Raw genomic sequence first — 576,716 nt, 5'->3', positions numbered from 1 at the left:
AACTCATCCATAGATTTGCCGTTCGTTTAACTACAGGAATCAGAAATTTATGAAATAACCCATTCAATAATAAGTATTTACTTCACTTTATATTTGATTATGTTAATCACTTTTCAGTAGATTCTAAAAATTTACGTCTTTAATACAATCGAATGGTATTTGAAATATTCTAAAATAACAAAAATAGTTAGTATTTTTATCTATAAAGGTTGTTGTTGTTCTGAATTAAGCACGAAGGTACGCTGTGGGCTATTTGTGCTCTGCCCATCACTGGTAACGAAATCCGGTTTCTAGCGTTGTAAGTCCGCAGACACACTGCTGTGCCACTGGTGGGCTATCTATTAAGGATTCCTAAAATCATAATCAACTTTTGCTTAGAATGAAGCTTAAAAGCAGAAATTTTAAAGGGTGGAATTGCGTCCTTTAATACTTGAAAAGTAACTTTTCTAAGTGCAACTGTACTGTAAAGAATAGACCCAATAAGGAAAGATTTCTGAAACAAATATATTATCAGTTTTACTGTAACGTAATGCTACACAAACAACGTTAACATGTATTATAAAAAGAATAAGGAATAGCTTATGTAAGCGACTTTAACGTAGGTGAATATTACTCAGAAATTGCCTATACTTTGAACTATTTTGAAACTGTGGACTAAAACGATTGGAGTTGGGCCTATTATATTTCAAACTTAGTGAGATATGATGCTAAAAATTCACAACTCTTTATAAATTTGGTCTGTTATTAACATGATAATAATTAATGCTGAAATAGTATTAAAAATATAGATTAAAGTATTGACACTTGACTCTAAGATTTAAACTACTTCAGAGTTTCTTGAAAGCCAATCTTGGTAAGGAATGAAATTAAAAATCAACTGGTTATAACTTGTTTTTTCTCGTTTAAACTTGGTAAAAACTTTATGTAGAAAACTGTCATTCTGACAAAAGAGAATGTTTAATAAAAAGAAGTAGCACATATAAGAATTAAAAGACTCTCGTAGTTTGGGCAAAACGTATGTCCATCTGGAAAGATACATTCTTATTTTTATAGTGAGCAGAGCAAAGAGAGCTCAATGTGTTGTCGCTTTATGCTTAATTATAAACAAAAAAAAACTTATTTTGATATTATTAAAGTATGACAAGTGATTTTTGTTGTAATTCTTTTTTATTAGTATAGAGGAAAACTGGAATAAATGAGTGATCTTAAGTATATGGTGGTATGGAAAGTTCTTTGACAATGAATAAACTACAATAGATTTGTAAACTGACACATTTTCATCTTTTGAGGACTATATATAAGTATCTATTAAGATTTTAAACTTTGAGATAAGATCCAATTTTTTTGTAACTTGCACAAAAATGTCATCAGTGCTACACAATCAGTTCTCGGCAGCTTATCTTGAATACGTGCATCAAGAGGATAACTTTTCTCCTTTAGGTCAGTTATTAGATTTGTGGCTTGGTATCAAACTAACGTTCTTGCTACAGATAGAGCATAGCGCTGAACATTCTAATTTTGGGATATCATTCTTTCACACTTTCGTTTAGTATTGTATGAAAAAGGACCTTTGTCCAATGTGTTAGGAGAAGGAAATATAAAAGTTACAAATTTATTATTCTAAGGGTTGTGGAATCGAATCTCTATTCGTCTCCCCAAACACACTTGCTCCTTCAGCCTTGGGATTGTTATAATGAGATGATGAATGCCACTATTTGCTGGTTAAAGAGTAGCCCAAGAGTTGGCGGTGGGCGGTAATGACTAACTGCTTGCCCTCTAGTTTATCACTTCTCAGTTAAGGACGGCTAAATCAGACAGCCTTTGTGAAGGTTTGAACGAAATTTAAAAAAAATAAATAAACAAACTCTTTTTGTTTTCATTTTTATCATTATATAGATCAGAAAAAAAAACAGTGATAAACTTTTTAATGTATAAAGAAATATATTTGAGTGAGTTTCTTTGTTTGTTTTGTTTTTTGAATTTCGTGGAAAGCTACACGAGGACCATCTGCGCTTGCCGTCCCTAATTTAGCGGTGTAGGGCTAGATGGAATGCAGCTGGTCATCACCACTCACTGCTAAATCTTGGACTACTCTTTTACCAACGAATAGTGGGATTGGCCGAAACAATATAACATCCCCACGGCTGACAGGGCGAGCATGTTTGGTGTGACGGAGATTCGAATTCTCAACCCTCGGATTACGAGTCGAGTGCCTTAACCACCTGGCCATGTGTTTTAATTGTAACCTTTATAACATGTGAGGCAACGACATGCAACTTAAAAATAATTGTTCAAAAGTGGAATAATTTATTGGATGCTTGAGAGACGTAATAAACCAATAAAAAAACCAAACGGGGCTACACCAAAGTCAACAACAACTTGCGAAATTCCAATATGCTTTTTGTTAATAATATTATTAAAAGAACATTCTGAGGGTTTAATGTTTTTGTTAAGAAATAAGTTGGAAGACTTCAGAAATAATATAGTCCCTATGCATGTGTTGTAGTGAAAATAGAAACCTGCGTAACGTGTCAAACACTTCTTGTATTGCCGTAATACTTCCAAGTCGTACAGACAAGTTGCACCAAACTATCACTAGAGTGTCTGTAACCTGATTCATCATCGCACAATAGATTCAGGTCATTAACAGTTCAAAAAAATCTTCGTTTACCTACTTACGTATAAGTGCATGTATTGATACAATCTGTGTGTGTGTGTGCGTATGCGTTTAGATGAACCAACTTAAACAAGACTTCCTGACCACCATGTTTGACAGGTTTCAAGTTATAACTTGTGAAATATGATTAGAGAAAGAACCAGGTATACCACCATGTTTATTTAGGTTTTTTACTTATACAACACACCGTCACACCAAACATGCTCGCCCTTTCAGCCGCGGAGGTGTTATAATGTTATAGTCAATCCCCCTATTCATTGGTAAAAATGTAGCCCAAGAGCTGGCGATGGGTGGTGATGACTAGCTGCTTTCCCTCTAGTCTTACAGTGCTAAATTAGGGACGGTTAGCGCAGATAGCAATCGTGTAGCTTTGCGCGAAATTAAAAAACGTACAAATAAACTTATATCACAATGTTTTATGTTTTTTTTTTAGCAAAGCCACATCAGGCTATCTGCTGAGCCCACCGAGGGGAACTGAACTCCTGATTTTAGCGTTGTTAATCCGTAGACTTACCGCTACATAGTTTTCAAGTCTTATATTAACACAAGTCCATTCTGGTGAGCATAAGATAACCATCGTATAAATAATTAGGTTCCTTTTGGCTCGAGTCAGTTTCCGTACTTGTGATTCAAGCAGATAGTTCAAGAACGTCATATATTAATGAATATCATTATGACTGGATCAATAGCACTTTTTTAGTACATTAGTCAGTTTGACATTCCTCTAATTCCATAACATGATCGTAAAGTTTACATGAAAATTTTCTGATATTGCTAGTTCATTACTACTTGAATCATCTATATTTTAAATATAATTATCGGATTTTATTTTCCTTAAAGATTTTCAGTATTATACATATTGTTAACAGAATCATATAAACTTTATAGTATTATTACAATAAGTCCCGTTGTCATTTTGTTTTGTAACTCGAGTGATTATATGAATCTGGGTGCTTTGAACCATCATTTATAGTGGTCTATTTACGAGTACATTCATATTCACGTCTCGTACTTTTCATTTCTTTATTTTGACATTGCAGGAGATCACACTGTGATCTATAAGTCATTGTCAAGAAACTAGTTTGTCTTACTTACTAAATCTTTAACATTCTCGCAATTGTCATACATTATTTGCACTAGTATAGTATCAATTTTTTTATATCTTGTTCTCTAGTAAAGACAGTAATCTCACCAGCTTTTTACTTTTTTTTAAAAAGACCTATACTTATTTAGAAAAACTGCACGAGTTGAGATAGGGTCGACGAAAATGTTCTTCGAAGATTGCCATTAAAAGTACACAACCATTTCAGAAAAAAAAAAAAACAGTTATAGTAATTTATATAAGTCGACTGTGAACTGAATGCACTTACCATTTTGTTTTCTTGATATTTATATATCTAAAAATCAAAACACACACAATATGATATGAGCATATATTTTGAAATAACACTATTGTACTTTACCATAAGTAATGTAACATGAATACACTTTTAACTTAATGTTATAAGAACTGTAACCTGAAAAACATTTACTTAGATTGGATGAACACATGCTTAAGAAATGCAGGTTCGTTGAAGATAAATAAGCTTTACAAGCGTGGGTGACATCTAGGGACGGACTTTTTATTTCAAACGTCTCATGCCTTACTGACACTTAGAAACCCATTCGTTTTACGTCAAATAATACCGTTCATTAACTGAGTTCTGCATTTTGTAAATATTTTAAGGTCATTAAATTAATAATGGGAATTATTTATGTGGTGCAGTTGATGAGTGTATTAACCTGAAATATCTGAACATTCCAGTTATTCGTTATACCTTAAGTTATAGTTCATCGCTGTCATGTTCGAGATTTCTGGTAAGTTTTCTTTATTGTTCTAAGAGCAGTTCAGTCGAATGACGTCTACTTCAGAGCTGTTGTGAGTTTTACAAGTGAATACACCTCACTCAGCTTGATAATGACATATTAACCGTTCTGAGGTGTTTGTCATAGTAACGCACATACAAAAGTCACAAAGGTCATGAACCTGTATATATAGGGTAAAACAGTTTAATTTGTTCACAAAGTTATTTCTGTCAACTGGACACATAATAGTGATCATTGCATTAAAAACAGTGTTTAAAAATATCTTCAAATTATATTTTATCATAGGGTCAATATTTTCGTATGAAAATGTTGTATCCACTAGAAGGAAAAGGTTTGGTAACACTTATATTCCAGATTATAGTAGGTAACAAAAAATATTTTAATGTGAACACAGGGCAGTTAATTGAAATATTCTTCATGTATAATTTTTTAAATATAATATTTGTTCTCTAACCTCATTCACCTTGCATCCCGCAAATGATACACCGAGTAGTTGACTTAAAAGCAAATATTCATTTCATCTGCCTTGTGGGTTACAACTGAGGTTATCTGGAAAGTTTTATGCTAGAACTTGATAAACCTGTGTGACGGGTATTCAGTTATACTACATTCCCTCTTTCCCCTCCTCGTGCCCTTTATAATTGTTTTGTCGTTTAAAAGTATTATAGTTATTATAAAAAGTAAAAAAAAAAACAGTAGTTAATATCTATATAGTTTAGTACAATACACTTTATGTTGGTGAATACCGCCTCTAAAATTATAATTTATCGGTACTAATTACCGGTCCCTATTAAATGAAATTAATCCCAAAAGCATCTTAAAAGTAGAAACCGAGTTGGCAGTAAACCCAATATTAAATGGTAATTAACTTTGCATATTTCATTCATTTAAACAAGTTATTGTTTCCGAATATTTGACTAAATAAGTTCAACATAAGACGAAACTGGAAGTTATGAACTGACGTAGAGGCCTGTAGTACAAAATAACAAAACCGAATTAAATTCTCAATGAAACAAATTAATACGTTTGAAATAGCAATGAGTTAAACTCTACACAAACCTTAATGAATGTCATATGATAAGCGTGCGCTTCTATAAGCATTAACCTTTGTCTATACTTTCCACCTGAACTGACAAAAGCTACTCCATTAGAACATTGGGAAAGATACCCGAGCTAGGCACGGATTTATTTCGTTGGTTTTACATGGATAGCTGGTTACTACGCGTCCGCTTCATTCACGGTCACTGTTGTTTTTAACGTTTTAAGCTTTCATACTTACTGCTGAGCCACTTGAAGACTCATCGGCATTGAACCAAGGGTGGATTCTAAATGATGTAAAACTTGTAGAAATGAGAAACTAAAATGTATCTCAAAATGACTGGTATGGGTATCTACACTTTTATTGATGAGCAGAGAACAATGTTTTAACCTTCCTAGGTCATCTTCAGGTTAACGTCACCAAGAAAAGAATGAAGTGAGATATTTGAGAATCCCTCTGTGTTGTGTTTACGAACACCTAAGGGTAGGAGGCCAGGAAGGTGAAATATTTCCATCACTGATAAACAAAAGGATGAATAAAGACACAAGTCGTTTTATGATGCACATTATGAAGGGAAGTTTCTTTTCGTTATTAGAGTCTGTTAACTTACCATGAACATATTTACTTATAATTATATAGCTAATTCTCTTCGTCAGATTCCGTGCAGCACCTCTGAGGAAGGATCATATTGGCTTAACATTTGAACGAATGATTACTGGTATCTCCAGTTTCCAAAAAAAACACATGTTAACCATAGAAAATAAACCCTCGAAGACGAGTAAATCTTCTGTTAATGTTTTTACAGGGTAAATTATTATCATGCTTGTTAATAATTTTGCTATAACAAGAAACTTCTAAATATAAAGTTCTAAACTAATTACAGATATATATAATCATCTCTATGTTACTTTTGTGTCAACAGCTGTCCAAAGAAACAAATTTAGTTTATATCAAGTATTTTTTGTACGGGCTACCAGAACTAATAAAAACTTGTTTCCTTTCTCATAGTTTCATATTTATCAGTGATGTCGAGAAAACCCACTTGTAGAGAAATATATATGCAAAAACGGCTCGTTTGGTCGAAACGTTGTTCGCTCTTCTACGTAAAGTATTTTCTCAACCCAAACGAGCCGTTTTTGCATATATAGTTTCATATTTAGTGTAAAGTAATCATATTCATCGGAATATTTATCCATACACGTGGTTAGTGTTTTTTATTTATGTTTTTAGTTTTCATTTTGTTCTAAAATATAAATTAATTTATTTACATGAACCCTGATGAATATATTCATATTTCGTGTTTTCATAAGCTATGTGAAGCAAACAACAATCATTTATATCTTTTCAAAGCTACGAACTGCTCCATTTTCCCTAAAGTTTGTGCCATTAATATTATTGCTTACAATATCTAAAATAATTTTGAGCGTTTTTATTATTTTATTACTAATGTTTGCAATTATGAAAATTATTTTGTTTTTTATTAACCTAGTATACAGAGCTAAGCCTTCCCAACTCTCTTTCTCTAACCATTTTGTTTACTTTTTTGTAACCACTGAATTTTAATACGGTTTTAATTTGAAAGTAATATAATCGTTTTCTGTACCCATCCTACAACTATATCTACAATATTTAAAAAAACAACCTTCATAACAAATAACTTGTTAAGACTAAATAAGTTGCCAAGAGGTGGCGCTAACTTATGCGTTTCTAATAAGAATCACACTATATTTTGTCTCTTTTGCCCAATAACTGCTACATTGGATTTTTTTTTTTTTTCTATGATTGTCTATTTCACCCAAAATAGATATACTATCTTGTTATATTTACTAATAACCTAAGTGGATTGCTCGTTCATTCTCTGTTTTGAACCAAATAGATACCACGGCATAATGTTAATCGTCTGTGTGCTATGTAGCTACCATGAACTAAACCGTACCATAATATATTATACACGGTCTACCAGTAAGTAAATACACACTTACTCAGAAAGAATACCGTTTTATTTAATGAACAAACATGACACGAAAAGTCTAAGATTTTCTTTGGTATATAGTAGATCTGAGCCATGTAATATTTAATGGAAAAAACCGGTTATTCATCTTATTTGTAAGATCTAAATATCGGCCTGCATCCAGCACTTAACGAAGACCTTTGATTTAAAAGTTAGTTGTGTGGGAGGCTACCTAGGAAATGAAAGATAATACACACATGGTTAACAAAGTTCGTATCCGAAGACTAGTCTGATCACGAAAGAGTAATGATGCTCTAATCTTCAAGAGTCCAAACTTGTATAAACACAATATCTTGTCTGTTAAACTGGTCATTGGCATAGACAAGTGAACAATCTTTCTTGAGAATTACGATGTATCGAGTAAAAACTATTTACATCTTCATCCTACCAGTTGTGATCATCCAGCTGTCCAAATGTCACCACCACCATAACAAAAGACTGCTATATCTTCTCATGGCTTGTAGACGGTTCAGTGAGAGAACTGTGCAAATTTGGAAGGATGTAATAGCAGCTGTGATTTTTACTGTTGTCGATGCAGGATATTACTGGGAGTAAGGACAGGCTTTGGTATTTGGACCTACTTGTCCTGCAACAGTAGCCACTAATCGTCCACTAATCTTCTTTTCATAGCACAAAGAGTCCATTCTATTGGTTTAGGACACCCGAAAGCTGTGTAAAAACTGTAGTTTTAAAAAGTGATTCGTACCCTGTTATCAGTTTTTATTCATTATGGACAGCGAATTTATATCGAAAATGATCGTTCGATTTTTCACTGGCCTAGACCGCCCTCACATTGTCCATCTACGCCATCTCATGAAATGCATAACTACCAGTAATATAAATGCATTTATTTATCACAATTTCCATATTTCCCCTCTTTTCTCTCCCCTTAAAAATATCTACGAAGAGTCTTTCTTTATAAACACACCTATAGGTTTCACCGTTTTCTATAATACTACGCGTAACTAATTTCCGGATATGTTTTAGTTGATTTCCCTTTGTGACGTGCACTACATAGAAATGAAGCTGAATCGACTTATTCCATCCTCTCTAGAAGTCTAGAAACCAAATAAATTTAATCTATTTAAATAATTATTTTTATATATATGACCAAGATTTAGTTTAAGCAACACACATTTACAGCAAACGTAGTAAGTAATTAACTGGATAAACGTACCTCAAAAATATAAACTTTAACATTATAAAGATATTTTTTTTTACAGTCATAAAACTACTTCTGGTAAGAGACTAAGGGAAGTCGCAAATGTATCAAATCTACAAAGTGTTTGCAACACAAACTATGGCTATTTTATTATGATAAGCACTTAAAGATAGATACACCACGTTATCACCTGTCGTATGTATCATGGTGCATAGGTACACAACAGTAATACGGACTTCTTGATGTTCAGTGGTAGGGTTATGAACTTACAACTCCAAAATCTTGAACAGAACCTAGATAGCTTATTGTGCTATCCCCTGTCCATTAAACATGCTCGTCCTTTCAACAGTAAAGTCGTTACAATGTGACAGTCTATCTCATTATTCGTTGGTAAACGAATATTCCAAACGTTGACGGGGGTGGTAATGACTAGCTATCTTTCTTCTAGTCTTAAACTATTAAATTAGTTTAAGACGGCTAAGGCAGATATCCCTCGTGTAGCTTTGCACGAAATTCAAAACGACCCAAACTAAACAAACCCTTGGTTAACATTAAGGAAATACTTTAATACTAATATGATAAAAGGTCTATTTTAATGTTAACTTTTTCTAAACATGCTAATATCAGTAAATTAATTTTTTCAGAAATATTTATCTATTCTTATTTCCATTGCCACCTAACTTTCATTCAGCGTTATAGGAACAAAATACGAAGTTGGGTACACACAAAGAAATTTACTTCAATAAGATATATATAGGAAAATGTTATTTTGGCATTCAAATTTAAGTATCTTATTAAAAAGTCGGAAAATTATTCCATATTTTAAAGAGAAAGTTTCCATTACTTTGAGGTTTATAATTTGCTAAATTGTTTTTTCTTTTTAACCACCAAGCGCCCTCTCTCGGGACTAACAGAAGCTAAATTAACAATGTAATCACGAACTCTGCTGATGGCATCCCTGTTACCGAAACTATTTACTTAAAACAGCTGATCATCATACTAAAGTAAAATGAGCGTAAAGGTCAGGAAGGATGGACGAATCTTCAAGTCTCGTTGTGCCCCCTTCCCGAAACTACTGCCGTTCATTAATCTAATTTTAAAATTATTTTAGATTTGACCCCATTATGCGTCTTTTCCCTTAATTGGAATAAACGTTGGAGTTTTAACTAAAAAAAATTATTTCTGAGTTTAAGTTTTGCTGTATGTCGGACTAGAGTATTTTATAAAGACGGATGTGTTGTTGATTTGTAAATTAAATGGTAATTATATTTTTCTCATTTTCCTACACGAAGACGGCCCGACATGGCCTGGTGGTTAAGGCGCTCGACTCATCATCCAGGGGTCGCAGGTTCAAATCCCCGTCACACCAAACGTACACGCCTTTTCAGCTGTGTGGGCGTTATAATGTGTCGGTTAATCACAGTATTCCTTAATAAAAGAGTAGCCCACGAGTTGTCGGTGGGTGGTGATAACTAGTTGCTTTCCCTCTAATCTTAAACTACTAAATTAATGATGGATAACGTGAAGTTCAAACCAAACAAAGTGCTACACGAATAAAAGTGTGAGAAACATTAACAATTAAAAACGAGCTAGAACCAATTTCACTATCGTTTGCTGTTTTGTTTTTTACGTTGCTGTGCATAAAAGCATGATATGTTGCTTTGCATTGGTTTTGTAATAATGTCAATGAATTATCATAAAATTTTAATTTAATTTGTAACTAGTTTTACATTATAACTATTTTCTATAAAACCTTTAGCCAATCATACATATTAATAACATTAAGTAATATTTTCATCTTTAAATTTTTTTTTAGAAGATCAAAATTTATAAATACCGGGTTATCAGAATTACAGCAGATATAGATATGGAAAACGACCATGCAGCATTTGTTGTTTATCTGTAATATTTCTGTTTCTATTCCGATATTGAAAAATATATTGTACCTATTCTGTTGTAAGATAAGGAAGACAATTTATAAAAAAATTCTTCCGATTTTATTTGTTCGCTATCTTTTTCTTTCTTTGAAATTCAACAGCATGTCTGCTGTTACAATTATATAAGTCCAATCATAACAAGCCAAAAATCTTCTTTCTCTTCTACTGATCGTTTCTTTTCAGTATAGCTTTCTGGCAACTTTGTTTTTTTTCTTTCAAGTATCATTATAAAAACTATTAAAACTTTTATTCCTAATGATGATCAGGTGTAAGAGAGTAATAGTATCTTCCTTTACGACATACAACGAGATTAGGGCAGGAAAGGTAAAACAAGTATTCTCAAATATATATTTATTTATTTTGCCAATAATAATAATAGTTAGAGTCGATAAAAAGTAGGAAAATTGATTTATTTTGAATTTCGCGCAAAGTCACACGAGCAACTATTGGTCTCTAATTTAGCAGTGTAAGACTAGAATGGCAACTAGTCATCACCACCGAATGTCAACTCTTGGTCTACTCTTTTACCAACGACCGTAACATTATAAAGCCCCCACGGCTCAAGGAGCAAGCATGTTTGGTGTGACGGGGATTCGGAACTGTAACCCTTGGATTTGTCTTAACCACCTGACCGTGCCGGGCCTAGTAGGAAAATTAGGTACATGCACAGAAAGGTATTAATCCAGGCAAACCTAGTTTGTAGACATCAAATATATGGCAACTTTACCTTTATACAGTTATAGATTTATATGTATGTTTTCATGTGTATATAAATAAGAACATAATTTTGCTCATTTGTAATATATAAACACCTATATCTACAAACATTTAACTTACAAATGTCTAAAATTCCTATAGTAAAATATATACAGTATTGCATGTTTAATTATTCAGTTTTGAGCTCAACAACTGAGACTGGTGATGCACCAGACTAGTACAAACCTTAAAGCCTTGCAAAAGGCCTACTCTATAAATTCGTGTTTTATTTGTTTATTTATTCTATTTCAGTATAAAAGCGGAGATGCAATGCTCCAGTAGGTTTGTTTGTCTTACATAATACTACACTACTATAGTAAAAATGATATACAGTATTGCATCTTGAATCATCATAACAACGTTTTATTGCAAAATATTTATGTAATTATTCAGTTTTGAGCTCAACAACTGAGACTGGTGATGCACCTTAACAAATAAGTATTTGCTTATGAGATTAAAGACCTTGCAAAAGAGTGGATGTAGTATAAACTCCCAATGTAAAAGGTCTGGCTTAAGTACGTGATAAGGGTAGTCAACTCCTATTGGGTAGATCGCGGGTTCGAATTCGACAAAATGATTTTTTATTAATTTATTTCAAAAATACCTTTTTGTCCATTTTTGTGAAAAGCAACAAAATTATTTTCCAAACATAAAAAATGTATATTTTCCTTCTCCATTTTTTCCTCCATTTCTCATGTCATGCTTTAGTAAATTTATTGTAATCTAGTTTTCAGTTGCCACAACTTAATCATCTACTTAGTTTCTTTCCTTTTCTTTTATCTCACCGTCTCACAGCTGATCTAACGAATTGTAATAGTATTTAATGGCAGTATGCGTCGAAAGCGGCTTAAGTAAAAAATAATATATCCTGTTTTCAGCAAGTCCGATAAATATTTTGATGCTTGAGAAAAATCAACTGTCTTTTGTGGCGTTTCGTAAAGTTCTTTATTTGTAAGTGTTGGTGTTACTAAATGCAAAACTTAGATATGGTGTGGACAACAAATACTCATACTATAGTAATTTTGAGTAGAAAAAATTTAGAACAGCAAAATTTAAACTTTTGCTTTGAATTTCCTGCAGAGCTACATGAGGACTATCTGCGCTAGCCGTCCACAATTTAGCAAGGATAGATTGAGTGATGGCAGCAAGTCATCAACACCCATCATCAACTCTTGGGCAACTCTTTTGTCAATAGTTGGATTGACAGTCACGCTATGATGCCCCCACTACTGAAAGGGCGAGAATGTTTGATGTGACGGAGATTCGAGCCCGTGACCCTCAGATTGCTTGGCGATCGCCCTGATCATCAAGCAATTTAAAGCTGAACGTAAGGTAAAAAGTAAATCATAACTAGCCCAAATTTGGTGCCAAAACAAACGGTTACAAACAGTGAATGTATAGTCGTAGCTGTATTAGTCACACTTATAAAAGATGGCGTTAAAATAGTAAGATTCATAAGAGCAGGGCTCATAACTGACATACACTCTTGCGCAAATTAATTGAAACAAATGGTCATTTTACAATATTTGCAGCATGGCGGCCGGTGTAGGCTCGCTGGACCCGCTGATTTCCTTTAGCAGTCATTTTTTCACATAGACGGCGTCATAAGCTGTGTTTTGCAGTACAGTTGATCTATTTTTGGGATATATGACGAAATTTTGAGGAATATTACGTCATTCGAAATTGCGTTAGAAGGGCAAGGAGACCAGTCAAAAAACAACTTCTTACCAACTCAATGAAAGAAAAACGGTATCAATGGTGTCTGAAATACAAGAACTGGACGCACGAACAATGCAGGAAGGTGTTATTCAGTGACGAGACTCATTTCTTCGTAGAGGGTCAAAAAAGTCTGTATGTTCGCAGATCTCCAGGTGAGAAACTTCGAGAATCTTACATCAATCAATTCGTAAACATCCCTTGAAGAAGATGTTTTGGGGCTTTTTCAGCTACTATGGCGTCAGAGGCTTACATATTATAGAAGGTATGATGCGAGGACCACAGTACATCGAAGTTTTGCAGAGAAGAGCCGTTCCAGAATTGAAAAAGAGATTTCCAAATGGATCTGGCATTTTTCAGCAAGATCTGGCTCTGTGCCACACATCGAAACTTGTGAAGAATTTTATGACTATAACGCGAATAAAGTTGCTGGACTGGCGTGGAAACTCTCCGGACTTCAATCCTATTGAAAATCTTTGGACGATTTGTAAAGAAAGTCTTCGGGCAAAAATCAGTAAAGATTGCAGTCAACTCGTGGACTCGATGCCAAAGCGGATTAATGATCTTCTGGGAAATAAAAGCGGTCCTATGATGTATTAATTTGTGAGTAATTTTTGGATTCTCAGAAATAAAACGCAAAAAATTGAAAAAATCGTAATTTTCCGTCTTGTTTCAATTAATTTGCACAAGGGTGTATGTATATATATCGATAGACTAAGTTTGAAATAAACATCTGCACGTTCATATATATATATACACTGCTGGCCAAAATCTAAAGGCCAATGAACATAAAGAAAAAATATGCATTTTGCGTTGTTAGACTCAACCCCTTATTTGAGTAAAGCTTCGAAAGATGAAAATAAGAAAAGGGAAAATAAAAACCTATTAACACTTAATAGGAAAAATGTGAACACTATGAAATTAGCCTAAATACTAGCTGGTCAAAGGTTCAAGACCATACTGAAACGAAGGGTTAATCGGTAAACACGTAACGAAATTTAGTCATTTGTGTTCAAGCATTAGCGTTGTCAACAAGAATTTCAAGTGGTCGGCCCAAGAAAATTTCGCGGGCGTTGATTAGGAGGATTTGATGGATTGCCCAGTAAGACAGTAGCCGATCGTCGAACCAGATTAAAGCCCTTACGGACGCAGAATCCAGCTCAAAAACATAAGATGGCATCTACGGTAGAAAGGATTTAAAAACCGTAAACATCTTCAAAGACCACATCTCCTTCCACACCACGAAACAGCTCGGTTAAACTTTGCTGAGAAGCACCAAACATAGGACGTAGAAAAGTGGAAGAAGATTTTGTTCTCTGATGCGAAAATATTTAACCTGGATGGTCCAGATGGCTTCCAACGTAACTGGCACGATAAGGACATCTCACCGAAGACATTTTCTGCACGGCACAGTGGAAGAGTTTTCGTCATGATCTGGGGTACTTTCTCCTTCCATGGAACAATGGAGCTTCAGGTTATACAGGGGCGTCAAACAGCAGCTGGCTACATTGGCCTGTTGGAGAGAGCATCCTTATTGACTGAAGGCCCTCGCTTGTGTGAAAATGACTGGATCTTTCAGCAGGACAACGCTGCAATCCACAATACCCGCAGGATAAAGGACTTTTTCATGGCAAATAACGTGATTCTTTTGGACCATCCAGCGTGTTCGCCTGAATTAAGCCCCATTGAAAATGTTTGGGGATGGATGGCAAGCGAAGTCTATAGAAATGAACGTCATCCAAACAGTGCATGATCTTCGTGAAGCCATCTTCACTACTGATATTGAACGCTGATATTGACCATGCCAAAGCGAATGTTTGAAGTTATTCGCAATTACGGCCGTGCAACTCACTACTGAGACCTCTTGTTGGGCATTTCATACTCTGTTTAGAACTTCTTTTTGGTATGGTCTTAAACTTTGAACCTGATAGTAATTAAGCTAATTTTATAGTGTTCACATTTTCCCTATTAAATGCTAAAAAAGTTTTTATTTTTATTTTCCATTTTCTTATTTTCATCTTTCGAAGCTCTACTTAAATACGTGAGTGAGTCTAACAACGCAAAATGCATATTTTTTCTTTATCTTCATTGGCCTTAAGATTTTGGCCAGCAGTGTATATGCATCATGGGCGTTCGAAGGGGCCAAGTGCCGCCCGCTTGGAAAATGAGAAACCTTTTGGTCTCTACAAAAGAAATGTTTGTGGACGCTCATAATATACACATAATTATGTAAATTATGTGCTCTGGAAAACAATTATAAACATAGTAAGCTTACAAATAAACTTACAAATAATTTATTATTCTTATTATTCTAGATATATTCATGCGGTATTAACTAAGCAAATCTTTATTCATATATATGGTGTTTTGATTTGTCTTTTATTCACCACAGTCAACATGTATTTATATAGACTTGCAAGCTATATGTATTTAATGATGTAATTTGCTTGTTAACTGGAAAAAGTGTCGAATGGTGATGATAACGTTAAGTTCGGAAAATTATGATAGGCTTGAAATTTCTAGAAAATTTTAGTTAGTCATTTGTAGACTAGGCTTTGGATTATTTTCATCTGAGAATACTAAAACAGAACTTTGACTAATCACAACTGTTTAAGCTGACGACCACAAACAAGGCCATGGAGTGAAAATGAATCGGTACTTGAAATTATTTATAAGAAATAGATGTAATATTCAAATAATACAAGAGAGGGCGATATATAAAATTAAAGGAATATCAAGAATAAAGAGGAGTAATATTAAATTACTATTAAAAATAAATTTGATGGAAAACAAAGTCGATACAGCTGTTGGGAATATACAGAAGGAGTACAACAATAAATTTAAAGAAGCTGCAAACGTACATCAAAGAAGTACAGCATGGTTGTAATGACAAATTTGAAGTATAAGGCTATAATGACAAAACTGAAGTACCACAAGGCTGTAATGACAAAACTGAAGTACAGTGAGGCTGTAATGACAAAATTGAAGTACAGTAAGGCTGTAATGACAAAACTGAAGTACCACAAGGCTGTAATGACAAAACTGACGAAATGAAAAGTGAAGTTGAGATAGAAAATAAAGCATCGGTGACAAAATAAAACATCATAAAATAATTATCAAATTCAGAGATTAAATGAACCACACCTCTTTCTGCATCAGCTCAAGAGTTCCATCCTGAAACACCATCTACTACAATATAAGAAGTAGAAGAACTATCACCGCTACTGCTTCTGTGTCATGTGTTACTAAAGGACCTTCCTGGACTAATACAGCCATGGCACTATCAAATCCAGCTAAAACATTAAATGAGAAAATAAATTCACTCATTATTGTGTACATGAACTGGGGTTTGAAAAATTTCCATTTGATAATTAAGAAGAACGTCTCAAATACAACTACAAACACCTTAGATAATTACATATAATATATACTTTACCAACATATGAAGCCTAGTCTTCTTCTTTTGTTTTTACCCTTGTCAACAGAATAAGGAGCGGAACTTCTAGTGACTGATATGATTCAATTACAAATGGTATATCAAGTGATAGACTAGGCTTTAGAGGGCTTCATATTTATTTTAAGTTCAGTAGATGTAAAACTAATATAATCTATCTGTGCCTGGATCAAAACTTACAATTAAAGTTTAAAGTTCAGTTAGGCCTAATATGGTTTATTATTATTAAATAGCTTGCTATTATAATAAATTAGGAAAAACAGTAATAACTTATGGTGCAGAATTTGTACACAATGGTTAACTTCGTCTTCTAGCTGTTAAAAGTGTTTCGACTGCATACCCAATAATTCTTCGTATGGTACAGAGTGTTATTAGAATTATGTTAACCCTGAATCATGAAATTATAATGCAAAATGAATTAGTCTGTACATTTATACAATATCAATGTACAATCACAAGATAATATACGTATAGAAATTCACATTACTTTCATTAAGTGACTAGGGTAATAGTCTAATAATGATACAAAAAGTTAGTCTCCATCCAGTTTTTATAACAATAAGAGAATCAGCTGCTATGACATATTATCGGTATGGTAAAAAAGAAAACGAAATAGCTTCTCGGATAAAGTATACCCAACCGTTGCGAGACCAAGTTCTAAAATCAAGTTAATATATCGCAAACAATTTCTGCGTAATATAACTTCGGAAGAAGATTTGTATTGGGAAGTAAAAACAAACGTCTCACTACGAAATTAAAATATTCCAGAGATATAATGTTTTGTTAAAAATACTAAGTTTGAACCCTAAGTTTTAACTATCACAGGCATTTAAACAGTTAAATGTAGCTATATGTCATTTATGTATACAAGTAGTAAGGTGCAGCTGTTTCATCTGTGTACATATATAATTAGGTTTAACTATCACGTGTATCTAAATAGTAAGATATATCTGTGTCATTTATGTATTTAAATAATTAGGTATAGCAATTTTGTCCGTGTGTCTAAATAGATATAGTTTATCCTCTATATATCTAAGACTAATGTATTAAGATCAGATGTATTTTTTATTGCTAAATTTTGTTAAAAATGAAAACTAGTTCTAAAGGATGCAAAGGTGAAACTGTTGGTTCATGTAGGTATTTTCTTTTTCTGTTAGAGAAAATGTGAGTCAAAATGCACAAGCCCTTTATCAAGTGAAAATAAACAACTTTTGTAAATTAATATAGGATTATTTATCATTATTTATTTATTATTTGTCATTTACTTAGACAAATAATTAGGTACAGAGTTAAAAAGCATAAATTTACTGGAAATATTAAATCGAGTTGATTTGACGTATAAAAAGTTATATATATTATTAATTATATGTGATTAAGGGAACCATTAATACTATTTTAACCTGTTTTTGTTTTATATCTGTGAAGCTCCTACGTGATCTACATATATCTTTCAGTTGTTACTGTTAATAGACACTGAGAGCAAAGGTCTTTGATTATTAAACTATATTTACACGTATACTCATTATCATTCCTGTGTGAAAGTTCAAATATCCTTGTACAACTTTATTTTATTTAGACGTATACTCATTATCATTCCTGTGTGAAAGTTCAAATATCCTTGTACAACTTTATTTTATTTAGACGTATACTCATTATCATTTCTGTGTGAAAGTTCAAATATCCTTGTACAAATTATCATTGGTACTCATATATTTCTGTGTGTAACAAAAATCATTGGTTATTACTGAATAGATTTGTCCCTAACTCTATACTCTTTAGTTCTAGACTGCTGTCAATAAATGAAACAATGAGGAATAATTTTTCTTTTTCCATTAATTGTTTTTGGTTCACATGTAATAACAATTGCCAAGAGAAATGTTATAGCTAGCCTGCTTAATATTTTCTGCAAAGTTTAATAATCTAAATATAACCTTAACAGATTGAAGGTTTTAACGTTGCATAAAAGATTTTTGGGACTTTCAGTCTTATGTATATGGAGCAAAATTAAATATAAACTCAGTGATGCATTATTGGACACTAACATAAAGCTCTGAGAAGCATTTCTTTCGCTTTATTACAAATGTTTCAAACAACTAGACTTGTCTTTGATTAGAACAGAGATATATAACCTCATAAATATCAAACAGATTCATCGAGTCTATATTGGCCTTAAGCCACATTGCACAAGCAACAGAAAGGTTATAACAGTAACAACTAAAACGATAAAGCTTAGTTTACGATCACGATATAGATAAAAGTTCATTATATTACAACTAGATAGATATATTAGGTACGTTTAATCAGTAAACGAGCGAACACGAAGTTAATGGGATTTTTATGAAGTTATTCAACAAGGCTATTAATGTTTCGGTATTTTGTAAAATAACCTATTGCTGCATTAATTCCCAGATTCGGTTACTTTGAATACAATTCTTATTCAGCTAAAACCGTTTTAAGTGCTCTAAAACATTCGTATGGTATAAAAGTAAATTGTTGTCACAATTATCTCAGTTCCCTTCTGTAGATCCATGAAAAATGAAATGATAAGTGAATTAATATTTCAACTTTATCTTTTTTGTAATGAAAGGTATTTGATATTTATTTATTAATAATCATATTAGGCAAATGTTATATCGTAGAACTTTAGCAAAAATTAATTCATAATTGATGAAGTACATATGTCTAGTTATGGATAATTATAATTGATACTAATGTCAAATCTTACGTAATAATTTTAAGAACTATATGGTTTTCTTTTACACTAGTTTGGTCGCAATGCAGTGTAATAATCATAAATAAATATCACGGATTAGATTCTCCTTGTGGTCTAAACGCTCTGAACAATATATTTATATATGTCAGAAAATTTAAATGTTTAAATGATGGGCCCATATAAAGTGCAATAAAGAAAGCCTTAATAAAAAAATCCGATAACAAATATATAGTTGATAGTAAAAAAAATTATCAAAGTTTCATTTGCTGGCAACAAGTTTTTAAAGGCCATACTTGACTTCACTGTGATAAGAATAATTTCTATACTTCACTTAATACATGTCATCTTTTTCAAATGTCTATCTTTATGAGATAATAACTCTGACATATTAATGACAAAACTTCATTTAGACGTATACTCATTATCATTTCTGTGTGAAAGTTATAAAAATTATTTGTATAATCAATTTTTATTAGAGAAGTATTAATTATCGTTCCTGCGTGAATGTTACAAAAAACATCATTGGTAATTACTGAATAGATTTATCCCTAACTCTATACTCTTTAGTTTTAGACTCTTGTTTTACACGGAACATACGTTATCATCAAGAGACGGACGTTCCGTCTAAAACACTCTGAACACGCTTCGTAAGCAATCAATTCATTAAAATTAATGCAAATTTACTTTGTCAACTTGTGCATATAAAATAGGGGAACTCATGATGCTAGTAAGGTCAACATAATATGAATAATGAAGGTGAGAATGCTTTGTAAAATAATCATAATTCCAAAAACGTTTTACTAGAATGTTTCTTTTATTAGAACATCACAACACTAGAATATTGATGCAGTATGTATCTCTCGCTGTGTCTCATGAAGTTCAAAGATTTTAAGAGATGATGTACAGTCAATAATCCATACCGTCAAGGAATTACAAGGGAAAAATTCTCTATTTTATAGTTGATAATTTATTTATTTATTTAAGATTTTTTTGTAATTATCTTACTATTTAGAGATAAAAAGATATATCTATATTAGTTAAAAGAATTTGTGTGTACTTATGTAAAGTGTTTAAGTTCTGGACACTCTTTCTAGATACATCCAGGTTGAACAGCCGTTGGAAATCATCCTCGGTTATACGGTCCTTTATTAATATATATTTACATCGTACACATTGTTTTGTAATTACAATAAAAAAACACTTTTATTCACATCATAACTGTTATTATAACTCAATAAAACATCAGTTGTAAGGTACCATTAAAAGTAAATCGAGTGGGCTTGCTACATTCATACATACTTTCATAATGATGAATCAGGTGTGGCTTAGTGGTGATGTGATCAGACTGAATTCAAAGATTCGAGTTCGGAGCCCGTTATCAAATAAATAAAGCGATGCATTATAAGAGTGCCAATCATATCTCGCTATTTGGTCAGATAAGAGTAGCTCAGCAGTTATTATTGATGTTTTTAACTAGCTATTTTCCCTCTAGTTGCGGATGATTATACTAAAATGGCTTTTTATGTATCTTTTACCAGTCATAATGATATTTTCACACTTGATTCAAATCACCAACACTCTTGCTTCAACTGCATGATTGAATAACCAGTAAAGTGTCAACCTTTTTGAAAAACTTTTTAAGTTTTAACAGAACTAAAACCGTGAAAAATAAGAGAAAACTGTCAGATCATCTGATAAGAAGCTTACGATAGTTAGAGAGAAATACTGTTTTTTGTTTACTCGTATGCCCTGAGTTACTGTACACTTTCCTAACTTGTAATGTAAATAATGATTTGACTTTTCACTCTACTATTATATTTCGTTCAGTCTCTTATTTTGGACTAGCATAACACTTAACTCGAAATCCGCGAGTTGCGGAATCGAAACCCACTGACAAACATGTTTGCCCTTTCAGCGGTGGGATGTTATCATGTGATAATTTAATCCCACTATTCGTTGATAAAGAGCAGCTCAAGGGTTGGCGGTGAGTGGTGTTTACTAGTTGCTTTCCTTCTAGTTTGTCACTATAAATGACTAGATAACTTTCGTGTAGATTTGCGCAAAAAAAAAATCAACAAACGATGTGCTACTAAGCCAGTTTATAAATTTAGTTTTGACTCTACAAACAATTTTCTACCATATATCCTTTTATTATTAGTAGTCGGAAGGCTATCAGTAGATCTTAGAATACCATGGTGCAATAATGAAATAATTTATATGTAGTTATAAAAATTGGAAAGCCTCGTTAAATTAATAAAATGAAAAAGTCTCTGTGTGAGTACATCATCCACTCACTGTTTATCTTGATTTCAACGACATTAGTTTTAACGAGTGAGATTTACTTTTAATAACTGGTCAAGATATTATTTATTCCAACTTATTTAGCAAATCCTTAAAGACATGAGAAAAGATGATTGTCGAAATATGAAGGAGAATTTTTTTTGTATTTAATACTGTAGATTATGTATATTTATAATAAATTTTACATTAAAAATGTAAGCAGCTTTGAGTTTTTTGAGTCATGTTGGTCCTGTGACCATGTAGGTTTACAAAATACATTGATTTATTTCATTTTGTTTCTTTATAGGGAAAGAACAAACTTATATGCTTATATATATATATATATATATATACACGAAATCCAAGAGGGCTCCTGAGGTGTCCTGTGGAATGTAAAATCTTCCTGGTTTTCTTGTTCAACATATATTATCACAATCCTGTTGTCATGACACTTGTTGGTTTTCTGCAGTAGAAGAAATCCTGGAGTGATTACACCTACAACAAGTGTTTAACTTATTGTTTTGCACTTTTCTTTATTTCCACGGATAATTTTAGAATCCACATAAATGGTACATTTTATCTTTATAATATATTCAGCTGAATTACTGTATAGAGCACATCATTTACCTTTTTTGCCTTGCCGGACTTGAAACAGCCTAACATTGACAGATATTTGAAATTTTGGCTCGCCTGATAAAAGTTGAGGCATTAAGTTGTGTTGCTGTCGACAGTGCTCTAAGGCGTTGTGCAATAGGTTGTTGAAGCAAGTTTTCGCGACCCTAAGGGACCAGGCATGGCCAGGTGGGCTAAGGCGTTCGACTCGTAATCTGAGATTCGCGGGTTTGAATCCCGGTTGCACCAAACATGCTCGCCCTTTCAGCCGTGATGACGTTATATTGTGACGGTCAATCCCACTATTCGTTGGTAAAAGAGTAGCCCAAGAGTTGGCGGTGGGTAGTGATGATTAGCTGCCTTCCCTCTAGTCTTACACTGCTAAATTAGGGACGGCTAGCGCAGATAGCCCTCGAGTAGCTTTGCGCGAAATTCAAAAACAAACAAACAAACGCGACCTTAAACTGTATTAAAAGTTGCTGATAACCCAGTGATCGCCTTGCAGTTATTACGAATTACTGGGAAGTGAGCTTTGCGATTCCTACGGACCGTATTGTCCACGATAGCAACTATAACATCGCATAGGAAATTCTGTGCAACCTTTCCAAGTTGTATTGTGCACAGACCACTTGTCTGATATCGCATCATTAGCTACACAAATGTGACCAATTGTTACCTTTGTATATTCCAGTTTTTTTTTTGGCTTGAACAGGTCAAACAATCTGTATAATCTTGATTCTCACAAAATAACATTAAAACATGTACACAATTAATGTAGTAATGATTTGGAATTGCGATCACATATTGTTTTCTTGATTTTGTTAATGTTTATTCCCTTCAATTGTTTGAAGTATTTCATACAAACATAACTAGTTCGTTGTAAAATCAAGAAACGTAGAGTATTTAGTCACTTGAACGAGTATACTTGTAATTAAAGGAAAAATAGTTGAACTAGTGATAGCTTCCTTTTTTTGTTTGCACCCAAGTTACTAAAAAAAATGTACGGTATATAAAATGCAGAGTTTGTTAAAAGGAAGGCTTATACAAATGCTATATTAATATATATATATTACTAGTGTGTGATATTATTTGAAAATGTTTAAGTTCTCTCCTTTATGGCAAGTGTAAGTTTGTTAACATTTTTTTTCGTGCAGTTTATTCTTACAAAAATGTTTTGAAGTACTACATTAAGTATAAGTTTTATTCTTGTTTAAGAATAACAAATATTTCTGTAACAACGAGTAATTCTTCTTTCAACTTTTAACAATTTTTATAAGCATTCATCATTTATTTACAAAATAAACGTTTTTCTACTCAACCAGTTTCAGCTAAAAGTTTTGAGTAGAAGAATTCTTCTTGTCTTATAGTTTAATAATAGTTTGACTGCCTTTTGTGCTAATCCGATTTTCTCAGTCCTCCAATCAAATGAAAGAAAAAATATGTCCTTGTTTCGTTGCTAGGAAACCACCTTGTCTTGTTCCAATTTGCTTCGTCCATAGATGTAAAATAACATAAAAACAGCGACTAAGACATGATCAATATTTCATAGAACCTGAGACAGCTTATGTAATGTTCTGTTAAGAAGACACTCTGGTCTGAAACAACTTGAAGTTTGAAACTGTGGAGTCTTATTTTTCTTTTGATTTTGAGTTTTATTGTGTGTGTTTATCATTTCATTTAGATCGTTCACATACAAACATAAAGTAAGAAATATTTCATTATAATTCAAAACACGGTCTGCGTTCTTCTTCCTTTTAACATAAATATTTTGAAAGGTTTTCACCAAAATTACTAACTTTTAATTTTGTAGTTAGCAAACATTACAAAAATATTCAAAATTATACGAAACCGTTTATTTCTGTTCCATATTTCTTGTTCTTCTTATTAAACACAAACTTACATAACTGGTTATCTGTGATCCGTCTACCACGTATCGAAACCCGAATGTTAGCGCTGTAAGCTTGAAGGCGTACCGCTGGGCCACCAAGAGGCCTCTGGATAAATTCTTACAATCGATATTTTATATAAAAGTGTAACCAAGCTGACGTTCTCAATTACAAAAAAAAAAACTCCTTGAAAAAACAACCTGAACAAATAACGCTGTCGTATAAATTTAAAGTGTTTTTGAAAAGCACGTGAACAGAACTGTTGTAACTGTGTTCCTTTTGAACAATGTAAACTGTCTAACTTTTTTACTGTTTCAGTAGATCTGCGGTAACTTTGAGGGTTATAATGCTAAAAGCAAATCACGTTTTGATGCAATCGACGAACAGGACAATGGTTGTCCAGTAGATAATCTTAGGCTCAGTGACAACCAAACAAATAAGCGAAAAACCTTTGTTTCACCAAAGAAGTTTTTTCCATATGTCTGTTCTAACTTACGTGTTGTTATTTTCGTATCACGATCCACGAGTCATTATCTAATAAAAATACTCTACTTTCAGTTTCAATCTTCTTTTATCTCTTAACATTTTAAATTAGACAATCATGTTATACAAGTATTACGAATATCATTATAAAACTCAAGCATCTATTCTGCTTTTATCTATAAAAACTAAAAACTGTTGCATTTGCTCTTTGATTCTAGCACAAAAAATCTGAAGATCTACTTTTCCCACCAGTCAACAAAATAGTTGTCCACAAAATACCAGATAACAAAAAAGGATTAGTAAGCACAATTCCACCTTTTCCTAAGGGTGTCCAGACACAACATTTATCGTTACAATTACCATCTTACTTTCAAGGGTGTCCAGACACAACATTTATCGTTACAGTTACCACCTTACTTCCAAGGGAGTCCAGACATAACATTTAACATGGTAGCAATAACAATTATTTACCTCAAGGTCAGTCGTGACACGACATATCCATGGACGTAATACTACTGAAAGACAGCAACTGAGACGAGATCAATAAAAGCTCATAGAAGTTGAGACAGCACTTTAAAATGACAAGTTTTATTATATTTATAAGTGACGACCCACATGACAACAAAATTAAACTCAGCAACAGTGCTAGTTTCTAACCATTTTCACAAGACTAAGATGTACTTCAACATGGCCATGATAGAACAACATCTACAAAAATCTAATGTGTACAATAAAATGATCAAAGTCAAATCACTGATAATAGAAACCTTTTATTTTTCAGACTAGTATATATTTTTCACGTTTTTTTTTAAACCAAAATAAATCACTGTAAACAATTCAGATGATCCTGTCCCATCTGTGAGACAACTTTAACTCCATGAATTTGCGACACAAATATCCGGAATTCGATTCGTTGCAATGGACACAGCAAATAGCTCAGCATGGCTTTGCTCTGACACAAACAAACAGATATATCATATTTGTTTTGGTGTATAGCGATAAAATATTTAGACCCCATCTTCAAGAATCATGTAGAACATCATAAAAATTAGGGCATGTTCTGTCAACCGCTGAATCATTAAGCAGTGTAATAAAATGTTTCAGTATTAATGGTAAATGTAATATTTCTTTAAAATAAATGATTATCTTAAATGGTTGGTAATGGAAATATAGTATATTTCTAACTGAACTTCAACTAGTTTGAAGATAGAAACTTTTATCAACAGATACAGTCTTTCAGTATTTTTATCGCTTATAAACGATCTATGTGAATTTATCATCCGGAAACGGTTTCTCATATTTCTATCAAACATAAACTATGTATCATATTTATATCAAACAGAAACGATATTTCATGTTTTTAGTACATAGTTTATAAAAAGAAAATATTTGGATTCCCAAATAAGTTACGCTGAGAAAAAAAAAACATACGCTAGCAATCTTCCGGACATGAAATGCGAGAGAACACAAGTTTCCGGTAATAAAATTTATTTTATTAGTTTTTTTTTACGTTAGCAGCAATAGTGAGCACTTCAAAATTTTGCTTTCTCCCCGCTTCAATACTTTCATTAAATATAAATGTCTTAGCTCGTGAATTGTGCTAAAATACACGAGCGACTTATCAAATACTTCTTTCTTTTGTACATTTCTTAAACATTAAAAACTATTCGATTTATCGACGTGATGTTAGATGTTAATACGGACATATATGACATACATACTTCACATATTAAGTTGGAAACACACAGACATCCATGCATTTATTAATAAATTAGATATACATGTAACAGCATTTAACACAGTAATTTAGCACCAATTAGTCGAATTTTAATGAACTTCTTACATGTACTACATCGAAATTATTTCAAGTTTACACAAATAATGTGCATATATTTTGTTAATATAAATATACACGCAATGGACTATTTATAAACAATAGTTTTATGCTTGTTTGTTTTTGAATTTCTCCTAAAGCTACTCGAAGGCTATATGCGCTACGTCCCTAATTTAGCAGTGTAAGACAAGAGGGAAGGCAGCTAGTCATCACCACCCCCCGCCAACTCTTGGGCTACTCTTTTACCACTGAATAATGGGTCGACCATCACATTATAACACCCCCACAGCTAAAAAGACGAGTATGTTTGATACGACGGGGATGCGAACACGCAGAGTACGAGTCGCACCCCTTAACCCACCTAGCCATGCCGGGCCGGTTTCATGCTCACTGCTAGTGAACAAACTTACTTCTAACTGCGTTAGAAACTACTCCAGAAATTAAAGGACAATATTTTATAGTAAGTTGTTCTAAAAAACCAGCAACAAAGCGATAAACAAAGTTTTCATAGTCAATTGTTCTTTGAAGAAGCTACAGAGCGGTAAGTAAAGATTTTATACTCAATTACTATTCGAAAAAGCTTAAGGACGACAAATAAAGATTTTATAGTCAATTGTTCTTCAAAGAAAAAACAGAGCGGTAAGTAAAGATTTTATATCAATTGTTGTTGAAAGAAGCAACAGAGTGGAAAGTGAAGATTTTTATAGTGAATTTGTCTTCGAACAAGCAACAGAACAATAAGTAAAGCATATTTTAAGAACGCTCATTATTTACTGAAGACAATTAATGAAATGGTTTTGTTGAGAATGTGTTACTTTTTAGAATTCGTGGAACGTGAGTGTCCCAACATTCAGAGTGTTCAGAGTTTGGGTCTGACAAACTCGAGTTAGTTAAAAAAAAGAATAGATATTTGATAATGATTAGTCCTACTTCTAACATCATTAGAGTCTCAGAAGCGGCTTATCGAAAAAGTAGTACGATTACGTTATAGATCATTTAACCAATCCTTAGCTTGTTAACTGATACTACCTAGATTAAACTACCTACTTGTTAGTCAATATAGCTTGTTAAATATTCTATTATACTTATAAAATTAAAATGTATTGTTTTAACAGTTTGTTGCTTTCGTTGTTAAAGACATGTTTAGTCGCCATCACGATAATACCCCCGGCGTTTACCAACTAAGAAGATTTAGGTTAGTCTTAAATATATATATATGTATGTGTGTGTTTACGTATACTGAACAAATAATATTAAATAATCGTTTTAATAAAGTACAATAATAAAATGTTGAATTTAAAAGTAGTAAACTTAAAGTAATTAAACATTCTAATCAATACAGTTAATTAAAGAAACAATAAAGAAATGATAGAATATGTCTCATTTACGTAACCCACAACATTAGATGTTGGCTCCAAGAACCGTAGTAGATATAACACGCGTTGATCAATGTAACATCAGTGTCACCAGTAAAAGCAAACTTTTACACAATCGTCCCTGAAAACATTTCACACTGATCAAGATGAAACAAATTATTTTGTGAGGAATTATCTCAGGATTTCTTGCAGGATTAAACCATGATCTTCATGGTTTAATATTCAAGATAGATCTATTACATACATGAAAGTAAGATATCAACAATATCCTGCATCAGTACGGTATATAATTTGATTGTACAAGTAGTTCAAAAACCACGTCATTTATTTGTCGAGCACTAAATCCGATTCTCGAAATTGCAATAAGATCTATACTTCTGCTCACTCTGGTGTATCCATACGCCACAACAATGTCGCTTTCACCTCTGGATATCTCTGTATGAACATGCAAACCGTTAGTAAAGACATGAAAACTTTACTTATCTGTAAAAGGTACAGGCATACATAGGCTTTGTTACACATTTTAGTGATTATCCGAGAGACTGCGGTTAGTCCTCTCGATTACTAGCCGAATTTAATAATTTGATCGCTATCCATGATCTTGCTCAGGCTGCCTGATGTACATATCCTGCCTGATAACGTGTGTTCGTAGTCTTTCTGTAGACTTAGATACAATAAAGTGGGATACTTGTTTTTGTGTTTGAATATTTTAACAGTTTTGACAATTTGTACTTCCATGACAACTTCTGCCCACCGCCAGTAGGTTACGCTGGCATACAGTAATATGCAAACAACAATCAAAATACAAGAAATCGCCAAAACAATAAATTCATAAATAATCAAATCTGAAGACTAAATTAGGTTCTGTCTGTCCGGAACAGAGAGCACAGAAAATAACCAATTCTGAAATAGTCGTACATTTTTAGAATAATGCAAATGAAATCTATATTTTTCAGACGCTATTAAATACTTGTCTCATTAAGTGTTTGATGCAGTAAACAAATTAATCAGGAAATAGATTTAAGGAGTATATTTATTATTTTTAACATTTTAACTAAGGTCGTTGAAATAACGTTACCCTTTGTTGTCAGCGTTCTTTTGCTGAAGGTTCAAACAATGGAGTTTTCTGATTTTTATTTTTGTTCTGAAGTTTTATAATGTTGCAGCAAGTGAGACTTCGTTTATCGGTTATGCCTATTTTGCAATCATGAAACTGAACGAAGAACAATTACTTTAATATAACGTACTTCTGACATTGTGCTTGAAGCACGTAAGTCTTTATTATGGCTAAGTATTGATTTCATATTTTATTTAGCCTTAATGTGAGTCTTAAAAGGCAGTCTCAATATCAAGCATCATGCACTCACAGATCTACAGAATTACATTTAATTTATTCTGAAGGCCTTGGGGAGAAAGTATGCATTTGAAAAGCTGTCCATTCGAATTTAATGTAGCTGGTGTTTTGTGTTTTAAAAAAATTACATTGGAGGAGATACGGAATTCAAATAACTGTTCATATACAGTTAAAAACCTCAGTTCAACTACTTATTTCAAACTAGGGTGTATAAAATACTATTGTAACTACTCCGCTTAACACGATCCACACAGAAATATCATTTAATCTGACTAAGATTAAAAACAGAACATCACGCAAACTGCAAATTTAAAATATTGATCTTAACGTTAAATTGATTTTACAAATTATAACTTTATAGTGAAGTTTTCAGTTATTTCTTTATACTGAGATTTCTAATTGTATATCTGAAAAGATATTTTAAATTAAAACCTTGAACTGGAACTATAAAAATATTTTAATGTATAAAGCGTAACTTTCGTACTAAAATCTAATTTTAATTTGGTTTGAGGTTATACAAAGAAAGTTTAAAGTCTGGCTAAAACAATGATTTTTAATGTTCTTGTAAACAATCCTTTTTCTGTGTTCTCAAGGCAGGGATTGAAATGATTAAATCTAGATTCGGTTTGAGGTTACAAAACCCAAGTTTAGAATAAGATTAATGAATTAGATGCAAAATGAAATTACTCACTTTTGGTTTTAAATTAGATTAATAAATCAAAATACGGATTAATATTACTAATTCTCGGTTTATATCCAACAATTATCTCCAAGGTTAAAATGAGATTACTTAATCTAAATTTTGAATGATAAACTGAAATACAGAGAGTAGTGAATCTTGACTGGAAAGATATTAGTCAGGGTAGGAATGGCCTAAGATCATCATTTGCAGACTTGAATAACATTACTGATCCAGATTTGTCCTGAGACATCTAAATTCATGTTTGAAATAACGTAAATAAATACAGGTTTAGAACAAGCCTACTAAAGCTCAGAATGACTTTACAAAACGAAAGACTAAATATATCTTTTTTCAGTAGTTGCTTCTTTGAAAAAAGAATGTGTGGAAATTCATTCATCTCGTGTTTCTTTCACGGTCTATAAACAAATGCTTACCTTTGGTAATTTTGTTTTCAGCTTGTTGTATCACAAGTGCGAAAAGAGCATAAGTGAGATGTTATTCATATAAGGTTAGAAACTAACAAAAGAGGTTAAATAATTAACTGCTCCAAACTATTTTTGAACAAATTTTCTTTAATTTTACTTATTACATGTAGATAATTGGATGAAAAATAACTTAATAATAAGTTTTAGGGGTCTTCAGAGTTGTTTTAATTACAAAAATAGAGACACCGAGTAATTAAGAATTTTTTTAAAAAATACTATTACAAGCACTACTTTAAGTACATCATCTAAGTTTAAGAGATTTTGGCCTCAGTTGTTGAGGTTTAAAATTTAGTTTTATACGTCTACAAAATAGAATATAAGTTCTTGAGATTTTGATTTAAGAACCAGTATTCCAACAATCTTGTATATTGGTATTAAAAATTTTAGATATAAAGTCTATATTTCTGAAGTTTTAGATATAAATCCTCAGAGGTTCTGAGCATTCGATTTAAAGGTTCTGAATATGAGGTCTAAATTTCAGTGATCTTACGCAATAATTTGAAAGATCTTTGATATAAAATATGAGGTTCAGATGTCTTAGGCACAGCTTCAAGAAGCTTTGGATATTGGTTTCAACGGCCTAATAATTTGTCTATAATTTAATGTTCATCGCGTTTAAAGCAATAGTTCTACAGTTACTCTAGACATGGCCAGGTGGGTTAAGGCGTTCGACTCCTAATCTGAGAGTCGCGGGTTTGAATCCCCGTCACACTAAACATGCTCGCCCTTTCAGCCGTGAAGAGGTTATGATGTTACGGTCAATCCCACTATTCGTTGGTAAAAGAGTAGCCCAAGAGTTGGCAATGGGTAATGATGGCTAGTTGCCTTCCCTCTAGTCTTACACTGCTAAATTAGGGACAGATAGCCCTTGAGTAGCTTTCCGTGAAATTCAAAAACAAACAGTTACTCTATTAAAACTGCTCTCTTAGAGATAAGTTTCGTTTCGATTTTGAAAAAAAAAAATTATTTTTAAAATACATGTCGGATTTCGTATACTACAAAGATACATATAAAATAACTATAACAGACTTCAGGCTATTACAAGTAATTTAAACTGGGTGTATTGTTTATTTACAATGATAAAATTCTGCTTTCAATTTTGAAAACAATGATTTTATTGATATCTCACTCTTGTAAAGAATCCATTTAGAGCTGATTTTAGTTTCCTCTTTTCCAATACTCAGTTCTGACTGTTTGTTCTAACACGAGAGTTATATTAATTTATTTCAGTTATATAAGTTATTTCAGAGAAAGGACCAAACATGTGGATGAAAATATCAAAATAATTCATTTTTTTAGAAAACATTTGCTCACAATCCAGTCAAAACATTATATTTATTCAGAAACAGTGTTTAATATTACATATTATCTTATTTATTGGAAATGTATCACAAACAGTAAAGTCAGACTAAAAATGTACACCAGCAACACTATAGTGCTCTTTTATGATGCCTATGCTAGTCATTGGTTAGTACTGTATATCAAACTTTAAGATTCTTTCTCCTTTTTCCTACGGGCACAGTAGTATATCTAAGGGCTTAAAACACTAAAAATCAGGTTTCGATACTCGTTGTAAGAAGAGCCCAATGTGTAGCTTTGTGCTCAATTACAAACAAACAAAAAATATTTGTCTTATTGTTTTCTTGATATCAGGTCTTTGCTATTTTTTCAAAAATTTTAGCTTTGTGTAAGTTAAAATATAATTCTCATCACGAAAGAGAGAAAATATATCTATGAAGCTTTTTAGACTTTAGAATTTCACTAATAAAATTAATATGATTGATTTGAAAGTGTATTCAAAGTGAAAATTGATATTTTTTGCAATAAGTGATTTCCGTAATACAACAGTGAACAATTAGAGCCTTACGGACATTAATAACAGTGGTTTATATTTCGATATGTATCTTGTCTTTTTCCCGCAACTCACCTAGTTCCAGTTTTGGTTCGCCAGAAAACAGAATCAGGTATTCCCGTTAGAAGGGGGCGCGCGGGTCAGATCTAGAGAGGGATCGAGCAGAAGAATAGAAATTACATAATAAATAACATCATTCGAGAGACAACATATAAAAGAATTCAAAAGTAATTAACGGCTGTATGCTCATGAGAGAATACAGTCGTTTGTTTCATTGTCACTGTTAGCACACTCTCGTTTTCTCGATACTTTCTTGCTGACACGACGGATCAGACTGCGACTGCGTGGTTCACTTTTTTGAGACCCATCTTCCGTGCCTCTAGCTTTTCCACTTGATGCATGTGCACTTGAGCGACGGTACAAGCTCGATGAATCTGACGGAAGTGGAATTTTAGCAAGAATGAGGAAAGAGCGAAAGAGCTCTTTGATGTTCATGCTCTCTTTTGCTGAACATTCCACGACTTTAACTCGAAGTCGAGGAAGTTCACAAAAAACCCACTCAGCCACATCTTCCTTCAGTAGTTCCCGACGGTCGCTAGATACGTCCATTTTGTTCCCAACAACAACAATGGGAACTTCTTGGAAGTCAGTGCGCTGTTCACGAATTTCTTCAAAGCACTTCTTTAATGTTTCAAAGGACGCCTTACTATCTATGCTGTACACAAGAAGGAAGGCCTGAGCGTTGGCTATAGATAATCGTCGCATGGCTGGAAACTGCATGTCTCCAGCAGTATCCAGGAAGTCCACTTTCAGAGTCAGGGTACCTAGATCGAACTCTCGATAGTGCATGTCCTCCACAGTAGGACTGTGCTTCTCACAATAGGTATTGAACAAGAACCTTTTAAGAACAGATGATTTTCCTACTCCTGACCCTCCAAGAACCACCAGCCGTACCTGATAAGATGAAGTCTCTCCCATTATTGGATCTTAAGCCAATGGATTCTCTACATAAATATTCAGAGAAGATGATAAAAGTCATTATTCTAAAGTGTGAGTAAAAAAAAAAAAAAAACACTTCCAAAGTGAGAGTGGGATAATATTGCTATATGCTAGTTTCAAAATAATACCAAAACATTTTTACATCAGTTTTAAACTGTACACAAACTGACTATACATATAATAAATGGAAAAAATGTTTTTCTTTGTGTGTTTTTTTACAAATACAATTCGTACACTAAAAGGCTATACTTTACAAGTAACGTATATAAAATATGGATTCTCCATGTTCAAAACTTTATTCACAAGTTTTTAAACCTATCTTAGAGCCCGGCATGGCCAGGTGGTTAAGGCACTTGACTTGTAATCCGGGAGTCGATGGTTCGAATCCCCGTCACACCAAACATGCTCGCCCTTTCAGCCGTAGAGGCGTTACAATTTGACTGTCAATCCCACTACTCGTTGGTAAAAGAGTAGCCCTATAGTTGGCGGTGGGTGGTGATGACTAGCTGCCTGTAAGCTGTCTAGTCTTACACGGCTAAATTAAGAACGGCTAACGCAGATAGCCCTCGTGTAGCTTTGGACGAAATTCAAAACAAACCAAAACCTATCTTAGAGTCGTTACTAGATCTACTGAAAATACACAAATAATATTAGTTTTAAAAAGGCGTTAAACAATGTTTCAGGGCACTGTCTATGACAATATGATGACAAACAACAGTGAAGATCGGATAACAATATTTTAGATCAATAATATACCGTGAGAAAGACGTAATGTCAATGGAAGTAGCATTATCTACCGGTATCAAACTACAGACAAATGTGAAACTGTTCTTTACAGATCTTGAAATTTAAATCAAAAACTACAATATCTAGAGCTCTACGACGAAAACAAATAAATATCAGAACTACTTCTTTTCTCACATGCTTGTTTTCAAAACTATTATTATCAAATAGCTTGTGGTATATATGTGGGGGGTGGTCAAAGTAATCATTGAGCATCCACTTTCAATAACCTGAGCTCAGGTAAGCAATATTTTTCAATTATAAATCAGCTTCTAATCTTACAACAATAACTTCAGTTATTTACAACTGTTTTTATTTTAATTAACCGTCCAATATCGTCACTTATTTTAATGAAATATAAGTAATCATGGTACATGAAAACAATTAATGACATTGTTTTTGTTTTGATTACAGGATTAAGTGAATAGAATGAACATCACGAACAAATCTTCGAAATATAAATATTTAGAACAACTAATAAAGCGGTAAAACAATAATTAAAGTATAGTGTGGCAATAACTTCCTGTTAAAGACAATCCGAATTCTTCAAAGTACAATATCCTCAAATTCATGTCACAGTCTAATAAACTATATTTAACGCTAATCATCAAAATTAGTCTTTATAAATAAATTACAACCTAGTTTTTAAACAAGCTTAATCACTTATTAAGTTGCGTGATTCACCCGAATGTCCAATTAGCAACCATCTATAACGTTAATTATGATTAAACAAATGTTTCTGTTGAATTTAGAACTGGATTAAACAAGCGTTTCCGTTGAATTGTTTTAATTAAAAGGTTTTACATCAATGCTATGAAAACTTTTAACATCCAAAACAAAGTACAGAATTTACCAAAGGATGAAAACTAATGTTTGAGTGTGTGGTTTTCGTATAGCAAAGCTACAAAGGGCTATCTGCTCAGCCCACCGAGGGGAATCGAACCCCCTGATTTTAGCGTTGTAAATCCGGAAACATACCGCTCTACTAGCGGGGGACACTAATGTTTGATGAAGTTATTATACTCTTACGAATACCACATGTAATCAAATTATCTCCTTCAGCAGTGTTTATTAAATAAAATAAAACAATTTTTTAAATTTAATCTCTGAAGTCTAACAAGTAGTTTCACTACGAAAATAAACCAAACCAGCAAAATCTATGACTCGATAAAAAGTAAAATTCGACCAACAGTATATATTCCGACAAAAGGTAAAATGCGACACACATACATTGATTTCAATGTTAATTTTTTCAATAATATTTTCTTCACAGAAAGATATTATAACCAATTACACGTATCAGTGAGCCAGTTTTACTGTAGTTCTTTCTCTTTTACATTAATTATTTGCTGTTTAAAATTTATATTCGCCGCAAATAACATTATCTGAATGACTAAGACATTAATCTAAGTTTAGGCTTATCAAATTAACAGTAATTATGAAACATAAACGTTCACTCCCTACCATTCTTCAATTTCATATCTATTTTAGTTATCACCTCAACATTTTTAGGAGCTTTATTTTTAAAATATTACACACAGTTGGGAATGTGATTTTATTATGATTTTAAAATAAATACAAGCTGTAAGTGATTTACCGTTATACGTTTATTATAATACCTACTCTTCTTCCTCTATAGTTCTTTTCTTTTTTTATATATATGATGTATATTCTTGACTGTGTATTGTGCAAGTCCCGCCTGTTCTCGAACTCATAGAGAATTCTTGGACCAACAATATTTGTTTAGGAAGGCGCGCTAGAACATTCCTGAAAATCCTAGAGTATCGCGATTTTCGCATATATAAAAACTGAGGCGACGAGAGATGGAAGTAGTAATAGTGTAATAGTTGGTTTGTTTTGAAATTCGCGCAAAGCTACTCGAGAACTATCTGCGCTATCCGTCCCTAATTTAGCAATGACTAGAGGGAAGGCACCTAGACATCACCACCCACCGCCAACTTTTGGGCTACTCTTTTACCAATGAATAGTGGAATTGACAGTCACATTATAACGCCCCCACGGCTAAAAGGGCGAGCATGTTTGGCGCGACAGAGATGCGAACCCGCGACCTTCGGATTATGAGTCGCACGCCTTAGTATAGTAGTATCGAACAGCTACTGTCGGTACGCTATAGGTCTACGAAGCTATAATTGTGATTAACGCTAATATTTAATCAAACAACTAAATAATTTTATCAGGAACGTTATAAATTTCGAACATCGCTAACCGTTTAACTTCAGTGAGTTACTTCAGACATTATTATTTCTACGAGACATTAAATATCTCCCTTGTCGGGTGTAAGGCTAGCCTAGAAAGACATCATTAAGGGCGCCAACCGAACTAGCTAACTTAAGCAAGGTATGTGACAATATTACTTCAGAATGAATTTGTTCGTCGTGGGCCTAGATCACCGATAAAATATTCAGTTCTAGACCAGATATAAGAATCAGTACTGTTTGTAAGTTTCTAAAACGGTTGTTATAAGCCGTCATTTATAATAACTATCAGCAATAGCTGTCATTATAAATTGTAGTGTTTTTATGTTTGTATTTTAAAATACATTTGTGCTAAAAAGCAAATTGTGTGTATCAATCTTGTTGGCAAATAACATAAATGTAATACATACAAACATGTAATTAACTACTAAATTAAGATTAGAATTTCCGGTTACTTGAAATAGTAATACGTTAACATGCGTAATATAATAAATCGGAGACTCGTTTTAAATAAGTAGTATACTTAATATATTAAACTGGGGGCTCGTGTCCGAGATCTGAATCAGACACAAAATTTGTTATAAATTCAAATTCAAATCTTAATTCAATTTGTATTTTTCAACAAGATTTAATAATGTATGGTTATCAATGTTTTCTTGAATCATCCTCCCTCGAACAAGAGAAATATAACAAAATTGAATTGCTTGAAACTGCCCAAATTTCATAATTAGAAGTTTAAAAATGAACGAGAAAAATGAAATAAAAAGTGTATTGTTGGAATATTTGTCGATGTTGATTTGTTGTCTGACGAAACATTAGGGAAATATTCTAGTGTCTCCGCTAGCCAATCAGAGCTGAGTGAAAAAGATAAGTTAGGAATCCAGATAAAACTCAAATAAATCGAGCTTTAACAAGCCCGTATTGAAGCCGAAAAAAGAGAAAGAGCAAGCTTGCAGCGAAGCCCAGAAAGAAAATGCCCGTATAGAAGCTGAAAGAGTGAGTAAAAGTCTGGAGGCTGAACAAGCCCGTATTGAAACCTATAGAGAGTTAGCCCTTATTGAAGCCGAAAAGTAAATCATGTAAAGTTTACTACATTACAAACTGCAAAGATGTTACAAGTTAAAGGAGAGTGTAGTTTACTGTATTATAACCCATAAAGCAGTTTCAAGTATAAAGAAAGTAAAAATCCATATAGCTGTTGTATATTCAATTGATCTTTCTTTCTGTAACCAACCACAAAACTGTTCTTTAAGAAAACTTAATCAATCGCTTAAACATTTGCTTCAAGATTGTGAAAAGTCTTCTAGAACAGACTGATCTAATGAATTAATTCTCTAATCATTCACACAGTTAGCATGAAAGAATAGGATAGCTTCCTCTATAAACGACTAACAAACAGCATTTATTGAAACCTAATAAATTAGCTCCCTAACCATTGACACATATATCATCGAAGTTTCTTCTATAAAAGAATAACCATATAGAATTTATTGAAACCTAATAAACTAGTTCCTTGACCAAACATACAGTTAGTGTTAAAAATATGGAGTATAATTCTTAGCCAATCATGCTGTTGAACTTTATCCACAAACAATAACAAATCTTTTATTCTCAAGGTCTATAGTAAATTTAGTCGACGTTCAATATCACAACCCCTGTAAATTACGAGTATTTTACCAATAACCACATTATTATCAAACTGTGGATAATTTAGTACATAACACTATAGCTGTTAACAGAATGAAAATAACTTTATTTTTCATCATTTCGTGTTTTCAGTCACTAACAATGAGTAGAGAGAATGTATATTATTAACTTTCAATCAACAACAACACGAAAAATGTTTAACTTAGTAGCTTAGAAAAATACGTTTTAGTGTTATGAAAATCATGTCGATAATAATAAGAAACACATATTTCTTAGTATGAGATTTCACAATAACAAATACTTTATATCTGCCCGTAATCTTGAACATAAGCTTGTTATATGTAAGTTACCAATCCTCACTGTTACCAGTCTCTAAACAATACTCCTCACTATTACCTGTGTTTATGTCGTAATGTTACCAATCTGTAGAAATGATTTTTAATGTTACGTGTGATTTTGCTATAAAACTACCAGTCTGTATAAATAATCTTCGCTTGTTACTTGTGTTAATACCGTCAGTTACCAAAGTTTGTGTACACGTTTTGCAAAAGTTTCTAGAAAATTTGCAGAGCATTAACAAAGTTTATTCTGTCGCTAGTTTGAAGACACTTCTGTTATCTACTGCAATAAGTATTCCATAAAGAACTATCCATACAGAAGTCTTAAAGATGTTACCGTTAAAACACTGTCAATTATAATGGAACCGGTTTAACAAAAATAATTCATAACAGTTAACGTCACATGTAATTGTAAACAATGTCAAATTTCAGTGAGCAAATACTAGTTAACAAATGAAAACGACCCAGTTTGTAACAAAAGGATATTCCTGGATAATACGTTTATGTGAATAGTTTAAGTTATTTTATCAGCCTGTATAACAAGTATATATCATATGAAAAAAGTATTGTCTTTGTTTACATTTATCATCGCCTTTAAAGCCAGATGTTAAAATTTTACAGTAATAGCGGCACACACACACACACATATATTTATATAATTTTTAAATATCACTATTATTCAATTCATGTAGAGGCCCTTCTGCGATGAATGGCTGTTGTTTACACGATTAAAATAAACTGTTCAATTACAGGTTATTTCCACTCGGAGGATTGTCTACAGATTATCACGAAAAATCTTTCTTTCGATCTTTCTGTTTAGCTATTGGATCATCATCGATTTAATATCACCCAGAAAGACTCATAGGCTGAGAGTGGCCTAGTGGACAGCGCGCCGGATTATGAGTACAAAAGTCTATGGTTCATGGCCCGTTTCCGCAAATTCGCTCCTTCGAGCCGTCAGTGCAATGTACGAGCGAATCGATTAGATTAGCCAAAATCTTGACGGTGGGTGCTGCTAAAGAGATGGTTTCCTGTATACTCCCAGCTCAAAATTTAGGAAGATTTCGTATAAATAGTCCTTGTTTAACTTTCAGTTAATCTTTGAAACAAACAAACTTTTACAAGTTTGACTTGAATTCAACCCGACACAAAAATTAACCTTATAGAGTTTGCTTGCAAATACTCTCAAGTTAAATACGAAAAAAAACATGACTACATCTTAATAATTAATGAACAAAATCTTCTTTTTACAAAAGGCATTCTTCACCTCTCTCTTTCGAATGCGAATCTTAAACGAACTACACTGCTACGTTACATTCTCGTGAGCGTCTAATGTATACCTTTTTTGTTTAAGAGCAAAATATTTGCGTGTTTTTCATTCAAGTTTTAAACTATCTAATTCATAAACTACATTAGTGCGTATTCATAGAGATGTATTACTCTTAAATTGAAAACAACAACAACAAAGGTTGTAATATACAATCAAGATCAAAGATAACTCTTAACAAGCTTTTGGATAAGCACTGTCGGAGAGTGCACTAGCTTAAAGATATGCACAAATACTATTTTACCATGTGATATATGTATGGATGTTACAGATGTTCGTATTAAAGCAATACAAAATTAAACTGTAGTTTCATCTCTACAAGTCATCAGAAGCTATATATGAATAATTTGCTTATTCTTAAATAGAAGAAAAATATACTACGAGAAAATAAAAGTTAAGATCAGTGTGTTTCTTTGGAAACAAATCCAATTCTGGAAAATAAAAATACCGCTTCAATAATACAGGCCTGTGAATTTAAACTTCAAAAGTTATTTTGGTTTTCATATCAGATTTTCTACAATTCAGCTACGCAGATTTCGAAAATAATATTCATTTTTTCTGTCACCTAAGGATTTTTCTTACAAATCCAGAAGTACAATTTCTTATTTAAATCAGATTATTATTTCGTTTACCACAATTAACTTTTTTTTATTATGTTTGGGTTCTAGAACGATCGATAAGACTCACGTCCCGATTTGTATATAGAAATATATAGCCAGTGGTTGTCAACATTTTAAGATTAACAAAATGTGATCCGATTTCAAAGAAAATGATTTACTTATTTAAAAGTACATGTGACTTTTGTAAAAAATATGTATGTGATGGAGAGGAAATTATTTCATTTTCAGATTCAGCGTACAAAAATTACTGTAGAACATGTAAAAATCAAGAAAATAAAACCATCGCAGGTCTGTGTTACTGTTAACATGTAATAGGTTTGGTTTTTGAATTTCGCGCAAAGCTACACGAGGCTATCTGCGCTAGCTGTCCCTAATTTAGCAGTGTAAGACTAGAGGGAAGGCAGCTAGTCATCAACCACCCATTTCGAACTCTTGGGCTACTCTTTTACCAACGAATACTGGAATTGACCTTCATTATAACGACCCCAGGGCTGAAAGGGCGAGCATGTTTGGTGTGAGGAGAATTCGAACCTGCGACCATCAAATTATGAGTGGAGTGCCTTAACCATCTGGCCCAGCCAGGCCTATCTGCAATAGTCAACCCATTTACTTCGTTGTTATCGTGGAAATGGTGGGACGGCGTGCATGTGTGTCATTCGGCGACAGTATACAGGCGGAAAAGCTGAAATAACTTTGAAACTAGTAAAATTGGAAAAATAAATAGAATACAGTTTGTTAGAGCCCCTCTGGGACTTACCACGGGCTCCCGGAAAGTTTTATGATATTTTGGAAAGACGAAGAAATTTTCGTAACGAACAAACAGACAGAAACTCGTATTTCCCACGAGTTTCTAACTATTTTGTAGTGCTGAGAGTTGTTTTATTTCGTAAAAATCATTTTTAACTCATTGTGACAAAGTATACACGCAACGTGCACGTGTCAGAACAGTTTTTACCCACGTGGTTTTGTATTGATTTTTTACTCGTTCTGCTAACAAGCTGAAGAGTCGAGTAAAATTTTATCTTGTACACAAACAAAAGAGTCCCACTGGAACCTGCTACAAGTATAAAACCTGGTTTGCAAGATGTCGAAATAATTTGGATTATCTGTAATGAACGTACATAATTGTACTAATTAACTTATTCATTACGTGAACTTCGAGATTTACCACTTGCAATCTGCTTACGAACCTTTATTGAATACAAAAATCCAGCACCTATTTAATATACATATACTCTATGCATACAAATGTATTTTAGAATTCGAAAGGCCAACACTTTTACAGTACGCACACACATGCTTTTGTCATTCTTCATTAGCTTACACCTGCGATGAAAAGTTACCCGCTGTTACAGTGACAACATTAAAACAGCCCACAGATACTGTTTTTGTTCTTTTATTTTTACGGTTTATTTTTTAGTTGATTGGTTTTTGGTTTTAAACCTGTACAATGGGCTATCTTTACTGGCTATTTTTAACATGAGAAACATTTTCTGACGTACCGCTAAGCCAATGGGGAGGGGAGCCTACGGGTCAGGAATGATGTATTTTTCTGTCTCATCAATAAAAACATACTGAAAAGTACTTCAGTCCTTCCTTAATTGTAAGTCGAAAATATAGGCTACATATGGATGTTGGAGAAATCTTCCGCCGTATAGCAAATGGGGAAAATATGAATTACACGAAATGCATCAAGAGTACTTGTACGCTGATTATCATTCTGGGACTAATCAATCACCGCTTATACTACAGCTGCACTTCACTACGCAGTGTTACTAATGAGACACTCCGGATCGAAGGAATATTTCTAAAGAGTGATTAGGCTCATCAGTCTGAGTAATAACTGTCAGATTATAAAAAACGACTCTTGATACTAAGTGTTAAAAACGCTGTTATTGGAAGGCTGCTCTAATCAGCAGTTTAACTTACCATATTTGGCTGTAAGCTAGTAAAAAAAGTTAAGATAAACTTGTCAAATCAAGCAACTGTGGACGACCTCTCACAAGTGTGGCAAACTTGTTTCTGTGAAATTTCCGACTAAATTTAAATATCTCATATTTTATTGAGATACAAGTACAAAAAAATTAATAGAGTCTGAAATAGCTGAAAAACACGAGGTTTGGCTAGTTAGACTTACAAACATCAAACCCATTGCGAAATTCTTTCGACTAATTATTTTCTGTTATTCAATAAACAGCAAGAGGTTTTTAGTATTTTTAGCTGCTAGATGTTCTATAATCACAAACTGGATGAGCAAAATTCAGCTCATAATTGCTCACTATAGTGAATAATTATCACTGGTGTCACACTTACAACAGAAAGCTCTTTTTAAGCTTAAATATTCTCAATTTAGTTAAAATTAGTTGCCCCACTGATGCCTCCCACTGATATGAAAGTGCTAATGATTTCCATCCCTCAAGCTAACTTTTTGCTTCCTTATGCCCACAAATAAAGACTCCTAGAAGGTTTGTTTGTTTGGTTTGAATTTCGCACAAAGCTACTCGAGGGCTATCTGTGCTAGCTGTCCCTAATTTAGCAGTGTAAGACTAGAGTGAAGGCAGCTAGTCATCACCACCCACCGCCAACTCTTGGGCTACTCTTGTACCAACGAATAATGGGATTGACCGTCACATAATACACCCCCACGGCTGGGAGGGCGAGCATGTTTGGTGTAACGGGGATTCGAATCCGCGATCCTCACATTACAAGTTGAGTGCCTTAATCATCTGGCCATGCCAGGCCCCTCCTAGAAGGACTGCTGCTGATGTGTCGTATATTTTTCTGTTTTGTTTGTTTTGATTGAAAACATGTTTATGGCACTATATAAAATAAATTGTTTCCAGTCAATAACCAACGATTAAAAATGTATATATATAAACTGTTGTTAAGAGTAACTAAAGATACCGATTACTTGTTGGGAAGAGGACGACTTTTCCTCACAAGAAGAACAAGTGTGTATATATATACTCACATGGTTATCGTATGTATCAAAGCACAACTGTGTAGCATGTTTGCTCAGTCATCTGTATTGGATTCGGTCTGACAAGAGTAACACTTAAACCCCACTATTCGGTCTGACGAGAGTAACCTCGATTCGCTCTCTTCCCACTCTCTAATCTACCACTTTAAAATCAGCAATAGTAAGAGCAGTCAGCCCTCATGTAGCTTTGCACGAAATTCAACAAACAAATAAAAATTAAATCACCCACGTAATATAAAGGTTTAAACAGTGGCCAGTTTTATTGTATTATTTTTGTGAATATCTTCCTGAATGTGTGCGGTCTAGCTCCTTTCGACGTCACAAACGGCTGTGTTTACTTATCCTTCTAACGAATCGTGTGAACAGCCTTATTTCCTTATGGGACGAAACTGTTTTAATATCCTATATATACGTCTTTAGAAAAGTTATTGAATATAGTTTTTAGAAAAAAGTATCATTTTCCGCCTTTTATAATTCTGACCAATCAGATGATAAACAGTTAACACATCTCCTTCGTTTCTCTTAATATTTACGATTTCTAATTTTATATTTGTATTTAGTTCTCTATTTGTAGACTTTACCATACCAAACATAGTATTGAAAACGGTTAATAAGAACGCTGTTAAAGGAAGCTGTGGTGCTAGTTTGTTTTTTGCGTGGCCCGGCACGGCCAAGCGTGTTAAGGCGTGCGGCTCGTAATCTGAGGGTCGCGGGTTCGCATCCCCTTCGCGCCAAACATGCTCGCCCTTTCAGCCGTGGGGGCGTTATAATGTTACGGTCAATCCCATTATTCGTTGGTACAAGAGTAGCCCAAGAGTTGGCGGTGGGTGGTGATAACTAGCTGCCTTCCCTCTAGTCTTACACTGCTAAATTAGGGACGGATAGCACAGATAGCCCTCGAGTAGCTTTGTGCAAAATTCAAAAACAAAAAAAAAAAAACAAACTTGTTTGTTACGCTAAGGCAAAATGCTTGTCTCATATACTTGGTTAACGACAACTTCTCGATAATTAGACAGATACAGCGTTACTAAAGAGAAGCACATGACATTAAAAGTCATTATGGTAACAGTGTTCTGATTTCCAGATAACAGTAACAAAATAACCAACAAAGATTTAATGTTTACAAAAGTGCAAAAGCTTCCAACCAAACATCAAAACCAGAAATGGTTACCGAACTTTCAGTCAAGAGTCTTCCAAATAGTTGGATGCAGCTCTTTTGAATTTTTGTTCCTTTGTTTTTGCTTACAAATAATCTTGAAAACCGACAACTGCATACAATGGAATGCTTGTGAAACGTTTGTCAAGAAATGTGGTCTGAGACTGATCTTCACAGAAGCTTGTAACAGTGGAAACCATTGTATTGCATTATTAAAACAACGCAAAATTATCTTCGCCGTGACTCCGAGTTTTCTTTAAACCCATAACTTGATTTGAAACATTTTAACTCAAACTTCTTCACATACACTGACTGAACACCTTGTTAGGGTTTCAGGCAAGTGTAAGTTGGGCTGCCTTTAATCGTGTTAATAGTCTGAACTCAGCATAATTCTAAAAACGGACTTGTTCGTTTGTAGCCTACACGTTTTTTTTTTGTTTTTGTTTTCTACTGGCGTGAACGGAGGATCACAGAGAAACCATCAGGTACATCTCAAAGACACGTAACTGGAACTGAGTTTTGATTATGAGATGAGTTACAAGAAGAAAATTCTGAAGTTATTCTTATACCTTTTGAACCAAATTCGGATAACATGACTGTTATGACTTGTTACTTCATAGTCTATGAAGAACCATTGTAGGTTAAGGTAGAAGTGTCGTATAGGAAATAGGGGAGTGTTATGTGATCAACCACCCGGTTTAGAAACATCTTAAGTGACCTCTTTCATTACGGTGTCAAAGAACCTAATCTCTTCCCTAATTTCCCCAGTGACATAGCCATGTGTCTGCGGACTTATACCGCTAAAAATAGGGTTTTGATAGCCGTGGTGGGCAGAGCGCAGAGAGCCCTTTGTGTAGCATTTTGCTTAATAACAAACAGCACTCTACAACAAAAACATTTCCCACACCGTTATGTCATCTTCAGATTTTCAGGGAAACTTACAAAATCACGGCACAAGCAGAATGAAGAGTCTCGTGTGGCATTATCCAGAAAAAAAAAAAAGATTAAATATGTCTCTTCAAATCTCATCAAAACTTCCGACCATGTTATTACTTACGGTGTGTTTCCCAAGTGCTAGTGAAATGAGAACTTGTGTGACGTCTCCAGTTCTTTAGAATTCTGTGCGATCTTCTTTTCCCTTGGTTTTTACTCAGCTGTTAGCCATAATAGTTCTTAATATGTTCAAATATTAATTGCCACTAGTGACAGATACCTTTGAGAAATCAGTTCAATAATGGCTTTTAATAACGACGTTAAGCGCTCCTTTGAAAGACTGATAGATTATTTTTTTGACTAGCACTTCTATACTTAACAGAACTCATGTAACCAGGCAACTCATTACACAGTTTTCCGTCTATTTTACATTTACAAACAAGTGATGTCTCATTAGCGTGTCTAAAGTAATCATTCAGTGTTTGTTTTCCAAAATTCTATTTTTGTATTCAAAATATCAGGTAGTAGATGTATTATAAATTGACTGTTGTTTTCTTGTTTGTACTTTGAAAATGATATTCAAACATGAATACATTTTGGTTGAATGTTTTTAGTGTTTAATAAAGGCAGTTTTTCTACTGAATTTGGACAAGTGATCTCCTACTGACCAGGTCTTCAATAACCCAATCAAAGCGATGCACATCATTGTGTTACTATTTGTTGTTTCATCTTTTTTTCACTCACTTGTAAGCGTCGGCTCAGTTTTCGTACCATTTATATGCGCATACCAATAATGGGACCTGAATCCTTTTCGGCAGTGACTCATTAAGTTGAACAGTGTATTAGGTATTAGGTGTAATTTTCCACGAGTTATTGCAGCCATGGGAGCTTAGAGAATGTGAGCCAAATGTGCATTTCCAGACCAAAACGTAATCTGTTTATATAAATACCGTATTCAGCCAAGTTTATTGTTGGGATTTCCTCTAAGTTATTATTATTCACCGTTTATTTTCAATTTAACTTTTTCTACAATGACAGGACCATAAAATCAGCAACTTTACAGGAAGGGAGATATACCCAAAGAAATCAAAGCTTAACAGGTCGAAATTATAAATACATACCTTTAAAATTATCGATATCACAACACACACACACATATATATATATATATATATATGCATAATTCTTGTAACTATTAGTTATATTTTATAAGTTACATCACGTCCATCATGGCCAGGTAGTTAGAACGCTCAACTCGTAATTTGAGAGTCGCGTGTTCGAATTCTCGTTACATCACACATGCTTGCCGTTTCAGCCATGGGTGCGTTATAACGTCACTGTCAATCTCACTATTCGTTGGCAGTAGATGGTGATGACTAGCTTCCTTCCCTCTAGTCTTACACTTTAAAATTAGGAACGGTTAGCACAGATAATCGTCGTGTAACTTTGCAAAATTCAAACTAACTTTTATACTTATTTAGAATTTTTAGGCCTTTTAGTTTATTTTCACCGCAATTTCAGGGGGAGGTGCAGCTACCCTCTTGCTCCTCCACTACAGGCTACAGCCGTAACTCGAACTTTACAAAATCTTTGGGGAATTCATATCCTGAAAAATTTGTATATTTTAGGTTGCATTATAGAAACTATTGACTTTGTTGATATAAAATGATAAAATGAACGATTTTTTCTTTTTATGTGAAACAGATGCTTTTCACTTATATGTTAAATGTATTCTAGTACATTCCTTCTCAACGTAATGGTTTTTACCAATTTTTACGATAACACTTTAGAGATTAGTTATCAAATTATTATCCCTGCAAGCATTTCTTCACAAGGAACGTAATAGAATTAACCATATTAGTGAGTGAATAATATGGTCTTACTCTCAAACAAGTTAAATGTAAAGAACAATGGTAATATATTAACTCAATGTTAAAAGTTTTAATTTTTTCTTTATCGAAAAGAAAGTTAATCTTTTAAAAGCCATTATGGCGAAAGTAATTAAAAAAGAAACATTTTTTATTGGAAAAGATCCTTATTATACATAAAGTGTACTTGAAAATTTCCTTAGTCTTTTAAAGAAATTAGTTTTCAAACACTCCAATAACATAATGTTTGTTATAATCAATCTAGTTAATAAACAATCACACCAGCACTGTCGCTCTACTACACGTCGATTGGCTGTGCAGTTCGTCCCGAATTTTAAGTTGAAAGGCCATAGAGAAGGCAGTTAGTTAACAGCACCCACTGTCATATATAGGGCTACTCTAAACAAATAGCTTTTATAACGCATTCACTGAAGAGCACAAGAAAAACAATCTATTAATTAAAGACGTTCGGAACAATTTAACAATGGTAATGGAATGTTTCTTACAACGACGTGTCTATGTGATGAAATATTTAAAAACAAACCCCATCAGTTCATCTAATCTAACGGGCAGTATCAATAAGTCCTAGTAAATTAATAATAACTATCTTCACTGAAATCTGTCAAAGACATGATGCAGAAATGGAAAAGCTTAGAAAAAAAATTCAACTTTGTGATTAATTCACATAATAACTTATCCTAAATGAAACGATTTTAGTTCAATGATTGATTCACAAACAACTTACTCTGAGGTATATTTTTAAAATGTTTTAGTTGAACGATTTTGAGCTTGTAATTGTTCTGCAAAGCAAAATATCTTGATGCATGATATGAAACATTTCTGGCAAATAAATTTCAGTTTATTATTAAAATATAAAATATTGGTTTACGCACTTCAAACTAACAGATGTAATAAAGCAGGCAGCAGAATGTGCGTAAGTTTCTTCTTTTATTATTAAACTGGTTATGTTTCAGTGATAAATTTCTATAAATTGAGTCTTTCACAGTTTACTAACAGTCAGATTTTTCGGGCCAAGCCGCAACCTCACACACCATGAACGCAATCCGGAATAAACAGCTTCAGTATAATCTAAGGGCATTATCACGAAGAAGTGAAAACTGCCTGAATAAACGTAAAATGCCCAAGGGTGCTCTCATTCTACACTCCCAATAAGCAATACAAAAAAAAAAAAAGAGATCTCATAGTCACAGACTTGAACTGGATACAATTTCAATAACAACTGGCAGTAAAATCTTCAATTCAGCGATGGTGACTTTTATTGTGATTTATTACACTCTGTAAATTAAGCCCATACAAGTATATCTATATGTGCGTATGTGACTCCACACGTCTTCTTGTGCTTAGTTCAGTTAATCACGGGAGGTAGACAGTAATTAACGTTGAGTTGAAATCTGATAATTAGAGCGTTTCTTGAAAGTCGATTCATTAGAGTTTTAGGGTTGCTTGAATTGTGATATAACGTGCTATTTAAAGTACCGCAAATAACTAAAGATAGGTCGACAAAGCGATACGATTTATGTGTCCTTCCGAAATCTGGCAAGCTTCCAATAAACATTTTTGTGTAGAAAAACTCAGAACATCTAATAAAATATTTTTGCCACAATGTTTCAATAAAGGAAGATGAAGAATGAGTACAACGTGTTTTCTATAAAACTCTAGCATCGTTAATGTTCTTTAAACGTTAAGAAGTGTTTGGTCAGTTTAAGGTATTGTTTATTAACTTTATTTGTTCTGTTGCTCACCTCAAAGTTACAAATGGATTACCTGCACTGTGGCCACAGCAGAGATCAAAACCTGAATTTTGGCATTATAAGCTCTAGAGCTTATCACTGGAGAGGAAATATCTTAAATTAACATGATAAATATTTTAACCATTTTTATTAAGGTTCATTAGTTGTTGTGTTAACGTTTCAATGACACAAATCCAGAATGTAAATGAATTTATGCCCTTGTGAATTTTTAATAATTAAATCTTTCTACGTTAATAAAGAAATCATTTTCTTTTTACCCTGTATCACGGTTTCCCAATAACAAGTGTAATAGCTTAAAACCAGCAGTGGTCAAAGCTTAGATACCCCATTATATCGCTTCGTGCATAACATCAAACAAAACTTTCTACTTTTACAAAATAATTGGAATTTAAAATACTCTTTCTTAAGTAATACATTTATAATAGTTTTTTTCCCGCAAACTGGTACAGTCTAATACTTGACGTGTAAGAATCTATGCCATTTCAATGGATTTATAAGTTTCTATTACTTGAACACCGCTTTTTATCTCTATTTTCTTGAGTCACATTGTTACAAAATTAAAACTATTATTTTTCTTAGTGAAAATAATCAACATCCTAAACGGAAAAATGATTGAATATAAAATATTGAAAAGCTTTGTTTTATACTACTTGAAGAATCATCACTTGAACTTATTTATTAAAGTTTTTCTCAAATTTAAAACATAAAATACTCTTATTCTGTGTCATTGTTAAAAGGTTGCTGATATTAAATACTGAACATTATCGTGGCCCCAAAAATGATCCAGCGCATTACACAATGTATGTGTGAAATAGAATCTTTATTGTATTGAATTATTAAATCATGAAGTAGTGTTTACTTATAAATAGCCAAAACTGATTTCGCTGTAGGCTCAATTGGCAACGAAAGCTACGCATATTAGATGATTCAATTCCACACCAAAAGGTTCCCGGTGAGTCAGTAGTAAGTTTACGGACTTGAAACGCTAAAATACTATGTTCAATTCCTAGCGATGAACAGAACGCAAGTACTCCATTGTAAGCTTTTCGCTAAATAATTATTAGTTAAACCGAAATTGTTTACTATAGTACACTGATCACAGAAATAATCGTTAGATTTGTCACCCCCCTCTCCAACCAGTTTGCCATTACTGAAGACTAGTAATGCTAAAATTTGAGTTTCGATAAATTTGTTGGACATAACCCAGAGAGTACGTTGCGTAGCTTTTCGTTTAACAACTATAACATAGGTTACGAATATATACTTTGTGGAGAATATTTTTAAATTTTGTCATTATCATCTCCGTATAAATCATGATGGTGAATGTCATATTTATTTTTCTCTGTAATATAATAATGTTTCAATACTTAAGTCTGAGGTTTTGCTTACACATACTAAAGTTAATATAATAGTCTATGATGATAATTAAGTTTGATATAATAGTTACTGAACATGATTTGTAACTGATTATCTCATATAATTGATAACCTATCTACAAAGTGTAAATGAAAGAATTCGTGATATGGTTACAATTTCAAAATCTAAATCATCTCTTTTGAAATAGTCAAATTATAATCATTTGACATATAACTAAAGATTCTTTTATTATGATGACCGTAAACTCCTTTTATTATGATAACTGTAAACTCTTTTTTGGTATTATTTATTAGTGAAAAAAAGATATTTAATGTTTTGTTAAACTAATAAGTTAAAATTTTATAGTTTGTATAAAGCTAAGGTTTTGCACTGATTTTTAAATGAAAAAGGTAATACATGTAACTGTAACGTTGTTTCAAAAACTTGTCAGCTTTGAAAAAGTTACATTTTTTGAGTCTGAAACACCAACGAACAAATATAACATATGATTGGAAGTTTTTAATATTTAAATAAAACGTTTTGTTTTAGACTAACTTTGTTAACAAGTTTATCAACACTACCTGTTAACAAATAACTGTGTTACTACCCAAGTGCATAATTCGTTGTATTGTATAATGAAACCTCATATTTTTAAACATTAGTGTGTAATGAAATATCATACATTTCATATTTTTAAACATTAGTGTGTAATGAAATATCATACACTTCATATTTTTAAACATTAGTGTGTAATGAAATATCATACATTTCATATTTTTAAACATTAGTGTGTAATGAAATATCATACATTTCATATTTTTAAACATTAGTGTGTAATGAAATATCATACATTTCATATTTTTAAACATTAGTGTATAATGAAATATCATACATTTCATACTTTTAAACATTAGTGTATAATAAAATATCATACATTTCATATTTTTAAACATCAGTGTAAAATGAAATATCATATATTTCATACTTTTAAACATTAATGTAAAATGAAATATCATACATTTCATACTTTTAAACATCAGTGTAAAATGAAATATCATACATTTCATACTTTTAAACATCAGTGTATAATGAAATCTCGTACATTTCTCATGTCTATATAAATACCATAAATACTTGACTGCTTATTGTACTTCCGGTACATAGTGCAATAATAGTACGCTAATTGAAATGTCCCGTCGAATATTGAGAAAAAGAATATCATGATTACACATTAAATGTTTTGTAACGATATGTAATGTGAAATAACTATATTTACCGACTTTTAAATTTCAGTGACATTTAGAAACTCTACTTAAAATGTGGTGAACATTACATTTATGTAGAAAAATATATGATTAGGTTATGCTTGAACTGTCTATTTTTAATATTACGTATAATGTTAATATATAGAGACAAATTATTATAATTGAATTTTATTTTAATAAAAGTTTCTGCCTCTTCTTTCTATCCATTAATGACGCGTTGAGACAATGCGTTTATTATCCTTCGTGTATAGAAACAGTGTCGGTATGGGCGTGATCACGTGAGGATATTTATACTGCATAACAAACTATCAATGTTTAGCTAGTTTGACATCAGTATCCACACATAATGCGTTAATTATTGTCTCGACTTTTGAAAGCGAAACAGCAGGTATCCTACGGAACATTGTCTGAAAGAAGCTGTGAGCACTTTAAACATTTATTAGATACTTTCACAAGTTTTATGTACACGAAAAAGTTTTTATGTTTTGTTTGCCAGCGATCAACTACCTGATCATGCAGAAAGACAATTGTATATCCTCAATATGGATCCAAGTCATACAAAGCTGGTTACTGACTGGTCTGTAAGTTACTCTATTTTAATCCATTAGCCTTTATATAATTTCAACATAAAATTATCAAGAGTAACTGTCGAACGTAAACTTACAACAAAAGAAAGGACTGCAAGGACCGTCCGTATTCGTCTGGATGTGTGTGGACTGTATTGTGTAAACATCTTTATTATCCTTGTCAACACGTTCAGTCCTTCTGTAATAGTGATTAAACATTTTTATTATGTAATGGAATTTAGGTTGCGACCCACAATGTTATAATAGATAGGTATTGTCGTAAAAGTATTGGTTTTGACATAATGAAATCTAGACATTTATAACATAATCATATGTGAAACTCTATTGTCCACCCTTGTAAAACTCGTGTAAGACAAAACTATGAAGTATCATGTATAAAATGAAATATTTTGTCAAATTATATTAATATCATAAAGTCAAACTAGTTAAAGTGTAAGTTTTAAGTTTCACATATTTAAATATGTTGTCCTTTTTGAAGACGACTTACATATAAATGTTCAGGAAATACAATGAAATATATAAGTAGTGTTAAGTGACAGTGCTTAATTTCATTTTCGAAACATGATAATATTTAGATATTAGTATATAATCAAATGTTTATGCAGTATTAAAAAGTAAAATTGAATCGATTTCTCATTTTCAAAAAACTATTCTAAGCCGACTGACACTATCTGAAATACAAAAGATAGACTCTATCATTTATAAATTATAAAATTTCTTATGTATTGAGTTGGAAAGAACAAGTAGTAATATAAAGAGTCAGGAAATATAAGCATGTGGTTAAATGTATGCTTATACAGTCAATCCAGCTGTAATAGCAGACATTCTTGTGTTGATCTGTGATATCATACCTCCCGAAAATAGCCGCACACTCTGGTTCCACATCTTGGATGGAACAAGCACATAATCGTCGGTCATGGTCGCCTGTCATGGCGGTCTAGCAATGCGCCTCTCTCGTGTAATTTTGTTAAACTATGATGTCATCGTTTCTACCTTTCTCCCTTTTCCTGAGGTTGAAACACACATGCAATGCCCTCTAGTGGCGTGTTGCACGGTCCTGCCCTAATGCTAACAAGGAAAATGTTCTCATGTTGTCCTCACGAAATAAGTAAACTATTGTAACAGATATGTTACTGTTTCCACTTATCAAAACGCGATCATTCCTACCACTCATGGAATAAAGTTGAACTACATTAGACTTCTGTAGAGCACCTGATATATTATCCAGATGTACAAAAAATGGAGGCCCGGCATGGCCAGGTGAGTTAAGGCGTTCGACTCATAATCTGAGGGTCGCGGGTTCGAATCCCGATTGCACCAAACATGCCCGCCCTTTCAGCCGTGGGGGCATTATAATGTGGTGTCAATCCCACTATTCGTTGGTAAAAAAGTAGCCCAAGAGTTGGCGGTGGGTGGTGATGACTAGCTGCCTTCCTTCTAGTCTTAAACGGCTAAATTAGGGACGGCTAACACAGATAATCCTCGAGTAGCTTTGTGCGAAATTCAAAAACAAACAAACAAACATAAAATGGAGTTTATGTTTCATAAAATTAAAAAATATATAAATTTTTATTACACACTGTAAATGTGAAAATGTCCAAAACAATTTGTACGTTTTGTTATGGTTTTGTTATTTATATCTACGCACAATTTATGTGGCTGCATAGATCTTAAAATAATATAATAAAAAAGCGAGACATTTCCTATATTCCTAGAATATTTCAATCATAAGACGAAAGTGTAAAAAATAAAATCAGACATTCTGGTATTTTATAACATCATGCTAAGAGTACTTTAATTTAGAATACATTTGAAATTTTTAAACTGTTTTCTTTTATTTACTAGTCTAATGTGAAACACAATCATTTAGATTATTTTTCAGAATGTTTTTCACCAGTTATATATGAGATAATCTTCAGGGATTGTAACTCTGAAATTTGGAGTGAACTTCAGTGGTGGATATAACACTTATAACTTTTATGCCCTAAAATACGTTCCAATTGTACAAGAGTTAAATACGTTATAATAAAACAACGAGCCAAGTGACAAATACAGCCTTTATATAGTCACAGTAGAACAACTGCGTTAACATTGTTTGCTGGTTTGTAGTTAATGTGATGCTATCGAAAATTGATCACTTTTGGGAAAGATGTGTAAAAACCCTTTAAACAGAAAATGTTCATTCATTCAGATCGTAAACAATAGGTTTAGATCGGAATTTATAATTTTCGAAAGGGTAATAATCATTGCAATAGCATTACAAAACAATGAAATGTGAAACAGTTTGAGGGTCCATGATCTTCCAGAAAGACACTTGCATGATAAGCAAAACACGATGTCTTGTAATAGGTGGCAGACGATCAATCAATAGGAATAGTCAGTGGCAAAAGTCATTCATGCTAAAAAAATACCTATCATATCGCCCCAAACAGCACAGTATATTATGCCACTGAGGGCTAAGATATGATGGATTAAACTTGACTTGACTTAACTTGTAGTGCAAATGTAGCATCATTGCCTGTATTCCCTTTCCACATAGCGCATCATCGATAAAGGTGTAGCGCCCTCTAGCAGTGTATCTTGCAACATCTGCACTAACTAGTCTTGTTGTTATTATTTTTTCTGAATTGTTAAAGAAAAAAGATGCTTATATGTCGCATAATATCGAAGCTTAGGAGGATTGTTGCAATAACAGACATACTGAAATTACAAATACCAGATGAATAACGGTGATAAGTGGCCACGGACAAACCGGAATGCAAATTTAAGCTTCTAATTTCCAGTCGTTCTGTCTACTGAATATATTTGATAAGTGTTAAAACTTTTCAACTTTATTTGATCAATACCATTAACCAAGATAATTCTAAATGCCTTTAAGATATATATTACTACAGCTATCTCTTTTGCAGTTTTACTCTGGCTGCGCTGATACGGTTTCAGGACAACTTCCCCTATACAAATGCCCCTGGACAATTATAGGAAAATTGCTCCCGGGCAGCTGCTTCCCGCAACCATAAATTTAATATAACTGAATAAAATAGGAAAAATAACACATTTCTTATATGTTACAGAAGAACGAATTATATAAAACTCTTAAACCCTCTCGTCTCGGTTTTCCATTACTGCACACTTCACGAAATTTTAGTGACTTTTTAAATTTTGTTACAATGAACAAAAATGTAGCTTTGCGCGAAATTCAAACCAAAAATGAAAATAACACAAGCAGTGTAGGACTAGATGGAATGCAGCAAGTCATCACCACCCACCGCCAATTCTTGGGCTACTCTTTTACCAACGAACAGTGGGATTGACATTCACATTATAACGCCCCAACGCCTTAAAGAATAAGCAAGTTTGGTGAGATAAGAACTCGAACCCGCGATTTTCAGATTGCTACTTGTATAAACTTAAACATGTACTTACGTTATGCAACTTTTCATCCTTCAATATTTAATTTTATTACAATAAACAAAATTTAATATGAAATATCTGTTATTTTCTTATACTGAAACAGTTTTAAATAATTAATTCTTCTATGAAATAGAACAAATATTTGAGTTTTTTACCTTATTTTATTCAGTTATATTAATGTAATAAGATATGGCTGAAGGAGACATGTGAAGGGGGCAGTTGTCAGGTCACCCGCTGTAATTCCGCCCTCTTACGACTCATTGTTTTACATCATGTGTTTTTCTTTATTTTTCATTAGTATATATTTGCATACATTGTAAATAAATTTGATTTTCTAACAGAATATTTTTTACTATAACACATCAATCACAGCCATTGAGTTGGATTCATATCCTTGCGATACCACAAGATATATCCCGTACTTTTAGCTAAGAGTGCGTTTTAAAAGTGACAGTCAATCTCTTGGTGTCGATGGTGGCTGGTGGGTGCTTTTAACTAGCTGCCTTTTTTGGACGGCGACAGAGAGTCTTAGTAATTTTGTCATCAATACGAGATACAAATAAAAGTGAGAAAAATAAATATTTCTTCTCTAAACTATCGGTTTATAATTAAACGTTGGTTAAATTTAATCACACAAACACATAAAAAGTTACAAACATTAAACAATGTGCCATGTTTGGATATAAAAGAACAATAACAAATAAAATTACTGGCTCAAATGTAACTTAGTGGTTAGCTATCCAGACCAGGTATCCGAGGTCTCAGGTTCGAGAGATGTTACTACCTGACGCTCTCAGCTGTGAATGTGTTATAAGAGTGAGATAGAATTCTGTTAGCCAGTTAACTGTAGCCATTTCAGGCGGCTAGTACTGCCAAATACTTTTCTTTCGGTCTGCATTTCAAACTTAGTTACAGATACACGTGAAATACAGAAATTCCTCACCAAGCTGTTTAGTGTCCACACGGGATTTTCCAGGCAAACAAAGAAAAAAGCATGTTATTAACTGTAGCTCTACATGCTGTGTCTTTTCCTGACTAGGTTTCGTCATTCTTGTTCACAGTTCAAAACTAGGGACTGCTATGCCTGAACTACAGCAGTCTCTGACCTGATTGTTCAGTCCACTGTGCGCATAAGATGTTCAGATAAACAAACCAAAATACATTCAGTAAATAAAATTTGTGTAGATGGTGTATGCTGCTGAGTTGTTGTTTTCTCCTTAAATTTCGCGCAGAGCTACAAGAGGGCTCGCAGGTAGTCCTCGTGTAGCTTTGCGCAAAATTTTAAAACAAACAAACCCTGATATGATTATTAAAATAATTACATGATATTCTACTTCTAACTTCTCGTATTGCCTCTTGTAATGTGAAAATCTAATTTAAGTTCTAGACCTCAACAATGAAATACGTCACATCATGAGAAATAAGCTTGAAAGTATTGACAATATTTATTCATAATTTATTGAAGTTGATTCTCCAGACCCAATAAGTAGAAATTCTTATTCCCAAACATATCATTTTACATGCAGTCTCTCACGTTCTTAAACAGGGAATACTTGCGTCACATACTTCCTATTAGATTTTCTTACCAACTTAGCTATTGGCTATACGGGACTGGCTTTTTTTATGTTTAAGAAACACGTTCTGGAAGCCTAGGGCTATTGACCAAATTACCAGATATTTCTCTGCTATCTGAAAGCATAGGATGAATTTAAAACAAGATGGGTCTATGATGTTACTTAAATGATGCTTTGTGCTCAATCTTCAGAAGGATCCACGTTGCGCATATAACTTCTGCGACTCATTAAAAATATAATTTATTTTTGGCCAAACTCTTTATTTCAGCTGTACCTTATTGGTTAAATAAATCGGAACGCTTCAGCGTGGCAGTCAAAGAAATCACTCTGTGCCTATGATACCCTTACTGTTTAAAGAATTAGCATTTAGAACAATGGTTTTTAATCTTGCTGGAGGTACTGAACCCCGGAAGTTTTGTACTTGCATTCACTGAACCCTTCGTAATTGGAAAAATAAAATATGATTTTTTTCAAATTCAAAACATAAGTAGATATTTTATTAGTGCACAAAATGAACCATGCATCAGTTGCACACAATATCACTGTGTTCAAAAAACATAACATGAATTTCACACAAAAACAAAAACATAACTCAATGAATATTTACTGCAAATCAATGTGACTTTTGTTGTTGCCTTTCAGAGACAAGTTCAGAAATGCGCGGCTTCACCTTGGCAAGTGCCACTCTCATATCATTTTCTCAACAAAGTCTTTTCCTTTTCTTCGTTTGCATGTCTACCATCTTCGAATAGGATTGCTTGCAAAGATACGTTGTAACAAACGGTATGAGTATCTCAAGGGTTTTCTTAGCAATAAGAGGGTACGCTACGATTTGGTGACATCAAAACGTTGAGAGCGTTGTTGTTCTGAAAAGTTGCTGTTGAACCTGGCTCTGCTGAAGTTCAATGATTTCGTTGAGGTATTCATCATTGACATCTGCTGTCGCAACACTAAACGTCAACAACTGTCTCACCCATGCTGGATATGACTCTGTGGTGGGGAAGTATCCGTCGAGAGACTTTGCGAGCTCATCTAAGTGCATGGCAATTGCTTGCTTCAGTTCCCCGGGTACAGAAATGTCTCCGATTTCAGACACATCTTCGATCTTACTTACACAGTCGACTGGTAGGGGAAAGTTTGCAAAGTTATCATTTTCTGTTTGTCGTTTCCATAACGGTAGCTTTTTTTGAAAAGCCTTCAGGTTTTCTTCCGTTTCGATGATGTTGACTCCACTGCCCTGAATCTGTTGATTGAGATTATTCCGAGCATTGAAGATATCGGCCATGTACGCCAAAATGAGAATGAACTCAGGTTTTTGAAGCAATCTGCATGACAATGCTCTCTCAAAAACAGGGCTAATTCCACACGCATAGCAAAAACATGTTTCAGCACCTTTCCCTGGGATAACCATTGAACGTTAGAATGGTACAGAAGTACATCAGATTTAGAGTCCATTTCATTACACATCTCTTTGAAGATGCGGTGCTTCAGGGCACTATTTCGCACAAAGTCCACACATTCCACTACAATTTTTAATACTTCTGCCAGTTTTGAAGGCAAGGTTTTTGTTGCCAACTCATGCCTGTGCAGAACACAGTGAGTTACAATGATGCGTGGTGCATCGGCTTTCACCAGCTCACAAAACCAGAGTTTCGTCCCAGCATGACTGGAGCTCCGTTCGAACAAACTACAGAAACCATATCCCACGAAAGATCGTTGTCTCTGAAAAAGTTATTTATTAGTTTCTTCACGTTGGCTGCCTTAGTTGTTGTTGTAAGAGGCTTACAAAATAAAAAATCTTCTTTTATATCGTCGTTCTTCACATAGGGCACGAATACAACAAGCTGGCTTAGACTGGAAACGTTGGTGGTCTCGTCGAGTTGAAGACTGAATTTTGCTGGGCTTGAAATCAGATCTACAACTACATGAGCCAAGATGTCATCACTCATGTCATCTATTCTGCTGCTGATGGTGTCATTTGAAAGAGGAATTTGGGATAACTTATTTCCAGCAGCTTTTCCCAGCATGATATTCGCCATCTTCAACGCAGCTTGTTTTACGAGTGCTTCACCAATGGTGTGTGGTTTGCCCTGCTTTGCAAGCAAGTTCGCAACTTCGTACGATTCTGTGAGGATCGGTTGTCGATGGGTAGAAACCCGAGAACAGCAAAGTAGCCTTTTCATCGAACCTGGCTCTCTTTACCTTGAATTCAGCAAGCGTTGTGTTCTTGTATTTACCATCTCCATGCAGTTTTAGGTAATGATCTCTTAGTTTTACCGGTGCTAGACTAGAATTGCTCAACTTGGCTTTGCAAATCATGCATTGAGGACGCTGACTTCCATCATGTTCCGTTATAAACGTGAATCCATATTGTACATATTCATCCGAACACTTTCTATTTTTGATCGACATAGTTAGTATGAAGGGATTAAAAGATTAGGAAAAAAATCACAAATGACGCACGATTACTACAGTCACAAGTCGACCGCTAAGCGCACGAAATTCCCTGCAGCACAGATATTGAAGCCAAGTGGTGTGACGCGATCAGCCGCAGCCAATGATGGCCAATTGCAGCATAACGTCACGAAACATATGAGTGGGGTGAACGGAACGGACACACACACAGTGTGTGTGTCTTGACCTCCGCCGAACTCCTGAGACTGACTCACCGAACCCCTGGGATTCGATTGAACCCAGGTTAAGAACCACTAATTTAGAGTCTGCGTGTTCTTTATTTATATAAAGCGTCTTTTCCCCATAAGTATCATTCAACAAGATAAAGATGAAACGAAAGATAGATTTAATATGATATTTCCCAAATGACGTCTATTAACAATATGAAGGTACGTCATTAATATAACGTGTAACATGCAGAAACATGTTGAAGTAAAATTAGAAACTAGTTTGAAAATCATTGAAACATAAATAGCATAACCCGAAAAAAAGTCGTAAATAATTAGAAACTATAACAAGGAATGACATTCAAGTACCCTCGCTAAAACATTTTAATTATAATACCAAAGGAGTGAAATTGATTCTAACACCTTTCTTTATTCAAGAGTTATGCAACCAGTAAACCGCGCCTTTGGACTGAAGGTTATATCAACAAAGCCATTAACAGTTTTAGGGAAACACGATTTCATTAGTTATCGTTGTCACGTAGCTACAAAGATGGTTTGGGTACAGTCACATAACAGCATGTGTCCTGCACATACCTAAACAAATCGCTCTAACCAGTCTTGAAAACGTTCGTAGAGTTTGACGGGAATCTAAATATTCGACAGCTTTGAAACCATAAATTAACCAGTGCCATCACAAGTGAAGTCTGTAGCTTCGAAAGAAAAACCAAAACCCTAAATTAACCAGTGCCATCACAAGTGAAGTCTGTAGCTACGAAAGAAAAACCAAAACCCTAAATTAACCAGAACTATCGCAAGTGAAGTCTGTAGTTACGAAAGAAAAACCAAAACCCTAAATTAACCAGAGCCAACGCAAGTGAAGTCTGTAATCACGAAAGACGCATACGTCATTGCGAAAAAGATGAATTTATTTCTTGGAAACGTTAATTAGAGAATTAAGAAAAAAGAGAGACGGGGAGATTTGAAGCTTACAAACACTCATAAATTTCATGAAACATTTCGAAACTAATGTCTGTCAATTCAATCCCATACCTGTCAAGTATTTTCCGTTGTAACTCTACCAGGCTTATTATTTCTGGTCTGTTTAATCTCGCTCCGGAAGTCGCGTATCTCAGATATAGGTCGATTTATTACAATGCCAAAGATATCAGCTAGAGGGAACTAAAGCCCACCCAGTATTTTAAATAATATTTTAGAATAAAAAAATAACGTTGAAATTTTGAATCAGAAGAACCCGTGCATGTAATTTCTAAGAAGTTAGAGATTTATTCTATTTTATAATTATTTAAAGTATACATGATCTTAAATCCCGATATTTAAAGTTTGTTCATATTGAATTTCGCGCAAAGCTACACGAAGGTTATATGTGCTAACTATCCTAATTTAGCAGTGTAAGACTAGATGGAAGGCAATTAGTCATCGTCACTCACCACCAACGTTTGGGCTACTCTGTTACCAACGGATAGTGGAATTGACCATAACATTACAACGTCCCCACGGCTGAAATGGCGAGCATAATTGGTGTGATGGGGTTCGTACCCGCGACTCTGAGATTACGAGACGAGTGCCCTAACCTCCTAGTCTTGCCGGGCACTATGAAAGGGGTAGCAGGAGGTAGTACGAAGGAAAAAACTAATTGAAAGCAATCTGTGGTGTGAAAACACAATATGTGCTGTAGATATAAGAAACTAAGTCCAGTAATGGCTGCAGCAGCTAATCAAAAATCAATTACATACAACAGTCTATAAACTAAAAGGTAACAGTGAAATAGCAATTACTGAATTTAATTAAAATAAAAGCAAAGGATTAATAGTTTTAGCGAGATTTATACTCGTTTAGTAAATCAAAATAATTGTCTAAAATTCAACAGAGTTTCGACTAAAACACTTGAAAGTAAAATTACTTCAAATGAATAAAGAAAAAAGAATTATGTAGCTCCGCAGCTATTGAATAATATAAAGCTGTACAACATCCAGTCTCTGTAGTTTATGGCCGTTCTAAAGCAACATATGTTTGTTTTTTGTTGTTGTTTTTTTCAATTTCGTGTAAACCTACACGAGGGCAATCTGCGCTAGTCGTCCCTAATTTTGAAGTTATAGACTAAAATAAAGGCAACTAATCATCACCACCCACCGCCAACCCTTGGGCTATTCTTTTACCAAATAATCTCGGATTGATAGAACAGTATAACGCCCCCACGGATGAAGGGGCGAGCGCGTTTGATGTGATGAGGATTCGAACCCGTAACCGTCAGGTTATGAGTCGAGCTCTCTAACCACCTGACTATGCCTGACCTATCTTAAATTTAATTTACCCTTGAGACCATCAGCATCTCCTTGCAAATCTCCCGTGGAAAGTATACGCCACGGAAATATATATCATACCAGCTGGATATTCACAATTTTTGGATACCATCGTTCACGTTAAAAATAGAAAATCATTCTTGTGTTTTTGTAGAGCCATCAACTAAAGCCTTTTGTTTGCATGCCCCTCGTGTCATTCCCCCGCAATAAAAAAATAGATGAAGTTATTGGTTACTTACTGAAGACTGATAAGCTTTGCAGTAAAGTATGGAAATAGGTTAGCGGAAATTTGATGATTCTTTTAAAGGAAAATTGCTTCGTTAAATAAAGTTCTACAAAATATAATAATCGATTTTGATAGACAAAACAGTACAGACACTTCCCGTGAACAATGAAAATAAGGGACAAACATTTAAAGCTTGACTTATATGGGTTTTACCATCTATAATTTATAATAGTACCATAAAACTGAGGAAAATAATTAGAAGATCAAATTTACCAATTAAAATATTTAAAATTTCCCTTAAATCATTCATATGAGAACCAAATATGACGTATGAAAATAAGTGTATAGTTGCTAAATATAAACTAAACAGTTAATACCATTGTAATAATCTATAACTATATATTTTATATCTATATAAATATCCTAAATCCCATGACTTTTATAACTCACCTCTTGTATGATGTAAACGCCTCCTCAAATCTGGTGATGTATGATTATCATTAATTACATTTATTATATTTTTAATACTGCATCCATTATCTAGTCCCTCAGGGATTTTCAAACATTAGAAAAATGTATAATAATAGTATTCCAACCATACTATGATCACCATGTTCAATGCCGAAAACGCGTTTCGCTAAATCTAGTCTATTAGGCTGACTGGGATACAAAAAAACTTAGTGACGATCGGATCGTCACTTACACATTACAGAATTTATTTTTGAATGCGATTTTGTTTGTTTGAAGATAAGCACAAAGCCACACAATAAGCTGTCTGTGCTCTGCCCACCACGGATATCGAAACCCGGTTTCTAGCAGTGAAAGACATACAGCTGCGTCACTTGGAAGCATAATTATGTATATTAAAAACAATAATTAGCTATAAGCGCAGAATTCAAGTTAGATGCTTTTGTAAAATTTTGTTTTGATTTATTTGAGTATGGAAATCTTGTCAGAATTCTATGTTCACATACTGTTGTGGACGGGAAATCATTTCCTAGTCTCTGTTATTATATTTAATATTGTGGCCTTCTCATCATGAAAAACAATATATATTGGGTTGATATGTTCATATCATTCAACCACAGAGCAGGACCGAAACGGCCAGGTAATTAAGGCACTCGACTCGTAATCTTACGGTCGCGGATTTGATTCCCCGTCACAACAAACATGCTCGTTGTTTCAGCCATAGGGTGTTATAATGTGACAGTCAATCCCACTATTCGTTGGTAACAGAGTAGCTCAAGAGCTAGCGGTGGGTGGTGATAACTAGCTGCCTTTCCTATAGTCTTAGACTGCTAAATTAAGGATGGCTAGCGCAGATATTCCTCATGTAGCTTTGCGCAAATTTCTAAATAAACAAACAAACAAAAACCACAAGGCAAATATAAATATCCCAATAAATATATCGGTGCAGTGGGCTAACAACCTACTCACTTAAATACCTGTTGAAGAATCCGCAAGCGATTGCTGTCCTATGTTCCTTGATGGAATCTAATGGTGATAACTAACTAAGTGACTAATAAATATATCAATCAATACAAAAGTAACTTTATCCGTAATCGCTGTAGTTTGTTTTGTTTGTTCTTAGGTGCAAAGCTGCACAATAGGTTCTCTGTCCCCTGCTCAAAATGGGTGTTGAAACTCATTTCTTACTTCCTACCTCTCCTGAGTTACTCCTAAGTCATTTGGGAGCAACTAATATAGAACTTTAAAAGAACACTTCCCACAAGAAATTCAGTGCTTAAATTTTAGACAATAAACATTTCGCACAAGAAACACAGTGCTTAATTTTTATGCAATAAACATTTTATACAAGAAACTTAAATTTTAGACAATACACTCAGGGTAGATCTGAAAAAAAATCTTTAGTGACTGATTTCTGGGATATGTCTAAATTATTACAATAGCATCCAAAAAAATCTAAAAAGCAATCATTATTCAACAAAGCGTAAGAATTCTTCAACCACATCAAAAGCTCTTAAATCAATGAGCAAAAAGAAAAAAAGATTAGCATAGAGAAACTTATAAAGTTCTGGCATTGGATTTTGTGAAGTCTCTGCCAATACTTGTTAATTATAAAATGCACAAATGAGAAACAACTATGAAAAAAGCACATTAAATATAAATTAGTCTGATAAAGCTTAGAAACGTGAAAAATTATAACATCAGTCAACAGCCACTGTCCAGAACGATTACGTAACACTGTACTTGCCAAACAAGTCTCTGATTGGTCTCGAACATTCTGCTCGCCTAGAACCAAAACGAATTAAAAAACGTGCATCGTTTAAGACCATCAGATTACACAGAAAGTTATCCATAATATATTAATTGAAGGTGTACAAACGTAGGTGACTTGTAAGTCTGTATATTTGTGATTAGTGACTAAAATACTATTTAATATATATTCATTTGCATACAAAAAATTATATAGAACAACTATTAACATGCGAAAAATAACATTCTGCAAAATATACTTTAATAATTTAAAGAAATTCAACTCTAAAACAGCGCTCTCAGACTGACAACCTTCACAAAAATCACAGTCAAGAATAGCATTCATTTACAAACTATTGCAATAGGAGGCTATTACTTTATTTCTTTTTGAGGATTAGAATTTCAAAACCCTGGCGGGTCATTTGGTCGAGAACCACCAAATGTGGACTAAACCTGCTGTTTCGCTGTTAAAAAGACTGTAAGCTGCTTAACAGCTTAAAGTCATATACTTCTCTACAACTCTATATAATAAGTAGAACCCGGGAATCTCTAGTTCAGCTTTATCAGGACTGCGTGTAGGCTCAAGATAAATTTGGAATAATAGAAAAAGGTCCTTTTCTAATACATCTTCCTCTATTTTTGCGTAACTACAAGCATTGTGGAGTAACCCCGTTTGATGAATGCTGTTATTTTTGCATAAACTTCAGAACTCCAGAGCTATCTGACTGATAGGTGTTAGATTAATAGCGTAGAAAGATGGTAACAATCTGCGTTCAGGACTGAAAATACCACGAATGTTATTCATAACAACTATGTTTGTTTGGAATTAAGCACAAAGCTATACAATGGGCTATCTGTGCTCTGCCCACCAGGGATATAGAAACCCGGCTTCTAGCGGTGTGAGTCTGTAGACATACTGCTGTGCCAATGGGGGCGCAAAAACTCTGTAGTGAGAGCAAAATAAAACTTTTTTTTTTTACTATATTATAGATCTAGCCGTAGTACCCGTCCCCTGGAAGGAAGCTGTGTAAATTCATGATTAATGAAAGGTTATCTAAAACCGCAAATTTACATGTCTCTCCGCATGAATCTAAAATGTCCATGCCAAATTTGATGAAGATCCATCAACAGAGGACGAAGTAATGGTAAAAAAACACCCACAAGAAACGCAAAACGCAGAACTGAAATTCGTTCCTATCTACTCAAGGACCCAACAAACCTTCTTGCCAAACTTAGTAAAAGTCCATTGAAAGAAAATGAAATCGTAGTAAGAAACGCAAAACACATCCATATAAACCTCAAAAAGAAGCAAAACTGGAAATTTATATTTACTTCTGCATGAACCTATTGAACCTCCATATCAACTACCTTACGAAGTAGTTACATGGGCATAGAACAGAAAACAGATTGTACTATTATATTTATATAAATATTTTTTGGAATATCATTAATGTATTTCAGTTTACATATTTAGCACATTCACATTGCTGTTTATGCTTTAAGCTGTTATCCTTACTATGAGCAATCCCATGCAAATGTGTGCTCTTGAAAATTAACTAATATTTTTATTGCAAATAGCTTTTGATTTGAAGTTTTAAAGCTTTAGGCTAAATTTTATGTTATAATACAAGATTCTTTTAGGTCTGCAAGTTTAAATCCGTTCCCAAACATGCTCGACCATTCAGCCGTGGAGACATCATAATGCGATAGACAATTCTATTATTCGTTGGTATAAATAGTAGTAGCCAGAACGCTGGCAGTGAATGGTGTTGAACAATTGACTTCTTTAATTTATCACTTCACAGTGACGAAAGCTAGCTCAGATAGCCTTCAAGTAGATTTGCACGAATCCCAAAAAATAAACCAACCAACAAACAAATAAACCATGAGAGTTTACGACAGACGATTATTCATGGATTTGCCACATAAATTCATTGATGGGCTTGTTTGTTTGTTTGTTTGTGAATTTCGTGCGAAGCTACACTAGGGCTATCGCGCTAGCCGTCCCTAATTTAGTAGTGTAAGACTAGAGGGAAGACAACAAGTCATCACCACTCACCGCCAACTATTGGGCTACTCTTTTACCAACGAATAGTGGAATTGAATGTACCATTATAACGTCCCCACGGCTGAAAGGGCGAGAATGTTTGGTGTGACGAGGATTCGAACCCGCAACCCTCGGATTACGACTCGAGCGCCCGAACCACCTGGCCATGCTGGTCTGATGGGCTTGTCAGTTATATGTTCATCACCCCAACGTTTTGTTGTTTGCTTTTAATTTAAAAGTAGCCTTGAGTAAATAACGTCAAAGGAAATTATTTTCTTGACTACTGCAAACAAAGTTATACATTAGAGGTACAAATATTGCTCTATATTTCAGAGTTACTTTAGGCTGATTTTAATGTAACTTACTTTTCAACGTACAAATAAGCGTTTGACATTCACTATAGCACATTTGTTATAAGAAGTTTGCAAAATAATAAACGTGCTGTTCACAAACTTATGAACCAGGCTAAACAAATCAAGATGAGTTTGAGATTTATCAGCGGTAATCAACAGAATTAATCACCACAGCTGAGCCAACGCGATAATGGTCTTCATTGCGGATTAAATACAAACCTCACGAAATGTCTTGTCAGACTTTGGATTTGTCAGGCAAATCCGTACTTAGCTAACTAAACCAGCAAATAACGTGGGAGTGGGAGTTTGCCAAAACCATAGTAATAAACCAGCAAAGAAAAGTCGCCTTTGAAACTATATAATTAGAGATTTTATCTAAACAAAATGTGAAATTGAACATGTATATCTGTATTCACGTTCCATTATTATTTTTTAATAAAAGAATAACTTTTCTGGATCTGTCACCTATATTTCGTGCGTGTCTGTAGTGCTAACAGCAGCATCATTGCATAATACTATGACTATTCTTACAATAATAGTGTTATTACACTCAAAATGTAAACAAAGGTCAAACACACCAGTATTTAGATATTAATGGAGAAGATTTCATCGTTCATCAAAGGAAAACAACGTTTACACTTTATTTATTTCTTTATGTTAGTAAGCTATTCTCCATAAGCAGGGTTTGGCTGGGTTTTTTTTCAATGTTATTTAATGACTTTGATAAAACACTAGTGATTCACTTCTTCTGTAAGAAGATTTTTTTCTTCAGTTATTTTTCTTCCTTTTTATATTGGTTGAGTGGATATTTTTTACATACATTGGGGAAAATTTACTTCAAACTGAAAATGGGAAAAAAAACTTTCTATTAGCGTTAAAACTGTTAATACATTGAAAATCATTCACTAATAAAGATATTGTTTCGTAATGAGACGGTGCAGTAAATTAATGAAACATGCGAAATTATTTTCTTGTTCATTATTAGAAAAAAGAATTAAACTGTACGTGTACCGTTAATCTCATCTTTATAGTAATAAAACTTTTCTTTGCCACACTTAAAAGCGAGTTTCTGTTTATCTTTGGAATTTTGAAAGTTCTTGTGCCATGGCTTTAAATAATTGATAGTTTCGAAACGTACTTCTCTTTAATGAACGCTTGTTTGCAACACCTTTGTTGATATTTGATTTTATTTCAAGTTGTAGAGAACTTCCATGTACTTTATTTAGCTTTGTGAAATACAGTCATGTGAAAAAGTTAGGACACCTAATGAAAGCCTGTATATTTTTTTAACAATTATGGATATATATATATTTAATCTCAATTTCAACAATACTGAAAGATTATAGGAATATAAATAAACAATTAAAACTGAAGAAAAGACTTTTCAAGATCTTCTGTAAATGTAATTCTACAAAAATGCATATTCTAACTGAGGAAAAAGTTAGGACACCTTACCCCTTAATAGCTAGTGTTACCCCATTGGTTGAAATAACTGCAGTGAGACGCTTCTGTAGCCATCTACCAGTCTCTGACATCTGTCTCAAGAAAGTTTGCCCCACTCAGTATTGTTAAAATTGAGATTAAATATCTATATATCCAAAAATATTGCAAAAATACACAGGCTTTATAGGGTGTCCTAACTTTTTCACATGACTGTAAGTTTCTAAAATTTAAAACAAAGTAACATTAAAACTTTTGTTGCTCCTTTTGATTGTAAAAAAAAATTAATACTTTTAGAATTACTATTTTTTAAAAAATTGTGCCCTATTGGTAGCTTGATAAAGTATGTTTTTTAATTTGATAATTACTTTAAAAAATGTAATTCAAAAATTTAGTTAATTTTTTCTCTGTATAAATGAATTAGCAATAAACTACAACAGTTTTAATGTATAACTTCATTTCCTACAATATCAAAAAATTTAGAAATAAATTATAAAAACTAGGATATTACAGTTATGTAACTTAAACATTGCACTTGTATGTTATAGTTTAAGATACAAAGTTGCGAATGTATAAGTTATCCATTTGATATGAAGAACCTTACAACTTTTCACTCATTGTTATTTTTCTATTGTTAACTGGTTTTATAAACCTTTTCCAAATCGAACATACTTGCTATTTTGAAATGAGAAAAGAATATTAATAATCTTATTTCAAATAGAACGGATTTGATTAAAATCGTATCTGGATTATTAAAGTTATTCAATCCTTTTATCAAATGGAACGGATTTAAATTAAATCCGTTTATATTATTATATGGCACACAGAACAAAACATTTCTATTAGAGAAATCACGATAGCTTTATATTTTGAGATATGAATATTAATAAAATTACCTTTCCGTATACCATGATTTCAACATGTTGAGTTATATATAAAAAACACAAAATTTGCGTGTATTGTGGTTTTAAGTGATAATTAAAAATTAAATGATAAACTTCGAAACAATATTTAAAAATGGTTACTCTTCCAAATCATGAACGTTTTCTGTTTCATTATTTAAAGCGATTTGTTTGTTTGAAACACAATGGGCTATCCGTGTCCTGCCCACCACGAGTATTGAAACCCGGATTCTAGTGCTGTAAATCCGCAGACAAAACTTTACCACTGGGGGAAATTTAAAGCGATACCGATAGTTTAAAATATATATTTTTTAATTTTGTAATTTCAAGTGATCATTTTAAAAAAAAGGATAAAAATGTGATTCTTTTAACAATTTCAAGTGATAATTACAAAATTAAACACTTGCAATTGTATTTGGTCATCTGGAATGGAGCTTCCAAGTATCAATTATTTTTCTCGTTAGATTTCAATATAAGATTTTAAATGAGATTTATTATCTAATACGCGTTTTCAATATAATATTACCGCAGTGTGAAAAATTATTTATTGCTAGATTTAGTTAGAAAACTGGGTAGTCTCAAACGAATCCCACGTGAAATCTTTTTATTTTTGATGTCAAGTGAAATTATTATCTCGAATCCTGCATAAACCTCAATTATACGATAATATTCCATACTCTAGAGTGAGACTTAATTTGACAGCACGAAACGGCCAGGTGGTTAAGGGGCTCGACTCGTAATCCCAGGATCACGGGTTCGAATCCCCGTCACACAAAACATGTATCGCCCTTTCAGCCGTGGTGGCGTTATAATATGACGTTCAATCTCTCTATTCGTTGGTAAAAGAGTAGCCCTAGAGTTGGCGGTCGGTGATGTTGACTAGCTGCCTTCACTGTAGTCTTAAACTGCTAAATTAGGGACGGCTAGCGCAGATAGCTCTCGTGTAGCTTTGCGCGAAATTCAAAAACAAACAAACTTGATCTGACTTAGCACAAAATGCATCACGAAAGTACAATTCTATACGACGGATATTATAAAATTTAAAATAACTGAGTCACCAAACTTAAAAACTTTAAAAATATTTACAGTATAATATTACATTAAAAATGTAGAATAAATCTCTTTTGTGTTTTATATATATAAAACAATATTAACTCAAACAAATAGAGAATAAATACCTACCTTGTGTAACAACTTTCTTGATTTTTGAAACTGCGAACTGGTCAATAACTTTTTCTAATTCGTATGTTTTAATTCCTCATTTTCTCTGTTCAGAAGTGAAAGAGAAGATAAATGATCCTGGGTTATTGTGTTTTGTAATTAGTTCTTCATCGTTTTAAAATACTCTCTTTTCTTATTTTCATCTTTCGAAGCTCTATTCAAATAAGTGGTTGAGTCTAACAACGCAAAATGCGTAGTTTTTCTTTATGTTCATTGTCCTTAAGATTTTGGCTAACAAATATACACGCAAATTTCTAGTGTTTAAAAATTGAAAGCATATAAAGGGTAATAATATACGAATATGTTGATAACAATTCACGTACTTAAAGAAAATTATTTCTAAAATAACGACAAACTAAAGTAAACATTTTCATTTTTTGAAAGAAATATTTATTTAAAAACATATCTTGTTTAACTCTATGTACTAGAATTTAAATAAAAATAATTTTAGCTTACTTATATAACAGGCTTGGCATGGCCACGTGGTTTAAGGTGTTTGAGAGAACGTTATAATGTGACGGTCAATGCCACTACACGTTGGTAAAAAGAGTAACATGGCCAGGTAGTTAAGGCACTCGATTCGTAATCCGAGGGTCGCGGGCTCGAATCCCCGTCAAACCAAACATACTCGCCCTTTCAGCCGTGGGGGCGTTATTATGTGACGGCCACTTCCACTATTTGTTGGTAAAAGAGTACCTCAAGAGTTGGCGGTGGGTAGTGATAACTAGCTGTCTTCCCCCTAGTATTACACTGCTAGATTGAGTAGTTTTGCGCGAAATTCAAACAAAATACTTATATAATACAGTTTTTTTCTGTGATTAATTATTTATTTTTTATTGGACAAGAAAGTGTTTTGATTTGCAAGCAGAATCTTTTTAGAGAATCTGAGATATTTGACAAGCCTTCAGGTAGCTGGAAAGATATGTACAATTCAGTGATACTCCCAGCGAATCCCAAAGAGTTGGCAAGTTGCATATGAATTATTAAAACGTAATAATAAGATTTGTATTATTTAAGAGTGGAAATACAAAATTCTGTTCTTTCAAAGATATTTACTTTTCAAGTTGCCCAAAGGGTACTCTTCAATTTTGTACAGGGAATAGAAAATAAGCGATACTGAGATATTTCAGTACTCGATGTTTCAAAGAATGACAAGTAATTTACCAATGTAAGGTATATATAATGATAAGATTTCGTTCCGACAAAATCTAACTCACACTGTGTGCTGTGAAGATATATACATTGCTGGCCCGGCATGGCCAGGTGTGTGTGTTGTTAACACGTTCGACTCGTAATCTGAGGATCACGGGTTCGAATCCTCGTTGCACCAAACATGCTCGCCTTTTCAGCCGTGAGGGCGTTATAAAGTGACGGTCAATCCCACTATTCGTTGGTAAAAGAGTAGAGTTGGCGGTGGGTAGTGATGACTAGTTGCCTTCCCTCTAGTCTTACACTGCTAAATTAGGGACGGCTAGCGCAGATAACCCCCGTGTAACTTTGCGCGAAATTCAAAAACAAACAAATATGCATTGCTTTTTGTATAACGAATGAAAAATAAACAACAGTAGAATAATATGTGGGTTTCATAAAATATGAAACATATATAGGAACATTTTAAACTCAGAATTCACCCTCCCCCCTGGATTGGAGACCTTAGCACGCGCCTGCTAATGGCTTTTAATATTTCTCACCGAAAGTACATCCTTACCTAGTAAAAAATGAGCTCGCTGTGACTCAAACATATAATCCAAAATTAATAAAAAATTAATTTAACCCAAGAAGTGTCTATTAATGTAAATAAAATAACAATCTATCTCATCAGAATCTATTTCTATTTACTCATTGACTCGCTATTAGAGCATCGTCAGAAATGATCGATAACCTACTAGTTTATTAACCAAGTTCAAATAATGTGTATTATAATATTTGTTAACCAGTGACTTGTGGTAGACAAACGATAAAACTGAAATGCTCTTTTATAATCCTCAACGAACACATTAAGAGGAATGGGAAAATTTTAGGCTTATTGGTTCCTAGTACTTCGCCGGCTTTCGACTTTTAAACAGTGTCCTTTAAAGTATTATACCGAATTTATAAATAACGTTACAGATGTTTATTTTATTACTTATCGTCCAGTTCAACTGAAGAGTTCTGATAATGAGCAAGAGGCCTGATGTACAGTGATAAAAGTAGACCTGAAATGATATTTTACACGCCTGTGATTTTGAATCCACAACGTACAATTGAGGATATGGTTAACGGGATCGTTAACACAAATAACATCAAACGTTCCTGCATTTAAATTGTTCAAAGACCAGCATGACCAGGTGATTAGGTCGCTCGAATCCTAATCTGAGGGTCGCGGATTCGAATCCCTGTCTTACCAAACATGCTCGCCTTTTCAGTTACGTGAATAATGTTCCTAAATAAAACACGTTTAAAATTTAAAATTTACATTGATCTGCATCGTAGATCTACAACGTTACTAACCATTCAACTTCAGTGAATTACTTCGGATATTATTATTTCTACAAGGACATTAAATATCTCCCTCGTCGGAAGAAGTTAACTTATAAGGGTGTAAGGCTAGCCAAGAAAGATGTCGTTAAGGGCGCCAACCGAACTAGTTAACTTAAGCAAGGTATGTGACAATATTAATTCAAAATTAATTTGCTCGTCGTGGGCCTAGATCATCAATAAAATATTCAGTTCTAGACTGGATATAAGAATCAGTATTGTTTGTAATTTTCTAAAACTATTGTATATAAGCCATTACTTGTTGTAACTATTACTTTAATTATTTGTTTTGAATTTTGTACAAAGCTACAAGAGGGCTATCTGCTATAGCCGTCCCTAATTTAGCACTGTAAGAGGGAAGACAACTAGTCATCACCACCCACTGTAAATTCTTGGGCTACATTTTTACTAACAAATAATGGGATTAACCGTCGTTTTATAACGCCCCCATGGCATGTTTGATATGACAGGGATTGGAACCCACGACCATCAAAGTATAAGTCGCGTGCCTTAATCACTTGGCCATGCCGGGTCTATAACTATTAGTAATAACCGTTATTGTAAATTGTATTGTTTTTATGTTTGTATTTAAAAGGAAATTAATTGTATGTATTAACCTTATTGGCAAATAACATAAATTTGATACATATTAACAATTAATTAACTATTAAATTCAATTCAAGTTTCCGGTAACTTGTAGTATTAATATGTTAACATACGGAGACTCTTCCGAAATAAATGATAATACGTAACGTAATAAATTGGGGGCTCATGCCCAAGATCTGAATCAGAGACAAAATTTGTTCTAAATTAAAAGTCAAATCTTAATTCAATTTATATTTATCAGTGCAAACAAAATTTGAACGTGTCTGATTATCAAGGTTTTCTTAAATCATCCTCCCCGAACAACTAGAAAAATATATAACAAAACTGTATTGCCTGAAATTGTCAAATGTTTAGAATTAGAAGTTAAAAAGTCAATGGGGAAAAATGAAGTAAAAAAGTGTATTGTTGAGATGTTAGTCGATGATGATTTATTGTCTGAGGTAGCATTAAGGGAATACTCTAGTGTCTTCAGTAGCCAAACAGTGCTCAGTGAAAAAAATAAGTGAAAAATCTAGTTAAAACTCGAACAAATTGAGCTTGAAAAATCCCGTATTGAAGCCGAAAAAGAGAAAGAACAAGACCGTATCGAAGCTAAAGGAGAGAGTAAACACTGGAGGAAGTGCATATAAGGTTGTATATATTTTTGTAAGCTGAATAGGATTATATATGTGGATTACTGATACGTTATCGTGGACATCCTAGCCAGAAAGAAATGTTTCTTAATCTTCTTTGCTAGTTTGTTATGGTAAGACTCAGAGTAAAATAAATACGTTCTCTTGATCATCCCAACAACAAGAGGGCAAGACACGGTATCACGAAAAACATATTGTTTACAAAGACTTAAATAAAATAGTGAAAATCTATATTAACTATAAATAAGAACTACACTTCTGTGAAAATAAAACTGTATTTCGTACTGAAATTGAGTTTTTAGGTTGAGCATTTACGGTAACAGGTAGTTGATGCCCAACACAACAAAGGAAGGTAATCAGATCTTCATTAGCAGATCTTTGATTTTTCTTAGTTAAAACTAATTTTAGGAAAGCGCTAAAACTACTCTCACAAGTCACATCTATTTGCAATTCACTTTCAGTTGATTCACTTGATGTTCTTAGAGCGATCGTTCACAGTCTGCAGGTCATGGTATGGAAACCCGTTATCAAACATGCTCGTCCTTCAGACATGGGATGTGATAATATTTCATCAATCTCACTATTTGTAAGTAAAGAGTAATTCAAGAGTTGACGATGTGCGTGAGGGGAAGATGACAGGTTGCCTTCCCTGTAGTATACTTTTTTAAAATTAAGGACGACACTAGCGTAGGTAAGCCTCAAATATCTCTGCGCAGAAAAATTCAGCAAACAAACAGTTTGCTCTAGCGGTGAATTTTATAATGAATTACGAAAGATAAACGCGCAAATACCTAATGATTGTAAGCTAAATTCGTGGTATTTAATTACATTTTCTGATAACATATTTTGTGTCATTTCAACACTTTTCACAAAAATAAAAGTTTATAAAAAAAATAATGGATCTGTACGTTGAGAATCAGAAAGTATACATTCCAAAGTAGTACGATGCGAGCTTTGAAAACATTTTAAAAATCAGATTGCATTTTCCAAAATAAGAGAGCTCCCCAATGGCACAGCAAGAAACCGGGCTTCGATGTGCGTGGTGGGAAGTGCACAGGTAGCCCATTGTGTAGCTTTGTGACTAATAACTTTAGCGTTACAACGGTAGACATAAATTGTGCAACACATTTAAACATATATTAATTTAATTTTGCTTGATCTAATTTACATTCATTCCCAACATTTATAATACATACATATTTTACCTCGTGGCTTTCTCCGTTTGTTTGCTTTGAATTTTGTCCAAAGCTATACGAGAGCTATCTGGGCTAGCTGTCCCTAATTTGGCAGTGTACAATTAGAGGGAAGGCAGCTAGTCATCACCACCTACCCTCAGCTCCTGGTCTACTATTTTACCATCGAATAATGGGATTGACCGTCACATTAATAACATCTACATGGCTAAAAGGGCGATCATGTTTAGTGTGACAAAGATTCGAACCTGCGACACTCGGATTGTTAGTCAAGCGCCCTAATCACCTGGACATGTTAGGCCCAAACTAATTTGGTCTATTTCAGAAATTAAATTCATCAATTCGCACTGTTGATATTTTAAAGAATATTTTGAAAAAGAAAGAAAGTATCTGACCATCACAGTCAATAAATTTAAATGCTGTCAAGCCTCTGTTGTCTCTTGTTGAAATCGAGTTTCGAAGCAGGTGTCTGTCAATAATACCACTTCAATAATTACAAGAAGTTTTAATATAGCAAACTATTTTTAACTGCCGGAAGCAATAATATCTTGTTTCATCAATTTCACGTCGTGTTAATGCTATCTTCAAACTTACCTTTGGTAAATGAAGGATGTTATAACTAGCAGTTTTCAGTAGTTCCCATATATACTCAGGTATATCATTGTAAATTTGGTTGAAAAGTGTGAATATTAATACCAAGACAGCTGTGAAACAAGAAAATCGATATAAAAAAATGAAATATATATATATTCTTTCCCCCTTGTAATCTTAAGCAGTGATGGAAAAGTTTCATACTGTAGAGAGTTATCAAACCTGTGACATTCGAAATTAGCATCATACAAAATATCTAATGAAGCATAGAACTATTAATATATGTTACTGCCTACGCCCATGATGTTACATACGGTACTACATCAGTATTATTACCTGAGGACCTGGATCTTGTATCCAAGTCTACTAACATAGTCAGTCAATTGTTCACCTGTAAATCCAAACGCTTACTTTGTTGTATTACGTTTCTTAAGTTGTGAGCAACTGTACATAGAAGAAATAGGTCGGATGTTGCCAGAGCGACCATGTAAGCCTGTTCGTAACAACCAGAAATGTGATTCAGGCAAACCTACGACGAAATAATTTTAACAACAATGATCACATTAATCACTTCAGAATACGAGATCTCTATCCCTCATCGACAATCAAAATAAAAAGACAAAAAGACTGAGATGAATTCGCCTATTGGCTTGTCACTGTCCATCCAAAGGGAATAAATAAAATATTTTTTCTGTAATTTTATGTGTGTTTGTGGGTGTGTATATACGTATTTACGCACCTGAGCAGCACTTAATTTTTTTATTACCACTTTTTAATTATGTTTATTTTCCCCTTTAATTTCAGTATTTTATCTTATTTAATGTTAACGTCACGGTACTAGATATTTTTCGAACTTAAAGGTGAATTTTCAACAAATTTAATAATTGCCTTAGAAACTGTGCTTTGGCTAGGTATAATTCCTGTGCGGTTGCCATATTTTATACGGTTTAGTTTTTGAGTAAAAAATGAAACAAACTATGCGGGTCCTCGAACTCAGGCCCGGCATGGCCAAGCGTGTTAAGGCGTGCGACTCGTAGTCTGAGGGTCGCGGGTTCGCATCCCCGTTGTGCCAAAAATGCTCGCCCTTTCAGCCGTGGGGGCGTTATAATGTGACGGTCAATCCCACTATTCGTTGGTAAAAGAGTAGCCCAAGAGTTGGCGGTGGGTGGTGATGACTAGCTGCCTTCCCTCTAGTCTTATACTGCTAAATTAGGGACGGCTAGCACAGATAGCCCTCGAGTAGCATTGTGCGAAATTCAAAACAAACAAACTTCGAACTCAAGTTCCTCTCGATCGTTCGGCTGTTTCCGTGACGTTTTACAACTATGACGTAATAGTTGCCAAACACGCTTCGTTGCGCGCCGACCTTTTTGTTCCTTTCAGTGCTGGTGTTTCATGTAAATCTATCGGTGCTTTTTTTCGGATTACATAATTTGTGAGACAATTTTTTGTCTTGATATTGCTACTTTATATTCGTTTTATGATAACATGGTTTACTGCGTTGCTTATGTTTGTACAAACGGTTCGGCATCGGGCAAAAACTTCAGTTCGTTTCCGTGCAAGGAGAAGGAACCGGCAAGGTGGCGACAGTGTGTGCGGAGGGTCAGTAGGAAGAACTGGACTCCTTCACACCATGCAAAGCTTTGTCAAGATCATTTGAACACTCATGTTTTGTGTCAGATCCCACTGTTTTGGATTTCGTGTGTTTCAAGCCAGGCAGGTTGAGACTGTAAAAACCATCGGCAGTAGACAGGATCGTCCCCACCATCTTTCCTCGTGTAGAGCTGAGGACTGATCTCAGCCTGCAGCGTACAGGATCCACTCCTCTGAAGCCATTCCTTGCCATCACGAAAAGAACAAACTTAAAGGTATGTGTGCAGTATAAAGCGATAAACAATAACTAGTATAATATAATAATTTAAAAAGTACAAGTTTTTGAAGAATGTAACTAGACATACACATTTCACATTCATGAGCATGTTTTGCATTTGTGGCACCTGAAAGTCAGTGAAACCTTGATTTCCTAGTCTAGACAGTAGAGAAATCTATCCCAAATAGAGTATATTTCAAGTATATCATTCTGTAGATGTTTTCATATCATTTTTAAATATGGAAAAGTTGAAGAATACCATTTTTCAAATTTAGCATTTCAAGATAAATTGAAACAAGACTATGTCTTGAACATGTTAAAGTAATCAAGTACATGTTATGTATTTAAAACAAAATTATAAACTTGTAAACGATCAAATGTAAACTTCATAACATATTTCCATAACTCATCATAATAAAATTAATCTTAACACAGTACTTTGACATTGTCATATTAAATGTAAATCTCATAAACCTCATAAAGCATGTTGTTTTAATATATAATCTTATTTATTCAGTATCACTCACTGTTCCGCTACTCTCGCTCGTGGAACTGTCCTCATCACTAGAACTTGTCACATCTGTGTCAAAAGTAACTGTACTAGGTTCGTTCAGAGTAGGTTCAAATTGATATGGTGCTACTCGACACTGTTCAGAACACAAAGTCAAAACAGACTCTTCTCTGTTTCTCCGTATGCACTGGTCATGTTTATTTACATTCAACGCGCTGGCGTTGGCGGTTTGTTTGGCAACTATTACGTCAAAGTACTTTTCCAAGCGGCAAACGTAAAAAAACTAAAACGTTCGGGTTGCCGCTCGGAATTAGCTCTTTCTGCACCAAGTTCTATGTATCATTTATTAGCACATATGTTTTACAAAAAAATGTGAACCTGCAAAATTAATCAGTATGAGTAGTTCTTTTGACTGCAAAGTTTTCTTTTTTCTGTAAAATTCACCTTTAGAAAAGTACGACGTTGCCTTCTGAAACAACACACAGCATCTCTGTGTGCTTGTTATTACTGCTGATGATTATTTTCAAAAACCTTAAATATATGTAGAACCTCCATATTTAATAACAATATATATGAGCTTGTGTAATAATATTATTATAAATGTAAATAATATCGATTTCCTTCTGTTTCACATGCATTCTATTGCATGATGCTAATGTCGACTTTGTTTGATAACCCTGTTTTGAATTAAGTATTTTGTTCCACCGAACTTTACAATCACCGAAAGAATGGTATCCAAGCCCGAAACGTTCTGAACATTAGGCACATCTGTTTATCATTTAAAATTTTTTATGGTATAAGTTTCCTTTTTATTATTAAAAAGATAGTTTTACATGCTGTCCTGTATATCTACTGATCAGAGGTCGTACTTGTCGAGTGAATACCTTGTTTAAAACTTTCTATTAAATAATGGTATGATTTGAGTAAAAAAAGATCACAGAAAAGTGTATATGTCAATTTATTAGTTTTGTTCTTAAAGTGTGGCTTTGGGCAACCTAGTAGTTGTTGCCTTTCAAATTGTATTTAAGCAGAATTTGAAATAAGTTTGAACAATGACAACAAACGACTAACGACTACTCAACCTCTGATTAAGAATTAGTGATGATGTTATTAATTATTGCAAGCACAATTTTGCTGTTCTAATCAAGTTTCATAATATCTTCAACTCCTTACATCCTAGCATTAGATTAGTTCTCAACAATTCTGATATAGACATTACCCTCATTGGTGATCATGGTCCTACAAACTCCACCCTGCATCAGAGATCAATAAAAAAAACAACTATTTCTTTGGTTCAAGTCACAACACTAGGATCTGTAACAAAAGTATAGCCATCAGAAAAATAAACAAAATCGATAAGACTGTAGCAACGGATAATAAGCCACTTCACGCCCCAAACTTAAGCAGTTTGGCCAATAAACATTTGCTAATCTAATTAGAATAAATATTCATAGAATACGAGAATAATAACTAAATGTTATTCCCTTCATAAGACTGAAGACATACAAAGAAGCCTACAACAAACTAAATATCCTCCTGAATACTTTATAGAGACAAATACGTTTAATTTTAAATTTATCCTTCAAAAAATAAATAAAAATAACGAAAGTTATGGAATGGAATGACCCGGTCTCATTCTAAAAATATTAAGATGTAACACGTTTCCAATATGTGTTAACCATGATAAAGGCGCAAAGGTGAAATGTTGGTTCATAGAATAGGTTCTTTTATAATTATCTGTAGTTTTAATAAAAACGTTTCCAATATAGTTGTATGCAATGCAACAATCCCACTGTCCAACCAAGACGTGTCATTTCTAGCAATGCATGTGCTGAGTAAAAAATTGTCAACCAACGTAACTGAAGCGGGCTTTATTTGTCTGTAACCAAAAGGGCCAAATTTGGTATGCCCATTATTTTTACATCCAGAGATAGTATAAGCACACTCTGATAACAAGTTTTCACACTAAATCCAACAGCTTATGGGCTTTAGGGACTTTCTTCAATAAGATGTACACGAAAGATTTAAGTGTGAAAACGTATTTGTCAAAACAATTGCACTAAACTATTTAGCTTTAACAGATTACACTATGTAACACAAATTTTGTTCCTGAATACAATGTGTTATTTCTTAATTGCTTATGTTGTAAAAGTACAGAAAATGGCCATTATTCCCTTCAAACTTTGCTTATGTGAACTGGATAATGACATTTAGAAATTAACCTATTTTCTATGTAAAAACGGGCAAATTTGCACATTTTCATTTATATAAGGTCTGAATAAAACAACATATGAATCAAGATTTACATGTATTTATACTAAAGTTATACAAAAATGAACAAAAATATTTAGAAGTGAGTAGTTTTTCGAGATTTGCGACTCTAATGTAAATTACTTTCAAGTATCTGGCGGAGTGGGTACAGGGAGCTCAGGGCAGTGTGGTACTGGGACGATGGATGATGGAAGGTTTGGATGCATGATAGTAGATGCCTTTTACCAGCCCGACGTTTGGAAGGGTTCACCATGCAGAAGTAGCAATTACTTGAGTGGTCAGTGGGTTCATGACAAATTCTTGGAATAGCAAACTTCATGACTCTCTTTTCCCCTCTGTACCATCCTGCAAAAAAGCAAAATAAAATTGTTATTATGAAGAATAAATTTATTTCATTCACAACTAATGTGTTAGGAGTTCATACAAAATATTTCATGTAACATTTTTTCTATGCTATTGGAATTTTTTTTTTAAATTAAAAGATGATTAAATTTTAAAGGGTCTAAAATTTGTATAATATAAAATCTTACTATTCAAGCAAGCAAAAGTTGTTCGTCTTACCTTCTAGAGTTTTTTTTTTTTTTTTGCAGTGCAAGCAGGTAAAATGAGGTGCCCAGGATTTGTCTTGATCTCCGACAGGCATGCTGAAATACACCTTGTAGGCTTCACACATTTTAGCAGATGCTGTCACAGAGTACTTTTTCGCTCTTGTCTTGATAAATTGACCACATACATTGTAGAATGCGTCTGGAGAATGTTTGCAGCTTTTTGATGCCATCTCTGTTAAAATCAGATAGGTCTATGTGTTCACTTAAGCAGCTAGAACTAAACTGAAGTGGTGAGTGGTAAGCCCCTGTATATATATATTACTGTTGAAAGTTCTAGAACATTCTTGTAAGGTCTACAACATTCTAGAAAATTATTGTAACTTCGAGAAAATTCTCTATCAGCTATTCAGCATTGAATCTACCTGGAATGTTCTGGGAAATGTGTAAATTTGAAAATTTCATTACCCAGGTCACAAGAGCAAAGTTTGAAGAGAAAAATTGGTCTTTTCCATTTACTTTAGGCATAAGAAACTGGGAAATAACACTTTCTACCCAGGGACAACAAAAAGTAAAAATTTTGTTACATAGTATTATTAGAATCAAATGTTAAAGTATAATATTAATACAAATTAAAATATTAAAGTGTTTTTATATTAAGATCCATCACAGTTTTTAGCTAATCAGATTCTTGCTTCTCAGTTCTCGACACAAAAAAATATCAACAGTATTGAGAGAAATTGTGTTATCTGCCTCCAGAGACCGTGATTACTAAAAGTTACTTTTTTATGAAATGTTATACGATTCCAATGAGCTTAAATCAACTAGTAGCATGTTGGTGATCTTTCTCACTCATTATTGTAGTTTATTAGTGTTTTCAATGTTAACCTTGCATTCACTGAACTCAAAAGTCTTGGTATATTAATAAAAACAAAACAAAAGAAATTACCCGACAGATTATTCTTTCACAGCGCCCTCTAACTTGTTATAAGAGATACCTTAATAATATATTAACGTTCCTCCCCCCTCAGTGGCACAGCGGCATGTCTGCGGACTTAACAACGCTAGAAACCGAGTTTCGATATGCGCGGCGGGCAAAGCCCAGATAAACTTTTGTGCTTAATTACAAACGAACGTAATATCTTCAGAAATTACCTATGCTCTTTGTATCTATCTCTTTAAGTGACAAAATTACTTTGAAATGTTCACGATTTTTATAGCATAGGTCTTCAGTGAGGGCTTTACCGACCTTTCACCTTCATATCAGTCACCAGCAAGACTATTCGTATTATAATTGTTTTTATATTACCTTGGCCCAGAACGCTGTTTACTTTCAAGAGGTTCATTAGTAAAGGAGAAGATGAATGTTTTAACAAAGACTCTCTCTTTTTAATTTTTATTTTAATTATGAAACTCTGCATTTGTAGCTGAACAAATACTATCAATACCTTTGAGCAATACGTCCAAATTTATTCTTCATAAAAACATAAAAAGAATATTGTCATTGTTTCAACTAAAGAGGAAAGCTTATTAATTAATAAAATGAAATTACATATTACAATAAATTATGATACCTGCAATGTGATCTAAGGCTTCGATATATGTTAAAAATTTAACATCAGCAAATACCGTTTAGAACATGCCAGCGTTTAAAAGTGGAAATACAATCATGAAATATTTTAGTAAGACAAAATGGCTTATTTACAGTTTTTTTGACATATTGTGAATAGACAAATAAATGGATGAATATATGTAATCGTTTTAATTTATTCATGACGAAAACAAACTATTCTCATGATTTGGAACTAAAAATTAACCCAGTAATAAACATAGCTAATGTAATATCCTATATTTATGTTCTTACTTATAATTATTCAAATACATTAATTCACGAATTTGGTATTCTCGCTGTTAGCGATATCTTCGACTATAATCCAAATAATGTCAGATTTGATCAAGTCAGAAAATTTGGATTAATCATAAATATGTATACCAAGCTAGTAATGCAAAATAATCTTTGTAATAAAAAGTATAATTATTAAAGATAAGTATATTAAACATTCTAAACAAAACTACTAACTAAAGTAGCATTACAGAAAAAATAGGGCCCTTCATGGTCGTTAAGGCGTTCGACTCGTAATCTGAGGGTCGCAGGTTCGAATTCCCGTCACACCAAACATCCTCGCTTTTTCAGCCATGGGAGTGTTATAATGTTACAGTTAATACCACTATTTATTGGTAAAAGTGTAGCCCAAGAGTTGGCGGTGTGTGGTCATGACTAGCTGCCTTCACTCTGGTCTTTCATTGTTAAATTAGGGATGGTTTGTGCAGATAGCTGTCGTGTAGCTTTGGGCAAAATTAAAAAATAAACAGAAATAATAGAGTAAATGACACAAACTACCGAATCTATAGATCACGATTCGTTAGAGAAAAGTTTGTTTGTTTGTTTTTTAATTTCGCGCAAAGCTACACGAGGGCTATCTGTGCTAGCCGTCCCTAATTTAGTAGTGTAAGACTAGAGGGAAGGCAGCTAGTCAAGACCACACACCACCAGCTCTTAGGCTACTCTTTTACCAATAAATAGTGAGATTGACTATCACATTGTAACGACCCTACGACTGAAAGGGCGAGCATGTCTGGTGCCACGGGGTCAGAGAAACGTAATAAATACCATATGAAGAGTATAAGTTTCTTGCAAATACGCAAATGTTTTCTTCTTAAACTATCGTAGACGTCACATTCATGAAGGGATCAGTAATAATGGATCGTTTTAAAATCACGTTTCGTGATAAAATTAGATTTGTTCTCATAATTTGTTTTTTTCTCAAGGAGGCGCTCGTGATTCAGTTTCTAGATATTAGATTTGATTTCGTTCTCTTGTTATTAGGACTACTGATTTGAATTAGGAAGAGTTCGATTGGGAATTCTTTCTTCCAACTACTTGGAGCAACTGTTTCTTAACATTGACTTTACACGGTCTATTGAAGCCTATCTTGGTAACATATTATTCTCTTTATCTGACGTACACTGCCAGTATTCTCACAATTCATCGTATTTATTTATATTATGGTGGATTTGCACATTTTTATAAAAACATATCATTGTTTCCAGTCCTTTACTAGAAGTATAAAATACATGAATAATAAAACATAAGTATCTAAATACACTTCAAAGCCAATAGTAAATCCAACTGTTGTTGAAGATGTGTTTCAGTAGTCATACAGTACCAACAGGATACAAATCTTCTTTGCTTATCAACCACGAGTTATGTTTTAAGGATTTGTGTAGTATTAAATCACATTAAGACATAATAATTTTGGCAATCATTTCTTTACTGGCCCTCTACAGGTTTCTATTCAAAAGAACATAACAACGTCTCGACCACATACATAGTGTGTCAAAAGTCACCGTCGAGGTTTTTTGCTCAATACCAAATCTTATCAAGCTGCATGGAATGTTGTTATTAGTTTTATTGCGATGTGAGGTCACACAAACCAGCGACTCTCTCTCTATATATACATTTTGTTATGGTGTGTATACAACTTACAAGTTGGCGAAGAGTGATTACTGTAAAACTTGTCTTAAGACATTGGCATCAGGCTTATTACATTTTTAAACTCTCCAACCTCAATCAAGTTCCTTGGGAATTTTTAAGACCTTATGACAAGCACACTTTAAGGAATTTATTGTCTAAGCATATTTTTATTGTTGTAAGCTTTCTGTTGTTCTCATACGCCACTTTTGAGTAACAACACAATAGTCATATAATGTAATACAACGAGGATTTAAAATGGATAACATTGTTGACATTAATTTGAAACCTGTTCTGTAGTTGTTTCAGTAAAGCTATATAATGGACTATCTTCGCTGTGTCTACCACAGAAAATCTTATCTCGGAGTTATAATATTGTAAGGCAGTAGACCTATCTTTGATCCACCGGAGATCCAGTTTGTTCTGATTTTCACCTGGTAAGTTGTGTTTGTATATAAAGTCCCAGTACAGTTGTAAGAAAAGACAGCCGCCATGTTGTCGAAACAATTTCCCAAATAAATGGATCTCCCATCTTGTATTTGATGATGTATGTAATTATCATATCATTTTATGAGTTATAATGCAAAGAACCATAAATTTAGCTGTATTGTAGTTAACAAAGAGTTGTGTATCACTGAATCTACTAAATAATTTGTTTCTTGCTTTTCGTGCTTTGTTTGTTGTTAAGCGCAAAGCAAACAAAGGATTATCTGTGCCTCTTCTCACAACAATTACCGAAATCCGGGTTTTAGCGTTGTAATTCCGCGAACATACCGCTGTGTCGCTGGTGGATACTTTTCTTGCCTTTCTTTATTCCATTTTACCTTAAGCATGTTTTACAGCCTTTAAGCTACGTTTCTTATATTCCTTTTTTCTATTTCTCTAATACTTATACCCTCATCTTTCTAAAAGTCGTTGTCTCCTCATAGGAAAGTCTGAAGCGTTGACTTTATATTCGTCAGTTTATCATGTTTGTTTGCGTTCTTACATTACTTCGGGTTATAACTTTCAAAAATATAACACTTGAATATTCTGCATGAAAAATAATCGCTAAAACATACGAACAAATAGCATGTTTATGTACGTCTACAGTTATCTAAACAATGGTGTTACACGTATAAAATATGTTACTGGTTTTGTAAAATATTATTTCATCGTAAATGTATAATTTCGATGCTTTACAGCACCTTGATAGTGTTGTTAAGAAACTACTAGTAGAATATGTGGGTGTGGAATCTCAAAAAATCTTTCATTTGTATGTTTCTCTAACATTTAATAAATATTAATACATATTTCAAGAAAGATCGTCTAAAAACATAAACCTGATACAACTCTAGACAATTCATAACACAAGAAGAATTTTACTGTTTCATAAATTCATAGATAAAGTGTACTGTTAAATACTTCATTTACATAACAGGGAAGCAAGACAACAAATATACTAATCATGTTTCGGTAAAAACTTCATACATACGTAAACACAGGTAAGTATGGGAAGCACAGCAAAATACTGCACCAAAAACATGTTTAAACTTATCACATGTAAAAGAAAATGAAAAATGAACAAAACTTCTGGATATTACAGATTAAACAAGGCCTGTCATTTTGTACCTGTTGTGTTCTCAAAACCGATTGCGATCCAATGACTGTACAGGTCAAGGAAGAAACCTAGTTTCAGCCATGTTTGCAAAACCCATTTCAATAAGGTGAAACTCAACTCGTTAGGTTATATCTGTCTTTCATTAATTAATTACCAAGTTGTACTTTAAACACAAATTAAGTTGTGCTTTCCTTTACATTCGAAAAAAGCATTTTAACGAATGATTGTCTGCAGATAAATAGTATGTTTGTAAGGCCCTTTTGTATTGTAAACATTAAAGATAGAATAACTGGTTAAGAAAATGATCATTCATGGTATTCTTGCCATGAGAACGTCCACTATCGTATGCTTTTAAAACTCTTAAATATCTTTGTAGATAATCATAATATGGCTTTATCTCTCCCACGATAAAGCTTGAGTCTGTTTGTTTTTGAATTTCGCGCAAAGCTACACGAGAGCTATATGCGCTAGCTGTCCCTAATTTAGCAGTGTAAGACTAGAGCGAAGGCAGCTAGTCATCACCACCCACCGCCAACTCTTGGGCTACTCTTTTATCAACGAATAGTGGGATTGATCGTCACATTATAACTCCCCCACGGCTGAAAGGGCGAGCATGTTTGGTTTGACGGGGATTCGACCCCGCGACCCTCGGATTACGAGGCGAGTGCCTTAATTACCTGGCAATGTTACTCTTTTTACCAACGTGTAGTGGCATTGACCGTCACATTATAACTCCCTCTCGGCTGAAAAGGCGAGCATTTTCAGTGACGTGTTTCTAGAAGTAAAATCACTTTTTAAAGTAAAAATAATGCCTTCGTTTTCCATTTTTTTAATTAATACACTAGAAAAAATAAACTTAGTGAAAATAACGAACCTTTCTCACTGCTACAATTAGGAATGAATTTGTATTATTTTGTTAGCAGCCAGGTGAATGTATATCTTATTCGTGGTTGACACTAAATGATAATATTACGTAACTTACCAATCTCCATTATTAGATTATGTTAAACAAGAGGCAGAACCTTCTTGAACGAAAGTCTTGCATGTGAAAGGACTTCAACTTGAGCACCTGCGAATAGGAAGGTTCTACAATACCTTCATAGCTGAAGGATGTCGAGTCGAGCTTGGATTTAGCTGTATTGGAAAGTTGCCAAATTTCTAGCGAGTTCAACGAAAGCTGAAGATGACTACTGAGAGTGCTGTCTGTGCTTTGTTCAAGACTGAAAGTAAAACGCTTTAGGATAGTTACAGCCTTTTGGATAGATCATGCGATGTCTTGTGCGCATACGCAGAAGTTTAGACAGCTTTTGTACGTCACCTTCCCTAAGAGCGTAGCCGATTCATTTTTTAAATGCATTAAAACATAGTGTTGTAATGGTTTCTGTTTAGAATTTACTATGGTTTACAAACTTCATGATCTGTGAACACACCTAATCTCTGTTGGAACAAAGAGCCTATTTTGTGAGTTTGTTATTGTTGTTTTATTTCCTTAAGGTTCATAAGTTGACCAACTTCAATCGCTCTTCACGAATGTTTGGTTAAAATTAAGCAAAAACTAACTGTAGAAGTCAACCATGGTTAGAATACTATAGGACTACTAATTGATGAACCCCCGAGCTGCACAGCGACATGTCTGCGGCCCATTGCAGCCCATTATATAACTTTATGTTAATTCCAAACAAACAAACTAGTTGATGAATCTGGCTTGTAATTACTTATGTAACGCCTGCATACAGGACAGTTTCGGGTTCTTACTTATTATAGACAATTATGTTGAAATGTTGTACATCAAAACGAAATTGATTTTTTTTAGTTATTTTGTTTTCAAGTCTTGATAGGAAAACAACATGCAAATGAAGCAATGTTTGTTTGTTTGGAAGATGGACTGACAAATAAAGACGTCTTGTGTTTCTGTTCGTACCACCTGTTTACCTTTCACTAGTAAGAAATAGGAATTCTAGTTCAAAGTTCAAATGTTCTTGGTATTTTTCATGGAAATCGTACTTACGTCTGTGTTGAAATTATTGTGTCTAAAATTGCAGCTATACGTATATATATATATATATATATATATAGAGAGAGAGAGAGAGAGATGTACTAACACTGGTGGATCACTGAATAACTAAAGTGAAAAAAACGTGAAGATAAATATTTGCATATTTAAAGTTATCAAACAGAGAAACGAAATTATACAGAGGAAAAAAATAAGATATTATAATTACACCTTGTATTTTTCAGGATTTTATAGCACTATTATAGCCTAAAATATGACCTTCTACCCGTTGAATACCAGTTATAAATCATTAATAAACTACATGTAGCTAGGATACTTAAAACGATAACTGTAAACTAAAATATTCCTTTAATAAGAAGATTTTTATATATCATTCACTAATGTGTAATGTAGCGCTACTTATTCACCAAACAATATAGTTTCACGTGCCAAAGAGGATAGCGTGTATTTTCTTGTGTGTGTTTGTTTTCTTCCAGTCTGTTTACTGTGTCTACTGAGAGGAACCTGACGTTGTAAGTCAGTCCTAGTTGGGGACACCAAAGAGGATAGTAAAAAACATAATCCGTTTTCCACTCTTTCCTTCTAACAAAGTGGCCCGGCATGGGCAGGTGATTAAGGCACACGACTCGTAATCCGAGGGTTGAGGGCTCGAATCACCGTCACATCAAAAATGCTCGCTCTTTCTGCCGTGGGAACGTTATAATTTGACTGTCAATCCCATTATTCGTTGGTAAAAGAGTAGCCCAAGAATTGGCGGTGGGTGGTGATGACTAGCTGCCTTCCTTCTAGTCTTGCACTGCTAAATTAAGGACAGCTAGCGCAGTAGCTTTGCGCGAAATTCAAAACAAACCAAACCAATCTACTGAAGTGTTCCTTCAAAACAAAAGATTAAGTTTGCTTTATTGAATATCGCGCAAAGATACTCATAGGTTGTCTGCATTAACAGTTTCTAATTTTGAAGTAATAGACTAGAGGGAAGTCAGCTAGTCAACAACGTTAGCTCTCGGACTACTTTATACCTCCGAATAGTGGGATTAACCAAAAAGTTACAACGGTGTCGCGATCGTGTTCGGTGAAGAGTTTTAACCAAGATTAGTTTTGTTGATCACTTTTAACCTGGCATATTATAATCGTTTTGTTTTTATCGTACCTTATTTCATAGCTCTCTCGGTTTAGTGAACCACGAGCAGCTCATGTGGTAACGTAGATAGCAATACAAACTCTTGCTCGTCTTGTTGAAACATTAGCTGAGTGTCATCAAGTAGTTTGGTAATGAATGTAGAATGTTTTTCTTTACGCACCCTAACTTCACTTTGGACGATGTTTTCTTCGTTAGCTGAAATGCTAATTCTTACCTTTCTGGAGCTGGTTTTTTTTTTTCCGTGGAGCTCTTTCATTGTTTCACAGAACATCACGTGCTCCTTATCCCATCTGTTTTAAATGTATTCATGGAAACAAATTTAACATGATGTGTGCTATTTTTTCACTGAAAAGTGTTTGTTGTTTTTTTGTATTCGCATTATATATGCAACGGTATTCATTTTCAAGATACATAACGCACAGACATTTCCATGAAATAAACTGGAGCGCATTTATTTCACTAGATAGGTTTCAGATCTCAGAATCAACTATAAAATTGGTGATTTACTTACTACAACATAATATGAATATATTATAGAGTTTAAATTATGCTACTTTTGTTCACTTCGTGGGTTTTTTCCTAGACCGTGACAAAATAAACATTTATACAATTCTCTTCGATCCCTGTCACAAATGTTACAGATTCAGACAATTTAAGGTCAACTGATATTTTACTTCTTTTTCACTGTCTCCCATGATTATCTTCTAAAGTTAAAGAACTCATAGTAATGTTCTAGTTTTTGTTCCTTCGTCTTTCAACTACGACCATATCATAACGTAAAAAAAATATCTAAGTCTTTGTCCATTCTTTGTCCATTTTGACTCCTTGTTTTGCTACGTAGTTCGATCCATAGTAACTGATATTTTAATCTATATATAAACATATTAAAAATAATATTAACTTGTGATCGCGCCGAGCTATCTATATCGATCAAAAATAGAATTTATCCCAGTATTGAATATAACAACTTTTAAAAAACAGTGTCCTTACATCGTTATTTGTAATGATTAGAGTACGTTATTTTATCATTTGTGTTAATTCATTGTTAGCGACGTTTTCGGTCATAATCCCAATAATAGCTCACAAGAGTTGATCATCTAGTAAGCTAAAATACAAAACAATCCTTATTACAAACATACCAGAGAAAAACTTGTACTTTACGCACGAAACATTTTATTGTTTTAATACCTTGTATTTGAAAGCACTCGGTTTATAAATGTAAAGAGAGCGCTGTGTATTTAAGTAAAGGAAACAACTAAGTAACCTGTGTAGAATATTCAGATATGAGGTTAGATGGATACAGTTATAAATGAAATTGATGGGGGTTTATGACACCTCATTGACTGCGAGGTTAAACTCATATGTGTTAAACGTATTCCATGATACCTCTACTAGAAAAGAAACTTTTAACCCAGTGGTCTAATCAAAAATGACAAACTTATTGTCAACACCAAATCTAATTACAGTTTCAAAATCTGGGTGTTGGAAGCAAGTATTAAACCCATTACGCACATGATGGCATTTTCGTACTTCCCTACTCATAATTTCAAAGTTTAATGGAATGTTTAAAAAGCTTCCCATGCGCTCACGTTTTTTTACTTATATATTCATATATATATATATATATACATTAAAAACATAAAAATACAGTTAATATATTTATTTTAACCAATAATGAATACCATTAATATAAATAACATTCAAGAGAGAACAGTGTGTAAAGTCGTTACAGCTAATAAAAGAGTAAGTATAATATTGTTAACATTCAGTCTTTTGAATATGTTAAATAATATGTTCTCCAACGCTATGAAACTGAACCCATCTCACCATTGAATAAATTAGAATTTATTTTTGGAATAGAAGTTGACATATATATGAACATAATTTATCTTTTGTTGTAGGTAAGGTCTGTTTGTAATACCCAAGTTTTGATCCAAAATAATAACAGAGTTAGTCTCTTTGATTGTTATTTTCGGTAAGCCAAATGACTTTGCTCATTATTATACTAAACTATTTATATTCAATTATTCTATTAAATCTAATCTAAATAAGAAGAAACGAAGTCTGATTTCAGAATAATGTTGTATCTTGACATTTCCATATTAAACCCATTTACCGTGTAAATCTTTATAAAGTGAATTCCACTAGCGAATGTGTTCGCCATTTCAGCCGTAGGGTCGTTATAAATTGCGATTAATACAATTATTCGTTGATAAAGAGTAGCCCAAGAGCTAGTGTTTAGTGGTGTTGACTAGCTGTATTCCTTCTTGTCAAGCACTACCAAATTAGGGAAGGCTAGCACAGATAGCCCTCGAGTACTTTTGCACGAAATTTAACAAAAAAAAAAAAGACAAACAAATTCAGTAGATTTCGTTTTACTTTAGTTGTAGTTGTTAAGCTGACATAAACAAAATGTAAGTTTCTAATAAGATCTTAGAGTTCTTGTTTCGTTACTAACAATTCTAATTTAATTTAAATGAAGTCTTTAAGATTGTGAAAACTAGTAGGAAACAAAAAAAACAGAAAAGACTTAAGATGGAAGTATTAAAAACGTGAAATTATAAAGATTATTGTAAACCTACAGATGCAGTAGGCATGTGATTTTCTAATATTGGGAATGAACCAGAATTAAGTAGAAATAAAAGGATTACATGTAAACTAGCTAACCAAGCCTGTTCTAATTAGGACAAAAATCAATCTTATAGATATTTCGTGTGGTGTGCGTGTCATTGTTATGGGAAAGGGTATTTCTATAAACTCGTAATGTTAAAAAGCTTCCAGCTAGAAACTGCCTAATAAATATATGGTAATTAACTAGAAAGTTTTATTGCTGTAAATAGAATACAACTAACTATTTGTTCACCTTTGTTTTACAAAAAATTAGTTCATTATCTCTTCACCTACTAAACGTGTATTTAAAATATTAAAATCCACAAACGAACAACGTTTTATAATACACAATTAAAATATTTATTTAAACTGATAAATTATTATAAAAATCACTATACATATTTCAACTGATCCCTCTTCATCTTCAGGTGCGTGAAAAACAGTACGAGTACAAAAGCCGCATTTTGCAATTCAGGAAAGAAGAACACGCCACCTATATATTTTCTGATCTTCTAACCCTGTATTTTTATTTAAGATCAAGTTGATTTTGTTATGTTTCATTATTTCAATCTTTTCTCTAATATTTTTCTAGTAGTCATATTATTCGTTTGAGGCAAAATAACAATATTCTCTCCAGTGCGTGATATGTCCAATATAATTTATATATTCGGCTAATAGAGAGTTTTCGCTTTTTGTTTTTTAATATTTTTTTCTTAAAATCTAATCAGTGTGGTCCTTGCAGTGTTTTATTTCAAATTTTTTTCGTTTAGTTTCACCAATGTATGTACTACCACATTCACACTGAAATGTGTATATATGTATACCTGTTTTCTCTATTACGTTTACTTTATCTTTTGTTTTATTTAATCTTTGATTAATTTTGTTAGACAATGTGATTTTTTGTTTCTCGAAACATGTAAAAGTTGAACAAATATTTCGTGGAAGCAATTTGTATGAAGTAACTTATGTCGCTTTTCATGAATACCCTCTTGGTTATGTTGCTTACTTATGTATGGCTTGAGCCACTGACTTTTGTGCTTATGGATTCTTCCTTGTCACAAGAATCAATCTTTTCTTACCAGTCCTGGGGTACAATTTCTTGATGGTATGACTTCTTGCAGTTTCCTTTTTTGGTGATTCTGACTCCTCACGTCTATCTGAAAACCTTTGTTTTCCAATGCCATCAAGTAATTTAGATATTCCTGATTTGGAAATTCTAAATCCAAAACCTGAACACAATTTTATGATCTGAATGCATGAATATTTTGCATTGGAAAGGTTTCCTAAAAACCGAACCCTAAAACAATATATTGTTGGTGACATTTAAGTACCTACGATCCTCCAAACAATATATAAATTTGTTTCTGATACGTAACTTTCAATGGCGACTTTATAGCGAATGTGATTGTCCCATAACTTACTGTTTTGCATATTCAAAACTATTTTAATATAACAATAATTATATAATTTAATATATCAGTTGGTATGTGTAATTTTCTACAATTTAAGATCTGAAGATTAAACAAAATCAGAAGGAACTGTTGGTATCAGTAAAATAGTTATTGACAAATTATTTCTTTTTTTTTTTCGATTTTTATTTCTCCTCGGTAGACTCAGCAGGGTCCGGTATGGCCAAGCGTGTTAAAGCGTGCGACTCGTAATCTGAGGGTCGCGGGTTCGCATCTCCGTCGCGCCAAACATACTCGCCTTTCAGCCGTGGGTGCGTTATAATGTGACGGTCAATCCCACTGTTCATTTGTAAAAGAGTAGCCCATGAGTTGGCGGTGGTGATGACTAGCTGTCTTCCCTCTAGTCTTACACTGCTAAATTAGGGACGGCTAGCGCAGGTAGCTCTTGAGTATATTTGTGCTAAATTAAAAAAAAAAACAGACTCAGCAGATAGCTCAATGTGGCTTTGCTATAAGAAAAATACACACACACTTGATTTTTATTTGGTTTACAAGAAAAAATATAAAAGTTTATTTATTTTACGTGAATCTGTTTCGAATTAAAATTATAAACAAACATACCGTTACCATCATTATCGGATCTAAAGCTAGTGAACAGTTTTCATTGCAACACACATGTCGACAAAGACAGTACATATAATCAATACAATGTTGTCTAAACAGACGAAAAAGGTCCTTACAGTGATTTCACTCTGTACGTCCACGTTCTTCGACTCCTCACGACGAATCTTCTTATATCTTGGTTATGGGAAAGTAATCAAAATATTGCCCTCTTTCATCTCGACCAAAATAAATACAAATTCATCCTGGTTAATGATATACACCTGTTTTTCAGTATGGGCAGTAAGGTGACGAACGTATCTCCTAAATCTTGTGAGAGCACTTATTGAATCAATTTCTACAATGTTTATGGGTTTTTTTTAAGATGTCGGTTGAGATGTTTCTGTACCGATTAGTTTCTAAAATAGACCGATGTTCTACATAAATGAGAATATTTGTAACATTGGGTAATACCCTGCCAAGTTATATTTCTATTTGTAAACTTTTCTCTTTTACCAAGTTAAAGTAATAATATGCAGCAGATGGACTGTGCGTCATATCAGCGGTAAAGATTGATAAGCCCTGAGTGTATTCATTACAACTAATATTAATTCCTCGACCTCGTAACTGCTTTCTTGTTAAAGTAAAAAATATTTCATAATTGAATGCATACAGTGCACCATCAAAACAAGTTAATTAATCTGTACACGTTCATTACCATAAACTTATAAGTGTGTGTTTTCTTATAACAAAGCCACATCGGGCTATCTGCTGAGTCCACCGAAGGGAATCGAACCCCTGATTTTAGGGTTGAAAGTCCGTACTCTTACCGACTAGCAGGGAACAAAATTAATGGTTTCATGTTTGAAACTGTATGGAATTTTCCTCCTAGACCCGTTAAATATATCGTTATCAACACATCTTATAAGAAGACGTGTAGATACTTTACCCACAAGTGTATCATCTATAGAAGCTTGTACGTTTCCTTATTAAATTAAAATGCCTTGCACAGTGTATATTTCGCATAATATTTAGCCGTTTCTTTCTGACATGCTTGATCACCAACATTGTGCACTGACTTGATCTTTCATGTGGAAAGATGTTCGTGATCACTTGTCAAAAATATCTGGAAACGATGTTCATCATCTCTTGGTTTTAGCAATTTTAAACACTGTCATTAGATCCCTTCTTTTTACTGTGTTGAACAATGTTTCACAAACTGCTTGCTATTGTCAGCCAGGTTCTAATTACCTACCTTGCACTGTTCGTTGTTCGATACAATATTTTCCTCGTCTGGCATCTTATGATAAATTTACGTTCAAAACTACTTTTCTCAGAAATGGGATAGTTGAACGAAACGGATTACTCAGTATGTCTAAAAGTTCATGAACTCAAAGCCACTGACTTTCAGTGTTATTTGGAGATCCATGTTCCACCTGGTAATCGTAATATGCATCATAAACAGCTGAATCAAGAGAATAAAACACTATCATGTGCCACAGGTACTTCTTATGGGGAAAATTAAGTTATAATGTCTCTCTTTCAGTTAAATTGGATGCGATCCTTTATGTGGATATCAATAGTCTGGTTATATACATGGCTGCAATACGGCTTTGATCAGTCTTCCATTTCGACATTTAACTCAATGATTCCTATTAGCGGTACAATCGCAATACCAACAATACTGGGTTCAATAGTATCTGTGTGCACCGTAGAATGAATAAAATTCATTGTGGATGAAGCTATAGTGGACTCTCATGATTATCTACAAATCAAAGTAGTAGTGGTAGTCCAGAACTGATTGTTTGTCTATTTTTCACACTGCGATGACACGTTAATTTATCGATCTTTACAATATTTTTCGGTACAAGAAATAGTTACAAGTTCTGTGGCGTACGAAATAACACCACATTCTCGTTTTAAGAATGGGATTAAGTTATTTTACTATAGCCGATTTTGTTCTTTATGTGTTAGAGAAATAGCATGTCTTGTTTCTTGATTTAAGTTTAAACAAGCGATAGTAAATTCTGTTACAGCATCCGTCTGAAGTTTTAAAAGTTGTCTGAAAGATTTGACGAGTTCTGTACGTTTCTTATACTTGAGTGTAAAAATCCTTGCATATTTAGAAAACATTGCGTAGTGACTTACATTAGAAAAATCCACCAAGTCAGTCTGCCATTGTTCGTTGGCATCTGGAAACGTCACTTAACTTATAGTGTACAAGTATTGTAACAGTGTAACCAGTCATTGATTTGCTTTAAAGTGATAATGCTTTTATAGGCTTAAGTAAAGACTGTTCTCTGCCATAGCTGACATGTAGAGCTTGATCCACGTCAGACAGACAACAGTTACTTTTATAATTCGTATAAATAACTGTCACAAGCCTCTTTTATCCGATTTACCACCATTTCTCTCCATAACAATAATATTAATTTGTCTGTAGCAATTAGTGCGATTATTTTTCACGGATCAAAATATTATTAAGTTTAACGGGTTAATAAAAAATTAGATCATTCAAATACGTCACGCTTCAGTCTTGTTCTTTTAGTTGTCGCTCTTGATTTTCATACTTAATAAACTGTCATCTGTTTTTGTTTCCCACGAATTTTTGTGAACTATTCATACGTAATAAATATTGTGGAATACTTTCCATCCACAAAGGTTACTTTTTTTTTCATTTGCGTAGAATATCGTTTATCAGGTCGATAATATTACTGTCCGGGATGGATCTTCCACTAATAATTAATTCTTCTGGACTGGTCCAAAATGGAACTGAATCTGATTTTGTTTTTCTACTTTCTCTTTACATTTGTGAGGAACGAATGTAATTTTACATTAACAAGTTCTATGGCTTATAAGTGAAAGGTTTGATAATGTCGTTGCAATTGATTTCTCACACTTGTTTTATCATATATGGTTAACATACCATTTTGTATGACAAAATATATTTCGTGATATGTTAAGTTTACTGCTTTATGCACTCGTTTTTCTCAAGCCTTGGGTTGGTAAAGCGAGAGCACCAGTTTCTTTTAGGAACAACAATAATTAGTTTTATTTTTTCAGATTCCAGCGGCTTTTGCCAAACTACCAAATAAGCAAAGTATATGATCTACAAGGAATAACATAAATCTTTATCTATTAGTAAGTCTCTTTCTCTGCCTACCTGAGGTTTTCTTGGCTGTCAACTGTCTCTCTAATGTCTTATTTCGACTAAGTTAGTTTTTGTAAATTCTCTATTGGAATATTACATTTAAAACACATTCCAAAATGCATAATGAAACCATTTTAATATCTCTAACAGTTATTACTCTATTTACGTATTGTTTAAATAATGCGCAGACTGGTTTTTGATGTTGTTTAAGTCATGATAATTTAATGAATTGTGTATCACGTCCACATAAATACAAGCCATATAAATATTGATTATTTATATGATGCTGTCTACATTTTTCACACTTCGGTAATTATGTTTATTCGTGTGATTTGGACACTGGAAGTTGGTTAACACAGAGACATCCACTCAATTCCAAATTGAAATGGGCCCGGCATGGCCAAGCGCGTTACGGCGTGCGACTCGTAATCTGAGGGTCGCGGGTTCGCATCCGCGTCGCGCCAAACATGCTCGCCCTCTCAGCCGTGGGGGCGTTATAATGTGACGGTCAATCCCACTATTCGTTGGTAAAAGAGTAGCCCAAGAGTTGGCGGTGGGTGGTGATGACTAGCTGCCTTCGCTCTAGTCTTAGACTACTAAATTAGGGACGGCTAATGCAGATAGCCCTCGTGTAGCTTTAATGAAATTCAAAAATAAACAAACAAACGTACATATGCTGTGTCTGGCAACTTGGACGGTATGAGTCCCTAAGGTATAGTGTGAACTCTCTTTTCACTCTCCAACTGCTTGAAGTATGGGATGGTTGAAATAATATGTTGTAGAAATAACGTGTATATTGATGACTTGTGCTTCCTTTCCTTGTGGCGATCCTTCCTGATTCTGTTGTGTACAGTTGCCATTGATCTTTGTGTTCATGTATTCTAAGCTGTTAACCATTAAAGGGCAGCTATCATCAACTGATGCTACTATTTCCAACACTCCAGCTGTTTAAGGGTTAAAAGACATCACACTTTGTCTAACACGGCTGGAGAGTAGTTTATTACATGTTTCTTTTCTTTTTTGTGATGGTCCTGGTTCACCAAGTTTACTTGTGCTATTTTGTTTTCAATACCATTGAATAAGAATGATATTCCAATATTGTAAACTCTAAATCCCCTATTAACAAATTAACAAATGTGTATGAATATTGTGTGTTGGTAAAATCTGTTATATTCCCTTCCCAAAAGTGATCAGTTTTTGGTGAAATTACACTACCTATGTAATACAAAATAATGTCAAAAAGTAGTTGTTACACACCCGTTACACTATGATCTAATATCGACTATGGCTGTCACTTAATTTGCACATTCAGCATAGTTTTATTATAACGTACTAAATCCTGTCTGTTATTTCATCTGAAATCCTCAAGCAATCAAATGACAACCTAACTGAAAATTAGCTTTCATGGTCATATATCTCTACCACCAAAAAATAAACGCAAGAAAAATTTTGAATTTACTGGAATTTTTAAACCTTACAAAAAATTTGATCAAACATTTAATTATTTTTGACAGTTTTTATCATACAAGTTCTTTAAATGTTTTCACACCTGTGATCAGTACACCACTAGCTTTCCAGAAAGTTTTTGTCCTAAGGTGCTGTTTAATCATTATTATTTTATTTTTTTCAGTGTAACGAACGAACTGGTTACTTCAATAACAATTTTCACTTCATTTTGTGACGACATCTGTCAGCAATATTTGCCCCTGAAAACGAAAGGTTCACGTTTCGAAGGCTTTGCGTTATAAGGTTTTATCATTTTATATTAACACTTCTTCAACCTATGTGTTTTTCTGAGAACATAAATGTTAAGAATGTTTCACATTGCTCTAAAGAAAGCGTCACAGTTTAACGATTGTGTGCTCTAAGATTACTTTAAATTTTGTTGACGATAGTTGGCATTGTTGCTTTCAGTAAGCAGATTTTCGTAAATAAAGCATACTACGAAATTTATTTTCATATAATTATGTGTGTTTATACTGAGGAAAATGTAGATGTTTTTCTTTATGAAACTGTTTTCTTGTTATGTTTTGAGTGAGAGAGCATGCGTGTTTTTATTATTAGATAATGGAGAATGTCACTTCACTTTTATAAATTTCTCAAGGCATTGGATGTCTAGATGTTCATTGCCCGGCATTGCCAAGCGTGTTAAGGCGTGCGACTCGTAATCTAAGGGTCGCGGGTTCGCATCCCCGTCGCGCAAAACATGCTCGCCCTCCCAGCCGTGGGGGCATTACAATGATACGGTCAATCCCACTATTCGTTGGTAAAAGAGTAGCCCAAGAGTTGGCGGTGGGTGGTGATGACTAGCTGCCTTTCCTCTAGTCTTGCACTGCTAAATCAGGGACGGCTAGCACAGGTAGCCCTCGAGTAGCTTTGTGCGAAATACAAAAACAAACAAACAAACTAGATGTTCATTACGTCATTCCAATGGTGATTACGAATGTGATCAGGTTCGTAGGCACAATGTTTGAAAATGAGATTCTAATTTGTGAGATCATATTGTGTTTGAAACTACGAGAATCTGGGGGCATGCGTTCCTAGAAAAAAATAGGGGAAAAAAAAGAAGTACTACAGAATTAAATATGGAAGCAATTTTGAATGAAATATATTATAAACAATTGCATAGCTGTTCACTTAAAATCAAAAGAAGGATAATTTTTACTTCACGAATCCCGCGTGGTGATGCTACAAGAGCTGTAAGAATAGTTGAATGGACAGTTTAATGGGTAGACATCTCCCTATTGTCCGAGTATTGTTCATACACCCTTGATATATCTTGTTCACGTGCGGAAAATACGTGCGGTTGCTAAGCAACTAGAAAGAAGACGTAGTGTTGATTCAAATATTTTCTAGACTTTTTAATCGATTAAAAAATCCTTGTGGTAAAATTAAAACCAGGTTATATTATTAAAAGAAAATTAAATTTAATTAAGGATTTTCGATTCACTCTAAGCTTATGAAAATGTACCGAGTATTTGAAGCATTTAGTTATTTGTTTCAATAACTATAGAAATATTATACGACTAATTTGAATAGTAAGTCAAACGAAGTATTTGCAAACAGTTAAACCTTACAATCTCCTATAAGAAGTAACTGAAAATAAAATGTTCTTTGTGGTTAAACATTTATCATTTATTTAAAACACAGAGTATAAAAATATAAAAGTAATAAATTTATATACTAGACGATCAAAGGTTTTTATATTTTTTAATAATTATTGTATATAACAAATGCATTTAATTTTTACATTAAGCTGGTTCCTTGATTTGTTGGTTTCTAAATTTCCACGGTTTACTACTTTATGCACTCGGCCCGGCATGGCCAAGCGTGCTAAGGCGTTCGGCTCATAATCCGAGGGTCACAGGTTCGAATCCCCATTCCACTAAACATGCCCGCCCTTTCAGCCGTGGGAGCGTTATAATGTTACGGTCAATCCCACTATTCGTTGGTAAAAGAGTAGCCCAAGAGTTGGCGGTGGGTGGTGATGACTAGCTGCCTTCCCTCTAGTCTTACACTGCTAAATTAGGGACGGCTAGCACAGATAGCCCTCGAGTAGCTTTGTGCGAAATTCCAAAAAACAAACAAACAACTAAATTGAAACATGGAATATCCTACAGGCTTCCTAATATGCCGTCTTTCTCAATATTTTTCATCTAGGCTGTCGTAAAGTTATCTCTCGGCATTATGAGATAGTCGATAAATTCCACTTTCCCAACAGACATGATAAACGCAGAAGATGATCCAGTTACGGCCACAGTCATGTTAATTATTAAGAATATATTAAGTATCGGCTTTTATCTTACTTGAGTATGCTCAACAGATTTTTTGTTTTCTGGAAACAGTGCTGTTCTGAGGCCATTTGTCACAGAGTTTTTGGTTCAATAATTGAATAATCAACGGGTTACTGTACTTCATCTTATTAAGTTTCTTCAAAATATTTGACACGAGTTGAAACATTTGTCCCTTTAAAAAAATATTCACCTGAGATCTGTTTCTGGCATTCACTAAAACCGCAATATTGTGATAATTTAAACTTATATTCCACATTTCTTTACCCTGATGAAATACATTTTGTACAATATAAAACAACGATAACTTTAAATTGTAACTCTCACGTATACAAAGCTGAAACATAACAATTTTCTTTCTATACTTTATTCATTAAGATCATCATGACAAAAAGATCTAGTTTATCAGACAGTAACATTTAGAAACATTTTGTGTTAATTTAGTGTACAGAAGCTAAAATTCACCATAAAACCACACTATGTTTCCAGAAATAGGAAAGATAACTTCACGATATATGTGAGAACTTTGCCTACAATATGAGATTTATCACTTCCTGTTGGACCGGCCACTAAATGGTGTTGCATCTCTAGCTCTAATAAAAAATAAATAAATAGTTTATCTTATACAGCTTCTACAGTTTCTATAAATAGAAACCAAGTCGATATTCCGTCTTTGGAAGTGCCACAAAGACTTTCCCTTCTTTCAGCCCACAAGCACCAGAGAAGAGATAGATCTGTTAGATAATGAAGTCACGTTAGTAACTAGAGAATAATGGGCTATAATCTTCAAAGGTGCGCATTTGTTCTTCTCGGTTGAATATCTGAGAGTCTTAAAGCCTCGATAGTAAAGGGCTGTTGCTCAGTATTATACACATCAGTGTCATATCCTCCATTGACGAAAAGTTTTGTTTTTGACCATTAATCAAATTGAGTGTAAAACCTCAAATTTTACTACAATTCTTACCATCTTCACTTTGACACGCATGATTTTTTTTATCCATCATTGGCCCACGTTGTGATGTTCGTCAAGCTTGTTCGTAAATTCTCCGAGCATATCTACTAGAGATAGATCGTTAGTTTAGTCTAATATGTAAACAATGTTGTCTGTATCGTAATATAACACCTATGGACCTAACTCCTCGAGTGTGACAAAAGATGTTCAACTGGTCTTGCTACGGAATATATTCACCTCTGTGATTTCATTGAAGGGTAATGACTTCGTCGCTGATAAGGATAACTAACTTCTGTAATAATTTTATATGATTCATACATTAACACATAATACTTTTACAGGTAACATACACTTCAGTTGATTTTTACTCTCAGTCGTAGGTCAACGACCCAAAAATATCTTTAGGCATAATTTGGAAATAGATCTTCTTCTAGATTTAGTGTGGATATGATCTGGGCTCAGATGAGGACCTTTTCTTTCATCACATGGCTAAACGTATGTTTATTATGACAAGTGTGTTACAGTACACAGACCTTCCAGAACGTTCATTCCTATATTTTAAAAGAATATCAATATAGTCCATGAAAAACTTAGAAGATTTACAAGGATAATATGGTATTCATACTCAAGAGGTTTCTTAAATTCTTCTGTGACTCAGAAAACCTTGATCCTAACCCGAGTGGATGGTTGTCTTTTTTTTTTTGTTATTAACCTCAAAACTACACATGAAGTTGTATGTGCTCTACTCACCATGGATATTGAGCCCTGGTTTCCAACAGAAGTCCGCACACATACCGTTGTACCACTGGAGGGGGACAATGTTGTCTTTCATATATCCAAGTTTCACATAGACGAAATCTTCAACTCGAGGGAGAACTCGATGACAAAGTTTCTTTGGGAGTCGTATTACTTCGAATTTTACAAATCCAAAACAAGAATTTATTCCGAAATATTCTTAATAACTATAAGTGTAACTCTAACAAAATAAAGTGATAGGAAGTTGACTTATTTAACGTATTTTCCGTTCTCTACACCATACAAGAATCTGGTTGTGTTGACTCTGTCTACATAAAAAGCAACATGGATATCAAAACGAGGAATAACGTGGCTTGTAAGAAAATGTTGTGACTCAATATTAGTTTTCTTCACTGTGTTAAACTTGTGTTCCCAGACAATAGTAATTTGGTAACTAAGAGCTTCAAGTTGTTTCCATCTCTCCTGGGTACGTTTTCTTATCAACCACAACCTTACTCCCATCCTATTTGAAACATCTATTACATCAGTAAATGTAATACTCGTAAAACGCGTAGGTGATGCTTCGTCTACTGCGGAATTCATTTAGTCTCAGATTGAGAATTTTTTTCTTTATCACTTAGAACATGTTGAATGTCGATCCCTTGAGATTTCTGGATAAAATCTAGCTACTGGACTGGCTATAGTTGTTTAATGTATTACAACCATGGTTGGGAATCAAAGCGACCTACTGAGGAGTAATAAACTTGCTCCTGTAGATAGTCACACACTATTCGTTAGTGTATGACACATCGAAAGAAATTCATTCCTGAATTGGAGGAATAATTTCGGAATGGCAGTATGTGAAAGCCAAACAAAAAGAACAGGGAAGAACACATTAAATATCAGCTTGTTAAACAGACACGCGTGTGTCAATAAATGAGAGATCAAGACTATTTTTAACTTCCTATGTCAAATATAAGTAGCTGAAATATCACCTGTACAACTGTTTCTGCAAATCCAAAACTGTAGCCTTCCTCTCGTCGTACCATGTATCCCTCCAAACATTTCTCCGATCTGTTGTTAAAATGGTGTCTGGTAGTTTAAAATGTGTCTGTTACAATTACCTACTAATGCTTTTGTTTTTTGTGTTAAGTAGATGAGGAAAATATTCCTTCTGTAATTTTTTCAAGCCAAAGGCTTCTTGAACATTGATAAAGCCATGCCTAATTTATATATACAGGATTGACCCAGAACTTAACTGACCTTTGACAACTAGTTATGTTTGGACACTTAAAGAAAGTTGCAAAATATATATATCCTGTAACAATTTCAGTCAAGCATTTGTTTAATAGTACAGAATACACATTGAAAAAAACAAGATAATCAAAAAATTTTGATATTAAACACAAATACAGAGAATTAAATTATTAAATATATAGTGACGGTATTATGTATACGGTATTATAATGTATTTACAAGTATTTATTTCAATGTAATAAACAAAACCTAAATTTTATAAACGTTTAGCTATGTTGAGATTAGAAAACGAACATAATTATCATTTAATTGAAAATAGAAACGTGTACAAATAAATGTTTAAATCATATGTTTCTTGTAGGTTTAAACATAAACAAAATTATAATGTATATGCACGAAAGTTTGTACTGTCAATAACAAAATCATAATATTTTTTTTTACCTATGTGCTGTCGTTTGGAGTTATTGTTATGCAGAAAGACAGTACTATAAAACCAGACTTTATATTCTAGTGTAGTCATTATTCTTGGAATCAGCGTTAAACTCCTCATTGCAATGTGTATCATAGGCAATCGTGACTTGAAGAAAATTTGTTTTTAGAAAAGGTTTAGTACTATTGCAATTCAAAATGAATGGTCTACAAGAAATTATAGAAGTTGTGATGTGCTATTGGACTGTATGACAAAATATAAAATATTAAGTTTTGCTCTTTATGCCACTTGCTTTATGTAATAGAAGATCTAAAAAGTTTATATATGTGAGTGGATATTCATCTGCGGAAAGTCATGCTTTTGGAATAAACGTTTAACGAAACATAATATCAGTGCTGCTATATTTCATCGGAGAGAAATGTTTTCCCATAGGATTTAGCAAATAAAGAACAAAGTCAGGGATAAAAATGAAAATAGGGCTAAATAGGGCAAGATAAATTTAATTTCCTGTGAACAGGAAAGTGTCTAAAGTTTGGATTGTTTAGATTAAAACGTACAACTATGGATGGACTATGTAGATTGTAAGTTAAGTTAATGTATGAGTGTAGTGTATAGCATGGATATTTAAAGAACGAATGGTTTATGATTGAGGGATCTCCAAACCTTTTTGGACAAGGGCCGGGAAGTAGACCTTTTTAAGCAAGAGGGGTCGTAGTAAAATTAGGTAAGGATGTATACATGATCAGAATACAACATCACTAATTTATTTCTCATAAGAGAACATCTTGAAAATATTTAAGATGCACAAGCGTCTCTTTTTAGTATTAGTATGAAGCATGAAACAAATGTTTTTTCTGACAAAATTACACTTAATTGAGGTTCAAAGTTAGTGCTCCCTGTGGTCAAAAGTGATTACAAATGCTCATCAGATAAGGTTGATCTGTAACTAGATTTCACGTACTTCATATTTCAGAATGTTTTTTCACAGAAATAGGTAGTGTTAAAAACTGAAATGAATCCACGAGCAAATTTTTTTTATATGAAGGCATTTATAGAACTCTATCAGTTTTCCTTCTTTATATTTGTCCTTCAACATGTCATTGGATTGCAGATCAATCACTTCCATTTGAACTTCAGGTAGCAGTTCATCAATAACACAATCAAATGGGTTTTGGAAGATCTTTATTTCTGTTGCAATTGCATCAAGGTCAGAAAAACGTTCCTTGAACTGTAGTTTCATGTCAGAAAGAATATTTTGCACAAACCTGCGTGGGATCCCGCATCTTGCTTGAACTTTTCACCACATGAAATGTGTGTGAAGCAAATGTTCATCGATTGGGACTCAAAAAGAATTATTTTTTACCGAAATGCTTTTACCTTGGTGTACGTATCGTAGATAAGCGCGGTTTCGCCTTGTAACGTAAGATTGAATTCATTCAGGTACATAGTCAAGTCTATAGAAAAAAACCTAATTTCCAAAGCCATTCACTGTTTGTGAGTAACGGTTAAGGGTGGGTCTTTTCATTTAAGAAAACTCAGTTCTGAGCTCAAAAAATCGCAGCATAACCTTCCCACAGCTAAGCCATCAAAGTGAAGTGTGGTAGGACAAGTCAGGATATGTTGCTTCTATTTCCGCTAAAAAAATCACGGAATTGACAATGGTTGAGTCCATGAGAGTGAATGTAATTCACTGTTAAAACTACAGGTTCCATGACACATGACAGATCCAGATGTTTTCCACACAGTGCCTGCTGATGAATAATGCATTGAATCACCATAGGTCTGGAACAACTTTCAACAACTTTGTAAATTTGCCCATCTAAACCTTTTCCTGTACCACACATATTTTTATCACCATCTACTGTAACGCACTTCAGTCGTTTCCATTTCAAGTTGTACTGAGTTAGTGATTTTTCGACCTCTTTAAAAATGTTCTCACCTGTGGTTGTTCCATGCATTCTGTGCACAGAAGCTAATTATTCAGCCACTTCAAAATTAATATTGACTCTGAGAATAAAAACAACAACTGTATAGTGTCGGACACATCTGTTGACTAGTCAAACGAGATGGAAAGGAACTCGAACTATTTTGTCTTGTCTTTCAGCTGAGACACAATATTGCTTGAAATGTACTCGATTCTACGAGCAACTGTATTCGCCAAAAGGCTAATAGTCTTAAATGGGTCTAGTCTTTCTAAGCACATTTCTTCGGCTGCTTCAGTCATACATAATTTAACTATAAATGTATTGCAACTAGATTGGATTTTGTTCAATTACGTTTTATTTCTACATCATTAAAAATGAAAATGATATCAGTATATCATTTTATTACTTTAATTAACTGTTGGAGGGCCGGATAAACCGAAGTCGAGAACAGTGGTAGTTTGGAGACCCTGGTTTATGTTAATAAGAAGATTGTGTAGTTTTTAGGACTACATTGTAATTAAACTATTGTACATGTAAAAGTTGTATAACTAGTGAATTGCGATTAATTGAAATATTAACCTTTACTCTTTAAACACTATGATCGCTAAATTAAACGCACAATCTAACTGTCAGTTTTGGTACGGACTTGTACCTTTAGTAAATGCTTTTATACAATACATATCTAGAAATTAATGGTTTGGGAAAAGATTCTGTAAGTTAATTTAATATATGGATATTCACATGTGTAAACCGTGAAATACTTAACATATACTACAACAAAGAAGAGAAAGCTTTTAGAAAATTCCTGTAATGTGCTATGGGTTTTAATTTAAGCTATGTGCTATGACTCACGAGACGACGCATAACCGGCCTCTAAAAACCATTTTACAAAGCATAATATCAATGTTATTGTATTTACTTTGGACTAAAATGGTTTTCCGTGGAGTTTAATAATTATAAATTAGATTAAAGTAGCGTTTGAACATTATTATGATGTATAAGGTAAGTATGAAGAATTATTCGCTTTACGTTAACACGACAAACAATCCTTTTCACGAGTACGTAAATTGTAAATTAAACTAAGGTATGTACAATCATAGGAGTAAATCATTAAATACGCTATAGAATAGTCAAACTATCACAAAAAACTATGAAACAGAAATACAATTATTCAAACACTTTGCTTGTTATTACTAACAGAGTAAATTGTCTATTTTTGTTTGGACAATTATAACCAGATACTTTATTCTACAAGAAATGCTATGCTATTTAGTTCTTTGTTTTTCCTTTCAGATATCAAGACCAGATACTCGTCTAATTTGAGCAAATGTAGTAAGATTTAAGGCCGTTTCAAGTTACGTGACCGTTTACCAAGTTTTCTATGGATGAATAAAACAATCTGACAAGTACTTCAAAAACTTAATAATCGTCTCAGTAATAAGAAGCTTAACTTGAAGTTACTTTAGCTCTTTTTTTATTGAAGGTGTTCCTTGAGAGAACAAAATCCTTAAACAGATTTAAAAAGTGCAGTCTGTTTAAGATCCTGTTGGTTGGTTATAGAAGGTTTAAAACATAATTATTTCATTGCAGAACTGAAAAACACACTTTAATAATAAACAACTAAAAACAAGAGTAATGTCTTTAGATTGATTCCAGTGCCATTGAAGTCAAATGGAAATAAAACTGAACGTTTTCAAATATGAAAACATAAAAAATTATCAAGCTCGCCAGTTTTGTTTATGGATAAAGTATACAGCAATTACTTATCAATAATCGCTTATTACAATGACAGAAGCTAAGCAATGTTCATATAGCAGCGTAAAATATGTTCACGAAATTAAATGTACGCGTATTGGATGCAACTCCCATATTGCTTTTGACGAAAAAAAAACCAAACGGAACAACAAAAAGATTACAGCTGCTAAACTGGAAATATATTTTTTCTCGGCAAAGCAGCAATACAGCAGTTGATAAGGTAGTATTAATTATTCATAGCCCATTCTGAAGTCAGTCTCAATAAGAAACACAAAACCCAACTGGATAAGTCCAGCAAAGTGTTACCATTGATTCGGATAACGATGTAACAGTTCTCAGTAGTACATGAAACAAAGAAATTCTAACGAATGTCCTTGAAAGAAACAAAGGATTAAGGCTCACCAGGACACACGGAAACACGCTACTGGTTATCTATAACTGATATTTCTGAAAAATGAAAACTAGCAGATCAATCAGATATAAAACAGAAAAATGAAACGTATTAAAACGTGAAGTATAAAACAAATGGATTACCTAAAAGAAAATAATTGTTAAACCATCTGATAAAAATAATATTAGAGGTCTCATAAATAGGAAATATGTAGAAACTATAAACAAAATGTAACTAGGAATTAAAGTACAGTATCAACTAATAGTAGAACACCAAAAACTTCCAAAAATTCAAGATAAAGTCAATTTGACTATCTCAAATATTAACCCAGATCTGCCAGAAGATGACTTCAAACGTAAATTTATCAAACAGGAAAATAATTCTGTCTTATCATCTAAAAAAGTACAAACATATAATCAGAAGTTACGTTAACGTTTTGACAACAAAGCACACGATTTATTAACAAAAGAGGTACTAACAAGCATTTTCCATGATATATGGTAGAATTTCCACCATCTTATCTGTAACAACATCAGAGCACATCCTAAAATGTAATTCAAGAGAAAACCGTAATACGCAGAATTATTTGCCAGGGAAGTACAGTACTACAGCAGTTCATGTGGCAAGAAAAACGTGTCATTTCAGTAAACAAAAAAAAGAAAGCATTAGTGAGTGACGTAGATTCCCAAACTAATCTATGATTTCCTACTCCATCAGCAACAGAACAGTTTCGCCGAATTCACGGCTCTCTAGTACTGCTTTGAAAATGAAATAAATAAATCCATTATCCCTTTATATTGTGGTGCAATATAGAAAATATTATAGACTATGATGTATAGTCGTTTATTCACCAATAATAACCTAAAACACTTCAATCATTTGAATAACATGTGATATTAAAATCGCCTTTAATTAATATTATTCAGCAGTCTTACCCTATCAATACAAAAATATCTATGAGAGTAGTCATATTATAATTTTGTTATTCTGTTCCTGAATTTTACAAAAGTTTGCAAATAATATATTTATTATTAGTAAACATTACAAAGATTTCATACAGCAAATGTCAGATTTTTTAATTAAGTATTAAGATTTTTTTAGGAAAGATTTGTTCGTATTTTTTTCTTTCAGAATATTAACTATCCAACATGCTAAGTAATTTTGATTTTTAGATTAAAAATACTTTTCTTTATCTTAAATTTGTGCAATCTCTATATACTGTTAGATAAATATCAGTTTTTTCCCATAAAACTTTATATTTAATCTGTTATGTTATTGATATTAATTTTATATGGTATTGATCGATTTGACCAACCTTGTAGCCATGACAAAAATGAGGAAATAAACCTAAATTACGTTTTTATTCTATAATAACTGCAATTTTTAACAGGAGACCACAGATGTTTATTCTAAATAGCTTAAATCTCGTAGGAATGTAAATCTGTTTATATTTATTAATTGTTTGGTTTATTGACCTTTGAACCGTGTCTGACTAAAAATAATCCGACAGAAGTGGAAAATTATACAATGCAAGTGCATCATACGTTATTGTATCGAATAAACATAACACATAAGCTGCTGGCGCGTATACCCATACCCCATAAAGAGTTTTTATTATTTTTATTTCATTATTTTACTTAACAAGATTCTAATTTCACAACAATAAAGAATAAAGCAAATGGAAAATCAATAAAAACTTCGTAATTAAATATCAAGCATTTTTATTTTTAGTAAAGCATTATATTTGATTTGTTATTTTCTTCACTTTAACATTATCTTTGATTCTCCGAGTTGTAGCTAAATAATCAATGCATAAAGATTGCAAATACAAAATAAATGTATAGTATCGTTACTACTGATCACGAATCTTCAAAGTATTCATGTTCAGAGTTTACACTTTTCACACTTATTTTCTGCAGCTTATTTATTGTTTGCAGGTGGCTTAGAAACTCCAAGAAACAAAATGAATAGTACTGTGTTCTTTTCGGAATGGACATTAAAGTTTCCACTAATCTCCTGAGAGTGTATTGTAATCTTCTTACATCTATTTCCTGTATTTATTCTACTACTAGGGGCTGAAGTACAAACCTACCAACTGCAAAGCAATGAATCACCTTTCCTGTTTAGGTGTTACTGTACAATTACCAAAATTTTTCATGCTTTGAAAGCATTATGGGAATATTCGTGATGACGAGAAACCCACTTGAAGATGACCTAAGAAGGTCGAAACGTTGTTCTGTTCTTTAATTAAAGTGCCAATACCTATACCAACCGTTTTGAGAATACATAGTAGAATAGTATTTATCAACTTGTTGACAGTATAATGGCTACAATGACTCTTGTCTAGAGTATTATAATAGTTACAATGACTGTTGTCTAAACTATTATAAAATGTTTATGATATGACTCTGTAGAAAGTCCACGCCAATGAAATTAGTCGAAAAACAAAATTATCCTACAGAAAATATTCGGATCGTGGTTCCGAGAACGTAGTGGGATATAGTGTGTAAGCTTTGTTACAGTACAGTGGTTGCAACAAGAATTGTGTAAAGTACTTTATATATAAACTTAAGTATTTGTATGTAAGTTATCTTCCTGGGTGGTCAGGATTGAGTTTTGATATAGGTGTAAATGTTTGTAAGTTATTATGGATATCATGTTTCCTATATTACCATTTTTTATACAGTAACGAATAAACGTAACTCACAGTTAATCTCATTTCGATCTTGTTCAGTGCAGAATTACTTCACTAAGTTGTGTAAGTGCTAGAGAAACTCAGTGATCCAAACTATTCCTACATTAATACCACATATAAGATTTAATACATACTCTGCATACTGAACTAAATAGCCATTATTAGGACTTTCAAACTGAAGCCTACGTCCAATTTACGTTCAGCCAACATGAGTCTTGTCAGCGAAAAGACAAAGAAATCCCGACCAACCATGTACTCTCAAAAATAATCGCTATCACCATTAGTGTTAGAGCATGCTCGCCACAGCCAGTACTCTTTGACACTTCCCTCTTATCAATCTTAACTATCACGGCCATGTCACACAACTCGCCCGAAAATAACAACAACCAGCAGACAGCGCCGACAACATCACAAGAAAAGCTCAACATCAATAGAAATCGCTCATCACTCACCAACCACCAGCAATCATCGTTGAAGGCATATCGGTCACTCTGCACCAATGAGAAGTTGCACCAGAACTTAGCTGCCTGTTGCCAAGTTTAGCCTTTGATAATTTACGCTGACCACCACGAGGTGACATCGTAGGTAAATACATCTATCCTACACACTACGCTACTCTACTCATACTTTTGGCCAGTTGACGCTTTTACCGAATGCCCTATCAAACCTCCCATCCAAAACGACACAATGAATCAGGAAGTCGAGACAAAACTCCACTTCCGAAAGATCAACTTCCTAAACTTTTCACGGATAAAGTCCATACAAGCACACCACTCATTAGCATCACACTCACAGACACCAAATAAGCCACACAGACCCTTTAAAAAGCCATGACTCCCCAGTTTGAAAAACCAAACATCTCGAGTTCCACAGTCTTTCAGTGCTACAACTGTCAGCGCTTCAGATACACCAAGACCCGCCGTATCAGGTGTGCCGGTGATCACTCAGTCATCAAAAGGACAGAGTCGACATTACCTGCAGCGATCAGCATGCAATTTGCTAAAGAAGTTCATTTTCGTCGCGGGAATCAAGACAAGACCTGAACACGCTCACGTGTACAATCCATTCCTGCCATTAGTTAGCACTTCCCCGTCTTACCTCGACGACTACGGCCCAACAACTGAGCTCCAGCTCAAGTTAGCTCCCAACCACCACATCCTACAACCAACACAACAGAAGCAACAACAAACACCATCAGATAATGTGTAAGTTTTGCGCCCCACTCATCTCATCGTAATGTTTGTTGCCGCCAACTTCGAAGACGACAAATATATTCCTGGTCAAAGTATGCAACGTGCCCACCGTCACCTCAAGATCCGAAACACTCAACAACCAAATCTCCAGTGGACTCTCAGAACAACTTTCAAAGAATATTTAACCTTGCATGCGAATATCCAAATCGGAGTTATCTATAGGAAGTAAGAACTACTAGAATTATCTAATGCAGTTCATGCCATGGTTATGACTATCAATGAAAGTCTGCTAAACAGTAACTCTTACTTTTTATTTACAATACTATATCTAAATTTAAAAGCACATACTAGAGATATAGCACTACTATAAGAAAATAATTTAGATTTAACTCTCATAAATCACAATATACTCACATACAGACCCCAAAATTCCATGAGAACCACGCCTAACCAATAGACTCTAACTCTCAAAGTCCCCTGGTGGTAAAGTAGTAAGTCTACGGATTTTCAACGCTAAAATCAGAGGTTCGATTCCCCTTGGTGGACTGAACAGCAGATAGCCCGATGTAGCTTTGCTATAAGAATACACACACACAGTAACGCTCAAAATACATAATTTTATTTACCAACACCAGAAACCCAGCCATAAAGACATTTGTTTGTTTGTTTTGGAATTTCGCACAAAACTACTCGAGGGCTATCTGTGCTAGCCGTCCCTAATTTAGCAGTGAAAGACCAGAGGGAAGGCAGCTAGTCATCACCACCCACCGCCAACTCTTGGGCTACACTTTTACCAACGAATAGTGGGATTGACCGTCACATTATAACGTCCCCACGGCTGGGAGGGCGAGCATGTGTGGAGCGACCGGGCTGCGAACCCGCGACCCTCAGATTACGAGTCGCACGCCTTACGCGCTTGGCCATACCATAAAGACATAAAATAAATTCAGTCAAGAAGTAAAAGCAAAGTTCAATTAGAATTGAACAAAACGATAACTAGAAAAATTCTGTGACAAACTCGATAACCTCAGACACGATTCATCCCACCTTCTGAAAAACTTTTGAAAACGTATGCCTTGAAAACACTAACACAGATAACATCACATATGAAAACTCCACTGCCACCACTGACAAACAATCGTCAGAAGTATTCTTACAGTACTTTCATAAAACATTTGTAATCCCACACGATACTAGATTCAATAGCAAACACGAAGACAAAATAAGCTTTTTTATTAAAGACAACACCCAATTATTTTCTACTTCCTTCCCATTCAACTTACTTCAGTGTCAAACTTACAGCTTACCGATGGATATATCAACCCCGTCAAAAATAAAACTTCTTGGGAAGACAAAATTCCCAACATTGTTCTAAAAAATGCTTCCACCAAACTCCTAACACATCTTACTAACATATACACCCTATATTTTCTTTCTGACTGTCTCCCAAGCTACTACTTACAATGCAACGAAATCCTCGTTTGCACTCGTGACCCATACATGCTAGGCCTCGTCCAAATTGACATCTGGATATCGAAAAATATTTTTGTAGACTTTATATAAGCATTCTGAGAAACAAAATAATATAAAAATTACTAAATCGATATCCCAATAATCAACTGTAATTTATCAGACTTCCTAACTAAATTGTATTTGGATACAAAAAGTATAATTTCTATTCACAAAATAACTTCATACTTATTGGTAATTAAGCACAAAGCTGCATAATAGGTTATGTGTGCTCTTCCCACCATGGGTATCAAAACCTATTTTCCAGTGTTGTAAGTCCAGATACATACCGGTAGGCCATAATAGCAATACTTCAAACTTTTTAATGATATAAGAGCTTTTCTCTTGTAAATAACTTAGGAAGAATAACAGAATTATATAGGATAAATATATAGTTTTCAATTGAATATAAAATTATTGTATTTAAAAAGTAGGAGCAGATAAACAAGTGTTCTTAAATGATGATGTGCTGTGAGGAGCTACATGAAAGCGTCATCAAATTTAATCTGATCAAACCACAAAACCAAGTGCCACGTGACACACAAAAGTCGACATTTAGCTTTTTAAAATTATTTACTTTTCAGTCAAGGAACTAACTAATGCATAATAATAAACTTCGAATTATAATCTACAATTTGGTGCCAAACGTATTGACATAGATTTGTAAAATAGTAGCTAAATAGTGTTGAATATAAATCTACAAACGTGTTGACGCGCCCTCTGACATCCACCTGTCTCAATAGGGCTAGTTAGTCATTTATTTGTTAAATATTATTTTCTTCACTGAAACCTATCATAAATGACAAATAAAAAAAATTTGTGAGCAAATTAAGTATTTTACGTTATTAGTGGCGAATAAAGGATTATAAATTAAAGCATAAAATGTTTATAGATGATCCTACTAGCATATTTCTCATTAAATATGTTTCTTATCACAAGGCACTTATTTTGTATTGTCACTTAATTTGTTACAGTCTGTGTTGCGAGATTCCAAAGCATCCACATGTCTTGTTACTAGTACAAGCAAGACTTTATTTCATCATTTAATTTCGAAATTCAACTCAGAGCTTATAATAACAATATTAACTTAACTCTTAACTAAATTAATACTAACAACTTATATAAGGTGCTGTAGTAGGCATTCATGCAAAAATTCATATTTGGTAATAAAATTTTCAAGTGTGTTTTGCAGTTTTGGAAATTTTCCATGAGAATAACGGCTATTTCCTTTTCATATTTTACTTAGTTCGTCACACATAAGTTTCCTCGACCAGAGAAACTTTCCAAGCGATGCTTGAATTGTAGAATAATAACATTACCAATAACAAGGCGAAATTTCAGAATTTAAAATTTCCTGGGGTTAGTCACTATGACCTTATTTATCAAGTGGGATTAGAAACCCAATGTATTATTTACCAAATTTAATTATAATGTTCATTTGCTCTGAAATAAACAACTGCGATAGTCTCAGGTAAAACTGACTTATCCATGTGTATTAGACAGATTCTCTTTATAGCTGGTCTTGTTTTTAATGTACCTTGATATAAACTATGTTCTAACTTAGTAATATAAAGTAGCATATTGGCTACCATACATTACATGTGTATATACACTGCTGCCTAAAATCTTAAGGCCAATGAACATCAAGAAAAATATGCATTTTAGGTTATTAAACTCAACCACTTATTTGAGTAGAGCTTCGAAAGATGAAAATAAGAAAAGGAAAAAATAAAAATAAAAAAACGTTTTAGCATTTAATAGGGAAAATGTGAACACTATGAAATTAGCCTAAATACTAGCTGGTCGAAAGTTTAAGACCATACCAAAAAGAAGTCTTAAACAGGGTAGGAGATGCCCAACAAGAGGTCTTAGTAGTGAGTTGCACGGCCGTCATTGCGAATAACTTCAAATATTCGCTTTGGATGACGTTCATTTCTATAGACTCTCCTTGCCATCCACCCCCATACATTTTAAATGGGGTTTAATTCAGGCGAACACGCTGGATGATCCAAACGTTATTTGCCATGAAAAAGTCTTTTATCCTGCGGGTATTGTTGATTGCAGCGTTGCCCTGCTTAAAAATCCAGTCATTTCCATACAAGCGAGGGCCTTCAACCAATAAGGATGCTCTCTCCAACATGCCAATGTAGCCAGCTGCTGTTTGACGCCCCTGTATAACCTGAAGCTCCATTGTTCAATGGAAGGAGAAAGCACCCCAGATCATGATGGAACCTCCTCCACTGTGTCGTGTAGAAAATGTCTCCGGTGAGATATCCTTATCGTGCCAGTAACGTTGGAAGCCATCTGAACCATCCAGGTTAATTTTTTCTCATCAGAGAACAAAACCTTCGTCCAATTTTCTACGTCCTATGTTTGGTGCTTCCCAGCAGAGTTTAACTGCGCTGTTTCGTGGTGTGGAAGGAGGCGTGGCCTTTGAAGAAGTTTACGGTTTTTAAAGCCTTTCTCTCGTAGATGCCGTCTTATTGTTCTTGAGCTGCATTTTGCGTCTGTAAGGGCCTGAATCTGGTTTGACGATCGGCTGGTGTCTTGCGGGACAACCCGTCGAATCCACTTGAAATTCTCGTTCCGTATCTCTCATGGTCTTTTAAGAAATTTGCAACAGCAGTTTTAATACGCCCAATCTCACCAGCGATGGCACGTTGAGAGATACCTTTCTTTTCCAGCTCGACAATTCTGCCATGTTCAAATTCTGTCAAGTTTTTAGCCTTTGCCATGTTTTTCCCCAATTTGACACAGGAGATGTCAGTGACAACGCTAATGTGTGAACACAAATGACTAAATTTCGTTACGTGTTTACCGATTAACGCTTCGTTTCAGTATGGTCTTAAACTTTGGACCAGCTAGTATTTAAGCTAATTTAATAGTGTTCATATTTTCCCTATTAAATGCTAAAAAAGTTTTTTATTTTTATTTTTCCATTTATTTTTGTCATCTTTCGAAGCTCTACTCAAATAAGTTGTTGAGTCTAACAACGCAAAACGCATATTTTTTCTTTATGTTCATTGGCCTTAAGATTTTGGCCAGCAGTGTATATATATATATTATTGATATTTCGAAAAAAAAACATCAGTTACTGTTCTTTCTACATATATCCTATCGGTAAAGTCCACCGCTGGGACAACGGTATCTCTTTGGATTTAGAACACTAAAATCAGGGGTTTCGATTGTCTTCGGTGGACACAGCAGATAGCCCCATATGGCTTTCTTGACGACGAGAAACCTACTTAAAATAAAAGTGTATACCGATAAAAGTGTTTATTGATAAAGTTTTAAGATAAGAAAATACAGTGATTACATACGTTATGTAATGCGAAACATTATTTTTATTTATATTGCAAATGAAAGAAATATAGTGTGCATTTTTATGTGAAAAGTCAGCTTCTGTAGGATAAGTCTCTCAAGATATTTCCTTGTCAACCAACTAACGAAGAAACTGGAACCAATGCTAATCCAACACTCTTTACCAATGACAACTACTAGAGTTACCATATAACACAGCTAAGCTGGAACTTCTAGATTTCATAAACTGTTAGCAAAAGAAATTGTTGTTGTTGACATTTCACACGTAGTGTGAGAAATTCCAGATAGGTATATATATGTCGCGGACAGAACATATATTATCTCTTACGAGAACAACAAAAGGGCAGAGGTAACTAGAATGAAAACAACTGAACAGTTTTTTATGCCATGTCTTTGTAGAAACACTGCTAATAATGAGATTAACTGTAGAGTATTTGAAAGTCTCTACATTGATAAAGATGGAAGAAAATACTGTATCACTTCGAATTTAAGACGCACCCCACTTTTAAAAAGGGATTTTCTGAGAAAAAAAACTTCAATGATAATTCAAAAGGAATAAATATGTTTTAAAAGAGTTTATTGATGAATCAAAAATGTATTTAAAATGAAATATTATAAAATATATAAATTATATAGGAAATTTAAAATTTTCATTACAATAATGTTTCTTCCTGCTTTCTTCATTCAATCAGAATGTTACTCCGAAGTTTCTTCTGACTCACTGTTATATTTTGAAGTTGAAGCGTCTTTATCGCTTGATTCACTGTTGTCCCAAATAACGTCATATTGCGTTCCATCTTCCGCATTGAATGAACAACATTTTGAAAACGGTTTTCTAATAATACCATGTGACACTCCTTTCCAAGCTTCTCAAATCCTCTCCACTTTTATAGATGCTGATGCCCTTTTTTATTTTACCACTCGGTGTCAAAACATGATTGTCCTTATTCAGCCAAGCATCATAATTCATACGGATATGATCTATGAATGGCTTGTTAATAGACACATCAAAAGGCTGTAACTGACCTGTCATTCTGCCAGGAATTATCATCAGATCACTGTTTTTTTCCTTAACCTACTCTTGATATTTATTGGAGAGATGGCCACGAAATGCGTCCATTACAAGCATTCTCCGTTGCTTTAACAATGCACCAGGCTGACGTTTCCAAACACATCCAGACCACTCTTCCATTAACTCTGATATCATCCACGCTTTTTTTTTGTGTGCATGAACTATTACATAAATCTTTGCAAAAATTTTCTTTTGCCAATGTTTATTTCTTTAATATGACATACGGTGATAATTTATTTCCATCTGCAGGTATACGTAGCATGACACTAATTCTTAACTTTTCATAACCAATGGTTTTGATTGCGGCATGTCGAAAAGAAACTGCCGTTTTATCTGCGTTACCGATTTGTTTTAAGGCAATGATCTCCAAACTGGGCGCCGGGTATTTCAAATTTTCGAGGAAAACACAGTGATACCGACATCTGTCGGACAGCGCGCGAACTACTAGCCCGAAGTCGTTCACAGTTTTTACATTAGATCGCGCTACATTCCTTTCGATGACGTTCTCGAATGTTTGAAATATGTTTTTGTTTACTTGTACTTTTGGCTACGCCAGTAACTTCTCGAACTTTCTCGTTTCTTGGATTTTGTATATAAATACCTGTCGACTTTCTGGGTCCGTCAGTAATAGAAATAACTGAAAAGCATTGTAATCAAGTGTCTGCGAGGTCTAGCAAAGTTCAGTGAATTATTTTGTTAATTTTTAGTCCTTGTGCAAAAAAATGGAAAGATTTTTGAACTGTGGGAGCAAAGAAACGGAAGGCGAACCAAAAACCAGTGACAAAATTGTGAAGAAACAGAAATATTGGAAATATGACAATAGCTATCTAGATTTTGGTTTTACTTCGGTAGATGTCAATCATGAATATTGTCTGCAGTGTGTATGATGTCTAAGTTTTGGCTCCAGAGTGCATACTTCCAAGTAAACTGAAATGCCACTTAGAGACTAATCATCCTAACATGTCTAGTAAATCTTGTGATTATTTTACCAGAAAGTTAAAAGAATTGAAAGAACCAAAAGGTACATTTTTGAAACAAGCATCAATATCAAGCAATGCTTTGCTAGCATCCTACAAACGGAAATGTAAAAAACCTCACACCATCGCGGAAGAACTGATTTTACCGGCTGCAATGGATATGGTGAACATTATGGTTGATGGATCTGCGGGAAGACTGCTTTCAAAGATGCCTTTATCCAACAATACTATCAGTCATAGAATCCAACACATGTTCAATGACCTCAGCAATCAGCTAATTGAAAAAATGAAAGGAAAGGAATTTGGGTTACAGCTAGATGAGACAAGGATGCTCATTTGATTTACTACACACAGTTTGTGGATGGTGACAAAAGTGTGGAAGACCTTCTCTTTTGTAAAAGTATCACTGCAGGTAGAAAGGCTCAAGACTTGTTTGAGATCCTTGACACTTTTGCGTGTGAAAACATTTAGACTGGGCTAAGTGTGTTGGCATCTGGTGGTCACTCTATGTCCGACTGTTATGGAGGATTGCAGGCACTCATAAAAGCTAATATCTTGAAGCACTGTGGACCCACTGCATAATCCATAGGGAAGCCCTTGCATCAAAGCACACGAGTCCACTGAACCTCGTCCTGGAAAGTGTGTTGAAAGTGGTGAACTTTATAAAAAACCAGGCCACAGAAGGCAATGTTTTTTAAAAAAAACTGTGAGAGGATATGAGATCTGAGTTGTACCATTGTAGCTCGAGATGGCTCTTCCGTGAAAATGTACTGTTTTGTGTGTTTGAATTAAGACAGGAACTATACTCTTATCTCGAAAAAGAAGAACACGAATGTGCTAAACACTTACTGGATATTTATTTGTTTTGTCAAAATTAGTAAATCTGTGCAATCTCTTCGAAAAACTGAATGTGTTGAATGTCTCTCTGCAGCGAAGCAACACACACATTCTGAAAATCGCAAAGAAGGTTTCAGCCTCCAGAAAAAAGTTACTACTACGGAGAAGAAATAAGAATGAAGATGGTGGCAAACACTGTTTCCCCCTGTTGCAGCATATTGTTATATATCCAGTGAAGTTGATTTGACCCACAAACTAAAATCTGTTTTTGAGGAACACCTAACACAGCTCAGTGACTGGTTTGATAATTACTTTCTAGAAGATATGGAGAAGTGTGTATGGATCCAAGACCCATTTAAGACTAAGGACCCATCTGAATTTACCATTGCAGAAGAAGAAAATCTTATTGAGATGTCTTGTGACAATACTTTAAAAACAAAATTTGGCAGCATTGAACTAACTGAGTTTTGGATATCAGTAAAAGTTTAATATCTGCTACTAAGTTCAAAAGCTCAGCGAATCCTAATTCCATTTGCGACGTCATATCTCTGTGAAGCTGGGTTTTCGGCGGTTGCTGTGATAAAAAGCAAATACCGCGCAAAAATCAATGTGGAACATGAAATGGGGTGGCAGTGTCCAATCTGATTCCATGGTTTGAGGAGCTGTGCAGTGTTCAACATGCACACACATTCCATTAGTAATTGTGGTTATTTAAAAATGAAATAAAAATATTGTTTTTACTTTCAATTTACGTGTATTATTCTTTCAAACAGCTACTAAGTAGTTAGGACATAAATACTTATTAAGTATTAAGTTGTTTGGACCTAACTACTTTAAAAACGGAATTGTTAGGTTTTTCGTTTTGCCTAGGGACGCTGTGAAAAAATTGCTGAGACACTAAAGGTGCCGTGAACCGAGAAAGTTTGGGATACGCTGGTTTACGGAATATTGATTCCTTTGGCGTAGACCAATAACGTAACGTTGATTCTCAATAAGTTTTGTTTCAAAATCTGATAGCAGTTTTTGACTAATTGTTGTCCTTCGCCACAATGATAAACCTTCTCTTTTCATAAATTTCTCACAGAAGCCACGACTAGCTTTGAAAGAAATACCACTATTTCCTGCATATTCTTTTGCTTTTAACTTTAAGTTTGTTTGTTTGTTGAATTTCGCGCAAACCTACATGAGGACTATTTGCGCTAGTCGTCCCTAATTTAGCAGTGTAAGACTATATGGAAGGCAACTAGTCATCACCACCCACCGCCAATTCTTGAACTACTCTTTTACCAACGAATAGTGGGATCAACCGTCACATTATAATGTCCCCATGACTGAAAGGGCGAGTATGTTTGGTGGGACGGGAATTCAAACCAAAGGCCCTCAGATTACAAGGCCATGTCAGGCCTTTGACATTAAGACTTCTCTTGTTACAGGCAATTCGTAACTCTCTGAAATACGTTAAAACGGCGACATCAATTGCAAGATGTCTTCCTTTTCTTGGACCAGAAAATGGCTTTGTACTTTTCGTGCAAGAAAACAACTTGGTTTTCATACCACGCCAACCTCACTCACAGTATACCTTTTACCGGCTGCACGATTCCCAATCTGTTCGGCGCACAAAATAACTTTTCTTTTAAATTCGGCATCGTAGGTAAAACGCTTTTCATGAGTAAAAATGCAATGAAAATAAAAACACAATAAAATGCCGTCAGAACAACAGTAAAGTCAAACAAAGACTGAGGACGATGATATCCAACTACACCACTAGAGGCACTGAGATGAGCAAATTTGATATATTGTACGTGTTTTTTAGTCTTTCTAAGCTAAGTTCTTTTTAAAATATAGTCAAATATGTTTGTTAATGCAAGATTGTTTTGAAAATCTTTGTTGTTTGAGGGAAATGATGTTTTCGAGACTTTCGAAGAATGAAAAATAATATCTCGAACTTAAGACGCACTGTAATTTTCAGTTCGGAAAAAGGTGCGTCTTATATTCGAAGTATTTCGGTATATAGTACATCTTTCTGCTATAGAGCTAATACGCCTAATGGTTTATGCATATGCTGCTCTTGAAAATAGTAACAAATCGATAAGTTGTGTCTGTACCACGGATTTTGAAAAATTTAGTGTTTATTATCAAATACAAAGTATAACTGGGCTTTAAATATTTCAGTCTTGACTGCTTTCGAGTACATTGTGAGTGAGTCTAAGAGTGTATTAGGTTTGTTCCATATCAGTATATCAGTTTAAGTCAAATACGCCTCAAAAAGTTAACTGAACAAAAAGGTTTTTTAATTAAACGAAAGTGCTATAAACGGGTTATGTGCAAATTCTAATCAGTATTGAGATTTTTTAACGTGCAGTATTAGAAACAATTGTATAAACACCAATGAAATCACCATAAAATACAAAGACCAAAGAATTGCTACACCCTATTCAACGAAAAAAATTCCTACCGGAGCATATTTGCATACTGATATCTTACATTGTGACTGGTTGTCATTCAATTCACCTAACAGTGCCATATTGGCGCAATGCATGTGTACATACAGTTATACCATTCCTAGTGCTTCAGTGGTAAATAAATGTATTCATGACTTCCACAACAATATTGTCAACTTTAAATCAAAGTTTAGAGTTTGGAATATAGAATGATACTTCATGCGAAAAGGTGAGGCAAACTTTCACGTTTCAGTAGGAACTGCATGGATATTATAATAAGATACGTAAAACCAACAGATTTAATAATATAAGTGATAAAGGAATAAATCCTAGACTTCCTAAAAGTGATGTTAAGTAATTCAGAGTATGTTATTTATACACAATAATCCAGTAGAGATATCGCCAATGGCCTAGTTACAAGCACAGAACGATAAGATACACATTAAACCAAACTGGCCTCAACAGATGTGTGGTTGCTCAAAAACACCTAATTAGAAAAGATAACCAAACCAAATGACAGAAATGTACATGATGTTTTAAACAATTGGATAGTATAAGCTAAAGGAAGGTGTTTATGTAGATGAATTCAGATGTCAATTCTTTGGAAACATTTAATAATAATTTATCTGATGGCAGAGAAAAGAAAGGACCATGCAGGGCGCAATAATTTTGTATGAATATCTAACACCATTAGCTGAGTTTCGTCCCATAAATGTATTGGTGTCGCTTCACTGCTGAAAGATACATAACATCATTCCGGCAGGAGCAAGACTAATTGAGCACTGGTTCACCTCCCAACAAGATACTGATCCCAAGTATTCAGAAAATGCGGTGAAATAACACCTGGATTCAAGAAAAAGGGTGATGGAATACTTACGACAATGGTTTGGTGTGTACAAAGTTCTGATGTGAGTATCACTAAGACTTATATGAAAACTGAGAAAATAAAACAAGAACTGTGAGGAATAATCCAAAATAGCTAGAGCAATATTCACAGTCACACAGTAGAATAAAAACAAGATATTCTACTATGTTTAAATCAAATCCAATATAATAATGCATTGTACAACTTACTTTCACTTCTTTTGTACTTTCTATAAAAATGTATTGTTCTTACGATAAAATTGGCCATTTAAATGTAATTGTTTAATGTTTGTGACTCCTGGATTCATATTCTCTGTGTTTTGATAATTATTTCTAATACTGTATAATCACAGCTCTCGGTAATATCTCAGTTTTCTTTGTTATACTGAGTGTAGCTTGGACTGCGTATCAAAAGGTCCTGATTTGAGCATTACTCCTACTGAATACACTCCGCACCCTCAACTGGAGTAAATTATAAAAGTGAGTCAATCCTTGTGATGGTAAATGCTGCTGCTCTGACTATTTTTTAAAGAGCTTCAGTCTTATACCAGTATTTGTTATTTAATTTTCCTTGAAAATAAATTTCAAACTTTTATGTTCAATCCTTTATTGTAACAGCAGTTTGAATCAAAATCCTTTCATTAATTTTTGAGCATTACTCCTACTGAATACACTCCGCACCCTCAACTGGAGTAAATTATAAAAGTGAGTCAATCCTTGTGATGGTAAATGCTGCTGCTCTTTGAGCTATTTTTTAAAGAGCTTCAGTCTTATACCAGTATTTGTTATTTAATTTTCCTTGGAAAAATAAATTTCAAACTTTTATGTTCAATCTTTTATTGTAACAGCAGTTTGAATCAAAATCCTTTCATTAATCATAATCTATCTTTTTTTCAAGATTATTTATCATAATGTAGCATAGCTAACTAAAACATGGTTTAGATTTTAAAGTTTTCCCGATGGACTATACTCAAAAAGAAAAATTTCTAACATAGTATGATATGAGCTGTGGGTTTCTCTAAGCCATCAATTGCAAGTCACCTTAGACATATACACTATTTAATGTATTCTGTACAAACAATCTGACAGTCACATACAACTCTTACACGTCGAAAAATATAAGCTCAAGCTGAGCAGTAAAATTACTGTTGTATCACTGTTTTTATGTTGGTAAGTTCTTTTAAATTATCTGATGAAAATAACTCAACGTTCAGTCTAAGTAACGAAGAAAAATACTTTATGTCCTCCTTTAACATTTCTACAATCTTGAACACTTACATGGTGTCGTATATTTCTGTACGCCTACGCTACAAATAAAGTTCAAACTGTGTTGTACTTAAGTAAACAAAATCAACTTATGTGAATTAACTCAATAAGAACGACAGCAAACACAGATCCATATGCTTCACTCTGACCGTTTCGGATCTCTATCTTTAAACAATACTATCTACCCTTAAATAACTCTAAACTTTCTTGGCTATACGCCTGACTATTTCTCAGTTCCCTTTAATCTTGGAACAACTATCTTGTATTGTCATCTTGCTTCGAATTTATGCGAATTGACGTCAAGTTAGAGCTTTCTAGAAGTTATAGGCCTATTGTAAATTTATTCTCCCTCTAGCTAATATATAAACTACAACATTTGTTTGTTTGTGATGGGCAGAGTATAGATAGCCCATTGTGTTGTTAAGCACTAAGCTACACAATGGCCTATCTGTATTCTGCCCATCACGGCTATCGAAACACGGTTTCTTGCGATGTAAATCCGCAGACATTCCACCATGCCACTGGGGGCTATTACAACATTAAAAACATAGCTTGCAACATTATGTTAACAACATGTTTCTCTCACATGTGGAACATGTGACTGAGCTTCCTTACATTCGAACAAGAAAGATCTAAACATATATTTCACAATAAGCTAGCATCTTCTTGTAAAAAAGTCGTACGTTTTTTAATCTTCCTACAACCTCTTTGCTTTGGCTTCAGTGATAAATTATTTATTTAACGACGTAAAGGTTAGGATTGATTCCTCTGTTCTGCCTAGCTTATTATAATTTCATGAAAAACATTGTAGGTGTGAAAAATGTGTGGTTAAAAAAAGGACTGAGCGCGCGACTCATTTGTAGAAAATCAAAATTGACGGCCAACTGGTAGCTACATTTACAGCACTTATAACAGTTTTACAGCAAATATGTATTCACTAGTTGCCAGGCCGCGTATTTTGTTCAACTTAGAGGATGATGGGGGTGTTAATAAAATTTCATTGGTTTATTTTCTGTCAATACACACCAACAAACCACAACAAGTAAGAAAGTGACACTCAGTAGTAACCAATACTAGCTTTAGGATCGCAACTCTATTATTCGGAACAGACCTATACTTTACAGAACCAACGAAATTCTTTAAAATATATGGTGGTGGTTTTACTCTCTACAGCAGTGTTAATACCTTCCTTTTTAGTAACGCCATCAAAACTAGGTTAACAATTTCTTGTCATCACCAGCACGCACACGATAATATTAGTAATATTGAATGTTTTATGCTATTCCCAATACTTGTATTGGTAAGTAATGAGATTATGGTCTGTATGAGAGGCCATTTTGAGTAGACCCTTAGCTAACCTGTTGCCTTAACCCATCACTTTTGTCTTGAAAGACGCATAGGGATTCTTCAAGGTATTTTTAAAGAAGAAAATGCATCTTACACGGTGTAAAATACGATATACTAACTGCTTAAGTTACTATCACGTTGGCAATGAGTAGTCAATAATAATCATCCATCCGTAGATTTTTTTGTTTCAACTTGATCTGCGAACTGCTAATCTAGTTTGCTTAGTGTAACAATTACTCATGTATCAGTACGTCCTTTCGTCACCCTATGGTTCTACTGTTCTAAATCAGCAGTCTTTAATCCAAATGACAAAAATCTTAAAACGGTCCACTTTTACTACAAGGTGAAGATCTAGCAGAAATTTCATACTCGTAGCTCGCGCGACGTTTTTTGCGTGGGCGTATGTAAAACATTTGGTCAGAATTGAGTGGTTCTTGTTCCATAACTTCGCGAATGTGGCTTATTATATTCACACCAAATATGACATCTACTTGTAGGCTGTAAAGATCTATCAGTATATTAAATTTGAGAAAGATCTGTAAAAGTTAAGTATGTTCTTCTATCAAATAAAATTTCCGTAATTTCGGTGCGAAGAAAAAAAAAAGGAGGAAATTCAATGAAAATTGAAGATTTTATTACTCGTGTATTTCTTAATGGATTGCCTTAAGTTTTGGTGAAGTAAGGGTTCAGTAGAGCACACCCACTATTTGCTAGTTGCAAACTCTATTTGTTAACCTGAAGATGACCTAAAAAATCATCTCGTTATTCTCTGCTTTATTTTGTTTGTTTTGAATTCCGCACAAAGCTATTCGAGGGCTATCTGCAATAGCCGTTCCTCATTTAGCAGTGTAAGACAAGAGGGAAGGCAGCTAGTCATCACCACCCACCGTCCATTCTTGAGCTATTCTTTTACCAACAAATAGTGGGATTGACCGTCATTATAATGCCCCCACGGCTGAAAGAGCGAGCATGTTTGGTGTGACGGGGATAACGAGTCGAGTGCCTTAACCATGTGGCCTTGCCGGGTTCTGTTTTGGTAAAAATGTTAATACCCATACCAGTCGTCCCAAGATACATTTTTGCTTCAAATGCGTTTCTCGTCATCGCGAATCACGTATATACTAGTATGTATTATCACAGTCCGAGAGACAGAAAGTGGAAAATCGCTAAACCAACACTCCTGTTAATAACACACAATGTGTCCTGCAAGGCGTTTCGGCCTCACAACATACAATTGTTTGTCTTTATCTACATATTTACCCTTTTAACACAGAACAACGTATGTAAAAATAGTTGATCGTGCGCACGTCTGTTATAAATAAGTTCCTATACAAATCACATGTACTCAATATGCTTATGACATTCTTGTGACTAAATTCCAAAGGAAATACAGCTTCACGAGCAAATTCCAACAACGTGTGTGCTATTATAATAATCAGTCGCATGTCCCAAATCAGCAGCAGTGTATAAATGGTTGTAAATAACGTATGAGTTGTGTTACGTATTACGATTTAAAATAGCCTAAAACTGAGTTAAATTGTAATTTCAACTCAGAAGTTAATTAAGTGTCAATGTGTATCGCATTTATCATATTTGCCAACAAGACTGGTCACGGTTGTTTTTCTTGATACAAATATATTTTTATACACAAACAATAATACTATTTATAATAACGATTATTACAAATAATGATTTATGTACAAAAGTTTTATAAACATACAAACAGTATAGAGTCTTCTATCTGGTCCAGGACTTTCCTGAGGATCTACGATGAGCAAATTAATTTCAAGTTCATCGGCCCGGCATGGCCAAGCGTGTTAAGGCGTGCGACTCGTAATCTGAGGGTCGCGGATTCGCATCCCGGTCGCGCCAAACATGCTCGCCCTTTCAGCCGTGGGGGCGTTATAATGTGACGGTCAATCCCACTATTCGTTGGTAAAATAGTAGCCCAAGAGTTGGCGTTGGGTGGTGATGACTAGCTGCCTTCCCTCTAGCCTTACACTGCTAAATTATGGACGGCTAGCACAGATAGCCCTCGAGTAGCTTTGTGCGAAATTCACAAACAAACAAGCCCATCAATGGATTTATGTGGCAAATCCATGAATAATCGTCTGTCGTAAACTCTCATGGTTTATTTGTTTGTTGGTTGGTTTATTTTTTGGGATTCGTGCAAATCTACTTGAAGGCTATCTGAGCTAGCTTTCGTCACTGTGAAGTGATAAATTAAAGAAGACAATTGTTCAACACCATTCACTGCCAGCGTTCTGGCTACTACTATTTATACCAACGAATAATAGAATTGTCTATCGCATTATGATGTCTCCACGGCTGAATGGTCGAGCATGTTTGGGAACGGATTTAAACTTGCAGACCTAAAAGAATCTTGTATTATAACATAAAATTTAGCCTAAAGCTTTAAAACTTCAAATCAAAAGCTATTTGCAATAAAAATATTAGCTAATTTTCAAGAGCACACATTTGCATGGGATTGCTCATAGTAAGGATAATAGCTTAAAGCATAAACAGCAATGTGAATGTGCTAAATATGTAAACTGAAATACATTAATGATATTCCAAAAAAATATTTATATAAATATAATAGTACAGTCTGTTTTCTGTTCTATGCCCATGTAACTACTTCGTAAGGTAGTTGATATGGAGGTTCAATAGGTTCATGCAGAGGTAAATATAAATTTCCAGTTTTGCTTCTTTTTGAGGTTTATATGGATGTGTTTTGCGTTTTTTACTACTATTTCCTTTCCTTTCAATGGACTTTTACCAAGTTTGGCAAGAAAGTTTGTTGGGTCCTTGAGTAGATACGAACGAATTTCAGTTCTGCGTTTTGCGTTTCTTGTGGGTGTTTTTTTACCATTACTTCGTCCTCTGTTGATGGATCTTCATCAAATTTGGCATGGACATTTTAGATTCATGCGGAGAGACATGTAAATTTGCGGTTTTAGATAACCTTTCATCAATCATGAATTTACACAGCTTTCTTCCAGGGGACGGGTACTACGGCTAGATCTATAATATAGTAAAAAAAAAAGTTTTATTTTGCTCCCACTACAGAGTTTTTGCGCTTCCATTGGCACAAAAACCAAAACAAACATCAAGTTCATATCGGTACAATTTATTTAACGGGGAACTAGCTAACTCTTCGCTGGACGAACGTGTTTCTCATATCTAAAGTTATATAACGTCTTTGTAAAAATAGTAACGTCCGATGTCAATCCACTGAAGTTGAACAGGCAACAGTGTTCCTTTGTCAAATATCTGAAGTTCCTGTTTAATAAGCGTTAATCACAGTTATAGCTTCCGAGGTTCATTGTATACCAACTGTTGCATAATACATACTGTCTCTCGGCGCATTGCGTTGATTACTTTTTATAAGCGTGAGGCAAACTTGTAGAAAATCTAGCTTGCGCATCAGTAGTGCTTTCATACAATATATATTGTTCATTCTTACTCTCGAGAATCTTCTACGAATTTACAGAACAAACGGGTCTTTTGCAATACACATTTAACAACATAAGTTACTTGTATTTTTAAATATATATTTAACTGAAACAAATATCGATACTAAAATAAATATATAATACTAAATCTGTCGCATTACGTTTTTCTTATCTATTTTATTTAGTTCATAATTTTATTTTATTTTTATGCTTATTGTTTTAAAAGGTAAATAATTTTCTAATGTAATCCGTACAAAAAGTGCACGAGTCTAGGATTTTTTATCATTTACACCTCAGTAAACATATACATATTACATACCTATATACGTAGAGTAACTAAACTGTCTTCTTTCAGGAAGATTACAGTTGAAACTTATAGAATTGATGAGTTAGACAGAGGGAAGTTAGTCAACAACACCCATCACCAACTCTTGAGTTATTCTTAATTCAACAGTAAGATTTTACCATCTTTTGATGCGCCAACGGTTCGAAATTGTGAAGTGCGATTTGATAGCCAACGGTAAGCGAGCCATGAATTCTCAGGTTCATAATCCGATACTTTAACCACTAGACCACTCCCGGCCTTACATTAAACTAAAAAATGTTTTGTATGTTAAGGAAACACTGCTAGCTTTAATACCATTCTTCAACAAAAACATCCTGTTCATTTGTATACAGGTTCTTGTGACAATTTCTTCTGTTTCTATGTAATTTTAACAACTGAAATAAATCAACAGAGATCAAGAAGTTAATATTTTGAGTCCCTTGGCTTTAGTAAATATACGCGATCGAGTCGCATAAGTATAGGGTCTTGATCATGTTGATATGCATTTAAAATCTCTTTTTTATCACTTCCTCAATGGATGAATATTTTAATAATTAAATGCAAATCAAGTTCCAAGTATTAAAGATTACCGTCAGAAGTTTAATACGCGAATAACATAAGTGTTATCTAAAACAGGTGAGCTAAAAATCATTATGATTTATTGTAGATATGACTTAAAACGACTTCTGTTCTTAGTTTGATATAAATACGAAATGTACTTCTGGTTGTTTACAGCAACAAGCGGTGATTTATAAGGGAGGTTAGATGGAGACTGCCTTATAATTGTGATTGTGTAACCTTCCTGTGGCTCAGCGACATGTCTGAGGGCTTATAACGTTAAAAATCGAAATTCAACACCCATGGAGCGAAGAGCACACATATTGTTAGGAGATCGGAAACCATATATGGGAAAAAATATATCCCATCTATAAATTAAAATGTTTATTAATAATAGAAATTTGTGTAGTATCAATAAAAGAAAACTTTTCGTTTCCAACACATGGCCTCCCCTCTCCTAATAAATGTTCCATATTATTGTATTACGAGTGTTATAACTTGTACTCAGATTCTATAGAATTTGTAACAAATAACAATGTTTTATTATTAGTGTTGAAATGATGACCCAAAAATTAATATTTAATGGATTTGATAAACAAATATTAAATAATTTATAAAAATATTTTGTAACAAATATAAAATATATCACATAAGTATCAAGAAGTGAGAATTAAGCTTAAAATTTGTGGAAAGGTTTTAAATATATATTTATATATGTTTTAATAACATCAGTTAAATAAGACACTTGGCACTACTTTCATGCACGTCTTAACACTTTTATTACTAGTAAAAATACGGTGATTCGTTGTACGGAAACTCAAATAGTGTGATATTAGTACATTCTATTACACACAGGGAAACTTTTTCAAGTAGTGTGACCATCTGTATAATAAGGTTCAGTGTGTGTGTGCCACGTAACCCCTCCTAAACTGCTCGTAACACAAACTTCTAAACAGTACCAAACAAACTGACCACATTTTCATACACACACCCTTGAGAATCTTGGTAGTTTGCGAAAACACTTTTACAGGGGTTACCCGAAAAGAAAGCCTAACTTTCTTCATGACGAGAAACTCACTTGAAATAAAAATGTATCTCAGAACAGCTGATATCGATATTAACATTTTTATTAATAAAGCCGAGAACAATGTTTTAACCTTCCTAGGTCATCTTCAGTTTAACAAAGCGTAACTTTAACATTGATTTACCTTAGAGCACGTAAATAAGTAGACCTACTAATTACTGTTCTAACTTGGTCAAAGAAATTAAATACATTATAATAACGACTATGATCATGAAACTGAGAAAGAACAAAACGGTTGTTCAACTATGAAATTTGTATTATAATTGCCTTGCAAATGTGGGTGATAGACCAATTAGTTCTCTAACGTTAATATATCTTCAGGATGATCTAGGAAGGTCGAAACATTCTTCTCTGCTGAAACGCTGGTGCTCGGCCTGCTTAGTCCTCTTGTACGATGACACACAACAACATTTTAAAATATTCAAAATAACTGAATGACTTTAGTAGCTGTCAAGAATATCCTCAGTCATCACATCGTTTATTGATTTCAAGTAAGTTCATTTTAGACGTAAAAGAAAAACTAATGAGAACACATAGACAAACTAATATTCATAATATATGCCACAATATGTATTTATAGTCCTGACTGTCCCTCAAAAGGGGAACATTGTCCCACAAATATTTAGTAATGGGGCTCAAAATATCGCTCGAAATATTCCGTATCAGACCGACCACTATGTAAATATAAGTTCCTTAATACGGTATAATAGAAAAGAAAATATTGTTTTCTGTTTTATTTTGTACGACGTTTCGGATAAACACATTTCGTCAGGTAGCAGATATTGTATTGTAATTAATGTTCCTGTTTTGGTTTGTTTTCGTTTGTTTGAAATTAAGTACAAAGCTACACAATGTGCTCTGTCTACCACTGTTATCGAAATCCAGTTTCTAGCGGTGAGAATCCGAAGACATGCCGCTGTGCCACAGACGGGCCTCCTGTTTGAGTCCGAAGACTTCATACCGATACGATGCATTGCTATTTCCTCAGTGTTGTTTTCCCATGTTCAAATAATAAACAACACTGTTGAATGAATGAGGTAGAACGTACGCCCGAAACGTCGCACAAAACAAAACTGACCAGTTTTATTCAGACGTTACGTCAAATAATTTCATTTTATTGAACACTAAAAACTTAAAATGAAAGCAATAAATATTGCCTACCCTGTTCCCGCTTACACACTCACACACTTCATCAATAATAATAATTGAATAAACAGCACATGCAGCTGCCATTTAGATTTGCAGTTCGTCCTACATTTACGAGCGAAGAACCGATGCTAGAGACTTTTTTTGTTCTTTTCAAAATATCTATGTTGATGTTGCATTTCGGAAAATTCTGAAACGTTCTTTCCTATCAACGATTTTATGGCTTTAGATTTTCCGTCAAACGTATGACGGAAGTACATCATCCTCAACAGTAGTCACGTGACACATGTTCGCTTACAGACGGAAGTACGTAGATCAAAGCATGTTGCTAAGTCAGCGTATTTCTCATTTTCCAAACAACAATTTCTGGAGCTCGTTTTTTGCAAAACTGAGATAAACACAACTGTGCAGTTTGCCAACAGAAATGAGAACGTGGAAGCTAAGGTTAGACGTTTTTTGGAACTTTTCCATAATTTCCTAAAAAAACTACTGACCTCACAGGATTTTCAGTACTGAACATTCTGTACACAAAATTACATGATCTTCCATGATCTGCACGTATATTTATTATTTAGCTCTTACTTTAATTTAAGATTAATTTTATACTGGACTGGGCGTGGCTTACTTGTTAACATTTTCGGACTGAGAAACTGAGGATTCTCGTTTAGTTTGGTTTGTTTTGAATTTCGCACAAAGCTACTCGAGGGCTATCTTCACTAACCATCCCTAATTTAGCAGTGTAAGACTAGAGGGAAGGTAGCCAGTCATCACCACCTATCGCCAACTCTTGAGCTACTCTTTTACCAACGAATAGTGGGATTGACCGTCACATTATAATGTCCCCACGGTTGAATGGGCAAAAATATTTGGTGTAACAGGGATTCGAACCCGCGACCCTCGGATTACGAGTCGAATGCCTAAACCACCTGGCCATGCCGGGCATTTCAAGTTTAGCAACCCGTTGCCGCAAACAATGTGCTCCTCACTTTAAAGCCGTGATTGCGCTGTTGGAGTGACGCTCAAATACTACCATTCGGTGAGACAAAATGAGCCCAAACGTTGGCAATGAGTACTGTTGTCTTTCCTCCAGCCTATCAGTTCGAATTTAGGGACGGCGAGTCCCGAAACAAACAGAACTATTTTGATACTTGTGGCGTGAATATTGTTGCTGATGGTATAAATTTGAAAAACAGACAATTGAACCGTAAAGCTTACCAATTTTGTTTTCATTATTTTTCAAAGATTTTTGTTCTAGTAACTTTTAGAGCATATGTGGACATTTCATTATTTTACGTATTGAATATTACAAACCAATATTAATATCCTTTGAAATATTTATAATACAATCAATTACTTAATCATTTGTTTATATACTTACATACACCCACGTAAAAATACAGGTATATATACATTTATTTTTACACATACAAACACACACACACATATATATAAATATTATACAGTAAAATCAATTCTTTGATCATTTATTCATACATATATACATGTATAAATATGTATGTTTAAATGTATGTACGCATGCACACACACTATTCTCTCCCTCCTTCTACACTTTTCTAAACGTACTGTTTGGTGTAATATTGTTGTTTTCCTTTTTCACTATTAATATCATCCTATGTAACCCACCACAGCTTGTCACCATTGTAAACATCCACCCTATTGTTGCAGCTGTTGTATATCCTTTCGATCATCAGACTTGGTTTTAAAACTAGGCAGGTTAGTTATTATTTGTCTTTTTAGAGCAAAACTAGACGGTGTGCTACTTGCGCTTCGTAAACCACGGGGAATTGAACCCAAAATTTAGCATCGTAATTCCATAAAGTTAACGCTTAGTTGCCAGGGCAAGTACGGAAACTGTTTTAGTGGAAAGCTACACAATTGTTATTCGCACTCTGTCATCGAATTCTAACCTAATAAGCTCTCAATCTTACCATTCAGATACCGACACTTTATTACCTTACTTTTCGCTTCTTTTTTGTTAACGTATACTGGTTTGTAACAAATCAATGGAAGATATCGAACCTATTACCACATCGATTACCAAAGCAACAGAAGTTTTACTAAAACTTTAATTCTGTCGTCAGCTGCTTAACTCGATGCATTTCGTAGTGGTAAGTAAACACCTTTGTTTTGTAACTTTTAGTTTTAGATATCCAACCAAAGATTATATTAAGTAATATTTCTTACATGTGATATAATTCACAAAGAATGTTAACCGATATTATCATTTTTTATTTCTTAATTAAGTGTAATTAATTTCTCACAACGAGTGACCAATAACCTGTAACAAACGAGGAAGACAGCAGTAAATATGTTTTTTTTTGCGATTCTACCTTTGTTTATCATCACACTCAGAAAGAAACAACAAGATAAGGTCATTTCTTTGTAGCCATTAATGTTAAAAACCGTCACTTACAACTGTGAACATATGAGTTCTATGTATTAGTTTCTTTGGTGATTAACTAGACGGTGTGCTACTTGCGCTTCGTAAACCACGGGGAATTGAACCCAAAATTTAGCATCGTAATTCCATAAAGTTAACGCTTAGTTGCCAGAGCAAGTACGGAAACTGTTTTAGTGGTTTGGTTGCTTTGGTGTTCAAACAATAGGAATGAGGCCCGACATGGCCAGGTGGTTAATGCACTCAACTCGTAATCCGAGGGTTGCGGGTTCGAATCCCCGTCACACCAAACATGCTCGTCCTTTCAGCCGTTACTGCATTATGATGTTACGGTCAATCCCACTATTCACTGATAAAAGAGTAGCCCAAGAGTTGGCAGTGGATGTTGATAACTAGCTGCCTTCCCTCTAGTATTACACTGCTAAATTAGGGACGGCTAGCGAAGATAGCCCTCTTGTAGCTTTGCGCGAAATTCAAAAACAAAACCAAACCAATAGGTCTGAAGATTAATAGACACTTCGCTCTTAACTTCTCTAGTATATCAATACTTCACAGCGCTACAAATATACGCGAACTCCCTTTTACGTTCTATAAGAACGATGCATAAAAATCTGTTTTTAATTATCACGTTAATTTTTCTCAGACATCAATACGATCGGATAAAATTTTCCTAACAGTTTAGGTCGAGCCAAGACAAAAACTGAAATGAAAGCAGAGGTTGACTCATCAATAAAATTTGAGTCGATTGTTAAACTTTTATTACGATCAAAACCTAATCTTTTAACACCTCGTGTAAACGAACTAGGCTATCTCGTGTTTTTAGTTCAGAAAAACATTTTAAATTATATGCTAAAAAGAAGTCGAATTATTTTAGCATATTTTTACAAGTTAAATGTCATAGTGACCAAAGTATTGTACCACGTTTACTAGCTACGTATAATGTAAACAATACCGAACAAGGCGTATTGTAATAATAATAAAAAGTGCCAATAGCTACAATTAGCGTGTATTAATCATGTGATCAGCGGATAACATATCATATTGCCCCAAGAACATTATGCATACATTCAGGAAATACGGAATTTTTTTCGGAACAAATACGAAAATTGTTCTATTCGAACTATATTTAATCGAAAATAAGAGAGGGCTCGAAATGTTAAAAAAAAATGTTTTATATATAAACCAATGAAATACCAAAGAATATAGCAAACCCACTCGTACTCATGACGCACACGCTAAAAATATAGCAAGAGGTGCCCGGCATGGCCAGGTGGGTTAATGCGTGCGACTCATAATCTGAGGGTCGCGGGTTCGCATCCCCGTCGCGCCAAATGTGCTGGACCCTTTTAGCCGTGGGGGCGTTATAATGTGACGGTCAATCCCACTATTCGTTGGCAAAAGAGTAGCCCAAGAGTTGGCGGTGGGTGGTAATGACTAGCTGCCTTCCCTCTAGTCTTACACTGCTAAATTAGGGACGGCTAGCGCAGATAGCCCTCGAGTAGCTTTGCGCGAAATTCAAAACAAACAAACCCTCTTTTAATTACAAGGAAATTACACTTCACGTCTCATTACTGGAAGAGCTTATATTTACTCTGTATGCCAAATTTTCTGCCTAATAAATTTTTCAAACATTTGTGCTAGAATTCAAATTCAGCTCCAAACTCAATGATTATGACTTCTTTATTGGAATCGCGGAGTTCATTTTGATGTTCATAAAACTCATCACACTGTTTTTAGTATCACAATCAGAACTAGGGGAAATTAACAGCTTTTGTAAAAGTTACTTTAACTCGTACCGAGTGTGGAAAGTATTAAGTAATCAATGGCGTTTCATCCGTCTGCTGAATTCCTTTATAGGCGGCCAGGCATGGCCAGGTGGTTTGCACGCTAGTTATGTTATTCAATGGTCGCAGATTTGTATCCCCGTCACACTGAACATGCTCGCCATTTTAGCCGTGGATGTGTTATAATGTGAAAGTCAATCCCACTATTCATTGGAAAAATAGTAGCTCAAGAGTTGGTGGTGGGTGGTGATGACTAGCTGCCTTCCCTCTAGTATTGCACTGATAAATTAGGAACAATTATCCCAGTTTGCCCACATGTAGTCTTGCACAAAATTAAAAAAAACAATCCTTTATAAGCAAGCCTATACAAGTACTGTATAAATTCTGTTCCTAGCACCACCTCGTTGGTTGTGTTCATCTACACATGACGTGAGTTCGAAACTTTCTTCCCAAAAAACGTTTTAGTTTTTCTTACTGCTTTTTTGTTTCATAAATCTTGTAAACCGTATTGATTATATTATGATTTATAACGTCAAAACTTCAAGCTTTTTGCCTCTTCTTGTAACACCGATATTTTTCCTCCTAACTGCACAACCTATCATATCCAGACATGTACTTCTCTTTATTGAGCTATCCAAGCTGATACTGTTCCTTTTTGTTCTGATCATCAAACTCTCGCTATGTAAGGTTAAGGCACGTTGCAAAGTTGTTCACAAAGGCCTTGTAAAATCTCTCTCTTATATAAAAATGGCATCTCTATCAATTTCTACAACCCCCTAACGCATGGATTCAGGCTAATCTTTCTGCATTTCATCACGTGCATTAATTACCAAGTTTTCTACTTCCTCAAAACTGGTCCATTTCTTTTTGCCTTATTTCAGCTAGCTCTTATATTTTCTCAGCTAGTGTTTATGGTACTTCACAGATTGCTTACAATTAGTTTCTTAACCGTTTCTTTTCTTCTTCATACTATCTCATGCTACCCCTTTCACAGGGCCCGGCATGGCTAGGAGGTTAGGGCTCTCAACTCGCAATATGAGAGTCGCGGGTTCGAATCCCCGTCACACCAAATATGCACGCCCTCTCAGTCGTGGGAGCGTTACTATGTGACATTCAATTCCACTATTCGTTGGTAAAATAGTAACCCCAGAATTGGCGGTAGATAGTGATGACTACTCTTACACTCCTAAAGTATGTGCAGCTAGCACAGAGAGAGCAAACCAAACCTTTCTACAGAACCTTTACTGGCTCTGGTTATTACACAATGCTTTATTTGTCAAGTCATTACCACGTCGTGTTAGATGTGGATGTAATCACTTCACAAGTAACTATGCAAAGGAAAACAGTACGTCTTGGTGCTGTAATTGTAACCAACACCACATGGAAAACTACAGAGGTTACCAAAACTATAAAGAAATTAAAACAAGACTTTCAACAAAAATAATAACACACGACGAACCACACTGAAAACACAACAACGAACTAAAATAAACACTACTTCCTACACCAGTCATGCAAGAAAACAACATACGATAATGTTGTTACACAACAACCACAATAGACCAAACCTACAAATAATATAAAACAAATTAAAAAGGTTAAATCCAACACACAACAAACAGAATATCAACAAGTAATAGTAAATGAAATTCAAAATACCAACGACACAACAACTGTAAAATGAAATACAAAATTACAGAAACTCATCAGGTAATATTCCTTTAGCAGAGTCTGTTAAAAACATTGTTAAAGATTTCATTGCACAGTATCAAAATCTAGAAAACAAACAACACTCCATTACATTCATTTTAAATATAGCAATAATCCACAAAACATCAATAATAGTACAAAAATTAATGGGCGCATTCATAAAATAAATACTTGCAGTCCAACACATTAACATGCAAGGTTATTTTGCCTCCAAGAGACAAGATGTCGAAGTCCTTTTAATACAATCTAATTCTGATATTGTAGTAATTACTGAAACTGTATTATATACAGAATTCAGTTAAATTTTCGGAATATACCACCTTAACAGTAGATAGAATAAACAAAACCGATCCCAACAAAGGCATAGCGTTATTGTATAAATCTACTCTTTCTATCATTCAAATAGATATTCACAATTGTATTAAAAATATTACCATAGATGTTAATGTAACAGATAACAATAGCTGGTATTTACTACTCTCCACCTATGATACTGGACACCAAATTTATCTATAAATTAATGAAATAAACAATTAATAATAAGTGATCTTAACAGTAATCAGAAAAATTCTAGCTATAATACAACACCACCAAATGTAATAAGACTCCTAAACATTTTAAACGATTCTGGTTGTATGTTGTTAAATTATAACACTTCTACCTATAACATGATGGTTATCACACAAACGATAAACTGGATGTATGCATTATTAGTACAATAGAACTAGCTAACAAATGTTCACATTTTTAAGTTTAAAACGATCTAGATAGTGATCAATAACATGTGTCTTCAATCTCGCACCTCGTCGTAATCAACCAATAACAAAATCTAAATTTTATTATCGGAAAGCTAACTGGTCTAAATAGCCAAATGAATTAGATAAATTACAACCACATTTAATAGCTGAAATTGAGCAAGAACCATCAGGTATTGATGCACACTGTCAAACTAACTTTGCATGTCTGATACATTCCAGTGAAAAAAAAAACAAACGAAAACAACACTGAACAACAAGTATACAATTCCTACACAAAATAGAAATCACGTGAACATATAATAGACATGACCAAAAGGTTACGCAGAAGGCAATACATGTATACATGAGATTCAAATATTTAAAAACTAAATAGACATCATAAAAGATAAAATTAAACAATTAAAACAAGATAGCTGGGACAGTTACTGTTCAAAGTTAAATTAATATACTGGCTAAGAAATTGTGGGCACATTTAAAACAAACAAAACACATCTGATTTCACACTACAATAACAAAATACTCTACACAAATAGACTAAAAACAAAAGGGTTTAAAGCAAAATTAAACAAAACTTTTAAAACACATAAATAACAATTAGAAACAATTAATATTTGCTGATGATATGGCTATCTGGAAGAGCTCAAACACACCTTCAATTTGCATCAAACAATTTACAGCCAGTTTTAAATCAAATAGTTTGTTGTTTTATTGTTTGTAGTTAAGCACAAACACGATGAGCTCTATCTGTGCTTTGCCCACCACATGAGTATCGAAATCAAATAGTAGAGTGCTGTCAGAAATATAAAATCAAAATTAACATATAGAAAACAAAACTAATATTATTCATAAACTCACTTAAATTACTTAGAAACCCTCCTAAATTATACCTGAATGGAGCTCTCTTTTATACCAGCTTGTCAGCTACATTTTTTGGCCTAACGTATAATTCAAAATTAACTTGGAGAAAATATGTATCCGAAATTACGAAACAGGTGTAGCAATGAGCAAACTATCTTAAAACCACAACAGCCACAAACACAGGAGAATCTACAGAAAATATTATTATAATTTATAAACAGTATATTAAACCAGTAATAGAATATACATGTCCAATTCAACAAAAAACAAATATTAAATAATACAAAATTCAATACAAACTACAGCTTTCAGAATACCAAGATCCACAAACACAACATTCATAAATAATTATTAAACCTTATTCCACTAAAAGACAGATTGATAAATTGTTCGTTCCGATACTTTAATATAAAATTATACAAAAATAATTTGTTAACAGAGAGAGATTGCTATATCTTACATAATATCGATAGGGCTATTTGCCTATAACAATTAAATTTTTACGTTAGAAGAAGACCATTTCACTAGACATTAAAATTATTTTACCAACATTTAGATACCATAGTTGTATTTTAAAACGAGTGTTTTATGTATACACACGCGCTGATGAATATTTCGTGAACAAGTATAAATTAATTTCTGAATTGTTTGTGATCTTTGTAACAGATTTAATGTTATATATTTATTTTGGTATCGATGTTTATTTCAGTTTAATATATATTTTAAAATGCATGTAACTTATATAGTTAAATGTGTATTGCGAAAGTTCCGTCTATTCTCTAAATTTGTGGAAGATTCTCGAGCATAAGAACAAACAATGTACTTTGTATGTATGTAAAATATTAATGACTGCCAATACTTGCCAACTGAACTTTCGAAAACCTCGCCTTAAAGCGTAAAAAAGGTAACCAACACAACAAGGAGAGACAGTTTCATATTGCTGGTTTGTTACAGTTGGTACACTATACAAGCCTGGAAAGATGAAACTGTGATTAACGCTTATTAATCGGGATATTATTAGACATTTGACCAGGAACGCTTATAGATTTCGAACATTACAATCCATTCAACTTCAGAAAATTAAATTCGGATGTTAGCATTTCTACAAAGGTATTAGATAACTTTCTCAGAGAAAAGTCAACTTGTAAGCAGTGTGAGACCAACCAAGAATAGAGAGCCAGCCAGTTATTTGTAATTACCGTTATTATAAATTGCATTGTTGTTTGTTGTTACGTATTACGATATATCTCGGACATTACGTATTGCTATTTCAAGTAACTGGAAAATTTTCTACTTAATTTAGAATTTAATTGAATGTTAATATGTATTAAACTTATTATATTTGCCAAAAAGATTGATACACAGAATTGTTTTTCTTAATATAAATATATTTTAATATATAAACAACAATGCAATTTATAATAGCGGTTATTACAAATAATAATTTATATAGAACAGTTTTGTAAACTTATAGACAATACTGAGACTTATATCCGGTCTAGAACTAAATATTTTATCGACGATCCAGGTCCACAACGAGCAGCCCCCCAAGTGGCACAGTGGTTTGTCTGCGAACTTATACTGTTGAAAACCGAGTTTCGATACCGTGATAGGCAGAGCACCTATAACCATTTGTGTAGCTTTGTGCTAAATAACAAAACAACAAACAACCGCGACGAGCAAATTAATTTTGAGTTGATATTGTCACACCTCGCTTAAGCTAGCTAGTTCGGTTGGCCTCACAGTATGTGTTTTCATATAGCATAAGCCACATAGGGGACTCGAACCCCTGATATTAGCGTAGTAAATTCGTAGACTTACTGCTATACTCGCATAAGACGGCTTCACATTACTGTTTTGTTACAAATTAAAACATTTAATATTTCCGTAGAAATTATAACATCCGGAGTTAATTCATTGAAGCTGACGATTTGTAATGTTCGAAATTTATAAACATTCCTGGTCAAATTCTATAGTTTTCCAATTAATAAGTCTTTATCACAATTATAGCTTCTGAGGGTACTGACTGTAGCTGACTATTAAATTATTTAGTCTCTTGACGCGTTGGTTTAGATGTAGTTTAAGACGAGATTCTCGAACGATCAACAATGTTCGAAAACACTCTTGCATTTTCGTAAAACACATATTGTTTATTCTTGCCCTCGAGAAGTTTCTACAAATTTAGAGAACAGGCGTGATTTGCATAATACACACCAAACAATATACGTCACATTCATATATATATATACACACACACACACATATATACTGAGTCAAACGTAGACATTAAAATAAATGTATAACAATAAATCTATCACAGTTGTATATTAAAATACACTACATAGCCAAAAGTATGTGGACACCCCACCATCACACCCATATGTGATTGTTGAACATCTCATTCTAAAACCATGGGCATTAATGTGGAGTTGGTCCCCTTTGCTGCTATAACAGCCTCCACTCTCCTGGGAAAGCTTTCCACTATATTTTGGAACATAGTTGCGGGGATTCGCTCCTATTCAGCCACAAGAGCATTAGCGAGGTCGGTCGAGAATGCCTGGCTCGCAGTCGGCGTTCCAATTCATTCTAAAGGTGTTCAACAGGGTTGAGATCAGGACTTTCTGCAGGCCAGTCAAGTTCTTCCACACTAACCTCGGCAAACCATGTCTTTATGGACCTCGCTTTGTGCACGTGGGCGTTATCATGCTGAAACAAAAAAAGGGCCTTCCCCAAATTGTTGCCACGAAGTTGAAAACACACAATTCTTTAGAATGTCACTGTATGCTGTAGCATTAAGATTTCTCTTCATTGGAACTAAAGAGCCTAGCCCAAACCATGAAAAACAGCTCCAGACCATTATTCCTCCTCCACAAAACTTTACAGTTGGCACTATGCATTCAGGCAGGTAGAGTTTTCCTAGCATCCGCCAAACACAGATTCGTCCGTCAGATTGCCAGATAGTGAGGTGTGATTTATCACTCCAGAAAACGCGTTTCCACTGCTCCAGAGTCCAACACACCACTCCAACCGACGCTTGTCATTGTGCATGGTGAAATTCGACTTGTGTGCGGCTATTCCGCCAAGGAAACCCATTTCATGAAGCTCCCGACGAACAGTTCTTGTGCTGATTTTGCTTCCAGAGGCAGTTTGGAACTCGGTAGTGAGTGTTACAACTGTGGACAAACGATTTTAGGCGCTTCAGCACTCGACGGTTCCATTCTGTTAGCTTGTGTGGCCTACTGCTTCTTCGTGAGTGAGCTGTTGTTGCTCCTAGACGTTTCAACTTCACAATAACAGCACTTACATTGACAGGACAGAAATTTGATGAGCTGACTTGTTGAAAAGGTTGCATCCTATGACAGTGCCACATTGAAAGTCACTAAATTCTTCAGTATGACCCATTCTACTGCCAATGCTTGTATATGGATATATGCTTCATTTTATTCACCTGTTAGCAACGGGTGTGGCTGAAATAGTCGAACCTACTAATTAGAAGGGGTGTCCACATACTTTTGGCCAAGTAGTGTATATTTGTGTTAAGAAAGAAAACTGTGTATATATCAATCTGGGTGGCATACACCATAAATTTGAAACATATTAACATTTAATTAACTTCTATATTAAAATTAAATTGTTCAAATATTTGAAATTGTAATAAGTAGTATACGCAATTCAACAAATGGGAGACTCGTCCGATATAAATTATAATACGTAACATCTTACAAAACGAAGTCAAGCAAAATACTAAAGTACGAACTATATGTGACTAAATTAAGGGAAGAATTTAAAAATTACATTCAATGCTTTTGTTGTTTGTTTGTTTTCTTATAGCAAAGCCACATCGGGCTATCTGCTGAGTCTACCGAGGGGAATCGAACCCATGATTTTAGCGTTGTAAATCCGTAAACTACTGTTATTGTGTTCAAGGACACTGTACAGGAAAGGCGAAGAAGTTTTATCAGTGTTTTGCGTTACAATACTATCAGTAGCATTTGACAGTTTTTAAATCATGAGTTTAGGACGAAGGAAGAAACTGAATGTACCTGATCCTCCCAGGTCCTCGACGACCTAAAAACCTGGTGCCGAAATATAAACTTTTCTCTCTGAACTAAACTATAATGTTGGCTTTATAAATGTAACTGACTTAATGTGTTATGACAAATATTATTGCAGTCATTCATCGCCGTATTGAAGAAGATGTACACATCATAAACACATGTAATTATAATTGTATTTATCATAAAACATTAGTATTAGGCATATTATATTTTTAAACACTACATTATTTATCTAGCCCCTTAAGGATTTTAGATAAATTAGAAGTGTCATTCAAAATCCCTAATTGACTAGATAAATAATGTAGTATTAAAAGCATAGGCTAACTTGTTACGGTAAGTATAATTATCATGCTTGGCCAGCTTTTAAACCCCGTTCACACTTTAACACCCGCAATATTTTACACATGCACTATGCTTAGAGCAATATAAAATATTTTCACGATCTATTATGTTAGTACTTTTCCTAATCATGATGAGAAGCTGTGACAATGAAACTAAGTATGCAATCAAGACGAGACAAAATGGTTTTGGTTTGTTGACAGTTGCCTTTAGGAAATTGAAAACGGAGTTGTTTAAAACAAACACACACTTGCTTATTTATATCGTTATACAAAACATAAATGTCACAATTACACGAAAAAATCAATAGCCATCAGTGATTTATATATTTTGCCATTTATCTTCTCTTTGAGAATTTTTTCCTTAGGCCTTGTCATTGCTTTAAACTTTAAGCAACTGTAATAGAAAGTAACAAAGTAAAAGGCTCGGCATGGCCAGATGGTTAAGGCACTTAACTCGTAATCCGAGGGTCGTGGGTTCGAATCCCTGTCACACCAAACGTACTCTTTCAGCCGTGGAGGCATTATAATGTGACAGTCACTCCCAGTATTCGTTTGTAAAGGAGTAGCCCAAGAGTTGAAGGTGAGTGGTGATGACTAGCTACCTTCCCTCTAATCTTACACTTCAAATTAGGGACGGCTAGCGCAGATAGCCATCGTATAGCTTTTCGCGAAATTCAAAAACAAAGGAAAAATATTATAATAAAAATAATAATAATAAATGGAGTGGTATTTTTTTGTTTTATTGTACCTATCGTATACTGACTGAAACTAATGTCAAAGTTGAGTAATTTTAATTTTTTTTTTTTTAGTTGTACACAATCCCACACCACGGGTATCGAAACCCGTTTTCTAATGTTATAAATCCGTAAACTTACCGCTGTGCAATTAGGGAGCACACACAATGTTAATAGAGTTAAACAAAAATATATATATACGTTCATACATGCAAAGACATTTATAGGCTATTCTTTAATAGATTGTTCAGGCAGAGTATTCATGATGATAATTTGTAGAATAGACGGCAACTGCCTGTTATGGAGATACAAGAGCAGAGGATGACCTTTCAAAAGTCTTTTGCTTTACCTGAAGACGAAAGCCGTCCATTCTACATAGTTTCATCACATCTATAGGGTGATTCATATTTCATTTAACACTGTCAAAACACAGCAAAACTTGGAGATGGTATAAAAAGGTAAAATATCAATGTAGCTACTAGAGAGTTTGGATTTGGTTTGAAGCACAAAGCTACACGAGGGCTATCTGTGCTACCTGTCCCTACTTTATCAGTGTAAGGCAGCTAGTCACTACAATCTACCACTAACTCTTGGGCTACTCTCTTAGCAACGAAGAGTGAGATTGACCGTAACATTATAACGCCCAACGGCTGAAAGAATGAGCATATTTGGTATGATGGGGATTCGAACCTGCGACCCTCAGATTACGAGTCGAGCGTCTTACCCACGTGGCTATGCCGGGCGTGCAACTAGAGGGTTGTTGTGTATACAGAAGCTGGACGCTGACACATGGTCGGTTGTTACAGCAGGATACAGTGTCTTATTAATACACGTATATTTCTAATATTCACGTAAAGCTACTCTAGTGCTAGGCATACCTAATTTTCAAATGGCAGACCACAAGAAGGCAGCTAGTGAATAGTACTCAGCGCCAACCTTTCGGCTACTTTTGTCTTATCGAATATTGGACGTTTATTGTCACTTTATAACGCATTCAAAAGTCTAAAGTTTGGAGCGCGATTTTTTGGTGATAAAGGTACTCGAAGGCTAGAATTATGGAACAGACCAAGCTAATTTTAATATGTAGCAACAAATAGATGTAAGAATTGTAAGAACGAAAAACAGCCGCTGCCTTTGCGAGCAAGCGAGAATCAACGATAACCAGTTTCAGAGTGGACATTTTAGAAAAGCCCTCTACTGGCAAAAGAATTCTTCACAGAGTATTTCTTTCAGGCATTTTTCCTTTGCATTTCATCGTGTAAGTGTTCATAAGTTTGTGCGATGTTCCAGTAATGTAACGCGAATTATGAATCATCTTGTACATTGTTATAGTTTCAAGAACGTAGAAAAACGGAATAAATTGAAATAGTTGAATTGTTTTGTTTGTTTGTTTTAAATTTCGCCCAAAGCTACACGATGGTTATCTGCACTAGCCCTCTCTAATTTAGCAGTGTAAGATTAGAGGGAAGGCAGCTAGTCATCACCACCCACCGCCAACTGTTGGGTTACTCTTTTACCAACGAATAGTTTTTTGTTTGTTTGTTTGTTTGGGAATTTCGCACAAAGCTACTCGAGGGCTATCTGTGCTAGCCGTCCCTAATTTAGCAGTGTAAGACTAGAGGGAAGGCAGCTAGTCATCACCACCCACCGCCAACTCTTGTGCTACTCTTTTACCAACGAATAGTGGGATTAACCGTCACATTATAATGCCCCCACGGTTGAAAAGCCGAGTATGGTTGGTGTGACGGGGATTCGAACCCGCGACCCTCGGATTACGAGTCCAGTGCCCTAACCACCTGGCAATACTGGGCCGAAATAGTCGTAACAGAACATTACAAAATCTCGGCAAGTGTTTTGTCGTTTGTATCCAATTCATTTAGATCATTTAATCCAGAGTTGGAAAACATATTTAAATATTTAGTCTAAAAGATTACTGCATTATACTCTGATTAGGTATAATGTTGTAGAAAAATTTAAATACTGGTCTAACGCAGCAAATTACAAGCTGTAGGATATGTTGTTCGTTTTCCACTTTACTGAGCACGGTTCTAACAGGTGATTTACATCATTCAACGTGCTTTTTCTTCTGTATTACTGTGTCGTATTTTCCTCTTAAATTGTATTAGGAAAAAAATACAAAACTTCACGGCATTTCTTGTCAGAAATAGTAATGTTATTTCAAAATTCACAACTAAGAAATTAAATATTATTTAAAAAAACTTTTATGGATTGACCTTAACTAGGGAAAACATCAGAAAATCATCCATGTGTTTGTTTTTTTTGTAGTTAAGCAGAAAATTACACAACGCGCTATATATGCTGGGTCCATCATGGGTATTGAAACCAAGTTTCTAGCATTATAAGCCCACAGGTTTACTGCTACACCACTGGGGGCTTATGCAAAATACCTTTTAACTTTATGTGCAATAAATCATACAAAACCTTTATATGTTTGTAAATACGTTTGTTGAGCAACTTGACAGTAAAATTACTGTTGGAACAAAATAATCTGATACATCAAATTACAAGTTATAAGTCTGTAGAATATTTAGTTAATACTCCTGTCTTTATCCCAAAAATAGTTCCACCGTTAGAATCAATTTAATTTTATTTGATTTTTATGTACATGAAAGGTGTTTGTACCATCAAGTAAAATAATGATGTCTGATTATAGTAAAAACTTAGTTCATTTCACATTGTACTTATATGAAACCAAATTTTCCATCTTCAATCAATATTTCTCTTATTTATATATTCATTACATAAATTTTTTAACATTATCACACACAATTTTTGTTTTCATTTTACACAGAGAAAACTGAACATCTTTATAACAGTTAGTATATATGCATTAAAAGGTTATCACAGGTATTAAATATTGTCAATAAAACAGTAAATAAAACATAAACTTAACTAATATTAGTTTCAATAATTATTTCATTCTATTTAACACACGCGATAATTTACTTTGTTCTGTGAATCTTTTTTCTTGACTTTTCCATTTCATTCTCCTGCAGATGAAATTCAAGTGCTTTCTCAGTGAGCTGTAAGGTGGGAAAAATATTCCATACGTTTCCTTTATGTACAGTTGGCATCACATAAAAAAACTTAAATCAGATTGTGATTAATTAGATTTCATGTGCAATATGATATACAATTTGTTCTCTATTATACACTTATAAATGTTTGGAAGAATTTGTTTAACTAATTGCACATAGTGTCTGGCAAATATAGAATTGAAAGATGATTTGTAATTTTCTTAATTTCATAGTTGAAACTTGTTTCAAATTACAAGGACAGTATGTGAAACACATTTTGTAAAATTGCTTATGATTCCATACTATTCAGACACCCTGTATTATGCTTATATATCCATATCAAATGCATTCAAAATGTCCACCACATACACTGCTGGCCAAAATCTTAAGACCAATGAACATAAAGAAAAAATATGCGTTTTGCGTTGTTAGACTCAACCACTTATTCAAGTAGAGCTTCGAAACATGAAAATAAGAAAAGGGAAAATAAAAATAAAACAACCTTTTTAGCATTGAACAGGGAAAATGTGAACACTATGAAATTAGCCTAAATGCTAGTTGGTCAAAAGTTTAAGACCATACTGAAACGAAGCGTTAATCGGTAAACATGTAACGAAATTTAGTCATTTGTGTTCAAGTATTAGCGTCGTCAACATCTCCCACTGGCATCTCCTGTGTTACATGAGGTAAAAACATGGCAAAGGCTAAAAAGTTGACAGAGTTTGAACGTGGCAGAATTGTCGAGCTGCAAAAGCAAGATCTCTCTCAACGTGCCATCGCTGGTGAGATTGGGCGTATTAAAACTGCTGTTGCAAATTTTTTAAAAGACCCTGAGAGATACGGAACGAGAATTTCAAGTGGATTCGACGGGCTGTCCCGCAAGACACCAGCCGATCGTCAAACCAGATTATGGACCTTACGGACGCAGAATGCAACTCAAGAACAATAAGACGGCATCTACGAGAGAAAGGCTTTAAAAACCGTAAACTTCTTCAAAAGCCACGCCTCCTTCCACACCACGAAACAGCGCAGTTAAACTTTGCTGAGAAGCACCAAACATGGGACATAGAAAAATGGACGAAGGTTTTGTTCTCTGATGAGAAACAATTAACCTGGATGGTTCAGATGGTTTCCAACGTTACTGGCACGATAAGGATATCCCACCGGAGACATTTTCTAAACGACACAGTGGAGGAGGTTCCATCATTATCTGGAGTGCTTTCTCCTTCCATGGAACAATGGAGCTTCATATTATACAGGGGCGTCAAACAGCAGCTGGCTACATTGGCATGTTGGAGAGAGCATTCTTATTGACTGAAAACTCTCGCTTGTGTGGAAATGACTGGATCTTTTAGCAGGTCAACGCTGCAATCCACAATGCCCGCAGGACAAAGAACTTTTTTACGGCGAATAACGTGATTCTTTTGGGCCATCCAGCGTGTTCGCCTGAACTGAACACCACTGAAAATGTTTGGGGGTGGATGGCAAGGGCAGTCTATAAAAATGGACATCAATTCCAAACAGTGCATGATCTTCGTGAAGCCATCTTCACCACTTGGAATAACATTCCAGCCAGCCTTCTGCAAACACTTATATCAACCATGCCAAAGCGAATGTTTGAAGTTGTTCTCAATAACGGCCGTGCAACTCACTACTGAAACCTCTTGCTGGGCATTTCCTACCCTGTTTGGGATTTCTTTTTGGTATGGTCTTACACTTTTGACCAACTAGTATTTAGGCTAATTTCACAGTGTTCACATTTTCCCTATTAAATGCTAAAACGTTTTTTTTTTTTTTGTTGTTTTTTTCCCTTTTCTTATTTTCATCTTTCAAATAAATGTTTGAATTTGACAACGCAAAATGCATATTTTTTCTTGATGTTCATTGGCCTTAAGATTTTGGCTAGCAGCGTATACATACTGCAAAAGGGCTTCAAACAGTGTTTACCTGTCAAGATAAAAACACCATTTTCACTGAAAATCAATACACTAATCCAACTAGTTTTGCCACTAAACGTTATCAGAAACTTCCCATACTAAACTGCATTGCTGTCAAAACTATTGAACAATTTAGACAGGAACACATTTATGACTTTTGTGTTTGGTCAAACTTGTGAGTTAAAAAGGGAAAATGTATATGAGCACTATTGTTTTTCAATCACCAGCTTGTCTCTAATTTTGCTTTTTTAAGTTCTTGTTGAGCCATACCTTGAGCTACTAGGATGACACAGTATTCTTTCTTATTCTTTAAAGATTGTGTGTGTGTCCTTTTCTATATTATGTAAACAAATTGTGCTGATATTTAATGTTTACACACTTCACAAAGCTAATTACATCTAAAACAAATCTTTAACTCTTGTGATAAAACAGCACATGCAGAAGATTTTTAAGGATATGCAAACATAAGTTAAGAATAAGTAACTACTAAAGTAAAACAACATACAGACATTTTGTCTGATTAATTCTTTGTACAATAAGAACATTCAAATTTTACAAGCTAAAAAACACTTCAAGGCAGCAAAGTTAAACTAATTACATTTGGGTTATTTCATAATCAAATTATTTTAATAGGTTTTACTTGACCAAATATTCACAACAATGAAAAAAGTTAGGCTTAGTATAGATTAACCCTTTCATTGCTAAATGGTACTAAAAATATCATAACTTGGTAATCAATAAACTATTTCTCTTAACTTTTTCCAGTAAGGTTTTAATGTGAAAACTGCAAAGAATAAAATCTATTTTTAGTTGGTAGACATTTACTATTGGTACTAAATTAAAATGTGTGATAAAATTAGATTCTTTCATTAACTTCTTCCATAAATTTTAGATATCTCTCAAGCTAAATAGTAATAAAAACATTAAATTTGTCTTATCTACAAAGTAAATCTACAAAAATATGTTAATAATAAATATCACAGCACATTAAATAAACAAACTTATTTCATAATGCTTTAATTGTGGTTGCATCTTCCTACCAGGTCTAACATAATCTCTAATTTATACTTCAGGAAATTGTTTTCTTCAATCAGCTGTTTGTTTTGTTGTTTCAATTCTTCTATTTCTTTTAATGATGTCTTTGACGTTTTTGAGTCTGAAAAAAAATCACTTAAAGACACAGTGAAAATCCTAACTACCAATAAAAATTCTGAATAATTCATGCACTGTATTAATTTCGCAATACAGTTAAGACCACAGTTAACTAATTTCAAATTATTCAGTAGTGTTGATAAATGTAATTTTTAAGTAATCTCATAGACATTATTTCAATTAATCAAACTTTTATTCAGTTTTCACAACTGAAGTTCTTTTAAATAGTAATCTAAGAATTATCTTATGAACCATTTCTTATCATTCATATGGAAAACAGTTATTCAAACCATTGAAAACTGTTATAAATATGTTACTTCCAAACCCACATTAATTCTTTTATCATAAAATCCAAACACCACATAGAGGGCTTCAAATTCTTAGACAAAGTGACCCAAACTTTTCTTCTTCTTTCAAATTAAAATTACCAATACCAAACATAGACAAACTTTATTATGTACATTACCTTATATTTATCTGTATTTTCAAAACTACCATATTTATCTTTTTCAGATGAACTTGAATCTCTTCTCTGCATTAACCACACCAGGTCATCTTATAACATTACATCTGAGTGGCAACAAAGGCCTAAAAGTATGTTGTAATTATTTTACCAAACTACTATTTGCTTGTATCCAGCCATGGACATTTTAAGTATTTAGTAATACTTTTCTTGAACTCACCCAATTCTGTTGCATCTACCACATTTAAAAACAATGCTTTCTGAAGATTTATCACCCTGTTAGAAAAATAAAATTACCTAACCTGCAGGTGACTTCTACTCTACCAAACCTTCAACCTATGTCCTCTACTCCTACTAGTCTTACCATTAATTATATAATTGAATATCTTCCTCTGATAATATCTGTCCAAATACACACTAAAAAACAGAATGTCCTTCTGTTTTATTTGTTTTCACAATGTCAGTAATATTAGGTACTTGGTTCATACTGAGAAATATGTGTACAAATGATCTTAGGAATTTTCATTCATTTCTTGATATATATTTACAATGTAGCAAAATCAAACACCTATAATGGTTACCTACACATTTGGATTGTTTTCTGACAGTAAGAATATCACTGCTTACTCAGCACAAGCCACTGATATGTAAGGCATATATAATTGTAATAACCATAAAATAACCAAGTTGTTTTCCATCCACAATTCTTAAAAATTATTAACTTCTCTAACTAGTTATTGTTCCACCATACAGGTTAAAGAAAAAAAACCTACACTTAACATTATTACCATTCAGTTCATCAAAACAAATAGCCAATCTCCTGAAATCAAGAATATCTGAACATATTAGGCTTTTACAATACAGCAAACAAGAAGTAGTTCTTTCATTATACAAAATGCATGTTGCAACATTTACAAGTAATACAGTTAACAGTAAATATTTCATGTAACACCACCATAAAAATTTGGAAAACTTGAATGGAAACTTATGTATATGAGAATATTACTTTCCTTTTAAAATTAATTAACCTGCTGATTCAATCTTATATGTAACATGTAAAACATCAAGAAAAATGTATCACCCACCTTTTATAATTGCAACTACAAACCAAACTGATATTTGAAAGGATGGTGCAGACTGATAAATAAACACTTTCTGACATGCAATTATGCAACTTTTTACATAAATATGATTTTTAATTTAGTCAAAACACACAAAATCATAACTTTCCAACTGGTAAATCAAAGGATTCTGATTAAATACCTGTGATCCATTGGCCATTTTCAAATTTAACCAACTGATTTCCAAGGTGTAGTTTAATTGGTCCATAGTTAAGACCCAATTCTTCTTGGATGTATACAGGATCTAAATCACTGGTAATATTAGTGAGAGATGATAATTTTCGTGGAGTTGTCCTTTTTGGAGAAAATTTATTTCCAAGAAGAGGCATTTTCTGCAGTATAGAAAATTACATAAGTATGCATAAAGCGATACAAATTAAATTAATTCTTGGGCCTCAACAACTAACGTGAACCTTTATCTCCTCTTATACAAAATCCATTTACATTTTTATAATTAAACATGCATAGTAGTATATCTCATTTTAAAACCTTACCACATTAAAAATGGTAAAATAGTTGTAATCACTTCAATTTAAATACATATTTACTAGAACGTTCTCTTGATATTTTTCCAACTCTTGCACATTGTCTGTAGCAGTCTTTATATACCATAATTTACCTATATCACAGGTCTAAATATTCACTTGAAATTTCTACTCTTCTTTATTTCAACCAACTTTACTAAAGAACATATGATTAATTCTTTCAGTGTATTGACAGGTTGTTTCAAGGGTATTTTAGACAGTATGGAAATAGTAAAGTTTTGGCTTTTAGCAAGAATATTAAATGTTGCTTAGAAGACTTGTTTACATGAATAACCAGAGCTCTACAAACAACTTGTTTTTGCAGCTGGAACGATGAGTGACACTTCAGGACTTTGCATAATTCTTTTTCTTACTGGTGCCAACTATACTCTGAGATTCCACAATCAAATTTTAACTATTTCCTACTTACAATGCATTCTGTTCTGCTATAATATAATACAAACTTTTATAATACTGTCAAAAGAAATTTTTTTTTTTTTAATGTGAAACTGGAAAAGGTAAATTTCACTTTTAACCACTTCACCTAACTGCATTAATATTTCTTTCAATGTATTTAGATAACTATACACCAAGGTATACATGTATCAAAATCTGGTCAAATTTAAACACATGCAAATTGGAAATTTCTGGCCAACTCAATTGTTAAAATCAATTTGTAATACATTATACTAAGTACATATTGGGCATTATAATACCTGAAGCCTAATTACTAAATTGAACGCACTTTCTCGACTGCAACTACAGTAATCCTCAAGTATTATAACAATTATTGTGTAGTATTAGTATTTACAATAAGCAACGTAGAAGTAAAATTTTATTACTAATAGTATCAATTTTCTCATTGCAGTAATATTCTAAATCCTTGAGATATGCAGCATTAACAATAAATCTTAAGACATCACGCTTATGACTACAGTTTTTAATGTTTCCAGAGTTACTGTACATGAAGAAGAAATATGTTAGTATTATTTATAACTGTTGCTTATAATTTATATTCAACTACAGGGTATTCGGAAAGTCACTGTGCAGTTTTGTAATCATATTTTATTCAGTCTATTTCAACCCAGCAACTGATAGCGGTGTTTACAAACAAAATAAGAAGGATCCAGGCCTGTATTGATGCCAACGGTGGTCACTTTCAACATTGTTTATAACTGTCATTCATATTTACCTCCTGTATTCTATACTGAAACATGTCTGTTAATAAATATATAAGTGCACAGTGACTTTCCGAACACCCTGTACTAACAGTTAGGCCTATATTTATAAAAGAATGGGGTGAAAACATATTTTCCAAGTTAATTTCCCAACAAACTGTCATGCTATTTGTTAAAAAAATTTACTTTGTATACTGGTTTTTGCTTATTTTATTTTATTTTATTACGTTTGCTTGTTTCATAATACACAATCTTAATCATATAAGGTAAAAATACTAATAGTGAAACTCCACTAAACCAATGTAACCTTAGCACAATTTAAACTTCGAGAATACTCAGCTAACACTAAGTTAGTAAGTAATAACTTGTCTGTGTAACAGTTAACGTGAGTTTTCGGTATTAATTATTAATTTTTACAGTAGTAATGAGCACCGCAATAATTTATTTTGTATGAATTCAGCACCCTAAAAAGCTATGAATACTCTTAAGCTTATTATTTATTGCATCAAAGGATAGCTTATTGATATAAAACAAGAAGAATAAACTAATATATATTTTCCGCAAAAGCAGACCTCATTCATTCGTTAATATGGTATACGACGATTCCCACGTTTTTATATTTTTAACTGCATTTGGCCCGGCATGGCCAAGCGTGTTAAGGCGTGCGACTCATAATCTGACGATCGCGGGTTCGCATCCCTGTCGCGCAAAACATGCTCGCCCTCCCAGCCGTGGGGGCATTACAATGTTACGGTCAATCCCACTTTTCGTTGGTAAAAGAGTAGCCCAAGAGTTGGCGGTGGGTGGTGATGACTAGCTGCCTTCCCTCTAGTCTTGCACTGCTAAATCAGGGACGGCTAGCACAGATAGCCCTCGAGTTGCTTTGTGCGAAATACAAAAACAAACAAACAAACTAGATGTTCATTACGTCATTCCAATGGTGATTACGAATGTGATCAGGTTCGTAGGCGGAATGTTTGAAAATAAGATTCTAATTTGTGAGATCATATTGTGTTTGAAACTACGAGAATCTGGGGGCATGCGTTCCTAGAAAAAAATAGGGGAAAAAAAAGAAGTACTACAGAATTAAATATGGAAGCAATTTTGAATGAAATATATTATAAACAATTGCATAGCTGTTCACTTAAAATCAAAAGAAGGATAATTTTTACTTCACGAATCCCGCGTGGTGATGCTACAAGAGCCGTAAGAATAGTTGAATGGACAGTTTAATGGGTAGACATCTCCCTGTTGTCCGAGTATTGTTCATACACCCTTGATATATCTTGTTCACGTGCGGAAAATACGTGCGGTTGCTTAGCAACTAGAAAGAAGACGTAGTGTTGATTCAAATATTTTCTAGACTTTTTAATCGATTAAAAAATCCTTGTGGTAAAATTAAAACCAGGTTATATTATTAAAAGAAAATTAAATTTAATTAAGGATTTTCGATTCACTCTAAGCTTATGAAAATGTACCGAGTATTTGAAACATTTAGTTATTTGTTTCAATGACTGTAGAAATATTATACGACTAATTTGAATAGTAAGTCAAACGAAGTATTAAAAAAACAGTTAAACCTTACAATCTCCTATAAGAAGTAACTAAAAATAAAATGTTCTTTGTGGTTAAACATTTATCATTTATTTAAAACACAGAGTATAAAAATATAAAAGTAATAAATTTATGTACTAGACGATCAAAGGTTTTTATATTTTTTAATAATTATTGTATATAACAAATGCATTTAATTTTTACATTGAGCTGGTTCCTTGATTTGTTGGTTTCTAAATTTCCACGGTTTACTACTTTATGCACTCGGCCCGGCATGGCCAAGCGTGTTAAGGCGTTCGGCTCATAATCCGAGGGTCACAGGTTCGAATCCCCATCCCACTAAACATGCCCGCCCTTTCAGCCGTGGGAGCGTTATAATGTTACGGTCAATCCCACTATTCGTTGGTAAAAGAGTAGCCCAAGAATTGGCGGTGAGTGGTGATGACTAGCTGCCTTCCCTCTAGTCTTACACTGCTAAATTAGGGATGGCTAGCGCATATAGCCCTCGAGTATCTTTATGCGAAATTAAAAAAAAAAAAACATTTCCAAAGAAAAATACAAAATGGAAGGAAGCAGTAAAATATTAAATAGATATAAAGAAAAAACAGCGAAGCAAGATGTAGAAATTATGTATTTAAATGTTTTCTGGGATTAAGTACACTGATTTTCCTAAATGATGAAGACAGCCGTAAAGAATCTTTTCTTTCAAATTATTACGATCAACTTACAACGTATCATAAGACTCTGAAGGAGCATTTTTCATGATTATTATTTTGTGTTTGCTTACCAAGTTCCCGTAGGACAGCGGTAAGTCTTCGGATTTTCAGTCCTAAAATCAGCGGGTTGATTCCTCTCAGTGGTGGACACAGCAGATAACCCTATGCGTATTTACTATAAGAAGACACCCACACGCTTTTTAACAAAGAATACAGTATGATAGCATTTGAGAGTATTTCTAAGTCACGTGTCTTGTTAAACATATATAAATGCTGACGTCATGTGGAATATACAATTAGCGATAGATGTTATTATTATAATAATTTATTAATAAACCATCATATGTCTGTACTAAAATATTGACCGTCCAACTACTAAAGTTGTTCAAAAGTTTTAGTATATTTTATAATATAAACATAACACAGACAGGTAATTAAACGTTTATTTCGTGAAATATTTAGGTTTAAATTTAAATTACAGAAGTTTAACAAGTCTTTGTGTAAGTTAAGCGCAAAATTATAAACGATCATGTCATTTTGCAAGTAAAAAAGCTATTGCCGTATCCTTACTGGCTAACAGGAAATTCGAGTACTTTTCCGATTGTTTTTCGCTTCTGAAACGTATATAGGGGAGAAAATGTTTTTGATAGTTTAGTAAGAAAAAACTACAACTCTTGGTCTGAAACTGGTATAGTATACCAACTTATTACCCTGTTAGTAAATATATAAAAAATTTCAAAAATTCACTACGTATTAAGCATGTATTCTTAGAAGTTTGGTTAATGAAACTAGTAAGCTTCTTTCGTTCTAGTTACTCGCAAAATTATTTAATTTAATTGGAGTATCACACCTACATTTTTTTGTGGAAATATTACTGTGAAATAGCACATATTGTATAATAATCGAGAGTGATCTTTTTCATTGCAAAATAAGATGATGTTCAGGGATACACAAACCATTGTTTATAGTAAGAGTGACGCCATGAGTGGCGTCTGCATCTGAGAAGAATAACATTGCTGTTGTTCTTGTATAATGTTTAAAACACGACAACGGAGAGAAACATTACTTTTATTATTGTATACATTCATGCACTCTAAGAACGTGCCAGTACAACCACCCAAATACACTTTCTCTGGAAAACTTTAATTATTGTTTGTGGGTATTAGAAATGAAGATTGTATCACTGTGTCTAGTCTATTTCTTTGTTCCAAACACAATCTAGGAAAAACGACCTCAGAATTTGCTCTATAAAACTTTTTCTAGCGAACCTGCAGTTATTCTGTGGTTTCTACTCGATTACGTGCAAGGAAATCAGTGAAGCTAAGAATACCTCATTGACTTTTAATATAACTGGACGCTTAACATTGGAACGGAAATATTGTAGAGATTAGGGTAGTTTTTAACAGAACCATGTTTATCAGTCTATCAAACCACCATTTTATCTATCTGTTATGAGGGTTTTAACTAACTTTCAGACTTTTAAGGTTGTCAAAGTGAATAACCTATTTGTATATTACATTTACTTATAGAAAACTTTGGCTGCATAAATTCATCAGAATTCTCTCTCTTCTTGCCAATTTAAACATAATCTACTCAACTGTAACTGTACTTTGTGCTGAGAATGAACTGTTTCCTTTGGTAAAAACTATTTGTTTCATCAAGTTCAAGGTTCGCACAGATCAGCTGATTACGACGCCATTTGCCGATTGCAGATATCTTTATTTGTGAATAAGCTACGCGGTTTTAAGTGAAGTGCGATTTTTTCGTTTGGCGGATTTCAGAATGAATGACCTGAAGGAGCAACGACTTGCTGTGAAATTTTGTGTTAAACTTGGAAAATCTGCGACTGAAACTTTTGCTATGCTTAACACGGCTTACGGTGATGTTGCTATGAAGCGTACGGCATGTTTAAAGTGGCATGAACGTTTAAGGATGGTCTACAGTCCATTGAAGATGATGAGCGTCCTGGACGTCCTTCCACGTCAACTGACGACCCACACGTCGACAAAATCAACACCCTGGTGCGGGAAAATCGACGTCTGACTGTCAGGGAGCTTGCTGAAGAATGTGGGATATCAGTTGGATCTTGTTACGAGATTTTGACCGAAAAATTGAAGATGCACCGCGTTGCTGCGAAATTTGTGCCTCAGAACTCGTGAGTTTTTGGCCGAACACTCGATCACTGTTCTTCCCCCCCCCCTACTCACCTACGCACTTGCGACCTTGCTCCCCAAACTCAAAAGACCCTTGAAAGGAAGACGATTTGAGACAATTCCCGAGATTAAGGCAAATGCGACGAAGGAGCTGGAGGACATTACAAAAGAAGCGTACCAGGACTGTTTCAACAAGTGGAAACACCGTTGGGATAAGTGTGTGCGTTGGGGAGGAGAGTACTTTGAAGGGGTCCCAGACCTGTAACTTCTAAATAAGGTACATTTTGTTTTATGACGTCAGTCCGCGTATATTTTGAACAGACCTCGTATACAAAGATGAGAAGGCAGAATTAGTTTTTTTTTTAATTTTAATATAAAGTTTAGCTTTAGCCTTATTTGTTTTCTAGAACTTTCGTTCTTGATTTATTTCTGAAATAATAAGAACATCCAAGCTTTAGGTGCAACCCAATTTTATAAATTAGTCGTCTTTTTTTTTTTCTTTATTGAATGATTATCATTCATTAAACAAAACTATTTATTCAGGTTATTTATCTGTTTTTATCTGAGCCATTTCTCAGTCATCTTACATCCAGATACCTCATTACGTATACATTCTCTGAGCTCTTGAGGTGAAATACAACAACTGCACTAAAACTGAATACCAAAGTTTAAATTAGTACTGTAAGTATCTTATAAAAGCTTATTTTACAACAGGTAAAAACTACCTGCTTCACAAGAAATTGGGAATGATAAAATAATTAATACCGTGTTTAAGTAAACGCAAAGAACAAACATTTTCTGAAAGATGTTGAATGGTGTAGAAAGTATTTTATATGTAAAATAATAAATTTGTTTATTTGAAGTTAAGCACAAAGGTACATATTGGCATTGTAGTTCAGTTTATAGCGTTTTAAGTCTACAGACTGTACTACTGGGGGCATAAAATATTAAACATATATTACTCTCACATCTCCAGTATTTGCCAGTAGATTCCAGAACCAAAAATAATAGTTAGGATGACTAGAAGTTTATCAAAAAATCCTTTTACTTCATAATCTAACGTTCTTCTCATGTAACAGGCTAGTCCATTTCTGTTTTGAGCGCAAGCTTTTACAACTCTCAAAATTAAAAGACATTTTTAGTTGAACGAATGAAAGGCTTATTAAATAATTCTAGCACATTGTATAAGAAAACCTTTTTTAAAATCATCGACATTCTTGAATTATTAAATTTTAATTTTCATTACTATTTTCTGATCGCCATCTAACTACAATGACATAATAAATGAAGCAATGGAGCAATTCCTTCAGGGTCTAGTGATATGAAAGCCCGAAAACTTTGTGAGTTTTACGTTTAAAAAATAACAAAATTAATTTCAAAAATATGAATAAAATTGGAAAATTATATAAGATAATAATTACGCAGCCTGGATCTTTCTTCGTACAATATTTATTGAGCTAACTTTCAACTCCTCTCTTTGAGTTCTCTTTAGCCGGTATGTCAGATAATAAAAATTTGAAACATTATTGTAGCAAACGTACGTGAATAAAACGCTCATAAAAAGGATGATACGTAATTTGTTATCACAATAACAGTAAAAAAAACAAAAACAAAGTAATGCACGAGTAACAATAGCTGAAAAATATTTATAATAACTTTTCTAAGAATATTGCTTATCAATAGAAACATCACTTTTAAGAGAGGGAGTTTAAGGTTGCTCAATAAATCTTAAACGTGAAGTGTTTTTTTGTTTTTTTACCTTTAAAGTGTCCATGTTATATGTTTTGTAGAAAATCTGGCATTATTAAAAAACCCAGCTGCTCAACTTACACTAATGATATCTTGGGTTTACAATCACTTCTGTAGAAAGAGGTCAAATAATGTCCACCATCAACTTCTTGGTTGACTTTCTGGTTATTGTTTATAATCGACTTTCTCGTGCATAGGTTATATGTCGTTTTCAATTATTTTTTAAACATAATCGTCCCGTTAGCAGTTACAAGTGTAAAGCTATGATTTTGAAAATTGAAGCAGATAAAAACCAAGCAAAATAAAGTTCAATCGATCAAAAAAAACTAGGGCATTGGATATTCTTTAAACCTAGCTAGAACCAGACAACAAATCTACTTCAAACTATTTATCTATGTCTTTGCCGTATTTGCTTGTTCCAGATTTTCACCTAAACTTGCGCAAGGATTATCTGCGCATAACTGTTTTGACTGTTGAACCGATAAACTAGAGGAAAAGCAAATAGAACAACAAGACCATCAACAACTCTTCTTCTAACTAAACAGCGCTACTCTTATAACAAACCTATGGCCCCAAGGTGCAGAATACATTTTTTCATCACTGGCAGTCGAGCCATGAAATTTCAAGTAATGGTAACTGTAGCTACCACTGGATTTCAATCGTTTTACCTCTCGTATCGTTTATTGTCTATAATATTCATTGATATAGATTATTGAGAGACGTAGAGAGTTGGACAGCTGAATAAAAGGAAGGGCACCGTTACATGTTTTGTTTGTTTGGATGTTTACGTACTTTTGCGGCGAAAATTTAAAGATAAATCTTATCGTTGAGAGATTTCCTTTCCAACTTTTTCTTTTTATCGTTCAAAACGATATTTTTTCATCCATAAAATTTTGTTAATTATAAGTAATGTCCTTTTTATTTTAGTCATTAAAATCACAATAAAGTTATAAAATATTTCCGCTATAAATCTCCTGCCATAATAATGTGCATACACTCATTCATTTTCCTTAATCCTTATTTAATGTTTACACATACACAAACACACACACAAAACCTTTATATTGCTTATTGGTCTTCTGTCCAACCATAATGGCGGGTTCGAATCCCGGTCGCATCAAACATGCTCGCCCTTTCAGCAGTGGGGGCGTTATAAATTTATGGTCAATCCCACTAGTCGTTGGTAAAAGAGTTGCTCAAGAGTTGGCGGTGGGTGGTGATGACTAGCTGCCTTCTCTCTAGTCTTACACTGCTAAATTAGGGATGGCTATCGCAGATAGCCCTCGTGTAGCTTTGCGCTAAATTCAAAAACAAAACAAACAAACCGACCACAATGTGGTAGCTCATAGCTGATTTAATAATGCCACTTTTAATAGATGTTGTTGTTACTGTTTACTTGACCACCTTCCAACATTGAACCACTAAGTTTCATTTCCTTGAAAATTTAACGCTTTTCATTTATCAGAATATCAATTTCCCTACTAATTTATGTTGGAATGGATCTTTTGATACAAAATTCATACTTGAAAACTGCTCCTTCCCCTGGTTTCTCAAGGACAAGTTTGTGGAATTACACCACAAGTAAAGTTTCGTGGTGGGTAGAGCATTTTGTACCTTTGCTTTTTACGAGAAACAAACTAATTTTCTTTTAGCAGATTAAGTACCAAATTTATTTAGTGTCCATAATTTGTTTCCGTTTAGAATATTTTGCCTAATCACAATCTTTTTCGATAACTCCTGTTTTTAGGAAGGCTGATTTATCTGGAGTTTTCATCTGTAGTGTCTCAAAGATACTCCACAAAAAGTATCTTAACTCTGACTATATATTTTCCATATTAAAAACATTATATACAATAATATATCTATGTGTGTATTTTTCCTCATATAAAATAACAGTTGCGAAAAAAGTTAAACAAAATTCCTTTTTTAATTATTTGTTTTAAGCGCAAAGCTGCACAATGGCGTTCGAACCCCGAATTTTAGCGTTATAAGCCCTCAAGCTCGCCGCTGAACAATTATTGTTTTTGTTTTAACGCAAAGTTACACAGGCAATGGATTATTGCACTCTCTCTTTTGCAGAGAATCGAATCACTAGTTTAACAATATAAATAGATAAACATACCGCTGATCCACCGTGATCATTATAATTTTTGTTTTGATAAATAAAGACCGTTATAATAAAACCTTTATTTCTGATAGACCAGATATAAGTTATCAATACCAGAAACTGTTTATTAACAGATGAATAAGCACGTGGATTTTCAATTAGGGAGAAGGATTAGTTAAGTGTTTTGGAGTTAAGCACAAAGCTGCTCATTGGACTATCTGTGCCCTGCCCGCGAACTGGTATCAAAACCCGGTTTAGAATTATAAGTTCCAAACATGCCATTGGGGGGTATAGATAAGAATGCTGAGCTATATCATGTTTCTGTGGCAAAAACAAATACTTAATTCTACTTTTATAACTTTTTCAGTTGTTTAATATCAGCGTGTGTCATCACATTCATACAATGCATGCCCCGAAATTCACAACAACTAACTTTATCCAACATCATATCTCGGAGTATGAAATATACATAGGCTTGTACGTAAGTAATGGCCCGGCATGGCCTAGCGCGTAAGGCGTGCGACTCGTAATCCGAGGGTCGCGGGTTCGCGCCCGCGTCGCGCTAAACATGCTCGCCGTGGGGGGTGTATAATGTGACGGTCAATCCCACTATTCGTTGGTAAAGAGTAGCCCAAGAGTTGGCGGTGGGTGGTGATGACTAGCTGCCTTCCCTCTAGTCTTACACCGCTAAATTAGGGACGGCTAGCACAGATAGCCCTCGAGTAGCTTTGTGCGAAATTTCCAAACAAACGTAAGTAATATGGTTACAACGCCTGCAATGCTTCAAGTCATATCACGTTGCCTAGGTAACATAACGTCGCGTGCAGCTTACCTCTCGATCTGCCTGGTGTTGAAAATGAAACACAAAGCTGTGGTACGTAATTGTGGAACTGCAGTGAGCTTGATGGACATTTGCTGTAAAAGACCTGCGTCAACTTGTATCAATTGGCTGCAGATCATAAGTCACGTCACCAGACCAATCATACGAAATCTAGTTTACGTATGGTACAGACCTTTTGATGAATAACATAGTAGCGGGGTTTTGGTTTCTCGCCAATGTAAACATTCTTCAGGCAAATTTATTTACTTCGCAGAATAAAATATTTGAATAAAAGGAATTTTGTCAAGAAACCAACAAATAAATCGATAGTATTGCAGCTAAAATAAAAAAAGGAAAACAAATAAAACTATTGCAGTATTTTCCCTTTTACATGGTTTGTATAAAATATACGAACTTATTAATCCCTCCCCCAGGAGCGCGAAGTGACACTCTGGTAGAGCTTTGGACTTCAAAGATGCGGATCTGGGTTCGAAGTTTTCAATGCCACCCAATATTTCCCGTACTTTAAAGACCTGCGTGTATATTGTAACAGTGAAAGTAGGTGTTAGTTCAAATCGCACGACGACAGTAAATAACTTTCAGTAGATTTGCCATGTAAACAAAACATCAATACCATTTTCCAGAATTACAAAAGGAAATATTTTCTAGAGAAGGCATACTTTTCATTTTAGTGCCACGTGAAGTTTTCCATATAGTTTGAACATTTTCGGTACTCCCTGTCTTCGTGCAGTAATAAATACGTTGGTGCAAGTTTTTTATGCGAATCTCAAGAGAAGAATTCGCTCTACACACTTTTACAAAGTCTTGTCGCGTAAAGTGTAAAATTTGCTTAATAAGTAATTAAGATCAATATTAATTAAGGCGTATTTTCAATGTTTGAAGTATTTTAAGTGAATGGAGCTAGAAAAGAAATTCCACTATTTAATTAGTCGGTGAGTTACGTGTTTATTAATCAAACTAAATAAGTTAACATACACTTCATAGTATTGTGATTGCTGTTTAATGTAAAAACGTTGTTTCTAAGCTTGGGCCTAAAACTACGTGCAAGTGAAAGTGGCCTGTAACGCGCATTACTGAAAAAATGAATTAATTTGTTATCGTTATGTGAATCGGACTGTTCATTTTTTGTAAATAACTAATTAAAAAGTAATTCGTCAAAGCAAACAAAAAACACAACACATCAGTATATACTAACCTAGTCATGGCTGCATAGAACAACGAATATAATCTACGTTCACGTATCGTGAAACAGATACCTACCTCTTTTAAGTTTCACATCAATTTTTATTATCAAAAGCGTATCACGTCAGCGGTGAATGAGAAAAACATCGATTAATAAAAAATAAGAAGTACTCTCCTTTTCTTCTTCCAGCCACTCTTGTTACCAGAGTTAATTTCGCATAGCTCAGTTTAGTTTTTTTTTTTTTATTTCGCTCACACCTATACAAAAGCTACCTACGCTGGCCCTCCCTAATTTTGCAGTGTAAGACGAGAAGGAAGGCAGTTACTCATCAACGTCCACTTCCAACTCCTGGGCTACTCTTTTGTCAACGAATAGTAGCATTGACCGATACGTTATAATGCCCCCACGGATGAAAGGGCGATAATATCTGGTGTGATAGGGACTCGAATCCACGATCCTCAGATTACGAGTCGGACGTCCTAACCATCTGGCCATGCCGGTCCTAGTTCAGCTCAGAACCAAATTATCTATCACCTGGTGTCACAGATTGTCAATATCTTTCCAATCGCTCGTAACCAAATTGGTATTGTGTGTAGCTGTAGCAATATCCTGATCCGCAAATTAGTTTCCTGTATGAGTATATACCTTGAACTGTTTTCAAGATTATATATTGTATAGAGTGTGTGTGTGTTTTTATAGCAAAGCCACATCGGGCTATCTGTTGTGTCCCCCAAGGGGAATTAAACCCCTGATTTCAACGTTTTACATCTGCAGACTTATCGCTGTCCTACTAAGAGACTAAACTGTATGGAATAAACTCCCTTCTAATCGGCTAAAGCCCTAAGGAATGGCTAAATACGTTGATTTATATTTCCTTGTATGAGTTGCTTTCGTTTAAAGATCTAGCTAGGCAATAATGATTACTTGTGTCATGGGTTAATGTCACGCAAAAATATGTAAAATAATCTTTAAAACGTTTGAACGAGAAAAAAAAAACACGAAAATTCTGCTTTGGCTCAAAGAGTTGGAGATATCATAAAAACATAGCAATATTCATCTCAGAATCATCTTGTTGAACTGAGCTAACTACAGTTGAAAGTTTTTTCTAAGTGGGGAAGGCCCGGCATGCCCAGGTGGTTAAGGCACTCGACTCTATGGTTAAATTTCGTGTTGCTTTCAATCCAGAAATTCGTTTTGGCTTTGGAATATTATTATCCCACAAACAGCATGAGTATGTACCGCTTCTACATCAGTGGTGTTTATCGTATATTGGTCTTCTTGTCTCCTTGTGTGAAGCTGGTTACAACAGCGATAGCTGAAGTGATGGACGCTTATTTCATGGTAATAGTAGTAAAAAATTGAGTAATCACAAAGAATGTAGTAACAGATGTTTTTTCTTTCGTGAATTTCGTTGGTATCTGGATAGTAGGAGGTTCCACTTGTATGCTATTTGCATACATCATCTGATATTATATACGTAGTGTTTTTTTGTTTGTTTTGAATTTCGCGCAAAGCTACCCGTCTGCGCTAGCCGTCCCTAATTTAGCAGTGTAAGACTAAAGGGAAGACAACTAGTCATTACCACCCACCGTCAATTCTTGTGCTACTCTTTTACCAACAAATAGTGGGATTGACCGTAACTTTATAATGCCCCCACGGCTGAAAGGGCGAGCATGTTTGGTGCGACCGGGATTCGAACCCGTGACCCTCAAATTACGAATCGAACGTCTTAACCCACCTGGTCATGCTGGGCCTAAAAATTAACATACTTCCCATCATTACATTGAATTGATCTTTCACGGTGGAAATCAAAAATGACTTAATCTAAGACATCTTAAGAACAAAATATCAAATTGACCAAAACTTTAGTATTATTTTTCAAACGAGAGGTGAGCCAATACTGTATACTTTGTGTGATAATTCAAAATTCCTGTTAGTAACACAGGGTTGAACTTGTAACATTATACATTACAACTGAATTTATGTAAGGCTAATAAATGGAACAGCACAATGACATGAAAATATAGAAATATGTTATTTCTTTTTCACATTTTGGTAATTACAATTACCAAGTGATAAAAAGTGTCACCATCGCCCTTGGACCAAATTGTTTAGATTAGTCTGACAAAATATAAACACAACTGTATATCTTCCTCTTTAATCATTTCTAGAAAATGCCAGCTTCCACAGGCAAGTATCTCATATATTCAGTGGTGGATTTAACGTTGTGTGGACCCAGGAGTAATAATTTTTGTGAGCCCTACATCTCATGTAATTTCACATAGAATAAAATTATCAATGGGCCCCTATTAATACCATGGGCCCTGGGGCTGAGCCCTCTCTAGTCCCTACCTAAACACACCACTGCTTATATTTCATTTTTACTCTAGTAACACCCCAAAGTCTGGTTGTCAAAGCAAAGCATCAATCCTGGTAGGTATTCAGTTATACTACAAATGGGATGACGCTATGATGATTTTTTTTTTTTTTTTGGACTTAGTTAGCAAGTTTTCAAACATTTAATCACTCCATACCTCCTGAACCTGTAAGCATAGTAGTGTTTAGAAGTAGATTCTAACACACCTACATATTAATGTTTGATTCAAGTATACAATAACTGTAAAGGAAGCAGAGTAAGATAATGTATAGTTTACTTACGTGTTTCAAGAAACACAATAGCACACTCTAACAAGTGTATATATTGCTACTCGAAGAAAAATAGTGTTGAAAGATAAACTTAATATATTTCATTTATCACCAATAAAGTCACCATACTCTATGTATTTTGATGTGGTATAATCTAATTATCAGTGTTTTCATTATTATTCATCTCGTTATATTTGCTTGCACAAAGCTACATAAGGGCCGTCTATAATTTTGAGATGACAGAATAGATGGAAAGTGTATAGTCAACACCACCCACTGCCAGTTTTTGGGTTACTTTTGTCTGATTAAATAGTATATCTAATTTCATTATATTCACATAAGTCTGTTAACTTATAAGTGTATCAATTCTAAACATTGAAGATGTTTCTATGACGTACATAGGATACTGCATACATAACTTACATCTGTGTGTGTGTGTGCATTATCCTATACCCGTGCTCTAGATAATTGCATATTCTATTCCTATATACGTGTACAGCATATCACGAGCAACAAACAACTATCGTTGTAGACAACTATCGACTATATTAACATACTTTCTACTACCATACTTTCAGTTATCGGCCAGAAAACCCACGTTTACCAGAATTACAATAAAAATGAAAATATATGAAACTCAGTAAACCTATGTGTTTTTCACTACAATCTGTCGTATAGCTTTTGTATCTCTGTTGAGATATTATTGCTGTCCTAACTCCTAACTTATTTCATTATATTTTAACAAACTGGAGTTTTATGATGTCACTGACCAATCTTCAAAGCATGTGAACTCCTCTGGTATCGGCTCATTTTCCTCTCACTTACCATAAATAGAATATGTGGCATATTCCTCATTCATGATTAAATCCAGATATCTAAGCACTATTTTCTGACTCACCAGTTCAATTTGTCTCTAGCTTGTGGTCCAACTTGGGCACCGTAGGCTCAATGCTCATTGATGAAATATGGCTTTAGCTCTTCACTCTGCTTCCACATGACATATATATATTCAAATTTCCAGACAGAAAAACTTGTGCCATAAAAATGAGATAAGGTCTAGTTTAACTAAAATCAATTTGTATACATATTTTTGGCATGTACTACAATCAAACCAAGTTTCCAATTCAAATTAGCATTCCTTCACTTTTTTATTGTACCTGATCTTGTGATATATTGCCATTTTATCCTGTTCTAGTCGCACAAATTCATGTAGTTCAGCTAGTATAGACCATCATGATTCTATGCAGTCGTTGTGGAACATCTCTGCTTAGTGGGTAGGCATATCATCATTGCATAGGAACTGTACTTCTTAATAATCTAAAAAACACATTTGAAAAAGTTTTTAGGCTAAGGCTTTGTACAGCATTATTACATATGACGTGTAATAATCACATTCATTTAAGTATAAACTTAAAGAATTTCTAAAATTTTGCTTTAAAGCTTGGAAGTGATATAATTAAGTGCATAACTTTGTCTTCATTTTAGCATAGCTTGACATGTATTTAACTTAAGGTTTGCTTTTTGGTCCAAAATATTTCTTTACGTACTCCAAAGTATGCTATCCACTGCTCAGCTACTGTATCAATGATAATCTCAAATAAAGTGTCGGCATATATAAGCTTTGTCCCACTAGATGAAGTAACTATTATTACCCGTTTTCAACAGGAGTCCAACGATATCAAAAATGTATAACTACAATGGATGATATACAATACTCTTTTTGAGTTTTCCTCACTATCTTTTATTTGATCAACAAACGTAGTATAGTTTGCACACAGTCTCTCAATACCTTTTTGGTAATACAGTGAAAAAGGATATCTACAAGTTGATCTTAGTGCATCATACTCTTTGGTGTTCTATTATTTTGTAGCATACAAAATCCAAATGTCTGCTTTAAGAGTTTCGATACCATAAGCTACATCAAATGTTTAACTACACCTTTACATTGGTCTTAGCAGTGATGCAGCACATTATATTCTGTATTCAATTGTATGTATAATTATAAATGCCGAAGTTTACATTTATTAGTACTATATTTACTGATCTGAGTATGTCACACTTTATCCTTCTATAAATTAAGACACACCTAAAACTTATTTTGATTCTTCATTTGTGTCTCCAAAAGCTTCTGGGCCATTATTATTAGAGTGCATTCCCTATGTTACTGCAATTGTTTACACTGTTTGGCATTACTGCTGTGATAGTGACTTTTTCTTCACACAGTACCCCATATATGGGCATTCAACAAGCAAGCAAACTGTCATTGTCTAGCAAGATAATTCGCCGTTATATCTTTATTACTATTCTAGGTAATGTATAATAGAAATTTGCTTTCATAATATAATCCAATATGCTGTCATACCTTTAAACTGAATAACGTTCATAAGTCACTTCAGCAGCACATGATCTTTCTGATGGTTATCATGTTCTCTCATCTAAGTAGTAATGCAAGACATGAGAAGTTCTTATTTGTCATGCAGTATGGCCTTCAACAAAATTAGTCAACATATGACTTGGACTAATATCGTGGATTTGTGAGAGAATTGCTCTAAACTCACTATTAATGACATCTGTATGAAGGATAAAAGCATCATCCTATTGGGTATAAGCCAACAATTACACCATATCTGAAGTGTGTTTTAATAACTGAAACATATTTACATAGCCTTCAGTCAATTTAAAATATGAATTAGCATTAGTTCAGAAAATAGCACAGCTTTCTTTGAGAAGTTGTTTGCAAAGAGCAGCAATAGTATAATGTCCACTCAATACAAATTCCTTTTTAGTCACAAACTAGTACGAGTAATTAGCTGCTATGATGATCACAAAATTGGTGAACAGTTTATCTCTGTCTTCAGTGGAGTCAGAAACTCCACTTGTGAATGTATGAAGAATCTATTTTCCTGACTTAATTTTCAAGTTTAATTTTCATTGAACTATTACTCCCTGGCTCTCAGCAAAAGTTTGGGACGTGTAGCTAATCATCAATATTTCCTGCATATGGATTGAACACTTCTTCATTGCAAATAATGTTGAGAGTTTCATAAGTTGCTTGAAAGTGGCTGAAGCATTACTCAGATTGAATGGAATGATGCAGAATTCATACAGTCCATCTCAAGTGACGAAAGTAATCTGAAGTTTGTTTTCAACATCATCCAGTTCTATTGACTAACAGTAATCAGATGAAAGGTTTAGCATGTTGAGCCTGTGAGATCCTTCAAAACATCTAGACCATTATAGTTACATTGCAACAGAATACTTTGGTACTTTTTACTACATTCGTCCAAGTAAAACCAACATATAACCATGGCGTTTTATCCTTATTTTTCACCATGGCAATTGCTAAACGTTCTTTTAAAATTACTTATATTATCTTATAATTCAACATTCAATCTGTCTTGGCGCTGGTTATATCCTTAGCTTTTCAAAGTAGTGTGAACATCTCGATTTTTAAGGAGAAGAGAATGACATTGACATCCACTGATGTTTCCTTCTCACAGAGGAAATACTTAACCATATTGCATAAGTCTTAAAAACAATTTACTAAGTACTATAATTTGATCAATCTTTATAACATTTTCATTTTAAGAAATGCCAGAAATTTGTTAAGATACACTGTTTGGCAAAAAAACGTTAATAATAATACTTTTTATCTTAGAATTTCAATTTCAGAAAATTTCATTTTATGTACAGAATCAGCTACAAATTTACTAATATTTATTAATATATTTCTTTTTATAGTTTATTTTACCTATTGCCTAACCACCACTCCCAGTTATAAGTTGTAAAAACACGGCAATACTTACAAAATTTAAGGCTTGGCATGGCCAGGTCACTAAGGCATTCGACTCATAATCCGAGGGTTGTGGCTTCGAATCTCCGTCACACCAAACATTCTCGCTCTTTCAGCCGTGGAAGCGTTATAATGTCACGGTCAATCCCACTATTCGTTGGTAAAAGAGTAGCCCAAAAGTTGGCGGCGGGTGGTGATGACTAGCTGCCTTTCCTCTAGTCTAGTCTTACACTACTAAACTCGAGACGGCTAGCGCAGATAGCCCTCGAGTAGCTTTGCGCGAAATGAAAAAACAAATCAAAGATTTAATTATGACTTATGGCCTGATCTCTCACACTGGCATGAGATGAGGTAAAATATAGCTTGTTCTTCTATAAATAATAAGTTCTTGTACTCATTCACTTTGTTCGAATTTGATGAACTTAGCAACAATATTCAATAAATGAAGATATGAGTCGTTGAGTTGTTTTGCCATTCCCTGCCATGCTTTCAAAACTAAATAGGTTTGTATGATGTTTTTTTCAACAGAACATTTCCATTCCCTTTGAAAAATATTATTTAATACAAAAAAAAATGTTCAGGTATGAATTGGATATCTAAAGGAACTATTATATAAACGAATTTTTAAAACTGTGATTTGCTCTTTGGTTCTGTAAATTTCCTACTAGCTTCTGTTCTGTTCTGCAAGAGCTATATTTAATCACTTTTCAGGAAAACCACAAGTTACTTCTCATACTGTTCTATTGACGTTATACTAGTGCAAGTAGTTCACAATCTGTTTTGTTCACTGATATTTAAACTTTTTCTGTAGTTTGTTTTCAAAGCTGAGCATAATTAATAGTTATTCATGGAATGAAGGACTGTACTAATAAAATCAGAGAAAAAAAAAGGAAAAGACACGAGACAGAAAAGCTTCAAAATTATATTCTTAAAGATATTATAGTGTCTTCGCAAACATGAATCTATCTATGCTTTGGGATGAGTAAAAAAATTCGAAAAAGTTATAACTATATTGTTCATAGGTGAGATTTCTTGGTGCTGTGTAAAAATGTAAGTTTGAGCTTTTTTATTAATTACACCAAATACTAAAAAATATTAATTTTAAAATATTTCGAGTGAAAAGTTTTGAAATATTTATTATTTTCATTTAAAATTTGAAATTTCATATGTGTAGCGTAAGTGCTCACTAGTCTGAATAAGATTAATTTTGTCTAAATATTGCAACCTTTAGACAAATTATGCTAATAACGAATAAGTTTTATCTGCTGTTCAATACTGAGATTTTCTACATACTATCGAATCATCATCTTAGGTGTTGTGGTAATATATGCTTTCACAAAACCATGTAAATATTGAAATGATAATAGCTATACAACTATAGTTAACTATATACAGCTGTAGTTAATTCTTCTTTTCACATTGCGTTAACAACCAAGTAGAAGCTCACAATCATTTGTTGATAATTAGAAATCATCATATAAATGAATTTTTCATTTCGAAAAATAACTGTCTGAGGAATTGGAGGTTGTTTTCTGGGTAAAAACTTATATGTTCTGTGTAGCAGCTCCTTTATTGCCTCCGTCAGTGGTAATGCATAAAACTGAATCCACGATAACTTTCTCCTGTTAATGTGTCAATTATAATCATGCTTTGAAAAGGCGTTCACAGTGTAACAGTTGTTGTTGTAAGAAATGGCTTGTATAAATTGTCCTTCGCCTACTTCTGTGTTTGTTGTGTACCAGCCGGCCTAATAAACTTTGGATTAAGCGAAACGCATTGTCGGTAATGTCTATAATGAACGTAGTGCAGTTAAAATACTGTTATTGCACACTCTTCTAATTTTGAAATTCCCCAAAGACTAGATAAAGAATGTAGTGTTAGAAAAGATAAAAGTCTGTCCTACCAATAACGTTTTATGAAATTTCTAATAAATTTCAAAACATTACACATTCTTTTTGTTATATGAATCCATATATTTCACTGTTTTTCTTTTCCGAAGTGAGAAAATATTTGTTGAAAGATTCTTCACGTCAACGCACAAAGCAATCACGACTTTGGACTCAACAGGAAGTGAAAACCTTATCAATAGATGACAATACTCAAGAGGGCGTTTGAAATCCTGATCATTAAAGTCGTATTTGTTATCGCGAGACTTTGATATTATTTGTTAACTATTCTATAAAGAAAGTGATCTGTTTACGCGTTTATGTTTTCCGATGTATTGTAGTGTAGTTTGGTTTTGAATTAATGACTTAACACTAGTTATAAATATATAGCCTTTATATATTAAATAAGCTTGCCATTTTACGATGCATTAAGCTGTATAATATTAATACTAATAGGTTTATTATGTACTTCGAGTTTTGTTATTGATTGTTTGTTTGGTGTGGATACTTGAACTCGGTTGAAATTTGAACCCTTAACTAAATAAATGGCTTCGAAATTTTCATCAGATAAGCTCCCATTAATTGGAGAGGAACTTGTTGGTTTCAGTAAAGAATATTTCCCAGCGACTCAGACATGCCAAACTCGAAGCTCGTCAAAAAAGCTGAAAATAAGTATTCTTATTATTCTTCTGATGTTGATGCCCTTGGTATATTTTATATTAATGAGTATGGATGATTTCAGTTTTCAGTCTAGACTTGCAGAAAAACCTGTAACAGTTGTTGTTATTGCAGGCCTTGAAGAAGAATCTGCACAGATTAATAGCTCATACACTAGCTTATTTTTAAACAAAATTCAGACTATTTTTTTTACAGTTAAAACCTTCACCCATGTTTTTATGTTTGTTTTGAGTAAAACTAGTGAAAAACATTTCATAGAGCAGGAAGAAAACTCTGTATCAATGATTCAGGTGACACCTCATCTATCAAATGAGCTTCAATGTACAGGTGTTTCTGACTTAGAAAAATTTGACTGTTTCCCAGACCTTGGAGTTAATGAAACTGCTTGTGTTGCACGTGGCTGCTGTTGGAAACCTATTGAAAGCCATTCTTTATCAAGTAAAAATGTACCATTGAATACTCCATATTGCTATTACCCTGCAAATTATAAAGGATATTGTTTTCAATCATCTAGAAAAACCCCAACTCGGACACAGGCATACTTTAAAAGAAAAACTCCCTCAGGGTTTACTAATGATATAAAAGAAATTGAAGTAGATATCATAAGTTATGATGATCAGAGACTACGAATTAAGGTATGAATATAAATTAGAAATGTTATAGCTATTGACTGTTTTATAATTATTTGTGTTTTCAGAAAGTGTTTTCATCTAGATCTGTTGCTTAAACATCTGTTACAGTTGAATATCTTTTAACTTTGATACACAAAATTTCTGAGTGATAAACATTTTCCTATACTTATGTTTTACAGTGTGACAGCACTACAAGAAAAGCTGTATACTTTATATGCATTGTGTACTATTAGCTTATGGTAGCAGAGGGACAAAGCTTTTCACATTAAGGAGAATCTATGAATATTATAAATGTTATATTCTGTGATAGTTCCTATTTAATTTATGGTGATGACAGTGGAATAATTATTAAGTTGGATAAGTTTGTAGATTTTATTCTTACATTAAGGCTTTAGAGATTTTATTACTAATGTACTTTAGTAAGTAATAAAGATTTTATACAGGTTTGAGGAGATCAATGGTTCACTTTACTATTTTATAATATTCTAGTCAGACTTCACTTGAAATATTGGATTCAGTTTTAATCACCTTATTTCAAGAAGTGTTGAGTTGTTGGAGGATTATCTGGGTAGTTAACCTGATTAATCAAAGTTACATTTAAATTAATTAATGTCATGAAAATGTTGAATTGATTAAAATTTTTCCAATTAATATTGCTTCCAAATATGCCAACTGTCTAAGTGAAATATTGCCATTAGGATTCCTGATTAATTCAGTGTTGTTCAGTGTTGTCACAATTTATGAAAATAATCAACTAACTAAAATTAGTTGATAGCACTATAATATTCTATAGTATTCCAACTACTGAAGAATTATGTGAGAATAATCACTTAAGTATTATCAATGAATGAACCTGTTTATCTTTTAAGTATAGTTTGTGTGATATTGAGATCACCATATGATTGCTGATATTTTAGATCACGTTTACATTACTACTAAATAACGTACTTTATCAGCTAGAACATTAAACATGACATATTTTATGCCTTGTAAGATGTTACATTGTGGAACATGCACCCTGATTTTGGAAAGACAATTCTAAGAAAAAACATATTTTGACTTGGCAACCAACATCTTGAGTAGCCTTGACTTTTTTCAACTTACTGAGTAAATACAGTCAAATGCATTATATTCTTCACAGTGTATTGATGATAATAGTTAAATTGAATGTTTTATGCTATTAAAAACAGTTGTAATTTGTCAGTAATGAGATTACAATCTGTATGAGAGGCCATTTTGAATAAATGACCTTAATCCATCATCTTGCCTTAACCCATTATTTTTGTCTTGGAAGATGCCTAAGGTATTTTTAAACAAAAAAATGCATCTCACAAGGTGTGAAATATGGTAAGTCTACTGGATTCAATGTTACCTTTCAAAATAAATCAGCAACCAAGTTTCAAGTTGGTACTTTGTATAACAGCAGGAAGATTATTGTGGTTGTGAAGCCTTATATTGAGTGCTGTGGGAAGCTGTGTGTTGTAAACACTGAGTGATTAAATATGTTTGTAGTAACATGATATTCTGTTGTGCAGTTGAAATAGTGTATTTGTTTGTGATATTTGTCTCCTAGGTTAAGCTATAACTCATGAAAAAATGTCAGTTTGTTATTGGGTTTGACAATAACTTTATTTTCAAATTGTAAACTTGACATTTTTTATCAAATAATTAATTATTTCCTCTCTTCAGTGTTTATCCATTACAAATAGGCTTTTAGTTGAAATGGTAGGAATGTATTTAGTTTCTCTTATGATACATATAATCAGATCAATTTTTTTTACTTGAAATATCAATTGTCTAGCTATGTGGACCTCAAATTTTATATTTGAATAAATTTTCTCTTTGGTACTGAATGTAAACCATTCTGATGGGCCAGTTGACCTTGTTTTAATTGTATATCAGGAAATACTGTATTTCTGTTTAAAGCCTTTATGCTTGGAAGTTGCTTGTACTTTTAGCTTGAATAATTACTGCTCTATTTCAGTAACTGTATACACATCTAGAATAACTTTGTAATAACTTAAGATTATTTACTAATTCAAAGATAAGGAACTTCATTAGACTATGATCATAAAACCAAACTTCTAATGAAATACATTAAATTTTATTGTAGTTTGATATTTTTCACACATTTGATAGCAGTTTGTTATAGAACATTTAAAGATTCATTCTTATAATTTACATAATTAAATTACTAATTTGAAGTTGACTATTTTTTATCTAAATATAAGCTATGTAATGTGGTATTTAAATTAAATGTACTAAGTACATAACACATTTATAAATTGAAATATTGCATGATAGAAATTTTTCTCATTTCCATTATATTTAATACATATATGTATGCACACACAGTATTCATACTTCTGTTGTTTAAAGTATGCTGTATGTTTATGTTATAATCTAGAAAGTACTGTGTTCAGTATGGTCCAGATTACTATTAAGTAATTAATGTATACACCTGTAAACTACATAAATATTTGTCAATTTCTAGGTTACTGATCCATCCAGAAAACGGTTTGTGGTTCCAATCCCAGAGATTCCTAATAAAGAAGAAGGCTTTTCCCCTGCTTACCAAGTTCATCTTAACACCACTACAGGTGTATTAAAAGTGACAAGGAAACAGAAAGGGACTGTCATGTAAGTGAGATTTGTTGCCTCTTGTTTCTGTGAACTTTATTTGACTATGAAGCTCAAAAAAACAGTTTATTGTAAAGGAGAGGAACAAAAGCTATATATATATCACAGAAATGTGAGGGATGAATTGATTGCAGGTAAAGAATAGAGATTAAAAATGAGCTGAAAACTTGAAGGAACAGAACATTGGTGAAAAGATAATAAATAAACAACACATATATAAGCAATAGTTAAATTAGAAACTTGAATTCAAAGTCTTATTTTCAAAAAATTTATGCAAACAATTATGGAAATAAGAAAAGGAATTAGAGGTGAACCCAATTCTAATAACAATTATATATGTGAAATAAGATAAATGATTACTGAATTGTAAAAACAAGTATATGTGGCTAAAATGAAAGAAATAGTTGTGTAGATAAAACATAAAATTTAAGGTAAAGATGGCTTAGAATCCAACAGAAACAATTATTTACATTAAAACAAGTTTACAAAAATGTAAGAGACCTAAGCATTTTTTATGAATGTGTAGTTGAGTAACGTAATGAAGAGGTAGGAAACACAGTCTTGAATATTAATTGTTGTGGTTTAAGCTCTGGAAGAATTAAAACAGAATAATGATAAAGAAACTGTTCTCTGAGCATAAAGCAGGAGTTATGTAAATATCACTTGAAAGTAATTGTTATACAGGATTTAAGTACATTATATTAATATGATTTTGAATATGTAAATTAGCAAGTCACATGACAATTAAATCTGATATAAATTTATGTTCAGAAGACATTTATCAGAATTGCATTTTAGCATAGATTGCTTTTAGGAAAGGTATGTAACAGCTCTCTCTGACATTAAATATTCATACACTCTGGTCATAAAGATGTATTCAGATTGGAAATTTAGAATTTCCAATACAGAGATATCTCTTGCACTTAAGAGCATTGAGAAGCAATGGAATGCAGATCAAGTTGGAGTTAGAAGCCTGCATCATGTAACCAGCTGTGATAACCAAAATGTTTACATCCTTTAATAGGTGCAAATCCACAAAGGTTAGTGGCAAAAGTCAAGGCACATGCCTAAACAACAGTACATAATATATTCAGGAATTATCTCCATTTGGAAATGAGGCAAACAGAGTATTGGTTTACCAAGATAAGAATTCCAATCATACCTTCTGTTCAACTTTTGTATATCTCAAGTAGCTGCTGCATGAAATCTGTATTTATGGTATTCCATGTTAAGATATGCCAGTCAAGTTACTTGCGACAGTGAATAGACTTTTGAGAACTGTATGGATTAACAACTAAAGCATTATTCATGGATTTGTTTGATGTCTTGTGCAACATATATTTATTTATATAAGTAACAGATGATAAGAAAAGTCAATCTAAGAACAGTTATCTAGTTTAATAAAAGCCTAGAAATGGTAAGGTGAAAATTGTATGTATTGGCAAATAAAGGGAAAATTGCGTAATTGCAGAAAAGGAAACTAAAGAAGACATGAAAATGCTCAGAATAGTGTGTGTATGTATTACAGATATGAAAATTAAAAATAACTACTAAGGCAAAAACACAAGGATTAGAATTTAATTAGTATTAATATCAGTTTCACGAGAGTGGTTTTATGGGTGAAGGAAAAGAACTTGTAATTGGTGTGAAAATTTTCAGAACCAGTTATTTTGTTAATAAATAAGGAAAATTAAAGTTAATTGGAAACTTTCAAGAACAAGTATCTGAACATGTATAGGTAAAAGAAAAAAACTGAAGTTAACTATTGAAACAAACAGCTTTATGTGTGTAAGGACAAGAACTATAGGTAACAACAACAAAAATAGCTGTATAGGTATTTATGGTACTTACTGTCAGTTTTGCAATGCATAAAGTTGTATTGTGTTAGTTTATAGAAAAATAGAAGATAATGTGAATAAATATATTTTTACTTAATGAATATTACAAAAAACATAGATCATACAGCATTAGTTTATGTGTACTCTAATTTAAAGGTGTGTTTATTCTATACTGTTATGTTTATGGGTGTGTATATTTAAATAACTTATTGAGTATCCAAAATCATTGTTGTAAGTAAATTTAAGTGAAACAAGCTACCCCTAATTTTTATTTAAACATTTTAGATTTGATACAGACATATCAAGGCTGGTGTTTACTGACCAGTTTATTGAGTTATCTACAAGATTGGCATCACATTTTATATATGGAATTGGAGAACAGAAAGACCATTTTCTTAGACCAACTAACTGGACTCGTTACACATTATTCAATCGTGATGAAGCTCCTGTGGTAAGGCTTTTGTTATATGATTAGTTACCTATAGTCCTAAAGTAGAAGACTATTAGTTTTACAGATGTTTTGGTAATGTAATAGTGTAAACTTGTGATAAAGAAAATAAATTTAGAATAAATAATTATGCATCACAAACTTAGCAGACAGTATAGACATAATTTTAATTTTAGACTGACATTTTACAACATATAACCACAGAATATAATGTTCCTTTTAAAGTGAATATGAGTAGCAGTACTCTGAGATGAATCCTTGGTCCAGATGTTTGAAAACCAGTGTTTTTAAATCTTTGTACTGTAAAAATGTATAAAGCTCTTAAAAGGATAAACCTTCATACAGATCTCAAATTAAATGGTTTGAACATAATATAGGTACATGTAAAAGTACATTTTCTAAATAATAATTATGAATTTTAGCTCTTCATAATCTTTATACTTGTGTATACGAAAGAACAAGTATGGATTTGATGTGTGTGGATTTTCAAAAATATTTGATAAAGTGTTACATACAAAGGTTGTTAGAAAAGCTATCTCTGTAGATTTTGTGGATGGTTTACTTGTTAGAAAACTCGGTAGATGTAAGAAAGCAAAAGGCTGTCATAAATACTTTAGGCAAACTGGATTAATGTCACAAGTGATGTACTTCAGGGCTCAAATTTTTATTTTCTTCAGTGACATTATGAAAGAATGGTAAATGATATTGAAGTTATTGCTAGCTATAAGAAAGAAGGAAGCTACTTCTTTACAAAAGAATTTGGATAGTTTGGTGAATTAGACAAATATATGCAAGGTAATGTATGTGGGATATCACAACTTGAATTATGAGTATAATTTTGATGGGAATAATCTTAACATTGTTATGGAAGAAAATTATCTTGGTGTTCTGGTTGATCAATCTCTTAAGGCACATTCTGAGTACTGTGTTCAAACTTGTGCTACTTACAATAGAAAGAATAAGTGATTGTTAGAAAATTCAGAAGAGGGTTTCTAGAATGATACCTGGAATGGAAAGATTGTCTTGTGAGGATAGGATAATATTTTTAACTTGTTTTCTTTTGACAAAGAAGAATTAAGAGAAGACTCGATTGAGATGTTTAAGATTGCTAAGAAAATTGATAGAGTGTTTAATGGTGAGAATGGTAAAACTAGTGAACATAAATTTTGGCACGTTAGAAGCCATCTTCAGTTAAGATGGTTGGCATTTGATTCCTGTTTCACTTTTTGTTCATCTTGAAAAGTGTTCAAATCACCTATAAAATGATAATAAAGTTGTTTTATTACATGTAAATGTAACTGTGAAATGGGTGTGTTGTGCACTTTTATTCCATGCTGTACACCTAGGGACAATGCATAAATATGCCTTATGATGGTAATAGTGCACAATATTCTAAGTAGTCTAAAATGCTTGTTGTTCTGCATCATTTAATATCCCATACTTATTTTTGTAAGATTGTTGTTTGATAATGTTTTTAAATTTATGATACACAGATGGTCATAGCTGAAGAGAGTGCAGTTAGTTTAGTCTGGTAAGTCCAAATGAAAATGAAAGATACAATCAACAAAGAAAAAAAACCAAACTGGAACTTTGACTTATCTTCTGAGTGAGGCCTGGCATTTCCTGGTGGTTAGGACACTTGATTAAACATCTGCAGATTATGTGCTCAAACCCCCATTACCAAACACATTCAGGCATAGGGGCTTTTTATACTTATGCATTAGTATAAGAGTACCTCAAGAACTGGTGGTATCACTATTAAATTAAGAACAGCTAGTATAGATAGCCCTTATGTAGCTGCATAAAATTCAAAACAAAACAAACCATGTTCTGAACAGTACACATTAGAAGCTGTCTAGATTGACAGTAATCTGTCATGTAACAGTTATTAACAGTTGAATATACTTAGTTTTTTCCTCTACTTTGTAATGATGTCATCTGTTCTTCAAATTGCATGTAATTAACCAGAGGCTTTGCTAACTTAGCAATGTCCACCTGTATGCACAATACATTAGTTTGAGATAGCTTCAGAAGTCACCTTTATCTCAATAACCTCAATTTTGTTATTTTTAGCTTGCAATTTTTTATGCTGTTGCCTTCTGTTTAATTTTACCTTAATATAGACTTCTACTTTTATTTTCTTCAAGTTTCTACTTTTTGCAAGATTTTCCTTACTTTCGACTTCTAGCCAATTTATTACAGTTTCTGTGTTTTTTTTAAAGAGTTGCTGATGCTACTTGTTTCATCTTTGGTTTGAGTCTTCTGAGACTTGATATAGTTTCTCCTTTTAATTTTTTCTGTGGACCACCTCATTCATTCGTCTGTTGGTCATGCATTTTGTGATTGTTTTAGGAGAGTAAGAACACAGTTGGTGGGGTTATTTCACCAATGAACCATTTTATTAGCCACAAATATTTTAATTCCTAATTTGAGCACAGGTTTTTTTGTTTTTGTAATTTTTCATCTAGATTTGTAATATTTCAAGTATATAGTTAAGATAAACTGATTTGCATTCTGTTTGACCTAACAAGAATTATTAATTGCACATTTTGCTACTTTTTATGACTAAATCTTTCATGGTTTGACATTTTTGTTTCTGAACAAATACTTCCCTCCTCTAACAATATAAGCTAATCTTATTCATTGCTGCAATCTTCATGCAAATATTTTTATTATGCATGTTACAAGCCTTCAACCACCACCCCTCTTGGAATAAAATGATTCCAACATATGTCTCATGCAAATCATTGAGTCATTTCTCCACCAATAAGAACATAAAACACTCATATGATACATGTGACTTCCCCTGTGCACCTCTACCAAACTCTTCTTATTTGGCAGTGTTTGCATTCAAACATCTTTGTTTCATCTTGATTAGTGTTTTAGATTGAATTTGTTCTCGAAGTGGTTTAATTTAACATACTCGTTTTTATAAAACTTTCAGGTTCAGCTACTCTTATTCTAGTTGCATTTATTTATTTCTTCAAATGCTTTTGTTGTCTAATACAACATGAGTTCTGAACTTAATGTTATCATTTCGGATGTCTTGCATTTGACAGATGCTTTACCACAAGCTGGCAACCAATTGAGAGATTTGTTTTTATTTACAAGGAAATAGAATGTTATATGGGTCAACTTTTATCTTCAAATATTGCCCTATTTCCTCTTGCACATGTGGAACCTGGTCAGGGTGATAAGGACTTTGATTACCTGTTTAAACCTCCTGACTTTCCATGCCTTCTCATACCCTTCCTGAGGATTCTGTTCACCCTTCCACATTTTTTTCAGACCTTATTTCTCAGGTATGCGACGTTTTATCCCTTTCTCCTACATCTTATGACCTGCATTCTTCATTACTGTGTGAATATACATCCTAACCTTGTTTGGTCTTCCTCCAATCCCTTGACATTTGAGTTCATGCTGATTAATTTGCCTCTAAGTTGAGTGATGGTGTTAGTATATATCATCCCCCACAGGCTTCAGATCAGTTTGCCATTGCATGTTATGAGGTTGACTGTCTCAACCAACAACCTTTAGGTTTGGTTTTACCCATTTTGGGGTCTGGCCAGTCTCCCAATTTGTCTCACCTATGACCAATTTTCCAGTCTCCATCTTACCCTCATGACTCTTTTGTGGTACCTTTCCACAATCCATCTCTTATCTGAGGCCCTTCACAGAAATCCTGAGGAATTTTCTGAGGATATCCTCACCCTCCTTACCTCTATATTGGCTTGTTTGTCACCTTCAGCTCTAGCTTTTTAAACATGGTTTATATGTTGTTGGGACCTTTTAGGATGTGATGCTATTTGATCTTGAGCTTGATTATCTTTATTTCTGAGATTTGAGTATGGCTCTGTTTGTAAGAACTTTTGTCTTTGTTACAGTACTGGAGTCCTTGGAGTCTGGATGGCATCTGTCCAGCAACAGTCTACCCTTTTATATCTGATAGCTCACTTATCTCAGTCAGAGCCAAGCATGGTGCTTATTCCAGTTTCCCATTATTTCCTTTACCTGTTCCTCCTCCTCATAGTTTTTCTTGACAACATGATACACCACCAACAGTTTTAGTGACTGTCTGGTGGGTTTGGGGACAGTGAGAACTGGACTTGCAGTCTTAATTTATCAGGGGTATCCTTTCAACATCAATGTTTGGGTTCTTCAGGTGTTGTCAGAGGGACTTGAAACTCCATTTCATACCCTACCTTTTTTGTACCAGGTTTCTGTTTCCTTCCCTTTTGCTTGAGATCCCATAACTTGCCGGTGTCTATCAGAGGCAGTACAGGACCTGCCTCACCCAATAGGCTATCACACTTTTTCAAATCACTCGCTGAGATTTTACTTATCTATTTATGATTCCAAAAAAACTGGACTGGAGACCTGTCATCTATATTTCCCATATCAGTTGTTTTGTTTGCTTCCCACATCTCACCATGAAATCCTAACTTACTTTTTATACTATAGATGAACAAGATGGATGCTTCCAATGCTTATTTGCATATCCCCATCTCTGTACAATCTCTTTCTTTTCTTTGGTTTGTATATTGAGAGGTGGTGTACCAATTTCACACCCTTCCCTTTGGGCTGGCTTCAGCTCATTATGCATTCTTTTGAGTGGTGATAGCTTTTGCTCTTCATATTGATGCTTTGGGGCTGTTTTCTATTTTTACATGGATAACTGGTTACTTCTAACTCATTCTGAACAGGAGTCAGCCAGTCATATTCATCAGTTCCTTCTCAAAGTTGTTTGAGAAGGCTGACTGATCAAACTAGAGAGGTATTTCCTGAGTTATACCCAATAACTTGTGCATTTAGGTGTTTTTTGCTACAATTACATTAAGTTAGTCCATCCTTCTGCTCTCTGGCACTGTTCTTTGAAATTTTCAGTTTGTTATGCTATGTCTGCTCCTTCACTTTTTGCATGTGAAGCTCACTGTGTTTAGGAATGTGGTCTTTTCTGACACTTCTAAACCCCTTTGGCCATGCCCACCTGTTCCCTTTAATGAACTCAGCATGATCAATGGAACTTCCATAGGATCCCTTGGATGTTCCCATTATCATTCTTCCTTCTCATGCAGACAATCTCCTTTGGTGATTAGACAGGACTCACACATCAACTGACATATCACTTTTTCCTTCTTTTCCAGATTTACATGTTTTATGGACACGCTCTTTCAGACTGGGGTGCAGGGGTTGATTATCAGGAAGCTTAGGGTCATTGATCTTTTGATGAATGGTCTTTATGTATCAATGCTTTAAAACTCCTTGCCATTTGTTGGGTCTTGGATTAAATTCTTCCCATTGCCAGACAATTTCTGGTAATGATCCATTTTGACAGTTCAGTGTTGATGGCTTACATCAGACACTAAGGGGAGGTACCTGGTATAGATCCTTCTGTTTTCATACATTGGATCTTCTATATTGGGCCCACACACAACACACTCATTTAATTGCATGTCATATCCAAGATTCTTTCATAATCTTTCTCACTCAAACAGTATTTAATCGAAAAAATGGTTTTTTCGTTCTCTTGGCTTCAGGTGGTTTTGCAATTTTTTCTTCACATCGATGCATTTACCACCACTCTTAATCACCATTTATCCTTCTTTCAGTCCTCAGGCTTGAGCTATAATGTGCTTTCATCTAGGATTGGTTATACAAATTCTTATATGTTTATCCTTCCATTAGATTGCTTCATCGCACAGGTTCTCTTATCCATGAAACTCTGTTCTGGCACCTGATCACTCCCTACTGGTTGGGTCAGCCATAGTTCCTCATTTAATCCAACTACAATTTTCCCTTCTGTATCACTTCCCTTATTACTTTACCCCCTTTGTCAACCCAGTCACCATTTTTGCATCCTGCACTTTACTTCCTCCATCTCCACACAGTTTTGTCCAGCTCTTAGTGGGAGATGTTCTTTCTCGTGTTGTGTAGCTTTTCTTTTAACTCAGTCCATTTATCCTTCCCCCTTGGACGTGTATCAGTAAAAATGGAGGTCTCTCACAAATAGGCCCAGTCTTAGGGATTTCCTGCTTCTTGTCCTATTGTTGCTGGTGTGTTACACAGCATTTCAACTGGGGATCTTCAGTCTTCTCAATTTCAGGCTATCAGGAAGCTTTATCTCATACTTTTTATCTTTCCTGTTACCACAAAGTTTTTCTCTCACCCATACATACCATGTTAATCCTTTCCTTGTGGATTCATAGACCTCATTAGCAACCTGCTTTTTCGAATTGAAATACTAATGCAATCTTCCATTTTCTTATTTCACATCTATTTGAACCTATTTCCTCACATTCTTTGTTTTATCTATCCCTTAAAGCGTACTTCCCTCTCCTTTTGGCCTATGGGTATCAGCAATTTGCTTGTTAGCCATCAGTGTTACATGCACATTTATCACCTTACTTCTCCTTTGTTCAGATTGTTTCTTCCTTCCCATGCCTCCATTCCTTTTTGAAATAGGTTTTATGATCACCTATCACACTGTCTTGAATGGCAATGTTCTTTCAGGTCCTCCAACCCATTCAGCCATTTTCCCCCTTTCTTCTAATGGAGTTCAGGAGTTCTTATCACTTACCAGTTCTAAACTGCTAGATGGGTTTCATACAAGAAGGATATAACAGTTCAGTTCAGAGTAGGATGCTGGTATTTTGTTGGTGTAGATGATGTAATATCCTCCAATCTGTAATTAACCATACACTAGAGTGAAGTGTTAAAATGCAGTTTATCCCTTCAGTTGAAATTCCTTATCCTACCTTCTTGTGAATGTCAGTACTCAATAAACTGGTTTTGGATTTAGGGTGAACCAATCAACCTAATGCCTTATACAGGTTTTGGGCTCTTTATCTTCCTCCCTTGATTTCTTCTGTGTTGTGGGTCACAGCAGGGATACATGGAATTGTTCCAATTCTGTCCTTGGCTTTCCATTGTTCTTTCTCCTTACATGGATGTTATAGTCCTTTGGATTGTTCTGACCTGTTTCACAGTCATGGGAATTGATTTCATGTGGTAAACTTCCTTTAGATACTAGTTCAGAGTTAGTCCTGTGTTATACCGAGGAATTGGATTGTTTCTTAATTCTCTGGTTCTTGAGTTTTAGATGAAGATGGTATGATTTTTATCTTAACCTCATGAGGAAGCCAGTACGAGGAGGCTTTGGATGTAGTTGACTTATGGAATATGGTCTGCCAAACCCGAGCCACTCTGCTCCATAGGAGTCATCTTTGTTTACCCACTTTTATTATTATGGAATTGAGTTCCTATATCTGTCACCATTTGGGATCACTCTCTCTCCTATTAGGATGTGCTCCTTTCATTTTCCACACTGATTTCTTACACATTGCATGAATAGGAGAAGAGCATACTTGGATTAGAAGTGGTGCAGTCCCCCTTTTCAGATCTAATTCCCTCATCTCTGTAGGTATCCTTTAGATACGTTTGGGGGTACATCTGTGCTTCTGTTTTTAAATTGAGGTAGACATTGTTTTCAAGACTCTTCACCTGAAGCTCAGTATGAAAATCAACCTATGTTCTTAATGATATTTGGAATTTATATTTTTATATTTAATTAACTCTTTCCTAAATTATTATTTTGGCAAGACAGTTTTTAGTTGTATCTCCTTCTGATGTAATAGTTTGACCATAAACATTAGCAAGCTCCTCTCATGTACATAGTTTTCATAAAATTGTAGATTTACAATGATATGACTCTAACAGAGTCAAAATAGTGTACTTTTCATAAAAAGTGAATTGCCAGCTTTCAGGATCATGCATGTAATTTTGACATTTTTTTTCCTAACTATGTGTGAAATCATTGATATAGCATAGTTCTAAATGAGATTTGATTAGATATCTTGTATATAGTGGAATTCGTAATTCTTGTTGTTAGTAAGACACTAGTCAAATGAGCTGTGTAATGTTGAAAATTAACATCTTGCCTGCTTGATGTCCATAAATGACCAGTGGGACATTTTATTATAACAAAACTTTCTGATCTTGCCCACGAGCTTGTTATTGAAAGATGTGATAGCTTTAAGGGTAGGTTCATCTATACTTATTCTGAAATGACATAAGAAAGGAATATAATAAGTTCTATAACAAGGCTTACTTCAGCAACATTTCTGTGCTTTTTGAGAAGTCTCATTAACACTGATAAGATTGTAGAATAAGTGGCATGTAATGTGTCAAAAACTTCATCGTAGTTTTAATATAAATATTTTTTGTTAATATCAATTATGTAGGTAAATGTTTCTATATGAAAATTTTTAAAACTTTGTTTGGGAATAAACTTGTGTACCTGGTTTTTTCAATTTTTATGTTGAAAATAGTGCACACCATATCTATAGATTTATATATACTGTATGTTAGCATGCACATTTGTACAAGACCTGATGTTCTCTATGTGATTGTAAATTAAGAACCCAGTTTTAAGATTCTTCCCTTTAAATGAAACATTGACATTTTGTGAAGGTGACTTGTAGTTTGCCTTACAAGTGGTAAAATCCTGGAATGTGATATGTATACATGTGTTTATGTAGATAGTCATGTTGGTATGCTAACTTGGAAATAACCAGTAGACATATGAATATATTGTTTAATCTTTTCACGATGGATCATGGATCAAAGGCCATGTCATCATGTTTGTTGATTCGCATCCAAAATTTTATTGAACTACTATTTAATGAATTTATGTCAGTGAGTTTGGAATCAAATTGTAAATTATAATTCAAACTTTAACATTATGTATGAGTTAATTTCTTAATTTGAAAGTAAATATTAAAATAATGCATCCAAATATAAATTTTAGTGAGTCACGTGGTATATTGAATGCAACACTTCAAAATTAGATGTTTGCGACGTCAAAATACTAAGTGTATAGTTTAGTACAAATTATGAACTAATATTAACAAGCTAGAATATAAAATAAGAACCTCGTATCTTTTCATTTTACTGAGATATGGCTTATGTACTGAATCAGACATGGTGGTCCTGTTAAACTCTTCCAGTTTTTGAAATGGTTCCTTATATACTCTTACTACAGTATATGTCATGTGAATAACCAATCAACAGCTCAGAATGTCCACAGAATAGTTTTCTCCACCATTTTAATCTTTGAAAAGGCTTCCAGTCCAAGGTTTCAAGAAGGTAGGTTGTGTCTTTAGTCTGCTTGAAATTTCATATTTAATAAAATATAAGAAAACCTTAATTACTAAGCTCAATAAAATATAGTGTAATTCTATGGTATCAGCATAGTTATTTATAATTTTTATGGTTATTCAACTATATATACATAAACCTAAAAAATGTTAATATCCTCCATGTGCAAAATTTTAAAAGACTTAGCATCCTATGTCTGACAACTGAGTATATAGGCCATAGCAAGAAGATATAATTGTTTGCTTTACTTCATGATTTATTGCTCTATATTTTAAGAAAAATAAGTTTTGTAATTTATTTCTAAATAGTAATTTATCTACACACACACATATATAATGTATACTAACTGAAATGTGACTGTATGTTACAAAATACTTGTCCACTAAACATAGCCAAGACAGGGAACACTAAAGTTTAGCTTTTTGTTACTGGATATGTAACATGAGTGCACATACACCATGTCAGTGCAATTTAAGTAATGTTAGTTATGCATGAATGGAAGGTAAATATAATAAAAATGATAAATATATATGAAATATGTAGTGTTATGAGAATTAAGCTGCTTAGACTAAAGATTTGTATTTTTGTATTATAATACGTAGTCATTCTAGCATGAAAAAAACGCTTAGTTTATATTTGTTTTCTAATTTTTTCATAATGATTACGAGGTTGGTCAAGTAACAGACTCCATGTAGCTAGAGTACATAAAATAACATAAAATATAAGGTCTTAGTGAAAACAAACATTTGAAATGTATTTTGGAGGTTTTAGAATTTAAAAAAATATTTGAAATTTTTGGGATGAAGAATAGTTGTTTTTTTTTATCATAACATGAAATCAATTTGCACTTAGACTAGTAATAAAACACTCTATTTTCACAAACAAACTTTCAGTAAAAACATTTCATTAAAAAATCTGACCTTTTTGTATACTAAATGCTTGTAATTTTCACTAAAATTCTACCCAATTTTGTGAAGATACACATGCTGTATCAAACCTTGTAATACAAATACTTAACATATACAAATGTATAGGCGAACTCGTATATTATATTGAGCCTGCAGTGAAAGGATTCAGATCATTTATCTATATTAGACATTCTGAATATTATTGATGCATGTGAACATAGAGAAAAAATTAGCTTTTGGTGAGTATTAATTTTACTGTTTTGTCACAGGAACACATGAACTTGTATGGAAGTCATCCATTTTATTTAGTAATGGAAGATGACAGTAATAGTCATGGTGTGTTTCTCTTTAATAGCAATGCAATGGGTAAGTGTTCCATTTCAAACATTACTCTGTTCTTTAGTCTGTGTATCTGCACAGTTATATGAGCTGTGTGAAAATACAGTTGTTAACAGTGCTAGTAAAATACATCATAACACAAAAGTTTGTTTGATCCAATGCATGCATCATTGCTTAAACAGTTCAGATGTTTTCTTTTAAACTTTTAAGAAATATTGTATTGAATTGTATTCCAGTGTGTTTGGAAAATTCATGGTCTTCTAAGAATTTGTTTTTGGTAGTAAATTTATATTCTTTGTGTGGTAAGGAAGGGTTGTGTTAAATTGTATGGTCTTTCAAAACAATACATTTCTTCAGCTCATGATAGTTATTTCTTGTTGAAATTTAATGTATAAAGATGTAAACCTTGTAGTTAAATTATATAATAAATATACCACACAGTAATTAGTACTTTAGTGTTAAAAATAAAAGTAGCTTTTGCTTCTATTTTCAAATTTTATGCATTTAACTATGTTTTAGATATAATACTACAGCCAACTCCAGCACTGACTTTCCGCACAATTGGAGGAATTTTGGACTTTTTTATTTTTTCTGGACCAACTCCTGCCAATGTAATAAAACAATATGTTAATCTGATTGGCCAGCCAATTATGCCTCCTTATTGGAGTTTGGGGTTTCATTTATGTCGTTATGGTTACAACTCAGTGAACGTGACACGAGCAACATGGGCAAGGACACGCAAAGCTAATATTCCTTTTGTAAGTCCATTTATAATGTTATGATTATTTAAGGCACAGTTTTTTTTATGCATGAGTGATTTACACTTTTTTGAGTAGCTTACACACCTCATGAGAATGTATGCTGTCACGAAAGACACAAAGCTTTTAATAATTAGTGTGAAAATATCAGGTTCTTTCTGTGCCATGTACATATGTCTTTAACTTAGCTTGTGTGATTTAGTTCTATTTTCTATTACGTTCAGAAATGATCATAAAGCTAATTAATTTTATAAACTTAATGTGAATTCAGTATGCTGTTGCTACTATTATAAAAGTAGTTCTCAGATTTATGCTTTTTTGGTATTGTAGACACTTACATCTGCTACAGACGTTAATAAATACTTTTTTTAGTGAATTTGTAAAGTGTTTTCTTAAACTTCTTGTGTGCTACTAGCCTTTCTTATTTAGTTATTATTATTTTATATTATTTTTTCTCAACAATTGAGATTGTAAACATAATGCACATATCTTGGATTCTTTTATATAATAAATTGTTAAATCCACTTGTGTGCATAAAACACTAACTTTTAAAGAATATTCATTGAATGCCAATTTGAAGTTTTGCCAGGGCCTTTTATGAAACTTTTGTTTGTTATATACATTTCTAAAGTTATGTGTTCATGTGGAAGGCATCGCACTTTTAGTTATGTTTATCCATAAAAACTCATCTGTTAAATGAGGCATTTAAGTGAAAATATATCCCTTATTTTCTGTTGTAGCTAAGATTAATTTTAAACATTTTTATAATTGTGAACTGTAAATGTTTGTAAGTATGGAATCCTGTATGAAGAACAACATAAATATGAAAGTTATGTAAAATGTTTTGTTGGTTTTATGTTTTTTAGAAAGTGTAAGAATGTTATTGACATTTTGAGTTTAAAATGTCTGTCAATGTGGGTTGTTAATCACACTTTTAGATTGAAATTTTTTTATGAATTCATAGATGAAATATCTTACTAGAATGATATTTGTAAGACGTTTTTGAACAATTAAAATAATGTGACAGTAGGTTTGTTTTCTTTTTAAATTTCTTGATGGCCATTGTCTGTATCATTTTAACAGTTTATTTTCCAGTTTTCTTTGCTATTTTTATGTTATTCTCAAACTAAGCTATAAAATTTGTACCTACTTTTTTTTTCTCTTTTTGTGGTACCTTCTCAATATCATATATACTAAACATAAAATTAAGTTATTTTATATAATGATTTCATTTGTATTCCTGAGAATCATGTTCACAAAAAGATATCATTAATATGTACATAAAAAAAACAAGTGCAAGTTTCACAAAGACAATAAACATAGAAGTCTAATACAAAGCTATAAAAATATTGGATTGTTTCAGTAAATATTCAGATTTGGATCATGTGATGGGTTAGCTAATATTTCTTACAATAGGCATAATGTAATGAATTAGTAAATATAGAAGCTGTTTGTATTTATTGTAATTTAGTCACTATAAAAGTTTTTTTTATTTATAAACATAATGATTGAGAAAGTATTTATTTCATTTTGTTTACTTCTACATGTTTGATAACTCAATTACATAAAAGCTTAATCTTTGAAAATTTGCATATAGTAAAAACAGTATTTTTTATTTTAATGGTAGTTTGTCTGTTAGAAAATATATATTATGTAATCATATAGTTTTGAAGCATTTGTAAAACAGTAAAAGTTTCATTAAACCACGAGTTTTCCTCCTCTTAGTCAAAGTCAGCTATGGGTACACTATGTGTAGCAACTGTTTTGTAGTTTGAAATAATACTTTGCACTGTGCCATCATTAATTATTGGAGCAACTCTTCAATATTCCTGTAAATGCAACTCATATTTATTTCAATGTTTAATTCTATTTTGTTTTACCATATAGGATGTCCAATGGAACGACATAGACTACATGGAACGAAACAATGATTTTACTTATGATCAAAAAACATTCAAGGAACTTCCAGCTTTTGTGAATGAAATACACAATGCTGGAATGCATTATGTTGTCATGTTTGTAAGTATGAGGAAATTATTTTTTTGTAATATATTTACAGATAAGGGATATGTTCATAACTAATGAAAAGTTTCTGTGTTGTAATTATTTGCATGCTATGACATACTTACTGTAACTTAGAACAACTTAGTCACTGTGGATCACATGTTGTCAGTTTTTATATGTTGTAACATATTATAATTTATCCTGAATGCCCACATTATTGTATTACATATTATAAATTATCTCAGGTGAGTCTTCAATTTATTATGTTACATATTGTGATTTCATGTAGTTGGAAAGTTTAATTTTAATTTGGAATTTAATTGAATGTCAATATGTATGAAATTTTTTATATTTGCCAACAAAATTGATTCACATAATTTTCTTTCTTAACACATATACATTTCAATGAACAAAAAAGCAATAAAATTTATAATAATGGTTATTAGAAATAATATTAAGTCTGGAACTAAATACTTTATAGACAGTTTACAAGGAGCAAATTACTTTTATGTTGATACAGCTACACTTCACTTGATGGGAATGATAGCTAGCTCTGTTCTTGTCTGACCTAATGTGGTTTACAAGCTTACTTTTCACAGAAGACAGATAGATATCTGATGTCCTCATAAAAATATTAATGTCCAAAGTTAATTCTCTGAAGTTGAATGTTTTGTGATGTTCAAAATCTATAAACATTCATAGTCAAATATGTATGGTTTTCTGATTAATAAACATTTTTTCAAAGTTATAGCCTCTGAGGTTTATAGTATGCTGACTGTAGCAAACCAACTATATTAAACTGTTTCACCGTGTGTTGTAATGGCTACCTTTTATACACATTAAGTGAGATTCTTGAATTCAATTGGCACAACAGTACTGGTATTTATATTGATATTTACGTTGTTGATTCTAACACTCAAGAATTGTCTTCAAATTTAGAGAACAGGTGGGATTTTTGCAGTACACATTTAACAATATAAATTACACTTCTGAACATATATTTAACTAAAACTAACATCAATGTTAAAATAAGTATGTAATAGTAAAGCTGTTACAATGTGTATATACATATAAATAGGGTACAATGAAATAAGTCATAGCAGACTTCCAAAGATTAGACTTTTATATAATTGAGTCATCAGACATGTAAAAGTAAACAAAATGAAATTAATACTTTTTCAATCATTATGTTTATAAATGAAATGTTTATTAGTGAGTACGTATACATCTTTGTGTGCGTGTGTGTGCGTAGAGAGAGAGAATGACTACTATTTTAAAATTGTCTTATTTACATGATGATTCAGGCACTATGGGTGTTGTCTTATTTAAGTTGTTTATAGTTCATTCATTGGAGAATCTGTCTTGTTTGTATGTTGTGGTCACCATAGAAGCTGTTTTGCTCATATGATACAGTCACTGTAAAGCTTTCTTGCTTGTATGATGCAGTCACTGTTGAAGCATTTTGTTTGAATGATGTGGTCATTGTATAAGTTTTCTTGTTTGTATAATGTAATCACTCTGGATAATGTCTTGTTTGTGTGATGTAATCACTGTGGATGATGTCTTGAAACCTTTTATTGTTTTACTGTTTCAGGGTTTTGTAAGTATTTTTTTTTTTACTTTCATTCTCACACATTGAGCAAAATATTGTTCTCTGGAAGAAAATGGAGTTTTGAATCAATTAATGATTCTCGTATTAAAATCATGTAACAAATATTTTATCCAGCTGTCTTACAACTCATATTTTATAAACACCATTAGTTGAAAAGTTATTTCAGACTCTCTGACTGCTGTAGCAAGTGACACTTAACATGTATATTCATATATGTATTTGTAGGATCCAGGCATAAGTAGTGGAGAGGAGCCAGGAACTTACCCTCCATATGATCAAGGTCTTCAGATGGATATTTTTGTTAGGAACAGTACTGGCCAAATATTTGAAGGAAAAGTAGGTATCTTAGTTGATTATATAGTGTTTAACATCACACTCTTAATTTCAGACATCTAAAATAAGGATATAGATAAATAAAACTTTTTAGCAATTTTTTTTTAAATCGTTTTTAGAGTTTTGGTTTACCAAATATTACGATTGAATTAATCCTAACAAGACTTGTTTTCCTATGGTTATGGGTCAAAGGCCATGTCGTTACCTTTGTGGACTTAATTCAAACTTTTATTGAACTACTATTTTATAGAAGTATGTCAGTAAGTTTGGTATCAAATTGTAGATTATAATTCAAATTTTAATATTTTATATTTATTTTTTTAATTTAAAAGTAAATACTAAAGAAATCATAATTATCAATTTTTGTGTTTCATGTGGTATATTGAATGTAACATTGGTTCAAATTAAATGTTTTGTGATGTCGAAATTCAATTTTTGTAGTTTTTTTACAAACTAGAAACTCAAATTACTGATATGGGCAGGCTAGAATACAAAATAAATACTTCTGGTCTTATCTATTTGTTGAGATATCGCTACATGTATTGAATCAAACAACTTGGCCCCACTCACTTGTTTCCGTTTTTGGAAATACTTATGTCTGTGATATGTGAATAACCATTCAAAAGCTGAATGTCCCCACGTGGTTTTGTGAGCCTCTGTGAGGTATATACACAGGAAGCACTTTCTTTTCATGTTAGATTTGGAATGGTAAGGTAAGACATCAATGAGCTCAAAAACAATTTTTGGACCCAAATTCAGCTTAGTTACTAAACCTGATAAAGTATAAAGGAATTCTTCAGTACTGATACAGTAATTTATTAACTTTTTGTTATTTTAAAATGCACATATAAAAGTTAAAGAAATTATTTTGTTTTGCATTTTCACATGTGAAATCTCTATTGTAAACTAGGTGTCAACATTGTTTTTATGCTTTTTCTGTTTTTCAATGATGTTTTGTTTTACCTTCATTTCCTTTTCTGTATTTTACTACATTTAATTTATTTTTACATTTTTACCGGACGTTTGGTGCAGATAGCCTAGCTACTCTGTGCCATAAAACACTAAATCAATCAATCAATTTTCTTCTTCATGGTAATTAGGAGTTTTGTCAAATCAATCAAACCCATACAAAGGTGCAATAGTGAAAATAACAGATAGAATATAAACTTTTTTCTAAAATGAAATTTTAAACTATCTGGAAGCTATAAAGATTTCACATATGAAATTTGAAAACTTTTTGATACATAAAAATATTTTAAATCTCAAAATGAAAACTGCTTTGCATGTTGATGGTCAACATTCAAAAATAAAAAGGCATGAGCAAATCATTGCTTAAAAATATTAAACTTAATAAAATATCCTATTTCATTTATGAAAGCCTTGTAATGCTTACAAATAATCTGCAAAATTTTGTGAAGAAATGCTTACTGTATTAAAAGTTATAACATGAAAAATGTAACAAGCACAAAATAATTGAGATCAGTCCGTGGGACCAACCCCATAGTAAGAGTTAAAACACATTCATAGACTTTCATTTTTGGCTAAGAACAAAATGTGATTTCTGCACTGTAGCTTTTGTATCAGTATTTTACCTTCATGGTTGGTTACCTATATGAGATTATTTATTTATGTAACACACAATTCTGTGAATTATTTACTCATGTTACAAGAAAAGTACAGTAGTGTAAGGAATGTTGCATATTTTGCTTACATGGGAACTTTTTCTTAATAAAACTTTTAACATGTAACGTACAGCTTTCATTGTCTTGAGCTGCTTTTTCTTTCTGTTTCTACCAACTAATTCAGATATGTTATTTTTTGTCCATTTTCTTTATCTTGATTTGATTCATGTTTTGTATAGGTTGCTTGAGTCTCCTGTACATTAACTCAAACCGTTTGATATATTTCTTTTCTTCAACATTATATTTGCTATTTATTTTTACGTTTATTTAATATTCACTAGATGTCTTTTTTTGTCCAAAGTGGTGCTGTGGTAACTTTTATGCCACCTACAAAAAAAAAAATTGAGTAACATAAAGATAGCACATTTTTTGGTGTAAAATTTATTTATTAGAATGTTATTTAACCTAATCTTTTGTTTTTCTATGTATACTATAACAATTCCTGAATAATTCATATAATTAAAAAGCAGAGGTGTGAAATGTGTTGGAATTATGTATAAATGCTTTTGATCATTTAGATATAATACATAACAACATGATGGTATTTGTTACAGGACAGAAGTTAACACTAGTATAAAAGAAATTGAGTAAATTGAAAAGTTTTGTATCTTATACATGATATATATTAAACTGTAGGTATGGAATTACAAGTTAGCTGTGTTTCCAGACTTCACAAATCTCAGAACTGTAGATTACTGGACTGATCAGTTACAGAATTTCCATAAGAAAATCAACTTTGATGGAGCCTGGATTGTATGTATAAATGTGAAATCTGAGAATGTAATGCTCTAAGAGCTGTAATTTCTCTTGCATCTCTATCACCTGCATTATGTATTATGAGACAAAATTGTTATTTTAGTATTGTGGATTTTCTTTGTTGATTGTTTCAGAAATGCCAATTTATTTTTGTTTGCTAGTATTTTTACTTAGTTATAAAGAACTGTATTCATTTAAGCTTATACTGTTGTGTGTTTACAATGCAAAGTTTAGTTTGCTTTTCTATGAAGTGGCTTTTTTATTTAAAAAGTATTCAACATATGAAAAATTGACAATTCTACTAAAGCATTCAATCAAAAAAGTAAAAGTTTGAACTTGATTATTGTTATTAAAATGGTTTTGGCTGTATCAAAGTCAAGTTCTTTTTTGGAAGATGTACAATATATTCTAATGTGCAACTAAATGATTACAGAATGCCATTTTGAAACTTTGATTGTTTTTGATTTTGTTTTGTAAACTGTTGTTTTTATATAGGACATGAATGAACCTTCAAACTTTTACAATGGACAAAAGGATGGTTGTCCTTCAGATTCTCCATTAGAACACCCTCCCTATGTACCAGGAAGTGACCCTTTGTATACGAAGACCTTTTGCATGACTGTACAACACAATCTTTCTGTGCATTATAATGTTCATAATCTGTATGGGTTCTTTGAAACTATAGCAACAAATATGTAAGTTTAAGTATGTTTGTTCTTTTCATTTAGATGTTCTTGATAAAACTAGATTTTTCTAGACTTTTGTGTAAGATTAATAAGAGCTGAAGGGTATATTATCTTTGTTTTTCTGTTTTCATATATTATAATGCAACTGTAGTGTTTTATATACAAACATATTACAATTTCTCCTTCTAGGACTTTTCTGTTGGATGTATAATTTTTATGTATTTTTTTACAGTTTAGGAGTTACCTAAGAAGTCTGTTAGATATATTTTATGAATCACCTTGTAGTGCATAATTACACCTGTAACTTCCATATAAAGGTTTTTTTACATGATAGTAATAATTAATGAATTTTATACTTTAATTACAGACTACTTGTACATGAAGGTGAAAAGACATTTAGTAGGTCAAAGGTTTCCCACACTGTGGTCTGTGGCCCCGTGTGGGTCTGCAGTAATACTTAAGAGTGTCCACAGCAATACATGAAATTACATGGTTACTACTGGTGTCAGTAACAGTGAGTTATTTGTTTCAAGAATTTTTTGACATTTTATAGGTTAACTATAAAATTATGAATCAGTGGCTTAAATCTAGTGTAATAACAAACCCCAAGAATACTGACAGGCCTAGTGACATAAGTGGTAGTTGTATTCAGTGATGTCGAGAAAACCCACTTGTAGAGAAAAATATATATGTTAAAACGGCTCGGTTGGTTTTAGAAAATATTTTAGATAGAGGAGCGAACAACGTTTCGACCTGACGATGACCGAAGATGGTAGCTGTATTGCATTAAGCTTGAATGTTGAACTTTGGAGCATGAATCAAAATAGAAAAGGCATAAATATTGTGATGAATATTTAGCATTTGGGTTTACTTGCAAAATGTTATAAACTGTTCAAATGCCTCACTGTACTATGATCTATTATTTAACAAAAGCATGAAACCATCCAAGTTTCTTAAGTATCTTGAAATAAAACATAAGGAGTAAATTGACAAATATGTTGAATATTTTCAAAGTAAGTAATGTGAAATGCACATAAAACAAATATTAGAAAAAATAGCAACTGTTTTCAATAATGAAAAATCCACATTTGCTTCATATGAGGTAGCTCTTTTTTTTTTTTTATATATAGCAAAGACTGTAAGCCAAGATCCATTAGAGAGGAACTAATTATACCAGCTGCCATAGTAATGTAAGGTTAAATGTATGGGAATAAAGCAGCAAAAGACCTAAATTTGATTTCACTGTTAAACATGGAATTGAGGAAATGGCAGAGAATGTTAAAAGTAGATTAATTATAAGAGTATGCCAAAGCCAATATTATTCTCTGCAGTTGGATGAAATTACAGATGTTGCTAATCACACTGATTTGCTTGCATTCATTTGGCACAATTTTTTATGAAGGTCTCTTATTTTGCCACTTTTGCCAACCAGTGCTACATCTGAGACAATATTTGACAGTCTGGACACCCTTTTTAGCAACAACTAAAATTGAATAGTCAGTCGTGTTTTAACTGCATGATGGAATACACTTATTTTTGAGTGGGATAGTTTTACTAGAGCAAACCATTCAATGAATTTTCTTGGCTGACTGTTGTGACCTATTTATCTGACATATTTACTCATTTGAATGGACTAAAGTAAAATAAACATCGAGGGGTAGACATAACTATGTTTGAAGTTAAAGAGAAAAACAGAAGCTATAATGAGAAAAGTTTGATTTGTGGGCCCATTTTTTTCAAAATGATAATTATGAGTCATTACCAACACTCAGTGTTTTTCTTGAAGAAACTGGAAAACTTTCTGAGGTGTAAAACATTATTGTTCAGCAGTTGTATAATTTGAAAATATATTTTAGAATCTACTTTCAACCTCCTGAAATGTGGGCATTTTATTTCTTGAAAATTTAACTGCAGTTGAAGAAATAGCCTACTGATCTCTCATGTGACACTTCAATAAAATCATTTTTGGCCAAACTAACTTGACAGACTTTTAATTACATGTGACAGATGATTATCCTCAACAGTCATTGAAAGCAGTAAAATAGTTAATTCCATTTCATACAACATATTTCTCTCAACTTGCTAAAATAAAATCAAAGTATTGAAATAAAATAAATGTGGAATGTTTGAAACTGTCATACACCGACAGTAACTATATAGGTGCAACAAAGAACAGCAAATAATTTCAAAACACAAGCTGTAAGTTATCAGTTGAAGCTAGTGTTAAAGGCTGTGCTTCTGTTTATGGTGTGCTGGTGTTGGACATGACAGTATATCAGTACATAATGCCCCTCAGTGTGGATTCCTGTATGTGGTGAGGGGACCTCCCAGGGAAGGTTCTGTTCTTTCAGTTTACCTCCTTTGGGATCTAAACATCCACCCATGAAAGGGAGAAGAGGATCCTTGTGGTTGAGGGGTCCAACCCTAACACAGCACTTTGGCCTTGAATTCCTGTAGATGGGCAGCCTTAGGGTGGACCCCTTGGGTTAATCAGCTGGTCCACTTGGGCTAGGGTCAACCAAGTACCAGTGTTGGATGTTCTTAACAGGTGCTGTGACATTCTATCTGATGCTGGTGTTTGGGTATAGTACTCACAAAACCCTGGCATTGCTGCAGTATCCTTGTCTTGCACTGTAGTACTTGTACATGTGCCCACCCTGTCTTTACCACTTGACACACCCTTTTAGGCTGTAGCCATCTATGTTTCCTTGGGTCGTACCATCACTGTTTGTTCTCTTTACCTGTCGCCTGGAGAAACCTATGATCAATCAGACCTAGATGCTGTCATTGAACAGTTGCCATGTCCCTCTTTACTCCTGATGGGCTTTAATGGACATCATCCCCTCTGGAGAAGTGCCAGTATAATGGGAGGGGTCACTTCATTGAGCATATGCTCTCTGATCACAACCTTTCTCTTTTCAGTAGCAGTTCTTATACTTATTTTCATGCATTGAGTCAGTCTTTTACTGCTATTGATCTCTCAGTTTGCTCTCTCTTCACTATTTTCCCACTTTTTATGGAGGGTTGATAATAATCCAGAAGGCAGGGATCATTTTCCTATAATTTTGAGAGAGACTAGCCATGGTCAATACCACCTGACCCGCATGCCCCAGTGGAAGCTGGATCAAGCAAACTGGCCTATTTTCACTGCTCTCACAGAACTTGATCCTACCATCAATAGACAACTGTGTGGCACCAGTAAGTGACTGTATTACACAGGCAGCTGCTCAATGTATTCCTAAAACCTTGACATGTTTTCCACGATATCCTCATCGGTGGTGGAATCCTGTCTGTCACATGGCATAGATAGCTCTAAAATGGGCCTTGGATACTTTTTGTAGGTATCCCACACTCTTGCATTGCATCACTTTCCAGCAGACCTGTGAACATGTTCGGTAGGTAAGACATCAAAGCCAGAAGGAATCTTGGATTAAGTTCACAACCAGCATATTTTCTATTACCAGTTCCAAAGCATATGAGACAAGATTAAAAAGGTCGCTGGGCAGTATAATTCTGTCCCCCTCTTGATCTTCCTCTCTGATGGCCAGGAAGTAGCTGATACCCAAAGCATCACCAATACTCTGGGTGAAAACTTTTGCCAGGTATCTAGCACTTTTGCTTTTTCCTCCACCTTAGCCATTAGGACTCTGGCAGAGCGATCACCTCTTTCCACTCGAGCTGATTGTCTTTATGACTATAATCGTCCCTTTACACTGGTGGAACTTAAACTGGCCCTTCATTGGTCTGGCATTGGTCAGATCTGATGATGTACACTATGAAATGCTGTGCCATCTATCTCCTGCTTCTTTTGCTATTCTTCTGATTGTTTTTAACTGGATCTGGCAGGAGAATGTTTTTCTCAATGCCTGGCACCAAACTATTGTCCTACCTTTCTCTAAGCGTGGGAAGAATCTTGAGATTCCTTCAAACTACCATCTAATTGCTTTGATGAGCTGTCTCTGTAAGTCCTAAAAGAGGATAGTTAATGCTCATGTTGTTTGGTTCTTTGCACCAAACAACCTTCTCTTGCCCACCCAGTGTGAGTTCTGACAAGGGCTGTCTACCATGGACCATTTGATTTGACTTGAAACATCAATCAGAGTAGCTTTTCTCAAACAACAACATCTTGTACCAATATTCTTTGATATTGAGAAGGCTTATGATACAACATGGAAGTATTTCATTTTGCAAGACATCCATATATATGGGTTTTGTGGCCATTTGCCCATTTTTATTTAAACTTTTATAATGGACAGGCAGTTCCAAGTTCATGTGGGTTCGACACTATCCCATTTTTTTCTATAAGTACTTGGAGTCCCTCAATGCTGTGTTTTGAGTTTCACACTTTTCAGTATAAAGATTAATGCCATCACTGAACAACTCCCTTTTACTGTTGCAAATGGGCTCTGTGTCAAAGACTTTCACATCTTGTGTCAGTGGGCAAACATGAGGTATATTGAGTGGCAACTACAGACTGTCCTCGATTGTTTACTGAAGTGGACCACAGTAAACGGCTTTAACTTCTCTCTCTCTAAAACCATTTGCATGTACTTTTGCTGCCAACGAGGTATTCACCCGATCCTGAACTCCGTATTGGTGAAGTTGGGCTGCTGTGGTCCATGAGACAAAGTTCTAGGGACTTATCTTTGACCGTAAGTTGACCTTTATACTAACATCAAGCAGCTACGGGCCAAATGTACAAGAGCACTGAACATCCTCAGTGTCCTCTCTTCCACCACTTGGGGAGCGAATCAGTGTTCTAAGCTAAATATATATCGTGCTCTTATTCAATTGAAACTGGTCTATGGCTTTGACCTGACTTCAGCCTTAAAGTTGCTGGACCCCATTCATCATCAGAGACTTCGGCTCTGCACTGAGGCTTTCCACACTTCCTCAGTTCAGAGCTTATAAATGGAGTCTCATGAACCTTTGCACCTCCACCGTTTACAACTGTCTTTACTGCGGTTGTGTTTTTCTTCTTCGGTGGGCCATACTTTTCAGAACAGACAATCTGCCATTGCTTCTTTTGGCCTTCATATCCAGGCGCAGTTGGATGAATTGTGTCTGTCCTTTGATAACATTTCTGTATCCACTGGTCAGCCCATCCCACCATGGCATCTTACCAATACCCAAATGTGACCTATCTTTAAGTCATCTAAGAAAATCAGACACTCCTGATTGAAAATACTGTCTGTTATTTGCTGAACTTCTTTTGAACCATCCTTCTATTCCTGTTTATACAGATGGTTCAAAATCAGGTGACTGTGTGGGCTCTTCCATGGTTTGTTGTGGTTCGGTGGTTGCATGAAGAATCCCCTCTACAGCTTCTGTGTTCACTGCTGAACTGTATGCCATTTCTCTTACAATGGATCACATAGAAGTTAAGCAATACTCAAATTGCACTATTTATACTGACTAGCTTAGTTCTCTACTGGTCCTGGAATCACTTCACATTAGTTCACACACTGTTCTTGCCAATATTCAAAACAAACTGGCCCATTTTTCTTTAAAATCTACTTATATTAAGTTTTTCTGGATACCAGGTAACTTTGGTATTCATGGGAATGAACTTGCTAACACCGCAGCTAAATCTATCTGCTCTGGTACTTTCACTGCTGCGCCTGTTCCATACATGGACTATGGCCCTGTATTCAAGACTTGGCTCCGTGCCAGTTGGCAGTTGACTTGGAGTGAGCAACGTGAAAACAAGCTTTTCCAAATAAAGCCTTCTATTGAACTTTGGTTGTCTTGCTTCTGTAAGGATTGGAAAGAGGAAGTTGTTCTAACTAGACTACACATTGGTCACAGTTTTTTAACTCATCGTATTCTTTTATCTGGGACTGATGCACCAGTGTGTTGTCTGTGTAATACTCAGGTTACAATAAGCCACATTTTACTGTCTTGCCGTCATTATAACCCTCAATGATGGCACCATTTATAACATATTCTGTCCCAAGGTTTATCCATATCATTAGACAGTGTTATTGGTGATGGTGACACTGTCCACCTTAGAAATGTTTTTAGTTTTATTGAAGATCATTAATCTTTTTAATGCTATTTAAATTTTTTAATTTATACATTAGACCTTTTTTTAATGTGATTTCCTTTTAAGAATCAAAGTACATCTAGTTTAATTTGAAATTAGAAAATGGCCATAATGTCAAATAACTCAACCAGAACTGTAAAGGCCAACTTAGGTGACTAACACTGCTGTTTGAACTACCCATTAGTCATTCTGGCAAGTTATGATTAAAATTTTTCAACAAGTCTTTTAAAACTTTTATTACTTTCTGAAAATAGCCATAATGTCAAATAACTCGGAACCAGGACTGGAAAAGCCAACTTCAGGTGACTAACAGTAATTTTTGAAGTTACTTGTTAGTCTTCCTAGCAAGTTATGATAATTTCAATTATGCTACAGAAGTCCTTTGCAACATGTATTACTGTAGTTTGTTTTTTTTACCACTGCAGACTAGATGTAAAAATTGGTTTTAATGCTATTTGTTTTTTTTATTTTGTTTTACCTTAATTTCCTTTTATGAATTTTACTAATTTTACTTTAATTTTGACTTTTTACTGGATGTTTAGTGCAGATAGCTTAGTTGCTTTGTGCCATAAAACACCAAACCAACCAACCAGCACATAATACTGTGTTCATTTAGATATGTATTTTGACATGTTGATGTGATAGTTAAATTAAGTAGACAAAATGAACTATTAAGAAAATGTGAACTATCTAGCAACAATTTTGTAAAGCCAGATTCCATTTAAACTGATTCTTTTTTTAACATCATTTCTTTTTAGTGCATTAGTTAGAACTCGTGGGCAAAAGAGACCATTCATCATCTCAAGATCCACATTTCCTGGTCACGGCTATTTTGGAGGTCACTGGGATGGGGATGTTTTTTCATCTTGGGATCATATGAGATGGAGTATACCTTGTAAGTACAAAAATATATTTGATTCTCAAATACATAAATAATGTCTGTGCATGGTACTGGGCCAATAATGAAGTAAAAATAAACAAGTAATTCGGTTTGCTACCTGTATTAATGTACGAGTTAATAGTTTCATTTGAGTTTGCTTACTCTAACTTGTAAAAATAATTATATTTTAGTTTCCATTGTAGAAACACAATCTGTATTTTTCTTGTTGCCAAAATTTACTCTGTCTTACAAGTAGTAGGGGCTAATAATCCTGATGATATTTTGAATGAAATAAAGATAATTTTAATTTGTAAGTTTAAAATTTATATTGTTAGTATAGAGAAATGTTTTAATAGTTGCTGATACACAATATTTTGTGACAAAAAGTAAGTAAAGGATTAGAAAACCTGCAATTGTTTCATAGTATGTAGACAAATATGAGTTTCATATGTCTGATTCATTAGAATTTTAAATTATTTGGCTTTTGAATCTACAGATTTGACAAAGGTTGTTCCTTGGATCTTTCTAAAACTTAGTTCTGGAAGAATCATAAGTTTATAATAAAAAAAATAAGATCACCACTTCAAATTTGAGCATGCATTAAATTTAAATTGATCCTGGTAAGTTTGTTGTAGTTAAATACTTCTTTGAATTTTTAAAATTTAGTTAGTTGAGATGTTTTGGACTTAATACATGATATATTTAGATTCTTGTTACATAGGGAAATCATTTTTAATTTATACAAGTTTGCATGCAACCTCTAGTATTTTTTGCTTACTTTTGTACAGTAGTATGGGAAAAGAAATATTTATGCAGTGGAATATATCTAACAAGTAACTTATTTAAATCAATAATATAAAAAGAAATAATAAACTTAATTTTATGTAATCTATATACCATATTCAAAGAATAATAATTTCAGGGTTCTTGCTCAGTTGCCTCAGTGGCTCAGTAGGAAGTCTGAGGGTTTATAATGTGGTGATGAGAGTATATACATATGCATGTATGTACAGTTATGACAGAAAGTGTTCGTACCCCTGTGTCCTGAGTGGTTTTTTGCTCATAACTTAAAAAGTATTATGAGTAGGCTAATAGAAGTATAATATATTATAAATATTATATTAACACATATCTACATGAAATTTTATGCAAATTAAATGACAAATAAACTGTTTATAAACAAATAACCAAAAACAGGAGGAGCAGAAAGTGTTTGTACAGTTCAGAATGTGTGAAAAAACTGATATTCCCATAAGCATTTTGTTTTATTTGGCGAATAAACTACATTATACCATTCCAGAACTAGACACTTGGTTTATAATTATTGGAATTTAGCCAGCAAAAAATGTACTTCCAGCAATTTAGCGCCGTCTCCATCATTATCTGTTTGATCATCATGGCGAACAGGAAACGACTGTCCAGTGATTTAAAAAACAGAATTATTGTAAAACACAAGTCTTGTGTGTCTCTTTCCAGTATTGCTACACAGCTTAATGTGCCTAAATCTACTGTTCAAAGCATAATTATTAAGTTTAAGCTAACAGGATCAACTGCTAACCTCCCTCGTTTCAGACGCCCCACCAAAATTCCAGAGCGAACCAAGAGGGAGGTTCTCAGAGAAGTTAGTAGGAACCCTCGTTTAACACATAATGACATAGAGAAACTGATAAGGGAAACTGGGGTTGAAGTAAGCACCTCTACAGTTACGAACATGTTACGCTCTTCTAGGTTTAAAGCATGCCATCCTCGTAGAACTCCATATTTAAAACCTGTTTATTTAGAAGCATGACTGAGGTATGCAAGAAAGCATGTAGATAAACCCTTTACCTATTGGAAGAGTATTCTTTGGTCACACGAGACTAAAATATAGCTTTTCGGCCACAATGATGTTCGCTATATTTTCCGTAAGAAGGGGGAACGAAATCTTACAAAGAACACCATCCCTGGAGTTAAACATTGAGGTGGCTTGATCATGCTATGGGGTTCCTTCAGCTCTTCTGGTGTAGGCAGCCTTCACTGTGCCAATGGAATCATGAAAAAAGAAAAGTACATTGATATATTAGGCACTTATATCAAGAATGATGCTTGGAACTTGCAGCTTGGGCGTCGTTGGATCTTCCAGCACGACAATGACCCTAAGCACACATTGAAATATATGCAATCCTGGTTGCAGAGGAACCATATAAGCGTTCTGGAGTGGTCGTCACAGTCACCCGATCTAAACCCAATTGAAATCGTTTGGCATGAGTTTGAAGACTCATCAGTGTCATCTGAAAAACTTGCAAGAGTTGGAGGCCTTCTGTAAAGAAGAATGAAAGAAAATACCAGTTGAGTACTGTTAAATGATCACGAAGGGCTATGTGCCAAGTAATTCACCTGAAAGGCTACACAACTGACCATTAAAGTAGATGCATGAACACTTTCTGTCCCTCCTATGTTTGGTTATTTGTTTATAAACAGTTTATTTGTCATTCAATTTACATAAAAATTTATGTAGATTTGTGTTAGTATAATATTTATAATATACTGTACTTTCATCATCTTAATCGTGATACTTTTTAAGTTATGAGGAAAAACTACTCATGACACAGGGATACGAACACTTTCTGTCATAACTGTATATATATAGCCCATTACATAGCTTTATACTTATGAAAAAAACAACAAAAAATTTGGAAAAGTTTTTGGATGTTGTAATAACTGATGCAGGCCCTTTAATCTATAGATTAAAGTTTCAAAATATAAAAGTTCAAATATTTTTTTATATTTTATGCACAAGCATATCACCATACCACCTAATATGCTATAAAAATGTCTGATTTTTGCCTCTATTTAGAATATCACATTAATTAATTTACCACTTGCATTTTTTTAGGAAGTAATAAACTTCTGAATGTGAAAATATAAAATACATATTTTTGCAAGTACTTGTTGAAACAAGCAGTATTTTTTCTGAGAAATCCATTAATTTGTTTAAGCTGCTGAGGTTAATTGCTCATGAATAGTACATCCTAATAAAGCAGCCACAATTTTTGAAAACAAAATGTAATATACAAACAGGTTTTCACTTTGTCAGCTCTATAAATTTGGAAGTTATTTAAAAACTTCATACTATGTAATCAAAAGGGTTGTTTGACAGACCAATAATTTTGAATGTTAAAAGTTATCCTGACCCCTTTTTAAAGATTCCATTTCAAACCTGTGTGTGAGAAGTAAACTGAATGTAAAACATTGAAATTTTGATACAGTATTCTCCCTCTTTTCACAAAATTAGTTTTTCTCATTTTGTGCTGCCCTGTATTTATGAAGCTTTCAAATGCATGCCATAAGCCTTCAACCCTCCCTCTGTTGGAATCTAGAGTTTCAACACATTTGTCATGTAAATCACTATGGACCACCTCATCCACCAATAAGAGAGCACCACCACTGAACTATCAGTTCTAGTTTGTTAGTGTTCAAGTGTGGAAGTGTTTCTTTAAAACAGTTATTACCCTAGAAGAGGTTAATTGGGACTTCATTCCGATTAACTTGTTTCAAATTCATTTAATTTCAACTTTTTTTGAGGGCATTTGGCTTTTCTGCAGTACTGGTTTTGCTGTTTTTTGCAGTTATACATGGCATTTCCTTCATCCTGCTTTGGATTCCTCGTCACGCCAGGGTCTATCCAAAGCAGTCCTTAACTTCCTACCTCAACAGGTTGTTGTACCTTCTCACCACAGGCTCTACTTTTACCTGTTTGCTCATCATTGAATGGTATATTTTTCAGGGCCCTGTCCATCAGTCTTGCTTCCACACCATGTGATTTTTGTCAAGTGGTTTGTCCCTTTGTTCAACATATTTGTGCCTGGGGGCTGCACTTCCACATATATGCAGATAACTGGCTTCTTCTTGCCATTTCCAACTGGGGCTTGACTAGTCTTACTTCTCAGCTCCCTTATCAAGGAAGTGGAATAGTTGGTCACATAGGAGGGATCCTTCCTTCATCCTCCATGATATTTCATATGTTTGGGTGTTTTCTTCAACACCCATCTGAGTTGGACTGTACTGCCCTGTCTGCTTCTTTAATTCCTATTAGCATTGTTCTATAGTTTTTGAAGTGGTGGTTGCTTATGACATCTGTCATACCCCTTGACTGGGCTCATATGCTTTTGTTTCAGTGGGCCTTTTGTGTTTAGTAGAACCTTGCAAGAGATCCCTTAAATGTTCCTATTTATCTTCTTCATCTCTTCGATTATCAATTTTTGTTAGTGTTTGACAATATCCATGTGTCAGTGGGAGTGCCACGTTCTTCTCCGCAACTTGAGTTACATCTGTTTACAGATGCTTTTCAGAGCTTTGTTGCATAGGTCAATCACTGAAGAGTTTCAGGTCATTGGACAGTGGAAGAAATGCTCTTCATATCACTGTTCTCAAACTCCATTCACGAGGCTTTGGATCATTTGTTTTTTCTTGCAAACATGTTATGATCCATTATGACATTTCTACTGGGTGGCTTTTGTTGATCACCCAGGGGACACCAAACCCCAGTCCCTGTATTTTAGCACCGTAGGTCTTCCTCATTGAAACCACATGTGCATTGAATTCTTTTGATGGTGTATCATGTCATTGGTGCTTTCACTCTCTTGGTTAATCATCTTTCCCCTCTGGATCTCTTTAATCCCACTGTGTGGTCTCTTCATCCTGCTCTTATTGTTGCCTTTGCTACTGCCTTCACTCCAAATTACTTTGATTTTTGTCCCCAGCAAGCATTCTCAAGCCTTGGCTGTTGATATCTTCAGCCAGGATTGATTTCATCTGTTCTTTTATGTTTACTCTCCCATCCATTTAATTCTCTAAGTGGTTTCCTTCATCCATGTTCCTCCATGCACAGTCCTTCTGGTTGCTCCTTCCTGGTTTGCTAAACCTTGGTTCCCATAGTTCTTCCAACTGCAAATGGTTTCTCTTCTTTATTTTCAACTTGTTCCATCAACCTAGTCATATTCCTCTTATATTTGTTCCTCCTGGCTTGCAGTTATTGTAGGTTGGATAATTTTACCTTCAAAATTACAAGGTCCTTGTATCACTCATTTTCTGAATAGTGCTTTCCTTCCTACAGCATCAGTGGCTCCTGATGTTAAAGTTCTCATTTCTGCTTTCTTCCTTATCTGGATGGTCTCCTCTATCCTGTGTGTGCCCTTCATTGTTATCTTGCTCACACAGCTTCCTTCTGAGGTCCTTGTTCCCACCTGTTTCTCCCTTTACATCCTTCTTCTTGTGATATTTCCCCATTTACCCTAACCAATTCGGTTAAATGTTTGACCCAGATGGATCACTCCTCCTTGTCTCCTTCTTGGCATGATCTTTTTTACATTTCTTCACATCAACTACATTGTCTTTCTTTCTCCCTTGCTTCTCATCTTCATTGTCTGTTGGAGGAGATTCTACTATAGGGTATGTGGAGGACTTTACATATGTTCATCTCCCACTACCTACACCACATTGCTGTTTATGTTTTTTGTGGTATTGCCTACCACCTGTGGCTATTCTCCTGACTTCAGCATGGCGGTGACACAAGGTAAGTCTTAATGCTCTCTTCTTTTTGAGGGGCCCCTGCTTCATCTTCACTTTGCATCTCACTCTGGGGCAAGTGGTGCCTGACAAAGTATTTTGCCTGTACTTTGAATGGGTTCCACATATATAGCCGTAACCATTTGCAGACATCTTTCTATCAAATCTGCACTATAGGTCAAGTTGATTCCTATATTTCTGTGGCTGTGTAAGCTAACCCTTGAGATGAGGTGTTTCACAAGATCACTTGAATGTAATTTTCTCATGCTACTTGCATCATAATATGGCCCATCTCAGATCACAACATTCATGGATTGCATGGGTAAAGCAGTAGGAAATTGCTTGCTCATATTTGCTATACCTAGCTTGAACAAATCTGTGTGGTCTGTTTTAAAAATCTGTTTTTTTTATCACCCATTGCATTGCCTTGGGTGTTGCAATCCTTCTGGACTCTCTAATACTCTTGTTCCACCTTTTCTTCCAGTAGTGTATGCGAGTCCTTACCACTTACCAGTTAGTTCTAAGCTGGATGGTTGACAGTGAAAGCAATCAGCTTTATGGGTTTCACATAGATGGTTATAACCATCAGTTCAGAGTAGGGCAGTGGTGTTCTGCTGGTGTAGAGGGAGTTATAAGATTTTCCCAAAGTTGACATACTCAAATGCAGATTATCACTCTGATTTGTTGCTCTCCTCCTACCTTCTTTTGGATGTTTGTACCCAGCCAGTGAGGTTTTGGAGATTGAGTTATCCAATCATACAAGTTCTCATACAGTTTTGAGGTTGTCCATATTCCCCTCTTGATTACTGTTCTGTCTAGTGGGTCACAGAAGGTTTTATGGCATGTTTCTGCTTTTGCCCTGGGATCTCTCATAATGAGGTTGTTGACAACCTAGGTTGTTTTAGGCTTGCTCCTAGTTTTGGGGGTTGAATGCATGTGATTGACTTCCTTTGAATTTTGAATGGCTTATTTCCATGTTCCTTGCACAAGGCCACCATGTGAGTTCTTGGAGTTTTCTGATAGGTTTCCTCTGGACTCTAGGACTTTAGGTAAAGATGGTATAGGTCCTCATCCTACCCTCATGAAGATGTTGATATCCAGCATGTGAGGTTTGAATGAGGACCTACACTGTTATATTACTTGTGCCTTTTAACTGATTGAAGTTGAGCAAATGCAACGTTTAAAAAAGTTAGGTACATTAATTTTTTAATATCTTATAGTGAAAAACTTAAGGAATAAAAACTTCATCTAGAAAGTATGTATTTTATTACCAAGCTTTTCTCTTGAACAGCTATCCTGAATTTCAACATGTTTGGTATTCCAATGATGGGAAGTGACATCTGTGGATTTAATGGAAACACAACTGAGGAACTCTGTGCCAGATGGTCAGCTCTTGGAGCTTTTTATCCTTTCTCACGTAACCACAACAGTGATGGCCAGATAGTGAGTTGTTTACAGTTAATGTATGTTATGAAACAATTATGTATAGGCTGTATTTATACAACTGAAACATCATTTATTGCCCTATTTTCTTGAACCAGTATTGCTTTAAATGTTTCATAACCACTGTAGTGATAACTAGTTAATGTTATTCATGAATCAGTTCTGTTTTTAATATCTTGTCGTAATTACTGTAGTGATAATTTGTTAATGCCCTTGATTAACCACTAGTGTTTTGAATGTTATAACTACAGTAGTGATAAGTTGTTAAAGCCCTTGATGAACCACTAGTGTTTTGAATGTTTATTTCATAGCAACGGTAGTGATTTGTTCATTCCCTTAATGAATCACTTGGTTTTGTGTTAAGCCAAAAATTGCATTGTGTTGCATTGAGAACTGTACAATTATCACTTAAGATTTTTTTTTTCAAAAGTAGGAAAATAAAATAAATTTTCGAATACATTTCTATTCTGTATAATACATATTTTATGTATTGAATTATTGTTTAATTTTTTTATCTGACTTTGTAAAGCAAAATACTTTGAACAGTCACTATAAAACAATTAAGATGTAGTTAAGTGTGCTATTAATAGTAACATTAATAACAGATTGTGTTCATTATATAGTATTGTCAAGATTTTATCTCTCTCTTTTTCAGGAGCAAGACCCAGTAGCATTAGGACCTCTAGTTGTGACAGCAGCTCGAAATGCCCTTACAACGCGTTATTATCTTTTACCATTTCTCTACACTCTCTTCTTTAGAAGCCACACTGCTGCTGAGACCGTTGTTCGGCCTCTTTTCTTTGAGTTTGTGTTTACAATAATATTATTACTTAGCGTCATAGAAATAGAACAAAATATTGAATTAATTACTTAGAACTAAAAATAGAACAGCATTGTAACCTTTTGCAAGAACAAGAAATGTTGAATATTTTGTTATGACCACAAGTAGTAATGATTGCAGGTATCAAAAATAAAAATAAAAAATCTATGAGACTTTAATGTTTAAGTATCTTATTAAGCTTTTAATTGTATAATAATTAGTGCCATTTCATTTCCCTGATTTTTATCAGGATGTTTCTCTGTGTATTCAGAAATGTTGAAGGTGTAGTGATGGTGAGGTTTATATAGCAGTGGATCTGATTTTGTTTTGTTAACCTATTTGTTATAGTTTTTTTCTTTCAGTTGCAAAGTTTGCAGAAATTAAATAAAGTGTGATATTCCTTACTCTTCAGCTATATCTTTTAGCTGTACCATCATTGTTACTGTACTCTGTTACTTTGGTAATGGTTGTTATATTTAGTATCTATATGTTAACACTCCTACGAAAAGTGGGGCCTAATAGGCCCCAGAGCAACTTGAAAGGTTATTAATATTAGGCCAATAATTTTGTATTTAAATGAAATTGCCATTTAAATCCATTAATGAATGGATTAACGAGATTCCCACTGTCCCTATCTACTATCTAGCAAAACCACAGCCAGGGGAACGGGCTTGGAGAAATCAGGACTAGAAACGTCTTTTCGTAGGAGTGTTAAGATATAATCGTTTGAAGTTACAAATCGTATTAAAATGAGAATGAAATACCATTTACTATATGATGTATAGTAGTAAACTATACAAATTATGGCAGTTTTCTTATTAAAGCAGACTAAACACATCTTTAGCGCATATGCTAATGAGTATCATGTTATGATTGACCTGAATATGTGCTTGACATTCCCATAGTTTGTGGTGCAATATTACTCTTAACAAACCATAAAAATGTCCAAATTTTGAACAACTTGTAATCTGCATAAAAGTGAACTCCAATTTTTTTATAATTGTTTATATTTCACTTATAACAGTCCAAGATAATTATTTTCCCTGGCATTTGCAGTTGTGATATATGATTTAACATACTGTTACAGTAAGGATTTGGTAGATCATCTTGCTACTTTTTTTTTTTAAGTATCTGAAAGTGTGAAAGAGTTTTCATTATTCTTATCTAAAAATGTTATAGACTCTAGCTTCTGAACATGAATTATTGTAATTTTCTCTTCAAATTAATGACTATGGTAACATATCAATTAGGCCCAGCATGGTCAGATGATTAAGGTGGTCGACTTGTAATCTGAGGATTGCAGATTTGAATCCCTACTGCACCTAATATGCTTGCCCTTTCAGCTGTGGGGGCATTATAATGTGATAGGCAATCCCACTATTCATTGGTAAAAGAGTAGCTCAAGAGTTGGAGGTGATGACTAGCTGCCTTCCCTCTAGTCTTACACTGCTAAATAAGGGATGGCTAGTGCAGATAGCCCTCGTGTAGCTTTGCGCAAAATTCAGGAAACAAACATTTTAGTTATTATATCTTAGATTCATAGTAACCAGGAAAAACTTAATTCATGATACTCAGATTAATTAAATGAGCAGTAATTATATGGAGTTTAAATCAAGAGAGTTATTTCTTTATGGTGTGTTTTTCACTAAAATTGTATTTTATTATTTTGGGATTGTCTATATATTATAATAGAGACAATCAAATCCACTGTTCAACTGGGATAGCTCTAGAGTTTACCTCTTCTTTAACCTGTCAGTTCAGAACTTGATGGCTAGTGCATGTTATTAAAATTACTAATCTAAATAGTTATGATATCAAGGTAATAATTTGCTTTAATTGATTGTAAAGACTTTCAGAAATATGCAGTTATTGTTGGTATTTAATAAGATACTAGTAAATAATTATGATATTGAGATGTTAATTTACCTTAACTGATTATAAAGACTTTCATATATTGTGTGTATTAACAAAGATGCTAGTAAATAATTGATATCAAGATGCTGGTTTGCCTTAACTGATTTTAAAAACATTCAGATATATGCAGTTATTAATTGTATTAATTAAAACAGTAGTTATATTTATACAAAACAGAAGGAAAACATGTATTTGTACATAGGTGTAACTGCAAATTATTGGTGATAAGTATCAAACTGTCATTGGTATCATAGAAAATAATAAATATTAGAAGTTTCATAATTTGTAATAAAAGAGAAAATGTATATATTACAGTGTGTTATGGTATTGTTTATAGGTATCCAGAGGACAAGAATACCTACACAGTGGAGACCCAGTTTTTCTGGGGTTCTGCACTTATGGTCATTCCTGCTCTATATGAAGTATGTAATGTGGGTTCTAAGTAATTTAAGCATTTTTTTTACCATTATGCTGAACTTTATCAAATAAGTTATGTTAGTATCATTATTCTTGAATTTGGTACTAAATGTATAAAAGTATGTGTATTACTTGGATTTGTTCTACACTTTTGATTTTCATGCTGTAATACATTCATGATCTATTATATTGTTATATTAACAGTTATGATGGAGGAGAAGTGCAAGATAATGTTTCATATTTTATTATATAGGTAGGAATGGAAAAAGTATTGGTTCATGTATATACTCTAAGTAAAGATATAACATTCTGGTTTGTCATATACTATTATGTTAAGAAGAATACGAGATTATGTTGATCCATCACAAAAAATAAGAAATAATATTTAATACAATTTTATATTGAGAGAAGTAACCTATTATGGCTCTGAAACTTTGAAATTCAACAAAATAATTGCAGTAGATTGTATCTTAACCAAGTATTTTTTAATTTCATTAGAAATATGATTCACTTGAACCACAAAAATATATTTATGTAATGTAAAACAACATAGAAACTACACCAGAAAAATCCGATTTTTTTTATTTTGATTTTTACAGAAAGTGAATACAGTTACTGCCTACTTCCCAGCTGACACATGGTATGACTTCTATACAGGAACTTCTCACAAAAGTACTGGACAAAACTTCACACTTGATGCTCCTATGGACAAAATTAATCTAGTGGTTCGTAGTGGAGTTATTATACCTTCACAAGAACCTAATGACACTACTACAGCTAGGTAATTTCACCCAGAAATAGATATTAAAATGTATTTAATACAATGAATAAACATGTTGTATCATAAAGGTTACTTCAATATTTAAAGTAACTTGCTTGTGATACTATAGCATTCTGACACCTTTTTAAATCTTTGTTTTCCATGCCATTACTTTCTAAGGCTGTTATATTTGGGATAAATATTTATGGTTTTCAGTCCACTTTTTGTTTAAAGAAAAACATCTGTTTTCAACTTGCTTTTCTTTTCTTACTTAATTGACTTGTGATAAAATTTTAATATTGTGTTTCAGCTGAAAGTCATCTGTTCATCCCACACTTCCACAATAATGTTTTCCTTCTGCTTTGTCCTCTTCCATATGAACAATATTTTATTACCATCTGCCAAAGCTTACTCGTACACTGTACTATTATATAGGGATGATGCAAATGCCATCCATGATGTTGTGTTTGGATTGTTTATAAAGGATTGAAATGTTTGTCTTTATATGTACATAATCACAAAAAATTAAAAACATAAAATAAAGCTGCACTTTGTTTAGAAATAAACATTAATTCACATAAAACTCTTTTTTTATAATTTTCGTGCATTATTCTTGGGCCTGTAGCTTCCATAATTGCCTTAAAAACTTTGCTACAATATAATTACTGAGATACAACTTGTATCTCAAGTAGTGAAATGTTGGTATAGTTGTCAGTTAAACAAGGGTATGAATGTGAATTTAGGTTTGTCATGGTATAGTATGTAATTTGTGATTAGTTGTTTAGTATTTACTAATTTTATACATATTTTTTAGACTTTTAAGAGAAAAATTAATCTGTTCTCTTTTTAATGTAGTCTTTTGATTTTTGTAAGTTTAATTTTCTGCTTTCTTACTATTTACTTATTAAAAAAGTTAGGGAATATCGTATAACTGTATTTATGTAACTTAATTTTCAAGATATATAACTTCAACTTTATTCCAAATTTAAAATATTTCTTAAATTTTTTCATAAACCTTGCATAGCCGCAAGAATCCATTCCATTTACTGGTAGCCTTAGACAAAAATGGACGTGCATGTGGGGAGTTGTACTGGGATGATGGTGATACTTTAGGTAAGTTGAAAGATGTTGTGAGAGTAATTAACTTATTTTAATTGAAACAACTCTTTGATTTATGTATATTGTAATCTTAAAATTAATAATTGTAATATCACAGTATCAGAACAAGTATACCAAAAGTTTTATAGGAAATGAACTTGAAAAGTTTTTGTAAAATAAGCATGTCACAATTTGATTGTTTATCTGTACTAATGAGGCTCATATCAATTTTTCAAACGCATTTTTCTGCTGTGTAATGTTGTGTCATTTTCTGGTTTTATTTATCTTGATCATTATAGTTAGTAATTCATTAGAACTATTTCTAGGCCAGTTTTTTTTTTCTCTGAAGCTGAACACTAGAGTGGATAATTTCAGGCATTTTCCTTCAATTCATGGGATAGTTTCTTCTTATTGCTCAGATCTTTAAATTTCCCAATTGCGGCTTTTCACTCGGTAAGCATAAGATTACTGGTCATTAGCAGGAATGTACTGCAGGCAAATATTTCTAGTTTAAGGAATTTGTTCCACAACAATTTCTTCTAATTGGATAATCTTACCTCAATTCTACATTAAACTAAGACGTGTATTACATAAATTTTCTTTAAATTGACTTCTTGTAGTGTAACTTTTTGTTTAGTTTAGAAGATTGGTGACAGAGTAATTATGGTATATGTTTTTTAAAATATGCATCTTCTATTTTCTTTTCAATTAAATAATTTCTCAGCTTTCCACTTGATCAGGGCATCTATCACAATACACTATGTGGTCATAATTTATCTTCTCACTTGGCTCTGTATGGTTTCTGATTTCAGCTGGAATAAATTAGAGCAAATCTAAGTTCAGTCTTCATGAAAGATTCATTACTGTAAGATTAACCTAAATGGGCAGGGCCTATCAGGAAAAAGATGTTTTTTCTTATAGCCATTCTTTAGCAATAGTTAAAATAGAGAGTATACACTGAAAGCACAGTGTATAATATCTATTTTATAATACTATAAAGAATTGCATTGGTTTATATTTTTGGACACTGAAATAGGTCATCTTAATTTAAAAGATTAGTCTAATCTTACTCTTAACTCTTTTTGTTTCTGTTTCTTGATTATGTTTTGTGAACTTGCCTTTTTACTTCTTTCAATCTTTGTTATAACCATTGTTCTCTTGTTATGTGAAAAGACAATTTCACAAAACATAACCAAAAAAGGAAGAATGTTTAAGGAGTAAAGTAAGACCAGCCTTTTAGATTCTAAACCAAGAATAACAAATAATTTTCAGAAAAAAATTAAGTTATTGGCTTAGAAAATCATAATATTAAACATTCAGTTTCCATTTGCTTATTAGGTTGTAAACAAAAAGAATTAAATTGCATAAAAATTAATGAAGTAACTATATCATTAAGTTCACACCTGTAGACAAGTAAATGGAAAATTAAATATAATTCACAACAGCTACAACCTTAAAATTCAATTTGCAAAAATTTTTTTTCCAGTATTTTTGACATAGAATTCTATGTTGTCAGCAATATTACAGAAGTGTTACTGGTGTGGAACTATACATACTATTAGTAGTATATCTTAGTTTTTCTTAAATTATGGCATAATCTTTCAGAGTTTTGTTTTTTTAACTTCAGTTTTTATCAACTGGAAAATGGTTAACTATATTTACTTGACATGGTTTTTAATGAAATAACTAAAATGATTAACAAAGTAATAAGCTAATATTTTCTATAATAGTCTATTACTGTTACAGATTACTAATAGACTATAACAACAAAAATATGTAATAATTTGTTTTTACTCTGTTAGTCTAAGATACATTGTTTCAATATAGTATTAAACATAGTGGTTAACTATTATTAGTAATTTTTTATTAAATTAAATAGAAGTTGAGGTATTTGTTAGTTAAACAATCTTGCAGTGAGATGAATTATACAGATTATGATGTATGTTAAATATTTTTTTGTATAGTTGTTTGTGGTATTTTGAAATATAACAAAAAGAATGTTATAACCCATTTACAAATGACCTAAACATTTTAAGAATAACTAGCTAGAGTGCCCATCCATTGGACAGATGAAATAAAAACTTGTTTGTAACAAAGGATAGGAAATTGTGTTTTCTTATAATTTTTCTTCACATAATAAACATTAAAAGTATGATAACAAGGTACTAGCACTTAAAAGATAAATATATTGTTTTCAAAAATTCTATCAGTATGACATAATATCCCCATCATTAAGACCTTACTAATATCATTTTATATCACTGTTTCAAGTTTGGTATTCTTTGGTGACTAACTTAGTATTCCAGGAATTGTTTAATTTTCAAGTCTGAGTTCGAGGAAGATCCAGTTCAATCTACACTTTGATGAACGTGTGTTATTAGATTAGACTTGTTTTTGAGAATTCCACTCCCTGTCAGTAACCCTGAACACAAGCTAACCAAAGAGAGATAAGCTGGACCTATATCATAGTGGAGCATATCAAACGTAATGTTATTATAAATGTGCTTTATATTCACTAAGAGGAAAACTTATAATTGGATAGGTGAAGAAAAGGTGTCATTGTCTACATGTATAGGTTTTTCTCAAAGTGAATACAAAATATGTTTGCTGTTGACTGATCAAGAAATATAGAAATGCATAACAAACAGACATGAAACAATAAACGTATGACCATGTATTTTTTCTTTTTCTTGGATGAACACTTTGCTTTATATAGTAGACAACCTGGTACAGTTGTTTTTTTTCTGTCTCATATTCTGAATTTCTTTTAGATACATATTCCAGAGGAGTGTATAACCTGATTGTATTTGAAGCTGAAAAGGTAAAATACAGCTCAGTATTTAACACTTTTGATCAAAGTATTGATAACATAACTGAAGTTGGAAGAACACTTAATGCTGATAGGAAATTAGGAAAGCATACAGTTGGATTGCTAATTAGATGAATAAATATTGATTGGAACAGAAATGATTTACCATCAGATTACTTTTTTGTTTTTTGTAAACTTACATAATGAACAATGAAAAAAATCTGCCAAACGAATAATATATAACTTTTGTGTAAGAAGAACCTTTGAAGTCAGCTTTCAGCATTGTGTAAATGGAAATGCAACTCTAATCTTGAATGTCCAATAATCCTGTTGTCCTATACAGAATATAGATGTACATGTGATTCATAAAGTGGGTGTCTCTGTAAATATTTATTTCTGTTGAAACAAGTTAATTGTGTTGCATCCTATTGACAAGTAAAAATTGAATGTCTTTTTTCTATTTATTTTATGGAGATATACTTTCGTGTTAAAAGCTCCTTATTCCACTGAATATTTTTATTGTGTTGCCCAAGAAGTTAATACTGTATATCTTGAAATTAATATTATCACCTCATCAATGCAAGTTTCCATAAGTAAATTATAACCAGCAATCAACACACTAATAAATAAAGCTCATTAAAATACTGTTCTAACTTATACAAATGAGAAGTTGTTCTTTTATCATCTATGTACCCTTGCAGTAGTTTATGGAGGTTAACTAAGACAAACTTTAGTTTTACATATTTATTGATATTTCTATGGAATTAACTGTCTTCACACAACTTATTTTTTCATCCATATTTTTATTCAGGTTGTTGTGTTTGTTTAATAGTGTTGTATTTATAAGCCACTGTTAATAGTTTCTCAGATTGCTCAGTTGACTTTTCTTGTACATAATTTATAAAAAACTGTTATTATTACACACAAACATATTAGGGTGAAAAGCCAGATATAGTGTACTTGATGTGTTTTTATATGTTCTTCTTTATTTTCCCTCATAAGTATTTTGAATTGTTGCTTCCTTGTTTTATGTAATTTATTCTTCCCAAAAACATAGAATATTTGTTTCTGATAATGAGAAGTAAAGAATAGAAACAGATAATTTTTTTTTCTATGTAACTGTTGCATTGATGTTTAGTGAAGTAAATGATCTACGTTTAAAGACAATATGCAGTTAATTAGCAAGAGTTATAACAAGGAAGTGAATGTGATAAAAAGTGTTCATCACTACTCACCTGTGATCAGATTCACAAAGGATAATCTGTCAAAACTGAGCTCAACAAATGCAAGTTCTTTGCACTAGTAAACAGTATTTTTAAATGTGGCATACTTCATCCAGCCATTTTATATAAAGTTGACAGTAAATCATCTTTGCATTTTTAATATATGAATCTTCAATTACCCTTTATGTTGGGCAGTGTTTATTCTGATACACTTATGAGAGAAAACTTTTGCTGAAGATATTTAATCACCATCCATATTAGGTTTAAGTGATTGTTTTGGATTATTTTAATGATTTTTTTAACTTTCTTTAGATAGGTCAAATCCCTTCTGTTATTTTTTAGTTGCAGGAAATTATAATCTTTGTCACAAATATGGGTACATACCGTTACGTCTGATTTCTCACTGTTAGTGGATGAACTTACTTTCTTTGGAAAGGTTTTCTGAACAATCTCAGTATATTTTATAATAACAGTAAATAGCCCTTTTAAAAGGTATTGCTACAAATGTAACAGTCAATTACACAATTTGGTTAATAGTTGTGTGGTTTGACATATCATTAACAGATAGCTTATAGCAAATAAATTAGAGGTGTGATTAATCATATGAAACATCAGTGCGATCCTAAAAACATCAGAAGTGTATTTGATTACTTTGATATGACAAAAAATAAAGGAATGTGTGTAGCAGATTCATGAACGTGGCATGAGAACTTGAAAGTCAATTTATATTCTTACTATATATACAGGTAAGAGAGAGAAAGAATACTTGTATAATATGCATTGACAGAGAATTCATTTTTTAAAAAATGCTTGTAAATTTTTTATCTCTATGGTCTTGGATGCAGAATAGAGTGACTAGTCAAGTTCGACGCAGTGGTTATGAAACAGCCATGCTACTTAAACGTGTCAGAGTGTTTGGTGTTAGTTTTAGGCCAAGATTTGTTCATGTTAATAGAGTTGCAGTACATTTTCAGTATTTGGATATCACAAAGGTGAGAATGTGCTCTTTTTTTTCTTTTCTTTTTTTTTTTTTTGCTAGAAACTCTATATTTAAAAAAATTATATATTCAAACATATCAATTGACGGAACATCTTTGAAGTTTGTTAGTTTCTTGAAATATTTATTTTTGCAATTCAACATTTATTTGTGTATCCCAGAAAAGTTTTGAATAACAGTGTACTAAAACTTTTTGATTTAATGTCCACTCTTAGATTTTAGCCTTGCTCTGTGGTTCTTTAACACAACTTTAAACTACAAAATTACCATAATGCCAGATTAATTACAGGTGATAAGAGTTTTTGTTTCATATGACTTGTTTTTCAGTTCTGAGAAAGTATAGTGTATTGGACAAATAATTAGCTATAAAAAACATGTACCAGTGTAAAATGAATAAAATATCATCATTCATATGTTAGTTTGAAACATGAAAAGTTAAACTTCAGGATAGTAGCAAATATAACTGATTAAGTAAACTTTCACTGGTGTAAACATTCAACAGTAACTGTTACAGCAAAAACCTAATGAAATAAATACACAACAGTTTAACTGATGATTACTGATTAGAAAATCAATAAAAGCTAAACTGATAAAGTTGAAACTTTAATGACATAATCATACTGAAGTGTTACTAGTAAAGTTTATTTTAAGCATGTTACAGTTGGATGTGTGAATTTGAAAGAACAAACTTTCCATCTTAATGTAACTCAAATATATGAAACTTGTTATAGTAATAATTTTCTTCTTTACTTATATTGCTTTTTTTTATCCAAATTATAAATGTTAAAATTTAAAGCTAATTATTACTGTTCTTATTTTTTGATGTGATATTTTCATCTTTGTTTCATGCAATATAATTTAAAGCTCATTTGTTGGTGGAAGATAAGACTTTTTTGTCATGTAGTTAGCATCATAAAGTTAGTATGCCTTCACTTGTACTCTATAGAATGTTAATATGTCTTTATTGATTGCACTGTATAGAATATTTCCTTTTATTACAATAGGTTCTGGAGATTGAAGCTCCAAAAGTCTCTCTGTTGAATCCTCTGGATATTACTTGGAAGTAACTGAACAACAGTTATGATTTGTAAAATGATTCTAGCAATTTAATATATATATTACATATAATCAAATATAATTTAAACATAATAGCACATTGTTTTAATGAATGTTTACATACATTTATTTGGTAACATTTACAATATGTACTTTAGATTTTTAAATTAATGTCTAGTTGTGTTTTGAACATAGTCAGAGGGAAAGTGATCTTAACTGAATGTCACATATTTGATATGTGAATTATTTCTTTTGAAACAAAGAAATTAAAATGCACATTTTTAGATGTAATTTTTTAAAAATATATGCTTCTTTTAACTCACACAATTTTTTTTAAAGGGTATAATAGATAAGGTACATTTATTGATGCATTTGTCAGTCTATTCAGTGGTGAATATTAATGTATACCTAGTCTGTGTGTCTACAGAGGAATTTATATCAAAATCATGGTAATTTTAACCTCTGACTTACTTCAGGTTCAGAAACTATGGGAAAGGTTTTTACTTTGCAGACACTGTATAAACAAAGATGTGACATTCTATCATCATAGTGTGATGTATGGTACATATATGAGTTTATGATGAGATATATAATTTGTAAAAGATTGTATGACATTTTATATAGAGTGCATGATAAAACATAGTATCATGTTTGGAGTGAAGATGACATTTCATATGAACTGCTGAGGAAGTTTATTATCTTGTTCCTGATAAGGCACTTTTGATGTGTTTTTTTAAATGTTTTTTCTGTGACTCCTAAAAGCGTATTATACTACCATAATATTTTATTCTTCAAAATCACCCAACATTTTTGTACAATTTGATTTCAGGATTTCATTTTGGGCATGTTTTGTATTTGTTAGAAGTATGTTATGTTATATAGAATTATCCCAGTGTTTTCTTTTTTTTTTTTTTTGTTATATTACTACACACTTGGATGTGTAGTGTATTTTAGTGCATGTATTAACATCAGAGTAATTGTGGTATAATTTAATTACATTAGTAATATAATTTTCAGGATTTATTTAACTTTAGAGCTGGTATTATATCCAGCATTGTATAACAGCATATATCTTCTGGATTGTTAGAGCACAAGTTAAATCTCCATTTATTGTATGTATTAGTGCAATATTGTGTGTTAAACTTTGCTTAATTTCCAGGGCAACAACAATTTCTGTTGCAACATTTGTTTGTAGTATTTACATTATATTTTCTGCATAATTTTAAGTACATTATATCATCAGTTTGGTGGCATTATGGTAGTTATTTCATGCTTGCAATAAATCTTTGATATAATTAAAGGTATCTCAGTTGTTTCTGTAGTATTTGTTGAAGGAGATACTTATGAGTTGGTTTCCTTAATGTTGCAGTAAGTTTTACAAATATGGTTTTACGTGCAGTGTAAAGTAATATAATCTGGTATGAAGTTCCTTGGTCCAGTAGTTCAAAGCACAGTCGGTGTAGAAGTTTAATTTTATCATTTGATTTTACATTTTTTATTTTAGTTTTGTTTCCTTATCAACAGGTTAAAAATGTGAAAGAACTAGTAATTCATGTATTTTTTCTTGATTTGATATTGTTTTTGTTTGATGTATGTTATACATTTTAGAACATGTTGTAATGTAACTTATTACAGTAAAAACCTTATTATCCAACATTTGTTGGACCTGCAGAGTGCCAAACAGATTAAAATTCTGGTTTTCACATTTTGCAGGATACATTTTGACACCTTGTTAATGTGCTAAAGTACAGTATTTCTATTTCATCTATAAAAATAACAATTTGAAACAATAATATATGTTGTAAGAAACTAATAGCAGAAAATTATTTTTAAGTACATTAATTTAGATCAAGTAATATTATGTGTTGAATGTCTTTTGAAGGCTTACCAGTTTAATGTTCATGTTTTACAATCTCAGATGTTACTTAAGCATGTTTCAAGACATTATGGATCAATGTTAGTTCCTACAATAAGCATTTATTTGGGGGTACTGAAATTTCCAGTTACAAGAACTTTCTAGATGCAAAGTTGTTGGAGAATAAAGCTTTTATTCTGTTTTCCTTTTTTTAATATATGAAAGCTGATTTCATGCATGAAGTTCATGTCACAAAGTGTTAAAATTTTTACTTTCAGTGTTGTAATTTAAGAAGTTGAAAGTACTGATAAAAACAACTTAGTCATCTCACACTGAATCTCTCTGATTACATAGGTTTAGGACAATATATATCTTACAATTAATATTTTGTTTAATGGTTTGAGCATGTTAAAATATTTTATTTCAAATGCCTATTCCTTGTATTTTTTTCTTTTCTTTATTAATTTCATTGTTCTTAATTACGAAAAGTAAATCAGTTATATAATGATTAAATCAACAATGCAATGGGAAAAAAGCACAAACATAATGTAATTGTAAGTAGAATTGACTGGCTTTAACAAAACAAGAAAAATTGATAGAGTTTTTTTTTAAAGCTATTAATAGAAATTATTTTTAAATGTAGAATTTTATCTTGATTACTAGAATTTTACTTTGATTACACATTGTGTGAAAAAATGATAGACATTATTTTATGATTGGTAATCCATAAATTGTGTGGTAAGTTTAGTTTCAATTTATAAAATGTAAAAGTTAGAATGTAGTTGTAATTGTTGTTCATTACTAAACTTATAATAAAATTATCAGTTGATTTCATTACAACATAACAGGCTGCAGTACTGTTCAAAACATTCCACATATGGAAAGTAGGTTCACATGCAGAGAAGTAAATTGAAAAAAGAAAAAAAGTATCTTAATTTAAATATATACTGGATATATTTCATCACCAAAATTTTACATTTCCTGTTTATTCAATGAAAGTAAATCCTAACATAGTTCCATTTTTATCATATCCACAAAATACCTTAGAAGTACTATCATACATGCTAGTGCTTTTCAACTAGTTTCTATCAAAAGTACTGCCATCAGACTATATTCTTGATATTACACGTTTGTTACCACTGTCATATTTCTGCCATATTATGTATTTCCTTTATTATAAGGGCTACCTTTTTCTTCCAGGAAGAATGTAAGAAAGTTTTAAGTAGGGATGGAAGTAAAGGCCTGCTTAGTGTTGTCATGATGTTACAGATTAATGATACTGAAGATCAACCATTTAAGTCTCTGTGACAGGATGACTATTATGTATAATCAGATCATTGCACATTTGATCATATTATGATCTAAACTGAATGTTAACAGTTTAAGGACTGAGTGTGGTCTAATGGTTAATATACTGAAATTTAATCATACTTCCATATTGGTACTCATAACAGTAACTGTCAAATTCTACTACTTGATTAAAATAGCCCAAGAGTTTGCTTTGGATGTTATTGACTATCGGATTTATCTGTAGTCTGTCATTTGAAAATTAGTGAATCCCAAACCTTGTGTAACTTTTTGTGAATATCCAAAACAAACAAAACAGTTTCTTTCTAGTTTTTCATCACTTTAAACCTATATTTATAATGGATTTCAAGAATATGTAACACTGATACTATTAATTACTCTTCTAAATTATTCAGCAGGCAGGCATGTTTAAGACACTGAAGATAAATACAAAGATAAATTTATCATTTGATTCATCACCCTGTGATAAGTAATAAATTGAATGATAGACTGAGCTTTCAATCTATTTTTAATACTTGAAGCAAAATATTTTCTACCAAAATATGTCCACAGTTCTTTATTTGATGACATCAACAGTGTTAGAGAAGAATATACTACATAACCTGAGTAGAACAGCTAGACACAAGTCATTCTTCACTTCTAGGCAATAGGCACAAAGCAGGGAAAATTATATGGTCAAATGAGTCAACAATCTTTCTTTTAAATGTACATGCATATATATTTGAGGAGACATCCTCAGCACTTGATTCTAACTCTAAGAATTGCTAGCAGTTTCATCATATAGTGAACATTTCAGTAGTATATTAAACAAGATGTTCCCTGTTGGTACAGCAGTAAGTCCATGGATTTACAATGCTAAAAATCAGGGGTTTGATTCCCCTCCATGGACACAGCAGATAGCCCAATGCACCTTTGCTATAAGAAAAAACACACATCAAACAAAACACTGGGATAACAGCTATTTAAAACAAGATCTCCTTGGAACCTAGCTGACCTTACAATACATCATTTTCTTTGCTCTGACATTCATAAAGGAAATGGAGATAATTCATATTAAAGAATTGTGTGATATTCTTGTTCAAACCCTACTTCTTTATTGCCATGTTGAAATTGAGGCTCTCCTGAAGATTTGTAGTATTTTAATGTTATTTTAAATAAGGATAATTATATTTTTTATCTAATCTTTTTTTTTTTTTTTTTATGAGTAAATATGATTAAGTACCTGATCATACACTGCTGTGTTGGATTTATAAAACCTAGCATCTGTCTAAGAGAAAGATCTCACAGACCTTTAAAGAGAAATGGTAATTTGTTGTTTCTAATCTCTTAAATTGATACTGATGAGAGACTGAATGATTTTATAATTAAGCAGGTGTGTTTTTGTTTTCTTTAAAGTGCTGGGACTTTTCTATTAATTTAACTTGTATTTGTTAGTAAGCTATGGGGGGCCTATTATCAGATGTCATCTATTAAAACAATGTCTAATGACTATAGTTTTACATTAAAACGTTTTTGTCACACCAATTGGCTGGTGTTTTTTTAGGAAACCTCATCTTTTGGAATGAGAAAATTCCTGAGAAAATATCAGGAAGCCTATTTTTGATAATATAATTCATAGGGTATTAATTTTGTAAGTTTCATACCTAAATTATCGACATAAAAAGAGGAAAAAACTGGTTTATTGGTAGAATGTAAAATGTTATGGTAAATGTGTTCATTTTAGGATAATGTGGTATCTTGCAGAGGTCTTGTTTTTACAGGTTTGTTGTTAAAGATTTGAAAATACTCTGTTGGGTTTCACAATTTCTTTGAGTAACATGTTCCCTGACTCTTGGAACTGTTGTTATGACTCTTGATAAAATCATTAACTGGTAAAACCTTTCCCACACACCATATGATAATTTGTTTGCACTAGAAAAAGGAATTTCATCTCTGGCAGCCATAGGATGAACATAGCTTCATCTGTCAAAATGATTTTTAATAATGTATATGGTTATTATGCATGTATTATACTTGTTTTTTAAGGTTATTATGGCAAAAAAAACTGTTCATGGTTTAAGTTTGTAACATGTTGCATAATTCTCAGACACCTTTGTGTAAGACTACTGTACTTTTTAATGTTTCTTGGTTTGCCTTGCTGTGTAAATGTAATTGCTCTTCTGTCTTTGAAATTTGTTCAAAGCTAAATTACACATTATTATAAATCCATCATTCTGAAATCAAAGACATTTTCATTATATCCAAGTAGCCCCATGCTGCTAGATATCATGGAAAGTTTCTAATTCACAAGCCATTCATCATATTAAAGTCAAAACTTTTATGGTAGCTCAAGCCTTGAAATTGAAATGAATAAAAAACCTTCACATGAATTGATGAATTCCTATACTCAAAGGAAGGATGAGTTTTGATGGCTTCCTGGAGAAAATAAGATTGCATTATTTCAGTCATAAAGTGATGGGGTAATATATCATGGAGAGAGAGAGAGATATTTTAGTTAGTTTTGACTTAGTCCACTGATAAAGTTAAGAAAACCATAAATTCCTTGTCATAAAAATTTGACCTTTTCCTGTTCTGCACAAATGAGAATTTTTACAAAGGATGGTGCTGACCAAAATAGTAGTTTGAAACAAATGTGGATAATTTATCTTAGCTAGTTTACAATACTCATTAATCTAGCTCTGGAAGGTTTTGGAACCTAAGACACAGAAAGAACAGATCCTAAAATGTTACAACACTTAAAGGTAATTTGCAACAGAAATTTTGATCTATCAGAAGTGTACTAAGAATTACACAGGTCTGTGCTGGTTTTTATTGCCTTGAAGTTTTTACATGTTCTACAGTAATTCCTGTAAACTAAATCTGTAAATATCCATTTTTCTGCATGTACAGATTTGACACCAAGCATCACATGCACTTTTACATAAATGAATCATTTTCATTAAAACTGGGTCACATTTTGTTATGCTTAAAATGCTGACAACCACTGATTTATCTCAACCAATTATTGCAAAGTAGAGTCTTATCATTCTGGAACCCACACATATCAAAGATAATATTCACTGCAGTGAACGAAATAAAAATATTGTTTAAATCAAAGTATTGTTATTTTTTTCTGATTTGTAAAAAATCCTTATGTGAGAGGAAAAATTAATAGTTTTCAAAATCTACTTAGCAATTACCAATGTTAGTAAATGTACATAAAGTACAAACTTTATTCACCCTTGGAACTCATCTAACAGAACAAGAAATTTAAATGTGTATACAAACTTTAATGAACATGTACAAACTGCTAGTCTCAGAGTTTATAAATTTACCTGTGTCACAAGTAAAATGATTAGAATACTAAGTTTAGATAACTTTGACTTTTCATCCCAATGCATGATTATTACTTGTTATAGCCAATAAAAGGCATAGTACCCTTACAAGTTTGCAAACTTTTATACTTAAAAATTAGTATATGTGTAAAATATGGAAGGTAGTAATGATATCAGTATCATGGGCTTGTTAAAAATAAATACACAGATTAATTTGAAAGAGGAAAATCCTATATTTGTACAACATTTAACATTATGATTGTCACTCGTCAATGTATTTCTAATCTTCTCTTTCACAAACAAATCCTCTACCATACTAGTTTTACTGAAATGTCTACTTCTCAAGAGGATAGTAATCTTTCCGTACTCTATTTCTTGGTCATATAATATGTACTATACTGCCACAGCTCTGTTGCTTCTGATAAGTCATTTCTAAAACATCATCAGGAGTTAGCTAATGCACCGAGACTCATTTAAAAAAAAGCCAAGGTAAATCCAGAAATTAATGTCACTTTTATTCAAATTGATTCTTACAATAATTGAAAATATCTAAATAACACATAACTTGGCAGCTTTCATAATCAACCAGTGACCATGCTGCCAAGGAGTCGTATAACATGAACAAAAAAAATGGGATTTAAACTAATAACACATTTAAATTGCAACTTTCCAAGCCCTTATATATTAATATTAACCATGGATGGATGCCAACTATCTTCACAAGCTAATAACTTATTTACACACAAACACATCTTAGACAAATACTGCTTTCCATTTTTACAAGTACCAAACAATAGTAATAATTCTTAAATGCTCAAGAGTAGCTCAATCTCCAGTTTTTTAATCCACTATCATGACTTTCCAGGTCATTGTTATGTAGCATTCCACTGAAAAAAGTGTTTGTGTTTGATCATTCACTGCATGTTGAAAATAAAGTATTAGTTTTTATATGTTCATAAATATATTCAAGGTTGGTGAGCAGTGCAAAAGCTATATCCATACAAGAGGGATTTCCATCCACAACAACTAATAAAATAATATACAATATAATTCTTGGTTACATTCGTCTTACTACTTTGTGATATTTATTGAATTTTGAAAAGGAATAGTAAATGAAGTTGTACAGAAAGTCTATCTTTAAGAAACATTTTATATATAAAATAGTAATCTGATTTGAAATTTGAATGGAAGACTGACTAGGTAAAGTTTTAGTTCTATGTTACTTATAGAGATTGTTATAGAAAACCTTGTTTCTAAATCTCAGTGGAGTCTTGAAGAAGTCTTCCAAGATTAAAATAGAATTTGTAGGTTTCTAAAAAAAAATATGCTGTTAATCAACAAGAAAATATTTTGAAAAGAACAGCTACATAGGAAGTAACTTTCATTAAGCTCTACTATATTAATCTTAACTGATGATAAAATCTATTTACTTTAAAAGCAGCATATGATGTACTGCACATAGTTATGAGCTTCCAATCTTCACAATAACAGACAGTTCTGAAGAGAATGAAAGTTGCAGACTCCATATAAACCCGATACTGTTGTTTAACAAAGATAATATGCTAAAAACTATAAAAATTTGTAACTCTAATGTGTATAGTTTCTACTGCCTATTTCATGCAGACTTGACAATATCATGTTGTCAAAATCTCTACAACACAGTTTTTTGTTATATATTACTACAATAAGCTGTATGTGTGTAATATACAGTAAAAGTCTCCATTTATCCACTTGTTTCTGTCTCTAACATAGCATCTAGCTGATTGGATAGGCTGGCCAACATACTTTCTATGTCATCAATCACATCTCCTGGCCTGCTGTTCATATCACACCTGGAATTTAAAATGACTATGAGAAAGTAAAAAAAATTAATTTGTAATTAGAAATGCATGATATTCAGCAAAGTGTTGAGATATCAGTTATGAGAAATTAACTTGATGAATTTCTTACTCTTTAAAAAATCTAGTAAACTTCAAGGAAGGCACCTTTATAAAAACCTAATGACAGTAAGATTTTACCACTAACCCCATAAATACAAAAATTATTTCATTAAAATATGTGAGATTAAGTTCTTTATGATCTTGTAAACAAAAAGTCCAATTTTATCTATCACGTACCCATTAGATCCAGCTTTTTGTATATTTATGCTTCCTTCCAAGTTAGAAGATGAAGCCATGTTTGTCTGTTTCATTGGAGTATAATCGACTGGAAAATAAAATATTTTTATTTTGCATTTTAAAAGTTTTATCAAAAACATATGCAACATGTCACAAAACTACTAATTTCGGTAATGATAAATACGTACAATTTGTTACATAAGTATTTTAATAACATGGTGGAACATTCAAATATACTCTAGCAGATTTCTAAGACAAGACACCTAACACCTGAACTGTAGTAGTCACCAAATATAACATTTCAATTATTCGTTAAATGAGAACAATTTGTTTTACAAATATTTATATAAACCTTTCAATATTCAAGAATATCCTGACATCAAGATATTCTCAATAACAAATGTTGGTTTAAAATTTCAATTTTATCTAAAATAAATGGGAAAAAAGGTTAATTATTCAAGACTAACTTCAAACAGATCAGATAAAAATATATTTATATTCAAAAATACTTAAAATTAAGTACAAATAATATTACTTTAAACTAAAAATGTTTTTGCCCTTCAAAACAACAATGATTACACATTTCAGAGAGTAAATTGGTTCAAAATCAATTTATTTTTCTATAAAATACTACTGACTTATCAGTAAAAACTACATATTGTATCAAAAAATATCAACTTGTGTAATGATTCAGTTACTTCTGTAATTTGTATGTTGGGTGGGGTGAATAAGTGAACTGTTGTTGCCTGTTGCTCACCTAGCAGAACAAATTTTAAAGTGTAGAAAAACCTTAACTTGCAGAGAAGAGCATTTAGTTTTACATTCAAAAAATAACACAAACAAATGATAAACATAATGTTTCAATTAAAGATGTGTGTGTTGTAGTCCACTTGTCCTGATGTGCAAAAAGGCTTTATAGCCAACATACAATACACAGGGTGTAGATGAAATGCCATTATGCACTCTCAATAGTTAAGATCTGTACTAAATCAGTAAAGAATGGTGCAATGAAAATTATTATTAGCCTTATAAATTGATAAGTCAGCCTTATAGTTAATGAACAGCCAGATAAGGTATTCTAAACTCTAAGAAGAGTTATCTCATGACTAGTAAAAATAGCATTTCAACTAATACTTCATGACGAGCACTTACATTTAGTGAAAGGCCATGTTAGCAGAAGTATAGCTAAAATCTTATTATACATATTTCTTACTGGAATTGTTTATGAGGCCAATAAAATAAATATCAATTTTTTTTTCCTGATGAAACCATGGCAATAATAAGACATATTTGTAAAAGGTACAATTCTCTTTGTTTCCACAATTCTGTAACTTAAATCTTTATCAAACTTACTATAATACAATAACACATACTAACTATCTGGTAGATTACCATAGTAAAAACAGAGCACACACCTTTTATACACTTTGTTTAAACATATTTTACAAAAATGTTACTGAAAAGTTACTTTGTATAGCTAAAAACAGAATACTTGTTCAGCTTGTTAGATATTATTCCAAGTGATTTTGCTGTATAAGATTCATTAGTTAAAAAGTATTAAATCTAATTTCTGAAAATGGAAAACACATGAACAAATACCTTACTCCACTTATATACTGTCAATGGATTATAAAAGAAATGCATTTTCACATATAATTTATCAAGAGGCTGAATGATATGCATTTATATTTCAAACTCAGATTTGATTTAACAACTACAAGACCTCTCCATGAATGTGTAACAAACAAAAAGGATTAGAAACACAATGACAGCATAAATATAGTCAAGTTTACTCTCTTTATAATTAGGATTTCTGGATCTTTCTTTACTCCCACTTACATAACACCAACCTTTCATTATGTTAAAAATACAAGTGATGACCTACCCTGTAAATTTGAGTGGTTTGAGTCCAACTTGCCAATTTTTTGTTTGATAGTTCCTGCATTGTCATTAGCAAATGGAAATGAATCGGTGCTGGAAGTAGAAGAGTTGGAATCTGCTGAATCCTTTCTTCTTTGTCGAAACATTAGATTACCACTAAGTTCATCTGATTTTAAAGAATCTATGCCACTGTAGTGTGATTGTGAAACCAATATTTTCAATGATCCAGTAGTGACAGGCACTGTTCTAGAATCATCCAAGACACAGGGCAAAGGAGAGGGAGGTGGAGGAAAGTCTTCTGATGGAGAGGGAGAAGGTTGTCTTTCTTGATTTGTGGATGCTGGGGGCAAAAGCTCATTTTGTTTGTTTGTAGCTTGGTCAAACCTAGATCTCAAACTCTGTACACAAGTAGCAAAAGCCTTATCCTGCATGAAGTCCAAGTCTTCATCACCATGAGAATCACATCTCATAGATTTGGTCCTTACAGGAGGAGCAGGAGGAGTTCGTTTAAATTTCAATAACCCATAAGACTGTGAAGTTTTATTAGGTAGTATATGTCGTGGAGACCCTTCTAAGCTTGTCCAGCCATCTACATTTCGATCAGTAGTTTTCAAAACTGCTTTTAGATCTTTTTCTATGTACCATGTTCTTTCATTTGATTCCATCTCCTCTTGTCTAGTCTTTGCAACAATTTTGGCAATGGGACGAGGCTTCACCATTCCTTTTGGTCTGTGTAAAGTTGGAGTACCTTCACTGAAATATACATTATAGCTTTCACCAGCATGAGCACTTAGCTCACTATCTGTATCATAACCATGCTGTCTCCAAGCGCTAACAGTATCATACCATGTATCTGACTGGATGTAGTGTGGATACGCAACTGTTGAAACAGAGTCATCCATGTCTAAGCTTTCTAAAGAATGCCCTGTATTTGTAGAACTCGTCTGGATAAATAAGAGTAGAAGTGGTGTTAATTACCTTCATCAGAAATGTTCTTTTTGAAATTAAGATATTAGAGTTTCAAAATAAGTTATGTTGATTACAGATAAAGGAAGTATCAAAATTTGAATGCCTTGAAATTAATTTGAAGTTAAAACCTCTTTTGAATAAAAAATGAAAAAGAAATTAAGTCAGCAAATATTCTGAACACTGTGACAATAAACTTACATACATTATAGAGTAGATATGCTTTGCCACTTTACAAGAGTTGGTATCAATAATGGATTTTTTTACTTTACACATTAAAAAAAATCATTTTCTAATATGATTTATGTTGTTTGTTTTCAATTTATCTTTAGTTTTGCTAAAAGAAAGAATAAACAGTTAATAACTAAGATTTTTTTAAAATTTCAATTTTTACCTAACTAGTTGCTCTAAATAAGAATCTTTTTAAATGATCCACATATATATTAATAAAAAAGATACAAAAACCCACAAAACCTGTAACAGCAAAACTCTAATTACCTTAGATTTCTCATAATCATCATACACTACACAACCTCTTATACTTTACATGCATGTTAAGATGTTAATATATAATCTCACTCACTCAACTAGGCAAAAATTCTTGCCTTTCTACATATTGTTTATAAAATACATCAGGTAGGCTGTCATTCAAAAACTGAATCCAACTATTTGGTAATGATTTGCATCATAATAAGTGTCCACACTAGTTGTTAAAAAATTTGTGTATTGTGGTACCTTTTAGAAAAATGGAATAAGCTGACTTGACCAGAATGATCTTTATTGTAACAATTTTAACAAGTACAGTCAACCGATTTACTAGGGACCACTACAGAAAAGTGTTTAGTGGAATGAACTGAACTGATTAGAAAGATTTCTTTACTTGCACTGCAGTAAAGTGTTTAGTGGAGTTAACTGAACTGGCTTGGTTAGGAACATTTCTTTATTTGTATTTCAGTAAAATGTTTAGCAGGATGAAGTGAATTGGCTTCTTTAACAACATTTCTTTACTAGTAGTAGAATGTTTAACAGAGTGAAGCCAAGTGACATAATGAAGAAAATGATCTATCTTATGAAATGCCAAAGAGATTTAGTTTACCTGTACTGTAATATTCTGTGGAGAAAGTGATGCAAGTTGATTTGGCAAGGAAAGTTCATATCTTCCTTCAGAAGAGAAAAAATCATCATTCCTGGGAGGACACTGCTGGAAAGTTTTCAGGTCTGGAATGCTAGCATTTTCAGCAGTTGGTGAACACTGAGCTCGAGATGTTGTGATGGCAACTTCTTGGCTGGGATAATGATAGTGAGGAATGGGTTGGACGGCTTGGGCTGCACAAAAAAATAAACATACTAAATAAATGCATTGGAAAGGAGCCTTTCAATGATTATTGAATTTTATCCAGTTGCTGACAACTGTTTAAATGAAAGTCCCTGCAGTGGCTCAGCAGTTAGTCTAAAGGATCATAATACTAAAAACCAAGTTTCAACATACACTGTATAACTTTGCACTTAGCATCAAACATTTAAGCAAACAAAATTAATTACAAGAAAATATTCTGAAATTCCAGAAACTTTATATATTCCTATTTATATTCAGTGAAATGCCTATACATTTCACAAAGTGAAACTTATTTCCAACTAAGACCTTATGTTCCACTTTGAAACAGAAAACCTGACCAAATCCCTAAGAAACTCAGAATGAAATATATATCCATTATAATTTTAAGCTTAAAGCCATTAAGAGATACTGAGTTAACATGTTTTGTCTGTGCTAATGCTGTTCTTATTCAGTGTTACATGCTCACTGTCTTGTAATATTTCCATTAATGTAAAAGGAGTTAAAGTAAAGAGAAGTTACTATTTTTAGTTACCCAAAGAGATGAGTTAAGGCATTTCATTTTCTTCTTTGATACTTGAAAGGCAGAGTAAATTAACATGTGACTAATACTAAAAAGTATAAAAAATGAATAATTGAAAAGTAATAAAAGTCATTTTTCTAAATAAGAGGTGAGATAAAATGTCCTTATCGTGAACTTAGTTTAGGATGTACTGTCTCAGTACAGAGCCAAACCCTCTAACAACACTCTGGGTTCAATACCTTCAATGTGGAAATCCTGGTTAAGGCATAGAACAGAGATCTGTAGCCCATACAGGACAAATGAGGATATGATAAATGAGAGCACAGAACATCTATCTGTTCTACAACAAGTGGAGAACAGTACAGGAAAGATATTTGATGTCTCTGTACACTTTACTAAATTTAAGCTGCTTTATGTGCAAAACAAAAGCCAGCTTAATGTCACGATGTCATAAGAACTTCGTTTTGGATATTACAAGGATTTCCACAACTGCCACATGGAGCTGGATAATGTATTTTCTGAATAACAAAAACTGACTGACAGTAAAAGTAGTAGCAATTTCACAAATAGTTCCTGATAAGATTTAAGGCCTTGATATCATGTATGTGCATAAATTTTTACACTGTATCTTTTGCAAACTAAAAAACCAGGTAAAATGCTTTTAAGGATTCAAACTCTGATAGTGAAAATTCTGGAAATTAGCATCTTATTAACTCAAATATTCTATTCTTCCAAATGGAAATTCAGCGAATAGTTAACATATCTTGAATAGATATTTCAGTAAAAACCTCTTATTTTTGGGTGTTAAGAAGGTCAATCTTAACTATAACTCCTTTTCATTAATTCAATGTACAGAGTGTTATTACTTCAACAAATATTCTTCCTACAGCCTTTGATTCCAAAAGCAGTTTGCTGTCTTGTGATAATAATGTTCATACCAACAGGTCCCCAGATCTTATTTCTTTACAAACTTTGGAGATCTGGTTCCTTCTCTGTCTTTTTGTATACATATTATAATTTAATGTTTGTTTTTTCACTATTGGTGTTTATTATTAAAACATAAATAAAATTCAGTGTCCACTGACCACACTCAACATGTAGTCCCACAAGAACATGTCTCATAATGCTATAAACAGATTGTGTAACAATGACAATACCCATAGTGTTCAGTGTATCCATAAAGGATGTCTGCCATTAAACTTTAATTGATCCTAACCACAATTAACTAGCTGAATGAACTTAAGGATCCCACCCACCTTCAGGATTTCAAGTGTTTTATGTCAGACGAGGCAACATACCCAGCTCAGATAGTATTTCATCACTCCTACCTCTTCACAGTTACTATGCATGACAAATGAGCAAATGTTTGAATCTCAAAGGAAATAAAATATAAAAATATATTCCCTGGGAGATCCTCTCATAAATCCATAAATACATGAATTGATATACAGTACAGAAGTTATACTTTCAACGCTCACCTAAAAATGCAAGGTGATAAAATGGTAATAACTCACCTAGAGATATGGGATGAGGTAACTTAGAAATACTTCCACTTCCTACATCCATACCATGGAGTTGGAAGTCTCTTTTTTGACTAGGACGACGAATTCCGCTATTGATATCTTTAACTCTTTTGATGGCTAACATAATCTTCTTCTGATGACCTGAAAATAATATCCAGTTTTTCTATAGTATTTAATTTTGCTTTTGAAGAAATAAGTACCATAAACAAAATGTATAAATTATACATTTATAAATTGTGCAAAACCTACTATATCGGTTAAAGATTGCATGTACATGTACACATACAGGCTGTAAATGATGAATTTGCAAAAGTATTGAAAATATTTAAAAAATATCAAACAAATGCTTCATGTTATATTGAAAAAATAATTCAATAATAATATCTCTCCCAAAACTTATGTCATAACCAGCTAAATAATATATTAAGTTTTAGTTTTTGCAAGTATAATAAAACTTGAACTCACCAAGCTTTTGAATACCAATTTCTTCCAAGTCCTCCCACGTTAGTTCTGTCACTCTGTCAACAGTGTTATAACCTTGACGATACAGTGTTTTGTAGTATTCCTCAAGTCTGAGTAACTGCAGCCATTCTAGTAAAGTATCCTGTTTACGATAATATATGAAGGACCTTACATTTCCTTTATAACTCTCATAAAGCATAATAAGCAAAAGAAACTGAGAAGACAAGTAGGAGTCTATTTTAAGTACTTAAGTTTCACATGTGCTATTTGTATAAATGGTAAATATAAAATGTATCTTTTCTGTGATATACAATTACTGTGTAAAGACAATACATCATTTTACATTAAACAACCTTAATCTGGATTTATATAAGATAAGGAATTCAAAATGGTCAACTTCTTGCTTTTTTCATTTTTTCCTACTGCTATTAGGTTTAGAAAATTATTTATAAGATTTATTTCAGAAAAAAAATACTGAAATATGTGCATACTTATGATAATTTTCTCCATTTCAAATTGCTAAAATTGATTATATATGTACAGTTAAAAATTAAAAAAGAAACATTCACAAGAGCATCTTTTCAATAAACAACAGTTTCAAATTAGATTTTTGCTTACTTTAACACTGTTTAAAATTTTCCAATATTTTGAAGTATTTTTGGATAACACATCACCTCATTATCTAGTCCTATTTTGTAATATAGCTACATAATCAAGTCAGCACCCAGATTCACTATAATAATTCAAACAAAACTAAAACCACCATATAAAATTTAAAGCCCACTATTATAAATAACCTAGTCTAGTTTTTTTTTCAATTTGCCCTTATCCAGGGTTACTGAGGTGTTAAGTTCTCATAATTATATGACAAATGGTGAATCAAATTATAGATTCATCTTCATTTTTAATTTATCAAATTTTAGAAGACAATTAAACATTACTTGCATATGTTCTCTGAACAAAAAATAAATAAATCAGTATTAAAACTTACAGGTTTGTACTCTGGTAAACCATCAGTTATGTTTAACCTGTCAATTTCAGCCTTAAGTCTACGACGATGAGTTGGTTTCTTGATGCCAATAGCAGTTAAGTCCTGGAACAAAATACTTAACAGTACAGCACCTTACATAAATCTTTTTCTATATTACAGAACAGTGCAAGTGGAAAAGTTTCAAACACATGAAGAAACCTTCTACAGCAAACAACTATTATTTAGTTTTCATATTTTACATGACTACTTTTGCAGCAGTTATGTTTTAATCTGTTTCATGTGAAATAACAAATCATTACACTTTACCTAACTAAAGGATTTCACTACTTTCCTCACTACAAAGCCCGAAAAAACCAATGTTTGTTATTAATTGATTATGTTTCATAATTATATTTTAATAGCAATTTTATGAGTTTTGTTAACTTACAGAAGAACTCATTCTTTACAATAAATGCCAAACATTACAAATTTTAAGTTAAGTCACTGAAAATTAAACAGACCATTGTCAAAAAAAGTTACTATTTTGCCACTTTAGAGTTAATATAAACCATTTAATATTTCATAGAATTTTTTTAAACAGTACATCAGTTTGATTAACTTAATGTAATGGCACTAACACCAAGTCTATCTCTAACTGTACAATAAAACTGAAAATTTCTCCATGGAAATACTTTTACCTTAATATATTTAATTTAAGCTCACAAGGATTTCATCAATTTCATTAATTCTCTATGCACCTTATTGCTGATGTACTAGATTATTTATTCAGTACGATATATCATATCATATTTAATGCAAATGTACAATAAATAATTTATTTTTATCTACTTATTAATCACTTATGTCACATTAGTTTGCTTATTTATTTGAAGTACAAATCACTTAATCTCAAAAGTTTTGCTAAATGAAGAATTGTTTGTGACAAGTGTATACGACTAATTGTTTTCTTTTAAAAACTGAAACTACTATAAAACAAGCTACATGATTTTGTGCGTATTGAAAATACTTTTAGATTAATGACAAACATACTTTAAAGGAATTAAAAATAATTTGTGCAACAAGGTTCAAGAACGATCTAACTATGTGTTTGTATTAACGATCAATGCATATTTTACAGGATGTAACATGAACTGGGTGACAGTGATTAATGAAGTTCTTATAATTTGTTGTTTTTTTTATTTTGGAAGATTTTTTATTCTAAAAACAATTGTATTCTATCTTCTCACAAAGCAGTCGAAACCACATACTAAGCTTACAGTTTCTTACACTCTCATATTACAAAAATATATTAAAATGTCTATAAAAATAACAGTAGCAACAGTAAAAAATCAACAACGTTTGCAGAATGACTTAAAATATGTTCCTTGTGGCAAGATTTTTTTATATGAATATCATTATTATGATTAGCTATTTTGGTTACAGACCAACACTCAAACATCTTATTTACATGATGTAAAAATATAATGATAGCTTACTTTTCTTAAAGGTCAACATTTTTTTATTTATGTTCCTGTAAGATCTAATTACATACTAAACAATTAATTTTTGTATGATTTAGAAACCTATTCATATCTGATTTTAGATAATTTTACATTAGATGAGATCATAGTAATTGTTCACTATTATAAAAACAAAATAGTCACTTTAATGTTGCTTATAACTGGTTTTCAGTCTTGCTCTCCATTTTCTAAGCAACAATATGTGACTATAATAAAAAAAAAATTATCAAAATAATGTTCCTTGAGGACTTAGTGAATTAAATATCTCGCAGAGAAACTAGCAGTACAGTAATGGTAGTAACATGTGTAGTTTTAACAAGAAACATATGTACGGGTTTTGTCCTTTTCATTACAAGCGTCAACCCATTGAACTTCAGAAGTGCACAATGCAAAAGCCTAATCTGTATTATTGTAGGTAACGACGAGGTCTTAAAGATCAGAGCAAAGCAGCACCGCCTATTATAAATACATTTTTCTTCATATGATGATAATAATAAGACTTCGATGTAAGTCAAACATCTTGTAAAGCTAGTTTTTGCACATGATGATGTATAAATACAAACTTATCATTAAGTCAAAACAGTGAACCTCACAAACTTCCATCTTTATTGAATAATGGAGAGAATAAAAAACTGATAATAACGAAGAATTTCGTGAGTATAGCAACGTTCAGAAGACCTGAAAATAGTAAAAAAGGAAACATTTAATGCGATAAGCCTTTTCAATTACTAACGCCTACACGTTATCAGCTCTAGTAAAATGCAATGCATTAAAAAAGATTTAAAGTGCCAATGACGAGATTTAACACGCAAAGGGCAAATCTTTGTTCATCAACGGGAACAAAACAATGCCAACGTTTACCATGTGCTGAACAAATGAGGCATTTGGGGAAAAAAAAAACACGAAAGCATCGTTTTCTTCGAATCAAGTAAATTCACACAAATCAATACATTTAAAGCACTAGAATAAATTCTGAACTGCTTTACAAACCGGTGGCTAAGTTTATTAAATAATGAACATCAAGATTGTTTTAGCCTTTAATATCGGAGTAAAGTAAGTGTAGCTGTGAGATGGTAAATTCTACTTTTATATTACGTTTTTGTCTTATGTTCATTTATCATTCCTTCTATCGCTTAATTCAGCTATGAATTCTTACTTATATTAATGCTTAAAGCGTTAACTCACCTTCTAGTTCTAACTAAAGAACGTTGAATGAGTTTTTTTATTATGTAACTGACACAACCTTCCCTAGCGGTGACGTGCAGATATTAATGTTGCGAAACATTATGTAAAAAAACTAGCCACATACTATGTACCCTGATGGTACAAATACTAAATAAAAACCATTCGTTGATCTTAAACGAGTTAGTTCGCAAGATACAGTTCGATCGAACGAATTATTGCTGATTGTTGCTCGATATTGTAATTGATATTGAAGCGGTACAATTTTGAAATATTGCATTTTTTTCATAATTAGATTTTTGTTCCTTCTAGTTCTTTTTCGGAGCCCGGCATGGCCAAGTGGTTAAGGCATTCGGCTAGTAATCCGAGGGTTGCGGGTTCGAATCCCCGTTACACCAAACATGCTCGCCCGTGGGGGCATTATACAGTGACGGCCAATTTTCACTATTCGTTGATAAGAGTAGCCCAAGAGTTGGCGGTGGGTGGTGATGACTAGCTACCTTCCCTCCTACACAGCTAAATAAGGGACAGCTAACGCAGGTAGCCCTTGAGCAGCTTTGCGCGAAATTCAAAAACAAACACTAATCTTCATAATTCCTTTATTTTTTGAAATTAGCAACATGTTTATTGAAGTTTGTATCAAATCCTAGCTGGATACGGATTTACTAAATGTTTGTGCTATAAGTAATAAGACATGTATTCCGTTTGTGTGAAAGTTTTATTTTGGATTTCTGTTGTTGTTAGAGTTTAATCATACATTTTCTTTTGCAACGCTGGTTGTAGTGGCATTTTGTTTTATAAACCATTTCACAACTAGATAGATGTTACAGAATAATATGCAGGAAGTTTCTAACCATCAGAAGACTAAACGCTTTAAAGCAGCTGAAATTGTTAAGATAATACGCTTACATATAGTATTAAAATAACTGAACGTTTAATACTCTTTACGTTGTTGTTAGACGTAGTTGTTATCCTGTTAAGTATTAAGTACCTTATTCTTACTTGAATCTTTAGGGCAGCTAGAACCGTAACAAAACCGTTAAATATCAATAACTTGCATAATCTACAACTAATAAAACCCTCATAATTGTAACAAAAGAAAAGGCGTAAGTGAAAGAAATTCAAACATGACTCATAAAAACTATAATTAGAGTGAGACTTAAAAATATTATGGTGGTGTATAAATGGGAATACACTCGATGTGCAATCGCGATTCTAAAGAAAAATAGAATAAGCATTTATTAGGCAAGGTAGACCGAGGCGGAAATGCACAAAAATTATAAATGATAGAAATGTTCTGCCACCTATGGGAAGTACGAGTCTTTGCAGCAATTCCAACGTTAGGTGTTTATAACATTATGTATTTATGTATTGCAGTTCAGCTGAAGCGCATCTTTTATATATATTCCAAACTCGACCGTACACAACACATGCTACAGTGTAAAAAAATATTATACAAGTTGAAAAACATTGGTGTTAAAATTAAATACATTTACAAGATATACAGAAAGTTGGCCTATCCAAGGAGTTATGTTTGTTTTATTAATTAAATCCGTGTACATAAATAACATGACTGTCAAATGGAAATTCAATTATAGATGAGATGTCTTTTTGCTCAAATGTTTACAAAATAACTTAAATATGTACAAAAAATAACCTAATACGAAAAACAAATAATCATAGAAATGACATATTTCAAATAAATGGCACTAAATACATCGAAGAATCGGAGGAAAAATTAACAGTCTTTGTTTAATAACTTCTTTTACGACTATATATCCCTCATTTTAAACTGATAAACTAAAAGGGGTACCCACTGCCATCTCTCTCTGTCTGGTCGAACAATGAGATTTGACTCAACACTAGTACAGATATGCGGAGCGTGTTTTTGTGGCAACGGTTCAGGATTCATGAATCCTCATTCTGGTGATACTAACCACTAGGCCAAGCCATGTCAAAATGAACATAATAAAGAGAATACTGGACGAAAAACGTAAGCCATACTTTAACCGTAATCATCTATCTTCTGCGAAATACAAAACTTGTAAGCGCGTTTATCAGGAAAGATAAAGAAGATGGCCTTGACTACATTACACGATCTATAGCCTGTCACATCAGATGAAAACCATACATCCAGTATTAACTTGACGTTGTCCAGAGTACCTTAATAACAAAACACTTTCGGAATTCAAAAACATCTTAACTCGGTATTGCTACATAAACAGAAAAATATGTGCATAACATCGATGTCAATACCACACGCTGAATAAAACCATATTACCCCCGTAAGAAGTACAAAAACAAAATCCTGATCAGGTTATACGTAATCGTCCTTGTTTGTGTTCAGGCACAAATTGTGCAAGTAAAACATTACAAAAGGGTTTGATTCAGATTAAGAAAGTGTGAATGACTGCAAGGAATGAACAATTACACTTAAATCAAGCCACTTGCGAGTCCACGACGTTGTTCGTTACAACATACATCAGTCACGAAAAATGCGAACAATAACATCAATGTTGCAGTTTATCACACTAATTACCAATAGGGTATCCCGAAAATTTTACATAAAAAATGAGTGATTTTTACATCGCTTTTGCTTTGTTTTTACACTTAGTAATATAAGAAGTTAAAAAAAATTATATAATGCAATATGCGGGCCTACCAATGTGAAAGGTATAAAAACCAGACTAATTTGACGGATAAGTCAAGTATTCAACATTTGTAATTATAATCAGGGCGGTCCAAAAGTTAGTTGTCCGAGAACAGAATATTATTCCTTTTTCGTTTTCACCAGTTCCCCATAATTAGAGTATGGGTATATTCGAACTAGTGTTGATTATTACGTGAAACTTAATCACACAAGAGAATTAGTGTGAAGGTAACTAACTTTGGGATTATCGTGACTAAACATCCGTGGAAGAAATAATGAAAAAGAACCATTTGTGGAAGCCGACGTGAAAGACAAAACGCGTTAATTTAAATCTGTAATAGACAGGAACATAACCACTGAGTATAAGGACGAAAATAATTACAAAAACTGCTACCATTCTATGCGTTTGAATACGAGCAGTAGTTTGAGTTCAATACACAACTAATAAAGTCCACATGCGCCTCAGAACAAAAGTTCTGTATATAGATTTTATCACTGATTCTAACTATTCTATTGACATTGTGAGTTTGATTTAAATTGCATAAAAAATGAACATTCAATAAATGTAGCTCTGTAACGATTATAGTTTAATGTGCAAGTTATCATAAATAGAATAATTAAGACGATTACAATCCAACTATTAACAGAACTAATTCCCGAGTATCACTAAAAAGGACATTTTGCGTTGTTTAGATATTAGCTTAGCAACAATATTAAAATACTGTATACTAATTACTTATGTTTATGTTACCTCTGGAGTCATACGGGAAATTGTGGGCATGTCGTAACCAGCTCGGACAAACAACTGAAAGTAATCTTCAAAGTGAAGGCTGATAAGCCAGGCTTGCAGAATATCCTTGTCCTGGTTGGGAAGAGAAAACCCACATAAGACATTTATTTTGTGAACGAAAGTGAAACTTACCTTTACAAATTGTTTTTCGGTGAATTAACTACGGAACTGTTAGTACTAAAGACTGTAATAATTGTCTGGCGATAGTTTTGGTCAGACTGTACAGTATTAGCTAATGCACGTGACTTTCTCTAAAACAGAACGCAGAGTAAAATAAGTCACCTGAAAAATAGTGATTCTTTAATATAAAATTGAGAAATCTGCTACATTTGGGATACCGAATGTGATTATTTGATTTTAAAAGACCTAACTTAGCAGTTATGATTGTGTCATAGTCCAATTTTTCACTCTGCCAGCCAGCCAGACAAATTATGAAGCCTGATTCGATATACGATACTCAGTGAAATAAAAGAAACATGCTTTTAACCACTGAAACTATGGGAAATACTCGATACCGTCTTAAGTATTACCACGGCACCTACTTTCCAAGTACATATAAAAAGAATTATTGTTATATGTATTAATATGTAATTACCAATAGTGTCAGTGTAAAGAAAATCATTAGCAGTTTTTTTAAGAAACATCACATCAACAGAAATCAAAGAAAGAAAAATAAGGTAATATTCCTAGAAATGTTAAACCTAGCAATTGTGTTAAAACTGTCACAAGTTGCATGTGCTGTTAAGATTTGTATTGTTCCATGTTAGTAAATACCGAGATAACAGTGCTATGTCGGTAGTTTGTTTATAGTGTTTATGGTGCAGAATAAATACAGCTTTTGAATTCAAAGCTAAACTATGTTTATGTGACTCATCATTAGTACTTTAATTATCATGAGTACTTACTATATACTTCTTAAGAATCGATCGATAACAAACAGCACAAAGTAACATGTTAGATATACAAGGCTGTTTACTGTATTATTATTTAGTTTATTTTGTGACTTAATATCTAATGATTATATAATTGTCATATTGATTTTTTAACAAGTGTTAGTTGTAAGAAATGTTCTTACGTAACTTTGTACGAGTTGTACGTTGTTTGCAATTACATTGTTGTCTAGGCTTTCATTTTATTGACATCAGGTTACTTGAATCTTCTGCACTTTGATCATAACCTTAGATGAGAGTATTGTTACCCTATACGCCGCTTGCCTAGCTTAGAGAAGGTTCAAGGCCTAACAAATTATAAATATAGGCGACTGAGCGAGCGCAAGAAGTAGAGTAAAATTGAAATGAAAATAAAAATGAAGTCAAAAGAAGTTGGAAACGGCGAAATTAGCCTGCGTGCGTGAGATTAGGCGTAACGGGCGATATATTAAAGTGAGTTTTACAGTTTAATAGAGAAAAAGAAAATAATTTTCCTTTCAAAGGGTGTTTTTAAATAACTGAACTCCTCTGTGTGGACTTTAACGAAAAGGAGACAATTGTTTCAGGTTCAGGATACACCTATGGTAACTCAGTGTGTGCTATCCGTTTATTATTGGAATTTATCGCCAAAAAGTCACAAAAGAATCCTCAGTCAACTCATATGCAAGAAAATCTGACGTAATCAGAACCGTAAGGAATACCCTGATTCTCTCTCTTCCACAGCTCACACAGACTGGATATCATCGTAGGTTAAGAAATAAAAAAATTGAATACAATTGAATGTATCTGTTACAATAAAATATATTTAATAATAAGACAATTTTTATCTAACATCACTAATTCCGTTTTCTACTAAAACTAAGAAAATCATATTAATTGTTGGTCAGGAGAATGCACAGGACATATCGTATACCCAATATTAGTCCTGGGTCAGGAAATTGTACAGCACATGCCATATCCCCAATATTCACCCTGGGTTAAGCAACTGCACAAGAAATACCTAACACCAATTCTTAAAAAAAACAAAAAACATTTAATTAGTACTTTTAGTTCTTTGAAGTATACTGTTTTGGCATTGAGAACACTGTTATTTAAACTGTTTCACAGAATGTATGAACACAACAAAATACGTCACATCAAGTTTGTTTTAGGGCATGGTAATGTTGTCAATTGAGATCTCTTTCGCAGTAACAATTATTAAAATTGTTGAACTTACTCATTTATAGTTCAGTTACCTTGAGAAACTTTGTTGAAATTACTTATGTAGTAGTTTACACTTCACCAATCATCACTCTCCAGATATTTGGCCTTAATGAATTATGCACGGTAGTAATTCATCTGCGAACTAAGATTTGCCATACGTAGTGTTTGACGGCATCTAATAATTTTCAACAACGTACGATAAAATATATTTAACATTCAGTGGAGAAGTAATACGTAAAAAAAAAAAAAATTACATCTTGTTCTTATCTGTCCTGTCTGGTTAAATCGATAACTGGCATCAATTTTTTTTCAAACTTAACTGTACAAATGCCAGTTAACATAATGCTAATTCACAATATCTTTACTTGTTTTAAGTCACGGATATACACAATGAAGCCACTAACACTGATTTAATAAATGAAATAAAAATACTTTTCTATCACCTCTCGTTTGTTTCTATATATTATTCTTACCCCTCCACACATTCTTATTGGTATGTTCATGCACAATTATATACTAGTTTAAAAAAATTCATTCAGTATCTATCACAGCGATTTGAAAAACGTGTTTTGTACGTCAACTATAAATAATCACGCAGTTTCCAGGCGTACTTTAAAATGCTTATAAAACTTAACCTTGGCAACTACGAAAAGTAGTAGTAAGTATGATAAACCTTTACAGAATGCAAATAATTCCAAAATACTTATTGTTTCTGCTAAATCGACATTATTTCTGTCGGAAAGTTGAAAACTTGATATCTGTCCATTGGACTAATTAACCTGTTGCATCAGGAAATAATACACAAGATTGTCTACAATCATAATAGTAAAAAAAATCACCCTTTAGTTACGGAACACCAGGGCATTCATGTGAATGCTTTTGCATGTTTATAGTATCCACATAAGATGGCTAGAGTTCGAAATGCCTTATTGTATACAGTTTCTACAACCACTGTTTAGGTGTTGTATTTTTTATATAGTATTGGTAATTATGCTAATCGTAGCTTTCATATTCTGGCATATATAACTGATTGTATATTGCTCCTATTAGATTGATCAGGGTTTGGTTATTCGTGAGGTACATAAATGTAAAACAACATAAAACCTAACTTAACGATTATTTTGGAAAATGGAGCTGTAACAGTTATTCCATCTATTCATAAAATGTATTCGTGAACACGAAGAAACCGAAATATTATGTATAATACAAACGCAAACTGAAAAACAACTGTCGAGATCAGCTGTCATTTTATTGAAAAACTAAACAGTGCTGAAATCCTTCCTTTATCAGGTTGTGTGGTGAAGGTAGAAGTGTACATAAAAATAGTTGGTCGTGAACTATAGACAAATTTTGTTCCACAAAATTTCTTTAAAAAACAACAGTAATTTAACTTATACAATGAAGCTAAATGTATGTATGCCATTATTTTTGTACTGATCTCACAATAAATACAATTTGACTTACATCAAATTGAAACTGGAATTTGGAATTAAATGAAGTTTTAAATTTTTTTCCTGAAGTCAACCTGCAGAATAAACTAAATAGTAAAACGATAACTTACCACTATAACTGTAGAAATATGCTGAAAAAACAACAACACTCACGTCTTTTTATTTAAGTCAAATAATCAAGACACTAAATTTTAACCATCACTTCCATACAGTCACGACATTAGTTACAGTATTCAGAACCCTTAACTGGTGCTAACCTTAAGAGTTACCTCGTAAACAGACAGGCTTTGTGACGTCAAAAATAAGTGGCAAGCAGTGCAAGACATTTTGAAGTTTTTGTTTCTGTATAAATTCCACTAAGGTCTACTGAATTTCATACTATTACCCTTCAACACGGTAATGCATGTGGAAAGAGACTTAAAAGAGAACCAGTCTTATTAAAGTCAATGTGATGCAGAGTATTATAATAAAATATTAACACAAATTTCAAATTCGAATTTTGTTGTCGTTGTCCTTGTTTACTGAATCGAGAATCGCTTTTAGGACAATAACAGAGTTCTTTTCATCTTCATGTTTACCACAAACGTTATCTTAACCAATCTTCCATAGTCTGCTATTGAACGACAATCTTTAAAAGTTCTTATACCATCACACATCCTACTATTAGAATCAGAAGCACACATTAATAAAGTTGAAGACAAATATTACAGAAAGCATCAAGCATCTTCGCTGTATTTTAGGGCACAAAATTCCCCGGAAGAGTATGTGATCATTCTGACAACTATTAATTAATCTATTTATTCAAAAAACTTCGTATTAAATAAAAAAATTTACACGAATCTCGATATTTAACTTTCTGTGTTTTAAAACCGATATAACTAAAGCGCCAAAATCCGAAAGTAAAACGGTATATCTTAGCGGGATATCTACACAACAATAAAAATGAACAAAGAGTTGAGGTGTACGACTACGATCACTACGATGCAAACTACACTACAGTACAGTAAGTCTATCAATAGTCTAGAATTCGGAGGTTTGATCTGAAGGAGCTACGCATGCGCAGTTCTGCCTCTGTTAAAGTCTCAAGTTCATTGGATGACGAGTTTTTTTCTGACGGCTAATGCCATCTCTTGGTCTTTAATATACTATACAGTGACCACGAAATTGAAACGTTGTTTCAACATCGAAATATAGTCGGTAAAATGTGATTGCTGGGTTTCATGTAACCTAGTTTTATAAAAGGTTTTAAATTTTAGTTCAGCAGTCCTAATATTAGTAATTCACACTTACTATTGTAATAATATTAAAAACAAACATTTTAAGCTATTTTAGTCCAGATTTTTAGTGTTTTATTGCTTCTTACAAAACGAATGTAATTATGAGAATATTCTAGCAATCACTGGAAAAACCTAAACTTTTATTACAAATTCTAGTTAGTAACATATACAACCGTTTAAAAACGTTGTTAAGTGTGTACTGCATTGCTATTATCGAATTTATTACTTACAATTAAATGAAGATTTAAAAGGCCTCCAAAATAAACTAAAAATTCTCAAACAGATAAGAAAATCTTTCAAATATATTACTAACAGATATCGAAAAACCCATGATATTTAACAGTTAATTTCATTATAAAATCTCCGCAAAAAGAGCGACTGAAAAACAAAGCAGCAGTATGAAATAATTTCACTCGTAGACGTATCTGTTAAAAACAATAATCCAAACACATATCTACACGTACAAATACACTCTCAAATACATTACACAATACTACAAGAATCGAAACACTCTCAAAAGTACGTTAAAGATACTAAACTCTGATTCATTAGAGTCCCATAAGACCACTTACACGGAAACATCGAATTTACTACAAGCATTTCCCACACGTCGAATTGCATAATTATGTACATTGATACAGCAAACTTATATAAACTAAAATGGATATATAGCACTTAATTTCAACAAAGTGAATCAACATATTTTCAAACGAAGGTTAACTAGGATACACTCACAACGTAACGTAACAACGAACAACATAGGCTTAGCTACACACTAACAAGGATATTTAACACTGATTCAATATACTTTCAGTACACACAAATATTCACTCAGAAATATTGCATTTAACGCTGCCGTTATGATAATCAAATTTGCTTAACACTTATGGTAGACACAGAAAAATACATAAATCCGATGTAGGGTTTGCAATGCATAAACTTACAAAAACACAGAATACAGATCCAGCATAACATAAGCCTACGTGCAACGTTAAGATGATAGCTAAGAGCAAAATATTTTTTCACTTCGATTTAGGCAGCGTGCAAACCAAAAACCAAGGGAAATGAGCAGAGTAGTAAGGTCAAACGTACGTAATTAATTCAGAGGCGCCAAGTTACAGCGTTACCTTGAAGGACTCAAGAAACATGGGCAAACAATATACGTATCTCTAGTACGCTTTTGGTAAACAAACAATAGGTGTTAAAGGTTTAATTAGTCAAATATTATTAACGGTGTCAACGTAGAACACAAAAACTAACATCAAAATACTTTTTTTTGGGGGGTGGGTGGGTGGAGGAGACTGCGAGTTGTTTCTGTTAATAGTGATTTGTTTGTTTTGAATCTTGCGCAAAACTACACTATAGCCACTATAGGGCTATCTGCACTAGCCGTCCATAGTTTAGCAGTGTAAGGCTAGAGGGAAGGCAGCTAGTCATCCCCACCCAGCGCCAACTCTTGGACTACCAACGAATAGTGGGGTTAACCATACATTATAACGCCCCCACACCTGAAAGGGCGAGCATATTTGGGATGACGGGGATTCGAACTCGCGAGTGGAGCGCCTCAAACACCTGGCCATGTCGAGCCGTTAAAAATCATAAGAACCAAACATGTCTTCTTTTTACTCCTTGCCAATTGTTGTTATAAATATGTTTTTAAATTTAAAATTAAAACGGTGAATTATTGCGTATTGACCCTTACTAGCATAATCACTTTTATTTTTTACTACTGTAAAATACGTTTGTCATTCGTTTTAAAGTTGAGGTTTTTTTCTCCCTAATATCTCGTAGCAAGCAGGCTGGGGAATCTGGCGTCTTTTAATAGTTATGAACAATTTTTATGACTGAGAAAATGGGTACGCTGGAGGTATAAGAGCAGAACGGTAGGGAACTGGGCCCACATAACCCCCCCTCGTTCACGTCACAGCAAATAATGGTAGCCACCCAAAATATTCCTCTTCACGTTTATTGCCACTAACGACGAGAAGACAAGTATAATGTAATGTACAGTTGCTCTCTAGAGACAAAAATATTTTACCTTTGAGAACGACAGTTTAGAATTATGAACTGTTGTTAAAGTATCTCGCGCCCTTTCGACATCGCTGTTAAACATATTTGATCTAAACACTCAACACTGTTTTCCGCATTGTTCTTTCGCTTTTGATTTGCAAACTCCTGCTCTGGCTAACACCGAGTTTATAAAGCAGTGTTCTGGCACTAGCTCAGTTTCATATCATACTCTGTCTAGAAACTAGTTTCACATTTCATTTTTCGGCATCATAATATAAAGATCAGCTGTTAAGAGCAAGATAATACTAATTAATCTTAGAACTCAGGGAGAAACTCGTACTTCGTTTACGAAACACTTTTTTGGTTGTGATATTTTATACTTGAGTGCATTAAGTTTATAAAATGTAAAGACACTGCTGCGAATTTAAAGTAACTTAAACAGTTAAGTTACCGGTCTGACTACCAACATATCAGGTTAGGTATATAGAGTAGTGAACGAATCTGATGGCCGTGCGGGGCGTCTCACTGACTACGAGGTTAAATCTATTCCACAATACTTAATAGACATCAAACAACTCTAGTACAAAATACACTTTAAGCCAAGCGGCCTAATCAGTATAATAAACTGATCGATTAATCTAGTAAGAGACATCAGATCTAGCGATACATTTAAAACCTAGATACTGGTGACAATTATCTCGCTGATATTGTTTCCAGGGCTATTCTCAATACAGCACCGGTATTTCACGTGTCTCTATACAAACGAAGAAATTCGTACCTAAAATATTAACACATAAACACTGCTGTTTGAGAAAGTATTGCGATCTATTTCCTAAATACGTTTCTCTTCACACTATCTATTCCCATACCTCCCTTACGTATGTCGTTCATACTCCTAATTTTATTTTTGCAAAGAAATGAAGTTTAAAAAACTTCCCTCGCACGTATAGTGAGATCATCCATACTTACCACACACATCTTACTTTTTAATTTAAATATTACCTGATCCATTTTCTTTCAACAAGTTATTCGTCGTTTATATATATATAAACATGGGTACCTCCTTATATGTGTATTTTTTCTAATATACAATGTTATATGTGCGACGTTGTTACAGTAACCATATATTTTATTCAAAACATTCTTTTTTGAAAATCTATCCCTTAATAGGCTTAGAGAGCGTGCACGCTCAGTATTTCAACTGTAGCACATTTTTTTAAAAACTCTATCTCAGGGATCCAATTTCTTAGCTTGCAATAAAACAGTCTTATTTTCCCGAGGAAATAAAGTTAAGAGAGAGCGATATTATCTGTCCACACTCGTGCTTCCACGCCTGCTTCATTTAAAGTTGGAAGAACTACTTCAAAAGTCTGGTTATTTTCAAGTTTATCCTCCATTACTACCAAGTGGTGCTTCGGAGCCATCTATCGATAGTCACTTCTCCACTTCAGTTAGACATTCCGTTAAACTGATACTGCCTATACCATCAAATAACTAACTTCCAATCTTCCTCTGACCCTAATGCTGACTACACGTTGATACAAGATTCAATTTTCCACCTCGTTTTTGTTTAATACATCCTCTCTCGTTCTGCTATAATTTGTTCACCCGCACGTTTTTGTTTTATTTCGTCAAAAAATAAAAAGTTAGAAAAGTCAAAGTACAGTTCAAAAACTTATATCCCAGGTCATTTTCTCCGAAAAACTAAGTATACAGTTACATTAAGCTACCAACACTAACGGTATAAATGAGCAGAAAAGACAAGACCACTATAATATACATGCAAACACTACCGAACAGAAAACAATGCCTCACTTGTAAGTTAGATTCAAAACAATTCGAAAACCCGATTCCCAATTCTCTAAACTATATTGCAGGTCCCGCACAGTGTATATTTAAGTCATTAATACGCTTTCTTAGTAAAACTGTACACAGGATATATCCTTTGTTATTTATTGTCTTATAACCACCCGAGACTTCTGAGAAAAACCCAAAGACCTTTCAGAGCGAAGATTAAACTTGCCTACACAAAACAATTAGCAGACACCTTCTCACTTTGACACCACGAAAAGGTTTAACAATCAGCTGTAACAATGAAAAAAAAAGTTTCCAATCAAGTGCTTACAGTGTGCTTTAAAATAATCGAACCACTTAAGTCTTTTTTCTTATTTAAAGGCTTTTTCTGAAATGCAGAAATTCAAATGTACACAATACAACACTGATAATGTCAATATCATTAGAATACATTGAGAGTAGGGTCTTTTATTTAAACTTTTTAATATACCTCAGTAAAATCTCGTGATTTGCACAGAAAGGAGTTTAAAAAGTACCCAGACCTGAAAGGGTTAAGATGTTGATTCGTTTCATTGACATATCCTAGAACTGTCCATACATTTATGTACACCTTATGTTTCTGCCAATTCTGATCCAAATGAGCGTCAGTTCATCTCGGTTTAAAAACATAATCGACAGATAGCCCTCTTGTAAAGTTTAATTAAAAAAAGCGAAATTTAATTTTTTCACTGTAGAAGGTGTGAGAATTAAAAACCACGTAGTTCAAGTGGTAACTTTCATGGAAATCTGTGACTAACGTGCACATTCCTTTTAGAGATAAATTTGTGTTATTGTGTTTTGTTAAATATCTAATGATCGCGTATAGTTCCACGAAAATCTGTAATGTTTATTACAGAGATCATCAATGAGGTCTCTGTTCACACTGGCCCGGCATGACCAGGTGGGTTAAGGTGTTCGACTCGTAATCTCAGAGTCGCAGGTTCGAATCCCTGTCGCACCATACACGCCCGCCCTTTCAGCCGTGGGGGCGCTATAAAGTTACGGTCAATCCCACTGTTCGTTGGTAAAAGAGTAGCCCAAGAGTTGGAGGTGGGTGGTGACGACTACCCGCCTTCCCTCTAGTCTTACACTGCTAAATTAGGGACGGCTAGCACAGATAGCCCTCGTGTAGCTTTGCGCAAAATTAAAAAAAAAAAAAAACTGTTCGCACTCACGCATAATATTTCAATCAACAGTGTTTCACACTTAATTGCAGTATGGTTGTACAGTGGAATGAACAACAAACTTCATGTTTCTACGACACTGCTTTTTGGCTGAGATAGAAATCTTTGAATAACAGTGGAAAAACTATTTTCGTGACACTCCAGTAAAGATATAAAACTGAGACTTGATCTACAATAAATACAACTTAGTTATAATAGGTTGTGATTTGTTTCGCAATTACTTTCATCCAACTTTGCTTTATTTTGTATTTTATGAAATATCTACAGCTTATGGTTCTAGCCTAATCCGAAAGTTTATAGTTTTTGGTTTTATAGACCGTTAATATCTTAGAAACAGATCTTTATTTCACTTTAGACTTGCATGCATTCTAACGTGTCAGAAGTTAAATACTTCCGTCAATTCATTATGTAATAAAAAAAATCAAGTATCACTTTCTTACATATTATTGTACAATGAATTGGTTGAAGGATATTAAACTATTCTCCTCTCGACAAATCAATAGTTAAAATAGCTACCCAAAATCCGACGAAAAAGCACTGAAACAAACCCACCACAATAAAAAACGCTCTCTTCAGAAACTCGTTTTGTTTGAACATTATCGTTTCTAATCTTACCGTCTCCTTTTCCTACACTTATGTTAACCTTTCGTACTGAAAGAAGAAAAACAGTGCATGCAAAAGTTAATTTTTAACGTATATATTGTTACTTCTTATTTACTTTATATCCGTGTGATACTAAATGTTTTTTTTTTTTTTTGATGTCTGAGCTTTATACACAGATATGCACAAACAAATATTTAAAACGGAGAAACAGACAGACGACACTTCTTGCCCCACCCAGCGTGGGTAACAACGACAGTTAGTGTTCACACTGTTAAGTACGACGTAGTACTCTTGCTTTTGTTTCAGTTCTGAAAAGGTCTTTGGTTTAAATTTATATCGGTCTTAAATGACATCTTGCAGCACGTCAGTATTTTTTACTTTTATACACAATAGGGCCACTGTTAAAGTAACCTATATTAAATTCGCATACTTTCAATATTCTTAACCCCCTTTATAGTGAAATATCAAAATACGACATAAAAAAAGCTTATAATTTATTACATTTCTATCATAACTGTATTTAAACAATTACATGAACTTCCATAATCAATAATCTGATTTACCGATCAATCTCAAAATTAGTTTGTGATTGTGCAGAGTATATAACATTAATATGTCAGAACTGAAATCCTATCATTATAGATCTCAATTACTTACTTTTCTTGATATCCAATAAACGAAACGCAGTATTTTTAAACTGGCAAAACATGGAAATCACAAGCAATTTCTTGACAATTATTATACATTAGTGTAAGAATGTTCTCAAAGCATAAAAACATCTCTGAAATCAGCCCAGTTTTTCACTTATTAAAATATTGTAACATGAGTCATTTAAATTAATTTTCTTTTCCATTTCTGATCTGAATATTCTATATTAAAAGTCACTTAACCTACCGGAATGGAATGTAACATCATCTCCATGACGTTAACTTTAGGAACCAATAGTGCGCTGTCATTGATTTGGTCAACGCTGGAGTTTGAACTGTGGAAACTTTGTCTTTGACAGGAGTTTGTCTCGTAGATTTGTACAGCTATACGATGAGGCCCAGCCTAAAACATTATTGTTATTTCTGAATGTTACCATCTGGATTTTGCTACAATGTTTTCCTCATTTGTCATTATTACCTAAATCTAAACGATAATGATTTTGTACACAAACTAAACAAGCCTAATTTTGTAGACAATATTTTACAGTTTTATGAAAAACACATAATATAACAGTGACAGTGAATAACTGATTCATTGAACTAAAACTTGAAAATGAAACAAAAACGTTTTTCTTTAATTATATACAAGATCACTGATAACAAATCACACTGAATACAAGTAAAATATAATTCCTTCACCCATAATAAGTACATTAACAAACTCATAATTTATTCGTTCAAACACTACAACACTGTTATGACAAACGACTTTAACTGACCTTGCCATCTGATCCTGCAGCTGAAGCTCGGCCACTGTCCAAGCTAGAAGTGCTATTTCGTGACCCTCCACCAGATGAACCCCCACTACTGGCTCCTGGACTCTCTCGGCCAGGGCTCTGCTCCACATCAATACCTTGATCTTCTAAAGATGACTGAGTACCATGAAGAGGTTTCTTATATGGAGTCAGTGGAACTAAAAGAGAAAAACGTTTCATGTAGAGGGTTTTTGTATGTAAGTTGATAGTGTCATAATAACATTTCATACAGACGTTATTTGTAACCAAACAGAAAAATAGTTATAATGATAAAAGTTGTGGTACAAAAGTTATCATTTGTGAGTAGACTTGTCATGTTTTGCAAACAGGACTATGTTAAAGTAATTTACACATAAATTTGCTATAATAAGACATGTTCAAAGAAATGCACCATAAATACAATATAAAATAAAAGATATTTCTCAAAGCAAAAAAGGAACTTTCTACAAAAGGTATAAATTTGTGTACATTTCTAAATTAGCTTAGTTCCATCCACATGTTTACATTATTTATAAAGAAATTTAAAAATCAGCATTATTCCTTCAATGTTTTTGAAAGATCTTGTCCCCCTTTGATCTTTAACAACAGTCAAACTTCAAAACAACATAACTCCATGTGTCCCTTTTTAAACTACACTCAAGTTACTTATACCTAGGAATCTGTAACTGAGTAAAATCTGTAATCTGTAAAAGCAGTTCTAGTTTATTAATTTTACCAAATCACTACTTTTATTGATTTTTGTCTTTTACAATATCTTGATTACTCCTCCCTTTGCAGTATCTTCTAAAGTCCTTATGCTTTCTACACTAGTCATTTGTTAAGCATTCTTGACCATCACTAGGTACATTAAGGAGCAGTAAATTTCTCTCTCTGAACCCCTGTTCCTCTCACATTATTTCTCTTTTTCTCATATTTTCATACTTTTCAGGCATGTATATGAAATTTATACTGAACCATCTGGCATTATCTGTGTTTGTAAGTTTATAACATATAAATTTAGTTTTAGAAAAAAAGAAAGTTTGTGTACTATTTTCCAGAACATGAAATCTCTTAGATAGTATGTCCATGTAACATACATCTACAAGTACAACAAATGTCAGAATTACTAACATGATCATTAATAACAGGTAAAATGAGTCTCAAGGATGATGAAAACATGAAAAGTTACAAATAACAATAAACTGCTCTCAAAATTGTCATCCCTTAGTTAAACTATGATTTTCTATGTACCTTTTAAGATTAAAATTAGTACTACTTACCATTCCCAAAACCAATGGAGTTTGTCCCTTCAGTGGGGGTACTAGGGTGACTGTTTGGGTGTGGATGGACAACTACTTGGGTATAGTGTGTCTATCAAAAAAGAAACTGAAACTGACTGTATGCTAAAACTAATATCAAATTCTAACTCTGAATAACTTTCAACACATTTTTCAATTTATTAATCATTATTTTTGTTTCTATTTAAACAGATTACTGATAACTATAAAGTAATTTGTAGCATAGCAACACTTGCAATATGCAAAGGTAAAAAAAATAACAATCAGCTGATTATTCAGTATTAAGGTTAATTAAAGAATTATTTCCAGTATGGGGTTCCTTTGTATTGATTTCAAAGTGATTGGATAAAAGTTATTGCAACTGGAGTTGTCCCTCCTTCCCTAATTACATACCTACAATGATTTATGCTAAACAGTGATCATTTCAGTGGTGGAAATTTAACGTGCTCCCTTCTTTTGGTTCATTGTACTGTTCATATTGCTTGGGTGTTAAATTTAAATTAACTCTGCTCCACAATATAAGAAAGAACTGAAATGTTTATTGACTATGTTTTAAGCAATCCAAAGAGCTAGTCCACCAGTACTTAAACGTTTGAGCATTTTAACTGAATATTACATTAAACAAGAACTGGTTTCAAGACCACATTACAGAAACATACATGTAAATTGAAAATAAATAGCTAGATTATGATTTTTTTACACAATATTTTTAATAAAAAATTCTTGCTATGCATAACTTGTGCCAATCTTTCCTATAATCACTGCTTTTAAGTTACTCAATAAAAACATTGTGTCTTATCATTGTAAAGTAAATATATTGAATTGGAAGATGTTTTTATGTCTGTTTTTAAGGTAGCTATGATTCAACTGTTACCTGAGATGCTGGGTAGTAAAATGGACCAATGTGATGAGATGGAGATGAGCCCGAGGCAGAAGCAACATTATCAGGAAATCTTCCTTTGTCTACTAATTCTGTGAAATCACAAAAACATGATAGATTTAGTTTTTAGCACAGAAGTATCAGTTAATACACTACATATGCTCAACAAGTACAAACTACTCACTAATAGCAGAACTCTGAGTCAATATGCAGGTTAACCAGATGTCACACCAATCTATATGTGCACACCAAATTGTGTCTCTTTTATGAAAGTTCTCATAATGTTAATCCAATCTAGAAAAGCAAGAACCAATAAAAAAGAGAAAGCTACTTCAAATCAAATGTGAAATTAAGTTGGAATGAAAAATATCTAAATAAGGAACATTTAATTAAAGTAGCATGAATACAATTATCAAACATACTGTATCCGAGAACAGAAAATGCAATATTTCTATACATATCACTTCAATATGAAATCTCTGTAAATCAGAGTTAGATCTCACAATATGCATGAGCTGCTCATGGAAAGAAAACTACAACAAAAAACTGTGCATGTCTTAAGATAAACTTTTAATGAAGTTTTCCTCACAATGTTTTAATTAAAGAACTCTGATTTGTCAACTGTGTGAAAATAAATTGATGCTTTACAATTTATTTTTGTAAAAACAAAAGTAAAAAAGTAACTCAAACACCCATGAGAGTTAACATTTTAAATGAAGGTTTGATGTTTCCTAATCTCAATTAAAAAAAGTATATTCTTATTACTTCTGTAAAACTACCAAGAGAAGCAGAGGCAGTGGCAGGTTTAAGTTATGTTGGCTCAGGAGCTAATAATTTTTGTGGCAAATACATCCTATGTTATTTTAAATAAAATAAAATTATCAATGGGCCCCCTTTAAGACCAACTGTTACCTGAGCTTCCATTGAGTGGAAGTGAGCAATTTAATTCAGACTGCCTTTCAACCATCAATTTTAAATTTTTCTCTAGTGTCAACAATAAGATAGAAACAATACTGCTAAGTATGGAAGATGAAAAATCTGGGTGGTTGCAGAATAACAACGTGTTTACAGAATCAGCTGCACTTTGCAAGTTTACCCAAAAATGATAGAATAAAACTATTATATATTTTTGTTTTGCACTAGTGTCTTACCATTATTTCTAGCTTATACAGACAGTCAATTTGACAGACCTAAGTATCCTTGTTCTAAGTTATTTATATAATAGGTGGAATCACTGTAGCATTTAAAGTTGGAGTATAAAAGTCTACAGGTGGCACTCTTTCAGAAAGTGTTTAGTTATTTTTTTTAGGTAAAGAAATGCTTTAAGAGTTGTTACACTAAATAATATAAAACAGTTAATATTATTACAATTTTACTATACCTTTAACTGGAGACCTTGGAGGTGGAGGAAAGGAATCCTCTGTGCTAACACTGTAGCAAGAACTTCTGTCTGTTGCAGATGTACTTCCATAGCCACTGGAGAAGCTACAACCTGAATGTCGGTTGTTAATGTCTGGTACCACAGGAGGCGATACCTTTTTAATGGTGCTGGGTTTCAGGGTTCCCATACGCTGCATTCCTCCAACTACAAAAATTCCAGGAAAAATAAAAACAAACCTATGTAAGGATAACTGAATCTCTCATTCACATCTACCATCCACCCCCACTACTCCAAAAAATAAAAATAGGACTGCAGTGAATAAAACATTGTTTGTTTATAATTAAGCACAAAGCTACACAAAGAGTTATCTGTGTTCTGCCCACTATGGGTATCGAAACCCAGCTTCTAGTGTTGTAGGTCCACAGACATACCACTGTGTCACTGGAGAATAAAAACACTGTGAATTTGCAGTTATATTCTTTTAAAAGCCAAATCAGCATCCTAAATAACATTAATTTATTAAAAATTCATAACATGAATAAACACTCCATAAATACCAGTACTGTAATGCTTCCATGATCAAGCAAAACAATTTTTACTTTGAATGTTGTCTTATATTCAAACACATTGTTATTTTCTGTTTTGTACTTCCTCGGTTAATGTTGATGGTTGTGAATTATACAAGACTGTTGCTGCAATAAGAAAAATTTATATATATGTTAAAAATTTACAAAAAAATGTTTTAAGCACTATGTGAATATTATTGAAAAACAGATGCATCAAATAAAGCAGAAGTTCCATTGCAGCAAATGAGTATAGAATGAAAATTAATTAATGATCAAACAGAGACAATCAGCATGTGTATATGTATATATATAGACACACACAAACTTTCTGCAAAATTGTCAGTTGTCCAGCCATAAAGTGTTAACATTAAGTATATTACAAGTAGTATAATTTATACATTAGACTAGGCTTATCAGAGATTGTAAAAACAAAGAAAGCTATGAAGCTCTTTTGTTTAGTATATTAACATATAATATTGTATATAAAAGCCAAATAAAAAAGAATAATATATTTTCTACTTGCACTTTCCAAAATGCTAAGTACACTAAAAACTTAAAGTTAACTAATAACTTCCCAAAAATGCAATTTTCTGCTTGGCAAGGTAAATTTACATAATATCCCTCATCACTGTAATCCATTCTAAATTCATCCTGTGTAATATCAGCAGCCTCATATTCATTACACTATCACTTTACTGATGAAATACCTTTACTTATATATTAAGCTTTAGGTGTAACTGGTAAGAATTAAGTAAACTAGAGAAAGACAACACATTGCTAAGTGACTTGTCTTCCTTTTCCCATAATGAATTTAAACTCTCCCTGTACCTACTCATCTGCTTGCCTGTGAATTCTGTTCAACAATTAATGATAGACCTATTTCCCTCTGAAAAAAAAAACAAAAAATAACCTCCTGATGGCTCCTCCAACCCATCCATCCACATACATGTCCACATGCCCTAAACACATGGCAATTGCTGGGCTCATATTTTATCTGAACAGGTTGTTGAATACAAAAATTATTTTTGTGCATGCAAATAACATATTTCAACAGTTCAATGTTATAACTAGTTTTTAACGAAAAGAAAAGTGCTTTGTAACATATCATAATGGCTATGCAACATAAGTTGAGAGATTTAAAAACAGGGGTCAAAGGTCAAGAAACCTGAATTAGCAAAGTGAGACATGCAAAATAAAGCATGCTAAATAATTTCTGCATATGTTAGATGAATGTTTGGGGTCATTGTCTTCTTGGTAATAGAATCCTTTACCAATAATATGACAAATCAGTATCTGGTGGTACTTACACTGGTCCATTAGATATGGATCAGTATTATTCCAGCTATTTTGCAAATATCTCCTGTTGCCCCAACAAAAAAACACCCATCAAACCATCACACTGCCTTCCTCATACATATGGTAGGTGCTATGCACTGAGGTAAATAATTTTTACTTCTCTTACTTCAGATGTACAATCTGTGCTTTGAACCAAATATTTTTAACGTGGACTCATCTATCCATAAAACCTTTTTCTAATCACCATTAGTGTCGTTTTTGTACTTTTTAGCAAATTTCAGCCTCTTGATAATATTTAGAGATCAAAGTAAAGATTTTTTAACTGCTACATGACCAATTATCCAATAAAGATATTTTGATAGATATTCCATTTGACTGATCGTTATCACAGATCATGGAGTTGACTGATTCATTTTTATTTTGTTATAGAATAACAATAGGGCTAATTCTTCGTGCCATTATAGAATGTAAATTTCAACACTTTGGTTATGTTTCACTGATCCATCTTGACAATTGAATGAGCCAGGGTAAGAATACTTATTCTTCAGAATTCTCATATATTTATACCATGGACATATCATAATGATTGTGTTAAATGAACATACTAATCATATTTAGGGTCTAAAGTAACTGTCATTCCAAACAAACAAATTACAGTGCTATGTATATATCTACATATACAGTTATATCTTTGAAAAAGTACAATACACCAGCTACACAATGGGCTATCTGTGAACTGCAAACCATGGGTTTATAGCAGTGGGAGTCTGCACTGACAAAATCTGTAGTGTTACACACTGTTAAGTACAGCATGTTCAATATATTCTTGGTTTATAGCAGTGGGAGTCTGCACTGACAAAATCTGTAGTGTTACACACAGGTTTTTTAGAATTGTTAAGTACAGCATGTTCAATATATTCTTGGTTATAAATTAAGAACTAATACTTGAATATCCTACTTTTTAATGTTATATTGTAAAATCAGTCTTCCATTGGTATGAATTACACTGTTTTGTAAGTTGAAAACTAAATAAAACTTTTGTTTCATAAATTTAGCACAAAATTTTACTTTCATGGGATCAAAATTTCATCTTCATTCCTTTAAGGTTTAGATAATATCGACTCGACATAGCGGGTATGTACGTGATTGTTAACTATACGGTTGGTACACCACGTCGTGTTAGATAAGAAAATACCATACAAGGTCACGGTTTTCTGGTTATGGTTCTTCAAAAAAAGGCAGAAAAGTACAAACAACAGTGTGTTTAAGGCAGTAAGTAGCTCTAAAACACACCCCAAATCAATCCAAAGAGTCATTCAGACCCACATATTGAATGGTATGGTTACGAAATAAAGCCATTCGATCCCAAATAAACAACGTGAAAAAACAAGAAACGCAAACACCTTCTGGTACTTTCAACAGAATTATAAGCAAGAACCTGAAGTTAACGAAGGCTCACAAGCTTACAACTACATCTTGAAACCGACAGCAGTTTTTATTTTTAAAACTAAAGTCAAACTATTCCATATGGATCTCATATATTTAAAGTCCCTCTAATGTACCTTGGAAAGTCTGTCAAAATATTTATCTAACACTGACCTCGTCATCCTTTACAGAAACTTGTTACAATATAAATTGCAATATCAAACAAGAATTCGTATATATACGACCATCAAAATGAACACTGTCGATATATCAGAGGGGTAGTTCGTTATAGTTTTTTTGGTTTTTTTTTTGCAAAGTTACACAAAAGACTACCTGCACATGATCGTCCCTGATTTGAACAGCTAGAACAGGAGGGAGTCATTTAGCAAACAGCACCCACTCTTAGGCTACTCTTGTTTGGCTGAGTAATGGGATTTGACCATCTCCTTTACAGTGTACCCATGGTACCAAAGTATGAAGCATGTTTTGGCGGCAACAGGTCAAGCACCATAAACATTCGTATTCGTGACCTGAGAGTTCTATCTATCAGGCTGTGACTAGCCCTGGAAAATAGTTTCGTGGGTAATGCAAGACTTAAAAAAGTACTTTCTTACAAAGTGCAATTAAATAAATTAACCGTCAGTGTATATGTGAAAATGTAGTGTATTTGGTCCTATAGTCTTAAACACAAAAGTTTAGGGGTGTGTCCGCTGATAAGTGGCGAACTGCTGAACCAATTGTTACCAAACTTGGCATTCTCTTTAGGACACCCATGGAATGACACGGAGGATTGCTGTTCATACCGGATCCTCCCCCTCTGCGTTAAACACAAACTAGTTTTCCATTAAATTTATAAGGATCTGCATTTTTTCGTATCTTCGATTTTGAAGCTCCAGTTACGGCTCTAAACACCTACCTGTACAACAGTGTTTTTGCGTTTTACAATACTAACTGCATGCCACTCAATGAAATACATCACACAAACATGCATTCTTGATATAAAAAACAGAAAAAAACAACTAAAATATCAACAGTTGTGGTACAGTAGTTACTTTTGTAACAGCGTTCGATTAACGAATGTATTTTATTGTGTTATAAGTTCAAGTATAGATGTTTGTATTTACATATTAGTACGAATTAGTGTGTTTACAGCCGTTTCAATACCGCTCTGTTCAAATATATGAAGATGTACATATGCAAATGTTTTATGAATATAAATCAGAAAAATTATTATATGAGAAAGTGAAAATACTTTTTTGTTTTTCAAACAATCCAAATGACGTTATAAAAGTATTCGAAAGCTGCAGTGTTCAGGTGTTTAATATATCGTTTCGGTCAACTGCTCTTGACCGTGTATTTATTTACCATTACACAACTGCTGTTTGAATATAACAAAAAGTTCGGTGACCTGCTGTGCCATCTCTTTCATCAATGTGAAGTACCAGCGTTTTTATGGGTAATTTTCACTCTGTTACAAATTCGTTTGTTACGTGACAATGACAAAAGCTGAAAACACCTATACAGACTTAAGATTTCATAACGCTAAGACACAGCAAGTTTTATAAACCAGTTCCACTCAGCTACAACTTGGATAACATACTAGAGATGACAAAGTGAAACAACTATGAAGTAAAGCGTGAAATTATCAACTGTAATTTCTTCACTTTTTTTTTTATCTTTGTGATGCAACGTTCTGGAATATGTACCACTACCTTGCAGAATTAAGTATACAGTCAGTTACACCAAGAAATTATCTTAAGTCGGAAAAAATTACAGTTTGATTTTCAATGGTTCAGTGCTTTGCTAAATTCTAAGAAAAACCTACTTGTGTACAAAAGGAACGTTTCCTATTCACAACCAGAACGAACTAAACTAATGGCTTCACCCATTTAACATACACAAAACCGTACTACTGTACATTAACACACGGTGAAGTCAGTTCCAAAATGTGTAAAACAAAAAGCAGACTGGAATGCACTGAATTCTATACACGTTGTTCGCAGAATTGAAACCACACTAAGATATACATACACGAAACTCTACTCGCTTATGAGGTTAACATTAAATATTCCTTTTAATATCAGAAAAGTGAAATGGTGGTGGTAAGTTAGAACGCATACGATGTTAAATAATTCAGTTATTTTATCGATACATAATATTTTTACATTCACACTCTGAAACAGCTGTCATCAGCATTCGTTTTTTATTTGTTTTATTAATGCTACCTATCCTTTAATCATTTTAGCAATACTGAGAGACAATACTCAAGCATGAACTTTTCCCTCGAGAAGGATTCGTATCAATTCAGAAGTGTTTTGCTGCGTTGGACAATATACGTAATAATTTACAAACGTAGTTACATTTCACAAATGATCGTGAAAACCAACTATTAAATATGTGGAAAAAGTGGAAGATTATAGTGGGAATGCAAATTGAATTAACTTAAATTTTATTAGCGGGACTCTACATATAATATCGCAGACGTAACTGTTTTGTTTGTTTGTTTTGAATTTCATATAAAGCTACTCGAGGGCTATCTGTGCTAGCCGTCCCTAATTTAGCAGTGTAAGACTAGAGGGAAGGCAGCTAGTCTTCACCACCCACCGCCAACTCTTGGGCTACTCTTTTACCAACGAATAGTGGGATTGCCCGTCACATTATAACGCCCCCACGGCTGAAAGAGCGAGCATGTTTGGCGCGACTGGGATGCGAACCCGCGACCCTCAGATTACGAGTCGCACGCCTTAACACGCTTGGCCATGCCGGGCCGATGTAACTGAACTGGTAACGAAACTAAATGTTTCGAACTAACGATCAGTCATACTTTAATCATCGTGATGATTACAAAAAAAAAAAAACACACCTCTGGATGGCATCTTGCGAAAGCTTTTTTTTTTTTAGCCATGTGTGCTTTGCCCGCCTGAAGAAATCGAACCTCGGATTTTAGCGTTGTAAGTCCATGAACTTACCGGTAACCCACCTCTGTAACAACATCATATACATCATCTGACATAGCTGAAAACTAGAGCATGGTTTATTTATGTGTCCATGTAAATTACTGAAGAAAATAGGACCAGCGATATCTGCATCACACACTAATTAAAAATATCACAGTTTATTAAAATCTAGCGTTAATAATATTTCGTATATAATACTTCGTACAAAAATGGACCAAACGATTTTTTTTTCTATCCTTTGCAATAATTTATGCTATTTCTAAAAATCTACAAGTAAAAACCTGCTGACTCATTGGTTTAAAATCATGTGACGTGACTACTACTGATTAAAGGTCTGTACTACGTCTTAAAACACCTACAAACTTATCCTAAATGCCCAAAAATAAACATCAAATGTCCACAGATGTATTAAAACATCTACAGACGCTATTCAGTTACGAACGCACTTCAAATACTTTGTATTCATAAAACATTACAAATAACCCTAAGCCTGATACAGATCAGGCACAGAGGTTTTAAATATATTAAAAAAGTACCCCACGCATGCTCTTTTATAATCAAAGATTTAAGTTTTGAACAACTATGTATAGAATTACGAGAGTGAATTTAATAATGCTTGGTAGAATGAGAAATGAAGATGAAAAACGGAGTCATTACAACAATTGTAATGGGTATAAGTGGAAATAAGAGTTGACACTGCGAAATAAGTAGGTAAAATAAGAAGGATTGTAAAAAGTTAACCTTAGGAATGATATAACTCAATTTCTCGTCAAGTGAAACATTTTGTGAAACTATTAAAACGACCGACCACCTAAGTATCTCGAAACTGTACTGAACTTCTGTAACAATGAACTCATAAAGCACAAAAATCTAACAAACTAAAACACCAAGTCGCATTTACCAGTCCAACCATCCTGTGTTAAACTGGGAGTAAATCAACAAAGACAGTAAACTAAAAATTCAAGTTTGGCGCTTCATTTTACACATTTATTCCGTGAGGACAAGGTTGTAAAACAATTACTTCAGTATACCAACAAATGCTTATGACACATTAATAGATGGATTTCAAACCAAATTCATATCAACTTCATACGGCTTTATCATCATAAATTCATTCTTTTATTAATTATAGTATTTTAACAAAGGGTGGGGTTAGAGTAGTGGTTTTTCTTACGCCCTCCTTTCTAAATACACCTTTTGTTGCCCCCTCTCTTCCTGCACCCCTGTATAAAACCAGCTCTTATTAAAGTAATACATAGATTAAGGCAAACTGTTCCAGTTTACTCATCAATTTAATGTGGATGATGTCTTAAACTTGGATCAGATATGATCCATCTTTTGCTGAAATGTTCACAAAGCATCTCCACTCCCTCCTGATTCTTCGCGGTTTCCTTGGGGCCGTTCTCCACGGACTTATAACACGGATTTTACATTGTAAAGTCCCTAGAGAATATGTCACAACCTAACTCCCCCTTCAACAAATGAATCAATAGAACTGAGAAACTTTACAAGTTTGCGAATTTGCTAGAGTCACACATAAACATGCACACCATCACTTCTATGTGGCCCCACATTTCATCAAACTCGTACACGTTCTATGAAGTTAGAATTATTTCCACATACATTTACTCCACACGATGATGTATTAGAACATTTAATCGTTTACTTAACAAAATGTTAATATTTTGATACACACACCCTTTTAATCTGCTTTGTGTCAGTTGAGGTTTAAACCAAAAAGGTACATGTAGAGACTTAACAATAAAAGCTAGTTTACTGAAACGATCAGCGGTTAGAGCTTGATAACTTTAACGTTGACAGAATCTCTTCACCACGTACATGTGTAAGATCACGTAATAAAAGAAACATTCTAAACTTGACAGCTGCAGGCTTCTTCTATGTTGGAAATTTTTGTGTTAATAATCTGATGCAACATATACAATACGTACGAAGCCCCAAATGGTTAGAATTTTACATGTGTATCCTTGCTTTATACGTTTTAGTAATATATATATAAAAGTATAATAAACCCAGTCATAAATGTTCGATTATGCACGTGTCTGATTACAAAAAAATCATTTTACACAGTAGCCGTTTGCCCATTCAAATAAACACTTCCAGAAAAATACGAAGAAAAACTGGAAAATACAGACTTCCCAAAACTAAGATGTAAATTATTTATACATAAGAAAATAGTAAAAAATAAGCTGTGCGTTTCCAACAATTTTAAAGCAAAAAGAACTAAGACTGATATTTAGAAATTCAAGTCAGACACCACAGTATTAATGAAATAGTAAAAACAAATTTTCGAAACCGAAAAGACCTAGATATAAATATGTAGACCCGAATCTCTCGCTAGAAACGTCCTGCGAATAATCTTGAACATTTTCTAGAAAACTCGTTTTCGATCGAAATTCGTTTTGCCTGAAGTTAAAGGACTAAAATGTCTAATTTTCAAATTCAACCGACTAACGAAGCTTTAATTGAATATTAATATCCTTATTCTAAAAAAAATAAATAAAACATTTTTTTAGCTAGTGTCATTTGACCATCTTGTTCAATTCTATTATCACCAATTTGTTTAACCATAGCAACAATGCTGCATTTATAATATTTACTTAAACTCGTATTACAAGTTTTCTTTTTTTCCTAGTTGACTTCTCACATCAAGTTACTATCGTTTAAGAACATGGGCAGCTTCAATTTCAGTGGTAAGCATAAACAGTTTACGAAATAGCTTTAGAGCTGGACAGTATAAGAAACATATATAACAATATAAAATGTTCTCTTCGTGAGTCCTTAGTGGCGATTTATTTTTCGTGCGCACTTCATTCAAAATCGTTACTTTTATCAAACTATTTATTAGAAGGGAGAAAAAAATGAGTAAACTAAGTTTAAATTTCATAGTTAAAATAAGTTAATTATTTAGACATGCAGCTTATGAAATCAGTACAAGTTTAATTACAATGAGAAAGTTTGGTAAACATGCTTTACGCTACTTCACCGTGTCTACAGTAGACAACCAAGAAACAATAGTTACATACAAAGGTAGTGTAAGGGTCCACATTAGCAGGACTTAATGTGGCTTTACTGGATAAAGAAAAAGTTTAACGATTTGGAAGCCACCACACATATGTCCGCTTCTCTTTTTTTTTTCAAACTACAACCATTGTGACTGTTGGTCTTCATATCGATACACTTATTGATAAAGTTAAGAGTTCATTCATCTACTTGTAGTGTGTTAAGTGTATACTGCTAACTGTAAATAATTTAATTCAGCACTTGTATCTACTTGCAGCTTTATTGCTTTCATCGAATAACATTCGAGTATAGATGCAGCCAGTTGATGAAAATAATTATTGTCACTGAAGGTTCTCCCATGAGTCTTCCTAACACCTTTATTTGTGATGTTTTCACACTTAAGAAAAAGTTGTTCCATCTTCTGAGAATCACAAAAACACGAAGTTTTCTTATGAATTCAGGAGTTAAACACATTCTTCACGATTCAGAAAATACAGTTTAACAATTAACAATTAACAAATTTAATGCAAATTGTTTCAGATCCGCCCCGATAACCAATAAAGAGATCATATCAAATTCGCATCTCTGGGATCAGAAGCACATTAAGAAATCACCAGGATGGAGAAAAGTCGCTCATCATTGCTGGTGTCGCCAATGATGGGACGCAATTTTTTAACTTAAAAGTGAAACACCCATGATGAATATCATTACACAAGTGACAAAAATGTCTCAGTCGCCTGGTTAAGATTCACAGATGGACATGTCTCATAAGATGCATGAACTCAAACTTATAACATGTTGCGTGAAGTTGTATTTGGTATTTGTAAGACTTTTTTCACCCTATATAAGGACAGTTTTCCATAAGATTTATCGAATAGTTTCAGTGACTAGCAACAGCTGAAGCGACTAGTTTTAAATAGCAAGTTTAACATTATGATGAGAATACACGATCATTACGCCCATTAAGACAAATAATACAGAGTATTTTTGCAGGGATGAAAGAATAATATAGATATTTTGCGATTTCAATTTCTTTCCATAAACTACTCTCAAACTTTAAATGGATGCAATATTTTACTTTCTTGATCTGGTCATCAGAATATGAGAACTCAGTAAGCCATTTCGGTAATCGCAACTGGCGGAAAGAAATGCATGTGATGCAGAACGTAACACGTGATGTTAACGACTTCCTTAAGGCTTACAGAGAAAGAAAAACAATGAGATTGACCGTGGATATTATCAGACTACGTCTTCCATCTTTTGGACTTGGAGCATAAAGACAGTAAACTTGACAAACACTGACGAAAGTGGTTGTTGCAATTAAAAAAAAAACAACTCAAATGGTTTTTCCAAAAATCTTTTCTATAACAGCTGTTAAGCATCTGTGGTTAGAATGGTTCGTTAAATTTCAAAGAAACAGAAAAGTGTACTTTGCTTAATTTTTGTTCTTCGTTCCAATAATCTACAAAATATAAAAATCATATTCCTTAAAACAATACTACACCGTTTATATAATTGAATCACCAAGATATGAAAACTACAACACTGTCCTTTGGTCGACAGTAATACAAAAACTCATTTAATGTAAAACCGATAAATACTGTCAGACTGACGACAAATTTAATTCAAGTTGTCCTTCAAAGAAGGCCTGTCCTCAATCCAGTGGAGAGAGAGAAAAAAACGTTTTGACAAACACCGTCAATCTACATCTACACGTTTCACGAGAACACGCACACATGTAGTACCAACAGCAGACCACTTCATTTTACCAAGATAATTGCTTTTCTAAGTAGCTGTAACAGCCTACGATACAATTTTTTCTTTGTTTTATTTGTTTGTCGTGTTATATTAATAAAACTTCGAATATTCGGCCTTATATTTTGTGACGTACAAACAATCCTCTGACGTCAAACTTGTATGATATTCTTTACTCGCTAACGTCATCTGCACGTATTAAATCGTGTATCTTATCCACTACAGCCGTCTCCAACCTTTGACTTTTTTCCTACTATCTCTCTGTCCATCCATTAAATCAGATGAATGCAGTTTTCGTATTTACATTATGTTCAATACAGGCACAGTACAAACAAATCATATGTATATTCGCATATAAACGATGGTTCGTTTCAGGAACGTTAGACCACATTTTAATTACTAAAGTTTAGAATATCATCAGAGACACCTCATCATGCGCATTGCCAACAGAAAAAAATATTGGTTGGTTTCTGTTATTACGGCATTCATGCTTCAATATGTACAATATGCTCTATAAAAATATATTTGCGTAGTTAGTTACATCAGTTCACACATCCATGATCACGCATAGAGATTTGTGCTTTGTACGTGTATTTCCATTTTCAATAACACCCAGTTTACCGGAAGTACATACACCTGTGCTATTTATTTAAAGCATTTGACATTGAAATAAAGCTACAAATACTAAAAATAAAAAACTGTCAAAGCTTTTTTTTATTATTACTGACACTGTGAGCTGCCACACCTTAATTGAAGCCATGTCTAGTACACGTACCTAATAACTCTTTTCCACTTTATACACGATCAGAAGCAATGACTTGAAGCAGATTTTCTGAAACTTAAACTCCCACATTGGGGTAGAGTGCTGGCTATGAGATCATAAAAGATATTCTCAATGGTGGGGGCAACATAAAAGTTTGAAAACCCCTGGTTTAGAGTATAAGCTTCAGAATGGTAGGATATTATTACACACCTACACCCTTAACTTAGAGGGTGGTTTTAATAACGATAAAACGATTTTTCTGAGAGCCACGTGCCAATATTCACACGTTAAAAACATCTATATTAATTTACAGACTGCATACAAATTTCAATCTTTATTCATTACAATATTAACATACATCACTGTTGATTTGATTTTGTTTTCAATTTCGCATAGAGCTACACGAGAGCTATCTGCGCTAGCCGGCCCTAATTTAGCAGTGTAAGACTACAGAGAAGGCAGCTAGTCATCACCAACCTCCACCATCTCTAACAGTGAGATTGAACGTCCCCTTATAACGTCATCACGGCTGAAAGAGCGAAAATGTTTGATGTAACAGGGATTCGAACCCGCGATACTCTGCTTACGAGTTGAGCGCCCTAACCACTTGGCCATGCCAGGTCGTTATCGTTGATAATCGGGCTAGTTAATGGTAGTATAAATATATACGGATTCACTGTTTAACTAATTATACCTGCAGAACAGTAGTTTACACACACACATATATTAAATCAACACATAGTTGTCTTCGGTAGTTTAAACTAAAACACACTCATATTTTTCTCAATAATATAAGTACACTTAACGTTATTAGTGTAAAGGCCAGGGGTACCTCAATCTCTCTAGGTCTTGTATGAACAGTGGCGTTATTCTCTGCACCTGAATCCTTTATCACCTTTTATCAAGACGAAACTACCCCTTTAAATCAGTGTGTACTGCTGCATAACAAACATAATGAAACTACTTGTAGTGTCACCAACACTGCCACTTACATACTTGTTCTAATCTCAAAAGCAGGTTAGTTTATATAATGGTAAGTGCCCACAACTGCCAACAAACATTGAAATCCTTTATATCAATGCAGATTTCCATTAAACCGTTACAAAACAGCTTTGAAAAAAAACCTTTCATTTTCTCCCCACCCAAAAAAACCAGCAACAACACACCACAATAGAACAGTGAAACAAAAACCACGTACAAGACATATTCACTTGTTACTTATCCCAGCACTTCCCTACCCGTGGTTACTTGTCCCAGTACTTTCCTACCTGTGGTTACTTGTCCCAGTACTTCCCTACCTATGGTATGAGTACCCCTGAAGGCACTCGTACAATTATCTGGGAAATAAGAGAAAAACTCTGAAAAACATCAAAAACAAATTAAACTTCACGACTAAAAATTGGATGGCAGTCTTAGTGAGTTATTAAAGTATTACATCAGCCAACACTCAATGTTCACATATTTCTGGCTTACCCTTGAACTATTTCTTAGGATTCACTGTTTATCAATATAAATTACTCTTAAATTTAAAAAAAAAAAAAAAATGTTATGTGTGTCAAGAGTACATCTGGTTCAAATATTTGGCTGGGATACGATTCATAAGGTTGGCAACCACTAACTTACCCTATTGAAAACAGTCCAACAGCCTTCAACACAAAAAGAGATGTCCACACGTTACGCAATTTTAAACCGTAAAACAGTCACGCAACAAGTGACTGTCCACATGTTTTTATTCTACTTTAATCAGTCAGTAACGTGACAGTAGCCAACATTAACTAAAAGAGTATTATCCACTTCATCTGGGCGTCCACTAACGTGAGCTTATGTAAATTAGATGCAAAACTAGTTCTTTACACTGTAAAACAGCCTATTATCATCATTGGATGACTTCTTTCAGGTTATTCTGATGCTATAAAAGAGTTAGTGAAATCGAAATAAGTGCATGTTCATGTACAAAGCATCTCACCACATTCCTTATTTCGCGCTCTTCCGACTATGATCCGAAGCTAAGGAGGTTATTATAATCTTTCTCTTACAAAATAACTTTAAAATAAAAATTAGCTAAGGCTAAAAACTAAATTACGATTAGCCCAGTACTTTCTATCCAAGATAAAATCAGAAATAAAAACGTTAATGCTAGAACTGTACATGCACAAAAACTGTTACATATTTCTATTAAGATGATCCATTATGTATGTGCTAACTTAGCATCCACTAACTTGCTCAATAACCGTAACCTGGGGTATGGTAACTAAAACTGACCGAGGATGTGTATGGGTTATTTTGTTTTAGTTTTTTTCTTACCCGAGAAGAGGGATAAAAGAAGATCCTGAAATGGGATACATTTCTACATTTTTTTAATAGACTTTTGGCTTTTAAATTAAAGACACAAGTATCAGTCAATTATTACCTTCCACAAAACAGGATATGCAATTAGTATCCAATGAGGCCATGAGGATTTAATAACAAAAGAAAGAATGTTTGTTTGTTTGTTTTGAGTTTCGTACAAAGTTATACGAGGGCTATCTACGCTACCCGTCTCTAATTTAGTAAGACTAGAGAGAAGACAGCTAGTCGTCACCACCCACCACCAACGCTTGGGCTACTCTTTTACCAGCGAATAGTGGGATCGATCGTCCCATTATAAAACGCCCCTCACGGCTGAAAGGGCGAGCATGCTTGATGCGATGATAGGGTCCTAAGCCGCGACACTCAGTTTACGAGTCGAGCGCAACTAACCACCTGGCCATGCCGAGCCTGAAGAGGAAAGAAGATAAATATTATATAACATTTTACCATTGTTACTTTCTTAAGTGGTACCGTCGGTTACTTAGTAATTAAAAAATATAAGTACTGCAGACAAAGCTGTCAATTTTCAGAGCAATGATACAAGAACCATTTTATCATTCGCATTTAGCTTATCTCTCATAGGAAGTAAATAAAGATAAATAACATTAGCTTTACACTCAATCCATTAACCCCAATTTATTATGTCATTATTTCAGACAAGCCCCCAGTTTATTATGTTACGTCACATGTATAAAAAACTATACTAAAACACACGTAGACACTAAAATAAACGTATAACGGTAAATCCGTAACACCATGTAAATAAAAAAAATACATTATTATAAGTGTCTACAGACATAGTTACAAAAAGGTTAGTACAGCGAAAAATAAATCTTCACTGGAGGTATTAACAAATAATTAAGCTAACGGTCTCTATATAATTCACGTTTTCTTTTATCTTTTTTTTTTCCCTACCTTAATCGTTCTAATATAAACTTTTAACTTTTAGGTAGTCGGATTTATTTAATACTGACTAATAACTGGCACGACAAGATAAAACACGCATTAGTTGAAATAAACACATGTTGAATGCTGTATAAGGTTTAGAAGATATTTACTTCACTGAGCTATGCCGATTAGTTCTTGTCACTTTGTTATATCCTCATGTTACACAAGGGGAATAAAACAGACTTATTTACTAATCTGCAATGATTCTTTCTTGCAACTCTTAGTTATATTTTTATATTACACATGGAATACAAGAGATTTACTTCACTCATCTGCACTGATTAGTCTTGTAGCATGCGAAGCCAAGTTTGTTTGGAAGGTCTGTAAACACTTACAGTCAACTTTTTTTAAATATTAATCACAATAATACGGAAAATAGGGAGACATGCTAATAACAAGTTAATTAAATATTGTTAATTTTAAAAGGGGATTAGAGATCGTGAAAAAGTAAAGAAAGGAATTAATCTGTCTAATGTTTTCACAGTTTCTAGTTATAGGCTTGAAAATATACACTTTCATTTTGATTTTATTTGTTTCTGTACTTTTTCAACGATCCCTATTCCCCTTTCTAAATTAATTTTTAATTTAACTCCTTTCTATATCCGTTTATGAAGAATATAGTACAAATTACATACGTGTACATATAATCAATTGAATGTTACATGTTTTTCAACGGTTTACTGCTACATTTTTTGTTCTTGTTTTTTTACATCCAACCATTACTGATCCAGGTGGTTTTGTATCAGGTTTCATGTAAACAAGAGTGTTTAACAAGCGTCAAGTACAAAAAAAAAAGCCGCTCATAACATCGTATGTATTATATATTTATATCCATGTAAATCAACTTTTAATAATAAATAATCAACTTTTTAAATAGGTCATGGACATTCACAGCATTTCGTATAGAATATCTGTCTACTTTTTAGTACAAATCATGCTGATTGTGCTGTAGACTGGGGAAACAATATAAACAATAGTAACAATACTAAATTACGCCTCATAAAATCAGCGAAGTACGAAAATCAGTAGAATAAATCACCACTCACAAGAGTAGAGAATTCTACTATGGTAATCGTCTACAGTTAGAAAACTGAATGAAACAGTCACAGGAAAACCACATAGAGACAAAATACAACACTGAATTCGAGAAAGGATGGTTCCTCGACTTGGCAATTTCCAGTTAATTTGTTATAAATTATTTTCCAATTACTGTGTATTAGTAAAACATCAGATTTTTTTTCAATGGCAGAAAGTGAAGAACTTAGAGAAATTATTCAGGGCAAAAAAACGAAGACGCTTGAATCTATTTTAAAATTACTCTATGATACACACAATACTACATTCATCATCACTGCCCAATGTTTCGTCACCGTTTGTTCTGTAGTGGCTTGTAAAACTATAACCAATAATAATAAGACTGGAAACACTGTTGTAAACATACATCTTGTTTACTATAATAAAAGGAAGCTTTTCTCTATGCGTCTGTGTATGTGTGTGTTTTCTTATAGCAAAGGATATCTGCCAAGTCCACCGAGGGGAATCGAACCTCTGATTTTAGCGTTGTAAATCTGTAGACTTATCGCTGCAGCGGGGAACGAAGCGTTTCTGACTAGTATAAGCCGCCCAGTGGAACAGCGGTATGTCTGCAGTCTCACAACGCTAGAAATCGAGCTTCGATACCCGTGGGAAGAGCACAGATAGCCCATTATGTAGCTGTGTGCTTAACTTCAAACAAACAAATGACTAGTATGATAGTGGTTTCTACGTTTATGTGATGCTTGGATAGCTTAGAAGAGCTCATAATGGATGCGAAAAAGGTCGTTGAGAATTTTGGAGGCTAAAATTTTCACTTTGAAAAATCACCTTAAAAATAGCCCTACAAACTTTGCAAGAGTTTGTTTAATAGCTGTGAAAAGATAATGACACAGTATACCTAGTTGTTCTTGCTGTAGACTTTTGTGCTTGAATGACTTCGAAGAGAAACTCGGTCAATAGCGATGAGAAAAACTGATAAAACATCTCCTTCCCTTTCAAGAATTAACCTAAAAATAGTCCTATGACCAGCGTGAAAGTTGTATTAGTAAGTTTGTCCAGGTTTGCGGGAAAAAAGTGTGAATAATAAGAATATGAAGAACAAATGGGTGAATTTTGAATTTTATCAATCGGATTTTTTTTTCTATTATCAATAGTCTTAACCAATGAGATAGAAGGTCTTTACTAATGTTTCAAGAACACGTTTTTCTTTTATGACGGTTTTTACCTGTATGTTCTATTATAATTTTTGTGAAATTCCTCGGCCAACTGTATTATGAAATAGTACTGTGGTTCATGATTGTTGTTATCGCCACAGTATTCACCAACTAACATGGGCGTTATATTTAGAAATAAAGTTAATAAGAAATTTCAGTATTATAGTATGTTTGAAAAGTACATGAAACTAGGGGAAATTTTTACAGAATTTTCACCAAACGACATCGCTGAGATTCAATTACTTATACAAGTTCAAGATCCGTCACCAAAACAGAACTACTCCAACTTAAGAATGTTGAGGTCAATATATTTCTTTATAACATACAAACATCATCATAGCTGAAACCGATCTCATTATGTTAAGTGAAATGAGATCTCATTTTATTTAGATAGAACAACATCATTAGTTATGGCGTATTAAACACAGGAAAACTGAAAAGCACAGAATATTCCCGAAGAAAATGGAGGTAGCAAAATCTTTAACAAGTGTACCTTTAATTAAATGTTCTTCGACCCTCCGCTTCAAACAATTTTAAAGTATTTTTAAAACATTAAAATCGGATTAAGCTCATCATTTATATTGTAAGTGTTATTAACACCTAACAGTTACTGACGGAAGAGCATATGAATAACAAAATGTTGTTATGTGTTATTTCATGGGTACATTGTTATTGTCTATTTCTCGATTTATAGAAAATGCGATTGTGATCTTATACGAAATGGCATCTAAAGTTTTTCTGTTGTTTTTTCTTTCTGAAAATGGTAGTTTATGGGCTGGGGGGGGGTAAGGATGAGGGAATATGTTCTAAAAGTAGTGTGTCATGTGACAGTAACGACTTGAGATGTCAAAGAACGTCTGATCTATCAAAGCTTTTGAACATCTTGCAGGAACGCCACGTGTACACTAAGCCAACAATGTTGTCTAATTTATCGACTAGTGTAACTTTTTTTTTTTTAGCAGTAGCGAACTCTGTTATTGATACATACACTCTTCGTTGCTGCTTGGACTGACGTACACAAAACATAATTGTTACAAGTAACAACTTCAGAAAATAACCTAAAATTACTCAGTTGTAATTGGATAATAATTCATGTGCTCCTAATTGTCACAGGCTCCTAGGGTTAAAACCACATTAATAAAGTGTATCAAACAACTTGCTCACTTTCCACCTCAACTTGCTGAATTCTAGTCAATGGCTCTGAACTACAGACGAAGATATAGATTGGAAAGAAAATAGATTGGGTGTTAAGTATATTATGACCTTTATGCGTTTTAGGCTTCTAGTGCACTTTTTAGAATAGTTAACTTCTGACCTATATAATTTCTATACTCTTGATCACTACTTAGTAATAAGTGCCTTACGAATGTGTATATACTTTTAGTAAGATTAAGTCTAAAATAGCATTCCCATTTTTAAAATATAAGCTGTTCCGCTATAAATGTTTCTAACACAGCTTATGGCACTTTCGTAAATTATAAACACTTTCACTACCCATTTTTTGTTCGATGATAATTTATAACCTGAAAATACAAAGAATATTAGAAATTTTATGCAGCTGCTAGTTGCAAGCTACAATGTGCTATCGTGGACTGCTAGTTCCAACTGGATCATTACAGTTCGGTATCACAGAATATACCAAGCCTAAAGTACGTAAATATACGCCAACAATCTGTGTATTAAGTTAAAAAAAAATGCACGCAAAATCTTTTATTTCGGCCAGTTAAAGATAAGCTTAAATCCATTAAAAGTGTATATGTGTCATCCAAGGTGTAAAAATTACAACAAAAGTATGCTTTATTTTCAGATTAATCAATACTTGAGCATTTTTCGTACAAGAACATTAATACAGCTAAAATAATATTTACTTATATAACTGTGTTTAATTAATTATACTGACGAAAATCTTACCCAAAAGCTTACGAGGCATGTTATATAGTCAGCTTCTATTATTTTGTCTCCTTGATGTGAGAACACAGAAGACTAGGAGAGGATGGACATCTGTGGACACAACTACGTCGTTACTTTCTTACCGATCATATAAGATCACGTGACAAATCCTTAATGAAGTACTAGTGAAGACAAGCCGCCTAACCTGTTACTGCAGGTCACCCATAAGACGTTTATAATACTGATTTATACAAAACTTTGATGTTCATAAGGGCAGACAGTGAACTGGTAAAAATCAAAGTTCAGCACTGTAATTTGTCGGTAAAGAGAGACTTAAACATGCCACAAATTTAAGCATCGGGTTAAATTGATTCAGCGTTTTCGCTCATGTTAGTATTCATCGAGTATACGCGTAGCGCGTGATCATGTCTCAAGTAAAGCACGTGCAAGCTTTCGTCACCAGTAATTATCACGTGATCATGTTATGTTCATTTTTAGAGCTGATCTCGTCGCTTGTTTCTAACCAAATTCGAAACGTTTCATCTTTATTATTCTGGCTTAGGAATAGCCTATCAAATTTCATATCCTGGCAAAAATAATTCAATTTTGATATATTCTAGACAAACTGATTAACATTTGTGATTCTAAAATACACCTCAATTTTAAACTAGCCTAACCAGAGTTATTTTTAAGTTAGCTAAACTGCACCCAGAAAGTTTCGCAGAAAACAAGCCGTAATTCTGTTAATTTCCAGCCTTGTAAAAGGCCTACACCGCAAATATGTTTAATGACGACATCCTGTTTGTATACACGTCTTTCAGGCAATGAGCGACTCTGGTATTCACCCTACTAAGACCCCCTTTTCTTCTGCGTGTGCACACAATACATACCTGCAATGAATACTCAGACTAGTCCAACTAAGCAGGTGGAGAGGGGAAGTTATAATACTGAGATGGGAGAATCGGAACGGAGGATGTTGGCGGGCTGAGCCCACTCACCGCTAGGCCATTGTTTTTAGGTTGGGTGATTATGTAAAGTCACGAACCTACACTTATTTAACCATATCAGTGTATTTGTTGCCAAAGGAAACAAATGTAGAAAGATACTAAAAGAAACCATATTTATGATCATAATTTTTAATTTTACGACGAACATATCCAAAATATTCATTTTTGAAGTACGTTGTCTTTGTATCACATACGCAAGCGAGCATGAGAGTTTCCACGTGCGTCAGTGTTAGATAGACACTGAAGTAAAGCCGGAGTTTCCAGATAACAAGCAATTACATTTTAATCTCGTCATGTTACTAGATCAGCAATAACATCTGCTCCATGACAACGTGGGCGGGGTCAATGCTTACTGTTTCAGTGCATCTGGTCCTCCTTTCACAGAATAGAAAGCATCACCATCTGTAGAGCTATTACGTCATATTTTACTAACCTGGACCAGGATACGTCAGATAATGAGTAGAACGTGCTTCTACCCACGTTTGGAATCTCAAGTTTGCGTTTGTCAAGGAAACTAAGTGTATAACCTCGTAGTTGAGGTCATATCAAAAGTTATTCATTTGTCCACAATAGACAAAAATACACATTTACAAAGAAAATATACGATTATTCTGTAATGATTAATAATAATAAAAAGTTCAAGCAATTTTACCCCTTTATCGGCATTTCTAAAGATGGTTACGTCTCAGTCTTGAAGTTTCTCACCTGAGTGTCTAGAGTCTACTACACATGTCGTGTAAAGTGCCGTTCTGGTTGATTCTACCAAACAATTTCCTTCCTTTTTAGTTTCATAAATCAAATTCTGTTTGAGAAAGGCAGGTTTGTCAATAAAATATTTCCAAACAGATATTTGTTAGCTTTATCCCCTGGTGGTACAGTAGTAACAACGCTAACATACGTGGTTCGATTATTCGTTGCTGACACAGAAGACAGCCCAAAAAGATTTTGCTCAAGAAGATAAAACACTCCATAACATTGGAGGACGTCAAACAAATTATACAGATTAAAAAAGTCAAATTCCCACTGAGAAGATTTGGTGTTGGGTGTTTTCAGTCAGAAGGTGCCTTACACGACATTTGTAGTAAACGCCTAGGGCGTCCTCCTTTAGAACTGCTGACCAGGGGGATGACAAGTTAACAGCATCTGCGCCGCCTACACGGAATAACGAGTCTAGAATCGTAACGCACTCGCAACTGAAAGTGTTCAGCGAGAGGGATACCATGGATCGAGCCATGGACTGATTCGTAGCTACCTCCGGTCCCACAGTGAAGAAACAAAACATTCTTCGCCAAATCTAATATCAAAGTGACTTCCTTACCAGATATGGTAAGTGAAGTTACTTAAATTATCTAAAATTCACAAAACGTTTAAGGAAAATAGCGTGTGTGTTTTCCTTATAACAAAGCCACATCGGGATATCTGCTGCGTCCATCGACATGGATACATAAACTTACATATTTAATTGCTACGTAAAAAATACATTTTATAATTATAGATTCTTTTTACGCTTTAATAAAAGTAAAGTTTCTTCCTTGTTTAACCTTCCTACTACTACATATAATACATTTAGACACACAAGCACACATATATATAATCATGAACTTTTTTTTCCCATTTCTATTACAGAACTAAGTTAATTCTTCTACATTTACATACAGTTAACACATTATTTAAGAAAGGTGTTCCATGTCAGGTACTTCAATGGTTGATCGTGCTGTTTGGTGGCCTTAATTTTACACAGTTGCTCAACATTGTAATTCCCATTGTAACAAGCTTCTGGTAAAAACAGCGGGATAAATTTTAGACCACACACTCGATTAACTTTCCAAGTTCACATTTAAGCAGACCAAACACAAGAAACTAGTAGAATTCAAATGGTCCGCATGGCCAGGTGGGTTAAGGCGTTCGACTCATGAACTGACAAACGCGAGTTGGAATCCCCGTCACACCAAACATGCTCGCCCTCCCAGCCGTGGGGGTGTTATAATGTCACCGTCAATCCCACTATTCGTTGGTAAAAGCGTAGCCCAAGAGTTGGCGGTGGGTGGTAATGACTAGCTGCCTTCCCTCTAGTCTTACACTACTAAATTAGGGACGGGTAGCGCAGCTTTCCTTTGTGTAGCTTTGCGCGACATTCAAAACAAGAAATCAAGTGGTGTGGGGGGGACAGAGAATTTATATTTTAAACATAAAAATAAATAAATACATAAATAAAAATAATAAATATTAATGTAAAAAAAAGTGTCACCAACAAACTTGACATTCTGCTGATAGAGCAAAATAACAACTATATATGTGCCACAATACATGGACATTGCCTGAAAAGGATCAGAATAATATTCAGTTCAATAATTACATATTCCAATCCGGCAAGACCATAAGTACGGGGAGGAGGAAGAGGTCATAGAGAATCTGACCCTCCAGGGTATGAACATTTCTTACCCAAACACCGATAGAAAGAGAGAGAGAGAGGGAGGGCAGGGATGTAGGCAAATAAGTTTGTTGTTATACAGTTTTTTTTTTTTCCTTTTAACAACTGGTACCAAATTACTTAAGTGACAAGAAGTTATCACAATATCCTAGAGTCAAACTCTCATAAAAGCTTTATATTTGCATAATTATGGTATGTGACCCTCTGTTGAGTGGGTCACAGGGTACAATACTAACAGTGCCATGCGACCTTCTGGTGGGTGGGTCATGGGGCACGTTATTAACACTATTGGCAGCCAACATGTTAAACCGTGCTTCTCATGATGACAGGCGTTGATTTCGAAGATTGTCTCGACCAAGCTTGCAACTTCATATTCTTGTTTCTGATCGTGAACCAAACACCAGAAAATAAAACTAGCTTCGTCGAAAAGGCTTTTGGGGCCGGTGGGATCTTTTTCGTGACAATAGTCTATGTACAAGAGATAAGAGTGTTATCCATGACTGACTTCACTCGTTCTATTGTACAGGATGTCATGTTTCCTTGGAGAATATTGGGGGCTCTCTTCTTCGAAATGTTATATTTTTGGCTCTACGCCGTTTAAAAATTTCGCTGCACTAAAATTCTTCCTCGAACATACTGTGGTGTGTTCCACCTGTCATGATTCTAACGTGGCGGTATATGGCTACGAAACATGTTGACCACGGTGCCACGGCTCATATCCATGGTGACATGACATCTTAGTGCGAATAACCCTCTGTATGCGCATTGTATAGACATATTGATAGCTTTTCTAGTGTAGTTACGTTTTGTTATATAAGCTTTATATAACTTATTTTTTCCTCCATTCTTTAAGTCTTATAAAAATTGTTTACTTTGTCCACAATAGTTTAGTTATTTCGTTCTAACTTTTCTCCCACAGTCATGTTTTATTAGACTTATACTGGTATAGAATAACAAATAAATACCTCAGACTGATAATTTAACTTTTAATGTATCTATTTTGATCAGGAAATAGCACTTAAAGCACAGCAAAAGTTTTATTATTACTATACAAGATCACAAAATTTACAAACGTGAAATAGTTATACGTGAGAAATTCGTAATTCAAATACATTTTAGCACCATCTATTATAATCGTCAATAGTATCTGGACAATACGTGAATAAAGTAAAGCTGTGAATAATTAGAGAAACAAGCTAGAAATTTGAACTATTTTAAAGTTTTAGCATTCGAAAGTCACACGCATGCTTTTAGTGATAATTATTCACAATTTATACACAATAATATATACTGTTTTTCTCATCTCAGTTCAATACAGTCAATGTTAAAATAATGTACACTTTCTATAACATATTGTCCACGCACTTTTTCGGTTAAATATTTCAAAGGTTTACGATTTGAATATTTTATTCTCTATGATATTGTTGAATTTACACATTAGCAGTTTGAAAGATGAAAAAATGTCTGCCTTACAAAAAATTAAAAATCAAATAAAAAGAGTCCAAAGCTATAGTATACACTAAAAAGTAGAGTTACTTCTTGGAATTTCATGTGCTTGACTATTAACGTTACAGCGGAGTGGTTTCGTTAACTATCAGCTGAGTAAATACGACACAAATCAGTTCAAGTATAACTAGCCAACTGTGGACGTGAAAATACAGAGAAAGACAAAGGCCTGCATTCGTGGAATAAAAATTATGAATAATCTTTCCCAATTTTGTTGGCTTAAATCCTTCCGCAAGACCAATTACCAATCACTTCTCGCTCGACTATAAAAACGTCGACGTACCACACCATGATCACGTGATATTTCAGGAGGGTTGAGAGTGAGTAGATCAAACATGGATGTGTTGAACACGTAAATAAATGTAAGCGTAAATGGTCCCTTCGACAACGAAATTCTGCTAGTGGCGAGTGAAATGAACGCAAGAAGACGTCTCCGGTTCCATGGAGCTAGTTTTCCGCTGCGAAGAAATACCAGCTGTTTGAACAATCAGCTGTAACTGTTCATGGTAGACTAACCATCATATAACAGACATGGTATTTCAACAAATTTTAATAATTTTTTCCTCAGAAATATTTAAAGTATACAATAAATCTTGAAGAAGAAATAATGTACACTAAATTGTACACCTGTATTAATTATATTCTTTCAAATGAAATGGACTTCGGAAAGGTACAGTAGAATGGATTTTCTGGCCAGTTTTAAATTGATTATTTGCTAATTCCAGCTTAATAAAATATTATCTTTATAGTACCGTACAGTACATAAAACGTAGTTTGGTATCATTCCCTAGTGTTAATAGATATTGTGTTTATTTTATTGCAAGAGTTACACACACAAAAGGTGTTTGGCAGAGGTGTCGCTAGGTGTTTAAGCGATTCGGAGTTCTGGCTAATAGGTGCAGGAATTTTCGGCGTTTCAGCATGAAATCGATCATGGTTTTCTATTCTGATATTTGGCATTATTTCCCATAATACTTAAGGTAACTCTGGTGTTTTTTGCACTGTTTGTTAGTTTAGAATTAAAAGCACAAAGCTACACAATGGGCTATCTGTGCTGTGCCCACCGCAGGTATCGAAACCCAGTTTTTTTAGCGGTGTAAGTTCGTAGACATACCACTGTGCCACTATGGAGCATGTGTTCTTTGTAATACACACGAAAACACAGTGTTTGCTATTATCTGTTCAATACCACAAGAGAACTAGTGCTGTTCGCCATGGAATCGGAGATGTCTTTGTGCATTCATTTCACTCGCCACCAGCAGAACTTTCGTTGTCGAGAGGACCATTTATGTTTACATTTATTTACATGTTCAACGCTTCAAAATTTGATCCATTCTCAACTCTCCGGGAATATCACGTGATCGTGATGTGGTACTTCGACGGTTTTATAATCGAGTAAGATGCGATTGGTCTCACGGAAGGATTTAAACCTACATAATAAAATACGGTGTTCAGTGCTGTTTCTTATAGTATTAAAAATAGTGTTTTATACAGTAGAAAACACTACATTTTGTTTAGTATTTCCTTGTACAGTACATAAAAACCAAAACAGGATTTCATACAATTCTCTGTAAGTCATACAAAAATTAGTGTTTGTTCTCTTTACCACAGTATATATGAAAATACAGTGTTTGTTACACTTCTCTGTACTTATTGCCAAAATATGATGTATAAAACAATGTTCTTTACATAAAATGGTTAAGAATTTACCTATTAGTTTTTTCCTTAGGATCTAACTCTTATTACTTCCCCTGCTTGCTCCACGTGTGTTGTAAAGTGACAGTGGGGTTTATTGTGTTAGACACACCCCTTAATATTTGTTTTCTTTTTATTTAGTTATTTTTAATGCTATCTCAGTATCCTTGCTACTTATTGTACGGTTCTGTTATTCGTTTGATATTTTTATTGTCTTTAGTCTTTAAAAGTTAGTTTTTTTGTTGGACTACCTATATTGTCCTTCTACCTCACCTTCACAGTCCTTGTAAGAACACGAATGGAAGCACAGGAGAACATGTTACGTTATATTAACAATAATACATCTGCTAAACCCAGTGCTGACGAAGTTTTTCGCAGAATACCAGAGACATTTAGACCGGCTAGATTACGAAAGACATAGCACTTCGTCTGTGCTACATATATCATTAACTTCCATTAACAACAACTGAACCAGAACCAGATTTAGCAAGTGAATTGCAATTATTATAAATTTCATTCATTTACAAACCAGACCTTTAATGTATGAATTAATAAAATAGTGTATTTTATTAATTTTTAATATACTTTTTGTATAACTTTCTATAACTGCTTGTTTACTCGTTTTGAATTCGCGCGAACCTACACGAGGGCTGTTTGTACTAGCCGTTCCTAATTTAGCAGCGTAAGACTAGAGGGAAGGCAGCTAATCGTAACCACCCACCGCCAATTCTTGGGCTACTCTTTTACCAACGAACAGTGAGATTGGCCGTGAAATTAAACGCCCCCACAGCTGAAAGGGCGGGCATGATTTACAACTGAATATTTATCTAAATAATTTATCTCAAATATTAGGATAAAGTTGCACTATCGGAGCTTTTATTGCGACATTTTGTGAAGAATGTGTATATACTGATATCAATAATAATACGTCAAAAATGAACCATTAACATATATGCATTGTAAATAAGCTATACTGTATTTTTTTATTAGTACTCTAATTAAAAGTATTGATTAGTACGTTTGGTTCATCTATTTTCATTTTTTATATTATTATCTTAATGTATAAAGATTTAGGACAAACCTAAATTTTCTCAGCTAGCTGAATCTCGAAAGTTATTATTGGGATTACGGCCGAAAATATTATTAAGAGCGAAAGCACTCAACAGAAGCAATAATACATTCGAATATTTGTAAACAATAGAGTAAGAGCAGCATATTTAATTAGCTATTTTCATGACTAGACTGATTTGTAGTTATGATCCTTGAAGAAAGCTAAGTTTGTTTTGATTATAATTAATTAATTAATAATAATTGATTTTGATATTCTTCCAGATAATACATATAGAAGTTTGGTATTTCTTATTGTTCTCACTAATGAAAAAGAATCTACTTTTGGTATTGTTTCTGTAATGGATAAAAAAAAAATGTTTGATACTGTTTTCTACAGTACCTACCTAAAACGTGGTATTCCATACTGTTATAGTACACGACAAAACAGTGTTTGGTAATGATCTCTTTAGTGTGAGATAAAACATTTTTGCTTTTATTATATAAAACAGATAAGTCACAATATTTAGTAATGTTCTATTTATACACCAGGAATACATTTTTGTATTTTTCTCACAATAAAGCATGGTTCAATAGTATTTCTTATAACATATGAAAAAAATACTTTGTTACTGTTTTGTGCAAAAGGCATAAAATATTGAATTTTCTCTAACAATTTACAATAAAACGTAGTGTTTGCAGATATCCTGGGAATTAGTATCAATTTAATTGCTATTTTAAAAATAACACGAAAATTTGTTCAGAAAAAGTATTATATGCTAAAATTGAAAGAAACTAAACGACTGTACTAGAATTTCAGTACACAGTTAAATGATAAAGACTATAGAATTGCAAGTAGAAATATTAAACGTGAATAACTAAACAGACAAAACAACGTACTTTGAAGTTAAGTGATTAAAAACGAATAATCCTTCGAGTGGTAATGACATAATAAATTTACGATAATAAATTAGTCCACAAATAGAAACACTTGCGATTGAAAAACAATCAAACAAGAAGCGCATTATCTTTACCGGGTCTGTCAAGGAGCTGAACTGCTGTTGCTGGAAAGTAACCTGTTTGAGATGTGTGGTTCTTTTGGAAAATAATTCCTTTCCAACGTCCATTCGAACACTGCTGCAAGACCTAGTGGAGAAGGGAAACACTTTTATTTGATGTTTTTTTTTCTCAAACCATATACGAATAGTGGAATGAAGTCTGATAAGTATTCTTTGTTAGTCGCACATTTGTTACCTACATAAATACTGATGCTTAATAAATAAATGAGGAAAGTTCATATTGGCTGCCTACCATTTTACCGTCCATTAAAATGCTGCTATCATGAATATAGAAAGGAAACAAGAACAATGCGAAAACAAATAATTTTATTACTGTACTCGTTCAAAACCCTTCCAAATGCAGCTCAAAGACAGAAGAAAAAAATATAAATTGATTTACTGGCAAATAAATGAAAAAAAAAGGAAACCAAGATAATTATTAAGAGCCAACTTTGTTACTGTAGTAACTGTTTCCACAGTTAGGCGGCTCCTTTTTTATTATTCGATAAACACAACAAATTTCAGTCCACTTGACGAAAAGGAAAGCGTTTTATTTATTTTACCAAATTTATACAAGTTCATACGGCGATAGATCAAAACCAGACAGTTACTTTTCACTGTCTTCTAGCATCTACGGCACCAACGCAAAACTTTCTGACTGAAGTACTGACTAACTCAGTAATTAATCGAGAATATAGCAACATACTAACTATCTAACTACAATCAGCCGACAACACCGTAACGTACTAACTATCTAACTACAATCAACCGACAACACCGTAACGTTCTAACTACCTAATTACAATCAACCGACAACACCGTAACACACTGACTACCCAACTACAATCAGCCGACAACACCGTAACACACTGACTACCCAACTACAATCAACCGACAACACCGTAACACACTGACTACCAACAACTACAATCAACCGACAACACCGTAACACACTGACTACCCAACTACAATCAACCGACAACACCGTAACACACTGACTACCCAACTACAATCAACCGACAACACCGTAACTCACTGACTACCAAACTACAATCAACCGACAACACCGTTACACTGACTACTAACTATCAACTGACAACAGCCGACAACTACCGTAATCAACCGACAAACGTAAACACTGACTACCAAACTACAATCAACCGACAACACCGTTACATACTAACTATCTAACTGCAATCAGCCGACAACACCGTAACGTTCTAACTACCTAAATACAATCAACCGACAACACCGTAACACACTGACTACCTAACTACAATCAACCGACAACACCGTAACACACTGACTACCTAACTACAATCAACCGACAACACCGTAACACACTAACTACCCAACTACAATCAACCGACAACAGTGTAACACGAACTATCTAATAAAATCACTAATTAATTACAGCTTTCCTGTGTTTTTATACTTTCACAAGTCTCTAGAATATTCAAGACATCACGTGCACGTCACAGTAAATCGAGATACTCGGGAAATTTCTAGGTGTTACGCAACAAAACTACCTGTAGCAAACGTCTAAATTAAAATATCTGTTATTTGTTTTTGGAATTTCGCATAAAGCTACTCGAGGGCTATCTGTGCTAGCCGTCCCTAATTTAGCAGTGTAAGACTAGAGGGAAGGCAGCTAGTCATCACCACCCACCGCCAACTCTTGGGCTACTCTTTTACCAACGAATAGTGGGATTGCCCGTCACATTATAACGCCCCCACGGCTGGGAGGGCAAGCATGTTTGGCGTGACGCGGGCGCGAACCCGCGACCCTCAGATTACGAGTCGCACGCCTTACGCGCTAGGCCATGGCAGGCCATTAAAATATCTAAACTACGTATTAGATCTAGTACAACTGTGGCTCAAAATTTAGCCTACATGATCCAGGCTATATCTCCAGATTATTCCAGTTATTTATCGCTTGTTTACTATTCATTTCTGATGTAATAGGGCTGGCTTGACTTTCATAAAACCTTATACTTAACTATAATCGTTGAGTTTTTAGAGATAATTTTACTTGTATATGAAAAGACGATTTTTAATTTTTAGTTCTCCCCCCAAAAAAAAAAATCAATCATAAAGCTTAACTTTAACTTTTTTTCTTTACATATAAATAGTGGAATAGATAATGACTTTTAAAATTCTATTTATGCTCAAACTGTAAAAGTACAAAATATGATATGTCAAATCACAAACGATTACAACAATTAAGGATGAAGTTGGTATGTCCGAAATAAACGCTTAAAAATCAACATCAAACACTGTATAATTTTTCTAACAATAGATATTTTGCCTACGTAAGAAGATTTCATTTTTCGAAAAAAGAATCAAAGCTATTTGAAAGATCTTATGGAAGTGCGAGAAAAAAAAAAAAAAGCATTTATTATTTCTCCTTTCACAGCTTTCTTTCCACTGGAAACTTCGTCTATTCTACCCTTTGTTGGCTTTATCAAGCCCTAGTTCTCCTGATGATGCCAATGTGCGTGTGCTATCACAGACCCAGTCAGGCGGACCATCAGTTACATCAGCAAAGTACCTTACGGATCAAGGAATTATCTTATTTTTGAAACTTTTCTATTAAAAAAGTTTTCTTATCTGATATGTTTTAAACACAGAAAAACAATTATCAATTATACGAAAAAATAATGAAGAGAAGAAGAGCTTTTGATATATCTAATACTCAACAACCAAGTTGTCTGTAAAAATGGGACAGTTATTTTTAAATGTAGAATGAAATATAACATCCATCAAAGACGAAAAACTCAATCATTATACTTAGTAAAACAACAAACTCTTAATTCAGCAAAATCCTCAATTTAAATAAGAGCAAGATGAATTAATGGCGTACCGTGGTTCCTTACTCCAAGTTGTTTTTTTTAATCCATTTATAATTAAAAACCATGCCACATTTAAATACAGCCGTTTGCATAACATGAATAAAATGAGATTTAATTAAAGCAAGTCATGGAAACTATAAATCATAATGTTATATGGCGCCAGTTTCCTTTTATGGTTGTAAAAGTAACTCAACATGATTTCTTCAAATATTCAAAGTAAGGACTGTAAAAGATTAAACTTTTTTTTCAACATCCAAGTCTTCAGACTGTACTAGCAAGTACAAAATATTTACATTAAAATATAAAAATCTCTGCTGATACTTCCATGTCAATATATTGTATGAATATACAATTTCAAACAGCACACGTATACAGTTAAGAAATTCAAATTTTTTCTATTAATTAAAGTGTAAAATTTCGAAGAGTCAATCTTTCTGTAACTAGAAATTATCTAGGACTATTTGAACAAAATCAAGTGAAAGCTACATCTAAGAAAATAAGAATATTTTTCGAATATCTAACATCTTTAGTCCTCAGAAAATGTATAAAAACTTATATTTTGACTGGAGCATGATTATCTTCGGTGTATACAATACAGCACTTTGAGCATGTACCTCATCTAACCAGAACGTTCTGTTATTAAAATTCAGAACTCGAGCGTTAAAAAGACATCACATAAAAATGTCTTTGTAATTCTTCAAACAAACTGTTTAAAATTATTAAATGAATTAAGAAGCAAAATGACTAAATTCTCCAGTGTACTACTATACTACAGAATATAACTTAAATAGACATAATGCACGCTGACACAGGAGCCTATAAGCTCGAGGAATTAGAAGCGTAGCAGAGGACAATGCTACATGCCTGCTACCTCAAGTTTTGAAAAAAATACTTCTTTGACTAAGTTTATTTTTCAGAATTCTTAGTTTAGATGTACAGTTTTGCTTACATGACACAATTTTTTCCTATTTGGAGAGCACAGATGTGGATTTGCTAAGTGACAATTAACCAGTTTTCTTGCATGAAAGATACTGTGTGATGTCCAAAAATAGAAAACTATAATTCATGTTGGCATATCCAATAAGGGTCAGAGACAGCCACATTTATCCCATGGTTACATGCAGACCATTACCGTACACTGTATATTGGTTATACACAGACAAGTATATACTACAAGTGTATGCAACAATAATAGGTATTCAGTGATGTCGAGAAAACCCACTTGTAGAGAAATATATATGCAAAAACGGCTCGTTTGGGTTGAGAAAATATTTTACATAGAAGAGCGAACAACGTTTCGACCTTCTTCGGTCATCGTCAGGTTCACAAAGAAAGAAAGAGGTAGCTGACCACATGTTTGGAAGTGGTTGTGTAACTGAGTGTCGGAATGTAGAGGGCGGTGTTAGATGTTTGAATATATAATTTTATTTTATTTATTATATTTAATATAGGTATAAAGGCGTTCCGTTATATTGGTTTATTTTGGGTTTAAGTTGTTGTATAAGTAAGGCTTCTTTAATTTTGCGTTTGTTTATGTTTGTTTCTTTATTTAGTATTTGAATGTTTTCTATGTTTATGTTGTGTTTATTTGACTTGCAGTGTTCGAAAACGTGTGAAGGTGACTTATGTTCTTTGAATCTGGTTTCCATTTTTCTACTTGTTTCTCCAATATAGAAGTCGTGGCAGTTATCACATTGTATTTTATAAATAATGTTGGTGTGGTGTTTGTCAGTGTAGTTTTTACATTGTATAGAAGTCAGTTTTGTGCCTGGTTTTTGAATAAATTTGGTATTAAATGGAATGTCATATTTTGTTACTAGTTTTTGCCAAATATTGGTATATTTGTCTGCTGATGTCGGGAATATATGGTATGCAGCAGTATATGGTTTTGTGATTTTTTTGATTCGTGAGATATATTTACTTTTGTTGGTTGATTTTGCTTTCTATCTATATGTGTGCGTGTAACGTTTTCTACGGTTTGTGGAGGAAACGTATTGATGTTGATGAAGTATTGTTTTATTTTGTCTAATTTATCGTTAATTTTATCTGGTGAGCATAGTTTTATGGCTGTGTTTATTTTTTGTGTGTGTGTCTTAGTATGTTGAGTTTTTTTTTGTTGTTTCATGTGCTGAATCCCAAGGAATGTATAGTCTAGTATGGGTTATTTTTCGATGGATTTCTGTTTTAAATTGTGTATTGGTTCTTGTAATTTTGAGGTTAAGAAATGATATTTGATTGCTTTCTTCCTGTTCACATGTGAAGTTAATGTTGGGATGTATAGAGTTAATGTGATTGAAAAAATTAAGTATGTGTTCTGTAGATCTGAATCCCGCAACCGTGTCATCTACATATCTGTACCAAACTTTTAGGTACATAGGTGCTTGCGTTTCAACTTGTGTCATAAAAATATTGACTAGAACTGGTGATACTGGGTTGCCCATGCTTAGGCCATTTGTTTGTATATAGTTGTTGTTGTTGAACATGAAGTTTGTCTTTATCGTGGTGAATTCTATGAGGGTTGCTAATTGGTTGCTGGGAATGTCTATAGTTGAGTTAGGGTCTCGGATATAGAGTTCTAAGGCTATCTTGCAGGCTTCAGTGGTTGGAACTTCTGTAAAAAGGGATATAACATCGAAACTGGCCATTAAGACTACAGTTGATATTGTATTAAGAGTAGAAACTGCAGTTTTTTGATAAAGGATAAATTCTTGATTGATTGTTTCAATCAACTAGTTTTTGTAACAAAGTTACCTGCACTCAGTGACTTAGCGGTAAGTCTGAGGACTTCCATATTTGTGCCAGGCACTGTAGAAATTGCATCTTACACAACTTATTCTCCAAACCATGGCTGAATAGGATTTCTTACGTATAATTATTATTTGTTTACAAAACGTTTTATTCAGTCAAGATCGGGCATTTTCTCAGTAGTATTTATCAATATTATATTCCGTTATCTGCTCTAGCCATCCTAAATTTAGTAGTGATATAGTCGAGAGAAAGCAGCTATTCAACACCATCCACCATCAACTCTTGGGATAGTCTTTTACCAATAGACAGTGGGGTTGGCCGAAACATTATAAAGCCCCAACGGCCTGAAAGGGCGAGTGTATTCAATGAGATTGGAACCTAAATCCACGACCCTCAGGTCGAGCGTCCTAACCAACAGGCTCAACCATAATCATTCAAGTATTCATGGTTGAAAACTACATATTTCTCGTAGTTCAAATTTCTTTGTCTAGTGGTTTACCTTTGTCTTGCAAATATAACTACTTTAAAACACGAAAAGGCGAACAAATTCCTTGGCAAACAACTGGAAGTACAAGTAGCTGTTTTAAAGAGTTTAGAGTGCTAGGTCAAAAGTTCATCCTTGCTTGAAGATCACTATACTCTGGGAACAGATCCTATCAGCTTCGTACGCTATATGAGGCACGTCGGACCACACCTCGCGCAGGTTGAGCATGCTGACCCTTCACGTACTAATTATCAAATTCTAGTCTATATGACTAAGTTAACAGAAGGAATGATGCTAGCTAGTCATGCCAACTGGTAACAGCTACATCAGACAAGATGTTTCCTGCACAACTTAATCAACATCAGAGAACAATCTGTGGATAGCTTAGAGCATCAGTGCAAAGATAGCGAACATGCATACTGATAGTCATACGCACACACACAAATATATATACACATTTTCACACAAAGTTTTATTATTATTAAAAGTTACATGGCCCACAAGAAAATACACAATGATGCCATGTGTATAAGTTGGCCCTGTAATTTCACTTATTGTGCATAACCTGGAGTGGAAAATAGGGTCTTCTGCATAATTAACTTCATCTATTGCTGTAATTACGTATTTAATGCAAACTTTATTTATGCACATAATATCAATATTAAATTTAAATCGATTAACATCGAATTACACCTGCCACAAATTTTCTACTTATTGCAAGTTTTCTACGTACGAAAACATTATAAATTACAATGTCAAGCTAAACAAATTATATCAGTAATATCGATAACAAATTAGAAAAAAACTGTTACACAAGATGGTACAAGTCAAAATACACAAGAGTATAACAACATGTCAACTAAATTGTAATTGTAATTATACCATACTTAGTACTCAAACAGAACGACTAAAAATGACAAACATAACAGCCATGGAGGCGCTTTTTATATTATGAGAAACCTGAATAACTGTTTCGGTGTGAACAGATTAAGTTCATAAACTATAATAGGTTTTTATTTTATTAAGTGATTTCTTCTCAGGACTCAGTTTGTGATTTTTATCATCATCAACCTATTTATTTATTTTTAAAACAACTTGAATATTATTATTATTTCCTTCAACTTTACACCATGTATCAGAAGAAACGTGTCAACAAGTAGGAAATAATCAAGATATTTCGAGCGTAAGAGATGAACAACACGGTTAGTTCCTTATTAGCATGGGATTACAACACAATACTGAACGTTTATTTGAATTATTCTACTTTGAAAATCGTTGAAGTCTACTACGTATTACTACTTATTACATATATTACCTGTTTTTACTACTACATATTATGGATTACCAAGACAAACATTCTTTTTTTTATCTTTCTATTCATTATAAAATTCATAATAATTACAGTCGCCGTCCTGGTACTATAATTAGATTCTATATTAACTACCAAACTCTTGTTACCTTATTTTGTTTGTCATAAAATTCCACGTTCATTAACACACACTTCTATTACTGTATTCTGTAGATCGCTTCATTACGTTTGTTTGGAGTTAAGCATAAATCCACAGAATGATATATTTGTGTTGTGCCCTCTACGGGTGTCTGAACTCAGTTTTTATTGGTGGAAGTCCGAAGACATACCGCTGCGCCAGTTGGGGCAAACACATGATTACAGATACATTAACACATTCTCATTATTCTATGCTATAGATCACAAAATCCCACAATAATTAACACACTTCTATTACTGTATTCTATGGATCATTTAATTATACATTCGCAACACGTTTCTACTTCTGTGTTGTGTTGACGAGTTTCAAGACAAACATTTTTAAACATATGAAACATTAAATTTTCAAAACAATTTCCTTTCTGAAAATAAAATAAATGCATAATATTTATAGTTTTTTTCCTACTGTAAGCATGTTTTTAATTAGTTGTTAAACGTTACTTGAAATTAAAAATGTTTTTATTCTCTATCATCTTTCAATGTAGTCGAAACAATAGATGAAACGTTAAGTAATATTCCAGTATATTCTAAAATCATCAGAACAAATGTGCTATCATTATGGGAGCGTCGTAATAGCCTCTAAAAGGTATCTCACATATGAAAGTTCGGTCCCCTGGAGATAACGAAGTCTACATGCCCATGTATACAAACACGCACACACACTTACATAGAAAGGGAAAGAAAAACAGCCACTGGAAACAACTTGTCTTTTGTTTCATAGGGAATAACTGAAATTTACCTTCTCTTCTGGGTGCCCTCGCATGTTTTTGTTTGTAATTAACTGTTCCCTACAGCTTTATTTTATGTAACCAAGCGAATCGTCTGTGACTGAAAGTTGCCAATAACAACAATTGCTGTTCGTTACTTTATTCAATAATTTGTTTATCAGACAGCAAGTAAACTCATTAGGTTCAAGGGTAACACAGAAATCCTTACGTAGAAACTATCAACAAAACGTAACAAAATAAAGGATAAACTGACAATATCTATGGCTGTTATCACAAGAAAGGGCCGGTGGTGTTTGAGTGAATGTTAATAACATTTATTATAACATACAACTATTGCAGAGTGCGTATGAAAAATATCTAGTGACACAAAATATCCAATTCCTTTGTCGACAATTTGTTCGTTTGTTTCGGATATTCACACAAATCAACACAAGAGCTATTTTCGCTAGTCGTCATTAATTGTGAATTATTGATAGCCTATAGGAAGGTTAACTCCTCGACTGCATCTACAGGCAACTCTTGAGATACTTTAATGGTGAGGTAAGCTTAGACATTCGCTCTTATAACGCACCAAAGGTCCCAAAACGTGAAGCGCAACTTTGCGACAACAGGACTCGAGCCATGGACACTCAGATTCACAGTGTGACACATTAACTACTAAGCCACGTCTAATGTATTCATTTCGCCAGAATTTAAAAATACGTTTTTTACCATCTCGTGATCATTCAGCATGAAAACCTAAATATAATTATGTCTGTAAAAACAAGTCTGATTTTAATTTAAAACGTGTACAACAAACTGTACAAAAGAGTTAATGTTTATGCCGAGAATTTATCTATGAAGTCCTTTAATCACACCAACTGGTTTAATTATGATTAATGTTTTTGTTTCTTATGGCTTTGGAGACTTGCCCCAAATTTCTGGTACTTATGGTTCAGAAGTGTGCGTGTGTTTTTATTTAAAATCCTAAATTTCGATATGCCCTTCCAATGTGTCAGGGTCAGAAGTAAACAGAGAGGGGCGACAACGTTAGAATCAGGGACTCGATTCTCCGCGGGCAACATACTATATATAGGCTTCTTTATTTCATATGAGCTTTGTACTTTTTTAATTTACCGAAATAAGGTTATTTCAAAACATTTGGCTTGGGGAGAAGAAGAGTAAGACCTATAGCATATTGAAACTAATCCTTGTGTTGCTCATTAATAAAGTCATGCTTCTGGTGTTAAGAGGGTAAAACGATGAAATAAGAAGCAGAAAACAAAAATAAGCTAATAAGTAAAATTACTTAAACATATTTAAGTACCAGCGCAAAACCTGTGCTTTATAAAGTACCTCTAATGCAACTTTACCCCATTATCTTGATATACTAAGTTTCATGGGGTTAAAACTAAACTTTGACCCCTACCTAATTGGTACAGTAAACCTTTACAAAGATTTATCTCACTACATGACCAAAAATATAATCCTGTTGTCCTTTTTGTCACTTTGTTGGCAACTGAGATTAGTGGATTTCACACTGTTCTTGTTAAAGGGTCATGGATCATGTCTTGTGTCAAGTGCTGTATCGTTCAACGCTTACTGGTCGTCATAAACTTTGCTTTGTTTTGAATTTCGTGCAAAGCTACACGAAAGGAATCTGCACTAGCTATCCTCATTTAGCATTTAAAGATTAGTGGGAAAGCAGCTAGTCACCATCACCCACTACCAACTCTTGAGTTACTCTTTTAACAATGAATAGTGGGATTGATATTATAAGCCCCCCATAGCTAAAAGCATGGTCACATTTGGCGGAAGGGGACTCGAGTCCGCGACCCTCATACTGCGAGATGAGCGCCCTAACCACCTGGACATGCCGGGTCCAAACTTTGCTCTCTTCTATTTACCTCTGAGCAATTTCTTCCGTTCACAGTTCCCTCTTCTTGTAGAATTTTGTTGAGGTTTGTACCACATAATTTAGTCTTAAAATTATAGCTTTTGATTTCTCATTTCGTTCCATTGATTCTATGATCAAAGCTTCAGCTAACCCAACCCCAACAGTAATACCTCTTTTGACGTCATAAACATCCCTAACTTTCTCCACCTTTAAAGAAGAATAAGAACCGCTTCAAACCTATTTATGCTCGTTCAAAATTCAAGCAATTTTATTTCTTTGCCTATTTACGCTTCAAATTGAGGTAATGTCCAAAAACAAATAAAGGGATTTCTTAGTTTTTGTCCCGGAATTTAAAAAACCCATATTGTTTAATGAAACTGATGATAAAAAGTATTTAGTACTGCTCTGACGTCAATTGTCAAGATTAATTTAAATCAAATAATATAAAGTCACCGATTCAGACATAATTTTTGCAAACCGTTTTTATTTGAATAAATGCAAAAATAAAAGTACAAATTTAATTATGTTGTTGTTGTTTGTAGCTAAGCATAAAGATATACAAAGGGCCATCTGTGCTTTTCCCACTACGGTTATCAAAACCCGGCTTTTAGCCTTTTAAATCCGCAGACACGCCGCTGTGCCACTGGGAGCGTTTAATTTTGATGAAATATATAAATAAATAGAAATTACGCAAAAAATGTACAGGTTTTTACTTATTAGTAATACACGCAACGTAGTATTTATGGTTCTGCTCTTTGCAATATTTTGAGCAGAAACAAAGGTAAACATTGTATTTACAAGACTTCATATCTGTACCTGAAGGATTGCACCTCTCCCGTCTTGGTAAATTGCATGATGAGGACGGTCCCAGAAGTTGGTGGTCACGATTGATTTGGCCTCAGGCATAATGCGTTGATCTTCTAGCCGTTGAAAACACTGACTCATTTTATAACTTGGTTATTAGCGTAGACCGCCCGATCTTGCTCAAGAATCGTAATGAATCAAGAGCCAGTGACGTCCCATCGCATATTTTAAACTGTGATCGTCCATCTTCCCATATGGCAGGCCACAACACAACATAAGCACTACTATATTCTATTGTAGCTTGCTGACCTGGGAGAACAGTCACAAATACAGTTGTGCCTCTATCCGAGTGTCGTAGAGAACTGGATCCACTAGAAACAAATCGCTTTGTTCCAGAAAGCAGGAATGTATTATTGAATTTGTAATACGAACTACGTCGACTTACGATATTGTTTGGAGTGAGGAGTAGCTTCCATCTAGCTACTCTGTCAATATAGCTCATGATATGAAGACAGATGCCACTGTTTTATAACCTTAGCTAACGGTTTGGACGTTGGAGGGGGGAGCACTCCCCACACTTTTCCCTACAGCACACGGAGTCCGTTATGTTTGTTTTGAGCACCAGTGACGAGCCTTAATGTGTTGTTTACCGACGTGACTAAAACTATCTTGTCACTCTATCCACTGAGGACAAAGGTGTTTTAAATTACCGAACAATTTCTGGTCAACTTTGACCACGCTCACATTGTCCAACCACGGAACCTCTTGAAAATACTGTCAATTCCTAGGATCGTTTCATTCATGGCAGAGTTGTTGGTATTCCAAGGTCTTTATCGAGTTTTACCTGTTATACAGCGAGATTATTTGCACATAGCTTTGAGAATGTGGTCAGTTTGTGTTCTCAAGGGTGTCTTATTTACTTATGGCAAATTGCGCATGTTCAGATATCAAGTAAGAACATTTATTGTCATCGTTATCAAAATAAACATGTAAACCAAACCATAGTTGTTACAAACAAATTGTTTGTAAAATTCACGTGTGTATATAAAATATTTCAAGAATGAAAAGATTTTTGCTTTTACAATATAACTCACAAGTTTCGTACCTTTTCGTTTCGTCAACCTATAATCAGTAGAACCTGCGTATTCTGTATATTTAGTACCCTATACGTACCAGAATCTGAATATCACACTATAACTTTTATTCTTCTGTTTTCATGAATACACAAGAGCATCGAGTTTTGTGAAAGTAAAGTGATTATCTTGAGTTATGAAAAGAACCACAGTTGATGAACTATTATAATTCTATTACTCTCACAAATGTTCAAGCATTCAGCGTTTTATTTAAGTGATAAATTAAGATTACATTGCAGTTGGATAAGCTACTTAAAATAATGTTTTTCTTATTCTTTGATAGCGAGACCCAAAATATTTCATAACCAAAAATTTCGGGCTTTTAAGCAAATAAATGTTTTAATTTTATGCACGTACAAAAGTTGAATGCATTATTTTAAAATTATTTTGTAGCTTCAATGTATTATTACAGTCCACATTGTCAAGTTCAATCGTACTTTATCCGCCATGCATCTTGACAACAGTCCTGCAGCGTAGTAATGCTGTCTAGCCTACAACATATACGCTTTCCATAAAACATTTGTGTACGAGGATGACGGTTTTTCAGTGCTCGTCTCAACAGTTCAATCGCGCAAAAACTTATAAGCTTTGTGTCCAGTAACTTGACCGGTATGTGAAGCTTAAACAAATAACTTGTATAAATGTGACCTGTGTTCCTTTAGCAGATGGAGATTCTCCTTGATTATGCTGCGAACTATTATCTCAAACTCGTGAACGATTTTTGTCACTGACCTTTGTGTTATTGGATTCTTAGGTGTCAGAATACGCTTAGTTTTGCTTAACGAGACTGGGGTGCAAGTTAGGGCAGGTCTCTTTCTAGAATGTTCTGATGCATCAGATTGACCCATAGATTCATTTATTTTCCAATATTAGTAAGCACAAGTAGTGATCTTAGTAATTCTAAATCTCCTACAGAAATACATCGTTTGAATCTTAAAGCATGAACGTGCTGTATCAGAAAGGGTTGTTACATATCCTTTCCGAAAGTGCCTAATATATTAAGTTCCACAGATACTTTATATTGTCTATGATTTTCACGTAATTTGTTAAATTAGATATTCAAAATCTTTTTAATGTAAAGTATTTATATATATGTATTTTCCATGATGTATAATGCTGATGATAAATTTTTTATAAGACACGTTCTTGACTTAAAATAAATGTATGTAAACATCACTAAGGTGATACCGCAATCTTCTTTCTCCTTTTTCTTTTATTTCTACATCGAGCAAGTGGTGCTCAGCTTGATAGGAGTTCTGGTGACTGAGAACACCCACACTGTTCTCACATCCTAGCTGCTCTGTGCAGAACAATGGTTGGAGCCACAGGTCATTGTAACTTGTTGCATATCAAAATGAAAAGGTTGGTAACACGTATAGCATCAGGATTCATGCGAAAGGTTTTTTCTTTTCAGAAAGAGTGATACCAAACCAAATTTATATTTTATTTTTATTTACTCGCATATAAAATGGTTATTTATATCTACGGATTTACAACGCTAGAAACCCGGTTTGGATACCAGTGAAGAGCAGAGCACAGATAGCCCATTGTGTAGCTTTGTGCTTAACTTCAAATACACACAAAATGGAAGACAATTTCACGTAGATATTTAACTAAGTCATGAGTTTGACGTTCTAAATAGGTTAATTATTTCTTTAGGCTAGAGATAGCGTTTTACACATTATAAAAAAAAAAGAGCAAAGAATAAAACCATGTAGGAAAATCTGAGATACGATTTTAATTAACATAAACAATACGTAAATGTGAAAGCCTTCACGCCAGCTATGCTGATAGGTGGCAATATTAAATTACCTGATGCAAAACGTGAGAGGTTAACTAGATTTTAAAAAATATATGCAAGTAATAACTTCTTCTGTAATTGCTTATGATAAGCTGAGGGCGCAATAAAATGAGTCAGGGCAACTCTGATGGTCCAAGAGAAACCTACAATTTATCGTAGCATTATATCTCCTTTCCTGACTTTAAAATAAGGAAGACGATTAAACTACAGGTTAGAATCAACAAAACACATAGATACTCCCTGAACACATTCTGCACATGGAAAAGTGCACTAATTTCAATCATACTGAAAGGACAACCTTACCGTTACTATGTCACCTTCTCTTAGAGGGAGACACTCGTGATCCGTGGGGTCGCTGAAATCTTTTATAGCTTGAACTTGAGTTGCATTAACAATTTCTAAAAGGGAAAATTTTAATGTAAGTAAATATTGTATTTGTACTTTTGTAACTCTTATTTACTAGTTATATACTCTTACAAATACCAAAATTATCATTTCTTGAGGAATGTTATCACATCAGAAAAATGTACTTTGTTGCATTAAAATACATCCGGAATCAAATGCATCATTACAGATTAAGAAAATGTAGTTTTACTTAAGGTGTTACTGGAAATAGTTAAACACCTTTATTTGTTGGTATTGGTCCAGGTAGTTGATTAAATAATAAACTGTTGAAGTCCCACAATAAAAACATGCTTTTTCTCGTAATTTCGCTATTCGCACAATTTTTGTATGAATATAAAATTCACAAATCGCTCGTTAACCTCTAGAATAGCCAATCTATGAGAACTATAACACAAAAAATCACAAAACCTGAAACGTTTACGAAAAGGGACCTTATAATTTCCTCAATGAGGCTATCGTACATCATTAAAAGTAATAACCTCATTGAATAAGTAGAAAATTCTGTTCCATAAACCTAACGTCACCAATTGTTCATAACGTTTGTTCTCGGCGTGTGCCATAATCATAGGAAGTATGTAGAGTTCAATGAATTTAACACGACCATGTATCAATGAAAGTGCTAGCTGAAGTGCTATCTCAACACAAAACTGCCCAAGGGTTTGTTTGTTTGTTCTGAATTTCGCACAAAGCTATTCGAGGGATATCTGTGTTAGCCGTCCCTAATTTAGCAGTGTAAGACTAGAGGGAAGGCAGCTAGTCAGCACCACCCACCGCCAACTCTTGGGCTACTCTTTTACCAACGAATAGTGGGATTGACCGTCACATTATAACGTCCCCATGGCTGAAAGGGTGAGCATGTTTGGCGCGACGGGGATGCGAATTCGCGACCCTCAGATTACGAGTCGCACGCCTTAACACGCTTGGCCATGCCGGGCCACCTGCCCGAGTCGTAATTAATTTAGCAGTGTAAAATTACAGGAAGGAAGCTAGTCAACACCTCCCAACTACAACTCTCGGGCTATTCTTTACCAATGAAAAGTGGGATTGACCGCCTCATTATAATGCTCCCACGGATGAAAGGGCGAGCATGTTTGGTTGGACAAGGAATCGAACCCGCGACCCTCAGTTTACGAGTCGAATGCCCTAACCACCTTGCCATGCCGGGCCTAAAAGTACATGTTCTATTAGGCTATAATAATGGTATACGTGTTGAAAGATTTTTTATATGACATTCACCGATTCTGAGGCATGTCCGTGTGTATCCATTATATTATTCTATATTTTAATTAGAACATACCATTTTATATGAAAAGAGTTAAATATAATCAATATATTTAAATACTTATATCATTTTTAAGTGGAAAATAAAAACTACTTATCAACGCTTTTGATATTATTCTGAATCACTTTATAGCAAGGAATGAATATGTCAAATCAGTACAACTACGAGTACTTTATGTACAAAAAAAAAAAAGCCGTGTCAAATACTTCAGCCATTTTCATTATTATATATCATTTAGCAGCAAAACACATCAACAAATATTTTAAACTACTTATCGAATTTTTCATTCAAACACTGCTTAATCTTAAATTTTAGTGAAAACAAAAATATGCAAACATTGTTTTTAATTTAAAATTAATTTATTTGATTTCGCAACGATGCACTTTAAACGTACAAAAACTTGGTCGATGCATCAATATCAAAACTAATAAATTCTCTCATATCAATCAAAGATATGACAATCTAGACATCATTAGTAAGTATCATAAGATCACCCAGCCATATGTCTACGGATTTACAACGATAAAATCAGAAGCTCGATTCCCCTTGGTGGACATAGAAGATAGCCTGATGTGGCTTTGCTATGAGAAAAACACAAAAGTATCATACGTATATCACCTTTTCTAAAAAAGGTCCAAAATAAAAATGAAATCTCACATTCTACATAAACAGTAGGTAGAAAATTGTTTACCAAACTGCTAATGCAACTAAAAGTAAAACGTGTCACGTTTTATACGAATATCGTGAAAAGGTGTGTTTTATGCAAAGTACAATAACTAGACCTAGGTAGAACATGGTCAGGGCATATAGATCCAGAAGGTCGTGTCCAGTGCAAACAGAACCGAATGAAAAGGTTGGTGACTCATCCATAAAGTGCCTGGTGCCTATCTTTTTGTCTTTCGCTGAATTCGTAGAATGCATGAACACATTTTTTGTTTAGTAGTCATACGAACATTCATTTAGAAACCACGCATTTGATAGCGTCCTTGGTTAACATTTCAGACTAATCAGACCTTGCTCTTTCGAAACAAAGCAAAAAGGGAGGCCTCGCAGAAACAGCACTCGCGACCTTACTCATAGCAAGCGGCAATCTATATTTAAATAATTATCATTTCACATGTGAACATGATTCGTTATTGAATTCTTTTCATAAAACCGCGTTCGGCGTAATTTTGTGTGTCAACGTTAAGTTATAAAATAAAGTAATGTTTAAAACTTTACTGTTTTTTTGAGAGTAAAAATAGAGTGGGATGATTAACTGGGTAAGACAAATACACTGGCGTACAGAAAAACATCATAGCCGGAAGTTCAAGCAATTAAAAGGAGAATACATAACACAGACCAAAACAGAATCAAAAAATATTAATAACAAAGAAGAAAAGTGAATTCGCAAGTATCGGTCTTTAAGTACAAATGAAACGAGACAGAAAGGGAAAACGATCGAAGCATACATTCAGAAATCAGATAAGTTTGGTCAGAAAAAATCTGAAGACGAAAAGGCATAATAAGAGATGAAATCTGTTCTAAAAGTATAAAGAATTAAAAATAAAACAAACCAGAATAGCAAGTGTATAGGCAAATAAATTAAACGGAATATATAAAACAGGAAACGTAGGAAGGAAGAAACAGCATATTAGGAGAAACAAGGAAAACAGATCTCTTAGAAACAGAACTGAGACATAACGACAAATGGAGGATATTGAGGGGTTATCATAAAAGATGTATGCAATAAGGAATTTCGATTTGTACCAGAGACTCTAATCTTAACACCATTTTTTTCTTGTGATCTCTGATAATGCTTAATGGAAAACAAACCTATTTGAATTTTGATTGAAATTCGAATTCAGAGGTTCCATATAAGGGTAAGAAACAGACAATCTTAGAAGTCCAGGATCACGAACTTTAATGCCACAAACGTAGTTTGGTTAGAATTCGATAACAGTGGTAAGTTCCTGAATATATTACTGGATAAAACTTCCAACAAAAATTTTCTTAGAACCACTTATATTCTTGCAAATATTTTAAATAAATTTCTTATCAAAATAAGCCCAGTATACAGATCAGAACTAAGAGTAATTTATGAACTAATGAAGAAGTCAATATAGCAAACCGACTACAAAATTCTTACCGTCATAAGTCAGTAGGCAATGAGATTAAAACCCACGTAAAGAATAGAATACTTTGATACATCATTTGTCTAATCCAATATCTCATGATATTCAACCAGATTTACAGATAATTTTCATAAGTAGAAAAATTAACTATAACACTAATATTTAAAAACATCGTAAGCATTTCAATCAATAATGTTACTAAATAAAAACGACGGGTCATTAGACTATACTGCCTAAGGACAGTGGTATTTTATTCTAAAGTTTTGTTTTGATTGAAGAATGAAGGGATGTTTTATGTTCTTAATAAAGAATTCGAAAGTGATAAACAACAAAAATGGTGAAGATAAACGGTGAAAGACAACTTGTGCAACAAAGACGGAACTGTGTCAGAAGAATAATAAATGAAGAAGAAATAAACAAAACATTTCAAATGAAATAATTAATGAATACCTGAAATATTAGAAGAATAAATAAAAATATGTCAGTGACCTTTGACTCCGATTTGGAGTCAGAATTTCTATTAGATTATCATGTTTAGACCCAATACATTTGATTTTTTGAGGTTCCTAGGCCAGCATGATGCGCTGAAAGCACTAACTGAAAAACATTCGTGTTCTTTAATATTAATATTGTTTAATGTGTTTTTGTATAACAAAACCACATCGGACTATCTGCCGAGTACACCGAAGAGAATCTAACCCCTGATTTTAGCGTTGTAAACCTGTAGACTTACCGCTGAATATTGGTTAATAATATTACTAATTTTCAATGTGCTCCTTCATCCATTATACATTATTTTCCAATGGGTATATCAAAATCGTGTTTATTTGGTTTTAAATTTAACCCTTTTAACGACACATTTAAATAAGGATAAATAAAGAATTAAAACATCATTTAAATGTGTCGTTAAAAAGTTATATTTAAAACCAAATAAATATGTTTTTAATATACCCATTGGTTGTTGTTATTTTGAATTAAGCACAAAGCTACACAATGGGCTATCTGTGCTCTGCCCACCACGGGTATATATACCCATTGGATTTGATGATATGGAGAAAAGAAAAAACAAGTACAGCGCAGTAAAAATCACAACTATTAGATGTTTGAAAGAGTGGTTGAGCATACATTTATTTTCTGTGTTCAGCCCATATTTATTTTCAGATACTGTTAGAATTCGTGTTTCAACATTTTCTAGAGATGGTTAAAAATTAGGGCTAACTTTCATTATAATACTTTCTTTCCAATCTAATGATTTAATCTATACCGCTGCTAAATGAGCTAAGTTCTTTCGAACATCCTGTGAACAAAACAGAACATTAAATATCAAGTTTATTTTGATATCATTATAAACAACTTTATCACACAAAAAACGCAAAACGTTTCCGGTGTAGGTTTACTTTAGCATTGGTAGATTCTAAGTTTCAGTATCAGCTGAGGATTTTTTGTTGTGTAGTGAACAAATGTGACATCTGAAGATCTTACGTAGTTAAGAATGAGGTAAGATTAGAAAACTTTTATTGGGTAACTTTAGTAATAAGAAAATAATTTCTGAATAATGTACACAGTGTTGAGAACAAATTAATAGTCTCTGAAAAACGTATGCATTGTTAAGAACGAAGCAACATCTGAAGAGATTATGAAAGAATCGTGAAGATGGAAACATCTTTTCTGAAGAACTAACACAATCTAAAAACAATGCAACTTCCTGTAAAGAAAGCTGCTGTGTTATGAAGTAAGTAAAAACTTCTGAAGAGAAGTTGTTATGAACAAAACAATGTTCTCTAACAAGGTTAAACCGAGTTGTAAACAAAGTAACGCTACGAAGAAACTGCAGTGTTCTGAGAGAGGTGATGACATTTGATTTTGTTTGTTTGTTTGTTTGTTTTGGAATTTCGCACAAAGCTACTCGAGGGCTATCTGTGCTAGCCGTCCCTAATTTAGCAGTGCAAGACTAGAGGGAAGGCAGCTAGTCATCACCACCCACCGCCAACTCTTGGGCTACTCTTTAATTAACGAATAGTGGGATTAATCGTCACATTATAACGCCCCCACGGCTGGGAGGGCGAGCATGTTTAGCGCGACGCGGGCGCGAACCCGCGACTCTCGGATTACGAGTCGCACGCCTTACGCGCTTGGCCATGCCAGGCCATGACATTTGAAATAAAGAAGCATCACTCCAAACACAGGAACGCCCTCTGTAGAATTTAAGTAGTACTATAAACAAGGAAGAAATCATAAAGAACTTGTACAGTATTATGAACCAAGCAGCATCTTCTGAAAAACTTGTACAGTGTAAACAAAAACGTGACCACCTTTGTAAAACTTCAAGTTTGTTATGGCCAAGACAAGAGCGTCGTGTGTAAAAGGCTTGGAAGAAGCCAAACCTGTTCAAATAAGCCTTCCTTCACGGAACACTATTCACATCAACTCAAAAATATTATACAGTATATGTGGAAAGAGAGATCAAAAGAGGGCGTATAAGAGTTACTGAGAAGAGTTTATTAGTTGTGCAAACCCCCGCACTATAACAAAAGACTCACTCGCAGCCTATGGACCAAGACATCATTCTCTGAAGTACTTATGGGTTGTGAAAAAGTAACAATTCCTGAAGAAAGTTTAGTGTTATAAAGACAGTAACATCCTCTCCAAAACCTTTACAAAGTTAAGAACAGTTACAATAAAAGACTTTGTTCCTTACTGCATAAAACCAAATCATTTACATTTCACAAAAAGCCAACATTTTCTGCTTTCCGTACAAAAAAAAAAAGAAAAGAAGTTTAACATGTTTTCCATGAATACAATTTTAAACATCACGCATTCATTTAACAGAAGCTATTTCTTAACATTATTCTGCTTTCTAACACGAAATATCTTAAGGGCAAAGTGAACATTCGTGTACAACTTAAATTACAAATAAAGGGACGAACTAAATTTAGTTTTACAGAAAAGCCGAGAAGCAACAAGAACCAAGAGTAAGAATTTAGTGGACGTAGGTCAAAGGACAGAATCATAACGAATGTTATATCTTATAAAGAAACAAGATTAGAGTGGCTATGATGACCACGTGATCTCTATTTTAAACCTAACCGTCATTCAGGACAGGAAGAAAAAAGGTGAGGTTATGTTCTACAGAACAACTTCTCTGTTATAATTAATGTTAAAATCAATAAGTTGTATCACATAACATCTTATTAGGATATTATACAACATATATAACATAATGCAAACAATGAGAGAGCGCTAACATAATAATCACATGGTCCGGAAGCTTTTACATTCTGAGTTCTGATCTTCTGACTACCATATATATAGTTTTGTTCAAATAAGTTGAAACAATAATGTCACTATATTTTTACCCATTGTCTTTAGTGAAAGAAGCTATAAAATATTTTTAGTATAAAGGGATATCAAAGTCCTTTCAAAGGATTCAAACATTTGAAATTCGACAGTGTGGCAAATTTGAGCTTAAAATGGTTTCGAGGACACAGTAAGTAGCAATGGAAAATACAGATGAAACCCAGTCTTCGATCTATATTACTAAGCTGTGACTGAAGACATATTTCAGATGTAGCATTCTGGGAAGCCAGTAAAAGTATGGAACAGATTGGTGTACTAGTTATCATTTTGCAGAAAAGTAAAGTAAGGAAATAACAACAGACGGCCAGATGTGTATTTATTTGTTTCTGAATTTCGCACAAAGCTACATAAGGGCTGTCTGCGCTAGCCGTCCATAATTTAGCAGTGTAAGGCTAGAGGGAAGGAAGGTAACTAGTCATCACTACCCACCGCCAATTCTTAAGCTACTCTTTTACCAACGAATAGTGGGATTGAAAGTCACATTATAACGCCCACACGGCTAAAAGGATGATCATGTTTGGTTGGATAGGGATTCGAACACGCAACCCTCTGATTACGAGTCGAGCACCTTAGCCACCTGGTCATGCTGGGTCCCAGATGTGTGTCCCCTTTCTACTTTGTAATCTTACATTTATAATTTATTGACTCAAGTTTCTCTAAAAATGACTCACAAAGAGACAGCTAAGAGATGCACATGTATTACGTGTGATGAATTTTGATCGAAATTTAAACAAAATAATCTGTTTCTACCTCCTATATGTTCTGGGTGTGATCTCATAGTTAGTGTTCCGAGCTGTGGATCCCATGGATAGGAGTTCACATCACGTTGTCACGAAAATCTCGTAGTTCGATTAAAGTAGCTCAGGAATTGGTGATGAATGTTGACTAGTTGCTTTCCATGTAGTCTGTTAGGGATGGCTGGTATAGTTAGTCCTTGAGTAGTTTTACTTGAATACTCAAAACATACGACCTTCTTATAAACATCAACATTTCGAACTAATTTATAAATTATATGAGATTAAAAAGTTACAGGGTGGAAATAGGGCAAAAACCATTTTAACTTTCACATTAGCTGACACAGATTTAAATTTATGGAAGTTTTAATATTAATTTACCAAGTAATGACAGTATCAAAACAGAACAAATATAAATATTTATTTTTAGGATCATCATTTTTATTGTCTATATCCATATATATATATATGTATATATGTAGAGAATTTAAAATAAATAAATTAAAAAGAAAAACCACAAAACCTACAAGATAAATGAAGGAATAATGACAGAACACACACCGTAAGTACATAGTTAAGAATTTTCATTTATATCATAGCCTTTAGCCCTATAACATATTATTATATTCTTTAATATAGATATTGTGTTGCATTATTAGCTTAGTACATGGACTTACGACTAATCTAAATCTTCCAAGTTGGCAAAGCATCATACGACATTTTCGGGTTTACGTCCGAAAATATCATTAACAGTGAGAGGTTTGTTTTAATTAAACACAAAGGTACACAATGGGTTGTCTGTGCTCTGCCAATCACAGGTATCGAAACCATGATTCTATCGTTGTAAGTTCACAGACGTACCGCTGTGTCACTGGGGACGAAACAGTAAGGGTACACCCTGATCGACTAGTGCATTCTAATATTTTTTGCTTCATATTTAAAAAAAACTTCTGGAATTATTATTATTATTACTCCTTTGAATGCAACAAGAAGTAAATTAGTGCTGTTATTGTGGTATGCACCATTCGACACCCTTTCCTTCAATTCTCTGTCACTCCGTGATGGGAAAAAATATAAGAGCTAAACTTATCAAACACGATAATTCTTGGCTTTTTGCCAAAAAAAAAAAAGAATGTGAGTGAAGAAAAAGACGTAGGTGAGCATATCAGCAAGAGTTAACGGGTGACTAATGTAACTTAACGGGCTGTATTTAACCAATGCAGCAATCTGCAAAGAAAAAGCTTCACTTTACTGCTGCATATTAAATCAGATTGAATGTCCTATCAGCCATCACTAAGACGCGGTCGTCTTTTTGCATGCTGAAAGTGAATCTTATAGTTCTTAAATTCTCAATCACGTTGAGTCTTTACTGCCGTCCATCCTAAAAAAATCTGTCTTATCATTTTGTTTATAGATTCTAAATATCGGAGATCTGAAGATCGGTACCGGTTGTTTTACTTGGAAAACACTTTTGATGTTTCCGCATTTGCTGAAGCTCTTTTTGTTGTTACAAAACCTGATCATCTTCAGATTTTACACGAAATCTAAGATATATTACAATACAAAATTTCTTACGTTTAGGAACGTATCTCTTTTTTTCTTATTAACTCAACAATGTTGAGGAAATGTTTGCCCTGTTTCGATTCATTCGGTGCTTTAATGGTGCTCCCCAGTGGCTCAGCGGTATGTCTGCGACCTTACACCGCTATAAACCGGGTTTCGATACCTGTGGTGGGCAGAGCACAGATATCCCATTGAGTAGCTTTGTGCTTAATTCAAAACAACAACAGCTTTAATGGTTTTAAAAGTTATGTATGCAAAGACCGAAAATTTTTGCTAAAACGGGTTACGTTAATTCTCTGTTATATAACACTATCAAAAACTTATTTTTTAGGTAGTAGTTGAGTAAATATAGATTGCTTTGTTGTTTGGCTTACGATTCTTTTACAGTAGGTGTCTGTGACTTCTGGCGATAAATTTAAAAATCAACGAACAGTGCTCACTCTACTAATTTTCAAAATAATGTATCAGGTTATCCTTTAAGTAATGTCCGATTTCAGGTTCAGAGAAAAAAAAAGGATTTCAAACGCTTTTGATGTTATTTAATCAATAACGTATATTCCATTATTATCAATTACTTCCTGCAAACGAGTTACAAGCTTCTGAATGCCACTTCTATAAAATTATTGGGGTTTGGAGGAGAAAATGTAGAGAGGGTAGTTTTGCCATCTTCATGTGTTTCAAGCTCTCTTCCATCAAGATAGTTCTGCAAACTTCAGAATAGATGTTAATCAGATGGAACAAGGCCTTGAGAATAAGGAGAATGTGGAAGTTTTCCTAGTCTAGCTCTTCAATCTTTGCATATGTGGTCCTTGCTGTATGGGGGCCGTGCATCATTCTGGTGTAACACATTTACAATTGATCAAAGCAGGCCTCCTTTCTTTCAGTGCAACATTCAAGCGCTATAATTGTTGACAATAGAAGTGTGATGTAATCGTCACATTGAGTAGCATCAACTCAAAAGTGGATCACATCAACAATGTCCCACCAAATGCTTAACAAGAGTTTCCTAGGATGGATGGAGGTCCATTTTGGGCTGTGCTTTAGCCAATTTATCTGCACTAAGCCATTGTCTACGGCACTTGACATTTTTATTATGTATCCGTATTTCATCTCCAGTCACTAACTTGTCCAAAAAAGTGAGTTACGTTCACGAGAGTTCAGAGAAGTGAAAATGTCCACTCTTGCTCTGAGGTTGGGTTCTGTCAAATCATGGGGGACCCATTTTCCAAGTTTTGACGCCTTTTCAAGCTGTTACAGATGACGGTAAACTATTGAATGGGTTGAATTAAGCTTGTGTTAGTTCTTTAACTGTTACAGCACAATCTTCATCAAGTACAGTCAGCAGCAAATGATCATTAAACTTAACAGGACGATCTGAACATGGCGCATCACTTAAGCTGTAGTCACATGGTCTGAACTTCTGAAACCACCTTCGACATTTTCTTTCATTGCGAGACTTCGCACCATAAACACCTTGAATGTTTCGTGTAGTTTTTGTCTTTTTAAAACTCAGACAGCATTTTATGTCTAATGTTCTCCTCAAACACATCCATCTTCATAAGGGTTTATTTGATTAACGATCTAAAAAAGCGGAGTTGTGTTAGCTTATTTTATTTCTCTGGACATTTTTATACACGTCCTACTACATATTTTAGTCATTAAAGCTTTCTACAAAGACAGAAATGATGATGCACTTTCTGTGTTAAATTTTCGGACATTATTTATGGGTTGACCTGATATATATTTGGAGATAGTTAAAGGTATGCCCAACAACATTTTGAACTACAGGGGTCGTAAGCATATCACAAACACTGTATAGTTCTCTTTTTGTTGTCAAAAGTACACTTTAGCTTCAGAATTTCAGTTGACAAGCCAACTACCTTTCTCTGTTTTTATTGCACTAATGTTCCGTGTATCATTCACTTACAAATGTAGTGGGAGTTACCACAGTCATTTACTGCTTTCAAGTAATTTTTAATCGTTCTTCATCAAAATATCCTCCGTTCCTTTTCTCCAACTTCACTCAGGCTGATTCAGTTACTTTAGAACCACGCTTTGATAGTACATATTAAATTTTAGACGATCACTTCTACCGCGGTTCACTTCACGGCGAACTTTTCCTTGCCTGCGACCTTACTTTCTTCTGCCATTGACTTTATCTGTCTCTTGTTTCCTGCTCATTTCATACTATTTATGTTTATTAATAAATAGTCTGCTTGCTACATTCTTGACACCAATGAATTACAACCTCCAATAATCGTTTGCTTTTATAGTTCTCTTATAATAACAAAACTAAACAATTATAAAATATTTTTTTCACAAAATAAACAAATTAATAATATCTATACAATTGTATATCATAATAAACACAAAACTGATACTCTTCTATACAGAATCGTGTTTTAAAGCAGATGTCGCCATCCTTTTGCTAAATTGATAGCTTCGACTATTTAAATGTCATCGACATACATCATTCCCCAGGCAACACACACATCACAGACATGCCTTGGAATTTGAAAGTGATCTCATTATATTGAATTTTATATGAATATGTAAGCCTAGAAAACACAGTTCTTTAGGAGACACTGTAACGTGTGGAATTAAAATAAACATAGAAAAGGTATAAAGGGTTTTAAGTCCATGTGATTGTAAATTTATATATAATAAGCACTCGAAGTGGAATGTAACACTGGGGTGTGTTGGACTATATATGATCACCACTTCATTCATTGTCTCTATGTGTAGCTCGTTGTAGAAATGAAATAAAATTGCAAGACGAGTAAATAAACCCTGCCAAAAGTAATATGTTACACGCAACCTGGTGGCCTCTCTACCCGACATATGCGAACCCACTTGAAAGACATCCCTACAATACTGACTAATTGACTCCATAACAAAACGTTTCATATATCTACTTGTATTGTTTTAATATTGTATTATAATACTTTTATTAAAATATTTTTGTTTGGTTTGTTTTGAATTTTGTGCAACGCTACACGAAGGATATCTGCGCTAGCTGTCGCTGACTTGGCAGTGTAAGACTAGAGGGAAGGCAGCTGGTTCTCAAAAACAAAAATATCGTTAACGTCTAACATACCTAACTGGTGATACAATGCATTCTAATATATAAATATATATATCCAATGTAGTAAGAAAACTATATTTAATTAGCTATAGTCATCACTTGATTGATGTTTAATTTTGTTCTGTGTACGTAGTTTGCTCTAATCGGAAGTTACTAATAATCATTATGATGGTCCTAGAAATCGTTAAATCAGCCTTGAATATAATTACGTAACCTTACCATATGAGAAAAGATCCTAGAAATCATCACATCAGTCTTGACTATCATCACCTTCTAATAGCATGATTCAACCCATTCAACGAGGTCTAACAGAAGATGTACTTAAATAAGTAGGTGGCTGAAGATAGGTGTAGTTGGCTCATGCCGCATATGTCGAAAATAAAGGTTAAGAAACTTATAAAAATAGAAAGTGGAAATTTGAAAAGATCAGACTCTTCAACACATGCTCTCATAACCCATCAAAATGTATATTTTAAAAGCAAGTACAATTGATGTCTGGCTGAATTATGATGCAAGTTTCTTGGCTGCTAAATATTTAAGTTTATATAAGACTAAATCTGTGCTGTTAATGTATGTTACGAACGTATGAGTAAACAGTTTAAAGTCACCTAGAACTTTACTAGTTGTATACCACCACATCCAGTCCTGTCCGAGTCCTAACATATGACCGCAATTCGCAAGCGTGTAACATAAGCGAGACTTTATTATTCAGCGTTATAGAAGAATAACATAAACCTACATTAACGAATCATGTAATTTTCCCTTCGTTCCTACGCATTTATTTGTATTGTTTAAATACATAAATTAAACATTTTATCATAAATATATTATGTAATATAAAAATGTAGAATGCATTTCTATTTGCAGTTTGTATTCAGAAAGAGAGAGAGAGAAAAAAAGGGGAGGACAGAATTTGAACCTAAAATGGAAAATGTGTAAAATGGAAAAAGATTTGGTAGCAGAGCATCAGTAAACCTACTTATTCAAATCACAGGAAATGCACGGAAGCAGATTTAACCTGCGAACGATAGAGGTTTTGGCGATAAGAAAACAAACTAATCATTCATTAATGACGCACTATAGAGTTCTCTCGCTTAAATAGTTAATTATGCTATTTAGATTTTAATAATCTATAAGTGCGAAGACTCACCTTGTGGTATACTTCGGAACTTGTGAGACGGGGCGTAGTAGAAAATATTCGTCACACTTTGAACTGTATGTGTGTTATAGAATAGGCAACTTACCCCTTGGAGTGGATGGTAAGTGGTAAGGTACTGTCTGGTTCCTTTCTTTTCAGTGGTTCAAAAATTAGAAACAGCGGTATACAGCCCTGGTTACTTTGCAATTATTACAAGATACAATTAGAGGTAAGCTATAAACATTCATCTGTCAAAGATCCAAAAAAACGATCAGATGTTAAAACCTACAGTTCAGTCTTAGTCGACCTAAAAATCATTTAAATTTGCTCAGAAGATAGAAACATAGTTTATAAGATAACACAACGAAGATTTTCCATTGAAAATATCTGTAGCATCTCATCACACTCACTTTAATCTTGCCTCTTGTTTTGATGTATAGTCATTTTAAGTAAAAACGTTCTAGGAAGATCGTAATAAGTTCGTTAAAGTTTTCGTGTTGTAAACGCTTTTTGTTTATACAATTTGTCATAGACGCAGAATCTCATAGCAGTTCTTACCCAGATTAAATCCGCTGGTTACAAACTGCATAGAAATTCGGTAGCATGTATTCTTCTTACTTTTACTTCGGCAATATTCTTACTGAAACACTGTTTACTACTAGTGTTGGGAACAAACAGAAGCACGTAACTAACCATAACAGCAGCAGTTATAACTGACAACTTTATTACACGGATCACGTTTTAAAAACTGATCATCGGTTAGCGCTTAACGGTTCTTAACATAACACGTAAATGTTGAATTTTATGAGAATAATAACGAAACTGAGAATACGATATTTATAAACATATTTTCTACGTGCTCGTGCATAAAATATCTCCCGTCCCAGCAGTCTTCAGTAATGACATTCAATTCATTATATTATATTCATTATATAATTAGATTGTGTAATACACAAAGTAATTTGTGTTTGCTGTAATAATCTAATCCAACTGGATTACCACTCGTAGCATTTCCGCGAGCAACGTAAATTAATCCTGTGTCAGGTACACATAGTAGGTTTCTACGTTTTACTCTACCTGTTTTATCTTTTGCTGTTACCAATACAGCAATACCTCTCGTTGTGTTTTCCAATATTATCATGTACCTTATAAGACTTCCTTCGCACTTCCCTATGTGGATGTGTGTGTACATTCACTACCATTGCTTTACAAAACCTAGTGTCCAAAATGTTTATACGTATATATATGATGGGTAACAAAATGCGATATCAGAACACCGACCTCAAACCACAAACGAGAAATCCATCGCAGTGCCGTAAAATTAATACACTTCTTTCACCCCCTATGAAAAAGATTCAAAACAAACATATTGTTCGAAACATTTTGGGTATAGCTCCTAGAATAGCGAACATCAATTTAGTGAACTTATGATATTACAGAACAGTTACGTTATACCAAGCCTACAAACACAGTAACAAGTAACGTGTTATATTTTGCATATGTTATGTTTTGGTTTATGCCATTAATACCGTTCATTCTATATCAATGTGTTATTCACCAGTGACGTAACTGGATCTTCTAAACGTAATCCTTAGATTTCATTTCTTGTTCAAATAAGTTAAGAAATGTGACATTATAATAGAATTAACAGCCATTACTGAACACTGTAATTACAATTCACTTGTTTAACGTAGTTTATACTATAACAGTTGTTCATTAAAATGTATAAATGCCACATGCACAACTGTTGTGTCTGGAAGTATCACAGTTGGTCTTACAAGTCTTGGTGTTGAGCTAAATATCTGGTCGGGACTGGATATGACAGAGGCAATGTGGTTGAAAAAGTATAATCTTCTTAGCTGCAACACATGGGTTATTAGAATAGTATTTGTATTTCCTAGGTTGAAAAAGATTTCCAAAAGATGAAATAAGCAATTACAACACCATTAGGTGGTCATTTACATAACGCCTATTCTCCATTACACTTGTACACTGTTGGCCAAAATCTTAAGGCCAATGAACGTAAAGAAAAAATATGCATTTTGCGTTGTTAGACTCGACCATTTATTTCAGTATAGCTTCATCAGATGAAAATAAGAAAAGGGAAAATAAAAAGATAATTTTTTACATTTAATAGCGAAACTGTAAACACTATGAAATTAGACTAAATACTAGCTGGTCAAAAGTTTAAGACCATACCAAAAAGAAGTCCTAAACATGGTAGGAAATGTCCAACAAGAGATCTCAGTAGTGAGTTGCACGGCCGTCACTGCGAATAACTGCAAACATTCGCTTTGGCATGGTCGATATAAGCGTTTGCAGAAGGCTGGCTGGAATGTTATTCCAAGTGATGAAGATGGTTTCACGAAGGTTATGCACTCTTTGGAATTAACGTCCATTTGTATAGACTTCCCTTGCCATCCACCCCTAAACATTTTCAATGGGGTTCAGTCCGGGCGAACACGCTGGATGGCCCAAAAGAATCACGTTATTCGCCATGAAAAAAGTCCTTTGTCCTGCGGATATTGTGAATTGCAGCGTTATCTTGCTGAAAGACCCAGTCATTTCCACACAAGCGAAGGCCTTCAACCAATAAGGATGCTCTCTCCAACATGCCAATGTAGCCAGCTGCTGTTTGACGCCCATGTATAACCTCAATCTCCATTGTTCCATGGAAGGAGAAAGCACCCCAGATTATGATGGAACCTCCTCCACTGTGTCGTGTAGAAAATGTCTCCGATGGAATATCCTTATCGTGCCAGCAACGTTGGAAGCCATCTGGACCATCCAGGTTAAATTTTTTTTTCATCAGAGAACAAAACCTTCTTCAACTTTTCTACCTCCCATGTTTGGTGCTACTCAGCAAATTTTAACCGACCTGTTTCGTGATGTGGAAGGAGGCGTGGCCTTTGAAGACGTTTACGTTTTTAAAGCCTTTCTGTCGCAGCTGTCTCATTATTCTTGAGCTGCATTATGGTTCGACGATCAGCTGGTATCTTGCGGGACAACCCGTCGAATCCACTTGAAATTCTCGTTCCGTGTCCCTCATGGATTTTTAAGAAATTTGCAACAGCAGTTTTACTACGCCCAATGTCACCAGCGATGGCACGTTGAGAGAGACCTTGCTTTTGAAGCTCGACAATTCTGCCACGTTAAAACTGTCAACTTTTTAGCCTTTGCCATGTTTTTACCCAATGTAACACAGGAGATGTCAGTGGGAGATGTTGACAACGCTAATGCTTGAACACAAATGACTAAATTTCGTTACGTGTTTACCGATTAACGCTTCGTTTCAGTAGGGTCTTAACCTTTTAACCAGCTAGTATTTAGGCTAATTTCATAATGTTCACATTTTTCTATTAAATGCTGAAAAAGATTTTTTTCCCTTTTCTTATTTTCATCTTTTGAAGCTCTACTCAAATAAGTGGTTGAGTCTAACAACGCAAAATGCATATTTTTTCTTTATGTTCATTGGCCTTAATATTTTGGCCAGCAGTGTATAAACATTCCTACATGCGTACGTGATTTTAGTGAAGCAATTACAACACAATTAGGAGGCCATTTATATGAGTTAAATTCATATTCATACTTATACAAACATTCCTACAAGTACATGTGACCCTAGTGAAGAAATTGCAACATTATTAAGTGGGCCATTTCACTTCACTTTGTTTCTTATCCCTTGGAGTCGTTGGAAAACCTCTTACGTCTTTGTAATAAGTTCTCCCCATATTTCCCGGTTTTCTACTGCCTTCTGGAAGTTGAACTCCAACTCTGTCCACTCCCTAGATGTTGTTCTCCCACCTCTTCTTCTCTTCCCTCTCTGGTGTCATGCAAGATTCTCTTTGACAAGCCAGACGACCGTGAGACGTAACCGTACCTGGAAAGCATAGCAGGTTTGGAACCCCTTTTTGGGACAATTGATCTCAGGAATTTGAAACTTTTTACCGTTTCATGCCTTTGTCTGCTGATGTCGTTTATATTGTTGTCATAAGTTGAGTCTTGTTGTCACTAACTTCCATGAGGTATGTCACCAAACTGGTTAGTTTTTGCTCTTCTGTCAAGCCACCAGTGTCGTCTGTAAAGCGAAGGTTAATGATTGGCCTATCTCTAATACTGACAGTACCTGCATGATCGTCCAAGGCATCAGTCAAAGTCCTTTCTAGAAAAATATTAAAGAGAGTGAGGAGAATAGGTATCCTTGTAGAATTCCAACGTTGTTTAAAACAGATAACATGAACAAAAAATTCCATTCTCGAACCGCCGTTTTTCCTTAACACTAAATTATCCATATATGTGTGCAGAAGTAATCATCTTGATGACTGATCCTGACGGAGAATTATATAGAACGTCAGGAAACATGAATTTGAAAATTGACAATCAGTTGTGTACCAGAAGATGTAGAACATAAAGAGGTTCATTGTATAGCACATGTTTATGATAATCAGAATAATCAAATTTTCATCTTTCAACTGTGTAAAGAAAACAGTTACTTATAAACTAAAAAAAGTTGAAAGCTTCTTGAACAAAATAAAAGTGATAGTAAACTATTTATCCACAAAATATTAAACCAATGTTCATCTAATGTGATTATTTTACAAGTCTCAACAGTAACTTTCAGGGCTTATAATGCTAGTTTTGAATTTTATCTTTGTTGTGTACAACCGACTCATTTTGTAGTATTGCTTTTAAACAAAAATAGGGATTTTTTTTTAGATCAAGTAACGTTATAGATCAGGCGTGACCTAATGGTTAGCCTACTTCGAATGTGAATTTAGAATTTATTGATTTGCGTCCCGTCTTCATAAAACCTTGCTCTGCACTTTAGGGCTGTAGATAGAACATACGCGTGATGGTCAAGTCTCATTATTTAGTCAGACAACAGTAGTTCAACCATAGGCGTTAAGCGCTGTTGACTAACTGCTTTCTCAATAGCTTATCCGTTCAAAATTTAGAATAGCTTTAGGTACATAATGCTCCTTCTATAACTTAGCGCATAAATTTTAAAACAAACACATGTCAGTTCACTTCTTATGTTTTCCTCATCACATCTAACAGCCCGTATTTTACTTCTATGACTATATGTATAATAAACCGCCTGTAAACATTCGATTTCTATGTAATTGGTTAAGGATGTATGTAGTTGCAGGATTGCCTGATAGTAATGTAACAAATGTGTGAAGAAACGGTTCATTCTGGGCAATCAATTAAAACAAACGTGAGAACTTGAACAGTTTATGACAAACATCCTATAGATTCCATAGATTGATAATGATATCAAAATAACACTATGTAAACGCTTAATTACCTGACGTTATCCGACCAACATTCTATATATACATTCTATCATAAGGCACTACCTGAACAATACCCTGCGTAAATTCAATTATCCAGTATTATCCTACCAATTCTCAAAGACTACATTTGTAATCGCCTTCATTTATTTAATCAACACATGACAAAAGACAAATGTATATGTGATACATTTATCATCCCTTGACTGAAATAATTGTGGTCCTTTCATAATTAGGTTTTGAATATATCGTGGTGGAGGTGTTCTCAGGTAATTAGCTTCAAAACTTTACACAAACTTTATTATGTTTAGTTAGTACTCCCGTAAGTACAGATTCTTCAGCTTTAATTTCCATTACTTCAGTTGTTAGATTAGTACTTTTGTTATGAGAAGTCACCTGGGGTCAGGACAACGTGAGTACTTGTATGGCTTGGTCACAGACGGTTTCCTTGAACAATGGAACAAGCTGGAAGACTGCCGTCCGTTAGTTTAGCTTTGAAGTCTGAGTCATAATGCGTGTATCTAGGAGATACTGGTAGTCAAACTGAGCTATTCATTTGGCACAGTTTGAACACACAGCTTTGATTTGTCATTTTGAAGTTGAGTCACGACCAAATTTTTGTTTTGTCTCTTGTAAAGTGGAAACGTTGTTATCACCAGCTACAATTTTTATATGAAAGACATAGAGATCAGTAAAACAACAGAAATAACATTACGTAAGACGAATTTTGTTCCTGGATAGTATGTGTTATTTCTTAATTGCTTATGCTGTAAAAGTACAGAAAATGGCCATTATTCCTTTCAAACTTTGCTTTTGTGACCTGGATAATGAAATTAATTTAGAAATTAACCTATTTTCTATGTAAAAACGGGCAAGTTTGCATATTTTCATTTACATAAGGTCTGAATAAAACAACATATTAATCAAGATTTACATGTATTTATGCTAAAGTTATACAAAAACGAACAAGAATGTTTAGAGATGAGTAGTTTTCGAGATCTGCGACTGTAATGTAAATCCTTTCACGTATCAGCCCCCTAATATAGTCTCCCATCATGTTTTCGTTATACGCTCCCAGCTCACAAAAGCAAAGTTTGAAGAGAAAAACAGATGTTTTCCATTTACTTTAGGCATAAGTTATTGGGAAATAACACTTTCTGCCCAAGAACAAGAAAAAGTGTAAATTTTTTTTACATAGTGTAATAGCAGTTTGACCACACGAAAACGTTGTTGTCACCAGCTAAAATTTTTATTTGAAAGATGTAGATATCAGTAAAACAATAAATAATAGCATTATGTAACCACCAGTAGGTAACACGTTTAAATCACACCGCATCACGTATCCAGCAGTAGGTAACACGTTTAAATCACACCGCATCACGTAACCACCAGTAGGTAACACGTTTAAATCACACCGCATCACGTAACCACCAGTAGGTAACACGTTTAAATCACACCGCATCACGTATCCAGCAGTAGGTACACGTTTAATCACACGACATTATGTAACTAGCAGCAAATGCACATTCATTCACATGCGATTCTAACATAACATAATGTTTATGGACAACAAATACATATTTGTCCATCTTGCCTGTCAGGTCCTTTAAAGTAAACTATTGTATTTTTTTCTAAATCTGAAACCCAGAACTTATCATTTATACAGTTTTCAAGCTTTCTCTTAAACTCAAAATTCAGGACCTACAAAACATTCAAAGCCAACCAATTTCAGAGACTAACCACTCGTTTAGAAAAAATAAAGTCGACTTCAATATTGCCAAAACTTGTATTTCTGTTGGGCCAGCATGGCCAAGTGTGTTAAGGCGTTCGACTCGTAATCCGAGGGTCGCGGGTTCAAATCTCGTTCGCATCAAACATGCTCGCCCCTTTCAGCCGTGAGGGCGATATAATGTGTTGGTCAATCCCACTATTCGTTGATAAAAGAGTACGCCAAGAGTTGGCAGTGGATGGTGATAACTAGCTGCCTTCCCTCTAGTCTGAAACTGCTAAATTAGGGACGGCTAGTGCAGATAGCCCTCGAGTAGCTTTGCGCAAAATTCAAAACAAATAAATATATTTGTGTCTCCTAGTCATACTATTCTCCCCATTAAATATGAAGAAATATTATGTATCAACGCGATCAGTTCCCTTTACAGTATTAAACACCTCAATCTGGTCCCTTCTAACCCTTTTTTTTTCCAAAAGAAAACAGTTTCAAAGAACTTAATATCTTCTCATTTGGCAAATCTTTCATCCAAGGTACTATTCTACTAACTCTTCTCACAACCTTTTCCAACAATTCAATGTGACCTAACCAGTGACCTATATAATGAAATTATAATCTCTTTAGACTTGTATTCAATATTTCTGTAGATAAAACCTAAAATCATATTCTCCTTACCACTTACTAAGAGTACACTGCTTGGGTGGCTTAAGAGAGTGATCAAACATTATGTCTAGATCCATTTCTTTTATCACAGTGTTTACATTATTCACATCCAAATTAAACTTATAATTCAAATTGTGATAAACTACATACGTTAACTTGCATTTATTATAATTAAAATCAATCTGCCATTTATTTGTCCAACTCACTAAATATTCAAATCATTTTGAAAATCAGCAGCATCCTCTTCACAACTAACAACATCCAATACATTAATATCATCTGTGAATTTTGTCAATTTATTGACCACTCTTATCTATGCTACTGATGTAAATCAAAATCAGTAAGGCTTCTAAGACTGAGCCCTGAGGTATCCCATTTGTGGCATTAATCCAGTCTTTTTTCTATCCAATTAGTTACGATATCCCCCACACCTATAGAGGCAATTTTTTACAACTCTTTTATATGACACTTTGTCAAAAGACTTTCTGAAAATCCAGATAAACCAAATTTACACCCTTACCTTCAACTACATGAGCAGCAAGACCTTTACAAAAAAACGTTAAAGGATTTGTAAGGCAAGAGTTCCCCTTGGTAAAACCATGTTGACTATCCAATAAAATTCTAAACTTTGTTAAATTACTTTAAAGCATCTTTTATCAAGCTGCAAAAAATAGTAGCAAGTAGCTCATATATCTTATTTATTTTTTTATTTATTATTAACAAGCTCTGAATTAATGTAATCTTTTTGCTGAACTTGTTTCCATCTACTAGCAATTCAAGATGAGGAATACTACTTAAACCTTCATTAGTAAAAACTGAAGGAAGGCAAAATGTAATAACCTAGCCATGTTATAATTATCAGAAACAAGCCTTCCTTTATCATTCCTCAAGGGTCTTAAGCCCAATCCTAACATTTGTTTACCCTTATTGAACTTAAAGAAATCCTTATTTCTAATTTGTACATTATCCTAATTTCCTGTCTGACCATCTTTCTCGATCTTCTATAATATTCCATGTAACTCTTCCACTTTACCAGTCAATTTAAATTTCTTACATTTGTAATTATTTTCTTTAACATTATCTCTCATACACTTGCTGAGCCAATCTGGCTTCTTATTTGCAGTCATCCTTTTGTTTCTATAAGGAATATGTTTATTTTGGATATTTAAAAAAATTATCCTTAAAATTAAGCAAAACCTTTCTCCCTTATTGTTTGACTTGAACATTTCCTAAACTATATGCTCAAAATTAAAGTAACCCATAATTATGACATCATTAATAGTTAAATATTAATCTCACACTAGAGTTTCTCACTAGTTTCATGAATATCATCTGGAAGTATGTAATAAAATCCCACAAAAAACCGTCTACTTTTATTTTCCTTAATGGATTCAATCACTTTGCTGTTATCTTTGATATCCTCAACTTAAACAGGATGTAACTTTTTACTACTCTATCCCTATTAAATTAGCAATATATGTAACCTTGTATTTCACATAAATTTGTCATCATAATCATCTGTATTTAAACGTTTCAGTTTTTTCTATTATATGAACATTCTTCATTCTTTCCAGTGCCCTAAAGTCATCAATCTAATTTCTTACACTTCTAGCATTACAATACTACCAATTAAGCTGATCCTTAGAACTACTCCTATACTAGATCTTTATATACATACTAACCAAAGCCTAACATTTAGTCTACTCATTACTTCATTTCTACAATTAATTCCTCACAGTATCCCTGACAAAATTAAGTCAAAGTCCTTTTCCTTAAATATCTATATAAACCTGTTGTAGTTAATCATTAGCTCCTGACCTACCTTTCCCTGCATCATTAGTCCCTGTTAACACAACAAAAATTTCATCATTGCTAGCCACCTTTATTATATCTTTAGCTCTGTTAGTTGTATCCTCCAACTGTGCCCCTGGGTAGCATAAACTAATTATTTTCTCCCTATTTTCCCTATAAATTTTTCTGTCCAAATACTGTAGGTACACTTTCAATCACACAGCATTAAATGATCAGTAGTAAGAGTACACATTAAATTATTCGACATAAGCTTAGATGCCTAATCTATATCACATTTAGTTGGGAAAGGAGATTCACATCAATTTCTAACAGTTTTGTTTAACTCGTTAAACTAAACTATCCAGATTATCCTTTTAGTCTCCTATGAAATATAGAAATCGGATGCGTGAAAGAAACAGAATAAGACACGTCGTAATTAAACGCTCGAAGCAAGTGATTATTAACTGAATCTTTTTTCTTTTTATTTAACCTATATTTACCAAGTATGTGATGAATGAATATAGTAATCAGCAAAGTTTGTTATTTGCGTACACCACATAAAAATGTAGCAACGTCAAATGTATATCAGTCTTGTGCATTAGAAATCCACTGGTCTAGTTTGTTTTCCAAAAATAAAGAAATATTTAAACAAAGAAACTAGTATATCATCACTGCTGTCTCTTCTTACGAAGTAGACTTTTAGTTCTTTTTCAGGAATAAAATAGTACAGAGAACAGTCAGCCTGGAGCTAAAACTTAACCACTGAAATGATGAACACTTCAACAGCAACAAAAACTGATCAGGTTATTGACGCTTTTAAAAACACAAAATCAATTGCAAATCGTTTGCTGATGTTTCTTTTCAAAAAACAGCTAGCCCGGCATAGCCAGGTGGTTAGAGCGCTCGTTTCGTAATGAGAGGGTCGCGAGTTCGAATCCCGTCACACCAAACATGCTCGTCCTTTCAGCCGGGAAGGGGGCGTTATAATGTGATAGTCAATACCACTATTCGCTGGCAAAAGATTAGCCCAAGAGTTGGCGGTGGGTGGTGATGACTAGATGCCTTCACTTTAGTCTTACACTACTAAATTTAGGGCAGCTACTGTAGATAGCCCTCGTAAAGCTTTACGCAAAATTAAAAAAACAAAGAAAGAACAACTAGAAAAGAACTTGGAATAAAATTGAGAATTGTTACTGAACAACATCAATCGGTGATACAGCAAAATCATAAGATTTCTTCATAACCATAATCGCTTGAACAAATAACCTTTTAATATTAAATAACTGAAAATCAACAGCTGTTTCGCAGGTTATTAAACGATAGAAGTTGTTTTTCACTACTTTCTTGGTACAAAGCAGCTATACATTGAATTTCCTACATTATGTCCCCTGTATCCAAACTCGGATATTAATTAGGTCTTTAAGTAATCGCTTGGCCACAGGACGACTATCTAAGAAAGGGTTAGGATTGTTCTCTACAACTGAAACAAATTTCAAAAACATTTTTCGTCCCAGACGTTTGGGGTGCTTTGTAAATTCTTTGATTTATTATTTAAGAAAAAAAAAAAGGTAATTTTATCATAAACTCAGTACCTAAATATCATTTACGGCCAGGATCATGTGGTCATGATATTGAAAAAAAACACATCACAGTGAAGAGGGTGAATGACTTCTATATAAAGTTTGTATATCTGTTGATTGACTAAGTGCAACTTTACATTTACTGTATCTTTAGTTTTAAATTATAATTTGACAATAAAAAAAATATATCAAGTGACTAGCTCTACGATCTATACATTTCTTAATATCGCATGCGCTAAACAGAATATCAACCATGTTGTTTATTGGATTGATTTGTTTTCCTACATTTGGAGAAAAAGAAACCAATGGACATGCAAAACCCCACGAAATAAATGAAAAAGCACAAGTCGATATTAACGGAACGACTTTATGTAATATTTTTATCTGACCTTCAGCAATAATTCTATTTGACTCCAAGTAACATTTTCAATTGACTCAGATCAATATTTTTAGTAATCAAAAATATATTGTGACCAGTATTAAATATTTGTCTCACTCAATGACAACAGAAACACGTACGTCTTAAATTACAACTTCGAAAGGTAGTACACAGAAAAACTCTTTTCCCCAAACATTCTCATCAGACTAATAGCTTCGTTCGTAAGTAAAATCCATAATGTAAGCAAGAATATAAAAGAATGTAATCAAGCAGGTAACCCTCAAAATTCATTGACAATCTGTCTCTCCTTCATAAAAGGCTCTAAGCCTAAAATGTTTTATGAAAATCAGTGTTTCTTAACTAGAAGAACAGGTAGACGAAAGGAATATTCTGCGTTTTAATATTCAACTTCCTATTTGAACAAAAAATTATCTTACCAAGTGAGAGTTATTCGAAGAGAGATGCTTTAGGTTCTTCAACTGTCGATCAATTTTGATATGATTATGTATTATTCCCCGAGAGTGCAATTTTCATTGTAACGAGGCTCTGTATGAAACGGCGTATCAACCTTAAACTATAAATCTTAACAAACTTCCACAGACGATTATTAACTGCAAATGGACTTCAAATTGCAACACCAATTTTCAGCAGGCAAAAGATACAAGAGTCCATTAGAGTTGCACTGAGGGTGTGGAAACTTGACAGGCATGTGATCAAATAGTCTTCTTATGATTCTGTTCTTCGACCACCTTTCTTAGAAAAAGCAGTCGTTGATTTCGATATGTATCTTATAGACTGTTTGTTTGCTTTGTGAGCATTTTTTTTGTTTATTATTATGCTAACGATATCAGGAAACATTGCAATCTTCCTTCATTGCAATTAATTTTGGATCATGAGATTCTCTTTCAAACCATAAATTAACGTTTCTCTATTAAAATTTTCTACCTTTCCATGGAGATCTTGACGAATTCATCCCCTGAAACTTTGCGTCTTTAGCTGTGTATTAACAATCCCACTACACCAATATATTCTTCTGAGAAAAGACTGACGAATCTCTTCAGTCACAAGACTACCTTTACCAGCATTCTACTGCCGTGTTATTGGGAAGACGCACAGTACAAAATGCAAAGATGTCAAACCTGTGGAACGTGGCGCCGCACTCGCGTCTATGTCGTCATGCCAGTCCTTCAAAATACACAAAGCTTTCTTAACGTTCAGTATAAAATAAACTAATGTAACAAGTTGAAGGATATTTTATGAGGGTGATAACAATAACAGCTTCTTATTATTCAAACTTATGGAAATTGAAATATTAGATAACTTGATATTCAAACAAAATTAATCTTGGCCTGGCATGGCCTCATGTTTAGAACGCTAGACTTGTAATGGTGAGGGCGTTACAATAATACCATCAATCCCCTTTTCATAGGCAAAAGAGTAGCTCTAAAGTTGGCGGTGAGAGATGTTGACCGACTACTATGTTAGGGACAGCTAGTGCAAAATGCCCTCGTTGAATTTTGCTCCAAACAACCCAAACAAAATTTATTTTTTGGAAACATTTGTTACAATTTATCGACTTTACATTGTAATTTTGCTATTTGATTTGTAACTTGTCATCTGTAGAAAAGAAACAAGACATTTAATTTACATATAATTCATCGAAAATTACGACTAATAAAGACAGATGCCAAAATAAAATTAGCATATTTCAAACGATTTGTTTGTTGATTATCAAGTGCAAAGTTACACAACGTGTTATCTTTGCTGTACCTAAACTGGATTTTTAAGTTATTAGAGAGGGAGGTTACCTGTGTTGTGTACATCCGTGAGAATCGTGCTACGGAGTTTTGAGATATAAATCCATGAACTTGCTTCTAACCCACTGTGGGACATTCAAACAAAAAAACTGATATCAAACCATCACAAATAGTATTTAATCATTCCATATCAAACAGTGCGATTGCGGTAGCCATACAGTTTCAGTTGTTAGTTTCTGTAATGATTTATGTAACAGTTTTATTCTTGATGAATAAATGGATGAACTGTCGACATTTTCAAGTTAAATTGGTTCTAACAACTCATTTTTGTATCATCTTCCTCCTCTTCTTAAAACCTAGAAGATCCTTTCACATGAATCATTACGAAGAAATACTTTGCTTGTTTTCACACGTGAAGGGCACACGAGATACTGAAATGATATTTCAACATTTCTTTCATAGACACCGAAATCTAAACCAACGAGAAGCTAAATTTAATCAATCAAAAATATAATTCAAACTTGTCAATTATAGAAGAAAGCCTAATTAAATTATTCACTTGCACTAAATGTCTACAAAGTAACTTCTGTTCTACAACAAGCCCGAATGATGTCAAAAACAAATACACGTTTCACGAGATGAAAATTAGTAAATCACTCTCAAGTGTCATCACTGTAGTAAAATAGGTTACAGTTAGCCAGAACTACCAAAACAAGAGCAATCTGAGAGATTATATACCTTCATCCCGCAGCTCCTTCTCAAGATTGCTCATGTTTGTATTGGATAACATCAGATTTCACTTTCGAAAACTCATAAAATCCTTTTCAGATCCAGAACAATCAGCGATTCGGATTATGATCGCATAAAATTTGGTACAAATCCCATCACACTCTACTGAGATATACTAATTCAAAACTGCAAAAGTGACCTATGTCCCCATTGTAAACGACTGCTCCAAACCTATTCAGATTCAGGATTCGAAACTGTATCCGAACCAATTTGGGTGGGGCAGTCCCATACTAACTTTTCATTCCGTATACAATTTCTGTTTAGATTGGCCTATTAATTTTCTAGATACTAGCACAGAAATACAGACAGACAAACACACATACATACATACGAACACGATTGCAATCCCCCCTCTAGAAGCGAGGTGGAAAACTAAGACATATTTGTGTAACACAACCTTAAAAGTTGTTAAATGATTTCGCCATTTCAGTAGACTGTAAAAGTGAGTCGTTTCATGTGACAGAAAACTGTAAAAGTAAGAAACTCTGGGTAATAAAATATCTTAGAATTAGAAATATACGACCAACAGAAGAGTAAATCATGTAAAATGTTGGGAATATCTAACACAGGTTCGCGTAAACATGAAGAGTTTGTGACATACGTGTTGCAGGAAAATACCAAGGTGGCAAGTTTGTTATATGCCATATTCAAACGACCAGTGACTTGGGTACGGCAGAGGAAGATGTAAAAGTTACCAAAATAGATAAGCATATGTTCCACTTACTATCAGGTAGAACCACAACCAAAAATTTGTTTCTTACTACCCTTATCTAGTTTTATGGCGAAACCACAACTAAGAGAACGGGTTTGGAGCATAATTTATAGAAACGATTACAATTAAATAGTAGCTTAAATTGGGCTTTGAGCGTTACAGCCCATCAGGCCTGGTGAGATCTGGCAAATAGCAAAGGCTGCTAGGGCAATGACACAAAAAAGAAGTGAAAGTTTATTCCGGACATTTGACATCGCAAACCCTTACTGACAAAAGTTGTGAGTAAGACAAAAGGAAAGGCCGTGGCTAAAGTTTTAATCTGTGATGCACACTAGTAGCTTATAACATAGCAGAAAAAAAATGAAAGACGAGAAACTTCATGCTTTGAGAACATGTAAGAACGGCGTGCGTTAATAAATGTGTGTTTTCGGAGGACGTTGACATGGGAAAATAATATAAAATATAAGATGGGCACAGAAAAAGGATGTACATGACGTAACCCCGTACAAGATATAACCCCGGGGATCCTGAAATAAATGCATAGAGAAGTAAACTCGGTAAATGTATTATGTGTATAAAAATGTGTTTACAAATGAAACTTTATAAAATTCAGAAGAGGACATATAAATGAACGCTTTGCATATGAAGAGGATGATACTGGAGAAACACTATATATGCAATATGCTGAAGGATGTCGAAAGAGGAAATTTTGTATATCAGAAGGACGTAAAATATGAAGATCTGTACACGACGAAATTATGAAGCAAAAGAATGAAGTAATATGGTATACAGAAAGTCATTGTAAAAGGAAAAATTGTATAAAAGAAAGATATAAAAATAGTAAGATCTGTATAACACGAGACTATAAAAAGAAAGGAGGACGTCATACGAGATGTGCTATACATCATATACAGAGGGACGTAGAAACGGAAAGATTAGATAACAGAAACACGTAGGTATATAAAGGTTTGTATAACAGGAAACTGTATGAAATAAACAGAGGGACGAAGTTGGAAGCTGTTGTAAAACGGAAGGGTGTAAAGTCAGGAAACGATATACAAGGCATAACTAACAACATAGAGACAAGTTTTGTACATAAAGACAAAGGGGTGGTTACTGTTGTACATAATAACAAAATGTACTTTAAGGTGGGCAGATATTTCACGATAGCAACATAAAAACATTATAAAAACATGCATGTTACACTAACATTGATCTACTTGTTAGATAACCACTCAAAAGAAATATCACCGTTGTGTTTTCGATTTTCTGACAAGGTAAAAATATAATAATGACATGGTGAAAGTGCATGAAAGATTCGATACTAAATGAAATTCTACCTTTGAGCAGTTGTTTCATTTCACGGGAAACATGGCAGTTGTAGTAAGAGCGCACAACATCCAAGGCTGTCTGTTCATAAGAATTAGGCTTGTTCACATCGATTCCGCACTGAAAAAAGGAAAACATTTTGTAGTAAAACGTAATAAACATCTTATCTGCGGATATAGTGAAAACAGCCTACTGTGTATCTATACGACAAAACAAACAACTGATATTTTGAGTAAAAAATATTAATTAAATATTTCATCAAATATACGTTTAACTTTCAGAAATGTCGTTAAAATGAATGTGTGAAGTGTTTTTAAACATGCCTTGTTAGACATAAAGAAGTTTATAATTAGTGAGATGATACTTGTTTGAAATGATTGCTTTACTACTCTTGTTTAAATTAATATCATATTCTCTCAGAGCAGTGGTAAATGATTCACAGCTGATCGAATCTCCCACCCTAGAGAGGTGTTCCAATGTGTGGATGGAACAAGTTTTCCCGTATTGACTTCATATTATTATATACAAAAATGCAAACATATCTGCTTGTAGAAAATAATTTTAAAAGACCAAAATTTCTTCCAAATTACCGACTTGTTATTATATTATTCAATACCCCTGGGCATTCGCATCATGTTGAGTCATTTCAAGTCCACCCTCCCCGATATAACACTCACTGTAAAGTAATACCTGCTGCTATTGTTTGGAATTAAGCACAAAGCTACACAATTGTCTATCTGTCCCCTGACTACTGCGGGTATCAAAACCCGGTTTCTAGAGGTGAAAGACTGCAGACATACTGCTGTGCCACAGGGAGGGGTGCGAAGTAATAGAAAAAACAAAAAAGGTTGAAACATGTAGGGGATTCTTGCAATAGTGAATGGGATTCACTACAATAGTACTTTTATTAATGTTTTGATGCAAGTTGCATGTTGTTAGTGTTCATGTGTGGTGATTCTTTTATCTTAGGAAGGTAAATATTTCTTACTTAAGAACTTCAAAAATATTTAGCACCTTCGTACGTTGAAGCACGTGTCGTATGTATACAGTATACTAAACATTGGCTTTGAAAGAAGTTGGCTTTATTCTTGTGCTAGTTACACATTCTAAAAGGTTTTTCTCACAATGATATTTCTAAACTTTATCACAGGCACTATTATTGGAATATTCCTTAAAATGTACTAATGTTTTCCTTGTTGCATCGGTAAACAGAGGCTTAGAAATGCTCGAACACTCTGCATTCCCTATTTTTGCTTATAGTATAACAAAAATTTATAATTAACAAATACAATGTACCAAAAGTGGACAACCTGACTTTCGTATTCCATTACAATCAATCAAGGACAAGTTCATAATATTGGCAACGAGTGTCATATATGAATAGCATACACACACAATTTCTATTTTATTTCTGTGGTTTATTGAGCTTGGAAGTGTTTATTTTGTTATCTATATTTCAGTTTTAATGCCATACATCTAAAACAGTGGATATTGACCAATCACTGTTACAAAGCCTTCAATTTACAAATTAAAAAGAAAAGGATGCAAGTTACAGTTTACCTCAGATTTAGTCTAAATTTGAGTTAATTACCAATTGTTATTTTATTAAAATGATATTATTCAGATGTCGTTAACGAAAACGTAGAAAGTTACTACAATACACTATTATACACGTCATCTGGGGCAGTATTCACACTGGGTTCGTTTAAGATGGTCTAACTTCAGTTCCTTTGCTTTGAGGAGTGTGATAATTGTTCAAATTTGTCATGTGAACAAATACGCAGAGTTCATTTGGAAATGAAATAGAGTTCGTGTTCACAGTTCACACGGTGTTTTGTCAGCACTCCCAAATACTTTCTAATGTTCGCTTTAGTTTTGAAAGCGAAACAAGCTTAGTTCTTTTACTGAACGGACAGAAACCACTTCCTCTGATGGACCCAGTTCAGTTTGTTTGCCAATTGAACTTTGTTGTTTACACTGTTCTCCACAAAAACCAAACCGTACTTAGTAGGGAATAAAAGGCCCCAGTGTTAACAGGCCCTTAGTAAGTTGATGAAATATCAGTGAGAAAAATTAAGACCACAGATTGTTTCAACGACCGGTCAATTCTGTAAAAACACTAGATGTGGTTCTTGGCTCATATTCATGAAATAATAATTTCACACAACGTCAGTTCCAAATATAACCTATAATATTTTTTCAGCTTAGGTTCAACTTAGATCTTGGTTTCTGTGCCTTTTGGCTAAATATAGATCGTTAAAACATTATTAAGTCTATTATGGTCCTAAAATAAAAAGTTAACGTTACACTATTTCAAATACTATTTAGATAAAAACGTCTTTAAATCATAAAGAACTCCAGATTTCCTCCGGTAATTTTTTACACTTTATACAAGGAAGAGCATACAGCTATAAAGAAAAACTAATATTTTTTTTCCTAAAAAACCCATAACACCAGTTTATGCTTTGTTTGTAGAAAACAGGTTCTATATGACTGATGTTGCTAAAGGACGACTATCTATGAATTGTTTTACGAAACCAATGTCGTCCTCATGTATTTTCCAAAATAATTTCTGTTTGCCGTGACCCTGAACCTTTTGGGGTCAATAATATATAACGCGTTACGAAACTCCTTTGTCATGTGCTACAAAGTTTCTCTTTAATGTCCACTACTCCCTTTTCTCTCGGAATTTATATTTTCACATATCTTTCCTTTTTCTTTCTGATCACAAATCTTACAACTTTCATACGTTCCTCAGGAAAATGTTTCCTTTATGATATAGAAATTTGGTATATTTCATAACAAATAACAAGTATCAAAAGTAATTCTTAGAAATATTTAATACAATGTCTTGGGTACATTTGGAATGTTTTCTCTTGAGGTCCTTGCTTTAGAAAGTGCATTGAATTGTTAGAAAAGGTTTAGAGAAGGGTTATGTTAAAATCTCTCTTGAAAAATGTATGGATTCCTTTAAACATTATGCGATATATATATTTTGTTGAATTTATTGAAATTAAACATCAATGCACTCTTAATTTTTTCCAAAACTACTTTTGTAAATTAGTCAATATAAATTTAAAACAAAACAGGCATTCACTGGACAATTCACAGAGTAAATATTTAACGTCTAATTCCAGTACGATACTATATATCATATCTAACTTAAAACAAATATATAAGCATTGATGCTGACATTATGTATTAATAATCTAATATTTCAGAAAATATAATGAATAGATTTAATAAAAGCTTATGTACTGATAGCATTTATTTTGATCACTTGAAGATCTTTTGTAAAACTATTTTCATCTATGATACTGGTTGCTTAGCAATCGAGCTTGACACATAAATGAAAAAAAATATTACACAAGAAATTGAAACTGAATTTTTTTGTTTTTTACATTCCACTGAATCAGAGCAACCGAGATCATTCGAGTATACAAATTTTGTTATTCTCCAAGTAGACGTAAGCTTCTAGCATGTTTATCGTCAAATTCTTCTTGTTAGATCAAAGTGTTGCTAATTCTTAATGAACTTCAATTTGTCTTCGCTAGTTCATGCTACTTGTTAGTCTTGTGAAGTTTTGTTTAATTTTAACTATTCTATTAACATGAGCAAACCATTAGTTTTCAAGGTGTATTATATATATGTATAGAAACCAGGACTAACACGTCATGAAGTTAAAATCTAAAATGAAAAATAGCTTGCTTTAGTTATTCCACTTGCCCACGTGTCACGTTCTCATGACGAACACCCATCGTACAAGTAACGATACATCATTGTTATAGCGTTTTGGTTTGGAATCTCTGGGGCGCTCGAACGAAAAATTAAAGTAATATATTTTGTACTCGCTCTCTTCTACAAAATATTGCAATTTTTCTCATTTTCTTTCTTAAATTTCTATTCATGCTTCCTACGGTATATTTTGCCAACGGATATTATTGTTTTTGGTCTTCGTTTACAAATGACTTGAAGGATATTTGCATTTCATGATAAAATGTTCATTTCAGGGTTTAAAAGAAAAATATTTTGCAAGCAGCAATAACAGCTAATGCTTGCAAGAAAGTTAGAACTAATCATATTTAGAAGCATTACATGGAGTTAGACGTATCAGTTGTTTTTTAAACCACTCGAAATAAGTTAAATATTCACATGTAAGCTGAAAAAAAAATTCTCGCGGGTTAATCTGTACTGTATATTAACAATACTATGCTGGAACATTCTCAGTGTTGCATATCACGTGAGGTCACAATTTTAACAAAACACCCCTAACAAAGTTTTAAAAGAAAATGGAATATGTTCTAGTATTCAGAAAGTTAAAATATAAACTTCCAAACAAAGATCATGTTAACAGTAAAATAAGCGTATAATTTAGATTAGATTAAATAAGGTTTTTACGAGTTTTCTTTTTCGAAAAGTGTGAAAACTAGCATATATTTTCTTTAAACTAATATACGAGCATCGATAAATAAACTACTGCATAAATATAAATATATTATATCATGACAAAGGGTAATGAAAATAATTTCGTTTACAATGACCAAGAGTAACAAAAATAAAACAAAACTGGGTTAATATGAAGTAACTAGTAGAGCAACACCAAAAGAAAAAAAAACAATAAATAAACTATTAGTAAAAAACTGAACACAGATTTGAACTGAATTAACCGGCATAAGTACATTGGTAAATTGTGTGCGTGTATTTTCTTATAGCAAAGCCACATCGGGCCATCTGCTGAGCCCACCGAGGGGAAACGAACCCCTGATTTTAGCGTTGTAAATCTGAGGACATACCGCTGTACTAGCGGGGTCCATTGGTAAATCAAATGTAAACCAAGATAAAATGTAACAAAGGTTACAAACAATATATACATTTACTTTTTGTTGTTGTTGAAGAAAACATATGATACAAGAAAGTACTTTATAATTTTCGCGCAAGAGTACACAGAAAACTTTAGTATATATAGGTGTTCCAAATAGCGTGGAAAACACCAACAGCATCGGTGAGATTTGATCGTCACTTTTATAGCCCATCTATGGCCCCAAAGTGCAAAACGCGTTTGTAGCAATGCGCTTGTATTTCACCATCACGTGAGGCCTAATTTGTTTAGTTCCCGTTCTTCTAAGAGATCTGCCATAGCCAAGTGGTTAGGGCACTCGACTCACAATTTGAGGGTCTAGGGCTCGAACCCCCAACACTGAACACACTTTACCTTTTAGCGGTGGGATGTTATAATGTTACGGTTAAATCTCACTTTTCGTTGGTAACCTATGAGTTGATGATGATAACTAGCTGTTATCTCTAGTCTTTCACTGCTTAATTAGAGACGGCTAGGGCACATAGCCCTTGTAGCTTTGTGCGAAATTAAAAAACAAACCAGATCTTCCAAGTAGCACTGATGAGTTACGAGTTCAGCGAAACTGGTCTGGTGCAGTGAAAGTAGCGAATCAAAAATGATAACAAGTTCCTACATCATCTTGTGTTCGTTAAATTCGTGTATTCGTATGGAAAAAAATGGCAAAATATAAATAACCTGTTAATTTTCTAAATAAAATGTATAATTAATTGTGAAGATTAAGCACATGTTATTCAAATACCCAAAACATTTTATGTTATTAATTAATTAATATTAATTTCCTGTTACATTATTAACACGAAGACCAAAAACAGAGTTCAGATAACTGACATTTGTTGAAAAGTTACGATTACCTGGACAAAGTATTTATGTGTGGATTTATTTGTAAAATCCAGAAAGATAAAAACGTATTATTTTTACAAACGCCTAATGAAAACTTGTACAAAAAGTGTTTTTTTTTTTTTCCAGTGTTACAAGCTTTTCTAAGAATTTGAAAAGCGCCTCGAGAATAAACCGAGATCATACAACTGTTTTATAAGTTCAAGCTCCCGGTCAAAATAATCCATAAGTAGATTTTCATCAAATCTGTGTACTGCTCATGGATTATTTCACTGAAAAACTTGCTCTTGGAATGGAGTGGATTAACACTGATAAATTCAGTATCGTGTGAAGCATATCAGAAACTACTGAAAACGGTCATTGGATTTTTAAATTAGTGTTGATAAGTAGGGCTAATATTATACCGAATTTACTTCCTACGTATTTGAATTACAATGCAAGAATTAAGTCCCTTACGTGAACTTCATGTTATGTAGTTTTGATTTTTCTTTCGAAAATAACAGATGCTTGAAAATTCCAAAAACAAGACAAATCTTATAATTGTCCATGGTCTAGATGAGTTTTGTTCAGACAGTATTCAAAATTTAGGTTTAAAAATTGGGTGTATTTTAACTTTACAAGTTGCATTTCGTAACTCTGCACTTTTAATTTGATTTAGTAGTTTCCTGAAATTCATTTAATAATAATTGGAATTTACTGTCGTCAAACTGAGGAATAAGTGAGTTTCTAACTATACCAGAAAGCAATACAAAATTTAATGGTTCGGCATGACCAGGTGGTGAAGGCACTCTACTCGTAATCTGAAGCTCGCGAGTTCGAATCCTCGTCACACCAAACATGCTCGACCTTTCAGCCGTTGGAGTGTTATAATGTTACGGTCAATCCCACTATTCGTTGGTATAAGAGTAGTCAAAGCATTGGCAGTGGGTGGTAATGACTAGCTGCCTTCCCTCTAGTCTTACACTGCTAAATTACACTGCAGATAGCTCTCGTTTAGCTTTGCGCTAAATTCAAAAACAAAAAAACAAATTTTAACCGTAATTGTTTATAAAATTACAGAAATAGAATTATGAAGAGAGTAGCTAACATAAAGTTAAAATGATAGCTGGTTAGTTTCTGTTATTGCTAAGGATATCAAAGATTGTATCTATCACCGCAGTAACAAGACGATCAATTGGTTTCTACTATCTATCACCGGAGTAACAAGAAGATCAATTGGTTTCTACTATCTATCACCGGAGTAACAAGAAGATCAATTGGTTTCTACTATCTATCACCGCAGTAACAAGAAAATCAATTGGTTTGTACTACCTACCACAATGCTAACAATAAAATAAATTAGTTTCTACTACTAACCACTAGAGGAACAAGATCAATCCGGTCATTGTAGAAAGTAGTACTTCACGAAGTATGATTAATTATTGTTCCGAGTACTTCGCTTATTATTACTTTTATCACAAAATAACAACGACAAAATTATCTATTTTAATGCTAACACGTTGTAGCTCTACAACTAATACTACGAAAAACAAGATTACAATATGGAAATTTGTTACCGAAACCTTACCATTTTATGACAGCACTTATCATAACACCCAACAAGTTTTTGTTTTTTTAATACCTGGTAGCTGATTCAGTTTGTCGGTTGGCAAATACATAGGCAATAAAGTCACGCCCAGGAAAATGATGAAGGCTTAAGTACGTCACGTGCAACTGTACAGAGATGAAGCTAAAACAGCTTTTATCCATCTCATTACTGAGAATCAAATCATAATTCACCGGAAAGTGACTTTCGAAAACAATTACATAGACGAGCTGTGTCTATGGAGCAGTGCTGTTGCAGGTTACTGTTTCACTAATGAAATTTATTGAGAATGTATACACGTGGTATTCCGTATACGAGTTTCTGCTTTCCACCCAAAAGGATTAGTTGAACGTTTACTCGCATCACGCTCATCAACGACATATACGTGCGCACAAGTACTCAACAGAGTTAGAAAGTGTATAGCAAATAATTCCCTGTCGGCAGTGAAATTAAAATATTGGAGAAGAAGAAAAAAACAACAACTAAACATGGAACAACTTATGTAAAAATATTATTAATGAAAATGAAGAATCAACTCTTTTTTATCTTAACTTATGTCATTATATTTATTAAAAGAGGGAACTATTGACTTTCTATTGAGTACACCTTCTTGTTACATGTTCATCGTCAGCATTTCTTTCGAAGGGGAGGACGTTTGTGAAATCAACAACACATGTAGGACTATTTAAGCCGGGAGTCAGTAACAGTTGAGTAAATGGTCCATGACAAGGTTCACGTGATGTTTATGAAATAAGGTATAAAACTAAAGAGCTATAAATATAAAATTACAAAGTCACCCTTCGTAGATTTTGCACATCAAAAATGCAGTTAAAATTCAAAAGAAAGTTCGTTATGTTTCAACAACCCCCTCCTTCCCCTGACGATGCCCTCTAACATTTAGATGAAGTTTACGTATTGAACTTAGAATTGTCTTTTGAGTCCTGTTTTTACCCACTTAGTGTTAAAAAAGAAGCATTATAAAACATACACCTTTAAAGTATTCAATATGGATAATGAGTGTTCTTTACCCAGCATTTTCCTTGAAATTAGTATGGACGCAAGTTTTAAATTTCGCAGAAATCCAAGAAATATTGGGAAAACTAGTGCAGTTACAGCGGAGTTTTAGTTGAAACGTATTCGCGAAGGTCAAATTTCTCCTACATCTATGCTAAACTGTGGTTTTATCACACTTCAGCTGCTAATTTAGTCTTACACGAAAGCGTTTGTATAATAATAATCAGACGATATGATCGGAATATATTATACCGTTCGTATCCATCCATTATACTAACATTTCTTCTCAGTCTTATTTGACGTAAAGGTAAATTAAAAATGAAAAAAAATATAGTTGGTGAAAGCATTTCTCCTAAACCTATCGCGTAAAAATAAACTGTACTTGCAGCTACATTATGAACACTACAATCAACAAATTATCATTATACAAATTCTTTGCAAATTAAAATATCTGGGGCTAGCTATAGGACACATACATTAATATGTTACAATGACTTTTCCTAATAGTACATCATATTTTGTAGAGGTTAGGCGATTCTTAAAATAAGAGATTTGAAATATTGAAAGTAAAGAATACATGGAGTTCTATTTTTATCATAAGATTACTGGCATCGTGAATTTACTATAAAATATTTGTTAATGCTTTGTTAGTTCTTCGAAATGCCCCCGATAATGCTATAAAATAATACGTGTGAATGTGTTATTCTTTTTCTTTTGAGAAGGTACACAATATAATTTTCTTTGTAATGGTACCTGTGATAATTATTTGATTTAATTCATTTTAAAAATTCTAGTTTTATTTATTGGTGTTAGATTATTGGTACACAAAGGAAATGCCGGGAAATTAAGGGAAAAATTATTACATGATTGTGAATACAAAAGAATGATTAGGCGTTACAGAGAAGGGGGGGTGCAGGATATCTTGTATAGCGTTCTAGGGGGTGCGAGATAACAATTGTTTTGGCCACCTTCACATATTTTCTTAAATAAATAATTACTGTGAGGGGTGCGAGAACATATTAAAATTTTTAGGGGTGCGGGGCATATAAAAGGTTGGGAACCACTGTGCTAGGGTTTTTAAGGCTCTTGCTCTGGCGTGATGCGTATGATTTTGTGTTCAGTCTCAGTTGATCAACCAGTGAAGAAACGAACATTAAAAACCAGAGCTCATGAACTAAATTTACCATTTGAAATAGTGTTCGATTAAAGTATTTTACAACAGTTTAACCTGAAGTAGCGTTACATGAAATCAATTCCGAAAAGTGATAGAAGTCAATTTAAATCTAAACTTTTATTATAAGATGATAAAGAAAACGCCAGGATACCTAAAAAATGTGTCGTGTTCCGATTGTTTTCATTGCTTAATTTTCATTTTTGTTCGATCTCTTAAAAACCTGCACATTGGTGGTATACATCACGTTATAGTGTTACCAGTACACTTGAAATACGTTGGTAAAATATCTTAGTGTTATGAGTACACTTGGAGTATTTTATAACACTGAAATGCTCGCAATGGTCATTGTAAACAAATGTTTATATCACAGTGTTATGAATAACAGAAAGCATAGGAGGCACATAAAAAACCGTAGATTGCTGTGTCTACTCACTAGTGTTATAGAAGAAAACACCCTGGAGAAAACTGACTACAGAGGTGGCATGTGAACAAAGAACGCTACGACAACACACTAGTGGTATAAAAACAGACTGAACGCGGTGCCTACTAACTGTTGGTAAACAGACATGTTAAAACAATATGAGCGCAACTACAACTTGAAATATTTAAACTGGTGGTGTGAATAAGCGTACGAAAATATACAAGTACTTGTATTAAACACTATTGGTATCATAAAATTTAGATCGTGAAGTGTTTACACTGGTGGTATATAAACTGACCTGTTAGAGCACTGTGAGTACTTGGAATTTTCAATTAGTATTAGGTATTGCCGATATATTGTTGGATTAAAATATATTTTCAAATCAAAAAAGAGACAAGTGTTTCAAAAGAAGTTTTCAAAGTTTATATTTACAAATTTTCCAAAAAGCAGTCACATCTATGAAAAAAATGCTCAACTTGTAGAACATAAAAGCCACATGTGTAAATGTTATCGTAATTTATTTTTACATTTCAGCAACCTCCCATACCTAATGTTAAGTACCACGTTTTGTTTATAATATACAATGTGTACATACTTATTTTGTTTTCAAACAGAATAGTTACGCGAGGTTATCTAAAAGCTATAAGTGATAGGGAAAATTATGTTAAATACACTTTGCTGGTACATACTGCAACGAACTACAACGTTGCTGTTACATGAATGCATTGTCTCATGAGCTATAACGTTGCTGTTAGATGCATATATCTTCTCTCATGGGTTACAACGTTGCTGCTGAATGTATACATTGTCTCATGAGCTACATATACAGTTTTTGCTATATGTAATTTAAAATGAAACATTCTACATAAGAAAAATATTTAGGGTATTAGAAAAAAAAAGATGTAGCGAGATTTTTATTTAAAAACAAAACGTTAAAACAAAATCGATACTCCGTAAAGAACAAGTACATATCTGGAAAAAAAAAAGTTTAATTTAACAAAATTACATACTATATATCTTACATTTACAACCTAATTCCAAAACTCGCATCGAGTCATATATAGAAATGGCTACAGCTATTAAAAGCATACATCAAAATATTATGTATCGATTTACAGTATTTTCATTTCATATTATTAAAATCAAGCTTGTGTAATATATTTCGGTTACCAAATACACATAAATTAGCAATATTCTACACTGCCACTAATTGATCAATTAAACCACTTTTCAGTATTGTCATTCATTCAGCCAAACACTCTGCAATCGTTTGGACCACGTGATTAGATCACTTGACTCACAGTTCACGTGTTCTAATACCAATCCCGCCAAATATGTTCGCCATTTCAGCCGTGATCCAATGTGATGGTCAGTCCTGCCATTCGTTGGTAAAAGAGTAGCCCAAGAGTTGGCGGCGGGTGGTGATGACTAGCTGCCTTTTCTCTAGTCTTTCACTGGTAAATTCGAGGAGGCTAGCGCACATAGCCCTCGTGTAGCTTTGCACGAAATTCAAAACAAACCAACTGTAACCGTTTCCCAGTCACTCTACATGCCCCTGTATAAGTTATAAGCAACTTTCATTTGTCACAGATGCAAACTGTGCTTTTTAGCCTATATAAACAACGATGTCATAACGGTTTACTAGTGTACGAGACAGAAATTACCAATCACGTTCTTATTCAGTGAACTGCAGATAATGATTTAAAATTAGTGACGTTTATTATAGGAACAAACAAGCGATGTGTGAACTTGGACGCGACTAATAATGTTTATTTAAAATAAATTATTTTTTATTTAAACTATAAAAAATATTACTTTCATTAACTTTATAAAAACCTACCAGACGTGAGAGAACTGACCAGTCACTTGTTTATTCTACTGATATTCATTGACAAAGCAGTTAACACTTTCAATAGTAAAACAAATTGTTCGAAGATACGATAAAACGTAGAACACAAGATAACAGTGATAACACCGGCGCACAAGGTACTGTAGTTCAAATATTCATGTTTATACAGAATTAATATACAGCTGCACATATTTGAGCATTAATTAATGGGGCATACATTTAAAGTGAGTATAGATTATTGTTTAAAAATTACTGTTGTGTTCAATTCGGTATACAACGTTTAACTGTCAGGAAATTACGAGTAATTACTTAAATACAAGGACACTTCGAGAGCCCTCTCAGCCCCATACCTTCCTTCTTTCCAGTAACAAAACCCTCTTGCCTCATAGTAAAACGTAATATCCGCCACCAATAAAAGAGTAAATTGGTCTCGACATAACAGTTATCAGAATGAGCATGAGCTGGGATGGTAGTGAACATCACTCTTACAACCCACACATAGGTTTTCCCGCCTATGCTAGTAAAGTATTTAATTATGAAACGTCTCTTTCTTGTTTTGTTATTTCTTTGCGTGTAGACAATAGCGAGCCTAAACCTATACCGTCCAGCTAACAATTTCTGGGTTTTTCTCAAGCACACAAACTACGAGTGACGTTTACTTAACACAAGTAAAGACAAAGATGATGAAAGGTTGTCAGACAATTTTACGAGCTTAGCAGACTCTAAATGTGGGCACAAGTACAGGCAAGAATGACACAAAGTCGACTCATACCTGTATTAAAAACGTTTATCTCTCTGGAAGAAAAACTGGTTACGCTGGTTCAAATAGCTGAAGTGACCATTCGTCTTTTATGATCTCCTTCAAAGGAGGTAGAAACGGTTCTACTCTGTCCTTCTCAAACAACAAAGTGTACAACAGAGATGGGCATCAGCAATACACCAACTGTACAGACCACACGGTATACAACACTGGGAACATGTGGTCGACAGACGACACAGTAGCGTCTTCTGAGCCGTTGTTTGTTAGTTCTAGATTCATACAGTCATTTCATTGGATAAGTTTAGCACGCGCGCAGAACACCTACCAATCAATGGCCTACTGATATTGTGTATCCGGAAGAACCGTTTCTGAAATACAGTTAAACTGCAGAGATAGAAAAAGATAAAAAAAAATGATGAGCTTCGTAGTAAACGTTATACATCAAAGAAAGATGTAATGAAATCCAAACGTAAGTGCTCAACGTGAATTAAGCGTTACTTCCAACATTCTTATTGTATCAAGAAATTCTTACTGTATGTGTAGCAGTAAAGCTTCACGCATAAACTATAAGTGAACTTAGTACTACTGATCGCGTACCTCAGCCACGCATTGTTGATTATATTCACCTCTTAAAAAAATACGATAACGAATCAATAGGTACGTCGTGACCAATGGGCATGGATTATTTTTGGCAAGGCAATGAGGAGTAATATTCTACATATGTCCACCAAGTTTCATCAAAATACGATAGTAATAGAAAATACTGAGTAATAGAACAAAAATAGTATGAAAAATCGGCATCCGTGTTAACAATAGGATTTTTTTCGCAAATTTTCTGCAACCTTGACCTTCTAAAAACTAACCACTTCTAACCTAGGTCGTAATTTAATTGTATATCAATCTTCGTCCAAATCCTTTCATCAGTTCACGAGAAATTCTGTTGACACACACACACAAGGGCGAAAATCACCGTCCACTTTCGGTGACGGAAGTAATAATGCCTGTCTTTCAAAACAAAGTTTCGAAATAAATTTATCACTCAAGTAAGTGATTGTGAAGCAGCTTACTGTTTTGAAATATTATAAACAGATAAGACTTATCTTTTACAAACAACATTGAAATAAGTTAAATACCATAGAGGAGAGATATTATATTCATGACATAGGAAGATTTGGTCAAATTCTTAACGGGTGAACTAAAGGTAAAAAATAAAAAACATTTATTGACCTTCTTTCACTGGTATTGAAATAAAATGTAAGATCATTATGTTGAAATGCCATAAATAGTAAAACAAAATGCCACTAGTATCTAAAACTAGCACAAAGATCAGGTTCTGATTTGCACTCAGTAAGTTGTGTTGTACAGTTGATGGCTGACTCCCGAGAGATTAAGACATTCAATTATTGTGAATGTCATTTTTTATAAAATTTATTCAAACGTCCAATATTCAATAAGTCAATTTCCACGATTACAAGCAATGCTGTAATAAGAAAAAGATGTAATAAGCTAGGAACCAGACGTGTACTTATCTAGTTATATTACAGTTCCATCATTCTTCAAGCCACAATAGAGATATATTCGTGATGATAAGGAAGAAAACCAGAACAGGCTGGAAGTGATAACTGTGTCTTTGCTGGAGCAACCAACAAATCCCTCTAGTTTTACTATCTTGCTGTCGAAACAAACAAAATGTGACTGTGGTACAACGGACGAGCAGGGATATTTTTTGGCTCTGTGTGTCTGTGTGTGTTTATGCTTATGAAAATTTGTTATATTATTTTATAGATCAGAAAAACTTACTGGAAGATAATATATTAGATACTGGTGTAATAAAGTCAAAGTTAAATAGCATAGTATGAAGTGCAATGGAATTTTCAAAATAGCTTTCATATCCGCGATGAAACAAGATAAAGCCAAGTTTTTATGGGAAAGGGGAGCAGGGTAAAAAAAAGAAAATAGGCTGCAAACCATTGTGATCGCTTCTGATAGTTTGTTTCACTTTATACCACTGTGATTCGTGGTAGCGTCTTTATTATTTATACAATTCACGCCATAGAAAATAAGTAATAAAAAAAAAAGAAAGACAAAGAAAAACATTCTAAAGCCTTCTATATGCTAACAATACACTTAGTAATTAACTGACGTTAGCTTTCTAATACACATAGTTCACGTATTATGACGTCGCGTCAGGAATATCATTCTATCCAACAATAACATGGTTCATTGAAAACCTAAGCTTCTCAGAGTTTCAACCAAACGCCACAATAAAAACTCCAGTTCTTTACTAGACAAGAGTTGGCAGTGAGTGCTGCTGAATACTATATATAACCTCAATTAATCAAAAATTAGAAACGACTATACTCAGATAACCATTTATGTACATTTGCGAGAACATTCTGAAAAACAAACAAACCCGAGCAACAAATTATTCCAGATTGCATATTACTAAAAGAAGAAGCAGATGACTTATGGTCAACAGAAACTTTTAACTTGATTTATCTTTTTAGGCTATAATAACCAAAGGAAACCTAAAACACGCATTTTCTTGGTGACAACAACAGAGACCAGAAAACTTATTCTCCTTCCAAACCACACAAACATCTGGAATGCAATAATCCGATTTTCAGAAAATATAGGATTTTCAGTTCTACAGGCTTACGCACAACTAACCAAGAGAAATTCGGTCTCTTGCAATATCATAACAGCCTTATCACCACAACTGTTTGCGAGACTTTATAAAATAAGAGAAACTTGATCGTTTCAGGACTGTTATTTTCACAACATAATATATACAAAGACAAAAAATAGCGTAAACACGAATATCATATAATCAGCAGATTGGACACAACGTCTCACACTAACTAACTCCTACAACAAAGTCTGTAAAAAACTAATAATAATAGCAACTGAACCTTATACCAGGACGTGCCACAAACTCCGAACTTCATTGGGATGTATAGCAAGACTTAGAACAACGTTTAATACCACTGGTTTCAACAGCAGAACGTGTAGTAATGTTTGCCATTAGATGGAGTATCTACAAGAACGTGTAAAAAGGTTTGTCGCTATATGGATTATCCAGTGAAACGTATAACAAGGCTTGCCATTAAACGGATGATTCAGAAAAACGTGTAGCAATGTTCGTCATTAAATGGGTGTTTAATAAAAACGTTTAACAAAGTTTGCCCTAAATTGATAACTAATAAGAATGAGTGACATCGTTTGTTACTTAATGGATGCTTCAGAAAAACATGTAACAAAAGCAAGGTTTATCACTAAATGCATGTTTGAGAAGAAAGTGCCACAAGGTTTACTACTAAACGGATGACACATTATAACGTATAACAAGGCTTGCCATTAAATGGATGATTCATGAGAACGCATTACAAGGTTTATCACTAAATATGTGTTTCAGAAGCACGTGTAACAAGGTTTGCCATTATATCAATGACAGAAGAATATATAGAAAAATTTAATAAAGTTTTGGAGATAACTTGATTAAGTAGGGAAGAAAACGTTTCTTAAAAATATATTTCGATAAGCCTACGTCAGCATCAAGGATTAACTGAAATTTAATTTTAAAGTAGAGGTTACAAAAAGTGGAAGTTTTAGTATTAAAATAGTCACAAACAATGGCAATGTTAACACTAAAAAAGATTTACACAAACTACGTCTAGAATTAGAGCATATAAAAAAGTTTTGTTCTAAATACTTTCTTTAGTAAGACGAATTTCAAGGTTTAGTACCAGTCGGATGTGATATAAACATACATTTGATCTACAGCGTAATATTTTGAAAGTAGTAACACAAAACTGATTCTCCTGCAAAAGGATTAAGTAATGATGCATGGTAGGAATCAATATATGATGTCTGATTGTTTGTATAAAATTGTTTCTAAATAACACATCTAACAGGGTAAATAAAATTAAACCATATTACATGAAATCAATGTGTAATTCTAAGGAACCGTTGGCAATAATCGTAACATGGTGATACATATAGAACCAGAAAGTCCAAGATACTTGTCACTTCCGCCGGTTGAAAACTTCACAGTAAACCCTGAATAAGTATTACTCTGCTACCTGATAAACTACTCTCGGACTTAATTGGCATCTTTTACTTTTTGCCACTTCTATACCCGGTTTTGGTTTCCTTTACAGAGGTCACAGGCTTAGGTTCCTTGTTAAGATTCTGTTAAACTATAATTTTCATTCAAGTATAAGCCAGGTTATTTTATTTTAATATCTGAGAAAGTCCGTTATACATTCAGACACAAATTTTAGACGAAAACACAAAACATAAGAAACAAATATGTCTTACAAACTGGTTAAATCTTGCAAAATTATCTACAGAGTGTTTTTATAGTACTGTAGTATCCACGATATTTCCTTATCACAAACTAAGAATTAACTTCTGTTAAAATGAACATTTCGCAATAATTTTAACTGAAGTATTTATTATAAGTAGCATAACATTTCAACCATCGAAAAACAAACAAATAACTGACGTTGTTTAGTCTTTCACTGAAACACGTCATAACAAGGAATCGCCGAACAACGACGTGGCAGCACGCGAAACATGCTTTTCTCGTTTATTCTTCGTCCACTAACAGTGCATTCAACTTTTCAAAAGCCCCAAGGCTGAGAATACTGCATACGATTAGGTAATCTGAGAAATTGATTTGATTGAAATGTAATAAGAAATATAAAACAGAGTTCAGTATAACATTGTATTTCATCCGGCGGGTTTACAAGCACAAGTTCAGTTCTTAGAACTGAAGCTCAGCTTTTTAATCTGTAATTCTGTATGTTACATGATGTGCGTCTCGATCGTGTAATTACAATAATTCAAATGGAGTGTGTGCCTGGAGTGGTTCTGTTCACCACGTCTTACTGTTTTGTCTTCGAAACTTAGTAATCATCGTTAACTCCACAGCTAGATATTAAAGTTTAAATCTGCTCTGTATGAACGAAAACTCAAGAACAACATTAAAAATCTCAGAGATCAAATGACGAAACCTGAACATTTGTTCACCCTCTGAATACAAATAATTAAGGTGATAATACCCTGTTTAAAAAAATCGAATTAATAATATTCTCCCCTCAGTGGCACAGCGGCATGTCTGCAGACTCACACCACGAAAATCCGGGTTTCGATACTCGTGGTGGGCAGAGCACAGATAGTCCATTGAGTAGCTTTGTGCTTAATTATAAACAAACAAACGATGGTAATATTCACCACCTAAAATGTATACGATCATCAAATTTCGGAATTTTGTTTCACGTGAGCCCCAGATTGAATCGTGGTTTATCTACAGAAATGTTCAAACTTAAACAAGAAGTACATTTTGTTGTTTGGTGAAACTTTTAAAAATTTAGCCATAAGGAAACAAGGTCTACTGGAAAAGTCGTGAAATAGAATGAAAGTTCTAGTGCACTGATAAAAAGAAGGAAGAACAGAAATGAGAACGGACCAAGTAAGATAGAAAGTGCATAACTAGCAACGATCAGCTACTTACTGAAATAAGATGCAACTATTGTTTTCGTCGGCAGACAAAATTTGGGAACGAAAAAATTAAACGTGGCTTGCAATAAACCAAAGTTCAATAAAGATGTCTTCTAAAACTACACCGTCCTTTTACGTTATTTTTCATACCTTCAACTCTTTCACTTTAAAAACACAATAAGTAAAAAGTGAAGTACATAATCGTAAGTACTTCTAAAATGTTTTCGATTCGAACCATTTTGTTCGGAACGAACAAGATGAAATCAGTATTTAGTACTCAGATGTTGAATTATTGCAGTGAAAACTCAACTGGCTTAAATATCTCTACAGATAAAGTTCACTTTCCTTTCCAATCCTAACATACTTATAAGCGCCAATTGTGACCTTAATACAGAAGTTACATATTTAAGTGAAAAGTTATGACTTCTATTGTAAGTTAATTTTCCTCGTGTTATTTATCTTATTCCAACATAAGAAGTCATATGCTTGTACATTTCCCTCTATCAGTGGTCTCACTTTCCACAACTTGTAAGAATAAATTACGTGTATATAAAACTCACCTCTATCAACAGTCTCACAATATCCAGCCTGCTATGACAAACTGCTTCATGTAAAGCTGTTCCTCGTAACGTGGACCTATTGATGTCAATTCCTGCTCGAAGTAGCAATCTATGTAATGGACAAATTGAAACTAAGTTATATCTTTCATTCTACAACATTAGCGCTAAACAAAATGCTACAAAATTTAAAAAAAAAAGATTCATATTAAAAATCTTATTATTAATTGCCGGAAATTCCTCTCATTGTGAAATGATTCAGCCGGTTTCAGGTTGGAAAACGTCTTGTAAATATGGAACAGTAGTACCAGTACTTTTACACTACATTGTTCGATGTTTAAAAGTGTGCGACCTTGCGGTTTTTGAAAACAAAAGGATGATAAAAATTATTGTCACCAGTGAATTAGCGCCCCACACTAGCTTTCGATGGCTTCATATCTTTTTTGCACCAATCTTCGGAACATATATTTCGCTATAATCTGTAGAGTACCAATTTTACTTCGTTGTGTCTCCCGTACAGTACCAGCTATCGTAGGTTGTTCGCAAGTTTAGATTTACAAAGATAAATTCCGAGGTTCGATCTACCCCTTAGGTAACACTTGTGCAGCTTCCCGGTAAAAACAAACAAAAATCATTTACTCGAAATTAGTTGTGATTTTTGCGCCATCTGACAAGCAATATTGTCACTATTTTTATGATTTTTAGATGTGAAATATCGAGATTTATATTTTGTATATATATTTTAATCTTGTGAAACGACCAAAAAACAACTAAGTATTAAAATATTCATACTTGTTGATGACAGATAAAATATTCATACTTTCTGTGTTATTACTGACATCTCATGTTCACATGCTACATAGGTGCATTGAAAAAGTTATTTTAGAATAGGTATTTCAAGATTTCAACTGTTAACTTTTGTTTCTCCTATTCTTTTTTTTTGGCCCGTTGTTTTCTTCAGACAAGTAAAATTATATATTGATTAGAAAATATAATTATCTAAAGACTGGCCAGGTACAGTAAAAGTTAATGTTAACAAGATGTACATGAACGTTACTAACTATCGATAGGCTGTGATTATTTAAAACGATCGCAGCGTTCAACTTGGAGTGCAGAAATTTTGGTTTTTTAATAATAAAATTCATTACTCCTTGATTAATTTTGATTAATCAGTATTGGTGTATGCCCGTATATTCTTACGTCATGAGCATCCAATCACAACTGTTTTGTAAACGTCAAGATTTACATTATTATTATTACTGTTAATATCAGTATTTCCAACACAAAGACAACTTCTATTTTTGACGTTGTTTTGGCTACTTGCCATCTGATGAGGAAACCAGTCAATTGAATAGATATAATTAGTTAGTCCGGTTTTTGTAACGCCCACTGTGGCATTGATTTATGAGCTGGTTTATCATTAGTATCGCTGTTAGTGTACCGCTCACTCGTGTTTAATCACATGCTAGGTAATCGTTAGCTAACTTCTACAGATCACAAATAAGGATAAAAATCAATTACTCTTGGAAGTTAGTTTTCAACGTGAATTTTCAAATATAAATAAAGATTACCTAATAACATCACGATGGCCATTTCTGGCAGCTAGATGAAGGCACGTGGTTCGATTATTATCCAGTATATCTTGCGGGTTCTCAGCCAATAAGGAGTGACAATGGTTAACATTTAGAAGAACTTCCACTACCTGAAAGAATCACCATGAAAATTGGCCTATTAAGCTTGTAAGCAAGATATGAAACAATGATAAAATACTCCATACAACCATAATACTGCAACAGTTAAAGTTTTTTTCACTATAAAAAATTAAAGGATAATAGTAACTTATAAATTTAAAGCGACATTAACAAGAAGAGAATAAAATCACTGTTATAAAATAACATCAATCACCCATTAGATCGTTGTTAGGAAAATATGACACATGACGATCAGTCATATGATCTTAAACACTAACCTGTCAGTAAACCATATAATAATAGTTTCGCACAGACTCGTTTCAGTTAAAGAAGTGTGACACCTGTTCACAGCCCAGCCCAGAAAAAAACAAAAACAAAACACTTACCAACACTGGTGCACAAACACGTCAAAAGGATTTATGACATTTGGACAGGGGTGGGAGAAAATGGCACCACTAGCAACGAAAGAAACAATCAAATGACAGTTCAGTTGATTGTTCTCTTATTAATATAGCTCACTGTGCTGGCAGCAAGGAAGATCAGCAATAACCAATACCTACCAGAAATTTCTATCATTGTCACCTACACAAATTATGCCACAGCGTCAAGCCCATCGAAATAACTTTTCTTAGCCAAAGCCTTGTGTAAAACGAAGGTCCTGAATATAGGTCTCAACTAAACACATAAACAAACATCCTTGTTTGTATAAACCTTTCTAAAATAATAATCTGATCAGCTATCCAGCTGTAACTTGAATCTTCTGTAGCCACTTGAAAAAAACATATATACAACACTACTGAGAAGGAAAGCTATGTTAAAACAGCATTTGTTGAAATAGTCTAAAGGAACAAAAAATATGTTTTACTGACCTTATATCTCCCATATTCACAGGCCAAATCTAAAGAGGTTTTATGTTCATGATTTCGTTGAGTTTGGTTAGCACCGTGACGTAGCAGTGCGCAGACCTGAAACAAGGATTCCAGAAAAAAAAAAAAATGGTGATTGTGCTATCGTGCATTTACTACGGCTGAGTATATTAAAGTTTAAACGGCCACAGCAACAGAAAACCCATGATATATTAGTGATGAAAACTTAACACGAACAAATTAGAAGCCACGACAAATTTAAAAATTGTATATATTTCTTGTCTGTTATTAGAGTTTTTTGAAATCATATGATTTTAAAAATCAAATAAATGACCCAAAGTTTAAATTACCACATGCAAGTGACCATATTGACAAGCTAAATGAAGAGGTGTTTCACCGTGATTGGCTGGTTTATTAACAAAAGCGTTAGACTGTAGAAGTAAATTTACTGGTTCCAGTTTCCCCTGCCACACCGCATAATGAAGAGGCCGCATTCCTGTTAAAAAATAATTGTAATTATAATAACGAATAAAGTAGAATGTTTTACATATTAAATTTCAGATATCAAAAGAGGTAAATTCCAATAAATATTTAACTTCATGTCAGCCTATACGAAAACTCTTATTCCCAACTGTTCCGTCCCCGTCAGCGGTATGTCTGGGGACTTACAACGCTAAAAAACGGGTTTCGATACCCGTGGTGGGCAGAGCACAGATAGCCCATTGTGTAGCTTTGTGATTTATACAAAACAACCAAACTGTTCCACCATACACAATACTAAACCACAGTGAAAACGGCATATAAATAGCTTCATGCTAGAGTTTACATCCAATAACGAGCCGTTTTATTAACCCTTTATATAATTATAATTTGTAAAGGGCCTAACCTGATAATAATTACAATTCATTTATTTCATATATGGCAGATATAATTTGTTCGACTTGTAAGACTCTTCTTTGGTTTCTCACAAAGATTTAGTATTAATTACTGTGATGTCTTAAGCATAAGTTGAATAACCATATGTCAATCCATACTCACTTTAACATCCGTAGTTATTTCACCTTGCACATATCAAATTATTTTACCTTACACGCGTGAAGTTGGGATGCTTTATACAAGTAAATGAGCGATGATTTATCATACTGTACACATTTAATTTTAGCTGCTTGCCACAAGTCACACTTTGCTATAAAATTATTAAACTGTACTGATGTGCGTATACATTTCATTGCAGCTGCTTGTAATGCGGCAAACATTGCTACAAAAATATCAAACTACACCAACCTATATACACACTGTATTCCAGTTGTACTACATAAATGTCAATCTGTACCGACCTGAGTATACAACTGTGTTCCAGCAACTTGCCATAAGTCACCCTACAACACACATTTCAAACCATATAAACATGCAAACACTTTTTTTTTAAACTGCTTTACACACCTCACACATGTAAAGTTACCCTGTCATGTTTACACCTTTCTTTTACATGTTTTATCGAGTGTGGCTCAACGTTTAGCGTGCAGGGCTGTGGAGCCGGGGTTCTGTCGTTAGCCTCTTGTTGTGTGTTTTCTCATAGCAAAACCACATTACGCTATCTGCTGAGTCCACCGAGGAGAATCATACCCCCGATTTTAGCGCCGTAAATCCATAGACTTGCCGCTCTACCTGCAGGGGACTACCCTATTGGTATCGCCTATACTATATTACGCTGTGAGCTAATAAGTTCACATAAGTAGTCTTTTTGTAATTTTTGCGAAATTCGTTAAATAAACACATAGCATTCTACACATCATGTTGTAACTTACGCATGTCAAGAGTATTTTATTAGCATTCTTTAACTTAAAATAACTTGAAAAAAAGTGTTTTAATATTACAAAATCAGAATTAAAAATTGTTTGGGTGTTCTGTCGATAACGTGTATGTATCTTTTCTTCTTGAAACTCAAACATTTCTAATTGTTTTGCATGTATGTGTCTGTGTTAACCAAATAACAGTAAAATACATATTTTACCTTTTTTGTCTGTTATATCTACATGGGCTCCATTATCTATGAGAATCTGCATGATTGGCACTTGACACATTAACGCCGCGTGGTGGAGGCCTGACATTCTGGAATAATAAATTATGCAACATTTTGTGAGAAGTGAAAAACAAAAAGTATTTCAATGCCAAATGTGGAAAGAAATGTCATAAGACTTTAGTTGTACTAATATCTAAGATCGCTTGTATCAGGTAAACAATGTTTCAGGGTGTATTTTTCTCCTGTTTGTTTCAAAGATCTCAAAAGCGATTATAAAATAATTCGATAACGAAATTACAAACAGTTTGTCTTTTTTTTCAGGCTTCAAAATTCGCTCCTACAAATACAAAAAAACCTGGAAATAGCCCACATCAAAAATGTGTTCCTATCAGAAAACTTAAAGTGTTTTTTTTTTCTTAAAGGAGCCAACCCTCCAGTTTAACAACTTTATTTACTCTGTGTTCATCTATCATTTTCTTTAAACTGCTGTTAAGTCCGTCAACTTTACTGCCAACAACTGCTATTTGTTCATTTTTCAATAAAACACTTTTCTTTTCAAAGGACTTTTCTATTAGTTCCTTTGCAAGGTCATTTTTCGTCACATAACAGTTTGACCGGCCATTTTGTGTTTGTTACTGGCTCCAGACACGATGGCTATAGCTGAATACCCTCAGTCACAGCACACAATTAACAAAGTTGAAACGAGCAAAATAAACAAAGACGACGTGATCATCAATTATTGTTCCTGACTTTTCGCTAGATGAAGCTCCAAACGATGGATAGACACTACATGTTTTGTGTTTCAAACCACAAGTGTCAAATCTTTCAGGGAATTTCATTTAATTTACTTGTTAATATATTACAGTGTCTACGTTTGACTGTAGTATATCTCTGTTGTATTGAAACCACAAGCTGAGTAGAATTATCACTGTCAATTTTTAACCTTATTTGTTCTTTTACTACGAGCGCCCGCGTCGCGCTAAACATGCTCGCCCTCCCAGCCGTGGGGGTGTATAACGTGACGGTCAATCCCACTATTCGTTGGTAAAAGAGTAGCCAAGAGTTGGCGGTGGGTGGTGATGACTAGCTGCCTTCCCTCTAGTCTTACACTACTAAATTAGGGACGGCTAGCACAGATAGCCCTCGAGTAGCTTTGTGCGAAATTCCCAAACAAAAAAAAACTTTACTACGAAGTTACTTTTGCTGTGTTTGATTCATGTTTAATATAGAAATCAAAGTATAACCAGCATATTATATTTCTTAAGCAGTTGAACGTCTATTTATTGACACATTCATTTGAAAAACATGTGTATTGACTAAATCATCTTACGAATACAAACATTCATAACTATGTAGAGAAACAAATAACAGATAAAGTACAAGTTTTACTCAAAAACTTTTCATTTTCATTTAGAAGATTTTAGAGTTCATGTATGTACAAATTTAAGACTTTCAGGTGAAAAAGTATTTTTAATCTTATCATGAAAATCATTTAGACTAGTCAGAGTACAAGTCAGGCTCTGATTCCGTAAATTAACAGACAAGTCTTTAATAAAAATAAAATTTTTAAAAATATCTGAATTTTTAATACATGTTTTTTCTAATGTTTATTTAAAACCTGTCATATTTACATTCGTTACTATATGATGCACGCCATACACTATTTGAAATTGTGAAAGCATGAGAGTTACATTAATATTCGTTATTTCATGTGCTTCCATAATCCGTGATCTTTCCTCAGTTATCTAACCTATTGTTTTACATTTAACTTTACTCTTCAATAATTAAGTAACCAGTAGTTCTTTCCGTCGCTGGCACTTACCCACTTTTATTATCTTCTGCATTCGAACTTAGTCCCATGACAGTTTGATGATCGATCACTTGGATATTTTGTATTAGCCAAGAATTTTAACATTTGGTTGGCTTGGTCCGAATGTAACCCTAAACGGTGACGGAGACTCAAATCCCCGATCAGGAGATTTAAAATAGAGCGTCCTAACCACCAAGTCATGCTATATCCCTAGATACACTTTATATAGTAAAATCTAGCTAAAGTATATCGTGTCATCAAATACAATATCAATAAAAGTCTTTAAACCTTCACCTACATCCAAGTTTATATTTGATTTTTAAAGTAGTACTTCAGAAGTTTTCCAAGTTTAGCAATGTTTTACTAAACACATTTTACGTTTGCTCATTATGTACAAAGAAATTCGCTCATCACTTTCAGTGTTGTTCTTTGTTACGCACAAAAATTTTATTTCCTTTTACTTTGCTTCGTAGGGTAAAAGCACAGTATCTCCGGTTTATCAAATCCATCAGCATGTTGTCGATTTTGCTACCTTTCTCTCTGTGCGTGTAAAAGAAGGATTGGGTGTAAAAATAAAAACTAGGGATGGAGTCTAAAATGCAAAAATGTATTCTAATACATACAGTTTGTACTGTTCTAAATAAACAGGAGGAACAAGCATACTTCACAAAGGGTAGACACACAAGTAAAAGTCTTCAGCCATATTAGGCCCATGTTTTGGACTAGGAATGGTCAGAGATATCTGAGCTAATGTCCCTAATTTAGAAGTGATAGACAAGATGGAAGGTAGCTAGAATACACAGCCAACTCTTAGGCTCCCCTTTACCAACGAATAGTGGGAGTGACCGTAACATTATAACGCCCCCACGGCTGAAAGGGCGAGTATGCTTCGTGGGTGGGATTCGAACCCGCAATCATCAGATTCCCAAGCGATCGCTTTAATCACCAGATCATATAAATGAAAGAGAAAAAAGGACTTAACTGAACTGTAGCCCCAATAGCACAGTGTATGGACTTATAACCCTAGAAACACAGACAGCCCATTGTGTTGCTTTGTGCTTAACTTACAAACTAAAATGTTTGATTAACAGCAATACCTTAACAACATGAACGTTGTTTTGCTTATTCTAAGGTTTGGCAGACAAATACAGTTTCCTTCATTAAAACATTAAACTCATGAAAAAAAACACAAAAACTTTGTACAGCGTTGCTTTAAAATGATAAATAACTAAACCGCAAAAAGTTGGGTAGATACATGGGTGGACGGACAAGTAAAGAAATTGTCTATCTACAGTAATCTGTTGAAAACTGATTACAAAATTGTTTACTCTCTATTGCATTTTTTCATATTTTCGCCATCTGTATGTAGTTGCAACTTCTACACTAGTAGAATGTCCTAATACACTAAACAAGACACACTATCCCTTTTATACAAAGCAAGTTTATTTTAATATACGTGATCATACGCGGTAGCACACAACAAATGTGTATACTACCAGCCTCTTCTTATTACCATATTTCTAATGTACTGTCATGACCTTCAGTGCACATCTCCAAGTTATAAATACATGCTGCGCAGTTTGTTTTTTAACATTGGACAGGGTTTAAGATGTAACTCATAAACCACTGTTTACAAGACTACACGATCCGGATCTCTTGTCTATAATCAACCAGTTATAAACGAGTGTATTGAACTTTACTAAGAAACCCAAAGTTAAACTAAAGCTGAAGTTTACAAGCTTGAAAATGAAAGGTTTACATCCTCTGCGTTTGTTTGTTAAGTGGAATATGAGTAAAATTACAGATTTCAAAAGATCTTTGGAACTTAAGATACAAGGAATAATTGATTTTTTCACACCTGGTGAGCCCTTTCACGTGCACGTGGGATTAAACAGCCAGGTCACAGACCTCCCCAATTCTGACATAACCGTACTTAATTTTAAACTACTAAGCAGAAGGAATGCAACCAACTAGATACACGTCCTACCACAAAGTCTTTTCCAGGTTCTCTAAATCCAATTAATGAAATTACTGTCATTTTTATAATTTGCTCACAGCTAAAGAAGTGAAGTTTGTTCAGTATCGTCACGTCTTGTGCCTCGGATCCTTTTATCTAGAGCTAGAGATACTAATTATTAGCCAACGCTTAGTCCGTTACAAAGAGACTTATGAAAAAACATTTATGTATAACTGTATCCCCCTTAAAACTAAGCTGACTGAATTGAATAGTAGAAAGATATATATCATATTAAATATTTTAATACTTGATATACTGTTAATACTTCTAGAGTTGGTTTTACATATGAATAAAAATAAACAAATAACATTTACTTTAAAAATGGCGCCATGAAATATAATTGCAAACTTAACGTATCATCATCAGGCTGTACAATCAACTTGTAAATCTAGACCACAAACAATATTACGCATGCGTTCGATCAGAACTGCCACGCACCAAAACTAAGAGAAAAACAGAGCAGTGATGAGAAAATCAATACCGCTCTGTGAGGTCTCTAACTAACTTATATCTCTACACTCGCATTCCTCTTGATAGTTCTTGGTATCAATATATGTTTTCTAATATTAAATGTGATTATCTTTGCATTGTTTATTTTTATGCACAGCCAACGATTTTTTTTAATAGCAGATTCTCTAAAGTGGAAGAACGACGTAAAACTGTGGCCAATCAGGTTGAGAAGCAAAGGAATTTGTCTTGACAATAAATAAATAAATGTAAAATAAATAAAAGCATTTGCATACACTTGAGGCTAATTTATTTCACGAGTAGCATTCAAAACAACCAAATGAATATACGTAAATATATAAGCTTTTTTGTGCTTAGATATATCAAACTCACACTATATAACGTTACTTTCGCCCCTCGATATAATGAGCGTCATGAATATTACGTACAGCAACACAAAACAGTTACTAGGTGTAGTTCTTGGATTCGACACTAGAGGGTTATCTGGGAGTTACTGTACTTTCACTTTACAAGAGGAGGAGATAATGTAACTTCATAGAGATCTTGTTTTGGTATCTTCGCTCTTTTCTCTTTACGTCTTCACACAATAAATAACTTCATACAGTCCTTACCTTTGTTTCACCTGTAATGTCTCAGCTCAACTTTACCATTAAATATTCCAAAATGTACTTTCCACTCCTCACTACATGTAGCCAGAGTATATAATTAGCCCCATGGGATAAATGGTCACGTGCGACGATTTTTGTTCCCTTGTCAGCTCACTAGATTAAAATATCTACCTTTACGAGTTACGATCTTAAAATGCACCTGTTGTTTTATTTATTGGGTCTTGAGTCATTGAATTTCCTCTGTGTGATTTATATGAATGAGTTGGAGTCACTATATTTGTCTGAATTTGGGTTTATGCTACCAAAATTCACACTTTGCATTTTCATTATATTGATTGGGTCTTGAATCGTTGTATTTCTTGTGTGTGGCTTATTTGAATGAGTTTGAGACATTATATTTGTCTTTCTTAGGGTCTATGCTACCAAACTTCATTGTTGTATGATGTGTTTCTGTAGTTTCTTGTTTTAAGATAAGCGGCATAGGTTTTGAATCACTGTACTTTTTAGCCTTTGCATAGCAGCTCGTAGACCAGCTCTGAGTTGTTTTGTTTTTTAAGTACGTACTTTTATAGATAACTCCGTCATCTGTTAATCTATTTAGATCTAAACACAATTGACTCAGGAGATCAAAACCTTTCGACTGATGTATTTGATCACGGCAAAAGCTACATAAGTTAATTTATCCTAATCCTGTCTAAAAGAATTTCAATTTGAGGGTAGATTGGTAAGGATCCTGATGAGTAATTATACTGAATGGGATATATACGTGCCCCACATTTGATATTACTGGTATACAAAACTATAGCCAATAAAAAAAAAAAGAAAAACAGATCTCATAGATTAATTTACTCTAATCCTGCGTAAAATAAATTCAAGTGCCGTGGTTATTGAGGATTCCCTCTTATTACTTTTTATGATGCTTCTGTTGTGTTTCAGTTTGAGTCATTCTATTTACTTCTTAGCTTATAATACGTTTGCATAAGTATGTCTTACACATTCAACGAAAACAACATACACTTCTGCAAGTTCTGTCCTTCCTTACTAAATGTTTTGATAATTGGAACATTACAACATTTTTCTTTGCACATTCAAAAGTTGTAATGCAAACTGGAGGGATTTACACATTTAAAATGATTAGAAAAAAAGTTTTATTTTAACCGACGTTAAAAGCTGCGAAATAAAACTTTTTTCAATAACAGAGGTAATTTTTCTAACTTTATTATAAAATAAAATATATCATAGGTTGCCTCCCAAAGAAACTTATTCGGTGAGAACAAGCTTTTTCTTTCTTAAGGATTTCGTTATCTTTGTTTTATCTACAAAAAAATAAAACCGTCTAGTCAATAAAAATAACTGTAAGAAGTCATCAAGAGGAGAAAATTTGCTTTATATTGTTTAAATTTACACTTTTTTTGAGAATTCCAACACTATAAGCCATTTTGATCAACGTACCTGATAAGGCGGGAATAAATTTGTGTCAAGTAAACGATTTCGCTTACCCATATGCCCTTCAAACGATAGTGCTTGTTAGGGCCTTCAGCTAATTCCCATTATCTTCAATAAAACAAATATAATATTTATATGAACAAAGCTGTACTTACCTGTTAAAAAAACTCATTACCAAGGAGATTTTTAACACGACATGTAATGTCGACGATAGATAGCAATGAATGTATTAATTAACTTTATGTTTTAAATGCAATTTAATTAGACATTATCAACCCTTTGTGTGTAAAGACAGAAATCTGCAGCTTCGTTTTGTGCAAGCTTTCCATCATGATGCTTTGTTTTTAGCATCATAGAAACTATACAACTTGGCGGGGTTTAGAATATTCATAATTTTTACTAGTTTAACCATTACGTTAAACCATGCATTCGTAAATATTAACTTAATATAAATTAAGGTTTAATCATTAGGCTTAGCTTTGATACATCAATCCAAAATAAAACGACTGCAAAGTTTTTATGCTTATTTCTTGGGTTTAAGTTCCAAAATGTAGTACGAATGCATACTAGAGTTACGTAAAAAAATTCGTCTCTCTTGGCTGAGAAAAGGGAAAAGTTGTATCCAACACTAGGTGGCTACTTATCATCAGATCCCATACATGTTATACGTAGCACTCTGGCACATCAGTGAATGTGATGTGTAGGTAGAAACTTATAGTTTTAACATTATGAGTTTTATTAGAATTTAAAATAATACAAATCTAAAGCCAGGTTTAAATTAAATTATCTAACTTCTCGCTTATTCTAAAACTTTCAATTTTCATCATTTATATTTTTATTTTCTGGATTATTTTTACTAATCACCAATTAAGCCTAGTTTCGAATCATGAGTTTATTTTAACATACAACTCGCATCTGACGATAACAGGGATGAAACGTAATTTCAGCTCTCAGACTTTACTATGTTGAATATAGGACATATCGTGCAATGCAGTGATTGTTTATATATCTGAAATAAAATTTTATTTTCTGAGAAACCTCAAGAGTAATCTGTCTGAGAAAAAAATCAGTGGAACCCATTAAAAGTCCTTTTTTAATATAACATTGTAAAAATAATTGCATGAATGTTATATATGTTTAAGGCATAATTTTTTTGTTAGCAATGATCATCGTTTCTCCTTTCATCCACATTATGCGACAATAAATGCTGACTACGTAAATTATAATAACTTATGTTGTTTATACAAACCAAATACAGGCTAGAACTTCGCGCACGTTTTGGAAGGCAATACTAAGAGTTTATTAAAAGTCACACTTATACGCTTTCCTTTTACCCTGGCATTCTTTGTATGAGTTTAATCATTTCAATAGTTTATATGACTTGCAGAATAGTTGTGGTAATTCAGTATTACGTAGCATTGATCACATCACGTGGCATGAAGATCTGGTCATTATTTATTTACAAGCAGATACTAAATATTAAATTATTCTAAGTATACGTATATCATAGAAACTTTTATTTTGACTGTTTTCTAGTTCATAACTCGGAAACTCTGGTCTAACTCATGTGCCAAATTAGTCCCAGATATACCAACTCCCTGTAGCACAACTCTGACGAAAGATATCTGCTATCTTATAGGATAATTGCATTATAGACAACATTACACTGTGTGTGAGGATTACTTTACGACTGTCATACGAGATTCTGGATTCCTAGAATCTGACTTGTTATTGTCCAGTTACAGAGTAGCAGAGAGATATGAACTTTGGAAGCAGTTTTGGCGCTTTAAATGAGCAGGTCTTCGACCTTGAGACTTGCTGTAAATTGTTGTTCATGACTGTGCGTTTCTGATTGAAATTATTTTTGAATAATTACAGTTTAATTTGGTTGAATACAGCTTTATTTGATTAATTACAATTTCTCGTATTTCTGTTTTTATGGCTTGTTCTTTTGGTTAAATTCATTTACAAGCTACTAGACAGTTCAACATAATATGTTATAAAATTTTATTTCCATGAATTTGCTAATTAAATATTTTGTCTGTTTTCCGTCAATTTGGTTTAGTTTGTTTTGAATTTTGCGCAAAGCTACACGAGGGCTATTTGCGCTAGCCGTCCCTAATTTTGTAGTGTAATGCTAGAAGAAAAGCAGTTAGTCACCACCACCCACCGCCAACTCTTTACCAACGAATTGTGGGATTGACCGTCACATTATAACACCCACACGGCTGAAAGGGCAAGTATGTTTGAAGTGACGGAGATTCGAACCCGCAACCCTTAGATTACGAATCGAGTGCTTTCACCACTTGACATATGCTGGGCCAGTTTTCCGCCGAATCTTCTTTTAATTTAACCAGCAACAACTCGCTACTCTAAACATAAATACAACGCTTAATTTATAACTAACTCGGTTCACCATTTGCTATTGAGCTATAGCTGCCTCAATCTGGTGAGTAAAAGACAAAACTAAAAACACCATATATATTATTCAGTTATATTTTCATTCCATATTCCAGGTCCTCTAATCTTTTACTATAGTTCATATTAGAATATTAAGCGTTTTTGTGTATCAAGTTGAGAAGTAACACAGTGGTGTGAAGGGACCGTAATGTACAAAATAATTACATAATTTGAAAACTGAACTATTGGTATTTAAAAATCAATATTTCTGTTCATACCAAGATGTAAAACTTAATCATAAACAAATTATGAAACTGGATAAAGTGTTAGGTTATACTATGATTTAACTGTCTCTTCAATTCATGAATTCTGATTTTTCTTTCACAGTAAATATTAAAATCACCAAAAATGTTGGTTTTGGCTCATGCGAGGTTCACATTTATGTCAAACTCTTGCTGTTAAATCACGAGGCTATGAGAGAAGAACGACAACCAGCACAAGTAACAGACTTTAAATATGGCTACTGTGCACTCTGTGTAATTACTGTATTGTCGTTGGATAATTTCTCTACGTATCTTCATTCTCTTGGGTATCATTATGTCCTTTCGAAGAAATCCAAATGCGTTCTTAATCTACCTGAAAGAGAATTCTCAAAAAGAGCAGTTTTGCAACAAAACGAAAAAAAATAATGTGTTCGAATTTTGAATATTTGGACATCCAATGCATCATGAGTCAATCACTGAGGAAATCATTTGCGAATGTGGTGTTTTAAAAGAAACTAATATCCATATTAATGTTACAATTCACTATCTTAAGCAAGTGCCTAAGAATCTATGCTTTATCTTATTCACTATATTGTAAATGTATTCAGTATTATAAAATCTAATAATTTGATCTATAAAAACGCTTGATGTTAGAGACATAATACAGCCCAAGTTTAATACGTTTATTGGGGTTGATTACCTCTAATGGGAGTGTCTAAAGCAGTGGTGCACAAACTTTTTGAGTCAGTGGCCACAAACAGACTTCTCGTATCCGTTGGGGGCCAGAAAAAAGTAAAGATTAAAATCGTCCCACAGTTGTTTCACACAAGATGGACATCACATTTAAGAATACACGAATAACGATTACATCAAAGAGTTTGCACATTATTCTAAAATATGTTATGATACGTCAACTGTCACAAAGTCAGTGCGATGGATGGTGCTGCATGTCATCTACGAGCTTAGAAATGTCCGGCTTGATGTTTGACGTTGAAAGACGCAAGACTGCTTCCAGATGATCATCAGTCAGCTGATTATGAGTGTTGTTTTTGTTCAGTTTCATATGTGAGGAAGCCTGTTTGCAGCAGTACGTGCTGCCAAACATGCTGGTGTGGACCAGTGCATTCTCTTTCAGATTAGCAAATGTATCAGGCAACGTTTCGTAGAAGTCAAGAAAACTGTTTTCTCGGTTAATAGCACGCAGTTCATCAGATGCCTGGAGATCTGTAAGTTCGAGCTGATATTCTGCTGCCAAGTCATCCACTGACACACTGAACGGATCAGCAAAAAGTTTCATCAACAATCTGCATTGGTCAAAGTCATGAAACCGTGAGTTGAAGAAGGATTGAATCAAGGTATCTAGCTTCCCAACATAAACTTGTGTGTCAATGTCCTGATTCTTCTGTAGCTGTGACTGAAAAGTGGCAAAGTGCACGAAGTTGTCTGATGCTTCTTGCTGCTGGAACAACTGCAACTTTGTCCTGAAAGCTGAGACGTGATTGACAGACAAGCTGGTTTTTGCCTTGCAACTTCAAATTCATATCATTCAAGTGTTGTGTCATGTCGACCAGAAAGGTCAAATCAGCTTGCTATGCTGGATCAGTTATGTAAATCACTTCTGTGTCTTTGTTCTTGCTTCTGAGGAATTCTATCACCTCATCAATCAACTCCCAGAATCTTCTGAGCATCATCTCTCGACTCAGCCAGCGTACTTCACAGTGATACACAATGTCACCATAGTCTGAATCAATTTCTTCAAGAAAACTTTGAAACTGACGGTGATTGAGCCCTCGTGATTTGATGAGATTAATGGTTTTCGTCACTAATGCCATCAGTGCCTGAAAACCAAGTTCTTTACTGCACAGGTTCTGTTGGTGAATAATATAGTGCGACTTCACCAACTGTCTGTTCTGCTTTCCTCGATGCTACATCAACAGTGCTACCAGCCCGCTATTTTTTCCGGTCATGGCTGGTGCTTCATCAGTTGTTACACTTACCAGTTTCGTGAAATCCAATGAAACACTACTACACAGTTGTACTGTCTCCTCGAACAGAGCAGACCCAGTTGTCCGACCCATCATGGAACCCATGTCGATTAGTTCCTCTGTGATATCAAACGATGACGACACACCACGAACAAAAACTAGTAGCTGTGCTGTTGAACTGATGCCAGTCGACTCGTCTGCTGCCAAAGAGAAGTAGACAACGTTGGCTGCTTTATTTGTAAGCTGCCTTGTCACGTCTGCTGAGAGGTGTGAAATTCTTCGTTGAACTGTTATACGATTCAAAGCCACCGTCTGTAGCTTGCGAACTGCTTCCGAACACAACTTTTCCGATGCCGTAATCATACATTGCTTGACAAAATCACCATCAGTGAACGGTCGGCCAGATTTTGCTATCATCAACGAAGTATCGTAACTGACCTCACATGCTGCACCTAAATCTGCCGACTGCTTTGAGAAAACGTTTTGATAGTGATTCAGTGACCACCGCAGAGATTCGATTCGAGGTGTTCGTTCATCATCGACAACGTTGTGGAAATCTTTATGCTTCGACTCATAATGACGCTTTATATTGGATTCCTTCGCCACTGCTACTGTCGAATGACACAGCAGACAAATCACGTTCTTCTGTTGTTGAACAAAACAGTATTGCGCAATCCAATCATCACAAAACTGCCGGTTTTCGTTGTCAACTTTCCTTTCACGATTAGCTGCCATTTTTATTACGAAATAATATCAAAATAGGGCTCGTAAGTAAATCTCGAAGAACAATTGGAAAGCGTGAGATTCCGTAATTACGGAAATATTACGTCATTGCGCCAATGATTAAATGCCTATGCATTAACGAGATTTGCTTATTAAATTTTCTTTATTGCTCGACACAAATATGAAACCATCCAGTATCTAATCTAATGCATATTCTTCTATAGCGCTTAATCTTCGCGCAGGCGCTATGTTTCACTTTCCCGTTGAACATCGCAGGCCACTCGGCGACTCGTCGCGGGTCGGACTTTGTGCACCACTGGTCTAAAGTAATGCGCAAGTATCATAGATGTTTTTAAGAATAATGGTTTTTGTGGTTTACAAAATTATTAGAAAATCCTGAGAATTTTAAGTTGCGTAGCTGTCGGTTGTTGTAAAATGTAATCTACTTTAATAACCTGTCAACTTGCTCTATTATTAGGAAAACTTATGGTAAAATTATTGGTCAAAGACATTCGTTGAACTCAAGAACCGTAATATCTAAATATCCATTTTTGTTTTATAAATTACAAGATATGTTTTCAGGTCAGCTATGAGAATGGAGTTCTTACATTTTAAGCGAATGATCATATTGTATAATATATGCAACCGGCTCCATTTTGCTGGTAGAAAACATCTACTCAGAAAATGTGACACATCTAACAAAAGTTATTAATTCCTGACTATATCACAAGTACCACAACTCCAAGTTTCACACAATTCACTCGAGGGACAGTCCGATATTCTGAAAACATTCCGCTATTACTACTGCAGTGTGCTTAGTTCTTCTTATTGTTATTCAACTGTTTAATCTTGTTTCTATAGTAATAATAATAACATTATTATTATTATAATTTTGATATAATTTTTCAGAAATTAGAAAGCTTTCATTACTGTTAACAATAATATAGGTCTTTGGAACAATTAAAAATATATCACAAAATTTTATCGGCCTATGTACCGATTATAAAATTACACATATGTGATGTAACAATCTGAATGAACATTAGGCCTACATGTATAGTTTCTTTTACGTCCAGTTTTCGGAATATCGAACTGTAACCGTTCAAAAATAATATTTATTTGTTTGTTGTTAAGCGCAATTTGCCCGCCACTGGTATCAAAACCCATGTTTAGCGTCATAAGCTTTCAAACTTACCGGTGAGCCACCAGGGAGAGAAAGGACACGACTAAAGTTCTCTCTAAAAATCTACCCTAGGTTTTACACGATCTAAAAGCAAACATTTTATAATCGTAAACAGTAGAGGTAAGTCCAAAAATCATATCCAACAGCAACATAATATCTTATTTTCATTATTTTCTGTAAATATTCAGCCAGGAATTACAGTGAATTCACCCGCATTGATGACTGACGCAATTTTTCGTAAATTTGAGTTTCTGCCAAAATATCTTACTTTTTCACAATATTAATTCATTTATATTCTTACCGATTGTAAATTAAGCTCTATCAGTAATGTCCTGTTTTTAAAAAGGTACTTTAAAAACATATACAACTACAGCGACTGTATATTTCTTCAAAGCAATCCTGGTTATTAATCCTTCATAACTATAAAGCACGAGCCTTGAAGTTTGGACTAAATATCACACATTATAAGTCGCACCTTACTCAAATTGCGTTGCTCTAGCACCAAGTATTACAAAAGGAATCTTTAGAAGAGTATATTTTATAGTCCCTGTTTCTAGTTCACTTGAAGCGTCTATAGCGTTGACCGCTTTTGTTCACAATAGTTAAATTCCTCAATGACAATTCACATGCAAATATCTTTGTTTTGTTGAATAAACAAGGTGGCCTTGAGTTACGAAATTTCGAGTATATAATTTCCTTTCTGTTGTTCCCAGACTTTCTTATGGAGTACTGTTTTTTTTTTTTAAGCGATGACACTAAATTATATACATTTACACCTTCATTATGCTACCAAGCTCTCATAAATTCACAAACAATGGGACTTGTCAGAACTGACGTGGATTATTTGCATGTCATAAAGCTGTAAACCCGCCAGGAGGCGCAGTCGTTTAACAACAGACAAAGCCAAACATGCTTCTAATTCCGCCTTTTCTTTTTTGCCTTAAGCCATAAAATACATTCACCCCTCGATAAAATCATGTGGCAAACTCTTCGAAACAAAAAAAAAAAAACAGTCGTTTTGATATGTAAACAATAAAGACGTGGGCCGATAAATTCACGTACATGCATAAAATATAAGTGAAAGATAACACTACAAAATATTTTATGGAAATTTTAGGTCGGCCGAATAGATTACATTCAACTAAGGCTAATTCATTTTGTTAATAAAGGAGAAGTGTGACAATAACGAAGTTATATACTTCACTAACAAAGTAAACTAAAGGAACAGTGTCATACAGCCTACGTTTTACAACACGTTGAATAATGACTAGATGACACAAAGTAAACCAAAGAAACAGTGTCGTTCACCTTAACATACTATAGCACATCGGATAATAACCACTGACAACAAAATAAACTAGTTGTAACTAAAACTAGAACTAGTGATTTATGAAACCTAAAGACACACACACATATATATATACGATATATAGTTGGTGAAAAGTTGTTTGTCATATGAAGGTAGAAACAACGCGTTAGTTTCTCAAGAAAGGAACTTCATTTAAAGTAAAACAACTATTCTAACCAAGAGTTTGATTTCGCATCACCATCACACGTTTGTTTTACAGCTTCAAGCATATTTGGACACACTTTTATGTTGTGTTGCATGATTTAACTTTCTACGCACAGAAGAACAAAAATAATGATTTTTTATTACACGATTTAAGGAGAATATCCAGACAAATAATTATTTACGTCGCTGAATCAGCGAGTACGTGATTTAACACAAGAGAGTAAGTAAGGTACTAAATATGTTCATACTGTGTGGAGCGTGCGACTCGTAATCTGAGGGTCGCGGGTTCGCATCCCCGTCGCGCTAAACATGCTCGCCCTTTCAGCCGTGGGGGCGTTATAATGTGACGGTCAATCCCACTATTCGTTGGTAAAAGAGTAGCCCAAGAGTTGGTGGTGGGTGGTGATGACTAGCTGCCTTCCCTCTAGTCTTACACTGCTAAACTAGGGACGGCTAGCACAGATAGCCCTCGAGTAGCTTTGTGCGAAATTCAAAACAAACAAACATACTGTGTAGAACACATACACTTAAACATATGTGCCTAACTAAATGAGCAATAGTCAGCGTCGGATTGGTAAATCATTCTTATGGCAAGCAACATACGTAATACATTTATACTAAAAAAAAAAAGTAGTTTATACATACAGCACTGTGCAAAAGTGTTATGACAAGAAAACACTTTGTTATTATTTCCATTTTATGTGGCTAATTCTTCATACCATTACAGAATATAAATTTCAACACTTTAGTAATGCTTCACTGATCCCTGTGGACAATTTAATGAGCCAGGGTGAGAATACTTATTATTCTTTAGAATTCCAATATAGTTGTATCAAGGGCATGTCATAAGGGTTCTATTTGAATGAACATACTAATAAAATATAGTTTCTGAAACAACTGTCATGATATCCCATGCAGTGTCTTAACTATATAGAAAGAAGCTAGCTAGGAGCTACGATATGGTACCAGTATATGGTAGAAGAAATGAATTCAATAGCATTTCACAAATAAACCTTGATAAAAATAGTATTTAACACTATGTATTAAGTTTTGTTCCACTCCATGTTAAAAAGAGCCTGGGAAACTGTCAGTATAGCAGAGAGTTTGCATTAAAGCTTTATGTGATGCTGGTTGGACTCTTCAACAAATTGTTGCAAGCTTAAAAAGCCCAAGATCATGTGGCTGAGACAGGTGAATTTAAAATAACAAAAGAGGCAGAACACCTAAACTCAATAATACTGATGTTAAGTATCGTCGTTTCTGCAGCCTTCGAAACAGAAGGGAAACTGCCATTGATCCCAAGTATGAGATAAATACTTGTGATAGAAAAGTGTCCAGATCTACAGTTTTAATAAGATTAAACAAGAATGGAATATCTGGTTGCGTAGCAGTTTCAATCTCCAAATATTGTCAAGAGACTGAAATTTGTTAAAAATTAAAATAACTGGACTGTTCATGATTCGGAAAGGATGCTGTGGAAGGACGAGTCCAATTTTGAAATATTTGGTTCAAAGCGTAAGTTGTACATCCGATGTGAAAAAGGTGAAAGATACCTCAACGCATATCACTTACCATGATGCATAGGGAGACGATGTCATGGTGTTTTTCTGCTGAGGAGACAAGGGATATTTGAAAAAAATAAATGGAATAATGAACCAGTACAAGTATCATCAGATACTGATCCGTCATGGTATACCCAGTGGTTTGCATATAATTGGTAAAGGATTTTACTACCAAGAAGATAATGAACCCAAACACTCATCCAAGCTATTAAGAAATTACTTAGCTACGAAAGAAACATGTAGAATCATTTAAATGATGCAATGCTTCCCACAGAACCCTGATTTCAACCCAATCGAGCAGATTTGGGATTTAATAGATCAAATTTTGACAAATCAAAAGTTACATAAAAAAAACAACTTTATAGGAAATTATTAGACATTTGGTGTAAATTTTCAAAGGGCACTTTGATTAAATATGTTGCAACAATGCCTAAAAGGCTGTGTCCAGTTATTGAAGCAGAAAGGGGACACACACAAAATATTAATTGTTTACTGAACTCGAGCACTTCCACTGAGTTTCTATTATCCTAACTATGAAGTATAATAAAATCTTGAAAGTAGCTTAAAATGTAATTTTTGATTTTATCCTAACACTATTGCGCAGTACTGCAGTTTTATATTTAAACAAAGTTAGTACTAATCACGGTGGTGCTTACTATGTATGGATAGACCGAGAAAAAAATGGCTGCCACATTCAATCTATCACTCTATAATGTTTTTACGAAACTGTTAAAGTTTAATTAAAGCCTTATTTGAGCATCTAATTACCATTATTAAGTGCTTCACAGCTTGTGAAACTCCGAGCGTCATTGAAAAGTGTTACTAAAGTGGAAAACTGGAATCTAACTAGATAGTAAAAGTGTTAATTTTTCTTTTCCCACGCTAACCAAATATATGGACAATTTTTACAATGGTTTTAGTTTGATATATAAGTATTTTAAGAGTAATTGGGAACAAACTATCAGTAAGCACAGTATTACTTAGTATAAGCTAAAAATAATAATTCTGATGTAAATTATTTTATTATTTGTGGTTAGCTTGTAGTTACTTTTTTTACATACAAAGACAAATGATATTCCTTTAAAAAGGTTAAGTACACGGTGGAACAGGAATTACCAGCCAATAATAAATGAACATTAGATGACTGCAGTATATAGAAAGTAAAGACTTTGTACACTATACAATCTGTGTCGTTAGGGAGCCAACCCTTATATTATGTAAGAAGCGAGGGAGTAAAACAAAATCAATACACATAATATTAAACTTTATTACATACATTCATAGAGTACACTAACTTTCAATGAAGAGTAAAAATGTCGCAAAACAAATAATAAAAAAAACATTTTGATGATATAAAATGATGAAGGTTGATAATGTGAAAAATAATGCAAACCTGAGATGATATAGCTATACATTTTCCACATGTTTTTACCTTGATATAATTTCTTCAGTCCCAAGAAGTATTATGACGAGCGATGATTAATAATCCATTGAAGCCAACTGTATGGTATAATATCAGTATCTAAACAATGAAGAAACTTACAAAACTGATATGATATAAATAATATATATTAACATTGAATTATGAAAACAGGATAAATGTTCACTTATAAACTACCCCCAGTGGCAAAGCAGTATGTCTGTGGGTTTACAATGCTAGAAATTAGGTTTCGATACTCATGGTAAGCAAGGCACAGATAGCCCTTGTGTAGCTTTGAGCTTAACAATATTCATCAACTTACTTAGGCCTGGCATGGCCAGATAATTAAGGCACTCAACTTGTAATGTGAGGATCGCGGATTCGAATCCCCGTTACACCAAACATGCTCGCATTTTCAGTCGTGGGGGCGTTATAATATGACGGTCAATTCCATTATTTGTTGGTAAAAAGAGTAACCCGAGAGTTGGTGGTAGCTAGTGATGACTAGCTGCCTTCCCTCTAGTCTTACACTTCTAAATTAGGGACGGCTAGCATAGATAGCCCTCATGTAGCTTTGCGAGAAATTCAAAAACAAACAAACAACTCACTTCAATGAAATTGTTAAAATAAGAGGGTCAATAAGTAATAAAAAAATGCAGTAAGATAGAGGAATAGCAATGCCAGAAACGACAGAAGCGAGGAATGGATGAATATACTCAACCATACAAAATTCACTCTGGAAACAGACAAATATTTCCGCGAATAATTTTGATCTAGAACTAAATTATGAACTCCTGTCAAGTGCATGAATTAAGATTTGAATGAAAGCATATAAACTAAATAGTGCAATACAGTCTTACAATGGCTAATAACAATAAACTTGTAATATTGATTCAGCACTTACTGACGTTTTGTAAAGTGATTTTTGTATGGTTTGTGTATTGATCCTATCTTGTTTATGTACTTCTTTAACATTGCCATCCTTACATCATACTGAATTCTTGCTTCTTTTTTTTTTTTACTTGTTAATTGATAATTACATTTAGGTGATCATCATGTAGGGTTTTGTCTATCACAACAGTTGATATCAATAGGTGGCATCGCACTATTGTTTTCAAAGAATGTCGCTCAGGCTGATTGGCTGCCTCAGGGGAGGGTAAGGGATGGAATTGATGTAATCAAAGATGACGATGTCCTATGTCCAAAAGTTGCTACCAGAGGGACACGTTGTTTGGCCGCCATGACAGACGACCCTGATGTCAACAGTCGTCGCCAGAGTACGTGTATTTGAAGACGCTTTGCGAGACCGCCATTTGAGGCAGCCATAATGGATAATTATATCACAAAATAAAGTAAGTATTTTTAGGCCGCCATGACAGGCGGCGATGTCTTATCATGTCTATAATTAATTAATCAAATCATTATAAGAAGGACACAATACTAATTCGTTAAATCAGTTATATATTAATTCATTAAATCATTTATAATTAACTCATTATAAGCAAGGACGTTAAACACTAATTTATCAGTTAATTAACTTTCTTTACCATTTACATGTCCAATAAAAGACGATATTTCAACTAAAATTGATTCTTTTAATTATCAACAGAGTGTTTTTCAATGACAATGTATTATTCAACGTAACATAATCACAATTATTTACGTTTCTACAACGCATAAAATATGTGACTATAGATTTAAATCACCCTGAAAAGTACAATAATTAAAACCTATACTTTTGCTAATTTTACACAACAGTTTACATTGTCAATAACATTGTCAATATTGTTGCATAAAGTATAAGTTTTAATTATTGTTTGATATTGCCCATTTTAGGACGATTTCAGCATATAGTTATGTATTGTATGCATCAGATTGAGTAAGATATAATTCTTTTACAACAGAAAATGTAATAATCTATTACTGAAAATCTTTAATCACCTGGCTGAATATAACTAATTAAAGATGAATAAATATAATCCCCTTTGTTAAAACTTCATCTTTGAAAAGCATAAGATAAAGTAACATGTGTAAGTTATTTTTTGTATAAAGTCAAATTGTTAAAAGTGATATTGCGTAATAAACGTTTACGGATCTTTTCAAAATATCATTGAACATGTTCGCCCTTTCGGTCATGGGAGTGTTCTAATGTTACGGTTAATCCCACTATTTAGTTAGTGTAGTTAACCGCTGGGACAGCGATTAGTCTGTGAATTCATAACGCTAAAATCAGGGGTTCGATTCATCTCGGTGGACATAGCAGATAGCCCGATGTGGCTTTTCTATAAGTAAAATATAAACACACAGGTTAGAAGCCGGCAGTGGATGGTATTGACCGTCTTCTCTTTAGTCTATATTTTACAAAATTTGGAACTGTAAACCAGTATGTTACTGTATGTAAATAAACTAATCAGATATTTTGTTAATAGCCAACAGTCGTCCCATACTTAATTTTAACCTCATTGTTTGGTGGCAAATAAAGGTACTTGTACAACAAAACAGAGGAGAACTGATACTGCATCAGCCACACTCTTGAGATTGTAGGTTTACAGATTAAATATCGGTTGAAATTCAGTTAAATCTTATAAATATTGTCAATTATGATCAACCAGAAATCTTGTGTTTATTGTATTAGTAAGTTGATCCTGTAATAATGTTTCAGCGTTTTTTGTTTTTGTCTGTTTTTTTTTCCCCTAACTTCTTGTTTTAAAATTATATCGTTTAGTCAGAAGCAGGTTTAAGGTTATGTCCTTTGTAAAATCTCGGCCCAGTATTCTCAAATTGTTTGTTTAATTCTGTTTTAATAATTACTTCTTTTATTTTTAGAATACTGGTTATACCATTTCACTTATTCTTACTTTAGAATAAAGGATTCGTTATCCCTAAGTACAAGAGATGTTAAAAACAAAACATCCTTTTCTAGTTGCAACATTTAGAGGCTAGCTAAAGGTTAATTTACTTTCTTTTTTTTTCATGTGAATGGCAGAGCTACCCCAATAGTTCACCCTTCTAGTCTTTAAAGACAAAATAATATCACTTTTCTGTTCTTTAAGTATACCAAAAAGTTCGTCTTTCTGGTGCAGGGAAAGCGCTGCTCCTTTACCTCAAATTAAGATTATTTTCTTTGTTTCTCTTTCTTATACGTTAACTTGGGATTGATGGGGATGAAACGCTTTTGTTAAACATAAGTTTTTATCAATACCTGAAAGTTTTCTGGTTTTGAACATACTACTCCTTTACAGTATTGCTTTTCTGAATTTCTAATTGATTAATAAACTTACTAGCCACATTAAGTAATCACTTTGATAGTGAGCTATTCTGTTAAGGGGGGGAGGTCATGAAAACGATTACAACCATCACTTCGAAATTAATTTAGCATTATAATACTAGGTTTAGCCGGAGGCTTATGTGCTGTTGGCATGGACGGCTTTGACAACTTTCAATCTTGTTTATTATCTCAGTAACAGTCTCAAAAATGTGTCCAACATCATGGCATTGGTTAAGTTACTCTTTCATATCCATAACATTTGCTTCCTGTGTGAAGACTTTGCTCCGAGTTGACTTACAGTGTGTTTATGGAGCACATTACTTTCCTAGTTTTCTTTCTTCTAAGAAAAACACTAAAGGTGCTCTTCTTCTAAATGTCGAGTCTTTTAGTACCATACACAATTTGATATTTTCGTTCTAAGAATATCTTAAAAGGTTGTGACACAACCTTCCAACCGTAAGTTCCCTCGATTGCATTGCATGTCAGTAGTTAGGAATTCATCATGAACTAAATATTCAAATGCTAAACGTTGCTCGTACAGCCATGAATAGCATCTACTGCATTAAAATACAAAAGTCGTTTTTCAAAAGTAATACGTCTGTATTGTATATGAGATAAAGAAGAAAACGTTTTTGATACTTATATGTTTTGTATTACATAAAGAGTACAATATTGTCATTAAAACTTATGAGATCTGCCATTTGTAATATTTAGGACAGAATCATACAGTATTTACAAGATCTGAAATCTGCACCGTATTTGATCATTTTCTAGGCCAATTGCAAAAAGAAGATCTAAGCAACTACAGCAGGTGCACAACACTTTTTTACGAGAAAATTCATGAAAAGTTCAGGTATTCACAAAAGCCAGTGTTAAAATTAGAATTTGAAATCATATCTGAGCAGATCTATTTGAGTGCTTTCTAAAAACATATATCATATAGTTTTACATATATTTCTGTTATCTAATAAAATATATAACAAATGAACGACATTTTCAAGGGACCACTCTTTTCGTCCATTCCTGTATATATATATGCATACAATTGTCCTAATACTTTATTAATTTAAAAAGTAAAAGACCTATTTTACACGATAGTGCTAACAATCAACGAAACGACAAAGTATTGCACTGTATTACTGGCTGTTTAGACCAACTCGTGTCAACAAGATTAATCAGTAGTCCATAGCTATTCGTTAATTTTAAAGAGTACAAAACATTTCATAAAATAATAATAGGGGGTTATTTGGCATACACAATTAAACTAAAATTTTGCTTTATATGTCTATAAAGTAAGTATTTATAATCTGTTGAATATTGACTGAAAATGGAAATTAAACAAGCAATGATTAAACGTGTAAACGAAAGTAGGTGTGGTATTTATATACCAGTGAAGTCATGTCCATTTTCTCGTATTTTTTCTTAACTATAGCTGATACGTATTTGTTATGTTATATAAGTATTCTAATTAGTGATTTATACTTAGAGGCGGTAATAACCAATCACTTTGTTTATAAAAAAACAAAAAATAAAACATTACCGAATCATGAAACCTTTTTGTTTTTGATTTTTTAAATGGAGTGAAATTTGCCTTCATGGTGTAATCCTAATTGTAAGCAGTAAGTATTTATATTATGATTATTGTAACTAAGGTTATTAATCAAAACTTGCAAAAATTAGTATTTGATATTACATTTAGATATAATATCAGTTTGGGGCGTATTTACAGACAACAATGTAACGTACGGATAAAAAATTAATGTTAATAAATGTATAAGTTCTTCAGTTTTGTAGTTCAATGCTCTTACTTCCACTCTAAATAAAGTACGGAATTAATTATGTTGGTTTATCAATTGAACAATGTTACTCCTAGATAACATAACCATTTATAACGCACCAAAATATATTTCACAAAAATATTTTTTGTTCTATATAGACCTATTTAAGTAATCAACTTTTTCCACCGTATTTTCATAATGCATGCAATAAAAGATTAATATTATTTTTAACACCCATTTTAGTTTGTGTTTTAAAAATCAACAAATTCGAGTAAGGAGAATACATCTTGCATTCTTGTTTGTATTAATTAATATTCGGTTTTTATATAGAAATATAGGGAACAAAGCCTAGGCTTTCTTATTGTGCCTAATGTTTAATCTGTATTTTAAAATAGTAGTTTGAATAGGGCAAAGCTTTTTCGTTAGTATCTTAGTAACTATTTACACACATATACAATACTACCAAGATCAATCCTATGTTTTTAGTCTTCGTTTGAATTAATTGTTTTATATGTGTTCACAATGAACAAAGGACACATTTTCATTCCTTCTACATAGCTTTACTTGACATTAATTAATAACTAAACATAAATTTTGTTTATGGTTTTTAGAACACCTAATTCATATTCTTTTGTTACTCCGACTATTATGTTGGGAACAAAACAATGAAAAGCCTAACTGTTCTACTAAAATTGACTCACTATAAAAAAATTAACCAGTAAAAAACAAACAAACACAAAGAACGGTTATATGTGAACGTTGTGTAGCGAGTTCGTCACCATCTTTAATATCCTTGAAGGCTATTATCACAATGAAGAATATTGAAGGAAAACAACAAAGAAAGGGTCAGGACAACACTTGTCACGAACAAGGTCTAGCTCTATGTACAAGACAAGGGTGTGACGAAACGATTGAAAGCAAGTGGGTACAAAGGGTTATGGCAGTCGAGTGTGATATTTAAACACGTCATGTAACAACCAAGTTACAGAAACTAGCATATTTTTAACACAGTTGATTAAAATTTTGAAAGGGCAGAAATCACGGTGTGTGAAAAAAGACACCTTATTTTGGAAAAAAAAAAATTATAATCCACTCAGATATCCTGTACTTGAACCAAAATTCACATTCACGTTCCATAACACTAAAATAGAGATGTTTAAATTCTTATTAAAATTCAAATGTTTCCTACTCGGATGTAATATTACATCAAATAGTTCGTATTTTATTAATATTAAATTGGTTGACGACAACTGATAAAGATTGCGTTGTTTTTTTTTTCCCAAAAAGATACAAATGACCTTCTGGCAATATAATATCTCTCTCTGTAATGAAATGTCTACAAAATGATAAATTTTATAAGGTTATATGATGTCCGCAAAATGTGGATTTCAGAAAATGAAAAAAAAAAAAGCACATTAATTATAGGTTAATTGTGATCAAGACAACTGAAATACACAAATTAGAACTGAATAATAATTCAACTAAATAGCGTATATATCTCTAGCGAATCATATGAAATTGTAACTTTAAAGGCTTTTAACGTGAGGACTGATATTTGGACTGGATCATGTTTTATTCGTTTCGTTAATTCACAAACCTCCAGCTCAATTACCTAAGCCTTATACAAGTGCTAGACGTACAAGGCCTTCCTAAAGGAGATTAATAACTTGGGAGCATCGCACTGTTCACGAGTCCCAGAGAAAGTCAGATCATAATAAAGATATATATCGTTCCATTGTGGCCATCATATTCAAAATAATTTTAATTTAACGTACTTAAACCTCTATAGTTCATTGGTGTGTTTTTGTTCACAGTTCATCCCGACAATTGTAACTGTAATGACAACGAAATTCTTAGAGAAATTAACTTGACACTAAAGGAACAACGTGTCTTGAAAGGTTAACTGATATTACTCAAAATTAATCAATCGTTTTTAATTAAATTAAATTTAATTCATGCTTTTTTCAATATAACTATAAATTTCATTCATTTATAAGCCAGGTCATATATGTAAAGCTTTCTGCCTTTTATCTTTCTTATATGCATACGCATATATATATATATATATATATTATGTGTTTTTTTATAGATTTAAGCCTTTGTTCATAACTTTATTCTGTCTTTTATCATTTCGATCGTTTATCAAAAATATTGCATCTACACATGCTACAAAGTTGGTTTTGAGAAAACATTCTTGTGAATCCCGACAAACGAGTTTCATTAAGATGGCTATGCAAGGGGAATTAGCTGTGATTTGCTGGACATCCCCTATAGTTCAGAAACGATGTTGCCTAAAAGGATCTCGTTTTGCTTGATCGATCAGGAACAGCTATAGGGCACGCTGTCAAATGATTAGAGATAGCTCAGTGAGCGCGTGGAAGGATGTGAACACTCCATTGAAGTCTCCGTAGTTTCATTACGGAGTATTATAGGAGATAGAATTTCCAGAAAATTGATTACAATACAGTTCAAATTCGTCCTTAGGTTCACTTTGTACATTGCAAGCGTTTTAAATGAGAAAATAATCACTTGCTATCTCGGTATAAGCTGTTTTCTACCAAATGATGCATATTTTAGATACGATTTCTTTCCATTACAACCGTAGTAGATCATTTGTAAATAATTGTTTCTGTCTGTGCTGGTCTACGACACTATAGTTTAACGAGTGTTACATTTAGAACATACAGTATTCCACACTGAAGTAATTTTTAACGAGTGTTACATTTAGAACCGACAGTATTCCACACTGAAATAATTTTTAACGAGTGTTACATTTAGAACCTACATTATTCCACACTGAAGTAATTTTTAACGAGTGTTACATTTAGAACCTACAGTATTCCACACTGAAATAATTGTGAGCAATTATCCCTCTTCCCATATTGGGACAGCGATAAGTTTCCGGATTTACACCGCTAAAATACGAGGTTCGATTCCTTGTGCAAAGCATTTATATCAAGTACCTTTACTGAATTTCTGAATGTATTTTCATTGTGTAGGGAAGACTGCAAGTATATTTTTTTTTACATATATGTTTTATTTGTGTGTGTCACAACATGACCATCCAACATATGTTAAAAGTCCCTCGTAGTGAACACAGCAAATAGCTCATTGTGGCTTTCCTCTAAAACAAAAAGAAGGAAGCAGTTTCCAATTTTTCTAGTCCAAAATTTTAAATACACTTTCGATTTTTTTATTTGATAGAAAAATGTCTGTTATCAAAAATCCGTAAAGATTATAATTGTACTTTTTTCTCATCTGCTACAAAAAGCTTTGGTTTGGGTGGTTTTTGCACAAAGCTACTCGAGGGCTATCTGTTCCTAATTTAGCAGTATAAGAGGGAAGGCAACTAATCATCATTACCCACCGCCAACTCTTGTACCAACGAATAGTGGGATTGACCGTCACATTATAACGCCCCCACAGATGGGAGGGCGAGCATGTTTGGCGCGACTCGGGCGCGAACCCGCGACCCTCAGATTACGCGCTAGGCCATGCCAGGCCCGCTACAAAACGCATGCTTAGATTTTACAAACTTGTCGTATGAGAAAATACCTTGTTTCTCCACTAATTCATTTTGATGTTCAATTTTACATCGGGAAAAAGAAATAACAGTGTGGAACACACCATCAACACACGCGCAAACCAAGGAACCGGTCTTCAACAATGAACTAAAAAAATACATTTTATCAACAGAATATTCATTCAGATACATTTTGTACACACGGTTTGTAATATTCTAATTTTATTAGTTGAAGCAAATATTTAGAATATTCAGAAATTAATAAACAGCAAACATTTACCAATGTCTGTGGTGGCGCGGCAGAATGTGAAAATTAAATATTTGTGAAGTGTTATGAAGTGTTTGTTAATAATTCGAAAATTCTTATTACAACAAATGCAGAGGAACTGAATATGCGACAGTTTTGCCCAGTTTTGTTTGTTCATACTTAAGCACTAAGCTAAACAATGGTCTGTCTGTACTCTGCCCACCACAGGTATCGAAACCCGGTTTCTAGCATTATAAGTCTGCAGACATACCTCTGGGGAGCTTTTTACAGTGTAAAATTGATAATGATTTAATAAGACTGTACTTCTGTGAGATAATGAAATTTTTTGTTGTGGTTTTGTTTATTGCTCATTTATTATATCTTTTATTGTTTAGTTTAGCTATGAAATTTTAGCTGCATTAAAACGCTAATTCACGTTCGAACACACAGGTGGTCACGTTTATTTTGCGTAAATATGTGTGCATTATGAAACTGACACCATCTTCCATAGCGATGATGTAAAGATATTATTAATATACTCTTCAAAACAAGAAACGCAAAAGGGATATTTTTGTTATTTTAAAGAGAAATATATGTAATAACGTTACAAGCTCAGAGTATGTGATGTTACACGTTTTAAGGCACTGATTGTCAGACCAAAATGACAATAAAAGTTGTACACTTTGAAAACGGAGGAAAACATCGGATTTTTCGCCAAAACGCATTCGTGTCCAATAAATTTGTTTGAGAGATCTGCATGTTCTGCAAGTGCAACATGTGCAAAATCCCTATAAAAGTGACGGGTTCTCGGTTTTCATAGCTCAGTGTTAAGCCACCGACACGCAATACAGTTACGCCAAGACGGACTGAAGCACAACGCAACAACGCCATTGGTCGCTTGGAAGCAGGCGAATCTCTATCAGATGTTGCCAGAGCTGTTAATGTCCACCCAAGCACCATCACAAGGCTATGGAATCGTTACCAACAACATGGATCAACTCGTGACCGTCCACGATCTGGCAGACCTCATGTGACCACGCCCGCACAAGATCGCTACATCCGGTTACTGCCTCAACCATACCAGGGCTGCGTAGGATTTCCGATCAGACCGTACGCAACCGTCTACGAGATGCAGGAATCCGACCTCGACGTCCAGTCAGAGGCGTCATCCTCACCCAGCAACATCGTCAAGCACGCCTGCAGTGGACTCGGGCACATCGGGTATGGCCTCATTGATGATGGAGGCATGTTTGGTTCAGCGATGAATCACGTTTTATGCTTCGTAGGCAGGATGGAAGGACCCGTGTTTACCGTCGCCGAGGTGAACGTTTTGCAGCAAACTGTGTGCAGGATGTTGACAGATTTGGTGGTGGCAGCGTCATGATGTGGGCTGCCATCGCCTACAATGCCAGAACAGACATTTTGCACATTCGAGGGAATCTTACGGCTCAACGATACGTCGACGAGATTCTTAGGCCCCATGTGCAACCCATCATGGTGAACGTCAACGACGTTTTTCAACATGACAACGCCCGTCCTCACACAGTCCTCACTCACCACTGTCTTCTTGAGACACCACAACATCAACGTTCTTCCCTGGCCCTCCAGATCACCAGATTTAAACCCCATCGAACATCTTTATGACGAGTTGGACCGACGTCTGCGACGGCGACAACCTCAACCGCAGACTCTACCTCAGCTTGCAGCAGCTTTGCAGGCTGAGTGGACAGCCATTCCATAGGATGTGATTTGTCATCTCATCACTTCCATGGGCAGGAGATGCCAAGCAGTTATTGATACTCACGGGGGGCATACTCGTTATTGACGTTGAACTTCACCTAGTGAGCGTGGACTTCGCCTTTGCAGACTTTGGATGTTCAGCAGTGAATGTGCAAAGTTTCACACATGTCATACAGAACTACCCGGAATAAACTTGTTAACAATTTGTCTCATATTTTGCCTTTTGCGTTTCTTTTTTTGAAGAGTATATATAAAAAATTACGTAAATTTATGATCATATGAAATACCCTGCCATAGGCTTCATAAGCTGAATCACGAGACAGGTAGTGAATTATTGCTGTTTATCACTCGATATTGTTATTAATACAGAAAGGTGGCTTCGGATTTCTTTAGAATTAGGCTATATTTCTTGTTCTTTATTTTTATTTCTTTATTTGAAATAATTAATAGTGATATTTATGTTTTATCATTCATTAACACTAGCATCAAGTCCTGACCAGACACGTGTTTATTAACTGTATATTTGGTAAGTGATCAATCTTATTCCAAGTTTTTGTTATAGCTTATATTTTGTTGTTGAATTTTTGTTGTGACGGTGTGTTATATTAGACATTCACACTTGAAAATCTTCAGATAAATAATTGGTGGTAGCTCACGATAGAAAAGTGGTAAACTATTGGTCATTAGCTCCTGAAGGAAAACTGTATACTTTTGATCATAGATTCTCAAGAAAACACTGTAGCCCCTGAAGAGAAAACTGTAGACCATTGGTCATGGCTCTTGAATAGAAAATTGTATTCTTCTGTAAGATTTTAAAAAAAAATGCTAAAATTGAATTTTAAAAATATCAAATAAAACAACCTCTCACCACTGTTAACATGATATTATTAGATTTAAATCTGGACGAAATTCGCATCTTATGAAAAAGTTTCGTGTTTTTTTTGGGTTTTTTTTGTCTATCAGTTTACAAGATACGCGCGCGGAAACATAGACACACACACACAGTTCACGTTGGAATACTTTCGTCCTCCCAACTCCCGGGTGCGAAGGTGGTGAAGATTTATCAAAAATAAAGCTAGTAAGAGAGAATCAAGTCTAATTTGTTTGATTTAAACAATTTACATGTAAACAGCCAAGTTAGAATATACAGGTCAAGCAAAAGAAGTGAACTTATGAAACAGTCAAGTTATATAAAAGGGGAAACCCTGTAAAAATGTTATGTAAAAGGGAGCAAGTTAAAAAACGCACAAAGATGGGGAGTATTCGGCCCATTTTTATTGCAAATGGATCAAACAGACTGCCCTTTTACATAACTATTTGTGTACATATAAAATATTTTGTCCACCTGATACGTTATTGGTAAAGCACTTATTTTTAATTCGTTTTTGTAACTAATATATTGTATAACACCTTTTCGCCCTGTAAAGGATGCTCATTTAAATCTCTAAATAATATACAATCATTTCATTTTTAGTTTTATAAGCTGACTTGTTCTGCTAAAATTTAAAAAATATATATACATATAACTGGTTGTGCTTAATAATCACTGTTCTTACCTTTGTATAGATGTTTCCACACATCTTTGTCTGGAGCTTGTTTCTTGCTGGTTTCAGAATTAATTCATATAGACTCGATTGGTAATATTCTTACCATTTCGATAAAACAAATGTTGAATATAGACAGACCACTATTTCAGTCCTCTTGCTAAGGTATTCAGCAAAGGCCACAAACCCAAGTAATGTATCTAAGATTTCGAACTTTAAGACTGTTAACAGTTTAAAGTTTTTCGCAAAATAGATCACTGAGCATACGACAGAAGAGGTCATCATTTTATAAAAAAACAAACATTGAATATGGGTAGGACATATTCACCTAAAACCACAACCACAAGCAATATAGTTAAATTTTAAACTTCAAAAACACTGACAATCTAAATGTTTATGATAATCATTATTTATCATTACTTAAATAAGCATCGCTTATTATTTCGCTCATCGAAACGTTGTTCTCTCCTCTATTAGTGTCTTCTCTATCCATTCCAGCCGTTTTTAAATATATAATTTTCTCTACAAGTGGATTTTCTCGTCATCACGGTTGAAATAAGTATCCTTTTCATGAGATTTATATATTATATATTAGTTATAGAAATGCATTAACAAAAAACATTTTACATATAAAACAACAGGAAGTGCAATGAAAATTAGAAACAGAAGCAAAAACTGTAACATGCACATTAAATGGATACTTACAATACAATCATTTATATTAACCTTTAATTCAATATTTATAAAAAAAATGAAACACTGCATATGATAAAATCTCTTCAGAACATATAACTGTAAAAGTGTGTACTACAAATTAATAGCTATTTTACGGCAGTTGTCCGTTAAAATAATCGATAAATTAAGATAATATGTGGGCTAAAAGCTGACATACGTAATACACTGTGCTGCAATAGTTGTCTCTTTACAATAATGAATTTCCTTGTAAATTTTAGAACATATAATTAAATATACCATGTTGATGACTTAATCGCATGTTAAGATATCCTACCATGAACTCATCGTCCTAATGAACTATCCATTTATAGAATCACCACTTAGAAAAAAAAAAAATCTGCCTTCCACCCATAGAACTTTAGTAACACAATCTACCTAATAACACATTTCGCCTTTGTAAAACACATGTAATATATAAATGAACACTATAAAAATAAGTCAAGACAAATTGAAATTTCTATGCAATCCTACAGGACTATAGAAACATTATCTGCCTATCGAAACACCAATCGATACATAATACGCCTAGTAAAAACATCCGTCTATAAAATCATATTAACACCATTCGCCTATAGAAACTTAGTAGCACCAAGCGCCTACAGAACTTTGATATCAATATTCGCCTATAGTAACGGGCCCTCTTGTATGGAACTGTGATTCCTTATGACAACAGGCCCGGCATGGCCTAGCGCGTAAGGCGTGCGACTCGTAATCCGAGGGTCGCGGGTTCGTGCCCGCGTCGCGCTAAACATGCTCACCCTCCCACCCGTGGGGGTGTATAATGTGACGGTCAATCTCACTATTCGTTGGTAAAAGAGTAGCCCAAGAGTTAGCGGTGGGTGGTGATGACTAGCTGCCTTCCCTCTAGTCTTACACTGCTAAATTAGGGACGGCTAGCACAAATAGCCCTCGAGTAGCTTTGTGCGAAATTCCCAAACAAACAAACAAACCCTATGACAACATCGCCCTCTGATGACACTTCATAGAATTATGGTCCTATCAACACTCTCTCTAGTGCCACTTCTTAAACGTCATCGCTCTCTTGTAACTATTACATAACAACTATGTAACCCTCAGGTATTAACATAATTTACACATTAAGTAATAGTAACTAACCCTCGCGTGTATATATTACGTGACAGTTAATCCTGAGGTGGTGAGGCATCCTTTTGATGCCGAACGGTCGACCTACTACAAATGTAAACTAATACTTATTAAAATATGGCGTATACAGAGAATAAAAAAACAATTCGTAGCGGTATTATTGACGATTAATATACAAATAAAATACACTATCTAAACTTGCTTGCTGTAATGAAAAAAAAACATATGACGGTGTGATCCGCTGTACTGTTTGGTGCACCTAACAACAACACTAGAAAGTAAACCTATTGATGTGTGTGTATGTTAAATAAAAAAAGTTTAAAAGATTTTAGAAATATCATTTAGTTTAATGTTTGAGGTCGTTTCTGCTCGGTGGACTCGGCAAATAATCAGTCCAATATGGCTTTGCTATAAGAAAACACCTACACCTTGTCTAACTTTTACAAGAGCGTTTAAAATTATATGACAGAAATAGTTTTTAATACACCGCTGTTTTTCATAATTAATAAAGAAGCGTTCTAATCCCACAAAGAGTGAAAATAAACACAAAAAAGATGAGGGTAATGAATAGAGTAAAAGCTCAGAAGTACTTACAGGAATTTTAACTCCATGATGAAGGAGTACATAACAACAAGTTACTGGAAATTATTATTTGTTAAGATATTGAAACTCCTTTCCAGCATGTGTTGTTGTGTCAAGATAATCCAGTCGTGCAAGAAAAGATAATCCAGTTGTGCAGGAACGACTGTATCATGTTGATCCAATGGAATTATTGTAGTCATTGTAGTACAAAATTTAGGTTCATGTTAGTTCTTGTCTCTCAAAGGAGAGTAAACAAATCTGTTAACGTAATTTCTGAACAGTCTGCACGTAGAGTATATTATAGTCGTGTATAGTTTGTATGTATATTGAAGACATATGAAGTACCTCTTTTCTATACTTTATTTATCTATATATTTAAGATATCAAAGATAGACCGACGGATAGACAGCGGAGTTGAGAAAACTAAGAATTTTCTACTAAAAAAGACAGAGACATTTTGTATGCTGACTAAACGAACGATACACATCATTAACTAAGATCGAAATGTTTATAACATAGCACAATATTGATATATTGACCTGTGAATCTTAACAATAGGAAGGAATGTCGATTCAGTGCTTCTCGCGTTAAAGATATTTAGAAAAATAATTCCAATGTAAGTTATTTATAAAGCGCTATTGAAGCTAAACAACGATACTATACTTCGAGTTTCATGCATTATTCATCAGTAAATACGTCGTTTGCTTGAGGGATTTTAACTATAATGTTTGTTTGGTTTATTATTTGGTAGAAACATTGGATCGTAGAATAGGTTAGAGTGGTATTTGATTTTTTTTAATTTGTTGTTGTAAACGGTTACGTTTTTCCAGTATATGCATAAGTAAAGGAAAAAAAGAAACAAAAGAATTGCTCTATATTTTGTTCCAGTCCACTCTCTGGTATAGAGCAACAGACATCATTATACATTCATTAGAAACGGCTTTATTGTCATATGATTAAACTAAACCTCTTAAGAGTATATAGAAATATAAAGAACTAATACGTCGCTCATGAGAGGAAAATGAAAAGATCTCATTATAAGATATGAACAGAAAGTATACATCGATAAAATGATTCAGTTTTTCCAAACTACATCGTTTTTAAATGACCGCCTGAAGACAACACAGATAATTTCATTTTTATTATTGATTTTGATTCTTTAAAACAAAGTTAATAAAACGTTAGTCTCACATTTAAATCATAAAGCTACGCATTATTAATTGATTAGCAATGTATCAGATACCCTTTACTAACCGACTTTTCATCAAATATCACGATCTGGCTTAGAATATACTAATTCCATATTGTGAGAAGCAATATATTGTAAGTAGTATAAATTTAGTAGCAATAACTCAAGTACCACAAAGTAAATAGCAATATGTCAGGTAGAATAAATTGGAATATAATATTCTAAGTATCATAAATTGAATAACAATGCTCCCGATAGCTCACATTTATTAATAATACGTCATATATCATGAGCTGAGTTACAAAAATGTAAAGGTGCTATATATTGACTAACAATATGTTTGGCGCCATGTACTTAGTAATATATTGCCAAGTTAAATGGTTAACAATTAAGTCAGATATAATGTTAAAAACAGAAACAACAATATATGTCACGTATTGTCTATTGATTTAGCTTATGAGGGTCATCCCACTGTATAAGAAAAATGTTCAAAGTCTCGTGCAGCCATCTATCGTTCTCATTCTTATGGTCATGATTGTTCATTTTCTCTAAAAACAGAAATATTTATTGCAACAATCTTCTAGAAGGACAGCCAAGTCACATACTGATGAAAAATGAGTAAGTTATCACATATCGATTGATAATAAATACGTTACCATATATTTAGTAACCGTTTGCCTCGTAACAAAAATATATTAATTATCGTTCAGTCAGGTAAAACAAAGACGTCAGTATTGGTTATACTGCAACAGATTTCATCAGTCAGGTAAAACAAAGACATCTGTATTAGTTATACTGCAACAGATTTCATCAGTCAGGTAAAACAATGACGTCAGTATTGGTTATACTGCAACAGATTTCATCACTCAGGTAAAACAAAGACGGCAGTATTGGTTACACTGCAACAGATTTCATCAGTCAGGTAAAACAAAGACGTCAGTATTAGTTTTACTGCAACAGATTTCATCAGTTAGGTAAAACAAAGACATCAGTATTAGTTATACTGCAACAGATTTCATCAGTCAGGTCAAACAAAGACGTCAGTATTTGTTATACTGCAACAGATTTCATCAGTCAGGTAAAACAAAGACGTCAGTATTAGTTATACTGCAACAGATTTCATCAGTCAGGTAAAACAATGACGTCAGTATTGGTTATACTGCAACAGATTTCATCAGTCAGGTAAAACAAAGACGTCAGTATTTGTTATACTGCAACAGATTTCATCAGTCAGGTAAAACAAAGACGTCAGTATTAGTTATGCTGCAACAGATTTCATCAGTCAGGTAAAACAAAGACGTCAGTATTTGTTATACTGCAACAGATTTCATCAGTCAGGTAAAACAAAGACGTCTGTATTAGTTATACTGCAACAGATTTCATCAGTCAGGTAAAACAATGACGTCAGTATTGGTTATACTGCAACAGATTTCATCACTCAGGTAAAACAAAGACGTCAGTATTGGTTATACTGCAACAGATTTCATCAGTAAGGTAAAACAAAGACGTCAGTATTTGTTATACTGCAACAGATTTCATCAGTCAGGTAAAACAATGACGTCAGTATTGGTTATACTGCAACAGATTTCATCACTCAGGTAAAACAAAGACGTCAGTATTGGTTATACTGCAACAGATTTCATCAGTAAGGTAAAACAAAGACGTCAGTATTTGTTATACTGCAACAGATTTCATCAGTCAGGTAAAACAAAGACGTCTGTATTAGTTATACTGCAACAGATTTCATCAGTTAGGTAAAACAAAGACATCAGTATTAGTTATACTGCAACAGATTTCATCAGTCAGGTCAAACAAAGACGTCAGTATTGGTTATACTGCAACAGATTTCATCAGTAAGGTAAAACAAAGACGTCAGTATTTGTTATACTGCAACAGATTTCATCAGTCAGGTAAAACAAAGACGTCAGTATTAGTTATACTGCAACAGATTTCATCAGTCAGGTAAAACAATGACGTCAGTATTGGTTATACTGCAACAGATTTCATCAGTCAGGTAAAACAAAGACGTCAGTATTTGTTATACTGCAACAGATTTCATCAGTCAGGTAAAACAAAGACGTCAGTATTAGTTATACTGCAACAGATTTCATCAGTCAGGTAAAACAAAGACGTCAGTATTTGTTATACTGCAACAGATTTCATCAGTCAGGTAAAACAAAGACGTCAGTATTAGTTATACTGCAACAGATTTCATCAGTCAGGTAAAACAATGACATCAGTATTGGTTATACTGCAACAGATTTCAGATATAAAATGCCGACCTTTTCGGAATTTTCTACATCGCTACATCGAAAATTTAATTGAAACATTAGAGTTATGACTTACTCATAATGTTCAACACTATTAAAACACAAACTTTACTAACTGATAGAAAGTTTTACAATATAAGAAGTTTCGGCCAGAATTCTCTTGATGGGCATGGATCTACATTGTTCAAGTTAAAATGCGGTACATAAGATATATAAAAGATGCATACAAGACAGACCAAAGCTAAGGTAAGATGACACATGTGTACACTGCAAAAACACACAAAGAAAAAAAAACATAGGTAATTAAACATATTTACCTATTAACATCTGGTCTCAGTTATATTGGATTAGTGTTAACAAATCAAGACTTACAGCTATGGAACGTTATTTTTATATAAAAAAGAATAATCTCATAAAGCTGATGCTCTGGGACTTTAAGCCATCGTTGTTCGGTTTGGAGCAAAGTTACTTTGAGTTATCTGTTATATGCACTGTGAGAAATCGAACTTTGGATTTTAATGTTTTACGCACCTAAACTTATTCCTGACCCACCAAGGATCCTCAGCCCGAAACTTGACCATGTAGATTTAGTTCCTGTGTTTTAGGATCACGATAATAATTTTCGTAGGTTTTTTGTAGAATGTCATCTAAAAGAATAGCTGTATAAGCTGGAACTTAGAAAAATATATAAATACTAACGTTGTCACACGGACGAAAATCACACATTCAAGGCACATGTCTATTTCTTAGCTAACAAGATTACACATTCGGCATTAGTCACTGAAACGATTACATAAAATTAGAAGTTCTTCAATTGTAAATATAAATGCAGAAGTAATAACTATATCAAACAGATAGGCATTACAATGAATTAAGCACATGTCCAATAAAAAAAGATCGTTCAAAGTTGTTTTTTAAACAGTAGGAGGCGTTACAAGAAAATGAGTGTTTAAAGTCAACAAAACAATAATTTTACCAAATGGAACAAAAGTCAACAGAGCAAACACGATCATCACACAGATATTAATGTACTTGTGTATAGAAATTTTTACAGGAATAAATAACAAGTGGAAAAGTTCAGCAGTTATCTGAAGTTACGACACACTGTTCATTAATTCCACACTTACAATTTACACCAATAGTTTTTGCCTATATTCTGGGTAGCATATAGCAAGGTGGAGGATCTCACCTTACTGCAAGTTTACAGCTGGCAGATTCTGTTTTATAGCATTTTTATGCTTCAAAAAGCAATCTTTCATTGGGTGCTTATACGAGATTTCGTCCATCAGAAGCTAAGGCGAGTGTTAACGTGAAACAATTGACAACCGTAGGTAAATCAAACACCCTTCGGTTTCGGCCTGGTAATGTTGGTAATATGATAATGTTGGGTACATTTCAAAACAGATATCTGGAGGTCTTTCTGTCGTAAAAATGCCACAACTCTGACATTGTGAACTTTCAGTGGAATTAAATACGTGTAAGAGAAGCCTTGAGAAATAGGAATGGAAAAAAAACACTTCTGTTCCTGAGAGCCATTTACGTTAAATAAGTAGCAGGTCTCGGATGTTCAACTGGAAAGCTTTTTTCAAAAACTTTTCTAAAGCAACAGTTTTTAGTTCAAGATATAAAACACAGGTTAAAGACAAACAAGTTAAATAAAACTGTATAAATATGTTATAATTAAATGTTTAAATAGGTTTAAGATAATAAAATCAACTGCTTATTTAGATTTAGAAGTTGGCGGTCAGTTGTATCATGTGACAACATTTAACAAACTAAAACACAATCGGTAACATATCCTTCTTTTTGTAAACATTTTACGAAATAATATGGTCTCAAATATTGTGGTTGATTTGCGTTTTCATATACAAATTACATTGTTTCAAAAGCCTATTTTGCATTCAATAACATACAACTACAAGTAACATAATATTGAGAATTTCAAACTTGCCTTTGTACATGCACAGGCAAATTATTTTACATTTTAATAATAACATATCAAACACTTGTGGAGAAATAAACTACTTAAAGGAAAATAACTAAAATTTAACGATGAATAATAACAAGATAATATATTAATAGCTGTAAGAGACAACTCACCCATCTGGATCTTGAATGTTGATACTGCTTCTCTTATTGGAGCCCAACAACTCTGAAAGAAAGAGAAAATCCAGTTTAATGACTAAAAAACTAGACCTTTACGCTCCTTGGAACTGTATGAAGATTATCAGAAAATATCACGTATGAAATCTGCTGAAAGATATTAGTTTGGAAATAACCTGAACATGATTGTATGTTTGTCTGGGCACTGTTAAAAACTATATAAAAAAAAGGAACGCATAGAAGAAGCAAAACAAATTAGCAGATTATTCAAATAGAATGACAAGTAAAATTGTTTCACAAAAATGATCTCGTAATAAAACGTCAGACTATAAGAGACAAACTATTAAACACTTCATACTTTGAACACAACCATAGTTGGATTACACGTACAAAGCGCTTTGCCAGCAATAAGTAGTGGGTTATATTGAAGATATTTCGAAGATAAGTTGAATTGACCATGATAAAGCTAGAAAAACCTGTACGCAAAAAATGAAAAACAACATGAATATGGAAGGAAAAAATTGAGATGGAAAAAACAAAGTGGAGAAAATTTGAAAAGAAACAAAGCTATACTAAAAAGAAATAATAAAATGAAGTACAGAAAGAAGGATCGCCAACTTCTGGGCTATTCTTTACCGACTAATAGTGGAATTAACTGTAACACTATAACGACCTCCATTGCTGAAAGAGCGCACATCTTCGGTGACAGGATTCGAGCTCGCGAACCACAGATAGCAAGTCGAGTGCTCTAATAGACTGGACATATTAGTGAACTTCAGAGGTTCGTCTGAAATAACCGGAAAATTTACGATTAAAATAAGCTTACGAATAAAATTGTTCCACTGCAATACCTTTCATTCTAAGTCTTATAAGCAGCATTCCTACAATGTTTCAACAACTCCGCTGTAGTTTCATTAAACCTTCCATTTAATAATCAGAAAAAAATATTTCCAAAACACAACTAATGGTATATTCAATTACTCTAATAAATAGTTCATTATATCTATGACGATTATATTTTTTTAAAATTAGTCATCATATTATTAACCAGGACCCAATTGTTTGTCAGCTTGATAATTAATTAATTAAAAATCAGGGAAAAAATCCCAAATAGTGTATTAAATTATCGTATTAAAGAGTTTATTAGATCTATAACGATGATAAATTTTAATCAGTCATTATCTAACTAACCAGGACCCAGTTATTTGTCAGCTTGATGGAATGTAATTCTTTACATAATTTTAAATCAAAACATAATTCTCTTTAATTATTTAACATTTAGATAAAAATCCATCGCTCTAGCTAGATATGATCATAAAGCGTGTTCTATGTGAATGCCGATTTAGCTCTGAACATTCTATGTTTCATCCTAAAAAGTACACTGAGAGATAAAAAGAAATCACTTCTGCAATATTAATCAACTGTCGCCTTGATATTTTACTTTTCATCCAACGCAAATTATGGTCATTAGACCCCATTTAAACAATACTCACAGCCTCCCTATTCAATACTGATAGTTTTCAGCGACTCATTTCACAGTGTTTTTCAAGACTAATCATTAAAATACGATTAGCAGAAATATTTCGGAAGATACGCTTTTCCAATATGGCTTGTCGTCAACCGTATAATCTGAACAAGAAAATTCCGCTCACCAAAACAGTTTCGTTTTAGGAATAAGTTAATGGTGACCATTTGACGGTAAAATATTTTATCTTACAAAACTTTTCATTTTGGTACAAAACACTGGGCCATTAGAGATAAGCCTCATTACTGCAAAAGGCGCTTAAAATAATAAACACTTCGCACGTTTAAAATCATCACAGTTGGACGATTTAAGTAAGTAGAAAATGTTTTATCAACAATAGCTAGTAATACTTTACTGCCAGCACCTAGTAAGATAACAAGGTCTTACAGGTAGTAGTTAGTAGGTTGGCTTTTAACCTCAGTGGTCAAGAGCGTTCGTTTTTCACTGACTCTTAGATTAACAGTTTGATTCCTAGTGGTAGGCAAAGCACAGGTAGCCTGCTCTAAAGATTTGCACAATGGTGTGTTTCCAGAGCTATAACGCTATAAACCGGGTTTTAATACCCATGGTGGACAGAGCACAGATAGCCCTAAGAAGTCAAAATTGTGGCGAAATCTTCTGGAATACCACAAAAATTGTTTCCCAAAAATCCACAATTTTGACTTGGTTAAGCACGTTTATAAGAAAGGAAAAGACGTGGCAGTAATTTAGTTTGGACATTAAAATGCTTTAAGGGTTAACTCTTACCACAATTTAAATATATTTTCTAACCTGTTATTTCGTGCAGAATCTGTATAAAGATTTAGTAATTCTATGGAATTTAACTATTTAAAACGCAATATGACTTTCAACACCCCTGTCGTAGATAAAAATCTAACTGTTTTAAAACACAGGAACTTAGTTAAGTCCTTAACACTTCAAAGTACTATGAAACATTCCTATCATCACGGCTGCGATCTTGTAAATTTATAATTTTACTTTCAGTGGATGTGGGTACTACAGAAGAGGCTTAGATTCTGCCACAAGTCCCCCTTTGCCGCCGCCTTTGAGGGCCACCTAAATTCATCTACCAAACTTCATCAAAACTGATTCAGCCAGTTCTTTACAACTACTTGTGGAGTTTACTTGGTGTTGGGTAAGGAATCAAATGGATTAAGTTTGGTGTCGTCCTTACCACTAGAGGATAAATATATATATCAATCAATAATCAAGAACAGTTTTATAGATGTTATTGATCAAAACTACCATTAATAAAACTTTGTACTAAAAGAGTTGGGTGGAAGGAGAGGCGTAGATGTAGAAATAAAATGTTCAAACAAGAGAAATTAACTTCAAACGACTAGAACATCGCAGTAAATCAATGAAAAAATTAGGAAGTCAACCTAGGCATACGTGCTGTGAGCGACAATTCATCTTAACAAACTGAAATATGTAACATAGTAAGTATAGTCTGGCATACAAACAGTAGTGATGAATTGACTAAGTGTTCTCGTCTTTAAGTTTCTTTGCTTTATATATATACACATATTAAACTTCTTACAGACGCGTATTTAATGTATATATATATACATATATTAAACTTCTCACAGACGCGTACTTAATGTATACATATATATATACATATATTTCATTATGTCTTTACAGTAGTATGTTTTCACGGCAAAATATATAATTAATTACTTCAAAAACGGTGAGCAACAATACTTAGCACTAATAAAGTGCCTAAGAGATAAAACATTGATCTCATGGCTCAAGTAATATTTACGCAATTCACTCAATTTTTTTTTTTTTGAATTTCGCACACAGCTACTCGAGGGTTATCTATGCTAGCCGTTCCTAATTTAGCAGTGTAAGACTAGAGGTAAGGCAGCTATTCATCACCACCCACCGCCAACTCTTGTGCTACTCTTTTACCAGCGAATAGTGGGATTGACCGTTACATTAACGCCCCCACGGCTGAAAGGGCGACTATTGTTGGTGCGACTGGGAGTCGAACGCCTTAATCCACCTGGCCATGCTGGGCCTTCAGTCAAAAACTAAAAATTGGCTAAGATTAAGAGTCACCAAACTTGGACGGAACTGTCAACGTGACATGAATGGTGATAATTCCTTTTTCCTAAGGTTACCACTCAACAGTTATTCTCAAAGTTTATACTCAAAGCCTTGAGATTAATCCTCAGCTAATACCAAGTCTCTTTACAAGTCTCTACGTCACCCTTTTAAAATTAGTATGATACCATTTCAGGAAGAAATTACACTGAAACAATCTAAGACAAGGTGTTATTATATGATCTACCTACATCTCATGATTTGACTTGCAATGATGTTATAGCCACATGCAAAAATAGCAAACAATTTTGTAAAACTCATTCAAATGTTCTTCAATAAAAATATTATTTAACAGTTATGGAAAAATAAGACTGATTTAACAAGTAACCCGTTATGCGATTTGAAAAAAAAAGTAAATCAACACCATTTCTCTATACTATGAAATAGAATGAACCTTATTCTTGATATCAGCTTTGTAGAAACATAATGATAAAGGACAGATAACCTTGAAATGTGTTACCTTCATTGAATCCGCTGCAAAAGGACATAAGAAAACTGCAATTTTTTCACTCAGCTTTTATTTTCAAACCTTAACAAAAAACTCTACAGTTGTTATTTAACTTAATTTTCAATGAATGGAAAAAAAAATTAAAATCTCCTGAAAAGTGAGTGAGTGTCTGGAATTAAGCACAAGGCTACACAATGGGCTATCTGTGCTCTGCCCACCACGGGTATCGAAACCTCGTTTTTAGCGGCATAAATCCGCAGACATAACGTTGTGCCACTGAAGGGGGAAGGGTCTTCCTTAAAAATGAGAGAACATTAACTTTTAAAAGAACAAACGTGGCACGCATGAACAGAACCAAGCAATCAAATCAAACAACAGTCAAAGACGAAAATAGAATTCTAGTGTGTTCTTAATCCTCCATAGTGTTTTGACCAAATAACAGCTATAGCCAAACTTGACATGTACAAATCGTAGTCGACACGTTTGGAAAATAAAATATTTTAGTTGAATCACCAGTCTTGGTATGTATGAATTGTGGTTGATACGGGTTGGAAATAAAATACTCTTAATAGAGTGGGTGTTTGTGTTTTCTAATAGCAAAGCCACATCGGGCTATCTGCAATGTACATCAAGAGGAATCAAACCCCTGATTTTAGCGTTGTAACTCCGTAGACTTACAACGGGGACACTATTAATAAATTTACCAAACTTGGTATGTACAAACCGTGGTTGATACGTTTTGAAAATAAAATACTTCTCAGTGTTAAAGGCGTATTCGTTTCATGGTTTGAATTTTTATTTTGTAAGCCAATTCGGATAAGCTAAACGGACACATATAAATAAAGGTTTTCGAATTGGAACATCACAAAGTACATAAATATATGCGACAACTAGTGGAAGGACACCTACCTTCTTTAGTAGTCCAGACTGTCGTAGTAAATTTACTTGAAACATTCTCTTTCTGTCATTAATTAGAAAAATTTTCATGGGAATACACATACAAAAGAACAGTTCAAACCTATTTCAATATGCTTTTATCGATAACTACCGTTTAGTTAAAATCTTTAAGATAAATCATTGTACAGTAATTTTAAAACTTACGATGTCCTAGCCCTAAAATAGAGAGTAGGTTTCAAATTTCCCTCTGAAATGTATGAAACGTATGTCTCGTGTAACATATGAACTAGAAATATCAAATATCATAATGAAAGATTAAAAATACTTGAGCTGGGCGTGGCAGGTAGTTTATCGTGCCCAGGCTGTAAATCCTAGAATACACTGTTGTCTGTAGAGGCGCTGTACATTTTGAGACCGTCAGCTTTCTATAGCAGTGAAGATAAAATATCATTATCATGTCACAAAAGAGTAACCTGAGAGTTATGGGTGGATGCTGTGGAATAACTCTATAATCTCTCACTTCAAAATTAAGAAAGCTATAGGCAAGTAGCCTTTAGCGAGACGATTCCAAAAGGAAATAAATAAAAACACTTTGTCAGCTAATGAATTATAGATAAAAATAGGTATGAAACACAAATTTATTTAAAGTTGTAGTTTTTCTAGGCAAGTTTTAGCTCATACATATTTTATTTTGTGTGTCCCTGAGAGAGAATTGTTTGCTCTACTCCTAACATTGCTAACACAAGAGGGTTTTTTCTCCTTTGATCAACTAGTGATTCCAACAAATTAAACATTAGTAGTATGAAACAGAGCTCTTTTTAATTGACACTTTTGATTTTTTATGTGGGAAAGCAACGTTGGTTTGACAGTACACAAAATATATAAAATATTTAATATTGTGAGAGAGGATCTAGTACAACGTTGGCTTGACAGTACACAAAATATATAAAATATTTGATATTGTGAAAGAGGATCTAGTACAACGTTGGCTTGACAGTACACAAAATAATTGATATTGTGAGAGAGGACCTAGTACAACGTCTAGTTATTACTATCTTTAACATTGAATTTTAAAACATAACAGTTACGTACGAAAGTTTTACGTGTAATATTCTAAACAAAAATGTTTACTTGCACGTAATTCTGTACATCTTAAGTAATATATATTTTACACAAGCAAATTCATATGTTTTTGTTGTGTTTTTTTCGTTGTCGTCATGGTTAACATCATTATTTATAACACATGCACCCCTGTATTACATCACGTTTATGATGCTGAAAACACACACACACTTATATATATATATGAATACATAATTTAGTTTCAAGATATATACACCAATTTCTTTTCACCACTAAGTATATTATTACTAGATTCTTGGTTAATTTTTGCAACAAAGTAGTTGTTTCCGCCATCTTATACCTAAACTTAAAACAACAAATGCTGTCGTGTTCAAAGTTTAACTGTTGATCGCAGGGTACCGAGTACCTAAAAGTTACAGTTCTAATCTATTTTAATTCTCGACATAGTAGAGCCTCATCTGGCGCTTAAATGACAAGAAACGTATAGATATACTTTTTTCTTACATTGAGATCAATTTGTAGTAGGCTATTTCCGAAATAAACCGTCATAGAACACATGTGACGCCTATCATCTTTATTATTTTTAAAGTAACAGTTCATATATTATAATTGTACGTACCAGAAATAATAAATCATCATATTTGTAAATATGTTTGTATAAATTAAAACTTGCATTAATCTGTGTCATAAATAATAATAATTCTGATGTTAGTTATTCACAATGAATAGTTTCCCTAGCGTTATAGATGTTCGAAAGTACTTCAAAATTTCATCACATCAATTCTTTAAGTGGGATTCATAAAAAAATATATTGTTATTAACAAGGTTCTCTAAAGAAATCGAAAATTGTGATGAATGTTTTCCAACTCCACTATCTGAATGGAGAAAAGAAATATTTTTACTTTTAAGTAGAAAACTTTCCACGTCTTCTTTAATCACAAACTCAGACCAGTATTTGCACTCTTAATAGTGTTGTCTTAATCACTGGCATCCATCAATCTAATTAAAGTTAACCTTTTATGTACGCGTCACATCGAATAATCCTTTAGGGTCAGATGCTTATGGAACTTATTTTTCTGTGAAACACATGTTTCAAGCACCATCGTTGCACACTCTAAAGTGAATAGACGTACCCAGAATCAAACGAAAGGTGGCGCTTGTTCCGCTTTCCAACTGACGACCCTGTAACTCGGGTATTGAGGAAACGCTGCATGGACATTAAGAATAAATACTTGTACTAAGGGTTGGAAGAAATCTCTCCTAAGTTAATAAATTACCAGTTCTCAAATACAGTTAGCTGAAACTTCATTTTCTTCGTACTCTTCTTGGCAAAATGACATTTGTTCCAGAGTAGCCTTTCCAAAGTACTCGTCATGGTGATCAATTTAGCATTTTTACTTAAGACAACTATGAAAAATATGATTAAAACGTTGTGTGTTTTACCTTCTAGTCGCAAGAAGCTATAAGTCCTTTAAGTTGGCATACTGAGTTATATATTGTTTTCAAGGTGGCGATTCATTACGAAGAAGTTGTACCTGTAATGTTTTTTTTATCTTTGAGATGAAGCTAATCTTAAAATTTTGCCTTCGAAGTAAGAAATAAATAAATATTGATGTGTTACGTTGTGAACCAGACGTTTTGTTATTGGTCATTTTATACGTAAGCTAAAGAAACTTATCTGAATTCCTCGAAATATACATTTTTTTACCCATATGTGAGTCAACTTATTTTTGCTAGGTCCACCACATTTTCAATATGAAATATATTTCAACTACGTAATTCAGACGAGCTCATATAAGTACAAGTGGCGCTGTTCATTCAAACAATGACAACAGGTTTAAAAATAAGACTACATGACACGTGTACTCAATGTATACAAATACCTTCTGCTTAAATCTAAATATGCCATGCTGCTAAAACTTCGTTAAAATCTTCAGCCTATATCTTAAAAAAATATTTCTATGTCAAAATAACGTTGTGCTATTGAAGATTTAATACAAGAGGAAAATAATTTTTTTAAACTTATGCATTATTTCGTAATTGCGAATCAAATAATAGAAAACGTAATTAACACTTGAAATTTATAACCAATTATAGATCGGAATATTTTCATATAAGCAACTATGAGAAGTTTGCTTGATAACTCCTTAATGTAGAAGTTTAAATTAAAAACGGAATCTAATTAAAGTATCCAATAAGTGACTTTTGTACGAAAAACTTTACTTTGTATTTTAACTCAAGATGGCTGTTATGAGTATTAAAACTTTTATTAAAATAAAGTAGAGAACAACGTTGCTACCTTCTTGGGTCATTTTCAGGTCATGTTTACTTTGTATTATCAGTGTTTTTTGAGAAAACTAAATTCACTATCTCTAAAACATTAACGGCATAACTACACTGCCTCATTTTTATGGTTCCATTCTTTATATACATTGTTTATTTTTTAAAGTAAAACATAAAATTTTCATACGTTTAAGTACCAATTTTCAGCTCGTGAACAATCCCCTCGGACTTCTCTTTACACATACGCACACACAAAGATTGTTCATAAAACAAAATACTCAGTACGTTTATCATTATCGAAAATCATTGGCCCAAACCGTAGCTCGACCCTGTTAGAAAACACCTTACAAAATATGGACCATGAGTAATAATTCGAATAACAAGTACTCATAAACTGGAATGACTTTAAACAGCGAGAGAAGCATAGTTATATTGCTGTTGTTATTCAGCACGATATATTGTTTTTAAATAAAATAGTCAATCAAGTGTTTCCTTGCTTTTCAATACAACAACTAATTAAATGTTTTTCCTGTTTCTAGTTAAAATGTCCAGTTATAACATAGAACAATATGAACTTGTATTCTGCTTCATATGGTTATTTCTATTTCAAAGTTAGTCCTTTTATTTACTTTACAGATAAATTTCTAACGTGAACAACATATTAAATGAACATATTAAAATAACACAGGTAGACGTGTTAACTAAACCGTTTATAATGAAAGTGTAGCCGTTGTCTTTAGATAATCCAAGTGCTGTTATTTTTAAAATAACATGCATTAAAATATCAAATAATGTAATTGATATTTCTTCAAAGTTCATTCCATTGATATTGTTGGTTATATTGTTTAAAATAATCTTAATATATTAATATTTATCACCAGTATAAATATTTACGTTTATTAAGATAACTCTAAATTGATAACTAAATATATGGATTTATGACTAACCTAAATCTCCAAAAAAAATCATAATAAAGAAAGTACTCATCTCATGATTCAAATAATTCTAATCACTGTAGGATCTATGTATTACATCAAACATCTCGCTTTCATTTTTTTTTTTATAGATTTAGCTTCATAGTTAACTAGAGTGTCAGCTTCTTTAGATCAAAGTAGTTAATAAATACATATATCATTTTCATGCACCCATTAGGTCCTATACTCAACAAAGTACTCACAAAGGTAATGAATAAAAACTTTTATTAGAGTTTGATAAATGGTTACAGTAATCTAGAGTATATGCTATGTTACTCTCCTTTACAGATACAGCTTCCTGTTTATGTGAACACGAAAAAGTTATATATTTAATTATCCCTTTGATATATAGTTTTTTTCGATGTATATCTAGTCGTTTATTCAGAACTTCGCCCGCAGCTACACGAGTCGTCCCTGATTTTAAACTGATGGTCTAAATGAAATCAGCTAATCAAAACCGATGTTAACCCTTGCCTGATTGGATAATAGAACATGACTTTAACACTTGTAGCCTGGTTTCCTAAAGGTTAGTAAAAAGAGCTTAAAAACAGTAGAATTCCTGATATCCCATATTTTTGCTTGAGCTATGCATTAAAGTTTCTTAACGTGTTTGTTTTCCGTTGTAAATTTTCAGTCACTATCTTGATAGATAGGTCCATCTGATTCGTATATTTAGAATAACGTTTCATAGATATTGTACCAAGCTAGCGTTATAGGTAAAAGTTTCTTATATCCACCACGTACACCAATAATTGTACATTAACGTTAGGGTTAACGTCCCTTAACATATTTGACATAATTTTTGAGATTGGAATTTATGTTTTTTCTGTTACAATTATTATAAATAAGTTGAAATAATGTGTTAATAGTATTTCTGATGTTCGTTTGTATTGGCCCGGCATGGCCAGGTGGGTTGAGGCGTTCGACTCGTAATCTATGGGTCGCGGGTTCGAATCCTCGCCGCACCAAACATGCTCGCCCTTTCAGCCGTGGGGGCGTTGGTAAAAGAGTAGCCCAAGAACTGGCGGTGGGTGGTGATGACTAGCTGCCTTCCTTCTAGTTTTACACTGCTAAATTAGGAAAGGCTAGCGCAAATAGCCCTCGTGTAGCTTTGCGCGAAATAAAAAAAAAAACAACAGCAATCGGTTGTAAGAGTTTACTCTTACGTCATGTTCGTAGAAGAGGAATTACACTTAGTATTTCAGTCGATACGTTAAAACTAATCTTCCAAAATACCTGCTCAATACGATATACTGCTGCTATAACATAAATCCACAACTGTATGCACATCGTACACAAAGAGGATGAGCTCATAAATATATGCGCATCGTAATAAACAGGATAGGTCCAGAAAGACGCGCAAAGTATCTCTGCAATTTGTAAACAGCAATGACCCACCTTTTTTTTTTTTTCTAGCGAAAAATCTTATAAGTCTAATCGTTAACTTACTATGCAGTTACAAGATAATCTTGCTGATAGGTTTAACAGGACTTCAGACGTTAATGGTATTTGCAATGCATTTTAAAAAGATATTATAAGGCTCTCAGATTCAGTAACAGTACAAAGAGAACAAAAACCTAGAATTAGGTGGCCTATATATGTGTAACAAAAAATCGATTTTGTCCCATTATTGTAATCATACTGGAGAGAAAAACAAAATATATCGACAGGGGAAGCAGAACAGCAACTCTAGTAAGATAATTATGTATCAGTCAGTTAATGTGGTTTATTGATAATCCTCCTTTTCTTTATTAAACAACAGTGAGATGTGATTAAACATAAATTTTAAGGCTATGTTCAATAAACCTGTTTCGGAAAAGACAAGTTCATTGAAAATATTAATTGTTCAATTGATTTTTAAATAATTACGTCTGTATCCTTGTCACTAGGGTTATATCTGAAGTTTCGGATGTTACAGATTTTGTTATCGTTGTCACTACAGTTATATATAAAGTTCAAGAAGTTATAGATCTCGCTACCGTTGTCACTATTTAGTTATATCTTACGTTTGGGATGTTATGGGTCATGTACCTATTGTTGCCAAAAGTTAGTTTTTTTATGGGTTAAAGAACCGTACCTCAAGAATTGAAGTTACCATTGACCTTACAAGATTGAAGCTTTGTGTTAATGGAGCTAAGACAAAAATTGAGATTAGCTCTTGTGATATTGAAGTATGACCTTATAACTGTTAGCCTGCAAGAAGTAATTTTTCATTTTTTCTAAGTATTGTATATTGTTTACAAGCAAAGCTAGTGCCTAATTCTTTGCTGCTTCTGTTGTTTGCTAATGAAATTCAAATGAAAAAAAACAACATAATTAACCCAATCGTATTGACTGTTTCAGTAGTTTTCAGATAATAACCAAAATTACATCTTGGCAGAATTATGACTGAATTTTTATGTTTTGTTTATAGATTAAACATATACAGTGGTATTTCTGTACTGACCATTGCAGGCATCGAACTTTAACATTAAAAGCTACAAAACTTACTCTGAGCTAGCTATAACATGCCAAAGTGTATTGAAGAAGTCTGTTTAATAGGTGTCTTCAAAGCTATATTGTAGTGGGTATGATAGTTTCAATAACAAATACTGAATTTTGTGTTAGGCTTATAAAGATTTTACAAAATAATATTGTGTAAACTGTATGTGTTAAATTAACTACAACAAGAAATGCTTACTTATAGTAGAATTGTTTAATAATGGACTATGTAAAAGGTATTTAATGAGTTTAAACCAAAATTACCTGCTATTAAATACACACTTATTAAATAAGTATCCTTTTCATGAGATTTATATATTATATATTAGTTATAGAAATGCATTAACAAAAAACATTTTACATATAAAACAACAGGAAGTGCAATGAAAATTAGAAACAGAAGCAAAAACTGTAACATGCACACTAAATGGATACTTACAATACAATCATTTATATTAACCTTTAATTCAATATTTATAAAAAAAATGAAACACTGCATATGATAAAATCTCTTCAGAACATATAACTGTAAAAGTGTGTACTACAAATTAATAGCTATTTTATGGCAGTTGTCCGTTAAAATAATCGATAAATTAAGGTAATATGTGGGCTAAAAGCTGACATACGTAATACACTGTGCTGCAATAGTTGTCTCTTTACAATAATGAATTTCCTTGTAAATTTTAGAACATATAATTAAATATACCATGTTGATGACTTAATCGCATGTTAAGATATCCTACCATGAACTCATCGTCCTAATGAACTATCCATTTATAGAATCACCACTTAGAAAAAAAAAATCTGCCTTCCACCCATAGAACTTTAGTAACACAATCTACCTAATAACACATTTCGCCTTTGTAAAACACATGTAATATATAAATGAACACTATAAAAATAAGTCAAGACAAATTGAAATTTCTATGCAATCCTACAGGACTATAGAAACATTATCTGCCTATCGAAACACCAATCGATACATAATACGCCTAGTAAAAACATCTGTCTATAAAATCATATTAACACCATTCGCCTGTAGAAACTTAGTAGCACCAAGCGCCTACAGAACTTTGATATCAATATTCGCCTATAGTAACGGGCCCTCTTGTATGGAACTGTGATTCCTTATGACAACAGGCCCGGCATGGCCTAGCGCGTAAGGCGTGCGACTCGTAATCCGAGGGTCGCGGGTTCGTGCCCGCGTCGCGCTAAACACGCTCGTCCTCCCACCCGTGGGGGTGTATAATGTGACGGTCAATCCCACTATTCGTTGGTAAAAGAGTAGCCCAAGAGTTGTCGGTGGGTGGTGATGACTATTTGCCATCCCTCTAATCTTACACTGCTAAATTAGGGACAGCTAGCGTAGATAGCCCTCGAGTAGCTTTGTGCGAAATTCAAAACAAACAAACGTACAAACACACAGTACGCAAGCAGAAAGCATGTTTACTACATTTAAAGTTTATTGCTAGTACAAATGTATGCATTATTCACGGAAAAAACATTATTCAAATATTTAGAGAGGTAGTTTAAATAAAATGCACAGAAAACAGCTACGCTGCAGCTTGGAATGTAAGCAAATTAATTTACTGCTTATAAAAAATCGGAAATTATTGGATCTATATTTCGTATGCATATATCACACTTTAAAAACCTCACCTACGTTGAAAGCATGAGTAAATCCAGATCAAAACTGTTTAATACTTATCATTTGAAATACTTTTATTAAAGTGCTATTATTGTAGTAAGTGTAAGTTGATTTCAATTATAACATATAACTTAGATTAGTGAGGACTAACACACGGCACAGAACGTATATCTTAACAACATTCATAAAAAAATGCTAGCCCTAAAATGAAGCAAGAAACTGCGTGTTTACTGCAATTATGCCAATTTGATTCAATTATTTTCATTTTCATTTCACTTCTTGGAACCTGCTGGTTTTTGTGGTGACATAAAGCCACTTCATGTTCTACCACAGTTCTGAAGTCGTTCCTCTAAATTTTTACAACTATCTACTACAAAACCTGAAGTGGCGAAAAAAAATCAACAAATATATTATAATGTAAGTGTTCTCGTGTTTGTTTTAAGATTTTCTCACAAGTTTATACAAATAAGTTTTTGCCGTCTCTAATTTTGAACTGAGAAGAGGAGATTTATTAACTCTCTCGCATTACTCTCAGATAAAGAGTCGAGCACTATGTTTCTGATGTATACGCGTTGCAATTATCATTCTAAGTGTTTGATTTCAAACGTTAAAGCTTTTTTGTTCTTGCAGATAATAACAAATATACACGATGTACCACATAAAACAACACACCTTATTTCTAGCTTCGCGTCATTTAGTTAATCTTCGCCTATGTAAATCCAAAAGCGTATTTTCATATGTAAGATGCTTCTCTGCCAAAGGCGAAAAAGCAACAACACAAGGCCTGTATGGGTATATAATAAAAGCGACAAGACATTAAATCGATATTTACCGTATTATGCCTAAATTTCGAACTCGTCAAATGAGTGGCTTAAAAGTGTTATAATTGAGATAAAGAAACAAAAATTGTAAAGTTAAGTTCGTATAGTTAAGGTGCAAAGACATTAAACTTTAACTTTTTAAACACTTATTATAAAAGTATCCATAGACATCAAGATATTAACTGAGACATATTACAACTAAAGTGGGAAGACACTATATTAATTATAATTAAGTTGGAGAAACATTACAACCCTTTGGTGAAATATAAAAACTCTTCTGTATCCAATATAAATATACACTAAATGATCCCTCAATATAAAAATGTGTATCTAAGAATAAATAGCCCCCTTCTTTTACAATTTTGCCTGGCATGGGCAGCTGGGTTAAGACGAATTCCCGTCGCACCAAACATGCTTGCCCTTTCAGCCGTTGGGGCGTTATAATGTGACGGTCAATCCCACTATTCGTTGGTAAAAGAGTATCCCAAGAGTTGGCGGTAGGTGGTGAAGACTAGGTACCTTCCCTCTGGTTTTACACCCCTAAATTAGGGACGGCTAGCATAGATAGTCGTTGTATAGCTTTGCGCGAAATTCAAAATAACAAGCAATATTTTTACAATTTATAGACTTTTACTGATTTTACGAGTCGAGCGTCGTAACCACTTGACCATGCCGAGCCGCGTACTTTGTGCGCAGGCGTTGGTGACATTGGCTATAATTATTTTACACCTGTTTCCAAAGGAAGACCTAGAACTGTTTATTCACAAAGTACAAGTATTATAATAAGTGATTAATTTGGTTAAAACGTAGGAAATTAGCAATATGACGTTTTGAAACTAATAGATAGATGTAATTTCACGTGCTAATAAATTAACAGTTATTGTATCTAAGAATATAATGTTGCAATACTAAGATTCTTTTCATTAAATAGGCAGAAAAGACTGTTGAAAATAGATTAAGACAGTTTATATTATAGTTTTGTTCCTGTAACTTGAGACAAGGGTGATGCTTACACGCCTGCTCTAAGTTTCTGTGAAAATTTGTACTTTAAAAGATGTAACACACTATACGAACACTCAAGGATATCGCATTTCTTCGACAAGGAACCTTGGTGTGAAAAAAAGCAAACTGAAACCATCCTGATACCACTTCTCACAATGTGTTATGTGGCTACCTTATCACCTGATACCACTTCTCACAATGTGTTATGTGGCTACCTTATCACCTGATACCACTTCTCACAATGTGTTATGCGGCTACCTTATCACCTGATACCACTTCTCACAATGTGTTATGTGGCTACCTTATCACCTGATACCATTTCTCACAATGTGTTATGTGGCTACCTTATCAACTGAAACTTTCTTGATTTTATCACTACCAATATATGTACGCACAAGTTGCGACATAAACTTTAAGCTAGCGTCCACGTATTTTAATTGTTAGCATGTAAACCATCAGAGCAAATTACTTATGTCATTACACTAATGTAGAAACCAAATCAGTTATAAGCACTTAACAAACTGTAAATTAAGCTAAGTATAATATAGTTAGAACTGATACCTAGAAGCAACTACAACTTCTCCAATCTTCTTTTTCAATTTATTAATGGATTACCATTATTACATTGTTTATCATTTTTGGAAAAGTACTCAATCGTGTAGATTATCAAGCCATGAAAACCATATACAGAATATATGTTGAATAACTTTATCGTTATTTGAGAAAACAACAAAAGTTGAATATAAATACAAGTAATAGGTACGTCAATTTTGTTGTGTTAATTTTTGTTTTGTTCTTGTTACTGGAAATTCATATCTACCCAAGAATTCCTTTTTCCATAACTCCGAAATACTCCTACCTTGTTACAAAGAACTACCTTCGAAAAGGATGGAACATCTACCCCAGCTTGCTCGAATTGTTAGTGTTTTTTAAACCAATCTTTACCAGAGTTGTAGGGGAGGACCTATCAAATGCCTCACTAGTTTGCTCTTTAGATTTTCAGCTCTGGGACTTTTTGAAAACAAACGTCTACCATAATAAACCAAAAGGCCTTAAAGAACTGAAACATCAGATTCTTCACGCTATCTTATCCATCCCTACTGATGCACTGGAAAATATTTTCTCAGAATTTGACGCAGAATTAGATTAATTGTAGGAAATGATGAAAGACATGTAGAAGTCCATTAATTATTAAAACTTACTAACATACTGGTTGTCTTTATATTCATTTTTGTTGTTATCTCAAATAACAATAAATTTATTTGGATTTATTGTCCTCTGCTGGTAAAGCAGTAACTCTACTGATTTACAGCGCTAAAATCAAGGGTTTGATTCCCCTCAGTGGACTCAGCAGATAGCCCGATGTACATCCAACTTTATTTTTGGTATTTTCATTTTAGGACAACCTGTAAAGTTATAACGTAACTCACAACAAGTAGCAAACATGATATTTAAATTTACAAAGAATTAATTGCTTAACACATGAACAACTTGCATGATGGAATGGCGTGACGTCGCAGAATTTATCCGTGATATTTTTATTTGAGTTACAACAAATTATCAGGTATCCCTTAAGTAATGTCCGATTTTGGTTCAGAAAAAGAGAAAGGATGTCAAACACTTTCGATGTTATTTAAGCAATAATGTATGTTCCATTATTATTAACTACTTCCTGCATTCACAAGCTTCTGAATGCCACTTCTATAAAATTATTGGGGTTTGGAGAAAAAGAATCTAGAGAGGGTAGTTTTGACATCTTCATGTGTTCCAAGCTCTTTTCAATCAAGATGATTCTCCAAACCTCGGAATAGATGATAATCAGATGGAGCAAGGTCTGGAGAATAAGGAGGATGTGGAAGTTTTACCCAGTCTAGATCTTCAATCTTTCCAGATGTGATCCTTGTTGTGTGGGACCGCGCATTATCCTGGTGTAACAAACACATTTACAATTGATCAAAGCAGGCCTCCTTTCTTTCAGTGCAACATTCAAGCCCTATAACTGTTGACAATAGAAGTCTGATGTAATCGTTACATTGAATGACAACAACTCAACATGGATCACACCAACAATATCCCATCGAACGCTTAACAAGACTTTCCTAGGGTGGAAGTCCATTTTGGACTGTGCTTTAGCCAGTTTACCTGCATCTCTAGTTCATCTCCAGTCACTAACCTGTCCGAAAGAGGTGAGTTACGTTCACAAGAGTGCAGAGAAGTGCAAATACCCACTCTTTCTCTAAGGTTAGCTTCTGTCAAATAATGGGGGACCTATGTTCAAAATTTTGACACCTTTCCAAACTGTTGCAAATGACGGTGAACTGTTAAATGGGTTGAACTAAGCTTATGTGCTAGTTCTTCAACTGTTACAGCACAACTTGCCAGCAGCAAGTCATCATTAAACTCAACAGGACGACCTGAACGTGGCACATCACTTAAGCTGTAGTCACATGGTCTAAACTTCTGAAACCACCTTCCACATTTTTTTTCATTGAGAGACTTCGCACCACAAACACCTTGAATGCTTCGTATAGTTTCTGCTGCACTATTGCCTTTTATAAACTCATAAAGCATTATGTACCTACTGTGCTCCTCAGACACATCCATCTTTATAAGGGTTTATTTGATTAGTGATCTGAAAAAATAGAGTTGGGTTAGTTTCTTTTATTTGTCTAAGCATTTGTGTACATGTCCTACTACATATATTTTAGTCATTAAAGTTTTCTACAAAGACAGAAATGATGATGCACTTTCTGTGTTAAATTTTCGAACATTACTTATGAGATGACCTGATACCTGCTAAACTCTTATCCATACAATCTCGCCTTTCATAAGATAAGACCATTAAACGATGCAAAGCCAGGAAGGGATCTTATATGTTGAATATCTTTCTGATAATTGTTCTATTTTTTTTGCCTGTTTTGGATTCACGTTTCGGAGTCAATTAACGAAGGCTTTAGAAAACCCCGAATCACCATCTATAAACCAGATAGAAAACAAGAGCACTACACGGGCAGTTATTTTAATATTACAACAAACTGTCAAAAGTTTTCTGCAAAAGAAGTCTTCTACGGTCTTCATAAAGGTTATGGAAAAACTCACATAGCTGACGTCATCTTGTTCAGGAAGTAGGTTTAGTTATTTAGTCTAATACTTACGGATGAGTTACAATTAAAACTTGTTTAGTTTTCTATCGTACTTCCTGGTTTACTTCCTACCTTACTTTATTTTGTTTTAGCAAGAGGCCACAGTTTTTCTGTGTTGGTTTATTTCTTATTCTGTGTCTTTTTGACAGCATTTAATAAGTGCTAGTTTACATTTACCTCTATTTTTAACAACATTATACAACTCGCTTACAATATGTTTTCATTTCTAAGTTCGGAATGAATCAGCAGTGACTTATACTTTCTCTGTTTTTCGGCATATTACAAATTAATGTTGGCACTGTAAGTTTAACTACTGCAGCTAGAATTGAATATATGATGCATAGAAAAACTAAACATACACACCAAGAACTAACAGGTAAGACGTATTGTTTTCTGCTTTATTAGTAAAAGTGTTAATACCCATACCAGCCATTCTGAGAAAACATACTTTTGTTTTCTTTAGAAATAAAAAATATGTTATTTTTAAGTACAAAGTTGCACAAGAGGCCATGATACTTTAAGAGTGCGCTAAATTCTTTTATTTTTCCACGATTAATCTAAAATAGAAGAAAACCAATCTTTGAAGGAAGTTTACCAGAGGAAAACTGTGGAAACTTTTTCACTCTCTTCTTATTTCGGTGGCTCTAAGGTAAGTCAGAAAGTTTATAACGCTGAAAATAATATTTCAATATTTATGCTGGCCAAATCACAGATAGCCATTGTATGGTTTCATGCTTTAAAACAAACAAACTCTCTCATTTTACATGCATTCTAATTTAAAATTAAGTTGTGATTACATACAGGACATTTGAATTACAAGACATTTTCAAAACTGGCAAATCTCTCAAAGGTTTCCGGATTTTAAAGAAAATGTAGTATTTTGAACTTATTAAATTTGTTTACTAATGTACAAAATATTAATTTTAGTGATGTGGGGATTTTATTCTCTATGTAGAGTTGAGACAACTCAGTCCACTATGTGATCATTAATTAGCCGGATCAAGTAAAATGTTCACTTTCATCCCTAGCTTGTTTCTTTCCTTTTTTCAAGTTCAGTTTTTATCGTTTAGTGATATTCTTCCCTAATAATAATTTGTTTACCTTTTATAAGATAGTTTACGTAGGTTACTAAGTTATAAAGTATATTCTACAGCTTCATAAATTTTGCATGGAATAATAACAAAATAGGTTGTCAAATATCGTGAAGACTGGTTTCCTTTATAATATTATGATAAAATTATAGTTACCGCTAGGACTAGGAAGGAACTAGGCTTGTTGAAGTAAGATGAAGATCAAAGAAAATAAGAGATCTCGGTTTTGTCTATTAGCCTATTTTCGACTTCGGAACGCTCTGGATAGCTGAAAAGCGGCATGTACATCGGAGATAAAGCGATTATATCAGGAAGCTCTTCACATTTAGTTTTTGATGACCTGCAGAGACGAAAATGATTCTTTTTTTGCTTCAATACTAGAGTCCGTGCTAACCCTACATAGATAGTGCTATCGCACTTACTCTGATAAATAATTTTCATGAAGATCAATAGTGGTAGAAAAAAAAAGTGTATTTTCAAAGCAGAATCATCTTTCTTTTGTTTTATTGTTAGCTAAAGTGTTAAGATCACTTTTTGTTTCTTACTCGCTATTATTTTGCAGGGGCTACAGTTTATATACTGCATATTATCACAAGTCTGTCATTACATTTCCTAATCAATAGTAATAAAACATTGGCAGCGTCAGAAGTAATTTGTAAATGTTGTTTGTTTTTTTTATAAACTTATAATAAGTCATTCAGTCTTGAGGATAAGCGTTGCTATTTCAATGTTTGACCGCATCTTCTACCTTGAAAATATTAGCTTTTCCAGCAGCCGTGAAAAGTTGCTCTAGTAATTAAGCTACCGCCGCTGTTTTCAGCACTTCATATGAAGAGAACACGTAATTTCAAAGTCAACATGGCTTTTGCACCGCACGTCTAATTACAAAATCATTTCCCTATTCGCATGTAATCTTATTTCCACAAACCTGTACAGGTTTAGAGCATGGAAAGGGGGAATATTTTGAATTTATCTTCAAAATCTTGCTTTTTGTAGCAGACGACGTTTCAATTTACTTACATGAGTTTCCATTAGGCCATCAAGTAAAAGTATCGAAACATCGTCGTTTCTCAACTACAGGTAGATTGCCCTGAAAATAAAATGTTCTTCACCAGTCTGCGCTGCACCTGTTGTGTTTTCATGCAACTTCATTTGATTCACCAACCTTTTAGTAAAATTTACTACCTTTACTACCTTAGATTCGAGAGAAACACAAAGATTATTCCACATGTTATTCAAGAAAAACTTATGAATACATAGATAGACAAGTTTAACTAATGACACTAAACAAACGATATTTTGAATCCCAGAACGTGGTAAACAATTTTTACCTAAACTCAACACCACTTATACGGTAGAGCAATCGGAGGTTTTAATATATTTTTATCCATAATCTTCGTTATTAGAGGAACCTATAGGTGAAAATGTGCACTATCTAATATCATAAGTATGGTACATTTAGAGCAGTAAGAGCCAGATGTACAATATATGCAATACAAATTGAAAGCTCAAGTACACTGCAAAAATCATGACAATAAAACTATTAAGTAGTTTACATACGAACGCTAACATTCCCAAGTTTGACACGGCTTTGTTCGAAACACGCTCTGAGCTGAACACAAGAATGATAAGTTCTATAACTTATCATTGTATTGTTTTCAAACTAAGCGTTTGAACAAAGTTTACAATAGAGAAATTTAGCAATATACACCTTTCATATACTTTGAACAATTACTAAATTGCAAATAGTACAGGGTGTCTGGATTGAGCGGAACGATGAGGTTGCATCGAGTTTGAAACCAACAAATGTTGTAATGTTATCCCGACCATTCCTACATTGTTTCCTTATTTTTTGGTGCTACCTTTCCTACTTTCTAATTTGTTTTATTTAAAAATATTTTATGCTTGTATTAATGAGAGGAAAGTCTGTGTCTCTGAAACTATTTTTTGTCTGAACACTGTACTATTGAAATCTATTATTATCTAAACTGGATACAAGATAAACTACTCATGAATAAAGGAAGATAAACAAAAGTGGGACCACACATTTAGCATGCTGTTGTAGCCACTTTCCGTAAAAGGATTAGTTTGTGATCTCTGAGATTGTTTCTAAAACCTTTATGTTACGATAAGAAAAAGTTAAAGGAGTGACAACTTTAGACAATGTAAAGCTTTTAGACAAGCATCAGTGTAATCCTGCGTTACTGTATTATAATTATTTTGCTCAGTTTACTATTTTCGTCGTAAGCTCTTATTTTGAATCCCTATTTTCATTATCTTTATGTCAGTAATGCACATATTTAAAATCATAAATTACAATAAAAATATTTTAGATTATTATAACTTTAAAGAGTAAACATTACATCTGTATAAAAAATTCCTCATATATGTTCGTGTTAAAGGTATTTTGCATGCATAAAAATGCTATTTTTTATGTTTGTGCCAACCTACGCGAGAGTTGAACATCGAATATTAGCTTTATGTGTCTTCGAGAATATTTTAGACACTGGACGTCCCCAGCTAGAACAGCGATAAGTCTTCGGACTTACAACGCTAAAATGTTGTCAACATATTTGGAAAATACATGTATGATAAGGAAAAATAAAGATAACCAAACTCATTTCACTTTAAGAAAACACATATAAAAGCTGCTTTATATTTCATAGAAGCGAATTTTAAACTCAGATCTCAAAAAATAGGAAAATAATTTACATAACTTCGTAATACTAAATTACTGAGGTAAAAATTATCACACGTTATCAAACATTTATGACAATATTCCATTTTTCTATATTTTTATCAACACTGATGTTTCCTGCATAATCTGAATTAAGACCCATTCTTTCAACATACTCTCATATGTATGTATTGGTTTTAATTATACACTTGAGCATACACACACGTACGTTATCTTCTGTATTATTTATACTTCATACAATAAACCATAAAGGTAGAACAGTGAATACAAACTGTTGAATACACATCTTTGTAAACAATATAACATATTGTTACAATGTTCCAAATCAATACGCCACAGTTTATATACATCACCAAAAATATATTATGTTTTTCCACCATGTATGAAATCAACATTACAGATGTAGAATAAACAACCTTTAAACAATATTATAAAATGTACCTAAAACACAACCCACATAAAAATTCCACCTTATAGAATAAACATCACTCTATAAAACATTACGCAATGCCCTATGCACCAAATCAATGCTTCAAGATGTCGAATATACATTACTTTAAACAATAAATCATAATGTAAAACATTCAGTATAAACCTAACAGATCAACACTAATCACTTTAAGTAATATTAGACAATACATAAATTTATCCAATATTATAATGTATGGAGTGTATTCATTTCCTCACTAGTGAAAGGTAATAACGGAAAGAACTGGAGTGGAATGTGTTTCTATATCAAATATCATAAACATTATTTACAATAATGTAAAACAATAAATACAATCCGAAACAACCTTAAGTTTAATCACTGTCATGGTTAGTAGTTTATAAATTCACTTGTGTCCGAGTTCCGCAGTCACCTCCAAAACCCAGGGTACATTTTATATTCTACATTATAGCTTGTACCCTGGGATCCTTTTAATTAGTGCAGCATTTTTATTTTATTTTGTTTAGGCTTGTCTTTGGTTATAACAAACATATATATATATATATATGTTAAATATAAAATAAAAATTACAACGTTTGATAATGAATCGCTATAAAATAAATGGAGGTATCTATGAAACATTCTTTTGAAGTACATAACTAATTACCCTTGATCTTTGACTTTCACCAGAACTGTGAACGATGTTATACACACAAATCCTATGACTGAACAATGGCGACTTGTAATCTGAGAGTCGCGGGTTCGAATTCCCGTCACACCAAACATGCTTGCCCTTTCTGCCGTGAGGGCGTTATAATGTTTCGGTCAATCCCACTATTCGTTGGCAAAAGAGTAGCCAAGTTGACGGTGGATGATGTTGACTAGCTGTCTTCTCTCTAGTCTTAAATTGCTAAAGTGAAAACGACTAGCATAGGATAGCCTTCTTGTAACTTTGCGCGAAGTTTTAAACAAACAAAGAGACTGAATGAAGTGCTTTGTAACGGGAAACGTTGAATTTTATTTAAAATTTTGATACTAATATCTTATACTGTATTCACGTCCCCTGCTAGTACAACAGTAAGTGTACAGACTTACAACGCTAAAATCAGAGGTTCGATTCCCCTCAGTGGACTCAGCAGATAGCCTGAAGTGTATTCACTCAAGTCTATCTACGTTCCTGTTCACCGTGGAAAATGGAACCCCAGATTTTAGCACTGTAAGTTTATAAGCTTACCGCTTACCTACCGAGAAAAAAGCTGTTTAAAACTTTACTCAGTTCCAGTCTCTACAAGTCCATACATTTCATTTCTACCCGATTTGTAAATGAAAAAGTGTCGGTTTTCAGAACAGTTTATCATAAATAAAACTTGAAGTGCCTCTGTGATTGATACATATTCCTCAAATAATACGTTGTCTTCAGATCTTATAGGAAATATTACATTTATCAATATGATATTTGATATTTGTTTTGACGCGAAATCGATGACAAACAGAGAAGTACTGTATAAATACATATTCAAATGCAGTGTTGTTTTCAGGTTAAAGATAAGTCATACTTATAATGTATATGGCTTTATCTCCACTTTAACACCAATATATTTTAATATTAAGGTTTTGTATATATATATACCAAAGCAAAAACTTGTTAGTCAGCTACTTTTTTTAATATCATATATATATTACGAACTTTGTGTGCTTCAGTATGTTGAATGGAACCTATCAGATCAACGCGAAGCTGATCACCAAACTCTTTCACACTGCAAAACCTATAAAGATAAACAGATACGTACTTCAAATACTGTATTTCAAGTACGTATCTGTTTATCTTTATAGGTTTTGCAGTGTGAAAGAGTATAAAAGTTTAATACTTTGGAAATACCACCCCTTTAGTGCAAGAAAGTGAACTACGCCAGACTATATTCACGTGGTGACAGTGTACGGTGTGTTCGAGTTATTAGAAAGTGTCAAACTGGTATAGTTTGTTTGTTTTGGAATTTCACACAAAGCTACTCGAGGGCTATCTGTGCTAGCCGTCCCTAATTTAGCAGTGTAAGACTAGAGGGAAGGCAGCTAGTCATCACCACCCACCGCCAACTCTTGGGCTACTCTTTTACCAACGAATAGTGGGATTGACCGTCACATTATAACGCCCCCACGGCTGGGAGGGCGAGCATGTTTAGCGCGACGCGGGCGCGAACCCGCGACCCTCGGATTACGAAGCGCACGCCTTAACGCGCTGTGCCATCAAAAAACAAACAAACAAACAAACCATAATAAAATAATAATAAGTGAAACTGTTTAAAAACTGCTTCTTTCGTATTTCTTGGCCCCTTAGTGGAACAGCGGTATGCCTGTGGACTCAACCGCTAAAAACCGGGTTTCGATACCCGTGGTGGGCAGAGCACATACGAAGGCTGTTCAAAAAATACGAGGACTGTTTGAATTGCGCGGCTCCAGTTGGTTCCAAGGGAATCCGCTTGGTGTCGCTAGGTTTGCACAGATCAGCTGATTACGACGCCATTTCCCGATTGCAGATATCTTCATTTGTGTATTAGCTACGCGGTTTTAAGTGAAGTGCGATTTTTTAGTTTGGCGGATTTCAGAATGAATGACCTGAAGGAGCAACGACTTACTGTAAAATTTTGTGTTAAACTTGGAAAATCTGCGACTGAAACTTTTGCTATGCTTAACACGGCTTACGGTGATGTTGCTATGAAGCGTACGACATGTTTCAAGTGGCATGAACGTTTTAAAGATGATCGACATTCCATTGAAGATGATGAGCGTCCTGGACGTCCTTCCACGTCAACTAACGACCCACACGTCGACAAAATCAACACCCTGGTGCGGGCAAATCGACGTCTGACTGTCAGGGAGCTTGCTGAAGAGTGTGGGATATCAGTTGGATCTTGTTACGAGATTTTGACCGAAAAATTGAAGATGCACCGCGTTGCTGCGAAATTTGTGCCTCAGAACTCGTGAGTTTTTGGCCAAACACTCGATCACTGTTCTTCCCCACCACCCTACTCACCTGACCTTGCCTCTTGCGATTTTTTCTTGTTCCCCAAACTCAAAAGACCCTTGAAAGGAAGAAGATTTGAGACGATTCCCGAGATTAAGGCAAATGCGACAAAGGAGCTAGAGGACATTACAAAAGAAGCGTACCAGGACTGTTTCAACAAGTGGAAACACCGTAGGGATAAGTGTGTGCAACTTCTAAATAAAGTACATTTTGTTTTATGACGTCAGTCCGCGTATTTTTTGAACAGACCTCGTATAGCTCATCGTGAAGCTTTGTGCTTAATTCCAAACAACAAATGAGTCGTATTTCCTGTGACGAAATTTTCTGCTGTTAATAAATTCATCACTTAGTTGTCATTACTTGTTATGTTTGATTCCTCTGTGTGTACTGCCTGTGTCATTTCGACTATCGGATTTGTATGAATCTGTCACTTAACTCTGTTATTTTGTTTATACAGAGAAGGGGTCTAGAAAAAAAATAAGAATTTAAATTTTTTTAGAAACTGCATGAAACATTCTAGAAATAGTTGTACTGTTTGTTTGAATTCGAATATTCGTGCAAAGTTACTCAAGAACTACTTACACTAACCGTCATTAATTTTGAGCTGATAGACTAGATTCACGAGATAGAAGAAAGCTAGTCAGCAGTACTCGCCGCCAAGTATTGAGATACTTATATCTAACTAAATAATGATAGTTTACCATCACTCTTATAGCGCATCCACGACCTCAATGTGTAGACAAGATTTTTATGTATCTTTTCTTGGCGGTAACAGGAAGCGAATTCTTACTCGGAACTCTAACGACAGGACCAATAATGAGTTTTAACTATATTGTAAATATCTTGCCTCAAAAAACAAAAAAGAAACACACTTCACGTATAGTTACAGATCAACGTATAAATGTTTCGTTATGATAATACACAATCTGTTTTACTTCAAACTTTGAGAATAAATTACTACTAAATGTCAATATCAGTAAGCCTAAATTATAGGTTGAAATATTTCAGGGGAAACAGAAGTGAATTTGTTTCTACACAACAATGCACATGAATTAAATGTTTATTATTTCTATAACTTCCTCGTAATCTGAAGGTCACATCAAACATATTCACCCTTCCAGCCATTGGGGGAGTTATAATGTGACGGTCAATCCCACTATTCGTTGGTGAAAGAGTAATCCGAGAGTTGGCGGTGGGTGGGGATGACAAGCTGCCTTCACTCTAGTCTTACACGGCTAGTGCAGATAGCCTTCGTGTAGCTTTGCGCGAAATTCAAAACAAGCAATTAAAAATTGGTATTTCGATTTCATGCGAGTAACTTTTCAACGACGTAAGATGAAAGATCTTAGTTGCAGGGGTGATCCTAGAAGAAAAATAGATGTTGCGCCAAAAAGGTCGTTGATCGATGTTTGAACTAGTTTTAACCCTCCTTTGTTACCGGACTGCTTTTGTTGTTTAAAAATTCTAATTCTTCAATTTCACTTAAAACACTACTTACGAAAATTCTTGATTTGAAAGCACAAATTAGACGAATTTCTGAATCAATAAAATGTCTTCGACTATGGACATATAACTTTCATTTTCTTAAACTGTTAATATGAATAATACCTCAGACTTATTTGCTTCTATAACCTGAGAAGTTGATTTTATTATGTTTACTGTTTACAAATGCTAACAAGTGTTATAACGTATTTAGAAAAGAAAAATTACAAACATGAACCGTTGTTATGTGCTTCTAAAAATATTGTGTGTTTTTAAGATTTCTAAAGCAACTGTATAACGAAATATATCACAAGTACATTTTGACAGTGTTTGGCATAGCAGAGATAGCGTGAAGCCATTGCAAATTAATTGCATTTGGTTATGGCATATAACAGCCCTTTCTAACGCAAATATATATCATTTATACCAATTCGCTTTGGAAAACAAAGAAATATGGATTAGCTTGGGACACCAAGATTGTAGAGAAAGAGATTTGCAACAGATCATTCACAAACGTGGTAAGCAAAATACGACCTTTTTAATAAGTATAAATCCATGAACACATGTATCAGTAACGAAAGAGGACCACATGTCCTAAACAACAATATGTAATATAACCGAGAAGAATATCTACCTGAGAAAGCTACACAACTTACGCGTAAATAATGTGCTTCCACAACATATTAGGTTAACCGTCGTAAACCTTAAGTTGCTGGATAAAAATATATGTACTCATGCTATTCTAATTAAATACATAGTAGTCAACTCGCTGGATATGACATCTTTTGTTTCTGTTAAAACGAGCGCTGGGAAACCGTCATCATATTGTGCTAAATGGATTGTGGAAAGCAAATAGGTATGAGTGGTATATTTTGAACCTGACAGTGTTACGATGGAACCATTTGCAATGGAAATTAATCTGCGATTCTACTGTCAAGAACTACGGTTGTTGGAGCATCAACGAACAAGGAGATGTGAACGCTGACATCATGGTGAGGCTCCACATTATTTTAATATAACAAAATTTCTGTAAGAAATTTTTTATGTTGATAAAAATGTTGACATATCTAGTTTGTCAGATGGCTGGCAAGTAATACTGAATATTTTGGGGGAGAATTTTGGTTTGGTACAACGGTGAATAGTCATAAGTTTTTTTGTAATTAAACTACATAATGGGCTATCTGTGTTCTGCCTACCAATGTAGTATCGAAATCCGGTTTCCAGAGTTGTAAGCCCGAAAACTATTGTGCCACTGGTGGACGGATAGTCTTTAACAGCTTTGCAATAAAATTAACTATCCACGATATACATCATCATTAAAATAATTTAAAAGTGACAACTTCATTAATACCATTGACTGTAAATACGTCACAAGTGATTACATTAGAAAAGTAAAAGTTTGAAATATTAATTTGCATTTTATCAAGAACTAGATACATTACGTTTGAGCAATATTTGACTAAAACAAATAAAAAGTAAGATTTAGATGCAATTTCTTCTGTTAAACAACTTTCCAATCACAAAAAATGACCAAACATTTTACATTTTTATTCTAGAGTTTACTGCAAATAACAAATATAAAAATTCATTAATTATTTGACTGCTACAGAAGTTTGAATTTCGTACTAATGAGAAAAAAAGAAATTCCTCTTCTTCAAATTTCCCACAATTTTAACATTTCAAAATTCAGAGAAATAATGAAGTGTTTCTTTAAAGTTAAACACAAAACTTCACAATATGTGTTCTTCCCAGTACAGATATCGAAACCTGGTTTCTATCATTGTAAATCCACAGACATCCCGCTGTGTTACTGGGGGCTAATTAAATATTAAAACGTATCTTTTTGTTCTTGTTTTTTATTGGGCACTAGGAGAACTGTTTATCTATAAATGTGACAAAGAAAGCCTTCAAAACGTATCCATATCTTAAAGCAACATTAAACCTCTAAGTATAACAATATAACAGAAACAAAATAAGACACATTCCTATGTTTTACTATGACTTATTGCCAGTTTCACTTTCACTTTCTAATATGTGTAACAGTGTCATTTCTTTTAGAATAATGCCTGTCTTAATCCGTGCTTTCTCTACCCATACCAGCCGTTTTAACATATATAAATGTCTCTCTTAGCTTACTTCAAGGTTTATATTTTAAGCTTTAAAAGAGTTTCACTTGAAAAACTAAAAGAAAAAAATAATACTCTTTATTCTCAAGAGAGATAGAAGACAAAAAGTGGTAGAACTACACTTTCTGTAATCTTTATTATTACACTGTTCATTGGACAAACACTTTATTATTAGCTATGTCAACTTTAAAACAGTATATGTTGTATTCTTAATAGCTTCAGTTTACACTTCTCAATCGCTGAATCTCCACACGCACTTAAAGTAATAAATACCACTCAGGCGTTCAAGAATATAAAATATCCATTAGCGGGTTAACTATATTTCCTTTAGTGGCTTATCTTCTTGTCAGAGGAAACGTACATGCATATAAGCACACGTATATATAAATACATAAGAGGTTATTTAATGTTACAATTTACAGTCGTGATCTTATTGTACGTTTGTTTGTACAAACGTGTAGGATCCCTTCGTATGTAATGAGAGAGATTATTATTGGAAATAGGAATCTTGGTTCCTTAGCATGTAAAGCATAATATCTAACCAATCTGGTCCATGGAGACCAAGAGAACAATAAAACGCTACGTTATTTTGTGATGTAAATCAGCACTCTTAATGAATCAGTGCTGCTTCTGTAAACATTGGGAATCTATAGTATTGGGCATGACGTTGTTTTATTGAACTACTGGTAGTTTTTTCTTTTTTTACCTTTGATATCAAATACTCGAGGGAGTTGCGTATAGTTTGTTACAGAAAGATGAATTAATTTTGTTCAGCCTTCATTGGTTCCAGCTTGTTCTACAATGAAATGAGCTCATAACGTGAAATTTCGGTAAGGTAGGCAGTATTTTCTTGACGAAAGAACAAATGTACTGTGTTAATTGGCAGTTTTTTTTATACGGTGAGTAAGTAAACTATACTGAAAGTAGAATAATCTCATGTATAAATTTTAGTTATACTTAATAACTATCTATTATCTTATACTTGTTATTTTGATTTGTAATAGAAGAGATGTAGTAATAAACGAGGGCTATGTGATCTGATTAAAATATGCCTAACTTAAGCGCTTACTCAACAGTAGAGCTACACTTCGAAAAGAAGTAATTTTTCATAATATTAATGCTGTGATATCTTGGAGCTGTACATAGCACGAAATAAAAAGTTACACCATCTGTTTCCTCAAGTGATGTTAATGCTGGTTATCTTTCATTAGGTCAACGTTTTATACGAACAGGATGCATCAAGCTTTGAACTATGCCAGTCCTGCTCTTAAATATTCACTAATTATCAGGGCTAATGTAGATGTATGTGTCTCTGTTTTTGTGTTTTTTTTCACCAATCTGACGTAATGGACATAAAAATAAAGAGGCCTGTTGTTTTTCCTTTCTGGAATAATGTTATTAATTTCCTACTGTTGGTTATTTGTTCTGGAAAGTAATGTTAAGAATTGCCACACTTCATTGAGAAAAAATATGTCTTTAAGAGCTTTTATATATTTCGAATTGTTTCTGGTCACGAAAAAACCGATCATTTTAAACAGAAATAAATAGAACTATTATACCACTCTGTTTTATTTTGTGAATAAACATTTTTTGTTTCGAAATGAAACACTTCGATTCAATCTTACTTAAACTCTGCACACATGTCTTAAGAAACACTAGAGGTTATGTACCAGTTGGCTGAACTTACTCTGTATTATCACAAATTAATGATTAGCTTACAGCGGGTGGCTTAAAGGCAAAAGATTTCCCTTAAAGAAGATTTGGAGAAGAAATGCGGACCTTTGTATAAACCAAGTTACATTAAAGTTCTCAAGGTGTGTAAAGAAGTTGCAGCGCTGATTACGACGCTGAATGAAAATAAAATATTAATATTAAATTTTGCACAGTCGAAGCTATACGTGCTTTATTTATATGGAAATAAGAAACGTATTTACTAGTTACAAAGTAGAGTGAATATGTTACATATATTGCAGAGTTCAGTCTCGTGGGGTGTTATGTAACGATTACTATACTAGTAAAAACTTAGGCCGTTCTAAGAAGAAACCAAAACATTAAGATAGTTACAATTCCTTTCAGCTGTCCAGCTTTGCCATTATTTTAGTGTGAATATTTTCGTGGAACTACCTTGATATTATACTGCTATTGTATACTTGCTGAAGTTATTGGCATCACGTTAAATGTTATGTTGCAAATGTATTTTATTCTAACCATTAGTGGCAGCATATCACGAAAAAGTAAGGTTGATGCATTAGTTCTCAATATTTTCAAAACAAAAAATATTCTGTTATATTCTGATTACATAATTTATAATATTCAACCATATTTACCGATATTACACTTCGTTTTGTTAAATATTATATATTTAAAAAACTAAAACGTGTTAGATCCTATAAAGCCTCTTATTAATCCGTGATGACGAGAACATTCACTTGTAGAGAAAAATATATATGTAAAAACGGCTGGTATGGGTTGAAAAGATTTTTTTATGTAGAGAAGCGAACAACGTTTCGACCTTCTTCGGTCATCGTCAGGTTCACGTTGTTCGCTCCTAACAAACAACACACACTGCTAACTCAAGACTAGATAAATAGTGGGTTTTGACAGTCAAACCTATAGTGTACCTATACTCTTTGGGTGAGGAGTGTGATTTTTTCTTTTATTTGCGGTAATGGGATGTAAACGCTGATTACTGCATTCGAAGTTCGTTAAGACAACTTAACAAATACTAGATGCAAGGACTCGTTACTGTTCACAAGTTCACTTACCCATATCTGGTTATCGTTTACTTAAAAGATGCTTTTAGCAAACCAAATGTAGACGTCTAAAATATGTTACATTATTGAAACAACACATTAAGAGTTGAAACATTGGATTTCAAACTGTAATACTGTATATGTATATTATATATATATATATAAATATATAATGTACATTTTTACTTTTCCACTTTTCACTTCATTACTCTTAGATGTTCGCAGTGTTCATGTTTATTTATATGTACGATGATAGAAAAAGCAGCACAAATAACTTGTCTTTAAGATTTTAAAATAGCAAGACAATTAATTTAATGGTACTTAATTAAAGGAATTTCAAAAAGTTTAAGTACGAAACGTATATTAATAAAAAGCGACTTTTGGAAAATTTTCTGGATATTTATATTTCTAAGAGTTCTTACACAAACATGAACAAAATAATTAAATAAAGGATAAACAATAGAAATCAACTGTCTCTCTCCATCTGTTTTAAGCCCTCAGTGGCACAGTGGTATGTCTGCAGACTTACAATGATAGAAACCAGGTTTCGATACCCGTGGTGGGACAGGCATAGATAGCCCATTGTGTAGCTCTGTGCTTAATTTTAAAAAAAGTCTGTTTTGGCTTCTGTTATTGTACGAAAGGCCTTTGGACAACGACTTATAAAAGATCTGAAATGCTACTTTTGTGTCTACGCGACTCTGATTTTGAATCCGAAATGAAGTTATTCTTTGAATAAGAAGAATTGAAAAAAAAATACAGTTTACGTTATTTTTAGCATAAATCTATAATATCTATAATAAATCTATAATATCTATCCATGACAAGACAAATAAAGAAGTTATTCCTCTCGTGTCTTCTTTTCTTTTAGTAACCTGTTATAATCTGGTGGTCAGGACACTTGACTTGGAATATTTGGGTCGAGGGTTTGAATCAAACATGATCGCCATTTCAGTCGTGAAACAGACATAATGTGACGATCAATACCGCTATTCCTTAGTAAGAAACAGTGTAAGAATTGGCAGTGAATAATGTTGTATAATTGACTTCTCTATAGCCTATCAGTTCAAAATTAAAGACGACTAGCAGTGTTAGTCTCGAGAAACTAAATGTGGCCCACGCTTGCAAATACGTATCTTTTCAGTTTAAGGAATTTTACTTCCATAATTTATGAAGTATGGTTCAACAAAGACAGCCTGACATAGATGTTGCACGCTTACAATTAAAAGAGTTTAAATGAACCTGGAGTACCCTCGACAACTCCCTTTCAAGAAATGTTTCCAGGATAGCTTTAATATCTGTTCTTACTGAAAGGAACTACAAGGCGAGTGAAATTCAGTTTGGTTTGAATTTCGCGCAATGTTACTCGAAGGCTGTCTATGGTAACCGCCCCAGTTTATTAGCGTAAGAATAGATGGAAGTCATCACCACCCTCAGCCAACTCTTGGGTTACTCTTTTACCAACGAAGAGTAGGATTGACGGATACATAATAACATTCCCACGGCTGAAAGTGCGAGGATGTTTGGTTGGACGGAGATTTCAGTCCGCGACCCACGGATTGCGATCTGACCATGCCGAGTTATATGAATTTCGCCGAGAATGCAAACTAGCTCACTTGATCAACCCACCTTTTTTTTCTTCAAGAAATGTGTTGATAACTTTGATTTGGGGGAAGGGCAATGTGATTATTCTAAAGAAATGAGGGTAAATTTCCCCTGGAGCAAGAACTGTGGAATGTGGTTTCCATAATGTGTAGTATTAACGATACTGTTTGTCGTGATAAAGAGAAAAACTGTCCCGGAAAAATAAGTCGAGAAAAGTGCTTATAACATGTAGCTACATGCTTGATTTGTATGGATGATTAAAAAGCGAATCCAAAAATGGCTGTTTGCGTGGATTATTTATTAACCCACCTTTCTTGAATTTAAAACCAAATATTCTAAACTGTTACTGCTATACTCACAGTTCATTTTCCCTTTTTAGATTTGTTTCTTAATGACAGCATATTACTTTCTTCATTCACCTCTTCAGATGTATTCGTTCTCCTTCACAACACCTTGCCTTGTCTTTTTTCTTTTCATTGAGCTCCTATCTTTTATATTTGAATCGGTCCCTCTCTGAATTTGCTCCTGTTTCCCGTATTTCGGAAACCATAGAGGGTCTTGCAGTCTACATACCAGTTGAAGTGAAGTGAGAAAGTCATCCATTCACTCTATACGTTTTAAATGAATTATTGTAGCGTAATCCCTAATTATTTAAAGAGTGACAAAAGGATGGCTGCTTTCTTATACACTTTCATTTTCAACCCATGTTACTTTACACCCATCTCAATAACAATAACCAAGAATTATTCGTTCCAGCACCATATCGCGCATATATAAGGCTATAAAAGTTTTAGATAAGATATTTATGTATATGATATTTAAGATAAACCACTTACTGTGTTCATCATAAAAAAAATTCACAAGCTATAATATTACATTTTTATAGGAAGCATACGCCAAGACTGTTACCAATTTATTTTACATGTTTTCAGAGTAAAAGAAAAAACAATGGTATTTCACTACAGTTAAACTTACTGGAAAACGAGCACATAATTACAAACTTGGCACACACACAACTGAAAAATGAGTTTCCAACATGTGTAGAAAATATTAAGTTAAAAGCAAGGTGAGCAATGACGCTCTGTGATGACTTTTAAAATACCAGGAACTTAAATACATCAGGTATGAATATCAGAAGATCGTTAGCATTTATATCAGCAACCGTATGATTCTTTTGTTGTTAAGAGCAACAATACACAATTTACGTTGTGCTCGCAACTTATTATAAAAAAAATCAGGAACTAAAATATATCAGTAAGGATATGGTGTTATCTACTGCACTGTTGCCATAAGCTAATACATATGTGTAATGTGGATATCTTGTGATGTTTAGTACAGGCATTATAAGTTAAAATGTTTCAAGAACGAATATTTTCTGGTCTTCAGTATTACCATCAGGAAGTAAAACTCTTCAAGTGGGTATATCATGTTATTTTCAGTAGCGATATAAATAGAACTAAAATCTGCTAACTGGGAATATCGTGTGATCCTTAGTATCGACATCAGAAACGAAAACATGTCACTTCACCTTTTGAACGATTGTTGATATTCCATTGTAATCCAGTTACTTGGTTGAGCATGAGATGTCTAGTGTGAGTTTACTAGTTTATATATAATGTAAACTTTTGTGCTTGAAATACTTGTTTGAAACATTCAAGGAAAACATTTCTACAATTACCCTACATAATAGCATGTTGCCCTGTTGCTGGATCAAACAAATATGAGAATTAAACTTCTCTACTTCCTACCCCGCCTCCACGTCAGTTTCTGCGTTATTGGTCCATTTTTAGAACCACGAAAGGTCAGAAACTTTGTAGACATCTTCCGGAAAGTTGGCGTATGTTCTATTTGTAACGGTCCTTAGATAATATCCTATTACTTTGTTGCGTTACTAACGGTATATTAAAGTATTCACGAATGCCCTCAGTTTTTAGTTTAATATATCCTATTTTTAGGCCACATCCATTTCATTTGTAATATTAGCTTGTATGTTTAGATTGTACTTCATGTATACTTTCATCATAGTTCGCTAATATACGATTGCACTTTTCGTCTATACAGCCCCGCAATGTGCATGTATACACACACATAATTCCGTTTTTAGCTAAGTCTGCATTTAAAAATCAATTTGCCTAGCACTGTGTGGAGTTTCTTATTTCTAATATTTAGGTAAGAGAGATCTTTAGAACAAGAATTATCATCAATTGCTCATCAATTCTTTTTACTCGTATTTTTCTTGTAGTATTAAAGTTAGTTTCTTAGGAATCTGTCGTACAGTATTCAGTTGTGGAGAAATGTTAAGTTCGTTGAATGTGGAACTGTGTATGCTTTAGTTATTATATAATATTTTTGTATTTTCTGTAGTTCATTTAAATATGTTTTCTAGACATTAAGCCAAATCACCTCCACAGATAGTATAAACAATTACTTTGAAACAATATCTACACTGTACAGTTCGTATTAACTCCCTTATACATATTATTATACAAGACTATCATCTAAATGTATTCCTCTATATTGTAGATAGAGCTCGTTTATTATGCATTAATTATTCGTGCACCTCAAATTATAGTTTGTAGCAACACAGGCATTTCTACTGTTACGTGGGTGTGTAAGTGAAACGAACTGCTTATCCAATGTAAACATACAAGTATTGTAACTGCTACCCACTCAGGAAATTTACAGTAATTGCTATTCGTTTAATAAAGGGTAAGATACCAAGTACTGTTATGTTATAGCGCATTTTTTTCCCAATGTAAACACTAGCAAATCTTTTCGAGTATAGCATTTGAAACATGTGCTTGTCCTTGTCAGCAGATAACGTTAAAATGTTTACTACTGCGTACGTTTCTAATACAAACCAGCCACACATTAGAGAATATATTATTAATGTATGTTCACTGCTTTCATGAATTGAGTTACATTATTCTTACCGTAGTCTGAACAAACAATAAATATAAAGAAAATATAAATTTGATTCTTCCCCACAAAACATACAACTACGCTATAATTCACGTAGCAGTATTTCATGAATCAAAGTTTCATTTTATTAACATAGCAGCAGATAGCCAGATGTGGATTTGCTAGAAGAAAAAATCAGCACTCATTAATATTAACACTACTATATTTAGAGCACGTTATTTTTCTGTTTTTTGTTGAATCTCTTTGACAGGATGGACATATCTAATTTTAAGATCCGAAAGAAAGATTTCATTTAGAACTATTTCGAACTTTACGTCAAAATATGATATTAACGAAAACAGGTTGATACTAAGAAAGAAAAGATCTAAGAATAATATGGTTACTAAAGCAATGTTTTGCAAACTGTTAGAAGAACAGCGAAAATCTCTCAGAAGAATTTCTTTCCAGGATTTGCTGACCAGATGTTGGCTTTGAGTTTACTTTTGACAGAGATCTGAATATGTCGCTTGAGAAAAATTAGTAATAGCTTGTAACCGAAAGCAAGCTAATCGTATAGATAAGAAACAATACGTAACTTTTAAATAATCTAGCTGTTAATGTGGAGACACTTGCCTTTTCTTTCTGATGAAAAGGGCCTGACATGGCCAAGTGTGTTAAGGCGTTCAACTCGTACTCCGAGAGTCGCGGGTTCGAATCCCGGTTCCACCAAACATGCTCGCCCTTTCATCCGTGGGGGCGTTTTAATGTGACGGTCAATTTCACTATTCGTTGGTAAAAGAGTAGCCCAAGAGTTGGCGGTGGGTGTTGATGTCTAGATGCCTTCCCTCTAGTCTTACACTGCTAAATTAGGGACGGCTAACGCAGATAGCCCTCGAGTAACTTTGCGCGAAATTCAAAAAAACAAAACAAACATCTGATGAAACATTCCGAAACGTCATTCATAGAGACAGTCTCCGTTCAGAGTAAACTATCGACAACTGTGTTTTACATATATAAGTATGCACATAGAATTCTTGCAATTATCTGTGTAATTTAACAATCTGTACACATAAGCATTGCTAAATACACGTTTCTTTGTTGTTGTTTCTCTGACGTTAACCCTCAATGTTAATATTTTGTATTTTGTAACCATAGATACATTATTTCGAGCGACGAGGATCATATATTTCTTACAACTCACTTTAAATAACTTGATATTTTATTAGATGACTGAGTGACTAAAAAAACATTTTGGCTAGTTTAAAACATACTACCTACCAACTGAAATAATGCAGTTAGTGAAAATTTGTATCAAATAATGGAAATACTTGTAAAACATACGAAAATTTATAGATATTAAAGTGTAAAGTCCCTTTTTGTCAGTTCAAACCGGGTCTTGATTGAAACTAATATAAAAGTGAGCAAAAAATTTGTTTATTTGTAGTTAAGCACAAAGCTACATATTTGGCTATCTGTACTCTGACCACAATAGATATCGAAACCCGGTTTCTAACATTGTAAATCCGCAGCTTAATCGCTGCGAACGAAAAAAAAAAGAATAAGAAATATTGGACAGTTTCTAGGTTATTCCTTGTAAAACTGAACTTAGGTAAATAGTATTTTAACCACAGACTCTTTTTTTAATGCTTTTAACAACTTCAACATAAATACGTTTCTCGTGAAACTTAATTTTTGTTTTGAACTGTCTTATTTTTTCAGCAAGTATTTCAGTTTCAAACAGTTTCTTCAGCGACAAAAGCTGAATGCTGATTGCGTGGTTGATAAAAAAACAGAAACATTTTGTACTTCCAGTTCAAGTATCTTTCTACGAACCATGACATTGTTCAAAAGACCTAACGTGTTCAAGAGCTCTTTCTCCTCAAAAAAAAAAAAAACAGCATTTGAAAATCAATACTTTAAACACTATAGAAAACTATAGAGCTGCCTTAATTAGCCTAAAGCGATACAAAGTTTGCTACTGAAATTAGTCTACTCTAAAGAATAGAAAAATGTGAGTAAAAATTAAGAACACTGTCCACAAAGTTTCTAACTTGAATTAATCTAATCAGCCACATATACATAAAGTATGGTATAAATCACGAAAAGATAGTAAAGGAGCTTGGAGTGGCGAGAGCCAGAACAAATCTTTATTGTGAATTTGTAGCCATCATAGTGAAATAAATTACTATAAAAATAACTAACGAGCACTTAGATTGATATATATATTGAAGATACGTGTATGTGTGAAGAAAACACAGTCAGTATTTCCAGTCTTTTCTGTTAGTGTTATTTAGATTTTTTCTTTAATATTCAGGACATGCTATTAACGTTACTGACTGGTATTGTTAATAAAATTTCGCCCTTTTCTATGGAATATTTATGTACTGATACATGTCTGTGTTCTGTCTTATTTTTTTATAACGGTGGTAAAATAGTGTTGCATTCTCAGGTAAAACTGATAACACGTAAAGCTTAACCAGATAGGTTCGCTTAACGGGAGGTTTGACAAGACATGATTATCACAGGACAACAATGAATTAATATCTGCCAAATAAGAAACGGACAGGAAGCAATGTGAAATTCACAATGACAATAATGCGTGTTAAAAACAAATACAGTGTGTCTGCTTACTTCGCTTGAACAGTCAGTCGCTTTCCTTAGTTTCTCAATCAGGATAAGTTTTTCATTTAAAATAAAATCCCCAAATCAATCAATGGGAGTATGCTGTCACGTGACTTACTCATTGGTCAGATCTTATCTCTATACTTGTTCTGTAGAGGGAGAACACTGCTCTTGACCACATGAAAAGTCACCAGTGTCTCCTCGGGCAGAAAAGCTATCTCTTTCTTAGACAATGACCCAGAAACAGAGATAACTTGAAACAAGATTGACTTAACGATTTTTCTGGTCCGGTTTCTTATGCGAAACTGGCACATATTCAGAAATAAACAGTCAATTCAAAACTAATCTTAATACTACAGGAAAGAAAACTTCTCTTACATCACAATAGAATATAAAAACAGTGCACTGCTAGACCATGATGATTAAATATGTATATTTTATATTGGACGTACAGAACATTTACACCGCTAGCAACTGACTGTAAAATTTAATTTTCTTTCTTTTTAAAATGTAAGTGGAGTTCTGAAACGATACTGAATTAGAAAACAATTATTTTTATTTCAAATTATCTGGCCTGGCATGGCCAAGCGCGTAAGGCGTGCGACTTGTAATCTGATGGTCGCGGGTTCGTACCCGCGTCGCGTCAAACAGGCTCGCCCTCCCAGCCGTGGGGGCGTTATTATGTAACGGTCAATCCCACTATTCGTTGATAAAAGAGTAGCCCAAGAGTTGGCGGTAGGTGGTGATGATTAGCTGCTTTCCCTCTGGTCTTACACTGCTAAATTAGGGACGGCTAGCACAGATTGCCCTCGAGTAGCTTTGTGCGAAATTCAAAAACAAACAAATAAAACCAAATTATTTTGTGACGTCGTATTAATATGAACTGGAAATTTGCACGTGGTAGGTATGACTTGATATAATTATGTTTTTTTTTTCTATATGCGTTCCTGCAGATAGGGTTTATAAAGTTACAATTCGGTCACAGCACAAAAAATATTGTGAATAACCAAGAAGTTGTTTAATATACAGCGCCTCAAAGCAAGGTTAAATCCTACATTTTCAAGAATGAGAGAGCGAGATTTAACCAACTTTGACGTATTATAGTGCTTGTTACATGACCCATATTAACGTCCACGCGTATAAACTGTATTATTTCTTATTAAAATAGAAATAGGCCTAGCGTCGAAGATGTATTCTAAGAGAAGAGTTACAACAACATGTAATGACTAGCACTCAGACATTCATTTGCAGCAACATTTAATGACTATCACACAGACATTTTGACGAAACTGACTCCAAAGCACTCGTAAGCAGAAACCAATTTAATTCTGTGGTTTTTATAAGTTTCTAAGGGACGATCAGTTTTATAATTATTTTCGTTTCATTTTTTTATGTTTTTCCCCTTCTTTCACACACTATTATGTATTCTAGTTGTAACATTACAACAAAACATTGTGATGAGAAGACGAAGAAATTATCAAAATTTATACACATTTAAAGTGTAATAATTACCAATAAACAGATACATAGAAGAAGATCGATTGGTAATACATTTTAATTAAGAGCAAACTAGCTGTAAATGAGAAAAAAAAGATAACTAAAACGTAAATTAATATGTTGTATATCTACAAACACATATACACATGCATACAGGGGCATACAAAAAAGGGGAAATAAACAAATCATGCAAGGAAAAATTAATCTTGATGAATTAGGCCTTTCTCTGTCAGCTGTTAATGTTAACATAATCACGTTTACGTGTGTCTAACTTCTCAGATACCTCTCTCACTAGGGTACATTTTACTCTTCCCACATCGTAATTCATACCACTCACGTGGGACGATTTCTCTTACAGGCGTAGTTGTATGGGAAGATGCTCAGTGTACTGTGTTCAGTCGGAGTAATTACTATATATGTACACTATGGACACAGTAATATGGAAAGTAAATTGTCTTACGTATGCTTATTAGCATTAGACAAAGCTTCAGTTCACGAGAAAGAGCCAGTCGGGTGTTCTGTACTGCTGATGTAGTATTTACCTACACACACTAACAAAGAAAATTACAGAACTTTATTCCAGGAGAGAATTAAGAAGACTTTGTTTTACTGTTTTACTGGATTGCTTAAAAACCTTCAGTTTATTTATGACAAAAGTAAATAATTAGCGTTCACCCGTGCTTTCCGTTATGGACAATTTTTTTTTTTTGGTATTATATTTAAGTGAGATATGATAAAGGAATTCCTACGCCCTGACTTTTCAAAATGTCTATTATTTACACTTCAACATACTATTGTCAACGAAAAATGGCATACGTTGCAGAAAATGACAACTTCGTATTGAGAATACAATTAAACAACCAAAACTGCAGCTACGTTGGATACATATCTCCGCTGATTTGGTACGGACTGATATGAAACTGATTAATAAAAGCAGTTCTTGTCTTGTAAAAGTTAATATATTTATATTTAAGATTTACGTATGTTGTAATCGGTCAGGATTTGTATTTGTTGTTTCTGTTCTGGTTTTCGTTTTTTTTTCATAGGTAATAACTAGAATACTGTGGTTAAAATGAGAATTTCAAATCCTGTGAAATGAAGAAGTTTGTTCGTTGTCAAGTACAAAGCTATACATTGTGCTATTCTTCCAGTGCCCATCACATGTATCGAAACTCAAACTTACCAGTGACTGGGAGTCTAAAATATAAATTGGCGTTAACCTATAGAAGACACTGGAAACCTCTTCAATTCAGCTAAGATATTATTTGCTGTTTGGTTTGGTTTTTAAACTTAAGATTTCCCGACGAACTAACCACACGTGCTGCGTCCAGCGCAAGGATCGAGTCCTGAAAAAAAAGTGTAGTTAAAAGCAGATTGAACATTGAAAACAAATAACGTACCAACACAGCTAAAAAACTCGAAGTCAGAGATATCGTAGAAAAGTCTTCAGTGTTGAGATGGGCTTTCAGAGAATAACCATTGAACAACAAGTCAATATGTTTTCCACGTTACATTAGTTCCCCCATATCTCAGAACTAACAAACATGATATCCACACTCTCATTACTGGATATCATCATGTGTAAAGCAGCATAATGAAACGTGCAAACCTTTGAAGTTCCTCTGTCCCTATAGATTGTACAACTTTACAGCCTGGTATTTCCTGAAAACCTACATTTAAAGCAGTCTACAATTACAAAGTAAAAAAAGAAAAAGATTTTTAGATGCCAATTTCATATTTTCTTTCAACGACATATGAAATTGTAAAAATATCTAACTCCAAATATCATGTAACATTTTAAGTTAAAATGAAATGGAAAAATAGGAAGTGTTATTTTCGTGAGTCATCCATTTGGAAAAACTGTAATCCCGAGTCCAATGTACTCAGTTAGTACCTTACTCCATGTGATTTAACAGGACAAGTAAGTGGATAACCATTATTCATAAACATGGGCAAATCTTATATTTTAAACCTACCCATCACTTCCGGTCGGTTTGGATGTTATTACAAGTGAAAAACAAAATGCTTACAATAAGTTGTTTACTTCACAAAACTCTTTAAAAAGCTATCAAGCTTTAACTATGGAACTCTTTAAGCTTTTTAAATCTTTTACCCTATTATTATCAAGTACTCCAGAACATTATCCAAGTGTTCTACGATAGGTTTAGGTACTACTAAATAACCATAAGATTAATATATCACATACCACACAGACATACACACCAGTAATCTCGAGATATGAAAAGTATATTTTCCATTTTATCTGAGTCGTATATTAAAGTGTTTTAAACTTTTACTTAAACATTTAAACAAGTAAGAATAATGTTATTCTGGCAAACTGTGTTCGAATCCTGTAATACTACAAATATTTCGTGCATTTTATTTAACTGAGCTATAGTTTGTTATAAGAGTGACTGTCACTCCTTTAGAATGTAAAGTGGGTGTTGCTGATTGATTTCCCTCTGATAAGAAGTTTAGCCTTAGATACAGCGGCAGATAAGAATAATAGCTCTGCCGTAAATAAAAACAACAACATAATTTTAGTTTGGGTGCCACCAGTTATTAAACAGTTGTTTGTTGTTGTTGTTTTTTTAAAACTCGGCAGAGAACTCAAAAGATTATCTGATAGGAGAAAAAAGAAGAAAAGGAAATAGGCACGCTATGTTTAAAGAAAACACAGTGACCAGTTATCGATAGATCGTTTTTACAAAACAAATTAAATGTAATCCTCTAGAATACAAATATGGATAATGTCTGAACCTAAGTTTAGAACGTACCTTCAAAGCACTCATTATGAGGACATCATATATCATATAACAGTTCCCCCTGCGATAAAAGATATATAAACCAGCAACGTTATGTAGGTCAAAGTTATTTCATAAATAAACAAGTCGTGTAATTTCCGCCAAGTGGCATGACAAAAAATATTCAAGGACGAATATAAGTTCAAAAGTTCATCGCTTGTAATACAATATACGAGATTGGGTTGCACTCTTTTAAAGTGTGCTGGTGAAGAGCCTAAATATTATAAACCGATAATTCAAGAGGATGGGCCATGTTTTTAACATGCCTGTTCAAAGTATTATCTCAACTTAACTTAAAACACTGCAGAAGGGATAGCATAAAGTATCATTCTATTGATCCTATAAGAACCTTTCTTTTGTGTACATGTTATCTAGTATGTAGCAAATGCATAAGCCACTTGAAAAGACGAGTTTTGAAGCTAGAAGAGCCTTGCGTGCATATAACAAGACTATCTAAGTTGCATCAAACAACGAATGTATTGTTTCAGCGCAGAACTGCACAATGAACTATCCGCACTTCCGTCAGTTTACAGTGGAGAATCGAGCCTAGTATTTTAGCGTAAATTTACCGCTGATCCATTGTGGGACACATACACATACGCTGAATAGCTACAGCTTTATTAACTACAAAGCTTTCGTCTTTATACTTTAATTCTCAACAAATAAATTATTTAAGCACGTTTAACCCATTAGCATCTATATAAAGTTTTCACAAGTACATTTCATTAAAAAAAGCACATAATAACAAGTAACCTATTTCAATGTTATCTGAACAGTACTGTCCTGGCTATGAAACACGAACTGTTTAATTGTACAGAATTTGTACGTGAAAAGTATTTCTTGTCATCTGAAAACAAATAAAAAAAAACAGAGTGACGATAGTACGTAGACATGAGGAAGAAGGATTTGTTTGTTTGTTTTGGAATTTCGCACAAAGCTACTCGAGGGCTATCTGTGTTAGCCATCCCTAATTTAGCAGTGTAAGATAAGAGGTAAAGCAGCTAGTTATCACCACCCACCGCCAACTCTTGTGCTACTCTTTTATCAACGAATAGTGGGATTGACCGTAACATTATAACGCCCCTACGGCTGAAAGAACGAGCATGTTTGTCGCGGCGGGGATGCGAACCCGCGATCCTCAGATTACGAGTCGCACGCTTTAACACGCTTGGCCATGCCGGGCCGAGGAAGGATCAGGCGAGTTCAGTGGCGACGCCTACCTATTAAGTGTTTGTAGTTTGGCAACGTACTGGTTTACCAGTTGGTGTAAAAAAATTAAAATTGTCACTAAATTCTGTAAATCAGGCGGATTATTTTGTAGAAACTACCATTATCACCTAAAACAACCCACACGTTCTTCATTATATACTTGTTATACAGAGCACGTTAAACCTTGTAATGAAGCCTTTATTTACACAGTGTGGTGTCACTGATTAGATAGGTTGTTTTTTTAAAAATCCAACTGATTATATAGATTCTGTTTTGAACATCCATCTTCCACATAATAATCCAAATACCACGCGATATACAGATCTGTCTCGTAAAGCGCCTTCCACTTTACTTTTATTTCTGTTTTAGCTCTTATGTTAAGTAAATATTCTTTCTGTATTGCTTTCAAATAATTTTAGTTGTTTTTCTTCTCTACGATTTCTCGTTTACGCTAAACGCTGTACCAACGCAGCGATAGGATAATATATTGACTTCTCATACGATTCGTATGTTCATACTGTTTCTCTCCACACTAAAACTGTGTCATCACTGAGATAAATATAGACTACCACTAGGTAAATATATTGGTTGATAAACAAATTAAAACAGAGCTAATTTAACAGAGGTGAAGTTACTCTTTAAGATAGAGAAATTTTGTTTAATAAGAAGACTCACGTTAGATAGAAGAGGTACAGACCTGCGTGGACCACAGATTAAACTCTGTATTTGGCAGTTTGACTGTGTGAAGGTTGGAGGATAGAAAAGGTGCAGATCTATGTGAACCACAGATTAAACTCTGTATTTAGCAGTTTGACTGTGTGGGGGCTAGAAGAGGTGCAGATCTGAGTGTACCATACATTAAATTCTGTGTATGGCAGAATTTAATCCCATTGAATGCGTATGGGGTGGGGTACAAAGACAGAGGGTTGATAAATAGTAAAAAGTGCTACAGGAAATCACTATGTGATATATACAGTTAAATTGCTCTTGACTTTGCTAGTAAAGATAGGTAGCTTTACAGCTACTATAAGTACATAACTCAATGATCCACGAACGAAGTGGGATAGGAATATACTCTTTAACAGGGAAATAATTTATCTGATTTATTGATTTAAAGAAAATTCTCAATTAAATATGTGCGCATTACTTAGGCAACAGTTTGATGAGTTGGTTAAGCAATGCTCACATAAACAACGACATTTTTTAAACCGCAGTAAATAAACAAGCGATCAGGTTATGTTCAGAGGATTGAAACAGACAACACGGGTGTAGAGTACAATGAAGGTTGTACTTCAGTAAGTAGGCCTAGAGACACCTTTAGCATCAGGGTTTATAAGGATGTCTAAGAAAAGGACACTACGGTTGTTCTTAATTACAAAAGTAAAAATTACGTTGGAATAACAATAGGTTAAATTTTCTAGAAACTCAGGTTCATGATCCTTAGAATAAAATATCGTAGGAGTATCATCAAAATAATGGATTGGTTTACCATCAGCCAGACAGTTGTCCAGTTAGAATCACTCGTAGTTACAATGAAATGCGTTAGCTAAGGTTGAGCCGACGGATGATCCCATGGCATAGCTATCTTTCTGGTCTAAAAGACAATCATTGAATAGAATGTAAATGTTGGTGACAGAGTTAATTATTATCCAAAGATAGTAGCAAGAATACTGTTGAATTTTCCCAAATATTGAATTATTTTCAATTTTAAATGCAATAGGCAAAGTCTCGTTTGTGAAAAAATCGAATGAGTTTACAAGGTTCATCAAAAAAAGTATTTTAATGAACAGATTCTTTTCTATCTAATAAAATGACAGCAGTAAAATGTTGTATCATATCGTTTATAGGATATTCACATTTTCGAAATGGAAAGTTTATAACTTCAAAGTCGAAAGTTTCCGTTTTATTGAAACCTTTGGAGTTGAATGTTTGGTTAACGATGTTGATATTTAAATTCAGATAGTTAGCTTTGTTTTTGAACACATTTTAATTATGATGAAAATTGTCCAATCATTGAAGAGAACGTAAATGTTGGTTACAGAGAAAGTCATGTTGTTTCTTGCACACTGTTTGGTCACAGATAATTTTCAGCGTTGACTTGATACTATATAATGATTATGCTTTCAAAATGGTGGTCAATAACTTACTTAGCTGGCTTCCAGCAATACTGCCCAGGCTAAGTTGTGTACAGACTAACGCGTGTACTGCACACTCTATTTCCCTCTATGTAGACCCGGCATGGCCAGGTGGGTTAAGGCGTTCGACTCGTAATCTGAGGGTCGCGGGTTGGAATCCCCGTCACATCAAACATGCTCGCCCTTTTAGCCGTGGGGCGTTATAATGTGTAATTCAATCCCATTATTCTTTGATAAAAGAGTAGCCCAAGAGTTGGCGGTGGGTGGTGATAACTAGTTACCTTCCCTCTAGTCTTACACTGGTTAATTAGGGACGGCTAGCGCAGATAGCTCTCGTGTAGTTTTGCGCAAAAATTCAAAACAAACAAACTTATATATATACACACACACACACACTAGTGTAGAGCAAATACTTATATCTATATATATGTACTAGATTATAGCAAGTGTGTGTAGATACACACCAGTGTAGAGCAATATACATTAATAAATACACAAGTGTAAAGCAAGTACTTTTATATACATGTATATATATGCTAAAAGTTCATGAAAAAGGATAATTATTCTTTATATTGAAAGTAATATTTTAATTACAAGTATTTTTTATTTTTGTATTATATACACAAACATGTTTTTTTTATTTCAACAGTTAGATTGGGCAAATCCTGAATGACTTTTTGTTTTACTGTAATATATTACAGCCCTAATCAATCGTAAGTACAGTAATCGGTAAGAACTACAAGGAAGTTATCGGGTTAAATTAAGGGAAGTAAGAAAGAGAAAAAATAAAAGATCATTAGAAGAAAAGAAAAGACCGATTAGACACGAGTCTTTTACGCATGAAATTGCCTCGCAATGACTGATTTCATACGAACACCAGGGTAAAGGCCACATCGTGAAAATTTTTCGTGCCATATAAATATATATATATATATATACACACACACACGCTTAATAGTGACAAAATTTCTAAGATTTTGGTTAATGACCCTTTTACCATGTTAGCTAATAAAAAAATTGTCACTAGAGTTAGACTGATTAGCACTCACTTTTATAACAGATTATCAAATAGTTATAAAAGTATAAAGTCATACAGTAAAATATATTATGTTCTTTAACTACGTTCAGTAGAAGTAAAAACCTCACAGGTTCCACTAAAGTAAAAACACGTAAGCAGCAACATGGACTTTATTTGGCTTGAAAGTTACAGGTGTTCAAGTAAAGTAAAAACAGATAAATATACACATGAACTTATTTGGTTTGAACGTAAAAGTTATCGAAGCACAATAAAAATATATAAACATGTGATTGTTTGTCTTGAACATAACAGGTGTTTATATACAATAAAACAATGCATAAATATAAGAAAAGGAAGTTGATTGGAACAAAATAGAAAGGTTAAGCTGTCTATAAAGTCGTAATTGTTATTGTAGTATGATATCTAAACAGGCCTAAGTCCACTCAGATTGTTTTTTTCATCCATGAAGTCATCTCACTGTCAATATTGGCCGAAGAATCATTAACTTTATAGCAGTGCAAGATTATACTGGAATAAAATCCGTGATCAGTCGAAAACATCGACTAAAATGTTTAAATATTTTAAAGAATTATGGATAATTTAGTGTTTTATAAGTAACTTAAAAGGAACATACTTGTGGATTCAACAAGATACGTTATTCTGCATGAGCCCAAATTATCAACTGAAGATCATTTTCGACCAAATAGGCCATACACCGAGGCAGATAATAAATTATCAATTTAGTGTTTTGCTGGAACATGTTTTTGTGCATTGTTAAATATGCACCGTTATGATATTTTGAATGAAATTTCCAGAGTTTGTAGATGTTACATAACATATATATCTTACAGAAAAAGAAGTTATTCGTAACAAACAGAATATATTGTCAACTAACCCTAAAAAAAGGTAAAGGGTAAACTTAAGACCACCTCCTATGTGTCTGTTTGTTAGCCCAGATCAACTTGTACAAGCAGTAAGGTTAAACCAGTTTGACTATACTCAGTCACCATGTTTGTTTCACAATACAATATACAAAAGAATCATGGCAACAACAAAACCCAAACCCAGCAATGTTTGGTGAAGAGGCTTAAGGTGAAGAAAAATATTTTATTTTCTTCTCTAAATAAAATATCACAGAAACATTTATTCAATTATCCTTTCGTTTTTGTGTCGTGCAGACATACAATTCATATTTTTCCAGTGTTAACGGGACAGATCTAAAGCTTGTGTATGTATATTTTATACTTTGTTGAGACACCAACTCTCTCGACCTCACGAGCTGAAACAGTTTTCGATAGTTTCACCTGAAAGTCTTTATAAGTTATTTGCAAATTGTGTTAAAAATATTGTTGATACTAAAAACCTTTCAGTCTTACAAGTGTTAATTTTATCTATTAATATGCTAATTAACTAAAAGCATTTGTGAAAATAAAAATTCAAAGTAATGTAGTTTCACCGATACAAAACAAACGTCGGTTGTTGCTAAATCAAGTTATCTACATTTGTCATAAAAAAATTGTAACTTCATTGATACAAGTCCATCTTTACGTCAAGCATTACCGGCGAGAAAAACTCAGAATATTTTCTTCTGTCAAGTGAACAGAATTGAAAGGAAAAATAAATGCATTCAGTTTTTTTCAGCACAAAACTACACAACGAACTATCTATGCAGTGTCCGCCACGGGTATCGAAGACCGGTTTTTGGTGTTATATTCATTCAGAATTATTGATGAACCCTTAGGGGTAGGCTTAAAAGAAATTGAAAAAGCTTGTTCAATTTAAACTGTCTATTACACGCACAACAATTTTTTTTTTAAAGTTTTGCTTCCTGAAACGTTTTTGCTGATGGGTATGCACAAATATAGTTTTAGTTTTGCTTTATCACTTAGGAACTCTGAGAAATAGACAGTTAACTGTTTACCGGCAATAACGTATTTAATTGCATTTATGTTTCTAATACGCTATTAAGTTCAACATAATTAAAAGTGTTTTGCTTCTGATTTTCGTTTGTATTCAATGTCCGGTGCATCACGTTGCAGTGTCCAACAGTAGTCAGTAAGCAGTGACAGTTTCCAGTTGCCCTGATATGGTTTTTCCATTGTAGCAATGTCCTGGTGAAACCTTTCACCGTGTTCGTCACTAACAGCACCAAGATTTGCGGGGAAGAAGTCCAAGTGTAAGTGGAGGAAATGAATCTTGAGTGACATGTTGCACTTCATTGTTTTGTATGCTTTGAGAAGTTTGTCTACCAGCTGAATGTAATGTGGGGCTCTGTAATTGCCAAGAAAAATGTCAACAACGTCACTGAAGTCTTTCCAGGCAATCTTTTCCAGCCCAACTAATAGATCTTTGAACTGCTTCACTCATCACATGTCCGATCTGAGGGCCAACAAAAATGCCCTCTTTGATCTTGGCCTCTTGATCCCCAAGTTGATCCCCAAGTTATTCTTGGGAACATCTGTCTTAAATAAACCTTCGCCTTCTTTATTCATTGCTTTCACAAAATTCTTCATAAGTCGCAATTTTATGTGAAGAGGAGGCAAAAAAATCTTTGCCAAGTCGACAAGCGGTTCATGCGCCACATTTTTCAGTCCTGGAACGAACTTTTTACGGAGTAGCCAGCTCTGTCTAGAATAATGTGACTCTTTGGCACAACTGTCCCATTCACAGATGAAACAACAGTACTTTATATAGCCTAGCTGTAGTCCCAGTAACAGAGCAATGACTTTCAGATCTCCACAGATCTTCCAGTTATACTTGCTGCACTGGATGTGCTTCAGCAATATTTCCATGTTCTCGTAGGTTTCATTCATGTGTGCTGCATAGCCAACAGGTATTGAAGGGTGTACTTTGTCATTGTGTAACAGAACAGCTTTGAGGCTTAACACTGATGAATCAATAAAGAGACGCCACTCTTGCGAGTCATGGTCACAACTCAAAGCAATGAACAAACCTTCGATGTCAACACAGAAACAGGGACTGTCAACTTGTGCAAGGAATTTGGTTATATCATCATGACGGCTTCGAAAAACAAAAAATTTCGTACCTGGTGACAACAAACACCATTCCTGTGGTATCGAACCCAGCAATTGGGCTTTTGCTTTTGACTGACCCAAATCTCTGACCAGATCGTTTAATTCTGACTGTGTTATGAGATGTGGATCGCCTGAGGAGCACGGTTCAAAATCCTGATCAATGTCACTGCCAGTTCCCTGCATTGCAGTTTCTTCATCTGGTTCATCTAAGGTTCATTCCTCTGGTGGCTTCGGAATTGGAAGACTGTCGTCATGTGTCACGGGTCTCATTGCTGAAGGCAGATTAGGGTATTCAATTGACTTCTTGTTTTTGGCAGAGAAACCAGACACATTAGTCAAATAGAAGTAACAGTCTGTCACATGGTTTTTCTGTTCTGGCCATATCATCGGGACAGCAAACAGTATTGTCTTTCGAGTGCCTTTGAGCCAAGCTCTCAGACAGACAGCACATGTCGCACAACAAATGTGAGGCGCCCATTCCTGGTCTTGATCACCAATTTTACAGCCGAAGTACAAATGATATGCTTTCTTCACAAGAGCAGTCATTGAACGTCTCTGATGAACAAGCGTATACTCGCCACAAATATAGCAGAATGTATCGCGGCTCTTACGACATTGACGAGACATATTGGCCGACACCATTCGTCCTGTAAAACGTCTATAATATCTAACTTACTTGTTACAGTGCTACTGAGGCAATGCTATATTCTGAAACTATACGTACACACTGTAAGGTCTATAGTAATTCAATGAGCAGTATCTGTGTATGTAAACCACTTTTATAGCTTGCTGAGACAGTGTCAAGCTGGCTCCGGCCTGTCCAGGCATGTCCGGGCTGCATACTTCCACATAACAGCTTCAAGCCTGGCCTGATTTCATGCCTGGACATGCCCAGACTGCACAAAACATTGTTCACAGGTCTCTTACAGAAACGAAAGTTTTTGGACACAAATATAATAAAAAACATGACAAAACTGAAGATTTCGATGAAGGAACACCCAACAGTGTTCAAGAAGCAAAAACTTTGTTGTGCAGTGTTATTTAAGATCTTTTCAAATTCAATGGCAAACACTTAAAACTTAATTAGTATAAACAATTTTATAAATATGTTTAATTTCCTCGAAAATATAAAAATCAAACAGGTAAAGAATAGATAAACGTTTAGCTGTTTTTCATTATTGAATGTTTTTGATACCATTACAAGTTCCTTAAATAATACTGCATAAATGGCTATACAAAACAGAGTTTTCTCACGGTAAAGCGCATAATATTAAACAGTTCCATATACCTTCTTCTTCTTATGCTCTACGTTTCACTAAGAATGAAGTATACCTAGGTGGAATAATTCACAATGAAATGCTTGGTGTCAATTTAAGTGCACAAACGTTTACAAACGTTGGTTAGGAAGGTTCTCTTACATACAAATGATGTACAATAGGACAAAGTCTGTTTCGCAGATCAAAATAACTGTCATATACTTTCAGTGACTGTGATCTGAACAAAAAGGAAAAAAGATTTAACATACTTTCCTAGTTTTACCAAAACATTTATAATAAATTATTATCCAAATAAAATATACGTTCATTGCCATTTTGTTCATACACACCATTATTGGTTTATTGGGGTAAAACTGTGTGTTGAACGAAATATTTTCTTTTTTAAATCAAGTGATAGACTTTAGCGTTGTAAGTCTGTAAACTTACCATTGATCCATAAAGAAACGTCAGTCTGTGCACATTTTGAAATGTAAAAGTTATTATGAATAGTTGCTGATGAATAATACATTTATCAATAATATAGTTAAGCAAAACGTTTGATATCATAATGCTAATATACATAAGTAAGTTGTATTTATATAAATACCCTCGCTTGGCATGGCCAGGTGGGTTAAGGTGTTCGACTAGTAATCCGAGGGCCGCGGGTTCGAATCCCCGTCGCACCAAACATGCTCGTCCTTTCAGCCGTGAGGGCGTTATAAAGTGACGGTCAATCCCACTATTCGTTGGTAAAAGAGTAGCCCAAGAACTGGCGGTGGGTGGTGATAACTAGTTGCCTTCCCTCTAGTCTTACACTGCTAAATTAGGGACGGCTAGCGCAGATAGCCCTCGAGTTGCTTTTGCGCGAAATTCGAAAAGCAAACAAACATATAGATACCCAGTTGTTTTAATCCACTGCACAACAGTATTTTGTTAATATCTTATGTAAGCTACCTACACTTTGATAAAAATAACTAAAATGAAACCTTTTACACAGTGGAAAGTTAATTGATGGCAATTGACCTTATAATACTGGTCATCAATATAACTATTCTATCTCGGAATGTAGAAATTCTCAAATTACTCGCTGATTATTTCAAGTGAAATCTCAGTTCCTATATATGCATGTTTTTCGTTGTTGCTGTTTGTAGGGGAGGACGTTTATCACTCAATAACTCATGTCATTCAGAGCAAAAGTTCATTGTGTTACACTATATAACAATTTTTTTTACGTTTTCTTGTTCCTGGGCAGAAAGTGTTATTTCCCAATTGCTTATGCCTAAAGTAAATGGAAAAGACCAATTTTCCTCTTCAAACTTTGCTTTTGTGACCTAGGTTATGAAATTTTCAAATCTACCCATTTTCCAGAACATTCCAGATAGATTCAGTGCTGAGTAGCTGATAGAAAATTTCCTTGAACTTACAAAAATTTTCAAGAACTTTCTAGAATATTGTAGAACTTACCAGAATTTCTAGAACTTTCCATAGTAATATATATACAGGGGCTCACCACTCACCACTTCAGTTTAGTTCTAGCTGCCTAAGTAAACACACAGATTAATCTGATTTTATCAGAGATGGCATCAAAAAGCTGCAAGCATTCTCCAGACGCATTCTACAATGTATCTGGTCAATTTATCAAGACAAGAGCGAAAAGGTACTCTGTGGCAGCATCTGCTAATAGTGTGAAGCCTACAAGGCATAGTTCGGCATGTCTGTCGGGCATCGAGACAAACCCTGGGCACCTCATTTTACCTGTGAGCACTGCAAAAAACTCTAGAAAGTAAGATGGACAATTTTTGCTTGCTTGAATAGTAAGATTTTATATTATACAAATTTTAGACCTTTTAAAAATTATATTTTTTTAAAATTTCCAATAATATAGAAAAATATCATATATAAAATATTTTGTATGAATCTCTTACACATAATAACAATTTTATTTTGCTCTTTTGCATGATGGTACAGAGCCAAGAAGTTCGCTATTCCAAGAACTTGGCGCGAACCTACTGACCACTCAAACAATTGTTACTTCTGCATGGTGAACCCTTTCATACGTCGGGCTGGCAAGAATGCATCTGCTATCACGTATCCGGACCTTCCATCATCCATCGCTCCAGTGCCACATTGCACTGAGCTCCCTGTACCCACTCCGCCAGATACTTGAAAGTAATTTATATTACAGTCGCAAATCTCGAAAAACTACTCACTTCTAAACATTTTTGTTCCTTTTTGTATAACTTTAGTATAAATACATGTAAATATTGATTTATATGTTGTTTCATTCAGACCTTATGGAAATGAAAATGTTCAAATTTGCCCGTTTTTACATAAAAAATACGTTAATTTTTAAATTTCATTATCCAGGTCACAAAAGCAAAGTTTGAAGGAAATTATAGTCATTTTCTGTACTTTTACTATATAAACAATTAAGAAATAACGCATACTATCCAGGAACAAAATTTTTGTTACATAGTGATGTATAATATTTCTCACATCTTTATGGTTTAAGTGACAAACATTATATTTTGAACTAAAAATAAAGTACACAGAATGATATACTTATTTCAAAATTTACTTTGAAATTAGTAAGCACATAGGTGCTTTGTTTTTCTTAAGGTAATACAGTATCTATTATGCAGGTTGTAACTCATCGCATTATTTAGCAACACAAAATAACTACAGTTGTATGTAGAATATTACATAAAACAACACACAACATCAATAAAATGTTGATGTACAACATAACCTTTAAAAACGGAGAATACATGATCAAACCTTAAACAAGAAGAAAGAGAAGCGTTAGATAAACCACTTACTTTTGACAATATTCGTTCACGAAATAAATTCAATATACGTTAACCAGCATCACTTGGATGTACTTTATTTTAATTTCATTGTAATGAATGTGTTTTTTAGTCAACTACGATAATTATATAAATAAATAACAGAATAGTGCTTTGTTACCACACAAGACTGTTAGCATATGTTCATTCGTTGCCGTAAAACATGTTATTCTATTTCATTACTGAGACTGTAATTTCTTCCCTCCATGAAACATCTCAAACCCTTTCTAAACGAATATAACTTGTGTTTTTTAATAAAATATTTTATCATTCTTTCCGTAGAGAAACTTGTAAATGTAAAATATTTATTAATACATATTTATATTAACATTATTTCTCTAAAGTACAATACTATACTTTTTATGCAGTATAGACTAGACGTTCGTGATGAGTTACGTAACTTTATCTCTTTTAATAATAACACAGGCCTGTGATGGTTTAATTGTCTTGAAAGTTTTACATGTTCTACAGCAATTCCTGTACGCTGAATCCGAAAATGATATCCATTTATCTCCATCACTTACAGATTTTTCATAAAATGTCACATGTATTTTTACACAAGTGAATCATTTCATTGAAATCAAGTCACATTGTATTATGCCTGAAATGTTGACAACTACTGACTCTAGATTTCTATAGACAAATTGCGACGTAAGTTACTCATCGATCGTTCTAGAACTCAAGCAAAACTAATGTAGTAATAAAATAGTTCACTATTGTAATTTTATTTAAGTAAGAGCTTGTTTGTTTTTATTCCTAAGTTGTAAAATGAAAAAAACTGACGTAATAGAAAGAAATGAATAATATTTTTGAAATCTACGTAGCTGAATTACGAAAATTCTTATTAAAACCAAAAATAACTTCCATGAAGTTTAAATTTGCAGAGCTGTATTGATTTGTAAAAAGAAAAATTTCACTTTTTATGGACAAAACTAAAAAGATCATTTTATGGGTGTAATTCAAAGTTTCATCTACATACTATCACCGATTAAGAAGTTTGTTTTTCAAACCAAAACACTGTTAACGAACAAATATGTAACTGAAGATCACACACATGTATAAATCCAGTTATTTAACAGCGGTTAAATTAAACCGTATTTATGTATTTGTGATTAACCTCTAAGCAATGATCCTCACCGAAAGTCTTTTCAACACGTATTGATCAAGAATTATTCAAAATAATTTCACCTACAATAGATATAACATAAATATTATCGTCTGACGTTATTTATCTTATCATGTTAGATATAACACAGACATTCTGTCTAATATTATATATCTTATCATGTTAGAGATAATACAGACATTATGATCTAACATTATATGTTTTATTACTTTACTTATAATACCAACATTGTTATCTAACATTATATATCTTGTAATGTTAGACATGAAACAATCATTGTTGCCTAATATTTTCTATTTTGTTAGCTTATGTACAACAAAAACATTATCGTTTATATGTCTTATTACCTTATACATAACTCTAACATTGTTACCTAACATTATAATCTCTTTACCATATATAAAATATAAACACTATTGTCTAACATATAACTTATTAACTTTATATAGTGCAGTGGAAACACAAGAAAATGTAACAATTCAAACTAATGTGAAAATGGAAAATAAGAAAAACGTATACATACCAAAAATACTGAATGAATATAAAAAGAAAAGCTCATTTTTTCTGCTCTAATTTTTCGACAAGTTTATAAGGCAAGCCAACACTCGTAATTTTGTTTAAGGTTGATTTGTCGTGACACATACGGTATTAGCTATATGAGACCTACGTGTGAGACTCGAAGGCTATGCTGCAAGATAACAAATTTAAATTCTGAAAGTGTTCGTAAAAAATATGACAAGTAGCAGACATTTTTATAATGTACTAATACATAATTTTGATATTATAATTTATTTTATTTTTACTGTCCCCTAAGGGTACTGACGTTTTACAAGAACGCACTGTTCAAACAAATGTTTAATTCATAGTATATAACGAAATAGGCATGACATGACTATGAAAACATGCAACTAACAATTTATGTCTACGTTTTCTTTACGTACAAAAATTAGGCTTAGTGAGGTAAATATTAAAACAATACAACTTTCTCACTGATATAAGCAAGAAACGTGTTTCGTTTCTGATATAGCTATGAACATCTGATCAAAAGTTGTTATTTATGTAAATCAAACTAAAACGCAGACATGAACTAATGAAGTGATATCTCGTGTAGTAAGTTCACTGCAGAAGTATTCGTCAGAAATCAATAGGTAAGAAAAACCTGTGTGCGGATTTAATTAGCAGTTGGATTTCTTCGTTGTTAACGACATTTTTGGCTGTAATTCCAATAATATTTCACAAACTTTGCGTAGTTTAGGAAATTTAGTTTAGTCTAATCACCAGTACAAAGTCGTAGCCATCCATATTCGTCGTCTTTGTTTCTTTGTTCTCTCTCTCTCTCCAAAGCAGATAGATATTTTGTATTTATTAATAAAGTTATCATTTGCTTTAAAAAGAAATGAGCTTTATTAGTAATAGAGTCGAAGTTAAGTATGGCTAAACTTAATCTGTTAAGCCAATTATAACAGAAAAATTTGACGGGCGGATAATATATAAATGACTAATCAAAATAAAAGCACTTATTTTGTCATTGTTATATACCTGTGTATGCATTTCAAGCTTTGTGAGAGAAAGCTTTCAACATATAAACTACAGAGGTATGCAAGTCTGAAGAAATAAGAATATTCGTAACCTAAATCAGTATGAAAATCTGTGATGTTCCTTTTCTGAAATGAAAATCCAAATTAAGGTATTAAAGTAATTCATGAAAACAGAAAAAACACACACAATTCCAATTATTCTCAGTAAATCCGAAAATTTAAGGTCAGTAAGGGATATCAATCCACCTTCTTGTTTCTTTTACTACAATATTCAGTTTTAATCAAATACTTAATTAAACCAGTATAGATATTTTAACAACTTTATTCTGCTAAGACTAATACTATCTTGTACTCATAAAGTGTTAAAAACACATACACTTAACTTTTTTAACTGTTAAATCTAACAAAGAAATCCTAATACCAATCCTTCCGGCGACTCATTAGTAAGACTGAGAGCTTATAACTTGTTAAGCTTATCACAATGTAGTTCTGAGCTTAACAACAAACAAACAAAATCTAGTAGCAGATAGAATGTTGTTCGTGTCTTATGTCCGGAAGAAGAAATTATGTTTCTCTGTTCTTTATTTACTTTAACCTAAACGTGCCACACATTTCAACCTCACTTGACAATAATTTCTCTTTAGGACATTCAGAACAATATTAAGAGTAAAAATTCGTTTATTTATGAAAGAGTCTTATATTAACATTTTTTTTGTTTTGTGACTGTATACAATTAAGGACTTATTTACTAAGATAACACTTGAATTTAAATTTTAAACTTAGCTGTTTTGTTGTTTGTTTTCAGAGCAAAACCACACAAGTTGCTAGAAGTGTTCTCTCCATTGGACAAATCGAACCCCACTTTAATCGTTGTAAGTTTTAAAATTTACCATGGATCTAAAAGTTAAATGCAAATACCCCTATACCTTCTGTTTAATTGAGAGTTTACTGATATACCTACTTTTTTCAAGTACTATTAAGAACTTTGTAATCAAAGAATGGTACTGACAGAAATCGGAAGTGAAAAGCAGTCTCAATCTAATGACTTAACTGTTATAACTTTCCATTAGGTATTCCTAAGATTAGACAAAGAACATACAATGTTACCGTAATAAAAACAAATATTAGCTTTAACTATCTTCCTTTTCACATAATACAAATTACTTACTCTGTTTTGAAGTTCTGTATTTCACCAAAATGCGCGATAATGCGGGTATGTCTTCAGATTTAATTGCATGAAAAAGTTCATGTTCTCTTGTCATTGCCGATAACATCAAGTAGTAACTTACACCTTATTCAACGCGTCAAAGAATCGTTTATAGTCAGAGCACAGAGAAATATTAGTTTACCATTTTTCCCTGACCGAAGAGCAGGAAGCAACAGTCTATCGTAATATGTTAGAGTTTGTCCATTTCCCTAGGTTTACCTCAAATTCAGAAATCAATATCTCACCAGACAAAAGTGTTTGTTTTTCTTTCGTACTCTGCCCGAACTACAAAAAAAAAAAACAACATTCCAGTCGCGTTTTTCTTTCCTTGTGTTGTCAGTAATGATCATCTAATATCCTTCAGTGATATAGACTTCACTGTGTACTTTGCTTGAAGGTTCGTTTACCCATCGTGCTATATAGCTTTCAGTTGCGCATGTGCCATCTCAGCCATTCAGCTTTCGTTTATTGAGTGTAATCGTAGCGGGAAGAAGCAACTATTGAATTTTTACCAAGATTTATTCTCTTTATAAGTATACTGTTCTCCTTACTATTCCATAAAAATATCCTTTTGTTGAAACACTGAGCAAACGCTCATAGTTCGTTAAGCGAATTTCTCATCATATTTTTAAAATAACACACTCACTCTAGCAAGTATGACAGTGAAGAAGAAGGAAATTGTAAAAAAAAAAAAAAAAAGTCATAAATACGTATCTTTGTCATCATTCATGACTGTGTTCTCTTTTTCCTGACCCCCGCTAGTACAGCGGTATGTCTCCGGATTTACAACGTTAAAATCAGGGATTCGATTCCCCTCGGTGGGCTGAGTAGATAGCCCGATGTGGCTTTGCTATAAGAAAAAACACACACTCTTTTCCTGTTTAAGGTTAATGTAAACACAGCTTCACGCAAACTTCTAGCGCTCATACATAAGAGTGTAAAATACATACTTTCTCAAGAAAAGTAAAGATGTATAAAAAACGTTTTATGTAAAATTCACGCAGACAGAATTATACATTATAAATTACGTTCTGCTTGAACAATGCATGCGCACTAAATTCTCGATGTTCGGAAATTATTTCAAACATTTATAGTAATGAATACTCACCAAACAGCAACTTGCTAAATTTTTAATCCCTTTCAAAACTCATAGTATTTAACAGCAGATGTCTTGCAACTATTTATATATTTTCAATATTAAGATTACACTTGGTCGATTACTTGTACTTTAATAATGTACTCCACGTCGTGACATGTGAAAGTTACATTATAAGGTACTTTTATGTTCCTAAAATAATATAACGTTATAAAGTCGTTCTGATGTTAACAAGTGTATAAACATTGAATGATTACTTCAAACTTTAAAAGAAGGAGTGTTATAAAGTCGTTATGATGTTCAAGTGTATAAACATGAATGATTACTTCAAACTTTAAAAGAAGGAGTGTTATAAAGTCGTTATGATATTCAAGTGTATAAACATGAATGATTACTTCAAACTTTAAAAGAAGGAGTGTTATAAAGTCGTTATGATGCTCAAGTGTATAAACATGAATGATTACTTCAAACTTTAAAAGAAGGAGTGTTATAAAGTCGTTATGATATTCAAGTGTATAAACATGAATGATTACTTCAAACTTTAAAAGAAGGAGTGTTATAAAGTCGTTATGATGTTCAAGTGTATAAACATGAATGATTACTTCAAACTTTAAAAGAAGGAGTGTTATAAAGTCGTTATGATGTTCAAGTGTATAAACATGAATGATTACTTCAAACTTTAAAAGAAGGAGTGTTATAAAGTCGTTATGGTGTTCAAGTGTATAAACATGAATGATTACTTCAAACTTTAAAAGAAGGAGTGTTATAAAGTCGTTATGATGTTCAAGTGTATAAACATGAATGATTACTTCAAACTTTAAAAGAAGGAGTGTTATAAAGTCGTTCTGGTGTTCAAGTGTATAAACATGAATGATTACTTCAAACTTTAAAAGAAGGAGTGTTATAAAGTCGTTAAGATGTTCAAGTGTATAGATTGTTTAACTATTTTTTAAAATCTCAAAATATGCTACATACCTGCATAAGATGGAAAAACTAACTTCACACAAACTATTTTATTTAGAGTATTTCCACTACTCTAAAGCTATCTTGTTTTTATGACATTCGAAATTGAATAAATTGCTGTTACATTTTCTTTTTTTTATATTATTGTTATTGAAATAAAAAGTATGCCAAAGCAACGTGGTTCAATATAAAAAAAAATAGGATCAATCCGTTTAAACTGTAATTTTTTCCTACTTCAGAAAAATATTAATGATTCTTGAAATAACTGAAACATATGCACACAGGGAATTATCCTCTTTGAAACTAATTAAGGCAAGTATTACTTACAGACCTGGAACTTAAACTAAAATAAGATTTAGAAACAACAACTCTATATTGGTAATCGTTTGTGTTACTGGATTACTTGGACGATACTTTTATAACTAACACGATATTAAATTAGTTACTTTGGTTCCAAATATATTTTATCGAGTGAAATAGCATGACATATTTAAATATCTGTTAAAGAACTAATCAAATCCAGTTAATTTACCTGATGAAGTTATAGTCCCTATTAATTTAACCTGGTGAAGTTATAGTCCCTCTTACTTCAACCTGATGAACTTACAGTCGCTGTTAATTTAAGTTATGGAAGGTTAGAGCAAATAGCCTTCGAGTAACTATGTACGAAATTCAACAAACAAACGAACAAGCTATGTAGTTTTAACTAGATATAGTTAAACTGATGAAGTGTTACGCTGGAAGTAAAGAGCTTTTTTATTTTTTTACTGTTTTTACTGAAGTCTGCATAGTGACTTTACTATACGACCCTCTTTGTACCAAATTATTCTTACCTATGTATGAAACAGCATTTCTGTATGTTATGGGTTATAAGCTATTTCGGACGAGTCTCCGATTTATTACGTTACGCATGTTGACGTATTACTATTTCAAATAACCGAAGATTTCAATTTGAATCTAGAAGTTAATAAAATGTTAATCTTAATATGTGTCAAATTTATGATATTTGCGAACAATATTTATTTACAATAGCAGTTATTACTAATAGTAATTACAAACGATGGCTATAAACAACAATTTTACAAACGTAAAGACAATATTGATTCTTATATCCGATTTATGAATGATCCAGGTACACGGTGATTTGGTTCATATTGTTGCACCTCATTTAAGCTAGGTAGCTTGGTTAGACACATGCCGCTTACAAGTTCACTTCTTCACGAGGAAGATATTTAATGTCTTCTTATAAATTCTAACGTCCGAAGTAATTTACTAAGATGAATGGTTTGTAATGTTTGAAATCTATAAACGTTCCTGATCAAATTATGTAGTTTTCCGATTAATTGGCGTTAATCACAATTATAGCTTCCTAGCCCTATATCACATTGACTGTTGCTAACTAATAATAATAATCATCTTTGTCTCTCGGCGCGTCGGTTTTTTATACTAGTAATACTGTGTAACAAAAATTTTGTTCCTGGATACTATGTGTTATTTCTTAGTTACTTATGTTTTAAAAGTACAGAAAATGGCCATTATTCCCTTCAAACTTTGCTTTTGTGACCTGGATACTGAAATTTAGAAATTAAACTATTTTCTATGTAAAAACGAGCAAGTTTGCACATTTTCATTTACATAAGGTCTGAATAAAACAACATATGAATCAAGATTTACGTATATTTATATTAAAGTTATAAAAAATGGACAAAAATGTTTAGAAGTGAGTAGTTTTTCAAGATTTGCGAGTGCAATGTAAATCACCCCCAAATATAGTCTCCCATCATGTTTTCCTTATACGCTCCCAGATCACAAAAGCAAAGTTTGAAGAGAAAAATAGGTCTTTTCCATTTACTTTAAGCATAAGCAATTGGGAAATAACACTTTCTGCCTAGGAACAAGAAAAAGTAAAAATTTTGTAACATAGTATAATACGAATTTCTAGAATTTTCAACAATGATCTAGCGCATTTTTGTAAGCAAATATTCTGATTTTCACTTTCAAAAATTCCCTACAAATTTCAAGTATAATCGGGGCTTATGCAATACGAAGTCAAGAGTATAAATCATACGCAAAAAAGAAAACTATACAGAAACGTATAACGGTAATTCCATTACATGTACCATCGCTATATCAAATTAACCAAAATAAAATCAGAGTAGTCGCTTAATTACAACTAATAAGCTTCGTAAATATAAATTACACACGTTTTCAGCAGTAAAGTAAAACCAGATGGTAGAAAATTTGATACGTTTTCTGTGTAAGCACATTCACTATCACGATGTCCTACTGAGTGAAACAGAAAGTTTAAGACATAGCGCATTATTGTTACTATCTTTTTGCCATTAAAAAGCAATATAAGTAGACAACAAAGTACAGAGCGCTACAGTTGTAGAAAAGATACCTCGAGATGTATTATTGATATAATAAACATGTTGACAAGTTTTTCTTCTATACCGAAATATTTCAGTTGACAGAAAGACTATCCGATCCAAAATAAAGGCTTATCTTCGTGGAAAGTTAGACTTGATTTTTTATTTAAATAAGAGCTTAATCATTTTGCAATTTCTAAAATATCAGCCTTGTAATTTCGTTGAAGAAAGGGGAAATATGTTCATGATGGCACATTTAAAGGTCACTCAAAATAATTATTGTTATATTTCACAAGAATATATTGTTAGTAAAACTTAAATTCTTATTGTATAAACATCACTAAAATGATATATGAGAAGAATTGGCAGAGCTATCTCAACAACTGTTTAATTAACCCGTATTCAACGATACAACAGAAACTTAAATGAAATTGTAACTATAGAAATGTATTGTTATTTTCATTGTTCGAGTTTTCACAAAATCTTTGTTGGTGGCAAATAAAATTTGTTATGAAAACTGAAAAATATAATAGTTTTTTAAACTGAATATAAAGAAGACAATCCAGTATAAGTCTGATCTTTAGCTGTTTTATACCTTCCAAATGTTACACTTCAACAAAACAGCATTTGTTTGCAAAGCTTCAAACTTTCAGTATACAGAGGAAAGAGGTAAATCGTCCTTCATAATATATATTATTCTTATATGCAACAAAGTATTTACAGAGAAAATATGAACTATCTTGATGCATCTCTCTGTCCACAGAAAGCACTGAAAAAATTTCAACCCCAAAATTAAAGTCAGATTCCGCTGTGCTGACAAAAGATAATTTTTTCTTTAAATGTTTTTTTAATTAATAAAATGAATTATTTAAAAGTACCCAACAGTTATATTAACAAACGTCTTCTTGTTAGTGTAAATAAACAAATATGTAAAGAAGAAAAGAGTCCGACGTTAATTACGTATAGGCATTAACACTGTCTTGTTTTCAACATTGAAGCTTTGAAGTTAATCTTATAGAAACAATATCTGGATTCCAATGTAATTAAATTATAATAACACACAGATACTATATAGTTTATACATACGTAAAATCTAATCTTTATTTTACATTTTTTTACGCCGCATGTTCTTACCTAATAAGGTTGTAGCACCAAAATATCAAGAGTAATTAATTATGTGGTAGATTAAAGTTTTCAACGAATAAATTCTGAAGAAAAAATTATAAAAATTAGAAAATATAATAAAGAATGCACAGAATAAAAGAGAAGAAAATCCATTTCCATCTGCTTGTTTAGTCCAAAAACAAATGGCGATGCATGTTTAAGAAAGACGAATAAAACCAGTGTACAAATTAGAGACTGAAAAATGTGAAAAATAGTGGGATTGAACGTCACATTATAACGCCCCCACGGCTGGGAGGGCGAGCATGTTTGAGCGCGACTCGGGCGCGAACCCGCGACCCTCAGATTACGAAGCGCACGCCTTAACGCGCTAGGCCATGCCAGTCTCTTATGCTATCTAAAAACGTTATAAGAACTAACAGCTTTATAAGCACAAATTAAGTAACGAATAACAAACACAAATTTACAAAAATATGAAGATGATTTATTCTTATGTTACTTAATTTGTGCTTATAAAGCTGTTACTCTTTTCAACTATGTGCCTACTATAAAATTTAAGACATAAGTTTTAATATAGTGTTCTTTTTTCAACAATCAGTGTTTTTTTTTAATTTTACAATGCAGATAGTTGAGTTTTAAATGCTGATGATGTATGTTGTGGACTTAGGTACTCACATATATTCTCCTGATTTGTTAATGTTTTAGTTCGATTTTCATTTCACAAGCACATGATGTTTTCAAGTAGAAATTAAAATTGATAGATGGTATATCCCCACCACTATGTGAGTTCCTATGACTCAGACACCTCTCTCCATTAATAAGATAATTTTACCATTCTGTGATATAGTTTCTTTTCTAAACATTATTTGTTGATCCTGCATGTCTTGTTGTTTTTGCCTAACAATATGAAAGGAAAAATACAAAAAAATACATCGCCACGATATACTTTCTTTCTGTTACATGTCAAAATTAGCAGGATAATGGTGGTACGACCTTTTTGTATTAAATATGTGGTTCGATACTATTTCTTATTTTCTTAAGCCTAAAGCATTTCAAATCGTCATTATGTTACAAAATGTGTAAATTTTAGATATTTTTTTCCTTCGGTTTAGATCTTCATTCAATTTTCTTAATTTCCCATCTTTAATAAAGCGATTAAAAATACAACTCATAACTTATACAACTATAGACAAAGCACTAAAACAACACAAAGTTAAGGTAGTGTGCGCGATTCTGATGTGTGAATTCTGCTACTACGTACATTGCGAACCCTGCTTAACAGGGTTGACCAACTGCGCTACAAACCCCTATGTGAGATGGAGCAGTAATTACATTTTAGTCACTGAGGACCCATAAAGAATACTCTTATTATTCTATGTTGGCAGTCTTCGATAACGAGGATTAACGACATAAATTATTTGATAATTAACTCGGTTATTTTACAGATGTTTTCACAATGGACTGGTCACTATTATTCGAATGTGTGACATAAAGTGAAATGTCTCTATTATACATGAACGTGTGTAATTTAATGACAGAAACAATATAAACATATAAAGATTCAGTCGTTACAGAATTATATACTGGGTGTCAAAGTAGGTAACCACCATAGACGCATGAACGCATAATTTATAAATGAGAATTCTTGTATTTGGTTATTAATATCTCTGAGAAAACATAAAACACTCTAATTTGCCGAGTTTAATACTGTTAACCGTTAAAGCTTATCATATTCTTCATTATCATCACTCCAAATAAGAGAATGTAATTTTTTTTCTATTTATGATCTTTTGCTGTCTTTTAATCCTGATTTGTTCAAGTTATCTAGCAATTTTTAACGAACGCCTTGATCTTAACATTTTATCTCTAAACAAAATTATAAATTTTTAGCCTTTTGCAATTAAATGAGTAAACATTTTCAACTTTATTGTTAAGTAACAAATAGTCCAATTATAACAACTTTATTTATTCACTATTTTAAAGATAGAGAATCATTTCTCTATGTGATTTTTAAAAACTAAAGGTTGAGGATTACTTGAATGGGTTTTAACAATAAAACTTTATTACAGAGATACAACGTTTTGTTCGCTATCCATTCAAGACATCTTCAAATTTTACCATGTCTCCGTACTTTGTCTTTAGAGTATCAGTGTTATGTATTAGGTTTGTATTATTTTCAAATTTCTTTAAAGACCACTTGAAAAACACAGTGTTGATGATTTATTGATACTATCTGCCACTTACTAAATTTGATAACTTTTAGTTTGTTTCTTTTTACCTTAAAAATTCACAAGTTAAAAGAAAAGCTTACTAAGTTTAAAATTGTTACAGTTTGACCATGCAATTTTCTCCACATAGCTTGAATTGTACGCTGTTTAATAGACTCTTCCTCCTTGCAAGCGTATATTTTGTCAATAACTCGGTGCTATACTCACTAATACTTTTCCTGAAATGACTGACTTTGTCCCTTGAACTGTAATTTTCTGAGACATCTCAATTTCACAAGACTCCTGATATTCTAAGACATCCTCAGTTTCTTAAAATTCCTGACTTCTTAAGACCCCGAATTTCCAAAGTTATCCTTAATTCTCTAAGACTCCTGATTTCCGAAAAATCCTCGATATTCTATTCCATTCCAGATTTATTAAGACTTCTGATTTCCTTGGCCATCCCCGATTTTAAAAGACTCCTTGTTTCCAAAGATAACATTTGTTTTCGGATACTTCTGATGTTTAAATCATACTAGTGACATCTTAGCTCTCACATTTATAAAATGGAGTTTTCTTCTTTCTTGTACTAACCAGTTGGTCAAGACACTCGAGTCGTAATCTGAGGGTCTCGGGTTCGAATCCCAGTCACACCAAACATGTTCGCCCTTTCAATCGTGAGGGAGTTATAATGCGATGGTCAATACCACTATTCGTTGGTAAAAGAGTCGGCGGTGGGTGGTAATGACTAGCTGCCTTCTCTCTAGTCTTCAACAGCGAAATTAGGACGGCCAGTGCAGATAGCCCTCGCGTAGCTTTGCGCAAAATTAAAAACAAACCCAAACTTTCTAGAACTTAGCAAACCTTTTTCCTGAAATAGTATTCAAAACTTAGCATTATTATTGAATTCCAGAAAAATCCTGGTATAATCAATACTTTAGTTGACCAGAAAAGTAAAACAATTGACTCCTATAATCAAAATTTGTAACATGCAGACAATAAATATTCCTGCTACAAAAACCTTAACAATTTAAAATATTTCACAAAATAATAACAAAATATTATACAATAATATATCTAAAGAAACATGCCCATACTTTCGAAAGTCCTATGGTATTTCTCATGCATGAAACTTCTTTATTTAGTTTTAGTAAGTACAATATTAAATCTTGCTGTAATTTTCACCTATATCAAATTTATACGATAAGAAAGATAAAGTTCGTTTTTACATAAGAAATAGTTCACCTCTGGGAAAGCAGTAAGTATACGGATTTCCAACGCTAAAATCAGAGATTTGATTCCCTTTGGTGGACACGGCAGATAACCTGATATGTATTTGCTATAAAAAACACACGCATAAGAAATTTTTAAGCACAAAGTGATGTTAAAACATTTTAACTAAAAATTAAAAGTGTCACTAAATGCCGAATTACCACCTATGTGCGCTAGATTTAATTATTAAATTGATGTAAAAGATAAAAATAAAAAATAACAGTGCACTTAATATTATTCTTTTCCTAAATATATATTTTATAATACAAACAATTAATAATAATAACTTTAATTTATTAAGTATCATAATCTCATCCATTTGGTCAGTGTTAAGTTTATGAACTTTTAACCCTAAAAGCTGAGGTGCAAGTCTCCCATTGCACACAACATGCAAATATCCTCTAATATAGCTCAGCGCTGAAAAGTTGTTTGTTTGTAAGTAAGCACAAAGCTACACATTGGGCTATATCTGCTGTTCTGAGTTACTGGCGGAGGTGAGGGTTTGCTCTTAACGAAACAAACAAGAGTCTAAAATAGCATAGACACTTAAAATGAAAGTTACAGGGATAGACAATTTCAGCTAAACAAAGAAAATGTATATTTTATTGTTTGATACAATTGTCATTGCTAATTCTCTACCAAATGTCTAGTAATTAAAAGCTACAATGTCATATGGTCGCGGGTTCGAATTTCCGTCACACCAAACATGTTCGCCCTTTCAGGCCGTTGGGGTGTTATAAAGTGACAGAAAATCCAACTATTTGTCAGTAAAAGAATAGTCCAAGAGTTGACGATGGATGGTGACGACAAGCTGCCTTCCCTCTAGTCTTACACTGCTAAATTAGGGACGGTTAGCGCAGATAACCCTCATGTAGTTTTACGCAAAATTCAAAACATAACAAACTGAAAGCTACAATGTAAATTTACAATTTTTTTGGGATAAAAATGCATCTAATATACAAGAAAAATTTTATTTACAACTATACAACATTTCTCTCTATGCATCTAACGAATCCACAAAGTGAAATGTTACTAGCTCAATGGTTTTCTTAATAAATCTAGGTAAAGTTAAAATATACAGTTATTGGACACCAGATTTAAAAAATGTTTTGTAGTTACAAAAGGCGTCGCTAATGTCGAAACGTATGGCTTCCAATTATAAAATTTGTTTGTAGATTTCAATTTTACCAATCAAGTTATACAAGCATTTTTCAATTTTCACACATTTCAATTTTCTATAATGATGGACTTTTGTGACGATATCTGTTGTCCATTATAGTCCATTATATACGTATAAAATTGTACTTTCAATGAGAAAAGAATAAAATACATTATACATTTATGGAAGGCCATAATAAAGATTTGTAGGTAAAGTCTATCGCATATCTGTCCCATTTGAAAAATGGCCGCTGTCAGTTGATAGCGAAATTATAGGTATCAAATGGTTAGGGTTACAAATTTCAAACATTTGTGTTACATGAAGTTTATTCGTTTTGACACGATTATTTCCTTTATGAGATTATGGCTCGGTAGTTAAACATCAGTATACAGGATAGGAGCCATGTCATTTGTCATTGTTATGACACCATCGTCAAGTTTGTTTGTTTGTTTTGAATTTCGCGCAAAGCTACTCGAGGGCTATCTACTCTAGCCGTCCCTAATTTAGTAGTATAAATAGAGGGAAGACACCCACCGCCCTCTCATGGGCTACTATTTTACCAATGAATAGTGGAATTGATCGTCACATTATAACGTCCCCATGGCTGAAAGGGCGAGCATGTTTGGTGTGACAGGGATTCAAACCTGCAACCCTCGGATTACGAGTCGAGTGCCTTAACCACCTGGCCATGCCGGGCCCTTTCGTCAAGTCCGTTGCTTGTGCGCTTCATAATTTCACTCAAATCTATACCAGTGTTATTTGCGCATAGCCCACCCCAAACTTTGAACTGAAAGACTAGAAGAAAGGCGGTCAACAACGCACACCGCAAACTCTTTCGGTACTCTTGTCTGATCGAATAGTAGGATGTGACAGCTATCCTTATACCGCACTCACAGCCCCAAATTGCGCGAAGCGCATTTTTGCCCCAAGAGTCCATCAGTTCTGAGATTCACGTTAACTTTACAGCAAACTGAATATATCTGAAATAATTTAAAGGCAATCACTTAATGTAATCTAAAGAACAGCTAATACCTCGTAAGAAACATTAAGTATACAATTAACTTTAACAACAGGTAAGATGCATTAAAGTAATCAAGTAATCGCTTAGAGACTATTGAAAATTATATAATCAATGAAGATAAACAGCAAACGATCCAACATCTTGGTAAATGAGTTAAACTTAATCGACTTTTGTACAGAAACCAAACATTTATAGTAAATACACGGTGTAAAGTCAATGCATTAAGCCTACTTCACAATAACTGATTTGTTAATATCTCGAAAGTCTGCGGCCCGGCATGGCCAAGCGCGTAAGGCGCGCGACTCGTAATCCGAGGGTCGCGGGTTCGCGCCCGCGTCGCGCCAAACATGCTCGCCCTCCCAGCCGTGGGGGCGTTATAATGTGACGGTCAATCCCACTTTTCGTTGGTAAAAGAGTAGCCCAAGAGTTAGCGGTGGGTGGTGATGACTAGCAGCCTTCTATCTAGTCTTAGACTACTAAATTAGGGACAAACAAACGAAAGTCTGAACGTTATTCGTGTTTTACTGCATATAAAATATAGGCTTAGTTCATCAAGTTTTAACTCATTTTATTCTAATATGGTTTTAAATTTTTTGTCTTTACCCGATTGAAATTTTATAAATGAATAAGCAGAATACTAACGTTGTCCTTTGTCCACGTATATTTCACCACTAACGAGGATCTCAAAGCATTTCACTTGCTGAGCACTACAGAATTACCACGACGACCCCTCAGGTGAAGAGCGGATTAACGTACATGAGAACATGGCTTTGTTTCCTGAAACAGAATAGGAAATTTCCTTTATTTCTTTCTGTTAGTTAGAAATTTTAGTTAGCTTGCTCTATGTATGCTTCACGCATGGGCTTTTTTTCTGTTCAAGTTATGCGATAACTTCGTAGAAATACTAACGTTCGAGGTGAATTCACTGATATGTGTAATGTTCGAAATTTATAAACGTTCCTCATCAAATTCTGTAGTTTTTCGATTAATAAATGTTAATGACAGTTATAGATTTTGAGGCTTATAATATAATAACTGTCTCGGACCAACAATATTCTGTTAGTGTTTTTCGGCGCCTTGTGATGACTTGCTCATCAAATTCTGTAGTTTTTCGATTAATAAATGTTAATGACAGTTATAGATTTTGAGGCTTATAATATAATAACTGTCTCGGACCAACAATATTCTGTTAGTGTTTTTCGGCGCCTTGTGATGACTTGCTTTTATACTCTTCAGGCGAGATTCTCGAAAGTTCAACAATATTCCAATATACGCTAGTTTTTTCGTAAAGCAATATACATCACATGCTTTATACTGAAACAAACGTGGATATTAAAATAAACGTATAACAGTAAATCCGTTACAACTGATCATACAATCATATATTTTTCATATGTTGGTATTAGTTTATTTTGTAAAGTTTCATAACTTTTATATTGAAGTTGCACACATATAACTTCTCAGATATCGACTAAAATACTTTGTCGTCATATAAACAAATTGAAGTAAGACTATCTGGACTCTGGGATTATTCAGTTACAGAACTAACATTTAACGAAGAACTGACATCATAACACGAGATGTGCGAGTCTGGGTGCTACTGAATCGATCGAGTTGCTCTACTATGCCCTGTAAACCCTGTTGCTTTCAGGTGTTGTACAGTCATAGAAGTGAGTGTTTAACGTGACGTATTACCATTGAAATATTATTCAATAGATATAGACTCACAGTTAACGAAGATATTAAATACCACTATATGTTTTATTTTATAGCCTTTCATTTCGTAACAGCCGGTTTTAAAAATTATTAAAAATCGATACAATGTAATAAGTGTAATAAAGTCTTACTTATGCCGGACTCCTTTGAGCACTTGTCGGCGTCATTTCCATAAAAAGAGAGCTACCAGTGTCACTGAAAACATATCTAGCTACTCTCATTAAGTCATTAATTCATTAAAGGTCCAGTAAAACTGAGACATAAAGTTTATAAGAATAAAAAGCTATAAAAATAGCAGTCGTAGAAACGTATTCTTGAACAACTGCAACATATCTAAATGGAGATTTTTACACATCTGCTTCCCAGTGGCACAGCGGTATGTCTGTGGACTCACACCTCTAAAAATCGGGTTTCGATACCAGTCGTGGGCAGAGTACACATAGCCCATTGTGTAGCTTTGAGCTCCCCTTCAATCTAGCAAGTCGCAGTTAAGTAAGGTGAATCAGTATAATATACAAAGCTGAAGTTTTATTGGTTCCATATATCCAGTATCATTTGTTTACACCCTCATCATCAGCACCCAACATATAATAAAATAATAATGCCACTGGACTAATAGTTAATTGATGAATCGAGAGTTCATGATTCGCGTCTTCTTATTGGAAATCATTCTCCGTATTTTATAAGAGAAACAGTCATATTACATAGCTCGATTGGATTAGCCTAAGAGCTGGCGGTAAGTGCTGTTGATTAGCTGTTTTCTCTGTGTAAGTTGTAGGAGCGTGTTTACTTGGACCACATGATTTCATATCCAAAATCTGGTCATTCTTCCACGTCCGGCACGTGCATCCATGGAATTAATACTACTGTAAAGCGCTGTTACTAACGGAACATCCAACTTCAAACCCCGTTACGGTCTTTTACCAAAAATACTTGCATTGTCGTTAAATGAATTTGCCACCGGAGTCGCTTTAATAATCAAACATCAATCTAAACTCATGTCTAATTACACAGAAGAAACAAGTAAAACAAGCCAAATTTCGTATAAAGCTACTAGAGAGCTATCTGAACTAGCTGTCCCTAATTTTGAAGCAATAGAGTAGAGAGAAGGCAATTAATAAATACTACCCACCGCCAACTCTTGGACCTTGGAAGACACATTATCAACGAATACTGGAATTAACCTTCATTTTATATTGCTCTCAAGGATGAAATAACGAACATTTTTAGTGGCAGGATGTATGCGCGAACCACAGATTGCGAGTCGAATTCTCTAGCTTACGTCATTCCAGGCCCTAAAGACGTTGTAAGTGAAACGAATGTTATGTATTTTTATTAACTTGGTGATTCTGACAAGATGGTCATTAGTCAGAACCAAAGAATCAAAAATTAAGTAATGTACATTCTTCGTTACTTTCTATTTTTTCTACATGTAATATGCAACAGGATAAGGACCTTGTTGTTGTTTGGAATTTCGCACAAAGCTACTCGAGGGCTATCTGTGCTAGCCGTCCCTAATTTAGCAGTGTAAGACTAGAGGGAAGGCAGCTAGTCATCACCACCCACCGCCAACTCTTGGGCTACTCTTTTACCAACGAATAGTGGGATTGACCGTCACATTATAACGCCTCCACGGCTGGGAGGGCGAGCATGTTTGGCGCGACTCGGGCGCGAACCCGCGACCCTCAGATTACGAAGCGCACGCCTTAACGCGCTAGGCCATGCCAGGCCCGATAAGGACCTTACTTTGAAACTTATTTTTATGAAATTTGACCACAGTTATTAAATGATTTTCCCAAAATTCTCCTTTTGACATAAACATCTCATCTAGTTAAATAAATATATATATATATAGATTAAAACTCATTCCCTATCATATAACATATACTGCAGTTTCCGGCTTTGTTCAAGCAAAGATGTTCACGTACTCTTAACTCATGATTTTCATCAATTTCAAGCTTACAAAATTCGCACAAAAATTATGTCATGAAAATTCAAAATGCTGTATTTTTAAAACGTGTCCAGACTTTCCGTATACAGACATATTCCTTGATGTGAACACAGCAGATAGCTTGCTTTCTAAAGATGATTTTATCTATGTATTATTATTGTATATTCTATTATGGTTCAATGATTAAATAGCACTAATAGTTTATACAGTTTTCATGAAGGATTCGAGAGTAATACCAAAATCAAGAGGGGGGCTAAAATGTTTGGTTTTTCTGCGCTAGCCGCTCCTAACTTAACAGTGAAAGACTAGGAGAAAAGCAGCTTGTCATTGCCAACTACCACCAATTCTTGAGTTATTCTTTTACAAACCAAGAATTGGATTGGCCGCCACATTATAACGCCCTTTTAGCTAAAAGGGCAAGCATTGAACATGTTTGATGGGATGGGAATTGGAACCCGCAACCCACAGGTTACGAATCGACCACTCTATACACCTCGCCAAGCCAAGACGAATTAAATTAATACAAGATATAAGAAAACTAACCCCAAGAGGTGGTGATAACATTATTTACACTATAAATATTATTATTATTTATAATTAAAACAAGCTGTTACAACTAAGGGATGACATCATGCACTGTCCAGAAACATCTAGAGTGAATTTAGGTTTAAACTAATGTTATTGATAATGTAGCTCCTAACTGTAGCTGTAGCTGTACAGTTTGGTGGGTTGGTCACTTTCTGGTTTAGTATCTTAGTGATAGTTTTTTGCTTTGTATTTAGACTTGTTGGGTAGAGAAACAAATGAAAGTGACTGACAATCGTATTGTAAAGTAAAACTCTGTTTATATGCATATTTGTAATTATGCCTATCGAGTACTTTGGCCATCCCTACATAAAAAGCCTACCAATTCTTTTACAATTTTTTCAGAAAGTCTTTATTTTCTTTCTTACACTTCAATAATTTCATTAAATACGAATTCAGAAACAACATTGAAACATTAGCCGAGAACTCTATACTTTGAGATTTGAAAAGCTGATCGTTTGGAAATAACACGAATAACGTAGAAGTCAGATCAACCTTTTCAATTAAATCTCCTCTATTTAAATCTTTCGTTGTTTGTGTGTTTTAAGCGTGTTCACTGTAGTATTATAAGCACTATTTAGAACTTAGCTCGTTCATGCTCTTCTAGAGCATTATTAGTCATAATTTTCTCTACGAGGACTGATGACTACGACAATGAAATTCCGAGATTTATTCTTATTTAATTCTATATTAATTTGCTGATTACACTTTCTCTCCTTAGAAACATTGATTTTCATTTCAACTCTAGAATAGTTGTTTTCTTTTTTTACAAAGGTAGAGTAACGAATCTAAACAAATAGAATTATGTACGATTATCTGAGGAGTGAAAAGAGCCACGCAATTCCGGCTGGAAACCAAGACATGACTGTACACAAGAGCTGTTGCTCCCGTGAGTTCATTCACGTGCGAAGCGCGTGTGGAAAATTTTCCTATTTCCTTGCGCGTTTCCACTAGGGAATAGCCATAGAAAATGTTAAGCGTCGCAGTCTGTATCTGGTGGTGATCAGATGAGATTCAATGAGCTTGACATATAAAGCTCTTTCTCTCCCGCTTCGCAAATTTATTCCATTCATCTGATATGACGCGATTTTTAGAAAGGAAGCTTCGTCAAGTTATCTCAAGCTGCAAGACCTTTTTGTGCCATATAACAGCATTCAATAAAGGTCCTTAACACTACACACTTGTTTTACACGCACTAACGCTAGGATATAAAATCTAACATTCTTGGTCGATTACACTCATAAACGTTATTGATAATTTGTTGCAGCAATCCTCGTAAAGGTTAGAGATATCTGGAGAGGAAACGAATCACTAATGTCAATGTTCCTTCTTATAAAAACAGTTTAAACAATAATGCTTTTAACGTAGTTCTTAAATGTGTATTTTTTTTGGAACAAAGCAATGTCAGTAGAACCTAAATATGACCAATTGATTTAAGACAGTTTCACATTTCATCCTCTCAGTACGTTGTCTATAAATGGATGGTATTTTAAGTCTTAGAAACACCAAAAATGTCTTCTGATTTTCTTCTCACTTTTTATTTACTAAAGTCATTTCTACTCTCATCCATACCAACATAAAGAACTTAAAGTTCGTAATTGATTAAGTTACGTATTACGACTTTTCTCAAACGAGTCTCCGATTTATCATGTTACGTACGTTAGTCTTACGATTTCAAATAACCGGAAATTTGAATTTGAATTTAGAAGTTAGTTTAATTTCGATATATATCAAATTTGTAATATTTGCCAACAAGATTGATACACACAACTTTCTTTCTTAACACAATTATTATTTTAATATGAAATAACAATACAATTTATAATAAAGGTTATTACAATAGTTATTAAAATATGAGTTTATATATAAGAGTTTTACAAATTCACAAACTATACTAAGTTTTCTTTCTGGTCTAGAACTAAATATTTTATCGACGGTCCATGTCCACGACGAGCAAACTAATTCTGTGCGTTTTCTTATGGCAAAGCCACATCGGGCTATCTGCTGAATCTACCAAGGGGAATCGAACACCTGATTTACTAGCGGGTAATTCTGAGTTGATATTGTTATATCTCGCTTAAGCTTGGTTGGACTCACGCCGCTTATAAGTTAGCTTTTTACCGTAGAAATGCTAACGTCCGAAATTAATTCACTGAAGTTGAATGGTTTACAGTGTTTGATACCTATAAACGTTCCTGTTATAATTCTGTAGTTTTCCGATTAATAAGCATTAACCACATTTATAGCTTCCGAGGCTTATAGTGTACTGATAGTAGTGACAAAACAATATTCTATTACTGTGTCTGTGCTAGCCTTTATACCAATTAGACAAGATTCTCGAATGTTCAACAATATTCGAAAATACGCAAGTGTTTTCGTGAAACATATATTGTTGATTCTTACTCTCGAGAATCTTCAACAAATTTAGAGAACAGGCGGGGCTTGCGCAATACACATCAAATAATATACGTCACATGATCAAACTGAAACAAACGTGGATATTAAAATAAATGTATAACAGTAAATACGTTTTAACTAGCATCAGCAAGTTATCTAAGATTAGAAACGATAGCTACAACAGTCACACGTCCTTTTATTAAAATGATCAAACTGCATAGTTTTGAAATCATACACATTACCCTAACAGCTGCATGTCCTTTTATTAAAACGACCAGACCATGATTAGTTCTGAAATCACACTCATTACTATAACAGCTCCATGTCCTCTTGGTAAAACGATCAAACTATGATAAGTTCTGAAATCATACATATGACTATAATAGAAACACATCCTCTTACTATTACTAATAACTGTGTTGATCAAATTGCAGTTCGTGTTCATGATAAAACGATTACTTAATAGCCGTGAAACGGAAAATAAGTTTTCCTTTCGTTGATATATTTGATTATGGAGGAATAGTAAACGAATTAATCAAGTGATGCTTTCTAAAATTGGTTGTGAGGTATTAATAAATCGTCGCAGTTTTGTTATTCGGAGAAATTAAAGCTTCTGACAAGTTGGAAGGTAAGCTTGCTGTTGTACTTGCTCAAGTGAAAAACTAAGAATATTTTTCTTTCAGATCAGCTAAGTTCTTTAAACTGTTGGCTGCTAAAAGAGAACGTTAAATAATACGGACACATAACTAAAGAAATTAATTCAGACGATCTGTTATAAAATTCTGCCATTTCAAATAATGTTCACCTAGAAAACTGTATAATCACGTCGCTATGGGAATATCTCCAAAAGAGTTTAAAATTCACGGAAGCAAAGATATTTTTGTTAATCATCTCCAAAACCAATAACGTTATTTAACCAAACCCAGTTGTTTTCTTAAAGAATAACTCAGAAATAATGTCTGTTTGCTTTTCGTGAAGAAGTTTAAAATGACTTTCCATTACTCATTCTAAGAGTGAAAGCGAAAACCTATGTGTATAATATTTCAACCACACTACCTCTATCATATCCAATAAATGAATTCATCAGACCAGCTAGTAGTAGTCTAGGCATTATATATACATATATATATATCATTAACTCTCATGAACAACAGACGTTATGATGTAAAGCATATTGAGATTAATTTTAAATTTTATCAATTTTATTTAAGTAATTTACATGTCAAGTTTTTAAGATAATAACTAATAATAGAAAATTGTTTTTAACAATAAATGTGTAGGTGGTGGCGTAACTACTTAACTTAATGTTTGGATCAATTCCAGACGTCCTCCCCCTTTGTTAGTCTTTACACCACTTAGCAACAATAGTTGAGAGCACTCATATAATTGCGCTCTATGAGGTTTTGATGTGTCATTGTCATAAAACACTCAATCAATGGTGTTATACCATCTGAAATTGAATATCCTGAACGCATAAATCAAGGTCTCACAAAAACGTTTGCTTCTTTGCATAACTAAATATCAGTAAGATTAGATTTATTTCCTAACCATTATAATAACTTGTTTCTTAGATTTACTATTCTTCGCATCCGTTCGTCTTCGAGAGACAGTAGAAACTGCAGCTTATTTATGTTGCAAAAATATAAATTCTCATATAGCTTAAAAATTCAGTATGGGACTTGCCGACTCGAACATGGTTGTTGCACTTGTACGACGTTAGACAATGCTTGTGAGTCAGTTTGTTTCCTTCTGTCTCTCTTTTTCTTTAAGTAGGAGAGGCACACCTTGTCACATTCCTGGATAGACCAGTCACGCCCAAAGTTTCTCACTGAGTTTGGATCAATTCCAAACTCCAATTACTTTCACATCTTCCTTGCATGTTGTCTTGAAAAGAAGTTTCTAGCATTTAACTGGCCTTTTCCTATCTGCTTGTTCTACATGGAGTATGTCTATGGATTTCGTCCATCCTCCATTTTGTGTAGGCGTTCCAACCAACGTAGAAATATCTGTTTGAGGAGTGTTGACATGATCGGTAATCCTAATTTGTGAAGAATGTCTACATGTATTGTTCATGTTTCTCTACTGTTCACGAGCGTGTTAAGAACACTGGTTTCAGATACAAACATTGGTTGTTGTTGTTTGTTTTTTTTTGGTGAGTTATGAGTTGTTCCAGGCTCATTTTGTTAGTCTGCTGGAGATAGTAGCAGCCTTTTCAATGTACACGTTTAATTCATTCTTACTGTTGATCCAAAATAGCTGAACTTCTTGACTGCATTTAAATGGAATGTCATCCAAAGTAAATGTTGGTTTCTGAGGAATGCCTTTCCCAGCACAGCTTTCTTCTTGATACTAGTGGTGAGAAAAACATCTTGCATGCATGTGAGAAGTGGTCCATGAATCTTTGTAGCAGGTTTTTGTCGTGGACAACAATGAGATCCCTATGTATCTCAAGACGGCAAATATGGGTATTAAAACTTTTATTACAATAAAGTAGAAAACAACGTTTCGACCTCCTTTGGTCTTCTCCAGGTTAACAACTTTAATACCCATATCAGCCGTCTTGAAATAAAATTTTACTTAAAGTAGGTTTCTTTTCATCACGAATGAGATCCCTAATCAAAACTAGTCTAACTTTAGTCTTGGCCTCCAATCATGATGGTTCGAAGAGCTTGCCATCAAATCTCGTTTGGAATTATCAACCATCTTTCGTGTCCTCAAATACATAGTTCAATAGTACTGAGAAAAAATATGCTTTTCATCTTAAAACTGTCCGAAGTAGATTCATCCAACTGGAATGTTGGGTTGAGGGAAGTGGAGAATCTGATCTTTTCTCGGACTTTGAATTGACCTGTCCTGTTGACAGTGTCATACGCCTTGATCAGGTCAACAAAGGAGATGCACGTTGGGTTTTGTTTATTCTGTTCTCTGTACTCTTTTCGTAGCTGTCGCAATGAAAATATCATATTCCACTATAACTCTTCCAGCTATAAATGCAAAATGAGGATCTGGACACACGCGACTGGCGAGTTGTTGTAGTGCGCCAGGATAACTCTGGCTAATGATTTCCCTGTGAATCTGATAGCGAGATGTCTCTGTAGTTGTTGCAGTCACCTTTGTTCTTGTAGAGTGTAATGATATCAGAGCTGTAGTCAGGCTAAGGCAAAGAAGGCAATTGGTTCCTCGCTTTTTCCCAAAAATTGGGGGGGCTATAAAGAAATAAAAATTGTAACATTGGAAACAAACAAAACGTCATGAATAGAAAGCAATTTCAACAGAGGGACTACCAGTCTGATAATAAAAGGGCCCTAATCAGTTTTTAATTTCGCAGAACATTTTGAATTCTTTAAAAAAATGGCGTGTACATAGCCCAGTCCAGTAGTAACATCCCCTAGAACCCCCAGCCGGGAGCCTTGCTTAAAAGGGTTAAAGGAGTTTGTTTGTTTGTTTTTGAATTTCGCACAAAGCTACTCGAGGGCTATCTGTGCTAGCCGTCCCTAATTTAGCAGTGTAAGAGGGAAGGCAGCTAGTCATCATCACCCACCGCCAACTCTTGGGCTACTCTTTTACCAACAAATAGTGGGATTGACCGTCACATTATAACGCCCCCACGGCTGAAAGGGCGAGCACGTTTGGCGCGACGCGAACCCGCGGATTACGAGTCGCACACCTTACGCGTTAGGCCATGCCAGGCCTGTTAAGAAAGAAAATAGTATGCATCAACATTGTTAACAAATATAATAAATTTGATAAACATTGACATTAGCTTCTAAATTCAAATTCAAATTTCCAGTTATTTGAAATTGTAAGACGTAACGTACACAACATAATAAATCAGAGGTTCAGCCGAGATAAATTATAATAAGTAACATAATAAATCACAGGTTCAGCCGAGATAAATTATAATACGTAACATAATAAATTGGGGATCTGAATTAGAGACGAAATTCGTTCTAACTTCAAATCATAATTCAATTTATATTTATAAGTGCCAATAAGATTTGATCATGTAAGGGTATCAAGGTTTCCTTGAATCACTCCTCCTCGAACAACTATAAAAATATAACAATAACGAACTGCTCGAAATTGTCAAAATCTTAAAGTTATAAGTTCAAGAATCAATGAGAGAAACTGAGCTAAAAAACATTTTATTGAAATACTAGTCGCTGATGATTTGTTGTCTGAGGAAGCAGTAGGGGAATACAATAGTTTCCCCACTAGTCAATCAGAGTTGAGTGATAAAGATAAGTTAGAAATTCAGCTAGAACTCAGACAAATCGAGCTTGAACAATCCCGTATCGAAGTATGGAAAGACCAAGGCAAAATGACAACTTTGAAATCAGTCTATATATTAAAGCACCATATTTAACGAAAATGACGTTGATAAATATTTCAAACATTTTAAGAAAGTTGCCCAAACTATAGAATGGCATACCGCAAAATTGTTATTATTATTGCAAAGTGTTTTAACTGATAAAACAGAATCAACTTATTTCTCTCTTTCTCTCTCAAGAAGATTGTACCAATCATGATAAGGTTAAAGCAGCTATACTTAAAGTATATGAGCTAGAAACCAAAGGCTTATCGGAAAAAAGTTTCGAGGTTATCGCAAGCAAGAGAGTCAAACTTATATGGAATTCACTTATGAAAAATAGGTTTATTTTTGATAGATGGTGTAATTTTATGCATATTGGCAACAGTTTTGACAAACTAAAACAATTATGTATAACTGAGGAACTTAAACGCTGTACAAGTAATAACCTCAAAACTTACTTAGATGAAAAGAAAGTAGAAACACTACAGGAAGCAACTTCTCTTTCCGATAATTACACTTTAACTCATAAAACTACTTTTTATAAAAGAAGTTCCTGCCAGCTCAGCGAAAATCTGAACCTGTTCAATCCATTAAAATTGAGGATTTTTATTAAAAATTCAGCTCCTCTAATTCGAAATTTTTTAACAATCTGGTTAAAAATTCATTAAACTCATCGAGGTTTGTCTGACATTTTTGTAAAAAAACGTGGTCATGTTATGTCCGATTGTTTCAATTTCAACAGATCACCCAGTGTTGTTAATTTGACCACTAATAAAAAGGCTGATGTAGTTATGGAGTAATTTAGACCTTTTGTGTCTATTGATAGTGTGTTTTTGACAAATGACACTGATAATCCCATAGCCACACTATTCTACGTGATAGTGGGGTAACTCAAACATTGCTGTTAGAAGGTAAACTGCCTTTAAGTTCCAGTTCTGCCAGTAGTGAGTTTGTTATTACTTAGTGTATTCAGGGTGGCTTTATTAATGTTGCTTTTCATAACATTTATTTAGCATTAAACCAACTTTCGGGACCACTGGTGATTAGAGTAAGACCTACTCTGTCAATTAAGGGTGTATCATTATTGTTGGAAAACGATTTGGCTGGGCGAAAAGTTGTTGCTGAACCCAAAATGGTTAGCTAGCCAATCACTGTTTCTTATAAAAATGGTGTTGTTGTTGAGGAGAATTCGGACGTGTTCATAGAACGATATTATAGATTTGTCTCAGATATTTGTTGGATCTGATAGGGATCTTGTGAATATTTGCCCTACTGGCAATTCACCAGTAACTGACAATGATGGGCGTGAGAGATCTGGTTCACCTCATGAAGTTCCGTTTGCTAAAAGTAAATTGATTACTAAGTAAGAAAAGGATCCATAGATCTATTCACTATTTAAATATGCACTTTCGAAAATGAACTGAAGAAAGTTCCAAGTGGTTACTTTTTCCGAAATGGTGTGCTCATGAGAAAATGAAGACTACCGAGTGTACTAGCTTCAGAAACTGGACTGCAGTTTAATAGATCGTTGTTATAAAAGCATATCATTCTGAAATATTGAAAGTTGCCTATAAGCTTACCATGGGAGATCACCTACGTGCCAACAAGATCTGTGATAAAATTATGAAGCATTTCTTTTACTCCCAAATTAGATAAGATGGTTCTCAGTTTTGTAAAACTTGTCATACATGTCAGTTGGTCGGAAAATTTAACCAAAATTTTCTGTTGCTCCTTTTAAACCTACCCCAGCTTTCGAAGAACCCTTCTGTCTTATTGTTATTAACTGTGTTGGGCATGTACAAAAAAACTAGATCAGGGAACAAGTATTTGTTCACTATCATGTGTGCATCTACTCGATTCCCTGAAGCTAACCCTTTAAGAAACACTTCAGCTAACAAAATTGTCAAGGCTTTAATTAGTTTATTTACTTTTATTGGCTTGCCGAGCGAAATTCAGGGATAAAATTTTATGTCTGAGTTATTTCAACAGGTTGTTTGCCAGCGTGGTACTAAACAGACTAAATCTAGTGCATACCATCCTGAATCACAAGGTACTCTTGAGACATTCCATTCTACCTTGAAAAATATCATGTGAACTTACTGTCTTGTTGGGAAGGATTGGGATGAAGGAGTTAATTTATTATTATTTACTGCTCATGAGTCAGTTCAGGAGTTATTAGGATTTAGCCCATTCCAGTTGGTAGTTGGCCATTCAGTGCATGGTCCTTTGAAGTTTCTAAAGGAACAATGGCTGGAAGATGTCATGAAAGAAATGCACTTACTGGATTACATTTCCAAGTTTCGATCCAGACTGTTAGATGCTTGTGAAGTGGTTGGTGAAAATTTGAAGACATGCTAAGCTACAATGAAAAACAATTATGACAGCAAGGCTGAAGAGTGTAAACTCCATTCTGGTGACATGGTCTTAGTATTGTCATCCACTATGGGACATCCACTCAAAGCTAGATACCATGATCCCTATGAGGTTGTTCAGATAGTTGACGAGACAGAATATTTTCTATAAATATCTAATAATCGAAATACTACCCAGCTGTGTCATATCAATATGTTAAAGCCATATCACATCCGAGATACATCTGAAAACATTTTAGCTGTTCTCCCGATACCAGTGACAGTCTTTTTGACTCAAACACCCGTGAACTTGTAAATATTGGAAACGAATGCAACATCAAACTGAGTAATTTTGACATTCTAGTCAGTCTTGATTCAAAACTCGATCACTTACCTTCTAACGAAAAAATCAACTCGCTAGTTTATTGATTGAATATTAATATATATTTCCGGATTATATATTTAAAAATGGTTGGAATAGGTAGAGAAGGCACTAATAGAGTTCGCTCCTCTATTAGTGCCTTGTCTACCCATACCAGCCCTTTTGAAATATATAATTTTCTCTACAAGTGGGTTTTCTCGTCATCACGGATTGTATATTTCCGGATGTTTCTTCTAATCCCTGTCAAAGAGGTTTCTAACTTCTGTGCTGATACACTTTCACGTGCTATGTAATTTTACGATTATTAGGTTACTTGTTTTGACTGTATGTACTGTCATACTTTTTGAAATTGTAAAATTCTTTGACAATGTATTAAATTTAATGTATTATTTTCAATGTATATGTATACGCATTAGTTGAAAATCGTCTAACGCCATTTTTTAATTCTCTAAGGAGAGAGGTATGCGCGCATTTACCATTGTACAATTATTTTAATATATATGTTTTTTTTTTCAATTTAATGTATATATGTGTATTCTTATAGCGAAGCCACAATGGGCTCTCCACTGAATCCACAGAGGAGAATCGAACCCCTGATTTTAGCGTTGTAAATCTACAGACTTACCGCTGTACCAGCCGGGAACTTTCAGTTTAATATATATTCAGAAGCGCATGTGACTTAAATTGTTAAATGTGTATTGCGCAAGTCCAGCCTGTTCTCTAAATTTGTAGAAGATTCTTAAGTTCAAGAATCAACAATGTGTGTATGTAAAAACTAGTAACTGCCAGTTCAGGCTCGGCATAGCCAGGTATATAGGGTGCTCGCCTTATAATGTTACGGTCAATGCCACTATTCGTTGGTAAAAGAGTAGCCCAAGATTTGGCGGGTAAGTAGTGACGACTAGCTGCCTTCTATCTTGTCGTATACTGCTAAATTACGTAGAGTTCCAGCATCGCCATGTGGTTAAGGCTCTCGACTCGTAATCCGAGCGTCACGGGTTTAATCTCTGTCACAACAGATTTTGAAAATCTTCGCCTAATGAATAAAAGAGATAGACATCGTAACAGTTTATTATTGTTGTTGATTTACTACATCCAGTGTATTAAGAACCTCGAAAACTACAATTGTGATAAGCGTTTGTTAATCAGAAAACTACGAATATTTAACCAGGAAAGTTTAAATATTTCGAACATTATACAGACCGCCTAACTTTAGAGAATTAACTTCGGAGGTAAATATTTCTACAATGACACTAGAGATTTTAGTCAGGGAAGTACTTACGTGTAAAGAAGCTAGCTTCTCTTGACTGTGTAGTAACTATTTGTAACAACCGTTATTATAAATTGTATTGTTGTTTGATTATTAACATATATTTCTGTTAAGAAAGAAAATTGTGTGTATTAATCTCGTTGGCAAATATCATAATGTTGATACATAACGACATTCAATTAACTTCTAAATTCAATTTTCTGGTTATTTGAAATCGTAAAATGTAGTGTACCTAACATAGTCCGAGTTAAATTATAATACGTAACAGGTAGGTGATATGTCGGCCTGGCATGGCCAGGTGAGTTAAGGCGTTGCGACTCGTAATCTGAGAGTTGCTGGTTCGCATCCCCGTTGCACCAAACATGCTCGCCTTTACAGCCGTAGTGGCATTATAATGCGACGGTAAATTTCACTACTCATTGGTAAAAGAGTAGCCCAAGCTGCCTTCCCTCTAGTCTTACACTGCTATATTAGGGACGGCTAGTGCAGATAGCCTTCGAGTAGCTTTGCGCGAAATTAAAAAACAAATAAACAGAAGACATGTCTTTTCTCACTTGAAATTTTCTGCTTGGATACGAAACTTTCCTGATGCTTTAGCGCTTGTTTACAAGTAAGGTTAGCTCTTCTTCGGTAAAAGCAACATCTAACGCAATCAGTAATTTAAGAATTAAAAATCGTTCAAAAATTTATAATAGATGTTCGCTTATTGGAGTTACAATTCTATTTGGTGTTCAATCCAGCCTAACATCTGCTTATTTTCTAACAACACACTGTTTATCCTAATTTACTAAGACATATTATCTGGCAAAATATATTTATTAAAGTTTACATTTCAATGCTGCGGCTTTATCAAGTTTATGATAAAAGCAGTTATTATTAAATTTCAATGAATCGTATTCTACTTCTTGCTTAAACTCTATTGAAGTATAACTTTAGGCCTAATTTATTTAATAAAAAAACACCTAGAAGTAAATATAATTTTTTTAAACCATTACCTATTGATAGAAATATTGCGATTATTTTTCTTGCACAGTTGATAAATACGTCGTGCGATATTTCTGGTAAGTCTATACAGGCGAAGGGCGAGTTTAGAAATAAGAAAAGGAATGTGTGGGAAGCTCGAATTGGGCTTATTACACAATCTATACTTTTTACATTAGCCTTTTTGTGAACAATCAACCAACATCAGCTTCATCTGCCACCAGAAGAACGCATACAATAGTATAAGATTCTTTGAGGTAAAGTATTTTTAAATAAATTATAAGCAATACAGTAATAAATGTTAAAAGATTTAATGTAACTCTAGCACTGTAGCTATTATTTGGAGTGATCCAAGAAATAATGTACCACGATATGAATTCTTAACCTTACGAAAGGACTTTTATTTTCTAAACCCGTGTCCCACGACCACTTTGCTGGTTACACGAAAGCAAGCAAACAAAAACTTTCAGAATACTGATATGTAACTCGTATTGGTTTTTCGTAGTTCTTGCATTTTCCAAGAACTGCGACAGATTAGAGAGACAGCTAGCCGGTCCTGGTGTCGGAAAGGATGAGAAATGTTGATCTATATTGTACTGAAACTACTATGGAATCACGATTTATTGATTAGGAATTAGGAATGTTAGTTGGATGAGTTTTTGTGATCGGGGAGATAGAGCAGCTTTCTCTCCTTAACAAAGAGAACGAAAAAGTAATAAAAAGAGCAAATGACTTCATTGATTAATTAAAATTACACCGTTGTCATAGAAAACTTTTACAAGTGAAGGAGCCTTTAATTCGATCGCTCAAAAAAGTTATTTCTTAATAACAACTTTCCCTTTTTTATATTTTAATGCACGAGTAAGCAGCGACAATGTTCGAACAATACATATTCAATTAATTATTTCCTTGCCTCATAAAAAAATACAATATTTTAAACCCGGGAAAATAAAAAGTAAACGAATTAACTATTTGAACTTTGCTTTTGAATAACTTGTTTTATTAAAATTTTATCAAAAGAAATAGTTATGTTTCAAAAGTAAATTAAAAATTGAGCACAGTAGTTAGGGTAACTAATAGTACTTGGAAAATTCAATAAAAATGAACTAACTAACTATGTAAAAATCGCTAAGAAAAATTCTATTCAAATTATCTACTATATTACGAATGTTTTGTCGGTAACTAAGTAAAATGCTTACTAGAGAGTAATCGATCTAGCTTTATAATTTCTTTTTATTTACGATTACAAACTACAAACTTATGATTAGAGAAACAATAAGGCCTGACATGGTTAGGTGGTTAAGGCATTCGACTTGTAATATGAAGGTCGCGGGTTCGAATGCTCGTCACGCTAAATATGCAATCCTTTTCAACCGTGGGTGCATTATGATGTTACAGTCAGTCCCAATATTCGTTGGTAAAAGAGTAGCCCAAGAGTTGGCGGTGGGTGGTGATGACTAGCTGCCTTTCCTCTAGTCTTACACTGCTAAATGAGGGACAGCTAGCGCAGATAATCCTCATGTAGCTTTACGCGAAATTCAAAACAAGCAAACAAACAGGAACAATAAACCACGTGACCATGTATATCTGCCAAATTCGTAACACGTAATTACAAAATAATTAGTAATAATTCACATTAAAATTCTAACTGCTGATAATCTGAAACACCCTTGAACAACAACTAATTTACTTGTGTATCCATGTTTTCCACCAATAATATTTACATATTCACAACTAAGCCGTTCAAAGTGTCCTCTCCCATGGCACTGCGGTATGTCTGTAGACTTACAACGCTAGAATTCTGGTTTATATACCCCTAGTGAGCAGAGTCCAAACAGTCTACTGTTGCTTTGTGCTTAACTGCAAAGAAACAAAATAACCCCAATAAAAATTTGAAAACCCTGACGCTGAGTATAGGCTCAACTGCAAAGAAACAAAATAACCCCAATAAAAAGTTTGGAAACTCTAGCGCTGAGTATAGAATTTCCAGGTAAGGTTAAAAATGCTAGTTTAAAAGTTTCTGAAACATGTAAAAATGATTCCTTTTTTCTTTTAAAGAAAATTTAATAACAGTTAACGTGAAAGTATTTTAATATATTATTATTTACTTCATTCATAAGCAATCTGGAAACAAATTATAATAGGAACTTTTTTTCAACTTTAGCACGTGTTGTTTTTTTTTTTAAATATTTTCTATGCCGTATACATAGCCTATAAGAAAAATACACCTATTCTGCTAAACACAATCTATTGTATCGGCTGCTGCCATCTGTCAAAGAAAGATAAAATGCCCAACAGATAGACAATTCATGAACTGCAGCAGTGTTTCTCAACCTGGGGCACGTGTACCCCACAGGGTACACAAAAAATTTCTGAGTGATACATGAAGCGTTTAGTTATTTCACTAAAAAATGAAAAAAAAAGAAAATGCGAACGGAAACGTAACTGTTACATGTTAAAAAGAAAGGACGTTTTCTTCTGGTCTTTTTAAAATAAGTTCACTTTTTAACTGTATAGAAACACTTTCAAAATAGAAAACTTTTAAATAAAGTGGGTTGTATCACATTTCAGGTTATGACTGATTTTGAAAATAAGTACTTTATCGGTCAGATAATATTAGGATGCACCGGACAAGAAAGGAACACAAAAGAAAGAAGAGTTTGAAAATCACTGGATTACACTGTATTTTCAAATTATTTTTTCTTTCATTTTTCTTTTAATTTTATAATTTTGCCACTTTCACAAATAAATAATTATTATAAAATACTGTAGTTAAACATTTAGTTCGTTTTAAATTTTACGTAAAACTACACGATGGCTATCTGCGCTAGCTGTCTCTAATTTAGCAGTGAAAAGCAGCTAATCATCGTCACCCACTGCCAACTCTTTGGCTACTCTTTTACCAACGAATAGTGGGATTTACCATCACATTGTAGCGCTCCCGCGGCTGAGAAGGCGAGCATATTCGGTGAGACAAGATTAAGTTAGGTGTCTTAACCACCCGGCCATAGCTAAACATTTCTCCAAAAATCTCTCTAAAATTAAATTATCTAGTTTATTTCAGTATTTGGTGAAATAAATGTTATTGAACGTGAGAATCATCACTTTTATGATAACCACGTTACCTTTTCCGTAACTGGAATGTCTTCTCTAAGCATAGGAACTAATTATTTTTAGTTTAAGTAGATTATGCAAATCGAAAAATATTATGTCAGTATATTAAATGTCTCCGTACTTCTAACGCCTCCCTTTCTATTAGGCCCGGCATGGCCTAGCGCGTAAGGCGTGCGACTCGTAATTCGCGGGTTCGCGGCCGCGTCGCGCTAAACATGCTCGCCCTCCCAGCCGTGGGGGTGTATAATGTGACGGTCAATCCCACTATTCGTTGGTAAAGAGTAGCCCCAGAGTTGGTGGTGGGTGGTGATGACTAGTTGCCTTCCCTCTAGTCTTACACTGCTAAATTAGGGACGGCTAGCACAGATAGCCCTCGAGTAGCTTTGTGCGAAATTTCCAAACAAACAAACAAACCCTTTCTATTAGTTTGAAGATTCATCGAAAGTTCTCTAACTCAGTTGTGAGTGTGTTTTAACTAAGTGATTTTGATTAAATTACAATGAATATTTTTTTCTAAATAGTTCTGAACTTAGTTGAGTCAGAAAAATAAAGTTTCAAGTGTATTTTTTATATTGAATAAATCTGACACAGTTAAAGTGTGGCCCGGCATAGCCAAGTGGTTATGGCGCTCGACTCGTAACTTGAGGGTAGCGGCTTTGAATCTCCGTCTCGCCAAACATGCTCACCCTTCCAGCCATGAGTGCGTTATAATGTTACGGCCAATTCCACTATTCGTTGGTAAAAGAATAGCCCAAGAGTTTCCTCTAGACTTATACTGATAAATTAGGGACAGCTAACGCAGATAACCCTCGTGCAGCTTTGCGCAAAAACTAAAGTAGAACAATCACAACTATTTAACAGAGTAAATAGTCCTATTCTGCAACTAAGAGCTAAATCAAACAAACTAAGTCAAAATGTTCTGAATATTAAGACTGTAAGTATCCTAGAAGAACAATATCACACACGGGCGTAGAGAGTCACCACTAACCCTGGGGCAAACAACAGCGCCGAGTTTTCGTTTTACTGTTAAAACAAGTGATCAGGCCTCACTGGGTCTGGCATTACATGGAATGTTTGTATTTGTAGATTGCGGTGATCCAAGTATGAAATTGTTTGTTTAAGAAACGAGCATTTTAACAAACACAATTTAATCTGATGATAATTTTTGAGGAATATTTTGAACATTATGCTAACACTGTACTTTTGTATTTATTGCAAGAGACTAAACGATATATATTTATCAGAACTGTATAATATATAGGGAAAACTGCAGTAAATCAGAGTTTTACTTAGATGTAGAACTCAATAAGAATAGTGTAGATTGGCGTGCCAGTTCTTACAAATAGTTACTATATATTTTTTAAAAAAAGCGTGCATTTAATGAGAAATTAAAATTAAATCCAAAACCCATCTTGTAAAATTATAATGTAAAATAAGTAAAAGTATGTTGTGGTATGCAGACATACAATGGACTTTCTACCGTCTTCTTTTTGTGTAGAATGTTTTAATACTTTCGTTTATTTATAGGTCTGTGTAGTTTCTGCATAATACATTGCCAACAAAGTTTAGAGCTGTTTCGTTCTAGGTATCTTTGTTATTTGTAATTATTCTGTAAGATAACACCTGGTCTGCCCATGTGAGTGATAGGTATAGGACTGCATCTTGCGCATGAAAATCGACAACAGTGTCCATCAGTGGTAGGTCAGGTGACATATCAAAGTTGCAATTTCTCCTTTGTTTGAATAAGAGTAACCAGTCAGTCACTTGGATAACGTTTTGTGCTCTATATAATTCTGATATCACTTATTTATTTAAGTAGTTTGAGATTTAGTCAGTCTGGAAATCATCTTAAGTGAGTCAGTCGGTTTGGGTATAAATCTTGGAGGAAATGAATCAGCTTGACCCATTTACAATTCTAGAAAAGGTACCTGTACAGCATCAAATGCAAGCACACACATTGTCTTTGTGCTCAAACGAAGATAGTTTCGGTCTGTATTACAGTCTTTGTTCAGTTATTTATTTCTTTGCACAGATTCAGTTAGTTTTGATGAAACTCACTATTTATCTTTTCAAACCTCCCATTACTTAATTACTCTGTGAGAAATTAGTTTACCTTAAAATACTATAAAGTAGGTGAGAATGAGAAAATGTGACACCACTATCGTAGGATATTATTGTAGTGTTCTGTGAACATCTAAGACCATACGAAGTAGTTTGTACAGAAACCCTATGTATCGTGAAGCTTTTCAAGGGTCGAGATTTGATAACAATAATAAGTTTTATTGCTTCATCAAGGAAATTCTCAAGAGAAACTGGTTGTTTTTGAGTTGTTGTTGTTTTTTTACCGCGAGTGCGTTGCGGTGAAGAATACAATGACTACTAGTACAGTTTAGTATTACTGCCTTGATTCGTGCTAAAACGCCAGTAGTTTTACCCACCATTGATTTTGCACTATTACTGCAAACGTCAGCACAGTTGTTCTAGGATAAACCATGAGATTAAAAAAAGTTATTTAACGCATTGAATATTTCAGAACCATTAGTGTTTGTTGGCAAGAATTTACATAAAAGAATATCTTCTTCGATGGTTAGTTGTTGTTGATACTGGACGAATACGAGCAAAACAGCAAGTCCAACCACGTCTGTAGATGCGTCCATTTGTAAGGCAAAACTACAATTCTGCAGACGAGATATTAACTCAGTCTTCATGTTTGCAGCTAATTCTTCAATTCGACAAGTTACTGTACTGTTGGAAATGGCACTGTTATGATTTCTTTTACTAACTTTTGATCCAGCATGCATTCCGCAATGTCAGCTGTACAAGGCTTTATTTGTCTCTCAGCTGTTGTGTGCGCTTTTCCAGCCAGTGCAATACGGTAACTTACCCTGTAAGATGCTTCAGTGGCTTTTTCATTTCTAGTTCGAAGAGCTGTAACAAATAATTTTGGCTTTTAAAAAGCTGATCACATGTACGTTTAAAATATCCAGTTCTTGTTTTTTTTAAAACTCTGAATGATTGGTCTCGAAATGACGCCGAAACTTAACTGGCACCATAATACTATTTGAAAATTTTATGTTGCATAAAACACAATAAAGTAAATTATTAACATCTATAAAGCCGAGGGTAAGATAGCTTTTGTCATATTTTCGTTTCTCATTTACAGCTTCACCCAGTTTCGTTGGAGTAGATTCCTCCCTTCCATGAGTCAGATAATTTTCTAATATGTCAGCTTCCTCTTTTTCAGCATCTTTGGACATAGACGGTGCAACTGTGGGTTGAGAAAGCGAGTATTCTAATTTTCCTTTTTCAAGTCAACGATCCATCCTTAAATATAAGAAAATGTTTTATAAATAGATTTTCTTTTATTTTAGAATAAAATATAATTAATTTATAAAATAATTAATGTTTTAGATAATATTTAAAAATTTAGAAAGGTTTTCCATTTTTTTAAAATATTATTGCAAAATAAGACAACAAAGTGAACTTCTCAAACGATTGAACAATTATTTTCTGTCTGATTCATCTCTGTACTTATGTCTCTCCTTCCAAATTTTTCTAATATAATATTATATTTCAATTTATTGAAGCTTAAGTATAATTTTTATATGTATTTATTTTTAGAATAGAGAAAAGTCCAAATTTATAGTCAATGCAGATTAAAATTCATTTAAATCCCAAGTAAATTCAATGAAAGTTTGATCCAAAATAATATCGCTTATATATGCAAAAACATGAACTTGAAGACACAACTTTCCTTCTCAAAGACTTAACACATACTAAGACGTTATTTGTCTTTTCACCATCATTCTCTCACTCGGTTGAAAACGTACAAAAACGTTTCATTGAAGGAATTATATTATGAAAATAGTTTTGCCTCCTCGGATCCCTTGAAATGTCCTCGAACCACACATTGAGAAATGCTGCCATACGGTATACAACAATGAGAATTTTTGGTGTCGTGATCAGAAGATGTGATTGCAAAGTTTTCTTTTAATTAATATGTGTATTTCACTAAGTTAAACTCTTGTGCAAAAGAGTTTAAAGAAATGTTTCTTACTTAAATAATATTATTTTCTTACGACCAGTTGTAGAGATAGTCACTGAAAAGAAATGGTGTGTCAGAGAGTTCTCAATTCTGAAGAAGTGCTTTTGCTTTCCCGAACATTGAACTTTTGAAATACTGTGAAGGTCTATGGCTTCAATTTCTCCGTAACCATAGATTTAGGAAGCTTAAATAACATCTGATACACCCAAAACAGCAAATCAAGCATTGCTTCTTAAATTCTCAAGGTGAGGAATACGTAGGCGACTGGGAATTACCAAGGTTGAATGTAGTCACAATGAATTCATAAAACGGCTGGTATGGGTATTAAAAACTTTAAGTTAAACTGAAGATGACCTCAGAAGATCGAAACGTTGTTCTGTACTTTATTTTATTAAAGTTTTAATACCCATGCCAACCATCTTATGAATATATTGTTACTACAAGTGGGTTTCTCGTCATCATGAATATTGTCGATTCTTACACTCGACATTTTTCCACAACTTTAATGAATAAGTGGGAATATCTCAATACAGATTTAAGAGTATAAGTTATGTACATTTCTAAGCATAAATTTAAGTTTAGCATCGATATTAAAAACAATATAGAATAGTAAATACGTCACGTGTTTTTACAGTATCTGCCAGGAATCGAAATAAACCAACACCTGAACCCTCTTTGCTTCTGTTAATACATCTATAACCCACAATTCTTCAAACAGATTTATTAAATTATTACTACGTTTCCTCACACTCAAATCAATGGCTGTTGTGACAACTTTCTTATGCATTTGGCTTCTGTGATGTTACTTGCAGAAGAATGTCCAGTGTTCTAATCTCCAGGTGATAATCCATGATATGCATTTGATTACTTAAAAGAGAACAATTGTAACAGCATGTTGTATCAGACAATAAACATTTCTGCAATAAAATGTATTCATAACTCGTTTAGTCCCTGTACGGCCGGGTGGTTAAGACACTTGACTTGCAGTATAAGGGTCGCGGGTTCGAATCCTCGTCACACCAAACATGCTCGCCCTTTCAGCCGTAGGGGCGCTATAATGTGACGTAAAATCTCACTATACGTTGGTAAAAACGTAGCCCAAGAGTTGGCGGTGGTTGGTGATTACTAGCTGCCTTCCCTTTAGTCTTACACTGCTAAATTAGGGACGGCTTGTTTATTCAAAACAAACAAACAAACATAAATCGTTTAAAGTAGGAGGAAGAGGTCTAGTGCACCTGACCCTCCAGGGTATTCCACATAAATACCCAAATACCAACACAGAGAAAGCTCGTTTAAAGTATATGGACTTCTTACTCGTTTCCGGAACCCAACGTTACGAAGGATGTTATAATTTGTATTACAATGGTTGATATGCGTTAAAAATAAAATAATTATCATCAACATGAATATTGGTATTATTGAAGCGAGTATACATTTTATCAATTATCTTTTAATTTCAAAGCAAATACGAAACTCTGATTTGCGAGAAAAATACAAAGTTCTCTCTGTTGAACATAAAACTAAAAGGTTGTTTGAAAGGGTGGGAAGTGGAAACAGTTGGAATGTTTTTCTCTTAGGCCTAACGTAGGATCGCTGTACATTGTAATTTAGTATAGGATGCAAACTTTACAGTGATATACAGGTATTACAATTAAAGAAGACTGGTATATTACATTTTCATTATCATGAAGCTGTTGATTACTTTTAATTAAATTCATGAATTTTCAGTGTGTTTGTTACATGTCATTTTTTAATATTACAAGAACTTCAACATTGTTCTGTAAATTAGATCACAAATACAAGGGAACATAATAACTTAAGTATTTATTTAAGGAATGTAGTGCAGAAACTGATTATTACCTAGATTCTTATTATTATACAAAGATATTGTTTAGCAATATGTGCCATTTTTTACTTTTATACAGGTGTTTTTATAAGTTCTTAAGCATGTTTTGCTTGGCTGAGATGTGCGACAATGTTAGGGTACCACCTTGGCTTTTTCATTTAAAATTAAATATGGCTGTGTCTGAAGAACTTAACAAAAAATTGGCCAATAAGGTAAGAACATTAGTGAATATTTTGCTAGTAAGTACATATATATAATATGTTTTCTGTTATTCATAAATTAATTGCTAAAATGATACATCTGTGTGAAATTTTTACAGTTGTTTTGAATGTTACATAAATACTGTACATGTACATTATGCTATAAGAGGATGTTATCAGTATTCATATTTAGTTGTTAATCTGAAGAAAATACATGACAGTTATGTGTACAATAACAACATAATATAAACATTTTGTTAAGTCCAGATTCTTCAAAACAGTGCATTCATATACTTATATTTTTTAAGTTTAATTTCACATTTTTTATGACCAGTACAGGTAGTAACAAATGTTGGACTATGTATTGCTTTGTATGATGTACTACGTCTAGAAGATTCGTATATCTTTCCTGGAGATGGGGCATCACACACCAAAGGTTAGTGATTTTGCACATTGATTTATTTTGCTTTTCTTTATTTCTCCAAATAAGGTATACCATGGGTAATTTTTGAAAGAATTAGGCTGTCTTATGTCTGTTTTGTGAAGGTAACACTATGAAATGTTACACTGGCAAATTAACCAAAAGTGTTTGCTTAGAATCCAATTGAAGTACGTTTAAATTATTGAAAATTAATTATTTTTTCTTATCCTAAATCACTGTTACCTTTAAGATAAACACATAGAATTGTGAACTAAGAAAATCTCGAAGAAAAATAATTTCTGAACATTATAAAAAAGGCATTTCATAATAAGAAGAAAGTATAAAAAATGTTTAATTCATAATCTCAGATAAAATTAACGTTGTGAACCTTATTGGTGAAAAAAACATATTTTTACCCAGTGTTTTTGTCTATACTTTTGTTGCACGGTTATTTTAAATTTGAGCTTGCATGTGTTTTTAAATAATAGTAAAAACGACAAGAAAAATGTGTCACTAAAGCTTCATGAACTGTCATCAGTGGATCAGAAATTGAGATAGGCATACCTGTTTTGGATTACTTTTATTCTGTATTTTATCATACTAGGTTGAGTATGGAACTATGATAATGAAAATGTTTGATAATTACACATACATAAAGTCATTTTGAAAATTATCTCTAAGTATATTTTATTATTTGTTTTATTGACAAGCATAGTTTAAGGCTTTAGTTTGCACAGAACCTTCTACACTTTTACATACACTAAAGATTAGGAGTTAAAGATAATGTTTTTTGTACAAGTTGATCAAGGGGGGCCAGAAATTTGAAGTTCAGTTTTTTCTCTCACTTGAAAGTGTTTATTGAAATATTTAAAGAGTTATGTCAAACTTATACATTGTTCTTTTAAGCATTAGTGAAAATATTATTAAGATAGATGTACACACATCCTGATTTTTTATTTTCCAGTTGTTGTTTTAGTGAAGAAAATTAAGTTTCATAAAAACATTACAAACAAATAAAGATAGGAATCCTGGGTTAGAAACTGAATTAATTGGTTGTACCCAAGCAACATCAGCTTATCTACATCTTTGGAACATATTTGTCAGCTGTTGTGATTGTTAAGATTAAATACCTAAGACTGGGATAGTTTGGGAGGCATATTCCTCCAGAAGCTTTTTACAATAAGAGTGAGTGGCAATTTTGATGCTGTAGAGGAAAGAAGATTAAGGAAACTAGAGAAAAAAACACAAGAGAAATCCATTTAAAAAATAAATTTAATGCTCATGTTGTGTGACCATACAATTTTTTATGAGAACCTCTATCATTTCATAATCTTTATTTGTTAATAAGAAGTTAATCTGTGGAACCCAAAACTCAATTTGGGCAAATTGTAAGTCTCCCAAAATTTATGGAAGAGAAGGGAACGATGTGGTACTTAATAATTGTAATGTTAAGACCGCTATTATGAACAAACTATAGCATTCAAAATGGCTTGCATGCCCTAGCTGTGAAGCTAGGGTCGTTACAGTGTAGCATTACAGACCTGACTGAGATAGTTACTTTTTGGAACTAGTAGTATATATTATGTAATGTATACATACAACTGCTATTTTACTAACCTAATAACATGAGTCATTGTTCTAAAAGGGTAAAACAATTGCACTTTTCTTTAAGCTCCTTCTCTTCCTTTACCCGAGTAACAGACTGCCTTGATCCACATAGTATTTGAATGATCAGAATCTGGTACTACACAATAATATAATGTTAGTAAGGTTTATTTCTTCAATATGGCTGATTTATTAAACTTTGAGTATATCAGAGAAACTGTTTTAGACAATGTTCAGAAGCATCTAAAGCAGTGCTTTGACATTTTGGAGGCTAGAGAGGTTCTTGCAGTTGCTTAGTTTCTCGACACAAAAGAATGGCCTCAAAATTAACAGGAGTTGCCAGTTTTTGTTATTGAGAAGATTGTAGTCACTTTGAACCAATTATTAAACATGGATATGACCTTAAGCACCAGGAATAGATGGAGTTTAACATTTTTGTTTAACACAAAAGATAAAGGCATTGCACAAAATTTTATTTATTTTGTGGCTTTGTTTTAAGTCTGCAGGTTTTTCTGTTGTGCTTTTCATATGTTTAATGACTTCATATATTCATCTTAAAGCTTAAGTGTTATATACCATGTATTTGGTCACAAAAATGGAAGAAATAGTTGCAATTAGGCTTATAGTTGCAGTTTTGATTTGATTTATTTTTTTGACTTAGGCAAAGTGTGTTTAAAATCAATAAACCTCTAATAATAAGTAAAGGTGTACTTCTTAGGGACTTTTCATTTAATTTTTTGTTGGTGTGACATACATGATATGATCCTCTTGTTCAACCAACTAGGATGTCAGAATTTAATGTTATTTCAACATACAGTCATTTTTTATGAATGATACTCAAGATAATAATGTATATTTCTTTTCTCAACAGTTGGCTTTAAACTTGTGCATCCTAAGTTTAGTTTGATCATCAGTACAAAAAACAATTATCTTTATTTCTTTTTGGCTTTAGAACTTCATTAAATCTTTGTTATGATGAATGTAAGCCTAATTGTTTCTATGCAGTCTTTGATATACAGATATACTGAGATACAATAATATTTATCATGAACTGTTACCATCATATTATAATCAGCTTGATATAGTTTGGAATTTGATATGTTTTTATTTACATATATGACCTTTAAGAATATTTGCCATGTTAGCTGGACTCCCTTTTTACCTGTTAACTTGCTTAGTCGGAACCACACCTGACATCAGCTGCCTAGTTTTCACATGCTCTTCAGATATTATAAGTAATCAAGATATATTTTGCATTATGCATGTTTGATTTTTCAAGTTTAATACTTGTAACAACTTTTCCAGTTTCTCTCAACTTCTCTTTATGAGATCAGAAATTGAAACAAAGTATCCATTTTTTTTATTACACCCACCAACATATCCTTCTGTTTGTCAGTCCAAAGAAAGACTAGATAGAGTTGAATATTCTTGTTTGATTGTTGTGTCTGTGACATGGGTTTTATTATTCTTCTTCCCCTCAAGATCTTAAAAATGTAAACAAAAACACCAACAACATTGCAAATAGTCTTTCTAATTGTTGTTGTATTTTACAGAGAAAATGAGTGATTTCACATACTTTCTTGGTCAATCTTTTACACTGAGTATAAAATAGTGAGCATAGATTAGTTGTCTTTTCCACTATCCTTACATTGTTTTACTGTAAAATTACCACTGGAAATCTTTCTCTAAAGACATACAACTTTCTGGATTGTAAGCTCTAACATATTTTATTTCCTCTTTCATATCCAGTAGGCAATACCTGTGTACTAGTCAGGATGATTATGTTCAGTTTATAAGTCTTGATCCTTTGATTTGCTTTCACCAACCATTTGCTTTAATTTAAAAATTAATTTTTTTTGTTTACACAGAAACATTTTAAGTTACTTGTATTATTTATTCCTTCTTTTCCAGCAGCTGTGATATGCTATTTTATAGGAACTTTCACTTGTTATGGGCCCAGCATGGACAGGTGATTAAAGCATTTGACTCATAATCCAAGGGTCACAGTTTGAATCCCAATCCCACCAGACATGCTTCCCCTTTCAGCCATGGGAGCATTATAATGTGATGGTCAATCCCACTATTCATTGGTAAAAGAGATGCCCAAGAGTTGGAGATGGGTGGTGATGACTAGCTGACTTCCCTCTAGTCTTGCACTGCTAAATTAGGGAGAGCTAGCATAGATCGCCCTTGAGTAGCTTTGTGTGAAATTCCAAAACAAACAAACAATTGTACAATATATGTACGGGCTCTGTCTACAATCATTATGCTCAGTCATTTGAAATAGTTGGCAACTCTGCATCTTGTGTCAAGTCCTAATCCTGAAATTAGGGTTGAACATACTATTTACTATCTCTGTTCCATGGAAAACACTTATTTGTAAATACTAAAGGTGCTCTATTATGCTAAGTCTTTTGGTTTGCCATTGGTATTTAGATTTGCAGCAGATCAAGTTTTCCTAGTCTTATGGTTTCCACTATAAATGAACATCTGTTTTCTTTTTCCCAGGATAAACATGTCTCCTTGAGTCTCATCATTACTTGTGTGAAGGTTGTAGCTTAAAGTAGTAATTATATATTTATTTTATATGTAAGCAGATACTTATTTTTACTTTTTTTTCTGTCCTCTCCATATAAGTTTAGGATACGTGACTACTTAAGTATCAATAAATCCAGTTGAGAAATTAAGTGGAAGTACCATGTAATAGGTAATGATTGTTTTAGTAATTTTAAAAGACACCAGACCACAAAGCAAAGAGGAATTCTGTAAATAAATAATTTGTTATTTTGTGTTAGTTATAAAAAAAACTGGCACAAAGTAATGATAGAGGTATCTTTATTTAATTATAGTTTATTTCCATAATTTTCACTTTTTTTTACATTGGTCTGGATAGCAACTATTTATATAGGATATAGGACTGTTGTACTGTAGAAAGATGAATATAGCAATTCAAAGAAGCAACGTATGTATATATATATACACACACAGGTATCACAGATGTGAGTTAACTTCAAAACCTTTAACTAAACTTGGTGAAAATTATTTTAACAAGCAGGGTTAATGTGGTAATGGACTTTATTCCATTTCGATAATTAATCTTTTGGAGCCTTTTCTTAGTTCTTTATATTAGAGAGATCTAGTACGTTTTCTTAAAACAAGATGGTGGATTCTCGACCTGGTTACCTGTAAAAAAAAAAAAGAGAGAGAGAGAAAATATATGGCCAGTAGAATATATAATTGAACAGCCTAACATGAATATTGAAACTAAAAGCAAATTACTCTTGCTTTGATTTGTTACATGTAATGCATCTGGAGAAACTTATTAATTTTATTAAACACATTTAGGCTTGGCATAGCCAGATGGTTAAGGCTCGATTCGTAATCTGAGGGTTGCTGGTTCAAGTCTCTTTCATACCAAACATGCATGCCCTTTCAGCCATAGGGGTGTTATAATGTGATAATCAATCCCACTATTCATTGGTAAAAGAGTAGCCCAAGAGTTGGTGGTAGGTGGTGGTGACTAACTGCTTTCCCTCTAGTATTACACTGTTAAATTAGGGACAGACAGATAGCCCTCTTGCAGCTTTGTACAAAATTCAAAACAAACACATTTGAGGTATTAAGAAAATACATTTGCTGAAAAAGTTTCGTAGTATATGAATTTTGTTTATATTCTAATTTATTTAATAGAATAAAAATCAGAAAAGACTTTGAACTGATGAAAATATATGTAGTTGTTTGAAGAGTTGCACATGAAGGCAAAAGAAATTAGTGCTTGTTCATTTTTTTAGCAATTGAAGCATTTTGTTTTTGAAAGACTCAAATATAACTCATGGTACAGATTCAATGTACAGTGTTGTTAGTGCTTAGAGTGTATTGTTTACTGCTTTAATGAATGCATTAACATTCAGATCTGATCATTTAATATTGTAATGTACAAATATCATGACTGTAGCCTTTTCATAATATAAAAAATGAACATATGTTTATTCTAGTAACTTTCAAAATCATGTTTAAGTATTTTGTACGTATTTACAACTATCTACAATAAAGGCATTGTCAGATACAGATTGAAATGGTTTGTAAACAAGTTTTATTAATTTAACCAAAATAATCTGAAATTCATCTTAAGTTAGTTTGATCACTTAGAATTTTTTCTAGATTTATTTTTACACTTCTGTTTATTTCTAAAACTTTCAGGCTATTTAGTTTTTACCTTTTTCACAAATATGTAAAATGTTAATTTGTTTTCTTGATCAAATTGGTGTTTACTTTTAATAAGGTGGGTTGCAAAGGTTGAATCCATTTTTTTTTTCTAATTTCCATCTTCTAGAAAGTTCTTTTATTCTTGTTTCTCTGGAAAGTTTTGTTTGATTTGTGTGTACACTATTGCAGTCTTGACTTTTTATTAGGAAACATCACTGTTGCTGTACTTTATTTTGTTCTTGATGTTGCACTACATTTTGACTATGTTTATGCAGTAGAAGACCAGTCTGTAAATTTCTTTGTTTAATGTGCTATTTATATTTTGTGAGAAGGTTTTCCAGTGTAGCTTATAGCAAACATTTTGTTTTTGTTATAGAGTATGTGGGTATATTTAAGTTTATGGCTTCTAACTTTTTAAGGACAATGTGTCTGCTACGTTTGTTGTATAACCATTATTGGCAACGATTTGTTTTGTAGTTTGTAATTCAGTTTCATAATCTTCACTTGATAAAGGTACAGTGTTAAGCCTGTGTAACAAACTATGGAACATGGAAAGTTCATAAGATATTGTATGTCTTGAAAAAGCATACAAGATGGTGTCACTATAAGTCAGTTTTTTTGAAAATTTTGAAGGAATGTATGTCATTATTTTTATCAATATTCAAGTCAAAAAAATTAATGTTTCCATTTTCTCTGAATTCTACAGTTTTGTGAATTTAATAGAGTTACAAAATTATCATGTTGTTGTTTGGAGACTGGCCAAAGACAAATCACATCATCAACAAAGCTGCACCAATATTTAACATGTTTTGTATTTTTTTCATTGCTAAACATTTTCTTCTATAAGTTATGCATGAAAATGTCTGCAAGCAAAGGAGAGAGAGAGAGAGAGGAACCTGTAATTGATGTATTGTTCTGTTTATATATCTGGTCACTTAATGTAAAGTACTCAAATTTAGCATTAAGTGCTACCTCTGTCTATTGCAATCTTTTCAAAGTCTTTGGACTTAACTTAGAATTGGAGCAATAATTTAAACCTTTGCTCAGTAGATTAGAATTTTTCTTTTGTGAATTTAGATTTAAAGAGTTTTACTAACTTAATACAGAGTTTTGATGAATGGTAATCTATAACTAGATTTGAAATACTTTTTATGTTTAGTTAGAATATCCCATTTTCTCATTCAAGTTAGTACTATGGATCAGCTGATTTACATTTTCATGTTTTTCTTAGTCCAGTTGATCAAATTACACAGAGTGAAGATGGAAACACTGTACCTTGTTAACTATCTTGAGATGTGCACTTACATTGTCTTAAACATTGTACCACTTTTCAAGGTTTTGAGCTGCCAAGCAGTCTTTTGTATATATAATTGATTTTTGAAACTGTTGGTACTTAGCAAAACTCTGTAATTTAAAAAAAAACAAAGACAATTGTACATTTCACAAATACTTCATTTATTAATTGACCCCACTTTCACAAGTAAAGGCATCAGGTACAGACTGAAATGGTTTATAAACAGTTTTATTTATGTTTAACCGAATAACCATAAGTAACCTTGATATTCATCTTGATTAATTAAATATTTTTGTTTGTCATAATCCTCACTGTAAACAACCGACCAAATATATTATGTGACATCACTCATGTAGGAAGCTTCATAATAATTAGTTGAAATAATTACAATATGGAAAGTAGACAAATGTGAGTTTATTCTGTAACCTTTAACAGAACTTGTCAAAAGTGAGTTTAACAAGCATACTTGAGTAGGAGTCTTATAACTTGCAATGTTATTGATGCATGAGAAGTTTTTAGTGCATAAAGAGTTTATAAATAAATGTTTATAAACCTGATGGGGTACATATGGATCCCACTGTTAATTCTAGGGTTAAACCTTGTCTAGCTGAACCCTTTAATTTTTATAGCACTTAGTACTTCTCTGTTGAGCATCATTGAACCTGGATACTGTTTTTTACATGTGAAAATAAGATGAACTTTCTATGATTGATGATGATAAGATTTCCATATCCAAATCTATAGTTCCTTGAATTGAATTTGTGGTGGCATTCACTGAAAACAGTGCTGTAATAATAATGTTTTGAGGTGAGAATTAATGGGTTAAATGTTTTTGATATTGTTTTTTTTTTAAACAAGAGATAGTGTAACACAACTTTAATGGATTAATTATATAGTCATTGTTTTTTACCTTGTAACAGATTTAAATTTGGACATCATATTATATTTTTACACTTACAGAAATCAGTGAAAAGTTTGTTTTTATTTTTGAAAAGGTGCTAACTTTGTATAATGGCTGTTCACCATGTAAAATGTGATGTGAACAATATAGAAGACATTGTTATACTATAAAATTGTATGTAGTTACTTTGTTTTTACCTGTTTGTTTTAATAACTTAGTCATTATATGAATTTGCATTTTGTATTGTTTATTGCTACTGGCATGTTTGAATTATTTTTAATGTTTTAAAATTATAGGTATTACAATTTTCTTTAACATACTCTCTTAATGAAGAGCTTTGTAGTTCATTTCAGATATGTTGTCTTCCGCCCATTTCTTGATGAAATCCTGATTGGCAAAATTCGTAGTTGTACAAGAGATGGAGTATATGGTAAACTTACTACTCTTATTCTATTGTAGGAATGTTTTATAACTTATTCAATGCTCACCCAGCCAGTCTACATTTTTTATTATTGTATGCTTTGGGCAATCGTTAACAAGAATCTAGTCAGAAACTTTGAATCACAGGTTTTATTTATCCACAGCTATTGAATAGTTCCTACTGTTGTGCTTAAAGTTTTATTGCTGTTAGTTACTTTAATTGATGTCCAGTTATTGGATTAATCCCAGTTTAACACTTTTGTTTTGACATTCATAACAGTCTGTTGTGTAAACATGGTACTGATTATTCATTTAGCTAATCATATTGGTCATAATATCAAACTAGTTAGTGTAATTGACCAATAAAAATGCTTGTTTTATAAAATATATTGTATCATAAGGAAGCATAAACTGTTTTTCCTTAAATGGTCAAAGAAATTGAGTTTAATTACTGTAAACATAAAAAAGTGATTACACCTCATGTCACACTATTGATATATTCTTTATATTATTAAAAACACGATTGGAAATATCTCATGCTCATAAATTGTTAAATAAAGCTACAGATAAAACATGTTTGAACAAAAATGTAGTTTTTTTTATTTTATTTCATGCTCAACTTACAAGTGGCTTTTTAGGCACACAAAAAGAAAGAAAGTGTACACAAACTATTAATAAACTGTATTGTATTTATGCTTAAGTTTGTTAACAGAATTAATTGAATTACTTTTCTGTAAAATAGAGCAATAAGTAAATATTGAAACTGACATATGCGTGTACTTTTCATTAAAAATTGACTATTTTGATGTATACATTCTTGAGCCATTTGATTATTTAATTGCATCATATATGAATTCGATGCTAGGTTTGACTATTACTTTTTTTGGCCAAATATATGTGGTTTTAAAGTTAAAATGGCTATGGTGAGTACTTTTCTGTATGATACATACCTCCTTACAAAAAAACAGCTTTTCTTGACATTCTGCTGTTCTTTACTGCATTGAAAAGAAATTGTTCTTGCTTGATAAGCTAGCCTTTATACCCTAAAAGTCTGAGCTGCTCATTTAACACATGCATAAAGCCTGCAACAACCATTACCAATAAGAGCACACAATACACCCTCCTAGAGCAGCTGCCTCCCTCTGTATTATTTTACAGGTATCTCACTTTATTGATTCACACACTACCAGCCAGGAGTATTTTTTGCTTGCTTTCAGTTTTTAGTACGTTATGGTTTTGTATTTCACTACAGCCAAACTACTTTTAAGTTTTTAAGTTTCATCATACTTTTAAGTTTGCTTGGATAATTTTTGGATTTCCAAATGTTTGGATTTATCATTTTTTACTCTTTTTGAGAATTATGAATTCATGATACCAAATGAGCAGCCACAATTTATGGGGCATAAAGGCTAATATATCAACTCAGAGAAATTTCTTTTCAGTGTAATAGAGGGAATGGCAGTAGAAGAGCAAGAAAAGCTGTTATTTGAGGGATGGTAGGTACCTAATGGAAATATATTTTCAGTGTAAGAAAAGTATAAATTTCAGTTGTTGTTGTTTTTTAACTTTACAATTAATAATATATTTTTGTGGTTTTTACATCTTGCACTTTTTATACATTATTGTTGGGCATGAACTTTAATTCATAGAATTTTTTTTTTTCCAGAAAGTATGGGATACTTCAATGTTACTTTGAAATTTGTTTTGCATTAAAGACCCTTCCTGTGTCTCACTAGTAAGTTTGGAGGCTTACAATGCTAAAAATTACATTTTGGTACCCATGGTGGCCAAAGTGCAGATAGTCCACTGTGTAGCTTTGCATTCAACAACAACAACCAAGCATAAATTAAAAAAACATGAAATCATATTTCTTAGGCAACTATGAACTTGCGGTTATTTTAATATATACACTAAGGTTTGTAGTGTATGGTTGCAAACTTTTTGATATGGCCAACTTACCTGGTAAATCTGGTAGTCACTAAGCTTGGTAGTTGGATGAAAGAAAGAGCTCACTGGTTTTATTGGTTTTATTCCTCTGTAAGACCTTTTCTCTACAGTTTCATAAAAAACATGCATTGTATGATTTGAAATTAACAAGAGTTGGGGTGACTACAAATGGTGCACAAATTGCCCAGTTCATTTCAACAAAGTTGAAGTATATTGCACTACACTTATCTGAGACACTTACTAGATTTACAATAAAAAGGGCCCGGCATGGCCAGGTGGGTTAAGGCATTCGACTTGTACACTGAGGGCCATGGGTTCAAATCCCCATCGCACCAAACATGCTTGCCTATTCAGTTGTGGGGGCATTATAATGTAACAGTCAATCCAACTATTCATTGGTAAAAGAGTAGTTAGTGCAAGAGTTGGCAGTCGGTAGTGATGACTAGCTGTTTTTCCTCTGGTCTTACACTGGTTAATTAGGGACGGCTAGCACAGATAGCCCTCGTGTAACTTTATACGAAATTCAAAAAACAAAACATTAAAAAGAAATAGAATAAATTAAATTATATTTCTAAATTTTAAATGTATCTTGTGAGTTTTGCATGTTGGAGAATTATGATTCAGAATATACGGAACTATGTAAAAAGCAATCAGTAGATTGTTTTCCAAATTAAATTTTAAGTTCCTTGTTTTTACATGATGTATCAAGCAAAAGGTCTGAACTCAAATGTGAAGAATTTTAAAAAACTAACTTATTGCTAAATGCAATCAGAACTTAGAGGAAACTGTAGTAGTGAACAATATCTCAAATATACAATATTTTTTATTATTTTGCTGATAAAATGTATTATTAAAATTATAGACAACAAGACAAATAACTGAGTTAAAATGTGTTTATTGCAGTTTCCCTTGGGTTTTTTGATGATATTCTCATACCTCCAGATTCACTTCAGCATCCTTCAAGATTGTATCCTTTTATTCTTTATTTCAATACTTTTTACATTTGTAATTACATTTAGGACATTGGACCCACATCTTAGTGTTTTAAAGATTACTGCATATTATCCCATAAACTTCAGATCTTTTCTGTATGTTCAGAAAAGAAAGAAAAAACAATATTTTATAGTTTTCAATCAGTCTTTTTTTCTTTAGGGCTATGTCATGTTTTTAATAAACCTAATTTTATTATGTAACAAATTAACATTGTTTTTATTATTATAAGAATAAAGATGAGTATATGTACAATAGAAGTCTATAACTGTCTTAAGCAACTTCAAGTTTTAATTTTTTTATTTATTAATATTTTTATATTAAATGTATATTATCTGCTTGGAAAGTATAGTAAAATGCAACCCAAATATTGTAGGTAAATGTTTATTTAGTTCATACGTGAATACTAAAATATTTGTCATTATATACTAGTCTTTGCTACATATTTTTATTTCTATTAATTTTATGTGAAAGAATATAAATAGTTGTTCATGATCTATAATAATTTAAATATCTAATTGCCTTGATTATTACTAAGGTTTGTGAGAACACAGGTTAAAAGCCTGGATCACCTTGTAATTCTTTTACTGGTGATACATTTAAAAAATGTTACAGAACACATTACGAATGATTTCCAAGGGATTTATGATGGTGATAATAATAAGTTAAACATTTGGATAGTTTAAAAAAATTCTAAGGTGAATCCTGCATATTAACTATTAGGTTCACAGGCTAACAACTAAGAATGAATGTCATATAATTTACATGTCTCTCACACAAACACCTATGTTTTGATTATTCTAACAGACAATGGAAGTTGTGACATGTGCAAGGATGATGGGCTTTAAAAGTGTTAAAAGGAAGGGGACAGCATCTACTTTAGTGTGTTGTCGAAAGTCCTCCTGCAATGAAAATTCATTATGGAATATTCTATAATTGGGGGAGGGGTTAATACAAGCTAAATTAGGAGCAGTTACAGGTTTTGGGAACAAAACTTTCAGTGATTAAATTTGAAAATTCATATTATGAAAAAGTTAGGTCAGAAATCAAAACAATAAAGAGTAAAATAAAATAATAATAAAAACAAGTAGAAATTTTGTGTACATATGTTAAAAATGTCTTTTCATCAGGGGTAAAAATTGAAAAAGGAATTTGGATGTAGAAGCCTAATGCACTATAAAATGAAGTAAAACAGGCTCAAAATTCCATAAATAAAAACTGTGCTTAAAGTTTTGCCCTGTATCATGTTTTTTCGGTATTTTATCTTACCTCAAAAAACCATCTGAGTGTCTAGTTGGTTTTTTTTTCTCTTCAAATGCCCCATACAACCACATCACAAATTCTTAGCAAGTTTTCACTGCATAGAAGCTTGCCTCATTTGTGCCTTATTATTTCTGCCTAAATTAATTTTCTGTATTACTTCCTGGCAATAGTCCATAATCAAGACAATCACACAGAAGACTAGACAGTAGAAGAGCTTTAAGGTAGAGATGGGCAATTAGAGAAACTTGCTAATTAATTAATCAGTGGTCCTATTCATCAGTTAATTAGTATAGTATTCCTCCAAACAGAATGCATACAAGCAAGCATGAAAAAGTTTGGTGGTTGATGCTAGTCAGTAGTTAAACATTAGTGACAAATAGCTTTAATAGATTTGCCATAACAAAGACAGGATGTACAGGACTGGCAGCAATATTTGGATTACTTAGACAGTTATTGGAGCTGCTGGAAAGAGTAATAATCGGAAACACTGATTTTGAGTACCTAATTAAACATAATTTTAATTAACTGGTTAGTTTACACAACATTAATCTATGTAATTGCTGTTCATAGATCATCATTTGTATTAACTAACTTGTCCAGTTCTGCTCTATAAGGTCAATACACTGATAATTATATCACTACTCCACCTTGTGAACATCTCTACAAAATGCTTGAAATTATACAGTGTATAGTTATTTTTATTTATTCACATGTATAATTCATTCTGATCTTACAATATATAAGTTAGTGAAATACTTAATAGTTGGTATTACAGTGATGAGACAGAGCAAGTATGGATCTGGGAGTATGGTACAGATGATGGAAAACATGACATGTTTATGGACCCTGGAGAAGCAATCAGGTCAGTATTTCTGAATCTTTTATAATGTGAATGTGCTTAGTTGGACTGTTGGATTTATCTTTCATGATATTATGATATATAAACATTTCAATATTATACACTATTCTGTATAAGTGTCAAATTTATTCAGGACTTGCATTTTTTATTATTATTAAATTTAAAACTTGAGTAGAGCCAGATACAGCCTAACAGTAAGGGAAAGTGAGTGCAAATATTATGAACAAAACTTTTATAACATAGTACTTTAAATAAGTTAGTAGTTTTGTACCCCAAAAAGGAAAGAGAAAAGAAATAAAACTATTGTAGTGTTTTCTGTTTACATACTTTGTTCATTGTCTGGGCTTCCACTAGAAAAATAACTCTCTTAGCCACTGTGGCTAAACAAAGTAATTTTCTTTTAGCCAAAGTGACAGTTGTTTAGCCACAATTTTAGGTCGCCAAAAACTGTGTGGTGCGTAACTTTCAATATGCATCAGTTCCATCCAGTAAAAAATAGTATTAATTATGGGAAAATCTACAAGACATTAAGTTTTGTACTATTTTTTTTATTCCCCAGCAATCTTCCCCACCAAAAAAAACAAAATAAACATGATAAAGAGGAAAATAGAGATACATTTCTCAAAATAACACAGAAACAAAAAAAATGACTTAAAGCTAGAATACGGTAGCATGACTAGTAAGTAGATAAATCCAATGGCAGCTCTTCAGCCAAATCATTCTCAACAGAAGATGTGGTAGAAGTTAACACCTGAGGTTCCAAAGCACATTTCTTCAATAGGGAATGGTACCCACGTCTGTCTTTGTGAGTGACCCAGTATCTGAATGCAGAGTCGAAGTTAAAATGATCTAAAGGTTTAGACTCCATGGATAAGTTGGTAACATTTTTGTCTTGGTCACAGACAGACTGCTCCTGGCATTTGTTTTGATGCTGTTGTACCTGCTAATTCCCTGCTCACAGTCAACAGATGTAACTGGAATTATTAATCCAATTGCTCCAAGCTAAGACAGATTTGGAAAAGTTTATGGGTCTGGTGGATGTATTTCTTGTAGAAGCTCTTCATGTTTCTGTTTTTGTGAGCATTCTGTTCCATTATGTTCCTTAGTAGCAGCCATTCAGTCAGTGCCTCATCCTCATTGATGAAAGGACAGAAGTGCTGGATGAGTTTCTTCATATCATCCTCATCAGATACTGCTCTGCTGTGACATGGGCTAAATATTGAAAAAAATGACATGATGTTAGTGTCTGGGAATGCTGCTTGTAGTCTTGTGACCACCTCTTCAACAAATGGCTCAGCAGCTGATCTGTACTCTTCACATTGTTTATCAATATCTTTGATGTCATGGCCTCTGTAAGAAGTGTAAAACCACTGGCATCAGGAGCTTGTGGGAGTTGCTTCAGTGCAGTCTGTGTGTAAGGACCAAGGATGTGTACCAGCAACTGAATTGACAGAATTAACCCATCAATAATTGCTTTAGTCTGATCATAAGATAAGTCAGCTCTCTGTAGAGATCTTTACAAAAGTCCAAGAATGCCAACAGAGTCAGCTAAAATATGTGTCATCATGACAAAGCTGTAACATGACATTTGCTGGACTAGACCATGCAGTAAGGCTCTGCCTGGAGTACCACGTTCCATTGCTACGACCTGCAGGCAGCTTATCACAGATGCAATACAGTTGACTAGTGCTTGGACGGAATCATTAAAAGAGAGCCATCGTGTGAAGAACACTTGCTTGATTTTGTTGCTTTTCTCTCCATGCAATGCTTTGCTCTCTTCCAGAACTCGACACAACTTGGGAGAATATTTCAGGCTTTTTGCAAACTGGTTCAAAACTGAAATGTACTTCACAAGGTATGGCACCTGGTTTGCTGCCTTTTCAGCTGCTAACTGTAATCTGTGTGCCACACAATGACTTGTTATTATCCAGGGGCATTCCTCCTTACATTTTGTAGCAACACCTGTTTTTATTCCCACAATGGTATTTGTACCATCAGTTGCAAGTCCAACCAAGTCAACATCAAACAATCCTAACAGTAGCAGTTTTTCCAGTGGTAGCATAAATATTTGTCTTCTTGTTGTCCCTGCATAATTTGCAATGAAATGTATTTTCTTGGGAAACATGTTCCAGCCAAGGAAACTGTGAAAACCAAGTTTCTTTAACAATTCTATGAAAATCGCGGACATATTTTTTTTCACACCGACAGTCTAATCACTGCTGCAAGCTTCAGTTTCTTCAGAGTTGTCTTTTCTTTTGGAAGTGGATTTACCATCATCAGTTGACCTTCTTTTGAAAAAACTTGATATACCTAACTGTTTAGATGTCTTTTTATCTGATCTAGGAGTTGTCATGATCTCAATTCAAACACGTCAAATGAAATTGGGATTTCCACTTTGATACAGACCATGTGTTGGTTTGACAAAAGTCAGGTTTTCTCTGTTTACTGTTTGTGTACCATGGGCAGAATAAAACATGTAGCATAAGAAATGAAAATAAAAGAAATCATTGGTGCAGCAGAGTAATAATTTTGTTTTTTAAATTTAATTTGTTAGTTGTCATATCCCTGAAGTCATATAAATACATAAAGAAAATATAGATTACAGTCAGTGGTAGTTTTTAAAGACGTTTCTTGTTTCTTCTACTTGCTGGGAGACGCCTCTGGTCATTTGGTCACGTCATTAATGACGTGAATGGCAATAAAAACCACGAAAGCTGTTAAGACCGAAAATAAAGGAAAACCATCCAAGACCAAAAAATTATTATTTTTCGCCACTGTGGCGAAACCGACACTAGATTTTTTAGCTGCAGGCTGTTTCTAATGGCTAGCGGAAGCCTAGATTGTGCATAAAATATGCATTTTTATTACTCTTTTCTGGGATTAAATACTGAATATTTTGCTTTATCCTAAACATTAACACATTTGCAAAACTTTGCTTACTTTTTGACTCTTGGGCCATTTGCAGTTACCAAAAAAATATTCAAAATTTTCAGCAGCCGTAATATCTGTTCAGTAAGAAAATAATATTAGTAAAAGTATTATTTTTCTTAGCAGTATAAATGTGAAGAGAAGTCCAATGTGTACACTTTTGCAAAGGTTGATTGTCAAAAATATAAAATCTGCTTTCAATTAGCTTCCAGAATAATCTGTATTTTTCCTTATTTATGCAAAGGAAAGCAGTTGTAAAAAAATGTAAATTGCAGCATTGAACACTGGACCAAATACTTTCAAAATAAGCATCCAACAGCTCGAGCCATCAAATATTTACTTTATTTCTCATAATTTAACAATATGTTGTAATCTTAGCAGTAGTGGAATGAAACAGTTATTTAAAACTGTGGTACTTATTAACTGATGAGTGAAGAGCATCATTAATCAAATGAATTGAATAAATCATTTGTGGAATACAGTAAAAAATAAATAAAGTGATGACGGTTGCTTCCAGACAGTTGGCTTAATTCTAGTCAGCAATTCAAAATTAGTGACAGTATCAAATAGACCTAGTAGCTTTGTCATAAGGACAAGGTAATCAAGTTTAGTGGCATTGGAAATCAAATCCAAGACCTCAAAGGACTACCCCTTCCCATCACCCCCGGATTAAGGCATGGGCTTACTGAGCTGAAGTTCAGAACCTCACAGTAATTAGAGGGCTTTAAGCTATGACTATAAATGTATTGCATATATAGGTTCTGTCTCCAGGGGGAGCCCTATAAGTTGAAAAGCTTAGGGCCAATAAAACTCTTAATCTGGCCTTGCACCCCACCATGACTAAAGGTGAACAAACCTGAAGTTTAAAAAAACAATTTCTAAAACTAAAATTTGGTAAAGCGTATAATTCATCAGATAACTTTGTGCTCAACAACAAACAAACATGATAGCAATATTTCAATTACTAAGACAATAAAAACAGAAATAATCAGAAACTCTTATTTAAGTTAGTTGATTATTTTCATGCAGGTCAGTTTAATCATAATTTTGATTAGTGCTCCTGAGTAATTCATTAAATTGCTCAGCTATATAAGTTATTTTATCTCAAACTGATAATAACATTTTTACTGCACAAATACGATAAAGATATCACCTGCGCATCATAGCACAAATGACAATAAAATTAATCACTCTCTGTCTCTATAGTGATACACACACCTTCACAGAAACCTATCTTCCTCATGCATTTGCCTTTGAAATTTGCATGCCACCTAATCTACCAAAGTTTCTCTAAATTGCATTTATTACATTATTCACCAGTAGGGGTGTAACACTGCCTCCCTTCACACTAGCTCCCTCTACAATTTTGCATTTGTAAATTTCATTGTATTCTTTGATTTTGAACATATCAGGTGTTGTGTTTTGTTTAGTCAATTTAAGGAAACTTGCAATGTCGATGGAACTCTGTTTTGCTTCAAGTTATTGTAGCATCTGCTGCTGCTGGTGTTAATAACTAATTTCTTCAATCAAATTGTATAACTGTTATGGCTTAGAAGCACATTCCCTGGGATTATGTGGTGACTGTTGTAAATATAGTAGTAGGTTACCTTATGTTGCCAGATTCTTTAGCCCTAATCCTTTCTTCAGGCATTTCTTCCCCTCATTATGTGAGAACTAAGTTACTTAAGTGTTAGGAACTTTTGTCCCTGTAGTAGAGAAACTTCAATTTTTTTTAATTCTTTGACCTTTATTTATCAACTATGCATCTTTTCTTCAGTTTCTTGTATGTTATTTCTTTTTCATGGTTCCAACTTCTTAATCCTAACTCCAGTTCATTTCTTTTCCAATTTGTGGACCACTTACTTTCCTGCAACTCAAGCTTTGCACTTCCCATCGATCTGCTTCTTGTTTCCTGGATTTCAGTACTACTGTCTCTACCTGATCCTTTTCTACCACACTTCTTTATCTCTTCTCTACAACTCGTCTGCTCATCATCAGTCTTTAATACTTTGTTTCCACACTGTACCCAACATTACCTCCACAATTTTACCTCCTCTTAGTCCCTGGTTTCCTATAGTTTAAATCCCAACTTCCTCTTCTACCCAGTGTTAAACTCACTGAACTCATCAGTGACATTTCTGTCACATCTAGTCCTGTGGATGTCAGGTTGTTATAATTGTGAGTGCCTGTGGTCACAATTTTCCATCCACACAGAGGATTTTCTGTTCTACCCTTCTCTCCCTCATTTATATCCTCATTTTGATTCCTTTCTCCTTCTGCTCCTATCTGTGTCTAATATTTCTTTGAAGTTGTGATCATCATCAATTCCTCACTCCCACTCAATATTTATTCACCAAGGATAGGAGTGTTCTTTACTACATTCTCTGTTAACGACTGTCTTCTTCAATGTTCCTGCAAGCCAGTAGAATCCATACCTATCCTTCTCATTCTGTGTGTGAGTTTTAGTGTTTGGTGACCATGACTTCATAAAGAGTACTTATCCCATTTGGTCACACACATATGTACCTCACCTGTTTGTCCTTGTGTGACCAGAGATATAACTCAGGATTCTTCAACCTCAGTGGTTTTCTTCCCCTTCCTCTATTTTAACATTTGTGCAGGTAGCTGGGTTGATCTAATATCCTCCTCTATTTTCCATTATCTTGACCCACATTGGTCATATATTTCTTCACCTGTGCTTCTTCCTCTTGTCAGAGAGTATCTCTGAACATTAGTTTTACATGTTCAAACTTCTGGTAGCCTATCAGGCATAATCCCACCATTATCTCTATTAGTGGGTCATTTTATTATATGTATGCCAAACAACTCCTTTGCTTTCATCAGTTAACTGCCTTGAGGAAATGTATTCAGATCCCTTTGCTCTCAAACCTTAGACTTTTTTTCTTGGACCATTTCTTCATGGGTTGGTTTCTTCATCTGCCATGTCATGTCACAGATACTATGAGACAGGTTGTAGACTGCTTCTCTTGGTGGAACTAGGTTCTTCCTGCAGAATGTCTCTTCTTCTCCATTTTCCACTGGGAATATTATCTTAAAGACTTCACTTAACATTACATATGTTTTCTCTATTCTTATCTATCCTCTATCCCTTGGCTCTGGCTGTCACTGCCTTCTGCCTGGTCTGGTTTTATACTTGTGTTAATGCAAACTCATTTTCCTAGCCTTTATTTTGGGTTCTGGCTTTGAATGCCGACACTGTGTCTGTTTCTCTTAGTGAGACCTCTCTGGCTGGCATAACCTTGGTTCCTTCTATGCCATCTGATAACCCAACCCCCTATGTTCTACAGGGTTCAACTGCCTCTATCTTTGTCAACATCTCTCACCTACTTTCTACTACAGAGCTTGTTTACCACCTTCATATTTAGATTAGTTTGGTCCATCACCCATTGAACCAAACTTTCCCATCTGGTAGTCCTTTCCTTCCACCCTGCATGGGAAGCATAGCTTTCATTAATGGTCAGTATGTTGCTACCTTCCTCTAAATTTCTCTACTGTTGAACATCTTTCTTCCCTTTACTAGGCTCTTTTACAGGGTTCAACTGCCTCTATCTTTGTCAATTATTAGGTGACCTTTACTTGATAGTTTGCCTGCTCTGTACAGCAAGTTGTTTACTTCACTGTTTTATCCACCCTGTTCTGGTCCTTCACATCCATAAACATACTCTCTCTGTTTCTCTTCTGACCAGGACCTCAGTGTCGCCCTGCATACACTTACCCATGCTCAATTGACCAGTTGTGAACTTGTATAATTTCTGCTACCTTCTCTTCAAACATATTCTTCTTGCTTGTGGTTGCCATTGTTCAAACCTTTATACTAGTGACTCATCCCAAACCCTTTCCATGGTCCTCATATTCTTGTTTCTCGAGATTGATCTTTCTTTAAGTTTTATACACTTAGGGAGGAAACTATAACTTTTTCCTGATGATGAGAAACCCATTTGAAATAAAAATATATCTCAGAACAACTGGTTTGGGTATTAACACTTTTATTAATAAAGCAGAGAACAATGTTTTGACTTCCCTAGGTCATCTTCAGGTTAACAAAGCTGTTGTTCTCTATTTTATTAATAAAGGTGTTAATACCCATACCAGCTGTTCTGATACTATAACTTTCTTCTCTTTCCCATACCTCTATTTCATTCTTCTATGCTCATTCAGACCTGAATAGATTTTTCTGCCTTGTTTTTGCTGTTCATTGCTAATTAGCTCATACCTCTTACTTTTGAGATTTATGTCTTCCACTGTACATTCCCTTAGTTTCTTACTTCTTTAGGAAATTTTTTTTTCTGCCTTTATTGGTAGTCTGCCAAATTCTTTGTTTTGTCTCTTCTTCATTGCAGGTTGTTGCTTATAGGTGGTGTGCATTTCATTCCATCAGATTTGTCACTCCCACTACTTATTTCTGGTGACTGGTAGACAAGATTATTCAAGCTGGCACGTAGATTACTTCACATAACGTCTTCAACAACTGCCTATCTTGTCTGCCAAGGGTCACTGCCTTCTTCCTTTTGCTGTCCCACAACAATTTGCCCACCATCTTTGGACAGGTGAGTACATTCCCCTTTAGTTTCTAGCACTTGTTTCCAGAATCCCACCAGGTGGCTGGTGATGCCTCCCTAGGTACGTGTACACTTATCTCCCAAAATTTCACTTCATGTCAGGATAATGGAAAGCACTCATACCATCTGCCCCAATTCCATATATACCCACTGTTGAAATGGAATGTTCTTCAAGACCACTAATTGATCCATATTGTACCTATTCAATGTACTACCATGGAAAAAGCCACTTTCCTGGCTTACTTGCTGGCTTTTCAGAATAGGTATATGTAGTTACCCATTGTGCTGTCTCCAGTAAGACTTTTAAGGCTGAAACAGGATATTTGAGGAACCAGCTTTTTTCTGAGTCTCAATACTGTGACTTTCCCATTTTTCTTCATTTAATAGCTGCTGGGATGGTGGATCATGGAGAATCTTCATTGATTTAGACCTAATAGGTGTGAGCTAAACAAGGATTTTGAGTAAGTGAGACATGGAATGGTGTTTCATTCTATATTATACCAAACACATGTCAGAATAACTTCATACAGTACTGTTCCTTCCTCCTCCTCCTCCTCCTGCAGTGTGAATCAGTTCAGTAGGGTCAATGTGAGTGCAAACATCTGCTGAGTTGGGGTAAGCACTTACTAACGATATCATGCTCTCTTTCTGCAGCTGCTGACTGTCCATTTAAGTTGAAGTGTGCACTTTTTATATTACCTACTTTATGTCATGACTTCTGTATCTTCCTCCCACAGCTGGTGTCAGTCCAGGAATCTGACAATAGAATAAAGGTGATCACACATTAACATATTTTTCCTTCTTTCTGCAACTTGTGTTCATCCAAGAGTATGGTGTAAAAGTTAAATGGAAGCACACTAACGTTACATACACTGCATCTGATGTTGGCTCAAGAATCTTACAGTAGAGTTGGAAAGAACATGCACAGTGTCAGTCCAATAAGTCCAAAAGAAGAGGTGAGGTTAGCACTAAGTATGGTGAAAAAGGCTCACTCATGCTACAGATATTGGCCTTCTGGCTTCTTGTTTGCAACTATTTGGATGACTGTGTTCTTAGTTGCAACAAAAGGAGCTTTTTGCCTTTTTTTCCTTTCAGGCTGAATGAAGAGTGTATCTTGAAAGAGATATAACATGGTCTCCTACCAATGTGCCCCTACCTTTGGGAGTCGCACTCCATAGGTGTCCTTTAAGTGCTTAGTAACTTTTTCACTAGTCTTTCCACCATATTAATGTGGAATTCTAGCTTTCTTTGTGAAAGTTGTATATTGTCTTGGAAGTTAACATTTTACTTAACTAAATATGAATTTCTAATATATGCCTCTAAACACACTTCCATTCCTTCCTCCCTCCCCACTTCCAAAGCAACTTAGTATTCCTTGCCTCATCATGGAATGAAGATCACAAGTGCAAAATCATAGAGGGAGCTAATGCACAAGGAAGCTGTGTTGCATCCTATTGGTAGAGAGCTTTTGTTGCATATTAATGTAACCATGCAGTAGCACAATTCATGATAAGTCTTGTGAGTTTTAGGTGGGAATTGCATGGAGGCTAATGGCATGCACATCTCTAAAGCAGACACAATGGGGAAGATAGCTTTGTGTGTTAAGAGGTCTGTATTATCTCAGAAATACATTTTCATGTAAGGAAAATGTCAATTTCAGAAGGTTATGTTTCAAGGCTTTTTTAAAGGAATAAACAATATAAGTCTTACCTTATTATTTAATAGTATCAACATACCTTTTCTTTATGTGAGAATCATCAGTAGACTTACATTTCAAAATTTTAACTTCCTTTGTTTTAATCATTGTAGAACTTCCAATTTGTATTAAGAACTATTTAATGTGTTTTAGACTATTTGGTGTTTGTTATTTATATTGATTTCAATATATTTTATTGTTTACACATTTTCAATACTTTGTTCAGCCAAGCAGGCTTACATTCACATCTTTTAACTACTTTATGATCACATCCTACATAAAAAGTTCTTCACAGATTAGAATGTAAAAATTGTTTGTTACAATGATTATTTCAAGTTCAGAAATAATTAAGGACTTGTATATAAGCAAACTGAACATTTTGGAAATTCCTGAGCCTTGAATAAAAACAGTTGATAAAAATCAACCTTAAACAAATTCATTTTATGTTACACTTAATAAAAAAATACTTGCTCATTTATCATTTACACTGTGTTCCATGTGTAATATATTTTACTGTTATACTACAAAATGTTAAGTCCATGAAATAATTTTGATGCATTTCTTGCTTGTTTATATATATTTTGTTTTAAAAATTTTGCCAGTCCAATAAAATACAATAGCCAAGCCCCAGATGCAGTATTTTCAAGAAATTCAAACCTTTCTCTGGTCTTTGCTTATCACATTGTCAGTTCTAATACAGATATGTCTGTTTCATCAAGATGCCAGTCACAACATCTGGCATGCTGGTCATATGTAGAGACAGATACAAAGGACAAATTTTCTCTTTCTTTGATGATAACACTAGCCTTTTTTAATGTTTCTTAAAACATAAATATGTACAAATGTGTTGTTTATGTATTTGTTTCCCAGGCTGTGGTTTGTATGAAGTCCCTGAGAATGATTTATTTTTGACTTAAGGAGACTAGTTTGGATTTTTTAGTTTATTTGTTCAGTTTCTATGTTCTGCAACTCCAAGTTGTTATTATTCTATACTCTAAAAGGTTATTATTTTTAAGTTAATTAGTAAAGCAGGGTGGATTATAAGCCCTCGTTACTTGATTCATTTTTTTACCTTCTCCCTAATGTTAAAAATAATTTAACACCAGGAACATTTATCCAGTGGAATTATTGTAATCTAATTAGAAATAAAGGTATGTTTGGAAATTATCTTTTTATAAGAAATATTTTCTGTAGATGGAGTCTAGTATTTAGGAGAACTGGGATCATTTGATGTTTGTTAAAACATTTAAAGTCATTTTTGTCACTTTATCTTTGCTTTGTTTTTGATTTACATAAGAAGTTAACATTTATAGCTGAGAGAAGCAGCATAAGACACAAGTGTTGCTGTCAGCATTTCTAAATTAAGAATCATTATATCTGTATTTTGAAGTTTCTAACTTAACCACTTAGCTTCTATATCATGTAATGTGCCATTCAAGTTGAATACACAAAATTAATAGTGAAGTAGATTTTTTGTGTATCTTAAGTAGGAATGTTAAACAAGCAAGTACCACCTTATTTTGACAAGACGTACTGTATAAGGGAAAATAAAACATAATATATTGATATAATTTTCATAGAACTTGCTTTTGGAATATGTCATTCATAATATGTAACTAACTTATGGAGAAATTATTGAATTTTTCTCCCCTTAAATTAATGCATGTGGCAAAAATATGGATTATGACATATAAACTTTTTCAGAATACCCACACTAGAAAGACTTTGTATATAACTGTACTTCTCAATACTTTATTACTCTTGAAATATGTTATTTCTTCATCTTAATCATCTCTGCAGATTTCGTGTTGTAGATGAGACTTTTGTTGATACTTCTCCCAGTGGACCAGAAATGGGAGATTTATCAGAAAACGAAGAAAAAGGAAAACGGATACCATATTCACTAACGGTATGTAGTAACTAATAATTTGTTCAAAATATAAATTAACTAATATTTTAAGTATAAAAGAATGTTGTATGACTTCCAAGTAAAAGGTGAATTTGTTGATCAAATACAGTGTTTCTCTGATAAATTTAGAAAGGTTACTGAATTACATATATGATCTTTTGTTTTTTAACATGTTACACTTTTATCCAGGGTAAACAAATTATGAAACAACAAAATACCTAAATTATTTTCACATTTATAAGCTGTTATGTTATTTCTTTCTATAAAGTTTAAATTTCAAGATCTTTTCACTATTTTTTACAATCTTGATAGATTAGACAAAATACATATATAGAAAGATTGCAAAAGTCAGTCAAGAAAATTTGAAATTGTAAGCAAGTACGTTCATAGAATTAATGTAAAATGATGAAATATATAGTAAACTTGTTAATTAAGCATGTTAATTAAATGTTTTATGTAAATTGTATCTTAAATAAAAATCACCTACAAATAAGCATTGAGTTACATTTACAATGCAGTATTAATTAAAATGTAAAACAATGTACACTGAAATATCACAAAAATTAACAAATGGAGACTTCAAACCTAATTATTTTTTCATAATATCTCACACCAAACTCAGTTCAACCACTTATGATAAGATACTGAAAGTAAAGAATTTTATTCATAGGTTTAAAGTTCTAAATGCATAATGAAATAAAAACATACATATTTGAGAAGTATATCAGTGTAAACACTAATTTTCACATTTCAAAAACTTAGTCACCTTGGATAGAGATGGAATTCATGGAATATTTATAATTTGTTATAGTTTGGTTGGGTGACATACTAAGTATTAGTTGTTTTGTTGTTGTTGGTACTGTATTTCAGTTATATATTACTATAAGACACTTTTTTACATGTGAAAATATGCACATTTTTCATAAGAAAGAAATATTCTAAGCTCTCATATTTAAAATTTAAAACATGATGCTTCAATGGTTTGTGTTACTCATATAATGTATTTATAGTCCTAAAATGTTCCACTAGACCAGTGGTATGCACATTTTTTTATTGTACTCCCCCCCTCTCAACAAGCATTTTGTTGTGTCCCACTCCCTACTCACACCTTGTATAACACTTATTTATATTTGTATAGTAGTTTTTAAAATTTGTGTTTTTATAATATATATTTACATGCTTCCCCAAGGGAACACTTTCTACAATTTGCATATCACAGTACTAAACAACATCCCAAAAATCATTCATTATCAACGAAGAATGATTAAAACATTAAATTTCACCAATTTGCTATCTGAAATGTAATAATTCCATAACTCAAGAAAAAAAATTTTATTTATTCAGGGTTCCATAAGTGAGCCAGGATTAGGGTTACTGGCATGGTGGAGTTAACACAGCCCAGGTGATAGCCAGAATATCCTTCCTGTGATTCTAAAGTTTATGATACATACATATATACTGAAAATAGTTGTAATTTAATGACTATTTCTGAACTGCAACAGTTGATTTTGAATAAATCTAAGGTACAGTATAGCATTTGTTGTAAATTTTTTGTTGTGTAATAAATGTTTTAATCTGTTATGTATTCAACAAGAATGAAAAACAAAAGTACAAAATGTCATAAAATAAGATACTATTTCATATGTAGAAATTAGATAACTTCTTTCAACACAAAGAAATACAAATAGTTCAATTATATTCAAATACACATTGTTATAAGTTTCATTTCTGTATAATCTTTGGCAAAATAATACTTTGTATCAGAATCACTTGTGAACTGCAGTTGCTCATAATGTTGAAATGGATAATTGTTGTTGTTTTTTATTTTAATTTTCTTGAGTTCATCTGATAAAGACCTTATCAAAGAGACCAGAACATAATTGTCCCTAAGATTTAGGTATTATATGGTATAGTTTCTGTTCATACAATTCAAATACATTGAATGTCTATTAACCAAAGAATTTATGATGGGGTCGAAACCCCATCAACTTTTTAAATACTTTTCCAAAATTATGTATGTAACAAATTATTTGTGGGTCTATGATTTTATGGTTACAATAGGCCTCAACAAATCCAAGGTGCCAGGTCTCCATAGAGATTAAATTTTCATCATGGTGTTTTCTCACATTTTATTTATGTGTAGGGTTGTGCTAAATAGAACTATAATATAAAACAGTTCTGGATTCTTGGAACTCTGGCACTATTTTTGTGTCCTTTAAGTACCAAATCAAACTTTGTTTCTAGGATTTTAATGGTGGATTCAACACTTCATGCTTTTTAGGAGTGAAGTATTGCAGTTGCACAATACATCACTAATTTTACACATATTTGTCATCATCTTTCTTTCAGTTGAATTAATCAGTGCATGTGCTTAGACTTGGATGTGACCAAAAAACAGTGAGTTCAGGCAATACTATCCTATGATCATTAGCATGTGCTTATTGCTCTGAAAATAAATTAATATACATTGGTGCCTCAATTATCTGTATTGGTCTGGGGAAAGAAAAAAATCACAGATAACGTAAACAGAGGATAATTGGGGTACTATTGTATTTACTAGTTAGCCCATTGTTTATTCTAAGTAAAATTTTCCCACCATATTTAAGTTCCTTATTTTTAAATTATAATCTTTTTACTATCATTTATTTGCATTATCATGAAAAATTATAGAAGTCAGGTGTCAAGGGTTCATACTTCATTTTTCCAAATTTCATCAGTCCAGTTCCACTTTTTTTCTTATAATACTTCCTCGTTTTTGTCCTTTCCTGTTTTAGTTGAATTTAGTCTTTATTGTAGGTGTAAATAGTTCCTAAGTTTCAGCACTTTTTCTGCTATAAACATGGAAGTGCATTCACATCCTATCAACAGCTGTGAAAAATAAGTAAAAAAATTAAGCTTGGGATTTATTATGAAAAAGCCTTTGTTAAAACAGATTGAAGAGACAATGCACAACTGACCATGCTATCTGTGGTTAAAGGATGCCTTCCATACAGCAGATAACTGAAGTTGTGTGAAATCTTAATGTGTAGTGATTAAACCATAGTATACAAAATAATCAAATAAAGATAACTTGCAAAACCACAGTGAAAACAGCTTTATAGAGTTGAAGAACTAGATCTAGTATTGTGCAACATGTATGACCATTACCAAGCTTTCTGTGAGATTTCAGATTAAAGTAGGACTTTACATACTCCCTCACTGCTGGAAACTAGTGTGGGTTTTGTAGTGAGGCAATTTATGTTCCAGATTGTGCAAGGAGTTTAACTCTGTTCAGAATTAAGACGGAAAGAGTATTGAAAAGCTTTGCTTGTGGTCAAACCACCAAGCGTGTGTCCTTAACTGGCTGGGTGTCAATCGTTTTTAATTAACTTAAAACATGATAAATATCACAACAAATTTAGTAAATGTTTCATAGTGAAATACCAGTTAAGTCCAAACCCAAGTTTTTTGCTTCTGATGCTATTATTGCTTTTTTTTTTTTCTGTTTGTTCAAGGTCTGATCAACTAAGTTACAGTTACCAGACAGATATTCTTTAAATTAAAGTTTAAAATAGTAACATATTGCAAAATGTATTTTATTAGTTACAATTAACATAATATATATTTTGACCTATTACAAGCAGCACTAAGAAAATAATAGTGGGTTATTAATATTGATACACACATTAATTTACCAAATCAACTGTTTTGACACAGTCTAAAATATTCAGCCATATTTGTTTGAATAGTTTAATTGACTTTTTCACAGAACAAGCTACATATTATACAGAGGTATGGTATGTATAATTTCAAAAGGTTATATACAAAACACTAGTACTAACCGAAACAGTATGAGAACAAGAGATAGAACTCTAGCAAACAACAGCTGTAACTATAGAAGACTGTGATTTAATAACAAGTTCCAGTGAGGTTTTATTATATCTTTTAGAGTCATTATGCATTATTTTCTATTGAGTACATATGTGTATACAATCACTGTTTAAAGAACAGCAAGTATTATACATTTTATTATATGGGATTATGTATAAATCCATTTATCACTTTTGAATAGCACTTAGAATTAACTGTGGCAGTATTAGTAGTTTCTATAGATTGATTAACATGTAAAAACATAAAACATTTTTAGTTTTTTGAGATATTATAATTATGTTTGTAAGACTTTTTTTTTCTTTCTAAAGAAGCTAAAGTTACATTTTGTGAAAATTCAACCAGCCCTTATGATATCATGTTGAAAAACCTAGAAAGTCTAACATTGTTCACATTATTAAAGTTGAATAACAGTGAAACATGCATGAGCAGTTATCACAAGAACATATGCAGAGTTAAAGTTGGACTCTGTTCTTAAGTAGTTGTGTTCAAAGTAATACAGTATTCTTAAAGCTCTGTACGTCACTAAATATATTGGCTAAGACATTAAAGTAGTGGCCTCAATTTCAAACAACTTATGTTGAGTAACAATTTGTTGTACATTATATATACTACATTTGTGCTTATACTTTATATCATTTGAAATATGTCCCTGTGTCAGCAATAAGATTATGATCTTATAATGATAAGATCTGGGGTTCAGTTTCCCCACAGTAGAGAGAGTGCTGATAGCCCATAATTTAGTTTTGCACTAAGAATGCAATAAACAACAAATATTGCATATGTCTCTAAATCAAATTGAAATTATAGATGAATCTGACATGCAAAAAATTACATATTTAAAATAATTTAATCTTTGACCTTTATATAGTTAGTTTATAATACATTAATCACTTAAATGGTCCCCTAGAAATAGAAAAATAAATGCATGTCTAGTCAACATCACTAAAAGCTGTATATTACTCTGTTGTTTTATATACTTTATGTTGTTATTTATAATACTTATATATTTTTAAATATTGTTTTAAAGTGGTTCAGTCACTATAAATGCAAGTTTACACTCTTACATATTTTTAAAAACTTAGTTTTAAGTCTTCCTTTTCCTGCAAAAACATTATTAATTTATTAAATGTAAGAAAAGCTACAGTGAGACAACATTTATGATAGTAAATAAATATATCACTCTTAATGTTTCGAAGTGAAAAACCAAGGAAAATGTGTTAAGTAGATGCATGTAAAAAATCTGTATTATCGAGTTCTTTCTTGGAAACCACTTTCAGAAAAATTCTGAAAATATGATTTAAAATAATTTATTTCTATCATTTCTAAAGCAGAGTAAAGAAAATTTGTATTTTTGTTGCTCACATGAATGATAATTAATAATTCTCTGTTCAGAAGGCAAACTACAAAATTTTGAAATGTGAATACTCAATAAATAATAGTTAAAACCACATGAAACTTACGTTTTGAAAATAATAGTACTACAAGAATGCATAGAAACTAAATAATAGATTTGCCACATTTAACATTGAAACTAAATTTCCTGTATTTAGATTTAGTCTTATGTGATTTGTTAATTTTATAGTTTTATTTTGGATAACAATTCTGATGAGAAAAAATAGCATTCTAATAATATCACTGAACTTTTTTTAATATGTTTCAGTTAGTTAAATAGGATTTTGTAGCTAACAGTCTCGTATTTCTTGTGACTTAGACACAAAACAAAATAACACATCAGAGTATGGCACAGCCTAAGTGGTACCTCCATCACCTATTTTTTTTTTTCATTCATTTAGTTATATAAAAAAATGAAAGCCAATTAAGATACATGAAGACAGTTTCACAGCATTGTAGATGCTTTGAATGAGTGACAGAATTCACATAAGAGAAAGAAAACAGTTTGCAAGCATTCCTGTTTTTTTTTTTCTGTAATGTGAGATATGTATAAAGTTGTATGTGTATTTTGGAATTCTTAATTTTAGATGACTGTTTCCAAACCATAATGTAACAGGAACTGAAAGATACAATGGCAAGCACTGGTAAAAATAGTAACGTATAATTCCTTGTTGAAGTTAATTCTTTAACATTAAGCAAGGGCAGGTTTCTCATTATCTGGTAAATAAATTAACATTTTATTGTAAATGCCATATTTTTTGTAATATGCATGCCCTACTTCTTTCTCTCTTTCCTCTACATTTCTGTTGGATTTATTTACCTTAGGCTTGTTAACATAATTAAGTACTAGACTTGAATCTAAAACAGATTCATAACCACTTTCTATAATTATGAAAAATATTTTTACAATAACAGGTTTGAACACAAATCACAAGTTCAGTTTATAGAAAAACATACTAATTTTAAATTAAGTTTGAAGAAAATATCTTTTCTCAAATTTGTCTAAGTAATAAGAAAACTATATGGCTGTCAGGCTTCTATTAATACTTTTGTAATATGGGTTTATGTCCATAAATTTCAGTTATAATTTTGTGAACAACCTCCACAACTTAATTTATATTGTAAGTCAAAACATTAGAGAGAAAAATTTATAAAATGTAGAAATTAATAGCTCTAAATATATATACACACAAATCATGCTTGACCAGAAGGTGTTCCATGTGTTAAGAAGTCCAACTTACAAGCTCTTAAATTAGCTACACTGAACACAAGTATTTACATGGAAGAACAAATAAACTAATGATAGTGATCAGCTTTCCTTTGCAAAGTTGAAAATAAAATAAATCTGTCAGTATAATGTACCCACATACTCTAACAAGTTTAAAACCATAAATTAAAACTAAGTTAAAATTAAATACGTTTTCAGAGTATCTAGTGTCTTTCTCGTTGGCTGCTAGAATGTACATCAGTGTGAATAATTACATACAGTTTATGTAATAACAAGTGATATTATAGTGGTTCAGTTGTCCTAGTACCTGTGTTCATATGATTTTATTTTCCTAGGATACACCATGACTCATGAAAAATGTTGAAATTTCTTATTATGTTTAGATAAAATGTAGCATTTTTCCTATTTAGAATATGATTTCTTTTGTAAGTATGAAATCTGCTAAACCTAAAGTGTTAATATAGTCAAACCTAAATGGTTTTTTTTGTTTTTTATATGTACTTAATGTTCAGCCTGTTACAGTATAATAGGGTTCATGATATTTTCAGAGGAATTGTTATGTACATTTACACTAATAGTCCTACTTCTTAGTTGGATAGGGTCTCTATTTGTGCAGGGTTGATTTATACTTTTCTAATGTTAATTTTGGTTTAATATGTTAAATTACTCATATAATATTTTGATTTGTGGAATCATCACAGCTGTTGTAGCTGTAAATTCTGGTTTCTTTTATTAATTACTTGATGATGGTTTTCTTCATTTAAGTGGATAGGATATACATTATTATTGAAGACTGTTACAATACTAATATTTTGATTTATTAGATGCTAACAAGATCCAGTACAATGGATAGTATTACCATCAATTCTTAGTAGGTATAAGCTTCCTGGTTTCAACTATTGTAGAAGCTTTAGAAATTAAAAGTTGTAGAATGTATATGGACAATACTTTTACTATTCTTGAGAAAAAGAAAACTCAATTGAAAAATTCTTGAACCACTTCTAGTGTAAATGATTATATTAAATTTACAGCTGATGGAGAATCTGAAAGAAAATTTCACATTAAAATTAATACAATGGAAAAACAGAACCTTAATTACTACTTTATAGCAGAATTAATATCTTGATTTTCATTCTTGCCACCCTACTCCTCATGAAGCTATGGCATAATAACAATATCACAACATCTTTGTTCAAATGGATTGAATCAACCCATAAAAAAATGGCTATCATAATAGCCTTAAAAAATAATGCTTATCCTATTATACAACTTATTGACCAGATTAAATTAACTAACAAAAGAAACCAGAAATCACAACTTACAACAACCATTGGGATACCATAATTCAAAAAACTGTCTGAGCAAATTAAAAAATGTTTAGCCCAAATTGAAATTATAATCCATCCTGTACAACTTTTAAGGAGTATTCTAACATATCCAAAAATTCCCATCCAACCAGAAAAATCTGATTAGTAGTATATATAAATCTTACTATTTAACATGCCATGAGTACATGCATAAAAGTAATATTACATTTAGCTGTACCAATGTGCCAGGTTTTGGCATATCGCATCCTTACAAGACTAAAATATTTGAAAACATTTTAATGTATTTTTTCATACGTTATGATGCATTGTAGAAGATAAAAATCACATTAATAGAAGTACTGATACAACTGAACCAACAGAATATTGTGTGTTATTGTTATAAATGTACTTAATTTCTTGTGCTGATGTACATACAGTATTAAGTAGTCAGAATATATGGCAAGTTTAAAATTTTATTTTTGCTTGTTTCAATAAATATTTTGGTTATACTATAGTGTGTAGTCTACACATACTATCACCCTCGCTGTTTTAACTTTTATTTGCAACTGGTCTCAGTTGTCAAAAATAACACTTAAACTAACAAGGTACAAAATAACATAACATAATATTTTGGGGGCAAATATAATTGAAATGAAACAAGTTCCAACAATCACAATTATAAACTGAGTTTAAGGTACTCTTTTGGAAAACAATTTATTATTATTATTTACTGAACAAAAGTGTGGATAAATACAAATCATTTTACAAGAAATTATGCTATAGTGTAAATATCTATGTAGACCTCACACTATAGTTGCACCAAATTTTTATTGTTATGTACCCATAATTTTAATTATTTAATACTAAATTGCCTCAATAGAATGTTACATAAGGTTTTCTGTATTTTCTTAAACAGAAATGGTGTAGACAAATGAATATAAAGTGCTAAACATTCAGGGCCACTGGTATAATTTTATCACCTTCTCCTAAATCTATGCCAAATTTTTATTGGCATTTTCATTGTTTGCCTAAAATTTTTTCATAACCAGAAATTATTTATTTTTCTACCAATAATTCTCTAAGATGAAAAATTTTAATTACAGAATTCACAAAAAAACTGTATTTGTGCTGACAAATGAATACTGAGGGGTGCAGTACTCCACCTCCTCACTAAGTCTGTAAATAATGAATGAGCCATCTTGATACATATGATAAAAAAAATCTAGAAGTTTCAATATGTTTTTAACTAAGATAGTGAACCAGTTACTTTAACATGTATTGATCAGGTTAATGAATCAGTCATCAGGATGCATCCTTAAATCAAGATAATGAACCAGCTGTTTTGAAACTATGTTAAACATGTTTATGAAACTGCTATCACATTAATCAAAATTACACAATTAAGGTATAATAACATACCTTAATCTTTGTAGTAAAACCATAATGAGCAGTTTCATAATTTTTCTTAGAATAATGTAACCAGTTTTATGTCTTGTATTAATAAGAATGAGTATACATAAATTATCCAAGAATAATTTAAGTGTACATAAGATATGTGGTTGAAGAAACTGCCTGTTTAGTTTAGTAATTTAGAACAAATTAATCAATGCAACAACCTGTTTTACCTTCATAAACAACATAGTGAGATACCATAAAAAATATTTACAGCAAAAAATTGGTTTGTCTTAATTATAAGATGATAATAAAACTACATAAAATTACATATGTAGAATGAGCAACAAACACATATACTTAACCTTGTTGCTTGAATATCATTGTATAATTTTCATTCCTTGTCCACATAGAAGTTATTTCAAACTGTTAAAACATTAGAGATAAACAAGGTTCTGAGAAGACCCAACAAATTAACTAAAGTAGGTGTGTTAAATAACACCTTTTTTCCCTCTCTAAACAAAGGTCTTGTGTATTGAAAGCATTACTAAATAGCTTAAAACAACAGACATATTATTGTGACTACAGTTTTTAAAACTAAAACTAACACAAATTATTGAAATACATGTATCACATCTGTATCTCAATGTATATAACAAATACTACCAATATGTTGTCTTTTTAAATAACCTACAACATTCACTAACTAGGACAGTTAGCTTAATAGATTTGTTTTTGAAATAATTTTTAATTCAATAATTAGTGTAGCACTGATTTATTTTATGTATATATAATGGTCTTATATTTCTTTAAAATTTGTTTATACTTTTGTTTTTAAACTCTACTTGTAAAAATAGCATGAATTTCAAACTAACATGCAAAAAAGAAAAAAGGACAAAACCTGAAAGTGTCTTCTAAAACAAATATTTTCTCTTTGAAATTGTTCATATAGCTCCATGGGTCTAACAGAATGGTTGAAAGAAGAATTACATTATTTTATGATAAACTGATGTGATTTATGCCAATATCAGAAATATTAACTTCATACTACATTTTTGCAGTGCAGATTTCTATAAGCCATGAAACATGTAATACACATTAAATAACTGCAGTATTTTCACAACTTGATCATTATTAATTCCACTTAGGTACAAAAATGTCAACTGACACAAAATTCAGTGTATGTGAAGTAAAAATGTAACCATGTACTAAGTTGCACACAAGTCAGCTAACATGATAGAATGTTAAATCTGACAGCTTGGTTAAGTGAAGATTACATTATTACAGTATTTTATGCATGGTCTTGCTCAACAAGCAATTTCTAAGTGAATTAGATGTTATAGTTTACAGTACAGCAGGCATATATTGTCTGTTACAAACATACCTTTTGTATGTAACTGTCATAATCAATTTAAACAAGTAGTGTGGAGTTCCAATTTATTAATTAGCTAATTTGTAGTTCTATTAATACTGGGTGATGTAAATTATGAATGAACTTAAATAATTTGTTAATTAGTAGCTCTATTAAATGATCATCCAAGTTCAGGTAAATAACAGACCTATGATGTGACCAGCTGAGGATCATTTTAAGTATTGTAATTGATCAAATATTCACCAACCAGCTATCTTGTGGCTGTCCCAAAGAACTGCTAACAGCACGTCCAAATTACCAGCTGTTTATCAACCAGAATTAGCTAAATAATAAAATCAACAAATGGTTATGTAACTTCCAGATCTACTCAAATGATCACTTTTTAAATAAACTGTGTAACCAGTTGTTATATTCATTTGCAATTCAGCTGTTGTGATTAGCAAAATTCATTTCCATTAATTCACCAAAAACAATGTAGTTTAGTCTGGTTAAGTACAGGTCCACCAAACAATAAACTAAGGAACAATTTAATTCTGATCATTAACTCAGTTACATTGTCTTACAAAGAACTGTTAGTGTAAGTTTCAGTTTTAGTAATCAATTTATAATCGTTAGGTAATTTGCTCAATTACCGTTTTACATACTTTTAATTTATTCTTAAGCCTGGGAGGTTTCTAAATTATATTAAAAATGAAGCATATAAATACGTTGTATTCTGCGTGTATGGGCTTATAAAAACTTCTATGCTATCACTGACTAGTTTGCCTGCATTTGTAAAAAATCAAAAATCATATCGGATAAAAGAACTAAATGCAGTATTTTTACGGTGTTCACAGTTATTAAGTTCGTAATTCACTCACATATAGACAATTAAATGTCAACATCATTCGATAATCATACAGCTTGGTAAGTTTTCACGCAGGTATTCAAATAATTCTACCGAAGTCCCCGGGCAGTTGGTTAGCTCAAGCTCCTGAAGATGGCGAAGCTGTATAATTGAAGATAACCCAACGGATGTTACTAAAGGGCACCCTGTGAACATATCGAAAGTTTCGTCGGTCAAATTTAGTTTTCAAATACATAAGCAGAATATTTGGTTATAAAAAAGTAACATGATTTCTGATGCTACAAGAGACAAGCCGTAGAATGCAATAAAATTACTCTAAGCGTAATATCTTTGCTTGTTACCAATATTCGTAGTATATTACTTATACTCGTAACGGAATTTTGTACTTAAGATATTGCTTAGGACTTAGGTATTATGTTTTTGTAGCTGACACCACGTGCAGTTATTTCATGTAGTGCTAATAGCTGTGTATTGCAAAAATAGAGTGCTTATTTTACATTGCAGTTTGGTGCTTATTAACTTTTTATAGTAAACTTAGAAACCAAACAATACTTCTGGTCGGATAACAGAAAAGGAATAAAGTAAGTTCAGGCTTGTCTGCGAATACAGTTTTAGGTATCTTAACCAAACATTTTAATACCTGTCCTTTCCAAGGAATTTTCGATCATCAAGTCGTTAATGTTTAGAATAACCTCACTGGCAATGGTTAGTAACGAAACCAAGAACATATTTTGTTTTATTGTTTGATTTTGAGGTAATGGAGTAAACGTTTAGATGAACTATTTGAATCATTATAGTATTGACTCCAAATTGTTACTATAATAGTTTTCAAACCAATATTGGACAAACTGAAAGATAACATTTATACCTGCAAGGGATAGTATTTGTAGGTGGCGCATACTGCAAAGATGTTGAATTCCAAAGTCTCGAATCTGTGAACACCATCGAAGGTAGAGAGCGCACAGGTTAGCCATTGTAGAAAGATAACCTAGCCCAATGTCAGTGATGTGCATACATCTGTGAAAGAAAAAAAGCAAAGTGTTACACATATAAACAACTGACTATTGATTGTGCTACATTAGTACAAGGGGTTAGAGGATATCGGAAGAAACAGTGTACTAAAGCGTAACTTTTTCTTCCTCCCCTAATTTCAACTACTCTGTGTTTAATCAAAACTATCATAATTGTTTGTTTTCTAAGTGTAACAAAAGTGCACTTTTGATAAGTATTAATATTATATTCTCCTCTTATACATTAACTAAGTAGTATGTTTCTTTGAAATCGCTACATAGTTGACCTTAACCACATCTTCAACCGTTTTAAATGCAGAAAAGCTGCGTTCACATTCGCAGCTGGATACTGGACATACAAGCCAAATTTTCATAAGAAACACTTCACCAAACATCTGCTGGCTTGTTTCATGCATTTTACAGTAAGCATCCTTCGCACCTTTCAGAGATACTACTTTTGTTGTTCCTTTAAACATGGGCAACTGAAACTCGAGTCGTTGAACAAAGATTTCTGGATAGAAGTTTATAACCGAGTTGTTAATCTTGCCAGATGTGATCATGTTCTCAAGTGCCAGATATAGCCTCAAGTCATTGTTGTCTGCATTGGATCTAGTGGTCAGATGTTCTATGACTGTGTACACAAATTCAAAATATTGGCTTCTGTAGTAACCCCCAGCTGTTGCAGAATGGTGTGCTGAGCCATCATCTGTGATCCTTCTGGGGGGGGGGGTCTGCGAATTCGTGGTAGTTCAATAGGCACCAGATCTAGAGAAGTCACCTTTTTCTCAGCTTCATCAAATATCTTGTTGTAATTTTCCTCTGTTCGCAATACCCGCAATTGCTCAACTGTCATTGCAGATGCTTCAATCATGCAAGATACTGTCGCTGATTTTGCTTGGAATTCACGGTTTAGTTCCTCTAATGCAGCTAATGGATGCTGAGCCATCAACAATCTTAAAACTGTCTTTCTTTTGTCAAATCTGTCGAGCAGACCTCGTGCTTTCACTGCTACATCTGATTTTTCATTTGCTAATTCAGACAAAAAATCAACAATGTCACTGTAGTGATCATTAGCACATGTAATTGCAGATAGGCGGCACAACCAGCGTGTTGGACACAGTGAGCTGTCTGACGATACAATATTTTCAAAGATTGTCTTGTATTTGCCTGACTTCTGAAGCAATACACCAAGTTCATGTACCCATTGGATAGAATCTCGAACACATTCACAAGCTTCAACTGCATGTTGAATTATTAAATTAGCCTTGTGTGCTCCGCAGTGAAAAAGCAAAGCTGACGGTTGCTTCTCTTTTATTTTTGCCTGGCATCCACTGTACGCAACACTCATGTTAGCGGCTCCATCATAAGTTTGTGCTCTTAATCCTGACAGTGGTAAATTGAGTCTAGTCAGTACATCAAGTATAGTTGAGGATATTGTTTCACCAGTTGTATTGGATACACTGTACAAACCAAGAAATGTCTCATGGACGTCAAGGTTCTCATCTACGTATCGTACACATATTGCTTCCTGTTCGGCACCTGTAACATCTTGAGTGCCATCGACCATTAATGCAAAGATTTTACTTTGCTGCACTTCGTGTGCTATGTTCTTCAGTATTTGATGACTGAACATCTCCATTATTTCATTCTGAGCCTGGGGTGAAGTGAATGTGGTTTTCCTTGACAAGTAGGCCGTCAACTCAGGATCTTCCTCTTCCAGGAGCTTCATTATCAGGAAGTTCCCCTCCGTATCAGTATGTCCACGTAATGCTAAACCTTGACGCAGTAAGAAACGTAAACTTCTGAATATTTTGGCTAGACTTCTTTTGCATTCTTCATGCTGCTTCTTTTTTCCATCATGTAGCTGGACAGTCACTGGAGTTACATCAAGTGAACCTTCTGGAGATATAGCGAATCGGTGCTGAGAGGAGGATTGGTGTTCGTTGAATTTTTGTTTTGCTTTTTACCAGTTGCAAAAACCGGTCGGTATGACGGTATACTCCACTTGCCTCTCCAATTTCCCTGTAAAAAAGGCTTCTATTTTCCGCCTTGGCACAATGAAAGCATATGACTTTTTGAGTCTGATTGTCGAAGTGCAACCATGGGAACTCATCAAACCACTTGCCCTGGAAGTTGATATTTTGAGATTTTGCTTTTTGTCGTGGTATTAGTTGTGCGTCTGGATGATATGGCTTTCCACACTGTATCTGTGGAGTGTCAGATTTTTCATTACTGAACAAACTTGTTTCACAACTATCTGGTGGTTCATGATGTGCAATAGTTGCAAAAGCATTTTCAGACTCGTCCTCTAATGAACATGGTATTTCCTCTGTATGGCAAGTTTCTATTCCTATGCTTGAGGTTGTTGGATTATCTGCATCTGCATTGTCACTTGTGGTACCAGTAACTGGGTTGCAGAACTGTCTAATATCGGAAAGTTTTAGACGCTTTCTTGTCATAATTGGAATCTGTTTCCCAGATGACTCAACAGGCTAAAATACAGTCTTTATTGAAAAACTCCAACGTACAACGAACGAAGACAGAACAGAATGGAAGTAGGACTGAACTGTACAATGTATTTAATTCGAACGCGCGAACCTCACAGTGACTACCGAGCCGACTGACCGCTTGGGCATCACTGGGACAATAATGTGTGCTAGTTACAACACAAGTAGTTGCAAGTTTCTCGAAAAATACTTAATCACGAATATATTATATTCCTGTTAAAGCTCATCAAAAGGCAAACACGTTGTGATATAATGTCTATAAGCACGTCTATTAAATAAAAACACCTAAACAAAAACTAGCAATACAATTCGAGTTGAGGCTTCAGGCCGTTGAAATTGCTTCTTTTGTGTTCTAATTATACAAGAAAATACAATATTTTTACTATATATGATGAGATAATATATTGTTCTTTTACCATAAAGCACCAGCACTTTATTAGAGGGCGGTGATAATCTGAAATTTCATGGATTAATGAGGGCCACAAACACAGGTATAATGAGCCCTGTTGTAAAATCGAGGCTCAGACTAAAGGCAAGGGCGCGTCTGGATTCGAGCGGCCCGAACCTTTCGTTAACTGTACAGTAAACGTACACTATGGCCAGCGACTTCGGCAGCTAAGGAAAGTAAGGCGTTCGACAATAAAACCGGCTAGACATGCAAAATAACAAATGGTGTAGGAAAACCGCACAGCTACAAGCTACAAATGGCCTGCTAGATCTAGAACACAGGAGTTTACGCTTGGGAGTAATATTTTCGAATTTCATGCTCTGTTCAATCTGTTGTGATGAAAATTTTACTTAATCTTACACTACGTACAAGACGTAGGTATATTCTGTGATAGTGTTTGCAAGTCTTGCATGTATACTTAGGCCTACTGACTCATACTTACGAGCTATCGCTTAGATCGAAAAGCTTAGAAGCAAGCCTATATTAAAGATGTACATTTCGGCTACTGAAAAGGCCTACATTTAGGCCTAATTATGTAATTCGATTGGTAAGAACACGAGAATCACAAGAACAAACACACAATTTGTAGGCCTGTAATGCAATGAAACAATTCAACAGACCAAACTGTAGGGAGGGATGATTGTATGCACCATACCCCCCACCTAAAATGAAGGGGGATGTATCCCCCAGGATCTACGCCCCTGTATAAACTCATCGGTCACTTTATTATAACTTTCCTCACAAATGCATATACAATTGCAAGTCATTTGCGAAATAGACTGATCATGTGATGTGTCAGATTATTACATGAAGTATATGAATGTGAGATGTAGTTATAGCGTGGTTAATCTACAAAACAATGAACAAGAGCAAACTTTTTTCCGAGTATCATACGAACATAATTGTTAGAACTCGTCTAACAGGAATGTCGTTATTATAAGGTCTTTTTAATGAACTTTTAAAAAACTATCAATATCAGACTAAAGGATAATGCACTTTGACAAGCTTGTAAAGCGTGCTAGATGTCAAACTACATTTCAGCTGAACCATTCTTTCAATAGTTGTTAGGATTCTCAGTTATAACAAGTGAATGACATATAATTGGTACTTGAAATCGTCGGTACTTAGTGAATCTCCATAATTATGGAATTGAGTTAAGAACAAAGACAAGTGTACGTTTCACAAATATTTCATTTATTGACGATTACAATTACGCTAGTGAAAACATCATTAAGTACAGATTGAAATGGTTTGTAAACAAATTTATATACGTTTAACCGAAGTAACCTTGAAATTCATCTTAAGGCAAGTGAGGAGGAGCTTAAGTTGGTTTGATCATTTAGAATTTTTTCTAGATTTATTTTTACACTTCTGTTTATTTCTAAAACTTTCAGGCTATTCAGTTTTTACCTTTTTCACAAATACGTAAAATGTTAATTTTTTTTCTTGATCAAATTGGTGTTTACTTTCAATAAGGTGGGTTGCAAAGGTTGAATCCATTTTTTTTTAAATTTCCATCTAGAAAATTCTTTTATTCTTGTTTCTGTGGAAAGTTCTGTTTGACTTATATGTACATAATTACAGTCTTAACATATTTATTAGTAAACACCACTGTTGCTCTACGTTTTGACTATTCTGTTTTTGCGGTAGAAGACTTGTTTAGATTAGAACTACTTCAAGTGTAATGACCAAATATATAAACAAAACGATACTTTAGATATAGATTCCACTCTCTCTCCTTTGATTCCAGAACTTTTTAAGGATAATTTAGAAAAGAAATTGTTTAGTGATGAAAATAATACATAACATTTTAAGTATTGGTACAGATATGTTGATGACGTGATTTGTCTCTGTACAGAACCCAAATGTCGATTTGATTATTTTGTGATTTTTCTAAATCCACAACCCCCCCCCGCTGATACAGCGATAAGTCTACAGAGCTACAACGCCAAAATCAGGGGTTCGATTCCCCTCGGTGGACTCAGCAGATAGCTCGATGTGGCTTTGCTGTGATAAAAAAACACACACACATACTAACTTCACAAAAATTTATTAAGTTTACCGTGGAATTTGCTGAAAATTGAAACATTCGTTTGGGGAAGCTTAAATATTAACATAAATAACGGAACATATTCCTTCAAAACTAACTTATAGTGACACCATCATACATGCCTCTTCAAGGCATCTATATCTTATGAACTGTACCCTTGTCAAGTGAAGATTATGGAACTGAATTAAAATCTACAAAACAAATTGCTGTCAACAATGGTTGTAGGACAAACTTAGCAGGCACATTATCTTTAAAAAGTTAGAAGCCATAAACTTAAAATTGATATTCATACGTACAGTGTCAAACTACAAAAAAATAATTTAAGTAAGTTACGCTGGAAACCTTATAAAATACATAGCACACTGAACAAAGAAATTTACAGACTGGTCTTCTACTGTATAAACAATCTAGGTAAAATGTAGTACAACAACACAGACAAAATTGAAAAATACAGCAGTAGTAGTGTTTACTAATAAATATGTCAAGACTGCAATACTTTACACATAAATCAAACGAGACATTTCGCAGAAACAAGAAATAAACAACTCTCTAGAAGTTAGAAATTTAAAAAAAAAATGCATTCAATCTTTGCAACACATCTTATGGAAACTAAACACTACTTTGATCAGGAAAAAATTGTAAAAATGTACTATATGTGAAAAAAGATAAAAATCAAACAGCTTTAAAACTTCAGAAATAAAGTCCAAAGAAAAATCCAGAACAAACGAACTTAAGCTCCTCCCCTATTTGTCTCAAGGTCACTTTAAATGTTATTTCGTTTAAACATCAAGAAACTTCTTTACAAATCATTTCAGTCTGTACCCGATGATACCTTTATTGCTAAAACCGTGATTGGTAATAAATAAATGCCACCCAATGGCACAAAGATCTGTCTGCGAACTTACAACGCTAGAAACCAGGTTTCGATACCCGTGATGGGCGAAGCACAAATAGCCCATTGTATAGCTTTGTGCTTAATTAAAAATAAACAAATAATAAATAAATTATAGTTGTCTTTGTTGTTGTTTTCCCTCAATTCTGTAAATCGATGGCATTACAAACTTGTCGTATGGAAGCCCAAAACACGTCTTGAAACTTTTTATTTTAGATGCAAATTGGAAAGCATTGGTTGACACATTTTAAATACAGAAGCTGAGCAATGAAAGATTTTAAGTATTTGAAAATTATGTTTTACCGTTTCATACACTTACTGTAGTGGAATAAGTACAAAACATATAAATATGAGATGCATGAACTTGGTCATATTTTTACAAAAGTTCCAGAAGCTAAATATGGAATAATGGTGTGATGATCTTTTTATCGAAGGGATTGGGTCCTTTTATTATTTAGGTAATTGAATAATATCCTGAAAATTATTATTAATCTTGTTTACTCCTCAAGAGTGGTGCACTTCCACTCTGATGCTTGACGAACGAGGACTCCTTTAGTACACTAATGCAACAAGACACTGTGATCTATTGTTCAAAAATTAGTTTAAAGAAAATGAGAGTAATCTTAGTTGTTTCATGCGTCAGCACAAGCACCGGATTTCAGTCCAATTGGGCAATTATGGAGTGAACTGGAGAATCGCATTTGCAACTAGAATTTTATGCCTACACCTATGAAACAGATACCTTCGACGTATAGGATAGTGTCTGCGTTAGACAACATTATCTAACGTTGAAAGTATGCTGGGATGCACTACTTTCCGGCATCTCGTGGATTCTATTCCACACTGAGTTCCAGCTATTGAACGTGTTATAGATGACTGAACTCAGTTATACGCTTCTGTCTTGTTAGGTTTAGTATACAATATGTATTACAACGCAATATTCCAAAAGAGTGCACGCGAGCGTTTGATTGTGAATATAATCATTCTCGAATATTACAGCATAACACTTATTTTTATATTTTTGATGGTATGATAATTAATTTTTAAAGTTAATAAACTGTCTTATACTCATTATTTTTGCTTGGTTGTGTTTGGAAAGTAATTCTTAATATTACAGAGTATTATAAGGACGACTTAGGCAAAGAAATATTCTAATTTAAAGGATTTGACAAAAAATCGTTTATTTTGATCATTCTCATATAATTAATATTATTCGTCTACCTGGACTGTTCAGTTTATTGTTAAACATAAAGCTAAAAATGAGATATCTGTGCGCTGCCAACTTATCATTGAGCTACCAAGGGTATTAGGATTGACTATTTATATACATAAAACCGTGTTGTTCGTCTAGTGTCTTGACGTCACAAGATGTCGTTAGGAGCTGGCCGAACTAATTTCGATGCAATTTGGTCTCGGAAGTTGGATGAACCTCCCGATGATTAGTTTTAAAGAATGAATAATCTAAACTTGACAGTCATTTCAATTTTTTAATGCGTAAAGTCGACGCTAAATGGAAATGTTTAAAATCGCTCAGTAAATTTCCTGTTCGAGCCTGCTGTTATTAGCGGATCTATTCTCTATTTGTAGGAAAACAATGCTGCATACATCACGTATACAGTACACCTGCATGGTTAATGATGCGAACGGCGCCGATTCGCCATGATTGTAAAGCCAAAGAAACAAATGCAGCGCTAGGCGTGGGTAGATTTGCTGGTATTTTATATTTCTAAAACTACTTCACTGTAGTGGTGTGTGTGGGTGTTTTCTTTTAGCAAAGCCACATCGGCCTTTGCTGAGCCCACTGAGGGTAATCGAACCCCTGATTTTAGCGTTGTAAATCCGTAGACTTAACGCTGTACTAGCAGGGGGCACTGTAATAAATTGGTTTAGAACCAGTTAGATTTTCAGCAACTTATAATCACTAAGTTTTGTTGTTTTTTAAGTTTAGTTACAAAACAGTGATTTAAGAAGACCCCTGTAAACAATTTTTGATGAATAACAATGTTGAAATGAAAGTTTCCTTTTGTGATATCTTTGGAATTTTGAATTCCGTTTGAGGAATAATTTTTTTCTCAATAATGCTTTTCTAAAATTATTGTTGTGGTTATTTCAGTTTCTATTTCTTCTGATTGAAGCTAAACACAAAGCTACATATTGGGCTATTCCCACCACAGGTATCAAAACCCGATTTCTGGCGATGTAAATACGAAGACATTCCGTTGTATCACTGGGGGGAATGAATATTTAAGTACCTATTTTACAAATTCCGTGTATAGCTACTTTATTAATTAATTTGAAGGTGATAGACAAGAGGGAAGACAGCTAGATGATATCACTAACTACCAACGATAAGTGGGATTGACTCTCACGTTATAACGCATATTTGGGTTTCAACTCGCGATCTGCAGATTGCCCTAACCACTAAGCCTTGCCTATCGATAATCAAACGTGACCTTATGGTACTATATTCGAGTATCTAAATGATTAATGAACATCAAAAGTGGTTCATTTTGTCTTCACTACAGTTAAAACGTTTTGTGAAGTTAATTCAAACAAATAATTTTCTTAACTCTAAACTGTAAGGTATAACTTCGCAACAAAAGTTCTCGATGAACCGTTTACAGGTTCACTTCATTGTCAGTATTTTTTTCTGATGTTTTGGCAAATCGTTAGTCTTGTTAAACGACATTTAATCAAAAACATCTTACGTCTGTTTAGTTCACCTTAGGGCATCAAGGCGAGTAAAACAAAATACACAGCCTATCTAATTAACGAATGAATATTTGCGATTAAATTATTATCAATGCTATAAGTGTAGCTACCACTTTGACCGTCAATTCCGATTTCGTTCCTTTAAATCGTACGCTCGATACGTTTTTGGTTACGCCTCTTTTTCACACTTAATACGCACCAAAGAACCACAACAAGTTAAGAAAGTGCCACTCAATAGTAAGCAAAATCCGCTTTAAGATCGGAACTTTATTTTCTTAACACACCGATACTTTACAGAACAAACTAGATTTTTACAAATGTACAGTAGTTACTTTTACTCTCTAAAAACAGTGTTAATAGTTTAGTTTATTACAACATGGAAGCTAAATTAACAGTTTCTTTCGTCACCCATGTGCGCTTGTTACAGCCATATCAAGCATCATTATTTACTCTAACTGTTAAAGCTAATATCCTGTGACGCTAAACTCTCTTTAGTTAAGATAATTTCATAACATTGAGCAAATCTGTGCTTAAAACTTGACAATTACTAATAAACGTTCACCCATATCATTTTTTGAAAACATTAGATAGTAACTGCTAACCTAGTTTGCTTGGCCTAATCAATACTTCTGTCTGCACGTGTCTTTCCCCTGTAGTTTTGTTTCTCTAAATCAGGGGTGAGCAACAGGCGGCCCGCGGGCCACAACCCGGCCCGCCAAGCCATTTAGTGTGGCCCTAGTTGTTGTAATCTAACCATGTGGCCTGATCTGTAATCCAACGCAAATGGAATATTTTTAAAAGCATTGATCCTACGGGATTCCCAGGCTTCGACTCGACAAACTTCTAAAATTATCTTTGCTAGAGAGGAGCAGGCCGAATTCGATTGGTCGGCCTCCTTAGGGCATGAATAGGTGACGTGCACTAGCACTATTGTCTACGACTCAACGTCATGTCCTGAACCTCGCCTTCGCCAGCTGGCGACAATTTTCCCTAACCTCTGCTGTCCGTCATTCATTATTGGTGAAAATTTTATTACCTTTTACAGTTACTACAAGAGATTGAAGGTAAATTGATTATTATTTAGCATATTGTTGTGACTTTACTGAATTTATTAAAATTTTTGCTTTCAGATGCATCTGATTCTATGTACAGTGTGACCTCGTTATTCGCGGGGGTTACGTTCTTTACCCTCCCGCGAATAGCGAAAAACCGCGAATATTGGATGCAGTTTTAAAACGTATATGTATGCGATTATATACTATATGAAATGCTTCCCAAACACTAATGATACTTATACTCATTGATGCAGTAATAATGTAGCAATATTGCATACTGTTATGTATTTCACTAAATTGTACCGTGCGTTACCGGGCTGTGCTTTGCCGTTTGCGTTGTTGGGAAAGCTGAGGCAGTCAGCCAATAGCAGTCCAATCTTGTTTGGTGAAGACGACAATTGATAAAACGGCTTGATTGAGTAAATACAACAGAAATCTCCTCGAAAAGCCCTTTCAGTCTCTGTGACCTACAAAACGCAGTTCGCGCATAACCCGCGAATATGCGGGGCCGCGAATGGCGAACCGCGAATAGGCGAGGTCACACTGTATTTTGCTATTCTCAATTAATTTAAGTACCGGAAGGCTATGATCGGGATGTCAATTTAGAAACATGTGTTTCTGTCCATAAGAGGTTCCATGTGTAAATAAATTCTATGTTTTTTTCTACTTTGCTATTTTCGTGAGAATAATTTTTGTTTTGATTTCAGGGCTAGTAAAATGTCAGCAGTTAAGAAACGAAAAATTGATGATGAGGGAAGGTTATTCAACAGTGAATGGTGCACAAAATATCTTGTTGTCCCACATAATCAAGGTGTTGTCTGCCTCGTCTATCAAACTACAATTGCAGTCATGAAAGAGTACAATATTAAGCGACATTACGCAACTAAGCACTCCTCCCAGTTTGATGAAATTGTTGGTCAGGCACGAAAGGACAAAATTGAACATTAAAAAGGCAGAAAAGGGAAAGCCTTTCAGTGATGGAGAATTTATTAAAAATTGTTTAACAATATTCACAGAATATGCATGTCCAGAGAAAAAATATTTGGTGGAGCAAACTAGCCTTTCCCGCTTTACTGTCTCACGCAGGACAAAAGATCTTTCAGAGGACATCAAAGAAACTTTGAAAGAGAGATTGAATTCGTGTGAAGCTTTCAGTCTGGCTTTGATGAAAGCACTGATATCAATGACACATCCCAACTTGTCATTTTCATCAGAGCTGTTTCTGCAGGCTTTGATGTTTTCGAAGAGTTTTTAGATATGGCAAGCCTTTCCTCCACAACCACAGGACAGGATATTTGTGAACAAGTGCTTAAGGTTGTAGAAAAGTTTGAACTGAATCCTTATAAATTATGTGGTGTTACAACAGATGGTGCTCCTTCCATGACAGGTAGGACAAATGGATTCACCAAGAAATTTCTAACTGCAATTGGAGCACAAGACGTAGTTGTAAGCCATTGCATTATTCACCAAGAGAGCTTGTGCACCAAAGTTCTGGATTTTGCAGAAGTCATGAAAAATGTCGTCCAATGCGTAAATTATATTCGAACACGAGGATTAAATCATCGACAATTTAAAACTTTTTAGATGAGCTGGACAGTGAGTATTCAGATGTTTTGTACTTCTCTGCTGTACGTTGGCTTAGTAGAGCTGCTACTTTGAAGAGATTCTGGAATCTGCGAGAGGAGATTAAGTTCTTCATGGAGAGCAAACGTCAGAATGTGGACTTCTTGAGCAATGAGAACTGGCTGAATGACTTAGCATTCCTCACAGACATTACACAGCATCTGTCTGATTTAAACTTAAAACTACAAGGGAAAAGTCAACTTGTGAATAAGTTGTTTGAGCATATTTGTGCTTTTGAGAAGAAATTGGAACTTTTCCAGGTTCAGTTGAGAAGAGCCATATTGACCCATTTTACATGTCTTGCAACCAGGAAACTGGAATTTCCTAATCTGGATTGCACCAAATATGGAACCAGTGTACAAAAGCTGCGTGATGAGTTTGCAAACAGATTTCCAGATTTCAGACAAACTGAAATTAGATTGAAATTGTTCGCTCAACCTTTGATTTGGCAGTGGAAGACAGTCCTGATGATTGCCAAATGAAACTCATTGAACTGCAGGCTGACATGGACACTAAAAGGAAATTCTCTGAAAACAGTTTGCTAGACTTTTACAAACTCTGTGTACGTGAAAAGTTTCCCAATTTGTCCCGTCATGCACAAAGAATTGCCTCCCTTTTTGGTAGCACCTACTGCTGTGAGCAATTTTTCTCCAAAATGAAGCTCATCAAAACCAAATGTAGAAGTCAGCTGACTGATGAACATTTGACCAGTCAGTTAAGAGTGGCAACCACTTCTGTCAAAGCTGATATTGACAAGCTATGCAAGGACTCTAAATTTCAAGTGTCGCACTAAAATGATCACTCATGCAAAAATATAAAATATTATTGCTTGCATTTTGAGAATTTTTTTTAAATTTATTGTGCATGTACACGAATAAGCTTGTTTTTTAAGTGGCCCCGCTTGATTGATGAAGTTGGTTATATGGCCCACCGACGAAAAATGTTGCACACCCCTGCTCTAAATCAACTGAACGTAATCCAAATGACGAAAAACTGAAAACGGTCCACCTTTGCTGTTAGATGAAACTGTATTTAAAATGTTGGAATGATAGATCACGTGACTTTTGCGTAAGCGTGCGCAAATATTTTGGTTAAATTTGATCACTTTTAGTTAAATAACTTTGTACATATAGCTTATATTTAAGCCACATGACAATAATACTAACTGCAGGTGTTAAAGAAGTATCAGTGCACCAAATATGAATAATATTTATTAAAGTTAAATATGTTTTACTACAAAATAAATGTTTTGTACTTTCGGTGCGAAAAAAACAAAAAAAATTTGTTTGTTTGTTTTTGAATTTCGCACAAAGCTACTCGAAGGTTATCTGTGCTAGCCGTCCTTAATTTAGCAGTGTAAGACTAGAGGGAAGGCAGCTAGTCATCACCACCCACCGCCAACTCTTGGGCTACTCTTTTACCAACGAATAGTGGGATTGACCGTCACATTATAACGCCCCCACGGCTGGGAGGGCGAGCATGTGTGGAGCGACCGGGATGCGAACCCGCGACCCTCAGATTACGAGTCGCACGCCTTAAAACACTTGGCCATGCCGGGCCGGCAAACAATTGTTTTTTTGTTTGTTTGTGTTGGAATTTCGCACAAAGCTACTCGAGGGCTATCTGTGCTAGCCGTTCCTAATTTAGCAGTGTAAGACTAGAGGAAAGGCAGCTAGTCATCACCACCCACCGTCAACTCTTGGGCTACTCTTTTACCAACGAATAGTGGGATTGACCGTCACATTATAACGCCCCCACGGCTGGGAGGACGAGCATGTGTGGAGCGACCGGGATGCGAACCCGCGACCCTCAGATTACGAGTCGCACGCCTTAACACGCTTGGCCATGCCGGGCTCCAGAAAACAAAAAAGGAAAAAAGTTCAGTGAAAATTCGACATTTTATATTTCGAGTATTTCCTAAAGAATTGCCTTGAAATTCGATGTGTATAGTAAGGATCTAGTAGAGAACATCCACCGAAAATATGATAGTTTGTATAACTACAGTTTGATGAGCTACGTAAAGTGTAAAATTTCTAAACTATGCCGCTTGTTAATAAAAGACAGTTGATTCGAGGCCCGGTATGGCCCGATGGTTAAAGTACTCGACTCGTAATCCAAGGGTACCAGGTTCAAATCCCCGTCACACAAAACATGTTCACCGTTTCAGTCGTGGGGGCGTTATAATGTTACGTTAAATCCCACTATTCGTTAGTAAAAGAGTAGCCCAAGAGTTGGCGGTGGGTGGTGATGACTAGCTGCCTTCCCGCTAGTTTTACACTGCTAAATTAGGGAAAGCTAGCGCAGATAGCCCATGTGTAGCTTTGCGCGGGGCCTCGCATGGCCTAGCGCGTAAGGCGTGCGACTCGTAATCTGAGGGTCGCGGGTTCGCGCCCGCGTCGCGCCAAACATGCTCGCCCTCCCAGCCGTGGGGGCGTCATAATGTTACGGTCAATCCCACTATTCGTTGGTAAAAGAGTAGCCCAAGAGTTGGCGGTGGGTGGTGATGACTAGCTGCCTTCCCTCTAGTCTTGCACTGCTAAATTAGGGACGGCTAGCACAGATAGCCCTGGAGTAGCTTTGTGCGAAATTCAAAAACAAAAAACAAACAGCTTTGCGCGAAATTCAAATTAAACCAAACAAGTTAATTCGAAGAAGACGAGGAACGAATTATTTTTTATAATAATTATTTAACAAAATAACATCTCATTTCGAGATAATTACATTTCGGACAACTTATTAGATTCTCGAAATAAATATATTCAGTTAACCTCATTTTTCATTTTTATATATTTTTAACTTTACTTCTAAACGACTCAAAGCAACAAAGGCGATTTTGATGACGTGCACCTAACTATCCAATAGCTGAATAGAAAAATGAGGTCACACATAACGTGATGTATGAAGAAAGGTACAGTTTCGTGATCGATCGAATCTAAATTTTCCATAAAGCCCTCAGACTCTCGTGAGATTTTGACTCTGTTTTAGATCTTTCACGTCTTTCAGTGTAAGCCTTTGTTCCTCGTTGCAACCAATTATACTTATATTTTAGTATTGACAAAAGTACATAACCCTTTTTTCTATTATTTTACAAAGTCAATACTGGATAAAAAAGTTCATTAGAACTTGGGACTTGATACAATATGCAAAATAACATGTTTATTAGCATGGCAAACACAAACTAATAAATAAAGTAAACATCTTTTTCATTTACAAAGTTTAAACCAGTTTAACCTTGAAGGTGTTGTTGAAGTGATATACCATAACAACTAAAAATTATAGTGACCAGAAACCATACACACTTTGTTAGAAATTGTCGTATTTAAACCAATGGCGTAGTCAGGTTTTCCACTCAGGGTGGAGAGAGAAAATTAAAAAGCTTAAATTTTTACAATAAAATGGTCATTAAAACAAATCAAATTAAATGTAATAGTGTTTACAGAAGTTGTTTTTTTTAATTTAATGATACAAAACGAAGGTATTATGTATAAGAGCTGAAAAGTAATATGTGATCAATACGCCTAGATTTTTAAGGGGGTAACATTCCCCTTGGCTAGGACTCTGATTTAAGTTGGTTCGGTAATCGTTCAGTCTCGCTGTTGACAAATTATCCTATAACGCTTTCGCGTGTATTTTTCTTAATATGTTTAATGTGACTGTTTTCATACTCCTGGGAAAAATAAGTTTCCATCCTTTTCGAAATCTTACAAAATAACAAGCATAGAAACATTTATTTCTTTAAAAAATATGCAGATTACCAACATGTCATAAATATAAAATTGATTTAGGTTAACAATGATTTTTTTTATTTAAATCGGCAAAAATGCATCATTGTTCATATTGTTAAAAAAGAAACTTGTAAGATCTTTATAAGCATCACGTGCATTTCCAAAAATACAGAGTTACAGAAATTTACTGTCCAATGTTCATATTTCGCTCACTCTACCTTATCAATGTCGTAATAGGAAAATGTATGGATAAACTAATTGTAGCTTGTTTGTTTGTTTTTAATTTCGCGCAATGCTACTCGAGGGCTATCTGCGCTAGCCGTCCCTAATTTAGCTTGTAAGACTACAGGGACGGCAGTATATTGTAGCTATGTTCGACGCAAACGCACAACATCAGTGTTGTATGCCACCAAATAATAAAAGTGTTCAATGTAAAATACAATTTAATTAGACACCAATAATTTGTACCGTATTTCTCGCATTTAGAAAACATAGCATGTTTATAATGTCTCAAATAAACACGTTTCACATCATTCTCAATCAAATTAACAAATTACCATTAAGTTTTCAACGTATTTAGTTAGAACATTTGTGAGATATGAAAAAAAAAATAAAGTATTAACTCTTTCCTTATTGTGCTTATAAAATCACAGTACTTCAGTTTCCTTTTTAAATTAACGCATAAAAGCAATGATTAATTGAGCTTGGAATACAAAATAAAAAAACAACTTATAATTGTTCCTTGATCTTTGAAAGGACTACATATGACTTATGTTACAACGCTGAAAACATAGTTTCGATACTCATAGTGGGCATTCCACGGATAGCTCATTGTTTCACTTTGTGCTTAGTTATAAATAAACAAAAGATTCTTTAAGCGTAAATATGTGTTTGGTCGTTTTCGAAACATCACGAATTATTAGTAACTTTTTAAGTTTGAGCTCTTGTTACGTATTGAACTAAAGAACCAATTTAGACCAGCAGGTTGTTATATTATATCAAGCAAGAGTTACAGGCCATACAACTTTCATCAGTTTTTAGCCTCATAGCAATATTGATGTTTGTAACTACCAAAACTGAAAGAAATGTAATTCATCTACGTCTAACAGTTCAAGACGAGGTTCCGAATAGCGATATTCACAGATTGCTTCTAACTGTTTGAATAAAAAATGGCGGTGGTGTATTATTTCTATTGTGCTTGCTACGGTTAGACATTGCGTATGAAAAATAGCAACCTACAGCAAGTACACGCCGTAACCTATTGAAACAAACGCATACCGACTCTTACATGAATTATATTACGTCATTAAACCAACAGCTCATAAATCTATTGGCTTTATACTTTGTTACTATATCTTACAGGACGGGGGGTTAAGAAATACCATGTTATACAGAGGCAGAACCAGGTGCTTTGAGACCGCTATAATTCTATCTGGACATAAGTTTACTACCTTCATTTCTGCACTATTTTAAAGAAATCTACTAGAGCGGAAGAAAATAGATAATGGAGCTTTGTAAAATTGAAATAAGAATCAAATGCACAAAGAGTGAAGTATTCGTTTATCAAGTAACTGCAGTGTTTACAAATAAAACAAGCATGCAACAAACGTACAAAACCTTCACTTTTTCTTACAGTCTTAATAATATTACTATATACAGTATTTATCCTATTAGGGTATCATTTAATCATACTTTATTTGGAATTTTAGCAAACGTGTTCTTCAATGGTATGAAGAGTATTTTAAGGTTAGTAGATCAATATTACTATACTAATATCGTATCCTAATTCTAATTCTCATTATGTTACTGTGAGCTATTATCTTATTCTTTAAGCGTTTTTGTCACTCAAGTTTTAATTTCTATTTGATTGTTAGGCGTAAAGTTACAGAATGGACTACCGTGTTCTGTCCACATCGAAACCCTGTTTTTGGTGTTGTATAATATATATTGTCAGTTTTTTGTTCTTAAAAGCAAAGCTGCACAGTAGGCTGCACACACTGAATCATCATTTTAGCGTTATAAAGATCTCAAACTTCGTTAACCCACCAGGGACTTCTATATTAGACTCATAATTAAAGAACAAATTAATTGAATAGCAAAAATACCCACACCACCAATTATGTTTTAAGATAAGGAAAGCATTACCAGTTTGATAAATCCAATTACGTTAACCTATGATTTTTATTTTGCATGTTGTTCGATTCAGAGTTCAAACCTATTAAACCCTTGATTTAATTAATTACTTTTAATGTTAATTTTATAAAGATAAATGGATCTTGATATATGAATGCACGAAGTTTTGATAATAACTGCCTTAAATTTTGTGTAAAATTTTCAAAGGCGAGAACAGATGCTGTGTAGCATCTAACAGGTTTTATTATGTTACTACTTAAAAAATCCAGTGTTTGAAAGTATCTTTACATATAAATAAACTTTATCATGAAAATGTGGTTTGTTCAGCTGAAAATATTTGCAATAAATTAATTACGAATTAAACGGGAATATTAGATCCAATGTACTACGTAAATCTAGATGTCATTAGGTATACCCACGCTTCACTTGGCCTAATATTTAAAGTTCATCCCATAAATTTTAGAATTATGTCCAAAGCTACAGAATGGGCTACCTATCCTCTGCCCACCACGGGTATCGAAATCCGGTTTATAGCGGTGTGAGTCCGCAGACATACCGCTATGCCACTGGGGGGATGTTTCTTTTGTGAACATCTGTGTCAGCTCATTCTACGATTCAGGACTAACAGAAGGATGATTTTCTTCCCTTGTACTTTTTTCCTTATTTTTAGGTGAACCTACAGATACATTCATTGATTGTTAAATGAAAAAAATTTCACTAATTCATTAAATACGTAACTATTGTAATCGTCCTATTAGATAGAGCCATTAAATTCTAACGTTCATTCATGGATATGACTCAGGCATATTTTTAGTATTGTTCCTTCACGGAAAATAGTTTCCTTTAATATAGGCTGAACTGCTCTAATAAAATTCAGTTCCGTAATGACAGTTATAGGTGTGTTACATGAGTGCGAAGGTTCTCGGTCACTTATACAAAACTCATTAAATAAAACAAAATATCTATCATGTATCTTACACGTGAAACATTTGCTCGTTTTTAATTTATTGTTTGTTTTAGAGCAAAGGCAAATCAAGCTATCCCCAGCAGACAATCGAACCCTGGATTTTAGCATTGTAATTCCTTAAATTAAGCGCTGTCCCACTGGCAGACGTTTTGAACTTTGGCGCAAAGCTTCTGTACAATGGATTATATGTGCTCCAGCCACTGGGGGTATCGTACCTCGAGTTTTATAATTATAAAACCACAAAATTAACTCTAAATTACCGAAGGTGTGATATATAAAATATGCAAGTTTTAAGTTTAATAATTTGATATTAAAATGTTCTTTTACAACTGAATAAAACAGAATTGATTACTTTTTACTCTACTGAATTGTTACGAATCATGAAAAGTAATGTCGCTATAATACGACATTTATATATACGTATGTTCTATGTTTTAAGTGGTAGAAGCAAACACTTAATCCGACGATTTGGTATCCCCTGTGACTACAGGTAATTACGGATAGTAATGAATAAATGGTGCTGACAAAATACTTTCTCACTGTTGTTCATTTAGTTTCAGAATAATTTACGTGTAGTCTTGTTCCTTTTGTTTTTGGAGAATCTGATATTTGTTTTCACCACTAATTTCTCTGAGCCCGTTCGTTTAAATATGATTTCGTTAAGTAGATGCAGTGGTAATATAATCAGTTCATTTAAGCGTATCGCTAAATAAGTGCATTCTACTTTACTAAGAGTCTCAAATATATGTCTTTCATTCACTTAATGCCCCCCTGTAGCACAGCAGTATTTTCATGGACTTATAAAGCTAGAAACTGGGTTTCGATACCCGTGATGGGCATAGCATAAACAGCTCAATGTTCAGCTTTGTGTTTAATTTCAAACAATCATCCACTTTGTAGCATTTGTGTTTATAAATACGATACTTATCATGAGTCTATATAAGAAAATGAAGCACTCATGAATCTTGTAAAATGGATATAATTTGATATTTAATACCAATATTATCATTTTTAACAGTAATATCTACCTAATTATGGTATTATAATTTTAAATAAACTATAATTTCTATTAAAAGATGAAAAAAAAATCCTATGTATTTTTAATATTTTGTTATGAATTCTATAGCAGTGTTTCATGTCTGTACAAAACTGTTCTCGAACGTACAAATTACTTGTTTGCTTTAGCATGATGGGTTTATCCGTACTGGACCCACCATCAAGGTTCCCACCGAGCATTCGTTTTATAAACAATAACCTTGTATACTAAGCCTACATAAAGCACTTTTGAGTGACATAAATATTTCTTGTTGATCTACATGAGAATACTTTATATTGCTCCATATATCTAGTAAAAAAAATTATGAGTTGTCTTGAGTGAAAACAAAATTGTATTACAAAATAAAAAACACACACGTTTCATTGAAAATCTTACGTATTTAAAGCAAAAACGAAAAATTGCCAACAACTGGATACTTTAGTACTTGTTAATCAGTTACCAGTGCTAACAAACATTGATTTACTTATAGTTAAACCAGAAATGTTATACTGCTAACTACTAAGTCCTTGGAACAGAACATTAGCTCATTACAAATCGTAGTTAACGTGGATCAGTCAGTTAAATAAATTATCTCCATGGTTCCCAGTCAAACGTGAAATAATAGTCAATAAAGCCATTACAAAAGTAATTTGAAGCCTACAGTTTTGTAACACTATGGCAGTGATGAACACCACCTGTCGTCGATAAAACGGTGTTTCTATGTGATGGGGAATAGTTTCGACTTAATCTTTGTTTATGTAAATATATACGTGGATATTTAGTGTTCTTCCGTTAGGTCCTATTTTTATTACGTGTTCAATACATACGTAGAATTCGTAGTGATTATATTTGCATACATATCGATACTAAATACAAAAGAACAAATCTAAAGCTCCAGTTAAATATTAAGTATACAGTTACAACGGTCCGGCATAGTCAGGTGGTTAAGGCACTCGATTCGTAATCCGAGGATCGGAGATTCGAATCCCCGTCACACCAAACATGCTCGCCCTTTCAGCCGTGGGGGCGTTATATAGTGAAGGTCACTCCCACTATTCGTTAATAAAAGAGTAGCCTAAGAGTCAGCGGTGGGTGATGATAAGTAGCTGCCTTCCCTCTAGCCTTACACTGCTAAATTAGGGACGGTTAGCGTAGATAGCCCTCGTGTAAGCTTTATGCGAAATTCAAACACAATTACAAAGGAGGGAAGAAAGTTAGAGACAAATATCGAACCTCTGACAGCTAGAATTTATCATGAAAGTTCACCTACTAGACGAATTTTTTTGTAACTCAGTTTGAAACGTTGTTAGAATTTTCTTATTCAGAAAGTTAATCGAAGAAATACTTCCTTGTTTCCAACGCAGCTCCACCGAGCAGCTTATTTAAATCAAAAGAAACTGAGAAGCATTTTTATTTGTATGTATATTTATCAGTCAAGTGTTTCTTTCCTTCACAATTATTGTTTCGAAAGATACTAAACTTACATTTTTCCACGATGATTAGTTTATGATAATTCTTAAAACTCAATTCCTTAGCCGGTTAATAGAGGGACTTATCGAAGCTATAAATAAACATATGCTGATATCATGTCTTTCCAGAGAGGATCCAGTGTGTTTAAAAGTTTCAGAAGTACACTGGTTTTAACTACAATTTCTAATATTTATCGGAGGTGTTCCTGCGATCCAGACCATAAGATACGATTCGAGTAAAGAAACATTTAACAAAAAGTACATATAGGAAAATCAGTTTTGAAAATTTTTGTGTAGAAAATTCGAAACCCACATTTTAATGTAGTGCTTTTAACAATTTACAACATTAGAAATAACTATGACAACATACAGGTAATAACATAAGTAATTACAATCAATGATTCATTGTAACCAATGATGGATTTATCATTACTTCAATACATAATTACAGGGAATACAAAATAAGAACGAGTAAGTCGTGCAAATGTATTGATATTTTATATTTATTCTTAAAAAAAACAACATTACATCTTGTTTTGACATTAGCAAATGTTTATTAACGTATGAATGTGGAATTTGTTCCAGTTGTCTTGTATTATTCTCTAAAATTCAACCAAGTTGTTTGGTCACGGTTTGAACTTTAGAGTTCAATATTATCCCATAGAGTTTTTTCCTTCCAAGTTTCATCTCACTACATTTATACATGTTTACTAACATTGTTTTGCTGTGAAAAATGCATATCTGTCCAATAGGCCTTATTCCCGACAGAATAACACGACAGATAAGAACAGGCTTATCAGCAGTCAGGGCGTAATTAATGAGATGTGTGAGCTTCCAGTATGTTTGACTGTAACTATACGTTAATTGTGACCCATTCTCCTCTCTGTCATCTAACAAGTAATTTGAATATGAATTAACTGGTAAACAGCGGCCTTCTCTAGATTTTCTCAATCCATTTTTTTTAAGTATGGTGTCTGTTTCATTGTATAGATTTGTACGTATACTAGAAACAAATAAAGTTTCCATACAACTTCTACTGAAAATAAAAATTCTCTTCAATCCATCGCATAGAGTAGATTTCACCAGCTAAAACTTTAATTTCTACATACATGTTATATAGCATCATTATCCTGTAAGCCATGAAAGCATTCACCACACTACTGATAGGGAGAGTACAACATCTTGTAATTTTATAAGTAATTTATTAATATAAGGCTGTGTGATTGGTAAGCTGAATGACAGCCAATATTAGTGTTAGGTATTAACACGTGGCTATACAATTGTGCAATTCATTTTCTTACAAAAGAAGGATGAAAATTCCATAATATTTTCTTGGTATACCCATTTAAATTTCGTCTAGTATTTCCATAATTATTTCCGGTACTGTAAATAAATACTCTGTTATAATATAGTAATTGAACTTTTCAGTCTAAAGAACATTTCTTTAATTATATACGGCTGAATTTGTCACCTCTACTCAGTTAGGATGTTAGTTTCGTAACACTTTCAGTTAGATTTGAAGTATTTTTTATGCTTATAGCGAAAAACCTAGCCGTTCAAAAGTACTTGTTGTGATACCATAGTTTTACTGTGTAAAAAAAAAAGTGTGAAAACATTTTTTGTGGTGGGAAGAAATGTTATAAATACATTTATTTACGTATGTATATACACTGCTGGTTAAAATCTTAAGGTCAATGAACATAAAGAAAAATATGCATTTTGCGTTGTTAGACTCAACCACTTACTAGAGTAGAGCTTCGAAAGATGGAAATAAGAAAAGGAAAAATAAAAACTTTTTAGCATTTAATAGGGAAAATGTGAACACTATGAAATTAGCCTAAATACTAGCTGGTCAAAAGTTTAAGACCATACCAAAAAGAAGTTCCAAACAGGGTAGAAAATACCTAACAAGAGATCTTTCAGTAGCGAGTTGCACGGCTGTCATTGCAAATAACTACCAACATTCACTTTGGCATGGTCGATAGAAGCGTGTGCAGAAGGCTGGCTGGAATGTTATTCCAAGTGGTGAAGATGGCTTCATAAAGATCATGCACTGTTTGGAACTGACGTCCATTTGTATAGACTTCCCTTGCCATCCACCCCCAAACATTTTCAATGGGGTTCAGTTCGGGCCAACACGCTGGATGGTCCAAAAGAATCACGTTATTCGCCATGAAAAAGTCCTTTGTCCTGCGGATATTGTGGATTGCAGCGTTGTCCTGCTGAAAGATTTAGTCATTTCCACACAAGCGAGGGCCTTCAGTCAATAAGGATGCTTCTCCAACATGCCAATGCAGCCAGCTTCTGTTTAACGCCCCTGTATAACCTGAAGCTCCATTGTTCCATGGAAGGAGAAAGCACCCCAGATCATGATGGAACCTCCTCCACTGTGTCGTGTAGAAAATGTCTCCAATGGGATATCTTTATCGTGCCAGTAACGTTGGAAGCCATCTGGACTATTCAGGTTAAATTTTTTCTCATCAGAGAACAAAACCTTCTTCCACTTTTCTACGTCCCATATTTCGTGCTCTTCAGCAAAGTTTAACCGAGCTGTTTCGTGGTATGGAAGGAGGCGTGGCCTTTGAGGATGTTTACGGTTTTTAAAGCTTTTCTCTCGTAGCTGCCATGTTATTGTTCTTGAGCTGCATTCTGCGTCCGTAAGGGCCTTAATCTGGTTCGACGATCGGCTGGTGTCTTGCCGGACAACCCGTCGAATCCTCCTGCTCAACGCCGGCGAAATTTTCTTGGGCCGACCACTTGAAATTCTCTTTTCGTATCCCTCAAGGTGTTTTAAGAAATTTGCAACAGCAGTTTTACTACGCCCAATCTCACCAGCGATGGCACATTGAGAGAGACCTTGCTTTTGCAGCTCGACAATTCTGCCATGTTCAAACTCTGTCAACTTCTAGCCTTTGCCATGTTTTTACCCAGTGTAACACAGGAGATGTCAGTTGGAGAAGTTGACAACGCTAATGCTTGAACACAAATGACTAAATGTCGTTACGTGTTTACCGATTAACGCTTCGTTTCAATATGGTCTTAAACTTTTCACCAGCTAGTACTTAGGCTAATTTCATAGTGTTCACGTTTTCCCTATTAAATGCTAAAAAGGTTTTTTTTATTTTACCTTTTCTTATTTTCATCTTTCGAAGCTCTACTCAAATAAGTGGTTGAGTCTAACAACGCAAAATGCATCTTTTTCATTATGTTCATTGGCCTTAAGATTTTGGCCAGCAGTTTATTTGTGTGTATGTATCTTAAGTTCAGTTTAACAAAAGTTATTTAAGCATTATATAAGAAACATGAATGAAGTTTAACTTGCTCTGAAAGATTCACACACATATACGATAATATAGTATGGCTTATACTCTGTGAAATGTGATATACTATCAACATAACTAAATTTGATCAACAAGTCTAAAGAAAACTTGGCCATTAGATTTTGTATCGTAAATTGTTTGTGTCTAAAAAAACTACCAACCCTTCTACGCGACACATGTCATTCATAGCGTAAGAGATAAAATATTTTTAAATTGCTAATTATTCACGTTTACAACTGGAAACAGTAGTGTCAGCGTCCTTGTTTGTTCATGTGCGCTCGTGGTTTATTCATTATTTAATATTGATGCAAAGTCATGGCAGAAAATATTCATAACGTTACGTAAACTCTTATCCACGAACTATTAATTTTTTAAGCGTTTTTAAACTTGATAAGCATAAAACACATTTAGAAATATCACTTTTCTTGTTTCTGATTATGGTTTACGTACCCTTCAAAAACAAAACGTTTATAACACAAAATGAATGAACAAAAACATATTTTCTATTATGTAGTGTAAAACGTTTTAGAAAAGCTTTTAAAAATACTATAACAATCAACGTATTCTGGTAGTATAACTACTAAATTACACATTAATAGTACAGTTACCTAATTCAGATTGTTCAAGTAATACATTAGAAAATAATTCTGGACAATACTCAAAGTTTCACATATAAATAAGCATTGTATTTAATAATACACTAGAATGTTAAACTTACATCAGTGGTATCGTATATGGAAGTGGATAATACTTATTGGATCAGAAGAAAATGCATGGCATTTCAACATGTCTAACGATGTTTCCTAAGTTAACAAATCTGCTTCATTTATTGTTATTTTCTGACCATTTGAAACAATGATTCTGCCTATGGAAGCTTAACTCTTAAAAGTAAATACTGTACAGTAGTTGATAACGTAGAAACAAAAAATATAGCCTAGAAAACAGCACATGTTACATTGATTTCAAGAACTGATGTCTCTAAGCAAGCTTTTCGAGTTCATTTATTAAAACCAAATACAGTCAAACGAAACGAATTGCGTCACTGTTGTCATAGTAACGTTATAAAACAGAGATTGTAAAAGGCGGATTGACGAAATAATATAAAACTACGATGTTTTTATCCGTATTTTATTCTTTGTTTGTTGTTATAATAAAAGGCCTGGTATGAACACGTATGTACATGCACGAGAGGTTGAATTACATTGCAAAACTTACTTTAGAAATGCAAAAATTAGCGGGTACTATACGAAGCCCACATCATTGCTAGCCGGTTGCCGTAGTTTAGAAATGTGTTATTTCTTCTTTACTCACCTACGTCGATGATATATTAATGCTCTAGTTTAACCATACCCTAGGTTTTGCTGAAAAGTAATTGTCCGAAAAGTTAACCATTTTATTTCTATTTAGAGAGATATTGAAAATGTTGGTGTTTTAACACTACGCATAGGCAAAATGCCCTGTGTTATAGTTTCAAATGAAGGTGCGTTTTACATACACAACGTACTCATTGAATTGAACCTGTATGAAAGAAACATTAGATATACAAGTGACAGTGGTCTATATGTAAATGAGAGGCGCATCCTGCATACAGAATGTGCGGAGTGTTTTGAAACAAGATGAAACACGCACCTCCATTTGTACAAAGCGTCCAGTGTTTTGAAACAAGATGAAACACGCACCTCCATTTGTACAAAGCGTCCAGTGTTCTGAAGCTAAATGAAGACTGTCCCTACATGTACAAAGTGTCCAGTGATTTAAACGTAGTTGAGGGACATGCTGTACACGTATATTGATTGTAATGAACCTAGACAAGGGACACACTCTATTTTAACGATATTCATTGAGGAATTTGTTAACAATTTTAGAAATACTGGCCTAAACAAAATGTATATGTACACGAGTTAACGAAATAGTGCTTTGTTTTGTTTTACTGGTAAATCAACCCATTACAATAGGTCATCTGTACGTTTAAACTAACTGATATAATGTATTCTGTTTTCAGGAGCGTAGAGTGTCAGCACGGACCCCGAGTTAAACATCCTCACCGGCCATCTTTCTATATCTATGTTGACAATTTTAATAATTCATTAAAAAGAAGAATAGGCCCGGCATTGCCAGATGGTTAAGGCGCTCGACTCATAATCTGAAGATCGCTGGTTCGAATCACCGTTACATCAAACATGCTCGCCGTGGGGGCGTTATAATGTAACGTTAAATTCCACTATTTGTTAGTAAAGGAGTAGCCCAAGAGTTAGCGGTGGGTTGTGATGACTAATTGCCTTTCATATAGTTTAACACTGCTAAATTAGGGACGGCTAGCGCAGATAGTCCTTATGTAGCTTTGCGCAAAATTCAAAACAAACATACAAAAAGAAGATCCTAAATTAGGACAACAGCAAGCTCATAAACAAGACAAACTCACAGCAGAAGCTGTTTTTAACTGACAGTATAAGCGTAAAAACGTTAATAAATTAATAACAAATATCTACTAAATCTATAAAATAACAAATGTGTATTAATTATGCTCAAATTATTATCACAATCATCCTTACTGTAGAAAGTGTCTATATGAAAAGAAAAGTCGAAACTATGCTTTTTAAGATATAGTCTAAAATTGTTTTCCGGACTTTACGGCATAACCAGGTTTTATGCGCTCGAGAACCTGGGCAGTTGATTCCTTTGTCCAATCTGTTGTTAAACTCTATAAATTTGTTGAATTATAATTATCAAAACAAAATCTCACAAGCTATAAGTTTCATACAAAACTATTTATTTCTTATCAAGTAACTATTTAAATATAAGCAATACTGTTAAACCTATTATAAATTATAAAGTTAATCATAAAAACGAGAAAAAAATGTTATATGTATTCAGGTTTATTTACGTTTACTTTAAGGATTGTGTAGCATTTAATTCATACTTGTTAAGAGAAGACATTTGGAATCCATGTCTTTATAAACTATATGGTTTTATTATGTATGAACTTAATATTATTCGATATTTTGTTTTATTTATGCATTAATCTTCAATAAGTGTTAACTAATATAATTAAGGTTCTATGAAACTAAACCAGAGATAGTAGATTTTTACGCCCTGTTTTCTTTTTTAAACATTCTAATCATCATTATTACAGACAAGAATGTCACTCTCTTGGTTGACTTTTTTCTTCGTGTAGAAACCATTCAGACTACCGTTTATGACTTTAGAAATAAACATTAAGAGCAACATGACTGACTAACAATAAATATTCGAAAGAACATGAATAACTTACAAACAAATAACCAAACTTTCATATTTGACTTTATAAGTAACCAAACTATTATATTTATAAATAACCAAACCATCATATTTGACTTTATAAGTAACCAAACTATTATATTTATAAATAACCAAACCATCATATTTGACTTTATAAGTAACCAAACTATTATATTTATAAATAACCAAACCATCATATTTGACTTTATAAGTAACCAAACTATTATATTTATAAATAACCAAACTATTATATTTATAAATAACCAAACTATTATATTTATAAATAACCAAACCATCATATTTGACTTTATAAGTAACCAAACTATTATATTTATAAATAACCAAACCATCATATTTGACTTTATAAGTAATCAAACTTTTATGTTTATAAATAACCAAACCATCATATTTATAAATAACCATTCGACGAGTTCGCTCAGATTAGACATGTATATTAAGAGCAGGATACTTGAATAATAGATAATTAATCAGAATATTATGTTTAAGCATTCGGAAGAGCATATCTTAAGTTCAAATATACTAATCATACAATTGCACTTAATTTTATATGAACATATAATGGCAATCATGTCTAAATTTCAGTGTATATAAATTGCGACAATCAGATCTGTATACCAGTCCACGTTACCTAAATTCAAAGATAAGTAATCATACAATTATACATGACATATACACAAATAATCAGGAGGCTGTACCTGACATTAGAAGTAAATGGCCAAACTAGCATGGATGATTTTATAAATGATTTGTTTGTTTGTTGTTATGCGCAAAGCAACACAATGGGCTATCTGTTAGTTGTCTAACACGAGTATCGAAACCTGGTTTTTAGCATTATAATTCTGAACTACGGGGTGGGAGGGTCTCTTATAAATGAATAATCACCTTTTACAGACTGGTATGAATACTGTTAGTCCTTTTAATCTATAGATAGACCAACATGACAATATTTAAAGTTCTTTAGATTACATCAATCATTAAAAGTAATTTGTATATTTTTATCGTTAACAAATTACATTGGCGTTGATAATAACCTAAACTTTAATATGAAGCCTTCTATTGAAATTTAGCCGTCCTGTACTTGTCAAAAAAGAAATATTGACAAATCCGCATAAAGCTTCTGAGTCCAATGACCTCTCTGACAACAAGCGAGTTACTAAAGATAGCACACCATATCAACTATACATGTATACGTGATCGTAAATCTTTCATGAGGTAATTTTTGTATTAGTAAAATACCATGTTATATCATCATATATGTATGGACTGAAATATCAGATAGTATACTGTTCAACGAAGAAATTCAGTAAGAAAGCTAAAAATAAATTACAACCAACTTTCTTTGATCATATTTGTAATATCTCGATCGATAAGCATGATATCAAATAAATATTTGATAAAACACCAAAGCAGATAAATACATTCCTTCATTTTTCGTACAGACAGGTTTATGTAGACATATTGTACTTGTCTTATTAATCAAAGACGTTTTTGCTATTTCTGGATACTACACTTAAATATTGCGCTAATTACAGTTTGAAATGATTTTTTTTCACAAAGTAAATGTTACAGTTTTTGTCCAACAAATATCGACAAAAATATAAGTTCGTTATATTAATAGTTGTTTTGTTAGATAAAACCGGCAGCTTATGTCAGCCAAAATTAATGTTTACTGACCTCTAACGGATTTTTTACTATGATAAACGCACATCTGACGTCGACTAATAATTAGAACGCTCTATTGATTTATTATTTGTGTTGTCGTGATAAATACATAAGTGATGTTATTACTTCTATTTTAAATTAGAAATATCTGCTAAAGTATTATCTATTTTATTATGATATATGTACGGATACTGTCATGGCCAGGTGGTTAAGAAGCTCAACTTGTAATCCGCGGGTTCAAGACCCCTCATACCAAACATGATCGCCCTTTCAGCCGTGAAGGCGTTATAATGTGACGTTAAATCCCACTATTTATTAGTAAAAAGAGTTGCCCGAAAATTGTCAGTGGGTGGTGTTGACTAGGTGCCTTTCCTCTAGTCTTGCAGTGCTAAATTAGGGACAGCTAGCGAAGATAGCCCTCGTGTCGCTTTGTGCGAAATTCAAAACAAATGATACTGTCAATCCTAAAAAAAAAACATGTTTTGGTTAAATATATGCAATTAATGCTAATAATAAATTAATATTTAGAAAGTCCCCTGTATTATTTTCATGTTAATGCACAACTAATCTTAATTCTACATTGATATATTTAGAATATTTATTTTTATCTTAAATTAATAACATAGTTTATGTTAATCTTAAATTAATATTATGAAACCTTTGTTAGAATGCATGTGCTTTTTCATGCTATATATTACTGATGTGAGATTCAGTTTTCAGTTAATTCAAAATTGGACAATAAGTTATTTCAAAGCAACATAGTGCCTCAACAACAGCGCACATTTTCGAAACATTAAGTATTTCAAAATAAATATAGCAAATACCATATCATAAGTATATATTCAATAAAATACTAATTTTAAGGAAAGATGCTGTAGCATAAGTGGGAAATTACGGCAAAGACAATTTTAGCCAATATTAGAACATTGATATTTAAACTCATAGAAATATCCTATTAAATCAAACCTGACCTTCAAAATTTTCAGCAAATTTAATTTTTTTCAATATTTTATGGTTAAAATGTCAGGAAGGACCAAAGTGGCTGACCATGCTCCACCTGCCCCTATTGCGTTAAACTGCTTTCTGGATAACGCAATAAAATGAAAAGCTAATATTGAAGAAAAGTACAAAAAAATGTTCTTTCAAAACTCAACGTTAAACCAACATTGTCATTTGTTTTAAAGATAGCTTTAATTTTTTTATCTTTAAAAAAATAAAATGATTTGATGCTAAAAAATAAAATCTGCTAATAATTTGGCTTGTTTTGAAAGGCTTAGAATGTAAACCGTGTAAATATAGCATTTATCTACAAAATGCATTACTATTGAACTGAAAGTAATATAATTAGCCACTGCTAGTCCAGCTCATCAGAAAATAGTTTAATAAAATGAAATAACGTCAAGTATTGGTCTTTTATAGAAGGCGAAAGGTGGGAGACTTTCGAAACGTCGTCCTCTGCACTTGTGTCTCTACAACAGGCAGTTGCTGTCCATTCTACAAAGTTTCATCATGAATACTCTGCCTAAAAAATCTATCAAAGAAAACACCAAGTAGCTGTTTCTCTGTTTGTTTGTTTTGAATTTTCGCACAAAGCTACTCGACGGCTATCTGTGCTAGCCGTCCCTAATTTTGCAGTGTAAGACTAGAGGGAAGGCAGCTAGTCATCACCACCCACCGCCAACTCTTGGGCTACTCTTTTGCCAACGAAAAGTGGGATTGATCGTCACATAATAACGCCCCCACAGCTGGGAGGGCGAGCATGTTTAGTGCGACTCGGATGCGAACCCGCGACCCTCAGATACATACATACTGTTTGATTTAATATCTGTTTAAATTTATATAAAAGTGAAGGTTTTTTTTTTCAGTAAAATAGCTTTACTTATATTTATTCAAACCAAATGAATGATATAGTCTATTAGTTTCTAGAAGATTTCATATGCTTATCAGTACACATATATATAAATATGTGTGTGTGTGTATATTCGTATAAAACAGAAGAGGCTTAAATATATTTCTTTGGTTTGCTATTCCAGACGTGCTGTTGAGCCTTAAATATGGGAATCTGCAGTCCGCAGTAGAGGGTGCAGCGAATCAAATACTGCATTAAGCCTCTACGTCACATATTCTATTTTCAATTTTACTTTTTGTAACATAATCATTAAACATTTAGTTCACTGTATAAAATTGAATAATGAATGCATTGTGTGTAATTTTATAATTTTGTTCACACATCTAAATTAATTTAGGTTAAAATATGATGAATATGAAAGTATTTTCTTTTATTAGCAAACAAATACTCTAAAATAATTAACACCACAAGACAATTTTTAGTGCTTTATTTTCAGACACATTGTACACACTTTAAGGGCTCGCACCAAACACTTCAGAAAAAGATAATGTTAACTGAAACAATACAAAAGTCAATTTAATGAAATATTGATGTGGAAGTAAACAGACTCTGTATTAAGTAGCGTTACTATACGAGTATTCTTAAGTTGCCATGGAGATAAAGAAATGTTGCGTAGGTGTTACAATGTACAGTAATTCGTCCTGTTTCTCCTGGAATTCCAGTATTTCGTTGTCTACAGCAACTGGTCCGTACTGCCTATGTAACGCATGCTAAATTTTAAAGGTTAATCTTCAAATGGAAGTAGTTTTAAGCTGCGTATGTCTGTCCCAAGAGACAGAAAAGTGAATGTAAATAGCCTACTTGAAAGTGACAGGGTGCTTTCCACTGTTAGATATTTGTTTGATTCAATATTTTCCAAAGACAGCATCAGTTTTAATTCAGTTAAATGTTAATTTGGACACAAAAGAAGCCTGCTCATGAATAAAAAGATGGGTTAAAATATTTCGCTGTTAGTAACTCCTAATGCAGTTATATTTATGATAAAGCTACTTTCCTAATACATAATTTAATGGTTTTACAGGAATAAGTAAAGAAAGATATAGTCATTTGAACAAAATAGAAACAGGAGATAAAAAGGAATATCAACATTCTCAGAATTTTGCTTCTTGGTGAAGACGCTTATAGATATATAACAGATCCCAAACTTTCTTCACCACAGATTATCTTTCCTTGTATCATTATAATTCAATAATGATAATAAAAATAATAATCCTATATTATCTCAACCCGTCTATTTTTCTTTAATTTAACATAACCCTTGTCATTTGTGATACCTATTTCTGTCTCTGATTTCTGATTTTTCACCTTATATTATAAACATATTGTATATATTACAGCTTTTAATCTGTTCCAATATATTTTAAATTATCTATCTTACTTTCCCACTAACCTTTTCCGACGTAAATATGATACCACAGTTTTACTTAATTTAACCATGATAGCATATGTCGGGTATTTCTATCATTAGCAATATAAGTATGATATATACATTCGTTTTAACTTCATCTACATTACATAATCCAACATATTCTATTATTTGCGGTCTCTTAATACAAATTACATTGTTTGATTTTTTTTCAAATGTAATCAAAACACCTTAGGTGTGAAAAAAGAAAAGATGCGACTGAAAAAGATTGAATGTCCAACTCAAAGAAATGAAATCAAAACTGGCAATCAAACTGGTAGCTACAAGAATAACTTACAGCAAATATTCATTTATTAATTAGTAGCCTGGCTGTGTTTTATGTTCACCTTGGGGCATCATGGTGGGTAAATCAAAATACACACCCCTAAATGACTAATGAATGAATATTCGCTGTAAAATTGTTATCAATGCTGCAAGTGTTTTGATTTCGTTCCTATAGGTGGCACACTGAATCTTTTGGATTTTTTTTTTGGCCGCATTTTGTTTTTTCATTTCTTGTTTGTTTTGAATTTCGTGCACAGCTACAAGTGAGTTATCTGCACTAGCCGTCCCTAATTTAGCAATGTAAAGCTAGAGGAAAGGCAACTAGTTATCACCACCCACCGCAAACTCTTGGGTTACTCTTTTACCAACGAATAGTGGGATTAACCGTACACATTATAACGCCCCAGGGCTGAAAGAGCGAGCATGTTTGGTGTAAGGAGGATTCAAACCCGTGACCCTTAGATTGCGACCCGAGCGCGCTAACCACGAGGCCACGCCAAGCCCACTTTTTTCATACCTAAGCTGTTTTTGATTAGATACTGTCTTTTTGTCAATACACACTAACAAACTATAACAAGTAAAAAAATTCCATTCCATAGTAACCAAAATTAGCTTTAGCATCGCAACCCTATTATTTGAAACAAACATATATTTTACAACACCGACAAGATTATTTAAAATATATGGTGGTTGTGTTTCCTCACTTAAACAAGGTTAATAACTTTCTTAACAGTGACGCCATGGAATACAGATTAATAGTTTTTGTCGTCACCTGCATGGAATCTGTGCAGTTGTATCAAGCATAATTACTTACACAAATATCACGTGAAACTAAATGTTGTTTAATTAGGGAAATTTCTTTAAATTTAATAAGTTTGTGCTTAAAAGTTGATAATGACTAACAACCGTTCACCCGTATGATTCTTTTGACAACGTGAAATAAGAAACTGCTAACCTAGTTTGCTCGACCTGATCAATACTTGTGTATTTGCATTGTCTTTAACCTGTAGTTTTGTCTCTCTAAACCAGACCAACGTAACCCAAATGACAAGAAGAAAAACAAAACTAAAAATGCTCAATTTTTACTGTTACGTTAAGATACATTAAAATGTTAAACTGGTAGATCACGTGACTTTTTGCATAGGCGTGCGAAAAACGTTTGGTCAAATTTGAGCAATTTTAGTTAAATAACTTTCCACACATGGCTTATATTTATGCAACACGAGACTACTAATTGTAGGTTTTAAAGAACCATCAGTACACTAGATCTGAGCAAAATTCATAAAAGTTAAATATGTTTCTTTCTATGGAATAACTATTTCGTACTTTTAAGTGCAAAGACAAAAAAAAAAAAAAAAATATGTCAAAATTCGAGAATTTATATCTCGTGTATTTCTTAATGGATTGTCTTGAAATTTCGGTATGTATAGCAAGAGTCCAGCACGTCCACCGAAAATATGTGATAATTTGGATATTCTGCATGTGTCTTTAACACATTCTAGCCACAGAAAATGGAAAATCGCTAAACTACCACTCTGTTAATAACATACAGTGAATCCTGCAAGTTGTTTTGGCCGCGCGACACACTACAATATAGTTTTTGTCTTAGGTCACTATATAATTCATTATACTGTTCTATACGGATATTAATCAAACTCACATCAGTTATTTAATCCTATGTTACTTTGTTCAAATCTAACATTTCCTATATTATTTCATCTATTCCTTTATTTGTTGTACCCTTTCCACCTTACGTACCTGTGTAATCTTGCTGTTTGACATATGCACACTTAACTTAGTTTAAATTACTCTTAACACTATTTTCAACATCATACCCTATTGATTTATTTACACAACACCATCCCATATAATAAGTCTCATTTTAATATTACATACAGTTGATTTCTCTACATTATCCTATCACATCTAATAAAGTTTATTTCAACATCTCACCTTCTTCAAATAAACCCAATTTCAGTCTCTCATCCATTTGATTTCTCTATCTTACTCCAATTCGAGTATGTGTGCGGACTCAGGCCGCTCAAAACCTAGTTTCGATACCTGTGATTGACAGAGCACAGATAGCTAGCTCATTGTGTAGCTTTGTACTTAATTCTAAACAAACACATTAAAACCATCTAATAAACCTTAGTTTAGTACAGTAATCAACTGGTTTCTCTACGCTGTTCATCCCATTCAATAAACTTTATTTATACATTTAATTTATTTATATTATTTTATCCTATATTATACATATTTTGCGCCTTATAATCTTCCAGTTCATTTTATACCATATTAACGCACGTCAGCTGCTATTATTTAATTAACGTGTTATATATACCTGTCTAACGTCAGTTCCTCCAGTTGAGTCAGGTCACAAGCAATGTACTCCAAAGCAGCGTCCGTAATTCGAGGACACCAGGAAAGGTCAAGTGACCGCAATTGTCGCAGGTTTTCGGCTACTAGTTCCACTCCGTCATCAGTTATTTTAGAGCAACCTGAGAGCGAGAGTACACTCAGATTGGGAAGAGCGTGGACTAGATTAAGGAGGCCATGGTTAGTGATCTCCCAACAAGATCGAAGACGAAGAATGATTAAGGTCGCACTTTGGCGAGGCCCAAAAAATGCCAAAGCGGCATCTGTCACGTGATACGCTTGTAAATTGAGCTCGTACAAGGATGGCAATAGCTGGGTTACTGCAGCAACGCTTTCGTCCGCTATATTGATGCAGTCTGCTAAAGTCAAGGAAACTATACGAGGACTAAAACTAGCCCACAGACCTGCGTCAGTAATCTCATTACAGCCGAATAATTCGAGCTGAGTCACGGCTTGTAGAGTTTCCAGCAACGCCTCAAGTCCTTTATCTGTTACATTACAGCAACGTAATGCTACATGACGCAGGTTCCTCACTTGAGAAGGTGGGCAGTTACTCACGAAATCATACACGTCCTCGTCATTGGCGCCAAAGAGGCAAGCCGAGTCAAAACCACGACGTTCAAGACTAAGATACACCCGCTTCCTTAGTTCGGAAGTAGCTGCTAGATCCCCTGAAGGGGACCGCAGTTCACGACACCGGAGGATTGGGAGAACCCCCTTCCAATACTTCGGTTGATACAGTACGTCTCGCCAGATTTGGCACACTTGCGCTAACGTGTTCCGGTCACGAGCAACGAAGTACCAAAAAAAACATTCCCAGAAATCCTGGATCTTGCCACAAGTCATTCACTGTCCGTGGTTTTTTTACTGTCGCTAAGTACTCTCTCATCTGGCCAATTTTGTCCACACGAGGGATCTTTTTCTTATCGCTCGGAGAGACGTCGTGGCGACTATTTGATCCTTGACCAGCTAAAGACGGAGAACTGGTCAGTCCTCCAGTAGACCGGCCATTGTTGGCCCTTCCTCGAACTGCTAGACCGTTGAAACATCGACTTAATTCGGCTGCAGCACGCTTGGTAAAACTGACCTCCGTTGACATGACAAAACCCCCAGCAAAGCAGCATATCCTGTCGAGTTTCAGAACATTCCAGTGAAACGACCCCCTTGTTTTTTTCTTTAATTATTCATTGCTTCTATGGTTTACTTGAAAGGTTCATTGTTTCCTCTGAACACAACGTCTCCGTCCCAACAATAGTTGTACACAATTAAATATTAACAGTAACACTTTAAATGTTCATATAATAACTAATAATACTTAAGTTGGTTCATAGACAGAGAGTGTTATAAACATATACTGTACTTCATGTCTGGTCTTCTCTAGCTCTAGTGAACCACGCGTGTATGCCTCAAACGACTCCTTTGCGACGCTTTAACTGAGCATGTGTTAAAATGACGTCAACTAAGGAGTGATGTCCTTTGTTGATAAGTTGGGTCGACTATGTTCGATTTGTTTATTTTTTCCCCTTTTAATGACTACTCGATTTTTAGTTTAATTTTGTTCAACTATATTCAACTTTACAGATTGAGATGGAATATTTGTATCATTTTCCTATTGTGACTGCTCGAAAGAAAATATACCAACTGCCTCTCTACAGTCTATAGTGAGCCTGTACTATACGATAATCAATAAGTTTATTATCATGCTTTTCAAGTGTTTGTTGCCATGGCGATCTGTAGATGAGTTTGAAAGACCAGTCGAATACGTTGTAGGGGTGGCTAATGACCGTTACTGACGTACACATAAAACGCCTCAGGAAACTAGAAAGGACTAGTGAATAAGTAAAAATATATGCAGTTATTAAATGAAAGTTTTAAGACTGTTAAAAATAGAATTATATTTAGAAAAATTATAGGTACATAAGTAGTAGTATTACATGTTAAGAGTATTATTCTATCAATAAAATTCTTCATTTAATGATTCTAACATTAAATGTATCAATTATAGGTCTTTAATTTGAATATTCATTTTCTTCAACTGGTGACAACGTAATTAAGTTTACCTGTCATATTTATAAATGAAAAACGATTAAGGTCATGGTTTTAAACATGTCTATGGACACCTACTTAATGGCTTTTTGCAGTTATCCAAATTTTATTCAAATCTTACGCTAAAGAAAGTATGAGGTGCTTTTCGAAATTATGAAAATATAAAATCATACACACAGAAATATATATGTATATGATAGTAGGCGTGGCTGTCATTTTAAGTTTTCGTACTTATGAAAAGGAAGCCGTACTTTCTTCAGAGAAAAGTAAGATAAACCACATATACGTATATATGACAAGTGCAATTGTATAACGAAATGAAAACGAAATCCAAAAATAGGTGAGGTAATCGAAAAAGTGCGCATTGTATACACAACTCTTTTTATTTTAATAATTGGAGGAATTTTTTCAGCCACACTATTTCTATTCAATTTTGACCAAGAAATGTATTTAGTATTTTGTTTCTTTAGTTGTAATAAGAATAGATAGCTCATGTTTGTTTTACTTCCCTACACAGGAAGATACATACATATGTATATAATTGTGTATTTGTTAGTAGTTAAACACAAAACTACACAATGAGCTATGTGTGTTGTGCCTACCGGGGATATCAAAACACGGATTTTAACATTATAAGCCTTCGGACTTACTGCTGAGTAGTATTTTAAAACTAACTAAAAATATAACGAAAATATCTACTAACGAACATAAGCCACATTAGTTAACAGTAAATATAACTAAGTAAATAAAACAACAACATAGTTGTGACTAAAAACTTAACGAAAGTTATTCATTTATCCGACATACATCCACGTGCGTTAGAGAACAAGCGGTCTGACCGAAATCCTTTTAATGTAGATAGAAGTGTCAGACATGCAGAAAGTAGATATTTAGCTAAACCGAAAGTTCACTAAAGATTGTTTCAAATACAGAATAATATTTCACCTTTTAAAAATGTTATTTTTTTCTTACTCCATTATACTTCTGAATTCCCTTATTTTCACTTCTTAAGGTCATCGCCACTCATTTCGCCCTGTATGGCCAGGTGATTAGGACATTTGACTCGCTATCTGAGAGTCGTAGGTTGGAATTTCCATCGCACCAAACATGTTCGCTTTTTCAGTCGTAGGGGCGTTATAATGTGATGGTCATTCTTACTATATGTTGGTAAAAGAGTAGCCCAAGACTTGACAGAAGGGAGTTATAACTCGCTCTCTTCTCTCTAGTATTTTACTGCTAAATTAGGGATGGCTATCACAGATAGTCCTAGTGAAGCTTTGGAAGAAATTTAAACCAAACGAAATCAACACACCACCCGGTTAACTATAATAATAACTAAAACGATACTTAGTTAACTGTAATAATAACGATAACTAAAATTAAACTAATAAATATACGTAACGAAAACTGAAGGAACAAAATCTTAACTATAACTTATAAAACTGCCGCTGAGTCACTAGAGAGCTCGTATGTATATAAAATAATATTATTCTGTGAATCAATGACTATCGAGTATGGTTTGTTTGACTCACCTCTTAAAGTTTATTTTAATTGACTGCATCATCTATTATCTTATAGTTAAGAATTTGTACCTTTATTTTTAATTACGTATATTTATTAAAAGGTGTATTTTTAAAAGGTAAAATATTATTCTGTATTTGAAACAAACAATTTTCAGTAAACATACTTTCGGTTTAGCTAAATATCTACTTTCTGCATTTCTGACGCTTTCTATTTACATAAAAAGGATTTCGGTCAGACCGCTTGTTCTCTAACGCACGCGGATAAATAATTAACTTTTGTTATTTTTTAGACACCGCTATGCTGTTGTTTTATTTAGTTATATTTACTGTTAACTAATTTGTTAACTAATGTTCGTTGTTTTCATTATAGCTACAGTTAATTAAAAAACGTTGCTCAGTAGTAAGTGTGAAGACTTATGATGTTAAAATCCGTGTTTTGATACCCGTGATAGCCCATTATGTAGTTTTGCGCTTAACAACAAACAAATACACAATTATATACATATTTATGTATTTTCATGTGTAGGAAAGTAAAGCAAACATGATGAAACATGAGCTATCTATTCTTATTACAACTAAAAAATAAATACTGGATGCATTCCTTAAACAAAACCGAAAATGCATAGTCCAGCTGAAAAATAACTTACCAGTTATTAAACAAATAGAAGTTGTATATGTCTATATAGTGCACTTTTTCGACTACCTCGCCTATTTTTGAGTTTCATTTTTGTTTTGATATGTAGTTGCATTTGTCATATTTACGTGTGTGTATGTGCGAGTTATCATACTCTTCTCTAAATAAAGTACGACGTGCTTTTCTAAAATTATAAAAATGTAAACTCACAAACAGAGACATATATATCTGTATCAAACATGTACTCCAAACTTGCACTGAAAATTATCATAGGTCATTTGCCGAATATATGTTCAACTTACCAACTTATTAGTAACTCATTGTAGAGAGAAATACCCAAGACTTTAATGCAATCAATAAACTTTACTAATTTTTTAATTATTCCATTATCAATGTCATTAATTCAAATATGAAAAACAGGGTCCCCACTGACTGCTGGAACACACCACTAGTAACAAAAGTTTAGTTGAACTGAACTCCATTAATAACAACCTTTTGCTTTCCATATTCCAATAAACCTACAAATCCAATTAGCCAGTATTCCCTTAACCCACATTAACATGATTTTCTTAGCTACTTTCTGTGTAACATCTTATCTAAATATTTTTAGAAGTTCAGGTACACCAAGCCCACTATCTTTCCATCGTTCGGATAACAAGTAACGTTCTCGAGAAAATATAACAGAGTAATTGGTAAGGTTTTTATCATAAGTAACCCAAACAACCATTTAAGCTACTTAACTTTACTGAAAATTTCATGTTAAAAATTATAAGAATTATATTACTAAAAGAAATTATAAAGCTTCATTCATCATACTGTTTAATAATTGTTCTATGATTTCTAGGGAAAGTGTACTAATCAATTCCTTTAAGATAAGTATTTACATTATCACCTCTCAAAAACTTGTAGTTCATAAATCAAGGTATGAAAAACAGGGTCTATCAGTAACAAAATGGAAAACAAAGTATTCCATGCATTTTCCAAACTTCTAACACTTATCCTTTATTTGTATGAATAATAGCCCTGCTGAAACTATAGAAGTTTTGAAGATTTCTGAGGATATCTCAAGTCATAAGAAATGGTACTTTTACTGTTCTATTATCTGCAGGTGAATTTCCCACAAATTCGTTAAAGTAGAAGAACTTGCTATAGAGTAACAAACTACTTCTTTCCATAAGTAGGTCGCAAAGATAGGTTAAGAAGTAGCATGGATTCGTTACCATGGTAACACACTCTCAGTCATTTTGTTATTGTGTATATGACAAATATGTTAAAACAAGCGAAGAAACACATACACCTAACGTGGATGTAAATATATTGGATACACCGTAATACGTTTTTCCCCCGCCGTTCATTGTTTTTATCACAAGTAATCTGAACAACCATATAAGATTCTTAACGTTCCTGAAAAGTTCATATAAAAATTATAGAAATTAGTTTAAACACCATTTCCATCACAGTCAAATTTACTTTTCACTAAAAATAACTCTGCAGTCGTACAACGCTAGAAATCGGATTTCGATACCCGTAGTGGGCAGAGCACAGATAGCCCAATCTGTAGGTCGAAACGTTATTCTCTACTTTATTGTAATAAAAGGGTCAATACCTATACCAGCAGTCGTACAGATTATCGAAATGTTACGAAGAGAAAATACAATGAACACGGACAGCAAAGGAAGAACAGGCAAACATAAGTGCATTAATAAACGAAACATTTACTCCCAAGAAGAAGTGTACTGGCGTCTAGACCAGTTATTGGCCACCTCTTGCCCAGTATTGAACTCTATAGATACTGGACCTGAAAAACAAGCCTATGTAAGACGAGGACTGGAATCGGAAAAATAACGAATGTTCCGTTGGGTCAAATGAGATTCTTAGTGCAATATCTCACAGCAGTTAGATTACCCTACGTCAACGACCATTTCCAAACTACAAACTTTTATAAGCATCTGTACTAGCCCTCAAAACTAGTATGACTTTACTTCAGTAGATTATAACACAGAAAAACTGTTTAAACTTAGTACATGTTTGTAATCTTTCTACATTCATTGTACATGGGTGTCACTAACTATATGCAGAACATCCACAAGAAAAGACAGATAAAATTACTTGAATGTACTTAAATGAAGATATATTCTTTACTATTTATAAAATGGTGAAATACGACATAATTTCACTACCTACTGCTGTTTTTGTTATGAAAGCATGACAGCAGTAAAATGAAACCATTCGATTAGAATTTACTAACAATGATTATGTACCATGACTAATAACAAGATTACTCAGTATTTTCTTCCTCCCATGCCTCAGAATCAGTGAATGTCATATAAAATTTTTTCAACACTATCAGAGAATCTGCTTACGTCTTGTACGTAGTGTAAGATTAAGTAAAATTTTCATCACAACAGACTGAAAAGAGCATGAAATTCGAAAATATTACTCCCAAGCGTAATCTCCTGTGTTCTAGATCTGACAGGCCATTTGTAGCTTGTAGCTGCATCAATCTTATGTGTATATTGTGCGGTTTTCCTACGCCATTTGTTCTTATGCATGTCTAGCCGGTTTTATTGTCGAACGCCTTACTCTCCTTAGCTGTCGAAGCCGCTGACCATAGTGTACGTTTAGTGTACAGTTAACGACAATTTCGGGCCGCTCGGATCTAGACGCGCCCTACATCACCCCCCCTCCGCTCCCTTTAGTCTGAGCCTCGATTTTACAACAGGGCTCATTATACCTGTGTTTGTGGCCCTCATTAATCCATGAAATTTCAGATTATCACCGCCCTCTAATAAAGTGCTGGTGCTTTATGGTAAAAGAACAATATATTATCTTATCATATATAGTAAAAATATTGTATTTTCTTGTATAATTAGAACACAAAAGAAGCGATTTCAACGGCCTGAAGCCTCTACTCGAATTGTATTGCTAGTTTTTGTTTAGGTGTTTTTATTTAATAGACGTGCTTATAGACATTATATCACAACGTGTTTGCCTTTTGATGAGCTTTAACAGGAATATAATATATTCGTGATTGTTTAAGTATTTTTTCGAGAAACTTGCAATTACTTGTGTTGTAACTAGCACACATTATTGTCCCAGCGATGCCCAAGCGGTCAGTCGGCTCGGTAGTCACTGTGAGGTTCGCGCGTTCGACTTAAATACATTGTACAGTTCAGTCTTACTTCCATTCTGTTCTGTCTTCGTTCGTTGTGCGTTAGAGTTTTTCAATAAAGACTGTATTTTAGCCTGTTGAGTCATCTGGGAAACAGATTCCAATTATGACAAGAAAGCGTCTGAAACTTTCCAATATTAGACAGTTCTGCAAGCCAGTTACTGGTACTACAAGTGACAATGCAGATGCAGATAATCCAACAACCTCAAGCATAGGAATAGAAACTTGCCATACAGAGGAAATACCATGTTCATCAGAGGACGAGTCTGAAAATGCTTGTGCAACTATTGCACATCATGAACCACCAGATAGTTGTGAAACAAGTTTGTTCAGTAATGAAAAATCTGACACTCCACAGATACAGTGTGAAAAGCCATATCATTCAGACGCACATCTAATACCACGACAGAAAGCAAAATCTCAAAATATCAACTTCCAGGGCAAGTGGTTTGATGAGTTCCCATAGCTGCAGACTCAAAAAGTCATATGCTTTCATTGTGCCAAGGCGGAAAATAGAAGCCTTTTTACAGGGAACTTGGAGATGCCAGTGGAGTATACCTTCATATTTACCGGTTTTTGCAACTGGAAAAAGGCAAAATAGAAATTCAACGAACACCCATCCTCCTCTCAGCACAGATTCGCTATATCTCCAGATGGATCACTTGATGTAACTCCAGTGACTGTCCAGCTACATGATGGAAAAAAGAAGCAGCATGAAGAATGCAAAAGAAGTCTAACCAAAATATTCAGAAGGTTACGTTTCTTACTGCGTCAAGATTTAGCATTACGTAGACATACCGATACGGAGGGGAACTTCCTGCAGTTAATGAAGCTCCTGGAAGAGGAAGATCCTGAGTTGACGGCTTACTTGTCAAAGAAAACCTCATTCACATCACCCCTGGCTCAGAATGAAATAATGGAGATGTTCAGCCATCAAATACTGAGGAACATAGCACACGAAGTGCAACAAAGTAAAATCTTTGCATTAATGGTTGATGGCACCTAAGATATTACAGGTGCCGAAGCAACCGTCAGCTTTGTTTTTTCGCTGCGGTGCACACAAGGCTAATTTAATAATGCAGCATGCAGTTGAAGCTTGTGAATGTGTTCGAGATTCTATCCAATGGGTACATGAACTTGGTGTCTTGCTTCAGAGGTCAGGCAAATACAATACAATCTTTGAAAATATTGTATCGTCAGACAGCCACAATGATCCAGTTAAATACATCCGCCCATTGTGTCCAACACGCTGGTTGTGCCGCCTATCTGCAATTACATGTGCTAATGATCACTACAGTGACATTGTTGATTCTTTGTCTGAATTAGCAAATGAAAAATCAGATGTAGCAGTGAAAGCACGAGGTCTGCTCGACAGATTTGACAAAGGAAAGAGAGTTGATTGTTGATGGCTCAGCATCCATTATCTGCATTAGAGGAACCAAACCGTGCATTCCAAGCAAAATCAGCAACAGTATTTGGCATGATTGAAGCATCTGCAATGACAGTTGAGCAATTGCGGGTATTGCGAACAGAGGAAAATTACAACAAGATATTTGATGAAGCTGAGAAAAAGGTGACTTCTCTAGATCTGGTGCCTATTGAACTACCACGAATTCGCAGACCCCCCAGAAGGATCACAGATGATGGCTCAGCACACCATTCTGCAACAGCTGGGGGTTACTACAGAAGCCAATATTTTGAATTTGTGGACACAGTCATAGAACATCTGACCACTAGATTCAATGCAGACAACAATGACTTGAGGCTATATCTGGCACTTGAGAACATGATCACATCTGGCAAGATTAACAACTCGGTTATAAACTTCTATCCAGAAATCTTTGTTCAACGACTCGAGTTTCAGTTGCCCATGTTTAAAGGAACAACAAAAGTAGTATCTCTGAAAGGTGCGAAGGATGCTTACTGTAAAATGCATGAAACAAGCCAGCAGATGTTTAGTGAAGTGTTTGTTCTCATGAAAATTTTGCTTGTGTGTCCAGTATCCAGCTGGAAATGCGAACGCAGATTTTCTGCATTAAGACGGTTGAAGACGTGGTTAGGGTCAATTATGTCTCAATGCCGCCTCAACCATGTGGCAGTTTGTCACACTCAGAAAGATGAGGTCGTCAAGATAAATATTGGAGAGCTTATGAAAGAATTCATAAACAGATCATCACAAAGGAGGTCTACGTTTGGGAGCATGTAGACTAGAGGGCTAAATGAATCTTACTTCAATGAAAAGTATGAATAATTATGTGCTACATTGTATTGATGTTTTCACGAGTTTGCAAATACATTTTAATTATTTTTATCAAACAACATGAACAGTTTTTCAGTAGATATAAACTTATCAAGGTTAATTACTAATTTTATTAATATTTGAAAACGTATTTCATGCAATGAAAGTTATTAGTAACCTTGTCAAGTATAATGGCCATCTTTTATACTATGCAGTGAGCAGGAATAAATTCATGTGTCAGATAATTTGTGACACATTTGTCTTTATTCAATTAACATTTTGAAAACTGTTCACAACACCTCACTTATACAAACCAACATGGAAACCTTGAAGTATCGTGGCAACAAGATTACTCTGTGACTGCATGTTTACAGCTTTCAGGTTCACGTAATCAGAGATTACCAATTTGCAAATTGAACAGTCCACATAAGTGGTTGCGAAAATCATCTCCCCCCATCGGGTGTAAAACATCTACGCCCCTGTTAAGGCTACCTTTGCTATGCTCATCATAGAAACCGAACCCCAAACGTTAGCGGTAATATGTGCTCATAATTACTGCTGAACCATCAGGTTTTCTCTTCCTTTGAGCCTCAAAACACAAATATTTCTTATTCACCAAAACGTTCAAAATTGTTGCATTTGTACACGTTAGTCACGTGAGTAATTATGACTGGCTTTGAATGAATTATTGCGCTAGTTACAAACTAAGCGTGATCGTGTTTCATCATTGTTTGATTGAGGTGAATTGTGTCTTGTAATTTTTGAACAAATAAGGTGTTTTGGTGTCATTGTCAGACTTCGTGTTCAGTCCCTTTTCTCAGTTCATTCAATTCAGATATCAGTACTCTGTAGTACACTTCCTGATGAACCTTCTGTGTACCTGAGAATACCGCTGTGTCGTGGCCACAAAAGACGTTATTGTTTTTTTCATACTGTGTTAAAACAAATGTCTTACGCGGTGCCGTATCGTGGTTCGTGCACGCGGGGCGTTAGTCCAGGGCTCCAACTCGAAATGGGAGATGCCTATTGCTCGATTAGCTAAATAAACGTACTTATGAGTTAGGGAGCGTGAAATTTATATGTCTTACAAGGCGCTATCAAACGTCAAAAGGGCATTGGGCTTATGACTAAAAACAACAAAAATTATTTATCTAAAATGATTACACGTAATTTCAAGTAATTTCTTTAACACACTGTTTTACTGATATTCACTCAAAAGCTTCCTATAAGTAGTCACCCTTTGAAACAGCGGTAAATCTTCGGATTTACGCTCCTAAAATTAAGGGTTCGATGCCTGTCAGTAAACACAGCAGATACCCTATTCCAATATGGCTTTGTTATAAGAAAACACGCTTCTATGAGTATCATATAACTGCCTGAAATATAAAATAATGAGTTGGGATCATGATACAAATATTCAACATATTTACAAAAAAACAACATGTTAAGCTTTTGCAATAAACGTTAAAACATAAATATAAATAATTTTAATTATTATGAGTGTGGTATACAAGTACTACATATACCACGCTTCCTGTCGTGTATTCTTTCTGATAAATTCTAGTTTTGGAACACAGTAAATACTGTTGTAATTGAGTGCAAAATTTCAATTAAGGTGCTACTTTTTTGCAGCTTAACTGATCAAGGAACTTATCTGTAATTTAATGAGATGGCTGTATTGTGTCTAACTTACCTTGTTTTCGTGGAGTGTTAAGAAATTAAGCAGTTTTCCTTTGTCCCATTCAAGTTATGAGATGTTAGAAGATGAAGATGAATTTTTTTGTGAATTATAACTTAAAAATGACAACGAGTACTAGTACCGGAAGAATAATTATGGATTTTATTATGATTGTGATGTTACTTTTGTTGTGTACATATTAAGTTCATTATTGTTTTAAAGTACTGACTTTGATTACGTATGAACAATCAATGTATTCGATTTATTGTTTTTATAAGTGTATTAATATATTCATGCATATACACCCATTTATCAATGAAAGGACATGTAAACAAATAAGGCATACGATGATATCAGCGGTAAAGATAGGCTACAGTAACTTGTTTGTTTGTTTTATTGAATTTCGAGCAAAGCTATACGGGGGTTATCTGCGCCAGCTGTCCCTAATTTAGCAGTGAAAAACTAGAGGGAATGCAGATGGTCATCACCACCCATCGTCAAATCTTGATCCACTCTTTTACCAACGAATAGTGGGATTGACGGTAATTTTAACGCCCTCAAGGCTGGAAGGGCGGGTATGTTTGGTGTGACTTGGATTCAACTGATTGATCAGTCAGCGACAGTATATCTATCTATATATATATGTGTTTATATATATATATGTATGTAAGCATACATACTTCCATCTCTACCTTTGAATCTTGCAAAGACTCTCGTACTGCTTGAATCTATTCAGCATTCCCACATCCTTCCACCGCAGATTAGGTAAAACAAACCCATGGTAGGCACAGCACAGATAGACCATCATTTAACTTTATGCTTAATTATAAACAAATAAAATACAATAAAACAACATTGATTTGTGAATGCTATAACTGATCAAAATCACGAAGAAATAGCCTTAACTGAAAGAGTTTCTCCACGTAAGTAATTATTTCATTTGAGAAAATTTTAGAACCTTACTTTCTATCTCTTAACAGACGTAATATTAATGAATACTTTACAGAATATAAATGTTAGTATTACACTACAGATTATCTCAAAAAGAAATTCTTTATTGACAACAAAAAGACAACATTTTGTAGATTATTGGGAAAACGTGAAAATTGTTTTAATTCAAGTGTCCAAATGTTTTTCAACGAGCACAACTACTTCCTTCGAATTTTGAACGATATAAAAAAAATCATACAAATTATTCTGAGTAACATAGGTTATTTAGAAATAAGAATATAAATAAATAAAACGCTACAAATCACCGGGGAGACCCATGTGAGATTTATAAAACAGTTAGGCAACGTATAGACTAGGAAACGATACCAACTAAAATGTTATATATTATATGTTAATAAAACAAAAAGATTAGAATTACGTTAGGTCTATAAAGGCTAAATAAATACTTCATCTGAAGAGACTTAGAAACAAGACTGTTAGAATGATGAGCAGATGAGACTACACAAAACTTGCACTTACATTGCAGGCGTTTCACCCTGCATTATTTCTGTATAATTAATAAGAAAGTTAAGTTTTTGTGGTCTCAAATAAGTATGAGCTGAAGAATTATTAGTCCTTGTCCTAGTTCAGGCAGTTCAGAGTCGAAGGTGTAGCACTAGAGAACCATTTGAAACATGCTACATCTTTTTAACACTGGATGCAATTTTGTTGTTGCTGTTGAAAAGGAAACAGAAGAGATCATCGAAACTTATCAGCCATACTTTTTATACCTTTCTGCGTAAACAAGAAAAAAATTGGTTCTGGAGAATAGGAAGCACTTCCTATTGGAAAATGAAAGACTTGAATACAACTAAAACACGATAATAAGTTAATCCATATTATACGTATCTAAATAGAGCATTTAAATATATTTTCCTTTGATCAAAAATGCCTAACTAAATTCAGTCGACATTCTATTACATGCTTTTTGCTTTGTTTATCGGACGAGTTTTATTTAAAACATTATTAAAGAGCAATGTATTTTTTGAGCATTGTATATGACTCAAAAAATGATGTTAAATAAAGATAATTATTTCATGCTAATAATGATTGTTTACAACAGTAGTTACCAAACTTTTTCAGTGTATATTGAGGAGAACATAAATCAAATCTGAATTTTTTTAATTTGTTAAATTGATAATGAATTTGCATTACTAAATAAGTTTTACATGATAATTACCAAAATTTTGCTGCACACAGTTTAGGAAACACTGGTTTACAACATAATGCTTGGTTGGTTGATGGTTTTTGGCACAAAGCAGCTGGGCTATCTGCGCCAAACATACGGTAAAGAAAGCTAAAATTAAAGTAAATTTAGTAAAATTCATAAAAGGAAATTAAGGTGAAACAAAATAGAGTTAAAAAACATATATAGCATAAAACCAGTGTTTATATCTAGTTTACGGCAGTAAGAGAAAAACTACAGTAATACAAGTTGTAAAAGACTTTCTGTAGCATAATTGTAATTATCATAACTCGCCAGGAAGACTAACAGGTAAGTTCAAAAACCACCCTCAGTCACCTGAAGTTGACCCTTCCAGTCCTGGTTCCAAGTTATTTGACGTAATACACTTGTCCCATGTCACTGATTTTCTGATACAAATCATTTGACACATTCAGTTAGAAGAAATAAATATTTAAAACAACTGTATACTTATTTGTAAAATAACTATTGATGGATATCACATCTGCTTTATGTAATACTTTGTAACGTTTTAAGAATTAAGTGAATACAAGAACGTTATATTAGATCCAAGTTTATGTGACAATAATTATATCGTCACTAAGTGGAGATAAGTATCCTGCAGGCCCGGCATGGCCAAGCGTGTTAAGGCGTGCGACTCGCAATCTGAGGGTCGCGGGTTCGCATCCCCATCGCGCCAAATATGCTCGCCCTTTCAGCTGTGGGGGCGTTATAATGTGACGGTCAATCCCACTATTCATTGGTAAAAGAGTAGCTCAAGAGTTGGCGGTGAGTGGTGATGACTAGCTGCCTTACACTTTTAAACTAGGGACGGCTAGCGCAGATAACCCTCGTGTAGCTTTGCAAGAAGTTGAAAACAAACAAAACCACATCAGCTTAGAAAGTCTAAATTATTGTAGTGTCTGTATGGATAAAGTTTGTTTATTTTCTGGTATTTCTACAGAGCTACTCAAGAATTATTTAGAATTGTTTAGAAAGTTCTTTACTAATGCCCCATCCAAACCAGTATTTTTATTTAGTAATCATAAAATTGTATCGTAATAACGGCAAGTTTCCTTTCTTTATAAAGATATTTTTAACTTACAATTTGGAATTGTTTGATAAATATTTACGAAATGATAGGAGGACTAGTTAATGTAATTATGGCAGAGCTTCCGTGCATTTTGAAAATCAGTTTATGTTTTTAATTTAAAACGTTATCATACTTGGTCTTGAAGTCATCACTGAAAGTCCGTATTATTACAAGACTAAGTAAATATACTTTTAATGGAATACGAGCTAAAGGGTTGTTTTTAATGTCCACAATATACTTAATGAATAAACCATGTCTATTTTCATAAAGTGTCGTGTTGCGTTAAAAATTAACTTTAAAAGAAGATTCAGAATTAATGGTGTTCGGGCGACGGTATATTCACTACACGTTTATATAGTAATAGTTCAAGTTGGACGGTATATTTACATATTTACATCGTAATACTACAAGTTGGACAGTATATTTACGTATTTACATCGTAATACTACAAGTTGGACGGTATATTTACATCGTAATACCACAAGTTGGACAGTATATTTACGTATTTACATCGTAATACTACAAGTTGGACGGTATCTTTACACATTTATATAGTAATAGTTCAAGTTGGACGGTAAATTTACATCGTAATTCTACAAGTTGGACGGTATATTTACATATTTACATCGCAATACTACAAGTTGGACGGTATATTTACACATTTATATAGTAATAGTTCAAGTTGGACGGTAAATTTACACATTTATATAGGAGTACTACAAGTTAGACGGTATATTTACTATACGTTTATAAATTAATACTACAAGTTGGACGGTATATTTACTACACTGTTATATAATTATACTGCAACTAATATGGATAAATCAAGATAAATTTAACATAACGTAGTTATATCAGTGTGATTTAATATTGCATGCGTTTATACTAAACAAAATCGTACCAAAAACCTGATTTTTTTTCAGTATGATGAGGAACCCCAACTTTAATGTTTCCATGAAATGTGGCAGAAATGCAATCACACTTTACAGAACTATTAACCTCAAATCTCGAAAATGCCCTACCTAACCCACTTGCCACCGCCCCACTCCCACTTCGAAAGAGGGGCGAGGGTAAATATCAGTACCAACTGGCTGAAATCGATTAATTTCGAATTTAGAGCTTCAATATGCAGTTTTAGCATTCTTCAAAAGTTTCATAATTGTTATATTAAATATAATAGTGCCTTCCTAAGAGTTATAGCCATCATAATCAATAAAATGAAAATGAATAAGATTAATTATATAATTTATATTTGTTTGTTTATTTGAATATTCATATAAAACAACTGAGGATATATCTACGAAATTCATTCCTAATTTTGAACTTATAGACTAGAGAAAGGCAACTATTCAGTACCACTCACCGCCGTCTCTTGAAACACTCCTTCCTTACCAAATAGCAGAATCTTCTGTTGGAACAGCGATAAGTCTAATTACAAAGCTAAAACCCAATGTTCGATTCCCTACAGTAGACACAGCATATAGCTCAGGGGCTTTGCTCTAAAATAAATCAAATAGCGTGACCTGAAAGTGCGGAGAACGAAAATATATATATATATATGGTAATGTGATTTGAACCTTTGGCCTGCAGACACGCACCCTGTTTACAATATTGATGTTGTTGTTTTGAATTAAGCACAAAGCTATACAATGGCTATCTGTGCTCTGCCCACCAAGGGTATCGAAACCCGGTTTTTAGCGTTGTAAGTCCGCAGACATACCGCTGAGCCACTGGGGGCGTTATAATATTGAAAGCGTTAATGAACATGAAAATAATTAGTATTTCTTAAAATTAATGGATGAAGCATTTTAAATAGCTTGACCTTGATGTCATCTGCCTTTCATTTTGTGAGGGTTTTGAGTGTGTGTTTTAAAACTATATAATGATTTATTTGAATAAAAGATGCCATAAATTTTTGTTTGTTTCATAAGTTAATTCTAA

At 33.5% G+C, this 576,716-nt stretch overlaps 5 protein-coding genes and 1 pseudogene across 13 annotated transcripts; 2 read left to right on the top strand and 4 right to left on the bottom strand.

The window, feature by feature from the left end:
* Positions 1–31,479: 31,479 nt before the first annotated feature.
* LOC143224176 (GTP-binding protein Di-Ras2-like) lies at positions 31,480–33,174 on the bottom strand. Its single transcript, XM_076452612.1, has one exon. It carries the CDS (start codon positions 33,151–33,153, stop codon positions 32,422–32,424), a length of 732 nt encoding a protein of 243 aa, XP_076308727.1. The 5' UTR covers positions 33,154–33,174; the 3' UTR covers positions 31,480–32,421.
* A 114,558-nt stretch (positions 33,175–147,732) lies between these two features.
* On the bottom strand, positions 147,733–154,914 carry LOC143224175 (protein chibby homolog 1-like). Its single transcript, XM_076452610.1, has 4 exons — positions 154,857–154,914; positions 152,990–153,179; positions 151,152–151,267; positions 147,733–148,180 (listed from the first exon to the last, which is right to left on the bottom strand). The coding sequence occupies exons 2-4, from the start codon at positions 153,174–153,176 to the stop codon at positions 148,100–148,102; spliced, it is 384 nt and encodes a 127-aa protein (XP_076308725.1). The 5' UTR covers positions 153,177–153,179; positions 154,857–154,914; the 3' UTR covers positions 147,733–148,099.
* An 18,432-nt stretch (positions 154,915–173,346) lies between these two features.
* Positions 173,347–225,357, top strand: LOC143222692 (lysosomal alpha-glucosidase-like). The gene is made up of 18 exons (XM_076449538.1): positions 173,347–174,490; positions 176,982–177,127; positions 179,251–179,416; positions 189,747–189,843; positions 190,336–190,574; positions 192,462–192,593; positions 194,416–194,526; positions 196,842–196,958; positions 197,457–197,656; positions 204,452–204,588; positions 211,412–211,563; positions 212,219–212,367; positions 214,635–214,719; positions 215,314–215,495; positions 216,499–216,587; positions 219,344–219,393; positions 221,450–221,596; positions 222,606–225,357. The coding sequence occupies exons 1-18, from the start codon at positions 173,723–173,725 to the stop codon at positions 222,666–222,668; spliced, it is 3,030 nt and encodes a 1,009-aa protein (XP_076305653.1). The 5' UTR covers positions 173,347–173,722; the 3' UTR covers positions 222,669–225,357.
* A 4,271-nt stretch (positions 225,358–229,628) lies between these two features.
* On the bottom strand, positions 229,629–451,958 carry LOC143222691 (caskin-2-like). 5 transcript variants are annotated; one of them, XM_076449533.1, is made up of 23 exons: positions 451,530–451,958; positions 392,754–392,805; positions 355,267–355,364; positions 353,603–353,748; positions 353,256–353,351; positions 352,267–352,397; positions 350,699–350,807; positions 332,147–332,255; positions 302,741–302,835; positions 288,481–288,592; positions 260,542–260,745; positions 259,155–259,252; positions 258,263–258,353; positions 256,968–257,161; positions 256,436–256,591; positions 245,013–245,123; positions 238,931–239,032; positions 237,943–238,081; positions 237,469–237,618; positions 235,195–235,424; positions 233,137–234,076; positions 231,252–231,339; positions 229,629–230,966 (listed from the first exon to the last, which is right to left on the bottom strand). In XM_076449533.1, the coding sequence occupies exons 1-23, from the start codon at positions 451,633–451,635 to the stop codon at positions 230,858–230,860; spliced, it is 3,666 nt and encodes a 1,221-aa protein (XP_076305648.1). In that variant the 5' UTR covers positions 451,636–451,958; the 3' UTR covers positions 229,629–230,857. The 5 variants fall into 5 exon arrangements, with proteins under 5 accessions (XP_076305648.1, XP_076305652.1, XP_076305649.1 ...); XM_076449537.1 differs by lacking the exon at positions 355,267–355,364 and having other exon boundaries at positions 451,530–451,956; XM_076449534.1 differs by lacking the exons at positions 392,754–392,805; positions 451,530–451,958 and adding an exon at positions 359,417–359,448.
* Positions 451,959–487,280: 35,322 nt separating this feature from the next.
* Positions 487,281–514,479, top strand: Polr3H (RNA polymerase III subunit H). 4 transcript variants are annotated; one of them, XM_076449529.1, is made up of 8 exons: positions 487,281–487,304; positions 487,807–487,939; positions 488,267–488,363; positions 496,698–496,784; positions 499,625–499,688; positions 501,750–501,836; positions 512,838–512,946; positions 514,291–514,479. In XM_076449529.1, the coding sequence occupies exons 2-8, from the start codon at positions 487,829–487,831 to the stop codon at positions 514,336–514,338; spliced, it is 603 nt and encodes a 200-aa protein (XP_076305644.1). In that variant the 5' UTR covers positions 487,281–487,304; positions 487,807–487,828; the 3' UTR covers positions 514,339–514,479. The 4 variants fall into 4 exon arrangements, with proteins under 4 accessions (XP_076305644.1, XP_076305643.1, XP_076305647.1 ...); XM_076449528.1 differs by lacking the exon at positions 487,281–487,304 and adding an exon at positions 487,370–487,523; XM_076449530.1 differs by lacking the exon at positions 487,281–487,304 and adding an exon at positions 487,409–487,545.
* Positions 514,480–516,505: 2,026 nt separating this feature from the next.
* On the bottom strand, positions 516,506–561,872 carry LOC143222689 (uncharacterized; annotated as a pseudogene). The gene is made up of 3 exons (XR_013012416.1): positions 560,183–561,872; positions 525,223–525,371; positions 516,506–524,539 (listed from the first exon to the last, which is right to left on the bottom strand). The product of XR_013012416.1 is annotated as an uncharacterized LOC143222689 (transcript).
* Positions 561,873–576,716: the final 14,844 nt, after the last annotated feature.

The sequence above is a fragment of the Tachypleus tridentatus genome, chromosome 8 (genome assembly GCF_004210375.1).
Source record: "Tachypleus tridentatus isolate NWPU-2018 chromosome 8, ASM421037v1, whole genome shotgun sequence".
In the NCBI taxonomy this organism is placed as follows: Eukaryota; Metazoa; Arthropoda; class Merostomata; order Xiphosura; family Limulidae; genus Tachypleus; species Tachypleus tridentatus.
This window is presented reverse-complemented; position numbering and strand designations above follow the sequence as displayed.

Bases quoted from the DNA above. Each gene is read 5' to 3' on its own strand.
- LOC143224176 (XM_076452612.1), bottom strand. From the start codon at position 33,153: ATGGGAGAGACTTCATCTTATCAGGTACGGCTGGTGGTTCTTGGAGGG.
- LOC143224175 (XM_076452610.1), bottom strand. From the start codon at position 153,176: ATGCCTCTTCTTGGAAATAAATTTTCTCCAAAAAGGACAACTCCACGA. The intron at 151,268-152,989 runs GTATTTAATCAG...ATTTTTTTTCAG, and splicing joins AAATGGCCAATGGATCACAG to ACTCAAAAACGTCAAAGACA. The intron at 148,181-151,151 runs GTAGGAAGATGC...CCCACCTTACAG, and splicing joins TAGAGATTATGTTAGACCTG to CTCACTGAGAAAGCACTTGA.
- LOC143222692 (XM_076449538.1), top strand. From the start codon at position 173,723: ATGGCTTCGAAATTTTCATCAGATAAGCTCCCATTAATTGGAGAGGAA. The intron at 216,588-219,343 runs GTAAGTTGAAAG...AATTTCTTTTAG, and splicing joins GGATGATGGTGATACTTTAG to ATACATATTCCAGAGGAGTG. The intron at 219,394-221,449 runs GTAAAATACAGC...TCTTGGATGCAG, and splicing joins TTGTATTTGAAGCTGAAAAG to AATAGAGTGACTAGTCAAGT.
- LOC143222691 (XM_076449533.1), bottom strand. From the start codon at position 451,635: ATGTTATCGGCAATGACAAGAGAACATGAACTTTTTCATGCAATTAAA. The intron at 256,592-256,967 runs GTCAGTTAAAGT...ATAATGTTTTAG, and splicing joins CTGCAGGATCAGATGGCAAG to GCTGGGCCTCATCGTATAGC. The intron at 238,082-238,930 runs GTAAGTTTTAAT...TATCGTAAACAG, and splicing joins GTTTACCAGAGTACAAACCT to GATACTTTACTAGAATGGCT.
- Polr3H (XM_076449529.1), top strand. From the start codon at position 487,829: ATGTTTTGCTTGGCTGAGATGTGCGACAATGTTAGGGTACCACCTTGG. The intron at 487,940-488,266 runs GTAAGAACATTA...TGACCAGTACAG, and splicing joins ACAAAAAATTGGCCAATAAG to GTAGTAACAAATGTTGGACT. The intron at 488,364-496,697 runs GTTAGTGATTTT...AGAGCTTTGTAG, and splicing joins TGGGGCATCACACACCAAAG to TTCATTTCAGATATGTTGTC.